Genomic DNA, 576,716 nt, shown 5'->3' on the forward strand with positions numbered 1-576,716 from the left:
ATGAGGACTCGAAATTAAAATAGTCAGTGGTAGTAATGGGTTACTGAAGCCTCAAAAGCGACTGAAAAACCCCTGAGACCTCACAAGTATAGCACTCAGAGATTTAAATGAAGCTTGGGAAAGTGTGAAGGGGCCCTAATTATTAAAATGTTATGATAAAATTTATCACAGGGTCCCCAAGACCTCAAAAGAGGGGGAGATGGGTCCTACAGTCTCAAAATGAAGAAAACTGAGCAGTATATCTGAGGTACCGGGCCCAAGATAACTCTCTAAGACAACATTAAAACATTGGCGGCGCGTTTAAGGGAAGAGAGGAGGCGGCCACTTCCCCAAAGTTTTTCTTTCACTTTTTTTTTTTTTTTTTTCACGTTTTCGCGAACATTTATTGATGATGTTAGTGCTAGGTGCTGGAAGAAAGTACGCTATGTCTTTTGATCCTTTTTGATTGTTTGAGCGGGAAAATAAAACTTCTTATAGACGTCATTGTGTGTTCCTAAAATTGTGCAAGGTAACCTTTTATTCTGGCACCGAACGGGAGGACGGTCCCAGCTTATGAGTAAGAACCACACTTCGGGTAAAATGTCTTAATCGAAAATTCATAAATCTATGGATTTTTTACTTTTTTAGCAAAAAAATGCACAATTGTAGCAACGATTAAGGACAATCAGAGTCCTCTAACTGGACCGCGTTAAACAGAAAGGAACCAAGCCACATCAGCTATTGCCAAATTTAATCGGGCAATTTAATTTTTTACATGAAAACGGTTGTACGGATTTTTGTGCAAATTTCTATGAATTTTCTCCATAATACAAAGCAAATTCCTTAAAATGTTCAAAGAAATCCGCACAAACGTTCTCTCGTAAAAAATAATTTCCCCTGCTAAATTTGGCAATGGCTGATGTGGCTTGGTTCTTTTCTGTTTAACGCGGTCTAAATATTTCTCACACTGTTTTTTACGGAGAGTGTGGACTGCACCTGCTACATTTAAACAACTGAGAATCGTTGAGCAAAAAAAGTCAGTACCAATAAATAATTGAAATGGGAGAAATAAAAACGAAATTCTATAAGGAATTAAAGTACATTATATTATTTTAATAAATTCAGATAAAAAATTAAAAGGAAATCATAATACATTAAAATAATTAAAACAATGAAGTAATAAATTAAAATAAAATTAAAAGTTAAAATTGAAAAAAAATTACACTAATGGATGATGAAAGCAATCAGTTTTCAAGAAAAAAAAAACTTCCACCATGTCCTAAGATGGAAAACTAATCAGTTTTATAATGGAAACCAAAAGAACCCCGTAGAAAAACACGTAGAAGAATAAACGTACAACGTCGAAAATGTTGTTTCCTTTCGCCGTCTATATGTCTACACGAGTATGTAAAAAAATGTAAAATTGACGCTCAATCAGGCAAGGCTGGACTGCGGGCTGGGGTGAAGTGTTAGGGGTGAGGGGAGGGGGGGGGGGGGTCTCGAGACTAGCCGGCAAGCAAGCTAGCGGAGTCCAGACGCGGCTGACCAACCAGAGTTACCAACACTGCGCGTTGTACGTCTTCCCGCGCGGGCCGCCTCGTATTAGTATGATGTAATGTGTTATTTATTCAATGAGAAGTTGGCACCACTTCATCTGTTGACTCGAATCTCTAATTCGTTTAGAATGTAGTAACCAGTCAGTCCACGGGGGCTCGTGAAGGTTAGCTTATGTCCCAGGTGTCGGCCGCGCGTGCAATCTTTGTTATTGTTTTCCTTTCGTTACGTTGTTTTAGTTTTTTAGTTTTTTAGTAATTATTTCGGGGAGTTCTCTTATCGTGTTCGCGTAAGTTCGGAGACAATTTTCGAAGATCGTCCGATTCGCGACAGTGCCAAATTTTATCCGCGAAAATTGTGGTCTGTGCTTATTATGTTTGTGATTCGCCATACTTCGAGTGATACTTGTTGTAATTTTCGCAATTATTGTTTTTGAGTCAATTTTATTTCGTTTTATTTCATTTTCAAGTCATAGTGTTAATTAAAATAGTGCCTGAAATGAGTGAGTGTGATGATCCCGCAGCGCTCGAGCTTGACTTGGGTTTGAAGTCACTTTTGGATCAACAGTTAGGATTATTCCCATTAATAGGTGAGTAAATATTCAGTGATTAACTAAAACCTAGTAGGCAATCTTTGCTGCCATTGATATTGACCAGAGATCCAACTGACCAAGCAAATATGAGGTACGACGGAACTTTAAAAATTCACCACGTACCTACCTATGGTGCGTTTGTTGTCGGTCTCATTCGTTTAGCCTGCAATCTAACTAATCGGAGGGTGTTTTCATCGCTTATTTTTAGTCGATGACGACTCATGATCTGTTTCATCGGGCCGCGGTAAGTGTCTCGGGTACTATATTTTTAATCAGTGATTCTGAATTTACCCGTTCGAAGATGGAGCTCTCGTTTCAATTCACCTCTCATAATATGCAAAATGCAGGCAGTGTGTCAGATTTGAGGGGCTTGGAGGACGAGGTGCAAAGTGCAGTGTTGGCTGTTTCGTGAAATACGTGTTTGAATTTTCGAAATTACATGGATCCTTATGGTGAAAAGAAAGTTCAAATTGTCCTTTTGACGCTTAGTAATTGGAATTTGGGAGCGAATTTTTCCCAGCATATGCATTAAGTAAGACTAGTTTTAAATTAAAACAATGAACGAAACTAAAAAACAGCGAACCGATTAAATCAACTAAGGCTAAAATCAAACTAAAAAACTCAAATTCGCTTACGTCTAATTGCCAGACTAGTTTCGGCTAGTAAGACTAGTTTTACTTAAAATAATTAATACGTCAACTCTTTCGAAAACTGCACTTATGCGCCTTGTCCTCCAAGCCCCTTATTTGTGCTTTCCAATTTACAAGAGAGGGTGCCGCCCGGCGTACGGTCGTGCATATAGATGCATGTACTTACCGGCTAAAATCGTCTCAAGATAGGTAGTAATTGGACAAGCAACTTTATTGCTTTTGGTAGAACAACAGAATTTTCGTTTCAGTATTTATGTTCTCTTTAAAATTTACGATTGGAAAATTTGGATAATTTTTGCTTTTTTATACGGACATATATGAAAGTTATTACGCAGTAAGTAAGTACCCACGAAGTTCTCATCGAAGTGCGAAGTAGTTTCATTATTTCTGCTGTTTTTAGACTCTTTAAGATATTCGTTCCTCCAGGTGGCATTTATGTGCGAGTCTAGTTGAGGAGTTAGGAGCCAAGTCTTATTATAATTTTATTTTAAATAATCATAAAAAAAAAAACTTTAAACTAAATTCGATCTATTTTAACCATTTTCCATGGGAAATGGTTTTTTAAAATGTATTCGCCGGCACGGTGTAAATTTTTCTTGTCAAGCCTGACGTCATTTTGGATATCAAGGGAAGTTTATTTTGGGTCTGCCATGGTAGACCATTTAGAATAATGTAGGAACAAACTTGGAACGAGCTATATTTTATCTACATACTTATTTCTACAAAAAAAAAATAAATAAATAAATAAATAAATAGAAAAATGTAGATATTTTTAACATCACGTGTTAAGGAGGCGGGTGCCCAAGGGTCCATTCAATTCTCATCGGTATGAAAAAGGTCATGGAGGTATTCCGCGGATCTTTGCACGCCAGAATGAGGGGTTTTGTTTTGTTATACCACCTGTTGAATGCATAACGTTACCTATGCGAAACTGCGAATTGCCATATTTTTCATAAAAACTAACAAAATAATAAGGTTGTCGGTTATTTTTCGATGACTATTCTCTGGCGTAGTCGTTTTTCCATAAATTGAAGCTTCACTTAAATCAACGAAGTTCCCATCCTCATGAGCCTCGCCCTTTTCATTTGGGTAGCAAAACCTTGGCTTTAGCTACCGAAAACTCATGCGTTCATTGTCCTGGTGTTTTTGTCTGTGATCAAAACCTCAGAGACGCGTCAAATTATCCAAGTTCGAAGTGACGACACGCAAAGCGAGTCGCGAAAAACCTGTGTTCGAAACTGGTTGTAGTCCTACATTCTAACGCACTATGTGACGAACTTCAACAAGAATCTTAAAAGCGTTGGGAGTTCATTATTGACGCACGAATTTCTTAATTTATGGATCAAAGTAGACATCGGGCCGGTGCAAAACGCACCTCACAAATGAGATCTGACCGAGTGCAAAAGAAGCTTTTCATATCTGGGGGGAAAAATCAACTTTCCTTTGCAATATAGCACAAGAAATATGAATACTGAAATAATGATTATTAGGTATTCCATCGTCTTACACGTGTCAGACAGATTGGTTCTGTTTACTAGACTGTCTAGTTATATTTGCACCCTAGAAATTCCAGTCTAAGAGACTCGCAGACGTCTGTTTTTTCTCTCTTTTTTTCAACATGTCGGTTTTACAAGGAGATTCAAAATCCGTTGATGAGTCCAAAGCGCATCACCGTCCAATGAGAGGCACTTAGCCGGACTTAAAAGCGGCTGAGACTACGAGCGTCCTACGTATATTTTTAGGTACCGGAGAAAGGACTGAAAAAATTTTGCCCCTGGAAATCACATTACATACAAGGTTTTTTAAAAGTCCCCCGCCACTCCTATAAATCCGTATTCTTACTTCCTTTTAGGATGGTCTTAAAATTGTTGGGGCTGCCCAAAAGTCGTTTCTTTTGACCTAGGAACACTCAAGAAATTTAAAGTTTCCAGCACAAAAGCACAAAAGTTACAGGGTTGATGTCTGGTACTATGAAGTACTCCGGGACTTTTGGATCACCCTGTATAATGCCAAATAAAATAACGACCAATCATTTTTATTTATCCACGTATAAGGCAGAAAATTTGCCGATGAAAACCAATTAAATTCGGGCGAATAATTCCTTGGGCGGAATCGGAAATGCACTCGGTGTCTGTAGGTATTCGATGAGATTTTTAGCGCACGCATTTCTATTTTGCCATCTTTTAAACTCTTTTTTTTCGGATACGTGCAGCAAGACATGGTTTTAAAATTTTCAAGGTGACACCCAGTGCCCTAAAAACTTTTTGGTTAAAAATTAAAACTGCACAACTAGGTACTTGTGGATAAAAAGTTTCTTGGATCCAGAGTCCAGACTCCCAAATGAGACGAGAAAAAATAGGTACTCTTCATTCGATCGGAATTTTGCTTGGATCAAAAGGAAATTCGTTTAAATTAAAAGGCTTGGCTCTCGATTCAAGCAAAAATCTGATTGAATCAAGAGTATTTTTTTTTTGTAAAATTTTTTAAGAGTCTGGATTGTGGAACCTGACAAACTTTTTCGGTGAAGAAAAAATTTAAGGAAAAGGAAGATATTAGTGAAACTAGAAGAAATGGAGGCATTTTTCGGTAAAAGGGCCTATGATATTTTCTACGCTGCTAAGATTGTGCAACGGTAGTTCTTCGCCTGTGACTAACTTATCCGACAGTAAGTTTTACTATGAATTTTTCCCCGAATCTGCTCCGATTTTTTCCTCACTATAGTAAGGAAGTAAGACGACAGTTAAAGATTTCATCTGCAGAAAACGCTATTAAAAATTTCACAATCTTAGCAGCATTGCAAGCGCTATACGCTCTTTTACCAAAAAATGCCATAAATATTGGATGACCCATTTTCTGAATTGTTTTACTGGTCTACTACAAAACAAACAGGTACTAGGTAGTAGCGGTCGAATTTTTTTTAAACCCCGATGCAATCTGTCGGAAATATATCACCGTGCAGAGTCCCAGAGTTTTGCCGATTCGCAAGAAGGTGGACACAGTCAGAACGTTCAATCGTATCCTAGATCAGCGGCCCAGAAGAGGGTGCATAATGTCTTCTTTCCCTTTCTCTCGCGGTCTTTTCGGCTGGTGGGCAATTCTTATTCATCCCGCGCTTCCCCAAACTAACCCCAGGTCAACCCACTTATCTTCGACGGTCGAGAGTCCAACTTAATTCACTATCAGCCCACCGGGGTCCTATTGTCAGGCTGTCTGTCGACTATTAATAGTATACGCAAGGTGTAGGACGCGGGTTTCCCTATTTTCGCAGGTCTGATTTCACCTGAGGCCGGATTGCCTCTAATCCGCAGCTCAATGGGCCCGGCCCCGGTTTTACCTTTCTATCGTAAAATTTGATTGCATTTTGCAAAAATGAACCACTAGCATTGCAATGATCCTAAGATTGTGCAACTTCATCCTTTGCAATAAAATTGCGGAAATTGTGAAAAACTATGAAATTTAGATGGTAATTTTTGTCTTAAATTTACAGTTTTCAGCGAGTAAAATAGAAACTATTAAGGGATGATCGGGTTTTTACTCCAAGACAAAAGAAGTTGCACAATCTTAGCAACATTGCAATGCTAGTGGTTCCTTTTTGCAAAATGCAATCCAATTTAACCTCCTGACGAAGCAGAACTTTGATTGCGTTTTTAGGGGATCTCAGGGGCTCACTGGGAACAAATAATAACCACAAATAACGAAATTAATAAAAGTAAATAAATTGGAAGCCTAAATATTGAGCATGCAGTATGAGCTTTCAGACGTTGCCAAATTTCTTTCAACAACTCACGGATTTTCAGGAAAATTTGTGAATGTTTTTCTTTCAATTTTTCAGAGAAGTTTGTTCGTAATTTGATTTGAACTGTCTGCAAACTTCAAGAGAAAATATTTAAAACTTTCCTCAACGATGTAGATTTTCTAAGAGGGAATTTGGCAACATTCGAATGCTCATACGGAGTTTTTCCTTACGACGGCAGTACATTGGCGGGTCTTGCTATTCGTTTTTTCGATTTTTCTCATTTATATCAATGGAAAAGGATTTATTATCAGTAACCTTTGCAACTCGAGCAACTTTAATATGAACATTTTAAAATTTACACCGAAATTTTAGTGTTCAAGGAATAAGTAATTTAAATGACATCACAGAAACATTTTACCTAGGTACCCACAACGTAAGAATTTTAGGCAAATGAATTTTTGAAATTCTGATATAGTCGTAAAATCATTTCCTGTTTCGATAAAGAATTGAGTTCTTACATTAACGGGTCGAGCGGTTTTTTTCTTCTTGGCTATATACCTTGCTACGAAAGCGAACTGTTTGTGATTTCGATAGAAATCCATGTTACGTATTACGTGAACAAAATTTTCAATCCACTTAAAAAATCCACTTCCACGAATCAATCAAAATCTTCTGGCCGCGAGGTGAAGGTTATTTTTATGCGGATGCGTATCGTTTAATCCGATATTTGTTTCGACAACAACACGGTAATTACGATTACTGAGAATCCGTGGAGGAAAAAATAATGATACACCTTGTGCCTCCATATTCTGTGAGTTTTCGCGCTACAACCAATAGTAAAGCCAGAGCAACCATTTAATAAATTGTGAAATAGAGCCGGTGCTTTAGTAGCAACAACTTCAATACTCTAAAATGGGTACCAAAAGACTGGTTGATTTCGCTACACCTGATTTAACAAGTCTTACCTCTGCAACTTGAAATCAGGGAAAAAATCCTAAATTCTCTGAACATTTTGCGAATGTGTCCGCAAGTATACAGGGTGTTCCAAAAGTCCAGACCCCCCCTCTCTAACTTTTGAACTTCCTATCTCAAAGGGGACCATCTTTTGGGGGGCTGGACTTTTGAAACACCGTGTATAGTAAATGTTATGATAGGTCTAATCAAACTCACGCAGCATTTCGGCTGCATGTACCTTTCTTTTGTGGAAGGATGGTAAACCACGATAGGAATCAAACTTAGGTATTTATGAGAGCGCATTTTATCCGGTGCCTGTTTTTCATACATATCCTCTGTAAATGAGAATGATTAATATTCATATCGTCATTTTAGCAATAGCCACCAAGCTATATTTACGCTCGCCCCGAGAGCCATGTTGATTAAATGTATTTTTTAAACTCTCAATAGGATTTTCTAATATTAATCTGGTACTGTAATCGACCGACCGCAAAGAGAAGTTGCGGTGAAACTTGAAATAAAACGTTTAGTTTCAATAGAATTGTTATTCCTCGGTACCCTCTGTACCAAGCGGCCTTTTAAAATAGTCAACTCATATATTATTTCAATCGATTTAGCAGAGATTCAGTCTCTTTTAAAATGATGTCTCTTGTGCGACGCCCTTGTGTGCATATGAATGGGCTGTGTAGTGTGCTGTCAACACGGAAGATGTATACCTACCTGAGCTGAGGTTTCTAGTGCACGTGATTTGAGAGGTCTTTATTTGTTGACCATGACTACTCTGCCCTCTGCCCATTGATTTGCACGTCGAATTTATGAGGCACTATAGTACGTAGTCATGAAAACTAAAAACATCCGTACCTTTTAATGTTTGCTGAACCTCCAAATCTTAAAGTTTTAAGTCTTAAACATACCAATTTTTTCCTATGCAGCGTCCAAAAGACGGCCACTACAACAAAGAACGTTTCGTCACGGTAAAACATGTTTTGACAATCTTGCAAAATTTATTGAAATATTGGAGACATAGTTATTTTTTTCGGCTTTTGTACAGTATGGTAGGAAAATTGTCATGAAAGAAGAGGAAAAGTTAAAATGTTATTTAGTGTGTGCAAATAGCCTTTACTCGGGCTCATATAATAAATCTGATCCTAAGCCTGATTCAATGTAATGATCGTAGAATAAATGGCCACCTCTTGTCCATGAATTTATTGTTTCATTCGTCGTTTGGCATCATACTTAAAAAAGTAGGGTGTATTTTAGGTATTTTCATGAAACAAATCCGAAAATTACATATTATAAATTGTCATTTTTCTGTACTTAAGTGACAGCAGTTAGCAAAAAGCACACATATTTATTTTTTTTGTCAAAAAACGTCTATTTTTTAATGTTTTGGATCAGAAGGAAAAAAATGAAAGGAATACAATTTATTCCTGTATCGATCAATAATGTGTCCTGTTATTAAAAAAGATGCGGAAAAATGTGTTTGGTTTGCAAAGACATTTTAGTCGCTCTTTTAAATTCATCTGTCATTAATTTCTTCATTTATTCATAAAGTAATAATGAAAAAAAAATACACACACTTGCACCCTCGCTCACCCTCAGCAAACAACATAAGTCTCTTTCACGAAGGTACCACGGTGCGTTTTAAACAATTTTAATGCGGTCAACATACCACCCGCGATTTTTTTACGGAAATGTCAACTAGAAGGCCTACTGATTGAGGAACAACAAACCGCGAAATCTGTGATGGGGCCGTTTTTGAGAAAATGCGATTTTTCGCTTTTTTGGCGGGAATTTCGGGTCAAGGCGCTGAAAAAGTCAAGTTAGGCTGTTTTTGTAGTTCGTAAATGCATATCCTATACAATATGAATCAATCAAGTGCCAGTAGATAGCTATTCGTGCATATTGCCCAAAATTCATATCCTTAAATCCACGACTTTTGGGTTTTTGGGGGTTAGTCAAGGAGAAATCCGAAAAAAAGAGGGTTAACCCGGAACAAATTGCTTAACAAACTTTTCCTACGTAAACTTCTTCAGTAGGTCCTATTGAACAACATACCAAAAGTTTACCACGGTTCGCTCCCGGAACACCCCCCCAAATTGCCTAAATTTCAAAATGGCGGCCATAATAAGGCCTCTGGGAGTTCGATTTTTTTTAAAAATACGCATACAGTGTCATGTGAGGTGTCAATTCCTATGTAATTTTGGTCGTAGATTTCAAATATGAAGTAAAAAAAGTCCCTTGATCAAAAGGGGGTACCCCAAATCCAAGATGGCAGCCAATTTTGAAAGTCAAGAGGGTGGATTTTTAAAAAGTTCGCGTGATAAGGCAAGTGAGGTATCATTTCTTATGTAATTTTGGTCGTAGATTTCATTTATGAAGTCATAAAAGCCCTCAAGTCAAAGGGATTGCTCCAAATGCAAAGATGGCGGCCAGCTTTGAAAGGCAGGAGGGTGAATTTTTGAAATGTTTACGTGACATCCCTAGTAAAATAGAATCAACCTGACGTTTCATAAACTACCCTGAGTCAGACTAATTCAGGCTGATATCAATCTGACTCAGGGTAGTTTATGAAACATACCCTGACGTCAGGTTGATTCTATTTTACTAGGGATGTCACGTAAACATTTCAAAAATTCACCCTCCTGCCTTTCAAAGCTGGCCGCCATCTTTGCATTTGGAGCAATCCCTTTGACTTGAGGGCTTTTATGACTTCATAAATGAAATCTACGACCAAAATTACATAAGAAATGATACCTCACTTGCCTTATCACGCGAACTTTTTAAAAATCCACCCTCTTGACTTTCAAAATTGGCTGCCATCTTGGATTTGGGGTACCCCCTTTTGATCAAGGGACTTTTTTTACTTCATATTTGAAATCTACGACCAAAATTACATAGGAATTGACACCTCACATGACACTGTATGCGTATTTTTAAAAAAAATCGAACTCCCAGAGGCCTTATTATGGCCGCCATTTTGAAATTTAGGCAATTTGGGGGGGTGTTCCGGGAGCGAACCGTGGTAAACTTTTGGTATGTTGTTCAATAGGACCTACTGAAGAAGTTTACGTAGGAAAAGTTTGTTAAGCAATTTGTTCCGGGTTAACCCTCTTTTTTTCGGATTTCTCCTTGACTAACCCCCAAAAACCCAAAAGTCGTGGATTTAAGGATATGAATTTTGGGCAATATGCACGAATAGCTATCTACTGGCACTTGATTGATTCATATTGTATAGGATATGCATTTACGAACTACAAAAACAGCCTAACTTGACTTTTTCAGCGCCTTGACCCGAAATTCCCGCCAAAAAAGCGAAAAATCGCATTTTCTCAAAAACGGCCCCATCACAGATTTCGCGGTTTGTTGTTCCTCAATCAGTAGGCCTTCTAGTTGACATTTCCGTAAAAAAATCGCGGGTGGTATGTTGACCGCATTAAAATTGTTTAAAACGCACCGTGGTACTTAATAATGATTAATTTGCCTCAATTGGTTCTTTTCCTCAGCCGAACCCATGTGTCACATCATGCCCGCATGAATAATTTCTTGTATTCTCATCTCAAAGCGCGTTTAACCTCTACATCTATAACTTGAAAAGCTCAAATGGAAGCTTATTAGAACCAAACAACTCTCATTGATTGTCTCGTGGGAGAAAATTAAAGAACGAAATCGGTAAACGTAAGTTTGATGATAGATTCCCTCGGTGTAAGGTAGGTCGGGTACATTACATATGCTATCGGACTAGACACAAATCCGCTCTTATTAAAGTCTAGTTCGTCGTGGATCAGCCGAGACAAGACTTCTGCTCGCTGAGTTGGTAGATAGTCGCTCAGCTTGGACTTCATCTTTCAACAAACTTTCATCCCGCAGTCGCAGTTTATGATACCGTGGCGATTGAAGATTTTATCTCATCGCAACGCAATCACCACGATCAGCCGCACTTATCAGCTTCGTATCATCCACTTCGCGATCAGTCCAGTCCTGATTGACAAGGAATCATCGATCGGAGGAGTTCGATAGGCGCTTTAGTGATAATTAATTGTTGCGATAGGTTACAAGAATCATGCGTGGAAGTTTTAGTCCGCCAGCACCGCGCGGGATAATGATACCGGCTGATATTTTACAGATCTTTTTCGAACCTCATAAAATTCATTTTTTATGACTTCAGATCACGTATTTTATTTGGCACTCGAGAGACAGTGGCTTCGATGGAGTGCTTTGAGCCCCCTTCCCCCTTCATGCTACTCTCCCAAAATTCTCTTCGAAGGAAAGCCATTGGTTTCAATTTTAAGAAAATCTGAGACTTTTGACTCTTAAAATTCATTGACTTTCCCCCCCCCCCCCAAAACCTAGGTATACCTACGTTTGAGATTGAAACACAATGAACTGTGGTGTGCAAGTTCAAAACGGATAAAACAAAAGAAAAGAAAAAAAAAGCATTAAGCCGCACACTGGTAAAATTTGAGGCAGGTAGGGTTAGTTCTGACCTCAATCAGTCTGTAATTTTTTCGTGTCCAAAATTTAATCTCAAAACCGAGAAATCATATTTTGATGCGAAAATAGAAATTAAACTTTATTCCCAACATTGAATCTTGCGGTGAATTTCAGTTATTGTATTTTGCCGGGCGAAATATAACATTAGACCTCTTTTTCTATTTGATTTGACTTGGTTCCTTTCTTTCGAACTTGGTCCAATTCGAAAAAATACACAGCTGGTCTAAAAGATAGATAAACAAATGTTTCATCGAAAACAAAAAAACAGCAATATTAATTCCAAATTATTACCAAATCCGGAAGACAAGGGATTCTTATCGGTTCGTGTATCAATAAATTCGTCATGTTCTTGCCGTATCAAATCATTTGATCAAGCAACAAAGTATCAGACTGTAGCTGGAAATAATTAAGTAAGATTCATGGCTTACTCTTATCACGTCGGAGGCCTGACCAGGGACAAAATATTTTAGAGCTGCATGGCTGTACTCTTTGGCTATATCAGTGATGCTAATGGCCAAGGCAAAAATATTACTTTTTGGATTCCAACTTTTTACCATTAGCAGCAAGTTATCTGCACCTAGTGATGAGATTGATATGCATACCGATCATCCGGTAGCCGTGAAAGTTTGTCAAAATTGGCCTTTTTTTTTTTTTTTTTTTTTTTTTTTTTTTTTTTTTTTTGGAAACTGCACAAACCGTCGGTCGGTTTCTCGTGGGGTTCGGAAATGATTTCTCCATTCGTTTTCTATTGTATACAACCATTCTGATCAGAAAAGGAAGGGAAGGGGAAAAAACGCACTTCGCCTTATGTTAAATGACGATTACAGTCTGTTCAATACATACGGCACGATATTTCTTTCTTAAATAAGCGAGGTTTGGATCAGCGTTTGAAACTTTTATGAGAAGGAGGTAACTCTAGGACAGTGTTATATGTAGAGATACGTCACCTTGGTACAACCACTTCCTCGTTATTTGCTCGTCTATTCGCTCCCAAACGGCCGGCGCGCAGCCAGGAGCAGCAATGACAAGTGATTTTCCGCGAGTGTGGCAACATCCGGCAAGGCCAGGTAAAAATAATTGATACAGATTTAGATTGGAGTAATGAATGAAATTAGTCAAAAAGAAAAAAAAATAAAGATAAAGAAAGCGGGTCGTAAATGGCCGAATACTGGGGGAGGGGGGGGGGGGGGTCCCTGCTCGTAAAGCGCGCGGACACACGACCGGGCGAGAAAATGCGTCGGACGCGACGTCTTCACTCTTAAACCATTGAATGATCGATCATTGATATTTCCCCAGTTGAGGCCGTGGTAAAGAATCGATTATTTAGGTGTTCGTTCCGAACACACTGTATATCGATCCTTTTCCGTAGGTTTAAATGGCAGATCAATCGATCTCTCGCGGAGCGCACCACGTCCTCACTCTTGGACGCCCCTCAATTTCCACCGGGCCGAAAAATTCTGTTGCCAAACAAATTTTACTATTCTCCCGCCACTCGTCGATGGTCGACGTAGACGCGTGCCAAGTATCCCTATCCCCGGCCGGTGCGGTGTGCGGCGATCGGAGTTTCGTTCGTCCCTGAAAAACCATCTCGTCGACACATGTAATAAGGCTTTGGAAACACGCAGGTGGTCAGAAACGACACACGCAGAGGCTCCCAAGCAGGGTCACAGTTGCTTCTGGGGATTTAACGTGTAATTCGTCCGAAAACATATCGACAACTTAGTACGACAAAAGCACGTGCATGACACTGTCGTTTCTTTGCCTAAAAATTTAAGGGTTAAGTTCAATCGAAGCGAGAGAGGAATCGCTGTTACACGTATCGCTATTTCGCCTTCAATTTTGGATGTAGGCCAGACAACATCCCTCGTGCAGTAATAGTTGCCTATCCGAGTACTTGTATTTTGTGTTGCTTTCGCTTTGATGCAAATTGAAGCGCTGGGTGCATGAAGGACATTTGGACTGCATTTTGCAATTCGGACCTATAAATTCTGGCTCATCTGAAAAAACACTTATGTGCATAGGGAAACTAATGGCACATACGTTGTTTTTAAACCGGGCTAGAATTTATAGTTCCAAATTGCAAAATGTAGTCCATTTCTTGGTTGCGGTGTCTCGGGATCTCCGTTAACGTTATCTACTCTAACTAAAGCAAATGCATGAAATTTGTTAAAACTTTTACTGAATTTCTTTATGATTTTACGATTCTGATAACTAGAAGTTTCAGAACATTCGCCCAGTAAAAATATAAATTAGCAGTAGAGATTCGAAGATACGGACGGGTAGAGAGATTCTACGAGTGTAGAGATTCTACACCCAACGCCTTAATTATGCCGAGCTCCAACCTGATGAAATTGATGCTACCTTTGTATTTCTATTCAAGCTTCTTTGATTGATAAGAGATGAGTAGCATCAAAACAATACAAAACTCTCTTTGGGACAATAGCTCACCTGGCGGATGATAAGCACTGACACGCATCTTAATTATGGCGTTCCGAAGTCTTCGCTCCTATTTTAAATTTTTCTTGGGAAACAAGCCAACTTTTATGCTTGAGATTTTCGTAGAATGTCACGCACACAGAAAAAAAAGAAAAAACACCACGGGACGTTTTAAAAAAATTTTGTTGGTGAGTTTTACAATGAAGAAATGAAGTACTGCAAGAGCACTACAACGTTATAAATTGATGTAGCTGAATTCTTATTTGATTCTTATTGATTTGCAGTAAAGGTCTAAAATACGTTTGTAATGGATTCAATGAACCTCAAATCACTATGCCCGTGGTGAATGGCCAACATTTCAGTTTAGTATCCTCATTAATGACTGAATTAAATGCTTTCGTCCGTTTTTTGTCATCACAGTGACGTCTTTGCAAACTTTTCTCCCTACAGGGTGAAGGGAACCGATTCTTTCTGACGCCTTCAACTCTCACTCATTATTAATTTTTTTCAATTATTTGCTTCTAAAGAAACTGACGATTTCCTCCATTGAAGTCCTAATTTCCATTTCGATAATTGAACATCCTCTTGGAGACCATAAAATACGATCAAGGCTCTTGTCAAGGCATTGAAACATAGACTACTATCTTAATGCAGCCTTAACACGTAAAACCTCGTGAGATGAAGATCGTTAAATTCCACCTATAATCGTCCTAAATAAGTGGAACAGTGAAGTCCCGAACCAATTATTGTCTTTCTAACGATATTATAAAGGCATCAACCTGTAGTATGGCCAGTGCGGAGAAGATAAAGATATTGCATAAGCGATCAATCATCTTCTAATTGCCTCGTAACTCTTTTCATTCGCACCGTGATTTCTTTTGGCCCAAGTGAATGACCGCTAGAGGTGAGTTTTCTTCAGTGTTGGTATCGAATTTTTCCGGGAAAAATTCGAAGGAAGGATGGATATCACTATTCAACCCAGCTCATAAGTCATATAATTTGTTTATAAAATTTACCCCTGAACCAAGCACTTTAAAAAATCTCAGAGTGGAATACACTCCAGATTGCTCTCAAACGACCAGAGTGATGATTGCGGTGCGGAATTACTCATTTTGGGGAGTTAAGCCCGCTCTTAAAGAGCAGAATTCCCGCACTTTACTCATATCACCTCAGATTCTAAGGGGTGAGATAAACTCTGTAGTGAAATGCTCTTAATATCACTAAATGCTTAAATATCACTTAGATATTTCTAAGAGTACGGTACATTCAAAATAAAGGTATCATTGCTTGAATTTAGGTTTTTTTTTTTACTTAATTTTGTGAACGTTGCGGTTGTCTGTTGCTCCTTCAGCTTCATCGGTCGAGTTACTCACAAGCAGACAAGAATGCTGCATATTTTAATGCATTCGCAGGTATTTTTTTATTTCATTTTATTTAAATTTGGCCTCCTCAGTTTTTCCCTTTTTTCTTAATTCCTGCATTTTTATCAACCGTCCGACCTAACCCGAGATTTCTAGATTTTATCGGCCAGTTGCAGTTTGGGCATTCCGAAGTACAAGATTTCCGAAAGAATGGAAGTAAAAAGAAACGTGTTCGTGTTCGGTCCTCTAAGGACAGAAATCAGGTTTATGTGGCCGAAATCGTTGGCTCGGCCGCTCGGCGTGGCATACGGCTCTTGTTGCTTCTCTGACGTAAGGGAGTACCTCGATTTCCGCATGAGCCCCAGAAATTACGAATTCATATGTAAAGCAGGGCTCACGATGAAAGTGAGGTACGCCCTTACGTCAGAAGGGCGACGATTTATCCTCTGACTTGAGGATTCCGGTGTTATGATGCCTCGTGAAAACTAACAAAGGGTCAAGCTCGGCTAATCTGCGGATCAGTTTTGGATTTTGTGTCATGGTGTAACTCAGAGGAGCCCAATACTATCGTGCTAAGGAAAAACGCCGTATGAACATTCGAGAGTTTCCAAATTTCCTAGGATAAGATGTTAATTTTTGAAGAAACTTATGAATATTTTTTCTTGACATTTTCAGACACTTTAGATCAAATTACAAACGAAATTATCTGAGAAATTGGCAGAAAAATATTCAAAGAATTTATTGGAAATCAATGATTTGCCAGAGAGAATTTGGCAATGCCCGAAGGCTCATACGGCGTTTTTCCTCAGCACGGCAGAATAGTAGGGAACCCTCTAAATAATTCTCCAGAATAAGAATAGGTAGGTTAGGACTTTCACATCCTATTTTTCGTTGTATGGTTTCGTAACTCAAAAATTTTATCAAGCAGCGTTTCTAGGCGCCGAAAATTAAACGAATATGTTTGCATTGAAGGAACTCAGAAAATGGTGGCCAGTTATTGTGGTAGCAATTTTGTACATTTTTTTATAACGTCACAGGCTAGAACGCCACAGGGGTCGCTTGGAGTGATTTTAGCACCATGAAAGCGTTTCACACTGCAAGCAAAGAGTAGATTCCGCTCCGTAATGGTGTAAGTCATTCCGTAAGGAGTAAAGATTCCACTTCGCATTCATATTACTCGGGATTTTTGGGCGCTTTATAGAATCCGACACAAAATTTCAGTCTAACATTTTTATATATGTAACCAAACTGAACTGTAGGAATATTACCAGGCCGAGGAAAAACGCCGCATGACCGTTTGAATGTTACTGAATTTCCTAGCAGAAAATGTGTATTTTTGATGAAATTCATGGACAATTTTCATTGAAATTTTCAGAAATTTTAGATCGAATTACGAACGAAATTCTCTGATAAATGGAAAGAAAAATATTAACAATTTTCCCCGAAAATTCGTGATTTATCCAAGGAAATTTGGCAACGTCTGAGAGCTCATACAGCGTTCTTCCTTAGCACGGTACAATAATTTGCTCACATGATTTAAGTAGTGCAGTTTACAGTGGACAACATTCTACAGCACGTACACACTGGAAAAAAAAACACATTGGATCCAGAGTCCAGACTCTCAAAAATATCGACAAGAAAAATTACTCTTGATTCAATCGGATTTTTGCTTAAGTCAAGAACCAAGCCTCTTAATTTGAGCGGATTTCCTTTTGATTTACCTAAGCTTAAATCTGATTGAATCAAGAGTCATTTTTCTTGTCGATGTTTTCAAGAGTCTGGACTCTAGATTCAATGTGTTTTTTTTCCAGTGCACGTACAACCCAACATTTATTTCTCAGTGTGTGCTCCGGCAAACTCTGTCCCAGATCAAAATGTCACCGGAGGGATTGCAACATCGGGGTGCTCCTTTCTACGGCGAGGCACCGATCTCCTCGGCGGACCCCGCTTAAGTGGGGTTTCGTGGAGCGAGAAAGAACCCCGGATTAATCAATTTTAATTAGAGAAGGTGAGGGACAGCGGCTCGGCGCGGAGCTGTCAAGGCATCGCCATCGCATCGCCCCCAATCGCCGCTCGTCGGCAACGTGCTCGAGGGTTGTAGTCCTCGATGATCTCGGGTGTGGGAGTGAAGATCGGGGACCAGACCAGGACTTACCTCAACTGGAGTCAACACGCGACCGCGGGATCCCGGCCACCCTGTGCCGCCTGCGGTGTCTTAAATCATTTCTCGCTCCTCTCATTGCCCACTTCCTGCCGCTGATGCGTCAAGTGTCGACTCTGATTGCCAGCAGTCATGCCTCACTCGGGATTTTTCCATTGTGAGTGCGATCCGCCTTTGAACATTTTGGGCGCTTCTGGGTACCAGATGCGCCCTTTCCAACCGTTCGACTCCCCCGATGTAACATGTACTATACTACATGCCCTTTTGCCTTATGGGTAATGACGCCATTCTGGTACACCCGGGAAAATTTGATTTTTTTCTGCATCTGGTATTCGTAAAAGTTTTCGTGAAATGTTTTGCTTTTAAGCATAACAATCTCGCACGGACGTATTACCTGGTTAAAGTATTTTAGGGCCTCCTTATGCTTTAAATACTTATATCCGAGGCAGTACTTTCAGATTGATTTGAAAATATTACGAACAGTCACGTGATCTCTTCATTTTAGTGACGTATTACTGTGCTACTTTGTGATTGGTTCATTTTCTTGGCGCAGCATCGACACGTCAGCTGTTTGCGGCATTGAGCGGAAGGTTTAAGGTTATGTCATGGACCAAGAGAATGAATAAGGACCCCCAATTCCAGTTAGCGGTTCACGCCGTGAATATGGGTCCAGCCAGCGCCGATGTCACCGCCGGCCGGCCGGTCCCTCTCTTCCCCGCGACCCGCGCTTCCCCTCCCCACTGCTGAACTCCTCTTCACGCGGCCCCGCTCCCCCGCGACCTGCGCGCCCTACCTCGCGGCGTCGCGACGCCGCTGTCCGCTAGATCGCGTTGACGCACCAGCTTTAGAGGTTCCGCCGCTCTTTCCCGTCGTCTGATTTACAGTGCATCCTTTATGTTTCCTCGCACCACAAGTGTGCCGAACTTACACTCATCACAAAGTGCTTGTGGAAAGTATCAGATCGTCGCGGTCAATCTTAGGTATTGATGGAATTCGCCAAGGTAGCTTTACACAGGTATGGACAGAACTAAACAACTGGTCTCTGATTGGCTCTCCAGCGGCCCCTTAGCGTCAGCCATGTTGGATGTTTTGATCATTTTGATTTATTATGTTCGGTTTATCGTTTGTCAAAATTTTGTGGGATTTTTTGCACAATTTTGGTTATGCGATATTAATTTTAGAGTTTAAACGCACAAACGTTTGAATGTTAATTTGATTGTAATTTAATTAAAAAACGGGCCCCTTTACCTACGTCACGAGGTCATGTGACACGTACTGAGGCTCATGAGAAATTTTCAACTTTTCCATACCTGTGTAAATCTACCTTGGGTTTTGCGGTTAAAGAATCCCACTTTAAATTCCATCTTCGTCAGTCTTCGGGTACATTAGTTGGTTGTAATATGCTTTGTCAAAGAAGCGCCCTCCAACGCTTGGGCGTTGGAACTGCTTGTTTTTTCTCCATTACTTCTTCGTCTTGGTCTTCGCAGATGGACAATTCGTCGTCTCCTACAAGAAAAAACGTAACTCCATTCCAATGTTTCCAAATTCCTCCTCGCAAATTGAGTAATAATTAAGAGAATCTTGGGCATCTTCAATTTGAAAAATTTACAGATTTTTCCTCAAATGCCATGCTAAAATCAGAAAATTTTGGAACAAAATTTCACAGATACATTTTTGTAAAATGAGTTAACTGTTGTAGTCAATTTGGCAACCTTGGAATGGAGTTACGTTCCTTTGTCCGGGAGACGACGAATTCCGTATGGTACATACGTCGTTTCTAAGCTGAGCCATATATTGTATAGTTCCTATAATTGCAAAATACAGTACACGGAGAGAAAAACTTCGTGTATGGGACCCGAAGTTGAGGTCATATGGATCTCTGAAGTTTTCGGATCACGCATCTAAAAACTTGTGGTCCACCTGCCGAAGTTTGGGTCAGACATCTGAAGTACTTAGGTATGTACCGGATACTTCAGATGTGTGACTCGAACCCTTCGGTATGTACCTAAGTACTTCAGATATCTAACCCGAACTTCGGTAGCTGGACCTCAAGTGTTCGTATGCGAGATCCGAAAACTTCAGAGATCCACATGACCTCAACTTCGAGTCCCATGCACGAAGTTTTTTTCTCCGTGTACAATGAATGTATCACTGTAATAGTTATTTCACCGATTTGTGCAAGTACAAAATGGACCGCGTTAAGCAGAGAAGAAGTAAGCTACATCAGCTAGTGCTAAATTTAAATGGGCAATTTAATTTTTTACATGAAAGAAAACTATTGTGCGGATTTTTGTGCAATGAATTTTCTGCATAGTGCGGAGCAAATTCCTTAACGTTTTCAAAGGAATCCGCACAAACTTTCTCTTGTAAAACATTAAATTACTAAGCTTTTGGAAATTTTGATTTCCGCAGCCTGGGCCGAGGATTTCCGCCCCAGCTGCCGAGCTTTTTCGGAGAATGGGCATGACCGAAATTGTTTCACCTTGTAGAGATCGCCTCAATACGACCAGAATTTTCAAATGTGAATTCTTATCGGACTGAGGAAATTCCAATGCGGGGGACAGAGCATCCTCATCGATTGAAATAGAATTTCAAACGCTATTTTTATTACAGTATATAATCTGAATTCCTGAATCGAGAATTCGAGATCTCGGAGTAGCATCGCGCTCGGCCGGGGTAGCCATAGGGCCTAACCTCTTTGATATAGTTTATTTGTTTTTAACTGCGCGCACTTAGAGAGTGCTGAAAGTAGTTTCTACCCTCCAACTATAACGAGTTTTTAACTCCAATTTTTAAATAGATAATGTTCGAATATCGAACATTGCGAACTTCCGGGTGTGGCCTAAAACTCACGATCTCGAGTTATTCTTAGCGGGAGGGATATCTTTTATCCTTGCACAACAACGATCAGTTGTCATCGCGTTGAGCGTTTAGTCAAGTTAGTTTGTCAAACTGAGTCTGATATTCCTTATTCCTCATTACATTTTTCTCCTGAGAATATCCTCAGCTTTTATTCCTAGAACTTTGTACTTTTGCATCCATACTGTTTTTGATTTCATGTATCAATTTCCATTCTTTTCCTAACCTGCAACACTTTTTTCTCCAACCTGCTCTGATACCTCGATCCAACTTAGCCTCTCGTGTGCTGCACTGGAAAAAAAAAACACATTGGATCTAGAGTCCAGACTTTTGAAAACATTGACAAGAAAAAATACTCTTGATTCAATCGGATTTTTGCTTGAATCAAAACGAAATCCGCTTAAATTAAGAGACCTGGTTCTTGGTTTAAGCTAGATTCTGATTGAATCAAGAATACTTTTTCTTGTCGATGTTTTTAAGAGTCTGGACTCTAGATCCAATGTGTCGCGCACATAGATATTGCAAGCGTCTTGATTTGATCCTTTGATGTCAATGACCTTTAATCTCCAAATATACAAACTTTACTTGGCTTTAGATCGCACCCGAAATCCATAAAATCAACAGAAAAAAACTCTATCCATATGGTACCGATTATACGGGGAGCAGGGTCTCATGTTTCCTGTCTCTAATCAGATAGCGTGTTACAACTTGCTCTCGAATGCTTAGATACAGCTTGAAAAATCAGTCCTCTTGTCACTGTTATTAATAAGCCGAGTTACTCGGGAAAAGCTACCGCGTTAAGTCGAAAGCTCGAGGCACGAGACAAGGCCGGTCGTCGCCGAAGTCGAAGATGAAGCGGGCCCCACAGGAATCGGCTCCTCGCTTGGGTTTCTCTCCTCATGACTAGTGCATTCGTAATCTGCCTTCGATCGGATTTTTCGAATCCGTCCATTTGTTTAATGAAAAGTAAGCGAAGGGTCGGAAGGAGGAAAAAAAGCCGAGACAAAGTCGCGGGAGATGGAGTAAAGTGTTGCGGCGTTGCCTGTTTTGAGGTAACATGGATTTAGGTGCAGAAAAATGAGGAGTATTTGAAGATTTCATATTGTATGCAGCCCAACGTTAAAAAAGTTTTTGTGGGGTTTATAAAGTGTGCGACTGTCATTCAAAGTGGAGTTAGTCCTCTTCAAACACAATTTTTGAAACAAAGTCCTTTAAGTACTTATAGAAATTCCTTAGAATTGAATCACTTCCCGCGCCTTGGAATTTTGGTAATCTGTTTATTAAAACACCATAATTAATGCGGGATAAAAGTGTGTGTCGAAACATTTATTTCGATGGGTGAAGTCGAACAGTGCGTATCCATTGTGATGTCGCAAATTGCCGCTCATTTTTCATCTATTTATTTTTAAAAAAATTATTCAGCATGTATTCTCTTGAAGTTTTTCTTTGGATATTTTTCATTTGTTTGGAAATATTCTCAGAAAATTTTACTGATGCAATTTGCTTGATTTTGTTCTAAAACAAAGATAAAAAAAGGAAACTCAATCGGGAAATTCTGTGACACGTTGCAATAAAGATACACTTTTTTCGACTTTAGCCAATACTAATGAAATAGAATTCAAATTTTTAAGAATAACCGTCTAACGTAAAAACTACGTTTTTATACGTGCGAAGCGGGTATGGCTGTCGCCAATTTTTAAGCATCCAGTCTTGAAATCGAAGAAGTTTAAGATGCATCACAAAGGTAACATAACAGCTTGCGTTTGAAAAAAAAAGTTCTGGCTATGGGAGCCGTAAAAAAGGGCTGTACAGACAAACCGCCCTTTCCGGGCAGAAAGTTCCGGGTGCAGTACTCGTTGCTCTGTCTTCTGAACCTAGTGCAGTCGAAACTATACGGCCCCAGCACCCGGAACTTTCGGCCTCTAAACCCGGGACGGATGGTATGTCTACATAGTCCAAAGCACGGCTTCCACGGCCGGAGTTTTTTTCAGTCCATTACATTCCGATCACAAATACGCTTCAAGGGAATTAAAAAAATTGAAATAAATATTACAATGAAAGTAAAAAACAGAATCGAGATCCTTTTGAAATCCGGCAACGCCGGGTGCCGAAGCCGAATCTGGTCCACCGCTGATTTATTAGCGGTCGGCAACTGGCTGTTTACATAGTCGAGTCGGAAACTAATCAGTGGTCGACCAGTATTGGGGGGGGGGGGGGGGGTTGCTGGGGCAGAGGACCTCGCCTTGGGGATTCGGATGCGCCCAGCATCCCGCCGGAGTGCTCCAACTCAAGAGAGGGCGACGTGTCGACAAGGAGTGTCCTCACAAGAGAAGACTTCATGTGTCTCTTCTTTGTCATCCTCTAAACGCCCCCCCCCCCCCTCTAGTCTTCCCGGTTTGTCCGGGGAAGAGGCAAGGGGCATTTCGATGGTCGCTCGTAAGGCTCCGGTCACATGAAGCCAACTGTAAAAACACACATTCGAAAGTGTTTTTACAGGGTTAGATTTCCTCGGGATTGAAAAAATGGTAAGTTTTTTTTTTCGGGTGCACCGAAAAAAAAGGGTCATGACCCGATGCATTTCAGTATACGCTTTTCTGTCTTGAGAATGGAATCCAACACGGTTGCACGAACCATCATCCTCGGTTGACATCAACTCTAACGAGATTCAGGTTCTTCTAGGACTCGGGCTCCAACGCTTTTTCAGACGAACCTTAACTGTTTTCTTTCGCCCCCAGTATAAATGAAAACTACTTACATAAGAATAATTGGTTTTCTGCCGGTAAAATGTGAGGGATCCTCCCAATTTTTTCTCAAAATGTGAGCATCTGTAGCGATGAAAAACTAAAGTGCTACACCTACAAAATACCTTCTATCCAGTTTGAGCCGTCACAATCCCTCGAGGGAATATATTTTCTCTCGGACTTCAGGGTAGTAGACTCCAAAAGAAAGTAACCTCCGAAATTCTGACCGCCAATTTTTCTTACGCGACTTCAAAGTTTAAATTATTTTCGATTCTAATGTAGGTTAAAACTTTCTTTACAATAATTGACTTAATATTTCTAAACGAGTGCAGAAATTTTACCATATCAACGCGGCTAGAAGATGTAGATGACACTGTCCTTCCGAAGCACGGGTTACACTGCTAGTTCAAATATGAAAAAGAACTCAAACGCCTAAAATAGGTTCTAGGTGGAATTCTGTGGTTTCCGGATAAGGACTCTTGTCTCTGTGTGAAAAAGTATTCCTTTTTTTTCAAATTTTGACCTCAAATTCTGGCTCAGTTTAGAAACAACGTATGTGCCATTAGTTTTTCTATGGGCATAAGTGTTTTTACATATAAGCTAGAAGTTATAGTTCCGAATTTCAAAATGTAGTCCAATTGCATTCGATCCTGGGAAAATGCGAAAATACTCCATAGGGACACCCTGTACGTTCGTCGTGCGTTAAAAAAGAAGAAGAAAGGAACTCGGTTGTTTCGCACTTGACTCATTCATTTTTTCCGCGATTATTATCATAAACGGTGGACGTTGACGAAGACAAACGGTATCGAAATGCAACGAGCCATTCTGGAGGAGGAAGTGCGAATCGCGACCGGATTTGGCTGGATTCCAGAAACGCGGAATCCATAGCATGACTTGTGTTGGTGAGTTCCTATATACTTCATCCGTGGGAGATCGCGGCTACAGCCCTGGGGTGAAGTCGAAACTGCAGGCGGTCATATGCATTTCCTCTGCCCGGGATGCAGGACCATTGCAGGACGAGTACCGTCCTTTGGTGTGATAAAACCATATGAATCCTCTTCAACCTATAGCACCACGCGACCATTTTGAGAAATATCGATGGCCAAAATGCGAAACCACGTATCTCAGTTTGCAAGTTGCAAACTTCCTGACGTAGGTACGGTACTTACTATGTTTTTTCTTCGAAAAATTATTTTCTTATCACTTCTTGAAAACTATATACCTTTTTCTTCCCCCACCATCAGAATAATCTTTTAAAGTTTCAAGCTATGTTGTTGCCTCGTCTTTCTTCAAAATAATATAAAAAATGCGGAAATTTCGAAACACTGCAATGGAGATTGTTACGGGGATTGGTTTTGCGCATAATTTCATGCTTATTCGGTTTAAAAGTGTGGAAGGGGAATGTGTAAATTTCGAAGACTACATTTTACACTAGGACGTATTTCTATCAACCGGAACTATGTGCATTATGACGTGAGCCCTGTTATGCATATGTTCTCGTGGGTCTCAAAACTCATGTCTTAATGCACATAGTTCCGTTTGGTAGAAATATGTCCAATAGGGAACCATCCACAAATCAATCCGCATATTTTTGACCGTTTTTAAAAAACGAAATGAGCGCCATTAGTTTAGATTCAAGTTAATGTTGTTCGATGTGTTTGCCTTTAAATTTTTGAAGGATGATCTATAATTTGAGCATCACGCAAGTTTTTTCACTTAAAAAAGCAGTTTTTGTCGCGTGAACTGATGAGTGTCCGGTTATAAGAACCGAATAGTGTTGCCGATCTAAAACACCATAGGTACCTTCGGTTTATACGACCGAACTTTTTTTCTCGGTGTACATCGCCGGAAAGCAGTCCCTCGGAGAATCCGTCGGAATGTTAGGCTGCACCGTGGCCAAAGGTACCGGTGCCCTCCAGTTTTTTTCAGTTTTCTTGGCAACCCTGCGTCGGAGGTTAAGCCGATGCAGCCGGTCGAGCGGGCCTTCGTTGCCGGTCACCCCGGCTCATTAGGCAAAGAAGTCAGGTTGTCAGGGCATCGGGAGTGTTAATTGTAAATATTAATAAGGTCCGACGCGAGGGTAATCGGTTTTGTTTAGCCAACGAGTGTCAGAAAATACTCCGAAGGGATTCACTGCATGGCCGAGTGCTTTGTAATTCTCGGCCCGTTCTCACGCGCCCAACTGGAGCTTTGGAAACGGAGTCACGAGATGCATCGACTGCACTTGCAAATTAAACCGTCGCCGAGCCGAGCTTGCATCATGCGAGAGGACGGGAAACTCTGGAACCGCAGCGTTCGCCGCAGTTCGTCGCGTGTCCCAAGGTTCACAAGTTTTGGGCGCCTACGCAGAATAGAACGAAGACGCAACAAATGGACGCATTTCTGCGGAACGGAACTATGTGCATTAAGACATGAGCCCTGAGACCCGTAAGAATGTATGCATAATAGGGATCACGTCATAATGTACATAGTTCTATTTGGACGTATTTCTGTCAAACGGAACTATGTGCATTAAGACATGAGCCTTAAGACCCATAAGAATATATGCTTAACAGGGCTCACGTCACAATGCACATAGTTCCGTTTGGCAGAAATATGTCCATTTGGCAGAAATACATCCAAATGGTGTGGTGCTAAAGCTTTCAAATCCAACTGCTTTACCATAAAAATGACGCCTTTACTGCCAGAAGGACCGGGTCAGAGCATCTATATAGGGATGGAGAGTAAGGACATCTTGGTAATTACGAGATCACGGAGCTTTTAAAGCGTAAAAGGGTTTGCCAACCTACACCGAAAAAAGAACTCTGGCCGTGGAAGCTGTGCTTACGGGCTATGTAGACATACCGCCCGTATTCCGGGCCCAGAGGCTGAAAGTTTCGGGTGTCGCAGTCGGAGATACGGCTCCACCATCCGGAAGTTTCGGCCTCTGAGCCTAGAACGGACGGTATATCTATACAGCCCGCAATTTTTTCCAGTGTACAAACTTTAATTACTCAGAATGATTTATTATTACAATTGTTACGACCTTTTGTCTGTGAAGCACGTATTTGACTTGGCTTTTGCATTAGTTTACTCATTTTTGCGAGAGGACATTCACTTATGCACATTCTTGGTTATCCTGGTTTGATATTACACTCTAAAGATTGGCAGCGACATTTTTCTAGTGTTTTTTTCGAGTTAGAAGGTTGGCCATTTCAGGCCCTAAGAGCTCCATACTATTTTGACATGTCCGTACTCTCCCCATATAGGTGCTCCAGACCGACTTCAACTGAAACGCACCAAGGTCCGACTTGAGTGAATATGCATGTCAAAAATAGATGATTTACGAATTTTCATCGCCAGGCGTAAAGTGTGCCAACTGAAACTTCGAAATTGAAAACCAGGCTTAATCCTACAGAATAAAAAGACATCAAAATGAAATTTGGATGCTCAACTTTCATCGGAAGCGATTTCTATCAGGTGCTACATTGGAAAAAAACACATTGGATCTAGAGTCCAGACTCTTGAAAACATCGACAAGAAAAAATACTCTTGATTCAATCGGATTTTTGCTTGAATCAAAATGAAATCCGCTTAAATTAAGAGGCTTGGTTCTTGATTTAAGCTAGATTCTGATTGAATCAAGAGTACTTTTTCTTGTCGGTGTTTTTAAGAGTTTGGACTCTAGATCCAATGTGTTTTTTTCCAGTGTATAATCGAGAGCTAAAAATTGAAAACTGATCCTCACCTGAATATTTTTATATCGTAATCAAGCTATATTCTATCTACCGACTCTGATTCTCTCTTGGGCTGACCCTCCTCATGCCGGATACTATGTCATCATCCGTGTAGTTGTTCAAATTCTACGACTCCTCCGCGCCCAACAAGTCGAAACTCGTGATTTAATGGGACGATGTCAAGTGCATGATGAATGATACCCACATGAACTATGGTATCATAGATCCTCGTGCAATCAAGGGGTCTTTCCGGAATGTCGATACCATTATGCCGCCCATCGCAGTCCAGTAGAAATCGCATTAGGAGGGTTTGTTCCTGGTAGCGTACGTGAGTTCACCCAAGCAACGATCTATTCCGCAAAAAGTTTGGCAATGATGTCTAATCGGCTCTATACTTTTTTCAATTAGACTATTTGACGCACCGAAAAAAAATTCTCGGCGTTTTTACCACGGTCCGTTGGTACCTTTACCATCTCACTTTTTTTACCAATTATTTGTAATTTTACCAAGACGGGCGAGTAAGCTTACCTAAAAACCGGTATTTTTACTGTTTTTTTTCAGGTAAGAATACTACTTATATTGGTAATAAATTCCCGGTAACTTTCCCATTAAATCTCGGTAATTCTACCACAGTCGATAAAATATATTGGCGTCTTTACCAAGGTCCAGTAAAATTACCGAGAAAGTTAAAACATTTACCGAGATTTCTCGGTAAAATTACCAATTCCATAAATGGTAATTTTACAAAAAAAAAAGTGGGATCAAAAAGAACCGTGAATTCTTGGTAATTTTACCCTTTTCTTAGTAAATACACCGAGATTTTTTTTTCAGTGCGGGAAACAGTTATTATATCTCGTCACAGATATGATGATTCGACTCTTTAGGACCATAAAGAAAGGGATATTATTAGTTTAGATTCTGGCTATTTCGGCCGTTTTTCATGTAGTGTTCTCTTCTTACGTTACCCCTTCTTACCTCTTCAAATGTGAAGTGCCATGAATTAAGTACTCTTCTTGCCCTAGCGAGGTAAACCTCAAGTATCCATCATTTATATTAATACGGTATGTCCATACTCGCCTTTTTTACCTCCGGTAAAAGGGTATTTACATTCATTATCACATACTTCAATTTATGATTTAAATCCTTCCCCCCTTAAAAGATTCAATTATTGAGACGGTCATTTTATCAGGGTAGCAAAGAGCTTTTACGTACTTCTCACATGAAAACATGCACAATTAAAACAGTGCAAATCGAGACCTAGTTCGTTCAATGACTCATCAGTAACATTTTATCGGCGAGAGAAGTAAATCCATTGATTAATCCATAGTTCTGGCAATGCTCTCCTTCAAACGCGAACCTATTAAATCATCCATAATATCTGGTCGGTCATGTAGAGGCGAACTGTTAAACTTACGTTTCATCACGGAATACTTACGCAGTTCGAGATTTCACACGATTAAGGCCTTGACATTCTTAATTAGCACCCAGAGCATTTTCGCCTAGCACGAAAATACCTGGCAAATACTCTCCCTTTCTCTGTGTCCGTGGCCTTCGAGTTGATCTCTCACTCCGCGGTTTTTTCACACACGCACTCCTTCTTCACTTCTTTTCTTCTTTTTTCTCATATTTTTCATGTTTAATATTTTCATACTGGAACATGATGATTAAGTTATAGCTCTATCAGTTTTGGTCTTTATGTTAAAAGGGGTGACTTCATCCCTATCCATTCTGCTTTTTCGGCACCAGCAGTTGGTATTCCACTCTAGATTAATCTGATTATTCAATGGAAACATTCCATGAAAAAGCAAACATAAAGACTGTCCTAAATGCACTTCTCATTTTCGTTTTTTAAGTGAACTAAAGTGACTTTCAAGATGCGGTTATTCTAAGAATTTTTGGCGCTTAACCGTCAAAAAATTCCAATAGGTATGGAGTGAGAGAAACGATGATTAACTGTCGTTTCATCAGTGTCACTTCAAAGTTGCATGCAAAGCGATAATCATGAAACTGCGCTCGAAAAACGCCAGCCACATAGGAGTCATAAGCTGCAACTTTGTTCTGCATAAAATTAAATATTAATGACAGAATCTTATATCGAAGCAATCTGGAGAGGTCGTGTGCGACGATGTCCGCGGGCGGCCATTAGAGCTAACAACACGTGTGAACTGTAAAAACAATAATTCCCTCGCCATTTGTGACACGAGACATATATTCTACACTGAATTCATCGGTTAAAACTCGTTTTTGTTTTCTTCCAAAAATATTGTCTTCACTTTAAATACATTTTTTAAGCTCCAAAAAAACATATTTCTGTTCAAATAAGTGTTTTAGAGTGAATAAAATCAAATGAAGGTTTCTTTTTTCTCTCTTTTTACATATAAGTCGCTTTACAGCACTCCCTCGCGCACCACGACTCCTAACATCCACTGCTCTCTTCCAAACCGCAAATCTTGGGGCATTGAGCACCTTAACAATTCCGCTTCAATCCCCTCCCTCCAACCTTTCATTGGGCGCCCTCTGCGTCTTCTCCCAGGAGGAACCCAACCAAGGACCTTCTTCGGCAACCTGTTTTCTTTTCTTTTTTATTATACAAAATTAAATTTTTTACCATTGGCAAAGTCCCTCAAAGTTAGATTGCTTTTGAACTGAACGGTTCAATCATGAGAACGCGGTGTAAATAATGCGTCTTGCCTCTTGGCTGTTAATTGACCCAAAAACCAGGAAATTTTTGCGGAGGCATGACGTCAGCTGAAATCGAAAAATGGTATTTTTGATTGTGGCGTTCAGGATTTTTCTCAAAAATGAAGCTGATTAACAGTTTTTCTTGGATTGTTCTCCGAATTCTCGTAACTCACTGAAAAAAATTGAACCATAATAGAAGTTTATGCAACACTGTAATCATTAAGATATGCACTTTTTGACTTAAGCCATGGCATCAATGTGGCAACTGACTTGACGTGACGCGACGCGACGCAGGGGCGGGCCCTGACGCGGCGCGTCACGCACGTCGAGGTGCAGGCCGCGCTCTCTCGCGGAGAATGCAGTGACGACGCGACGCGCCGATGACGACGTTGAGGTAGGTCCTGGTCTTGCACGCGAGTTGCATCACTACGCAAATAAAACGCGAGACCCGCCGAATGCCCCGAACACGAGGACGCGACGCGTAGTCGGCGACCGTGTTACGGCTACCGGCTACCGGTCGGTTGTAATGATTGTCCTATTCTTCGGCGAGCAATGCCGGAGAATCGTACGCATTGGAATCAAAAGGAACTATATCCAGTCTAGAGTCCCTTTATACCCAGAGTTAAGACAACTCACTTTTGGTTGGGCTGAAAGTGGCCTAAAAAAAAATCCAATTCTGATTGGTTCTCGCTCATGGAGGCCGAAACGAGTGCACCAAGATGGCGGTACCTCGAATGTGAACAAGAATAATGAAAATATTACCTAATTGTGGTTTATCAAGAGTAAATTGTTATTTCCGTAGGTCCAAAATGAAAATAGATTAAGAAATTATTCACAAACCAATCTCATTTTCTTTTTAATTGATCACTTTGTTGATGTTGTTGTTTTTGTGTGACAGACATCGCAGGATTCCTGATCCTTATCCCTCAATATCGTTCGTTTGGGTGCACTCGTTTCGGCTTCCATGGCCAGCCAAGGACGGCTGCCAGTCACCTGATAATCGAGTTGTCGTAACTCTGGGTATAAAGGGACTCTAATCCAGTCTAACATGAACCTTACGATCCCCAAGGATACATGCATGAAAAGGATCGTGTCCCGATGGATATAGTTCCTTCTGATTTAAAGGCGTTCAATCAGCCAACTCTCGTAACTACAACGTCTTCTGAGTGCGGAAGTACGGAGCAACACTCGAGGAAGCTAGCTTGGAATTGCTGGAATCCCCGGGAGATTCTTCCGTCAAATTATTGACTTTTTCAGTGGAAATCAAACAAAGCACTGGAAAAAAAACACATTGGATCCAGAGTCCAGACTCTTGAAAACATTGACAAGGAAAAGGACTCTTGATTCAATCAGATTTAAGCTAAAATCAAAAGGAAATTAGCTCAAATTAAGTGGCATGGTTCTTGATTTAAGCTTAAATCTAATTGAATCAAGAGTATTTTTTCTTATCGATGTTTTTAAGAGTCTGGACTCTAGATCCAATGTGTTTTTTTTCCAATGTAAGATGGCAGATGACTGAGCAATCGTGAATAATCCGTGTGCCAGTATACGAAAATAACAGAGAGTACGTTGAAAAGTGTGAAATCCACTCCTCAATGCTTAACTTTTGGCGTCAGTTTACGCGTTTTTAAATTTCCCCGCGAGAATTTTCTTTCGTCTTTGTCGGCAAACAGGTTTCCCGAATTACGCGAGTGTCTGAATGGGCGCTAGTGAAAGAAAGACCTACTTTTAGCGCACTTTACTCCAAGCGTGGGCTTTGAATTAGTAGCTACTCTAATGTAGCTCGAAAGCGCGATTGCGGGTAAAGTGGGTAAAGTGGTGCGTTGGTGCTAACGCAAATCGCTAACAAGAAAATACTGAGCAGGCTGATACACTCTTTATGGCAGTGACAAGGATCTTGCCGGATGGGTGACTGCTGAAACCGGTGATTCTAATTTTTACTCCGGGGAAGAAATTTCTGACCTCTTGCTCCATTTGCACCAAGTTTTTTCATTCATTATCTCTCATATTTTAGGCCTCACATACTAAACCTATTTTCATATCAATAAGAGAATTCTTTAATGACCGCTGGTTAATTAAATTTAATTTGATTGACTTTTTCCAACCGGTTAATTGCTTCTTAAGACGACTTGTACATTGTCATCTTTTGACGTCATTCAGGGACGCACTGCTATAGTTAAAATCAGCAGTGTCTCGAGTTGTAGCGCTGCTCAACCAGAAGTTTCCGTTGTATTTCCTCACGATTTCTTATTGAATATCCGCACGGCAGCTAATCATGACCAGACGTTTTCTCAGCCGCAGTTAGTGTTTCCCACTTGATGTGGCAATCCTCCCATCCCTGTTGCCAATCTGTGTGCATAATTCGCTTATTTTTAATAATTCTTGCAAAAAATTGAAGGCGAGACCAGGTTCTGGAGGATTTGTTGGTTCCTACGTGTAAACCTAAATTTTAGAGGAGTATTAATGAGTATTTTGGGACCTGCAAAAATGTCCGAAATTCGAAACCTATGAAATTTCCATCAGTCAAAAGTATCCAATTCAAAAACTGAAGTTTTAAGAAAAACCTGTCGCAAATGCTGAGCTACCATGCTCTAAGCACGAAAACGCTCTGTTTGATCTGGTGATAGTTTGGAGGCTTGGTTGTATGAACCAAGAATACGGTTCGTAGAGCCAGGAGTATGGTTTCTTGAGAGTTGAACCAAATAAAATGACCGATATGGAACACTGTACTTACAGTCCATATGACAGATTTTTTTCTCAGTGTGGAGTCCCTATGACCATTAACAGTCATTTACAGAGGTTTAGTTACGAGAAAGCTCGGTTGCATAAACCAAGGATTCGGTTCCTAGAGCCAGAAGTATTGTTACTTGAACCGAATAAATTGACTGGAATAGATCACTGTATTTATAGTCCATACGACAAATTTTTTTTCACAGTGTGAGGTCCTTATGGCCATTGAAAGTTACTTACACTTACAGAGGTTCACTTACGAGGAAGCTCGGTTGCATAAACCAAGGATACAGTTCCCAGAGCCAGAAGTATTGTTATTTGAACCGAATAAAATGGCCGATTTAGAACACTGTGTTTATAGTCCATATGACAGATTTTTTTTTCTCCGTATACAGCCACATACGCGTATGGAGATTGGCCGGGAAAATTGGCAACTGGCTGATGCACCGACTGCATTCTGCACATAATAGGTCCGTGGGGCAAGCCACAAGGACGCGCTGCGAGTGCGGATACCGGCTTCGGCTCCAACTAGATGGACGTCCGCGGGCGGGCATAAATATGTCAATTCGTTTCGGCTCGTCCAGAAAGAATAATTATTATTTTTATTCAACTGGGTGTTGCATTTTCATCGGGCGTAATTAGATGAACTGGTAGTCGGTCGCCCGACGACCGGTCGCCGGTCGCTCCCGCTGACTAATTAGGGCCCGCGTATGAGCCGAGTAATTGGCACCAGGCCGCTTGTTCGTGGGTCTTTTTAACGCCTTGTTCCTCCGTTTAATCGGGCATTTAGTTCATATTAAAATAATCTCATTCCCCATCGAAAGTTTATGTTCTCTTGCTCAATGCGACGCAAATAGCTTAATCCGATACCCGCTGGCCACGCGTACTCTCGCTCGCGAAGCGGACGAATCCAGGACAGGTCGAGCGCATACCCGAAAATGAGTTGAAACCTGTGCGACAGTTTATTGGACTGTAACAAGATGCCAGTTTGCAATTGATTTTTGATAGGAAGGCTCATCTAGAGTATTTTGGTGCTGCTGATATGAAAAGGAGGATTAAGTTGAGCGATAGGAGAGCAGAATCATTGGCGAATCCAGCAATTTGGCAACACCGGATTTTCTTCATTTAAACCTATGCTCGAGAATCGATACATTTTTATAGGTTTGAATGGAGAAAAGACGATGTTGCGAATTTGCTGAATTCGCCGATGAGCAGAATATGTGTTGCAGGTAATTTGAAAGCTACTAGCGAATAAAAATGAAAAAGAGTAACTTACAGAAATAAAAGATTACAGCACTGGTTATTTCACCCTCCATGCGAATAGACACGATTTCCTCCGTAAAAATATAGTGGTGACAGGCACACCTAGGAGAGCGTATGGTAGATACCCATTACCCAGTCCCCATTTTTTGATTCCGCAAGCAACTAAACTAACTCCGTGACAAAGCGTTGAGTATCACAAAAAATGAAGGCGTTCCAATGCCGAGATTAAGCGTTTGAGGGCAATAATAGAATTAGACCCTAAATGAGGCCTAACCTGACCAAATCATGATACATTACGTCGAATGCAGACCCTCAATGAGCAAACAACCGGAGCATCGAGGAAATTCAGCTAGTGTGAGCTCAAAAACGGCCCTCGTCGATACTCCTCCTTTTAGCTCTATTACCCCTGATTGCATTTTTCTGTATTCTCGCGCTATTTATCATTTTACAATTGTAAAACCTCGTTGCAAATGGGGTCTAATACGAAGGAGTAAAATAATTATCGATAATTAAACCGCCACAATTTCCTGAACAAACCCGCGCGAGTGAGGCGACGATGCGAACCCACACCTCGGGGCGAGGCATGAATGATCGATTATCGATACTTCCTCATTTAAATCAAAGTAAAGAATCGATTATTAAGATATTCTTTGAGAACACCCTGTCTATCGATCCTTTTCCGTAGGTTCAAACGGCAGATCAATCGATAAATCGCAAAGCACACCACGCTGTTGGCGAACCCTCGGCGGCTATCCCAAGCGCGTCTGCACTACCGTGCTAAGGAGAAACGTCGTATGAACACTCGAGAGTTGCCAAATTTCCTCCAACAAATTGTCTATTTTTGAGGAGAATTATGAATACTATCTTTTGAAATTTTGAAGTAATTTAGGTTTGATTGCGAATAAAATTCCCCGAAAAATGTCAGGAAAAATATTCACAGATTTCCATCAAAATTCGTTTTTAATCGAAGGAAATTTGGCAACGTCCGACGGTTCATACGGCGTTTTTCTTTAGCACGGCAGTATGTCTGACGGGGGCCGCTCGTCTTTCCTCCTTCCTTAATCTTGTCGGCTCGCTCTCAAGTCTGAACCTCAACGTCACCGGTTTCAGGGTTTACTTTCTCTCGTGTCCGCGACTCGGCCGATGTTTCAGAACCGATCGCCCCGTCACACGGACGAGCGACGCGGCCGGACTTTTAGCGGTAACAAGCCAGGGCCTTTGCCAAGTCCCCCCTTAGCTCTCTAGCCCCCCTAGCTCTCTAACCCCCCGAGTACCTCCTTCGACCCTTTGCTCCCCGCTTGGCAAGCGTCGCTTGTCAGGTGTTTTTATAGAATAATATTCATGAGGAGAGCGCGAGTGGTCGGACGCGTCTGATTGGATACTCATTACTTTTGGATAATTACACGGGGACTGCGTGTGAATTTGATGCGGTTGGCAAGGGTTAAAGGCTTAATAAACTTCCAGTTACTCCGACTTAAGGGCGTATCGAAATTTCAACGTGAGCGCTATTTTACATAAGAATCCATGATTACTGGGGTTCACGCCGAAATTGAGATACATCTTTATGCTAGAGGGGCGACGTCTTGCGTGTCGTGATGGGATGCATAGCTGCACGCGGAAATGCTTAGGCTCTCGACGTAAGGACGTATTTACATATAATTCCACATGAACCAAAGAAACTAGAGAGTTGTATGGAGAACAGGGCTCATGTAGAAATTGAGAAACGCCCCTACGTCAAAGGAACGATGTATGATGAAAACCTGAGCTTTAAAGTGTTGTGGATCCATTCCGTCATGTTTTACGTTGCAATCGCTGTTGGACTAATGGAATTTCACGTTCATTCGACACTTAATAGGCGAAGTAAGGTGCATCTCGATCGCTGTTACTGAAATTACTGGTCCCTGACCAGATAACGCAGAAAAAAAGTTGAAACCAACTTCGAAACTTGGTGAGCACCGTTAAGTGTTGTTAAGATTGTGAGCAATAAAAAGTTTTTTTAATCCAATGGGAATCTAGTGGCGTAAGAAAGTAAATTTTTTTTAAAGAACATAAAACTAAAATTTAGAGAACATTTCTTCACAAAGATTCAATGAAGTTGAGGGAAAATTTGGGAAATTTTACAGTGGAGAACATAATGCACAATCCTAGCAAGACCTGATGGCGCTGACTAGGTTTTCCGCATTCACAATCGAAATTTACCATTACTACATGTAGAGTGAATTGTATTGAGTTCAAGACTTCAGCCTCCAATGACGTTTGTATCAATAGTCAGTTTTTAAATTATTATCACAATTCATTGCTTTTTTTCTATGTATTTCTAACATTACACCCCTACAATGATCAAACTTATTAAGCTTTATTACTTTCTTTTTCAGGTAAGGACATTGTACTCTACCGATTCAATATCTACGGTTTAAAGCAACTTATGTAAGTTCATTTAAGTTAAAGCCTAATTTTCTCTGCTCGAACCTTTTGCGACTGTTACTTTCAGCATAAGCAAACTTTAAACATTAATGTCTCCATGAGTCAAGCACTTCGCGTTCTTCGGCACGCCTACCTTCTTTTCCGTTCTGCGTTACAGTAGAGTGATTTTCCCTGAGCTGACAAGGAGAACTTCCCAAGTTGCCACCTCCGATCGGGCTGAAAAAAGCGTACGAAATCTTTGAACGAAACCATTAGACCCGTGTTTTTTTTTCTGTTTTTTTGGGGGCTTTTTCCAATGCGCCCTGGAAAAACCCAAAAAATTTCGAAATGTCTCTGTCCGTCGGACACCCAGTGACGCCGCGCCGGGAGGGTTGGGCAAGGCGAAAGAGCGTTCGAGTTTAGCAGCTCCCTTCCCACCCGTAACTGAGCGGGCCTAGGTTCGAATCCCGACCTGGGTGATTTCTTCTTACGATCGAATTTGAATTTCTCACACATTTTCCGCAACGGCACTTCACATCGAATCATATTTAATGCATTGGAACTTAACATCAACTAATTAATAACCATTACCAAAAACAAATTAATCAATGATCAATAACTTCTTCAATTAGAACTATTGATGCTTGTTTGCTTGTTGTTGTTGTTGTTGTTTTTTTTTTTTTTTTTTTTTTTTTTTTTTTTTTTGGATGATGGTTGTAAAGTAATTTATGTTAAGTTCCAATGTATTAAATGCGATTCTATGTGAAGTTCTGTTGCGGATAATGTGTAAGAAAATGAATTTCGATCGTATAAAAGAATAGTCGGGATTCGAACCCGGGCCCGCTCGATCATGAGGCGAGCGCTCTACCGTAGAGCCATGGACCTTGTTGAGAAATTTCGGAATCCTACCTCCCAATTTAAACCTTTGCTGTAGTCTGTGCAAACTAATTAGACCGAGTGATAATTCGGGCATTTTCGAGCGAAGCGAGAAGTGCATAGATCCCGGCGCGGAGTCGCCAGGTCCGCGTCGCGCGTCGAGCTCACCGAGGTATTGTTACCATTGTGTCCACACCGGGCCTTTACCTGGCGGCCGGACCCTTGTCATCGTGGTCTACTGATAGACTAAAACTTGCCAACCAAATTTTTTATCATTCGTGAATTTATCCTTTATTTTGACGGATTCGGATTCAGCTTGCAATCCTGATGAAATACATATATAATTGCAGGTAAGTGTGATTGTAAGCTATTGTATCACTGAACTCGCGAATTCCTTCAACAAGTTTTGTAATACAATAACTTATCATCACACTATCTGCAATTATATATATTTTTCATCAGGATTGCAAGCTGAATCCGAACCCGTCGAAATAAAGGATAAATTCACGAATGATAATAAATTTGGTTGGCAATTTTTGTATACCAGTAGACCATGATGACAAGGGTCCGGCCACCAGGTAAAGGCCCGGTGTGGACACAATGGTAACAATACCTCGGTGAGCTCGACGCGGACCTGGCGCTGGCGGCTCCGCGCCGGGATACATGCACTTCTCGCTTCGCCCGAAAATGCCCGAATTATCACTTGGTCTAATTAGTTTGCACAGGCCATAGCAAAGGCTTAAATTGGGAGGTAGAATTCCTAATTTTCCAACAAGGTCCATGGCTCTGCGGTAGAGCGCTCGCCTCACGATCGAGCGGGCCCGGGTTCGAATCCCGACAATTCTTTTTACGATCGAAATTTATTTTCTCAAACATTATCCGCAACAGCACTTCACATAGAATCACATTTAATACATACTTAACATCGCGTGATACTGAAGCTATTAAGATAATTAAAAATTTTAAAACAATAATTAATTAAATTAATTATTTAGTTTAACCTAACATCAATTACTTTACAACCGTCTTAAAAAAAAAACAAAAAACAAAACAAGCAAACAAGCATTGATATATGTTCTAATTGAAGAAGTTATTGATCATTGATTGATTTGTGTTTGGTGATGGTTGTTAATTAGTTGATGTTAAGTTCCAATGTATTAAATGTGATTCGATATGAAGTGCTGTTGCGGAAAATGTGTGAAAAAATCAAATTCGCTCGTAAGAAGTAATCTCCCTGGTCGGGTTTCGAACCCAGACCCGCTCAGTCACGGCCCGTAACTTACGGGTGGGAAGGGAGCTGCTAAACTCGAACGCTCCTTCGCCTTGCGTAACCCTCCCGGTGCGGTGTCACTGGGTGTCTGACGAGCGCTCAAAACAAGACTTTTCGGAATTTTTGGGGGGTGTTTCCAGGGCGAATTAGAAAAAGCAAAAAACACGGGTATAATGGTTTCATTCAAAGAGTTCGTACATATTTTTTAGCCCGATCGGAGGCGGCAGCTTGGGAAGTTCCCCTTGTGAGTCCGTCTCATAAAAATATCCCGCCTGCACTAAGATCTTGCTCCCCAAAGGTGCTCCCCACTCCTTCCTCTACAGTACCTGTATAAGCAGAGTACAGACTTTTCAAAATATGGAGCTCGTAGGGCTCAAAAGGGGCATCCAACCATCTAACTCGAAAAAACACAAGAAAAATGCCGCTGCCAGTCTCCAGAGTCCAATATCGCCAAGAGCTTACTGTTGGCGACAGGTGGAAGCTTTTACTTTCGGGGACTTAACATTTTCTTATGGACAATTATATGGGAGCAACAGTCATCACTCTCTTTTCGGCTGTTGACCTACCTACATGGTAGATGATGAGCCTCTGGTGACGCCATGAGCCAAGCAAGTTTCCCCAACTTCGGCTTGTTTGCAAAACGAAACTGTCAACACGTTGATAAACATCAACCATGTAGGTAAGTCAACAGTTTAATGTTGAGGTCCCGAAAGTAAAAGCTTCCAAAATAGCCGACATAGGCGCTGTCTCCACTCGTTAAAATGGAAGCTCAAAGTGAATCGATTTCAGCGAGGCTCAAAGTCGGGACTTGATGCGATTGATGAGTGTTGCATCCCAAAATAGAGCGACGTGACTCTTTTTTGATCAACCATCGCGAACAGATCTTATTCATCGGTTCACTTTGAGCTTCCATTTTGACGTCATTTTGACGAGTGGACACAGAGCTGTTCGGGTGAAGGGTCCCTTGTCTCTGGCTCTCCACCTATAGGTACCCTACGTCAGCCTGAAGCTTCCGTAGAGCACGGGAAATAGGTAAAAGTACCGAGCAACTCCAACCCGTTGACGGGCGTCGGATACTGCCCGGGGCTCTATTTTCTAAGTGCTGCTTGTAATATGCTGGGCAAGCTCGCGTGCCCGCGACGCGACGCCGCGGCGCGCCGCGCCGTCGGCCGTGCGCGGCCGGCAAGAAAACGATTGAGAAACAGCCCGGCCGACGACGCGACGTCGCGCGTCGCCGTGTATCGGACGCAGCCGCACTCAAGGATGCCGGCGCTCTCAGTATGCGAATTCATGAAAAAGAAATATCATTATTACAGCTACCTTTTTAATAGGTCTACTCAATTATTCGCTCCAGCTCTAGTCCATCCTTGATTTTGATTTGTAGCCGCTCGCAGTTGCCGCTCATGTTGATCAACGACGGTTTTATCAGTCGTGAAGCGTGAATGATCGATTATCGATATTTTTCCATTTGAAAGTATGGTGAAGAATCGATTAAGAGGTATTGGTTGCGAACATTCTGTGTATCGATCCTTTTCCTTAGGTCCAAAAGGCCAGATCAATCCATGTATCGCAAAGCACGCCTCGCCACTGAATCCATGATCTATGATGTGTGCTCATTAAACACGCTCAAAGAAAAATTCGATAAAATTTCTGCCATCACAGGGTGTCTACCATTTGTGCAAAGCGGAAAACCTGAAAATATCAGGAAATTCGATGTTAATCGGAAACATCTGAAAAATATCAGGGAAATCGGCCATTAATCAGAAAATTCTGTGTGCAACATGCACTTTTAATAACATTTGATTCATTTCATTAAATATGTTGATTTTTTCAAATCAAATTTGCGTCAATTTATTCGCGCGAACAATCAGGTTTGTTTCAAATAGCAGGAAAAATCAGAAAAATCCAGAATGAAGTTTTAGTAGACATCTTGAAACTACCGGGTGTTTTACTGGCAGAATTTCCAGAGATCTGAAAAACCTGGATTTTTAGGGAAAGACACAGGATTCACGGTGACCCTGCGGGTGGATTATTGATATGGATAGAGAGAGGGATGGAGCGACCCTGTTGGTAGGAGCGGGTGGTTGCAATGGATGAAGAAGGTAGGTAACTGATGGCAACCCAAAAGGAACAGTATGTTAGTCTTTCATTTGCTTCAGTTCACATCAAGCAACCGCTTAAACAATAGGATCGCACCATTTTCTGTTTATCTGCTTTATCTATTGTTTTGCTAATAGATTTCAATTATCATCAGGAAAAATCAGAGAAAATCAGGGAACTTATGTGAAAAGTTAGGGAATTTTGCGCGTGTCACGTCACGCCGGCAAGGCAACTTCGGTCAGCGTCATTGTCAGTGGGTGCCAACAACTTCTGAGTGTCTCTCCGGACTTTTATCAAAATTTAAAGCATATAGTTTAACGTCTTTTGTAATGATAGACATTTCGGAATACAGCCAACTTGCGTTACGATTCAAAAAATTGCAGTATCACAATTTGTACCTAGTGACGAGACGTTTAACTGAAAACAGTAAGTTTATAGACTCACCTTGAGGGCAGCTTTTTTTTTGGGTCGCATGACGATGTATTTTTTCACAAATTTTTATTTCTATTTTATTTTATTTACTTTTCTGTTGTGATATAAGCCTGGAGGTCTAGTTCTCGGTGCAGAATCTACGAGTCAGGGCGATCTGGATTTCCGTAAAAAAAATTGAAGTCTGTCTAGAGAGTCGTAAATTAGAGGCATTAAACGGTTTATTTTTTGTAGTGACTCTATGATGATTGCTCGATGCTCGACTGCGGACGAGGTTTCACGTCAATCTGCTCACGTTCACGCGCTCGAGTCTCATTACCAGCGTTTCCTCGGTTGCCAAATCGTGCCCAGAAAATATTCTTATTTCCGCATCAGATCACACCAAAAGCTAATATGTGCTCCAAGAGCCCAACACTGATATATGCGTCTATCCGCGGATATAAAATTAGAGAAAAAATAAAATTTCAGAGGGAAAATAGTAAAGATATACAAAAAATGGAAAATAAATAATAAAATTTTAATTAACTATTAGAGCTATGTTTAGAGATATCTTCTAATTTGAACCATCAGGATGCTTTCCGTCAAAAACACGTCTTATGAGCTGTAAACTTCAAACCGTTTAAATTCGATTTTGCTTGACATGTTGCATCACGTTTGGAGGAAGCGCTCGCCAAAAGCTCTTTTTGTATAGCATAATAATTGTACCAATAACTTTTTATTTTCGGAAGCAACGTATTTTTCTTCCTGCGGAAAACCGCATTCATTCATCCAGGATTACAATCAGACGTTTCGTCGCAAGAGAGCACAATTTTGAGATTTCTTATCTCTGCAGAAAAAAAATGCTGGAATGGCTTGTCGAAATGGAAGCGACGACAAAGGTCCCTCACGCCACCTAACTATTTAAATTTTCAATCTCAGTTTCTTGTCGAGATAAAGTATTCTAAACTTCCATGTACCGTACCCTATATTTAAGTAGCCGCATCAACCGCATTTTTGACACACAAAACCTTTCGCCAAATAATTTTCTGTGCATAGAAACTGAGCTTTATTTCTCTGCAGTGTGGTGGTTTCCCAAACACTATGGACCCGAAGAAAAGTTGCAAATTAAATCACTACTCAGGGCCTCTCCATCAACATCTTGAATTGACTCCCAGTATGACACCCCGCGATGCCAGATTCCTACCCTGGTATGCTATCTTAAGAAACAATTTACCGCTGCTAACGAACTACCAGATTCAATTGTGCTGTAAAATGAATACAATCTCGTGGTTTTGAGGTGTTGTTGTTTTCATGTTTGTTTCAAGTCTGGGTAAATGACGGTCCACATGCTACTTGCTTTAATTCGTTTTTCATGTCCGCCATCAGTTCAAGGTCTTTTTTTGTGGGAGCTTGAGATTTTTAATTCGGTGCAGTGGAAGCCAGTAGGTGGCCCAGCGAAAATCGTGAGACGTATGCTACCGTGCTACGGAAAAACGCCTATGAGCCTCCAAGCACTGCCAAATTTCCTTTAGTAAATCACGAATTTTCAGGAAAATCTGTAAATGTTTTTCTTCCAATTTTTTTAGATAATTTTGTTCGCAATTTCACCTAGAGTTCCTGAAAATTTCAAGGGAAAATATCCATAACTTTCCTCAAAAATAAACATTTTATCGAAGGAAATGTGGCAACTCTCGAATGTTCATACGACGTTCTTCCTTAGCACGGCAGTATGCACGTGGTGCGTATTTTACCGGCGCAATACCCAATTAAGCCGGGAAGACTCATCGTTGTCAAATTTGAAACCAAAAACGCAACTCGCAAGATATTTTAGCCGCACTATCATGATGGATTGTCAGTTTTTGCTAATTTTTACTTTGTGTAAAGGACGTTGAAAGAAATTTAATTGTTGAAAGAAATTTAATTGATGAAAAAACCATCGTTAAATAGAAAGTATTGCTCATGCCCACAAAATTTGCGTATTTGCACAAAGGGTCAAAAATAATATATTTTCGAAGCTAATGGTTATCCTTCGATTTGAAATTATCTTGCATTTTGGTTTCAGCCCTCCGTCATTTACTTTAAAATCAATCAGCTTGATTTTTGCATGCATATTAATTCCGCCCGAAATTTAAATCGAGGTTTTAATGTTTCAAGAAGGTTCTCTCAATAACGTTTTTCATTAATTTATAATCAGAGTGAGCAAATAGTTTTTTATCAGAGGCCACATGATTTAGTAGAGGCTTGCTTCTGCTTTTTCTCGGTGATTGCTTTGAGAGAATAAGAAATTCGTCGTTTTCTAGACCAAATAATACGTCACTACAGTTTAACAAAATGTATAGTTTCCATTTGCATATTTACCAGAACCTGCCGAGTGTTTTTTGCTGAAAATCTCACTGAATTTTTCTTTCGATTACTCGCAGAAAGTAGCAAATTTTAAGCAGAAATCAAAGAGATAGAATCAAAGAAATCGAGGAATCTCCTATAAAAATTTGGATTGGTTAAGACAATTTTGCAACATTGGAATGAGGTGACGTTCTTTCGTCTGGGAAACGACGAGTTAAAAGTTGATTTTTATGCATTTCTTAGTTTTCGAGTCCATACCCTCGAGCAGTGGTCAAGATTCTTAGAATTTCATTTTTTTTTCGGCAGTCTCTTTTAGCTCTGATTGAAAGTTGCGTTCGAACCTAAACCTGTATTGCCATCGATTGCTGCTAGTCTCGATCCGTACGTCTAGCAGCAACTAAATATCAACTGATAACAGTAAGTAGGTCGGTAACATCCAGTCGTCAAATTTGAATCGGAACCAAAATTCTTTTGTTCCTTCGTGCCTTCTCCTTTTGCCCTGTGCGGAACAATTCTGGCCATAAGTAGGCCAAAATTTACATTTTGACGATTATATCGATCAGACTAGCAAAACGCAATTGGAGTCGCCCAACTGTCTTATTTCTACGCTCAATATTAACGGAGCTATCGCCCTTCAAAAACACGGTATAAGACGTCATCCAATTGTGCAGTACCCATGGTTTTCCCACCTTGGATTCATCAATCAGCGATACACTTTACACTGATTGTTCGACTTAGGATGAAACCATGACGGAGGAAACCATGGCATCTACCACCGCGGTGGATGGCGCCATCCGCCGTGTTTTTGACATACTCTCATTTTATACTGGACGTGCAAACTTGAAGTTTGTAAAGATTTTACAACCCTTCACTGATTTATGATCGAAAATCATAAAAGCGGATTTTTTAATCAATGCAATTGACCCCTTAAAAGTTCATGAAATTAAGGTCTTTTTTGGTGCAGTAAGGATTAGGAACACTAGACATGATATTTGCAAAACCTGATGGCGCTGACCAGGTTTTGAATGTCCACTCCTCATCTGGAAGTTAATGCTCTTCTAGAAATTGCATACGACGGTAGATATTGGAAATACCAAGGCCAAATCTCGATACAATCCCTGACGGTAATGAAAATTTTACCGTCACCGCATCATTGCGCGCGGCATTCCGACTCCTCTAATCGCTTGAAAAATCCCAGCAGCCATGTTGAATCTCCTCGCAAACCGCGTAGACGATACAGCCCGCTCCTCCGGCAAATTTTCACCGACAGGCCAGGCATAAGGAAGCCTGATTTTTACAATGGATGGGCCCGTGCCAATAGCTAGCCGATAGCGCAGCTTCCAATCTTCCATGGCATGCTTTTGGCTCCAAGTTTAAGTGCCCGCTACACTGCATCACTCTATAAATTAAACACCTGTTTGCCCGGTTGTCAGCCGGGCGACTTGTGGACTGTTTTATATCCGTCAAGCCTCGGGGCCGGCTCATTCCTTTGACGTGACAAGTTAAGAGGTTATCGTTGCACAGCACTATAGATTATGCTCCATGCAGGCGCATGCAGCTGCACCATGCATCGTGGCAATGAGGTGTGCAAGGTGTTCGGTGATAATTATTTTAGTTCGCTTGGCAGGGTTGCAAGCAGCCTTTAAAACCTAAAACAATGAGGGTTGCCTGGGAGACAAAGGGACTGTTTCAGTGTCATAACCATTCCGCTTCACTTAAAGTAATTAAATTCAAATGAAATTTCGAAAAGCTGGAGAGCTAAACAGGCCGTCAACAGTGTCAACACATTCGGATCTTATGGAAAAAGGAGTTTTTAGAGAATAGAGGGCCACTTCGGAGCACGTCTTCGTCCTAGGGACCTAACGGGTGATACGCAGTCCAACCCCTGTCGCGGTCAGCAGGAACATGCAAGCAACACCTACCATTTTTTTGTGTCCCTAAAAATTCGATGAAGACGAAGATGCTGAGCCAATAAGGAATGAATCCCTCAGAATCTTCATCCTCACTATAATAACACCCTACCTAGAAATAGTGGGAACAAAATAAAAAAAAAAACCCAAAAAATTGAAACGGGGGGGGGGGGGTGTTGAATAAATCAATAATTTTTCTTTTTCCGTAAAAATCCAAGTTCTATCAGACGGAATGCACAATGAGGAAGCTGCATTCTAAATTTCCGAGAAGTCAAAAGTATCGTATTTTGATTGACGCTGTCGAGGTCAGTTTTTAATGACGATTGGCAACTGTGAAACCCTCATTGACTAGTCTCACCTGTCATCAACTGTAATGACTCTTACCGTCAGCTTTGCACTTTAATGGTGTAACTGTGCTTCTGTCCCTCCCTTTACCTATTTCTCTCCAGCATCTTTCTCACTTCAGTCATTATACGGAGATAAGATCGCATTTTTTTCAGTCACTTGTTTTCTCTCATATTCTTCCGCCGGAAGGCTCAAGATTATCTTTTAAAGCCATGGGTTCTATTAAAAAAAGACAAGAAAATCAGTGGCGAACCGTGTTTTGCGATATATGATAATGTATCGATTGATCTGCCATTTAAAGCTATGGAAAAAGATCGATAAACAGGGTCTTCGCAACGAATTCTGTAACAATCGATTCTTTACTATAACTTCAAATAGGGGAATATCGATTATCGATTGTTCAAGCATCGCCACTGAGGATAATAAAATCAAACCAAGACGCTGCAAAGTCCTAGACATCCTAGCCTATCGCAAAATTATTAAAGTGAATAATAATTGATAAAACTATGAGGTGGTCGGAGCCAAGATCCGACCCTTCGCAACATGTCAGTAAATCCAAGTAAATCCTGATGTAATTCTATGTCTCAGTATGTCAATCTTTCGGTTGAGTCAGTGGCACATGGCATCAATTATGAATCATGCGTAATCGAAATCATAAATGAAGCTCTCTTGGAACTTTTGCTCGACTTGCAACTATACAAATCTTAAATTAGGCGCAAAATATTCATTTAAATTTCGATTTTAATAAATTGTATTTTACTATGCAACTGTACTGGTTTTAAGTTTTTACAATCATGAAGTCTACGTCTGTCTTAATTGACTAAAAATAGCGATATTTAATTAACACATTCTAAATGTAAATTTCTTTAGTCAGTTAATCCTTCCAGCAGATTTACTATCTGAGACTACACTTAAAATCACAAAAATCCTTAATGTCTCAAATGAGAATAATCGCACATCGTCTGCAATATCAAAAACCTTGCAAATTAATTTTTATTTTAAAAGAGAAATCATAAAATTTGTTCAATGTACAGGTAAATTCCTACGTGTTGCTCTCGCGGTTCGAAGGAACAGTCCAGTTGTGTGGCGTACTTTGCGATACATCGATTGGTCTGCTATTTAAACCTATGGCAAATTATCGATTTACAGGGTGTTCGCAACGAACACCTTAATAAATCGATTCTTCACCATAGTTTCAAATGGGGAAATATCGATATTCGACCATTCACGCCTCGCCACTGGAATGGTCGTTTTATCCGTACAAATTTGAATGACTTAAGATCGCGCCTTTTGTTACAGGATCAATTACAAGATGCAATATAGGAAAATAATCTTTAAAAATTAAACAAAAACAACCGATTTTTCCATTTTTGAAAATATCGCAAACTTGGGACTACGATTATCGGACGAATGAACAACGCTGTTTGCGAAAAATAAACATCATTAATGACCAGATAGAGCACAGGGCTCGTAAAGCGATCTAGGCGCACGGCCAGCTCGGTTACCAAATTGATGAAGAATCCTTATTTTACCAAGTTAAACAATGTGAGAGAGGAAAACGTTTGTTGACATTGTGGCATCGCAGAGGGCCCGCTCGGACTGGAGTTATGATCCCGTATGAAATTGTCTATGATCATGGACGCATGTTTTGAAAGTAATTAAAACCGGGTAACACTGCCGGTTATCACGGTGTGTCGCCGCGCTCGCGCACTTGACTTAGGAGATTCAGCTCGTAAGTTGAAAGTCTGCATGGAACGAGAAACATTTTGAAGTCGGTAGTCCGAGTTCATTAAACTTCGGTTTATCTTGTTCGCCAATTGCTTTCGAGTTATTATACAGGATAATGTTCTCGGGGATAAACAACCAGGCTGCAAGAGTGTGCTCTACACTGGAAAAAACACATTGTATCTAGAGCCCAGACTCTTGAAAACATTGACAAGAAAAAATACTCTTGATTCAATCGGATTTTTGCTTGAATCAAAACGAAATCCGCTTATATTAAGAGGCCTGGTTCTTGATTTAAGCTAGATTCTGATTGAATCAAGAGTACTTTTTCTTGTCGATGTTTTTAAGAGTCTGGACTCTAGATCCAATGCGTTTTTTTCCAGTGTACTGTCATAATATAGAAATATTCTTATTTAAAGTTTTCCTCCCAAAAGTGCCCCCAATCAAGGCGCAAACATTTTGATCGAATGAAAGGGAACCATTATTTTTGATTTACGGTATTGAAATTCTAAAATTTTAAAGCACATTTGTGTTTTAAGTGAAATTTTGAAGTGAATGGACCGTCGTACTAAATCATAACCAATGTCCATTAAAATCAGCCGCACAACGACTGTAGTAACTTTTTATCTCGTAGAGTTAACATTACTGCTTCAATAGTTTGACTTTATTTTAAATGTTACTACTTCGGAAGGTTTAAATGAGGATCGTGGTAATGCACATATTCGAATTAAGGTATAACCCGAACAACAGTTGTGTTCGTAACTTAATTTATTGGGGTACTACCACAGTTTTAAGCTCCCTAATTAAGTTGGGACTTAATCCCTACCTCTTTCTTTTCATGTTTTAAATGGGTGGCCTGTATTCTTATTGGCTATTATAGTGCAGGTTGAGCAGTTTTCTCAGGAATTTTATTTAAATTTACCTTGTTTATAAAATAGATCGCTTAACTTGTTAATTAACAGCCAGTAAGAAGGCACTTCCGGAGATTGAGTGCGGAGTGGCGCTAGCGCTTGCGCCGAGTGTAAAATAGTATTTCCGCATCACATGAAGGCTTAAAACGTCGCTCCTTTAACGTAAGTGCGTTTATTGACTTTTACATGAGCCCCAGAAATCATGGTTTTATACGTAAAAAGGGGCTCACGTGGAAATTGAGATACGCCCTTACGTCAGAGGGACGACGATAAGGGAGTCTCCATTTTTTTCTCCGGCTGTACTCCCGTTCTTGTCCTCGGCTGAGTTTGTCTGGCAGAATGAATGACCTACATTCCGCAAGAAAAAAAAAGCACTTTTTTCTTCTTTTTTTTCTAAAGGGGTGTCTACTAAAGTTGAGTCTGGCGAGAGAAAAAAGTCACCCACTCCGCTGACGCGAGCCGTGAGCCGTGCATTCGCGGTTAGCAAACAAGCCGCTGCAATTATCCAGATGAAGAAGTTGGGAGTCCGAAGGTGAGAAAATCGTTTTGACATCTGCCGGTGGGTTCAGCGAGCAGCGCGACGCGATGGTCCAGAGGAGGCTGCCGAGACTTGGCAACCGACGAGATCAGCCATCATTCAAGATTAGCCCGAGTCTGAGCTCTGACTCAGCGCAGCGCCATGCCACGCGGAGATGTCGCGCGGTGCGCCCGACCGTTTTTTTACCGTAAAAATGCGGTCTCCTCCAAGTTTACAGACTTTTTTTGTGCGTTACCGCTCCCGGCCCGCCCGTTCGACAGAGGCCGCAAGCTCCAGCAGCCTGATTCCGAGCGACTGGAGGTTATCCGTCGAGAAATCAGTGGAGGTGGCACTGGCCGTTTTGCGCCATATCTGATGTAGATGTGGCATCGGGGATTTGTGGCGTCATCGGGCATGGAAAATTTTCAAATCAAACAATCGATCGTGGGCCAAAGCAACCGAAAATTGAGACAATAAGGATTGGAGCGTGGCACAAGAGTCTTTTTATAGGGAGAGCAGCGTGGCGTGGAGTTCATCCCTGATTGGCTCCTGATTTTAGGCTCCTTGTATATCACAAACAGAGTCAAAAAGACCCTCCACTGGCCTCTTGGCGACAGGTGAAAGCTTTTACTTTCGGGGATTCAACAGTTCTTTATGGACAATTATAAGGGAGCAATAGTCATCACCCTAATTGCGGCTGTTGACGTACCTACATGGTGGATGATGAGCTTCGGGTGACGTCATGGGCCAAACAAGTTTCCAAAACTTCGGCCATTTTCGGCTTGTTTGCAGAACGAAACTGCCAACACGTTGTTGAACATCAACCATGTAGTAAGTCAACAGTAGACTGCTGAAGTCCCGAAAGTAAAAGCTTCCACCATGGCCAGGATACTAGTGGAGGGTCTCTTGTCTCTGATCACAAACGGGTAGAAAGTCGCACTTTCACCGGTTACAAATATTAAAAACTACGAATATACACTATATAAATATTTCGAATAGAGAACTAAGGGTATACGTTGAGGAACAAACGGAAGTGAGCTGACCAAACATTCCGAAACAACGTTTCAAACAAAGTTTTCCGTTAAACTCTGTCTAATTGTAGTGCAAAATTGAGGAGGCAACTATTCGCACACTGCCGCTACCATTTTTGCCTATCCTTAGATTTGAAGGCGCGACCCCGATTGAGCGTGTATCCTCCCGCATAGCGCTTTTTTTGTCCCTTATCAGTGGAAACACGAGAGGCTTTTGACTCCAGTGGCGAGGCGTGAATCATCTACTATCGATACTTTTCCACCGGCTCGATTATCGAATCGTCAACGAATGATAATGGTCGATACATCGACACCTCCTGGCCAAAGTATCACAAGCGCCATCCGACGTTTAAAAATTTCCGTCGCCATTTTATTTTTTCACAGGTAAATTCTTCAACGAAGCTGTCCGAAAATGTCACCGAATTTTCTTTGTGCTGCCGATAAAATTCAGTGAAATTTTCAAACAGATTCAACCAACAATTGGACGTATTTCTATCGAACGTTAACTATGTGCATTAAGACATGAGCCCTGATACCCATGAGAATACATGCATAACAGGGCTCACTTCATTATGCACATAGTTCTGTTTGACAGGAATACGTCCAATTTCTCTGTAAGAAAATAAAATGCCGTCGAAAATTTTAAACGTCGCATGGCGCTTGTGGTTCTTTAGCCGGCAGGTGACGACATCCCTATCGTAGCAGTGTTAATTATCAATCGAAGTCATTCGATAACGATTTAACAAGGCGAAGAATCGATTCTTAAGGTTTTCGTTGCGATCAGTCTGATAATCGACCCTTCTCCATTGGTTCTATTGGCAGATTAATCGATTCATCGCTGAGCACGACGCGCCACTGTTCGATTCCGAGATCCGAGACTGATCCACCGTGGGGTCGACTCATTTCCTCATTCCGGATAGATTCGATCCGATTCGATCGAGAAGTAGAATGGGATTCGCCGCGCGGCGCACAGTGGATCGAGTCAATCAGAAAGGTCGCACACTAAATTATCGACTAAAACTGCAAATTTAGAAATTAATTTCGTAAGATTTTAAATAATGAAGGGTGCTGTTTGAAGTAAATTTTACGAGATAACTAATGTGACCACTTTTGAGACCTCCAGGTTTCGTAATAATGGAGTTAGGAGCTTTTAAAGTTTCCAAATTTTGTCCGACCTCTCCAATTAATTTGTTCCTTTGTGCGGCGCTGGCGCCTCTTCTCGATAAGTGGCAAGCTTTCAGACTCGTAGCGGTGAGCGGCGTTGGCGTAGGCGCGAGGGGGAGGGGGGCCCATAATTGTTAAATATCGCGAAAAACTTCTAAAAATAAACCGGCTTGCGAAACCGGTTCGAGTTGGGCCCAGTGCGTACCAGGTGCAGAGTGCACTCCTCCGCCATCCCGGTTTCTCACTTGGCGCGAGGTAAACCCGCGGCTGCCAAGTGTTCGATCCCCGCAAGCTCACCTCATCGAACGTCAAATCGAGGCGTTGTACCGAGCTAAATTAAACGTCAAAATACATAGTATCAAACTTGTCTGAGTTCGATGTACCGAACATGTCCAAATTCGTGCTAAACATGTCCTTTTTACCAGAGGCGGATCCAGCAATTCGGCAACATCGGATTTTCTCCATTTAAACTTATGCTAAATAATCGATTCTTGTCGGATCACCCGGCCCTTCCAAGAATCGATACGTTTCCACAGGTTTAAATGGAGGAAAGACAATGTTGCCACTTTGCTGGGTCCGTCAATGCTTTTTACGAAGAGCTCTCTCTCGGAAGTGTTCTAATTGACTCAATAGGAAAATAGATACGTAAGATCTTACTATCGATCGATTACGAATCAACAGATTTTTCTTCCTATGAGACTCCAGCATCTCGTGCAAGTTTTGCAACAGATTTCATACACATACATCTGTTAATGGAGGATCGTCCATGATGAGCCATGCCCTTGGTGAAAAGGGTTGTAAACGTGCCAATGCAGCTACAATTGCGAAACTTGCATTTTTTGTAGCTGAACTTTATTGGCGTGTAAATAATTTTTTCCAAACATTTTTTAAGAGCAATAATTTTCTTTAATTTATACCTTTGCACAAAATAATACTTCGCTTAATACGCTAGCCTCTGAGAAAAGGGGAGATGTGGGTCTCACTAACGTATATAAATATATGTAGACGCTTGACTGGAGGGTCTAAAAGTGACAACTTGGTTCTACTGGACATGTAGATTTTGGTTTTTTGGCGCGTGAGAATTCCGAATTGACCGACATAAAACACTTTACTTCTAACGTGAGAGTTGAAATTAAAATTTGCGATGTATCTGTACCCTGTCCCTGTGAGTTTCAGATAAAAATACACGTAGTGACGTCAGTTTTCTAAACTTGTCTATTGCTCCATTGAAATTACTGGATCGGGGTTCTGCGACTGGAGAACTGCTTGAGTAGCGACGAGAGTAAATGGGGATTAACAAGAGAACGCCACATCGTAAAATGCTGAATGGAAAAGGCAGTTTTGAAAAGTGACTTCACAGAACTGACATAACCGCAGCTGTGGATGAATCAATCCCATCGGTGACGCAAAATAAACAGCGAAATGTCAACCAGCGGACCAGCTGATCCGTATCTCATCTTTTGTGGTTCACATTATGGGGTACCTGGTATCGATTCGTCATCCAAAACCCTTTTTCTTGGGGTTGTTATTGATTTGGGCGCACAGGAAAAGATATCGTAGAATACGTGCTATTAATTCGTGAAGTGTCCGTGTTCTTGTTTCCTTTTTTCCCAAACTAAAAAATGTCCCACGCTTGAAGATAGTGTCAATGATGGAGATCGTAGAACCGGATCTTGTCTAAGACTGATTGTGAGACTTAAGGAGATTTTATCATTTTAATTTTTTTTTTTAATGAAAATCTTTAAATCGTTGGTATATTTTTCTTTCACTCCCCAAATTAATGTAGTTCTCATAAAACTTTCTTCGGAAAGTATTCTGATAATCTGATCTCAACTGCTTTGCATAGCTTCATGACAAAATTGTTTCTTTGATTTTCTTCTCTCACGGAAGATTCAAACTTATATAGCAGCGTGCGGCTAGGAAAATTACACATTTTTAAATTCCAGAGGTCACTGTTGTCTACCTTTATTCGTAAAACGTGATGAAATCAATGAAAATTTTATGCAGGTAAATGCAGTAAAAAAGTTAACGACTCAGGTGGGATGATCCCTTATGTAGCTCCACGCTTTACAGAGCTCCCTTTAAATTCAGTTACGCCCGCCCAACGTCATTGGAGCGGCGTCATGTCCATCATGCTTGCGAAAGAACCACCAGACAAATTGTAATATAGGAAATCGGCATCCTTAATTACTTTTTTTTAATGAACCATCGCAGGGAATGACGTTAACATACAGGGTGATCCAAAAGTTCCACAACTACAGTAACAGGCATCAGCATCACTCCTATAACTTTTGAACAAATCGAGATAAAGAACATTTTGTGAGGGAAGGAGACGAGTTTTGGAATCCCCCAAAATAAAGGGAACGCTCTGAAAAGGGGCAAGAACTTTGGTGGGTTTATAGGAATGGTGCGGGAACTCTGTGTCACCCTGTATAAAACTCTCTGATCGCATACGCGTTGTTTGCGTGTGTGTTTAAGTTTTTTTAGTATTCTTCTTTCTTTCGTTTCGGACTTAAGTATTTCATTGCGATGACACCAACGAGCTTCACGAGGAGATAGATCAAGCGACATACATATTCTTTTTTACAGCATATTGCCTCTCTAAAGAAGCTCCTCGTTGCGGCATGAAGATAACCGCAGCGTACATGTTTAAACCAGGCGGACGACTCACCGCCATTTAATGGCAGGGGTCGTGGCTCCCAGTCAAGTTACTGGTTGTCATCGGTGACTTGCAGTCGCCGAAGATTGCCGCTGTCGCAACACCACTCTAATGATATAATTATCATCCACTTGCATCTCCTCATAAACGCATCTACATTGCTCACGAATCACACCGATCATCGCGATCGACTCACTGTGGGACTGCCTCTAAGACTCACGGATTTTCACAAATTTTAGATGTATCCGTTTGGTTCCATTTCCGCCAATGGATGGATGTGGTAGAGAAAAACCTCATGATAGCTGCTTTTATTTTTGACAAATTGCTAGGGGTCTCCTATTGGTCGCCTCCCAGCGATACTAATCCTAGATCATAATCCGAGAATTTGAAGAAAGAGGTTCCTCCACCTAAGAAGCCTTCAATTAAAGACCTAACCCTCTTGAGAGAGACGGGATTTATGGACTGCTTAACGCTCCTCTTTAAAGTAGGGGTGGAAGAAGAGAGGATTTTACACGGGAGGTGGGAAGTAAGGGTAAAAAAATCGGAAAAAGTATCAGACGTCATTTTTATGGACGGTCTCTAACAGAAATTGCAAGAAATCCAAGAAAAATTAACTTAATTTCATTGTATTTTTGTTCATTGACCGAAAAATGGGTTGGAACCACCCCTGAATGTCCTAGACATTTTCTTGGTTCTCAGCCTTGATTTTCAATTTTATTGTGTTCGTTTTTGCTGAAGTATTCGGGCTATTTTTGTGTATTTTTCTTTTTCTATAATAGTAATAACGCTCTTTGTCCCGGTTAACAACCGGTCTGCTAACTGTGTCCGTTGGCTACTTCTGACTGTAATGCGTTTAAGCTGCTCAAGGCTTCTGCCGTCGATACATCGTAAATAAAATTGAAGCATAGAAATACCCAGCCGCCAGTTTTACGGAAAAAATCTTCCCTTTGCACTTAGAGCTTAAATTTTTTCTCCTTCTTCTAGTCTTAGAAATAAGAAGAGAAATATACGGTACAGTTATGGGAGAAAAAATTTCAGTATAGTCCTTACATTCTTTGACTGTAAATTGAGCACAAGAAGGCACAATCTAAATTGCATTGTGCACCAATCTCTGATTGGTCGGCTATCATGGAGCCCCAAAGTTGGCCCAATGTAAACAAACCCCAGCTCCTCTGCTCCTACTTTGGTCCAATGTAAATGAACATGATGGCGGAAAAGTTCTACAAAGTTCTAGACGTGATTTTGGGTGCGATAGAAATTGTTTTCGATTCAACTTCTGAATCGTTTGGATCGAACTTCGATGGATATTTTTGCCGAAAATTAAGCTTCGAGCGTGATTATGGTTCATTTCTCAGCCGATAATACGTGTTCCTCTAGGTCGGGTTACATCGGGCCAACTTTGGAGCTCCTTGATAGCCTGAGACTGATGAACCAATCAGAGAGGGGCACAGAGATGCTAACACTCTCCGTATAAAGGTACTGAAGTTTCTACAAAGAATAGCTCGATTCTTTGTGGGATAACTGGAATTTTCCAGGTGACAACAAACTTTTAGCTGTCTCAAAGTGTATATTTACTCAGAGGAATCATTTGTTGGTCATCCCTGAAATTTTGTCTGTGTTAATACGTGTTTTCGAGAAGATTGTGGCATCAAAGGCTGCTCTTCTGCACCGGGAACGAGCGTCGCAACCTGGCGATAAGCGCAGCGTGTTTTCATCACCTTTTATTTCACTCGCGCGCTCGCACGTTCTCACCAGACCAGACAGTCGTCCTCGTCGTGCGCAAGTGCCCAGCGAAATGTTCAGGATCAAGCTAATGACTCAGGAGAATCCTGAGGGAATGCAACGCGAATCCCAAGCATAGTTTCATCGAGTTACGCGGCGAGATTCTGGTAAGAGTCAAAAGCCACCTAAACCTACGATTCTCGACCTTTAGGCTGCGGAGAGCGTTGAGGACCACGGAGGGCATTAACAGGAGTAAAAGTAGAATCAGTCGAAGAAAGTTGGGGGAAAATGGACAACACGTGAGCAGGGAAATGGCAATTTGGAAAGAAAGATTCGCCATACCCTATTAACTTATTTATTTTTACTGTCGAATACACCTGTGGCGAGTGGATTGCCCTAAACTAATCATTGTTGATCAGATTGCCCGTACATCATTGCACGTCAAATTCTTAGGATCCCTTCGAGTACCCTTAAAGGGAGGATGAAGGGAGGGGGGGTTGAAAGGTTGGCCAAAATACCTCACGATGGACTAGGCAAAAGGGGACTTTCACACGTCAGAAAAGTGGCATCATAACATTTAGCCATAAATGTAATATTGGTGAATATGATCCTTCGCGTTATTATGAAGCCATTCGTACCTCGCCTTTGAACTCGATATTTCTTATCTTTTTTATAGAACGGCAAATCCTCTCGCAAGAATTCAATTCGTACCTAGTCTGGAAGCAGAGTCTCTCTTTTGATGGTGCGTGCCATTCTTGTGAAACCTCAAATTTTAACCTAGATTTTATCGACTACTAATCCATGTAAACTTCTTGTATGTTTCAGGTATGTGGTTTTATCAGTGCTTGCTGAAAGCTCTCTCTCTCTTTTGTGAGTAAAATTTTTTGCAAAATCCTAGCTAGCACCTACCTACTGCAACATACCTTAGAAGCCTTAGAAGAATTCAGGAACTTGAGAACTTGAGGATTTCTCAGGAACCGAATTTCCTTAGTCCATAAGGCTCACTTCTTTTCTCATCCTTCGGAAAACCTTTAGCGCGGAAGAGCTTAATAATAGACAAGCCACTTGGATTAATATCGTCGCCCTTCTAACATAAAGACGTAACTGAAATTCTACTTGAGCTCTGGAGGGAAAAGATTTTCCGGACAGTAGGGCCCATCCCTAAAAGTAGTTACGACCTTGCGTCCGAGGAACGGCGATATTAGTCCACGGAACAACGCAAGGCGGCGTGTGGGCAATAAATTATGGAAGTCTATCATAAATTCTCAGCTCCAAGAATTTCCCGCCCCCAAATTAACGACAATTATGCGGTGTTCAACGCCATTATGTAATTGAACCTCCTCCAGCTGCATGTCTTTACAAAGTAAGTCTTTCGTCTTAAGTATGTTTTTTTCTTAATTTCATTTTTAAGGATTCTTGTTTGGTTCTAACTACGCACCCAAAAGAGTGGTTTTTGACAGATTGAACGAACAGTAGTCGACAGTGCTAATTTTTATACACTATCCCTTCTTTCGATAGTTGTTTTTTTTTAACTTCCTTTATTTATTTATTTTTTTTTAAATTCCTTTATTTATTTTTTTTAACTTCCTTTATTTATCTATTTACTTATTTATTTATCGTTTTATCCATTTATTTATTTATTTATTTTTTATCAAGTTTCAAAGTAATCTTCGCAATTCTTCGGTGCTGTATTGTGCCGATGAAGACGTAAAAGTTTATCAGTAATGACATCTGTCTCGAGATAACATGTTGAAAATTGATAATAATAGCCCCTCTATAAAAGAGATGCGAACGTTTCCAGAAAAATTAGAAGTCCACAAAATCGTGTGCAATGTGTTCATTACGGGTTCATTTATGAGTGCTAATATTCGCGTGAATTTTACGGATTTAAAACTTCTCAAAGCAATAATATTAATTTCAGGAAACCACTGACAGTTTTATTCTGCAGCATTCTATCGCTTTACCCGAAAACATTTACATTAAATTCAACACTCCAGACTGTGAATTTCAGCTGGTATCAAAAGCTACTCGTATGCCCTTCATATATCGCATGCTTTTTATGATCGTGTGCATTTCGTTATTATGTACTAAATAATTTCATACACATTGTGGCAGATAAGCTGCCTAAAAATTTAACATTTCTGAGGTGCTATTTTTAGTATATACTTTAAGGTAGCTTGTAGATGAAAAATAGAGTTGATCGTGTAGAAGCTTGGCCTGTTTGTTTCGCAAAGAAAAAACATCTGAAAAAAGAAAAATGCAAAATACACATTTTCTCGGAAGAATTCGATTAATTCTCCTACCGCGCTCGAATTTTTTGCATATTTCCCCCATCTGATGCAACTTCTCATCAGACTTGACGTGACGTAAATTTTTAAAAGACTTCAACAATTCAAAACACGCTCTTTTCAACCGGTTACTACAAATGGACGTATTTCTGTCAAATGGAACTATGTGCATTATGACGTGAGCCCTGTAATGAACATATTCTGATGGATCTCAGGACTCATATCTTAATGCACATTGTTCCGTTTGACAGAAATTCGTCCAAATTGTATTCACTTTCTGCCGCTCCTGAAATATATTGCACAGTTATTGGTGTGCGATCAGGGATTCTAACGCTGAAACTAAATGCGTATCTATAAATAGATATGAACCCAGACGGTAATAATATCCCAGTCCAGGTAAGATTGGCACCTTGCTCTTTACCGCCTTCTGTTGGTGGATGAAATTATCGGGTTCGTTCCGTCTTACCGAGGATTTCGGTTTAAAATCAGTCGAGGCGGTCCAGTTCCAGGAACTCTCTCGGATGCCCGCGCGGACAATCGCCCGATTATGGATTATGTTAATTATAAAAAAGCATGTTTGTGAATCTAGAAAAATTTCGTTACGTAACAGGTGATTCCATGACCCTCGGGACCTCGAAATTATTTTTATTTTGTTCCTTTTTTGCAGATTGCATAACGCGTGAAACTCTTCCACACAAATATACTCCAACGCTAGTTTTGCAATGTTCGGACGAGTCGAGTCGCTTCTTTATTAGGCTAATTCGCTTTCTGATAGACATCGGGTTAAGAATACATTTGACGCAAGAGGTATTTGAGGTTCATTAAAAGATTATTAGTAGGACAATCAGCGGTCAGCAGAGGTCTTTAGAGATAAGAAAAGTAATTGTATTAACAGTGCTCTCGAGAGGGAAAAGTAATCGCTTTTGACCGTCGTCGAGAAGTTTTACGAAGAAACAAAAAATTGAATATAATATGATTATAGGTCCAATATAGACATTTTACTCTCATTTGATAATCCAAACTTTCGTCATTTTCATGCCCTGAGATTGCACTCATCGGTAACATATAATTGTCTCCAATTGTGAATTTTTCACAGAATATATTTTCTAACTAGTTTCAGTTGAGTTCATGAATATCTCACTTTTTTCATAGACTGCAGTTATGCGCCTTTCCCTCCAAGCCATCCAATTTAACCCTCTATGGCAAAACGTTACGAATTCGTAACAACGTATTTTCGGGGTTTTTATAAATTGAATCTCACCCCTGCGCAATGATTTTGCAAAATGTCATTTGTTTTTTCTTTGTTTAAAAAATTGATTCCCTCAACTTTAAAATTTTGAAAACAAAATCGGTACTCTATTTTTCTTACGCAAGCTACAGAATAGATTATTGTCCCCTATGATCTGAGATCCAAAATTAATTATAGCTGCAGAGGGTAATTATTATTGATATTAGGCTGAATCTCGTTGAATCCATACGGAGAAAAAAAATTCGTCCGTGGGACCCAAAGTTTAGGTCATATGGATCTCTGAAGTTTTCGGATTGAGCATCCGAACACCTAAGGTCCAGCTGCTGAGGTTTGGATCACACATCTGAAACTTCAGTTCTTACGTCTGAAGTACTTCGGTTTTCACATTCGAAGAACTTCGGTTCTCACATCTGAAGTACTTCAGATGTAAGAACTGGAGTTTCAGATGTGTGATCCGAACCTCGACAGCTAGACCTTAAGTGTTCAGATGCTCGATCTGAAAACTTCAAAGATCCATATGACCTAAACTTCGGGTCCCACGCACGAGGTTTTTTTCTGTGTACATTTCCTGTGTGACAAATACCGATGAAATTGGCAACCTGCTGACAGAACAGGCCGATTCGGGCAAAGCGATCGGATCTAGAGATACCACCCCCGCGCGGGCACAGTGCACACAAGCACAAACCCGCCGCGCCGTGAGGGTAGGCCACCCGCAACCCACGAACTTTGTAAGTCTTCGCCCGGTATCAAATTATTAATCCGCCTCGCTCGGAGCTTTTTCCGCATTCCCTCTCGTCCGAGTTCGTCGCTTTCTTTCCTCCACTATTCCTAACGACCCGGGCTTCTGCGAACTCAATCTTGACCTTTCGGACACTCGGTGACTCGGCAGAGCGGGCGGGGTGTTTTATTTGTCTCCTCCTGCCGCGGCGAAAACATAAAAAATCTTAAAAATATCATAAACGTATCCGGGAGAGCAGTTCGTCATGATATACTCGCTCATGGGTGGAAATTTTTGGACTCGTTATTGCTCGGTTTTAAGACCGGTCTAGATGAGGTTTTCAGGGAAGTATTGAGATACATGTTACGAAATTTCGACTTAATTTGGACCGCGTTAAGCAGAAAGGAACCAAGCCATATCAGCTATTGCCAAATATACAAGTAATCGGTTAATGTAATTTTTTTTTTTACATGAAAACGGTTATGCGAATTTTTGTGCACATTTCAATCAACTTTCTGCATAGTACGAAGTGAATTCCTTGAAATTTTCAAAGGAATCCACACACACCTCTTATAATTATCTTATAATAAATTAAATCGCTCAAATAAATTTGGCAAAAGCTGGTGTGGCTTGGTTCCTTTTTGCAAGGCGCGGTCCATTTGTTGAAGATTTTGTGCACTTTGTGCATTAAAATGAGCTACAAAATCTCTGGTGCATGGAGCGAAGGCATAAAAGGCGTTTTGGAGAAAAATTGAGGTTGTTGATTTTCAATGAAACTTGCTGTTAAGTAGACTTTTAAAGAGATTTTATCTTAGAATCTCAATTTTCAGTTTTTTGCTTCAACGCAAATTTTTTCTTAATTCTATCAGCAATGGTGGCCCAATCTACATTTTAAAATTTTAACTAATGTTTCTCAGAATTCCGCCGGAAGCTTCAATCACTCAACTCACTGTTGTAAGCCCTTTAAGCCTTTTATAGTATGCTGCACATTTATCTATAAAAATAAATGTGGTCCAATTTCCTTTTTTCGCCGAATCGTATCATGCCATTCTTCAAAAGTAGAAAGTTGTGGGCACTGAATTTTATTTTTTATTCTTTACGCACCGTAAAGTAGACTTGCACCCTTCCCAACCTCTCTTAATGCGAGAGAGTTACTCTACTTTGTTGCAAAACTGCCCAAAAAAATGTCAATTTTTCCTCGAATATGACTGTGCCATTACTGTTCAAAATTATGTTGACTTTCACGTGTAATCGGAGGAATTATAAATACAATTTTCAGTAAGAACCGCTCTGTATTTTCCCGTTCAAAGTGCACTTTGCGAGTGGAAGTTTCGTAAAGTTGGCTTGTAGTTACATTTCTGTACGTATATGAAACTACGAAATGAGTGCAACTCTTCGGTCCGTTCCTGTGACACTTTGCAACTCCCGTTTGCACAAAGCTGCTCCCTCGACACTATCTACACACCTATAGAATATTAAATTTTAGTGTGAGCCCTGTCGTCCATAAGACTGTATGCTCTCCAGGTCTCAAGTGAAAATTGAGTTACGCCCTTGCGTGAACGGAGCGACGATGAACGGCTCGCAACTCGGGTTAATGTCAACTCCGAGGTACCCATGCAAGCTCAGCGAGCAAGCTGGAACTCAGGAGCTGAGTCTGCGCCGAGAAACACGGATAGCTACAAGATGAAGCACGGGCTGGAAGGAGTGTTGCGAGTCAAAAAAAGTAGAAAACACTGAAGTTAGCTAGTCAGATCCCTTTGTCTCGACGGGAGGGAGGAGGGAGGGGGCGGTGGGAGTGGTGCTCCACGGCTGTCGTCGACGGATGTCCTGTGTGAGTGGGCCCTGGTTCGTTCCTTGTCTCTTGTCGCACGTTGGGTGAAAATTTCAAATTTTATGACTAAAATGTTGTTATATTTGATGATTTAGCACAGAGAAACAAGTTCTTGAGAAATCAGGAAAAATCTGCACAGGGAAAAAGAGTATCTTGGATCTAGACTCTAGAACTCCAGACCCTTGAATTTGACAAGAAAAAATACTCTTGACTCAATCGGACGATAAATTCAAGGAATGGAAAAAATCTTGATATGCCTTTCCGCAGTGTATGTCGCTTTACATCAGTTTCTTGAAGGGTGATACCCTTATTGCCGTGCTAAGGAAAAACGCCGTAAGAGCATTCAGGCGTTGCCAAATTTCCTTTGGTAAATCATGAGTTTTCGGAAAAATTTGCAGATATTTTTCCTCCAATTTTTCAGTTAATTTTGTTCGTAATTTCACCTAAAGTTCCTGAAAATTTCAAAGAATAATATTCAAGGCTATTCTCAAAAATAAACTTTTTATCGAAGGAAATTCGTCAACTCTCGAATGATCATACGACGTTTTTCCTTAGCACGGCAGTATACCTCGGTTAAGATATCGGACGTCGAAACCTGTGAAGAATCTTTTAATTATGCCCAAGCATCAACACACATCTCGTGACGTGATGCGGCACGCCCAGCTGACCCAAGACATTGACCCATTAGCCGAAAATAAAACAAGTTGCTTTTGAAATAGTCATTAGTGGGTGGTTTGAATCAACTTATTCTATTTTCAGGCCACGAGGATAATTTAGACGCACTTTAAAATGAGGAACCAATATTTGTGCCTCATTTTAGAAACAACGTATGCGGCAACAGTTTTCCCGCGCAGATTGTCGCTTTTATGGATGAGCTAGAAATAATAGTTCCTCATTGTCAAATTGTCGTTTTCCAGACGAAGGAACGTAACTAATTTAAACGTTGCAAAATTTTCACTCGCAACAAGTATTTTCACTAAAGAAGTAATTAGCATTTTGAAATGATAATTTCACCAATTATTCTATTAACTACATGCAAAAACGAGAAAAATTTTCAACGGAACTTTTACAGTTGTTTATTCCCTGTAAAATATGTAATCGTTTGAGCCACTTGCGCCATCTTCGAATTGAATTAAGTTCTTACAATTCGAAATCTATGCGTATTGCGCAGTCGTGATTTCGGCAGCTTACAAGTTAATTTTTAAATCTCCCAGCATGTATGTCGTCGTGCTTTGTTGTTGCATTTAGAATTGAAATTTTCGTGATAAGATCTTGTTCTTTGATATACATCATCGCGGACCAAGTTTAAGTTGTCCATTGTTTTCGTTCTGCTGGCCGCTCGCTCATTTCGGCCGTGGGTGCGCCGAGCTTGGCAGACGTCGATCACCGTAGATTCGCTGCCCGCGAAAGCCCGTCGAGCTTGCGCCAAGGAAGAACATCGTAAGAACTTTCAAATGTTGCCAAATTTCCTCGGACAATATATTTATTTTCAAGAAAAATTTTGATTAATCTTCCTTGAAATTTACGGAGATGCTAGATTTAATTACGAACACAATTCTCAGAAAATTTCAAAAAGGAAAATGCACGTATTTTTTAGATCAATTATCTTCCAGCGGGAGAAATTTGGCAACGTTTTGTTGTTCTTACGCCATTTTTCCGTAGTATGGCAGCATGGGTGTCGACGAACCTCGCACGCGAACGATTCCCGCAGAGGTGCTCTTATCCGTGAAAACTCTCGTGCTCGCGATCGGATGATGCCATGATATAGGCAGAAATGATCTGTTTTTCCAGACAAAAATCATCAAAAAAGGGGCATATTCAATCGGAATCAGCCTTACTGCATCAGATTTTGCCTACTTTCCTCTCATGGTCTATTTTTTAAACAGAAAACTAGGCCGCATTGAAACTTGAAATTGTGTATTCCTCATGGTCTGCGGCGAATTTACAAAAAGTTTCAAGGCGTCAGTTAGGTCAGTTCTCTGTTGAAAATATGAAGTATGAGAGAAAATTAGGCAACGTCCGATGCAGTTGGGTTGTTTCCGTCCAACTGATCGGGCATATTAATGCCCAAAGGAACTATGTTGCACCCAAAACCTATGCCGATAGTTCCTTTAAGCAGTGAGTGCGGGGAAAAAACAACATATCGGGGTTGGTTGACTTGAGAGAACCAGATTTAAAAAACTCGCTGTTGACTTGATCGATAAATCAATTTTGACATGATGATGATTTCACCGATGAGTTGAAATGATGATATAATGTATGACCTAAATAAGGTAAACAAAAGTACAGTTTTATCTCAACTCCTCTAATTTTATTTGCACAAAGCGACATTACAAGGTTTTCCAAATCAGTAATGATGATTGTTATTTAATCGATCCTCATGACTTTAAGTTGGCAATGTCGTTAAAGAAAGAACAGTTTGCCAAAAATAAGAGCAAAATGATGATATCCGTATCCAATCCATCTCCTATGATAAGAAGATTTCGTGGCTTAATTTTTAAAAAATTAGAGATTTTTTTTTTCTTTTTAAATCTAACCAAAGCACGTGTAAATAAAATTATTCAGAATTAAACATAGCGCGGTCATGTATTTAAATTGGAATTCAGAATAGCGGAAAAATATTGAAAATCGATAATGGAAGAAAAAAAGTGTCGTGAAACTTCAAAGTGGACCTCCGTAGTAGATAGGAAACACAAGTATACCTTTTTTTAAATTCTAAGTTGCAAGGAATAAATGTACTGGACGTCAAGTTTTCTCTGCGAGATGAAAAAGGACGATGTTGTGTCTACATTCCTTGCCATACCAAGGAAAAACAGCGCATAAGCATCCAAATGTGGCATAATTTCCTTGAATAAAAGATAAATTGTTCAAAAAAATTATTGATATTTTCCATTGAAATTTTCAAATAAATTAGTTTAAATTGCAAGTAAAATTCTATGAAAAATTGAAAGGAAAATACCCACAAGTTTTCCAGAAAATTGGAATTTTATGAGAGGGAATTCGGCAACATCCGAGAGGTGATACGGCGTTTGTCTTGTCATCGAAAAGTGTTTGATGGATGAGGTGGATGGTCGATCACACGGTAGATATTAATTAGTAGAGCCTCTCCAAGAAGGAAAATGTGAGTCTACCGTTTTGTCAACAAACAACGATGAGTTGAAATCAACTCACGTACCCATGATCGTTTCACTCAGCGTCTGGCTTTATGAGACCGGCCCAACCGCCCAGGTTTCTCAGACTTTATTGCCAGAGCTCTTGCAAGTTTTGCCGCCGACAATGGAAATGTTAGAGACGTGGAGAACTCCTGTCAGGATTCCCTGTTCCCTGAAAAACTTGGGAATCGCAGAAAAGGAAAGGTGACGCAAATTTAAAAAAAACTGTAACATTTACTCACTGTAAACCAACTTTAGTATTTTTCGTAAAAACACGGTCGAATGGGAACTAATACATGTCGGAATGTGATGATATCACTAACGGTTTGAAAAATTTCACACTCCTCGATCGGCCAATTTCCAAATTCCTAATCGCATTCCCTCTCTCATGTTCAATCTTTGTCATTCTTTTGCCCTCTTGCCTCGTTCTATTCTATTTTTGAAATAGCACTTTTTTACTAATTTCATTGTTTTTCAAAGGCTCAAAGCAGAGACGCCAATCAAAACTTTTTCGTCCGACAATTCGTCCTCCATAACAAGAGTCTTGTTCTCCTACTTCTACCGATGGTATCGTTCCCTTGCCAGATGCTTTTCATTCCTTCGTAAGTTCTAATGCCGAAGATAATGTTTGACCCAAAATATGTTTCCTCTCTTTAAATTCCTGTTTCTAGAAAATATTCACGTAGGTTGAGCTGAAAACTACTTCTAACTCATTTTTCCTGAAAAAATATCACTCTTTTTCTTTCTGCTACCTTGGATCCAATTAGTCGCAACCGAAGATTTTAAAACCAACTTTGGCGCGGCTTAACACTTTACGACCACTTTGGACGGATCCAACCCGGAAAACTGCAAATCCTCACCGCCGCTGTAAAAAGGAAAGATGATGCACCAGGAGCGAAACCCTACAAGAGAAGCTTTTCGGATCCCGGGAACTCGTGGCAACGGAGTCAATAACTCAATACCTGTTCTTTGTTCTCCTTTTCCGTCGGCGGTGGCGGCGCGGCATACGTCGTCCAGGCTACTTTGATGTCTGTTTAATTGGTCGTCGACGTGACAACTTTCAATTGGACGTATTCCTGCCGAACGGACTACGTGCATTATGACGTGAGCCCTGTTATGCATATATTCTTATGGGTCGAAGGACTCATGTCTTAATGCACATAGTCCGTTTGGCAGAAATGCGTCCGATTGCCACATGACCCCCCGAAGTCCGTTTTTACCGCGGCGCGGCGGTGCCCTGCGTTATGGAAATGACGAGTATTCCGCCCAGTTTGACACGCGGCGGCCGCTTCTAATATTACGGCTAATTAGACGACTCTACAGCGATTCAATCGGTGTTTTTCCTCCTCCTTTGACTCGTATTTATTAGGTGTCATTCGATCGGTTTTCAAGTGTTTGGAATAGGCCCGTGATCGCTGTTCAATCTGGTGACCAGTGGCGTGACGTGCTTTGCGATAGATCGATTGTTATGCCATTTAAACCTATGGAAAAGGATCGCTAAACAGGGTGTCCGCAGCGAACACCTTATTAATCGATTCTTTACCATAGGTTTCAACGGCAGAGCAATCGATACATCGCAATTCACGCCACGCCACTGCTGGTGACGTACCTCTTGCTTTAAACATAGTACTTCGAGGTATAAAATCGTAAAAAGTTTTACAGAGACGCAGCAAGTAGCATGATGAATTTAGCCTCCCACCTCAAATTTCGGCGTATCCCAAATCACTTGCCGTGCATCCAGGGGCTACATACATGGTCCTCCATGCCAATTTTGAATGTAATTGAGCTAATAGATTCTAAGATACGGCTGCTGCACACAAACATAAGGCAGCCGGACAGACGGACATACATTTTTAAAGTACATAATTTTTTCTTACCCTCCAGGCACAAAACGTCTTAAACGGTGAAACTTGAATTTATTTTTCGGTGACAATGCTCCCCCTACCCGCAAGGGTAGTAAAAATGAGTCAGAGAAGTTTTGAATGCAACCAGCCGTAAATTCTCTTGCTCAAATATTCAAAATTGAGAAATAATATTTTGATCGTGAATATGTTCATTAAATTTTGTTCGCAACATTGAGTTTGCCGGAGGTATACAAGTTCAAACCTCTTTCCCCGGTTCAAACTTGCCAGCAGTCTCTTTTCGTAAAAATCACCCAAAATCCAATGAGGATCATCGTTCATTCCTCCGAAGACATTTGTCAGAATGTCATTAAAAATACTTCAAAATTTACTCAGCTGTACATTCGACAGTTTCCTAAAATGTTGAGGATTTTTAGGGGGGTGTCCGGCAAGCAGTACGTAATAATGAGGGGGATTCGGAGTTGCATTACGAATCGTCAAAAGGGTGAGAGGAGGAGTCAAAAATGCCCATAAAGTGCGCTACGTAATTTATCAACGCACCCTAACCGTAAGTTTCTCGCTTTTTCAATAGTCAGTTAAATCGCGAAGTCCAAGACATCGCGAGATTTCCATAAATCGGGGAATGTAGATTATCGATCTGAAGTGTCAAATGTGATCGTTAAGCAAAGCGACAGTTAAGGACATTGGATCATTTGTTATCCCTCGATTTGGTGAGTGAGCGATGGAGGCAATTTCCGGGATCGAAGAATGAGCCATCTTTTGCAGGATCTATGCGGTTTATTTTTATTCTGCCTCATTTTTCACCGCTTTATACCAGCACCCATTGCCAACGCCAATTTCTCCGAAGCGAGGATAAATTTACCTGCGCCGTAATGCCAATGAGGCGACCGCACTTGCGAGATGCTGTAAGCGCCAGCGTGCAGAATTTCACATGAATCCCCAATTTTTAAAACCCTACGAGATTTTAAACGCGGTGAAGTTTTTTCATGTTCCTATTTTTGTTTGATTTTAATGTTAAAAAATCACAATGTATTCAATGAAAATGTCAGAGAGACTCAACGAGAATCAAAATGAAACCACTAATTGCAACATTGTTGTCACGTAACTCACAGATTCTGGCACCAAGTGTTCAAATAAAATCTTACAGCGGCTGATCAGCAGTTGAAAATAATTAATTGCTGAAATCCCTGATCCCAGGACCAAATTTTTAAAGAAAATTGTAATGCGTTTATAAATAATGGGAGTTAAGTAATTAATTTTGGCAACTCGTAGATCCAGGGACCAAACTTCCGAAACAAACTCAGAGTAGTAAGAGATGATACAAATTGTAATATCATGTTTAACTCGCAGATCTTGGCCCCAAATTTTCAAACAAATTTTTCCAGCGGCTTATCACGTAGAAATGAATTGTCTGCGAAATTATTGTCAGGCGTTCAAACGTGGCGAAAATTGCAACGAGGCTCTTCCGAAACATTATCAATAAAAACAACATTTGAGGCCTTATATGTAACAATGGCGGATGTGAAAAATTACCTTTTAGAAACATGCTTAAAAAACTGTTTTGTTCACAAAAAAATTTCATATGTTTGGCTCTGGCATAATGTACAGATCTCGAAGATCACATCTCAAGTATTTTCTCAAAATTTTTTCGATGCCAAAACAGTTTTTTGAACGTGTTTCGAAAAGGTAATTTTTCACATCCGCTATTGTTACAGATAAGTCCTCATTTGTTCTTTTCTCATATCCTCTTGGATACTCCTCTTGGCAACGCAGCAATTGATGCCAGGTCACAGCGGGTGGCTTACAAACAGCCGTGCTGTAAAACCCAAACATCAAAGCTCCGGTTATTGGCTTAAGAGTACGCTTAAGGAAGTCTGCAAATATACATTCCGTCTGTGGTAGTGGCATAATTTAAGACTCTCCACCGCGCGGGTTTCTTTCTATCTCTTATTCATCGTTCGTCGGAACGAGCTATCCGATTAAAGCTCCATGAATTATGATGTGAAGCGTTCCGCTTAATCGAAGTCATAATAGTGATGCTCACGCTTAATTTTCAATTTAAGCCGAGCTGACACTTGAATTTGCATCAAATTCATCAAAGTTTGATGCGGTGTTTTGTCAAACTTGCTTCGTCAACATCTTTTGATTTGAGAGGGCGGTATTTTTTATGGATTACTCATCGAATGAGCTGACTTCATTACTTGTACCAAACTTTGCAGTTCTAATCTGCGTGAGGAAAAAAACTAGATGTGACCAGACTGCTCGACCACGAATGACCCGCAGGAAGTCTAAAGGCAAGTTATAGATTCGTCAAAGTTTTAGCCATACGTACGTAACTTTCACGGAGAACAAAGAATTGTTGCTTCTATACAATACGCATGGTAGATTCCGGGAAGTCAAATCCCATTATGTTCGCAATTAAACATCTTACTTTTTGAAGTTAGGTAACTAATATTTTGGTCTTAGTAACATTTTTTGGTTTCGATAATAACGCTGCAGTGTTACTGAAACCGAAATTATTGTTATCATAGAATTAACAATGTTATTATGACTAGGAAAGTAGGTTGAGCCTGGAATCCGCAATGCTCATGTTGTAAGATCAATGGCTAGGTATGTTTTCTCATAAACAGGACCGGATTTAGGGAGTGGCAACATGGGCCGCGGCCCATGGCGGCAAATTTTGCAATTTTTTTAATGTAGCCATTAAAAAAATTCGGATTCAGAAAAAAAAATTACAAACGAGAGAAGATGACAAAATCGCTCATTTCCGGAGAGTATATCTCTAATTCTTTCATCTTTCTGTGATACAATAGACAACACTTTTAATTAGTCGAGCTAAGACTAAGAGAGAGACCGAACACGGAATTCAGCCCGGAACGACGCGGCGCAGAGAGCAAGGATGACGAGAACTTGAGATGAAAAGGAGAAACCCGCGGTGCGGCGGCGGTCGGCATGTAACACATATTAGTGCCTACAAGACTGCATGAATACTGCACGCATTGCGTCAAAGACACTGGTCGCTGCGGTTAGCAGCGGGCGGCGCGGCGTGAGACGACGCATAGCGCCTACAAGACTGCGTGAATACTTCACGCATTACTTCAAACACAGTGCGGTCAGCGCGGCGGCGGAAGTTAAAATTATTAATATGTTTGTTCTTTCATAATTTGTTCGTTCATTTCATATATATGGAAGGCCTTGTCCACACAGAGAAAGGTTTACGGAACTTAACGTTTGCGCCAAGTTCCGTGAACTTTTACTAGTAGTGTTGACAGAGCTTTCGCAGAAAATGTGTCTAACTCGAGTAAACGCAGGTATGCATAACGAGTATGCACCCCTCCTCCTCCGGCACGTTCACTTGATGGTTCTTATTGATGTCTTAAAACGAATGAGAAGGGGGCGGCAAAATACAGGTGGCCCATGGGCGGCAAGTAGGTAAATCCGGCCCTGACCGGATATATAGTAGACTTATATCTATCACTGCCTAGGGACCTGGAAATGATTATTAGAATCCCTGAAGATCAAAACCGAGCAGTTAGGTTGCCACTGTCGTTCATTTTTATTCGCTTACATCGCTAGCAAAAATTAAAATTATACTCTTTGAAATGAGAAGCTGAGAAAATAATTACATTCTTACTGAATTCAAGTGTGGGAAAAATGATTTTATTCGGTTGGGCACCAAGGCTTATCAGCCGCAGCTATTGCTCCGTCGAAGTCCTAAAAAATAATGAGATACATAATTAAATACTAGGTCTGTATCTATATTTTTCCAGTTAGAGCTCTAACTGACTCAGCGGAATGTTGTCCTGTATATTTTTGCTTACTGACGGGAAATCAAACTAGTATTAATTTTTTCGAAGGAAATTAGACCACGGAAGTTAGTGATGCCCTTTAGCCGGGATGATAAGTGAAACTGAAATAATAATCAACGCAGTATCGGCTTGTATTAGCATGCTTGATAAAGTCATACACGTAGGCTCTTGGTAAAAACTAACGCTTACACTACACTGGAAAAAAAACATATTGGATCTAGAGTCCAGACTCTTAAAAACATCGACAAGAAAAAGTACTCTTAATTCAATCAGAATCTAGCTTAAATCAAGAACCAAGCCTCTTAATCTAAGCGGATTTCATTTTGATTCAAGCAAAAATCCGATTGAATCAAGAGTATTGGCGCGTATACGTAGTATACCGCCTTTGCGATCGTTTCGAACCCTGCTCGATACAATAACCGAGTCCCTTAGTTCCTTACCGAAAAGTGACTACCGCGAACTTCTGAGATTTTCCAAAGCGTGTAAAAAGTTTATTTATCCATCAATAATTATGATTTAAAGTTGTTTCTCATTCTGGGGGTCTCTAGTTTATGTGCAGTGAATACCAAGAGTCTACGTTACTTGGTTTTTTTAAAAAAAGCCTAAGAATGCGACGCGCTGATTTAAAATATGCATATATAAGAAGAATCAAGCGAATTGATTCGAGGATGGCTGAGCAGGTCGGCACTCTCGGAATGAGAATTTAACTCCTCCGTTTTGTTCAAAACGTTGCTTTGACAGATCTGTAACCTCGGTTATAATTTTCAAAAGTTGGTACCCGTGCTCTGATAGTGCAATCTGTGTAAGTGCAATCTGTGATGAGCCTCGAGACTCATTAGACCATTAGCTAAACGTGGCTCATACAGGAATCCACTTACCCTTCTCTTCCCCACGCTCCTGCTCACTGCGTCGGCGTCTCGACGAACAATAGCTATTGACGGTCGCCAAGCGACGATCCTCAGCCCCTCGCCCAATAGATCGTATTCGATACATCAAACGGGTGAGATTGTATCGATATCGATTGGTTCAAAACATAAACATAGCCTCAAAAGTAAATTCAGAAATCTGAGAGAACGGATCTTTTGAAACAGATTTTTTATTCTTTTGAGTACCAAATGCCAATGCAAAGTGAAATTGTCAGGAAATTTCTCATTTTCAGCTTATCCAATTAAAATCCTTGCAGTTTGGTTTGAGGTTATGTTCTATTGTTTTGAACCAAACGATACATCGAACCGTTATCGAATACGGTCTATTACTTACGCTTCATTAACCATTTCACCGTCACGCTAGGATTCGTCCAATTTTCAAAGAAAATTGTTTCGCGAGTTTTTAGCAATTTTTTCCTTCCTCTCCGTTAAAACACGAATTAAAAGAGGTCTCATTCATGAAAATCGGCCAAATAGAAGAGAAGTTACAGTATTCGAAATCCGAAGAAATCAACAAAACTTCTCCAAACAAAAAATAAAATGAAGGGGGAAAAAAGGAATGTATAAATTACAATTTAATATGATTGACCTCAGAATGTGACAAGCAATTCAATTATAAAAAGGAGAAAAAATTGAGTGAAATTACAAAAAATTAGCCTCTTGCACGGGGCTTCCTTGTATGAGTTTTGACCTGAAGACAAGTAAATCCCGTTATATTATTAAAACGAAATTGACTCCATAGTTTAATGCCTTAGTTTCTTGAATACAATTATTTTAAGCACTCGAAAATTTATACCAGCAATTTTACCCATGGGGTGATTTCCTAAGAGCTGATAATATCACGAATTTCTCATAGAGCCCTTCAAAAATGGCTTGCTTTTTGGGCAGCCGATTCGGCCATCAAACCGGAGTTTAAATGGAAGCTGATTACAACACAAAGCTCTGAGAAACATTTTGAGATGAGTATAGGAACGGTTTGTAAATTACGAGGAGATGCGAGCATTCTGTTCAGCATATCGATACATAAGTATTTTCACACGTAGAATTTAATTTTCACGTCAGGGAGTCGACATATTTTGATTTTTTCGATTTTATACGGAAAATTTATGGTTTTTCGGGATTGAAATTACTAACAATTGTTTCATGAAAAATGAATGCACCCAAAATGACTATAGCATTTTGACTTTCACATACGTGCACTCACTAAATTGATTGGTAAATTCAAAGAGTGGGTACATCGACCTGGTATATCAAGTTTCTGCGATTTTTTACGGCAAATCGGTAGATTTTCGGGATGTGGATTGCTTACATTCAATTCATGAATGAATAAGTCATGGACATGGTTGAGCTTCTTTGCATGAAAAGGCGATTAAAATAACAAAATCAAGACATATTTAATACAATTGCATTTATATCGAGTCAATTTCTTTTCAATAATATAACGGGATTTATAATACCGGTGATTTGGGTATTTTAGTTCCAAAATACCTTTAAATCGACTTTATCTTCTAGGAGTTCGACAGAATTTTTCCTTTCTTCGCTTAAATTTTTCCGTAGCACTTTTCTTCAAGAATCTGATAAGATTTTGCTTGAGGCAGATCAAAAAACTTAAATTTGTTCGAATAGCTTTCTAGATTCACAATACACGGTCTCGTCAAGGTGCGTCGTTGACCTTGCAGTGTTGGATCGTGAATTCTCTTGTTGTGCTGCTTGCCTTTTTTGAAATCTCTGTAAATGAAAACTAAAGGGTTTGATATGTGCGAGTTAATGACGCGCCTTATCAACACATTGTGTTGGAGTTCACTGCTTGTTTTTTCTTGTCAATGTTTTCGAGAGTCTGGACTCTAGATCCAATGTGTTGTTTTTTTTCCAGTGCAGGGTTGGTTATTTGGTATGTACATTTTTTTGAAGGTGCCTTAATAAAACAAAGTCATTTCTAAGTGTAAATGTGTACGTGCATATCGACGTTTAATAACCCTTAGATGAGTCCGTTGTTTTCAAATCTACCACTGTCGGTAAGCAATCTCTTGAGGGCGCCAAACACTACACTGCCGTGCTAAGGAAAAACGTCGTATGAACCTGCAGGCGTTGCCAAATTTCCTCTGATAAATCACGAATTTTCTGTAAAATTTGTTAATGTTTTTCCTCCAATATTTCAGATAATTTTGTTCGCAATTTCACGGAAAGTTCTTAAAAATTTCAAGGAAAAATATTCTTAACTTTCTTCAAAAATAACTCTTTTCTGAGAGGAAATTTGGCAACTCTCGAATGTTCATACGTCGTTCTTCCTTAAGACTGTAGTGCACGGCATTGTGGCGCACTATCGTGGTCAGGTTGCACCCAGTATCCATCAAGCCGTCTCTAAAAAGGTATATACGTCAAATCTTCGTGGTTAATTTTAGATCGAAAACGACACGTGCAGTGTATAATTTGAAAATCTACTCCTTAATATAGGCTATTTGTTTTTTTGTTTTTCTGTGAATTTTCTTAATTTTCTGTCAGACGGCACACTTGTCAATCATGCCTCAAAACACTACTAAATGACATGATATTTATCTTTGAGATCATCGACCTGAACAAATTGACGGTAAATGCGAAACAATCATCATCTTACTGTCTTACGTAAAACACGATTGATGCTCATTGAGCTTGTAATTACTGTAATCTGAGTAAGCTAATTGTAAATATGGATCGTATGTTTTCTAATACTCTCCGACTCCGAAAGTTTTGGAAACTTCAACACTCCGTCTTCAGTTCTGATCAGTGAAATCGGAACTTGAACTTCATGTCCCCGGAAACATAGCATTTTTTCACCCGTGAATTTTTAATAGACTCAACACGAAAAGCAAGCCAACTAGTTCGAGATTGAGTTTTAAAATTTGGCTCACATACCACCTTTAAAATGCACAAACTGTCCACACACAAAACTTGGCTTCCTCTCTGAGATGAGGAGATGGGTGATGGGTATGTGCGGAAAGGTCCAATTCTTTACAATGTACGGTCCATCACGTGATCTCTTCGATGTTTTTCTTCTCGCACCTCACCCACCAGTAGTGCCGCCACATTTGGCATAAAAACAAACCTTATGATGCTCTATATGTACGTATGATATTTTGGAAAATTTTCGGAAATCGGCAACATTGCCCATACTCTGGCCTCGTGCCCCGATTAAGGCCTCAGAGGCCAAAACGAATGTTACGTCTCTACCTGTAAAAAAAAAAATCGCTCGAAGGAGGTCGTTTTTTTCGAGGGTCAGGTCGCAAACATATTTTCCTCGAAATACATAGTATCGAGAGTGAAATTGATAAAAATTCTCAGACGCATTACATAAAAGCTTTCTTTGTCGATTGCATAATTTTGTTTGACTCTAGCTGCGACTTTACCTCTATCAGACTTAATGCTATTATATCACTAACGCCAGAGCCCTTTTGATCTTTTCCTGAGAGCGACAAAAAATTGTGCCAGACACGTTTGTGCCGTGCAGCTTTCCTAAGTGGTTCTTGATTTTCTTCTGTGAATAATGACCCTCGCTGTCTTCGGAGGGGAGCTCTCCCATATCGATAGTCGTGTGCGCTAACTCCGGGCGTTTTGAAATATAGAACGCCTCGCGCGTTGAAACTAATGAAAAATTGTGTTTAAAATTTGCTGAAGGTCAGGAGGCTACACCCAATGTTTTGATGTTTTATCATTCTGCTAGATTTTAGAGGTTGCGTCGAGCGTTATGTAAAGCCAATTTTGCTGTTTTAACGCTTTTCTAGAACCGTGAGGAAGTTTGATTGATTTGTAAAAACGTCCACAACACCGGAAAAGAAGGAACGAAAAAAAAAATATTAAGACGTAGACCACGTTTTACAATGAGGAACTTCTATTTCTGGCACGAATTAGAAACAACGTATTGCCATTAGTTTCAAGATGTAGATAGGTGCTTTTGTGAATGATCCTGAAATAGTATGTAGTTCCCAAATGCAAAATTTAATCCAAGCGTCGCCCTCTTAGGGGCCGTCCTTAAATTACGTAACGCTTGGGGGGGAAGGTCGAGGAGAGCGTTACGCCATTTTGTTTTTACGTGTTGAAGCATAGAGACCTCCGTCTCAAAAGCGTTCCAAGTGTTGAGGGGGCCCAAAAATGCCGAAAAAGTGCGTTACCTAATTTAGAGACAACCCCTCATTGAAGGACCTGTTCTAAAACTATTGACTCTGTTTACATGTTAAAGGGTTTTAGCTTCTCTACATGCTTCAAGACTTAATCTCCAATCTTGATCCATTTCTTTCCCCGTTAAACTTGAGTAAACCCACCTGTTGCATCGCTAAAAATTAGATAATTTTGGTCAAGTAAATAGATTATGTCTCGAGCCTTTTTTACGACAGCTTTTACGCAAAACTTCCTAGGTAAACTTCACGTATATTTCGTCATTTCCTTGACGATTGGGTTACATCACGGGTGTCTCCCAAAAGGTTAGAGACAACCATTCATTCCTCACCTTTTATCATCACAGTTCAAGCCATGTAACGCTTATTTTTATACGATGTTTTCATTTCATAGATAATTGCGCACTTTATCATTCCCTCTGAAGTCTAATACGTAATTAATCAGTCACTTAAAAGGTGGGTTATCATCCGGAAGAATTATAACCATCCATCGCTAATGTTAGGCATTAACTCAGCAGTTTGCTTCTTCAATCTTAGGAGTGACTTTTATGAAGTCCATATTCACAGCATTGACGATTTTGCAAGTCGGTAACACTGTTATCCCTGTATTTAAATCCACGGAAAATATCGATTTTTAAAGAATCGATTGTTATACATAAATTTAAATGAATGAAAACGGTGTTGCCAACTTTCAAGAATCGCCACTAATATTCACTAAAATAAAAACCCACTTACAAAACTTTAAAAACAGAGCAAATCGGTGCAGATATGTCATCATTTGTGATGTGCAACACAGCAGTGGAATGCGATTTTTTGCACGGTCTAGCACGGTTGATGAGCCGCAAGAATCCATCTTCTTAATTTGCGAAATCGATCCGTCGTCCGGTCGATCGGTAGCGCGAATCCTACCGGATCTGGCTCCTAATAAGATAAATGAAATTGCTCTCAATTGTAGTATTTGTCAAGTTCAGGTCGCGAAGAGCAGGAAACTTCTCGAAATCGGAGCAAAACTGCGAGGATGGGGTTGCCAATTGAGACGATAAATTTGCACTTTTTTGTTGCATGATGATGATTGTGGTTTTCATGCTATCGAGCGTACAATTCGTTAATTTGATCTCGATTTTCGCCATATTTTCCAAATGCACGCCTTTGCAAGTATGTAATAAAAAATGTCATTTAACTCAAAATGAAAAAAATTAATATTAAGAATAGCTTTTGACCTCAGTAGCTAGTATTGAGACAAGGTGTAACGTAATTTTGTTAGATCTAAAACTTCTAATCAAAATTTTGCTTCCTGAATAATTAAGGCATCGAAGACGAAGAAAATCTCTTATTTTTTTCAATGGACTTTATTGACCTTAGTTAATTTTGATTTTTTTTTGGCGACGAGAACTTGAGCTTTCAGTAATTCTAATGTGAAATGAACGCTGATTTCTCCCTTGGAAATTAATAATAGAACTTATAACGTGTTTTGTGTGGAATTTTCATGAAAGAGCATACCTCGTTAGTTTGTCTAATGATCGAAATGGTCCATTTGCGTAACCACTGTCTACCTACTCTATACGTATTTATTCTGTTTCCTCTAAATTTTCAATCGGAATTGCTACTTTATCTTGTGCTGTTGCACGGCCTAAAACAGTTTCTTTTTCCTGAAACAGGGGAAGGAGCTCAAATATTCTTAGTCTTAAGATTAACATTTGAGTGAATTTTATAAATTTGGCAAGCGCGTCCGAAAGCCCGCGAGATTGCCGAACACACCACGACCACCATCGCGTGGGCTCCCTAAAAAAAAAACCCCTTTTTTCTGTCTGATCTCTAATTTTATCCCGATCAGTTATTGATTGATCGGTTCAAAGAACTCGGCTGATGGGTCCGTCGCGCCGCGTCCTCCGCGGGCCGATTTTGCCTCGAAAACAAGCGATTTCGATGTCTCTCTAAGTTTATGCGGAATTCCTTTCGCGTTAATAACGGAGCGAGGCATTGCGGCGTTGGATCCATCCGAGGACTTTATTTGCATCAATAAAAATTTTTAATGGCCCTCTGAAATACTGACGGTCCGCGTGTAGTCTGCTCTCCTACCTGTCGACGTTGATTTCCACACGCCTAGGAATTTTTCTAGGTTTTTATTATGTCTTGTCTTCATGGAACTGTGTTCGAGGACTACTCGGTGTTTCTGTCCTTTACCGAGGACGTATTCTTGATTTTGTGGTGTGTTTTATGAACGCACGCGCGATGTTTTCCTTTTTGATCCGGGATAACTTCGCGAGGCGCCGGCCGTGACTGACTACAATGAAGCATTTTCATGTTTTCTCCCGCCGGACAAGATACGGCGGTCACATTATCAACGTGCAAATTGCCGCGCATAGATTGAGTTTAAATGTAAACGCTAAAATAAAGATAGACGTCATAGAATTAACGTGCGTATCTTTTTATTGCCGACAAGATGCGATGGCTGAGGTGTCGGATTTTCGCACTCTGAAAGGAGAAAATGAAAAGTATGGGTTTAAAATGGAATAATTCTACAGATTCAAACCGTTTGAAAATACATAAAATACCATTAAAGATCTTATTTGATAAGGGGAAATGAAAAACTGGCACACGGAAAAATAAGTAAGACAATTTTAAATATTGTACCTGATTTTGGCGCCAGCCAGTGGTATGCTCGTTTAATTGCATTTCTAGCTGGTGTAACAAAACTTTTAGCTGTCGTCGAACAAAGTAAATATACAAATGAAATCATCATACTTTTTCCGTGCAAACTCATCAAATGTTGCTTTTGCATTTTCCTCTCATTTGATGTGAAGAAAGGCTTGAGAATGTCGGTTCTTGTGCAGAATGGAAGTATTAAATATGGACATTTGCCTTTAAAAAAAGTCTAAAAAATGAAGACTTATAGGTTCCTCTACGGCAGAGTATACCATGCAGAATCGTATCCATACCTAATGATGTATACCAGGGTTTGAATTTTCACTTTTTATGTATGCATGTGTTAAACTCATGGGAGGTGTCCGTTGAAAAGTGTGTCGGAAAGTTCTCGTAGGTTTCAGTTCCAAGGCTGCCTCTCTTTGGCCAGGTGCATTGACGGCTCCGCGTCGCACGAGGAAATTTTTTTTTCGTCAAATTTTCTGACGGCGCGGCGAATGACGTCAGTGCTGCTGAGCGCGGATTAGAAGGCGGAACTTCGCGGATGAGACAATAAACAGGTTAACGCGGAGTTCAAGTGTACGGTCGCCGAAGCTGGGCCAACGGGGACTCTGCCAACATTTCTGGCAGTCTTGTCATCGTCATTTGTGGCGTCAGAATCGCGCCCTCATCTGCCGGTTGGTTGAACATTGTTATATTTTTTCGCCAAGCGTGATAGACATGATTGTTTGGGCTACACATTCAACATATTGTAATCTGGGAACAACGTCCAGACAGAGGTTGCCGGACGGTTTCTTGTATCTATACGCTTTCATTACTTATTTCTATTGAGATTAAATTCCAATAGCAATATTTCTATGAGATACATTAATTTTACAGAAAATTGTACCTAAAAATAATGCACATAACTATTGAAGGAAAGTCATAAAATAACGTCAGAATGGACAACATCAAAATCTCTGCAACATGATTGGGCAGAGTCTATTGAACAGTCACAAATTATTCCATTAAAGTGGGCACTTCCCATGACCTTTTCGCGGTCCAACCCCCAAAAGCTTTTCCCGCCTTGGGCGGTATGCTTTACAAGTTACCCTTATGACTTTATTTCATAAGGTATGATTTCTGACGTATCTGCATTATCTGACTCATCTATTTTGAAAGAAGATTTTAAGATCACGTGTTTCAAGAGATTGATCAACATTGGAGAAAAACGTAAAATGATGTATTTGAGAACGAAAGGATGATTACAAAATATTTTTGGCATGGGAGTCAACAGCAACAAGAGACCCGCAGCGTGTAACATTCTTTGAGCAGAGACGGTAGCAAGTGCCCATACATTCACCCTGTCTATACTTACCTCCATCAATAAAAGGTTTAAAAATGATTTTTTTAATGAGATTAATTAATATCGAGGAAGACTTTATACGGAATAATCCCTCTTAAAATCAACGAATAGGCCAATAACTTTTTTCCCTCGAAAATCATTATTGACTTCTTGCTGAAGCAAGCTGGCGATGATGATTGAATTCACTTTCATGCTTTGATAGATACGCATTCACTTAATTGCAGCTTCAGGGAAAAAGGTAATAATGGAAAGATGTATCAATATTTTTCGAAACAAACAAGCTAACTGATCGTTTTTTTTCAATACTCACTGCAGTAATGAGACTTAATTTTTTGTTGTCTTCTTTTTGCTCTTGGAGAGCATCGTTATTTTGAATATTTCCCCTGCACGCTGTTTTAATTAACAAGGAGGTGAGAGGGCTTCGTCGAATGTTTCTTCTGTCTTGCCACTTATCATTTCCCAGGAAATATTTTCTCTCACGCATCAGTAAATCAATAAGTCTCAGGCGTAGGGTGCTTTGCGATTCATCGATTGATCTGCCATTTAAACCTAGGGAAAATGATCGATAAACAGGGTGTTCGCAACGAACACTTTAATAATCGATTCTTTACCATAACTTCGAATGGGGAAATATCGATAATTCACGCCTCGCCACTGACTCATTGGCGGCATGAGAAAAGGCGGAATTCGTGCCTATCGGTGTCTCCTCTCGCAGATTCAAAAATAATTGATTTGATTCATTGAGCACGCGCTTTTTTCTCGAGTTATTAAACGAAATTTTTCGCTCTTTTTGCTCCGGGCATGAGTGAAAAACACTCCAACAGCATGCCGCAGACAACGAAAACCAAGCTTATTCAGTGTCGATGGAAAAGGCACGACTGTGTTGATGACTTTACATACATATCAAGCCGCTACCTCAGCGCACTAGAGCGCTCTGCGACTCCAAATCGCCATCGGAATCGATCCTCCCACAAATCATCGGGTAGATTACACCGTCTGATCTCCCCCTTCACTCCCTCTCGCTAACCTTTTACTGGACGTCCACGCCGCCTTCTTCCGGGAGGAACCCAATCAAATACCTTTCTGGGCAACCTACTATCTGCCATTCTCCGCACATGTCCATACCAAACCAGCTGCCTGGTTTTGATATCGTGCACAATATCTTCCTCAACTCCCATTATTCCACGCACTCGTTCATAACTCGTTCGTTGATGACTTTAAAGGGTTAAAAATGTAGCAGCCTTTCGAGAATTCGCAGTCTCCAGGGTGTCTACAAGTCCGGAAATGCCGGAAAGACCAGAAAAAGTACTGATTTTTTTAAGGGCGGTCCGGACGTGGTGGAAAATCGCGGAAATTTCGCAAGAAGGTCCGGAATTTATGATCACTTTTGACGTAATTTAAGCGAGGAATTCAAATTTTTGAAATTTTTTGAATTTCGTTAATCGGAGGCACTGAAAGTACTGAATTTTTCTATTGAAGAGGTACTGAACTTCTTAGGAATACTGTGAAAGTACTGTAAAACCACTGATTTGTAGCCAGCCTGTTTTAGTAGACACCCTGAACAGTTTCATTGGAATTATTCTGTTTAAAAAAATGAAGAAATTAAATTATTACATTAGGGGGGAAGTTTCCCATCCAATCGTGATCGATGAGAACATCCTTTAAACCAACAGCTCTTGCATGTTACTTAATCCGATGGGCTAGACACTCTCCTTGCCTTTTGGTGTATTTTTCCGCTTGATGGAGGCTAAAACTGCCATTGCCAATTTTGGTATATTTTTGTACATTCAACCTTAGAAACCAACGTGAAATTTACGATATTCTGTTCAAAAATCGGCATCGATGACTAAAACATTGCCTCACATTAGGCAAAAGGGTTTGAGTGTTATCATTTTCTTAAAGTGCGTGACCGGTTTACAATGTAGACCCGCGAATCAATAATGGTTTAATGTGGTCATCGGGGAAAATGTCCATTATTATTCATCCCAGACAGTCAAACACGTAAACAAACAGCGAGCAAAAGGAGATGAGAGTAAAGCAGGGACACAGCGAGCTGGAGGAAATTTCTAGCGGAAAATGGGAATGGAAAAAGTGTGTTAAAATGTAAACAAATGAGGTGGGAAGGAGAATCGGTGGAAACGTGCGGAAATCTCCGTCGGCGAGTCCAGTCGCATCTGTTTAATTATCTGAAAAAAAGGCGAAAAATGCTATTAAAGTAAGTTGTAGGAGACGAACAGGTGAATAAATTAAGAGCCCGCATGGAGGCTGGATCTTTGCGACTTATCCACCTCCTCTTCCTTGAGACGGGTTTATCTTTCCCCATCACCACGCTTTTCGGATTTTGGTGTTTACCTGCCTGAGAGCTGTGCCACCATAAACATGCAAAATTTGATTTTAAGTCTATTTCTGCCTTGTCTCAGACATTTTTTCCACGTCTTCTTTCCACAGTTCAAATTCCTCTAATAGTTACGAGACTTTTCACAGAACCGAAAAATTATGAGGTTACGCAATCTATTTCCATTTCAAGCCAAAAGATACCTACGAAATGGCGAGGCGTCAATGATCGATCATCGATTTTTCCTCATTTGAAGCTACGGCAAAGAATCGATTATTAAAGTGTTAGTTGCGAACGCCCTGTTTACCGATTCTTTTCCATAGGCTTAAATGTCAGATCAAGATCAATCGATATACCGCAAAGCACGCCACGCTACTGCTACGAAGGGTAGAGGCACCACTCGATTTATCATTAACCATCATTATAGCGTGATAGTAAACCATAACTAACTAAACTACACATACTACGTGCACATTACTACTACACAAAGGGCATAGTCCGTTCCGGTGAAGAGCATAAAATTTTCAGGACGAATTTATATGCAATGTTTTAACCCCGGACACCTGAACCATGTGCTATTCTGCTCTTTCGGCAACCCAAAAACGAAAGTCTTGCCTCGAGCTCGTTAAAGTTCCTCGTTAATTTAGAATCGCAGACTCTAAAATTCGTAAAAAGCTGTATATTTTGAGTTCTGCTGTAGGAATCAGGCAGGCACCAATTTCTGTGAGGGTCATTATTCCTGTCGAAATTCGCAACGTTAGCTATGGATAAGCTACGAAATCTGGCACGCATGTGAACGTGCCCGATGTCGCCGTGAATGGAAAAGTTGTCCAGGAATTCGCGCGACACAGCGTTGTAATATGGACGTGACAACTGAAAATACCACAGTGCCTGTAAAAATGTAGTATTATGCAGGGACTGATTCCAGCGTCCTCTGCGCTTTTTTTAATCCGAATCGAGGGTGAATAACAGATGAAATGCAAAGAGTCATGCCAAAGTCAGGTTATCCTGTTTTTCTCCCTCTTGTACAAGCGCCAGTTCTAAGACTCAATCTGCTGCTCGGTCTGTGCAGATTGAGGCAACGTGGCATTGCCGCAAGAAATTCCTCAATTAAAAAATGGAATCGATCTGCGATCGGGAAACAATTGCGCTTGAATTCCCAACCAAGCCGCAGCTTTGCCGTTTCATGTTAAGTTAGTTCAGTCCGTAGGAACACTGGATACTTTAAAGAGCGCAGAATAACATTAGCTCCCAGGGAAACTTAAATGGCTCTTCTTGAAGACGGGCTCGTGGAATTGAAAAAAAGTTCTAAAATTTTCATGAGGAAACCAGAGACAAGAGGCCCTTTAGTGGTATCTTAACAATGGTGGAAGCTTTTACTTTCGGGACTCCAACATTCATCTGTTGACTTACCTACTAGATGGATGGTTAACAACGTTTTGAGAATTTTGTATTGCAAAAATGCAAATTTTGGGACATTTATTTGCCGCAAGACGTTACTCGAAACTTATTATTCACCTCGTATATGAGTAGGTCAACAGCAGAAAATAGGGTGATAACTGGTGTTCCCTTATAACTGTCCATATGGAAATGTAGAATCCCTGAAAGTCCAACCTGTCCACCTTTCGCCAAGAGGCCAGTGGAGGGTCTCTTGTCTGTGGAGGAAATCGTCAAATTCATTCAAGGGACATAGCCATCTGTCACTAAAATGGCACAATCCATGCCTCAAACCAACTCAAATCTTAAACCATTACAAAAATACCTATCTATAAGGATCGTAATAAAAGAAGTAGCGGAGTGATATTCTCCCTATTGGCAACACCGTTTTTCCTCCATATAAATCCATCACATACCATCGATTCCCATCGGCGCAGCCTTCTTCGATAAATTTCGATTGTTTTACATACATTTAAATTCAAATGAACTTGCGGGGATCGACATCGAGCGCGGTGTTGCAGGAAGACTACACCTCGCGGCGCGGGGCGTTGGATTTCCGCGCGCTGTCGTCCCAGCGATGGGCACTTCTTGAGTAGCCGTAACCGTATCCGCACCACCGCGGTCGAGTCATTAATTTACCGATTGACATCCGATGAGAGACGCCGTGCCCGGCTGCTCGCCTTTGATTTAGTGTTTTGACTGGCGGAAACGCCGACTATGAAACATCCTAGATTGCAGCGGCTGCTAACTGGTTCCGAGCCGCGCGGGGTGTTGAAAATCCTCGACCCCGTTCCGAAGAGGGCTTGGAGGATTCTTGCGGGGAAGGTGTGTCTTTCCTGGACAGGGACAAGACGAACGGAGCAGAGAGCATTGCCTGGATCGGACTGTCTGACGTGTATCGGCATCAGGATTTGATTTCATTGATCAAGATTGAAAAAAGACTTATCTGAGTTTTGTCACTACAGCTACATGTAGACGCAAATGAGTGAGTGAAGGAATCAAGTAGGACCGGAGTACTGCCGTACTAAGGAAGAACGTCGTATGAACATTTTAAGAATGGACCACTAGACAAGGTAGGAATTTCAGCATTCTGATACATGTTTCAGAACTAAAATTTCACGTAGAACACGATGCGCACGACAAAAATTACCGCAATTAACTCCTAACGAAGATATTGAATGATTCTTGATGCGTCAATTGAAACCACCCGCTCATGAAAACTCAATGCTCTACGTGGTTCACATCGCGTGCTAAACGTTATCATGAACGTCTCTGGGATAAAAAAAATCTGGCAACCTCAATCTTGACGCATTGGCTCAGCTATAGGAAATTGCTAATAGTTTGAACAACACATGGTGGGAAATGAACATTGCTCGATTGAGAAGCTTGCCGAAACCGTTGTAGTGCGCGATTTGACTCACGTAGAGCTTTGAGTTTCTTATGAGCGGGCAGTTCAAATTCCTCGTAACCAATGTGAAATGAAAACGTTAATATCTTCGTTAGGAGTTGGTTTCGGTAATTTTCGTTATGTGAATCGTGTTCTACGTAAAATTTTGGTTAAGAAACATGTATCAGATTGCTTGATTTCGTGCCTTGTCTAGTGGTCCATTGCCTACTTGCCTTCGATAAAATGATCATTTTAGAGGCAAGTTATAAATATTTTTCCTTGAAATTTTCATGAACTTTCGGTGAAATTGCGAACAAAATTGGACGTATTTCTGTCAGACGGAACTAAGCGCCAATTTGAGTTCCTTTTGAGGAAATTAGAATGCCGGATAGCGCGTTCTGTCAAACGGAACTAAGCGCCATGGAAAAGCATTGCGAGTATAGGACGGAATGATCCCGACGCCCGGTTCCGCCACCAATCCAAGCCCCCCTCTACCTTCCTCACCCTATGATGGCGCTTAGGTCCGTTTGACAGAAATACGTCCAATTATCTGAAAAATTGGAAGAAAATTATTCATATGTTTACCAGGAAATTCGTGTTTTATCAAAGGATATTTGGCAACGCCTGAAGGTTCCTACGGCGTTTTACCGTAGCACGGTGGAGTAGAACACTGAATTGTCGAGACGGAGCACAGGATGTAAGAGGAAAATAGGCTTTTTGCCGTTTTTCTCGTCTTATTTGTATTTATCTGACTCCATAAATTATGTACCCCATCAACCCAGCTTCATGGCTTCGATTACCAAACCTAAATCGTTATTGAAAAATGTATGCGCGGACTGAGGAAGCAAACACCCTAGACGGAAGTATTGATTTTTGAAACAAGAAAAGTTTTCTTAAGGACGGATAATTTTGTCATGTGTTCAACTTGATATAGTATATGAAGAGTTTTGTTCGTAATTCAAGTCCTCAAAACTGTGTAACAGGAGATATTCGAACAGAAGCCATAATTGAACAAAGTTGCCCACTTCTTAATTTCGTATCCAAAATTGATGCTCAGTGCGGAAAATAGCTGGAACATTCACTGGTGAATCAAAATTAGCAGGGCCGGATTTAGGGGGTGGCCGCATGGGCCGCGGCCCACGGCGGCAAATTTTACAATTTTTTTTAAATGAAGGTATAAAAAAAATTGGACCCAGAAAAAAAAATACAAACGAGAAAAGGAGACAAAATCACTCATTTCCTGAGAGTACAGTAATTTCTAATTTTGTCGTCTTTCGGTGATACAAGAGACAGCACCTTTAATTAGTCGAGTTAAGTGAGAAATCAAACACGCAATTAGGCCTGAACGGCGCGGCGCAGAGAGCAGTGATGACAAAGGGTTTGAGCTGAAAAGGAGAAGCCCTCGGCGCGGCGGTCGGCATGTAACACATATTAGCGCCTACAGAACTGCATGAATACTTCACGCATTGCGAAAAACGCAGTGCGGTCAGCAGCGGTCGGCGTGAAACGCATAGCGCCTACAAGACTGCATGAATACTTCCCGCTTTGCGTCGAACACAGCAGAGCGGTCAGCATCGGCTGACGTGAAACGCATAGCGCGTACAAGACTGTAGGTATACTTCACGCATTGAGCCTAACACAGTGCGGTCAGCGCGACACGGCGCGGCGGCGGCGGAAGTTAAGAGTCTTAAACCTCATTTATGCTCGTTCTTTCAAAATTGTTTCGTTTATTTCTTATAAATGGAGGGCCTTGTCCACACAGAGATAGGTTTACGGAACTTACTTTCGCGCAAAGTTTCGTGAACTTTTGGTAGTATCGTTGACAGGGCTTTCACAAAAATTGTGTCCAACAGGAGTAAACACGTCTTATGCACCCCTCCCCCTGTTCGTTTTTATTGATGTTTCAAGACGAATGAGAAGGGAGCGGCGAAATACAGTCGGCGCATGGGCGGCAAGTAGGTAAATCCGTCTCTGAAAATTAGTATTACAATTTATAAATGTTTAATAATTTGAGCTCTTATAATTTACACCGTCGTTACCGAAAGATGACAAATGACCATGGCAAAATTCCTTGCAAGAAGAAAGAACGATCATATGGGCTGATAGTGAGTTATGTACTTGCTGGCAGTAACTTTCCATATAAAAGTCTGATAATTTTGTCCACTTAATAAATTTCGAATCATTATTTCGTGAATATGATTGCTAGCATTTGTAAAAATTAGTCAAAACGGTTTGATCAGATTCCTAAAATGACGAGAATATCTCAATGGCCAATGTGCAAAACCACGTACATCCGTTCATGACTTTTCAGACTTCCTGTCGTGCTTTATGTTATATTTGATAATTCTAATTCTAAACTAATTGTAATTTCTGGAAAATTTTCTTGATGCTCCTTCTCTTCCTAGAATATTCTGAATAAATTTCAAGCCATAAAGCTGGCTTGTTTCTCCTCGAAAAAATAAATTCGGAGCGGAAATTTTTAAACTCCGCAATAAAGATACGTGGTTTGGCACTTTGGCCATCGATACGTTTCTCGACCTGAAACAGGTCTTACTCATTGTCAGATAAATTTTCCAGAGGTTCCGATGGTGGAGCACTCCTCCCAACCTAGACGCACTCATTGTTCGTTTGATTTTTACACTGCGTGTTTGCATATCTAATGTAATTAGTGGCTTGTAACGCTCGGCACCTTTCCTTGTTCGCGCTCAGGAAATTTTTTCTTCATTTCGTGCGATTTCGCTACACGCCGTAATCAGTCACCACTCTTCACGCGTGCCAAAACTTTAATCGCACCCTAGAATCATAATGTATATCGGTGGTGAAACTGCAAAAACGCGTATCTCGGTTTATGGCGTTGGAGATTTCTTGTAATACTCTCTTCTCTACACGGAAAACTAATAAAAGTTACTTCTTGAAAACTTCGGTGTTTTTTCCGCTCTATATGTGAAAAATATTCCGTCAAAATTTCAAGCGATGATGCTGCTTTGGTCTCCTTCAGAAATAAAATAGGAGCGGAAATTTTGAAACACCGCCACTGAGATACGCATTTTGGAGTTTCACCGTTGGTATGTGGTTTTTTGTCAGTTTGTTTGTATTATCTTCATGACTTCCAGTAACATGCTGTCTAAAGTTCGTCCAAAAAAAGTGGGCCGTTGCAAAGGAAAAACGTTGAATTATGTGACTGCTACGTGAAAGTTTGAAAAAAAACGCGGATTTCACGGACTTCATATCACGTGGGTTTTTCGAGGGGAAAATCTGCTTTTCACATAAAATGCACCTAGGATTTTCACTCCAAAGTATTCAACATTATGTAAAAAATTTGGCTAGCGTGAAACTTTTGGAGATAAGCGAAAGTTTCACCTTGCACGTGCAACCTTCGATCGGTGTCCCCATCGCGTCGCGTCGCGTCGTGAACAAGGAGCACCAGACCTCGTTGGGTCCTCTCTTCCGCACGCATCTCATTGCGATAAGGTCGCACGCTTGCAATATGCAATAACTCAGAGATTCACGGGTGAATGGGAATATCGGTAGGTGTTGGTGAGGGAGGTACAGGTCTCTGGTGTGAGAAGTGGGAGGGGGGGGGGGGGGTTCGCGACTTGCGGACTTTGGACCGGTAGGTGAGTATACGGGCACACAAGCCACGACCGGAGCTAAGCGATAAAAGTCCGAGTGCAGCAGCGGTGATTCAATTATTTCAATGACCGAGACCATTATTACCGGCTTATCGCCCTTGTTGCCATTTTTCAAATTTCTCTTTTCTTAATAATATATCTAGTTTTTCCCCGCCGTTTTTCACTCTTTGCCATGAAATTTTGGAAAACAGCTCAAGTTGATAATATTTCTGTTGTGACCTTATAACTCGCTAAAAATTGACTTCTTCCCGTTGATTTTGTCGGATTCCACGCTTTTTTTTCAAAAAAATATTTGTTAATTTATTGTTCGGAATTTTACACTCTTTGCCATGCAATCCAGAAACAATTTTGCAGCTTAATATTCTTTTTTCATGACTCAAAGCTCACATACGCACTGATTACCTCTCGTGAAAATTGGATTCACGTATTTCCTCAGGAAAATATTTTGAATATTCGAATGTCAAGTTCGCCACAAAAGCCACAAAATACGTCGAAACTTGCACGATCTTATATAATAATAACTCGCGCTTATTATTCTGGCCTTTTCGCGAATAGTGATTAAATTAATGTAGACAGTCTCAATCGACAAGTCATTATGAGACTTCTAATCCGACGATGTGAAGTCAATCTCGTTTTGGTAGGCATTGCGTTTCTTAAATAAATATCAAGTAGTATGGCAGCGAGGTAGCGATAGGACGAACTGCTCTCTCAGGCAGCGTTGTAAAATACGTTTTCTCATCAAAAAAAGGAGAATTAATTTGTGACGTGAAAAGTCTCTTGAAGTATTGAAAAATTGGTTTTTTGGCATGCCGACTTTACTGTAATAAAAAATGAGAAATTAGACCGCCACCATAGGCATTTGAAAAAAGAATTCTACTTTGACTGTTCCATCGCGACCTATATATATTTAGACCGACAATCAGAATACAAAGTAAGGACAAAAAAAGCTTCTCAAAAGTTTCTTCAAGCGTAAATGCTTCGCCGTTTTCAATAAAAGGTACTCCGTCTCTATTTTGGCTGCCCGGGGTGGAGCTACCTTAGCGTAACGCGGCAACGTTTCGACTACAGGAGCTATGGCTTTTCTTGTTGAGTGGTCAAGACCACAGGGATTTCATTGTTATTCGTGACATGTCTGGCTGCTTCCAAGTGGAGCTTATTGTCGCAGCGAGATTTAAGCACTGTTAATTCTAACGCGCGGCCAGCTCAGGCTCCAGTCAACCCCCTTTCACCTTGCTGTTACCGCAACGCGGAATCCGCCTGACTCGCGAAAATAAGAAAGAAAAGTCGGTCCGCATCAAGAAGAACGAGTATACACAAAAATAATACAATTATAAAAATGCCAATACGTGAGAAGCATGTAGATACCTGAATGCCGAAAAGGCCATCTCTCATCTGCGTGGAGATTCCGTAGCAGATAACCTGCATTTTTAAAGATAGCCTCCGTCCGTCTAACCTGTACCCTGTACCTGGATTCTTGAAATATTATTGAACGATTGTCATCGATAATAGCATTGCTTGAATGGGAGTTTATCGAATAAAGGCGTTCGATAGAAATTCTCACATTAAACCTGGAAGGAAAGCATATTGTACAATTCAGAACTAAATAATAAGTTCTCTCCCCTTGTTTCTGAATGATTTTGACTTTTCTGTATTTTCAAGTATGGCCATCGGCCTATGCAAATTGCTGAAAATAGCTAATTGCCTATTTATTTTAATTGCTTGTATCTCTGTTGCAGGTAAGGAACACTTGAGATGCTCACTTAAAGTATAGTTTTACTGTATACAAATTGGGACATTTAATCAAGAACTTCATCAATTATGTGAGTATCATTTGTGAGTATATTTGTAGTCATCTCACAGGTTCTTTGTTTGTCTTCATCGGGATTTTGTCGATTTGGAACTCAAATTCTGAAAACCAGGAGTGCCACCTCAAAACTTGAACGACCAACCTCTGGTTACCTCATTTCCTTATTACAAAATGACTCGTCCGAATTCAATAAAACCAACATTTTCCGCGCACAAATATGACGCTCTCCCAATACTTTTGTCCAGTTACGTACGGTCACCACCTTTTAAGGTCGTCCAATGAAAGATACCGCGGAGTGTCTATCTAGTGTTTCTCGAAATAACGTTCCCCGGAAACGACGTGTTTTGTTTTTTTTTTAACACCCCTTCGAAAAAGTTACACGCATGAAGACCTCTCCGACCAAACAGCACATAGGTACCGGTACCCATGTCATAACGTCGCTATTGTGCACAATCGTCAAATTATTCGTTCAGTTGACGATTGATCGGACGTTGCTGATTGATCAGATAATTTCTGAATAATTTTTTCCCCAACTCTGTTGTGCACATCTTCCTTCTTTTTACAAGTATCCGAGATCATCCACTTTATACATTTCTCTGCTAAAATATTTAGAATAATAGAAGTAAAATTGAAGGCGAACAGGGCAGAGCTTACAGCTCACTGGAAAAAAAAACACACTGGATCTAGAGTCCAGACTCTTAAAAACATCGACAAGAAAAAATACTCTTGATTCAATTAGATTTAAGCTTAAATCAAGAACCAAGTCTCATAATTTGAGCGAATTTCCTTTTGATTTAAGCTGAAATCTGCTTGAATCAAGAGTCCTTGTTCTTGTTAATGTTTTCAAGAGTTTGGACTCTAGATCCAATGTGTTTTTTTTTCCAGTGCTTTCTACCAACTAAACAATTGAATATATGCAGAATCTATGCAACTTTGACATAGGTACATGCTGTTTGATCGAAAAGGTCCTCATGTACGACTGTAATCCTAGAGGTTGGGGGCAAAGGTTGGCAAGAGCGGTGCAAGTGAATCGATGCACCGCTGCATCGAGCTTGTAATGCCCGGTCGGAGTCTGCTGGGTGCATCTGCCCAGGTGAAGCGCGGCCGCCAACAAAGATACGAAAGTGCCCACGTCCCGCGGCGAGGCTGATGAGATGCGCTCCGGCTCAGCTTCCCCGATCGAGCAACCTGTTCTTTCGTCTTCTTATCTTTGAGTTTACGGGGCTCCAACGTTGTCGTGGTCACCACAGATTTCGGCCTCTACAGCGCGGGTATCGTTGGCCGATGGTCGGTCAGCGGTCTGACACAGGGGCCAGTTCAACGAAAGTGAAATAAAAGAGGGGTATAAAAAAGCGCAAGCTCGAGAAACTGTAAGGCTCTGGTTTCGACCGGGTTTGTGAGTTTTAGGGCTCATACCTTTTTGGTGTTTTCGTCATAATTCACGGTTGTGTGCTCGGCTTGGCATGCTGAGAGGTTCTTCGGGGGTGGTCGGGGTCCATAGCCGTCTCGCGGCGAGGGAGGCGGAAGAAATGGAAATTAATCCCAAATAAAAAGCAACCTTTCATCAAACTAGTAGCGTTTTCTGTGTTATGAAGAATCTCATCTTCCTCAAAGAAAGAGAATACTGTTTGGGTATGAAAACTCCGCATTATCGTAAGTCACTCTTTGAGGGAATCTTAGGACGAAGTTCAAGATTTCCGTTGAAAAGGGTACATCTTCTTCGAAATGAGTTATGAACTTTCGGTTTCAACTCGTTCTTCCTGCAATTTTGTATTAAATTTTGCTTTTGCCTGCTAACTTTATGACTCAGCGCTTACCAGGGGATTCAAAAAGGCATTCTTTGGTAAAAGTGTCAATGCCATCATACGCTCTTTTTTTGGGAGAATGCGAAATCGGAATCCTGAAGGTGTGCGGGTTTTATACTTAAGTAATGTAAGTAGTTAAGTAATGTAACGTAAGTAGTGTACGGGTTTTATACTGGTAATTACCAGATTGAAGAGACAGCCCTCCACAAAGAGCACTCCAAATCAACCAGTTAAATACTATTGTACAGGTTTAAGAGGAAATGTAGGTAAAAAAGTATTTCAGTTGTTTCTCATTTAGCTGAGTCCTTAAAACAAAAAAACACTAAATTAAACTTTGTAAAAGTCACAGAATTGTTCTCCGGTAAAAAAGCTTATACCGGAGACTATTTTAAAAAAGAGCATATCGACGGTGAAAGTCGGCAATCACATAACTCGTTTGCGGTGTCTGAAAATCTCCGCCTCTACGTCATTTTTTTAAAGGAGAACAAATTGATATTATTTCTTGAAGTTTTTGCAGAATTTTCTTCGTATTGAGAAGAAAAATCATGACAGTTTTAAAGAATTGCCGTTGAGTAGTTTTCCATTTAAAAAATAAAGTATGACAGGAAGTCTGCGACGTCGCAAACCGAGTTATGTGATTGCCGACTTTCACCGTCAATATAACTTCGTACTAAGCAGTAAAAGCAAAAAGGCGTTGGGGGCAGAAAGGACATTTTTGTGGTTGCGGTTCAGAATCTCCATAGCAAATTTATATTTTACAGAGGAAACTATTCAGTGAATTTTTTGAAATTTTTAGTTTCAGCATTGTAAAACCTTAAAGAAAATTCAGTAGAAGTTTTAACGAATTTCATGCATTTGCTTTAATGTATAGTCGATGGAACGTCAACGGAGACCCTGAGACACCGCAACCAAGCAATGCACTTTTTTTGCACCCAGCGCTTAATTTGCAGCTTCTTAAACTTTTAAACGCATTTTTTCTTGAGATCCAAAATATCCTCATCCGCCCTTTCACCGGACATTGCCTTATTTTCATGTTTAAAGTGTTCGCATGCTCGCACTGCTCGGCAACACTGAAGGAAGAACGCGCTCTCGGCGAGCCCATCGTTCCGATCTCCATCAATGTACGGTTTTTCAGGCAACGGAAAACTACCGCTTACTCGTAAAAGGAGCCTCGCTCGTCCCATCAAAATGCATAAGTACAGGCGCTTAGATTTAACCCATTCGCTTATCTTTAGGCGTCTCCGGAATGTCCGAATACCGTTTCGTAATCGGAACCAGGAAAACGCGGAAAACCCTCCGGCAGCGAGCGTCCAGCCACTCACTCGAAGCAGAATCCCCCCCTCCCCCACGACCCCCCCCCCTCCTCGCGGTTGGGCCTTTGTGATTGGGCCTTTACGGCCATTTTCCTTTTCAGTGCCAAGAGCTCCAAGGACCCGAGCATTGCAAGCTGTCGAGTTTTTTGAATAGTAATTTTCATTCCAGCCGTCCCGATGATGTGCCGTGCCCTATGCCGAGAGATTATGCTCTACTCGCTACCGGTTTATTTATTCAGAATTTATTCGCGCGTGTACATGTTTTTATTGGAAGCCGCTGGTTGCTCTCCAAGGAATTTGAATTGTCGCGTGTTTTCTGAAGGGTCGGCCGAGCGTCACGTAGACAGCACTCCTGATGATGAGAGTTTTTTTCTGCCTGTTGTGTAACTTCGGAATTTGAAGTAGACGTGTTCGAGGGATGAAAAATTGAGCCGAAAAGTCAAGGGTAACACGCGCTCCTGAAAAATTCCGGAGGGTCGCGAGATGTTTTCTTTGACGTCAGCAGGAGCCTGTTAAAAAAGAAGAAAAGATAATGATGAGATGACATGAAATAATTAGCAAGAACAACAAAAAATAGTCTAATGATAGTTTGACCGACCATTCACTGGAAAAAAAGTCTCTTGGATCCCGAGTCCAGACTCTCAAAACATTTGACAAGAGAAAATACTCTTGGTTCAATTTCTTTTTTGCTATAATCGAGAGCCTCTTAATTTAAGCGGATTTCCTTTTGATTCAAGGAAAAATCCGATTGAACCATGAGTATTCTTTTTCGTCAAATTTTTCGAGAGTCCGGACTCTGGACTCAAAACATTTTTTTTTCTAGCGATATCAGTGAATCATCTTTGGTGAGAATAGCAATTACAATCGATTCAGGCGGATCATTATCATAACGAAATTACCATTCCCGTTAAAGTTTCAGTCACTTTTTCCTCACGATTATGAATTTTGTCTGTCATTATAAATGTTTCTATTCACGCCAGAATTAACTCAGTTCAGGTGTAAAAAATGCTCTGTATGATGATCCTCCATCCTTGAAATTCAATGTTGAGGGAAAATGGACATACCGACCGTGGTTCAAGAGAGCTCCGATGATGAAATCGTTAATCACCCGATCAGTCAATAAGATTCGCCCTAGCTCTAGGCCCTCCGTCGTCATAACCACGGCTCTAACTGGATGCATTTAAATCAAAAGGAACTATATCCAATGTGACATGAGCCCTGTCATGTATTTATTTTATAGATGCTAGGGTTCATTTCAAAATGAATATAGTTCCTCCTGATTTAAATACGTCTGACTATCTGACCGTGCAATCTTAAGTTCTTCACGGCTATATTAGCAAAATACACTGCTCAGTAATGTCTTGAGCTGTTCAGAACTCTTCTGATTATTCCAGGGAAGGTTAGGCTTATCATGAATAGATCTGTTGCGCACTCCAGTTGAATCAAAAGTTTGTGTTTTTACTTGTAGAAAGTTTGAAAATACTGGATAAAGTCATTGAAAACCTGAAAATGTCAGGGATTTTTCCCAATCCTGAAGTCTCAGAGTAAAAGTCAGGAAATCTTGCTACAAAACCTTGAAATTCTTTTTTCCACCCGAATTATTTAAGTACTTTCGACCGCGTCTACACGTTCGATATTTAATGCTAAAAATATTTCTTGGAACGCATTATTCGTGACAGAATTATTCGCAAAAACACCCTTGGAAAGTTGTGAAAAAGCCAGGGAATGATATATTCAAAAACCCCTAGCTAAAAGTCATGGAAATGTCAGGAAATTTTAAAATCCAACACCCAAATTGTGTCACACGCCCTGAAATAGAAATCCCTTGAATTATAGACCCTAATAGGTTTAAAACACAAGCCACCTTTGTAGAATGCCTCTAGACTTCGTGTGATTTTTCAAGTTTCACTTTCAATCATGGAATGCAGCAATCTCATCCTTATATTGTCAGATATGTGTATTTTAATCCGACCGATCTCTTGTCTCTCCATTAATAACCCATTCTGCGTGTGATGCAGTGACTCAAATTTCTGAGGTTCCCTCATCGAAAAGGTTTCGAGTGTCGAATCCCCCCCCCTCCCCCTCTTTTTAAATTATTCGAGGGAAGAGCAAGCTCTTAGTCCAATTAGTGAGATCGTATCACGCTCCCCGACTGTCCGTGATCGGGAAGGTCTGGTTTTCATTCAAAATGCTCAATTTATTTTCGGGATTTCTCGTTCGTGGAGTGGCCCGGAATTTTCTCAAGCGTGTCAAAATTAGGCCGAGATTCGATGAGCTGAGTCAAATCAGCAGGTCGATTGTTGAATTATTTTCGATGACCTCGGTCGATAGCGTCAGCTATAATGGAATTATATCGAACAGTGGCGTGGCATGTTTTGCGATATATCAATTGCTCTATCATTTAAACCTATGAAAAAGGATGGATAAACAGGGTGTTCAGTTGTTCACCTTAATAATCGATTCTTTACCACAGCTTCAGATGGGGGTTATTGATAATCGACCATTAACGCCTCACCACTGATATCGATCAAGATCAATCAAGAACTATTCAACAATCATCTCGCAGGTGCTACTTCAGAGGGATATAATGGTCAGCTATAAATTGTAGAAGAAGACCTGACATCGTTTTTCGAATCTTTTGCCTTTGATAAATTACGAATTTTCAAGTAATTAGTGTACATCTCCCTCTACTTAAAAGGGCCTATATCGAAAAATCACGTTTGAGAAAAATGCAATTGAAGTTTCAATAATTCTTTTTTGGTCACTGACGGTGATATACATCGATGCTTCGACTCCCATTGTGTATATAAGTCACCGTCAATGGCCAGAGGGTATTAATGGAAACTTTAAATGTTTTTTTTTCACAAATGAAATTTTTCGATGTGAGCTCTTTTCCCGGAAAGTTCTTCAACTTTTCGGATAATTTTGTGCCCGCTTTAATTTGAAGACTTCTGAAAATTTTCAGGAAATATATTATTGCCTTTTGTCAAAAATACACATTTTAACGGAGGAAGTTTGGCAATTTTCGAATATTCATACATCGTTTGTACATAGTATGACTGTGTTCTGCCGTGACAAGGAAAAACGTCGTATGAGTCTTCAGATATTGCCATATTTCCTTCGATGTAAGTAATTTTACCCGAAAAATTGTAAATATTTTTTTTTCTAACTTAGACAATTTTGTTTGCCATTTCAAGGAAAAATATACTCAAATTTCTTCAATAATACATGTTTAATCCGGTGAAATTCGGCAACTCTCGAATGTTCATACGGCGTTCTTCCTTAGCACGGCAGTATTGTTCCCACCGGGAAAGCGCGTCAGCGCGTTCTTGTTACCAGATTTTTTTGTGTACACAGCAGCAACCTGTAGAATATGCAGAGCTCTTGTCGTAAGGTATAATAAGACAACACGCGCATTTTCATTTTCACTTTATAATGAGGTCCGTTTGTTTCAGGTGAGTGCCCCGATCCTAATTCAGAGTCGTATTTTTCGCACGGGAATTCTGGATCAATTTCTCGACAGGATGCGTCCCAACGCAGAAGGAAGGAAATCGTACGTACCCGTGTAACTTCAGTATTGCGTGACTCGCTCAGAACCTTGGTTTCTTTCTGTGCTTTTCCCGTGAAAAAGACAAGAACGGAACTCCAAGATAACGTTCACTCTGAGAATCAAAGCTTCAAGCTTCGCAAATAAAGTTTTCACCTACCTATCACCTGTAAAATCTGGTTTGAGAGCTTTTTTTTTTTTTCAAAGGTATCATTTCTGATTCCTCGGGAGAAACAACGTTCTGTTGCGCGGTTTATGGTGGTCAAATTTTATGTACTTCATTTTGAATAGGTATTCATTTATTTTTTGTTTTTTATATACCTTTTTCTCAAATAATTACTTACCGATCTCCTCAAATGCCAAGTTTAACAAAAAAGAGGTCCTTTAATAAAAAATTGTAGGCACCATCATCCGTCGTAAAAATTAAAGCGCTGGGTGCAGATTAAGTATTTCTTGGTTACAGTGGGTCCAAATTTCCAGTAACGTTTCATCCATAGTAGTTAAAGCAAATATATGTGTAATTTTTCGTAACTTTAGCTGAATATTTCTTATGATTTTACGGTGCAAAAAATATAATATTTCAGAAAATGTACCCAATGGTGTCCTCTCGAAAATAAAAATTAGCACTGCAGATTCTGAAACCTCGCAACCAAAAAATGCCCTTTCTGCACTCAACGCCTCAATCGTGGAATTTACCTAGAAAGACTTTACATTCACGAAGCAGTTCGATTCTGTAAATTTCAAATATTTAAATCGTCACACTTCTGGATTGCCCTTATCTCCGTTCCCTTGCCGTTAATGTAACAAAACCGTTTAACCGTTACCCAATTGATAAAAAAATCAGAAGCGTACAATATTCAACTATCACTTCTCAGGGATTCTTTGACGCGCGCAGGTTTTCAAGGAAATCTCTTTTGTTTAATTTTTACTTTCATAGTCCCAGTTTAATCCCATTCGGTTTCCAAGACCACCAGTCCTCGCCAGAAACCAGAAACTTCTCACTCTGCGACCATTGCTGATACCTCGGATGGCACGGCCGCAGATATATTCCATTCCTGCCGCGAGCGATATTCCGATGGATCGAACATGAATCGCAGTATCGAACTTTAAGTTCGATACTTCATCCTTGACTGGCAGGGATTAATCAGGGGGAAAAAAAGGATGAAGACTATCGATTTTCTGCGGATCACCTAATGGACTCACCGCCGCTTCCGAGAAAGACGGGCTGAGCGCGTCAGTTATGCAAATCAGCCCCTCAACGATGCGTCGCCAGATCTCGATGCATTATTGCATTGCGTCAGTTATCACATCGTGTCGAAATTGAAGGTATACATTTTGTTGAGACAATCGAACCTCAGACTGTAGTATACCTATAGGGTCTCTTGCGTAGGAGTTTAGTTTTTAACCAGAGCGGAACATATTCACCTTTATCATGAAAAATGAATGTAATGACGTTTTTAGGGCCCAAAAGGGCAGTAACACTGTTAAAAAAAAGAAAAAAAACATTGGATTTAGAGTCCGGACTCTTAAAAACATCGACAAGAAAAAATACTCTTGATTCAATCAGATTTAAGCTTCATTCAAGAACCAAGCCTCTTAATTTGAGCGGATTTCCTTTTGATTTAAGCTTAAATCTGATTGAATCAAGAGTCCCTTTTCTTGTCAATTTTTCCAAGAGTCTGGACTCTAGATTCAATGGGTTTTTTTTTCCAGTGTACTACGACCCTTTGTTTTGAAAGCAGGTATTTGACTCAGTTTCTGCATATGTTTACTAATTTTTGCGAAAACCGCTAATTTATGAACATTCTTGGCCATCTTGGTTTGATATTGGAATCTGAGGAGTCAGTAGCATTTTTTGGGTTAGAGGATTGGCTGCTCTTTCGGGCCCTAAGAGCTCCATATTTCGACTTGTCCGTTCCATCCCTTTGAAAAATATGAAAAGTATTCCCTTTTTGGAAGAAATAAGTTTCCACCTTACAGAAAGAGACCCAAACTGATGCAATGACGAGGTGTGAATGATCGATTATCGATATTCCCTCATTTGAAGCCGTGGAAAAAAGTCGGTTATCGAGGTGTTGGTCGCGAACACCCTGTATATCGATCCTTTTCCATAGACTTGAATGACAAATCAATCGATATATCGCAAAGCACGCCACGTCTTTGAACCGAAGGTACCTAAATACTTATCCTCCGGTCACTAGCAAGCAGATTTGACGAGAGGTGATGGAACCGGCTCTAAACCCACGAAAAACCAACAATTTTCCAGTCAATCTTGCAAGAGTAAAACCTGATACTGAAGAGCAGATCTTCCCGGGTGAAATTATTCCTGCATTCTTGGCAAGACTGGAATGATCTCCCGGGTACGTTGAGCAGGATAGGACGTCTCGGCGCGCCAAGTATCCATTCAGGAGCTTTTAGTGTGTTGAAAGGCGCATAGTCTAAGTGACACTCGGTACCCTGCGGTTTCCAGAGGTCACGTGATCCGCCACCAGCCAATCGCAGCGTCCGCGAGCAGCATTACTTTGCGGTTTGGTCATTCATATGTTTTCATTGAACGGGCTGTTGCAACGGTGCACTTTGTGACGTAGTCGGTCTTATCCGTTTTCATTCAAACGATATCCATTCCGCTTGCTTTCAGATGATCAGTGAAAAATTCTCATAGATGAGACCACCTTACTTAGTTGAGGAGTTAAAAGGAGTTGAAATCATTGAATTTGTTTCAGATCGGACGTAGGAATGCATTTATATTTATTTTATTCTTCTTTTTTTTCAAGATCAAAATTGTATTCTGAAGAATTATCAATATCTTTTGACCATAACTACCGTTTTTTATGAATTTTTTAAAATTATATCGTGTAATTTATAAGTTTACTAGAAAGTGACAGTTGAAATGCTCGTAGAAGTTATGCACCTTAAACTTTAATTGAAATGTTAACTAGTAAAGAGAAGAAGCGGTTTGTTCATACATTTTTATGATGGTTGCTTCATAATAAAATACCGGATGCAACATGCACCCGGCTTACACAGGCGGAATAAAAGTTTTAATACCTAGAGATACTCGCCGCATCATAACATCCTTTATAAGAAGCTTTAATGTCGATGGGCCTTGTGCATGTGCATATCCATCAAAAGTCAACGATGTTAATAGACTTATGGGTTTGACGAATAGAAATCACACATTTACGGATCTCCGCCAAAACATGTATCAGACAGTGCATGTAGAGCTATGGTTTCGAGAAACAATTTCAGATTTTTTTACAATTAGATAAACCTCAGAACCCTTGTCCGGATAAAAATCCTCAAAACTAAAATTTTCAACGGCAAATCTTACCTAATGATGTAGGTGCACTAATGACGATAAAGATGGTACCATGTGGAGATCATGTGGTTGCTACCATGATAACATTTTGACGCAAACATGGTATCAACTTGGTCTCAACGTTGTCCCACGTTGCTTACCTATGGGAAAAACCAAATCGGCACCATAAACATAACCATGACCATGTTTGACCACGTTGAAACCATGTTTCACTTACCAATATGGTCATTCTAAGTAGGAGTGTATCCTAAAAATCGTTTAATTCATGATTCAATTCATCCTTCAGGCAGACATCCTTTGTACAACATTGGACCTTTCAACTGGACCGAATTTTGCAATTTGGAACTAAAATTTTTGGCTCCTACATAAAAACACCTGTCTACAGAGGGAAACTAATGGCGCATATAATTTGAAATTATAGTTCCTAATCGCAAAATATGGTCCAACTATATCACCTCATTTTACCATTAATTTTTATATCGTCACCGTTTCGACTGATGGACCGTTTTTTTGGCCAGGAAGTAGATTTTAGACTTGCTCAGTGCGTCACCATCGTATTCTACCCAGAAATTTTCGCTGAAACCAATTATGGGAGGCTTTCAGGCTGAAATCGCCGTTCTTCCGCGTGGTGCCGCGGTGGACGGACGTCACAGCTAGTCGGCCGAGGCGTGCCTTTCAGAGGGAAAAATTGAGCTATCGTCCTTTGCGTTTCTGTTCCTCGTCAGTAAGATGAGTGGATTTATCTGTATTTATGTCGTGCCGCAACTCAGCACCTCCAAGGTCGCCTTGTTTTAATTACCGCGCCATCCGAGTGCCCAGAGCGCGCCACGATCTGGCTCCCCCTTCCACCATTTTCCATTACTGCGCGTGCTAAGGAAAAACGCCGTATGAGCCTTCAGGCGTTGCCACATTTCCTCTGGCGAATCTTTAATTTTCAGGAAATTTTTTGAACATTTTTCTGCCAATTCCTCAGATAATTTTGTTAGTAATTTGATCTAAAGTGTCTGAAAATTTCGAAGGAAATTTTTTTTTTATAATTTCCCTCAAAAATAAACATTTTATCCAAGGAAATTTGGCATTTCTCGAATTTTCATACGGAGTTCTTCCTTAGCACTGCAGATTAGTGTGGCGGCGATTCTCGCAAGTCACAAAAAGATTGGGGTTTCTCTATCTGAATGCATGTAAAACGATCGATTTCTATCGCGATTGGTTATGTCTTACCTCGAATCGATTGCTTTTAATGGATTTAAATAGAGGGAACATAGTGTAACAACATTTTTTTTAAAAATTTATTTATTTATTTTTTAAAGTTAGGTTGCTGTCATATTTCATTATTGTGCACCAGCTGAAGGTGTAAAGCTGCATTACGACCCGACAGTTATGAGCTTTAAACATGGTACAGTAAAAGCTCACTTGTTTTTTCAAAAGTACATTTCTTATGCAGAAACATGCGTAAGACACTAATATGTGCAGTATGGTATAAAAACCTTAATTTCAATTTTCCTCAGATTCTAAAGTCCTATTTTCTGTGAACAATCACACAATTACGTTAAAAGTAGAACATTTCTTTCGACGTGTGTAGTGTCCAAGTTCTTTAAGATCTGCAGATAATCGGAACTCAATGAGAACAGGGTTACCTATAGGGATCAGCATGTTCCCTGTAATTTATGCAGAGCTACTTCCCTTGTTATAATTATTTTTGTTTTTCCTCTTTTGCTTCCTCTCTTTCCGCTCTATATTTGTTGGCCACAAGCAACGATGATGAAGCGTTAGGTACCTCCGAGTTAATGATAATAATAGCGACGGGCCCAGCAGCGCGATGTTGCAAGATAATTGGTTTTTTTTCTCTCCTTTTTTCACTTAATGAGTTTATTATATGCACGCAGTTAATTTATCACTCTTGCTTTTACAAACCTCGTTGCCCTATGGAGGTGTGGTAACACGTATTAGAGGACGGATAAGTGTTCCTCCCCACTTCCCAATCCATTATGTCTACAAATTTTATTGCAGTATAAAGAATGTCTTAATTCGTGTTTAATGCGCTCCAGGTCTTTTTTGTGAATTATTTTAAGCACTTATACGAGACACTCTATCGATATAAAATCGATGTCCATCCTACGTTCCGTGAAAAGGCTGGCATTCAATCTAGGTGCGTAAATTATTTATTGTGAATACCTCTCTCTCTCTCCTCCACTGCGTGCCTACCAACAACTTTCAGATAGTTTATATGCCCAGGTGTATAATTAAGAGTGTTCGTAATTAGATCAAGGTTACTCTCTTTTTTATGACTTTTTTCACTAGACTAGACCCACTCCTGGCACTGATTTTCGGTCGCGCCTTTCATGCAAATAGATAACTTTAATGTATCATTCCGCTGTCTAGTAATAATAAATCAAAATTTTGTGTATTTTTATCTCCGGACATTCCAAAGCTATAATTCGTTGATTCCCGCACGAAGGAACGTAACGCCATTCCAAGGTTGCAAAATTGACTCAAACAATTCAATTTTTTACGAGAATGTACCTTTGCAATTTTTGGCCAAAATTTGTCTGGTTTTTGCATGAGCTCATGAGGAAAATCAGTGAAATTTTCAGTTAAAACTATCCAAGTTTCTACAGGTAAAAATGCAATTTCCGAGGATAAATTTTGGCAACATTTGAATACAGTTACGTCCTTTCGTCCGAAAGACGACAAATTACTCAGCTCCACACTATTTCATCCGAGTGCTGCAATTTTTGTTCTTTTCACTCAGTGGTGATTTTGCAATTTGGCAAAATTGTTTTCCTCCATTCAAATCCACTAAAAACGCCGATTTCTAAGGCAAGCTGCCTTACCTAAAATCGATTGTCTTTACCACATTTAATTTGAGGAAAAACAGTGTTGCCAAATTTCAACAGTCGCCACTGCTTCCTTTTTTGCACCTAGGACCAAGACATTGCATTCTCACACGTAGAGCTTAAAAGATTTGTTTTTGGAAAAGGGTGTTAATTCTATGGGATCCCAATCACTGGAAAAAAAACTCATTGGATCTAGAGTCCAGACTCTTGAAAACATTGACAAGAAAAAACACTCTTGATTCAATCAGATTTAATCTTAAATCAAAAGGAAAACCACACAACTTAAGAGGCTTGGTTCTTGATTTAAGCTAGATTCTGATTGAATTAAGAGTACTTTTTCTTGTCGATGTTTTTAAGAGTCTGGACTCTAGATCCAATGTGTTTTTTTCTCCAGTGATTGCGTTTAAGTCTTTATGCAAGTAAGCCGCTCAATTCATCTCAGAATCGAAATTGCGATTAAGTCGGGTTTTCTGGTAAATACTAAATAACTGTTCCACAGTGGCGCCTACCGTGTCTTCGTTAATTACACCGTAACTTTCCCTAACGGGTGAGCTTATAAATTCTTAAGTATCTTTTAATTTGTCTCAACGCGCGGCTCCTTGCTCACAAGGCCAGTTTTGACATTTTTTTAAAGTTTTTTTGTCACTCTGCAAGAGTCTTGTCTGACTTATCCTCGCCGACAGAGAGCCGAGAGCCGACCCACCACGACGCCGCGCCTTTTTTTCGTAGACCATTTCTGCGCGAAAGCGTGTTATTAGAAAGCATTTTTACCATTAACTCAAGAGTGAATGTTAGGTAAATTATGGGACTGGTAAAGCAATGCAGAAAATAAAATGTTATAAGCAACAGAAAAGCCCACTGGAAAAAAACACCTCTTGAAAACATTGAAAAGAAAATGAACTCTTGATTCAATCAGATTTAAGCTTAAATCAAAAGGAAATCCGCTCAAATTAAGAGTCCTGGTTCTTGATTTAAGCTTAAATCTGATTGAATCAAAAGTATTTTTTTCTTGTCGATGTTTTTAAGAGTCTGGACTCTAGATCCAATATGTTTTTTTTCCAGTGCAAAATGTGTAGAAGAACAATAGGCAACGCAAGGGCTTAGAAATGAGAAGTGTGTCAATAAACATTTTTCGGAAGATGCTGAGGGCGTACTCCTTACTGAAAATCTTCCGGCCAAATTTTAGTTTTACGTCAAATGACTAGAAATGTCAACCTTTACGTTTAACTTTATTCACTTACCCTGCAATACCTTCGTTTGTTTCATCTTTATACCGGTGTAGTATTCGACGGAAATCAAGCCACCTTAATAATGGTGATTCACCACCTTATTGAGACTTCAAAGCGAAAATTTGAAAGGTAATAAATTAGATTCTGGCATAAAACTGCAATAAATAAATCTTAGCGGCGGTGGTGCGAGATTCAGAAAGAATCAGTGCTCCTTGTAAGATAAAAAAGTTGACTCGATTTATTGTCCCCAAGAAACTATCAGTTTCGTAAAAATTTAACAAGAAGTGATTGTCATTTCACCAAAGGTTATCATCGGTTACATTTTTGAATGAATCATGCCTTCACAAGGTAATTGTACACGCAGGTTCCAAAGATCCCTATCGTCTTAAGCTGCCGTGTACGTACGTTTAAAAAATGTTCAATTATTATATTTCTCGAGGCGTGAGACAATGACCAATTTTGTACCTGTTCCCTTGAAGAAAAAAACATAATTCCTTAGAAATCTCTATGCATATTTTATTTACTTTTTTTCTTCCGCCGAGAATGCTTCGCACACCTGAGAGCGGTTTCTTATCTGATACGGAGCAACGACAAACAGCCCTGAGAGCCGGCATGGTGTTCTTGGACTGTCTCCAATACAGGGTCTAAATATGTTTGCGGGCATTTTTCACGGCGAGTATCAACATAAGTTGAAATGAAAAACTGTCGACAACTACAACCATACTCTACGTATTTTATAGGGGGGCGTCCAATTACGGTAGGAATTTTTCTACTTCACCCATTTATCGCTACGTCGTTTTTTTCTATTCAGATGGGTCATAGCAAATCGAAGGGCTACAGAACAATACCCACTCATCTGCAAGATGAGCCTGTTGCAAACTTCAGCTAGAGCTAAAAGAGGCCTTCTAGAAAATGGCTAAAAAATCACGATGAGCGCATCCGAAAAGTCTGAAACTGACTCCTAACTTCACAACCTGCGCAAGAGATATGCGTTTGTTTTGATGCTACACAATATTCACCATGACTGGTGCCAACCCGTCAAAACACAGGTGACAAAGCGGGATTTTTTCAACCGGCGTTTTATAAGCCATATCGTAAGCCATATCGACTAGTGTGTAACATCTCAGTGCGCAAGGGTTGGATTGGAACGACTCCTCCTGCGAAATGTTCACCTTTGCCGGAGTATCGTTTGTTAAGCAGGTAGCTCCAAAAAACGCGTATTTTTTCGGGAGATTGTGGAGTTAGGAGTGTATATCAGACTTTCCCAATAAGTGCATCGTGATTTTTGAGCCATTTGCTGCAAGGAAAAACTCCTCTCTTTGCTCTAGCTGAAGTTTGCGACAGGTTCATTTTGATCGGCAACACTCAACAGTTGCATCGATGTCCCATTTTGATCATGGATACCCAACAACAATTTGCTAATGCTGTATTTTCCAAGTATATTTTTCGTGACAATATCATGTTCCTTGCAAAATTTTACCTCGGAACGAACTCTCTAATCGAAAGGCCCTGCCACAGATAGGTGAGGACTGCATTAAGTTCATAACCCTTGATCCCTCGATGGTGGATTCCAACACGTAGATGGTGGAATTCACCCTGTAGATGGTGGAATCCACCCTGTAGATGGTGGAATCCACCCTGTAGATGGTGGCATCCACCCTGTTGATGATGGACTCCACCCCGTAGATGGTGGATTCCACCCCGTGGATAGTGGATTCCACCCTGTAGATGGTGGAAAAAGGGGTAAGGATAGAATGTCGCGAGTGGAGAGTGGCTGAATCCCCTTTCGAAAGAATACGAGAGCTACTCAAGGTGGCTCGCACGATTCGAAGGCGCGATAAGATCTCCGCGAACAGGGCATTGCGTGGTCGTGTGGACTGTGGACATAGACTGCTCAGCGCTCACCGTTCGCGGTGAGCGGAGCATCCGCGATATTTTTAAGTGGAAAACCGCGTATCATCGCATGGTTTACCCTATGAAACCGCGGTTCTTGCCGAGCATGACTGTATGTGCACGGTCCCTCGCAGTGGCGTGGCGTGCTTAGCGGTATATTGATTGTTCTGCCGTTTAAACATATGGAAAAAGATCGAGAAACAGGGTGTTCGCAGCGAACACCTTAAAAATCGATTCTTTACCATAGGTTTAAATGGCAGATCAATCGATACATCGCAAATCACGCCACGCTACTGGTCCCTCGGGCCGGGGCCGCTTCTCGCTTTTAAATCTCGCCGCGCGCCGCCTCTGGCGCGGACGCAGATCCGGTAATCATGTCTGCAGCCTTTTCGGTCTGTCGTCGGGTCCGAGATGTTGCGATGCTGTAATTTTTCACAAATTCGAGTAGAAAATAATGCTCCGGTGCGTCGGGTATGTTCAATGGTTTTTTCGTCTGTTTTATAGCCGTGGACTGGGGAGAGAAAGTCTCGAGGGCTATTAAATTGGACGTAATGTTGCAGAGATGAACCAGCTACTCTTGCGCATTCATGAGCTCTGAGGATAATGTACTCTTGCACAGTGCAAGACCTCCTTTGGCTTTACTAAGACCAAGGGACGTAACTTTATTACAGGGTTGCAAAATTGACTCAAACTATTCAATTTTTCACAAGAATTGTCATTCCCCGAATTGCGGAACGTAACTCTATTCCAAGGTTGCAAAGTTGACTCAAACAATTCCATGTTTCCCTAGAATGTACCTGTTCAATTGTTGTCAAACATTTTTCTGATTTTTGCATGAGATCGAATTCCCCTCTTCTACCCCACCCGAAGTGACCTACCCTAAAACGAAGGAATTAAAAAGTAAGCTTGCATTTTCATAAAATCTATCATACTTACACGGAGAAAAAAACCTCGTGCGTGGGACCCGAAGTTTATGTCATATGGATCTCTGAAGTTTTCAGATTGAGCATCTGAACACTTTAGGTCTATAGCTGTCGAGGTTCGGATCACACATCTGAAACTTCAGTTCTTACATCTGAAGTACTTCAGATGTGAGAACCGAAGTTTTTCGGATGTGAAAACCGAAGTACTTCAGATCTAAGAACTGAAGTTTCAGATGTGTGATCCAAAGATGTGTGATCAGATGTGTGATGACAGATGTTCAATCCGAAAACTTCAGAGATCCATAGGACCTAAACTTCGGGTCCCACGCACGAAGTTTTTTTCTCCGTGTACTCTGGGTTCGTCAAAAACCTATGAGGATCTCAAAGCACCTGTACAATACAGTTTTGAGCTAATCTAAAATTGGACATGGTCTCTGTTCTTTTTGTGGAGCGGGGCATTCGCAACGTAAATGCATTTTAAAAACGAGGCTCATCGATATTTTTTAAAATTTATTTTCAACCATTCTCCTAAGTTAACTCACTTGCACAACACACGGATTTATCTCCATTAGAAGTGCAAAAATGCCCTCCTAAACAAGATCACCACCCACACTCGTGAAAACTGCCCGAGTCACCATTTTACCGGCTTTTTGCCATCTTAAGTAAATCCGAGTCCCCCCATGTTAGCCGCATTTCCGTTCGTGTGAACAGTCCTTTTTGTGCGAACGCGTCGAATCGTGATGGGCGAATTTCCCGCAAGCGGAAAAGATGAGTTGCACAAGCGAACTGTTTCGCCACGGCTTATCAGCCGGGAATGCATTTTATTTTTAGCCGGCAATTAAAGCGCCGAGAATAAATTCTCGCTCAGGTGAACCGACCTACGACAACATCCCATTACTTTCTGACCCGCCTCTCTGTCAGTACAGAGACTGATTGTTCGTACTCAAGCGCTCTGTTAATACACTTGTTCGCCGTAAGCAGCCGCCGCGCCACGCTGCTTCTGCGCACGGACCGATGTTGCCAAATATCAGCGAAAGTCATTGCTTATTAAACGGCATTAATTTCTTGCAATTAAAACATTTCTTGCAATGAGATCATCCTCGTCTTGCAACGCTGTTAAGATAAACGAATTTCAAGAAATTTTTAAGCTATTTTTGAACCTTTTTTTTTTGTCGCCTGGAAAAATTTTTAGTGTGCTTTGACCAGCGAAAAATATATTTTGAAGCTACTGTGGCAGGTGAATCTTGTATGTAGAAAAGAAAGCGATGAACTGAAGAATCATAAGAGAGTAAGACCTCGATGTGTACATTTTTTTTCACACACTCAATCAATACAAACTTGGATCCAAGTTTTAAATATTGCAAGCTAAATCGCAAGCTAGCTCTCGTTAGCAGAATAAACCCTTTTCATCTAAGGCTATATATACTGCCATTGTGCAGATAGTAGTTTTCCTAATAACATAATGAACGGTGTGCGTTTTTTGTAGATAAGTTTTGTCCACAACGATCATTTTCAAGAAGGGTCGATTTGAAAAAGACTCCTTTCATTGTTATGTCAGTTCCGTTAGCAAAATTATTTTACTGGAATGCAATTTTTATTTACAATGCTTTGCAAAACAGATTTAGCTGCAATGTTTTTTATCTGCCCGAGTCAAAATCCAAGCTTTTGATCTCTTAATCTCCGTGAAATACTAAATTCAACTTTCTGGCATAAGCTCATTAAACTGATGCCAACGCCCAATTGTAGAAATGATTAGGTTCCGCAGAAGCCATTTAGCATTTAGTTTTCCGCAATAGGGAAGTGTTAATCTCATCGCGATCTAGCAACGGTGCTGTTAACAGAGCCATTGAGTGGTTTTTATCACGCCTTTAACGAACATGGCTCCATTACGGTATCATCGGTGTTGTTCCTTCACTTTTCATAAGAGGCGTGCTGAATAAATAACCTGAATTTCTCGCTCGGCGTAAGGATATTCAGGTAGTTAATGAAGGTTGTGAAAGATTGTATCCACTCCTCGTGCCCTTTTTGTGCCTTATGAATCGAGCGAGTTGTGGTCTATCGCTGGGGTCGGCTAAAATGGGAGCTTTTGAGAGGCGCGTCGCATAAGAATGGAACGATGTATTACTATGTAGCGTCGGAGCTTAGGAAAGACGGCGCTCCTCTGACGTAAAGGACATATCTCTTTTCTGACATGAGCCCTGGAAAGTATAAAGGTATATGGAGAGCAGGGCTCACGTGAAAATCGAGTTACGCCTTTACGTCAGAGGAGCGACGAAGAGAGGACAGAGAATGCGCGTTCTCCGCAAAAGAGTTCGACCCCACGACTACGCTCCCGTCTTAAGTAAAAACGCCGGATTAGCATTCAAATGTTGCCAAATTTCCGCTCAGAAAATATTAAATTTTGCAAAAAGTTATGAATATTAATCCTCGCGATTTGTAGAATTTTTAGATCAAATTACGAAAGAAATCCTCTAAAAAATTGGAGAAGAAATGTTCACAAATTTTCGTGAAAATTCGTGATTTGTCGAGGGGAATTTGGCAACGCCTGAAGGCTCATACGGCGTTCTTGCTTGGCACGGTAGTGCGAGTTGCCGTGCTCGAAAAAGACGTGTAGTTATCATCCTTTCTTAGCTTGGGTCTCAAACCTGTTGCAGCGTCGAGCATTTTGAAAAAGGTGAGCTACGAGGAAAACAGCGATTATTTTGATGTAATTGCAGTGTATGTATTTCAAATCGGACTTTATTTAGACAGACTCACCCGAAATCGGCCTTACCGCATTTCTTGTTGCCTGTTTGTCCCTTTATTTTATTTTTTACAAGAATGTTGAACCATATGCCGCATTGAAAGATTATTTTAATTTTTTTTTGGAACACACAAGTTAAAACATACAAAACAGAATGTATCTAAGTTTTCCCTTGGAAAAACGATCACGAGAGGAAATCGGGCCGCGCCTAGTGTAGTCGGGCTGAAATAATTTTCCCTATCAATAGCGTAACTTACCAATTTACCATTCAGTCAAGTAGAGAAGACCGTCAACTCTCCTTTGCAGAATGCTTGAAATATTTTTCGCCGATTAGAATGACATTTTCAGCTTTTCTGTAGATCGAGTGCGAAAAAAATCAAATTTCTCCAACAAGTGCAGCCTCTTATCAAGTGTTCAAACAGATGAAAGCACACATTATATATTCTAAAGTTTGAATGGCAATGGAATTTATTTGTTTTATTGACGAAAGCACCTCAACGTCTTGCAGTGTCTATAATGAATTCATGTTTTATTTTTTAGCTTTTAGTTTTAAGACTGTGAAAAATAATTCAAATTTTTCTAAAAAAAATCCCATGACAGTTTTTGTATTTCATAGCTTTGAAAAAAAAAAACCGAATTAATTTTAGTGTCTCGTTGTAAAAATACGGAATGATGAAGCCGCTTTTACTATGAATCTGTTCACGTGCGTATGGTATCACCTGCAACGTATGCATGCAACTAAAACTGCTCCACGGTTGTGCGTGTTGCCTACGAAGGAAATTAGGGCGTTTTTACATACCTCATGCTCGACTGGAACACTTGCGTCTCACCGTTCGAGATTCCGAGGGTTAATTTGATCGACATAAATCAATCGAAAAAAAGGAACGCGAACCGAGTGAAATGACTCGATCGACAAAGTTAGATCAATTCATACGTTTGTCGATCGAATCGCGAATTGACCACGTTCTTATTTTTCGATCGATTCACGCAGATGGAATCAGCGAAGTTTGTTCGATATATATATCGATGCTCGTGTACTGCCGGTGTAGATTCACCTTCATTCTTTTTGACTCACGATCGACTGAGAGAGATGAAGGAAGTGGGTGCTGGTGCTTGTTTGGTATAAGTCGGATGGGCTGGTATCGATTCATGGTATCATCTGTGGGGCTTCTCTACGCGTTGCGTTACCACCACCCTTCGCTGTGGCGCACGCGGCCAAGGCTCGTGGTATCACCGGCCATTCATTCACCCCGCATTATTCCGCTCTCATAAACTCACTACCACAGTTATGGAGCTCTGTCTCTGTCCGTTTCTCTGTCTGTCTCTCTCCCCCTCTCCCCTCCACCTCCTTCGTAAATGATAAGGGTACCATTTTTGATTTTGATTCATAGCATTTTCTGTTCATCTTTCAAGAACTGCATGCAGTTAACAGAATTGTAGGCTCAGTTCTATATATAAATGGAGAATTTGCAAAAATCTACTTAAACCACTTTAAAAGCTCGGTTGGTGAAGTGGAATTTGTTCAGCCGAAATTATCTCCGTAAAAGACAAAGAACGGAAATGAAGTCCTCAGCCGCTGTACGCCGTGCTAAGGATGAACGCCGTGTGAAATTCGAGAGTTGCCAAGTTATCCTTGATAAAACGTGTATTGTTGACAACATTCATGCACATTTTCGCTTGAAATTTTCAGATATTTTAAATTAAATTGCGTTAAAAATTTTCTGAAATTGTTGTAAAATAATTTCACAATTTTCCCAGTAATTTCGGTTTGTATCGGAGGAAAGTTGGCAATGTCCGAAGGCTCATACGGTGTCCTTCCTTAGCACGGCAGTAAAGGTACCCGATGTACTAACGACATTGTGAAATTATTATGGGTTGCGTTCACTATTTGAGAGAGTTTCCCCGCTTTTTGACTCAAAATTTTGTCACAGCAATCAATGTTATGATTCCGCGGTCTAAGAAAACAGCGAAAATAGCGCAACTGAAAGAAGGGGTTCCCTCCCTGCTCCTCTTCAGAAAATTTCTGGCAACGCCCCCAGTTAGGAGTCATTCTATTCCGAGAATCTTACGAGTAAACAAAATACCAGTCAGTTTTTTCGTGTCTAATGATTGCGAACTTTTACGGTGAATAATCTCCGTGATCGATTTCTAAATGTCAAAACCAGTGGACCGTGCAATCACTGTCGATCGGGTCTTTATTTATTCAATTTTTTTGTCATCTCATTAATCCATGGATTTTCATAATTGATCATTTTTTCGCCCGAAACTTTGGTTCTTTGATCTCAGTGCCAAAATTAACGACTTAAAATTCTATTTTTGTCCTAACATTAAGGAGCAGAAGGCACTCAGTCTCTACAGGCTTCCAAATACTTATAACTACCCCCTAATCTACCATTGATCTATCTTCCGTTTAAAGTATCATGTGGGTGAAATTCTAGAATACAATTTCTTGAACATACAGTATCGACACTACGACGACTTCTCGGGCTAACCCCCTGAAGCGCTTCGCGCCATGGGCGTCTCTCATGATTTTAGAGTAAGGTTTGTGTGAAACTCTAAAGTTTCAAAAATCTTTTTCTTTTATCTACGAGACAGATTATTCGAAAGTTCATAGGCAAAAGTCTTTTCGATTTCTCTAACAAAATAAAATGCTAGGTAAAATTAAAACTTTGTACTAGGATTGCATTTTTGTGACTTTTTCTCCTATCTGAAAGCCTTCTTTTAAAATTAGTGTTGGACCCTCTGAACCCGTCTTTGCTAAAGGATCTACTTATAGTTAGTCTATTACGTACATCTTTTATCCATTGTAACCACCCGCTTCCACCAATTAGATCCTTCCATATTATTTTCGTCTTCTTCGTCTATGGCTATGTCTATATCCATTTCAACGATCAGCCCGCAGTAGTACGAAGCGAAGTCTAAAACATGTCTAAATTGTCAATAATATATTCAACCTTTGGGATGAGAAAAAGGGACGGCGGGCAACACATAAGAATTCGAGGATTCATCCATCTCGTGTGGTTCAATGTCCTCCCTGTTATAGATGCGAAAACATCCACGATACTGCCATGCTAAGACAAAACGCCGTATAAACATTCGAGAGTTTCCAAATGCTCCTTGATAAAACATGTATTTTTGATGCAATTCAAGCATATTTTCGCTTGAAATTTTCTGACATTTTAGATTACATTGCGTACAAAATTGTCTGAATTTTTTGGGAAAAAATATTTACAATTTTCCCTGTAAATTCTGTTTTTATCGAAGGAAATTCGGCAACGTCTGAAGGCTCATACGGCGTTCTTCCTTAGCACGGCAGAATACTGTTCATGCAAAATAAACAAAAGAGAGATTCTTGGATCCTCTGAAGAATGAGCTGAATAAAGAAAATTTATGACAATCAAATACGAGAATACTATAATGGAGCAAAAAATACTACTACTACCACCTCTGTTACAACCTCACCCGAACGTAATTGACGGCCCACGAGTAGTCCTGAATTTTAAATCAACAGGGTCACCGATACGCGAGATCTAATTAACATTTAAGGATAAAGGCGAACCTAACAAGCAGAACACGACGGAAAAAACGCGATTAGGCTGATTTTGAGACTGCTCCATCAACCGGAGATGACAGCTGAGGCGTAAACGATCGACTATCGATATTTCTCCATTTGAAGCTATGGTAAAGAATCGATTATTAAGGTGTTCCCTGTTTATCGATCCTTTCCCATAGGATTAAAAGGCAGATCTATTGATATATCGCAAAGCACGCCACACCACTGACAGGTAGTTATTGGAAAAAAAATCCGAAACCGCACGGAACCCAGACAGCGCCAAACTGGGGAATCGCGACGAAAATCCATTTTGAAATCACTGCTCCTCTTGTGACTAAATGCGCCCTTGTCTTTTACCATTCTCTCTCTCTCTGTCTCTGTCTCCCTCTATTTTTTTACCCTATTTTTGACTTTATTAATCTTGTCCGCGCCAAAAAATGTCAAGTTTCGACATTTTTTGATCCGTCGCACCGTGGATCGAATCAATAAGAGGGGTCGGACAAAATTTGGAGACTTTAACAGTTTATAACTCCGTTTATACAAAACTTTGAGATTTTAAAAGTGGTTTTAAACATCAAAATTTGCAATTTTAGTAAGAAATTCCTTGTCCAGCCTCTCTGATTGACTCGATCCTCTGTGCGTGCCCTTGCGTTGTGATTTGCGACTTTTAGTGTATTTTTCGAAGGAAAAATACACTATTTATATATGAGCCGTGTTTGAAGTTGAACGTACACCACGTCGCAACGGAATCAGATTTCCGAAATTTCTGCTTTTGGAAAAAATCAGTTTCATGTATTTTAACATGCATACATTTTTAGCCGAAAGTGAAAAGACTGCAATCAATGTTTCTATTAAAATTGAGATAACTGAATTATGAAAATATTAATGGGGGTCGTATGTTTTTTAAATAATACGTAAAACATTGTATTCTAAGATAATATTGTCAGAATAAGCCGCGGCTCCAAGGAAAATTAATTTCCCTGCTGTGAAGAATCTGGCATCTTTCCTCAATATTTGAAAATGACAAAAAGGCAATGGTATTTTGGCTCTTAGCGACATAGGTGATATGGAAGACTATAATTCAACTTAATTATCGGGAAAAGAACTTGCGTGGCTATCGCAAGTTTGAAATACTCAAGAACTACTAGATGAATAACTTTTATATATTATAAAGACATTGACTAGGAAACCAACCATATTGAGGCAAAGAATTTTTTGAAACCTTGAAAATGCGATACGCTAGACAATAAAATAACCAAACAAAATTAATGTAGCTGGCAGATCCAGAATTGCCTCTAGCAATAACTGCCAAATTGTGAGGGAAATAATGCTATGCAACTGAGAGTTGACTCCACGCAGTTATTTTGATAGCGATTGACAACGAGGTACGCCGTTTGAGTATATAATATGCATTGCCACCCATGTTGTCAAACCTCAAAATTTACTTATTTTGTGTGAACACTGAACAATAAGTTCATGAAACGTTTTAAATTTTTCAGTTAAATTGGCAACCTTGACCGTTACTGCTGCTATCGTTATTTATTTTATATTAATTATTATTATCACGCGTTGTCGAGAACGCTTATACGCGCATTTTCTAACTGAGCGATGTTGATCGAGAACAGGTTCTACCAATCTATATCTTTCCTGATTATTTACGACATTCTCTGCGACATCAAGCTATGGATAGTTCTCGCTGTAGTTGAATGTTTCAGAGCAACATTTCTCTCATTTTCCCCATCTGAGGCCACTGACGATTCCGTTTTTCGTTATTGCGTGGGGCAATTGACTAAGTCAAAGAGGGATTTATTGCTATTAACATTAAAAGAGGAAGCAAATATTGACTTCCCCTTTTTTCATTTAAAAATTTTAGATAATTTTAGATATTTAATTAATTATTAATTTTAGATTTTTTAGATATTTTTTTTTGTCTTTATTGATTCGTAAAGTAATCTTTTTGGTAGGTGAGAATCTTCGCTAATTTCTAGTTTTTTAAAAGGATTTTAAAAAATTGAAAAAACAGTTCAAAATTTTCAAATTTTAAAACAGCAAACTACCTTGCGACATCAAATGTTTAAAGCCTCGATAAATCGCATGAAATCTTTCGATCCTTAATTTTTTTATCAAAAATTCTGAAGATTGCGTTCATAGTAGTCTTGCATACGAATGAATGTAAGAGGCGATTGCAGAAGTTCGTTTTTTGCTTGTTTTTCTCCCTGAAAATCCGTGAATTAGTCTTAATGTCAAAAACTTAAAATCCATCATTTCGTCCGCAATTGCGCTAAAAAATCCGATAACTGGAGATAAAGACAAAAATACTGAAACGCCTGCGCTTAGGACAACCAACAAGGGCTCAGAAATAGCTGGTTACAAAAAAGACCCCTTAATTGCGGTCTTTCGATTATTTAATTCATGAGTTTATTTATGTATTCCTCGAAAAAATCTAAGATTAATTTAACAGATATGATGGGTTTCTTTCTCCAACAATGCTGTATTTCAAATCCCGCAAGTCCTTTATCAATCCCATTTTTTATGATATCCTTCCTCGCGTCGTGGTTTAAGGTTTGAGGATTTACCGAAAACTTGATGACGACCGATAGCCCAGCAGCGGACACTGGGGTCGAGGGTCTAAACCTACCCTGATACAGGCGTTGGATTAAATGATCTCAGCACGCATTAAATCCTCCATCTTTCCTTCTGACTGATCGTAATATGCACGTCAGTGCTGCCGCGAGCTAAGGAAGAACGCCATATAAGCATTTGAGAGTTGCCAAATTTCCCTTGATAAAACATGTATTTATTGTAACAACATTCATGCATATTTTTCCTTGAAATTTTCAAATATTTTAGAATAAATTGCGTGCAAAATTGTCTGACAATTTTGGAAAATAATTTCCCAATTTTCCCAGTAAATTCGGGTTTTATCGGAGGAAACTTGGCAACGCCTGGAGGCTCCGTAGCACGTCAGTGGTTGCCTTTGGTGGAACCGTAAAAATAACCCTGAGTCTTGATCAGATGGATTAGCCACTGTTCGGATCAGTGACGTGGCGTGCTTTGCGACGGATCGATCGATCCGTCATTTAAATCTGTGGAAAAAGATCGATTATCAGGGAGCTCGTAACTAATACCTACCTTTAATAATCGATTCTTTACCATAGTTTCAAACGGCATGATAACGATAGTAGATAATCACACCTCGCCACTGGTTTGAGTGAATCTTTTAAATCTTGGCAGCAATGATGTTTCGTTTCCTTATTTGAGCCTATTTTTGTAACTAGAGGAACGGGCTCACTAAGAACAAAGCAGTGCTTGGAGATGAATAAATGAAGCCAGAGGGGTGGTGGAATTTTCAGTTTATCTTGGCTGAAGAATGATTTCGCGAAACTACGCTTCAGCAATTCCCCATCTTGAAAGTGTTACGTTTTTCACGGAAATTTTAGTAAATTCTTGGCAAATTACTTAAGCTTAAATTTTGAAAACTTAATTTTTGGAGTATTAGGAGCAGCAGGCCTATCCTAAAGTCCGGCGTATTTTTTTCACACCCTCGTCCAGAAACCTTGTAATTCAGAGTAATTCTTATTTTTCTAGACCAGACCCGTCATCCCTCGTCGATTTTAATGGGCACGAACTACAATATTTTTAGTTCTTTGTTTAAAAGACAAGGAATCAGGGAAAATTAAGCAACGTCCAATTTAGTCATACTGATTCCAACTAAATCCGTCCAATTCTTGTAGTATTTCTACTGACGTCTCATTGACTCGAATTTTTTTGCGATTTTCCATTTCCGCAGTAAAGCTTCAGTCAGTCATCACGAATAATTATTGAGAATCTACTGAAATACATTTTTTTTTAAGCTGATGGATGTGTATACTCTTGACGGACATTTTAAATGACTTCAATGTCCTGTGAAGCTAATAAACATTGATTTTTTGAGACCCACCCGACATCCTTTGCTTCGAGCAGGAGTCAGAACAATGGGAAACGTCGAGCTAAGTAAAAATGTAGTATTAGTGTTCAAATATTGTCAAGTTTAATCTCGGAAAATTTTAATTTTTGAAAAAAGCTATGAATACTTGTTCCTGAATATTTTGAGACACTTTCGAACAAATTACAAACAAAACACTCTGAATAATTGAAAGAAAAATATCTTTAAATGATCCCAGAAATTCGTAAATTGTCAAGGGATATTTGGCAACGCCCAGAAGCGCATACTACGTTTTTCCCTAGCACGGGAGAGCCAGTCACCAACTCGGCGCGAGGAATGTCATTAATAACAAGGACGATAAAATTCTCTTGGTCGTCAATGACAGTCTGGAATGTCAAAAAACGAAAGAGCAAAACAGAAAACACTCGGCCACACTAGAAGAGAAACACAAAAAATTAAATAATATCACAAATCATAAAAGCTCAGAATTGGACGGGGGCTGATACAATAAGAAAAAAATTGAACAAAAAGTAGAACGTCGAAAAAACAAAGACGTTGAAGGCATGCTGAATTGCCTTATAGCTGATGCCTTGATGTTAGTGAGCAAGTTATTTTTTGCTTGACTGGGGAGGTTTTGGTTCAAAATCGTAAATGCACCAAAAAAAGAATGCACAATTATCTGGGCCAAATTAATGTCTGTTAAAAATCCATATTACAATATTATCAAATATTACATTATACACATCAAACAAATAATAATTTTTTTTGCTGGTTAGTTTTCCTCCGGGTTACAGCCAAATCATTGGGGGTGCATTGAGCAAATCTTCGGGTTGAAAATTTGCAACCTCGTTGAGAATCAGACAGGGTGGCAAAATTTCATGAAAAATAAAATCCTGAAATTTATCGTGAAATATTTCATGAAATTGTAGAAATTTATGAAAGATATTGAAAAATATCGGCTCCTTTTCATGTTTCGTAAAATGTAAAAATTGTGACTTTCCTCTATTTTTATGTGTTTGAGTGCGGATTGCATACTCAAGCCCCTGAAAAATGTGAAATATTTCACAGCCTCGTGAAATTTCATGAGATATTCCACTGAAATGTCCAATCTTTCATTTCTTTCTTACGTTTCATGCTACCCTGGAATCGGGTGCGAGTGGCCAGGATCGGACCTGGATCGCATTGATGTTCTTCCAATACTCTCGAGTCACTCGCAAGTTACAACCTCTGCGACCAATCCAAAGGAACGAAAGCACTTTAGTTCAGCAGGTCACATTCTTCATCCCCCGAGGTCTCAGAGTTACCTATAGTTTCGATCAACTTTCGGCCAACCAAGTCATTTTGGTTTTAGTGACTGAACAAAGTAATTCAAAGTAACTCGAAGGAAAATCATGAATAGAAATGTTTAACTACATAGGTTTGACGTAAACCCAGCGTCTGGACCGCAAGAGTCGCGCTAATTCTGCCGTTGTCATTTCGGTCCTGAATTTAGCATTTTTCTTGACCACAGACCGCTATATAGATGCAATTTGACAACTATAGAATTGATAATGTGTGCGATTTCTATTCCTCGCGTTGGCTGCGCTTTGCATCCAGCCGTCTGATCTCGTAAATACGATGATAATGTCTGTGGGCGCCCCTTGTCTAATGCCGATTGCCGGTCTTACGCCCCCGGCCGATGTATTCGAAAAGTCTCTCGCCGGAAGTGCACTGCTCTTTTAAAATAAAAATTCAATTCGCACTGGAAATCGGCAAAATGCTCTAACATATATTCTGAAAGTAGGTAATGAACGAACAAAAAATGAAAACATATGAATAAGGTTGATACTTTAAAAACACTTAAAAGATAGGGCGTTTTGAGCAGTCGCAGGGTCGGTTTAGCTCCAAATACAAGTACAGAACTTACGAAGTTCTGTACTTGTATTTGTTAAAACATTGGTTGCAGTCATTGCGACATCACCCCTCAAGTTGGTTCAAGTCACTGAAAAAATAAGTTGCTTGCCTCAAGCGTAATGATTCTTGAATTTGCCAGCAAAAGTTTTTTTATCTTGATCCAAGCGAAACTTTCCTAGAAAAAAGAAAAAAAATGCTTGTGTTAAGCAAAATAGTAGCTTAAATTAGGCAGCAACATTATTGATTAAAGAAAACATATTTCTTGGCGGCAAATTTAAGATTTTTTTTCCAGTGTACAATAGTTTTTTGTAAATAAATTATTCTGTAACAGATATTTTTGTTTCAGCTTGTTAATTTTCAAGACATTTTTTTCGGTCCGAGCAGTCTAAGGTGAATTTTTCAATCTTGCGACCTTTTAAGACTTCTTAGATAAAAAATTAGTTGGACACTTAATTTACATTGCACACCCTCCAATATTTTTTCATTTTATTTCATCAGTTGAGTATGTTTTTAAAAGCGGAAATTTGTCATATCTAAATTTCAAACCATACCTTTCCGACTTCAAAGTACTGATTAGCGTGTTCATGAAGACAATGCGTAGGAAGCAGGCTGAAAACTAGGCAACAGCGCCTAGTTTCCTGAACGTGATCAGCACCTGATTCAGAGTTCTTTCAATAACTGCTGCTTAATTACTTGCTCTCGCACTTGCAATGTTGTACCAAGCCTACTCTCTGCTTGCATCGCCTACAGGATGCAGGAAATGCACTTTTAATTAGCTTTTAAGAAATCTCGAAAAGCAGCCGTAAATCTCAAGTCTTATTGTATGTGGTCTCCACCGTATGTGGCTATTTTTAAGGGGCTCATGCTCAATTTCTTTCGTGCAGTAGGAATTTTCTCCTCCTCTATTGTCCTGCCGAAAATGGTAGGTAAGAAACACAAAAAGCTCCAAGTATCTGCAGCAATCTGTCTAATGCAATGCAATGGTAAAAAAAATCTATCCATGGCCTAATCTCAATGTCTTTCATGCAATGGGAATTTGCTGTTCTCCTATTGACCTGCCAAAAAGAGAAGGCGACAAAACCCAAATAACTCCAAGTATCTGCAATCTATTAAATTGAATGCAATGCAAACGCAATCCATTCTTAGCAATCCCAATCGCTCCACGACACATAACCGCTATCGGATCGTCCCATATCTAACCGTAACGCTTTGGGAATCGAGTACTTTAACCATAACATATCTGTACCATACCAACCCTCCACCAACCATTGGTCACCCTCCGCGCCCTCTCCAAGGAGGAATGCAATCTAGGACCTTCTTTGGCAACCCTCCTTCCGCCATTCCTTGCACGGGACCGGAAGACATAAGTTGTTTCGTCATTATATCATGCACGATGATGAGTTTGTCATCTTTATTCTCTCGAACCTTCTCGTCTTTATCTTTTCTGACGCGATCCCTTAGGGAAACACCAGCGGATCTGCGCCAGAAGTCCATCTCTGACGTCATGGCGATTCTCTCCCTCCACGGATACTCTAATGCTCCCAAGAACCCGTGGAGAAGAGTATTAAGACATTCAACGCACAAGAGGGCGGATCGGGGGAGGTACGTTTTGAGATTTCAAACGTCGATAAAGAAACCTAGTGGTCCCATCTCCCGTCGCCCCCCCCCCTCCCCCGCCCATGGCGCCGGGGCTAGAACGTGTGCCTGGTACAGCGCGGAGGGGGATATTCGTGGGGTCAGACGGACGCGTAAATCAAACGTAATTAATATTTGCGATTTCACGGGTCTCGAGCGGCCCCACGACAAATCAATTAGAGGGGCTGCGCCTGCGCCGTGCCGCGCGTCGCGGCGCCGCGTGGTCGCACCTACGTGTTGATAAGTCGTGTTGCTCGGTGGTGAATAATTTGTTGTGTCATGCTAAAGAGCCTGGAAAGCGACTACCGCTCGCGTCCCCGCGATAGGTGCTGGTTCTACCAGTTTGCGGTCGTAAAAGTCTTCGATTGTGAGAATGTGAATGTGAATGTGTTGGGTGAACATGCAGAATGTCTCCCCTGCACAGGTGTAGCGGTTTGTCGCATCGCGCAATTTGCTCGGGAGTGAAAAATATGCAATAGGAAAACCATCTACGGAGGCGTGTTGGTCATTTATTAAGAAAGAACGCACAAGCATAAGCTCGGAGCAAATGGACGTATTAATGATAAAATACTATGTCCATACTGCCGTGCTAAGGAAGAACGCCGTATGAACATTCGAGAGTTGATAAATTTCCCTTGATAAAACATGTGTTTTAGACGATATTCGTGCACATTTTTCTTTGCAATTTTCAGATTTTTTAGATTAAATTGCGTACAAAATTGTTTGAACAGTTTGGACTAAAATATTCAAAATTTCCCCAGTAATATAAGTTTTTATCGGAGGAAACTGCCTTGTTGACTGAAAGTTATAAATATTTGTCTTCCAATTTTTCAGACAACATTGTTCGCAGTTTCATCTAAAATATCTGAAAATTTCAAGGACAAATATGAATAACTTCCCTCCAAAATAACCATTATATCGAAGGAAATTCGGCAACTCTTGAATGTTCATACGGCGTTTTTCCTGAGCACGGCAGCAGGGTTTGCTTCGACATAGACCTCGCCTCCATGGGACATTTTCCTAGGATTTGTCCCGTTGTTCTTTGTGCTTCACATCTTTATTGTTGCGATAAATAGTAACGTTTGTGAAGCATTGTATAATTTGCGATTTTATTTTCCTTTACAGAAAATTGTAGTAGGTCAGGTTCATTTACATCTAGAGCGTTTATTGTTGCAACCCTAACCGCAAAACAGAAAAATAGGCACCGCAGTAAAAAAAAAACAGTCTGGGAATTTCTGTAGAGCATTTCTACAAACCAGACTGAATTTTTCAAGCTATTCTGGCCTGGGTAGCTTTACGAAAAAGGACTACACGATTGCATCTGAAGCCTTTAAACGAGACAGGTTACGTCTCGTAAAACTGTCACTCAAGAGGATTAATCTTTTAATAAGAACGTGACGATTTATTTATTTCTTTCCCCTATCGTATTTTTTTTCAGCAGCTCGACCGCACGCAGTTTCCTATCCAAGAACGTCTCCCTAATTTTTGGCTTGAGTTTTCACAAAAGTTTAATCTCTTCCTCTCATCCCTATTTTTTCTTAGACATCGCCTTCGCCATTGGTCGAAATCAAAACTACAAAACATGACTAACATCGGAAGAAGAAGAAAATCAAACATCGAAAGCTGTAAGAGTCAAAGAATAGTTACCGTCGTTTTTGGAAAAATCGCGCTATTTGTATTCTCAGTATGCCGTAGAGTTCTGCACACGCTACAAATAGTCGGCCATACCCGGTGCTAGACATAGTGCTACAAAAAATACATCGCGAAAAACTGGGTTTTCTTGAGGGTATCTCGGAATAACCCAGGTCGGTTCCAATGTAAGTGCTGTTTCAATTTTTTTTATTTTTTACAAAAAGTGAGGCTTTGCAGATGCATTTTCATTCAAACAATCACATAGGTACCTATCGTCAAGGCTGTATTAATCAGCTGTGTTGTATTCTCTATTTTAACGATATCAGTATTTCATCTCGGACGAAAGATAATGCAGAACTCCACTATTCAAATTTTACGATTCTTCCTCTTGCAAACATCATTGAGGTGCATGTCTAGCTAGCCACACTAGTGCACGCAATATCGTTCATGTCATCGTGCCAATTTGCGGTTGAGTTTTCTTTTCAACTCTTTTTTTCATTTGAAGTTTATGTATGCACTCACTTCCAGACGTATTTTGTAACAAGGTGACGATATGCCATCATGTTTCCGTCTTTTATCGACCATTTTTGGAATACGAATGATCACCAATCAGGAACTGACCGGACTTGTATCGATTTTTGAGTATGTGGTTTCCTGAGCCAGCGCATAATAAAATGATCACTCGCATGTTCGCGTGCCTGAGGTCAGCAGTTTAAAGCTAAAAAAACCGGCGCGGAGCGAAGCGGAGCGCCGGTTTTTTGGCGGGGCTTCGCCCCCCCAAGCCCCCCCAGGACGCGCGCTTCGCGCGCGCTTTTTAGTTTGAGTGTCCATTCCAGTTGTTCTGTCTTCTTAAGCGACCCGCGCGTCCACCGCGGGAAGAGTGTATTTTCCGAAGGGGGGGGGGGGATCAATCTGTAAGGGAATGAATTAATTTCTTGAGCACAAGATAGTAGTTGCGTACGTTGCCAGCGAACGCGCTGCGAAAGGTTGTGACGGTTAAATGGTGAGATTTTGTTCAAGAACAGATCATTTAACCTGACCCACTGTGCGACGAACAATTTGTCCAGAATCTTCCTTCCCCTGACCCACTGTGCGACGAAAAGTTTGTCCAAAAACTTCTCTCCCCTGACCCACTGTGCGACGATCAGCTTGTCCAAAAACTTTCTCCCCCGACCCACTGTGCGGCCCTGCTCCGGCCGGCTCCCCTCATGCCGCGCACCCCTCGCCTAAAACTTTCAAAGCTCGCCATTTTTAAACGGCTCGGCCGATTTAGCTCAAATTCAATACCAAACCAGTGCTAGGGGAGAACTACCACCCGTAAAAATTTCAGCTCAAAATATTCATTTTCGCTCGAGTTATCGAGTGGACAAGATTTGACCTCCCCCCACTTTCGAGCCCCACCCCTCAAAATCTATTGCCTCAAATTTCAATTTTTTTTCGCAGAATAGTAGTCCTAATAAGTCTCTACAAAATGCAAAAAAATTGGTCAAAATATCTTTCAACGTAAGAAAGATATAACCACTCAAAAATCGAAAAATCTTCAAAAGGCGGAAATACATACATACATACATACATACATACATACATACATACATACATACATACATACATATATATACTCTCCTCATCTACGGTGTTAATGGCTTCAATGTTAAAGCACCAAATAAATGTATTTACCAACCAACCATACATATATATACACATGAATTTGAATAGCATATATTTTCGTGATCTACGACCCGTGATCGGTGCTCTTCACAATGTCTCAGGTCTGGGTCCGACATCATGGGAGAATGCAATAGTGTATTTCCTTCGGAAAATACACTAAAAAAAAAAACATACAACTCGATGATATGCTATTTTGCTGAAAGAAATGATTTTTTGCGGTGGTAAAGAGTATAATGAATGGATGAGCTGCACGTGTTGGTAGAGAAGTGCTTTATACGATTGTAAAAGTCGAAAAACAAGTAACGTGATTTCAACGTTTCAAAATCTCTGTCATCCAATTTTACGATAAGACTAATGAAAGCTATTAGTTTGAAATTTCAACCGAATAATTTGAGTGAAAGAAATTGCCACCCGATTTTGTATCATTTGTGAATTTTTCCTTTATTTCGACGGATTCGGATTCAGCATGCAATCCTGTTGATTGCAGGTGAGTGTGATGGTAAGTTATTGTATCACAAAACTCGCGAATTCCTTCAGCAAGTTTTGTAATCGTGATACAATAACTTACCATCATACTTACCTTCAATTATATTTATTTTTCATCAGGATTGCAAGCTGAATCCGAATCCGTCGAAATAAAGGAAAAATTCACAAATGATAAAAAATTTGGTGGGCAATTTTTCGTGTACCGGTAGACCACGATGACAAGGGTCCGGCCGCCAGGTAAACGCTCGGTGTGGACACAATGGCGACAATACCTCGGTGAGTTCGACGCGGACCTGGCGACTAGCGACTCCGCGCCCGGATCCATGCACTTCACGCTTCGCCCGAAAATGCCCGAATTATCACTCGGTCTAATGAGTTTACACAGACTCTCGCAAAGGTCTAAATTGGGAGGTAGAATGCCTGCCTTTCCATACGGTCCATGGCTCTACGGTAGAGCGCTCGCCTCATGATCGAGCGGGCCCGGGTTCGAATCCCGACTATTCTTTTTACGATCAAAATTCATTTTCTTACACCTTATCCGCAATAGCACTTCACATAGAATCAGATTTAATACATTGGAACTTAACATCAATTACTTCACAACCATCATCCAAAAAAAAAAAAAAAAAAAAATAGATAAATAAAAAAAAAAAACAAGCATCGATACTTCTAATTGAAAAAGTTATTGATCATTGATTAATTTGTGTTTGGTGATGGTTATTAATTAGTTGATGTTAATTTCCAATGTATTAAAGATGATTCGATGTGAAGTGCTGTTGCGGAAAATGTGTGAGAAAATCAAATTCGGTCGTAAGAAGAAATCTCCCTGGCCGGGATTCGAACCCAGACCCGCTCAGTCACGGGTGGGAACTTGGGAAGGGAGCTGCTAAACTGCATATCGACGGTGAAACTACCAAACCACGTATCTCGGTTTGCGACGTCGCAAACTTCCTGTCATACTTTATTTTTTAAATGAAAAACTACTTAACGTCCAGTCTTGAAAATTTCTGTGATTTTTCCTCTTCGTGCGGAGAATATTCGGTGAAAATTTCAAGGAATGATATTGATTTGGTCTACTTCAAAAAAATAAAATGTGAGCGTAGATTTTTAAACACCGCAAACGAGATACGTGGTTTGGTAGTTTCACCGACGATATGTAGACTCGAGCGCTCCTTCGTCTCGCCCAACCCTCCCAGCACGCGCACGGCGCCACTGGGTGACCGACGCGCGCTCAAAACAAGACTGTTCGGAATTGTTTTTGGACGTTTCCAGGGCGCATTGGAATAAGCATAAAAGCACGGGTCTAATGGATTCATCTAAAGAGTTCGTAAAAATGTTTTCAGCCCGATCGGAGGCGGCAACTTGGGAAGTTCTACTTGTAAGACCACGGATTTCTGTACACGCTTACCCGATTATGCCGCAATTACTACCATGTTTTATAGAGGAAGCTTGTAGTGTCTTCATTTTTTCATAATACATTACGCCTGGTCGCGGAGTTACTTCAGTTGCCTATCCGACCGACCACGGATAGCTTTATGGGCTTTTCAGATCGTGCCGCAGTTACAAATGCTTTTACGGAGGAAATTGTCCAGCGTCTGCTCCACTTAAAGGCAAAGTAATTAGTACACCCTCTCTTCAAAAAAGTCGGAAATGATAAGTTTGACTTCGGCAAATGTAGAAAGCGCGTGAATTCCCATGCACACACAGAACTAACCCTGATTCCCACAACACACATTCTAGAAACGTGTATTTTAGCTGTTGCATAGACTATCTACGTACAGCAAATCCCATTTGTTTGCGATCCGTGGCCATACTGAAAGGAATCTACTTACGAAAGAAGTACTTACATTAAATGACTGCGACCGGCAAGAGTGCCGCACGCAGCTATCTCTCACCGACCAATCCCTACGGATCAACTCTCGATATCAGGTGTAATTTCAGCAAAGAACACCCGAAGATGGCTGATAAGGCCCGGACCACGGAGAAGGTAGCTTCACTCCACCGCTGCCAAGCTCAAGCAGAGCTTTCTGCTTTTACCGCAGATTCCCTGAGTAATTTTATCTCGACGGCAACACTCGCCGGTTGGTGGGGCCCGTAGGTCACCGACAATGGGACGTATTTCTGCCAAACAGAACTATGTGTACTAAGACATGAGACCTGAGATCCATAAGAATATATGCATTACAGGGCTCACGTCATAATGCACTTTGTTCCGTTTGGCAGAAATACGCCCAATGGATCTTGATGGTTGTAGGTACACGCATCGACATGGGCGAACAACCTGTAGATAAAACAAACGGACGGACAAGACACAGGCGGGCTCTGCAAAGTCTGCAAGGAGCCTGTCATCGGTCAGCGGGTCCCTTCCGCGGTTTATGGCATTCTTTGGGAATTGCCGGAGTTTGATGTTCATTGGAGTTGGCAAGGGCTCAAACTCCCTGAGAAGTTCCCGTCCCTGACGGTGGTTTATCACCCGCTGACGACCGTCTCGTCCGGTGGGCCCACCCGCGGTTGTCGGCTCAGCGTAAGGAAACCGCGAGTTGAGCCCCAAAGTTAAGTCTCCATGGAGACTTAACGCAGCCGGATTGTTGAAACTTAAACTGACTATGTCGACACGATAAGACAAGACGTAGCCCTATCTGCGCCGTGTAATATATCGATTTTCGATTCTTGTCGTGCCGACATAAATATCAACAGTCAGGCTGCAGGCAACAGTTTGACAGTTGCATCCTTGATCAGCGGACCGATTATTGAAATTGGTAGACAAAGTTATAGACAAAAGGGATATGGAGAGATCCTAATGGTGGAAGAGGGTGGTTGCAACGGACGAAGGAGGTAGGAGATAGACTAACTAACGGCAACCCACGAGAAACCCTATACAGTTAGTCCATCATTTCCTCCTTTGGTTTATAGGAACCACCCACTACAACCAATAGGATTGTTTCATATTCCCTATGTCTTTTTAGTCTATAGCTTTTTCTATCAATTTCAAGAATCAGCCCGCAGGTGGTATGCAATTTTTGAAAACGTAAGACGCGAGTAGGATGCGGTCTGGGATACTCCGAGGGTCGATAGAAATCCGATTTTAAGTTTTTCTTAGTTTTAAGTGTTTTTAAAGAGTTTATCAGAAATAGTTTTATTTTTTGATAAAACTCGCATCTCTCGCGTGATTGGAAAACTTAACTAAGTTAAACTAACTTAACCATTGAAAACCCACGAACTTAAAACTCCTCTTCCCCATATTTTTTGGGTATTTTTCGCTTTATTTGTATCGACACGATAAAATCCTGCCGCTTGTAACAAGAAGTTCTGCTTGACTCCAAGAGAATTTCCCGTAGATTGGAAGACGACTCGCAGAAGTTAGGACTGGGTGAGATTGACGTAGTTTAACCATATTCATTGTAAACCAAACATTTTTCATCTCGAACGACTCTGCAAAAAGCCAAAGGAGAAAATTTTGGATTTAAATGAAGCGAAAATGCAATAATCAAGAATAAAAGGGAAAGAACGAACCGCAAGTTGACTTGCACGATAATCATGACAAGATCACACCTTGTTCCCCTCGTAGTTTTCTCGCTCAGGTTTTTCCCGTTTAATTTATGAAAAACAAAATCTCCAAACTGGCAACTCGCGGTTGGTTTGACTTCGACGACAAGGGAATGCTCACCATTTGTCGGAGCTAGTTAATGCACTTTACGTCGCCATTCCAACTGTCTTAATTTTTCCTACGCTCCGAGGAACGATACATTGTCATTGGAACAGTCTAGAAAACTACGAGATGATTTCATCCGCAAGCCTTTCCCAACAGGTACTCATCGATAAAATTGCGTTAATCGATAAGTTCACCATCGACTAAACTTCGATTATTTACGAACCATCAAATGTGCGTCAGAGCTGTCAATCGACCGTTGCGATTTTCGAATAATCGCTGTGTTTGATTTATCGTACTTCTCCATCGAAGAGATCCACGTTTTTCAAGCCCAGAGGCGAGGACCCACTCTGTATGTTGCTGTCGAAAACCCACGGCTTTTTGTAAGTCTGGTTTTAAATCATATCATCGTGGGCTCTGCTAACTTGGGGTTCATCGTGGGCTCCATACTGAAGACTTGAAGAGGTGAGCGCCAGAGGTTTTGAGTCTTCCTACGGCTTTTCATATTTTGATTCATCCTGAGCAAATGTTATCCGTCATACATCGATAGTGAAAGTCGGAGAGCATCAACTCAATCGTGGTGTTTCAAAATCTCCGACGTTGTTTTATTTTATTTTTAAGGATTAAAGAAGAGCAGACATTGATTTTTAACATATTACCGATCAATTGAGAATAGAAACAGAATTCAGTTGCTTTTCTTCCATAAATCTCTTCTACAGCCCGCTAATGAAATTAAATTTTACCAAGCGAAAATATTGCTGCAAAGAAAAATAATTAAGATTTGAAAAAATAATAAAATAAAACAATATTGTAAGTATCCTAAAAGATTCCACGGAAAAAAGTGTTAGGAGTTATCCCCTAGGATTGAGGCAGTGTCACAACTCAAATTGAGGTAGAATTGCAACATTTGGATTGGTAACCTTATTTATTGAGATATCACCACCATTAATTGGAAGTGTCCCAGTTGGGACTTGACCCGTACCTCTGGTTTTACGTGTCGTAGAAGGACACGGTCCCAACTATGACTTAACTTCATCTTTAAATTTTAGTTCTTCAGTATAATCAGTTTTTGACCATGTATGTAGCACGAAAATTTTGCAAGGAGCAACGTCACAACAGGAATAAAAAAATTAATAAGGCTATGTAAATTTCATAAGGTGTCAAGTTTGACGCAACGTCCCTCATTTTCAGGCGACAAAACCTGGTTTTTAGGCATATTGGCGGTGAGACATCGTTGAGAATGGCTAGCTCAATCGCAAACAAATAACGAGCCGCAGACAAAAATACAAAAACTAACCATGTTTGATTGAAGTTGTCTTCCTTTTCTTCCAAGTTTACATACAGATAACTGAGGGCGTTTGCATGCGCTGGGAATGAACGGAGACAGTTCAATTGTCTTCGGTGAGAAAAAGAGAGTTAATGAGATCGGGACTGGCGTCTTAACGTCATGCCACGCCGTCAGTTATGACTGTCTTGCCTGCGACGTCCACAGAATGTGGCATGATAGTCGATAGCCCCTCCGCGCCATTATAGCTTTGATACGATGATACGATGAATATTTAGCAGACACATAAACCGAGGTATCTAATACTTATCTCTGAAAATGCAGTTCCGCCCTCAATCTTCTAGGCGGAATCGATCCAATATAAACAGAGGCTTACAAAGTTAAGTTGCCCTTATCGAAACCCTCGCATTTGAAGTGAAATTATTTATTAAAAATTATATTATTAAACTATATTTTGTATTTTCTTCCCTATCAATTAATTGAAAATTTTATTAGCAGACTCTCCTCATGTCTCCAAATTCAATCGGTGCGACTGATAAATCGAGAAGTGAAATTAATCATATTTTGATCGACAAGTGAAATTAACCATATTTCGATCAACATGTGGGAAATTAACCATATTTGGCTTTTTCGCCCCACTAATTGCAAATTTACCAGGGCCGGATTAAGGGGGTGGCCGTATGGCCCATGGCGGTAAATTTAGGGGGCGGCAAATTTTGCAATTTTTTTTAAATGTAGGTATAAGAAAATCGGATTCAGAAATAAAATTATTAATGAGAAAAGGGGACGAAATCTCTCTTTCCTGAGAGAATAGTAATTTCTAATTTTGTCGTTTTACGGTGATACAAGAAGTAGCATCTTTAAGTAGTAGAGTGAAGAGAGGAACTAAACACGCAATTCGGCCTGGAGCTCAACGCAGAGAGGAATGATGACGAGAACTTGAGATGAAAAAGACAAGCTCTCCGCGCGGCGATCGGCATGTAACACATATTAGCACCTTCAAGACTGCATGAATACTTCCCGCATTGCGTCACAGACAGCGCGGTCGCCGGTCAGCTGCGGGCAGCGTGAAACGCATAGCGCCTACATGACTGCAGGAATACTTCACGCATTGCGCCAAACACAGTGCGTGCAGAGTGCAGCAGCGGTCGGCGTGAAACGCATAGCGCCTACATGACTGCAGGAATGCTTCACGCATTGCGCCAATCACAGTGCGATCAGCGCGGGGCAGCGGCGGAAGTTAAAATTATAAAACCACATTTATGTTTGTTCTTTCATAATTTTTTGTTTCACTTCTCATAAATGGAGGACCTTGTCCACATGGAGATAGGTTTACGGAACTTAACTTTCACGCTAAGTTCCGTGAAATTTTGCTAATAGTGTTGACAGGGCTTTCGCAAACAATGTATCCAACACGAGTATGTAAACGCGTCTTACACACCCCTCCTCCTCCTGCACGTTCACTTGATGGTTTTTATTGATGTTTCAAAACGAATGAGAAGAGGGCGGCAAAATACAAGCGACCCATGGGCGGCAAGCAGGTAAATCTGGCCCTGAATTTTATCAGTACTCTCCTCATGCCTCCGAATTCAATCGATGCGAGTGATAAATCGACAAGTGAAATTAGCCATATTTTGATCTACAAGTGGGAAATTAACCCATATTTTGTATTTTTCTCCCTACCAATTGCAATTTTTTTCAATAGACTCCCTCGTGTCTGAAAACTCAATCGATACATACACACATGAGTCGCTTTTATAGCGCTCTTTTGCGTTGTGCGACGCCTAATCGCCACAAAACTCGGTCTTCCCACAGGTCATCAGGGAGTTGACACTCCCTCATTTCACTTAATACCCCCTGTCGCCACCCTCTCACTGGGCGTCCCCTTCGTCTCCTCCCAGGAGGAACCCAATCAAGCATCTTATTTGGCAGCCTCTCTTCCATCATCCTCTTGACATGACCGTACCAGACAGAGACAAGCTGTTTGGTCATGACGTCGAACACGATGTCTTTTTCGACTTCCATGGTATGACGTATTCTCTCATTACGGACCCGATCTCTCCTATAAATTCCTGCCTGCCTTCGGCAGGAAAAACTCAATCGATTTGAGTGATAAATCGACGAGGAAAATTCAACTAGGGAAGAAAATCCGGGCGGAATCCTGATGGGATTGAGGCGGCGCGGACGGCGGAATCCGGAGCTAATCCGAGGCGGCTGCGCGCTGCGTCGAGAAGACCTCCATGCTCCGGGTTCATTTTAGCGGCATGGCATTCCGTAACTAATACGTACACGGGTAACCGATACAGATGTCATTAACAGATTATGGAACCTGAGACCTCCACCGCCACGCGTCGCGCCGCAGGCCGATGCACCGCAGCTCTGCGGCCGCGCCGCCCCGCAGCTCTGCGGCCGCGCCGCCCCGCGCGCAGTTAAAATTTTCGAGCTCGGAGGAATCCAGCGGGAAGTAATGAAGAAAGAAGAAAGAAAGAAAGGAGAAGAAGGAAGAAAAAGATTGAGAATAAATTCAGAAGGGAAGGACTCTTCCAACCTTCAATGGTCTTTATGCACATAAACTTGGAAAGCACTGCTTGCACTAAGACATGGGGACATGAATTACACTGAAATAAAAGCTCCGGGTTATTCAGACATACCGTCCGTTCCGGACTCAGAGACCGAAACTTCCGGGTGCTGGAGCCGCAACTTTGATTGCTCCGGGTGCTATGCCCGGAACGCGGACAGTGTGTCTATATAGCCCGTAAGCACGGCTTCCAAGGTTGGAGTTTTTTTTTTTTCAGAGTGCTTTCTTTTGCGATGCTTGTTAATTAATTAATCGTACAGACATGGATGGATAAATATTTCATTTCCTTTGGGAAAGACATTTAAAAATAGAACTAGTATCAGAATAATGAAGTTGGTGTTCTACTTAATTGGTATGAAACGCAGAAAACGGAAAGACACACGTCCTAAGACAACTATTCCAGAACGGGGGATTCTGGCCCTACCTCGAGGATTGAAGGCGAAACAACGACGTCTGTTGCCTTCATACTCTACCCTCTTCGTGTCGATTCTGCTTTTTTTAGTGGACCAACTCCATTGTCCATAAGTTTGGCGTACGTAATGCAAGAAGAGATTAAGTCAACGTATACTTAGAATGAGTCTCTACTTTCATTGATTTTTAAGTTTTATCATAATTATCCTCGGAACACTCAGTGTGTGAAAATTAGATGCGTTTGTCTTCAGAACTTATCGCGTTGCAAATTTTGAAATTGTTACATACATCAAATGAAGATGAATCTACGGAAAAATTACTTTCATAAATCAGCACGAGCAAGTAAAATTATATTTTTTTTTCCTGCAGACTTGTTTGTTACTAACCATCTCGTTCTAAAATGTTGTCCAACGAATAAAATGTCCTCCTAAACCGCAACGTGGCAACCTAATACAAAAATGCATTTTCAAAATTGGACGTATTTCTATCAAACGGAGCTATGTGCATTAAGACATGAGCCCTGAGACCCATAAGAATACATGCGTAACAGGGCTCACGTCATAATGCACATAGTTCCGTTTGATAGAAATACGTCCAATTGGACCGCGTTAAACAGAAAGGAACCAAGCCACATCAGCTGTTGCCAAATTTAATTGGGCAATTTAATTTTTTACATGAAAACGGCTCTGCAGATTTTCGTGGAAATTGAAGTGAAAATTCTACATAGTTTGAAGCAAATGCCTTAAAAATTTCAAAGAAATTCGCACAAACGTCCTCTCGTAAACAATTGTATTGCTCAGTTTAATTTGGCAATAGCTGATGTGGCTTGGTTCCTTTCTGTTAAACTCGGTCCAATTGTAGTTCAGTATTCATTCACAGGCGCCTATTGACTTAAGTCATGGTTACAAATTTGATGTTCGGATAATCCTCAAAAAAGGTTTCCATTGATTGCCAACTGACTTATTTCTGGTTTTTTGGATGCCGACAAGTTAAAATCCAAACGATGCAACGCCTCAGGGGTCTGGTTACCGACGATTTTCAAGATTTTAGGTTTCCAGGTCATGCAACGCTGGAACGGGAAGGGATCGGGGGGCGCTAGCCACGCTCGTCCTGTCAAGGAAAACCGCATGTTCAACTCCTGAGCTGGAAATCCATTCTGGTCGATGTTTTTACACCCCCTGTCCTGTCCCTGCGCCGCCGGTGTAATTATACAGGATTGGTTTACGAAAATAATACGCTATCCTCATTTTATTCCGCATGCGCTCCCGTTTCTCCGGCCGCCCGTGGTTCTTGACCTCGGCCCCCAGGTCATGGCCCTTGCTTCTGCCCTTAATTCAGTTCGAATCGGTGACTTTTTCTCCATTCTAAGGGAAAAAGACGATCTCCAAGAAATTTTGGAAGAGGATGCACTGGAAAAAAAACACATTGGATCTAGAGTCCTAACTCTTAAAAACATCGACAAGAAAAAGTACTCTTGATTAAATCAGAATCTAGTTTATATCAAGAACCAAGCCTCTTAATTTAAGTGGATTTCGTTTTGATTCAGGCAAAAATGCGATTGAATCAAGAGTATTTTTTCTTGTTAATGTTTTCAAGAACCTGGACTCTAGATCCAATGTGTTTTTTTTTTTTTTTGCAGTGTGGTCATTTTTATAGTACTTAAATTATTTGTTATGATAAGGGAACACGTTGTCTCCTTCCAGATAAGTCGTATGGTTTGAATGTATTTTATTAACTCTATGGTTTCCACGGAACTGACTTTTTTCTTTTTGAAAACAACCCATATAAAGGCTTACTTTTTACATTCGAGCTCGGTATGGGGTTTAAAATTGTAGTTGAGAGGGGATTTGGTTATTTGAAACTGTGAAATAATGTTTTCGATCAATTCTGAAATCCGAGATGGATGAAGCCAGAATTATTTGTCAAAAAAAATGTTGTAAAATTGTATAAAATGAGCCAGGATTAGATGTTCCTTATTAGGACGTTTTTGAAATCATAACTTGAAAACAAATTTTTTGACATAAATATAATAGCCTCCTTCCGTATTTTTCTGAAGTTATATTTAATTTCTATTCCATTACTCTTTTGTTTCAGGTGAGGAGTCAGTTATTTGTGCATTTTTCCGGTTATCTGCTGTAGTGAGTATGTATTCCCAACTTTTTTCTGTATCTTTATCATTTATTTATGTTGAGGTAAGTATGTGCTTTTCCTCATTAACCCGGGACTATTAAGGCAGTTTTATTCTCAAGTTGCTCAAGATTTAAATAAAGTTAAAGCATAATTAAAGCATCAGTCTTCTCAGCCCTTCTCTTTTATTAGATTCCGCTGAAGAAAATGTCTTTTATAAATGTTCGTATCATACTTAGCGCCAATTGATCAATATAAGGTGTTCATTTCTGTCTCCGAAGGCAAACAAATTACACCATAAATCTGCAACTTTGTAACAAAATCCTTCTTTTCTAAAATAAAGTAAATAACAAAAAAAGACCATCGAGAACCTTCTTTTGAAATGGCACTACCTACCACCCTTTTTTTGCTGGTTTCTAATCTTTCAGTTGACAGTTTTATTGTATTGTTCTAATTTTAGGAATCTTTGGTTTTTTCCATTGATAATCAACCTCGCATTTTTTGTTTGTTTGGGTTGCAATTTTTAATTTTTTCGCTTCTCTCAGGGTCGTCCCCAAGACGCGACGGTCAAAACGTCACGTACACACCCCCGAGTTTCATTCCGATCAAAGGCACGGAAATTTCGTCAGATTCTCCGAGTCATTTTCTAACTTTACATCACGGCAGCAACTTGCTGTTAATAAAGTCTTTACTATGCAAATCGTCCGGTCTGCCGCGTATTTCGGTTGTTCCCACTGACTTATGTGGCAATTTATCGACTTGGAACATTTAAATTACGCTTAATTCAATTAGCACCAACTTCCTTCTTTTTCTTCTCCGGTTACAGACGACAGTTCCCGTGACATATGCTCAGATTTCGAAGACTAATCGTCCTGATTAAAAGAACTGCACCTGATCTCGGGCGATTTTTTGTACTGGATTCAGATCGTTATCTTACAATGTATAGTCGAAACTTTTGCCGCTTCTTTTTTAGCCTTGTAAACTTTTTTTCGAGCGTTCGACTAAACGAGAACTCTATAATTATTGTTTTGGCAGGCTCGATTTTCAACGCCGTATTTAAATGTTCATTTGGAGCCATGATGTGGAAATGAAGGTAATTCGAAAGACGGAGTCTCGCCGTTTATATAGATTTCCAGTGTAATTTAGATGCTAAATGCCGTCGAAAGCAGGAGGTGTCATGAATTCTGACTGTGTGAGAGCGCAATTTTTTTCTCGGGTTGAAGCACAAAAATTCAGTGTTTCATTCATAAGAGTGAGCTGAAACGCTCGGGACGCCAGCCGTTAGGGAAATAGTTAGATTTTAATCTAGCTTGGAATTTAGGTTCGTTTTTTATCGCGCTGTCTTGTTCATCCATTGATTTTTTCAATAAAATATTTTGATCAGTCAGCTTTTAGGATATATTTCTTTTTTTTTATCTTTTGCATAACTCCTGATTTCTTAGATTATGATGCAATGATCGGGTGCTGTTTCGAATCTCACCTTTTTTCGATGGAAAAGCGAACGCAAGAAAATTCCGGCGAATTATGTTGAGCTTTAAAACTGAGCCTATCCAGTCCACATTAGTCATATAAATCACGTTATCTAAATCGTTACCCCAGATCCAAAATGTGCTTAACTGCATTTTAGTCTTGTCGAGGTATCAGGAGAAAACCGCGCGTCGGTCCCATTGATTCCAATATAAATCGCAAATTTTGAATTCCGTATCTGCGTATAACCTGCGTAAGATGGGGCTGCCAAATTTTCCACACTCGCGGACCCTTTAATGGAAATTCCGAAAACGCCACTAACTCGATTTTTCTGAAAATGTGAGTCAGGTACCTCTTGGCTCTGGGGGTACTGAAATGACTCATACATATAGAAGAACACAGCTAGCTCTCTCTCTCCTTAAAATTTTAGCAAATCGATCGTGAACGTAAAATAAAATGAAAATTAAAATAATTACATATCACGGTTTCCAGCATCACAAATTTTTGACCCTCATTACTTTCTTCAGAACTTACCAATCATCATTTTTGCATGCAACTATACGTGTGATTCTTCACAACCCTTCCGCAACTAATTTCTTGCAGAAGTATCCGTAGCATCTGCAGTATCTGTAGGATCTGAAGTATCTGTATTATGTATAGTGATTTCTTGATACTCCATCCAGAAAAGAAAATAAGATTTGTAGTTTCGGAGCAATGCGCTGTGTCTGTTTTGGTAATTTGATCGCGTACCGAGACCTACAGACGGACAAACCATGTAACACCGAGCAGAAAGATAGTTTTTCACTTAATTTCTCATTTTTGTGAGTGATTTATAGCGAGACTATTCGCGAGCATCATTCGCTTGACTTCTCTGTATCCATTTTTGTATGCATTGTCAAATATATGTAAGCAGTCTTAAACCATTCCACTCACGTTTTTTCGTCAAAATATCCAATTTTAAATACATACTTTTATCGTTTAATTGCGTCGTAATTTCACCATAAGCGGTTTCACCACTGATACGCACTTACTTCATAAAAGCAGGTGTACGCCTTTGCGGCATCCCACCTCGGTCTCCTTAGCCGTGCAATACGCAGGACAAGAATACACCTCCAACGTTTGATTGGATCGATCATCCACCAAGGACGAATACATTTATCTGAGGCGAAACAAAACACCGCATACCATACAGAGAGAGAGAGGAGGGTGAGGGGAGAGAGAGAGACAGAGCTAACGAGCCAGTTGATAAGGAATCGAGGGATGGACAAATAAATCAAAAGGCATGTTTGTTTTTCACGGCCCTTGCAAAATCGTGGCGCGCGTCATTAATCAGTTGCCGTAGATCGATAGATTTGTCGGTTAAACCTATGGAAAAGTATCGATGATCGAGTAAATTCAATAATCGATTTTTCACCTTAGGATCAAATGGGAAGGATCGATGGGTTGGCGCATGTTTCCCGAGGGCCCGGGCGCGGTGCCAAGGAATTCCGCGCGACCTCGCGGAGCCGCGGCGTATGCAAAGCAGGCGGCAATTAGGATTCAAGGTGCTCGCGAAAATTGGCCAATGGGTGGCGCGTGTGAAAGTGAGCGGTCGGCGCCGGCCAATGGGAACCGCCGCCGCCGCCGCGGGAGGAGACAGACCAAGGATGCGGCAGAGGTGTGTTCGCGCCGATAAGCCGTCGCGACGCTCGGGTTCCGCTCCGACGCCGCGCCGCGGCCGGCCGTCGATGCCTTTCCAACCGTGATGAAATGTCCTTACTCACTGTTGAAAACAGCGTATGTCTTCATGAGTGAGTTGCTAGGGATGGCGATTTTTAATCAATTTTTTGAAAAAAGTAGATATATATCGCCGAAAACTCGAATTAATCGAATCGATTCTTTGAGGTCGAGTAAAAATCGTGATCGATTTTTCGAGCTGAAATCTAATTATTGAAAAATAATCGAAATTTCCGACGTTGATGTGTCACATGACGCCTAGGTTCGGTGAGTCCCGAGTTTAATTTCAAGTTCAGTTTGTAGTAGGTACTTATGTTTTTTGGCGCCGAACTTTGCATTTGTATTTGTTTTAAAATCGATTTTGAAAAAAATCGGTTTTTTTCTAATATCGCTATTTTTCATCCGATTTCAAAATCGAATCGATTATTTACGGAAAATCAAATCGATTTATTTGAAAAATCGCCGTCCCTATGATGAACCGAGGAGGGTCTTTAAGCTCTCGTTAACTTATCGAATCACGAGCGACTGAAAACCGGATGAAAAATGAGAAACTTGAAGTCAGTGGACCTAAAAAGAGGAGTGTTAATAAGGGTTGATTTCGGTCCCGCTTTAAAAAATCAACTGAACCCTGTTTTTAAGTATCCATTTGCATAGACTACCATATCCTTACGGATTTTTCGCGCTCCGGATTTTTTTAATGCACGATCGTTATTATTGTATCACTAAGTGTTTTTAACATATGGGTGAAAACTTGCGCAAATCTGTGATAAAAATGTCTCAAAATTTTGGCCTCGAAAACGGTACTCAACAAGGCATTGAAAAGGACCACCTAGCAATATTTTTGGTATTTTGTGCCTGTTTCCTTCGAGATACTCAAAAAATCATCTTAATGATTATCAACAGATGATTCAATAATTGTAATTTTTTTCTTTTTAAACATTTTAAGTAACTGTCTGTTGTAGCTACAGATATCACTATATCAAAAAATATTTTTCGCTTTATTCCACCAGCTTTGAGATACTTAAAACTATGAGGTATATACAGGTTACGCCAAATGTGTATACAGGTTCGGGTGATTTTCCGAAGCAGGCAATAATCAGCCTTCCAATGTCCTCTCTGCTAATTACTGAAAATGATTACGATTACGGTGAGGTATAGGTCCCTGAATGCAACCTTATTCACGTCTCAGTGGGACCCAGAACCCATTCAAAATTATAGATGGGCTTACAGAAAAAAGAAATCACTTGTATTGAAAATATGCAACAAGTACAAACGAGGAAACTAGACGTAACAAGACATTAGTTTTTACTACAAATCGTCGTTCTCCCCACGAAATAACGTAACTAAATTTCAATATTGCCAAACTCCTCGCAAATTGAATCTTTACGAAAAGATTCTTGGGTATATCTGACTGAAAATTTCTCTGGTTTTTCGTCTAATCTCATGCAAAAATCAAGACAATTTTGGAAAATACTTGCACAAGTACATCCTTGTCAAAAAATCAATTGTTTGAGTCAATTTGACAACCTCGGATTGGAGTTACGTCCCGACTATTTGGACGTAACTCCATGAATTTTGGACAGAAATTGCACAAGTACGTCCTTTTAAAAAATTCAATTGTTTGAGTCAATTCTGCAACTTTGAAATGGAGTTACCCTCCTGCGTTAAGGAAACGAAGAAATATGCACGTATTAAAATTCTACCTCACGCTTTTTTGGAATTTTCCGCCTTAGAATGGAGCTCCGAAGGCCTTAGAAGCAGAGCGAGGAAAAAAAATTCACGAGCAAGCCTCACTCCGACCATTCTACTGCGCATGTATGAGTGCATTTTGATCGAAAATGCTCCTCCTTCGAAGGCCGCTCCACGCCGCACTTGTCATAATTCGACAAAATGGGAGGGGGCAATCGTGTGGAGAGCCCGCCCAGTTAAACGGTCCTCTGTCCCGATATTTCTGTATCCAGTGAAAGCACGGGTAAAATCTATTTTCCATCGAATCACAGGACAGCATCGACGATCGATATGAGATTTCTTCTTTATAATAAAATTACAAGTTCAGGATATTTCGTGGAATGCATGCCTCCAGGAAATTCATGATAATTTCCACCATATTTCTGCCTAATTTTGGCTCCAGTCACAAGTTTGGTTTCAAAAACCAGAGGCGTTATCGATTCAACCATATTTCTAGCTGATTCAACCATACCTTTAGCTGGTACACCTACACTTCTGGCTGACCTCAAAATTAGCCAAGAATATATCCGAAATTGTCTATATTCTGTCTCTGTGCAGTTATCTTCGTAACAAACGTGCGAAAGAAACAAAATAGAATTCGGAGCCTTTACTTAACGCTTAATTTGTAAGTTTAAACACTTAGAAAATACAAATAATTCTTCCAATCAATCCAATTAATAACAAAAGCTTACTGAGATCGGTAATACAAATACATGTTTCACTCTCTCACACTCTTGACAGTTTCAAAATCGCAAATCTTTTTTCTGAGTAAAACCGCACTGGATACAAACATCGAATTTATAAAAAACCACAACCGTGTATATTTAGTTTTCAGATTAATTCATTGATTTTTTTCATGTTCTCAACGAATTAAAACTGCGTCGCAGCAAGGTGTTCTCAAAACACAAACATTGCGTCAAAAAGAATGAGTATTATTTAATCCAAAATTGACCCTGTAGGCGGCGCACTTCGAAGGTTTCAGCTTTTGAAATTGATGTGTATAAAAACCCACAAGATGGCGTTGTATGAATTTTAACTGCGACAAAGAAGTATTCTCTTATTCGAGTAACGGCAACGATTAATAACTATTTAGCCTTGTCGGTTGGGCTGTCTGCTCTGCCTTGCTAAGGAAGAAAGCCGTATGAGCCTTCAGATGTTGCCAAATTTTCTTCAATGAAACCATATTTACTGGCAAATTGAGATTATATTTCTTCAAATTTTTCTTACAATTTTTTTCGCAGTTTAATCTATAATACTTGAAAATTTCAAGATAAAGTATGCATATTTATCTTGCAAAATACTTGTTTTATCCGTGGAAATGTGGCACCTCTCGAATGTTCATACGGCGTTCGTCCTTAGCACGGCAGTGCTAGGGTGTTGCTTGCGCCGAAACAAGTTTTCCTGTAGTGGTCGCATCCCTTTTGCAATGGAGGTAAGCTATTTAAGTATTCTCCTGTATAACCTTGTTCTATGTTGCCACGTCGTGTTAAATAATTTTATGAACCTCATTTTACCACTGGCCCAAAAGTCATATGAATACTCAAACAATCGCCCAGAAGTACTCGCCCAATAGCACTACTGATTTTCGCCCGAAACGGCTCTTTTTCACATGTTTCCGCCCAAAACGCCCCCGCCCGTATGTAGCTCGTTTGACAAAATTCTGCTCTGTGAATGTCGTCAGTGCGTCTGCATTGGACGATTATCGCTGCGCTGTTGACAATAAGTTCAAGCGAGGAAACTTTTGTACCAAATATATAGGACCTAACGGCGCGCGGCGGAAGAAATGAGACGTTCCGAGGTATCCGACTGCCCAAAAAATCACTGTCTTTTGAACAAAACTACTCTTAAATGAAACTTTAAAAACATGACAAGAGACCCGATTTTGGCAGGTAGACTTCCGGGTGAAGGTTATCTAAGTCCAATGAGCATTAACACTCATCATCATTTCTTTGCATCATATCTACCAATTTATAATAAACGCTACCATACTTTTTTTTACCCTCATCCAAATCTTCGAGGGTCCATAATCAGTCCATTAACTATAATTCTTTCCGAAAATAGTAGAAAGATGATTTAATCAATTTGATAGGAGTCAAATGAACTCATTGAACTAGAACTCGTTGAACTCAAATGAACTAGCTCTCATTCTCGTGTAATTTGAGGGAACATAATTTTTCAGCATCGCGTGACACGAGATTAAACAGGACAACTCGTTTATCTCTCCAGAGATAGGTACACAAAAATCCCATTACATCTGACAAATTCAGACGATAATAAGCTCCGATGGCCGAAGACCTGTCGATTTCCGCTTTGGAGATCCGCGTATCCTTGGCCAGACACTCCGTCTACCATGCGCACGCGCAGTCTCGCCGTCTGGACTTTCTTCGTGATCGGAAGCTTGCATTGGCTCGTGATTTCTCCCCTCTTCCACCTCCCTCTGATAATAGAGATTCAAGCGATAAACACCTCCTCATCAGGCGAAGGAAGTAACCATTGTCGATAGTAACAACGAAACCGATCCGTAGTTTTCTTCTTGTGCATTAATTGCATCGAACAATCGATTAACGAATAAAAAGATGAACTAAAACATCCTCCTTAGAAGAGTTCCAAAAAGTTTTCCTTTTAAAATGAGAAATAGAATGTGCATTGTAAAAGTATCGAAAGAGAACAAAATGAGAATTTGCAGCTCTATAGTAAAAAGTGCTTTAATGCATGAATGCAGCAGCTGAAAAATTGGACGTAACATAACTTATAGAGCATAATGAGATGGATTTCTGGGGGATTTGAGCAGGAATCTTTAGAAGAGGTCAGACCCGTAATGTGAGAGTGCGACGGATCATGGAAGTTGAAAATGGCATGCCATAGTATGCGACATTAAGACCAAGCAGCTACTCTGGTATAGTGATGTGAGCAGGATAACGAAAAACTGCTGCAAAAAAGGATGCTTGATTGGGTTCTTCCTGGAAGGAGACAAAGGAGACTCCAGTAAAACTGCCTTGCTAAGGAAAAACATAGTATTAGCCTTCAGACGTTGCCAAGTTTCCTACGATAAAACCAGAATTTACTCGGAAAATTGCGAATATTATTTTCATAAATTTTTAGACAATTTTGTACGCAATTTAATCTGAAATATCTGAAAATTTCGAAGAAAAATATGCATGGCTGTTGTCAAAAATACATGTTTCATCAAAGGCAATTTGACAACTCTCGAATGTTCGTACGGAGATCTTCCTTAGCACGTCAGTGAAAGGATGGCGACACGGGTTGATCAAGAAATGAAGGAATGTCAGCCCCTGGAGGGGGTCCATAATATAATAAAAATTACCCTTGTTGTTTCATGGAAAGCAGTTTTAATCTTGAAAATAAGTCTCATTTGATGATAATAGTAGTAGGTGCAAAAATATCATTCAGCTTCTAAGCTAAACTTCAAAAAATAAACAAATCCATCATTCCACCTAATAAAAAATGCCGCCTTTCTAATCCATATCTTCTTATGGCGAGAGAATATTTTGTAAAGAGTTTTTCATTTTAAATATTCAAAAACTTAAATGTTTACGACGTATATAGTATAACCTTGTGCAATAAATTATCACTGCCTGCGGGAAATCCACAAAATCTACCGCAACTTTTGTCTTTTACTGTAGTGAACAGGCATGCAATAAAGCGGAGGGTTAAGAATAAACGTAGAAGTTTTCCTTATTATTTAAAGAAAGCGAACAAACAAACCAATTACTGTTTTTTAAGGCACGACCAACTTCCAAAATAGCAAGACCTTAAGGAATATCCTCAAGATTTTTTCATTTAATCATTGTGGGTTCAAATTAAAGAAACACTAGGGGCTTATGGGGCTGCTTCGCAGCCCCTTATTTTTCCTAAAATTAAAAAATAAAATTTAGAGATGAGTAATAAAATAATAACAACACTATTAAACAGAATTTTAAGTCTTATTATTTTCTCTGAACTGTTTATTTTTAAAATGTTTAAAAACAAAACGGAATAGACAAAGTCCAAATAGTACCTAACAGAGGAGGAAAGATTTAAATGCAGCATCCGGAATGCAGCTGCATTCCGGATGCGTTAAGGGGTGGGAAGGAGGGAGGGACGGACTGAGAAACTGAAAAAAGTACGTTACGTAACGGTAAATATTAAATAAACTTACCTATATGTGGATCCTTGAACTTTAAAGCAATAAGGTCCATCACCCGGAATATCAATTCGATTTGCAGAGAAAGAGGCAAAAGCAACAGCACTATTATAATTTCTGATATGCTTTATGAAATTTGGAGAATATAAAAATAATGATTTCAAATCGGTATTTGTCCGAATACTCGGTAAAGATATTAAGCCATTTTGGCAGCAGTTATTAAAATGACCATTGGACATTTCACCCTGAAAATGGCGAGCATCACAATGATGACAAATTATATTCATTGAACCGACTGATAATTTGGTAACAAAATTTTCATCAAAGTTCTGATCATCAATTTTATACTTCCGAAATGAAGAAATGAAACTTTGATTTTCTATACTAATAACAGAGTGAAGTTCTTGCTTCACTAAACGAACATGCGAAGAATTCTGGAAAACGCGACCACGTTTTGGAGGACGACCGCCTCGGTCATTGAAAATTTTACTCATAACAACTGTTAAATTTAAAATTAAAATTAGTAAAAATTATTATTATTTTAACAAAATCATAACTGAAAAGTTCAATTTTTAAATTAAAAAAAATAAATCAGTTAATAGTAAATAAAAGAAAAATGTAAGTTGATGGCAGTTGAGTGTTGGAAGTAACCTCACTTAATGATGATTGTTGAATGAAAACAGCTGATAAAAAGACAGCAAACAGTAAAGTAAGATGCGTAGCAACAAAACTTTTCCGAAAAACAAAAAACAAAAAACCCCCACTTCCCCTCATCCAATTTATGAGTTTTTAGGGATTTAAAAATCGGGGACGAACCCCAGAAAATAATTTATAGTTTTCCCGAAGCATTGAGAACAACACCTTTCAAATGAACCAACGCCCCTCGCAATTAGTACAGTGGTTGATTCACAATTTCATTCTATTTTTCAAATTACATATTAAGATAGTGGTCTATTCTTAGCGCTAGTGAATACCCCCTACAATCGCAGAGTCTGTAATAGTCAATTTTAGAAGGATGATACATTGTTTCCAAGCAACATTAAAACTCCTAAATACTGCTGATTTAAAACTCCTTGATTTTGCTGATTAAAACTTCTTGATTTTACTAATTAAAACTCATTGATATAGTTGATTTAAAAAGCTTTCATAAGCCTCGGGCATAAATGAGTGCTGAAAATAGGTTTATAACGACTCACGTTATTTCTGTGCATACTTGGAAGTGTTTAAAACTGCTTTAAAAAATCCTCAAACTGTTCGTGAGAAGTTCTTTACAATCCTTAATTCTACCAATTGAAACGCCTCAAGGAGTCCTTGAAAGTCTTTGATTTGATTAAGTCGTTGAAATTGGTTTTACAATTCCCTAAGTTCGTGTGCAGCCTTTGAAACTCCTTGATTCTGCTAATAAAGCTCGCTGATTCTAAATTTATAACTTCTTGATTCTGCATGCTAATTAAAGCTCCTTGATTCTGAATTTATACCTCCTTGATTTCCCTAATTAAAACTCCTCGATTTGGTCGATCGAAAAACCTGGCATGAACCATCGGCGCAAATGAGCGTTGAAAATTGATTACTCGCAAAGTAGCCTCCGGTCTGCGGGAAGCCATTAGTCTCGTTCTGTGGGATTTCGTCTGCGGGCCGGGTCGAGCCGGGGTCCGTCCGAGGGAGCCCCGCTCGAATGCAAACTGCACAAGTGCTTGTGCATCTATTACGCAGTCGTCGCGATGCAGTGTACTAATTTAATAAATGCAGACGACGTCGCTGTAGCTTCCTTCGGCCCCACTCGAGCTCTCAAGGATGCGTCGGCCAGAATGAGACCAGCAGTTTAGTCCTGGCGTAATATACATATTATTATCACGTCCGCGCCCCCCCCCCCCCCCCCCCCCTCGCCCCTGCCCATCCCCCGCCGTGGCCAGTTTTCCGTGCCAAAGGAATGTCACGCCTCACTCTTATCCGCGGACTCCGCAAAGGCGGGCTTTGGCTTCGATCCCCTCGCCGGGGACATTAATGCCTTTTTAACCGGATTGTTCGCGCCGCGCTGCGTCGCACGCAGGGCTAAAATTTCAGTTAAATCGGTTGGTAATTAACAAAATTTTGATAATAATGAAATATTTTGGGGTGCGAGAAGTCCCAAACCTTAAACGTTCCTTGCTATCTGGCGTTTCTGCCTCATGGCATACTTTTCTGTTTGCTTCACTTTTTAACCGGTTGGTAATTAACAAAATTTTGAAAATAATGAAATATTTTGGGGTGCGAGAAGTCCCAAACTTCGAACTTCCCTTGCTATCTGGCGTTTCTGCCGCATGGCATACTTTTCTGTTTGCCTCACTTTTGACACTTGAGGACTCTTTTTTTCTCAAGATTCTCTTTCGAGGTTATGATTTTGGCTAACGTCCCAAGATTTGCTTTGCTGTTAGCGAAATCGGACGATCTGGCAGTTTTGCTCTCTTGGAAGCTTTTTTTGCATCAGACGTAAGTCAAGAGTTAAGCTGGACTGTGTTTCGTGTAATGAATATTTTTGAAGGAACAAAGTCCTAGGTGCAATTAGAACACTGCGCAAGTTATTGGTGATCTCAGGACGAAGGACACCATGGTAAGAATTGACGTGGTGGATGACGTCTAAACGTATACCATTTTTAGGAGGATGCGCTTTCCATTCATGCGACACAAAAACTTAACGTTTCGTCTAAACCCTCCAAATGGTTTGAATGTATCTCAATAAAATTTTTCGGCTGCATTATTACTGGAAATATGGTTGAGGGGTGTTTTTACTTTTATTTTAAAAGGAAAATGTTATTTGATAATATTAGCTCAAATTAAATACTTCCGCGTGCTTAAAGAAAAATATATTATAATAAATACATGATTGGGTAAAAGAACTTTTTTCCATACAAGTAAATATTTTATGAATTTTTCGTCGCTGGCTTAATTAATTTTCTCTGAACAAAAGAACCTTCATGTGAATTTAACAAAATTAATAATGTGCATAGGGTTTGTGTGCATGATAGTTCTCTTCTATTTTACTCATTTTCATGCACAGTGCTGTTTCGCATAACTATGTCCATGTTACATGCATGCACAATCGCCCAATTTACCATATGGCTTATCTTAAGATGCTTCTTACGGTGATTACGTGTCTTGATTTGTGAAAAGTCTTGAATCTCAGGTGAATATGTGTATATTTTCACCTTTGTGCGACTGCTTGCTCTCGTGGAAATGCCTTTTGAGCATACAGCTTGCGGATCAATGCGTGGGTCTTGGAAGCTGAATTAAAGCCACGCATTTCGCTGCAAAAGGCTTGCTGCGCAGGGTTCGTGGGTTTTTGTTCTTTAAACACGGGACAAATCAACGCGATGGACGTAGTAGCTTGCTTATCCTTAGCCCCTGGATATTTATTAGGTAGCTCGATTTCCAGGCCCTTAATTTGAAATGAACACGCTGCTTTTAGCGAGTTCCTTCACATCAATAATTGATAAGGAGGAATAATCTGCACTGAATGATAAAACTACAAAGTGAGAAGCTGCTGTTGTTACTACCATTGAGTTCAGATATTTTCTTCTGTTTTTTGGCCATTTACCTAATTTTGTCTAAAAGAGTCTACCGAATGAGATAATATAAATACCTATTTTGATTAGAGTCCTAAACAGAACTTGAAGTTGAGAGTTATTCTACGAAAGGCCTAATTTTCACTCCCTCCCCCCACTGAATCAGGCCCAACCGGAAAGTTGGATATCCGCTTTTTTTCAACGTCTTAGCGGTCATATCTTAATTTCCTTTTGAGCTAGAAACCTTAAATTTGTTTTAAAATGACAATTATTTTATCCCTACGGAAATGTCGAGGAAATTTTTGATATTGGGTAAGAGTTTCAAGCAGAAAGGTCAAAGAGAAAGGGGAAAAAAAGTTTTAAAAAAAATCAAGTTTTAGTCTTCAAAACTCCTTTGTCACATATTATGATGGCTATCATTTTTGTAATTTTAGAACAAAACTTTAGTCTACATTTGGTGAAATAACTTAAGTCGAAGTAAAATTGTGAGGGAGCGTCAATCGTGAAACTGTGTAAAATTGTTCTCACGCTTCAACAGACCCATTATGTCCGTGAATGAAACGCCTTCCAACAAGACCTCCACAACGTGGTGACCAGTGCTGCAGCTTGTGGTATCCTTTCATTTTGAAGGCAATTTTTCTGACAGATCTCTAGGAGAACGGTGGCATGAAGTTGTGTGTTCATTGCAACTCTTGTATTCCAAGTGACGCTTTGCTTCTTAAAAATATGTCAAGAATGAAATCAGCATTTCTGTAAAATGTGATTAAAACGTATAAGATAGGGTTTTCAAATCACCCTCACTTAAAATATTTCGGGTAAACTGCTTCTCTTTTTTCTCTCTCTCTCTTAGGAGGTTTTCTCTGCAAGAACTTGAATGAATATCTTTCAAGTTCGTGCATTTTGCAAACATTCACTTCATTTTGCACATCATTTTTGCAGCCTGAAAGAGGTGTGAGGCCAATATAGATGTAAATGCAATTTTTGTAAATTTTTTATGATTCTCTTGTACTTATTCTGAAAAAATTAAGAAATTTTACCCTGGAGTAAAATTATGTTTATCAGTTCATAGCCACCCAATCTAATAATGAGTAACAAAACTCTGATTTGCACGTATATTGATTTCCGTTTTATAGTCCACTCACATACTTATCCACATAAATGTAGCATTCATCCGGTTTACGAGTTCATCTTGTGGCTGCGTTTTTAAAACTCGCGGTTCTTGACGTCTTATTATACTTTTTTGAATAAACTTGAATTTATTCTGAAAGTCTCAAATCCTTAATTATCCTTTTTTTGAAATTTGTTCAAATCTACTTAAGTTTCCTTAAATTTTACATCATCTGATTATTCGTCGCCACGACCCGTTCAGAAAGTCGACAATTTTTTCAGTCTTTTTATTTTGTTGTTAGACTTCTTTTTTTATATACTTATGTTTTTACGTATTTGGTATCAGAAAATTCAGATGTGGGCAAAGGAGTATATGAAAAAATTATTGAGAATAAGTTCAAATCTATTTTACTTTAAAATTATTGTGACAAAAATATTACGTATATATTTCAAAACTTTTCAAACAAACTTTTCGGCGGTGTTTTTTTACACTGTTGCGTTACGCTTTTTTGAAAAATAATTACTTGAAAACTGCACAAAAATTTAACTATTGTCATTCCTAAGCCCAAGAAAAGTAGTTTCATTCCTAAAATGCAAGATTAGCTTAAGCTGTTCAATTGTCATCAGAACTTCACTGTGCAATTTCTACCCAAAATTTCGCTGATTTTTCCATGGAATCGGAAGAAAGAAAGCTAGTAGAAGTTTCAGTTAGAACATTTTAACAGCCTTCTAGTAAAACGCAATTTGCAAATGAGAATATTGGAACGTTGAAATGTAGTTACGTAGCTACGTTCATTCGACCAGGAAACGACGGATATTTTACACGTTTGACGTATAATATGTGCAGTATACAATTTGTTTTTTTTTATACCTGATGATGACGGTCTAACCGTGAGAATAGGAGGTATAATGTTTCAAGTATGTTTAAATTAAGGCATGTAAATCTACATCGGGACCAGAAGAAAAAGAAAAAACTGAATAAAATTCCGATCAAGGAACATACCTAATCTTAAAAAAAAAAACCCTGATAGAAAATACTTTTCTCAATTTTTTTGTCAAAATAATTTGAAATTTAGCATGACGGTAATATCACAATAGATCGCATTCGATACATCAAACGGGTGAGATTGTATCGATATCGATTGGTTCAAAACATAAACATAGCCTCAAAAGTAAATTCAGAAATCTGAGAGAACGGGTCTTTTGTAACAGATTTTTTATTCCTTTGAGTACCAAATGGCAATGCAAAGTGAAATTGTCAGGAAATTTCTCATTTTCAGCTTTTCCAACTTGAATCCTTACAGTTTGGTTTGAGGTTATGTTCTATTGTTTTGAGCCAAACGATACATCGAATCGTTATCGAATACGGTCTATATTGATTTGAAATCGTTTTCTAAGATTTTCAACAAATTTTCGAACTGTCACTGATGCTGCTGTGCCCTCTCTGAATGACGCCAGTTCATTTTTGCGGAGCGTGTCCCCCGTGATGCGCACGGCCCGTAATGGGCTCTCGTGTATGCGATGAATGCATTTTCCTACTCTCCGCCTCTCTCACTTGACCCCTGGCTAGCGGATCCCTGTGATGAGAATATTATGCATGAATTTCTCGGGCCGAGTCTTGTGCCGCTCCGGTGCGATCGTTGTCTTCGCCGGGGTTGAGGGCGTTGGGTCATGAACTCACTCCGGAGATCCAGGTTCGAATCCAGCCTGTTGACGGATCAAATTCCTCCCGCTTGGAGCCTTGCAGGGAAATCCCGCTTTTTCCTGCACATTCGGCAACCCTGCCCGCGGAACACGTTGGGACGTTGGGCCCATCACGCATGTGAGGCCCATTGACGAGACCTGCTCGGCTGAGAAAGAATCACTTAACTTTCCTGGATTTCCATTCTTCTGTGCTAAGGAAGAACGTCATATGAGCCTCCAGACGTTGCAAAATTTACGGATAAAACTAGACGGAATCCCTGGGAAATATGGAAATATTTTTCTGCCAATGGAGAATTTGCATACATACTTTTTATCGCTTAGTCTGAAAGTGCTTGAAGCACTGATTTCACAGTATTTTTTATAATTTTTTCTGATTTGGGAAATAGTACACAAATAGATTTAAAAGTGAGAAAATGCACCGCCTAGTGACGTCATCTGGCGGCATTTTTCATTTAAACACATGTATTTTAGCAGGTTAGATAATTTTGTCATATCTTCTCCAATAATTGTTCAATTCATGAACCAAGGGTATCCTCGTGTTCAGTTCACTCAGTAGTTTCCACTTGAACGCAAAATACATCAAATTTCAGACACCTGCAAATTCTCCATTCGTCAGATATTTTGATTCGCAATCATATCCAACATATCTGAAAATTTCAAAGGAAAATATTCATAACTATCCTCAAAAATGGGCCTGTTGCAAACTTTTGCTAGAGCAAAACTAAGAGTTGTTTCTTATAGATAATGCCTCAAAAATCACGATGAGCGCATCGGCAAACTCTGAAATGCACTCATAACTTCACAATCTGCGTAAGAAATTTGCGGTTTTTTGAGCTTCCCGCTTCAAAAACGATACTACGGCACAGGTGAACATTTTGTAAGAGGAGTCGTTCCATCGTCGGCAATAATCATCATAGCCGACGCCAATCCGCCAAAACACGTTTGATGGGACGAGATAACACCTGAACTGGATTAGACCAGATAACAATCGGTGTGTTAACGTTCATATTTTTCACGCCCGAATGGATTGACCTTGAACTCTCCTTGAATTACGCGCGGAACTGCGTGCAAGCGTCGGCCATGATGAATATCGCCGACGATGGAGCGACTCCTCTAACAAAATGTTCACCTACGCCGTGGTATCGTTTTTGAAGCGGGAAGCTTAAAAAAACGCAAATTTCTTACGCAGATTGTGAAGTTATGAGTGCATTTCAGACTTTGCCGATGCGCTCATCGTGATTTTTGAGGCATTATCTACAAGAAACAACTCTTATTTTTGCTCTAGCAAAAGTTTGCAACAGGCCCATTCACAATTAATCGGGGGAAATTTGGCAACATTCGAATGTTCATATGATGTTCTTCCTCAGCACGGCAGTATCGGAGATACGTTGTTCTCGCCGAGCACAGCTGTTTGAGTCGAGATTTAAACCGGGGATTTAGCTTATGGCTAAAGGGTCGATGATAGCACAGGATTAAACTGGAGTCGCTAGATTTACGAAGAAACTAGTGCATTCCACGCGGAAGTCAATGGAGCTCACCGTAGTTTCTATGTAGAATGTAGCAACAACGGTCCCAATCGAATGTTTCCTTTCACTTTCTTACAACGAGTTTCATAGGCAGAGGGGCGTTGGTTAATGTTCCTGTATGGGCTCGTTGTACTCCGACAATGTAAATCAAACTGACGTCTGAGGAACGTTCTTCCGACTAGGAAAAAAAACCGACGACTTGCTTCAAGGCATCACTGACTGAAAGGAGACTTAATTTTCCATGAAATTTATAAATTTGATCTTCTTTCCATAGTTTGGTTAATTTCTCGGTGAATTTTAGAGCATCATATTTCCTTAAAGTTAATTTTTTCCTACCTATCATGATATTTGAAATGGCTCTCCCGAAGTGCAAGTTTTTCATGCTCATAAAAAACATAAGTTAATATGCAAGTTAAATTAGTTAAAATAAATTATTGGTCATTTCCGCTTCATAAAATAATGCGGAATTTTTGATGAAGTTAGCTTCTCAGAAAAAAATTGAGTGGCATAATCCAAGTATACAAAAGAATTTAATTATTTCAAACCGAAAACCCATCCTAATGCGAGTTACATGATTCAACATTATTAGTGAAATTGATACTGTCTAATCTCTTCATCTCGCAGGAAATTTTTGAGCATACCACACTCTTTTCTCAATCACGGAATATTCTGAATTATAAATCATTCTATCAATATTTCCTTTTATAACATATTTTTCCCTACCCTATAAATTTTACGTTATTCCCTCCAAATGTCTTCTCTTTTTTTGTAACAATTTTCCTACTTCGCAACAAAGTCTGTACTTTAATTGCAGAGGTAAGAACGGCGAAAGTTCCAATGGCATCTCTGTAAAATAAACTTCTTCTACTACTACTACGACTACAATTTTTTTTATTTTAAGCATTTTATCCCAGAAAACCACTCAATGCCCCATTAACGGACAAGGAGCATTGGCAATAGAACTGGCTCATATTAGCAATGTTTAAACACATAGGATCGTGGACGCTGTAACAATTGTATTACTTCGTAACAAAGTCTGTACTCTAATTGCAAAGGTAAGAACGGCGAAAATTCCAATGGCATCTCTATAAAATAAACAAATTCTACTACTACTACGACTACAATATTTTGAAATAAGCATTTTAACCCAGAAAACCACTTGATGTCCCATGAACGGACAAGGAGCATTGGCAATAAAATTGGCTCATATTAGCAATTTTTAAACACTTATGAACGTAGACGCTCATGCATTCATACACTGTACTTAGTACTTTTATAGTTCATTGCAGGGATACTCGTTTCTTCTACTTTTTTCTCATCTTTGAAATGACGGGAAGCGCCATGGGGTTTGCATAAGAGGCAGCGGGTCATCTACTTCCTCATTACACCGGAGTGCAAGTCGGTAATGAAACTTGATTCCAAGTCTCGCAGTCAACTTTCGCCTCTCGATCATCATCATCTTTGCATTACTCCATGAGCTCTAGCAAATAGTCCACTGCACTTGTCCCAGACGCCCGTAAGGCTGTGCCACACCTCATACATGACACAATGACGAGTATCGCTATACTTGATTTCGAATGATAATTTAAACTTCACGAAACACTACTATTGGGACCATTTACGGGGAAGTTTTTTTCTGATTGACCACGAGACATTGTGCGGATTTGAGCATTACGGTGTGCGTTTTCTCATCAAAATTTACAATCGTAGAACACACTTTGTACAAACGAGAATTACTGAAAGTACCTCCTAACCAAGCTGTTAACGTTTTCCGATGCATCAATTCAAACTTTCCGCTCTTAGAAGAAGAAGAAGAAAAAAAAACCAACATACAAACTAACAAGTTAATATCCACTTGAGTTAAATTGCGCTCTTAACGTTACCGGAATGTTCGGCGAAGGTTGAAAATATTCCAACCTTAATATCGGATTTTCGGCACAGCTATTGCACGTTATGCTCACGATTCTTTTGCTTTTTGTCTCTCCCCCTCTCTCCTCTCTTTTCTGCATTTTCTCCCATTTTCCTCCCAGTTCTCAATCCTTCTTTCAATTTTTTCTCATTCCTTTCTTTTGCTTCCCTCCTCTTTTATTTTAATTTTACTCCTATTCTCTGTTGTAGAACGCTTGGTATATTTGCGAACACCCTTATGTTAATTTTTCCAGAGGTGTAAATGACCTCCGATGTTAGGGCGCCTAGTAAAAATAAACTCATTCTACCCCAACCTTTTTTTCTTCATTTTAAAACAACAACTTAATTTGGGGAAAGGCCGCAAAAGGGAACAAATCAAAAGAGAAACCCGGAGTGTTTCGGGTTTCTCTTTTGATTTGTTCCCTTTTGCAGCCTTTTCCAAAATTAAGTTGTTATTTTAATATGTGCTTTTGGCTGATTAAGTATTTCTTCATTTTTTTAAGTTTTACTTTTCTTCGCCCTATTCCTCCCTCCCCCTCTTTTCACCCCATATTTATTTTTTCCCCCTTTTCCTCACCCTATTTTTTTAATTTCACGTCTTCTTTTTTTACTTTTTACTATCCCTCTTCTTTTCTTCGTCTCTTTCTTCCGACCTTACATTTTCCCGTAGTTCCTTTTTTATATTTCTCTCCACGTTTTTTTTTATTTTGTATTTTTTTTCTCCTCTGCGCGGTATCACAGCTTCGTTCCAGATGCGGAGCGGTGACTCGATCTGGCGGTCAATTAGAGGACTGGGGTCTCGCGGACGCATCCACTTGGCGGTGCGCCGCTTCCGTTTGCGGAGAAAGTCAGGCACTAGGGCAGGCGGGGCGGGGTGGGGGGGCACCCGAGTCATAACCTAGGACGGTCATCCGAACGAGCTTGATCGCCGCCATGGCAGGGCGATCGGGCGATCCGTCCGTACCTGGTCCGTCCGCGGCAGGATCGAATCACGGGCATGCACATTATGCACTACATTCCGCTGATTTATGCCCTCTCCGTTTATCTCTTTTCCATTCAAATTTTAAGTCGCGCTGTCACCAAGCGGCGGGAAATCCTCTCTCGAGACCACGCTCGAAAAGCGCGTTTTCGCGCCAAATTTGGACGGTGCCTCCAACGACCGCGGCCGAATGAACTGAATTCGGCGTCACGTTAGCCCGAAGCCTCGTGCATCAGCTTAGGACAGAGAAAGGTTATGTTGAATTTTTCTCTATCCAAAGGAGTGTGTATACAAAACGGAGTCATTTACTTCCTTCATTCATCGCCCCTGCGTACGGAGGGGGGAGCGTGATGGGGAAGGGGGAAGGGAAGGAGAGAGGGTTCGCGAGAAGCTCTAATTCGACAATGATACTGCTAAGACGCATATTCCGGTTTGAGACGGTGCAGTCTCCTTGTCAGTATTGATTTTTAAATGGAAAAATACCCATCGTCTTCCTGGTCTTCCGAGAAGCAAAAACAATTGTACCGTTAGTTTACTAATATTTATGTTATTTTTCTTGTTTCAGGTAAGATCGCCCATCACTGTCAAGTTCCATGTCACGTGTTGATCGGAAGATTTACTTTAGGGGTTTATCGGTATCTCTCTATCGTATCTTGATTCTTTTGGTGAGTATAAAACGATGGTAATGTTTATATGTTAAACCAATTTTCGCAATTCAATGATATCAAATAAAAAAAAGTATTCGTCTTAAGTCTGCTTTAAATAAATCTCCCTTACATTATTTTTCATTCTTCTTTGAATAAATAAAGTGATAAAATGCGCACATAAAGTTGCAAATTGATAATGGCTTGGGACTTAAAATGTTTGGAAAGATGTGGATTCGCATCAGAGACCGGGAAGTAAGGAAATCCAATAGATTTATTTTTATCCTTTATTCTTCACACAGTTCTCATAAAAAAGTAATGTATTCAACAGGCTTCTGAACCAGCAATAAATGTACGACCCTCATGCGTCTTCGTAAATTAAAATATTCGAAAAAATGTGTATAGCCAAAGTCAAAGTAAAATTTCAATTAAAACGCGATTAAATACAAAAAGCATTGCATGTGTCATTTGTCTGCATGGAATGCTTCAGAAATAAACCTTTTGAAAAAATAAATGCATTAATTTGTACACCCGTGCCTCAAGATTCACTGGATCTGACTTTGTTTCACTTTTGAAAAAAATTTTAGTGTTAAAGCTGTATTTTCATCCGAAAATTAAGTTCAATGTTAAAAAAAAAATTAGGAACATTCTTATATGTGGACTAGTTTACAGTCGAGTGAACATAATTTTCTTTTGCGCTAACATTGTACCTATTGTTTTACCACAAAATTGCTTGTATCCTGGAATCAATGGTAAGTTGGGTTCGGTTAGGTCACGCAACTAAACGAACTCTGCGGCAATGCGTGAAGTATCACGCAATTTGAAGGCGCGCGAGATCGGGTTCGTGTCAATCGTTTCTCATGGGACAGTACTGTTTTGTAGATGATTAACTTGGGATTTCTGTAAATAATTTGGATAAATCTCAATACTGTTTAGCCGACAGGTTCAGACAATATTTCAAAACCTGAAACTTTAAAAAAATTGACCATATTATTTTATTTCATGATAATGAAATATTCTATAATTGGAGGAGGTGTAGAACAGATGCTCTATCCTCCTTTCCTCTTCCACTCATTGTTTTCCCCTCTGTCTTTTTTTCCAATATATGCACCTTAGATTGCATATCGACGTGAAAACTCCCAAACCACGCATCTCGGTTTGCGACGTTGCAGACTTCCTGCCGTATATCATTGTTTAAATGGAAAACTGCTTTCTGTCTACTCTTAGAAACTTCCGTAATTTTTCTTCTCTGTCTGCAGTGAAAATTCTATGAATTATTCATGGATTAATGTTGATTTGTCCTCTTTAAGAAAAGGAAAATGGAGGTTAAGATTTTAAAACACTGCAAATGAGATACGTGGTTTTGCAGTTTCACCGTCGGTACAAGAGGTGTCACGTACGTATACAAAGTACTCATATTCAAACTAGCCGTCTTGATTTTCCCTATAAATTTTTTATTCTGTTACATCTACGTGGTTTCAAAAAAGTGCATGCGCTTAATGCATTGCATCACAAACGTGGTTTATCCAGTTTTCTGAAACCATTGATTTTGTAACTCAAGGGATCGATTTTGTTTGAAATCTCAGCAAAATGATGATTATCCTAATTTCCAAAATGGTTAGTATTATTATTACTTTAAATTATTTACATCTTGAAGTATTTGAGTTTCATGATGATTTCTATATTGCTTAGTGCTTCAACATTGGTTCACTCCCCTACTTTCACGACCCGTCCCCGAAAATTCAACGTTCCTTATCCTGTTTTCAATCATCGGCGTCAATGTACCCGAGAAGCCGGGCCCCAAATGCTGGAGAGGACATAAAAATGACTTTCTCTGGCCGGCAGTCGGGAGCGCGGACCCGGAGCAAACACGAGTCAAGATTCCACGTTTTTTAAATGCTCGAGGTCACCCACAACTTGGCGGGAGACGTTCCGCTGAAATAAACCTTACCTTCGTGTAACCGCTCCGCTTTGGGCAGCGCGCTCCTCACACGGAAGATTTAAGCAGGGAAATGTACCGGGAACCCGGCTCGGGCGAGGGAAGGTTCCTGCACTTCCGCTGTTGCCGAGTGAGCCCCGAAAAAGACCCATCCGATCAAGGAAATAAACAACGGGAATGCTGTTCTTGTAGAAAAATGAACAATATGGTCTCGTTTTAACGCAGGAAAACCCATCAGCCAGAGTTTATTTGTTTTTTGTTTTTTTTTTTTTTTTAAAAAAAATTTAAAATCGATGTCATTATATTTTGGGTCCAACCCAAAAATGCAGGTTTAAAAACGCAATTAGAAAAACATTTCAAGTTCAGAGAACTTTTCAGACGTTGCTCGAAATGTGTAACATTTTCCACGATTTTGCAGGAATGCACATCATTTTGGATTCTCCACCCTCGCTGAAAATGTCCAACTTTAATGACCATTCTTGTACCTAATTAATTGAGAGAGGTTAACGAGACTTATATAAATTTGTAATACTTACTCTCTATCTCCTAAAAAGAAAGAAAAAGAAAAGAGAAAAAAATGAGAGAAAATTAAGTTTAGTTGAAATATTATTAAGTTTATGTTATTTTAATATTTTTTCATGACAGTGTCTCCAAAAATTTTGAGATTTCATTTCATTTTGGCCTCTAAAAACTTAGAAAAATGAGGGCAACAAACTCCGTCGAGCCGCAAACGGACTCTTCATCGACTTAAGTAAAGAAAATAATGAATGTTTTCTTATCTTGTCTCGGCTTTATTTGAGAAATCGATAGTTTATCGCTGCCGTCTCGCATCTATGTTGCGCGCTTCGATTATTCCGAGATTCGGAGAGGCCGGGAAATTTGAATTTTTGCTCGGTCCTCGCCCCGCGGCCGCTCTTGGCGAAAATTGTGTCCGCTCGTGTTGTTTTCCCAGAGCAATGAGACCGAGGAAATGGCTCGACGCTCAGTGAGCCCATCCGTGAGATTTTCCGGCCCGTAGCATCTTGTCACGTGCCAAGATAGCCAGTTCGAGGTAGTAAAATCCAACTGTACTTGACAAGAAAGTCCCTCTAAAGCTTGGCCGGAACGATGCCTCTGATCAAAATCCATTCTACGCTGTGGGATATACTCAGCTATCTAGAGTGTAAATAATACGGGCTGAGGCTACTTCCGCCTAATAGTTAATCTATAGGTTCAATACAGTGGCAAGGCGGGAATGATCGATTATTGGTATTTACTCATTTGAAGCCATGATCTTATTATTAAGGCTCCCTGTTTATCGATCTCTTTCTATTGATTTAAATGGCAGATCAATCGATTTATCGCGAAGCACGCTACGCCACTGCTAGGTTCAATATCTGGCCAATATAAACTGAAACTTTCCTTCCGTACGGTTAACTTTCAAAGTAGCGAATAAAAATCAGACCCGTTCGAGAAAATTTCGGCAATCATAATGAAAAAATTTATTCCTCATTGTATAATTACCCTCGATTGACGGCATCTCTTGGAAGAGTATGCATGCACTCCATTGTTCTTTAATATTAATACCTTATTGTTAGTTTTAGCAGTTCTGAGCGTGAAGCACTGAGTGCTGAGCACTGCAAACGTATGTACCTACCAATCATTAATGTAGGTCCAAGATTTATAAAACCATACCATTGTAGGAGAAAGGTCGGGTAGAAACCTAATTTGGGCGTAAGATAAAATTACCGTTCAGTTTTTGCCGTATTATTGCCGAAATAAAGAATCAAAAATTCTAACTCCTCCATATCGGCGAACTTTTTCGAACTTTATCGAAACTTCGCATAGAATGCAACTGTTTTTGTCCAAGAAGAATCCTACGTTTATTTTCTGAATTTTGCAATTTTTTTTTTGCTAAGAATGATTCCTAAGGCTCCTGCGCAGGAGCTATACACCGTTGTTTTTCGTTACAAAGGTAAAATCAGACGAGATGTTTCACTCGATGCTATATACCGCACACCAATTGCACCACGCCTGCAACCCTGGGCAAATCACCTTATATTATAGACGTACTTGAATCAAAACAAACTATAACCATTCTGACTTAAGCCTTTGAATCCATAAGGATACATGCAAGACAGTGCTCATGTCCGGACGGATATAGTTCCTTTTGATTTAAAATACATGTGTTCAAATGGGAAATTCCGCTTGACGACATCACATGGCAGCAAATTTTCTCACTTTCAAAGCTGTTTTCCCACAATTTCCAATACCTAAAAAAATCATGAAAATGAAAAATACTGCGAACGCAGCTCGGTAGGAACTCTCAGATGAGGCAATAAAAGTTCTTCGTGCAAATTCTCCATCGACTTCGAGTACAAAATCGCGACACATTTTCCCGCGCACGAGCAAGCGAATCCATGACCAGCGCAACTGAACCATCTTTATTCGCTACCCTCCTCATGTCCGGAACTCCCGCTTGATGACATCACATGGCAGCAAATTTTCTCACTTTCAAATCTGTTTTCTCACAATTTCCAATACCTAAAAAAAATTATGAAAAGTACTGCAAACGCAGCTGAGTAGGAAATCTCAGATGCTGCAATAAAAATTCTTGGTGCAAATTCTCCATCGACTGCGAGTACAAAATGGCGGCACATTTTCCCGCCTACGAGCAAGCGAATCCATGACCAGCGTAACTGAACTCGCTACCCTCCATGTCCGGAGGCGGTGGATCCCGGGGCCAGTGAGCGACGGAGCGTGAGGCTCTTCGGAGGGACCCTCCCGTGACGTCACGGGCAGAGGCCTCGGCGTCGGAGTAGCGGACTGGTGGCGCGGCGGCGGGCGGGCGGGGGCCGGCGGCGCGTGTTTCGGGCGTTTCACGTTGCCCGGCACGTGGCGCCGCGCCTCACGTGGGACAACGGATCCATCGGGCCCACTTGCTCGCACTCTCCCTGCATCTTCCCGCTTCCCGGGCCTCAAAGTCTCGCCAGTCCTCGCCGCGGCAGTTCCGGAAAAGCGTCTCGCGCCACCACCAAGTGCACCCCCGAGAGGATTACCCGACGGTTTCTGGCTTTTCCGCCCGCCCATCTCGTAATCTCCTTCCTCTCACCTTCCGCCCTCGCGCTTTCTCAACCCTCTCCTCCTATGCACTTTTGGATACCTCCAGTGAAACTTCTCGTGAGCGGACACCCCCGGGAAACGGCAATTTGTCTGGATACATAAAAGTTTGACCGAAAATTGAGTGTCGAACAAAAAAAAAACAAACAGCGTCTGTGGACACTAATGTGGAGCACATTGTGACGGATTTGTGTTGCGTGTGTTGAACCGGTGTGTTTGTTTGGACCTTTGACCTGCGGGGTGTCGCCAGCAACACGCTGACCAGCTTTGATTCGACTCTCCCGATGGAGCGATGGATGCCGAATATATCGGTCAACACACGTACCGAATTCTAACAAAACTTTATTGAAAGACGAACACACGTGTCATATATCATTCCTTTACAGTGAGCAGTCGAACATGTTGTTTGTTTACACGCTTACGACCATGTGACCAACTGGTTCTTTTAAGTTTAGTAAACGTCTCAGCCTATTCGGTTTCTGATTCAATTGGTATTTTCAGGTCTTATCACTTGTGCAATTCTACATCGGTGAGGCCTTATTGAAATTTTTCTGCTCAGTTTTATTGGAGGTTTGTGGTGTAAAGTATTTCCGATTTCTTCTCTCTCAGCTAGTCGTTCTGTTTGTTCAACATAGTTATTGGACACTTTGAACGTCCAGGCTGGCATCCTGGTCTTATGTGTAGATAGGAATTAAGTGTGTCCGTTCACGGAAGTTTCACTGACATCCCTCGTAAGACTTCTATTTGGAGCAGTTTCATTAGCATCTATAGAGTGATCGCATTCATGCAAAAGAGGTCTATCTGCGTTAGGGTTTTTACGGAGGAACCTATCTGATTCTATGATGGGTTTGAATTAATAATTTTTGATAGGAAGATGGATTACCTGAAGCTAAACAGACGCAACACGCTTGTCGTTAATGAACGACTAACACTAAGGCAAGGATCAGTCTTGGTCTTCCTGCAATGCTCACGTCGGTACGCTTATTTCGTGAAGTTCTGTCAACGTCTAAGGTGCAATATGTAAAAGAAACCCATCGTAAACTATCGAGAATGAGTCTTTCTTTAAAACTCCGTACCTATGTACATAGACCTCTTTTTGTGGATGCGTTTATTGCGTAAACAATTAGGAAATGGTGTCACGAGGACTTAAGTAGCAAAGAGTTAAAGATCCAGCAACCAATTGCGTTCCAGGCTTTTGTCTGTCATATGGAAGATGACTTAAAGTCACAATAAGATAGTCTTACCTTCTAGTGTGAAACTCTATAGATCGATGTTGTTCAGACACGCCTCCAATATAATGACGCTACACCTGTTAGATCATCCTTAACGGCGTGTTTCAACACAGAGATGTAAATATTTCAAAGAATGTTACATGTTTTGACATCTTTGAAGCTGTAAAGACAAAATCTACAACTGGATGATCGACCTATCTACTTGATTGTTGTATTGTGGCATATGGTTGTGCTCAACCAACATTTTGTTTGAAAATTGGAAATCCTACTGTATGTATGGAAGAATTCAGATTACATTAAGTCAAAGCCCCTTCATTATATTGCATACGCAACTTTCACAACTATTGAGAAGGAATTGATACACTTTAATGCTTGCACAGATGCAACGCATTAAGATCTGAGGCATCAGAATTGATGGAAGTTTCTACACAGATGTGTCATTAGTAATTTTGACTTTCTCTGCGGAAAATATTTTTTCTTTCAATTCTCTCGCATGGAACTGGGAGATGGTTCAGTCGGTTACTTTCGTAGAAAATCTTTTTCCATGATTTCAGCAGCCCAGGAGGAGAGTTGATTACTCATTTTCGAAGCTGCACTTCAGTTCAGTTACTATAACATTAGTTTTTCGTTGAAAAGTTTCGGCCTCATCAAGGAAACGGATTTTTTAGCATAAAGAAAAAGTATGCGAAGATTCTTCATACACCCTGAGGTATTTTATTCGTTCCCCCTTTTGTCGTTACTTTGCGCATTCCGTTCATTTTCATCAGCTTTCTTTTGTATTTTGTTTTATTTTTACGCTTTTTTGCATTGAGTCTCAACGAATTCATGGTTCATTTGACTACATGCAAAGATTTTTCAATCAGTTCCAATGTAATCCCCTAAATGAAAGATCCCTTATTTATTGTTTGATAATATTATATTGAGTAACAATTTCTGCTTGTTTGGGACCTTATCTATCATTTGCATTGAATGAATCTGGATAAGTAATAAACGATTTTTTACCCGCTTCTTCTTGGTATATCTCTAGCCGGAGAAGTATCTATCATTGTATTAACACCTGAAAATTTTAATTGTAAATAAGCTAAGAATTGTTAGCAGACCGGCGAAAGTAGATAATGCATTGATAGACAACCGATTGTCAGCATAGAGAAAAAGTATAAGAAGAAGCATAAAGAAAAAGTGCGAGATTAATTGGAAAGTCATCACACTCAAGAGTCGCATGGGCGATTCTTGCAAGTGGCAACAATGCTTTCCGTCTATCTAAATCTATTATAAATTGTTGATTCCGTGTGATTCGATGCTTATCAATTGTTCAAAAACGATCAAATGAACGAAACTTAATGTTGTCAACTTCAAAAAATCGTCAGTAACCATTATGAACAACCGATCGATAATTTGAACAAACAAAAGCGCAACAAAAAAGTAAATCGATAAACGACTCATCACTCAACTATATCTCACCTTAAAGTTATCGCCTTCTATTGGCGAAAACGAAACTTCAACAATTGACGAGCATGCTAGAGACAATGATTCCACACAAAAAAGGGAGAAAAAGAAAGAAAGAAAAAAATCAAATTTACCGCGTCATGGTTGAAACTCGCACAATGAAACAATCGCATACTGTGAAAAAGTATGATTGACTGTATTATATTTGCAGTGAGGTTTCCTCATGCGTAAGAAAGCAAATTTACTACCAGCTAAATCATACAATCAACAGACCGTTATCAAAATGGCCAGAAAGTAAACTCCAACTGACCTACAAATATTATATGATTTAACGGATCAAAAAGGGCCCAAAGACACTTTTTTAGTGTTCGATTAAATATTCACCACAAACGGTGGTTTTTTTTTTTTTTTTTTTTTTTGGCATTCCAACATATAAATCGAATTTTAGCAAACGTTGAATTTTGGAATCATTAATTTGGTATAATGGGTCACTAAACCATGTGTTTTTTACTTAATATTTCGAAAGAAGTAGAAGAGTAGATTGCGAGGTGATTTATCCCGTTTCTTATGGAGTCAGAATCCTGGACAGGCCCGCCTTAAAAAAGTCTGAAGACTTGAAGGAATTTCCAAAGATGTTTGTTAAAATAAAACGTATTTCAACGTGGAATTTTTGCTTGTTTACTCCAGATAACATGCATGAATATCAGACAGTTAATTTGGAAGATATGGCTTTGGCTTTTCTATTGTTTTCTAGTAGAAAAACATTTGGTGCACGCGGAGAGGCCCGTGCTGGCTTCTGATTGGTGCTGAATGACATCATTCGGTTCGGCGCGAAACCGCGGCGTTTTAAATTTGCGGAAAAGTTGCGCTTTTTTAACTGCGTGTTCCTCGGTTTCTGAATTATTTTTTCACGTTTTTAATGTTTGCATCGTGTTCTACACGTTATTTGCATTTGGATACAGGTATTCGCAAGTCAAACTCCGTTCATGGTTTAGTGACCCATTCATACAACTGCGATTGCACCGAAAGTGTCAGTTCCAACCATAAAACGTTAAATTCCACTTTTTTTCTACTTCTTTTACTTTATCTCCTTTTTCCTCTTGTCCTTCCTTCTTTTTTCCCGGTGCATTCTTCTTGACGACTCGACCAGTCCGACGAGATAGAACCCCCATCTCCAACCGTCGAATTCTCTTTTCAGGACTCTTTTCCCATATCCCTCGCTCATCGGCCCACGTTCCTCGCCGAACTTCCCGACGAACTCGCGGGACGCAGAAAGGAACGCTCAGCCCGCCCGTTGTGATAAGTGTGCGCGTCGGCGTGGAATCGGGCGAAATCCCATCGAAATGAAGAAAGACGCTTCCCACAAATACATCATCGACCGATACTCCACCGAGCTCCTCATCACCAACGATCATCTCATCGAAGAAACACTCTGGGCTTTCGACTGCGGGCATTTCATGAATGGATAGACGCTCCGACCTGAAAAGTGGCTCGAAAGAAATAGATTTAACATAAAGATATATCTATATATTCGAAAAGAATTAATTGTGTTTAGTCTAGTTTTTAGTTTAAGTGCGTGTTTCTGTAGTCATTTAGTGAGATAGCAGCAAAAATAGGGAAAACCGAGGGTAGTTTGGACCGGTCCAAGGGCTCAGCCATGGGCACGGACATCGCCGGCAACTCGTTTCGCGTCGCGTCTCTGTCCCACCAGCAGCAGACGATGATCTCCTCGTATCCATGGCAACAGCATCACCAGTGGAACTTCACCAGATACGAGCCCCACTCCAATCAGACGGCCATCCAACCACCGCCAAAACGATATCTCTCCATCGGTGAGTTTCTTTTTATAGTCTGATGCCGCCTGTCTATTAAGACACAAAAACTGGTCTTTCGGGGTAAATTTGGTAAAGGGAGCGTCATTCGGTTCAATATTGGTGAAAGGGGGCGGAACCTCCACGAGGAAGCAATATTTGCTTGAAAAAGGGGGTACATCCCTAAAAAATCGCGGAAAACGCCTCCAAAAATTGACACCCACCCCCTCCCCATCAACCGTAACATTCCGAGAACTACGGCTCTACCAACCCGGCCCCAATGACGCTCCTGCTTTAAAAACATTGAAAATTATTATTTGAAAATTGTACATTGAAACTTATATTTTAAGAGATTTCAAGAGGAGGACATTTGAGCTGTAGGTAATTTCTGATAGAATTTTCCGTACTGTCACAAATCAGGAGCACTAGCATAGAGGAAGGCAGCACGTGGTGGTCAATCAAGATTTTGGCCATATTGACGAAAATCGTGACTGGCATTGGCCAAATATATTCATGGCGTCCCCAAAACTCCAGTTTGTTGTGGAATGGACTCCCAACGTGAGTTGAGCGCTCTTATACGCATTTTTTTCAAATTCCGTTCTGATAATTGGAGCTCATCTCAGAGACTCACCCTTCATAAGTGTATTTTGTATTCTTCGCAGAATATGGTCTTCGCAACTTCACCGCATCAAGCATGCGCATCATTTGATAATATTTCCTCTCTCATTTTTATCATCCAACGTTTTGTCCGAGTGTTTTGAGTGCTAGGCATTCTTTCGTAGTGGTATCAGTTCAGTAATTTCACTTGTTGACTGTTGCGCACTCTATAGGGCAGAACGTTTCCTCTCTGCAGAGTTGGTGGCGCGGTTTTTCATCCGCCAACCCCGGCTAGGATTTTTCCCGACTCTAACCTCTGCAGCTACTGAATCGTTACGTTTCATCATTGCGCCTAATTTTATGCCAGCTCCTGCAAGGTAATGGAGATGTTGCATGTGTGAGGAATTTGCGATTTGACTGTTGATTCTTATGTAAAAGTTGGCGAGAAACACGATGGTGTCATTGGTTTTCTCTGAAATCAACTCCCAAGCTCCAAAAAAGCTCTCAAGTTGAGGCCAAAATGGAGGGGATATCCCACGCTATCCTGAGAGTCCACCTCTACACCAAAACAAACTCTCCATGCAAAGATATGCAAATACATTGACAGGGCTGCCACCTTATTTGGGGACTCTAAACCTGAAATCACGGCAACCCTGTCAATGTATTCGCTGCCAATCTCAGCATGGAGAGTTTTTCTTGATGTAGAGGTGGACTCTCAGGATAGCGTGGGATATCCCCTCCGTTTTGGCCTCAACTTGAGAGCTTTTTTCGAGCTTGGGAGTTGATTTCAGAGAAAACCGGTGGCACCATCGTGTTTCTCGCGAACTTTTACAAAAGAATCATGAGTCAAATCGCAAATTCCTCACACATGCAACATTTCCATTGACTGATGATTTAAATCGTTGACCCCTGTAGGGAAACGCCACGCACTAAAATCACTCAGGTCCCTCGGATTTACTTCAATTGCCTCTTCTTGTCAATCCATTATTGGAAAAATCAGCCGTTAACCAGCGTGTTCTACCATGTCACAGTGCACAGGCTTAGATATGAAGAGAGAGGAGAATTGTTCAAATGAGGCAAGTGTCGCCTCTGCAGCATCAACCCACTGCCAACTGTTTGATCCGAACGCTCCTTCTACTTCGATGTCATCGAATAGCCGAAACAGACGCCGAAACAGACGTCATAAATTTCGACGAGGTATTACAACTATTATTATAGTCTTCGTCTAAATGGAGGTTGGACTCAGTTCGCCTTCATTTAGCCGATTATGCAACAGAATTCCTCTCACGTTAAAATAGTTGCCTCCATCGATTTTATCAAATCCACCCGCCCCGCATCATCGGACGGAGGAAATGAGGTAAAAAGCAGGTCTGCTGAAGACTTCGTTCAATTACTACGCTGGTAATGGGTGTGTTGCGAGGTGCTTGGGTTCTAGAAGTCTTCAAGGACAGATCATTAAATTCATAAGCTTCAATTTCTTGAATTTTTAAATTATTTGAACAAGACTGTACAAATTTTCCTGGCCGTTCGTTGTTTTTCAATTTTATATCGTTGCAAGCAGAAAAATTTCGTAAAATGGTAACTTCTAAATATTTTTCGGAACCTTTAATGTATACAACAAAAAGATTAGTACGGAAGAGGAACAAAAACAACCTTATAACATTATCTTTTTGTAAAATTATAAGAGTGTTGTTTTTACACTTTACACTGAACATTAAACACAATCTTGACTAACCGTAGTGATTGGGATGGGGATTTTATGAGTAACCCTTGAAGCAGAACCAAATTTATTTCAGTTATAGAATGATTATCTGACTCCAAAGTATACTTAGCCATTTATATATCAAAGTCCACTCTGCCAGTCGGAAGAAGGACAAATTCATGAAACTGCTAGAAGAGAAGCGTTTCCTCCAAACTGATTCTTGCATAACCAAGAGGGTGAGTCCACCTAATCGTGTGGGATTTTCAGTAATTTTGAAGTACTCCACTTTGACACGGACAAATCGGGCCAATTGTCTAGTTTAGAGTGGATATTGACCCATCAATGAGGGATTTCCTATAGTTGTGGAACTGTGGACTGAGTGTTGCAATCGGAAGGAAAACTTCGAGTATGTGTAGATGAAGTTATGTCACCGAGCTATACGATGCGTCGATGCATCACAGCTCGTTGATACATTTACCTCTGACATGTAGAGAGAAAACATTTCTGATCGGTGCTGAGTACTAAAATTTGTCGAACTATGAAAGTCAAATGTTTGGAAACGTAAAAACTGTGTGTTGAAAGAGCCCTACTTATTTTTGCCAATTATTTGCGATGATCAAGTTTCGAAATACTAATTTTCTGGGATATCTGCGAATAATTTTCCTCTGATTTCTCAGAGAATTTTTTTCGCAATCATATATAAATTATCTAAAAATTTCTAGAGAGAACATTCATATCTCCTCTTAAAAGCACACTTTTTATCGATAAAAACTCTACGGATTTTCCGGAGAACGTATGACAATTTCCTTTCCAATTTTTCAAGTATTTTTATTCGCGATTTCATCCGAAATATCTGACAATTTTGAGGGAAAACATCCATGATTATCCCCAAAAGTACACATTTTGGAAAAAATTTCCAGGAAAGAAAATTTAGGGAAAAATTTGGCAATCCTCAAATGTTTATACACGGAAAAACAACTTAGCGCTGAGCCCGAACACTGCCGTGCCTAGGAAAAACGCCGTATAAACCTTCAAGCGTTGCCAAATTTCTGTCAGCAAATCACGAATTTTCGGGAAAATGTGTAAATATTTTTCTTCCAATTTTTCAGATAATTTTGTTTGCAATTTTACCTGAAGTTCCTGAAAATTTCAAGGAAAAACATTCTTAACTTTTCTTAAAAATAAACATTTCACCGAGGGAAATTTGGCAACTCTCGAATGTTCGTACGGCGGTCTTCCTTAGTACGGCAGAATACTAAAGGTAAAATAGGGTCAAAGGGCTAAACACCACTGCCTGTAATTGGCACCGTCCTAACTAAATTGAAAGGGCTCAGCGCTAAGTTGTTTTTTCCGTGTGCAGTGTTTTTTCTTAGCCCGATAATACAGGGTTATCCAAAAGTCACGCACCACTGGCCATGAGGGTGGTGGCCATTTGAAATCTTTCAGTTGCCCCCCGCCCCCCTCCCCCGAGGGGATCAAAAACTGGAAAGTACCCAAAAAAGTTTCCCTCTCGATATGAGGAAAAATGTCTTAAACCGCACATAGATATCATAATTGGACCGCGTTTAACAGAAAGGAACCAAGCCACATCAGCTGTTGCCAAATTCAACTGGGCAAGACAATTTTTTACGAGAGAACGTTTGTGCGGATTTATAAAACATATTTATATACATATAAAAAATTAATTCCTCTAATTAAATTTGGCAATAGCTGATGTGGCAGTAGCTGATGATGAAAATGGTTGTGCGGATTTTCGTGCAAATTTTGGTGAATTTTCTCCATAGTAGGACGCAAATTCCTTAAAAATTTCAAAGGAATCCGCACAAACGTTCTCTCGTAAAAAATTAACTTGCCCAGTTGAATTTGGCAATAGCTGATGTGGCTTGGTTCCTTTCTGTTTAACGCGATCCAATTAGAACTAAAGTTATAGCCAGCGGTGCGTGACTTTTGAATAACCCTGTATAAACCACCGAAACACGGTTCTACGACCGGTGCTCTGACTCATCGGGGGAAATTCGGAAAAGCGTGGAAAGCGTGAATTTTCGGAGGAGCGGCAATCCTGTCGCGGGATGGATCTGGAGCCGAGAGGCAGCGGGCAACGTGACTCCCCTTTTACGTTGCGCGACACGTGATTCCTGGCGCCCTGCCCCTACGTCCAGCCCTGCAACGCCTCTGACACCGCTTTCCCGCTTTTCCATGACGCCAAACCCCCCGCCCCGACCCCGGGCGCCCCTCCCACTTCCCCGAGCTTTTCCCGCTGAACCCTCTCGCCTTTTTCGGAACGCCATTGTTCCAGCTCAAAGGGGTGGGCTCAGGATCGCCGCCGCGCTGCTTCGGGCAGTCGAGGAAAGTTCCGGGAAAATACCGCTGACCGGACAGCGGGAAGCCGAAGCGTTTCAAGCGCACGGGAAAAGCTGCCAGCTGTACTGCCGTGCTAAGGAAGAACGCTGTAAGAACATTCGAGAGTTGACAAATTTCCTTCGATAAAATGTTTATTTTTGAGGAAAATTATGTGAGATTCTCCTCGAAATTTTCAGGAACTTTAGGTTCAATTGCGAACAAAAATATCTGGAAAAATGGAGGAAATTTATTCGTAAGTTTACTGGGAAATTCGTGTGTCATCAAAGGAAATTTGGCAACGCTTGAATTGTCATACAAGGTTTTTTTCTTAGTACGGCAGTGTAGGGCTTGGCACTGCTGCCTTTAGCTGGCGCTGTTTTACCGAAAGTGTTGGGGCTCAGCGCTAAGTTGTTTTCTCCGTGCACCATCAGGCGATGCAAAGATTCACTCGACTTATAGTTATTCTTTACTGTGAGATGACGCGAATCGATGGTAGATCACTACCAAAACATGGATCTCAATTTCGGCGTTTGGAAATTACCGCTTATTTTTACATGTCCGCCCCCCTCCCCCTAAGAATGCGGTTCGACTTTTTCGCAATTTTCAAAACAAATCGTTCAAAAAAAGATGATCAGGCCCTCCTTAAGGATGTAAAAAGTGACAGGATTTTTGAGACACTGCCAACTGAGATACATGATTTGGCACTTTTCCTATCGAAATGCCCTCGTTGTATTCGATGTTTAAACTGGGAATTTTTACTAAAAAAACTTGTTAGTCGTAGAATGAAGATCTTGCTTTTAAAGCTATGAGACTCCGCTCAAATAAGATAGAATAAAATTTGTATTATTACCTACCGTAAACATCCGACCTCTGAGTAATTGGGGAAAAACCTGTAGCCTGATATGCATGAAAACTTTTCTGAACGTACAATTTTGTACCTTATTTTTCGGTAATCTTGCACCAAGCTAAACCAAATACGAGTATTTGTGTTTAGTGCCTAAGTTACTCAAACGCATCGTAACTTACTTTTACTATTTCATTGAATGAATCGAACTGTGTATGGATTAAACATCTAGGCTGAAAGTTTACTTTAGCTGCTCAACGTCTCCTTGCAAAAGCTTGATAGAGGAGAGGTCATAAGCCCTGCTTTGTATATTTTGAGTCGTAGCCAGTATTTAAATTTTCATTTTTCACATACATATGAGCAAACGCATAAATGCATCTGCTCCGAGTATGATTTCGTTATAACGCGTGAATTATGTTGACCTCAAACAACGTGGAAATCAATTCCATCGCCATGTTGTCAAAAATTACGTAGTAGCAGGTTTCACGAATGAGAATTATTTTTATATGCGAGCATTTTCTGCGTCACGAATAGCTTTTGGGAGGACATTGAGAATGCACTTTAGTAAGTCAGGTTCTATTGTATGGATACGGCCAGTAATCGTAAACTTTTCATTCAGTTATTCTGCATGCGCTTCATGCTTCTTTAAGTCGCCTTCAAAACAGCTTTTAGGCAATACTTCTTCTTTGTGATGAGCGTGAAGTCTCTTCCCCGCGCGCAGGCGAAACTATTTTGTCCGAAGAATAACTTGTCAGCTTCCGTGCTCTCGCTCGTTAATGTATGATCATCAGTGGCGTGGCGTGAATTGCGAGGTATCGATTGTTATGCCATTTAAACCCATGGTAAAAAATCGATTATTGAGGTGTTCGCTGCGAACACCCTGCTTATCGATCCTTTTCCATAGATTTAAGTGGCATAACAATCGATACCTCGCAATTCACGCCACGCTACTGATGATCAATGATCATGTGATGTTCTTCATCGCAAGCACTATCCTTTTACCTTTGCTTTTAGCTTCAATAAATATCTAGCCTTCAATGTGTGATTGCTTCGAAGCATATCTCAAAAATATCGGATGCATATTTACGTACAATTTTTTTTTTCATTAGGAATTTCAAAGTTAATGTAATAGTCTTCGTAGTCGGTTCACAGGGTATTGTGAATATTGCTTCTTTCTCTTCATGTCAGAAGAGAGGCTTTCGGCCTTTACCCAGCTATTACGAAAAATGTCCATCAAACCTCGCACATTATCCTCAATATCATTCTACAGCATTTAACAGTCTATGTTGACAGATGAGAGCGAGCTCTTGCGTTTATCTTCGTTGAGTTACTATTCTGACTCGTATCTAAAACATTCGGGGGGGGGGAGGGGAACCATTGTGTTTTTGCGGTTTTAAATTGTATAAATGAGGTCGGAGGAGTCCAGTTAGATGTTTAAAGAAATGAGCAAAAGGAAGCTGACACAGGACATTTTTACTTTCTCGCTCCCCTAGGGTAGAGAGGAAGTATTGTCATCCTCCAAGAAAAAAAAGAAAAAAAAGTTGAAATTTCATCATTTCTAGACGTTTTAAGGTCCCAGGAGTAAAAATAACCATACTTGAAAAAATGTGTGTCCGTCCGTGTGGCGTCCCTCAAATCTGTCCACAGCGATATCTCAGAATCTATCTGTTCGATTTCACTCAAAATTGGCACAGGACACCATATCTATGGTCTCCTTATGCACGTCAAACAATTTTGGGGTACGCTAAATTTGGGGGGGGGGGGGGGGCTACGCTCAATCGTCCATTTTTTTCTCTTGTCCAGAACGTTTGCCATGTGGAAAACGAAGTAAAGCACTAACAGTTCCTGATCTAAGCACCTTCTGTAGCTATTCACATTTGTTGATCATTTTCACTCATGGACCTATGTCAAGAATTTTCTCTGCCGCGTGCGGTAGCCCAAATGTCGGTCTTTTGCCACGCCGTATTCTTACACCGCAAAGAAAAATTGAAGTTAATTTTACATTCTAGACGTAAACAAAGTGTGCGAGAACTTTTAAAATGCTGAATTACCCGCCACAGCAGTAATTTTAGCAATTTCAAGATGTAAAAATAACTGCCATAGCGGGTAATTTAGCATTTTGCGAGTTCTTGCACACTTTTTTTACATCCAGAATGTTAAATCAACTTCACTTCTTTTTCGGTGCACTATTTAGGTCAAATCATGGGACGGATTGCATACTTAAGGAGCACGCGTAGCTTCCTCTATTTATATCTTTTTTCCGTAGTTTCCGGCTGTAGGAGGAAAACGAGTGTGTGGCGGTTTTTGAAACAATGCATCTTCACAGTGTCGTCGTTCCGATAAGTCTACTTCCTCAAACCGCGATACAATGCAAAATAATGCGAGAAAATATGTAGTTACGCTCGAATTTTTCCATCGGTCCATTATATTCTCTTGAGCAATACAAGTCCTTTGTCTCTCATTTTAAATATATTCAAGGATAATAATTTATTTATTTTTCGGTTTTGAGAAACATAACGTGTACATTCCCACAACAAAAGATGCTGTTCGGGTCACATTTTGCGACGAGGAACTACTATTTCTCGCTTATTAATGAAAGCACCTATTTAAATAAGGATACTAAGGGCACGCACGTTGTTTTTAGTTGAGAAAAAAATACTGGTCCCTCGTAGCAGTTCAATCTAATCCATTATGGGATGAAAATAGGGCCACCAGGCTCAGTGGTTTCGATATCAAGAAACATGTTTGAAATTCAACAACCTAAATTAGCATCGGTGACACTTGGAACTGAATGGATGACGTTCATTTTTACGTTTCTATCTTCATGATGTTCCTTCTTTGGGAAACTAACCGATTTTACATATTCAAAAATTTACCGTGAAATTTTTAGACTTCTGGCAATTATTTAAAAATCATCAGAATATTGTATAAATCTCATATCAGGAGCACAAAGAAAAACCAAAATTTCGAATTGTCACAGGACTGACATCTGATTCTCCTATGACTTCATCAACACGCGGAGAAATTTTTTTCCAGAAAAATTGCAAAGTGGATGAGAAAAAGGTTCTCGTTCTTTCTCTTTCCATTTTGTATTCTCTATTCTTCGCTTGCATTTATTTCCACGTTGTAAAATGCCAAAATATCACGATAGTGAATTCCAAGGTATGTTTTTAAATCGCGATGTATTTATGTACTTATTTTTCTATGGACCTATTTACATATAGTCAAAGGAAGTATGTGCAAATAGATTATAGGAAAAGAACTACAAATCTCGCAGATCATATGAGCACTTAGCTAAAAAAAAAAAAAAAAAAAATTTTTTTCTAAACTAAAAACCAAAATCTCACATATATCATTCTTTTTATTTGGATTCACTTCATTATATGACAATCCGTTCTTTAGACCCTAGCGCCGAGCAAAATTCTTTCAGTGCAAAACACACACTCTACGTTATCTTGGCTTGGAGTTTCCGAATATTTTAAGCAAGCTTTGAGTCATTATACAGCAACTTCAAGTTCCTCCGTATTTTCCTCCATCAGAGAGTTGTTCTCGTTCGAAAATATTTTTCACGCGACGCGTAGTCACCAACGGTTTCCAGATCCGGAGCCCCCGTGAGCATTTACTTCGTCGCTCAAATGGGACGAAAAGGAGAGAAGATTCCACCGACATGTTTGTGTGGGAAATAGACGAGTTCCTATAGTGTCAGGACGAAACTGCCATGAATTATGGACGGATTATAAGAAGCCGCATAACTGTTCAAAGGAGCGCCATTGCTAGTTTGTCAGGATAAATGACATTTTCCAGACATGTATTTAATACAGACAGGAGTCTTTTTTTACTTCACATAAGTTGCAACCCCCAAACAAACAGCCTAGTCGAATTTTACGCAAAATCCTGCCGCTTAACTTCGACCAATGGGAATATTTATATTTGAGAATACGTTTCGGCAACACTACCCAATCGGAAAACTTACCTTGACATGATATTGTATTTTCTATTCTTGTAAGATTTTATTTATTTTACCATGCTGGAAAAGAGAACAAATCAAGATCTTACAATGAAAGTATTTTCCTTGTGACATTGAAGGAAAATATTAGTAAATGCTTGTGTTCGTAAGCTTTTGAAAAAATGCTTTTCACAATATAAATTCATTTAATTCTGTTTGTTTGTGAGATTGGTTTCATTTTCATTTTTGAACAAGCGCAATTAAGGCAACCGCGCAAAAAAATGTCAGGAAAATATTCTTTCATAAAGTGTAAAGCAACTTTTACTTGTGAAACGCATAACAAGATAATTAAAATATTATCTCAGTAGAATTACGTGGAAATTATTTTGCATACTTTCCAAATGGTGTTGAAGTGAATACTTTTCCCCTATCGAAACATTCGGCGATCATCAACAAATATCGATTTGACACCACTGTAAAGTCGCAACGTATGAGTCCCCTTAGAGTTAATCATCGATCCCTCTGAACACCCACCTCCTTGCGAGCTCCGTAAAGTTCGATCACAAATAATCCTAAACATTTCTATACCACTCTACTCACAAAAGAGCACAGTGTCAATAATAAATAGTCTCTAGAGTAGATTGACCGATCCCATAGCGTCTCATGATCCAGCCTTTTGTTCATTCTCACTTTTTAAACGTTTAAATTTAAATTTCTTTTATCATGTTGGCATGCTATATATCGGAAAATGAAACAACATACGATAAGACTCTATGGTTCTCCTACCATACTGTGCTCTTTATTAGCGGGGCATCCACTGAAAAGAAAGTTTCTTGGGTCCAGAGCCCAGCCTCTTGGACTTTGACATGAAGAAATACTAAATCGGATTCATTCAATCGGATTTTTACTTGAACCAAACGGAAATTCTCCTAAATTAGGAGGATTAGCTCTCGATTCAAGCAAAATCCAGTCGGATCAAGAGTATTTTTCCTAGTAAAATTTTTCAAGGCTCTGGACTCTGGATCCAAGATACTTTGTTTCCAGTGTCATTTGTTTTCAAAACACAATACCACCCTTCAGTCGTTGGTTTTGTTCGAAACTGAGCAGCAAGGAATTCCTTGAAAATGGTTACCTCGTCTCCTTCCTGATTTTGCATCAAAATACGGACGCCCGTCCATCTGGGCGCCAATTTTCTCATTACTCAACCGGGAAAACAACTGTCGACTCGTGATGATGCATACAACCACCCAAGCCAGGAAGGCCTAGCCGAGCTAAAAGGCGCCAAAAACCCGGTCACTCGTAACCCGAACGTTTGCCAAGCGGCAGCCGGAGTAAGCCGAGGTGCGATATCACTTTCTTCCCATTCATTTTCCTTCCTCGTCCAAAAGTTATGAGTGAAAAATCAGTCGAAAGTTCCGGTCAGATCCGCAGCCTCGTTACGCAACTCGCGTCCATCGCGATGGATCGATATTCGAGATTTAACGCGGAGGATGCGGCGGTCGCATCGGAGGAATTCGATGCGGCTTACAATCTAACGGCCGGTTCGATCGATCGATCTTCGAGATTTTACCCGGGGTAGACGGGGAGCTATCGAGGATTTATATCGACTAGGAAGCGTTACGCAACTGGCGGCAGCGTGGCGTATGGAAACTGATATGCAGTCAGCCGCTCGGATGCTGTACTACTTTCTGTAATTACCCTTTGGTGTAACTTCATTCCGCGCTAATCGCTTTTCTGGAATTATTCCGGTTGCATATTTACTTTTGCACCGGGCAGTGGAGCTGTAGGTGGCCTAGCGTTCCGGTGTCCGGGATTAGAGACAAAACAGTTTACAAACTTTGATGCGCTATTCGTCAAATCCGGGGACTTTTTGCAACAGCAAGAGGATTCGCGATTTATCCAACCAATGCTTCAATAGATCGATAAACTGCACGAGAGGTTTGTTGTCAAAACTTTTGCCAGTAGGCAGGTTGTCTATGCTGTCAGTAAAACCCGGAAAACATCACGAAATTCCAGTTTCATCGGGCAAAATTAGGAAAATCGGTCATGGATCAAAAAATTCGAAGGCGCTTCAAGCATTTTCCCTCTAATTCAGTCCAGCGCATGATCAAAGGAAACATTTAATTCAATTAATCAAATATGATGGTTCGTAAAATCGAACAAATACCACTTTATTCGTGCAAAAAATCAGGAAGTTTCATTTAATACATCAGGTAAAATCAGAAAAATCCAAAACAAAATTTTAGTAGACACCGTGGAGGGCAATACATCGAAAATCAGTTTATATATGATTTCGATGAGGTAATACGTCTTGCCATATATCTTGCCAACATAGAAAACACAGATTCAAGAAAATGTGTTGGTAAGTTTCACTTGAAGTAAGGTAACAATGAGCATAGGCGGTTCTAGACTCTCATGTTTGGGGGTGCCCAGAGGTGAAAAATGTCGGAGACTGGTCCCGAAGGGGAAGGTCGCTCAGGGGAGGACTAACTTTCGGCCCTCAAGTTTTATCCCTTTCTCCCATCCTTTCTCTTTCTCTCTCCTTCCTTTCTACTTAAATACCTATAAATTCAACGTAGAAAATTTTTAGCAAAACTTTCCATCAAAACTACATTCTTACCATAAAAAAACAGTAGAATCTTTGTAAAACACGGCTATCAATATTAATTCTGTTTGAAAAATTTTCAATTTATTGCTGGGATTTTTACTCAGTGTAAGCGAATACAGAATCTTTAAAAGCAGTATAATTTGGTCCTTTTTATATTAAATTCTATACTGGTTAAAACAGCAATAAATAGAGGTGAAGGAAGAAGAAGGCCTCTTTCACGGTTCCGGTAACCGCACTTAATTTTTGCTTGGGGGTGCCCGGCACCCACTAGCACCCCCGTAGAACCGCCTATGACAATGAGCGTAGACTTGCAAACCTGCATCTCAATCGAGGTAAGTGTTCTCCGACTTACGACATCGACATAGCATATATCAAAACAGGACAAAGCTTTTCGGGTCACCAAAGAAAAATAAACGTTTCGAGCAATTCTGTTTGTTCCTTACATATAGGTGTTATCGTAATTCGCCCCCGTGTACTAGGTTCTTTTCCCATAATGGCCGTACTTAAGTTGGGACCCTGCTTGAACTGAGAGGAATTCCCTGCGCAGTCGAGACTAGATAGATCCCGTCGGTTTGTTTACATCGGTCCCACCAATAAATGCACACACGTTTTCTGTGGAATCTGAAATATTTAGGGAGACTGCCAAGGCAACTACAGCTCAGCGGAACAAGAGCCCAGCGAAGATTTGAATGTTAAATGCGCTCCGAGGTACATAAAAAAACCGAAAAAATGAAAGTGTGAATCGCTTGAAATCCAGTTTAACATCCAAAGCTCCGTGAGTGAAATTATTCAATTTTTCTCAAGCGCACAATTCGGAAGAAGCTGGCGATTGCCACATGGTAAAGTAAAGAAGATTTAGTCTCTCTTTTTCTCTTTTTCTTCGAACTTGAGGGTGCGTCTTGAAGAATAATTGCTTGGTATAGTTTAATATGCATATCGAAAAACGGTATTCGCACGGCTTCACACCAACCTCCTTTAGTCTTTTCCTTAAAAACCTGTATCTTCGTATTTAGCAGCACAATCTTAACAGCATTAGAAGTCTTATACGCCCTTTTACCGAGCAATGCCTCTATGTCTTTTTAACCATTCCACATACTTTTAAGTATCACAGAATTTTACTAAAATATCTCAGGAAAATCAGGGAAATGTTAGAGACTTTCATTTTCCAAATCCTGAAGCTACCCGGAAATTTCCATTTTCCACTTTGTTTTTTTAACCATTCCGCATAGCTTTAAGTCGCATTGGCGGATCTAGCAATTTGGCAACGCCGGATTTCCTCCATTTAAACCTATGGAAATGTATCGATTCTCGGAGAGGCCAGGTGCTCCGTCAAGAATCGATTATTTAGCATGATTTTAAACGGAGGAAATCCAGTGTTGCCCAATTGCTGGATCCGCCTCTGTTTAAGTGACAGGGAATTTTACTAAAATGAGTCGGAGAAATCAGGGAAATGTTAGAGAATTTCATTTTCCAAATTCTGAAGCTAGCCGGAGGTGTCCAGATTTTTCCGGTAAGTTTGGATGCAGCCCCTAGCAAGTATAACTGTTAAAGTCGGTGAACGGCGTGGAAAACAAAGTAGGAAAATCTCCAGACCAGGCTGCGCAGAACGGGAAACGAAGGTCACGCCGAGATAGCAGGAGAATGGTGGCAGCGAGCGACGAATCCTGCAACGCTAAAAACCGCGCATTTACGTTGAGTTCCCATCGGATATACGTGGTTTTGCACTGCATAGCAGACTGCGACGACAACATGCGACGACGACGCTGTGATAAGCACCGAGTCAAGGCTCGTCGATACTCACGCGGAAAACCCCTGCGGCATGAATGACGCGTCCAACTTGGCAACTCTGTTTTCCTCCATTTAAATCCATTATAAATAATCGATTTTTGGTGACGCAGCCTTAATCAGCTAGAATCGACTTTTATCGATCATTTTACGTAAACGTAGTCCTTAGGCCGCACAGTGGATCGAGTTCATAGGATAGGTTGGACAAAATTTGGAAACTTTAAACGCTTTTAACTCCGTTTATACAAAATTTTAAGGTTCCAAAAGTGGTACCATTGGTTTCCTCGTGAAATTTTCTTCGTAAAGCACCCCTTGAAATGTAAAATGTGACAAAATGAACACCAAAATTTGCAGTTTCAGTCAAAAATTTCATGTCCGACTTCTCTAATTGACTAGATCCACTGTGGGCCGTTGATTCCATACGTACTCGTCCTCCTCCCACCTCCCGCAGTGGCGTGGCGTGCTTTGCGATGTATCGATTGATCTGCCATTTAAACCAATGGAAAAGAATCGGTGAACAGGGTGTTCGTAGCGAACACCTTAATAATCGATTTTTTACCATAGCTACAAATGGGGAAATATCGATAATCGATCATTTACGCCACGCCACTGCCCACCCGCCCTCCTAAAAGGAGCTTTTTTAAACTACGTGACGCACTTTTTCGGCATTTTTGACCCCTACTCCCCACTGTAACGCTTCGTAAAGCTCAACAGACCCCCCCCCTTGAGATTCCACCCCCCGCCCCTCGTAAAATGCGCGGGTTTATACACTTTTCGCTCCTACAGCGTTACTTAATTTAAGAACGCTTCCAAAAGGAACGATGTGTAACTTTAACGAATCCCACATTGCGAAAAAACATGATTCAACTGGGCATACGTACTATTTTGCCGCCATACATAATTTTGCCTCACCCAGAAAAAACGTCTTCATGTAACTAAACTTTTTCTGATGTAAGCGTTTTCAATGAAAATTATGCAGAAATGCATTTGGAATCAAGATGAAAAGTATTAAAGCGAATTTTTGGCAAATTGTCTCTCCATAATACAAATTAGCAAACATGGTTGAAAAGTAAGTCATTTCAAGCGAAAAGCTCGACTGAAAGAAGGAAAATCTATTTAAATGAAGTCAAAGATAGTCCTGGTTGGTAATCTGTTGATAAAACCGCCGGAACGGTTAATCTGATAGAATATTTCCCATTACCGGTGATGTGTGGCAGAGAAAGCGTAGCGCGCCTTCAATTTTTTGCGTATGCAACGAGGACATCCCTCGAGCAGGTATAGTTGTATCCAATCTCCGCTACCAACGTCGCGCGTCGCCGTGCTTTCGTGTCCATTAATGAAAATACTATGTTCCTCTGCTTCCTCTCCATGTTTTGTTGGATAAAACACAGTAATAAATTATATCCATCATTTTTTATTTATTTTTTTCATATAAAATTAAAGTTCATAAAATAACAAGTGGCGATGCATGAACCACTGTTAAGACATTCACCTTACGTTGAGCGGCTACTTCTCGTCATGGGACGTTTAATTCAGTGGCGTGGCGTGAATTGCGATGTATCGATTTTTCTGCCATTTAAACCTATAGTGCAGAATCGATTATTAAGGTGTTCGCTGCGAACACCCTGTTTATCGATCCTTTTCCATAGGTTTAAATTGCAGAACAATCGATATATCGCAAAGCACGCCATGCCACTGGTTTAATTTTAATCCTCTATCGCTTGTTCCGTCTCAAATGAAATTTTCCGTTGAATTTCAACATTTTTAATGATCGAAACTCGGAAAAATTGCTCTGCAAAACCAGGTGATCAATAACAACATTATTATAAAATTAAAAGAAAATCGGGAAATCGAAAAATAAATTTCCTGTTATTTTACTGACGCTAAAATTTAATACCAGACGCATCACGCCGCTTTAGCCTGTTCTATAATCAGAATGGGAAACGTTCTGCGGTAGACCCTGGGCCGTTCCGTTCCCTGTAGTGCCAGAAAACTTTCCAAAACCCGATCCGGAAAACGATCAGGAATATTCCAATCATGAATTTCTATGGTGAACCTTCAACGGAAATGATATATTTTCAAAAAGTGACGGATTTTATATGTCGCGTCGACGCGTTTCCTCAGCCTGCCCCAAAAAGAACCGGGACAACTCTGCAGCAGTCCAATCTCTCAAAATCAGAGAATTTTCCCCAAAAACCGTTAGGAAATAAAATGAAAATCTCTCTTTAAATTTCTGCGCCCGATCTGTGACGGGAACCTATTTCAGTAATTTTTTCTCCTTTTACTCTCCTTCTTTCCTGTTTTAATATCTCCTCTTTTGTGTCTGGCTGCCGCAGTGGCTGATCATTGTCGAGGCGTACGAAGTTTGGGGGGTGGAGTGATTAAGGCGTTTTTTTTTTTTTTTATTAATTAAAAAATTGTACAACTAGCCCCTGACGGGGCTATTAATTACATTATTTTTAAGTTTTATACTGATAACTAAAATTTAACTAAAGCTAAATTTTTTTGTATTAGCAAGAAACCATTCATACCGAACATACCAAATGTCTGTTTCTTTGACCCTACGCTATTTCCTTACATTCAAACACCACGCATACTGTAATATGGAGTACTAGTATGGGTAAAATAAAATACAAAAATGATTATGCAAATAAACAAAATTACAAAAATTAAACAAAAAGAGAGAGAGAGGACTTAATATAGGTTAATTCCGTTACCTATATGTATGTTTTAATGGTCCTACGTTACTCTAAGTGGTATACTTAGGAGTAAAGCAGGGTAATTGTTCACAGCACCACTGCGCTGTCTTTTAAGCTTGTTGCCACGGAGAGACGCCGCGATTAACCAGGCAACCCGGTGATTAAGGCGTCGCGGATAAATTGCGAAGATGAAGCATGTAAAATCGCGAACTCGCGGTGACCCTTAGAGTTGCCAAGTTATATCGAAATAAATAACGAAAAAATACAACAGTTACTATAGACGCTCATTTATAGTTAAAGCCCGGTGGTCTTTGTCAGGGTGGCATGAAACGTAAGAAAGAAATGAAAGCTCGGACATTTCAGTGAAATATTTCAAGAAATTTCACAAGACTGTGAAATATTTCATATTTTTCAGGGGCTAGAGTATGCAACCCGCTCTCACAAACACACCAATAGAAGAAAGTCATAATTTTTACATTTGGCGAAACACGAAAAGGAACCGGTATTTCAATATCTTTCATAAAGTTCTGAAATTTCATGAAGCATTTCACGTAAAATTTAAATATTTTATTTTCCACGAAATATTGCCACCTTGGTCTTCGTTCGTCTTCCATCGCCGACAAAACTACCGACATGTCGCACTTTCCCCATTCTGGTACTCTGTGTCATAGTTAAAAAAAAATGTGGCGTAACTTTGTCGTATTCGAATTTATGAAACTTAGGAAGCAACTCAAGCAGGCAACTCCGGTGGGTGCGAGCTGCTTAATTGTTGGCTCACCTTGGTGGGATTGGAGTAGGACTCGCCGTGGATTAGGATCCGGACAGATGAGAGGGGGAGGAGGGGGGGGGGGCTGCGCGGGAAATATTCGGAAGATTTGAAAATCAATGAGATCCGCTAGCCGGGCGACGACATGCTCCACTGCTCCGCCACCTCAGCCGGAAAACGGTCTCCTTGTCCTGTGGCAAGGACGTCCTCATCCTCACCGTCTCGGAAACGCACAGAATCCTCCCGCGCCGAGGAAAAACGCCGTATGAACATTTTAATGTTGCTAAATTCCCCGTGGTAAAACATATATTTTGGAAGAAAGTTACGCATATTCTTCCTCGAACTTTTCGAAACTTTTCGATTGAATTGCGAACAAAATTGTCTGGAAAATTGAAAGAAAAATATTTACAACTTTCCCAATCAATTCGTATTTTATTAAAGGAAATTTGGCAATGCCTGAAGGTTCATACGGCGTTTTATCTTGGCACGGCAGAATGGAAGACGAGCTCTTCACCGCCTCCGGTGACGCATGTGACCATCCCATGACGGAGAGGCAAAAGAAATTCTTAAACTTCGGGTAAAGCCAGCACGCGCACCTGCTTTCCCCTTAAGAAAGTAAAAAAAAATACTTTTATTGAAAGATGTTATAAAAGTATGAAAAATTGTGTGTAATTATTATTATCATCCTCTTCATTGAATGAGTCAATTTCATTTCGAGACTGGAAACCAATTTATATATACTTCAGTTCTGAATTTCTGTTTCGATGACGTTGAATCGCAACGTTTCCCGTGACCGATCAGTTATTTTGCACACTTTTAACGGGGAAGTTTTTGGTCCAAAATCTCCCTCTAAGAAATATAAATTTTATCTAGTTCCAGTTATTAATTATTATCGAAATACGAGTGCTCACTTAATACAAAGATCCAGGAAGGGGTACTATAACGCAACGCGACGCGCGATAGTAGCGACGAACGCCTGCATGCGCAACTATTCGTGCTCCTAAGCTGTCTGTGTTGCGTGCAGAAAATTGAAGGCGCTCTGCCTTTTCTTGCCTCCTCAGCGATGCGCGCGGCACATTATCGCGAGTTCCAAGTTTTTGCAAAATGGAAGGAGCGGAGAGCAAAAATGACGAAAGGCGTTGCTCGGGAGATTTCGACGCTGATGTATTGACCATTTGATTCTCCGTGAAGTTTTGTTCGTTTTTCGACTTTTTTAAAGGATCGGTGTTTCTCGAAATGTAAGTTCTTTTTTATTTTTCTTCATCCCTCTACTAATCCTCATATAACTTCTTATTGGTCCCTTTTTATCGCTGGATCATTTACATTTTCACTGAACATGTTTTCCAAAACTATTCCAAACGTTCATTTTCTACAACGTTAACTAAAATCGCAGCCATTGGAGCTATTCTCCTCTTTTTTTCTTATTCCCCAGCCTTTTCTTTTTATTGGTTCCTTTTTATCGCTGGATCATTTACATTTTCACCGAACATGTTTTCCAAAACTGTTCCAAACATTCCAAAACATTTTCTACAACGTTAACTAAAATCGCAGCCATCGGAACTATTCTCCTCTTGTTTTCTTATTCCCCAGCCTTTTCTCTTTCTTTATTTCGGTAAAAGAGGGTCCCAAATTCTACCAAAGCCGAGTACGCCTGTGCGTTCCTCGTCGAGGAAAAATTCAATTTCGGCGAGAAAACCGCAAAAACGAGTCCAGGAAGAAAAACCAACGTTGGGAGTCGCGAAGGCGGAAATCTGGGGAAAGGGGAAGAGGGAAGAGAGGCAGCGGAACGGAGTGAGAGAGGCGACGGTGGAAGAAAGCAGAGGAAGAGAAGGGAAGAGAAAAAGAGCGGGTACCAATTTGAGGATTGTCTGAGAGATATTTTGTAGCTCTTCCGCGTTGGACGGGTAATTTCTCAGGCTGATTCTCGCGGAGTGGCCGAAGAGGGGGCAGCAGCGGGGCGAGGGGGGCGTCCCCCGCCATCCGCGGGCCGCGGGTACAGGTGTCGCGGGCGGGGAGGGGAGGCCGGCAGCGGCAGAGAGTGAGAGTGAGACTCGGGTGTACTCAGTCAGTGTGTCAGTGAGATCGTCGATTGTCAGGCGAATCCTAAGAGCCGGTGTTTATCAGTTGAATTTTTGTGTTCCGAAAATTGGTTTGATACCCGGATTCGATTCTCGACAGCGTGGGCCCGCTCCGTCTCCGTGTACTATTTTGGTCGAATTGCTGCGGAGTCCCCGGTAGTTTCGATTGTGATATGTTATGGAATTTAAGCCGCCCATGGTAACTCGCTTCAGCTACACTAAGTTCTACACCAAGTACAATTTGGATAAAATTTTATAGCACAGGCTGTTTCGGTTCGGGCCGCTCTAACCGGAAAGTTCATTAGTTCGACTGATCAGCACGGTTCCCCGCCAAGGACTGTACGTCTAGTGTTCGTCGCAGCAACCTGCGATTTTTTGTTTTGTATTTTTTTCTTTTCTCCGAAAAAAAAATATCCCGATCTCAAGTTTTACGAAGTCCGTTCCTCGAGGCCAAAAAGTGTCGCGTCTAACTCTCGAAAACTTTTAGAGTGTTTCGCCGGCAAGTTCGAATTTTCTTGTTTTTTTTTGGAAGTGGAACTTTGAAGTTGTAGGTGTTCAATTTGAAACTTAGGTTATAAAAAAATGTATGAAGCTAAGTGCCTAGTTATGGACTACCCACACCACGTGACTCAACAGCACCACCAGGCCCCACAGCACCACATCCACCAACTACACCAGTTAACCACCCCCGACACGACCCAGTCGAGATGGACTCAATACCAGCAGCTGTGGCGCCAGCATCACATGTTCAATAACTTTAATAATAATAATGGTATGTTACCAAACATCATTTTTATATGCTTAGAGGTAGCTGGAACAGCCAAAAGACTGATTAGATCCGTGCCGGCTCAAAGATTCAGTCGAGGGTTAAGGGAGGGGATAGGGATGGAAAAGGGCCCCTTCAAAAAATCTGCGAAAATGAAGAAGCTCCGCCTTATTCCATGCAAAGAGTATTAATCAAGATAAATTGGATCAAAATAATATGCCTTAACAACCTCAATGTTTGTATAAAATCGGTAAATTCTTTAAAAATGACCGTGTGAAACAACCCCTAAACCCTTCCTTCGATTTTTACCGTGGGTCAAAGTTCGGTGTTTCACCGGCGGGATCGCATCTCTAATCTACAAGAACATTTGCTAACCTGCATCCGGATCTCTTTTAAAGCATCCTCAGTTGCTTAACGTAGGCGTCGGGTGTTTGGAAATCGATTTCTAAATACTCGCCTGTACACATCGTCTGATTTTAGCCACACTTCTCTTCTAGAGAGTTCTTCATAAACAAGATATTGACGTAAATATTCGCGAAAGAATTTCCGAAATCTGTTTATTTTACAACAGCATCAAGCAGTTTTTTTCATAAATTCTCATATTTTTTATACAACATTTGCTTGGGATGTGTATTATAATACGTTTCGTTTGATCGATAAGTTGAGTCTCCAAATCATACAAGTATTTTACGAGGCTAGCGAAAAGTGTACCTGATTTCAGGGTGCATATATTCTATGGGGTTTCCTTGTAACTCTTTCCGCAGGGATGTTCAAAGTTAATAAAAAAGTTTGTACAGCGTAAAGGAGATTTTCTTACACGGACGAAAGAAAAATCTGATCGCCATCCTTTATATACTACATTTTATCTCTCAAAAAATGCACCTCCCGTATGGAACACTTTTTCGTAAAATTTCTGGAAAACAGACGATTTGTCGTGGACTTACGTTTGAAGAGGCTCAAGGTTTGTCACGTGGTTCATTCCTCTGAAACACGTGCATGCCATTCTAGCGTTTTCTCTATCCATTCCGTAGTTGTTTCATCTTTATTGGCCTTACGAGCAAAATTTAGGCTTTGACGGAACATAATGTCACTTTTTCACCCCTAAATTCGGATATTGTGTCGGAAAAATATTCCTCAAAATTTGACAAAAAGAGGTAAATTACCATCGAAGAGGGCATGCGTTTTTATCAAAAGTTGTATGTTTGTTGAATGCAAAAATTAGGCAAAACATTACATCATGAAGAAGGCAGCAAGGTTTTTTTACATCCTTTTATTTTTCTTGATTTTTCAAAAAAAAAAAAAAAAAAAAAAAAACTTTGCAAATTCTTCTTGTGAATTTTCGACTTTTTTGTTCGTCGTGTTTTTGTCTGTTGTACTGAAGCGGGGGATTCGAAAGCCGAATACCTTATACAGAACTGCTTTTGTTTAATGATGAAACTTTGACAACGCTGATTAGCTGGTTCCTCTCGTCGTCGTCTCTAAAACCGGTTTTTAAGTTTCGGCTGAAAAAATCGAGCTTTGGGCGCTCTGCAGCCTTTACTGGTTTTTTCCCCACCATTTTTTCTCCCCTTCTGCGTCGAATTCGAGGGACCAATTTTGACACTGTCGGTTACTCAGGATAATGGTAGCTCAAGAAAATGAATGATTCTTCATGAAGATTTTTACACATGAGGAAAATATGGAAAGTTTCTATTTCAAAATTTTGGTCGATTAAGCCGTCGCAAGTCATTAAAATGTAAAATTACGAGATTCAAATTCAAGATAATTTTGGCGCAATCAGAGTCGGACTGGCGTAAATAAAGTTAGGCAGCTACTAGGATTTTGGGGCCCCTGACGTAAAAACTGGGCCCCTATGGGGGGTCTGGGGGGTCGCCCCCCAGGGATTGAGGGGGGTTCGGGGGTCCTCCCCCGGAAAATTTTGAAAATATAACCCCTGAAAATAAAAGTTTTAGGCTCTTTTCGCATTGAAATTTGATAAATAGCGCCTCCGAAAATGTCACCTATTTTTTAGATATTTTTTGAAAAATTCGGCGATTCCTCTTGTTGATAAAGAAGCACATAATCTCCTCAAACTTTTACGCAGGGGCCTCTGCTGGTATCTTTTCAGAGGCCCCGCCCCTGAAGTTACCTTCTCCCGGCTGCAGGGCCAGTAGGGGCGTCTCAAAAAAGAAGTCATTTTAAAGTGAGTAACCTTCAAAGACCGGAAAAAAGAGCTTTCGAGACCCGGAAGGGCCCCTGAAAGTGAAACTTTTTTTTTCGAGCCCAGGGTCAGGGGCCCCTGCTGACATCTTTTCAAGGGCCCCAGAAGTGACCTTCTTCGGGCTATAGGGGTCTCAGAGAAAGAGTCATGCTGTTTAAAGTAAAGAACCCTTAGAGACCGGGAAAATATAGCTTCGAGGGCCGCTCCAGGGCCCTTGAAGCTCATATTTTTCGATCGCTGAGGAGCCCTTGCTGGCATCTTTTCAGGGGGCCCTGAGGTTACCTTTTTCCGGCCGTAGGGGCCTCAGAGAAGGTGTTATGAGTTAAACCCTCAAGGACTGGAAACAACGAGGGTTTTTCAAGGATTCATTTCTTTTATTGAAGAATAAATTCAAGGATTTTTCACTTTTAGATGGATTCATTTCATTCATTGAAGAATTAATTCAGGAATTGTCGGCTCAGGGGCCCCGACGGGGCCCCTGAGCCGACAATTCATAGGCAGCGATCGCTGCCTAGCTGCCTTAGCCAGTCCGGCCCTGGGCGCAATTCCATCCTCCAAGATGCTGACTTAGCATTTATAAAAAAAGTTTGCCTTGTTTGTTCCTTGTATGTTCAGCAGGTCTCCTCGTTGCCAAATATGTTTTAAAACATTTTTCAGTTGTTACATTCAGAACTTGGTCAATTTTTTTTAAAGATGAAAGATAGTTTTGCAATTTTATGAGTGGGTTTTTATTACTATCAATTTCTTGCGGGCGTTTTCATAATTTGCCACCCCTTATAACATTGAATGTTCTCTTTTGACATGATTTCTGGTTGTGGTAAGCAAACAGGATGCGCACGAGTTTCACTAGTGTGTGAAGGAAGAACGCTGTAAGCCAATTTTCTATTATGTCACATCTCTGGTGAAATACTCATTACAGAACATTTAGCCAAAAATTCTAGAGGATAATATCAGGTCGCGACTATACTTTGACTCCAAAAAAATTAAAAAGAGATCATCGCGAGATATTCCCTTCAAGCCTAGAAATGTTGACAGGAACTGCTTCTTTTTAGGAACATAAAAATAAACCAAGAAACCAGTATATTGTGATCATGATCTTTCACTTCAACCCTTGAAACCAGAGGCAACTGGTAATAAATGATACCCAAGAACAGGACCGAAGCAAGAAAATAATATTTATACCAAAAACTAATAATTACCATCATAACTATGAATACAAGTATACTTTTGTCATATTGAAATTCTTGTTTTCCATTTGTTCTTAAAGATTACATTTTTTCATTTTGTGTTTTTCGCCCATGTTATTAGCTTTTCTATCTCACAGCTCTCTCAGGTTGCACGTAGCTGTGTACCTAGGAACCTGACATTTTAAATCTCAATTTAGATTTCTTAAAAGATTTGTGTATACTGTACGTTGTGTATATAATTCAAGCGAGCATCCTTAAGACAGCATTCAATTTCATTTTTAGTTCCAAAAACTATGAAATCATTTAGAACACGTGGACAGTTCACGGTTTTACATATGACTCAGCGATCAATTTCAATGCTCTTTCTTGTCACGAAGCAAGTCAGGCCTTGAGAAGTTTTATCACAATAATTTTTTTTTTTTTTTAATTTTCCCCTCAATCTGATAAGCGTAAATAACCGACACTACTCCAAAGTTGACCTTTTATCATGATTGCATCGCAATTAAAAATGTAGCTCTGCCAAATACTTCCTATTTATGGTTGGTCGAAAGGCTTCTTGAAATAAAAAGAGAAATAGTGTCTTTAAATCCGTATGTATTCTTGTATAAATGAAGAACTAATGGAAAGGGGCTGTTCGCAACTGAGGGGTGTGTAAAATAATAGGGGTTAAGGCATGATATGTCCATACGACGTACCAAGTGTCAGTGTATCGAGTACCTTGATTGTGAAAACTACGCCACGTATAACCACGATTGTCACTCATTGTCAATTGAAATTGCGCGTGTATATTCTCACCAATAACCGGTGCAATTTTGCTGAATTTCGGAGTCAGCAATAATAGATGAAAAATATAAATCGAAGACGCTCATCGTAGCGAAGAAACTCTCATCCCACCCAGGATACTCATTATCTTGACGATAACCAAGCTAAAATTCTTCTCCTTATCTTATTAAGGTCAAGAGCTGATAACGTCTCTAACTTAATTCAGACGTCTCGAATAATATTGAGTCAATTCTGTTTCTCTACTCTGTGTTTTAATGAACGTACCCCAAAATGTTCAATCTTCACTATTCTACATCTTCTAAAAACTCTTTCTTTTAAAATAAAAATCAAAGTTTTGAAAAAATAAATGCAATGACCCCTTGATCACCAAAACCTCATAAGTATTTGCTCTCTTTTGTTCAATAATTCATACATTATTTTTTATATTATGTAACCAATTCTGAGAAATGATTAGAGAGCGGTCAGGTGGACTGGCCATGGGCCGACTAATGTCAGAGAGCGAACATTAACAGCATGATCATTGAAAATATAGATAAAAAGTTAAAAGTTCTAGGTTGCCCGGGGAGGTGTTTTTTTATGACTAAGACTTTAGATTGAGAAGTTCTACTATTTGGCGGAAATCGTCTCAAAAGTTTTGATGTAGGGCAATGAGTAATGATTGTTACTCTCCAGAATTTCAACTGAATTTTTTTCAGTTGAACCTATAAGGCTACAATGAAATAAAAATCTTAAAAATATCCCGAATTTTCGCCTCAAAAAGTCTTAACAGAGTCCATATTTTGCTTGGTCCACAGTGACACTCGAACAGTGAAAAAGTCGTCATTTTTCGTCTATGAACTCAAAAGTGATAAAAAATAGTTAGTTTCGTGAGGCAGGGGTGACACCTCTCACAAGTTAAATCTCGCAGAATGGCGTCAACTTAGGGTGAAACCTAATAAAACAATCGCACTCTGAAATGAAATACAACTGAATTGATAACTTCCCAGGTGTGCGTGATTTTTACGGTAAAAATATCGTTATCATTACACCGGCTCAACTGAAAGCCACATGAAATCATTGTATTTTAATTTATAACGAAGCGAGTCAAAGACAAATCTATTTGTCACCATGAGTAGAGTATCTCGTTTTCGAGGCTAGAAATGAGCACCAGAACTAATAATATATGTAAAAAATTCTGAACTTGACTTATGATCTGTTTACCAAACCTATCGTAAGCGAGATAAAGGAAATCTATCACTGACGCTACTTGAAATCAGTTTCGGACGAGGGGGTAGGGTTCAAATCAAACAGGCAAAATGAGTCTTTTCGAGAGCTTGTAACAAGTTTGAGTTTCTGTCGCCTCTTAAGACCTCTTTTTAACTTTACACTCTCGTCCTAGATTATCTGCCCCGTCCATTATTTACCTAGCTTTGCAGACGATTGTTGGAGTGTTTTTCTTTTCTTGCGTACTTTGCTTTTCCTTTTGTCTTAATTTAGAATTGTGAGTCTGAAATGTCTCTTATTGCGAGGCAAAGGCAGGCTCTTATTCGACTCTATGGGTAAAATACTTGAAATCCAGATCCGATCGAATTTTGAAGAACTTCTCTTATGTATGGTACTTTTAAACCTCGCCTGGAGAACAGCTCCATGGCACAGTTGGGTTTTTTTGGTGTGATAACTTTTTTTTTTTTTAAATCTCTCTAATATATCAGTAAAATTAATAATAAAGACTCTCCTAACATCAATTTCCACATCCAAGTATAATTAAAAAGTATCTCTTTTTTTGAAAAGCATGGTGAATGCGATCAGCCATTGCGTTTAGACGTAAGATTACTTTTCCACCTCAAGAAATTCACTTTATACCAATTGCTAATCGTGTATTAAGTTGACGTGCTAGGGCAGAGAGAACCATAGTATGCACCAACGTAGTAAATATTAACATCCAAACTATGTTTTTCAATGCGTGAAAATTCCTGTCATTTTTACTCAATATGGACTTTTATCGAATTTTTATTCTGTGACATGTAAAGACGTAAATTGCAGCACTTAACCTACCCCTCTCGCTTAGAATTATATATTATTTAATTGATAAACAGGGGTTAGTACGTCGTTTTCTCGTTGACTCAGGCAACATAGGCAGCTAGTACAAACGTCGATTCAAACGCCAAGCGGACGGTATCGGAGAGGAATTTCTGAGGGAGGTGCACGGAGCTTATAAAGTGAAAGTTGTTCCCTATTCATACAGAGGAAATAGGAGTTAAATTAATCGTATGATCAGTGCTGCATATAATGCTCACCAAATTTTACGATATTTGAATGATGAAATGACGTAACTTAATAACATTTTGGGTGTTGATGGTTGATCAACTGTTTTCCGAAGTATATCTTTTTATTACAACTGGATTTATAAGTAGTGCTGAAAGTGTTTTTTCTATATTTTTGGCATATTTGTCGGTACTAGTAACATTCTAATTCACGATTAGAGATAGTTGTTTGGCACACTCTATACGGTTTCGTTCGCAGTGATTTCATAAACCTAAATTATTGTGGATCTTCATCACTACTTGGAGAAGTAACCCTTCCTGAAAAAATGTGTGGACTAGCTGTGTCCTCCATATGTCAAATGGCCCTTAATTATCGTTTACCTAGATTTAAACGAAACTGAATATTGTGCTCCCATGTTAAATTATCGGTACAGCAATAAATGAATCAACTCGCATGTTCTCTTTTTTCATTCAATGACATTGATATGGACCAATCAGTGGCGTGGCGTGCATAATCGATTATCGATATTCCTCATTTGAAGCTATGGTATAGAATCGATTATTGAGGTGTTCGCTGCGAACACCCTGTCTATAGATCCTTTTCCATAGGTTTAAATGGTGAATCAGTCGATTTATCGCAAAGCACGCCACGCCTCTGGGACCTATTCAGCGCAAAATATGAAATGTTCACATCAACATTGCATTCAAGTTTAGTGTCACGTGTTTTCTTAGTGACGTAACCTAACGCCTGAAGAATCAAGTGTGGTAAAGAGATGAGCTGGCGAGTAGAAAGCCATGCCGTCTCGGGTTCGATGGATTGCCTCAGACTAACCTAAATAATATCTGCAGTTAATTTGATCAAATTCAGCTTACTGTAACGCAAAATCCCAACAAGACGGTTACATGAACATAAAATCGGAAGCATGTTCCTCCGGTCATTATTTAAAAGAGGAAAAGAAACTAGTCTCCCTTCTCAACTTCGATTATTTATTTTGTTTGGGATCAGCTTAACCTTGTGACAATATTCTCTTTGCTGTTTATTGCTTTGAACTTTCAGGTTTGATTTTTACACAGAGGGTCTTGTCAGGGACAACTGTAAAACAATTATATGGTTAAGGAGATTTGGAGGAGAAGAGAGAGGAAAAGGGGGTATTGGAGGACAGTGACGAGGCGCAAATGATCGAATTTCGATATTTCCCCATTTGAAACTATGGTAGAGAATCGATTATTAAGGTGTTCGTTACGAACATCCTGTTTATCGATCTTTTTCCGTAGATTCAAATGACCGATCAATCGGTGTAGCGCGAAGCACGCCACACCACTGCAGAAGAAAACATACTAATTTTCATCGGAGGTTATGTGTACAGCACTCCCTTTGCAAAGCTCTCCTTGACATATGCCTTCGACTATACTAATCGTGAAACTATATGCTTTGAAGACCGATCCTCTGTAAAAAAAATCCCTTTTCTTAAGTCGCAGGGAATTAAGTTAATCAAGTAATGTTAACACTGCGAGATAGGATACTTTGGTAGTGAAGAGTATATAAGAGCAAGTAACAATCTCAAGATTTGAAGTGATTTGAGTTGGAGTGCAGTCCGTCAAATTGCAAGATTGCCCTCTATGACGGTCATCATACGAGCAGTACACTATCTGCGCATGAAAACTAAGACAAGAAAAAAAAACTTGCGGGTGCTTATGAGCCGTTTTAAGAGAATCAAGTCTGATGAAATCGGGTGGTGACTTTAATAAGATGTATCATGTCGAAAAAGAGGTGCTAAAGTGTGCTCTGCACAATCCTCTAGAATTGAACGGCTTATTATAAGAAGGACATAAAAGCCATGAGGTGTCTACTGCACCTACTCCTTTCTTTGTCGAGCTGCTTAGTTACGGTTTTTTCCTTGTAATTGAACATCATCGTTTCAAAAAGAGGCCGATCTGGACAAGTGACCGTCAGGCGAAATTTATTGGTCATTCTAAGGGACCAAAAAAAGTGTGCCAGATTATTTTTGAGTCCTCGCTTGTATTTACGTGTTGGGTAATGAAGCAAAATTGTCCGTAAGAGGTCAGGTTGAAAAATGTTTCAATTCTCGCTTTTCACGAGGAACTCTGCCTGTGAATCAAACATTTCATTTTCAGAATTCAAAAGTAGGTATTTTGAACAATACTTACTGATCTGAAAATGCTCAATTATTACACAAACACGTGTAAAAAAAAGGCGTCATACTTTTCGTTGTTTAAAGTTACTCTTATGCGAGTCTGGTAATGAAGATAGATTCACACTGGTTTAAATCACAATTAGTCATGAACCCTAATGTTTCTCATTTTAAAGCCAATGAAAGGCTCAAGAATTATGTTTTCAATTGCACTAGTAATAATAAATTTGTTTAAATTTCTGTTTACAGGTAAGTTGGCATCTTATACTGTTCTCCGAGCCCTAATAATTAGATGTTTGTAAGTATCCGTACTTCTTTTTCATACCATAACCATTATTTGAGTTGAATATTTTATTTTACATTATAAGCGTAAGCTAATGGTTTTTAATAAAATGTACGGCTCAAATTAGTTCCGGCAAGATTATTTCTCATATACATCACGTTCACTCATTGGCGGATCCAGCAAGCTGCCAACACTGTTTTCCCTCATTTAAACCTATGGAAATGTCTCGATTCTCAGAGGGGCCTAGTGATCGATTGTTCAACACAGTTTTAAATGGAGGAGAGCCGGTGTTGCCAAATTGCTCGAACCACCCCTGCGTATATTCACGGACCTACTCACATAAACATGTTCAATTATTCTTTGAGTGTTGTCTTGGAACCAAAATGAGGAATTTACGTCCAGGCACGGATGTGCCCCATTCCTTCGTAACATTTGATTTTGATCATTGGTTTTCTCTCTCCTGCGGTCGAACTTTTCTGGAATGACCCAAGAACGGTAAGAGCAAAGTCTTGAGCCATCATTGTACGCTGTCGCGGCTATATCAAGTGGCACTGATGAAGCCTAGCTTCTGTTAAATCGCTTTTCAAGGAATCAGATAGTGCATATTCGGGCGTCACATTTGTCCACCTACAAATATTTGCTTTTGAGTGCGGCGGTTGCAGTTCTGTCCTGGCTCCGATTTTGGTTCACAGTCTCGTTATATAACAAGCCGATACGAAAAGTGAATTGTGCTTCGCGTTGCACAAGCAGACCTTGGATTCAAACAAGTTTCGGCGCCGAGTGACCGAGTCAGAAGAATTCGTGGAATAGTCCTGCGATGTCCTTGTATTTTAGGGTGGATTTGCTGTTAATCATCTATAACAGAAAATACCAGTGGGGGTGCCATCATCTCTGAAGATAAAATATTCAAGGGGTATTTGTGAGGTCGAACCTCGCTTTTCGTCCCAAATCGTCAATTTTTCATAATTGTATTCTTTGCGGAAATATCAATACCTGCTCTGCCGTGAAACGCAAAAACGCCGTAAACGCCATTTTAATTTTTTTGGAAACAACGTTTCATAGCAGAAAAATTAGTGTACCTTGGGACAATTTTTTTACAGAATTGTTTTGAAAATACTGTCAAGAACTTAACCTGAAAATTTGAGGTGTATGGGTAAAATAGGTTTTATTTTATACAGTATTAAGTTCCAAAAAACGGGGGAAAATCTTGATGGATTTACGCCGTTCTTGCTTAGCACGGCAGTGCTGTGAGAAGTTGGTACACACAACCACTGTGCGTAAAGTTATCCCATATCGGATATGTAACAGATATATCCACTATAATCATTTCTAAAAGCTCTGACTCTTCGATTTTGATTTGCCGTGTTGGACCGATCCCCACGATTGTTTTCTCGGAGTTATTTTTGACATTATGTGGCCAACGAACGTGCTTTTATCGCCTTGCCAATAAGTGATACGATAATGAAAATGACCACATAGAACATAGGTATATTGATTATGTGGATCAACCACAATAGATAAGGGACTTGGAATTATTTTGCCGTTTTCCAAATAATTTGGACTTGAAAATTGCTGGAATTTTTTGGCACTGGGTATTTTACATGCTTTCAAAGAATAATTCTATCGAACATCAATTTATCACGTTCATGGATATATTGTGTTTGGCCTGTTTGACAAGTTGAATGTGTTTAACGTGTTTAATGTCCTTGTTAATTTTGGTACGTTTGAACTGTTTGTTGTACTTGAATCGGCATCTACATACTATATGTTCATTCTGCCATGCTAAGTAAAAACGCCTCATGAGCATTCGAAGGTGGCAAAACCTCTCAGAAAATATTTATTTTTGAAGAATAAATGATGAATTTTCTTTTCAAATTTTCAAACTTTAAAGATCAAATTAGCTACGAACGAATTCTTCTAAAATATCAGAATAGAAATATTCACAAATTCTCCTAAAATTTCGTGATTTGTCGAAGGAAATTTGGCAACGCCTGATGGCTCATACGGCGTTTTCCTTGGCTTGACAATATCTACTGTGTTTACCGTGTGTTTTATGTTTGATGGATTCGTTGGATTAAGTGTTGGATTTTTATTTTGTTAGCGTTTTGGGTGTATTTGATGTGCTCGTTGTTTTGGGAATGCTTGACGACCCCCCCCCCCCCCCCCCATTGAGTGCAACACTTTTTTTTGACACATTCATTTTAATTTACCGATTGAGGCATTTTCCGGTAAAAGGGTGTATGAGACTTCCAAAGCTAACTGCTGTGAATGTAGATGTTGCATGTGTGAGGAATTTGCGATTTGACTTCTGGTTCTTACGTAAAAGTTTGCAAGAAACAGGATGGTGCTACTGGTTTTCTCTGAAATCAACTCCCAAGCTCAAAAAAAGCTCTCAAGTTGAGGCCAAAATAGAGGGAATATCCCACAATATCCTGAGAGTCCACCTCTACGTCAAAACAAACTCTTCATGCAAAGATAGGGAGCAAATACAATGACAGGGCTGCCACTTTATTTGGGGACTCCAAAACTGAAAACACGGCATCACTGCTAATGTGCTTGCTCCCTATCTTTGCTTTGAAAGTTTGCTTTGATGTAGAGGTGGACTCTCAGGATAGCGTGGGATATCCCCTCTATTTTGGCCTGAACTTCAGAGCTTTTTTTGAGCTTGAGAGTTGATATCAGAGAAAACCAGTGGTATACCATCGTGTTTCTCGCGAATTTTTGCATAAGAATCAACCGTCAAATCGCAAATTCCTCACACATGCAGCATCTTCATTTATCCCTAAATCTGCTCCGAGTTTTTCCTCACTGTTGTAAGGAAGTAAGTCGAAGTCTTAGCAGCATTGCAAGCCTCATACGACCTTTCACCGAAAAAGTCCGCACTTATCAAGATTCTACCACAAATAAGCGATCTCATGACAACTGTCACAGACCCTTTTGCCGGGGTTGGGTTGCCTCGGCTGAAAGTGAGGCTGGATTCCGAGGCAGGTTGAAGCGCGTCGCTGGCTGGACGCAGGCGATTACATGGGCGCGTTGTAATCACGGACGGTGTTACCTCAAGGAGCACTGAGGGCGTCGCGACGCCACGCGAGCCGGAGCTCAAGCTGCTTTCGGCGGGCGCGGCGCAGAGCGGCGTCGCGTCGGGCAGGAGAAAGTTATTTTGTTCTGTCGAAGGCTACGAGCCCACGGACCCAGCTCAGTCACTCGAAAGAGCGAAAAACCAACAGAATATGGGTAGCCGAGGATAGCTGTGGCTCGAGCTTCGTTGTCATGCTTCTCACCGTGAGAGCGACCCCTCCTTCCTTCAACCAAGTTCTACTCTCGTATGTGGACCTGGTGGACTCCCCGTAAAGGACTCACGTTCATGCATTCCTAGCGACAAATATAGACCCTCAGGTACAGGGTTGCTGGGTACTAGGGTACAGGGAAAAAAACAAGGTATAAATCTAAGACCAAGACCTTGGACGCACGTCGCAACTTCGATCACAACTTTTAAGTTTCATTAGCGTAGTGTTGTGTTAGGTTGGGTTCGATTAGCGACTTAGATTAGTTTGAGTTTGCTTTTGTTAGGGTTGATTTGTCAACAATACGCGTTTAAATAATACGAATATGGGTGGAACTTTTTAGGAATTAGGGGCCAGAAGGGTACCTTATCACGAAGGGTTATGGCACAAAAAACATTCAACTTAAGGTGGTCTGCCTGCGTATGGTGGACTCCCCTCTAGCTCTAAAGGAGCATTCAGAGAATTTTCATTGTTCTTCAACGGGAGGAGGGGGGGTGGCTTTCCTTCCCCTCTCCCTCTTTTGGATATTTTTGACGAATTGAGTCGTCTCAGAAGCAATTTTAAGCTGTTCTCACCGAAAATTTGATACAATTCCAATATCGTATATGGGAGATGTGTCATGCACTTATTCCGCAAAATCGCTCACGTCTCACATTTCTTAGGCGGGACCATGAAAATTTGTGGGGAGGGTGGGCAGGCTCCCCCGACTCCCCTTTTTCCACCCTTGAATATGAATGAGATTCAGGGTCGGCACATGGGGAACAAGTGATGCCTCCATACAGGGAGCAATACGATAGGGGGTGCTAAGCCCTCTCGCCAACAACCCTTTTGGATGTATCAACAGGGTGTCTAGCATCAGGATTTTCTAGATTTTCCCGATTCTATAAGGATTCGAATTCGATTAGGATTTAATCCCCTTCTCATCAGGCTTTGAGGAAAAATCGGTCGTAAAATCAGGATTCGAGAAAGTCGGCCGCCCGATCGGATTTTTTTATGCTTTCGTAAACGCTCATGCAGAAATATTAATTTTTCTCCGCAAACAATCAGAATTTGATCAGGATTTGGAAAAACTATGAAATCACGATTTCGCAGTCAAAAATCAGGAAAAATCAGGATTTCCCAAAATGGAAAAAAACTAGACACCCTGAAGTGTTCAAAAACCTTTCCCTCATGGCCCTTTTTCACCGTGTAAGTCGTTTTGGGGCGTATTCTAAAACATTCCTATTTATGAAGAGGAGAACTCAGAGCGAACTCAAGCGCAGGTAGGGCGCAGTGGCGTGGCGTGAATGATCGATTATCGATATCTCGCCATTTGAAACTATGGTAAAGAATCGATTACTAAGGTGTTCGCTGCGAACACCCTAATAATCGATCTTTTTTCATAGGTTTGAGTGGCGTATCAATCAATATATCGCAAAGCACGCCATGAATATCTCGGGATGGGCTCATCTCTCCGTGAACTCTGCCACGGACACGTCACGTCCTCACTCGTTATCAAAAAACCGCTCTCGCTTTGATTACTATTGGAACTATTTTTGCCACCGCTCTATTCGATGCATTGCTCGCTCAATGATAAATCGGTCATCAACAGCTTCGATCGCCTCACCGGCCGAGCGGAAAGCGGTGGAGCCAACCCTGTGCGGCAAAGTTAGAACTTTGGGATCCGTCACGAACATCGGTTGTCCACGAGCCACTGTCGCAGTGAGTAATGCTGTAAGGAGCAAAAATCTAGAAAATCTTCTGATTATCAGATAAATATTACGGTGTTCATACATATTTCCCTTGATCTCATCCCAGGTTTACTGCCAAATTGAAGGAAACATCTTACGTTTTGGAGGATTTTGGCCAAGAATGTTCGTTAACGATAGTCCTTCCACAAAAATGAACAAATGTATGCAAAAAATAAGTTAAATACGTGCTTTACGAACGACGGGTCGTAAAAACCATTCGGGGTGATTTGAGTCCATATAGATTGGCTGCCCTTTCGGGCTCAAAAGCTCCATGACCTAACCACCAAAATTACCGACACGTCTATTCTCTCCCATAAAGACGCTATTAGTGCCACTTCACAGAAACTCGATTTATATCGATTTATTCTCATCGGTAGCATTGAATGTGGGTATGTCACTATTATTATTGGGTTCAAATTCGGTATCGCGGAAAATCCCTATGATGACGTCACCACTAATAGCGTTTATAGTGACTCCAGCCCAGGCTTGCCGACTATCAAGAATCGCCACTGATTTTGACCTTATCTGGCCGTAGAAAGGCCTCCAAGGTTTGGCAACGGTGCTGAATAACAAGACGCTTCCTACAACGCACCAGGCTTGCACAAAAGCCGACTAAATTGATAAGCACTCACGCACACATTCGCAAGGGCATGAAATGGAGTCTCAGCGCGCGATGCGATGGTCGGGTCGGTTGCCGGCAACCTTACTTTCTATTTACCCCCGTGCACGGTACAACTCCGCCGTGCTGAGGAAGAACACCGTATGAGCCATGAGGCGTTGTCAAATTGCCTCCGATTAAAACCAAATTCACTGGGGAAAATACGAATATTATTTTCCAAAATTTTTAGACAATTTCGCACTGAAAAAAAAATCTCTGTGTATTTACTTAGAAAAGGGTAAAATTACCAAGAATTCAGGGTTCCATTTGATCCCAGTTTTTTCTTGGTAAAATTACCATTTATGGCATTGGTAATTTTACCGAGAAATCTCGGTAGCATTATTGAACTTTCTTGGTAATTTTACTGGACCTTGGTAAAAACGCCAATATTTTTTATCGACTGTGGTAGAATTAGCGAGATAAAATGGCAAAGTTACCGGGAATTGATTACCAATAAAAAGTGGTATTCTTACCTGGAAAAAACGGTAAAAATACCGCTTTTTAGGTAAGCTTACCAGTCTGTCTTGGTAAACTTACCGATAATTGGTAAAAAAGTGAGATGGTAAAGGTACCAACGGACCTTGGTAAAAACGCCGAGAATTTTTTTTCAGTGCGTGCGCAATCTAATCTAAAATATCCGAAAATTTCAAGGAAAAACAGGCATGGATGTTGTCGAGAATACATGATTTATCAAGGTAAATTTGGCAACTCTCGGATGCTCATACGGCGTTCTTCCTTAGGACGGTACAACTGAACCCACGGACCCGTCCGGGAGTGTCCCCCGCCGCACAATGGATTGAGTCAATTAGAGAGGTCGGACATGAAATTTTTGACTAAAACTGCAAATTTTGATGTTTATTTCATCGCATTTTAAGTTTCAAGGTGTGCTCTCAGAAGCAAATTTTACGAGGAGACCAATGAAGCCACTGTTAGAGCCTCAAAGTTTTGTAAGAACGGAGTTATAAGCTTTTAAAGTTTCCAAATTTTGTCCGGCCTCTCCTATTGATTCGATCCACTGTGCGGCGTCCGAAACGGAGACGGAGAAAGACGCGCTCCGTCCACGTGGACCCGCCAACCCACGTGCCGCCCGACGACACGAGACGGGCGTCGCGACGCACTTGCGTTATGCAGATTGGGCGATTCAAAACGCGTCGGATCCAACCGAACAGGAACCGAGTTCTTTTTGAATCAAGAGGGCTGCCCGGCCGCGTCAAGGAAAGCGTCGTGCAAGCCTTCAGACGTTGTCAAATGAACCGCGTTAAGGTTAGAGTCCCTTTATACTGAGAGTCAAGACAACACCCCTCATGGAGTCACAAACGGGAATAAAGATTACAGAAATTGAACGTTTTTTGTAATCTTTGATCGGCTCATTCTTAAATTCCTTTCTCCGTTCCTTCTTTCATTCCGTTTGTTCCTTGTCGAACCCGAAATTCCTCGGTCCATTCCAGACTATAATCTTTGCAATTGGTGAAAATGTAATCTTTATTCCCGTTTGTGACACTGTGAAGGCCTAAAATCCGGTTAACCAATCAGAAATGGATTCGCATTGTCTTGACTCTCAGTATAAAGGGACTCTAGTTAAGGTTAATCTTCAGCTGTAGTTCCGAAAAAATCCACCACGTCGCGCTGCTAAAATCCGACTCCGAAATCAGTGATTATTTAAATATCACAATAGGTATCTTAAATTCTAAGACTCATAAGTTCTAGCAGCATACGTCTGGAATCCTTAGAAACAAACGCGAGCTTTGAAAGTCTAATAATAAAAGCTGTAAATTGATCCCAGTTTCTAACGGGATATCTGTAAGTGCGAGAGAGACAGCTCACGGTGGGAGAGAGATATCTGCCAACTGCTGAGAGCGATCAAGCGCGATTGGTTGCATCAAGGTCATCATGCTTAACCCTACTTTTTTCTGGGATCAAATTGCAGAGCTTCAGAAATGACTTTTCGCGTTGTTTTTAGGGTCAATAGGAAGAAGAATGTTATGGCTAGAACTTATAACTCTTCGATTTAAACAGAAATTCCTTCAACTTTTATAAAAGCTCAAGGACTCACGTGGAGCTGTACGGACTCTAAAACACAGCGGTGGCGCCCCCTGCGCGGAGAAATTTCTTACTTCACGCAGCTGTAGATAAACCTTAAGCAGAGAGGATCCAAGCCACATCAGCTGTAGATCGTTTTCGATAGTGGTTTGATGTATCGTTTGGTTCGAAACAATAGAACATAACCTCAAACAAAGGTTTCAGGATTTCAGTCGGAAAAGCTGAAAATGAGAAAATTCCTAACTATATCACCTTGCGATCCCATTTAGTACTCATAAGAATAAAACATCTATCAGAAAAACCCCGTTTCCTCAGATTACTCGATTGACTTTTGAGGCTGTGTTTACATGTTGAACCAATCGATATCGACACAATCTCACCTATTTGATGTATCGAAAGCGATCTATTACCAAAATCGATCGAGAAATTTGACTTTTTTAATGAAAACGGTTGTGCGGATATTTGTGCAAATTTCAGTGAATTTTTTGTATGGCGCAAAGCAAATTCCTTTAAATTTTCAAAGCAATACGCACCAGCATTGTCTTGTAAAAAATTAAATCGCTCAGATAAATTTGGCAATAGCTGATGTGCTATGGTTCTTCTCTGCTTAACACGGTCCAAACCTTTGATAAAATATGAATTTTTTTTACGTACGTGCTTTGGGTATAGATCTACAAATACACCATAAAAAAAAAAAAATTAGTGTCAACACAGCCGAAGACATGAAAAACGTATGTGGGCCTCATTTTTCAACTTTTCTCCCGAATCTGAGCAACACCTCATCGGCAGTATAGAGGAAAGCATCGCGAGTCCACGCCTCGCGCCAAAACGCCTTCAATTATGCAGACGCAACGTGGACATCCATCAAGTACGAATAGTTGTATCTCTGCGCCGTCATGAACGCACGTCCTTTCCCTTGCACCATTTCGCTGTTGTGTTGATTTCGCTCGTCTTACTTGTAGTGGCGCTTCAAGGTCTGCGTGAGTAACACATCCGAAGATATGAAAGATGTATTCGGGCCTCGTTTTTTGACTTTTCTCCCGAATTTGAGTGAGACCCCATTGACAGCATAGAGCGAAGCATTGCGAGCGCGCTTCGCGCCCTCAATTTTACAGATGCATTGCGGGCATTCTTCAAGCACGAATAGTTGTATCTCTGCGCCGTCATCGACGCGCGCTGAAGTGTCTCCTATTTTTGACATTAGAGAAAAGTTAAGGTTGAGTCTAGCTCAATATTTTAAAAAAGTGGGATAATTTGTACATTAATCATAGATTTGGGTATTTTCCATTAGATGTTACATTTTACCATTAGACACATTTTTGAAATTAAGCCTTAAGGACAAGACGCCGAGTTATATATAGCCAATAGTCGGTATTTTTGAACGACTACTTGCACCCCTTAACCATTTTCTCTAAGCTCAGGTATATATTTTACTATTATTAAAATTATTAAACAAGAACATCGAAGCACTCCAACCATCAAGTGGCGAAAAAGTTAATATTTTTAGGTGGGCGTCAAAATAATCTAAGCAAGGGAGTTCTGATTATTCCTCATTTTTTTCTTCAATCCTCGTAGTTTTTTTTTCTTCGGCCTTCAAGCTGCCGTTCCTCGAATCGGCCCGAAGACGGGTAGGATCGAGGTATCCGGCGGAAAAGGAGTCCAATGGATTTCCTCGTTATTGTAACGATAGGTATGCGCCGTTGAAGCTGTACTTAGCTCGAAGGTCGCAACGCGGCGTCATCAGACTGTTCTACACCACTAATTAAATGATCGCAAAATTACAACCATCGCAGAAAACACCCGACTTTGACACGGAGTTTCTTGGTGCTTTCAAAAAAGTATCGTTGAATCCATATACATGGGCCGAAGAGATTATAATCGCAGCACAACTTTTTTCTTGATTTTTCCCCAACTATGCTAGAAATGTATCAATTGAAGTAAGATCACGCGATATCCCATTTTGTATGCATGCTTGTTATCGTTCCTCGGCTGTCTTTTTTTTTTTTTTGTATTACTTTCGAGGAATGTTTATGAAAATTTTGAATGATCTTTCCTCTGATTTTACTCCTGCTGAAAATAATATGTAAAATCAGTGAAGATCAACCCAGTTCTCTCCATCAAAGACTTCATTCTATTTTCCAACTATTTTGAAATCATCGACTTTGGCGCAGCACATACAAGTTTCAATTTGAATAAACGATGATTTGTCAAAATTCATCCTAAATGTTTCGGTTCTCTCCTTGGCGTGACGCCTCTGTCTAACAGTTTTTTGTTTTTCTCTTGTTTAACCGATCCTCCACCTAACGGGTCACAATTTCGTCGCCGTGTGAGCTGTGTTGCTCTCAGAGGTTTTCCAACCGTCCACGTGCAGCGGGAGATATTTTTCTCGGTAATGTCACGTTCAAGGAGAACCAGCTTCGCCGTAAATAAATCGAAAGGTCTCTCACAGCATTCCCATTTCGAGTGGAAAGTTTGAAAAAATATTTGGGAAAAAACGAAAAATGTAAAGAAATGAAACCAAAATGAAAAAAAAAAACATAAAAATAATGTTAAAAAAGTTTCTGTAACTTTAGTTCCTGCGTGCCGTTCTTTGCTGTGTATGAATGAGTCTTTCTGTGCCAAGAGTCTGGACTATTTGTGACGGAGGGGTTGTGAGGACTGAAGACTTTCGAAAAAGTATTGCATCAAAAATGCATCGAATCATTTACACCAAAAATGTGTCCCACCAATCGATTATCATCCATTGTAGCCCTTTGACAGTAATTGAATGCCTAAATATAATTTAATTTAGATAAAGGTTATGATGGTAAGTAGACGGTTACTCATGAGTGCGCAACTCTTGTCTTTGCTATTTCTCCATCGGAAAAAAGTCACACTCGCAAGACATCTTGCAAAAATTTGAACTTATCTGCATCTTTCACCGATATGAGTTTTGAACTTTACCCTTTTTAAACTCTCAAAATGCGGTTATAAGCAGTTTCAGAAAGTCATACAAATTAGAACCCGCGGAATAAGAATATGGGTTAATTAATCGTAGAAATATTTTGAAAAGTCTCCCACCGTTTCGCCCTTTTGTCTGGCTATACTTGATAGATTATGCACTAATTTTTCAAGCTGATTCTCTACGCGAAGTTTCAACAAATTACGACGCAATATAAGGGACTTTGCTCTCTTTCAGGATTGCTGATAGTCTACGAAAAGCGTTGCTAATAAAGTATTCACTCGAGTTTCAACTTCTCATCATTCTGTATACAGCCGCATTTACGATCTGTAAGAGATCTGAGGAATAATAAAGGGGAAAGCCGTCTTTTGAATTGAAAATCGTGTAACTGTCATGACGCAAGAACTAAATTCTGGTCAGGAATTCCAGAACTTATCAAAGGAGTCCTATCATGTCTCTTTTTTAAATATTAAAGTAAATATAATTATAAGAAGGGAAGGAGAAAAGATCTTGGAGTACCTTTGCGAGGATTCAGGCTCAAACATGTGAAGACCAAGTGAAATTTAAAAGTTGTAAACTGTAATGCACTTTAAAGCTTTTGACCCAAAAAATTGTCTATGTTATCGAAAATTCAACAATAAGAGTTTTTGAAATAAACGCACTAAGGCTAGATTAGGCCAGGACTTCTCCGTAAAAGAAGAAAATCATTTTTTTGAAAATTCGACACCTCTGTCAAGATTCAAAATAGCGAAAATACTTAAACCGGCATGGCAGACGGTCTTCGCAAAGACTCTAAAATCTCATTTTGGAGGTTTTTTCCGGGGCCATAAAGAGCTTCGAGGCAGCGCGGTCCTCAAGTTACGCAACCACCACGTCCAAGAACGTTCCAAAATTGCGCGTCTACCCGGGCGACCCCGCCTCGTCGCCAGATTTCCAGAAAATCTCTTCATTTCGCGGAAGTCAACGCGAAATCAGGCAGAATATTCGCACCAAACGGCAACGCTGTCGCCACCGTTGCCAGCGTGTCTAAAACCACCCCGATTTTCCCATGAGGCAACGGGAAAAGGAGAAATAACATAGGGAGTCATGCAGCTGGGTTGCGAGGTGGAATCCGCAAGGCAATGAACTTTTTAAGTGTCGATGTACCAAGTGCTTGCTGTACCCGTAAGCAACCCCTCCCCCTCCCTCGGTTCAAATTCCGAAATTTCCGAGCCGAGGGGGCTAATTAGGCGCTCGGAGCAAAGGGTTTTTGAAACGCGGCATTGTTACGATTTATTGCAGTATCGAGTGTTGACCTCTCCCAAATTTTCGGTTTTAAATGGTTGCTGTGCCGCTTCACCGGAGCTTCAGATGTCAACTGGTGAATGGTCATGGTGGGCAGACATTTTGGTTAGATGGTTAAAGTCGGTGGTAAACAAGTAACGGTTCCACGCATAAAATAGGAGTCCGGAGAGGGAATCCCCATCGATATTTTTTTATATCATGGTTCCATGAAATTTGCGAGATTGTACCGATTAAACTCTTTGGAAAGCTCGTCGGTAAATATACTTCCTCTTTTTACCAGATAGATTTAGAGGAGGTATGCTTGAGTCTTTTGGTAGATGTTTAGCAACAGTTGGTGCAGTTACAGAAGCAATTGGACTATATATCGAAATTGTGAATTTTTGTTGTTAGTTCATCGCCCAACTATGTTCGTGATAATTTATCTTACTCCATCTGGATACTTGCAAGAACGGTACACTCAAAAGAATATACACCTAGGATGCAACTGTATTCTAAAACCAAAAATCAATTTTTGCATAAAAATAAAGCATGCCGCTTTTCCTGTGTAACCTCGTTATAAGTGAAAGTCAGAAGTTAGTTCGCAGATCATAATCGTCGGAATAATTGTACCTATCCTCAAAGATTCTCTTGGATTGGAGGTCTATCGTTTTGAAGTAACCTGTAAAAACCTGAACTTAGGGCATTATCTCGTGCTTAGTGTACCAGTCTTATATCCAACTTAACTTTACCCAGTTTATCAGGTTACTTGCGAGCAGTTTAAAACATTACGTCGGAAAACTTACACGATAGAGGTTATTTAGTGGCAGTTTTTCGAAGTAGAAAGAAAAGTTCTCTGATTTTTTTTCATATTTTTTTTTTACCAAAACTTTCATTTGTGCAAATCAGGCTTTGAAAATCCAATCTTTAGATTCCATTTTACAGTAAAGTTTTTTTGGCGAATACAAAAAGTCTTGAAAGTGTAATCTGAAAAATTAAAAATGCCATTTTGAGTATTAAAGCCTTTTTTCCTCGGTTTGATAACTAAATTTCAATCTGTACTGCCGTTGCAGTCCATGCAAAAAACTAGTAAAAAGTTGACTATCAGCTGGAATTTCGTCTTCAGTACATGACATTCACAATGCTGTTTTGCGCCAAAGTTCCCAGTTTTTAAAGTAGATTTTTCTTCAGTACTGGTGTGTTCAATGCAAAAAAACTTTGACAGCACATGTACTTGTATCTCCTGATCGCCTTCGACTCTGGTTAAAGCACGGCTAGTCTGCCGTGCTAAGGAAAAACGCCGTATGAACCTTAAGGCGCTGCCAAATTTCCTTTAGTAAATCATGCATTCTCAGGAAAATTTGTAAATATTTTCTTTCCAATTTTTCATATTATTTTGTTCGGAATAACACCTAAAGTTTCTGAAAATTCCTAGGAAAAATATTCTTAGCTTTCCTCAAAAATAAACATTTCATCGAAGGAAATTTGGCAACTCTCGAATGTTCATACGGCGTTTTTCCTTAGCACAGCAATATTGATCTCCTACCGGTTAGTGGTTAAATCAGCTTTGAAGGTTTCGGTATTTCGAGAGCTATTTGGATATAAATATGGAACTTTAATATATCCATCCTTTTTTGGCACATTTTCCTTGTAAATTCTTCGTAATTTTGATGGATTATTAGTTTGGCAACCCTGTTTTTGCTAAAAATGTATGTAGTGAGACGACCGCGACGACTGGTAGACGGTGACGGTTTTTTTACTGATTATATAACCAAGATTTTGGTGAGCCATGCGAGAACGAACTTAGCAACGCCGCCGTTAAAAATAACTATTTCTGTTTTATTAGCATTCAAGCATTCAGAGAAGTTGCTAAATCGACATTCGTCTGCACCTCTTTGAGTGGCCATCGCCAGGTGAAATCCGCTCATTTCGGGTTTCGAGCCACCCAAGCCAACCTCTGCCAGCGTTGCCATTTTTATCGATGTAAAACTCCACCCTCCTGTGCGGTTGCATGTGGAAATAAGTCCAGTTTTAAGTCGAGTTGGCTACGACACTCGATGTCATTACCGATTTCGGTCTTGGCTCCGAAGTTCAGCTTTGCATTTCGCCCTTCTCATGTGCAGCCTCTGCAAGGCATTTATTTTCAAGTAGAGGTCGCTTCGCTCCATTAAAATTTCATTTCCAAAGGAACGAAAGAATTAATACGTTTGAAAAATCGAAAAAAGGAAAAAAACCGAAGAGAGGGTAAGTGATTGGGGAGAAACTGCGAGTTTTCATCTAACATTACCCTCCATGTAAGGGGAAAAAATCAAGGATAAACTTCAGTGCCTAAGAAAATTCAAACCCTCTAGACACTATGGTTCAAAATAACAGAGACATCACCAACTTTGGTACCTAATACGGTGAAACTAGGTACAAAGAGAGGAATTTCAACACAACAGTTTGACCAATACGGAAGGTATAACACAAAATAACCCTAGCTTTCGGTTGTCAATTTCAAGAGAAAATGCCAACTAGTTTTCTTGAGGAACTTTAATAAAAAACGAGTGGTGAATACCAAAGTGGCAATCGGAGGAATGCATTTTCCCAGTCTCTCAATCGTTTTCTGAACTAAATTCACCGTAAACTGTACAAAAATCCAAACAAAATTTGTGTTGGTTTGTGCTTCACTTCCTATATTAACGAAAAAAAACACAAGAACACAAATACTTTGATCAGTGTACCGGAAACACAGTACAATTAAAAAAAACGAGTGGTGAATACCAACTCCGCAATCGGAGCAATACATTTTCTCAGTCTCTCAATCGTTTTCCGCTCTAAATTTACCGCAACCTGTACGAAAATCAAAACAAAATTTGTGTTGATTTGTGTTTTACTTCCTATATTAACAAAAAAAATCATAACACACGTAAAATTGAAAAAACGGCCATGTCACCGGGGATTCCCGATAATCGGTAACGATCAGAAAAATAATTTTACCGGATTTTTTTCACTGAGTGTTTCCGTTCCGTATGATGACGATTGTAAATCAGTGCAAGTGACTTTTTATTTCCGCGGTAATTGAATGGCGTCGGGTCTTTTCCGATCCCGTCCGTTTATTCCGCTCACGTCACGTCAGACGGCTCCGGGTTGCCACTTCGCCGTCGACGAGCACGACGTCCGAAGCCTCCGGAGACCCCACACCAGTGCGGCGTGGCGTGAATTGCGATATATCGATTGTTATGCCATTTAAACCTATGGTAAAGAATCGATTATTATGGTGTTCGCTGCGCACACCCTGTTGATCGATCCTTTTCCATAGGTTTAAATGGCAGATCATTCGATATATCGCAAAGCACGCCACGGCACTGCCCCACACATCCTCATTCGATCACGATCCAGGTGTGAGAACGTTACTCCGGTCGCTTCGGAACAGCGCTCGAGTCACATTGATTCAATCTTCGCAACACGTAGTCGTACATCCGTGTTGTCGGTCGTTTTGATGAACGACGACGAGACCCCGAAATGAAAAATGACGTAGGTGCCCATACTTTAAAATGGACCATCCGTCGTTTTTACGAATGAGGCTCAAATGCTAATCGTTAAAGTTCACTCACTGGGAAAAAAAGTAGCTTCGATCTTGAGTCCAGACTCTTAAAAACATTGACAAAAAAAAGTACTCTTGATTTAATCGGACTTTTTGTTTGATTCAAAAGGAAATCCGCCTAAATCAAGAGGCTCGGCTCTTTGATTCAAGAAAAAGTCGGATTGAATCAAGAGTAGTTTTCTTGTCAATGTTTTTAAGATTCTGGACTCTAGATCCAAGCGACTTTTTTTCCAGTGCTGGAAAAAAGTCGCTTGGATCTAGAGTCGAGCGGAATGATTATTGAAGTCGACAGACAAAGCTATAGACAAAAAAGACAAAAGAGATATGGAGGGATCCTATTGGTGGAAGTGGGTGGTTGCAATAGACGAGGGAGGTGAGTAATGAACCAACTAACGGCAACTGGCAAGAGATCTTATAGTTACTCCATCATTTTTTACCCTTTACACTGAAAAAAATAATAGAGCCGTAGAGACAAGATAAACTTGTTAAACCTGCCTTGTCTTAGGAACAAGACTTTTAGTCTGCCAAACAACTCAGTTTGTTTGGGAAACAACACCCGTTTGTTAATGCAACAAGACCAGTCTTGTTTTATATGCTAGGTTTCTGAGCTACCGGACTCGATAGTCTTGTCACTGTGACAAGATTCTCTACTCACCGCGAGTAATGGTCAAATTCAAAGAGAGCGTATTATTTTATTTATTTTGAAAGAGTATTTTAAGAACTACGCTTAATAATTGTTCCCCGAAAATTTTTCTGGATGTTTAATGACAAGGTAAAAACAATAAGTTTATAATTCTTTTTTAAAAATAAATCGCTCATGCGTAAGGTTTTAAAATCAAATGTATCTAATTATATAATTATTTTTTTAACGTTTAAATTATTTATATTTTATTAATTATTATCATGATACAAAATAAAAATAAAAATTAGAATCATAAACACGGAACAAAGGAAACATCGTTGCTTGAAGAAACACTTTTTTCGGCCTAAATTGTCCATTTTTATCTGATGTAGAATGTAAATTCCTTTTCGTAAACGGTAAATAGTAAAAAAGAAAAAAAACCAAACAATCTGATGCTCTACGCATTCCACAGACTTGAGACAACAACATAATGAAAAAGTAATTCTGTGGGCTGTACTTATACTTAAAATTCGGCTCCCCAAATAACTAGCCCGGATAGCTCGGTCTGTAGAACACTCGGTCCGTTATCAGATGGTCCCACGTTCAAATCCCGATCAGGGCGGTAAAATTTGAAAGGTCGGATGGGACGATTCTGGTGTAAGAGGAGTGAAGGAGGTAGAGAACAAATGTATTTTCATATAAATTGTGCAATTCATATAAATTTGTGACATTTTTTTTTGCAATTTTAATTTCTTCCGAATACTGTGACAAGACGAGTCTTGTTCCCAGAACTAGACAATTTTGTTACCGTGACTAGACTTTTGACTTATGCGACAAGGAAGTCTTGTTCCCTGAACAAGACTGTATGGGTCCCATGAACAAGAATGCCTTGTGGATCAAATATAACAAGACGGTCTTGTCTGGGGGACTAGAATCCTTGTTCCTCGGACAAGGCACTTTTTTCAGTGTAGTCCATAAGAAACACCCGTTTCAACCGATAGGATTGCTCAATACTTTCTGTGTCTTCTTTGTCTGTTGCCTCGATTATCAATTTCAATAATCAGCCCGAATACTCTTAAAAAAATCGACTAGAGAAAATACTCTGGATTCAATTGAACTTTTGTTTGCATCCAAAGGAAATCCGCTCAAATTAAGAGGCTTAGCTCTTGATTCAAGCAAAAAAACGAACGAATCAAGAATATATTTTCTTGCCAAATTTTGTATATTTCTTAATACTTTGTAATAGGCAAAATCTTTGACAAACGTTAAACATTTTATTTTTTTTCTGAATCTAGACTCTGGATCCAAGATACTTTTTTTTCCGCAGTATTAGGGTAGTAAATCCGCATTAGAGCATCGGAAAAAAGGATTCAAGAGCCAAGCCCCTCAATGTAAGCGGAGTTCCTTAATGATTTCAGCAAAAACCCGATTGAATCTAGAACATTTTCTCTTGTCAAATTTTTTAAGAGTCTTGACTCTAAATCCAAGAGAATGTTTTTCTAGCGTTTACTCATGGACATATTTCTAACTCGGATTCTGTAGCCCTGAAAAAAGCCCTTACCATCCCAGTTTCAGACTCACAACAAATGTCTTATTTATGGTTCGAAAATAACCTACAGGTGAGATTTTACGTCCACTGTAGAATTTATAGAGGCGATCCCTAAAAGTGCCCTCAGCATCAGTATGTTCACTGCTCCTCCGAGCAATTTGTCCATGACGCATTGATGCACTGTCCATCCGCAGATTCGCAATTCTTCCATGCAAAGTGCCGCGTTGTCAGCGCAGCGGTGCATTCTTTGCAGATAAATTACCTCCTCTGTCGGTTCCTTGATTCCCGGTTGTCATTAGCCCGGCTCAAGTGTCCTCATCCGCCGAGAAAATTAATGGTTCGTGTATCAGTGTCACCCGCGTGACACGCGTCACGCGTAGAAACTTATAGTTACTGGGCGCAAGCCCTGTGTCTAAGACTCGTATCTTTCCACGAACAACAGCTCTCAATAAATTGGCTCAGGATTGAAAAGAAGGATTCCGCGACTTTTATTTATGTGACTGCTTACGGGAAAAGCCTCTTTAGTCCACGATAATAGAGCTCAAGACGGGGTAAGAATTAGACTACATTTCGCAATTAGGAGCAAAATTTCTGGCTTAACTGTTAAAACACTGATGTGCCTAATAGGAAAACTAATAGTAATAAAATTGTTTTTAAACTGAGCCTGATACTGTGGTTCCTAATTGCAAAATATAGTCGAATTAGACATCTCAATGGCATTAAATCCTCATAAAAATGCTATACGCAGACGATGAAGGATCGAGGACCTCCAAAATTCAGTCAATTTTACGCCCTGTAAGATAATTATTAATCTTATATATATCGTTTATTTGCATTTTTATTTTGTATAGTTCAGAAGCTAAAGTTATTCATACCATTTATTAAACTGATAATAAAATGTAAAGAAGTTAATACTGTTATAATACTGTATAATCGTCAGATGACGAAACTGCTCGCACCTTATTCTTTAGGACACTAAAGAAAGTTTCCATTAAAATCTCAAAATCCAATTTTCCAACTGGATTTGACCAAAACGCTCTACTTAAAACTGTTCATCCGTAAACTTACTTCCATCAACCGAATAATACCGTCCGTGGGAGAAAAGTCTCCCGCGGTCGGTTTTATTCGGTTGATGACTCACTGCATATTGGTCAAGTTTAATTTACACCTGAAACTGAGTAATAAAATACCTGTCATGTTCAGTGCCGACATCCATTCAGTTGAAGTTAAACCTTCTGTTTGCAAAAATCCGAGAGGAAAGAGTTGTACTCTACTCGAATGACAAAGATCAAATTTTACGATTCGCAAGAGGAAGAATAAATAAGTAATGCATTTTTTCCTTTCTTTGTTTCAGGTAAGAAAAAAAAAACAAAAAAACAATCGCAATCCGTTTCCTCAATGATTCGTCATTAATGCATTTGAATATGGTTATATTTGTGAGTATGTCGTTTCTCGTATTTTTTTTGGAGGAAGTCTCACATGCACCAATCCGATGTCCTTCGAATGTTTCAAACAAACGATTAATCCATTTTTTACTTTTTTTTCTTTCAGCACGTTTTTGGGTTTCATCTTTTTTAATTTGGTTTATTTTACTCGGTATAAGGAACTTTCCTCATTTTTCTGGTGATCCCCGTGTTCTTTTTTCTTTCTTTTTTTTCTCAGATCCTTTCATCTTTTTCCCCGTACTCCATATGAAAAAGGAAATGTACGAGACAAAAATTTACAGTCATGAAATTAAATAATGTTAATTTGCTCTAAATAATATTAATCCTCCTTCAATAGAATATCTTGAATAAAAAACTGTGAGGATATCATTGAAATTGAAAATCTTCGAACAAAGATATCCGTTTCTTATTCTTCCAATGGTGAAGGAAGGTCAAAGCTTAAAGTGTTTTCGAGGTTGGCAAATTGGTAGTAAAAATCATTTAGTGCCTGCATTTCAGGGTTGCCAAATAGAATTAACCACGTAAATGCAATACATCTGGGCGCCTCGATGCTTTATTCCGGCGTGTGTATATCTCTCATTCACAAGTGTTTCATTGGGAGTTTTGAGGGCTGGTTAGAATTTGAAAGCAATATAAATTTCTCTTTTTGCAGATTTTTTTTTTTCTTTTTCTTTTTTCATGGGCTCATTTTTACTTGTTTCATCGTCTCAAGAAAATAATCACTCCGGAAAAGAGTGTTACTTCTTATTCTGTCAAACTATTGATTCGAGGGTAGGGATGCATATGGAGGTGACAACTTCAAAAGAGTAAATGTGCTCTACATTTCCGTCCTGACTTCTAGAGTTTTTCTAGAGCTCGAGAGGCATCGGCCTTTTTTTTGGCTAAAAATCAAAATCTGCCGAGATATGTGACACAATCGATTCAATATATCGCATGCGAGTTCGACAACCCCAGAAACCGTTCCGATTTACTCTATGTCTCGCCGAAGCTGCAGCATGAGATTGCATCTGGGTTGAATTGTTTTCTGCCGGTAAACCTGCCCCTGTTAGAATCAGAAAAAAGTGTTACCAAGACAAGACTTTTGATTGGAAACACATGAGTCAGCGCCCACAATGGCAACGAAGGGCGTTGTTGTTGTTGTTGATACGCGACGAGTTAATAAAATTCAATTCAACATTCAGGCATCGACCAGTCGCTTTGGTTCTGGAACCGACTGTGATTCGGACGGTGAGTCGACTGACTTCCTGATTTCAGACAAATGCCACGCAAGTTTCGCCGCTGCTAGCCTCGAACTTGCACTCAAAAACAACACAGTTCGATTTCAACGTCGCCCAACTTACAATAATTAAACGCGCGACGAATTACTAAAAGTCACTTCGCAGGCAAATGAATCTGAACGTCTTGCAGCGAAAACTGCCCGACTCTGAAAAAATGAAAGTTCTTTCTGATTGACGACCAATGGCTTTCAGGATTTATGTAGGTTTATTTTTTGCCCCCAAACAATGTTTGCTTTTCATTTTATATTGAAAATGTAGGCGCGAATTTAGTTTGTTTGGAAAAACTTCCTACTCGATTCGAGGTTTAAAAGCGCTCCGATTGTGCCATGAAAGGACCCAAAAGAGGCTGATCAACGATAATCGGGCTCTTTTCTGGTCATTGAATAACATGCGCTAAGATAATTTTCCATTCACTGAAAATGTTCGGCAGAATTCAGTTTTTTGCGTTTTCTGGATTATTTTCAGTGTCATTTTTTGAAACAAGATATACATTTGTAAAGGTTGAGCATTACCTTAAAGGCACCGCGCCCTAAGAGAAAATTATATCCCAACTTATTTGTAAAAGAACTTGCAGAAATACCTATACCTAATAATCGGCCCTATAATCAACTACTAGGAAAATTCATTTGTTACACCTGAGGTACGTATAACGCGAGAATAATAACTATAATCAAAACTCATTGTTGGGGGGGATTTCGAAGTTTTTTTTTTTTTCTTATGAATTTGACATCGATAGACAGGAAGAGTCTATCTACATAAAGTTATGATATAAGCACTCGCACGATAATAAGATGATGCTAAAAGTGGTTTTTCCAAATCATCATCCCAGACACATTCCATCTACTTAGTGACGGCAAAGACAGAATCTTAATCCAATATATATAAATAGCTCAAACGGAAGGTCATAATCCGGTTCAACAAGAAAATCGGCAACACTGTTCAATGTTTCATCATTCGATCATCTGAATTTTCATATCCTTTTGGAAGTCGTCTACCTTTGGTTATCGTTCAAGTTTTCAAAAATGCGAGCGCGTATAATGAAATCGCTGCCTTGAGAATTATTGGAATTAATAATCATGAATTATGGGAAACTCTGGTTGGTTTTCTTTCTTCTCTTTTTCGTGTTATGTCTTCACCTTTAGAAATCTAATCAATGGCGAAAACGAAACCGTGAGTTATACGATTTTCTGCCGAAAGGAACTATGTGAAAATTAATCATAAAATCACTCCTTGCATGGGATTTACGCTTGTCATAGGTCATTTTCATTTGCTACATTTTCACTTAGTTTCTTTTGGCATAAATACGTTCTTTCGTCTGGTTTCATCTTTAAAAATTTTACATAATTGTCTTGCCTACTCATTTCCTGTATAAGAACCTGAGGACCGAAAATTGTGTTGGAACGACATCAATTGGAAGTGAAGAATGAGTCCAGTCAATACGGGGTGAAGTAGAGACAATTTCTGTGGAAACTTTCTGATACACAATTCCTACATATTTTTGGTCGCTGAATCCGAATGTTATATTTGCGAAAAGATCTGAAGCGAGCCAAAGCCACCATCTTGAAAAATTGGCGGAAATTTGCGTTTTTTGGTAAAAAAAACCGAAATAACATGTTTACTATGGAATATAAGGCAAAAGTAGAGGATATGGATTTCCCCCACTTATTCTTGTTTTATTTAAGCATCATTGTGAGTTATCTCACCCGCCAAAGCAAGTTACTTAGATGATGCCAAGAAGACAATTCTCTTGAACCAGAAGGAAAAGATGCTCATATCAGCCCTAGCTGTCAGCAGAACCCTGCTTGATTCAAGCGAATATGTTCTTGATTCAATGGGAAGAACTCTTCACGTGGCCAATTCAAATGACTTCTTTTTCCAGTGTAAGTTGAAATAAAGCTCTTTGCACCGAACGGGTCCGGTCTAGCTAGCATCGTCGTGAACGTTTAGATTTCGGGGCTCCGAGATGAGACCGCTGATAAAGCATTCAATTACCGAAATGTTATTTCTTCTTCTTATTCCTGCGCAGCAAGCGTACAGGCACTTTTAATTGAACGTAAATTACAGTTTTATACTATATCGGAAGCCTGGAAACATTTGATTGACGAGAACGAACCACGACTCGAGCTGGTGGAACACATTGTTGCCGGATCGACAAAGTTCTTCATACACTGAAAAAAAATCTCGGTGTATTTACTGAGAAAATGGTAAAATTACCAAGAACTCAGGGTTCTATTTGATCCCAGTTTTTTCTTGGTAAAATTACCATTTATGGAATTGGTAATTTTACCGCGAAATCTCAGTAAAATTATTGAACTTTCTCGGTAATTTTACTGGACCTTGGTAAAAACGCCGATATTTTTATCGACTGTGGTAGAACTACCGAGTTAAAATGGCAAAGTTACCGGGAATTGATTACCAATAAAAGTGGTATTCTTACCTAAAAGAAAACTTTAAAAATACCGGTTTTTAGGTAAGCTTACCAGTCCGTCTTGGTAAAATTACCAATAATTGGTAAAAAAAAGTGAGATGGTAAAGGTACCAACGGACCTTGGTAAAAACGCCGAGAATTTTTTTTCAGTGATATTATTTTGACGGGTCTAAGCAGAATGGAAGTAGTTTATGGCATTAAAGGGGATTTGCTCGAGGTAAGAACAGGCATAAATTCAAATAGAGTCTTATAGGGAATTCTGCCGGACGTTGGTCATTGGCTGACCGGCTGACCCTCCATTTTCCCTAAAACGCTCGGCGCTTCTTACGTAATGCTATTAGAATAGCGGTGAAAACCCCCCAGTTGGATTGGCGTAGGTTAGTGGCGGATTATGTACGAAGTCAAATCTAAAATGCACAGGTCTGCAATCCTTTTTTCTTTAAATAGGTGCACCGTGTATCAAGGTTAACTGAATTCATTTTGTATTTAAATTTTTATCCTTCCATTGAAAAAAAAAATGACGGTAAAGTTGACTGCTTGAATGATAAGAAGTCCATTTCATTTTCAATGAAACACAACAAAATTATTAGTTCTACTCCATCAGCTATTCTTTTGAGATAACCAACTCCTAAATATTTGGTTCGGCGGGTGAAGTACCTTTGGTTGGGCCAATAGATGAATGCTATCCACGGGAAATCAATCCGGATCCATATAGCACCCGCATAATAGCGGTGTACCAATTTGTTTTTAAGTATTTGCCAGCAATTCTACTGTTCTGAAGATGCTAAAAAACCACTTTAGCTTTTTGATGACTATCGAATAGAAGAATTTTCATACTACTGCAGTTTGTGACAAGGCATTCTTCGCGGTTTTTTCTGAATGTTTAAAATTCAACTGTTTTCAAAATTTAGCTCTTCATTTTTAACCGTTGTGCGTGATTTTGTTAGATTTTCGTTTAATTTTGGTTGTGGAATGAAATCCTTTTTTCCGTTCACGACTTCTTCTCTCAGTATTCGACGAATTGTACGATTTCACTCACCATCTAGCAACGTCTGAGAAGAGACCTTATCAACGGCATTTGAGCCTTTAAACTCGACATGGCCTCGGGCTAGCTGACCGCCTTATCTCCTCAAAAATGGTGTCCGTGCGTCAATAGTCTCCCGACCATCATTTCTAATTCTCCAGCCCACTTTGATCTAATTTCATCAGCTTCATGTCACTATGAAGCTCTCATTTTTTCATCTTTGGAATCTCCCAAGACAATCTTATACTTCTAAAATGTTCCAGAGAGAAAAACAATGGAAAGTAAGCGAGTATGTTTAAAATATACGCCAATTAAATATTAAGCATCAGATGTACCCCTTGATGTATAATTTCATGCACGACTTGCATTAATTTTCGCACTTGTACAAAATTTACAAAGTGTACAAAATTGGTAAAGCCCCGTTTTTTAAACTTAAAAAAAGTAGGCCCATCTAGGGCCTATTTTCTATCTACAGAAACGAAAATCATGAAAACTGACCCAGTAATTTTCAGACTTCATTGTGACAAAAAATAAAAATTCATTTTTTTTTTTTTAATTGAAAAAATTAACAAGTATTTACAACGTCGTAACATACAAACTCTTAAGTCGTGTTTCCAAAATATAATAGAATAAATGAATCTTTTTTTTTTTTTTTTTTTTTTTTTTTTTTTTTTTTTTTTTTTTGTCGAGGACTATTACCTGTCTTTAGCGAACTGTGACAAAAAATGACAATTTAGGGAGTCAGAAGCTTGTAGTAACGTTGATAACTCAAAAACGCACGATCAGGGTTGATCTCTAACAAAAAAAGCATCGCATCTCCCGATCTACGCATCAAAATATATCACGTAATCAAAATCATGAAAACCGAACGAATCATGGAAACGAAAACAAAGCGGGGAAAAAACGGAGCAGAAAAAAAATTGATGCTCGCCGAACTGGTTATGAAACCGACCATCAGCCCTGCGGTCAAAAGTTACTCCGGTTAGGTTAGGTTAGGTTAAGGCTGCGTCGGATTAGGATAGGTTAGGAGTAGCGGTTACGCAGATCCGTTTCAAGAACTGCTTCCACGCATCGACAACGACTCCCAACAAATTTTGGCGGACCTCCTGCCTCCTGCAAGGGTCTTTGAACTGCAGTAAACGAATCCGGTCCATGAACTTGAGCGTTTTATGTAACCCACCCTAAAAGTAATTTGACTCGGGCCGCTGGCGAAGCGTGAACCATCCACTCTCGATAATTCCCATTTAAAGCTATGGGAAAGAATCGATTATTAAAGCATACCCTGATAATCGATCCTTTAACGGAGGTCTGAATGGCAGATTAATCGATTTATCGCAAAGTATGACGCGTTACCGACTCGGACCGGTCCACGCTTAATGTCGAATTGTTTTCTCTTGGTTTTGCTCCGGCTCTTACTCCTTCTCTCCTTTATTTTCACCTATAAATTCGTTGCTTTGCTGACCTAAAGGCGTAACCACACTTTTAGATGAGCCGTATCGTCAATCGGACACCACGCTATTCAGGGCTCAAGAAAAAGTTGCGTGCGGCCATACGTCATCCTAGCGAAGAATTCGCCGAGCTTCAAGGTTGAAGCGAGAGGTCTTTCAACGGCCGTAAACCGGCAGCTTTTCGCGACGGTGTTGCCAGACTGTGCGGAGGAATCCTCGATTTAATTCAAAGCTGCGTAGTGGGAAATAGGGAGTTTTCGCGCCCCACCTCACAACGATTTTTGAACTTGGTGATGTATCCTTCGCCGATTTTGGCTTTTACATCGGATAGCTCGTGGGTCGATTAGTTTTGTGTTTCTTTTCACACGGCACTGAGTTTTTTGTTTTTCTTCTTTTTGGTTTCCTCAAGACGTAAAAAAGCCGTCATTCGAGAGTCGGAATAAATCTTCTCTATCGCTTTTTTCTCCTTGATTTATTCGTACTTCAGTGGCTCCTGCGCAAATTCGTTTTGGAAATGAATCTTTTTAGGCCCTCATTTTTTCAGGGGAATTTTTATCCTGGAAAAAACGAAACTTAAAAAAACCTTGTCTTATCTTTTGGAAAATTCTTAAGGTTAAGGAAGCGAAGTACTGGCTCAAGCCTGCAGTATGATCTCTGAACTCAAAAATGTAAGTGTACGATTATTGCGCCGTCAATTAGAACAGATCTTTCTAAACAGGGAATTTCAAAGGAAAAACAATGCCTAATTCATTGAAAAGCTGTGTTTTATGAATTCATATCCAATTTTCGGAACTACCTTCGTAGATCCATTCCTAGTCCTATTTGATGCGAAAAAACATGTAGCGGACCATTATTTTCTATTGACGTTAAGTTTAATTATAGAATTTAACCTGAAAATATTTACCAATCGAACGAGGGACAGTTTCCTGTATCCTTTTTTTGGTCAACACTCCTCCATTGTCTGACCTTTGTTCCTCAGATAGGCACGAGTAAACTTCATGTATCGCAGCGGATATTTACTCGCTAGATGGTCAGGTAATTTACGCCTTATGTAATAGTGCCGAAATTGGCACTTTCGACTCTCTCCCAAATGGATCACTTATCTTCGATTCCAAGAGAATTATTCCCACACGGACCGAAGTGTCTTGGCTCCAATGAATGGTGTCCTGGAAAAATCTCCTTTTCTGCTGAGGTTGATTTTTTTTCCACCTTGCGGCTTGTTTACAACCTATCACAATATTTTTTTACCCTACCCTCATATTATTTCAATTCGCACCGTGTTTTGCATACTCTGATGACCCGTATTTCGATAAGATAGGTAGTGGAAAATTCTTGGTGAACTCATTTAATGAAGCGCCGTTCGACTGTAGACAAGTAATTGTGCAAGTGCAAACCTTGTTTTGTGAGATTTAAAAAACGATAAAAGGGTCGGTGTGCTGCGCCTGTTTTCTCACGTATAAAAACGGAATTTTCTCATTTGCGATGAGATTAAGAACTAGGTAAATTATGATTTGAAAATAAGTTGCTCAAGAAAAAAATTCCATCGATACGTTTGTCGCTCCTGTGATCTATATTGGTTCTGAAACTGTTCGTGATGTACCATTTAAACGGAATCAATAGTTTGAAGCAAAAAGTGATGGCACAGTTTGAATAATATCCCTCTAGGCTCAAGAATAATTACTTACTGAAGACATTACTGACGCGTATTAATTTTTTATAATTAAAAACACCTAAAAATGATTAATTTGCTCGGTTTACACCAAGTAATATTCAATGCATAAAGGCTTTTAACAACTTTTTCACGTTTTGCAAAATTGTAACATTACCCTTGATCAAATTTACTCTGCTTCCCATCTCACTTGGCCCGCTGTAGTTATCATCCCTTTCGCATGTATTTTGAATTCTCAGCTGTAAGTAACTTATTCTTAGATTTTTTCTGTGATAATTTAAAAAAAAAGAAAGCTATACTCAATTCTTAGTGTAAAGGAGAAACGTCTATGAATCATTACTTCCGTAATTAGTTGTTAAATGGCCAGAGACATAGTTACATATTACTCAATTAGGAATGAGCAAAATGGATAATTTGGATAGCTAGTTGAAAGGTAGTCGTACAAATAATTGTGTTCTGTTTCGATATTATCATAAAAATATTAAACACGGTTTTGCTATCCACAAAATGCGTGTGATTGACCATACTCTGACAGAAAATGTACATAAGTACTCATCTGCTTAAATCGATATTAATCCCCCAGTTATGTAACACACCCAGGTCAAAAAAGCAATTTAGATAGTTCTTTGAAGAAATCCGTTCAATTAAGTAAGTACCACGAACAAGATACGTGTCGTTATTCTTCTTTATCCGCGAAATATTCCAGTAACTCTTCAAAATATCAAGATACCTCAGTAAGTGACAATCAGCTCAGAAAAATGTTGACTTCCCAAAAGCAGTTTTTGACTCGTTTATTTACATTGCTGAGATAGCTGGTGCGGATATCTCCAAAGCTTTAGATAGCTTACCAAAGCGGGAATAAAACGCGAAGCCGAATGGAAAGGTCTGATACTAGATTTCACCAACCGCCAACAAAATATGGTAACGCGATGAAATATTTTCCTTTATTATTTATGATCTCTCAAAACATACCAAACGTAGCCAGGGACGTTTGTGGCCATCGACGATAAAACTACCAAACCACGTATCTCGGTTTACGACGTCGCGGACTTCCTGGTGTACTTTATTTTCTAAATGGATAACCATTCAATGTCCATTCTTGAAAACTTCCGTAATTTTTCCTCTTTGTGTGGAGAAAACTCTGTGCAAATTTCAAGAAAATATATTGATTTGGTCTACTTAAAAAAATAAAATGTGAGCGGAGGTTTTTACACACCGCCAACGAGATACGTAGTCCGGTAGTTTCACCATTGATGTACAATTTTCGGTTTGATGGCTTTTGAAAAAAGACAAAATATTTCCACGAATTGACAATCGAATTTAAGTCCAATGCGGAAACAAAATTTAGGGTCAGAGATTCGATAGGTGTTCGGCGGCCACATTACACGTTATCTAAAGAAATCTCGCCTTACATTAAAATTCCCCTGTAGATATCATGATTTTTTTTTTTTTTTTTTTTTTTTTTTTTTTTTTTTTTTTATGATACACCGAGAAAACAGTCGCTGACGGAGTTGTCACTAGACGCCAAAATTCGACGACTCTGTCGCAATTGCCAGCCATAGACGACCGGATCGCCGCAATTCTTGCCGGATGCACTGCGCGCCAAAAGTTGACCACAATGTTGGCAATTGAGTGATTCTCCTGACAATTTGATCGTTGACCGTTAAAAATCGAATCGCCAAAATTTGACTACTCTGTCGAGATCGACAGCCATTTTTTCAGTGAAATGAAAACTGGTGAACCCAAGGACCCTTCACAGTACGAGCTGAGACATCTCATGTTCTGACGCACCAAAAAAAAACTCCGGTCGTGCAAGCCGTGTCTACGGGCTCCCCTATCGTCCGCGCTCCAGACTCAGAGGCCGAAAGTTCCGGATGTAGCACCTGGAGCAGCCGAAGCTACGGCTCCAGCACCCGGAACTTTAAGCCCGATCTATATAGCTTGTGATTTTTTCTTAGCGCGTTACAAACGCTTGGAAAGATAATATAGTTTGTGACATTTTTCGTAATCATTGATCAACTCATCCTCGAAAACCTTTCCACCAGGACTTATTCCGCCTGCTCTCTGCCACCGTCAGTAACCTCAGTTCCAGGGTCTATTTCAGTTTATAGTCTTAACAATCGATGTAAGATTTTTGACCGTTTGTGACACTATTGAAGCCCTAGAAAATGGGAGCCAATCAGGAATAGATTTTACAAGTCTTAACTCTCACCATAACGGTCCAAGGATCACTATAAGGCGTCCAGGTGAAAATATCAATTAGCAGCACAACGGACCGGCTGATTTTTGAAACTGGTAGACAGAGTTATAGACAAAGAAGACATAGGGAGTATGGAGCGATCCTATCGGTTGAAATGGGTGGTTCCTGTAGACTGAGGGAGAAAATGTTGGACTAACGATCGGTTCTCCCGTGGGCTGTCGTTCGTTAGTCTATTACCTACCTTATTAGCGGCTCTGGTGCTTGCACTAGAGCTGCTATTCCGGACGGTCCCAGCTGGGGAGTATCAATGCAGCATGTTACATTGTAGAGACCGCGCGTTGTTTGATGGGAATCGGCGCCATTTTCGGCTATGTTCCTTGTCATGACTTTATTTTATTGCATACTGTTTTATTGTTAGTCAATGCTATGTTGTGTATTGTATTTTTGGAATCATGGTGATACAGTCAACAATTCAAAACTTGTTTGTGCTTTTATCTCGTGATGGAAAAAATGTACTTTACGTTCAAAATTTGAAAATTTGAATTTTAAAGTTTTCGCGGTTAAGGAAGCTTTAACCACTGGGTTGGAGCTTCCTAGTCATTTACTCGATATCAGCTGATAGCAAACAAAGGTTACCAGGGAAACCGTAAACGTCTAACAACTGTTGGAACAGATTGGAGAAGATTGCTTCGGCGATGCACTTCAAAAATTGAAAACGAAAATTTGAAATTGAAAGGTTTGGAAATTGCAGTGATTTTGCCGAAAATGCTGAAGTAAGTAAATTTGGGCATTTTTTTTCCTTCTTCAAACTCTGTGGAGAAGCACTTCTCCTCCAGTACATCTATTTTTTTACTTATCTCTCGCAAGGTACATTTACAGAAGGTGTGTTCCAGTATTAACAGTTCAGATTCGTTGTTTTTTTATTATAACGCTTATTTCGGAAAGCAATTATTACATTGTTCAATTCTACTGACTTTCAACACTCGATTATACTCCCGGCAAATTCTGCAGCAGCGTTTCAAATGTTGACTCTAATGCTTCCAACAGCCATCCGATGTCTAAGGGTTTATTCCTAGATTTAGGGATTTTCTGGAATTTCCAGGGATTTAGGGATTTTTCAGGAAATCTAGGGATTTTTTTTTGATGAGGTAAAGTTACCAAAAATCAACTTTTTAACCTCAATTCTAGCTTCGACAATCGAAAACATTTTTTCATCTATATTTTGTAGGCCTTTTTGGCAACACTATTTTCCCCGCAAATAAGCCGGAAATTAAAACGATTGCGTCCTTCGATGTACTTGACATTCAACTGCATTCAACCTGTTAATAATAAGAAATCAACTAATATTCTTTCATTTTATTGGTCTGGATTAGCACTGCTTTCAGAGAGCGCCAAAATTCAAACGAGCCAATCAGATTTAAATATTGCAAATCGCTACATCGAATGACATCATGATTCTTCATAAAAAAAGGTGCTTTTTGCAAAATCTAGGGATTTTTTAAGTATATTTGAGCAAATCTGGGGATTTAGGGATACATACATAAAGTCGCGATTATAGCGCCGCCTCGCGCTCTGCGACGCCCAATCGCCATTGCCCCCTATCCTCCCAGAGATCATCAGGCAATTGGCACCTTCTGATCTCCTCCTCCACCCCTTGTCGCCAACCTTTCACAGGACGTCCACGCCGTCGCCTTCCGGGAGGAACCCAATCGAAGACCTGCTTGGGCAACCGATCATCTGCCATCCTTCGCACATGTCCATACCAGACCAACTGCTTGGACCTGATATCGTGCACGATGTCCTTTTCCACACCCATTATCTCGCGTACCCTTTCATTGCGGATACGCTCTCTTCTCGATATCCCAGCAGACCTTCGCCAAAAGTCCATCTCGGTTGCCCTAAGCATGTCTTCAGTTCTTTTCTTAAGTTGCCAGACCTCACTCCCGTAAGTTACGATACTCTTCACGATGACGTTGTAAATTTTCCTTTTGGTCTCCTTGGAGATACTCTGGTCCCAGAGAACCCCATTTAGCATCGCGATAGCTTTCCTGCCTTGCACATTCCGATCTTTAATGGCCCGATCCAAATTTCCGTCCTTAGTTAACCAAACTCCGAGATATTTATACTCTTCACAGTCCAGGATCTTCCGGCCATCCTCCAGTTCAATGCTTTGCTGATCACCACCGATAACCAACTTCTCCGTCTTAACCACATTTACTTCCATTCCCCACTTTCGGTATACTTCCACTAGCTTCCGCGTCATGTAATTCGCATCTTCTTCGTCCTGAGCTATTACCACCTGATCATCAGCAAAGCACAGAGTATAAAGGGTGCCATCTTCACGTAGCGGGACGCCCATTCCCGAACAGCATCTTTTCCATTCCTTTAAAACTTCTTCCAGGTACACTTTAAATAAGGTTGGCGACAAACAACACCCTTGTTTCAGTCCTTTAGTAATTAAAAACCCCAACGATAACTCCCCATGCGATTTAACCCTAGAGAAAGCCCCACCATAAAATTCCTTAATAGCACTAATTAGTCCCCCACTAAAACCCCTTTTGTTCAAGGCTTCCCAAAGTTTCATCAATGGCACACTATCGTAAGCTTTCTGGAGATCCACAAACACTAGATGTAATTCCTGGCCAACTCCCTTCTTTTTCTCTATGACGTGGATGATGGTAAATAAGTGATCAATCGTTGACCGACCGGCTCTGAAACCTGCTTGCTCTTCCGCTTCATGTTCTTTCCACTCCTCTTCAATTTTTGCTTTCAAGATTTTTCCATACACTTTGCTCAGGGTACCTGCAACCGACAGTCCTCTATAGTTATCACACTCATCTTTTCTACCCTTCTTCTTGTATATAGGTGACACCCAAGACTCTTTCCATTCTGTCGGTACCTTTCCACCGTCCAAGCAATCTTGCATCAGGTATCTCAACCGTTGAAACAGCTTGCAGGTTCCACACTTGATCAACTCAGCAGGGATATTTCCCGGACCTGGAGCTTTATCGTTCTTCAGCTCTCGTACGGCCTTTACCACGTCCTCCATATGGATCTCCAAGTTATGATTATCGTTAGTATACTCCAAGCTTACGCCTCCATCTTGAAATTCAGGTCGCCTTTCTGTCAGTAAATTTTTAAAATACCCCTCCAGTTTATCAATGGATATCGGAGATATTAGGAGATATTTAGGGATTTTTAGCGAAATCTAGGCATTTTTTTTCTTCCCCGCTAGGGATTTAATATCGGAAGACTGGCTTCCAGTATCGTAGCGTTGATCGTCGCTGATGTCGAAATGGAACCTAATGCCGGACTTACTGTAACACCTCCATTCCTCAATTCCGGCGAGGAATACGTCTCTACCCTTAACTCAATATAAATATACAAATTGATAAGTGAGTGCTTTAGTCTCCTGAAAACAGAATTGCGAAACTTAAAATTGGAGAAAAATGATGAGTAAATGAAAAAATGGAACCAATTGATGGGATATGTCGCATGCCATTCTGACACAAAATATGGCGTCTATCGAATCACCTTAACTAAATAAAATAACCAAATTTTCAACTCTCAAACTATCAACTATCAAAATTCAAACTATCAAAATTTCCAACAATGACAAAAATGATTTTAATATACCTATAATGTAATGAAATATACACGCTCTAATCATTTAATTTGTATTACCTTTATGTTATGTACCTACATGTTATACTATTTTTATAATAAATTTTGCCAACATGCTTTTCAATTCAGTCTACAACATTTCATTCCGACGTGGCAATAATGATTTATAATGCCCCTAAACATTAAAATGAATTACAATAGTAATGCCGCATTATAATGTCGTATTATACATCGCAACGATTCATGTCCTACTGATTATTGATTATTGTAAGATGAATTCTGTTTTCTCTGATTGTATGTTTCATACGTGCGAAGCAAGTACGGGTCACTAGAAACGTGGTTCGTACGGGTGGCTGATGAAATTGATCTTCGAATACCTTTTGATGAGCTAGGGAAATGGAACCATCTGCATCTCATGGACAATAAATAGTTGCCGTAATTAAGGTCATCCCGTGATTAAGGTGCCGTGATTTAAGTCATAAATTCTTCATCTAATTCTTGATTCATCTCCAAAATGTCTGCTAAAGCTTTCATGCGCTTCTCCTTGTATGCATGAATGAGCAAATTGGGTATCGAACAAGCGGACACTTTTTGAAAATTTAGATGATTCTGGACAATATCGTACAGAAGTCCACGAGCTGCAGATAGAACCATTACCTCTAGCTCATCAAAAGTTATTCGAAGATCATTCAACAACCTCTTTGACAAGTTGCAAAAACTTTTCGTTAACAATAGTGTCACACAGTACTAGGAATATTTACTATTTAACGAACCTTATATTTCCCTGACTCAGTCCTAAATTATAGAAGTATGCGTTACTTTTCCAGCAATCCAAAAAAACAATTATACAAAAAACCAATACCTACACTTTCAGATATAAAAATGCAAATTTTTTGCAGCCTCGCTAAACGACTTATCAACCAGAGATTTTTTAGGAAGCGGACCTCCAAAGAGCTTTCAAAATTAAAAGTATACAACAAGTGATAATGCCATGTATTCGCCATATCAAAGCCCAATACACATTTATACACCGGCTACGTAAATCTGCTAAGTTACAAAACATGAATCGACAGTTGTCGGATTGTACATCAATGACAAAATGTGTCTAGGCCCTCATTCTTGACTACAACTACTGCCCCCAGAGCCGCTCTCCGACGCCAATGCGTTGGAGCTTCCTGCTTGTTTGTCCATTGCAACCACTCGTTCCCACCTGTAGGATCCCTCTACATCCCTTTTGGTTTCTTTATCTATAGCTTTTTCTGACAATTTCAACAATCAGCCATGGCAATTATCTTCCAATGGACAATTTCAGAAACCTTTGACATGGGGTTTCTAGGATATTTCGTCCTGGGTTCAGTCGTGGGAAAAGACGGCGATGCGACGGTGGCGCCACCCGGCGGCCGAGCGCGGCAACGGCGCAACTAGGAAGTAAAGGAGTAACATGGTTGAGTTAGCGTGCGCCAGTGCGGCCGCGTCCAAGTACTCCGAGCTGAAGCCGAGCACCCCGGAAGAGTCTGCTCAGCGCCGCACGCCGCAGCCGCCCCGCCGCATCGGAGAAAGTGCCCGACTGGCCTCCCACCCGCTTGCCACGTCGCCAAGAGAAATAAAAAAAGTACCTCGTCGAATCATTGTGAAGCCAGGACGTGGATGGCGGGTCTTGCGCCTTCGGATGCGGTCGAATCCTGGGTAGCTCCGCGCTCCAATCCGTTCATCTGCGGGCTCATTGTTGAAATTGATAGATACAGCGATAGACAAAGAAGATGTAATGAGTGCGGAGCAATCCTATTGGTTGGAATGGGTGGTTCTTATAGACTAAGGGGGTATGTGATGGACTAACTATCGGGTCTCTAGTGGGTTGCCGTTAGTTAGTCTATTACCTACCTCCTTTGTCCATTGCAACCACCCGCTTCCGTCAATAAGGATCTCTCCATATCCCTTTTATCTTCTTTGTCTATAGCTTTGTCTATCAATTTCAATAATCACCCTACAGCTCCGGGCTGATTATTGATATTGATAGAGATCCTGATAGACAAACATGACCAAAAGGATATGGAGAAATCCTATTGGTGGAAGTGGGTGGTTGCAATGGACTGATGAGGTAGGTAATAGACAACTAACGATAACCCGCGAGAGACCTATTCTCAATCCATTAGTTTTTCCCTTGGTCTATGGCAACTACCCGTTCCAACCAATAGGATCGCTCCATGTTCCCTATGTCTTCTTTGCCTATCGCTTTGTCTATCAATTTCTGCAATCAGCCCACTGGCGCCATAGCGTGATTCCTCACCTCAAAAAAGTCAAGAAATACGAGTACAAGTAATCCCATATGGGCATTGGAAGACAAAGCTATAGACAAAGATGGCAAAAAGTATATGGAGAAATCCTTATTGGTGGAAGCTGGTGGTTGCGATGGACTGAGGAGGTAGGTATTGGACAACTAATGGGAACCCGCGGGAGGCGCTGTACTCAATCCATTAATTTTCCCTTAGTCTATAAAAACTACCCGTTCCAACCAATAGCATCGCTTCGTGTTCCCTAAGTCTTATTTGTCTATCAATTTCAACAATCAGCCCGCAGATGGAAAATTGTATCAATAATATGAATTTGAACTGGTTTGGGTGTGTCTGACACCCAAGTGTTGACCTGGCAGGGTTACCAGAGGTCTGGAAGAAACTGGAGAAATCAAAAAGTCAGAGAATTTCTACGCATCTATTGATCGTTCGAACATGTCATACATATTAGTATTCTCGTAGTTTTTAAGGTTCAATCAGCAAAAAAATCACTCGGATTTTGACAGATTCATATTTCCTACCGGATTGCTGGTCGTTAGAACAGAAAAGCATTCCGAAGTTGGCAAACCTGCGTCGAATCCTGGAACCGGTGCTTTTCGGCGTAGACTCACCAACGCCGCTGCGGTTAACGCTGCGCGGGACGCGGCAGTGGGTAACGCCGTAACGCGCGCCGCGACACCGTTCTAGCCTCCGGTGTACCCGTTCCGCGGCATCCGCGGTTGCCAAACTTCACGAAGAATACCCGTAAATCGCTCTTCTCGGTGAAGAGAATGAGACCATCCTGACAACGGTGGTGGTTATATCACCAATGACTGTTCCTGCTTCGTCTGCCGGAGTCGGCGTGGCGCGCTGCGCCCGAATCCGCCGGCCGCGCGAGGCGGGTTTTCCTGCTTTTCCGGGCGTTTTTCCAGGCGACTCGTCGCTGAGGAGAAAACTCCCGGAGCGCGGAAATTAGAGCGGGGCATTCGGGCTGGGCGCACACGGGAAAATGCCTCGAATCGGAGAACTCTGGAATGTAGAATATTAGGTACGGGACGATTAAAGACTTCAAAATAATCAGGAGTTTAAAAATAAGAACCGGCGAGGATTTTTCGGAACCGGCTGCGAGCCCCGATTCTAACGCAGGGAGTATACTATTTTTCCGGTTCGTAGGCTAGTTTTGGGGTTTGAACCGGTCCATTTCCGGCTTTAGGGCCTGAACAATCTTGAAGGGTTATTCTGAAGAAAGGAAGAACACATTTGTGCAATGGCTTATGACTCCTAGCTCACGCCAGACAAGCAGGCATCAGAAATCAAAAGGAGGAGGAAAAAGATGAACAAAAAAGGTTGTCTTCTTCTTTTCCCTCTCGTTATCCTTCTTCCTTCTCTTGTTCTCCTTCTGTCTCCTCTGGCAGCGCTGTTTTCCTCGTTATCTTCTTCATTCTCTGGTACTCGTTTTTGTCCCTCTTCTTCCTTTCCTTTTTCTCTCCATTACTTTCTTCTTGTTTTCCTCTTGTTTCTTTCCTCTTCCTCTTCCTCTTCCTCCCCTTCTTCTTCTCTTCCTCATAGTCCCCTCCTCATATTTCTAATGCCACCCTATTTGGCGAATGTTAGGAGTCCTAAGATACTTCACATGTGTTTCTTTGAAACTGTCCTCGTAGATGTGAACTAAAGACTGTTGAAATGCAGAGCAGTACTAATTTTGAGGGTTTGTACCTGCGTAAAATACGCTCTGTGCCTGTTTTTTGGACTCTCGTTGCAGAGAGCTGCACATTTTGTGTAGTGGTCGTTGTGGTCAGTTCGTTTGTTTTACTTTTTTTGGCCACTCGATAAAGTACGCATATGCATGGTGTAATGATAGCTGAGTCATCGTTCCAATGATTGAGTCCAACTAAAATGTTGAAAATTAATTTTCGTACGTTCTCAATCAGTCTTATCTCAATCAAATCAGCATTGAACTCGCAAGAACTCGCCAAAATGTGGCCGTTGCAAGAATCACGTACGCTCTTTATTTCTAAGGTCAGTGTACTCTTATGTGTCTCGCTCGGTCTTAAATTGTAACCTTTTCCTCAGATAGGCGAACGGAGGATATTAACGAGGCTCGGATATGAATGAGATCGCTCCACTCACTCTTAGCGGTTTTAATTTTTTCTGTTTCACCTCAGAATTTGTTTACGAGTTGCTACCTTTTATCTGTCACTGATAGCAGTTTTTTTATCGCCCTCACAAGGAGCCCCGATGCATAGTTCCAAAATCTCGCCGAAAATGCTTGAATTACCATCAATTTCGGTGTAAAACTCCTCCACTTGAACCGAAATTAGTCAGGCAACAGCTTCCTATCGCACTGCTCGATGTTCTCGGGTCTTATTTTAGCGGAGCTGTCATTATCACTTTATCCTCTCACCTCTGTCGATGCGCATGTCAGAATCTTTCATCGAAGGAAATTGCGTAATCAAAATTTATTGATCGAGGACTGCAGCCTCAGATCCGAGCGAAAAATTAAGGATAATTATCATTTTATTACCTAACGGGGGTAAATATCTGTCCTTGGGTTCTGCACCACGAGTTTGAATCGAAATTTCTAGGGCGTGCAGCACGTGACGCGGCCGAACTTTCGTGGCAACATCTCAGCGCAGCATTCATCTGTTTGTATTCGAAGAGACCCTTAACTTAATTTTTCCCGAAGATACTTTCACAAATAGGATCGCTCCATTTGCTCTTCGTCATTTTCGACTGTAGATTTGTTTATAAATTTCAATAATTAGTCCCCCTGCGGGCCGATCATTGAAATTGATCGACAAAGCTATAGACAAAGAAAACAAGACGGATATGGAGGGATCCTATTGGTGGAAGCTGGTGGTTACACCGGACAAAGGAGGTATCTAGACTAACTAACGGCAACCCATGAGAGACCCTATAGTTAGTCCATCATTTTCTCCCATAGTCTATGAGAGCCGACCTTTTTAACTAATAATATCCATTCATACTCCCTGTGTCTCTTTTGTCTACCGCTTCGTTTATCAATTTGAATAATCAGCCCCTTGGTGCTTTTCTAAAAGGTTCAACATTTCTGTGATGAGCCGAAACTTTTCTGGAAAATCCTCGCAGTTGCGGGCGAGTTTTCCAGAGCGGAGACGCTTGGATGCCGGAAAATCTGGGTCCTCAGCGTGACAATGAGCGAAGGCTGAGGTTGCGAGACGGGGCCTTGGGGAAGACCTTACGGTGAACGAAGATGCACAGTTCGGTCGGGCCGCGGTCGGAGACGAATCGGTGATCGGTGAATCGCTACCTCATCGGTTACCTTGCGCCGCTGTGGATCCCCGTCTCATCAACGCTGGTTATCTAACGGACTCGTTTCTGGAGTACGAACGACCCTGCCCGTGGGCTATTGTCACGAACGCGGTTCTTTTCCTGAGCCTCGGCGCTATTTCCGTCCTATCGCAGCCATGGCAGGCAGATTTTCCGCGCGCCGGAAAAGCGATTCGCAGTATCGAAGAACACAGATTCAAAGAATGTTGGTGGTTACTATAGGTGGATCAAGATACTTCAGTAATGAAGAGCACGGATTAAAAGAATGTCAGAGGCTACTACTGGCGGATCGAGACACTTCGAACGAGGGGGGAGGGGGGGGGGGTTACACGCTCCCTACGCTCCCCCTTGGACCCCCTACCACCCGTTCGAAATGTCTGGATCCGCCTATGAGGGAATCTTGTTGCCCTGCTAAAGTTAAGAGTAGGGCTCAAGTCGTGAAACTTTGACTTCACTGAAGCCAAAGTTGGTCGCTAACATAATATGGTAAAGCAAAGCAGGCTGTAGATTAAACGGTACCCTATAAAATTGCACGCTTTCCGGTTTCATTGAAGTGTTTCCGCGCTGCGTGAAAATGGCTATAGTCTTCTCGCCGACTTGTGCAATGTGTAGATAAATCGTCCCTCTCATGTCGTCATTATGTAACGAAGATCATTCATACGAAATATTCAGACCGGCTGCAAACTTCACGATTTTTTCTCAGCATCTCTTCTCACCATCCATGTTCATTTGCAGTTTCCTGAAATGGATGGCTGCATCTTATTTTCGCCTCATCGTATGGTTATCCCATAGCAATCGCTCACAATCCAGGAAACTTATCGCGCCGTGCTTTTAAAATACTCTAATACCAACAGACCAATACCTTGATTCTTGCATGAAATTTAGGTGACCCCATTTCTCTGAGAAGAGTAAATTGATTCGTTTACTTTTCTCTATATGATGCTAACTGGCGAGTGCCTAACTATTTGACTGAATATCACCATTAAATTGCTGCTTGAAAACAGAGGAATTTTGTTGCTTTTTGAGTCCACGCCAAATAAATGTACGCAATTTTAGAAAAAGACAGAAGTTCAGCTGTCTTTATAGTTTAGCGCCCGAAGTAGGTACGATAATAAAGATGGCGGAGCTTCTGTCACACTCTAGAAGTGGGTAAACTTATTTTGCGTAGAACCTACTCTGCTGTACTAGTGACTAGTGGATAACACCGTTACAGCATTTAGACCTATCCAATTTCTCACGATAAAATATTTTATTTGAAGTTATAAATAATATAAATTTTACATCATGAAATTTATTCGAAAATATTAAAGCAAAATATTTTCAATTTTCCCGAAAGTTCTCTTATTTCATTAAAGAAAATCTGGCAACGTCAGAAGGTTCATGCAGCGTTTTCCCCAGCGTATAGCATTCCATACTTGCCACCGCACCGACTGCCTGATCATCATATCGTCTCGTTCGAATTTTAAAACCATGCGTTGTAATTGAGATGATTACCTAATCCTCGGAGCTGCTTAACGGAGTTAAGATGGGTCTTTCGTCAAAAATATGTTTTGTGATTGCTCCAAGCACACTCATTCGTCGAAACGACCAATTTGAAGTTAAATACACTTGAGAATACACGACACACGTCAATTATGTCAAGGAGTTTGATTCTATAGGGTGTCACACTGTCACATTACTTGGAGGTCTACACATTGGACGCATTATTGTAACGTTGAAATGTACGAGGTATCTGACTTACCGACTTGCTGCTCATTTTTGGATCATTTATACCAATTAGAACAAACTTCAGGGTGAATGAAATTTCATAAGTTATTAGTTAAAGTCTCAGTTTGGCAGATGAACACTTCCTGTTTATGGGGAAAGAGAATAGCAATGGACTCTTTTTCTTTCTTCCTCCTCCTCTTCTTCTTCCTCCTCTTCTTCTTCTTGTTTTTCTATTTTTGTTTTTCTTCTACTTCTTGTTTTCTTCTCATTCTTCCCTTCTTCTTCTTGTTTTTCATCTTCCTCTTCCTCTTCATTTTCCTCTTCTTCCTCTTGTTTTTTTTCTTCTTCTTTGGATGCAGAATACGATAACTTTTCTCTCAATCCTCAGTCTATCAGCGTGGTTACATTGTTTTTTACAATTCTAAATAGCTTTTGAAATGAACAGATGACTCATTTCGACCGAAATTTCAACTTTTAACAGAGCTAACACCTCGACGGACTTGAAGCGCCGTCAATACAGACAGTACTCTGTAAATATCTTCAACTTGAGCTCAAAAGTTTCCTGTTCCATTGACCATGGACAAATTAATAGTTTTGATACATTGCGATGACAAGCTCTCCAGAAATTTCACTAGTTCCTGCTTGAATCTTTCGTCGTTGTTTGACAAGCCAGGCCCTCGTCGCTTATCCATTTAGTTTGTTATCTTCCGAGAGTTTTGAAGAGGCGCTAAAGAACTATCATACGTATACTCCTCGTGCTGATGATTCCACAATTTTCAGCTATACTTATTACAGTGGCTCACAAACTGCAGTTTCCACTGGGGCTCAAAAACTGCCCGATCTCGTAAACGTAATATTGGGCTTTGCGGCAATTTCCAAAAGTGGTAACATTAATTTTTGTATTTTGTTTTTCTCTCCATTCTTTGTTGCTCAATGCTTCAAAAAGTGGGGTGAATAGCATATTTTATCGTGAAATCGAGTGTTTTGTAATAATATCGGACATTTTTACCAAAGGCAATCGGAAAATTGGCTGTGGGGCAAAAACGGTCAGTGTTTTAGTACTCTCCTGCATCCCTGTACTATTCATATGGGAAGAACTTATAATTAAGTCAATGTCGCCTCTTAATTTTGGGAAAAGTGCTTCGTGGATTATTGAAGAGGGAAACCCTGAATTTTTTTCCCTAAAAATCCGAATAATGTAATTTCATTTCTTCTTCTTTTTTTAGCACTAACTTGTGAAGTATGTACGTATTACAATAAATTGAAAATGAATTCTTCCCAACACCAGTCGAATTTGATGCAAGTTACCCCTTTTGTGCGCAAGTCATCGACCCCCTTCTGCTTCACTTCCTGATCCACATACTTTTTTGTGAAAGAAAAGAGGACTTTAACAGCTTGAGACTTAGGATGCTAAGAGTTCTCCGGAAGTGAAAATTCTTTGAATTTATCGACTCTGTTAGCTTTGAATATAATTCACTGTGGGTATGGAACTGTAACTCCAGGTCAATGCATGACAAGAAAAAACTCAGCCCAGAAGTCGCTTCAACATTTTCCTCGCGTTTTTTTTGACCTTGGGTTTTGTAAAAAAAATTGTGCTCTGCCTATTGTTTACGCACTTTCCTCCTCTGAAAATTCATCTTTATTCATTTTTCCCCGTTCTTAAGTTTTCCGCGAACAATTGCCGACAACCTAAAAACAATGACGTTTTGGAATATGTATCAGTTGATTACCAAGTTTCAAGTTCACCAAAACTGTTGCTCAAGGTTGCCGGATGTGAAATACTACCGCGTATTTTCCTCACAGTTGAGTTAAAACCTGCCAATTTCCTGAAATATCCAACAATCGTACGGCCGCGCTTTGCCCCGTTGTCTCGGGAGCTTCTTCAGAAAATGCGGAGGTGATAACAATTTCCACTTTTGGCGAGAAAAATAATGAAATATGCGTTGTGTACACGGTTCCTCGCCGTGGAAAGTAATCTTCGACCATTTTCTTGGTTGTGAGAGGACGGTTTTCCTCGATATTTTTTAAAAGTATGTTCAAGTTTTCTTCTATGTAGAAAAAATGTGTTTCCTCGTATTATGTAATTTCACTCGGCATTCGAAAAAATTAAAAGTAGCGAAGCAGCTGAACTTTCAACTTAAAAATTTCTCTCTAGAGTTTCTCAAGCTTTGACACACCTTGCCTTGTCAAACCCCGACTTTTTATCGAGCCACCGGGGGTTGGCAAAAAACCCTCGTTAAACCTACTTTTTACAGACTATCAGGGTTTGACCGTGATATTTTATACATTCCCAACACATGTTGTTTTTCAAAAGGTAATGTAGGATTTTACATGTAAGAAACCGACATTTTCTAGCTCATCCCATTAACAAAATACGTTTTATTACTTAGGGGCTTAAAATCCTCCAACCCTCCAAATTTTCTCGCGCCTGCCCAGCATGCACCGGCCTTCTACAAATTTTCCCACTTGTTTCAAAAGTGATGATATTTTCCCTCTTTGCTTCCTCGGGATCTAAAGTTTGACCTTTTAAAATTTTCATCCCTTCCTATTTTCAGCGCCCTCTCACATTTCCACACTCCCGGCGTTCGTATGATCGGACATTTTTTGCGCCCCTGTCATTGCTTACTTTCCCTCCGTAAGTTTCAGAAGTGTTCAAATCAGGTGGCGATTCTTGCAAGTTGGCAATATTATTTTTTCTCCATTTAAAAGCATATTGAACAATTGATTCTAGATCTCACCTTAAATCGATATATTCAATGGATTTAAATGAAATACTAAAAGCGATATCCACTGCTGGAATCGCCACTGTCAAAACCCCTGCGGGCTGATTGTTGAAATTGATAAACGAATCTATAGATAAAGAAGACATAGAGAGTATAGAGGGCTCATATTGGTTGAAATGGGTGGATCCTATAGACTAAGGGGGTAAATGATCGCTAACTACAGGGTCTCTCGTGGGTTGCCATCAGTTGTTCTACTACCTACCTCCTTTGTCCATTGCAACCGCCCACTTCCACCAATAGGATCCCTTCATATCCCTTTTGTCATCTTTGTCTATAGCTTTGTCTATCAATGTCAATAATCAGCTCGCTGTGATATTTAGAGATGAGCTAGGGATACTGGTTTCTGATTGAAGAGTGTGGTTCCTTTAACAAGAGAATTTGATGTTGCCACCTTATGATCCTCATTCATGAAAGTACGATCCCATGACACGCGCTTTCAACTTTCCGAAGATGAGGTCACTTTCCACGGCTCGGCTGACACGTGCTTCTTCCCCGTTGCTCTCTGTCCGTTGTTCGTCGGCAGAGCCTCCTCTAGCTCCGAGAAAAAAACCCATTAATCGGACAGCACCATGAGCTCTGCATCTACCATCTACCCACCAAGTCGGAGCGTGTAGCCGCAAGGCTGCGCCGGGCTTTCTTTCCTCCTCAAGGTCGTCTCTCACTCGCCTGGCTCGGATTCGATCGATTTATAGATCCGCCTAATCTCCGAGGGTCCACTCACACTGACCACCGCCCGCGACCGCTCGTCGGCGCTCAGTGGAACGAATCTTTGGAAGAAGTCGGCCATGAAATATCTGTCAAAAATTGTAAAATTTTACGTTTATCTCGTCACAATTTCAATTTCAAGGGGTGCTTTTTAAAGCAAATTTTACGAGAAAACCATTGAAAATACTTTAAAACATCAAAATTTTATATTAATGAAGATGTACGCATTTAAAGTTTTTAAATCATGCCCAACTTTTCTCATCGATTCGATCCACTGTGCGGCATCGTGCCGCGAGTCAGATCACGTGGAAAACGCATGGTTTTATGATGATACTCGACGGGGTTTTTATCATTTTATCGTCAGTATGGCAACCCCGCCACGCATTCTCGGCTGATAACAATACCATCGATGTCAGATGGGGCATGGTGGATGAAGAAGTAAGGGCTGGTTCTAACACATCTGGTCCTAAACCTCTTTTTGAAACAATACTTGTATTTTTGGGAGGTCTCAGGGCTCGTATGATTAATAGTATGGTCCGAATATGGCCTGGACTTCTTGTAACTTTGGGAATACCATGTATCGACTTCTAAGTAGCTCGGTTTCCATAATCGCCCTGATGAAGAAGCACCCTTAATCATACGCGATCGCTTTGTACCCTCCCATTGGGGTCACTCCAAGTCCCCCAAGAATGCGTCGAATCCATCGATTCTTGCAGCCGACGATGCATTGCAAATAAATGAAATTTGCATTGCCCTCTTAAAAAAAGTGAATATTACGGATATATCTCGCGGACGCCTTGACTTGCTTCTTCTATCATCTTCTTCTTCTATCTTCTTCTTCTTCCTCCTCTTTTTTTTTTAAATTCTCTTATCATATCCTCAAATTACACATGTCACTATCACCAATCACCCAAAACAAAAAATGTGAAGAAAAGATGGGATCATAGTATTTGTAACAAAACGTTCACACTGGGTAAACACCTGGATGTATAATTTTTTCTCTCTCACCCCTTTCCTCCAACCCCCTCCCCCCTCCTTCTAAACAAAGGTTGGGTACCAAATTGTTATCAGATGTTATGAGTCGATCCAAACTGTTACCAGATGGCTAAATTGAGTCACTTCGTCCGTTGATGTCACTTTTTAGTCACAATTGCACATCCACATTGATACAATGAGAAAAAAAAGTCCCCCCTCCCCCCTCCACCCCCCATCCAAAAAATTAGCCATTTCAACAACTTTGATATCTTTCTCGCTGCGACGAACGAAATAAAAGATACTAGTTTTGAGAGTAAGGAAGGACTACTAGCGCGTGATTATCTTCTGGGATTGATTCGTATACTGACTTCTCATTCACCAGTCATCAGGCGAGCTTCAGCAGAGTTCTTTTAGCCGAAAAACTCCTTTGAACAGTTACTATACGAAATCGCCTCAACCGCAGTGACCATTTGGCAGTGAGGCGGTAAACAAAGCTGCTCTCAAGTTTAGATCGGTTTCCTCAAGGCTGAAATCCGTTGGACTGTCCAAGTCAAAAAGAAAAAAAAATAATAATGAAGGCCTTCAGGATTCCGTTTGGGCATGAACACTTTCTCCCGTCCTCCTCTCCGGCGGAGGGGGGCCCCGCCGCCCGACAAAAAAAGGAAGCGAGATGAATTAAAAAATGGAATGAAATAAAATGAAGCGAAGGGTTCAGGGTAAAGAGAAAGTTCGGATTCCATCAGATAAACGCGTCGCGATCCCAGGCTTGCCGCCGCGCGCAGCGCCGAAATCCCCGCCGCGGCAGTGATGCCGTTGAATAATTCAAAAAGTCCCCGTGGGCCGGTCACCTTGCAACAGAGCTTCCAGTTAAGTTTGACTCTGTTTCCTTCCGCCTTGGGATTTTTTTTCTTTTTTCCATTTCGATCGGCCTTGTCGTCGCTCGTTAAGTTCGTGGATTCCATTTTGGGATTTCTCCCCACCTGGTTTTTCTTCCTCCCGCAACGAGTGATTCATTTGCATCGACGCCAATGGCCGGCTTCTGCATATTTATGGTGTTTAATTACATGCAGTAAAGTTTTATTGTATTAATATACTTACTCGCTGAATTACTCGGTGGATCTAGGAAGTTCTTTGGTATACATATGTATCGCCCTTTCTCGGCGGCTGATCAAAGACGGAAACAGTTTGATGTCGCATGGTGACTGTTTAGTGTTCCTCTCTCTATTTAACGTGCGCCTTTAATTGCGAGACAATTTGTTTTGTTTTGTTTAACGCTGTAAGGTATATGTCTTTTTATCACCTCTTAAGTTCTTAACGGTAACGGAAGCACACGCTCAAGGTCACGGCAAATTTTCGGAGTGAACAATGTAATCGATCTACTAGCGATTTGTAATTGGTGCGCTAATTTTAGTACTTAGAGAGGAGGGGGCCACATTTTGTTTTTCTTATTTTTTCCCCTTCTTCTCTCCTTAATGTTTTCTCCGTCAAACAGCTGGAAAGACTGTGCGGTGACAAATTTTTTATTGCAGACTCACAATTATTCTGTTACCTGTCGGTGGTAAAAAGAAAGAAAAAATATCAATTACCCATTTTTATGACTGTTTCTATATTGTTAATTTTATTTGTTCACAGGTGAGTACAGAGATTTAAGGCAGTCAGTCATTTCCCTACAGAAATCTCGGTGCTGTAAGTACTGTCCTTACGATTAGCATTACACGAAGAAAATACATCGTTTTCTGTGGAGGTTCTTTTGTTTGCGGTGGCTCCATCTGATAGAAAAGTGTATCATTAAGAGTCTTTTAGGCACTAATAAAAAAGCGACCTATAAATTCTTAGAATTAATAAATAACAAGTCGTGTGTGTCTATGCATACATTGGTTATTGTGTTGATTTTTATTTTGGCCAGTATAAGTACATTTCAGAGCATCCAAGCATAGTATAGTTGGTAGGGTTCAGTAGTGGGTGCATCCAACTATAATTCTCTAGAAACTTCATTGACAGTGTGACGATAATATACCAACAGCATATTGATGATTTATAGGTGGGTCGCAGCCAATGAGCCAAATGATCAAGTTGCTCTAATTCAGTAATCCTTCAATATAGAACTTTTGAAAACACCACCAGTTTGATCTAGTTTCGTTTTTTCTCGAAAGGTTACAGGCGAACGAGAGAGAGAAAAAAAATATTAATGACCTAAAGAGGGAGAACGCACCGTAGTGTGGACGTTATATAAGGATTTTTTTCACTATTCGACCGATTTGTTACCGTGACTGTATGAGGGAAAAAGTACAAAAAGCATACAGATCAAATCGATCAATGTTTAGTCCCCCTTCCCTCCTTCGACTTGCAATGAATTATTGATTTTTGAGGAGGAACGTGCGCACTTAATATTTTCCGAATTTCAGACGCAGCTAATTTTGAATCTAAAAGTTAAAACGGAGCTGACCGCGCTCAAAATTATGTTCGTGCTCCGCTGTTCTTCCACTTAGTAAAAAATGAAAGTGATCGAACAGTTGTGTCGAACACGTGACTGTTTTAAGCTCTAAGTTTGGAACGGCCGTAGGTAACGGTCTTGTGGTATGTCCTCACCAATTCCATGGTGACATTGAAGAAAATAGGTGTCACTCGGTCCGCAATATTGGATATTTCATTGGAAGTCTCAATTTTTCCACGAGAAAAAAAAAGAGTGATAGACTTAACCATATTCGTGGACAATTTCATGTCTGCATTTCAGTGTTGTCCAATTCCCCTCAAAAATTACATTTTTACCAGCAGAATCTTGGGGATTTCTAACTGAAAATTTCACCGATATTTTCCCCGAACCCCATGCAAAAATCAGACACATTTTGGACCATAATCGGTCAGGTGAATTTATGTAAAAAATCAAATTGTTTGAGTCAAACCTCGGCATTGAGTTACGTTCCTTCGTCCGGGAAACGACGAGTTGGTTCCCTCTCAGATTCCCTATTAGGGTGTCTAAAAAGTCTGGAATTTCCGGAAAGTCCGGGAATAGTACTGATTTGTTAAGAGCGGTCCGGAAGTACTGGAAAAGTGCGGAAATTCCGCAGAAGGTCCGGAATTTTTTTCATTTTTTGTCATTCTCGTCGCAACTGCGGGGCGAGAAATTTAAATTTGTGGAATTTTTCAATTTTCGTCAATTGTAGGTAGGTACTGAAAAAGTACTGAATTTTCCTGTGGAGGAGGTACTGAATTTCTTGGGAATGTACTGTAAAAGTACTGATTTTTGGCCAGCTTGTTTTAGTATACCTATTGGCTTATTAGTGAATTCAGTTCAGAGGCAGGAACTAACTACAGCGTTTTACTCATTGAGTTCTCCCAAGCAACAAACGAGCACACCAATCGATCGCCAAAAACCTCCGTACTCGGAGAAAAAAACTTCGTGCGTGGGACCCGAAGTTTAGGTCACATGGATCTCTGAAGTTTTCGGATTTAGCATCTGGACACTTAAGGTCCAGCTGCTGAGGTTTGGATCACACATCTGAAGTACCTACTTCGGTTTTCACATCCGAAAAACTTTGGTTCTCACATCTGAAGTACTTCAGATATAAGAACTGAAGTTTTAAATGGGTGATCCAAACCTCAACAGCTAGACCTAAAGTGCTCAGATGCTCAATCCGAAAACTTCAGTGATCCATATGACCTAAATTTCGGGTCCCGGGCACGCGGTTTTTTTCTCCGTGTACCTCTCCGCTAAACTTGATCCAATATTTCTCACTTCCGTGTGCAATGACGCCTCTTTACGGACAAGCCACGGCCCCCGAGAATCGCCCCAGCCCGACGTAAGGTCACCGCCGTAAAACGCGAAAAAAGTCGCCGACGTCTGGCTTGGCACGGGTCCCGCGCGAGGCATCAACAAAGACGCGAAGAGCCGTTAAAACTGCGTAAAATTAAGCGACGTGACGTCACCCGACGGATGGAAATGACGGCTAGACGTCCGACGCGTCGGAGGGTCTCAGCGCCGGAGTGACCTGGATCTGCATTCGGAAGAAGCGAGTGTGTTAGTGGTCCAGAACGTGAACGGATGAAAGTGAGAGTGTTCTGACGTTGCCGCGCCGAGGGGATTCCACCGCGTCTTCCGTGTGGTCGGATGGGTAATTCGCGGATTTTTCGGAGATCTGGCAAGCGTGCTGACGCGCGTGCAGTCGCTCACGGGCGGACGGTGTCCGACTGCAGAGTGCATTGGTGCGTTTCTTCCGCGTCGGCTTCTAGGTGAGAAAGTGCTTCGGGTTTGATTGAAATGGAATAAACCACCAACAACCGTGCCGGTTTGTCTCTGCTGTTACACAGCCCGCAATCGGATATTGAGAGGAGATGCAGGGATAAAATATCTTCGGGATCTCTCACTTTTAACGTCTTCTGGTGTCGTAGAAGACTCGGGGATCATCGTTAATCGATACGATAACTGATGTAAAGACGTTGGTTACCCCGCTCATCGAACAAAATGTCGGTTTGGCAAACTGTTTTTTGCTCTGAAGCCAGTAGTTTACAGGTCGGCTAGAATATCAACACGAAATTGAAGGCGCCTTCATGTTGGCGGTGATACAATTTGAGTGGCAACGAAGTTGAGACATTTTTATCATACCTTTCGCCAGAATTGACAGGTTACATGTTAAATTATAATTCTTCCTCATCACTGGAGAGCTTGAAAAGTGTTATTTACTAACAGCTAGTCGGTGTCAAGATGAGAAAAGAGTTAAGAGTTTTTAGAGTTGAACAATTGTATTGGCGTTCCAAAGCTTGTATGCCTTTTTCTCAATTGATGTATTTTTTATATTTTTTTCCTTCATTTCTTTGTAATTTTCAACTGATTTTTGACCTCAAATCAGCTCGGTCATTGATTATTGTCAAGTGTCAAGTGGCAGTAGAGGTATCGCCGGAAGACCGACTCGACTTACCGCGAAAGAATATTCTCACCTTTCCCTTTCATATCTCCTCTCTATTTTCTCACCTCCTTTTCCTTTTACCATCTCTTTCCGCCTCTGTCACGTCAACGTTATGTCGCGTATAAGGATTATTTCGAGTCCCCAACATTTCTTATGTATTTTTGAAATTCCTTACACTCTTTAGCTTCGAATTTGTAACTGCTCATTTCCACCGAAAACAAAATGATTGGTCCATCATTTTAACTTAAAGCGTCGTTTCTTCTCGAAAAAATTTAGATTTTTTAAATTAATGCAGATTTTTAAGTAAGTTCGCTCGAGTTTAAGACACGTTGTTCTGCTATTTCTTTTAACTTAAACTCAACGATAACAAAACAATGTTTCTTGAACTCAAAGAAATGACTTTAAGTTAAATCCGCACCGATTTCACTCAAAAACACCAAATTTTGTCGACAAGAAACGACGCTGTTAGTCAAAATTATAAATCAAGAAAATTTCTTGTCAGTGTGTATGAGAGGTGTAAACGGCTTAAAATGCTATGACAATAAGTGAATTCAACCTTTACTACATTCTATATTTCTTTCTTTCTATCTTTCTTTCTTTCTATCTTTCATCCCTCCTATTACCAACCCGGAAACATTACACGAGTGGTCACATCTCTAGGTACGAATATTGCATGGTGGTAATTTCTGAAAGATTTACCGACTCCTACGAGTAGCCGAAAACCGAGTGTCATATCGCCGGTTTAGGCGTGTAAATAGTGGTAAGAGCATAAAATACCGGAGATTACGGAGAAAGCGTCGCGTGTTAAAGTGTTGTGGATGCCGAAAAGTAAATCGCCCATACCGTGCGATTGTGCTTTGTCGCTGTTCACTCTTGAGTCGGATGATTTAAATGTTACCAGTCTGTTCGAACCTTTTCCGTCAACCGCAGAAATGTAATTCTTTGTTGTCGCGCAAATTACCTCGTGCGAGTTTTCTAACAAATATTTTAACGAGCCATGGAGGATCCGCTCACGTGGTTTTTTCTCGGTTTTTTTGCCCCCTTATCTCTCCTCGTGAGTGTTTTATGAAACACCCTCTCCCTCTCCCGTCTCCCGCATCGCTGTGCTCTCTTCGGGTTTCACTTAAATCTTCATCAAAAGAATCTCATGTCTAGATCTTCATCCACCGAGGGTATTAAAAGTTGAAGCTCCGCTTTTTCCTTAAACCAAGAGCAATTATTTAAACTGACGAAATAGCTGAAAAGGGACGACTTTTTTTTTTGGCACCACTCTGTTTTGCAAAAAGCAACCCTAAGCTACTTTTAACTCATAATACAGCAAAAATCGAATCACAAGTTCAAAATCCGTCTCATTAGCTTGACGCACCTGAAAAAATTCCGCGACAGAAATTTTGAGAGCAGTCATTTTTTCTTCGCGAGTCATTTTCGATCGATAAGCTCAAATTATCTTGATTTCAGTCAAAGGCAAAAGTGGCAAAAATCGGACGGAGCCTTTCAAAACGGATCCAAGCCGTATCTAGGTTGAACCAAGGAAAAGAAGTTCAAAGTTTGAAGTTTGAAATTGTATTCCTCCACAAGAATCAATGTTGGAAGTACAGTTCAACGCCCAATTTTGCATGAAAAATATTTTTCCTAAATTTATTTTAAATTTTCTTTATTTATTTTTTTTTAAATTTTTGACAGCAAAAAATTTACTGCCTCGTAAGTTGTTTGATGTGCGACTTGGAGCATTTTTGTGTAATTTAACCTTTTAACGCTTATTTTTAAACGGAGATGCTTATTAATACAGCTCCATTTAAAATTTGGTCGCTCTCGCAAAATCAACGCTCCAAAATCAGTTCTTTCACTTTCTTTACAGTGTTCTCTGTAACTGTACAATAGTATCTTTGGTAAGTAACTCCTCTCTAGCACACGTGAGACTGTCATTTCCTGATGGATTTGTTGCTTGCTAAAGAAATTTAAACACAATAATGACAGTCTATCCGTCAAAAACTGCGCCCACCGCATTCTAGGTTGTCATCTTGTTGCATTGTTGCAATGTCTAAGATTATCATTTTAAGCTATTTAAGTGTACTCAACGCAATTTTTTAAAAATTCTTCATCTCCTCATAATTTGTTCATTGAGTGAGCAAAAATTTAAAAATGTGTTCCGTCGATTCTTATGGTATCAGAATCAGCAATTTCCCTTCCACCCTTTTTACTCCCAGAATCTATGATCAGATTTAATACAAAATCTAAGAAAAATCGTCAGAGGTCGCGTTGAAATTCAGTTCAGCAACGCGTAGGATCCCAGTTAGGGGGACGGGTTCTTAAAAATATACGGGGAAATCTTTGAAAATGTAGTAAATTCTACACAAATTTTGATGCACGTAAAATTGTCGCCCTGCCTGCGCTTAAAATTAAGTCGTTGTCTTCAAAATTGTTTGTCTAATTATTTACGATGACCATAAGTTTCAGTTAATTCATTAGTTGAAAATGCAAATTTTGAGCGACATTTGGCATTGCCGTAGAAGATCAACGAGGCACTCACAATCACTTCCATATCCATTGAATATTTAGGCGGGCTCTCACAGCTTTTTTCACAAGGTCATTTGTCAGCAGAGAAAGTTGATCACCGATCGGCCAGTTGTCGCTTGCTAAGCCAGCGTTTGTTGATATTCGGAGAATATTGTCCAAATATCGATACTGTTAATCATACGATTGGCGCTCTCTTCTCGTTCAATTCGTGCTGCTATCAACTCTCCTTTTTTTGTTGACTTTTGATCTGTGTAATGCTCTGTCTAAAAATGGCCTAGCACGCTGAAAGGGAATGATTTGAGAAATCATTCCTTTTATAGCTCTACGCATACGTTGGAGACTTCGTGGAGCACTCAAAATTTGAAAAACCCTCCTGAATTTCAAAAACCTATCTCCCATGAAATGGATTTTGTATGAGAAATGACTATAAATGAATCTAATTTTCAACCCGAAAAACGTCAGAAAATATATCCTCACGAGCAAAAATGATTATTTGAACGCTTGAGGTACAGCCAAAATTATTATATTAAAACAGTGATTCCATCCAAAGAAAACCTTGATTAGTTTTTTTTCCAACGAGCTGTATAGCAGATTGGTGCAGTCTTTTTTTTATTTGGGAATGATAAATTGAATGGGAGAGGTTACAGAATACGGGTATGTTATTCATTTTGGCCGTTAAATAGTCAACGAGTATTTTAATTTTTTGGTCAAATTGAGTTATTTTCACTCTTTAAGTGCTTAGGAGTGTTTATATCATATCCCTCTGTCATGTAAAATCATAAGAGGAGCGCGTAATGCATAACGGCTGAGGTGCGAAGCGCTCCGGGGGATGGGGGGGGGGTGAACACTTAAGGGGTCAAGGAGCGTACCCTACCATAGTGTAAAATAAAAGTGATAACCAACGTTTGGTAGAACTTCAACAATTGCAGATTACACTGGGAGAAGTTAAACCGACAAGTTGTTTCAATCTGATATCACAATTCGGGTATCGGTACCTCGAGGATTTTATTTTAATTTTTATTTATTTATTTACTTATTTTAATTCCTCGAAATTCTCACTTTTAAGACTTGCAAGACTCTTATCTATCAAGCCCCCCCTGAAATTGAGACAAAAATCCATCAACTGGATGTTTGCGCGAGCTAAAGAGTTTCGTTTACCTTCCTACTCCAGCGTTAAAGTCTCCGAAGGAATACCCATCATTTTCGGTATCTTCATGCCTGTTGTTTTCGATTGTCCAGTAAGGCTTTGGGTTCCCTAAAGCTGCTCGTGACTCTTGGTCTCTCTTTATCATATTTTCTTCCATCTCGTCATTTTCCACCAATCAGCAGGGGAGAAAAACGTCCCAATTCCGCACATCCGTAAGCGGACAGTTTTCAAGGATCTCGAGTTCCCCCGGCGGGAAATTTCGGGGGTCCGCTCGAAAACGCGTGATGATTTCTACCTCGATGGACGGGTAACGATTCGAAGAGCCGAAAACGACAAGGGCCGACTCAGACGAACGCGACACCGACCTAGCGTGCTTTGCGATATATCGATTGATCTGCCGTTTAAACCCATGGAAAAGGGTCGATAAACAAGGTATACCTAAAAATCGATTCTTTACCACAGCATTAAATGAGGAAATATCGACAATCGATCACTCACGCCTCGCCACCGACCTACGGACGTGAGCCGGGTCCGGGCGCTCGCTCCGGCGGAAAAGTGGTCTAGTCGAGTCGCTAACGAACAGATTAATTACCGCCTACCGCTCCGCTCCGTTGCCGAACGCACCGCTAGAAAATGTGGAAAGTTACCGCCCGAGCTAAAGATGTCGTTTTATATGCACGGTGAAGAAAAAAAATCGGTTAAGAGGATAATGCACGGAGAAAAAATTTCGAGACCTGAAGTCACACTGGAAAAAAAAAAAAAAAATTATTGTATCTAGAGTCCAGACTCTTAAAAACATCGACAAGAAAAAGTACCCTCGATTCAATGAGATTTAAGCTTGAATCAAGAACCAAGCCTCTTAATTTGAGCGGATTTCCTTTTGATTTAAGCTTAAATCTGATTGAATCAAGAGTCCTTTTTCTTGTTAATGTTTTCAAGAGTTTGGACTCTAGATCCAATGTGTTTTTTTTTCCACTACAGGTCCAATGGATCTCTGAAGCTTTTGGATCGTACTTCCGAAAACTTGAAGTCCAGCTGCTGAAGTTTGGATCGCACATCTGAAAGGCTTCGGTTCTTCGGTTGAAACTCCGATGCAGTCAACCGAAGAACCACAGTACTTCAAATGTGTGACTCGAACTTCGGCAGGTGGACCTGAAGTTTTCGGATGCACGATCCGAGAACTTTAGAGATCCATACGTGTTCTAAACTGCGAGTTCCACGAACGAAGTTCCTTTTTTGGTGCGCTTCGGTTGATACATGGATTATCAAAATTTTTAGTTGTTACCACAACAACGTGACTTACGGTCTAAAGAGCTGAGGCTTTCGACCCGGATGACTGAAGTCAAAGGGCTCAGATGACTGAAGTTTTCGGTTTTTATAGGACATCAATATTTTCACTCAAAATTACTAGAGTTTAAAAGATCTGGATAAGAGAGATTTTCGGTCCATATGAATAAAATTTGGTGTCCAGGCAGTTGAAATTGGTTGAAATGGTTTTCTGTCCAAGTCGAGGGGCTAAAATTGATACTTTAAAAACGTTGATATTTTTAAAATTTTAGCAGGAATTGAAGTTTCCTATAATGATAATTTTCGTTTCTAAAACATCAATGGGTTTAAATCCGAGCCGTTCTCATCTCATTCAGTCTGGTCCTATGGATCCTGTCCGTGTCGGCGTCGTTTTTAGGTGGTCGGGCAACAGACCGCAAGAGTCGGTATCATGAAGCCGTAGCTAGTGAATAAATTAATTACACCTGTAATTTGGCAGTTTCCCCCTGCCCCCGCCAGCCACCCGCTCGGTTTTTTGAGAGCGAAAGTGAGCGCCGCCGCGCTGCAACCCCGAGCAGAATCCCCGAAAATTCCCCAAGCACGCGAGCATGTAACCTGTCGGAGGCGGCAACGCTGTCGCGACGTGAAAGCAGAGCTCTTTTTGTTCGTCCCCCAAATCACGTTCACTTTCATCGGTCCCTCGTCATTTTCGGCAGTGGCCCGGGTCCTCCGCCCCCTCCGTGGCCCCCCTAGCCCCCCCCCCCCCCCCGGTCAGACCAGAAGTGCGCTGCGGTGTCAGAGTGAACGTCAGGAACGACTGGTTGTGGATTTGGATTCGAGTCTCTAATGATCACCTGTGGAGCTAATCTAAAGTATATATGGACGTCTTTAAACAGGAGTATTTTTCTGCAAAAAAATTATTTTTCAAAAAAAATTGAATTTACAGTTTCAACCAGCGTATTCCATTCTGGGAAAGAGCGTCTTGAATCTCTATCAAATCTCAACCGGTTATCGAATTTTCGTAAAAATTGGCAACGGAAACTTCGGCGCGGCAACACTGACATTCACTTTCATTTGTAGCTTTAGTCGTTTTCGTCTGTGACCTAGGCCTGGGCGGCAGGACCCCCACCTTTCCCCCTTGCCACCTTAGGATCACCCCCCCCCCCCATCCCAGTTGCCCTCCCACATTCATCTTGGCAGCGCGTGTAAATTTAAGCGTGGACCAGGCAGCTGTGGTTACAATTTTCTCTGCAATCCCTCAGTAATGCAGCAATTATAATATTAAACTTATTTATTTTGAAAATACATTGAATTTTTTTTTAAATATCTCTATTGAGTCAAAGTTAAAGAGTGTTTATAAATAAAGGCGCAGAGCAATTTTCCGTCATAAAAATGTAATCCAATAATTAATTTTCTTGGGGAACCCATTAATGTGTAAACGAGAACTACTAGACGCTCTTTAGCTTCAAATTTTCAGAGATCAATCTCAGAGGAATTTCAGATGAATATTTCAATCTTTTCCGAAGGTGATCACAGCCTACCTGGAAAAAAGTTTCAAGTTTAGTAGATTTTCAGATTTTAACCTACGAGAGGCCGAATAAGAAGCGTCTTAAAATTATATTATTACTCTTACTAGACTATTGAATCATTTGAACAGAATTAGGACCGCATTTTCTTCAGCGTTGTAAATCTTAAAAGCTCAACATCCCTTTTTGTTTTCCCTTTTTTCTGTCCATTTAACGTACTTAGTAATGTACAAAATAACTGATAAAATTCATAACGTTTCGGACATAAATGATGCAAAATTTATGTTGAAACAGAAGAGGATCCTGACAGTGGCGTCATTTTCAAACCAGGTGTATATCTTTTTCCACTTCTGCTATTCTAATAATTTCTACCGCAGGCTCAGTGCTTATTTCATTTTTTGCTCCCAAATGCGACACTCGCCCGTATTTGCATCAAACGAGGCAACACTTTTTCCAACACAAAAGTCAGTTTTATATTTTTATTAATTTAATATCAAAGTTCCTCCATTTTGTTATAAATCAATATATAGATGCGCCACTTTTTTCACGCGAAACACTTAATTCACTCCCGCATATTGACACCCATGTAGGTTTTTATTTTTTATTTTCAAAAAGGAAAAAACAGCTGTAATTTTGACCTGATGGTTTTCTCTACAAAACAGTTATGGGAAAATGGTAATCTTTAAGTGACTTATGTTCAGCCTTGCCGTACAGCGGCCGCGAAGGCCACCGCTCCGCCATGCTTGCACGCTTTATTTTGAATTTAGCTCTAATTAAGTCGGCCGATCATCGTAACGGTGCCCAATTTGACTGCTCATCTTGCCACTCCCTCCCCCTCTTTGTCAACCGCAGGCACAAGATTCGCTCCAGACAAATCCGGCCTGGAAAAAACGTTGCCGTATCTTTAAGTAATACCTATAGTGTTCATTATGAAAAGGACTATTTGCCAATGAATTTTATTTTTAAAGAAATGCTGTGAAACACGCACATCTCATGTCCATAGTCCCTCCTCATGAGTCTTGTGTTTCCTTTGATTTCATGCGTTTGTACTTACCTCTTTTCAGCATAAATACGTCCATGATACAGGTAACCGTGTGGTAAAATTGAGGTGATAATTCTTCATTGGACTGTATTTTGCGATAAGAGACTACTATCTTTAGCTCATTTTGGAAACAACGTACGTGCTTTTATGGATGAGCCAGAAAAAGTAATTCCTGATTGCAAAATGAAGTTCAATTGTTTTGCCAAACCTGCAACGAATAGGTTGCGCTCATCACAATACTGTGTTTGGATAGACAAACCTTAAAAGTAAGCAAGAAGTCCAGAGTCACATCCTAACTTCAAGTCTGCACGTAGCTTAACAGACTTACGTTACCCAGTAAAAAATTCGTTAAATGACGCCATTCACCGCCGTAGGAGAAAAAAGTGCTTCCGTTACTTGACACCTTTAACAGAGCTGTATATTTTTTACTCTGTCTATGAATTTCAACCATCAAAATCCAGCTAAATAGATTGACTCTAAAAGAATTCCATTTTGCAATGAGCTACCACTATTTCTGGCGCATTTTAGGAACAACGCGTGTGTCATTATGAGTCCGAAAGGCCGAGCACAGTGAATAAGTATGAGAAAGTGGTTCTTTATCGCAACATGAAGTCCCATCAACTAAAATATGAAATTGAGGAAAATTGGCAACACAGGGAGGTTCCGCCAAAAATCAATGGGCCTCGCCCGAGAAGGAAGTGACTTAGCGTCACGCGAAAATTGACGACGCTGACGTCGCTTTTGGCACAGAAATCGTCTCTTTTCTTCTCTCAGGGCTCTGAAAACTCGAATCTCTCAGGGCTTAAGATTCTCTTGCTTTTTTTTCTTGATGGGACGGATTATCAAGATATTACCTCCGTTGTGACGTGGGCCCCAGGGAGCGTAAGACTGCATGCATGGTACGACCCATGTTACAATGGAGGTAGTTCCTCTTCATTGAAGTTCGCCCGCTGGATCCAACTCGCCCGGTGTCCTGTCCCCGCGCCAACGGGACCGAGCGGTGCTCAGCCCCCCCCCTTCTTCACGGGTGCCCCCCGACCTTGTGACCCCGCGACGGGTGGGGCGCTCGGAACCGGTGCCCTCTTCTCTTCCGGGCCCCGCCGCGCCGCGACGAGTAGGCAAATCAGGTTCTGCCTCTTGGAACGTTGCAATATTTCAACCACAGCTCCCGTATTTTACCCCTTTTTAATTTTTTTTCATTTCGAGCGTTGGGACCAACCTGAGGTGTGTTATCATATCTTTCGATCGCTCAGCCGAAAATTGCTGGTTTTAACAAATTTCTCTCCAAAAATAACTGGAAATTACATTTTGATAGACAGTTGATTCTTAATTTTTCGAATAGTTTTGTCTATCTATTTCCGATTTTCGCTCAGGCCACCGCACTGTCGAAAGTATTTCGAGGTATTTTTGAAGTTGTGTGAATAATTAATGCGCCACAACGTAGTATGACTTTCAGGTATAAAAATTCGCTGTTTCTTGTGGACTGTATTTTGCAATAAGGTAAACTACTATTTCTGGCTAGTTCATGAGGGCACCTATCTCCGTAGGACAGCTACAAGCACGTAAGTTGTTTCTAGAATAAGCTTGATATAGTAGTACCTAATTGCAAAATGTAATCAATTTAATCAATCGACTATCGGATTGAAGCTTTAGAATCAACCTCAATGAACAGTTTAAAAAAAAGGACAAGTATATTTTTTACGTCCTGAGCGGAGGCTCCAATAAGGATCTTACATACGGGCAGACCGGCTCAAAACAGGATCAACATCCCCTGGTCTCTCCACGTGGCTGCAACAAAACTTAACAGGCTCATAAAACGCTAGGAAATGTTCAACTCTTAATCCGTAAAGACGAAGCAACCGTGTCAACAGTGACGTCAGGATCGACTCATAGCCGAAAATAAATAAAAAACAGACAGTCTGGCAACCAGTCACGGTACCAGCATGCCACTGTGCTAAGGATAAACGCCGTACGAGCCTTCGAGGGTTGCCAAATTGTGCTCGGACGAAGTATTTTTTCCAAAGAAAATGACGATTTTTCTTTTATATTCCCAGACATGATATATTGAATTGGGAATAAAATCTGGAGGAAATTCTAAAGAAAAATTCACAGATCATCGAGGAAATCCGATTTGTATACCCAGAAATTTGGCATCATCTGGGTGTTCATACGACTGTCTTCCTTAGCACAGCAGCGCGGGTTGCCGGTTGCTCGTCGCTAGTCCTTAACTCCGCGGCCGGACGGACGTCCCAGTGAAAGTAACCGAGTAGCTTTCCCTCCGTTCCGACCTCCCCCCCCACGCGCGGCCCTCCACCGTTTATCCCCCTGTATAACTGATTACCTAACCTCCGAATATTTCCGAAATCAGTTTTATTCGTTTTTTATGGTTTTCCACCGGAGCTCGACTTTAAGCGGTCAGCGGCGGCGCTCCGGCACGGCATGGCACTTAGCTGACCCTCCGTTTCGAGTTTGGAGATCGTTCCGCCGACCACCATGCGCTTAAAGAAAAGCGCACGGATCCCATGCTTACTTCGTCATGCTCAGAAATGACGTAGTATGAAGATTCGAATGTTGCTAATTTTCTCGCGATCGACAACATATTTATTTTCGGAAATTTTTGAAATTTTTCTCCTGAAACTTTCAGGTACACAAGATTGAATTCAGATACAATCCGCCTTTCGAAAAAGGTTAAAGGCAATTTCAAACATCAAGCTGTATGACCGACGGCTCAAATCTACGATCGCACAAAATTCAAGGATAAAATCAAATTTTGGTCTTGAAATTGTTGAATTTTTTTTGTGCAGTAGGTAACTTCGACTGAAAGTGAGAATTGGGGCCCTGGAATCGACTATGAGCATTTCAATGACGACACGAGATACCCTAAGGATGATCCCACAAAATTCACAGAGAAAATAAAATGTCGATCTTGAAAGCCTGAAGAAACTTCTTGCCGAAAAACTTCGACTGAAACTGAGAATTGGGGCCCTGAAAGCAACCACGAGCATTGCAGTTAAAACACAAGGCACTCAAGTCTGAAATATTCTTTTTGAAAAATATCGCGTGACATGATAAAATTTTGAAATTCCCCACTCGGTAGAAGCCATCATCGCCTTCCCTCACCTAGGAGTAAGGAAGAATGCCTCTCGGCATTCCACATACGCGAGATGCTGTGGGTTCCAGGTTGTGCCGTTTCGTTTCTTCGGTTCCCACCGTCGTCAGAGGTGCGTTCACATCGCGCCGACGCGGCCTGGCGTGCTCCGTACGCATGCCAGTGTCACTTCCTAGTAGCGTTTCCGCTATCTTCATCTATGTTCCTCCCGGCCGCTTATCTGCGCCAATCCGAAATGGGAAACACGTCTCGTTGCGCATTTAACCAGCGTTGTGGTTATTTGAGGAGTCGTGGGATTTTATGACGTGGAAAGGCGTTTTTTTAAACCTATTTGACAACGCTGGTTACCATGTGGTAACCTAGCGTGCTATTATGAATTTTGATAGTCGCTTCGCGAGGGAGGAAGAAAGTAGTGAATATATCTTGCCAATTTATGACGCATTAATACAACCCACTAATGCGTTTTAAATTGTGTATGGAGGTGGAAGGGAAGGCGTCTGATTTTAGCGCAAATATTTTGGCGAACGACATTCACATTCCTATGTTATCTTCACGGCAATTTGAATGGCTCTTGCCTATACCTCGTGTCGGTATGATTTTACCACAAACTAAAGAGAATCCATGTAGCACTGCTGTGGTCACTGATCTGAAAAAGCTTGCCGTTTTTGGTAGCCGTGAAAGACAGACATGCAGAACGTCAAAAAGAGGCACATACTTTTCTATCTCAGCGTTAAAGTCTCTCCACTGTCAGCAAAGACGAAAGCAGTGCGCTCATTTAAAATATTGACTTTCAACCATGCATGAGTAGATCCATCTGACGAAACGACTATTTTTCAAGCTGGGAGGTAAAAATATAGACCCAAATGCTAGAAATTAATACACTAATTCTGAATTGCCCACGAACATTGCCCAAGGACATTCGATTGCTATATTTTATTTTCCTCCTACTTACTGCTTTGACGAAGTAACCGAGGATGAGGGTAAAATTCTAAGATTAATGATTTAGGATTGACATGAGTTGGAGTGAGCACGTAGTATTGAGAGTTCACTTCTCAGGTTTTCTCCTCGCGGTGCATCACACTTGTCCTTCGACGGTATACAATTATGGTTTTCAATTAATATATTGGTGCAGTACCTTTAGGGGCATTGGAATACAGCAGATAGTGGTTACTATGTGCTACTACATGGATATACTCTGCACTTAGTGGATCCGTACCTCTGTATCTATAGCTGTACCCTCTCCTAAAGGAGAAGATTCTGCTGATTTAAGAAAAAACGTCTTATGGACTTTCGGCAGTTTCCACATTTCTTTTGGTAGAATACAAATTCCCCCGGAAACTCGCGAATATCTTACTTCGAATTCTCTGAGTTTTCTGTGCGCAAATTCAACCGTCATATTCATATGTAAATCCATTTCTGATTGGTTACCGTATTTTAGGCCTCCACTGTGTCACCAACGGGAATAAAGATTACATTTTCACCGATTGCAAAGATTATAATCTGGAATGGACCGAGGAATCACGGGTTCGGCATGGAATAAACGGAATGAGAGAAGGAACGGAGAAAGGAATTTGAGAATGGGCTGATCAAAGATTGCGAAAAACGTTCAATTTGTGTAATCTTTATTCCCGTTTGTGACTCCATCAGGGGGTGTTGTCTTGACTCTCAGTATAAAGGGACTCTATTCATAACTTGTCTGAATTATAAATATTTTATCTAGAGGAAATTTGGCAACATTGGAATGTTGATCCGGCGTTTTTCCTGAGCACGGTAGTGTTGGAGATGCGCTTCCCTCGGTCCGGTCCGGCAACGGCGCAAAGTTATGGGAGTTATGTCACGAGCTGACGTCAGCCTGGCAGAGCACGTCCGGAGAACTTTCACTGGAAAGATGAAAGTAGGCTGAGAGCCGAGTCGCAGACCAGCCGGAGCGTATCGTTAGCATTACGTTATTCTGTGTAACTGGGCCGTAGCACACTGCGCGCCGCTGCGTCGTCGCCGCGCCGCACCATTCATCGGTAGCGCCGCCTTCATTAGCGCCGATTTGGCGGGAGTCTTCGCTTTTAATTATCGGGCACCGCTGCCCCCTGCCTCGCGGGAGTTCCTCATTGCCCCCCGAACGTATCCGATCAGCTTCGCCTCACGAGCGTACGGTCTTCGTCATCGTGCTCGCATCCAGGTTTTGTGACGTAACGGGGTGGATCTTCTTGGGATATATATTTTCATGGTCAGGAAACAATTGAGCTTCTGGCTGAAAATATAGGGGAAGCGTGAGTGACACGGAAATGATATGGAGGGAAGGCTACGTCTATCACTGGAGGAAAGTCTCTTGGATCAAGAGCCAAGACTCTTAAAAAATTCGACATGAAAAAATACTATTGATTTAATTAGATGTTTGCTTGAATCGAGAGCCAAGTCTCTTAATTTTAGCGAATTTCCTTTTGATTTAAGCAAAAATCTGATTGAATCAAGAATTTTTTTTTATCTTTTTCTATCAAATTTTCTAAGAGTCAGGACTGTGGATTCAAGAGACTTTTTTCCAGTGATTGCTACTCTACTTTCAATTTTTGAGGTAGGCTGGAATCATCCTACGTGTAAGATACACGGCAGTCCAGTATTTTTGTTTTCCGATTTCTAAGAAAATTCGCGGTAAATTATGTTAAACTCTTTTATTCAAGACTTAGTGGTTGATGGTTGAAGCAGTAAATAGAAAAAATATAAAATATAACAATCAAACATGCTTGGGTAATTTCCATGTGCAATTGAGAATATTATCGTATTACCTTCCAGCATTTAGGTCTATATTCCTACTTTCCAGAAAATAAAAATAGTAGTTCTATGAGATAGATGTACTCATGCATGTTTAAAAGTCAAATTTTAAGCAAACGCACTGCTTTCTTTTTTTGCTGAGAGCGGGAGACTTTAACGCTGGGTTAGAAAAGTACGCGTGCCTCATTTTGGTGCCCTGCTTTGTCTTTCACGGCTCCCGAACTCCAAGTTTTTTTACAGCAGAGAATCAGGATATTTCTTTGATAGAGTGTGTTGCGTAACATTTCTTTTAAAAAAATCCCTAGAACAAACGTAAAAGCGGTTTCGCCCATAGTCCCTCGCTCTGAAACAGGAAAAGTTTTCCGAAATTCAGCCATCCAGTCACCACAACCAACCTCAACGAAGTGTTGAAAAAATGAGAAGGAAAAACAACAAACGAATCACCAGATCCAGAGTGGTGGAAGGCGTCTCCAACATATCATTGAAGCGAGATCATTCCTTTTTTCTGAAACTAAAGTGACGTTTTGTCATTGTTTGTCCAAATTTCGCCGGAGGGTGTAGGCGGGACGGCCACCAAGCTCCTACTTCCAAGTAATATAACGAAGGTTTTTTCCCCGATTGTAAGTCACTCGTCAGATTTGTTTGTTTACCCCAGAAATCGCTCCTTTTTAGTTTTTTGTCAAGCAGTGGAAAAGTAATTTTAATCGTGTCGGTCTAACTACCGGGATATGTCACGTGACTAAATAATCGCTGAGCCTAGGCTAATGTGGGCTAATGTCTTTAAAACTTTTTTTTATTGCCGTTAATAGAGCAAATGTTTGGTATCGACTTCTTGTCTATGCTAGGCCGATGAGAGGAAGATTCATTATTGCATCTGGAAACATTTTCCAGTTTTTTATAAGACACTTGACCTACAGTTGTGCGGCTTGAAAAAACTCGATTTTTTTATCGAGATTTTCAAAAATATCACTCGGAGATTGGAAGTCTTAGTAAATCAAAAAAATTTTACATGTGATTTGCGGTAAAAGGAAGAATAAATTGTCTGCATCGGTAAAATTGTCGATGGTATAATTATTGGGAATCAGTTGATGTTGAAAACTACCAAGAAATGAAGAAAAAAGGATCTTTCCGGATTTATCTGAGAGGACTCCTATTTACTCTGTAAATAGAACGCAAAAACTCCGAAAACAGGATGTGTTTTTCAAAACAACCACCTATTCAGGTCTTTTCTTGCAAAAACCTAATACGCGTCGTAAAATTTGTTTATAAACTTCACGCATATTAAACAGGATGTCAACATTGGTCATGACTCACTTCACAAACTTTTAGGGACATTGAATGACCTTGCCGACATTCATCCGATACTTCATTAATTAAATGGACCACGTTGAGCAGAAAGGAACCAAGCCACATCAGCTGTTGCCAAATTTAACCGGGCAATTCAATTTTCTACATGAAAACGGTTGTGCGGATTTTCTGTGCAAATTCCAGTGAGTTTCTTCGCATAATGAGAAACAAATGCCGTACAATTTTCAAAGGAATCCACACAAACTTTCTCTTGTAAAAAATTAAATTGCTAGTCATTTGGCCGTAGGTGATGTGGCTTGGTCCCTTTGAGCTAAACGCGGTCCAAGTGTACCTTTCATACACTGGAAAAAAAAAACACATTGGATCTAGAGTCCAGACTCTTGAGAACATTGACAAGAAAAAGGACTCTTGATTCAATCAGATTTAAGCTTAAATCAAAAGGAAATCCGCTCAAATTGAGAGGCCTGGTTCTTGATTTAAGCTTAAATCTGATTCAATCAAGAGTGTTTTTTCTCGTCGATGTTTTAAGAGTCCGGACTCTAGATCCAATGTGTTTTTTTTTTTTCCAGTGTACCTTTTTCCTGTAAAATTTTACCTTTCAGACATGTTTACTTTTTAACATCGATCGATGCATGTCTCTGGTGGAACATCCCGCTAATGAACGGTATGAGCCCCAGATGAAGACAGTGACCGCGCAAGCATCAGAGTTAATGCCTCTCAGCTCTGCGCAACGGTCAGATCGCCGAGCCAAATTGCGCCAGCCAACCGAATTTTTCCCGGCGAATGCACCGGATTTTCCGGCGAGCTGACACCGCGGTACCCGCGCAAGCTCCGGACCCGATACCGGAAGACGACCGCCGGATCAGAATGAAGCTGTCGGGTATGCCGGATCTGGCGTCGAAATCCGCCTTTTCGCATCGGATCCGCAGGTGAATGGCACCGCTGGAAGCTTAGCCGAATGCGGAAGAGGGAAGACTAACCCAAAGCGCGTCTAGCCGACTCACCGCGCGCTCGGCTCCGTTCCGTTCCACCGTTAGCCGCGATAGAACTTTGAAGTTAACCCGAGACAATGGACAGGTTCCCGGGTTCCGTCTTCGGATTTGCAGACATCCAACGCCGACGATGCTACATTATACGGGTCCGTTGGATTGTTCTTTCACTGAAGTCATATGTGTGGAAAGATCATGATAAGGGGTCTCATCTTCAAAAAGCCGCAGTTGTGTTGAATGCACCAATGTATGAAGCAAGGAGACATGAACGGACGCGATTTTTAGAACGAAAATAGGATTAAATTGTGCAATAAGGAACCAGTGTCTCTGGCTCTCCAAAAATCACATATCTGCTTAGGAAAACCCGTACGCATGTATGTCGTTTCTAAGTCGGCAGAAATAGTGGTTCCTTATTGCAAAATGTAATCCAATTCAAAATTGATGAAGAAATTAGGAAAGGAAAGAACGTGATGATGCACGTAAATTACAGAAATAATCGAGGCATTTTTCGATAAAAGGACGTACTAGACTTCCAATGCTCCTATGATGTTGTAACGCTGTTCTCTAGTTTTAGGTAACTCATCCGACAGTTCTGCCATTAATTTTTCCCTGAATCTGCTTCGAGCTTTTCCCCACTATTGTAAGGAGTTAGTCGACTGTGAATGAATTTCATTTGCCGCAAATGCTATGAAATATTGCAGAATTTTAGCAGCATTGCAAGCCTCATCCGCCCTTTAACCGTAAAAGTCCTCAATTTTTTTGCTTACATGAGTTACATGATGAACAATCATTTTCTACTTCCACCCTGAGCAAGGGCTTAGGTACAAAACCAATGCATTTTCTCTTGCTTGACGTTATCTGTGATCACTTCTAAAAACTCTCAAGATTGAAAAATTGTGAGCCACATCTGACTTGTCGTGACGTGTCTGGAGACTTCAACGACGTAATAAAAAAAGTAATTTCCACGGATCGAGTTTTCGTGAGAGCTTTTGAAGGTCACGATTTTGAATGCAAATAATTTTGAATATTTGCAGTCACATGCTAAAGCCTTCCAAATTGATCGTGAGGTGTCGCTTCTCTCACAACGATCCTTTAAAGTGTCAAAAGAGTAAGCATTTTACAAAGTGAATTAACTCTCAACATAATTTCAATTTTGCCATTCCTGAAATGAACGAAGTTAAATCGAAAGTGGACCGAGAAAAACAAATTTGAAATTGTTACTACTCAATAAGAAGAAAAAGTTTAACGACTATTTTCAAATTAAAAATATTCCCTCTCGACTTTGAATTTTTCACTGAAGAAAATTTACGACTTTGGTTGAATCAACGATCAACTTATTTGTTTCCAAAATACAACTTAAACTTGGCGTGCTCTTGTTTTTGGTCCAGTTAGTTCTCACAGTAACTTTTCTAAGTTGCGATTTTGACTCGATGTTTGTCTCAAAACCCTAAGATTTTATCTCTCCCACCAGCTTCCTCACCCTTATTATTTTTTCAGACCGAGAAATTGCAGAGATGAGCCGTTGGGAGAGAGGTAGGCGCTTCCTATTTCCGCGAGGAATAAATCTGTTAATTAATGATTACGTCACTGCTGAGAACTAATTAATGCTCCGACCCGGAGCTCCAGCTCAAAGCACCGAGCTCCCCATCTTTGAGGCGCTCTTACCGTGTTGATTGTAGTGAATCGATCTCCTCGACTTATTCGCTCGTTATTAAGTGTTGTAGGAATCTAAGTTCGATTGTATGATGCTCTTCGATATTTTAAAATGTATACTATTGAACTTTTGATATTTTTTTCGGTTGTGACCCAGCATTAAAAATTTGAGTATGATGAGACGATATTTTAGGTACCATCTCGATGGCAAAACTGAGCATACCTCAAAGCACGACATATTTCGATGTTTTTTAATTCATTTTTACTATAGATTACAGATGAAACAGCTGTATTTTTTGTCGGTGCAAATTAATTTTCACACTTTTCCTCGCCCATTTAACAAAATGACCTCCAAAAACATTCTTTTACACTTTTCCAATAGTCTTCAGATGATCACGGTTGTTACCATCACCATCTCTCTCAATCCCTGTTAAATAAAGCCGGGGAAAAGTTTAGTATCAAAATAGGAGAAGATACTCGGAATCGTACTCATGCACCAAGGATATAGTCAGTGAAGTCAGAGCGCCTTCATTTTTAAATGTATGTGACACAGATGTCCGCAAAACACGAATAGTCGCATTTAGGCGCCGTGCTGCCATTAACTCGGTGTGGACACCTCTACTTCAATATCGGAGATTGGGATAATAGTCATAAAGAAGCAAATAATTGCATTCCTTGCGAAAAAGTTCAACAATCGTCTGCCAAATACCCTGATTCTTTGTTCTAAAAAAAAAGCTCGGATCTAGAGCGGCGAGGGACTAGGTAGGGCACTGAATAGAGGCACGCTTACTTTTCTATCCCAGCGTTCAAGTCTCTCCGCTCTCAGCAAAAAGGTCAACTTAAAATATTGACTTTCAACCATGCATGGGTAGATCCATCCCACAAAACTACGATTTTTCAATTTGGAAAATAGAAGTATAAAACTGTAAACGCTGAAAGTTCATGAATTCCCTAATTGCACGTGCTTACCGTGCGGTATGTTTGGGAGATCTATTTTGTTTTCTCTCTATCGGCTGCTTTCACGAAGAAGTCGAGGATGAGGGTGAACTTCTGATATGAGATTTATAGATAAGAATTAACAGCAGATGGAATGAGGGTGTAATGATGAGCGTTTACATTAAGGTACATTTTGACCATTCCAGAGTCTACTTCGACCATTTCAGTCCATTTCGACCATTTCAGTCAATTTCCACCTTTTCAGTCCATTTTGACCATTTCAGTCCATTTCGACGTGTTCAGTCGATTTTGACCATTTCAGTCCATTTTGTGGCCATGAGTCTAATTTGACCATTTATCTATTTTGACCATTTCAGTCCATTTTGACCGTTTCACTCTATTCCGCCCATTTTCGTTCATTTTGACCGTTTCGGGCCCATCCTGCCGTTACGCTGCGGTAACCGAGGCCACCCGAAATGAATCCGAGCGAGCGGTGTCGAACGTCGAACAGTCGGGCGCGCGGCGAGGCGCTTTATTTGAATTGAGAGACCGTTTCCTGTTCGATCACTAAATCACACGTCGCGCGTCGTTCGTGCGTTCGCGTGCGTGAGTGTGAGTGCACAGCTGATCCAAACTGGACGCGAACGGCGTTTCATAACCTTGACTCCGGCTATCAAGGTCCCGGGGCTCTCTGTCGCTCCCGTGTGTCCGACGATTCGCCATCCTCGTCGTCACGTAGCCGTTTTTCAATAACGTTGCCGATTCGCGCAGATATTCGCGGTGAAAATCTGATTTTAAACGAGGATTTTGCACGAGTCGGCAACATCCCCTTCGAGACTGCCGATGGAAAATTGCGGTCTTTTTTGCCGGCGTCCAGGGCTGTCAAGACGCCTCCGGGATCGACGGCTACCGCCGTTTGTGCCCGGGTTTTCCGGTGGATTCTGCACCGCTGCCGACGTCGATGACGAATGGAGTCGTAAACCGATGGAAAGTTCGGCGTATTTTCGCGGCGTGGCGTGGCGGCGGACTTTTTGGTCTGCCTGCGGGCGCTCGGCAGGGCTCTTGCGCGCGGCTGGTTTTGGGAGCTCGGCACACGCTTCTACGTGAAACACGTTTTTTTTGCCGGGCGAAACGAGAGACGCTATCTCGGGATTACCTTTCGAAAATTAAGCGTCTGATTTCTGAGCCGGTTCTGGTAGAAGTGCTGGTAGCATTTGACATGAGGATACACTCGAAAGAACCGTTTTATCACCGCTTGCTACCTCAAACTCCTGATCAAATTTAGCTTGACAGAGGGGAATATTGAAAAACACACGGAGAAAAAACTTCGTGCGTGGGACCCGAAGTTCAGGTCATATGGATCTCTGAAGCTTTTGGATTGAGCATCTGAGCACTTTAGGTCCAGCTGCTAAAGTTTAGATGACATATCTGAAACTTCAGTTCTTACATCTGAAGTACTTCGATTTTCACATCCAAAAAACTTCGGTTCTTACATCCGAAAAACTTCGGTTCTCACATCTGAAGTACTTCAGATGTAAGAACTGGAGTCTCTGTGTGATCCGAACCTCGACAGCTAGACCTAAAGTGTTCAGATGCTCAATGCGAAAACTTCAGAGATCCATATGACCTAAACTTCGGGCCCCACGCACGAGGTTTTTTTCTCCGTGCATATAACGAGTACTTCGACCACCTGTCAAATTCCTCAGCCAGAAGTTAAATTTAAATCTTGGTCTCTGCGGGCTGATGATTGATATCGACAGGCGAAGCTATAGACAGAGAAGACATAGGCAAATGAAGCGATCCTACTAGTGGAAGTGGGTGCAATAGACAAAGAAGGTACGTAATACACCAAGTAACGGCAATCGACAAGAGATCCTACAGTTATAGTCCATCATTTTTCACCTTAGTCTATACAAACCGCCCGTTTCAGCCAATAGGATCCCTCCGTATTCCTTATGTCCTCTTTGTCTATCGTTTTGTCTATCAATTTCAATAATAAGCCCGGTGATTGGTTGAGTCCACGGTCCTGTGCAAAAGTTTCCCCATCAATTTCTGATTACTCTGTTACCCCAAAGGGTGATGTATCCGGTAACGTTGGTCCCAGAATCATCACGGATCTCTTCATGTTCATCATGTATGTAGCTCTTCTTAATTTTTGCTCATTCAATGGACGAAATACGATACTATGACTTGTCTCTGACTATGACACGCACAGATAACCCAATTTAAGTGCAGAGAATTAATAATTGAAACTTATCACCCTCTATTATGACGTAAAATCTCTCACCTCAAACCTGAGACCTGAGACCCCGGGAAAACCTTGTCGGAGGCCGCAGTCATTCATGGATGGCCGAAGACCTTAATCCTTGCCAATGATAACGCGATGATCCGGTAGTCTAACGACGCGGGGTTTCCTGTCCTACTGTCGCACCAATTAGCAAACCACTGCTCCTCCCCCTTCCCCCCGAAGAAAGCAAGCTGAAAGAAGCCAGGAGTCATCTCCAATCCGCATTCCTGCTAATTGCGAATCAGTCAAAGCCATGGTCGGTGGTGGACTGACGTAACTATGGTCGCAGTTTACAAGGTCCAAGGATCCCATGAAGGTCCATGGCGGAGGGAGGGAGTGCAGGGGCAGGTCTTCTGGGTCCGTCATCTTCACTCCGTTTTGGTCGATGTCAATTTAAAGTCGAGCTTTAACACCAATTTAGTCCTTAGCTTTGAACAATCGAGAGGAGGGTTGAACTGCAATGTTTCCACGAATCTGTTTGCTAAATTTTTCAGCTGCATGGTTAGATTCTCCGGGTAATCTTATTTTTTATGATGAAACAATCACTCACCCGTAGTAAAGCCACAGTATGACTCCATTTTGATCCTTCCTAAATTTTTTCAGTTTTGGCAAAAAATGAATCTCGGACTTTAGCACCCTATAGATTTTGAATAGTTCAGATGGTACACTATACCATCACATCAAGAAGTTTCAGGGAGAGGAGGCAATACACCTGACCTCACACTGAACCTCAGGTACTGTCTTGACACTTACCAATTCCCAAATGGGAATTACTCGCCAAATATTTTTCAAATCCCAGATTGTCTAATAGGCATAGCTTACTTCAACCGCTAACGTTCCGTATTTTTCTATTTTTTGCAGGAAAAACATGTGGGAAAGAAAACTCCGACAAGAAAGAAGACACAGATCTTTGGTCCAACGTCGAGGCTCAAGCAGCATTCCTCGGACCTAACTTATGGGATAAAACATTACCTTATGATGCCGACCTTAAGGTAACTTGAATTTTCTCCTCTGTTCCTCATCATTACTAAAAATCAAAGTGTAGGGAATTGGCCAATGTTTCTTGCCAAAATTTTCAGATAATTTAATTCGCAATTTAATCTAAAATATCTGGAAAATTTCTCTCCCATACAGGTTCTCTAGCACTATCAAGTCTCTCGTGAAATTTTACATTAGAATAAGTATTTAAAACGCAAATCCCTAACACTTGCGAGATATTCATTTTCAGTTTGTACTTTAACGTAATTCTGATGAATTTCTCACACACTGAAAAAAAGTTACGGGCTATATAGACATGTCGTTCGCTCTGGGCTCAGAAGCCCAAAGTTCCGTACCGTCGACTGCTCCAGGTGCCAAGCCCGGAACGCAGTCTGTATGTCTATACATACAGGGTGTACCAAAAGTCCGTCCCACCCCTGCTAACTTTTGAACGAAATGAGCTAGAGTAATGAAACTTTGGGAATGTTCCTATCTCAAAAGGGACCATCTTTTGGGGGGTCAAAAAGTTGGGGGCCCCCCGCGCCATCCCCCCCCCTGAGGGGGGACCAAAATTTTGACCCCCCAAAAGATGGTCCCTTTTGAGATAGGAACATTCCCAAAGTTTCATTACTCTAGCTCATTTCGTTCAAAAGTTAGCAGGGGTGGGACGGACTTTTGGTACACATTGTACAGCTCGTGAGTACAGCTCCCACGGTCGGAATTTTTTTTCGCACATAGTTTTTTTCAATTTTGGATGAAATTTGGAGGGAATCGGGATGAAATTCGACTAAATTGGTGTTTGTGTGGTTTGTGTGTTTAGCAGTATGTGGACTTGGACGAGTTCCTGTCGGATAGCGGGATCCCGGTGGACAGCGGCGGCGGCGGCGGAATGGTGCCCAAGCCGGAGACCGGACGCCTGTCTCCGTGCAGCTCCTCCCAGCAGCCTGTCCTCGGCGTCACCAAACGGGAGCCCTCCCCTGTACCTTCCGAACCTATGAGCCCTCTAGCCATTAACCCTCCTTCACCTGCAGATTCAAGTAAGCACCCACCTTCAAAAATTTCAGGTCATTTCGTCCACTAAAAGTTGGTTTACAGTAACGACGCACAATGGATCGACTCAATAGGAGTGGTCGGACAAAATGTGAAAACTTTAAACGCTTATAACTCCGATTATACAAAACTTTGAGGTTCTTAAAGTAGCTCCATTGGTTTCCTCGTAAAATTTTCTTCTAGAAGCACCCCTTAAAGTTTCAAATGTGACGAAATAAACATCAAAATTCGCGGTTTTAGTGAAAAATTTCATGTCCGACTTCTCTAATTGATTCGATCCACTGTGCGACCTCTAATAAATTAGATCTAATGACCAAAAAGTCCAATATATTAAGTCCACAGACAATTTGTCTAATAATCAAATACGTCTACTTTACAGAAGGGTCTGCAGGCTTTTGGTCCCAAATAAAAAGATCTTTCGCAAGGTTTCATAAGTAACGTAACGCACTCATTCGGCCCTTAAGATTCTTTCCTTTTTTTGAAGTTGAGTAACGCAACCATGGACCCCCCCCCCCCCCAGTAATTTCATAACGCTTAACGGAACCTCTCGAAAGATCTTAATAGAAATTGTGGGATACTTTTGAATCGATGGCTAAAGTGCGACACCACGACCACCACGTATCTTCATCGCGGTGTATAAAAATCTCCGCTCCCACAGTTGATTATTTTTTTTTAAAAGGAGCAAGTCAACTTCATAGCTTGAAATTAATGCAGAATATTCTACCGACAAAGAAAAAAATGAAAGAGGTTTTCGATAAATTACGTTGACTAATTCTCCAAGGAAAAAGTGAAGTATGATTGGAAGTCTGCAACGTCGCAAACGGAAATACGAGGTCTCGCTTTTTGGCCATCGATACATAGCTGGATAAAATTTGATGTGCTTTTATTGATAGTGTAAAAAATAACGTCGAAGAAATGAGGATGATACATCTTGGATTTCGTATGCTTTAAAAAAAACAAGCGGAATCAAGGATATGAAAATTCGTATAATCTGACTGATTTTGACATAGCCTAAAACATGAGGCATTTGTTTTTGTTTTGTTCCAATAACCTAAAGAAAGAAAGAAAGAAAGAGAGCGCAAGAGACAGGGAAACACGATAAATATTATTTTTACCCTGTGCACCAGCACATGTACAGATAGTTTGTCTGAAAAATTGAGGGTGCTTTTATGATGTATTCGTAATATCAATTTGGTTAACTGAATGTTTTTGTGTTTCACAGCTTTATCTTTTGCATCATCGAGTAGAGACTTTGATCCGAGAACACGGGCCTTTTCTGACGAAGAGTTGAAGCCACAGCCAATGGTAAAAAAATCAAGGAAGCAGGTGAGAGGCAACACCTGGTACCCTTTATTCATACTCAGCTTGAAGTAGAGAGGCTCGGCGCTTAAGTCACTGTGCGATGGTTGCCCGCACCAGATTTGAACTAGTTAGCTACTTGTAGCTCAGAAGCTACAAGAAAATTAAAAATAAATATTTATTACAGCCAATTGCACGGCTCAGCATGCCCATTGCTCAAATAGAACAAATCTGCTCAGTTAAATTAACCAAACTTTTGTTCCCGTGTAAGGTAGACCAATGTTACAGCTCAGGTAACCAAAATCTTCGATTTTGGTAAAGAAAATTTGGCTGGAAGAACGGAGTTTGGTTTGTTTAACTGACACTTTTCTGATGGTGATTCCAGTGTAGTTACATAATGAAACATTGATGTAAACGGTAGCTCCAGTAATATGCATTTAATTTAGAACCTTGCCCTGATGACTGGGAGCACATATGGACCTACGATAATTGAAATAACGAAACCAGAAAAATGTTGATAATGATGAGAGAAAAAATTCAAGAACAGGGGGAAAAAAGAATAAAGAGCAAAATTAATTTTTCAAATGCTATATACCTCTGATGCACCGCTTAATCTCGCTAAAATTTTGGAAAAAATTACCTTGATAAAATTTGTATTATGGAAGGGGGAGTACCTGAATAGTACAAGAAGCAAAAGAATCTGCATTTTTTAATTTACATAAATTTAACTTTTTACCGTCTTTTGAGAGCGCTTAATAAGGATATCATAGTTTTACTTCGAGTAACGAGGAGAAAAAATAATAAACCAACAACTTAAAAAAATGAGAGGAAATAAATAAATGAAACAAATGATCAAAAGAAAACTTTAGGACTGGGAAAATTTTCTTTTTCAATAAAACTTGATTATCCTTCCAAAGCAGCTTCTTCATATCTCTTGGTTTTTTGTCCTCTTGCAGTTTGTACCCGATGGTCTCAAGGACGAGAAATATTGGGCCAGGCGCCGAAAGAACAACATGGCGGCTAAACGATCTAGAGATGCCCGTCGTCTTAAAGAAAACCAAATCGCTCTTAGAGCTGGTTTCCTCGAAAAAGAGGTATGTATAATATACATAGACAACCTATGTATGCATTGCTGTGAATAATGAATGGATGTATATATGATAAACAGAATGATGCGAGAATGAATAAAATATGGTTCCTTTATAATTTTATTCATTTACAAATAGCTTCATTTAGTATAAATGTGTCAAAATAGGTATTTTAAGGCCCCTAAATTCACTATATCAGGGTTTTATTCCTACGTGGTAAATCATATCGACATCCAAAGCGTAAAACCACGTAACTCTGTTTGCGACATTGCAGACTTCTTCCTCTTCCTCTTCTTCTTCTTCTTCTCTACAAACGACTAAGGCATAGCCCTGATTGTCAGGTCATCTAGTTCATAGAGCACACTAAATCATAAATATTATACTATCCAAAAATCGCTAAAAATGAGGACTCGTAAAAAATAAAAACAATAATAAAATAGTCGATTATCCGCAGATTCCCTACATTACTTTATTTTATTTTATTTTATTTTATTTTTTTGGGGGGGGGGGGAACTAGCCATTGTAAACTCTTGAAAACTACCTTAATTTTTCCTCTTTGTTAGTAGAATATTCTGTATTTTTAAGCTACAAAGTTGGCTTATCTCTCTTCGAAAAAAAGAAAAAAATAGTAGGTAGCGGATTTTCTTGAACACCGCAATGGAGATGCATGACTTTGCTTTTTGGCCATCGATGAATTCGTAAGGTAGAGCCATAGAAACTGAACTAATAATTCAGGAATAATCGGGCATTCATAAGCACGTGAGGACTGAGGAATCGCCAAGTGTAAAACATTCTCTTATAATTCTTTAGCCGTTAACTAAAGGTATGTGTCAAAACATCACCATCTTCCCCACACCTCAGCTTAAAGCTAACTTGCCTAAAGTCCACGCCAAATAAATCTATGCTCTTTTAGACTGCGGCAGAGGATCCGCCATCTTGCCATTTGCATTTACTTTACATGCAAAAGTGATGTCAGGCGATCCTCTGTCGTAGTCTAAAAGAGCATAGATTTATTTGGCGTGGACTCTATGATTTAGCGTTGTCAGAAAAGTCATTTTTGACAGCTCTCAAAAAATCTAATTCCTCGGAAAATACCTGATATAGAAATTGATCATACCTGTGTCGTAAAGGCTGTCGAGATTGATATCTCAGCCTCGAGTCTCAATGAGGCAAAAAATTGTGCTTGTTTTTATTTCTATTAATAATAATTTTAGTTTTGTATACTTACTCTTTTTTTCACATTTTCACCACATTTTTCTCATCAGTTTTCCACAAAATTTTTCGACTTTTGGCCCCGCAAAATGTCCCCTCCTTCCACATTTTCGGGGCTTTTCCACATTTTCACGCGCCCGCCCGGGCGCGTGATCGGGCATTTTCTGCACCCCTGAAATTTTCCCCAAAACCGTCTTTACTGTGATTTGTGTTATTTTTTAACTACCTTGGTCACCCATTCATAAGAAATTGTTGACCATCAACCCCCCCCCCCCCCCCATTGGAAATTTCTAGCTACATCATCGTATGCATCTGTTTACACATAGCCACAACTAGATTCATAGTTTACAACAGAATGATCGCTATGAGCCCGTATGTAAGTTAATTGTTGAATTGGCGGCTTAAAGCATCGAGTAAGAAGGACTTGCCTACGTTTTCAAGTTTCTATTATTTGCAATACCAATAAAGGGAATAGGCCTTGTAGGTTATTATTCCTCAATTCTCTATTTCCTTGATCCATACGTTTCTACATCAGCATGGGTCAATTTTAACCTGGTACAACTTAAAATTGATAAATATTGAATAACTACGATATAAATCTAGAATCGATAGTGAGAAAGAAACTGTTGTTTACCAAGTTTTCTCGTGTATTGTCATTATCACGAGTAAAAAATAATATCAGTAATTCCGACAATTATCTTAATTACCAGATAGAAAAGCATCTATATTCGTCTTGATAGTTGTGTCAGTGACAAGAGAAAGTTACTGCCTCACCACCATGAATATCAGAGTGGATAATGTACAAATACTAAATAAAACTACAGTGTTGCGTTTGATGACTAAGTTATGTTGTTGATAACTATATTCTCCCAAAAACATGATGATTTTTCATTATTGTAATGAGTGTCCGTTACAAATAAAATACGAAAATAAAATGGCATAATGTCGGGAGCCACCCTGATCCCTCATAGGCTCATACGCCATTGAAGAGTTTAAATTACTAATTGAATTTTTTATCTTTTCAGAACATGGGACTTAGGCAGGAGATGGAGCGGCTAAAGAATGAGAACATGGCGCTTCGTGATAGATTATCTAAATTTACTGAGATCTAGCAACCAGAAACAGTCAGTCAAGCCAACATACCATGGTCCACTGACTATTATTCAGGATTGTAAGACCCTCCCATTGCTGCCAATTTTCAATCATCCTCTGTTGCTGTCTTATTTATTTTCATCTATCTATTTATTTATTGTCTTATTCTTGTATTTATTATTTCGCGTTTGAGAGATCTGGCTCCTTAACACAGGACATGATTTTTCAGCGCAAAGTAACATGATTCTGTAACCGCTAGAGTTTTCAGTTTTGCACCCCTCATTTTCTTCCTACTTAATTGTTCAAGGAAATAAAATTCAACATTACAATCTCCTCCGATTCTGTAAATCGATTTGTTGATACTAATAAATTGAAATGACCATCATGTATGTATCCTATTATTCAGCTTGTACTTTCATATCGTCACAAGCCAGAATTTGACAAAATGTCCCCTTCGCTGCAAAATCAATGAATTTGCAGTTCACCTTATGACCAGTAAGGACGCAAAAATATTTTGTTTCATTTGCATATTTTTTTTTCCCCCATCTTCCTGACTATGTATTGTGCATCCATAACCCAACCCTCAAATAGAAAATATGGAATGTATCGAAGAAAATATAAGAGTAAGCATGCCTGCTGATGCAACTGGCTGGTCGTTTTCTTTCACAAAATCTTGTTAAACAATATTTGACTCATTTAACTTTTCTCAACTACCTTAGTTCTGAATTCTTTAAAGATGAATTGAAATTTTTTTATTTCTTTTTTTTGTTGACTCTTTTTTTAAACGTTTACAGATTTTGTCAGTAGTCTTTATTGCTTTAAAAAATTCAATCTGAATTGAACAAAAAATCACACATAACTATTTTCTTGACCAATTGGAATCACTTCTTGGGAAAGATTTAACTCTGAAAGAAATCTAACCCTCATTAGAAAAATGTAAAACTCCCCATTGACAATATTTCAGTCTCTAGTGCTCGTTCATCAGGATCGTGAAACCGTCTCTAATAACAGCACAATACTATGTTCATCACTTTTCGTGGATCCTATAAAACTCCTTCAAGTTTTAGTATAGGCAACTTATTGTGTTTGCCGCCAAGCAAAATTGCAGGCAAACCAATTGAAGGAGTTTCGTCGTGTTTATATCTAGAGAAGTGTGTAACAGATAGTTCGTAAAAACAAACAAACAGAGGAGGAATCTCGTAATATGTTTCAATTTTAGAGCAGATGCAATCCTTAAAATTATGAATTTGACCCAGTTATGTTTGTTTTCGGCTCAAAAAATGTTATGCTTTTTACATTTCCCCAGCTTAAATTTTACTGATGCACTTGATCTCTTTGATTTGTTTTTCTTTAGTTCAAATAACTCTCCCCGTTTGTCATCTACCTGAACTCACTTGTCGAGTTGAAAAGTCAGCAATGGACTCTTACTTATTTCTTGTCGTGATATTAACTTAATTATTGATATTCTTCTGTGTTTCTCTGTTTTCTCCCCTCCCCCTCTTTTTTAAATTATTGTACAAATGATGTATTTAAATGAAATGATACTTGTAATCCTATACCTAAGTGTAATGTTTTTTATATGCTTTCTTTTTTGATATGGCGATTTTTAGCGAGCCGAGTCTGCGTCGGGGTCGCCAATTTTTCGAGTTCTTTTCTGTTTTCGACATGGTATCCCTGCTACGAATTTTCTTCAACAAAATATGTCGGAGCGGTAGTGCCAGTTGAGAAAAAATGAAACAAGCTCTTATAAGTGGCGACCCTGTTTTGCATCTCCTGATAGGTCCTATTTTGTTATCTCCCAGGAATGGCGTTGAAAAAAAATTTACTTTCATCCGTAGAGGCCAATGGCGAGGCGTGACTGATCGAGTATCGATGTATCCCCATTTGAAGCTGTGGTAAAGAATCGACTACTGAGGTGTTCGTAACGAACACCCTGCTTATCGATCCTTTTCCATAGGTTTAAGTGACGGATCATTTGATACATCGGAAAGCACGCCAAGCCACTGGCAGAGGCTGCAGTCGAGTCAACTCTTTTTCTCTATCGCTCTCAATACATTTCTCTCTCGCTCTCAACACATGTGACCCAAACAGGATTTCTAAGAGTCAGACCTTCGATAGATCAAAGTACAAATTCAATTATTCTCAAAAATAAGGAAATGTAGTCGTTGGAAAGTAGCATTTGCAGGAATTGATTTCTCGCAAAATTAATCATAGGTTGTAAAATTAGGAATGATATTTTATTTTACAAGCAGCTATAATGAAGCGATTCGTTATTTCAATTTATGTTAATCAAATTGTCAAGAAATTATTTTTTATGAAGATCCTTTAGTGTATGATTTTGTAACTCTTTCCTTCCCTCATGAAGTCTGTTCGACTACATTTTAAGGAACGGCAAAGCTTCATGGCGTGGTCGGCCTTTGACTTTCAGAAACCCTCATTGATTATATAGAATACTTATTTTAATGAATTTTTGAATTCAGTTTTACATAAAATGTAAATTGCATCTAAATTTCTAAGTTTTGACCTAGTCCGCCAAAGTAATGGGAAGAGTTATTAAATTGTTGACTAATTATTTGTTAAATTTTCATTCCATTTATTTTTCTGTTAATTACGAGGTATTTCTTTGTCCTTTACAATTAAAATTCTAGTGCTAATCTAAGATTTAGTTTTTTTTTTAAACAATTTTATTTGTTCTTTTATTATTTGGCTTTCGGTGAGGTAGATGCTATTTTACTCCAGTCATGGATACTTCCATGAACGAAATTTTTTATCTTCTCATATTGATTAAAATATCCAACCCGCTGTCGGTTGAGAGTTATCGTTGGAAAATACAACCCTCTCTGAAGTTTGTTCATAAAAATGGCCATGGCGGAAAAAATTCAATCTACTTCATTTGTTATTTTCTCTTTAATTTTTATTTTCTCAAGAGTAATCAATGAATCGATGGTAAAACTAGATCAATACATACGTCGATTGTGGCGTGTTTCAGAAGTTTTGCTCAAATTGTATGTTTTAAGGGGAATGAAATATTTTGCCAGGAATGAAACGTTAGAACAATTTCGTTAAATGACAAAGAAAAATCAAACAAAATTTTTGCAGTGGCGATCATCTGCCAGCTTTCAAAAAAGTAAATTTTGACGAAAAATCTGTCATATTCTTATCCAAGATAGGCAACGAGTCATTGTCGAAATATTATTCGTTGAAAGTCAATTCCAATGAATTCTCGTTTGATAAGTTATTTTTATGAACCTTAATTTACTAGAATTGCACAGATTATTCTCGGTACCCACTCAAATGTGTCACTAAGATGCTGTAAAAATGTTGCTGGCTGGAGATAGGGAGGGATCTTTGGAGCCTCTCTCCAAAGTTACTAGAAGAATAAGCGTCAGCAAGTCTGTGTAAACATGCACTGTTTTGTAAACAAAATATGGAGACTCAGCGGCGTGTACATCTTGCACTGAGGAAAAAAAAAAAAAAAAAAAAAAAAAGATACTGGCTGTATAGACGCACCATTTGTTGCAGGCTCAGAGGCAGCAAGTTCCGGGTGCTAGAGCCGTGATTTCAAATATTCCAGGTTTAGTGGCCGAAACAATGCATGTTACATCTGAAAATTTCGGCCTCTGAGTCCGGAAAGTACGATATGTCTATAAACCCCGTAAGTACGGCTTTCAGTGTCGTAGTTTTTTTTTTTTTTTTTTTTTTTTTTTTTCCTTTTTTCAGTGTAGCCCAATTTTATTAATTCATCATGAAGGAATTTATATCCCTCTTCATAAGATCCTCCCCATTTTTTCAGGAAATTCAGTTGAAATAATTATGAGGCATGTACTAAAGGCGAAGCTAATGTCGAAATGTTCTGTAAGACAAATTTCAATTTTTTCCCCAGAAATCCTCGATGAGAGCAAAGGATATGACATCTTTTTTCCAGGAAGAAAATATCCAACAACTGTATGACCAAAAGTATCGAAAATCATTTTCACAAGTAACAATGGTTTATACAATCAAGTCTCTTGAAAATTGGAAAATTCTTAATAAATAATAAAAGCACTGTTGCAATAATTCGGCTAAAAAAAATCTTGCCAAATCTCTTGATGATTACTACTTTTTTTAAACCAAATAAATATTTGGGGACCGATGATTTGTAGTCACTCAGTCACAGGTTCTTCTTTTCGGGTATCTAAGGAGATTTGTATCATGCACAACAGCGTCATAATGGTTGAGGAAATAATTATTACTCCTGCAAGTAAGAAGTCACTTTTTTTGCATCTCTCATTAGAAATATACGTTTATTTTTTTAAATGTTCATCTTTTTCCTTTCGAAGGTATCTTGTAATTGTCAGTTGTAGAAAAAAGTCGACTCTCTAATGAATAAGTGGAACTATCTGGATCTTTAGGTGTGTTAAGGTAGTTTTAGTGTATAGATATGATACTTCTTCCTGTAGCATACTTGTCAATTATTTATCATCGAAAGGTGGACCCACCAGAATTAGAAAATCTCAAAATTTAGGATTCTTCATTGATGTGAGAGTGAGATTGACCAGTTTTGAAGTTACCCTTTTCCCTTTCTTTTTATGGGCCTGATATTTGTCCATGTTTAGTTGACCTAAGCTAATTGTTCATCTATTTACCGTAACATGGCATGGGATTGCTTGTACATATTTGCTAGGAAAATTGCTTTCGCACGGATGAAAAAAAGAAAAAAACATGATTATTATTAGTCAGTCAAGTAAATAAACTAACTGATTAACTATTTCATCGAATTTTCTTTTGATTTATTTAATAATTTCATACCTACTTGTGGAATTTGTATGCTTAGGTGCACTTGAAACTGGATTTCTTGCTCAGTTTCATGGAAGATTTGTACATTCATTTTGCAACGATACCTTTAAATATGATCCCTCAAAGTTTGCTCCAAGTTCATTCAATCCAAACCAATTATTTAGGTATATGAAGAAAATTTCTTATCAAGAGGAGATTTCAAATGATTGCAGATATTTACCGCAATTGGGCGTATTTCTATCAAACGGAAGTATGTGAATCAAGACATGAGCCCTGAGACCCATGAGAATACATGCATAACAGGGCTCACGTCATAATGCACATGGCTCCGTTTGACAGAAATACGTCCAATTAAACAACGTTAAGGAAAGAAGAAGAACCATGAGCTAGTTAGAGCGAAGCTTATTTAGTGACCAAGTCACACATTTTTCCTTTCAGTTGTTCCTAAATCAACCTATACAAATATCTATTCATACTTTCGGTATCTAAAATGTGAGACGGATAACACCATGTAGCTACTTCCATTCCTTCATGTAAAGCTGTTGTATGCTTTTTTTGTTCTGTTTTCTGACCTGGAAGACAACGGTTTTTACTTTTTCTTCATAAAATTATTAATTTTCAAATTTGTTAATTGCCCCTGAGAGCAAACCATCTGGAAAAAGAGTTGCAACCTTCAATTTTTTTTGGATTGAATGAATGAATAAGTGAATCTTGATTGACTTTGATCAACTCATGATTTATCCACCTATGGATATTTAATATAACTGAGGTGTATTCATGGTTGATTACTAATGTCAAGGTTTACTTTAAAAGCCATAAAAAATTAGATTTCCTTATCAAGGTTTTTCTTCGATGAAAGTGAAATTTTGTTATTTTCAGACCCACTGATGTAACGAAAAGGGAGGGAACCAATCATTTTACACAAGTTAATACGGAAGAAAACATTTTACCTTTAAAGAGATTTGTAGAAAAGTTAATTATCATTCTATGCTAGTTGAACGTTACAAATTTTATGTTGATATATAACTTCCCATGTTCTCTTGCAAAAAATCACCTAGGGTCTTGCGAAAAAATTAAAATTGTAAAAAAAAAACCATTGAAAAAAGGAAAAGAATCCATTAAAAAGGTTTTGTTTAAGTTTATTTTATTTTAAACTTGTTTTATAACAGTTTTTATTGAAAATTATAATTTTTAGTTTTTCTTTTTTTTATATGTCCGTTTTTTCATTTATTCCCCATCTGATCATTCTAAGGATTCAAAAAGATCCTTAATTAAGTGCCTCTGGTAAAAAATATAAATTAGTAAAAAATAAAAAAAGGCCAAAGCACATTATTTGGTGCATAGGCACAGGACGACTTGGAAGGAAAGGTGTCAAAAAGTGTGATGAATCGCCGATGAGTCTCTCTTCCCAAGGAAAGAAGGGATAGTCTTCTTTGAAGATCCTTTGTAACTTCCAACAAAGAGTTTAGTATTTAAGCTAGGTAAGCTGAAAATGAGATCCTAATAATATCACAGCCTTTCATTGCCATTTGGTAGTCATGAGAATCAAAAATCTATCACAAAAAACCCGTTCCCTCAGATTACTCAATTGACTTTTCAGACTATCTATCTATACTATAAGCTCCGAGACCTCCTAATTTTGCGTAACTGGTGACGCTTAGTTCCAGCCTTCTACCGGGCCGATTTTCATGATTTTTGCGGCAATCGACGGGCAATTGTCTCTAGATTAGCCAACTCTTTTCAGATTTTCAAAATATGAACCAGGTTTTTTTATATTTCGTGGTAAAGTTGCGAATTCTCCCATTTAAACAATGTAAATTTATATTTTTTGTCATAGTTCGTTTGAGCGTTCTACCGGGCCGATTTCCATGATTTTTGCATAGATCGTCAGGTAATTGGCCCTAGATGAGCCCGCTTTAATTAGATTTTGGAAATAGGACCCAGGTTTTTTTAAAATCACGTTATAAAAGTGAGTAAATTTACAGAATGCTCCGGGACTGCTACCGCTATGCGCGGGAGGATGCGCAGTGGTCGAAGAGGTTGCGCAGTGGATGTGTAGCCTGCGCATCAACTCTACACTTATCTACACAAGATTCGCTCCTGCAATCTAACGTCGAGCGGTGGCCGAGTCGTCTATAAGACGTCGAAGGCGTCCATTCTTAACTCGGTGTGGGTTCGATCCCCAAACTAAGTATTATAAATTATTACCCCTTATCATCGTTCATTGTTTTACTGCAATATTTCATCAAGCAGTCATTCCAAAACGCGTCCTTTTAATTTTAAAGAAATTTTAGGTGAAGTTTAAAATTAAAGTATATCTCATATCGTAATTTTTTAGGGGGAAAATAAAACTAAAACTGATAGGAGGGTAAAAATAGGGCCGCGAAGCGGCCCATTGATGGCGCGGAGCGCCTTCGGGGGGTTGGGCCGCGTAGCGGCCAGGGGGCGTAGCCCCCTAGTGTTTACATGTCGAACCAATTGATATCGATACAGTCTCACCTGTTCGATGTATCGAATACGATCCATTGCACATCAGAAAGTCCTGTATTGTGTTCGACCTTTCAGATACCAACAGTGCACATTACTTACTTCGAAAAATAAGTACATGTCTCTAAGTACGGTGTTAAAAACTGTGTTTATGTTCTATTTTCTTAAACACTCCTAGCCAACAAATTTTCTTGAAATGCTTGGTGAATTTTCTTCACTCTCTTTACAAGATTCACTGGAAACGCCCAGGAGATATTTTTTTTAGTAAAAAAATAAAATAAAATATATAAGTAGATTTTTAAACATTGTTATTGAGAAACGAATTTTCCGACTCTGGTCTCCTCGGCTTGCAGCATCATACGTAGCTTTTATGTATATCAAAACTCCAATCCAGCGAGAACCTATCATTTTTTTAATTCTACTTTAACTTTAACATCCAGGGTATTGATTTTCCTTTAAAAACATAGGTATTTTGGGGGCAAATTTGAATATTTTTCTTTCCATTTTTCAGTTAAGTAAGTTTGTTGTAATTTGACTGAAATCATCTGAAACTTTCAAAGAGAACCATTCATAACTTTCCTTGAAAATACGTACTTTTTGGAGAGACATTTGGCAACACTCGATTACTCGTACGGCGTTTTTCCTAAGCATGGCTGTGCGTTTCTGTCAGTTTGTCAATGTAACTCAGGACACGTAGAAAAATTCAGAATACAGCCAATCGGTGAATAAAACTCAATTGACCACTAGACAAGGTATACGAATTTCAGCATTCTGATACATGATCCTAACAAAAATTTCACGTAAAACACGATGCGCACAACGGAAATTACCGAAATCAACTCCTTGTGAAGATATTTAATGATTCTTGATGCGTGAATTCAAACCACCCGCACACGAAAACTCAACGCTCTACGTGATTCACATCGCGCTAAACGTTTACCACGACAGTCTCTGCGATATAAAAATCTGGCAACCTCAATCTTGACGCTTTGGCTCAGCTATAGCGAATTGCTTATATGTAGTTTGAACAACACATGATGGGAAATGAACATTGCTCGATAGAGAAGATTGCCGAAACCGTTGTAGTGCGCGATTTGACTCACGTAGAGCTCAGAGTTTCTTGTGAGCGGGCAGTTCAAAGTCCTCGTAACCAATGTGAAGTAAAAACGTTAATATCTTCGTTAGGAGTTAGTTTCAATAATTTTTGTTGCTCGAGTCGTGTTCTACGTGAAATTCTGGTTAAGAGGCATGTATCGGAATCCTTTAACTCGTACCTTGTCTAGTGGTCCATTAACTTCAGAGTAAGGATGGGTTGGGTTGCATCGCCAAATTTGAAGGCGACATTGCGGCTATTTTGCGTTCCCTGCAAACAACAGGCCTTACTGTGCCACTTCAGCCGTTGTTGTATGTGTATCATCGTCATCCTTATTCCGCGATGAAGGAGGCTTCGCACTTCAGGTTTGAAAACTATGCTTCCGTGCTCAGGGAAAACGCCGTATGAACATCCAGCCGTTGTCTAATTACCTTCCATAAAACACAGATTTTCAGGAAAAATTTTGAATTTTTTCCTCTTAATTTTTCAGTGAGGTTGTCTCGCAATGGACCACTAGACAAGGTACGAATTTCGGCATTCTAATACATGTTTCTTAACCAAAATTTCACGTAGAACACGATGCGCACAACAAAAATTACCGAAATCAACTCCTTACAAAAATATTTAATGATTCCTGATGCGTGAATTCAAACCACCGCTCATTAAAACTCAATGCTCTACGTGAGTCACATCGCGCGCTAAACATTATCATGAAAGTCTCTGCGATATAAAAATCTGGCAACCTCAATTTTGACGCTTTGGCTCAGCTATAGCAAGTTGTTTGTAGTTTGAACAACACATGGTGGGAAATGAACATTGCTCGATTGAGGAGCTTGCTGAAACCGTGGTAGTGCCCGATTTGACTCACGTAGAGCTTTGAGTTTCTTGTGAGCGGGCAGTTCAAATTTCTCGTGACCTATGTGAAATAAAAAACGTTAATATCTTCGTTAGGAATTGGTTTCAGTAATTTTCGTTGTGCGAATCGTGTTCGACGTGAAATTCTGGTTAAGAAACATGTATCAGAATGCTTTACTTCGTACCTTGTCTAGTGGTCCATTGATCTATATCGTCCAAAACCTTCAATTAAAAATATTAATAAGTTTCCTTAAAAATACGCACTTTTTTGAGCGACATTTGGTAAAATTCTAATGTTTGTGCGGCGTTTCTCCTCAGCATGGCTGTGCGTCAGTGTATCTAAAGTAAAAAGAGAGAAGGCTCATGAAGTGATCTCTCATTCCATCGACTGAGGCCTCAGGTAGTACGGATTGCAATTTTGCGATTCCACTGAGTGTTATGTATGTTGCCTAGCTCCTATTTGAAGGGCCCTACACTGTTAAAAAAATTTAGCTCAGCGCACGACTTATGTAGGGAAGTCGCTCGGTAGTCACTCATCGCTCAGGGCCAATTCTTTCTGAGTTAAAAATCTTCGACATAAGTATGGAAAAGTTGAGCTAAAGTAACTCAGGCATGAGTACGGGCTGCGTCGCTGGCGACTGCCCTCCCCTGCCCCCTAGCATCCGCCCCATACCCCGATCCGTTTCCCCTCCCTCTCGTACCTCCGTCATCTGCCTTCCCCTTCAACCTGGAACTGTAATGTATGTTCTTTTTCTTTTTGAAAAGATGTGAAAATGTACTGCAAGTCAAATCATATTTCAGGAATTTTCGGGCCAATATCCAACAAATTCCAAGCCAAAGTGTTTTTTGAAATGCAATCACGACGGAAAATCAAAATTTGTCATAGCTAAACAGCTATCTCCAGTAATTTCAAAAACGCTTTTAGACAAAGAAATGTTTTATAGAAATAAAGTATTTTGTGAACATAAATTCAGTGTAAGCTTAAAAAATAAATATACACGATAACAGAACTCTAACTTCACTGGACACCGCGCCATACTCAGGTAGTATGAGCAGGGAGTCAAGACGCCTTCAATTTTTTGAACGCAATACGGACATCCGTCGAGGTTGTATAATTGTATCAAGGCGCCGTAGCAAACGCGTCCCATTGTTTATCGTTACAGACGAATATAAGTTGAGAGAGGAAAGTCACAATGCCTTCAATTTTATACATACATATTTTTGGGCAAAATGAGAGACGACGTTTATGCATTTGCGACGTTGCAAACTTCCTTAGAAATTTTATTTTTCTTTCGAGAAACTGGTCAACATTAAACTGAAATTTTCCATGATTTTTCGTATTTGATAGCGGAAGATTTGATTCAAAATTTAAAGTCGTAAATTTGGATCGTTTCTCATGGAAGAGATTAATTAAGACCGGAAATTTTGAAACACCCACTGGAGATACGTGGTTTCGCACTTCAGTCTGACCGATACGGACATCCAACAAGCTTAAATAGTTGCATCAAGTTCCCGCCGTCACCGCCGACCAACGCGTTTGTCGATCGAATCAACTACAGGTATTATGCGTAGGAAGTCAAAATGCCTTCAATTTTTTGAACGCAATACGGACATCCGTCGAGGTTGTATAGTTGTATCAAGGCACCGTAGCAGACGCGTCCCATTTTTTATCGTCACAGACAAATGTAAGTTGAGAGAGACCAGTCATAATGCCTTCAATTTTATGCATACATATTTTCGGGCAAAATGAGAGACGACGTTTATCCATTTGCGACGTTGCAAACTTCCTTAGAAATTTTATTTTTCCTTCGAGAAACTCGTCAACATAAAACTTAAATTCTCCATGATTTTTCGTATTTGATAGCGGAAGATTTGATTCAAAATTTAAAGTCGTATATTTGGATTGTTTCTCATGGAAGAGATGAAATGAGAACGGACAATTTGAAACACCGCAATGGAGATACGTGGTTTCGCACTTTTGTCGGTGTGATACGGACATCCATCAAGTTCAAAAAGTTGCATCAAGTCCCCGTCACAGCCGACGAACGCGTCCGTCGATCGAATCAACTACAGGGAGTATGAGTACGTGAGCAGGGAGTCAAAACGCCTTCAATTTTTTGAACGCAATACGGACATCCGTCGAGGTTGTATTAAGGCGCCGTAGCAGACGCGTCCCATTCTTTATCGTTACAGACGAATATAAGTTGAGAGAGGCCAGTCATAATGTCTTCAATTTTATACGTACATATTTTCGGGCTAAATAAGAGACGACGTTTCTCCATTTGCGACGTTGCTGACCTTCTTAGAAATTTTATTTTTCTTTCGAGAAACTCGTCAACATAAAACTTAAATTCTCCATGATTTTTCGTATTCAATAGCAGAGGATTTGGTTCAAAATTTAAAGTCGTAACTTTGGATTGTTTCGCATCGAAGAGATGAAATAATAACGGAAATTTTCAAAATTTCTGGAGATAGGCTATTCTACTATGACGAATTTTTATTTTCCGCGTTGTCTGCAACTCAGTGAACACTTTGGTACGGGATTCATGGGACCTGGTCCTGGAAACCCTTTAAACTTAATTTAATTTGTTGTACACCCTCACAAGTCGCTACTAATCACTGTTCACGCAAAAACCACTGGCTGGAGACTGACGCCGTCGTTGTCGTGAATTCGAGAATAAGACTGTAACGGTCGGTGCGCGTTGATGATGCGCAGACAATTATGGCTATATTCCTTCTTAAGTCCCTCAAACCTGAGCTGAAAGTCCTTCTCCGGAGTAATGTCTGTCTTTCCTGGAGTGATCCCATGACGCCCATGAGCTTTCCATGCCAAAGCGAGCTATCCCACTCATCGCAAGAAATGTTCACTACTTGATGCTTTGAGCAGGATAGCTCCGAAATAATTAACTCCGGCCACTCAGGCCAGAATATTTTTTAACAGTGTATTTATTGAAATTTATTGCAGTAAAATTCAAATAAGTTGCATTCTTCATTGCATTGCAAATTGCCTATCTTTCCGACACATGAGGCTCATTTTGTTGATTGTTTAAAATCGGCATAAATCGACGAAATGATGTAAAATATTGCAATTTAATTGTAAAAAAATTACGATTTTATTGAAATAATATTACAATTTCATTTCAATATTTTCGTTGCCCTGTGCTACTTGGGGTCTTTATAGTTTTAACTTCCTTGCAGTCGCATTGATTCTGCGGAATACGATTTCCACTGATGCGGTGAAGCAATGCAAAAGAAAATGAATATCCACGTCACAACTTGGGGGAATCACTTTCCATCTGCTCCACGCTGAGTCAAAGTTACAAACCCTGTGTTAACAAACCATTAGCGTCTTTTCTTAATCAAATTAAAAAATTGGAGTTTTCTTCAATCACTATAGAAAAAAATTTTAAGCACGTCCTGACATGTCATCACTTAATGGGCTATGTTGGCTGTAGGAGTCAATTCATTTCAAAATTTGAGTACCTACAGTTTGTTTGACTTAATTCTTCTTAGCTGAGTGTTAGAATTACTAAACTCACTTTGCACCACTTATTTTTGCCACCAAACTGATTTGTAGGTCGCTGAAAGCAGTGGCGTGGCGTGAATTGCGATATATCGATTGATCTGCCATTTAAACCTATGGGAAAAGGATCGATAAATAGGGTGTTCGCAGCGAACACCTTAATAATCGATTCTTTACCATAGGTTTAAATTGCATAACAATCGATAAATCGCAATTCACGCCACGCCACTGGCTGAAAGTATAAGCTTTCAATCGGATTCTTGCTTCAAACTTGTACCGCGAAGCTGCTGAAAACTTGCCCAAACTTTCTGAAATTGAGATAAAATGTGTTTGCAGCAAGCCGAAAGTAGAAACTTACTGCAAGAATCTTTCACAAAACCACCATCAAATTTGTATCCAAGTCTTGCTGCAACCTTGCCTTGAAGCTGTGCACAAAAAAAGCGCATTCCCTCTCACCCACACCACTATAAAAAATAAAAAAAAGCTCAAAACTCAGATTACCCACTCCGGAAAGTTGCACATCAAGATTGCCAATGTCACTCGTCCAGGTAGTTGTACTGCGCACAGGTAAGAAGACCTAAGCTAGTAATCAAGCTACCAGGACGGGTGACTTCGGGAATCTGGACGTCTAACTTTCCGGAGGAGGTCATCTGAATTTTGACAACCGAGGTGGTGGGCGAGAGGCGAGAGGTAATGAGCTTTTTTTGCGGGTACTGCTAGCTTGGGTTGTAATTTTGTCGTAATCTTGAACCGCAATCTGGCCGCATACTTGCCCCAACCTTACACGGAAAAAAAAAAACTTAGCGCTGGCACTGAGTCCTAACACTTTAGGTAAAATAGCGCCTACTTAGGGCAGTAGGGCTAACGATAAGCCCTAACGCTGGACCCTAAAGCTGCATGTCTTTGCGCTACTGCTTGTAGTTGGCGCAGTTTTACCTAAGGTGTTAGGGTATATAGGTTTTTTCTTAGAAATTCCATCGTGATTGCTTTTGCGTGGCGTCCAGTTCTACAGCAAACGAGGTTTTGCAGCTCTCTCTCCCTCCGCAAAATTTGCTTAAGACCCCCCCCCCCCCCCCATTCCGATCAAATTCCAAAACAAACCCCTCATCCTCCACCCTCTCCCCTTGAGCTTCGAATCACAGAAATTATTAAGAGAATCGCCCTTGAAGATAGCTCTTATATCTAGGCATGAAATGTGCAAGGCTTTATCTGTTTTGTCATCACTGATTCACTTAAATATTTTCGCAAATAAATAAAAACAAAAAAGCAGTGACCAGAGCTCATTTCAAGGAGAAACCTGCACTTCACTATTCAGCCTGACCAAGGATTGATAAATTAAATCCTGAGATTTGGGCCCTCGAGAAATCATTAAATTAAAAACAGTGAAATAATACAAAAAAAAAAAAAAAAAGAAGAAGAAGAAGCAGAGAGTACCCTAGTCACAAAAGCCACAGAGTTTCAAGTCATAACTCTGAGGTATCGAAAAAAAAAAAGCGGTAGCCCCCCCCCCCCCCCCTTTCCAAGTTATTGAGCCTCGTTTAGAGCTGCCTTATATTTTGCAGCATTTTGATGAGGTTTATTTACAAGGAGTAAAACTAAATAAAAGTTCTTGTCATCATTAAGATTTGTTCCTTTTGCAAATTTTAAACCACCTAGTGCGACACACACACAAAAAAAAAATCTTTTAGCATAAATAAGGAACTCATTATTAAATCTGCAACATGGCAACATGGTTTAGGATGCATTGCAGTGTTGCTCTTGTCTGCATTTTGCCTGCCGTACAACTGCAGCCCTCTGCAGGAAGAACGATGTACCACAACAATGCGGCCGATGCTGCCACCAAACGCTTTCAAACTGCACGAACACTGCTTTCAATAAAAAACATTTAAAAACGGGCAAAATGTATTGTTAATCAGGAAATGTCATTCTATTTTCTTATTACGATGGTAAAGTTGGAAATACGAAGTAAAAAGAATTAACTATCCACCTATAAGCCATAGTATAACTGTCGAAACAATGGTGTCAGAGTGTATTTTTGGTTTATGAGAGCCACGCCTGCAGGCAGGAGTGAGCTCTGTCACAAGAAAGCAAATGGCCGTCAGTTGATTTCTCGACCGTGTTGCTTCCGGAAGGCCGGCCTGATTCTCGTGGAAATTGTGTGAAAATTTAATATTCGCTCATTTTTATACGAAGTTCGGCTTATTACGATTTGCCGATCGTTCCGGAAGTGTTATCATCTTATTGTGTCGCGAATTAAAAGTAGGTTGCGCTACTTATGAGTACGTGAATTCGCCGTGTGTTACCAGTATTGTGACAAAGGCTTCCCACGGAGTACTTCTGCTTGTTCAACACCGAATCACTCTCTGTTTTCCGACTTTTACTCTTAAATTTTGACTCTCGGAACGTAAACTGATCCTTTTTGTGTTCCCGCTAGTGATTCCAGCTCGCTGATACTGCCCATCAGCCCACCTCATTCCTGGCAACAACCTGTTCGTCGCACCATTATGTAGCTACCTACATGTAGTGCAGCATATTTCTACAGAATCGCGTGCTCAGATAGTGTTTTGAATCGCGTTTCACTGAAGCCGACTACGGTCGCACTTTTCTAGTTCGGATTCCCTTGTGTGATTAAATCAACTCTTCAGTTGTCTCTTCGCCTCTACTTAACGATTGTGTTAAGTAAATCTGTTTAAATTAGTGTACCTTTCGGCGAAAATGTAACGTGGTTTTAAAGGTAGTCATCTATTACTACCTTGTTGTGTTTTCGGATATTCTCTATATTCCTGACAATTTTGTGGAGTGACCGGTGAATCTTTTCACAGGATTATCACGTTTAATGGGGCTGTCTTCAGTTGGATAACATGACAGAAGTTAGATTGCAATTTCTGAATTTTGCCTGATTTCATTTTGTGACTCCAGCATCGCAGTCATGAAGATGCTATTTTCCACTGCCTTTATGTTATTCTCATGGCTCTTACTAGCTACCACGGGTCATGCTCAGTTTCGAAGCGAAAGTTCAATTTTAGGAAGGCGCTTGTATGATGATCCAGCGAGTGGCGTTTTCAATAAAACATTGGTTTCCAAGCACAAAGAGACAGCATCAGTCTCGCCTCCAAGAATCGCGAGGACAACAATAGCTGTACCGAGCACTCCTAAATCACCCTCGTTACCATCACCTACAAGTCAAAGCTCGTATGTTCCTCCCAACAGATTTCCGTTTACTCCGCCTCTTCCAGCAGATTATCACAGCCCTTTTGCTAACAAAGATACTCTTCGTGACAGCAACTCTGACAATTCTAATGTCCCAAATCGTAGACCCAATCCACCTCCTCCGGTGCGAGTACCGTCAGAAATGGAGATGATTCCCATTCGACCTATGTTGCCTGCCCAAGACACCAAGAAAACATCTCTAAATAAGCCAATAATGAAGAAGTTTCAAGATTTGAACTACTCAGAGGCGTCTAGCACCAGCACCAGTCTCAGTCCAAGAGGAACAAATGAGACTTACGAATATGTTCCAGTTGATAACATTCTGCCTTACTTTAGTGTATCACGCATATTGTCTGGAGGCAATGGTCGAAAACCAATGATCTCGGATATGCTGAATCCTTCTCAACCCAAAATTGAGCCTGAAACTAAGGTCTCTTGGGCCATCAAACAGGAAGCTCCAAAGGTAACTAGCCTACCTGCCTCTAGTCCAAAACCTATTGAGACTTTTGAGAACAAAGCAGAAGCTAAGTTTGAAATACCTTTGAAAAATCATCCTGTTATTTCAAGTCCAACCACATCATCAGCGCTTAGCTCTTATGCTTCTCAGCACAATAACGTTGAAGAAGAATTAGATCTGCCAAAAGAAGATGAAAAGAAGTCTGAAATGGTCAGAACAGTAGTCATGCCTGAGTCGCCTGTTGCTCCAAGACCAGAACATCAAGAGCCAGAAATATCCTCCCTTCCGGATCTACCAGAGCCGAGGACAAGGTATGTCCTGGGGGTTGCATGGTACGTTCATGTCTACCTGATCGCGATTTTGTTTTCTATTCTTATCCTGTGTTCGGTATTCAATATTATTCGTTTTAGTGCGTATAAACATCTACTGTCATTCGGATACTTTATTACTTTACATGGCTTCTTATTACTCATTGGATGTCTGAGAAGCTTTTACTTGTTCTATGATGCATACAACATCAACCATACAATACCAGAACCGCTCTCGAGGTTAATGCTAAATACAGTGTTCCCATTGCTCACTTCAACATTTGCAGTTCTGTTTTTATTCTTGTTGCAAGCAACCGATTTGCATCCCACCAGTTCGCGGATACAGAGGCCATCCGTATTGGCAATATTCATTCTAATTCATATCTGTCTCAGTGTTTGCATTGATCTATATTCAGACGCGTCGCCTTATTCTGAAGTGTTGCCATTAATTTTCCAGTGTATTTTCATAATGTTGTGCATAATGCTCGGAGTGACATACATTTATCTGTACAAATCACTTACGCATTCATCGTTACGAAAGCAAGGCACTATTTTCGGTTCGGCATTTGCGGATCCTCATCGTCCAACGCTAGCACATGCCATCAGAGTGACCCTAGCTACGGCTCTTTTAAGCCTGCTAATGGCAGTTGTTCAGCTCTATGGCATGTTCGGAGTGTATGAAGTGCTTGGCAAAGATCAACCTCACCCGTGGCTTTGGTGGGGCTTCCAGTTCTCTGTTCGTGTGATAGAAGTTTCTATGTGCTTCTTACTTGCCTGGGCTGGAATTCAACCTCTACGTTGTGAAGAGGAGAAGGAGACCCAAAGTCATAACTCCTCCACAGGATTTGCGCTGTTTTCTTGTGGTGCCACCACTCCACGAGGGAGTGATACAGGTGTTGTTGATGATATCTACCCAGCCATTTGTAGTACAAACCAAGCTATACATAATTATTCTCTGCGGACTGGTAAGCAAGTTTATGATGATACTTTTCCCTTAAATAATTTACCTTTAGCTGGTAATATGTTTAGTCACACAACAGAGCGGCGTTCCTTAAAAAAGCACCCTGATCATGACTTGAGTAAGTCAATCTGCGGAACTTTAGTTTCGTATCCGGAGCGGCAAATCCAGCCCTCTCCATCAATGCTAGTCGCGGAGAACGGATTCGTCCGATTCCGATCTCTAGCTGATGGCGAACAGCCACCAGAAGATTTATACACTCCTAGCAGCTTAATTTGTCATAGGGATGATTATGGCACGTGAGAATACGCTAAACTCAATTAATTACTTCTCTGTATCATAACTATCCCTAATTGAAAGGCACCATCAGGTGTCAAGTGATATACCTTTTTGTTTCATCAGTGCATTTAGTTTTAAGTAGGTAGATTTTTTCCAATTTGATTATTCCTTTTTTTTCACTCTGAGTATTCAGATACATGTTCCTTTTTCTCAGTCAACCCAAGCATCTATCGCATGCTTGGATAATGTTAAAACCTACATTTTCGTAGGTTACCCTCCCTCCGTTTTGGGTTTTTCTTCTAGCTGCTGTTCTATTCTGTTCTAAGAATATGCCTCAAAGCATTAGAAGTAACCTACGCCCTAGAATCTCCTGTGTAATGAAGTAAAATCATTAGTGCTGCAGATGAAAGTTGACTTTAAATGGATTGCCATTTTTCGCCGATTATAGGTATTGCTCCCCTCTTTGTTTATTTTTTGCGCAGTCTAGAACTTTCCTCAAAACCCATCGTTAAAAATGTATTACAGATGGCTAGATTACAACAAAATTAACAATTGAACGGTTTTTCATATGATGCAGCAGAGATGTATTGTTTAGTGCCTCACTGCTTTCCACGATCATTTATCAGATACTTCATTGGTTTATTGGTTTAAACTTACTTAAAATGAATGACCTCCAATTAATGTAATTGACCTGATCTGGCATATTTTCCTCTCTCAAGTAGGTACTTGCTTAGGAAATACCTAAAGTTTTGTTGATTGTTGTAGAAACCTTTTCTTGAATTTCTTTGAAGTTCATTCGTCCTCATCAAACTTCAGTTTTATGATAGCAGTGAATCTGTTGCAGCCTGAGCAGTAGTTTCCCTGAGTCTCAGGTCAAGTACCCAAGCTGTTTGAAATTCTTTTCTTTCTTGTCTATTTTATGGATGTTGACTCCTGCAGAAAAAAAGCAATTTATTGTTCACCATGAATACGTAAGAGCACTACAACTTGAGGTATTTAGGTCTAAATAAATTATGTGCTTCATGAATTACTCCCAGGGTATTTGTGTGCTCTCCCCCATGACAAGTACACAGAAGTAGAATGATCATAAACAGCTGTCGACTAGTTGAGAACACACACTTTTTATTGTCCTCTTTGATCACTGCTCTATTTGATTTTATTAAAGGCAAAAGAATGCAATTGCTCCCTTGTCATCTAGTTGAGTGGAAATGATTTAGTCACAGAGGTGTTTTCCCTGTTTAAATGTCCAGTGCTTCTCTCCTCGTGTTCTGTACTAGTATCAAAACCCATTTACGCAGCTAGGTACATACTTAATAACCCGATTTATACCCACTCAAGAATACCTTGTAAGTGGCGGTAAGCCTAATATAGATTTTTAAGTATGAATTTTCAATTGCCAATTTTTTTTTTTAATTTAGTTAGTATGTACCTATTGACAGTGTTTTAGCATATAAATGGTCCCCCTGATCACTTTCATTTGCAGCTTTTTTCATTTCATTATTCGTAAGTACTTAATTGAATGCCGTCCTCTTCCTGATACAATTCTCACTTTAGAAGTATGGTAATACAGTGCGTAGGTACCTACTATGATATTTTTTTAGGTATTTTTCACAATTTAATTCTAATACTTCTTACTTTCTTTGTTCTTATCCTAAATTGGTGCTAATTAATTGATAGTTGCGTATTCTCATTGCTGCCTGATCTTCATAGATTTTCGATTTCTTGTTAACGTACAGTGTGATATTAATATTGTTGTCGAAATACGACGTATTTCGATCGAGGTGCATTTATTATTCGCAAGTTATATTTTTGAGGAGAGTTGACTTACCTTACTGAGACCCCGAGACATGCTTTTGCTCGAAGTTCGATTTAAATTTTAATTCCAGTCGTTTGTAGTCACTCACCCGAAACCCCAAATTCGCCTATTAGCCACTATTTTTTTGTCATATTTGCTCTGTATTCCGCGGGTGACTCCTCGAAATTTTAGAGTAGAGCTAGACTTAACAGATGGCATTGATGTGTAACACTAAGCAACTGTTTACCATCTAATTTCTTTCTCGCAAAAAATTACTTAATTTTCTGTAATATTCACATGTACCCAGGATACGCGTTCTGCTCAAATTTGAAATACCTATTGTTGAAAAAAAAAAAGTTGACGAGAATATTGCAACTCTTTAAGTAAAGTCAAATTCATCCACAGGAATTTTACTAGGTAACTCCATTGACCTCCCGGGGTCTCAGCTAAGGTGTCCGTAACAATTAACTGTCCTAAAGGCCAAGTACCCCTCAGCACTTGTAAACCGTAAAACATGTTTGTAGTTTGGAAGTGGAGGATCTTTGCAGGTTATTTGACGAAAACCGTGAGTATTTACGTACGATTAACTTGAGTTGATCAAAGGCTTACCTTTCGTCAGAGGTATTCACTTGAGCCAAGCAGAGATTAAAGTTTTCCAGTTACTCCCCCACAAATTTTATAGAAACATGCATATCTTTTGCAATCAGTCGCTCCCTCAGGATACACGATCTCTTTTTCATGAGGCGTGTACATTTCATAATTTCTAAGTAACTGTCTAGAACTGCTCGAGTCGTTAATTTTTGTTCAACACTTAATCCTCTTTGATCCTCCGACTTCCAAATAAGATTGTCCTGTCCCTCTTCAGTTAGCTGTTACCGATAATGTGCCTGTCTTTTCTCCTTTGTAATTGTGTAAGACTCTAGTGAGTTTTCATTCGACTGCAAATATGTTCATAACGTATGAATTCGACCTGTACATACCTATGTAAAGTAAAACCTAGATAAAATTTCACGCGCCAAAATGACGATGCATCGTTTGTTCCTACACGATGCCTACGATACCGTTTATTAACGTCTTAAGTTTTTAACAAACGTTGTTTCCTTATCTGTGATGTTTACCATCCTCTCCGTTGTAATGGAGGAGTGCATTCTTGGATTGACCAGTAGATGAAGTGCAGACTTTTCTCGAGAAAATTCCCTTGATACGGCGACGAACGCGACAGATTTTTTTCTCAAAAGTAACAACTTGTCGCTGGACTGTAAGTTTCTCGTGGTTAAAAAAAAAAAGTAATTGAAAATTCACAAAACCCCCAATTCCATACTTGAATCATGCGCATCTCGAACGTCTCACACCTACTACTTTCCTGGAAAACAAATATCGTATACTTTCTCCCCTCCGTGGATTTTGAAATTTTGGCGAGGGGTTTCAGCCTTGATTTAAGTCTCACATCATTTACTGCTCAGTTCCAAAATTTCACGGCCCACGGGCCAATTAATCATGTGATATTCAACGGCATTTGGATGCACGTTTCGGTGAACGTATCGAAGCTGGACACACTAACGTTCAAAACCATAGCATATAGTACGTAAAGTAAAATAATATATGTAGGTAGGTTAGGGCGTTTTAATGTCTTTGATATGAAGACAAAGCTCTCAAAGATTTGCAAAGTTAACATTAATCTCAATCGTTCTCTCTAATAACGATTTTTTTGGAATTGCAATATCTGATGTGATACTCAATTGCCTGGAAACAGGCGCGTAAAAATTATCATTTCGTCCTTTTCACTGAAATGTTGATTTTTCAACTCATTTTATAGGGTCAACCCTACAAGACAAACAGTCCTAATTTATCTAAACAAGGTCACTTGTAGCAGTGCTTGTATTTAGAGGGGTAGAACATCAGTGTTAAATTTAAAATAGGTATTGGATGATTTAACAGAAGAGCAAATGCATTTAATAAAAAGCCATTTAAATTTAAATTTGGCTACGTTGAAATGTATACCGGCGCTCCTCGATCTCCATCGCCTGGCTCTGAGATTCCAAAGCTATAAGTAAGGAGCAGCGGCGTGGCGTGAATGATCGACTATCGATGTTCCCCCATTTGAAGCTATGGTAAAGAATCGATTATTAAGGTGTTCGTTGCGAATACCCTGTCTATCGATACTTTTCCGTAGGTTTAAATGGCTGAATAGTCGATGTATCGCAAAGCACGCCACGCCACTGGTCAGGAGGAATTTTGCCGTGTGTGTCCAGATTCGATCGTTCTAACTGAACGAGGCAATTTTACCAGGAAATACGCGTCGCACCGTTGTAGTGATATGATATCCTCTCGTTGAAATTATTGTTTTTTCTTCGAAGGGGTTTTGTTGAAATGTACATTGCTGAAAGAGACCGCGGCACTGTATTATTTTTCTCAACGTATTTTCGTCCAGGAAAAACAGTACTGTCGCGCTAAGGCAAGGCGCCGCATAAAAAGTCGAGGGTTGCCAAATTTCTTCAGATGAAACGTCTATTTTTGAGGGAAGCTTTGAATCTTTTCCCTTGAATTTTAGGAACTTTAGGTAAAATTGAGAAAAAAAATTTCAGACAAATCGGAAGAAAAATGTTCATAAGCGACCTGGAAATTTGCGATTTATCAGATGAAATTTGGCAACACCAGAAGGTTCATATGGCGTTCTTCCTCAGCTTGGCAGAGAAGGTACTCGCTGTCTTGCCGAGTATTCAATATTCCCGCGTTGAATTCTTTCGAACCTGTTTTGTAACTGTAGAATGTTGTGCCAGGGCGAGGTATTCGGATAACGCGAAATTCTCGCAAGATTCCTCTCTTTGCATTTTCAAGTTCCTCTCGAGGAACCATTAAAATTAGCGAACGGACTAAAGATCTCTTCGGGAGAAAGTCTATTTCTTGTAAAACTGCGTCTTTAGCCTTTGTTTTGGGGTCAGAAAGGGGGGAGGCATGCTTCAATACTAGGGAAAGGCCAATTGTTTCGTAGATTTTATTAATATTGCAAGTTTTTTTTTTAAATCTGCGAGCACCACTGGGATCCCCTCGCGAACTCCTTTTATCTCATTTGGCTCTCGATACAGTTTTTTTTCTCTGTGAACCCCAGCTACAGAGAAGCCTTTTGCTTCGATTTCAAGCTTAATATCCTCTTCTGAATACCCGACTTGTATTCCTTTTATCACTATTTTAAAAGGTCTTCCTGTTTTTAATTGAAAAGAATGGAAATGGATGTTGCTTTCTTTTAGAGCTTTTTGAATTTTTGTTTGAACGTCTGGAAAACGACCAAAACTGAAACATTTCGAGTTTGAGTTACATCGTTAGAACCCTGTCCGCCGTGCTCTTGCTGACTACAGCAATATACCGATATTGGTCGCACGTCACATCGCCAGTCTGTCTTATGTTTATCCTTTCGAAGTACTGCTCATACCTGCAGACGAAGTATAATTTCTTAGATACGAGAACGATTTGAGCAATAATTTCAAATTTCACTCAAACGTCTGGTAAGAACGCTCGATTGGTCGTAAATTCACTCCTCTTGCCGTCGCAAAGGTGCGAGCCGGGGAAGGTAGAAGTCGGAAGAAAGTTGGGAAAAAAGGGATTCAAGAGGTAGAACTTCCGCGGTTTTCGTCGGGTCCTGCTTTCCTCTCCGCCGACCACCCCTTTTCCGCCCTAAAAGTGTCAGCCGGAATGGCTTTCTCAGCCCTCCAAATAAGAGTTTTAATTGCAGCGCGGGCCAGAAATCAACTGAACTGAATCAAGGTTGCCATTCGCTCACCTCTGTCTTCTTGCTCTTGTTTAAATGTTACAGAATCTCATTCAGGTGAAGGAAAAATCTGGGCCCACTAACATAATCAAAAACTGCACCCCCCCCCCCCCCCCCCCCCCCATTATCTCGTCCACACTTCCAATGTTGTCAGGATATTCATGAAGGCTTCCGTTCTCAAACTTTTCTCCCGCTTGTGCAGCTTTTTTGCCGGTTTCAAGGTTTTATGTAACCAGAAAACCTTAAATAAGGTTTTCTGGTAGCCCTTTCGCGTACCGTTTGTTTTGTGAAAGCTGTTTACCGTGCCGTGTAAACTATTTTTTTTATTTAACTTCGTATTTCTCACAATTGAAATAACTGATCAGCACTTTTGAAACAACAGAAAATCAGTCTTTTACTTTAAGGAAGGAAACCTAAAAGAAAAGCAAAACGCTAACTGATAACACCTGCAGGTAACATAAATCTAATAAATAAACACGTAAAACGGACTACACAAGATGCTAAAATAACTAAAAAAAACGTCATAAGATGTTAAACCTCACCTGCACATAAAATAAATATATATACAATTATTTATTTTAGTCAACATGAATCTACCCGTGTGATCACTTCTTCGGAGGTGTTACGAACTTGAACTTGAACTTGAAGTTTAAACTTAAAACGAGAGAAACTTGAAAGTAGACAAGTAAAAATGAAACAACGGGTGTTTCAAAAATGTAGACAAGTAAAAATGAAATAATGGGTGATTCAAAAATTTTGAAAAGTAAAAATGAAAGCGTAAAATGACATTTTCTGGGGTAAAAGGACGAACGTGCTGCAATCGTGACCTTTTTGTAGGCGTAAGTTATAAAACGAAAAAAGGAAATTTCAGCATACATAGAATATTATGATTACTGAAAAATACCAATTATTGGACCCGAATTATGTCACTAGTCCTTGGGAACGAGTACGAGGCCTGGTGGTCATTATTATAGCCGGGTGGTTGGTATGCAATTGGATGTGTTCTGTCTCATCCCCAGACTCGTCGAAATGGGCTCTGCTCCGGTCCCTGGTTAAATTTATGTTGGTTATACATATTTTTGACAGGTTTATTGGGGCTTTATTATTAGATCTTGGCCAACATTTAAGTAGGGTAGATTTGACAATATTTTCACAATGAGTCAAAATATGATCATTTAGAGAGGTTAGGTTGCCCAATTTCACACCTAATTTTCACAAAAAAATCTTGACGGAAATTCGTAGGCGTGTTTAGGTGAAAGGGGAATCAAGCGGATAATGCAGAATTTTTACAGAAATCTGGTCAAAAGTAAGAGACAACTTTTGCAAGTAACGGCAAGACTTTACTACTATTACTTATTCTACTACTTATCACTACCACTACGCTATTTTCGTATTGTTTATAAAACTATTAGCTACTAAACTGTTCAGTAAATGAACAAATTGCGAAAATTCTACACATCTTAATGAACTGGTTAGTAAGTTGATATTTTTCCCCAACAGTGAGGTCGATGGGGCGAACGATGCGAAGGGGAGTGAACAAGTCAATGCTGTTTAATGCTTTATGTACTTTGGGGGGGGGGGATTATCTATCTATTATATTCTTTTAGGAAAAAACAAATTCGTTTCAATTCCTCGCCCTCTTCGACGGTGGAGAGGCCCTTTGGCCCCCGTTGCACATTTCTTTTTATAATTTGTTGCCCTTTCTATCGAAACACGTGCCTTCAACGTCACGGCCTCGTGAAAACCCGGCACGTTTAGAACGCAGTATCATCGGAACATAAACTCGGACGATCGTTCCGGCCGCCGTATCGGAAAACAGGTCGAAAGCCCCTCTCAAGGGGAGATTTGTCTTATTTTCGTGGTCGTTCCGGAGAGGTGAACGCATGAAATCGTCCAGCCTTTAACCACCCCGATAAATCCCCCCATTCGCAGTTTTAACAATGGACAGAATCGACGGGCTTTTAATGAACTTTTGTTTGCTCACCGCCAATGTTCCCGTTGCCACGTTTCCGGGAAAACGTTGTTCGCTGGACGTTTTTCCAGGGTCGGGGCGCGCGTTCCGGCAAGGGTGCGACGGGGGACGGTCGTTAGAAGCGTTAACGCTGCGAGCATTCTGTGCGTGGAAAATGTCGAGTCGCCAATTTCACGGCCGAATCGCGCCCGAAGTCGTTAAACCCGGATTCGGGTGCCGAAAGGGTTGCGCCCTGCGGGGCGACCCTCCCGCGCTAAGGGATAACGCCGTATGCACATTCGAGCGTTGCCGAATTTCTTCCGGTGAAATGCCTATTTTTGAGGAGCACTGGAAAAATAAACACGTTGGATCTAGAGTCCAGACTCTTAAAAACATCGTCAAGAAAACGTACTCTCGGTTCAATCAGAATCGAGCTTAAATCAAGAACCAAGCCTCTTAATTTAAGCGGATTTCGTTTTGATTCAAGCAAAAATCCGATTGAATCAAGATTCCTTTTTCTTGTCAATGTCTTCAAAAGTCTGGACTCTGGATCCAACGTGTTTTTTTCCCAGTGAGTCTGTTGAGAGATGAGGGTAGATTTACGTGAAACACTCTTCGTGAACTTGAGAGGAATATTATTCCGATTGCATTTTCTAGTGCCGCGGTATACAGTCTATATTCGGGAGTTTCCTGATACCATTATCTTACTGTTATCTATTGAAATGAAAGCTTAAGACTACGTCAGCAACTTGGTATAAAGGACAAAGAAAACTATCACTCGTGCCCATGTGACGAGCAAGCCATTGCCGCAAAATCTTGCATCTTAACGAAGTCATGAATATTTTTACGCGAAATTTTGAGATCCTTTAGATTACATCAATACCAAAATACTCTAATTAAACATGGGGACCGGGGGGGGGGGGTCTTACAATTTTCGGGGTAAATTCATATTTTATCGAAGGGAATTGGGCAACGTTGGAAGGCGCGCACGGCGTTTCTCTATTCTATAGGACGGCGGCTGGGTAGGTAGGCAACCCCGCTACTCACCGCGGGGGTTGATGATGCGGCTTCAAGAGGGCTTACGTAACAGCGTAACGATGGCGGCTTCGCTCCGCTCTCGGCCCGTAAACGCTGTGTCCGCAGCGTGGCGGCCCACCTCCACCTACCCTTACGAACCCGTTCGATTTCACGTCCCAAGTCTCTCCTGTGGAGTGATCTCCTTTCATTTCTCTCGCGCATCGTAGGCTGTACCACACTGCCGCAAGGGCCTTCAGACGTTGCCAAATTTACTTTGATAAACTGCGGGTTTTCTGGGGAACTTTTGAATATTTTCCTCCCAATTTTTCAGATATTTTTATCAGCAATTCTACCTAAAATATTTGAAAATTGTAAGGACAAATTTTCGTAATTACCTACAAAAATAAACACTCAACCGCGTGAGAATTGGCAACATTCGAATGCGTTTATGGCGTTTTTACTCAGCGCTGCGGTGCTGCCGTGTCTCTTTTAAGGTGCCCAAAATGCAAAATGTGTGCCAAATGTGTCGGAAAAATCATGTAAAGCGCCCCATTAGATCTCTGGTACAAACTGTGGGGGAAAACCATATATGTTTAACCCGACGCAGAAGGATCTAGCGAACGCATAATATTCCTCCTCCTTCGTATACTAGCTTCAGCTGCCGTATTCTTTTTAAGAACACGGTTACCTCTCTCCTTAAATAGCACCACACACTTAATATATTTTTCTACTACACTGCACAAAAAACACATTGGATCTAGAGTCCAGACTCTTAAAAACATCGACAAGAAAAAGTACTCTTGATTCAATCAGAATCTAGCTTAAATCAAGAACCAAGCCTCTTAATTTAAGGGGATCTCGTTTTGATTCAAGTAAATATCCGATCGAATCAAGAGTATTTTTTCTTGTCGATGTTTTCAAGAGTCTGGACTCTAGATGCAATGTGTTTCTTTCCCCAGTGTATCCAAAATATTAATATTGTTGCTTTGAAAGTACAGTGTCAAAAACCGTTCACCTGCCCAACATGTGTCGAGTAGCCGAATAAAACAAATCACAAAATGGAGAAAAATAAATCGTACAATTAATTAATGACGTGGGATTTATCTTCAACAGTTTTCCCCTCTCATAATCTCAAGATATCAAACGTTCCCCAGGGTTGCAATTAATTATTGTCTGCTCGGCGGTTATAAAACTCTCTTTCGGGTTGCCCCTCTTCTCCGGCGGATTCAGCGGGAAGACTGGTTGGTTTATTTCGTCGCTCCTGTGACGTAAGAGCGTATCCTCGTTTTCACTTGAGGTTTGGAACGTATGGAGTTAAATGGGCAAGAGGGCTCACCTCAAAAATCGGTTACGCCCTTACGTCTGAGGAGCGACGATTTACGAGACCCGAGTGTACTCTATGTGGGAGGTTGTTGGTGCATTTGTTTTTCCTCCGCCCTGTTGCCACAATGTATACAAAAAGTGTTCTTTAAATTATTGCTTGCCTGTAATTTCATTGTATCTTCCTTATTACCTAAGCAGGTTCTCAGTTTTGGCGCAATGCATTCTTGGCACCATCGATTTGTTACACGTTCAAACTTTTAGATGGATTATTTAAGAGAAATCGAAGTTTCAGTCACCAGATTCTTTATTGAAGAATGTTCACGCTGAAAATTATCTACCATAATCTGAAAGTAAAGCCGAAAACGTTGCCTATTTGCAATTGATTTCAGTGTACTTAAATATACCTATCGATGGTTAGTTGAAAACACCACCCTGATTACGGAAGATGATATGATGATTTCTTGATAAGATGAACATATATCTGCAGAATACATTGCTCTCAAATGTTGAATATAATAGAGGATTCCGAACTAAATTCTTGATATAAGGGGATGCCAATGATGACCTAAGAGTGGAAAGTAATCGTTGGATGTTATAAGATTATCGAGGTAACTTAAGGTTTGGAAAAGGTGGAGTGCTGAAGGTCTGAATGTTGAAACATGTTTACGACGAACTAAAGTAGGAAAGGCACGTTGGTAAACAAGAGCTATGTTATTGACTGGGTCAAGAATTGGACTGGTTTCCTTTTTGACTTCTAAATTAGTGTCAGAGACCGGAATCGTCTGATCAACTAAGACAGTGTGAGACTAAAACGTCGGTTCCTCCAAAATAAGCCTCTTAAGCAATCGTTAACATTTGAAATATATCGATATATCCACCTAAAACGTAAATTGATTATATCACTCGGCCGAATTATTCATATTCTGTCTCGGAAAAATAATTTACCTTCAAGCATATTTGAAGACTCTTAATTCAAAACGTGGCAAGCGCAATTGGGTGTTGCTAAAATCGTACAATTTTTTCTCTAATTCAACAGGAATCCACTAATCTCAGAAAATAATACTTTCTAGTGAAGGTACGAACCACATAGATACCGTTACCGAATGAAGAGACCATGAGAGGCAGATATAAAGCAGGTTCCAGGATAGGTTCTTACAGTGATAAAAACCATTTACGATCTTAGCAACACCCTATGGCGCCTACCAGCTTTTGATTTTACTCTCCTCATTGACAGAGACTACTTGAACCGCGATGCGCAGAAAAGAATCAAGCCACTTTTTGCCAAATTTAACCGAGCAATTTCATTTCGCACAAGAGAACGTTTGTGCGGATTCCATTGAAAATTTTCAGAAATTTCCCTCGTTCCACGCAAAAAACTCACTGAAATTCGCATAAAAATCCGCACCACCGTTTTCATGTTGAAAATTGCCGAATCAAATTCGCCCTTTGGCTCCTTCCTGCTTAACGCGGTCCACTCGACAACCGTTCTGAAAGTGGGTGATCGGAAAACAGGAGCGAATGAAACAGCGGCGTAGAGCGGAGGGCCAAGCGCCCAGGGAGAGGGGCAAAAATGTTAGTCTATTAAATTTCGATTAAGCCCTGCTTTACCTCGACACGGTCGCCGGCCCGGGTCAGACCTTCGCCTGCAGCTCTGCAGTAGTTAGTCGCCATCGCGGTTACCGGACTCATCTCCCTCCAGGCTATTTAACTTTTTCGCCGATTTTACCGGTCTCCGGATCACCAGCCCCCCGCCCGTCTAACTCCGCCATTATTAACTGCGAGGGGAGTTTTTGGACTTTTCGTGCTTACGGAGAGCTTGCGGAGAGCCTCGGTGCACTGAGCCTGGAAAATTCGGAAATCAAAGACTCGGATAACGGCGACTCAATGCGATGCGGCGTGCTTAGTATTGCTCCTGTTTGCTTCCACGTTAAAATTGGTAAAAAATGTAAAAACTTGAAACCTCAGACTTGCATAAATCGTGAAATAGGTGATCAAAATTCGTACGCGTTTACGAGGTGCCTGACCTCCGAAACGCGTCCGAACTTTAATTCTTTTACGATTTATGCAAGCGAGTGGTTTCGAGTTTTTAAATTGCTTACCAATTTTAACGTTACCTGTTTCGTGGCTTAAACTCCTATTTTAAATTTTCATTGCTTCTTCAATTTTGTGCTGGACGGCCCTACACGTAGCGGCTTCCCTTTTGCGTCTTTACCTTTAGAGATGGGTTGAAGTTTTCCCTTGTAGTTTAGGCGAATACTCTGATCTCATCCTTGGTTAAGGTTTTTGAAAAACTCCATCCCATTGTAACGGTTCTCGATGAATTTACAACGATGAGTTGATGAAAGTATTTTCGTTGTAATTTATCAGCCGGAGTATTTTTTCTTGTCGACTTTTTCAAAGAGTGGACTTAGAAATTATTTAGAATCCCCCCCCCCCCCCCCAGTGTGATTTACTCTGATTGGTACATGTATAAATGACGGTATATACACCGAAAAAAAGTTGCAGGCGATGTAAACATACCGTCCGTTCCGGATTCAGAAACCGGGACTTCCGGGTTCTGGAGCCGTATCCGTTGCTTCGACGGCTCCGGTTGTTACACTCAGAACTTTCGTCCTTAGAGCCCGGAACGCGGACATTATGTCTTTTTAGCCCGTAAGCACGGCTTCTACGGCTGAGGCTTTTTTTCTCAGCGTAGAAAGATTTTTTTGTTTTTTCGAGTAAGCACCGTGACCGGGAATTCATTCTTGTGCGGAGGTGCGTTGCGAAGGGCGGTGCCTCGGGGTCAAGCGGAGAGCCCTTCCGCGTCGCCAGGGACGGCGAGCGGGCAGCGGCACCGAGCCGGGAGTCGGGCAGAGGGCGGAATCCGTCTGCGGTTAAGCTCATGATAATATTCATGAGCGTCGAGATTATATTGTTGCGTTGAAAGAGTCAACGTTGGGATGTAAATATTTACTCTCTCCGATGAGCGACGCAGGGACGGCCGCTCGACGACGACGCCGCCGCCGCCGCTGGGGGCCTCCGGCCTCCAAGAGGTCGCGGCCCCGGCGTCCGACTTGGCGCCGCCGCCGCACCGACACTCCGACGGCCACCCCCGTTGCCGACTTTCACGCTCTCCGGGATTTTTTTTCCGTGACAACTGACCGATTCGACAACGTCGCCGCGCACCTTTCCCGGAGCACTCGGTAGGCCCGGGAGTCTTTACTCACCGGAGAGATGAGAGACGGGCTTTGCTCCGCTCCTCCTTTGCCGATCCGGCCGGAAAATTGTGGTATTTCTCCGGGACGATGCTGCCTTCAATTTCAGGATCCTCATCCCGTATCACTCTCCGTCCCAGCTTCGAAGCCAGACCTCCTCGCAGACTTGCGGGTCTCGGTTCTTTGATAGCATCTCACATCTCATACATTATTGATTTCTGTGTTCTTTTTAAGAGAATAATGTACTTAAACAGCATAATATGCCTCAGTCTAGCTGAAGCATGGTTTGAAAATAAAGAGGTAAGGATCATGTCTTTGTCTCTAAAAGTGGAGGTCCATAAGGTGCATGGCTCGAAAATGGTCAGCACCATCACTTGGTCCCCGCAGTCGAATATCCTACGAGGGGGGCGGTATTTGGATGGTTTGTATGAGAATGATGTAAGTCATCTTCACCACTCATACTAACGCATATTCACTTTCAATGTAACAGGGGTGCGACATGCGGCATAGGCCGCGTCTTCCTACGGGACACGCCGCGTTATATCATTTCGACAAATTGCGTCATCTCATTGTTTTCGGAGTCAAAGGTCCAAATTGTGCATGGTTCGAAAATGAAGAATTTTGCATCACCTCATTGTCTCCTTAGTCAAAGGTTTACATTGTGCTAGCTCAAAAATGAAGAGGTTACGTCAACTCATTGTCTCCTTAGTCAAAGGTCCACATGGTGCATGGCTCAAAAATGAAGAGGTTAGCATCACCCCATTGTCTCCTTAGTCAAAGGTCCACATGGTGCATGGTTCAAAAATGAAGAGGTTCACAACACCTCATTGTCTCCTTAGTCGGACGTCCACATTGTGCTGGGTTCGAAAATGAAGAGGTTAGCATCACCTCATTGTCTCCTTAGTCGAAGGTCCATATGCTGCATGGCTCAAATATGAAGAGGTTCGCAACACCTCATTGTCTCCTTAGTCAAAGGTCCACATGGTGCATGGCTGAAATATGAAGAGGTTAGCATCACCTCATTGTCTCCTCAGTCAAAAGTCCACATGGTGCATGGCTGAAATATGAAGAGGTTAGCATCACCTCATTCTCTCCTTAGTCAAACGTCCACATGGTGCATGGCTCAAAAATGAAGAGGTTAACATCACCTCATTGTCTCCTTAGTCGGACGTCCACATCGTGCTGGGTTCGAAAACGAAGAGGTTAGCATCACCTCATTGTCTCCTTAGTCGAAGGTCCATATGGTGCATGGTTCAAATATGAAGAGGTTCGCAACACCTCATTGTCTCCTTAGTCAAAAGTCCACATGGTGCATGGCTGAAATATGAAGAGGTTAGCATCACCTCATTCTCTCCTTAGTCAAACGTCCACATGGTGCATGGCTCAAAAATGAAGAGGTTAACATCACCTCATTGTCTCCTTAGTCGGACGTCCACATGTGCTGGGTTCGAAAATGAAGAGGTTAGCATCACCTCATTGTCTCCTTAGTCGAAGGTCCATATGGTGCATGGCTCAAATATGAAGAGGTTCGCAACACCTCATTGTCTCCTTAGTCAAATGTCCACATGGTGCATGGCTCAAATATGAAGAGGTTAGCATCACCTCATTCTCTCCTTAGTCAAACGTCCACATGGTGCATGGCTCAAAAATGAAGAGGTTAGCATCACCTCATTGTCTCCTTAGTCGAAGGTCCATATGGTGCATGGCTCAAAAATGAAGAGGTTAACATCACCTCATTGTCTCCTTAGTCGGACGTCCACATTGTGCTGGGTCGAAAATGAAGAGGTTACCATCACCTCATTGTCTCCTTAGTCGAAGGTCCATATGGTGCATGGCTCAAATATGAAGAGGTTCGCAACACCTCATTGTCTCCTTAGTCGAAGGTCCACATGGTGCATGGCTCAAATATGAAGAGGTTAGCATCACCTCATTGTCTCCTCAGTCAAAAGTCCACATGGTGCATGGCTCAAATATGAAGAGGTTAGCATCACCTCATTGTCTCCTCAGTCGGACGTCCACATGGTGCACGGCTCAAAAATGAAGAGGTTCGCATCATCTCTTCGTTTCTAAAACTAGAGCAGTCTCTCCGTCCCCTCGTACCCCTCATCAGTGCCGCCCAAACGCTGCATCCACCTTCGTATCCTGGCCTCACCGCCGACTTTCTGGTACATGGGAACTGATTTTATTCCCCCCGTACTTCCTCGGGATCCTTGGCGGAGATCACAGCCGAAGCGAATGTCGAAATTCAGTGCGTGCTCCCGCAAGCACGTAAAGGGATGCCGGGGGAAGCTTTCCCCCCTCTCTCCCTGCACACCGTACGTTGCAGGATGCACACGGTTTATATTTCCGGTCACCGTAGCGGATCGAATTTTTTTTTTTTAGAGTACGCGCGCGGCCCCGGTCGTGACCGGCCCCTCGGTCGGTGGGGGGAGCGGGGCCCGCGTGAAGAGCGGCAATAATAATACCCGCGATGCGCGATGGATGTTGGTCCGCGTGCGTGCATCTCTCCATCTCGGCTTATAAATTACGTCCCGGCGCTCGGTGCTTTCTCTCGTACGCGAAATAAAAGCGTATTAAGTATTCATATCACTCTTGAGGACTCGGCGTGGGCCCCGGTTTGTTTTCGGGGGCCCACCGGGAATATCAAGTGCCGTACTCGTCTCCGCCCGGAGACGTCGTCGTAAATTAGTCCATGCGAAACCGACCCGAAAACGGAGCCAACTAGTGGGAGCCGAGGTTTTCAACCTCTTGATGGACGTAGGCTCGCTCCTGGGCCGACGCGCGGTCCCTGGTCTCTGCGAAAATTTCAATGAAATTAATTTTCATGGTCCTACTTCATCGCTTAACCGCACGGCCCCATCTCATTCCACACACCTCTAACGCAAAGATATTGCATATTATTCGAGGAAGTGAACAAAAACTTGTAGATGATAACTTGTATTATCGAAAAGATTTTCACGAGCAAAGCTTCATTTTTAAAAACTGATTTGGAATTAACATGAACATATTGTTCTCCCCTTTATTTCCTCTCAGAATGGGCAAAGGCCAAGGCATTAAGCAAGCCCACATATTTGTGCGATTTTCCCTCCGGTCCTAAATATTTTAGATCGAAAGCTTCATCGTTGATCTTTTCTATTGCCTCATCTGAAAGATTTAATGTGTATACTTTAGGTAAAAATACTTTCCTAACGACATTTTTTATCACTATGGATGCTATAGTAGCATCTCCAAATTTGGAATCTGTCCTCTCTAGTTTTAATAGAGGGTATGTCTTGTTCTTTATGAGTTCTGTTGGTGAGATATCGCCAAGTCTTCATCTTCACTTTCGTCAGTCTCAGAAAGATCTGATTCGATGAATTTTGGTTTTACAACCTTTTAAATATTTTTCAAATTAGTTTTTTTTTTTTTTGTTAACTAGTTTATGGATTGGGTTGAATTCTTCCATTTTTTCTGTAACAAATAAGTAATATAAATTATTAAAAATCAATTTTTTTTGGTAATACGTATGAAATTATCTGATTCTCTCGCTCGCTTTATTCTTAAAATTTTGGTCAATTTAGAGTGTCCATATGGTAATGTGTGTATATCATCTTTTAATGTAAATCGTTTATCATCAAATAATGACAAAGCTTTTTTATTTGTCTGGAAGGAAAATATTTTATGTTTCTCACTAAGCCCATCATATAATAAGCCCGTTCCTGCAAGGATAGTTCATCATAAATGATGTCATTGAGAGAGTCAGAGCCTTTTCTCGGTTTTCATGAAATATTATCACATCACTTTCTGAGAACCACTACCATACACCTGACCACCAATATTTGTTGTAGCTGGTACAGCTAACACATTGTTTGACCTATCAGGCGAATAAACAACGATTCGTTGGATACTTTCACCCATTTTCTTATTGTGCAATTCCTTACTTCTCTTACCTCGCGCTGATTTTAACATCTACAAATTGGCAGCACTGTCTTTTCTCTATTTAAATGTACCTTTGTTTAACAATCGATTTTAAGAGAGGCAGCCTATCTCACCGAAAATCGATACATTTCATGGATTTAAATGGTCTACCTACAGTGATGCCAACTTGCTGGAATCGCCGCTAGTCGTCGAGTGGTCAGATCGCGACCTGGGTCCTTTTCCGACCCAAAGACTAATCGAGGCCCCGCGGCCGTATCCCACACTCATAGGAGCGGAATTCCAGAGACTCATACGCAGAACCAGTTACTTTGATTCCCTCACGCGGGAATTGCTCACGAGGTAATTTGAGGGAAAACGATGATGATGTAATGATAATGACGATACTAATTATGCGAGGCGCGATGCATTTCGCGAGCAAGGTTGCCGAACCAACGGATCCTTGCAAATTGCTTCTAGTTGTTCTGTAACGTTCGGTAATCCTGGCGTGGTCCATTCAGGGTGTTCGAAAAGGCAAAGCTGTTCGCAAGCTACGCCTCTATACGTATCCATAGTTACCTTGTCCAATTGTATTCTTTAATAAAATTAAGTAACTAACTAACGCCCTCTTGTACCTTACGGTTGTTCCTTTATACAGCTAACAATAACATTCAATTTCAGCCCAATAATTCAACTAAAAAACACTTTTTTTACCAATTTCAAGTAGCCTATCGGCTAATCCCACGCTTTTTACCCCAGCCCCAGGTGACCATTGCCTGAGACCATCAAACTCAGATCACCTGGCCGGGAATCGAACCCGGGACCTCTTGGTTATATAGGGCCAGCGCTACAATCACTACACCACAGGAGGCCGGCTGTTGTCATCAACCTCAAGACACCACTCTTTTTTGCAGTAAGCAGAACTGGGACAATGGACCACATGATCGGTTATGTACTGTACATTTCTGGTCCAGTAGAGGTGGTCCTTATTACAGACATCAACTAATGATAGTAATTCAACCTGCAAAACCTCAGAAATTTCACTACCCGAAGATATGGAAAAACAGTGGGTATCATAACTGTGGTCCAGCTTAAAAGGAACCATAGTCCACGGGTTGCAGACTAATTCGGTATTGCAGCTTTGTCCAATAAGACCTATTTCGTGGTTAACGTCACACTTGAGAGCATATCCACCAGCCAACATGAGCATTGTCATGGGTGTTAGTATTATAGAACCTCTCTTCTTAGGCACTGGTGCTGTTTTTGGTCGAAACGGGGTTGTTGGTTTGCTAGAATTGGGCATTTCGTCCATCTCCATTTGTTCAGTAGTTTGAGAAATGTCATCAGAGAGGAAAGGCTGTCTAGTCTCATCTCCTGAACTGTCTTTGTCATCATTCACATTCGAGTGCTTGCATCTACTCTTCCTGAACATGTTCCTGAGATAGATAATTGGTCGGCAGATCTTATGGTATGTGTATACCATCCCAATTGCTGTGAAGATTAGACCGTATGTGAAGAAGATCAACACAATAACCTGCAAGGAACTATAGCAAGATGGGTTAACCAGCCTTGCATAGCACCACGTACAATTGAAGGTATCACAATAAGCAACTTTATCAACTCTGGAGTTAGAAGAAGGGTCCCAAGCAAATATCCTTATCTTTTCATCCCAGAGTTTAGAGAACAATGTTCGATGGATAGACAATGGTGATGATTCCAGTTTGTGTGACTTGCATCTGCTCTTGCCACAGGTTTTCACCATGATTGGATATTTCGAAGATTGGATGATTATTTGCTCCTTTAGACAAGCAACTTGAAGATTATCAGGCCCAAGTTTCTTGGGACTCTCTTCTACTACTGGAACAGCTGTATCTATCATCTGAATTGATCTAACTGGTTCGTAGCATCCATTTATCCACACTACTGGCTGGGATCTGATGGTTGTAGAAGCTCGATATCTATGGTTGGGGATTGCTCGGCCTTTGTGGCAGTGCATTAAAATTGATATAGCATCACAATATTCCCTGTTTCCTGTGATTGGCCCGATAGTTCCAAATTGAACATAAGTCTGGTTGGATAACGGCATGAAAGTGACAGGCAAGGATTCATGGATAACGTGTGTGCCATTAGCCAGTCCATAGTCAATCTTTTCAGTTTTTGTGGACGCCATAGAAGGAGCCATAGGCTTTTCCGTCAATGGTGGCACTGTTGTACAATTGCCTCTCTTCTGTAACAAATTGCGTGGCATGATGTCATCTTTCTTCTCAAAACAAGAATCAAAAGAATAAGAACAATCCCCATCTGGTGAAAGGTATTTGTTCTCATCACATTCAACCTCTTCCGCACAGTACTGAAATATTCCGAAGATATCTTTTCCCTTTGTCATCTTCACCCCAGATTGGGAGCAAATATGTGATCTTGGGATTCCAACCTTAATTTTGTCAAGAAGACTGCAATTGGAAGCAACTGGCTCAAAAATGAACCCATCAAATATAGTTTGTTGGGTGGAGAGTCCAAAGGTATACACCATGACTAAGGCTATCACTATGGTTCTCATGATGACTGCACGAGCTACAATGTAAACAAATAACCGAGGCTAAAAAATAATAAACTCAAAGCCTGGAGCTACTCGGGGTGGTTTCAACCCCCTCTTCGACCAGGAAACGAAAATATACATAAAATATTACAAAAATCAAAATCCCTAGACCCCCATTCATGGTAACAAAAAGTGAGATAATCACAAATGTGGGTCTAGGAATTTTGATTTTTGTAATTTTTCACATATTTTCATACCAGAAACCAAAATCCCCGGGGCTGAAACCACCCCGAAACGTCCCACGTCTTGTGTTCGCATTGTTTTTTACCCTTAGTCACCCGTTTTCTGTCACCATGGGATCGAGTGGTGCTCAAAATGATGGACTCGTGATGAGAGACGCTAGGCGTACAACTGATCATAAATAATTCATTAACACCCTGGTATATAATGAATGAATTTCCCTCAACCTACAAGGCACTGACTTAAAAGGAGCTATCCGTCATTCACGGATCGTATTCCGTCAGCCGCGGAACAGCGTGCGCGCGGAGAAAGGAATGTATGCATTTACATGATATGAAGTAGCGCAAGGACGCGGCTCACGGGTGCCGCGGGGAGGGAGGGGGATGTCGGAGGGATGTTCGGGGGATTGTGAAAACGTGTTCGAAATGTGGCGAATTAAATCATTTCGGTAAGGAATGCCGGCGGCAGCACAACCGGAGAAAAGTGAGAGCCCCGGTTATACAAACAAAGCTAAGAGAGAAAATAAGAAAAATGAGCCCGGGTCCCTGCTAAATGGGGGAGATCCAGACCCGAGTCAAGAGGGTGCGGAGGGTGAGAATCCCATCCCCCGTGTGGGGAGGGAGGAGGGGGGGGGGGGGGGGGGTTCGTTTGACGGCCGCCACTCCCGGTGTCGGCTTAAGCTTTTTGAATCATTTCATAAAAATCTCCGATATTAGTTTCTCGGCGTTCCTGAAATCACTCGGCGCGGTGCTCCTTGTTCCCATAGAAACTGGACCCGGGCGGATTTCGCCACGTCAGCACCCCCACGGCTCCCGGGCCGGTGTCCTGAGTGCCCGGCCCTGAATGCGCCGATTCTTCCTCCTGACAAAGAGGATAAACATTGAACACACGTCCCTGTTCTGCGGTGTCCAGCAGATGGGAGGATTAGCAACCCGCTTTCAGCCCAATTGAAATTTCTTATGATTAGCTTTCATCGCACAAGCATATTCTTCAAGCAGTTAAATCGGTTTCGCGTTTGCCGTTGTGTTAGCGATTCTCATGCGCTGAAATGAGCTAGTAAAATGCGAGTTCCCAATGAATTATTTAATTTGACATTTTCAATATTTCGTGTAGTAATAAATATTGCGTATGTTATTAGTTTCTTGGAAACTTCGTGTTCGCTCATAAGCCGGCTTTGAATTTGAGAAACTCTACATGCGTGGACCGCTCCTGGTGAATTCTGGAAAAAGAAATAGGATGGGCCGGGGTGGCTACCGCCACCTAGAATATTTAATATCATATAATTTTGAAGGAATTTTCTCGCGATCTCTCACTGGTGAAGAAGTATTAAGAAACAATTCACAAGACCCCTATGCCGCTGAAATTAGCGGCGAATCTACCTGGTGAATCGTGAACCGACTCCCTTTTTGACAAGATTTCAATCATTCGCAGGACGTCGCGACGAAATACTTGAAATCACATGAAACTAACATCGCCTCCTCCAGTGGAAACCTGGGGCGGACTGAATTTGTACCGCCGAGAACTCCCCTTCTTCGACCCTAAGGGGCACATTAATGAAAACTTTCAACCCCCTCCCCCCTCCCCCCCTCGTACAACTGATCTATCACGTATCTCGTTCTAAGTTTTTAAAGGTTGGACAGCGTTTAGCAGAAAGAAGTCAAGCCACATCAGCTATTGCCAAGTTTTACTGGGCAATTTAATTTTTTACGGGATAGCGTTTGTGCGGATTCCTTTGAACATATTCAGGAATTTTTCTGCACACTTCGTAAAAAAATCACTTAAATTTTTACAGAAATCCACGCAACCGTCTTCGGGTAAAAATTTTAATTGCCAGATTACATTTCGCAGTAGCTGCTGTGGCTTGGTTCCTTTCTGCTTATCACGGTCCAATTCTGCAGTGCCAAGGAAGAACTCCGCATAAACATTCGAGAGTTGCCAAATTTCTTTCGATGAAAGGTTCATTTTTGAGGAAAGCTAGGAATATTTTCCCTTGAAATTTTTAGAACTTCAGGTGAAATTGCGAGCAAGATTACCTGAAAAATTGGGAAGGAAACATTCATAGGTATACCAGAAAATTTGGGTTTTAGCGAAGGAAATTTGGCAATGCCAGGAGGTCCATACAGCATTTTTCCTAGGGAAATTTATAATTATTTTTCTTCATATTTTTCAGAGGATTTTATTCGCAATTACTTCTAAATTATTTGAAAATTTCAGGCAAAAATATGCATAACTTTCCTTCATAATACATTTCTTTCAATAGAAATTGGGCTACATTCGAATTTTCACACGGCGTTTTTCCTTAGTACGGCAGAATGGCAGAGTGTTCTGCAATGTTTTTGCAGTTTCAATTTTTTTGTTGGCACGTAAGGGCTCCTTGTCCAGCGATGTGCTCCGCGTTACGTACCCTCATGGTTTGTTCACTTAACTGTGTTGCTTCCACGGGAGGGATCCGTTGACGGGAGCGTAGCCCTCGACCGGGAACAACGGGGCCGCTTTGGGCCGCTCCCGAAGAAATCGTGCCTTTTTTGTGTCCGTCCTCATTCTATTGTTGTTGCCCTGATCGCCGCGTTCTCGCTAGATTTATTTGCTTCGACACACGACGCGACGCCTCGCCGTTCTTCACGACTCGGGAAATTTACTTTCACTGAAAGCGCGCCACCGCCCGCGCCTGCGCCCTAGCTAGGTCACCAAGTCTCCCGTGCTAAGCCAGACCGCCGTGCAACGCAAAAACGCCGGAAACGCCATTTGAAATTTTTTGGACTCATCGTATCATAGCAGAAAAACCTGTGTACCTTGGGACGATGTTTTTTTAGAATTTTTTCGCAAATACTATCAAGAACTTAACCTGAAAATTTGAGGTGCATAGCATAGCATAGCAGATTGAGTTATGTACTCGTATATCGTCATTCTTGGTGAAATGTAGACAAATATTAGAAACAAATACGAGGTAGCCAACTTGTGCGAATCGGCACCGGCCACGCTTTTGGTAGCTTTGTCGGTGTCGACGCCCACGGCGCTGGGACGCGATGCCGGCCGTTCTCAATTTATAAGAGCTCGCTCTCGAAAATTGTTATCCACGCCAGGAAGCGAGAGGAGTCTTGTAAAATCCCTTATCACATTGTCCCTCCCCCCCCCCCCCCCCGACTCGCCCGCCATTTTCATAACCTCCAATTAGGTCGAGCGCGGAGACTCACGGAGCCCCCTCCCCCTCGGCTGGAGGAACGTGCACCACCCCGCATGATCCGGCGAGGAAAGCTGCAACTGGGTTAACTCCACACGGCGTTTCCGCCCGCCGGAAGTCCCGCGCAAAGTGCCTCAAAAACGAATTTCGCGCCCCCCTGCACTTTTCCGTGCAGGACCTGTGTCATATCACGAGTGTTTGTCCCCGTTAGCTTACGAAGCCTAGCGGTTGCGGGAGGGAGGGATTCGCGCAAGCAGGACAATTAGATTGACTCGCTGAATTTTCGCTCGCTGTTATGCGTGATCCAGGGCTGACGTGCTTAGTAAAAACGACGTATGAACCTGTAGACGTTGCCAAATTCCCTTTGATAACATAAGATTTTTCAGGGAAATTAATGAATATTTTTCTTCCTATTTTTCAGAGGATTTTATTCGCAATTAATTCTAAATTATTTGAAAATTTCAGGCAAAAATATTCATAACTTTCCTTTGAAATAATTTTTTTTCAGTTGAAATTTGGTAACATTCGAATGTTCAGATGGAGGTTTTCCTTAGCGCGGCAGAGCGGGTCTTTCTTTTGCCGCACCGAATGAAGTATTTCTTGAGGCGTGTGCAGCACAGTGGTATGTAGGTGATTTTGGATGGATTAGAATTGTGAAATTGGAAAACGGCCTCGGGCGGAGCCGAGGGTCAGGTGGAAATGGAAAAAAAAGTGGCTGTAAAAGTTGCAAGAACCAATGAAGGATCTGAGCTCCTCTATGCTACCGGGATATGGTTTTCGGGCTGAAGTATAAGGAGTCATGTACGTAAAAAAAAACTACATGATTTTATCGTATGCAAAATACATTGGTCTACAGATAGGGTCAAACGAAGGTTTTTTGTCCTACTTTTTTTACCACTGTTAATTTTACATTCGGATATTTTCTCGATAGAATAAATATAGATTTGTCGCTTTAAAGCGGATTTCTAAATAAATGGGACCTAGAATTGATCACATGTGAATTACCAGAGTCAGTATGGGCAGTATTTATCCAAACGGCGCCTCCTTGGTAGACATTCTATATTGCCTTCCATTCAGAATAACCACTTTAAATATGGGCTTATTAGCCATTATTGTTGAATTATACCGGAAATTTACAGTTTTACTTTACAAAAAATGTACTCATTAACACGGAAGAGACCGTTCACACTGTCGGGACTTAGGAATTCGTCAGGAACCTGGATCTGCCAGCTTTTCCCAAAAAGATTGGTTTTTTCGCTTTTTGGTTGATCGCAGTTAGCTCCTCAGGAGCCAAGAATGTAAAACGTTGAGGTAGGCACAGGTCCCGCTCCGTCACCGTCAACGGTAATAACAGCAATCATTTTGTTACCGAAATCGGCAGTTTTCACCGATTTTAATTCTTTCAAGTCATACGTTTCTCCAACCGTTAAGCCGTCCATTAGGTCTTCACCTCATACCTCATCCCTCGCTTCGTACTTAAATACGATGAAGTAGGGGAACCAATCAGAGTTCGATAGATCCTCAAAAGCGTGAGACCCGAACACTCTAGATGAAGAAGCTGCGCGCGCATCCTGACCTCGTCATTTAGAACGAGCATTTTGATAGTGTGACACAGGCTAATGGTATTTTCACCATCAGAATGAAACGTCATGCCATAGTCTCTCGACGGAATGAATGTAGATAGGTCGATGTAGTGCAGATTTCTTTTTGAATGAGATCCAGCATCGATCACACGCGAATTATTTTTCACCATCAAAACGAAGCGTCATGATGCGAGCCTTTAAGTCGTTCTCCCAACTGGATAATAGTTCGCAAGAATGTGGAATGTCCTCGAAACGGGGAACAAGAGGATTTAAAGCGATCCCTCGGAGAGCAGAAGGGAACCCAGGGAACGCTCTCCCAGGTTCAATTAGCCGACATTTTTAATTCATATAATTAGTATTTTGAATTGCGCGGGCCGACTGAGTGGCTAATTGCAAGCCTGCGAACCCGGGGCCCGGCTCGGGCCGGCTCTTTCCCACCCCGATGTTTGGTGTCGCTTTGTCTGATTGCTCTGTGTATCAAACTCGGTGCATGAGCAAACTCTTTAACTCCCCGACGCGGCGCGGCGCGGCTACCGCGAGTTGTGCCGGCATTCCCCGCCGCCCCGCGCCCTCTCGCGGCCGGCGCGCGGAAACTCCGTCCGGCAACCCCGCGCCGCCGTTTTGCATTCCAAGTCTCTACGTGCTCTACTGTAAATAAGATGTGTGCACATGATAAACCCGCCGCTTTTTCATCTGCAGTTTGTTTTCTCTCCACCGGGAGGTGCCTTTTTTTATTTCCCTCTCTCTCTCGCTCGCTCTAGCCCTCGACGGCGGCGCTGGGAGAGCGCTTGGGACGGCTCGATCCGCAGAAAGATAGGTTATACGCGGGCAGAAGCAAGGACGTCCGGATGTTTTCAGGATGGACTGGAGCTTTCCCACCGCTCCAGCCGCATTGCAAGATTTGCTCAGTGAGCTCGGAGGACACCTGATCCGATGAGTTTTTCTTTGGCGCTCTGTTTGATCACCATGCCTACCTGGTGCTGATAGAGGTAGTGAGCGTTAAGAATTTCATTTTTTGCTGACAGCACAGACACCAAGACAGGGTACCCAATCTGAGAAGGAGTCCCTGTAGGCACAGGCACAATGAAGTTGCTTCTTATCTTGCCATAGGCTAATGACAGCCTAGGGAAGCACTGGGATACCCAAGCAAGGTAGACCGAGGTAGTGCTTGTCACTCTAGGCACCAGGTTATAGTCTTTTGCCAGGCTGAACATAGTGGAGAAGCCCTCAGTAGTCATCTTAGCTGAGTCAGCTGTGATTTTTGCCACAATGGTTGTTCGGTTTCACCTACAAAATAATAATCATTAGAAATCCAATCACAGTGACGATCAAAATTAATAATCATTAGAAATCCAATCACAGTGATGATCCCGGGAGCATTTTTTTTTTTTTTAATTATTCATTACACAGATGGGATATTAGAGGGGTTTGCTCTTACCTGGCTTTCTTCGAATTTTGGGAGGAGCAATCAAGCCTGGGTGCTGCGCTGGCGCCCCTGAGGAAGTGGAGGCAGACCCGGAAGGAGCACTGACAGATGGAGAAGCAGGAGGGGGCACTATTGGCACTGCCATGGTTGTCGCAGCATCTGCTATGGATTGGAGCCGGTTCATTGAGGTATCAAAAATAGACCGAATGCTTTGCGAAGAATCGCGAATAGAGCCTTCAGCTATCGCTGTGAACTTATTAATAGCAGCTACGACTAAGTACTGCCCCTCTGAGATTTGATTCTGGAGCACGGTGATCTTTTTGTGAGGTCTTCGAACCCCGTGGACAAGTTGCTACCAGCATTGGACGGTCCATCAATAGGAGGAGGGATCTCAAATTGTCGTTTAGATGCCTCCATCCATGACTCCTGAGTCCAACTGCTTGGTCTCCAGCGTGCGATCTCAAGGTTCTGGTTGGCTTTTCGAATCTTTATCCACGCATCGTCATGTGAAATCCCCTCCGGCAAGGCCAGTATGAAGTGTCGAATGGAAAGGCGTGGGTCCGGATCCACTAAATGCCCCCAGCAATCGGCCATCCACCTTGCACGGGTTACCTCCCAGTCCAAGGGAGGTGGGTCAGGGGATTGTAGAGTGGGTGCAGATACTGAATACCACAACGTGCTTTGCAGGAAGAATTCTTGAGCACTGGTCCCCACTGTCGGAGTTGGGGTGGGCACATGGGGAGGAGTGGTAGTGCCTAGCTTGGAAGGGCTCCCTTCTGGTGTCAAGGGCAAGGGCTGGTCCAATCCAGCAATCATAGGAGACAGTTGAGCGGACAGCACAGGGATTGGTTGTGGCTGCGCCACCGGCGAAGAAGCAGGTCTTTTGGTAGTGGTTTTCTTTTCCTCTATCTTTAGAGCCTTGTGCTTCATCGTAACTTTCCGTTTTATCTTTGGCGACGGGAGAGGACTAGTTGAAATGTTTAGCGTTTCATCATTGTCCTCAGAATCAGTGTCTGTCTCGAACGTCGCATCGATTGTTCGTTTTTCTGCTTCATAATGGTATCCTTCGAGAGTCTCCATCATTGTCTCGAAAGTCTTGTTCAACATTTCATCTTCACTGGGTTTGGGAGCCGCCATACTCACTGATACAATATACAATGGTAGTGCTCCTTTCCAGGAAGAAGGAGTTTGACCATTCTCCCTCCATTGGCTCTGGCAAAGAAGGTCAGAATGTTACTTTGCTTATGATTGAAAAAGTTATGTATACGTGCAAAGAGATTGCGCGACGTCTGACGTAATTCGTAGTTTTCCGCAATAGTTTTTTATTACAAAAAGTTACTTAAGTGTTGAAAAAAGGCACTAATTACATTGGAAGAATATCACATGATCACTACTATGGCCCAAAAGAGAAATATTAGGAAAACGCATGTATTATTACACGGAAGTTAATTGCTCCAAAAGGTTATTCCTGACTCCTGGAACTTGTCCTTTACTTCATCTCCTGGCATGTCCTTACAAAAGCCAGCTGTCTCCGCCTTTTGCAACTTCGTCGTTCGGAACAATATGACCTTCTGAACATCTTGGAACACTTTTATTTTGTTTGATAGTAGAGAAATGGTTTTTTCCAGGCTTTTTATGATGGTAGTCACGTCGTCCATTCTTATGCTATCACCAATTGCTTCTGAGGTACTGATGAATTCAAGAAAGCTCTCGCTGAATGATTTCACACGAAACCCCGAAAAAGCTGAGTACGAGCCGTATGTCTCCGTCCCTGTGTTTAACCAGCGACATTGCGCCGCTTCAATACTTTTTGCGAAATATATCAGTTTTATTCCGTCGACGCGCCGCCATACCGAATATGGCGTGAAACATTGCTTGTCGGAATATTTCCTTCTGAGCATTCTGGAACTCATCTATTTTCTTAGATAGTAGAGAAGTGGTTTTTTCCAGGCGTTTAATGATGGTAGTCACATCGTTCATTCTTATGCTATCACCCTTTGCTTCTGAGGTACTGATGAATTCAAGAAAGCTCTCGCTGAATGATTTCACACGAAACCCCGAAAAAGCTGAGTACGAGCCGTATGTCTCCGTCCCTGTATTTAACCAGCGACATTGCGCCGCTTCAATACTTTTTGCGAAATATATCAGTTTTATTCCGTCGACGCGCCGCCATACCGAATATGGCGTGAGACATTGCTTGTCGGAATATTTCCTTCTAAGCATTCTGGAACTCATCTATTTTCTTAGATAGTAGAGAAGTGATTTTTTCCAGGCGTTTAATGGTGGTAGTCGCGTCGTCCAATCTTATGCTATCACCCTTTGCTTCTGAGGTACTGATGAATTCAAGAAAGCTCTCGCCGAATGATTTCACACGAAACCCCGAAAAAGCTGAGTACGAGCCGTATGTCTCCGTCCCTGTGTTTAACCAGCGACATTGCGCCGCTTCAATACTTTTTGCGAAATATATCAGTTTTATTCCGTCGACGCGCCGCCATACCGAATATGGCGTGAAACATTGCTTGTCGGAATATTTCCTTCTGAGCATTCTGGAACTCATCTATTTTCTTAGATAGTAGAGAAGTGGTTTTTTCCAGGCGTTTAATGATGGTAGTCACATCGTTCATTCTTATGCTATCACCCTTTGCTTCTGAGGTACTGATGAATTCAAGAAAGCTCTCGCTGAATGATTTCACACGAAACCCCGAAAAAGCTGAGTACGAGCCGTATGTCTCCGTCCCTGTATTTAACCAGCGACATTGCGCCGCTTCAATACTTTTTGCGAAATATATCAGTTTTATTCCGTCGACGCGCCGCCATACCGAATATGGCGTGAAACATTGCTTGTCGGAATATTTCCTTCTGAGCATTCTGGAACTCATCTATTTTCTTAGATAGTAGAGAAGTGGTTTTTTCCAGGCGTTTAATGATGGTAGTCACATCGTTCATTCTTATGCTATCACCCTTTGCTTCTGAGGTACTGATGAATTCAAGAAAGCTCTCGCTGAATGATTTCACACGAAACCCCGAAAAAGCTGAGTACGAGCCGTATGTCTCCGTCCCTGTATTTAACCAGCGACATTGCGCCGCTTCAATACTTTTTGCGAAATATATCAGTTTTATTCCGTCGACGCGCCGCCATACCGAATATGGCGTGAGACATTGCTTGTCGGAATATTTCCTTCTAAGCATTCTGGAACTCATCTATTTTCTTAGATAGTAGAGAAGTGATTTTTTCCAGGCGTTTAATGGTGGTAGTCGCGTCGTCCAATCTTATGCTATCACCCCTGGCTTCTGAGGTACTGATGAAGTCAAGAATGCTCTCGCTGAATGATCTAAAAATCCAGTTTTCATCGAAAGTAGGAATGTTAAAAACTTTAACCGGAAAAAATTTGTGAATGTATGTTAATTAAAGCAAAATGAAGACACCAAATCAAACAACAAACAACACATCAAAACAACAATAGAAAGTTACTACACATTTTTTGTAATAAGATATTTGATTCAGTGAATAGAAAATATAAAAACTAACGGTGAATAATGTAAGAGAACCCAATAACCCAGTTAATAATCCATATAGAATATAATTTTTCACATATCCATCACATTTTTGAAAAGTTGTTTACTATTTACATACCAATCGGTTTTTTGAAAAGTTTAGTATGAATTAAAATCTGGGAAAAATTTTGATGTTAAAATATCCTGACCTGTTATTGACTGAATTAGTAGGTACACTTCTAATTCCTAACATGTAACAATTTATAAAATTAAGGGAATATTTTTTAAAAATACTCAATTTAACCATCAATAAATAAAACAAAAAATCAAATAAACCTATTTTGATCTCTAACGGAGTCAAAAAAATTTGAAACTTTCGAAAACAATCCTCATTGCAACGATGATCTTCAAGATTATGGAGCAGACGATAAAGAGAAGCAGGTTGATTAAACATGGAACGAGTGTGATGTTCACTATGTAGGATAAATTGAAACACTTTTTCTGCATGAAATCTAAGTAGAATTAACTTTACGGTGGGTGAAAAATTACCCGTTAAAAGTAAATAATTAATATTTTCAAAATATAAAATTGAAATTGCAATTGAACAGAGAGATCTCGGATTTCGAACCATCACTTTGTTTCTGAAATGATATTATAGACGAAGAAAACTAATCAGAATCTGTCCCATCGGATTCAATCAGTTTTGGAGCTATCTCATTTTTAATGAAATCTAAGTAGAAATAACTTTACGCTGGGTGAAAAATTACCCGTTAAAAGTAAATAATTAATATTTTCAAAATCTAAAATTGAAATTGAACAGAGCAGAGAGGTCTCGGATTTCGAACCATAACTTTGTTTCTGAATTGATATTATAGACGAAGAAACCTAATCAGAATCTGTCTTATCGGATTCAATCAGTTTTGGAGCTATCTCGTTTTTGAAAAGTTGTTTACTATTTACTGTTAAGGTATGAGGGATTAACAAAATAACACATCGCTGGATAATAGCGGATATTCATGAAAGAAAGCTTAAACTATAACATCGTGCGGACGCACTCCGACTACAAGAAATTAGAACGGGACGAGAGGGAGCTTCTCAGGCTCAGGTGACCACATCCGTCATGAGTAATGTAACACATATGAGTGATGAATTGATACATAGATGCAAAATCTTGCATTATATTCAATTAAACCTCAACATCTACATACCAATAGGTTTTTTGAAAAGTTAAGTATGAATTGGACTGAGTTAAGCAGAAAGGAACCAACCCACATTTTGGAAAAAATTGAGTTATGAGTGGTTTCGAACTCAACCACTGCTCTACTATCTATCGCCAAAAATTCAAAGTTTTAGTTGGAGCAAATTTTGCAGACATTGAACTTGAAGTTTATCTTTTACATTGAGTCTTTTGCAGGAGCTAAACTTTAAGCCTCTTTTTCTCGGTTCGATCCCGATGTGGCTTGGTTCCTTTCTGTTTAACTCCGTCCAATTAAAATCTGGGAAAAATCTTGATGTTAGAATGATCTGACCTGTTATCGACTGAACTTGTATCGAAAATACCCTTATTTTCACGATCCACCGACTCCTCGGTCAGTTATTCCTTGCGAGTTGGTCGTTCCGTTCGCTCCTCGCTCGTCGCCGACCGAGGATCCCAGTCACACGGACTCATCGTGTCCGACGACTTCTCACCGGAGCGGAGTGGACCAACGGAGTGGCGAACGTACACGGAGCCTGGACGTGCGTTGTCGTAGGCTCCGTCGCACAGTGTAAACTGGAGCCGAACGAGTCGCCGCTCGGTGGATCGAGTCAATGGGGGAAGTCGGAATAAATTCGGAAACTTTAAAAGCTTGTAACTCCCAGAGTCCCTTCATACTGAGAGTCGAGACAATGTGAATCCATTTCTGATTGGTTCCCGTATTTTAGGCCTTCACAGTGTCACAAACGGGAACAGAGATCACATTTTCACCGATTGCAAAGATTACAATCTGGAATGGACCAGGGAATCACGGGTTCGGCAAGGAACGAACTGAATGAGAGAAGGAACGGAGAAAGGAATTTGAGAATGGGCCGATCAAAGCTTACAAAAACGTTCAATTTGTGTAATCTTTATTCCCGTTTGTGACTCCATGAGGGGGTGTTGTCTCGACTCTCAGTATTAAGGGACTCCAGTAACTCCGCTCATACAAAACTTTGAGGTTTTGAAAGTGGTTCCATTGGTTTCCTCGACAATTCCTTTCTTTTGAAAGCACCTCTAGGAATTTAAAATGCGACAAAATAAACATCAAAATTGGCAGCTTTAGTTGAAAATTTCATGTCCGACCTCCCTGATCGACTCGATCCACTGTGCGCCGTCCCCGTCGGTCGGACTACTTGTTACAGGAGGGGGGAGCGTCCCCCGCGGTGGCCCGTCGCGGGGGGGGGGGCAGCAGGGCGGGGGGCACCGAGTCCCAGGTCCGATTGCTCGGGAACCGCTATTCCGGCGCTGCAGAGCCAGTGGTTCCGAGCTTGGAGCCAACTTCACCGACCGTTGCCACATCGGTTTCTCCTCACCTATGTCCGCTAGAGTACCTTTATAGACAGAGAATGGTCATTTCTGTGCCGGTTTTTCATTGGTCACCAGAAAATAGGCTGACACGCTGTTCTTACGGCCGTAAATAGAAAAAAAACACGATGGCTGTTATCAGCAAGCAAGTTTGAGGTTATGCTCATCTGACATCCTCCTGTGATAAGGGCGATTTGACAGTGTTTTCATGTGTTATTCGTAGATATGCTAGCTCAAGTTGTTACTTACTTCCGTATAATGGACATTTTTGTCAAATTTTAGTTTCTCATCAATGTTAAGGTGAGTCGCTATCTTGTTTGTTTATTTGCAGCGGTAAGAGCTCCATGAAGCCTAAAAACTCGTTGACCAATCAAAAAGCGGCGCAGTTTTCCTGTAGTAAAAAGATACGAATGGCCATACTCGGGCTATGAAGGTACTCTAATGTGCACGCGCCTTTATTTCATTAATCTCATACAGAGCAAGACTTGCGGATCCTCCGATCCCAACTTGTTATACGAAACAGCAGCGTGAACTGAACTCGGCATTGATTTAATAAACTAAAACTGAACATGAAATAAGCAAAAAAGAGAAAGAGGATAGTGGCAAAAAGTGCTAAAAAACCTAACTATACTAACATGAAAGGGGCTAAACCGGGTTAGTGGCAAGCCTTGACTTGATGCTTGGGATGTTCCCTTACCGACATAGGTAGAGGAGAACAGAGCCCTTAGTGGAGGGGAACTTAACTAGACCTTTCTGAAGTCAGGTGTGTCAAGGAACCTTCAATTGCTCTGTTTTTCGCGGAAGAGACATTATCTTCAGAGACCTGCTCGGACGTTCCAGCATATAGGTCGTTTGAAAAGTTTTCGATGCGTTTACCTCGTTTTCATGAAATCGGCACGACAAGAAACAACTAGACGGTGTGTTAATGGAACTGCATCCATTGGTGAACAATGCCTGCCGGTCACTCTCCAATAACGAATCTCCATAATCCACGGGTGTTCCCTCGAGCCAAGGGGCCGACGGCTTCCACCCTCGTAGACTTCCCAGGACTATCGCCCCCCCCCCCCACTCCTTCCGTATTTAGCGCAAATTTTTCCGAGGTTAATTTCAGCGTCGCATCCTGCGGACAGCGCTACGTTGCGGCTACGCCAACGGAAAGGACTCCCTTCCTCCCACCGCACCGCACCGCCGCTATTTCTTACCTCTCATCCTGTGCAGCGTGGCTCAGGATAGGACGGGCGAAGGGGGTGGGGGCAATGCGGTGCGCGTCTGGTTGTTGCGGTGTTGCTCGGGTCGTCCCCGGTGCAAGGAACATGAACAAGTGTCGAATTCAGATCCGATGGTCGAGATATACCCGCGAAAGCAAGTTCGCCGGCGGGTTTGCGCGATCGCCACGCAAGATCACACCGTTCCGAACCGTGTTCGGGTTTTTATATTTCAATCTGACAACGCCGCTCACCGGCAAAACCGCAGCACCGCAGCCGGGGTCCAGTAACAACGCAGATGGCGCGGACGATCCCCCCCGCTGCCCCGAGGGGGGGGGGGGGTTGTTGTTGCCAAAACGGTCTTGAGAACAATCGGAGGTCCTACGGAAGTTCGAGGTCTTCCGCGAGCAAGGAGCGAGGACTGTAACCAATTGCTTGTAAGGAAACCTGGGGATTATTACTGTAGAATCAACAGTAAAGTTTAAGTCGCGACTTTGATTCTGAAAGGGTCTAGTCGGGCGAGATGCGCTTTTAGTAGAACTGAAAAAAAAAGCAAGTCTTAGAGAGGTGGAGGATATCAATTGAACAAGCGTACCCTCCATGAGACATCTAGCAAAGATGTTGGAATTTTTTGATCTGGTTGAGGGGGAGTGGAGTGGCAATTTTGCAAGTTGGCAACAATGTTTTTCCCGCATTAAAATCCTTTGAAAATATCGAATTTAGGTCGAACCAAGAATCGATTGTTTTAGATTAATTTTAATGGAGGTAAAACTGCGTCGCAAACTTTCAAGGATCGCCACCGGGACCGGGGTAGTGGCTTGTGATTTTATGTAACCATGATTTGAGTACAAGTGCGTAGGCTGACGAACTTATCATCCAAAGTCTAATCGCTCGTTTTACACCCTATGATGCTACCCTTATGTTGTTGCTGTTGATACGAAAGGGGTGCGAGCTGAGGTATCATCGGATACCTGAGGGCCGACATCCGGGCAACATCCTGTCGCGTCACCCGCAGGCGATCTGGTTCCAGCCATCACTTTCTCGTTTCATCATAGAATCAAATTACCCGCACCATTATCTGCTGCTATGAATAGGCGTTTAGGTCATGTCGCTCTATTCTTCGTCCGGACAATGTCTTGCAAAATGTCTCCCGGTAACTGCACGAAAGAGATAATCGACAAGGAAATCTAACAGGGACATTAGCTCATCGACCATCCGAAAAGTCATTTAAGAAAAAATGAAACCGTGGCGTAAAGTTGGATTTCCATTACTTACTTCTTTTTTCCTTAATTACATTCACCTCAATCATCCAATTACAGTGTTTGGCTCCTCGCCAACGGCCCAGTGTCAATCTGTAGGGCGGAAGGGTGACCCAAGTTGGGCCTTATCAGTACACCCTCCCTCTCACTTCACATCTTTACGCGAGACGACCCGCAGCCCTGTTCCCTTTGTCGGCACTCGGCGATAAATTCCGGAAGTGAGGGTTTGTCGAAGGCGGTGTCGGGGTGTCGACCCCTGGATTTATGCGCGCCCCTCTGCGCCCCCCGAGAGGGGCTCGAAAGGGACCCCGCGTCACTGGCGGCTTATCTGGAGGAACCGGCCCTCCCCGAGGATTACCGCAAGTATGTAGGCCGCCCTCCGTCATTAGAGACCCCGCGTGTCGCGCCGACCCTGGGGACCGCGCCGACCTCCCGAAGAATCCCCGGGACCCGCGGAGCGCGAGAGACAAAACGGGAGATTTATCGCGACATCATAACTCCTGAAATATTTAATAAAAAGGAAGAAGTGGTAAAAGCTTGATTTACGTCGCGACTTGCAATATGAACCTGGTTGCATCCAGTTATTTTATGAATTTTTTTTTTTTTGGTTCTGTTCTTAAAAACAAATTATAATTTGTAAAAAAAACACTTCTCGATGATATTTTCATCGGCGAAAAGCTCGATTCGAACTTACAAGATAAAAACTTCTTGATTAATTTTTACATCCTTCTATCACTGACACATCAAATTCTTTGGACTAATTATGTACCAAATCGAAGAAATAAAATAGAATAAAAAAGAAACAAAAGGAAGAATTTGCACAGTAATCAATCCTCTCTCCTCCTCTGAGGAGCAGCTCTTGATGGCCTCCGCAGGGTTTGGATCTTTTGATCAACATAAAAAAACACTTTCTCTTTCCGAGCATCCATCGCATCTTTTGAGGGTTTTGGATCCTCTTCGTTCATCCGTTCCTCAAACTTTTGTTTCAAAATGTTCATCTTTTGCTCGTCGAGTTTTGGCCTAGCAACCGAGTTGGGTTGATTTAGAGCTTTGGTGCCTGTTACACTGGATTCGGCCAAATTTTTCGCGAATTGGCTGTGTATTGGCAAGTGTATTGCCCAATCGTATCGTCGCTTTGCTGACACAAGAGCGTAACTACATTTAGTAATGAGCCAGGGAAATCATTGAGTGGTATGGACGTCAGGGGTCATGGCGAAATGTAGTTACGTCCTTATGCCACGAAGGCGACAATATCTTCGAAATACTTGTCCTCCTTTATTTCTTTTTCTCGGAGGTTCATCAGCGAGATCATCACCCTGAAAGGTCTGAATGAGATAATTCGTAGTTTCCCTCGTAGAAAGTAACTACATTGCAGTGTTGCCAAATTTCCCCCCAGAAATTGTATTTTTACCACGACAATCCTAGGCATTTCTAATTGAGTATCCGACTAATATTCCCTCTGATCTCATGCAAAAAGTAGGAATGATTTTGACAGCAATTGCACGGTTACATTCTCGTAAAGAATTTAATTTTCAGAGTCGATTTGGCAACCTTGGAATGTAGTTACGTTTCTTCGGGGAACAACGAATTGCCTAGCTAGTTTCAAACTTTTGAAAGTTCTGCTGACCGTCGTTGATGATAAAAACATCGAGCTCATCAGAAAATTAGTAACGAAAATGTCATACCTATTCTAGAAATTCGGACTCCGCCGGTGGACCTAGTTCCCAGTGGCGTGGCGTGAATAATCGATTATCGATATCTCGCCATTTGAAGCTATGGTAAAGAATCGATTACTAAGGTGTTCGCTGCGAACACCCTGATAATCGATCTTTTTTCATAGGTTTAAATGGCATAACGATCGATATATCGCATTTCACGCCACGCCACTGCAGTAGTTCCAGCGTGGCAATTCGAAATAACGCCCGCGAGACCTCGTTTTACGACCGTGAGGAGTCACCGCGATCCGCCTCGGTGACCAACGACGTGGCACCAAGAAACAGACGAGAAGCATCAGTCATCAATCACACCGGAAGAGGAGAATCGGAGTTCCTCCCCGCCTCCCTCCCACCACGCTCGGCGAGGGAAGAGGGGAGGATTTTTTGCGAAGATTGATTAGCCCATTATAAAATCGTGTTGTTTAAGTGCACACACACTCACACACGCTCGGGGAGTGGGTGTGTGCCGGGGAACCAGTTCCCGAGCCCCCGCCCCATCGCGATCCGTCCGCTCCGACAGTGGCGTGGCGTGCTTTGCGATATATCGATTGATTCGCCGTTTAAAACTATGGAAAATGATCGATAAATAGGGTGTTCGCAAAGAACACCTTAATAATCGATTGTTTACCGTAGCTTCAAATGGGAAAATATCGATAATCGATCATTCACGTCTCGCCATTGGCTCCGTAGCGTTGATGTAGCACCAACTGCTCAAGTTAAGGTTGTGAGCTGTTGGGGACGTTATAGGTTCTGTTGCCATCAACATCGTCGCAGATTACTCTAAAAATCGCGTGTGTGAGAATATTTTCCTTCAGTTTTCCTAATTTGCTAGACCACTCCGTCGTGCTGAGGAAGAATTCCGTATGAGTCTCCCGACATTGCCTAATTTCCTTTGATGAAGTACGAATTATCAGGGTAACCCGAGAATATTTTTCCATCAATTTTTCACAGAATTTTACTCGCATTCAGTTTCAAATTATGTAAAATTACCAAGAGAAAATATTTGCAAGTCTCCTTAAAAATTAACATTTTATCGGAGGAAATTTGACAACTCTCGAATATTCATACGGCGTTTTTCCTTAGCACGGCAGCACGAGGGTGACATGAAACGCATAAGGGATACGAAACATTGGAAATTTCCGTTTAATGTTACTGAAAATTTCATGGCCCCGTGCAACTCGAGAAATTTCATACTTTGTGCAGAGACGGTTTCAGTAGGTTGGCAACCTGCATGTTGAATAATCGATTCTATAATTGTTTTTCTCTTTTTAAAAACCCATTTTGAACAATCGATTCTTTTTCCTCCATTCAAACCCATGTTGCGTGATCGATTCTTGTCGGAGCATCGGACCCCTCTGAGAATCGATACATTGGTGTTGAATGAAGAAAAAACGACCATTTTGCCACTTTGCTGGATCCACCAACGACGTTTCGATACCTGGCAACCCTGATTTCAGCCCCCCTTTGGCTCCCTCATCAGGGTTGCGCAGCTTTTATTTCGGGGGACTCGGGAAATGCGGAAGTGATACAGCGCTTCGTCGGTGTTTTCGTTTTCCCGCACCGGGGAAGCGAACCGGAATGCAGCGCGACCGTGCGCAGCGCACATGTGTTTCCGAATCCGAGCCGCGCGAAAACCACTTATCTCTCCACGAAAGCACCGGGAGATGCGCTGTTCTTACCCATGGCGCCGGAGCGGTGCGGAGGGGGCCTAGCGGCTCATCGTTAATCAATTGTTTATTGGTTCTTGTCGACGGGTGACGAACCCCCGCCCTCTCCAACCGCGCTGCCTCGCCGAATCGAAATCCCGCGTGAATTCCTCGATTTAGTTCATGCCTGAGACTCTCCAGTATCCTAAGAAACGCGCAAGTACCCTTGAACTAAATCCTCGGAAGTATAATTTTTGTTTCGAAATTTTTCACGATACTTAAATATTTTAAAATGAACTACGTCATCATGATCTCTCCTCTTGACGTAGGTCTACAATAGCCACCTATGAGCTCAAGATTTTATTATTAAAAGCGTAAGTTGTGTAGTGTCGTGCTAAGGAAAAACGCCGTATGAGCCTTCAGGCTTTGCCTGTTTTCCTCTGAAAGAGCACGAATTTTGAAGGAAGATTGTAGAGTTTTTCTCCCAATTTTTCATAGAATTTCTTTGCAATTTAGTCTACAACATCTGAAAATTTCAAAGAAAAATATTCAGAAATTTCCTCAGAAATAAAGTTTTTACTGGGGAAAATTAGGCAACATACGGTTGTTGATACGGCGTTTTTCCTCAACACAGCAGTATAATCCTATATTTTAGAGATCGGAAACTTAGCCGGGACTTTCTAAAACATGAGGGAAATCAAGATTATTTCATTTAAAAGAGGAGATTTGAATGTAGTTGAACGGGATTTCTTTATTTATTTCACAGCATTGGAAACAGACAAGACGCCAGGGACGGGTCGAAAATCTGACTGAAAAGTCAAGATGAGGGGTTGGCCCACGCAGACGCAGCTGTGAGGGAGGGACAGAGCCAAAAAGTCGTAAAATAATCTGAAGGGCACAAGTGCATGAGGGCTGGTCCCTGTGCCAGGCTGTCAGATTGATCATTGGATATTTTCATATTTACAACAAAACATTTTCTCTGACTTACTCAGTTCATATTCACGCGTAACTTAATTATTTACATTAAAAATCAAATGACGCCTGACTTGCAAATCAGTGCAGAGTTTTTCTGCATCAATAGATGAAGCATTCTAATTAATTTTCGGTGCATTTAACAATGAAGTTCAGAAATGGCTGCAAACTCATTTTTGGAAGTTGTAATCTAGGTAGGAGAACACATTTTGTACAAATCTGAGGGATCGGCCAAAGGTTTGAAGCTCGCGACTGCCCTCGAAGTAAATTTTTGTAATTAGGATGTTTCCATGTTTAATATTGTAAAATTTACAACTTGACCATACAGCAGTATTTTAGCTTATATTCCATTGTTGTGTGCAAACAACCCGACTTGCTAGAATTTGAACCCTAACAAATCCGGACCTTCGTCATTTATCGGTGTGCGTATGCAAATGAAAATATATCAATGTTGACAATGTAAAATGCGACGAAGGCCTACATGTGTACTAAACCCACCTATATTCAGGGTCTTAATAAAAAATATTCACCATGTCCAGCCCGTATGTCATCTATCATGCCTAGCTTTTCCAGCGCTTTTCGAAGAATTAAATCCCATACCAAGGGGCAGAAAAAGCGGCGTGTAAAAAAGTAAAAACGTACGGCAAAGAAAAAAAAGAAGAAAAGGGCGGCATCTCGAAGCGCGAGGCGAATTAGTCGCGACACGGGTTTACCATCGGGATGAGTTATGAGCATTGAACTGGGTTTAATTTGGACGCATTTCTGTCAAACGGAACTATGTGCATTATGACGTGAGCCCTAGTATGCATGTATTCTTATGGGTCTCAAAGCTCATGTCTTAATGCACATAGGTCCGTTTGGTAGAAATACGTCCATTTGACGCTGCAACAAGGTCGCGGTCGGGTTTCGGAGCGGAAATGCCCGGGCGCTGGATCCGGATGGGCCGGGGGCCGAGAACGCGGGGCCCCGGGCCGGCCGTAAAGGCGTTTAGTCGCCGACTCGGAGGATTGGTTCGTCAAGTTGTAAATTCACTTTAATTCAGATGCTTTATCTCCCGTCTTGACCTCTTTCCGAGGGGTCCGCGTCGGCCTCTCATTACTCACGGTTTTAGGAGCATCGAATCGATACCATCTCGCGCCGACCACCAACGCCAAGTCGCGCCAAATTTCGCCGCACCCTCTGTCGCTGCGTCAACGAAACGCGAAAAATTCCAGCGTGACAAGTTTCGTAAAATTCTCGGAGGACCTGGGAAGTTCGGGCAAAGTTACGAAACATCGTGAATATTGCCATTTGCGAAACCTCGAGTTATTTTCTTTGCATGGAAACGTTTAATTATTTTCGATTATAAAAGAATTGGTGCCAAAATTGGGAACTTTTTTTTCCAGCGCATGTTAGGAGATATTGAAGAGCCGCGGAAAATTCGGGGAGTTACGAATTCATTAATCCTGTTAAGGAATGGAAAAATCAGGGAATTTTGAACGTTAAGAAACTTTTCACCCTGAATTAGGAAAAAAATAACCGGAAGGATTCGTTACGAATAATTGGCAGCTTTTAATTCTGCACATCGCCTCATTCTTACATCAAAGTGGTGTAAGACTATCATTGAGTTTTCTCATAAAATTGATATCCATGCTGTTGTACTTACCTTGATTTATACATATCACGAATACCTAAATTGGATCGAATTCATCAGGAAGGAATCAACCCACAATAAAAAAAACGCAGAAAAAGAGGTTTGAAGTTTTATTCATGCGTAAGGCTCAATGTAGAAAATAAACTTTAGCAATAATTTCTGTTTTTCGACTTTCAGTTTTTGGCAGGAGAAAATACGCGGCTATTGGAACTCAAAAACATCTTAACTCCATTTTTTCGAAAATATGAGTTGGTTCCTTTCCGATTAACTCAGTCCAGTCTCGTCACATTTCAACAATTTTTAATTTGGCTCACGCATTTTGATCCTTACCTGATTGGTTGTTACGGAGTTGAACGCAAAAACGAATGCCGAAAGGAAGATAGGCACAGTTGTGGCGTACATTTCGATGTTGCGGAAAATCTACTTCTTTGAAACTTAATCGTCGGTGATATAAACCTGACGATCGCTGCATGAATATGACTTCCTCAAGTTTCCCATGTAAAAATGCAGTATCAACATTTATATGATGTATCTTGTTTCCATTCCGATTAACTCGGTCCAGTCTCGTCACTTTTTAACAATTTTTAAATTTGGTTCACGCATTTTGATCCTTACCTGATTGGTTGCTACGGAGTTTACCGCGAAGACGAATGCCGAAAGGAAGACAGGAAAAGTCGTGGCTTGCATTTTGATGTTGCGGAAAATCCACTTCTTTGAAACTTAATCGCCGGTGATATAAACCTGACGATCGCTGCATGAATATGACTTCCTCAAGTTTCCCATGTAAAAATGCAGCATTAACATTAATATGATGTATCTTGTTTCCGTTCCGATTAACTCGGTCCAGTCTCGTCACTTTTCAACAATTTTTAAATTTGGCTCACGCATTTTGATCCTTACCTGATTGGTTGCTACGGAGTTTACCGCGAAGACGAATGCCGAAAGGAAGACAGGAAAAGTCGTGGCTTGCATTTTGATGTTGCGGAAAATCCACTTCTTTGAAACTTAATCGCCGGTGATATAAACCTGACGATCGCTGCATGAATATGACTTCCTCAAGTTTCCCATGTAAAAATGCAGTATCAGCATTTATATGATGTATCTTGTTTCCATTCCGATTAACTCGGTCCAGTCTCGTCACTTTTTAACAATTTTTAAATTTGGTTCACGCATTTTGATCCTTACCTGATTGGTTGCTACGGAGTTTACCGCGAAGACGAATGCCGAAAGGAAGACAGGAAAAGTCGTGGCTTGCATTTTGATGTTGCGGAAAATCCACTTCTTTGAAACTTAATCGCCGGTGATATAAACCTGACGATCGCTGCATGAATATGACTTCCTCAAGTTTCCCATGTAAAAATGCAGTATCAGCATTTATATGATGTATCTTGTTTCCATTCCGATTAACTCGGTCCAGTCTCGTCACTTTTTAACAATTTTTAAATTTGGTTCACGCATTTTGATCCTTACCTGATTGGTTGTTACGGAGTTGAACGCAAAAACGAATGCCGAAAGGAAGACAGGAAAAGTCGTGGCTTGCATTTTGATGTTGCGGAAAATCCACTTCTTTGAAACTTAATCGCCTGTGATGTAAACCTGACGATCGCTGCATGAATATGACTTCCTTAAGTTTCCCATGTAAAAATGCAGCATTAACATTAATATGATGTATCTTGTTTCCGTTCCGATTAACTCGGTCCAGTCTCGTCACTTTTCAACAATTTTTAAATTTGGCTCACGCATTTTGATCCTTACCTGATTGGTTGTTACGGAGTTGAACGCAAAAACGAATGCCGAAAGGAAGATAGGCACAGTTGTGGCGTACATTTCGATGTTTCGGAAAATCTACTTCTTTGAAACTTAATCGCCGGTGATATAAACCTGACGATCGCTGCATGAATATGACTTCCTCAAGTTTCCCATGTAAAAATGCAGTATCAGCATTTATATGATGTATCTTGTTTCCATTCCGATTAACTCGGTCCAGTCTCGTCACTTTTTAACAATTTTTAAATTTGGTTCACGCATTTTGATCCTTACCTGATTGGTTGCTACGGAGTTTACCGCGAAGACGAATGCCGAAAGGAAGACAGGAAAAGTCGTGGCTTGCATTTTGATGTTGCGGAAAATCCACTTCTTTGAAACTTAATCGCCGGTGATGTAAACCTGACGATCGCTGCATGAATATGACTTCCTCAAGTTTCCCATGTAAAAATGCAGTATCAACATTTATATGATGTATCTTGTTTTTACTCATTCCAACACTCTTTCATCGAGGGTTTCGTCAATTACGAAACTCTTCGAGGGCAGCGCGGCAACGCGGCATCGGAGCCTCCCAAAAAGCGAAGCTCCGAAATCACGCTCTCCGCCTCGCCGTGATTCAAATGCGAAGCCCTCGTATCGTGAGGGCACTCTGCTCTCCGAATGAGCCCCGCTGCCCGTCGAACCCCGTTCTTTCCGAGGCCCACGCGGAAGAAGTGATACGCCCTAAAGTTAGAGGAACGGCGGAGCACGGAGCTTGATCAACGATCGAATGTGGCAGCTCGGAACACCAACCTAATCGCCGTCGTCACGGCGCAAAGGAAAGGAGAAAAGAAAAGTCTGGATTTGCCTCAGTCGCGAGACTTGGCGTGAGGTGGTCTCCGGAGCCATGAATTACCGTATTTTGTGAGCGGGATCGAAGCGCGGTCACCCCACCAGACGCTTTCCACCGTGATAAATTTATCATTTCCGTGCAATAACTCGCGTCGGAATTTTCGCAAGTCAGAGGGTATATTAATTTTTAAATCGAGCCGGCGGAGGAAAGGACAGTCCTTATCCCTTGCCTGAAGAGGTGTCGTCTTTAGCGCTGTTGCCATTATGCAGCTTTTTCGTACATTCTTTATCCCTTTGCCTGGATAGGTGTTCTCCTTAGCGATTTTGCTATCATGCAGCTTCTTTTTGTCGTCTCCTTGACAAAAGAAAGTACCTCGGCTCATAGGTTGGAACATTTTTTAAGCATTTCATTTTGTACTAGGATATGATCGTGCATTAAGCGTCCTAAATTTTATTGAGTTTTGCTTCTGATCAGAATGAAAAACAATGAAATGTAGCTCAGAAATGCTCAACAGTTTCCTTGTGAAAGAAGAAATTGCGAGTGGAAATTTTAAAATTTTGAAATGAAGTTGCATTCTTTTGTCCGGAAACCGACGTTTTAGGATGTTTTTAAAAGGTGAAAACCTGTCGTAAGGAATTCGACTTCTGATCAGGTAAATTGACCTTCTTCTTCATCACAACAATTTTTTTTAATTTAAAAAGTTCAATTGAAGTAGTTAAGTCAAAAAGCCTTTTCGAAATCCAATTTTGCCCAGCAAGCGCAATGTGCAGATTTGTATAGTAGAAGTTAAACCGTCCTACTCTAAACTGCTCTTCTGTCATATTTTACTCAAAAAGAGGAATTCAAGGTAAAACCTCATTCCCTCTGGCAAGGATCTATTTGAATGAGGCACGATAGTTTGTGTCATTGTTTTGGTCAGAGCATCGGCTTTTTCTGTGAAGGTTTTTGTCCCTCACTTCGGGGACATCAGTGGAGGGGTTGTGAAATGTGCAAAAAAATCATGTTTTACTCCGAAAAATATACCAAGTAATATTCCGATTCTTACATGAGCTAAGATTTACTTTACAAACCAAAGGTCCTCCTCTAACCATTGCGTCCACAGTATAACCCGTGAAAAAAATCGACATACAATCAAGTCGCAACCCGACAGCAGCAGCTTTCGCACGAAGCGCGCGAGCATTTTCCTCGTAAATCTATACTGAGTAACAACATTATCTGAGTACATTCAACAGATTTCATCTTGTATTGTTATGTTTGACTCTGGCTTTGTCTCATCCTCGAACCATCAATAACAGAACGTTTAGTACCTTGCACCAATCCCCCCTCCAACCATCGGGGGTGCTCAATCGCAACATCTTCACGGTTTCTATTTCCGCGTAGATCCAGGGGTGGTAGGCGAGAGCGCCCTAATCGGGGTAACGCGACGTTTAGTTCCGCCCCCGCTGTGTGCGAGCTCCCCTTCCGATTTCGCAAATGGAAACCAGCGTTTCCAGGGCCAGCGGTCGAGAGGCTTTTACACGGATACCTACGGCGAATTGGCGAACTGTAGACCCCGATTTCTCTCGGTTGGAACGGTGTCCACCCTCATTGTGCGGGTGTAAGAATACCACCAGCGGAGACGTTTCCTGAAACAAGGGAGTGTGGCTCCGTAATCAACCAGGAAGGATCCGCCTCGGCCCGCGATTAATTGTCACGTGATGACGACACTCCGGGTCGGGACAATCGCGCCCCGGTGCCCGGTTCCGACGGAGGACGTAGGTGTCCGCTCCGGTTAATAATGCGATCGCGAGCTCAAGCGGCGCTGATTCTCACGCGAGACAATGGCGCTGCTTTCTAGCGAGCGCCCGTCGTCGGAAAGCGGTCGAATATTGGGCGAAATCGCTTTTCTCGTTTTCTAGGCCGGTCGCCGTGGATCGTATTCAGTATACTAAACAGGCCTACTGTACCTGACATTGTATCAATATCGATCGGTTCAACATGAAAGTATGGCCTCAAACTCGTCAAAAGAGTCCAGTATGATTCTTTGCTTGAGAACATGTTTTCAAACGTTAAACAGGTTAAATTTTTACCTCAAACTCGTCCAAAGAGCCCAGTAAGATTCTTTGCTTGAGAACAGGTTTTTACCTATTGAATCAGGAGAAAAATTTTCCTCCAACTCGTCGTAAGAGTCCAGTAAGATTCTTTGCTCGAGATCAGGTTTTTAAATGTTAAATCGGGATAAATTTCTTCCTGAAACTCGACAAAAGAGTCCAATAAGATTCTTTGCTTGAGAACAGGTTTTAAAATATTGAATCAGGAGACAAATTTTCCTCCAACTCGTCGAAAGAGTCCGGTAAGATTCTTTGCTTGAGAACATGTTTTCAAACGTTAAATCTGAATAAATGTTTTTTAAGCCAATCAATCGAGTTATCTGCAGGCACAGTTTTCGTGAACGCGAGACAGGCTGCTCTCATCAGTTGACAGCGTAAATGACATGCCATATTACATGTTCAAAAAATAGTTTTTGAAGTCTTGGACTGAGCTCTTCACTCCTATTGACTTGTTGATCTCCGTAAGGGTCATACGCCCAGTCTTGTTTATCTTAGTCGTATCGGTCAGTAGGTCGAATTCCGGCCGAAATAATCTAGTCTTGTAGTCTCGATGGAGACTGTCTGTGATCACTCCGATACGGACAAGGCAATTATGTACAAAACGCTGAATTACGGAATTCAATGACTTGAACTCGTCGAGTTCGATCACCCACGTGTGAATTTTTACCAAGAAATTTCACACTTCAGTTGGTATTTTAGACTCAAATTTTATCGTCAATATGCATGATTTTGCTTGAAAAACTTCATATTCCAAATGCATAACATAAGAATTTTAGATGATAACTGTTTGCCTTTTTTTGTAATTGATATACAGAGAGGATCCATTTATTTTCAAGGGAGCCTTCTTAGTTTTTTGTGTGTATAATGTAAATATTAACTCTATCAATATTTTGATAATCTGCTCCCAGAAAGAAAAGAGAGAACGAAACACAACAAAACAATCAAAAAGTCATGCAACCAAAGATATTTTTTTTATCTCTACGTACCCAAAGAAGTACTAATTCACGTACCTAATTTCGGTACTGTTAGATTGCCAGACTGTAAACTAAGCTTTTCCCCGAGAAAGTCTTTCACGCTGCACCGTGGTGAAGCACGGTCAGCGAACATTTTATTCCCTCGATGCAAGTGTTTGCGTCCGTGTATATTGAATTTATTTTTCGAGTGCAATAATAGATTTTAACGAAGGCTTGATCCGACCCGACTGGTATCGGCAGACGCGTTTGTGTCGCGGAAAGCGAGAATTATGATTGTATTAAAGGCTCGGAGAGGTCTCGTTTGTCCCCGCATAAATTATGTTCAGTTGCCACTTGTTCGGTCGGCTCAGATCGGGGGACCATTCCGGGTGTCTAGACCCATAAATATCCCCATCACCGAGGAGACGATTCGGATTCGCTAACCGTCACCTCTCGGCCGTTAAATCATGCGCCGTCATACGCAAACCGTGATGAGTCTCTTTAAAAATTATGCCGGGGACTTGATCTCAATGAGCGAAACTCGCATCCGAACCTATCTGGAAATCATGAGGCTCTTTAAAAATTATACCGGGGACTTGATCTCAATGAGCGAAACTCCGCATCCGAACCTATCTGGAAATCATGAGTCTCTTTAAAAATGATACCGGGGACTTGATCTCAAGGAGCGAAATTCCGCGTCCGAACCTATCTGAAAATCAGGGTTGCCACAGTCACGAAAACCACGGAATGCGTTATTCAGGAATGGCCATCATCACATCTGGCCTATATTTTTGACTGACTAGGTCATTCTAAATAATTTGGGGTTTCCTAAAATTTAATTGCGACTGTTGAGGATTTTTCCCCGTTTACTGTGATAAATGCGGCACACTTTCTTAATCGCTGTGATAAGCCCGGCACACTCGCAGTAAAACCGAAGTTTGAGATTTCTCAAAAGTCATTCAGGAGACTCGTTCTTAATGAGCGAACCGCCGTAAGCAAACCGATCAGAAAATCAGGGTCGGCTCATTGTCAGGCAATTGAAACCTGAATAATCAGAGAAGTTCCACAATATCACCTCGACTGTTTAGGAATTTCCCACCTTTTCCTGTGGCAACCCTAACCCATTCGTTCCAACGAGCGAAACTCAAAATCCCGAAAAAACTACCCGAGGTAGTCGTTACCTGTCAAATTCCGTCGTTCGGGCCTGCCGAAAGCCTCGCCGAAAATCGAACCAGGGTATCATCTGCTAATACTCACCATACCTACGCTCGTCACGGATGAGGGACTCGAAATCCGGAATAATTCGGACTCGAAATCCGCAAAAATTCGGATTCGAAATCTGGAATAATTCGGACTCGAAATCCGAAACAATTCGGACTCGAAATTCGGAACAATTCGGATTCAATATCCGGAAAATTTCGGATTCGAAATCCGGAAAAATTCGGATTTTCGAGACTCAACTCCGTCGTCGGCCGAATTTTTGTTTTGTTCTCGTGGTAACTCTTGTCAAAGCGTTACGGTTGCTTCCACTGGTGATTTTTTCGTTGACTGGCTTGCAGCCCCCGGTAAAAGACGATGCGCGCGGTAATCACCGCGCCCGGACGATCCGTCTTCGCTTTCGAGCGTTTCGAGCCTCGTAATCCGAGCGCCCGCGGCGGCCCTCTTTATTTTTATTTTTCGGGGTCAGCGTTTGTTTAATTGCGAGGCGAGCTTGCGCTCCATCTATGTCCAAAACCACTCGCGGACGCTGAATCGGAAAGAAAACCCGGCGCGGAGGCAATTTCTCAGAACCGCGCCCGAAAACCGCAAATTCGCCCCTGAAAACGGTTACGCGGCTCATTTACGTAAATTATCGTCGGTGTACCCGTGCGTCGCGCGGCACTCGTGGAATGATAAAAGAGTCCGAGTAATCTGCCGTTTCGAGCTCATTCAGCGCGACCCGATTTCGCGATTCGGCCCCTTCATTCCGCTCGAAAATTTAATCGAGCGATTCCCCGCTAAAAGGCGGTATCGTCAGACCTCGAGTCAGTCGAAGAGGCTCGTTTTCTAGTTCGCGGTGTCTAGGACCTAAAAATTCCGGAATTTCTCCGGGAACGAAAAGTCGCCGAGAAAATCGGTGCTGGAAACCGAAAACTTCTTCTCTTTTCACTCCGAGGTAAAATTTTCTTGAAAATTAAACCGTGTCGACTAGGTTTCGAAAAATCAGACGATAGATGGAAAAGTCGACCCCCTGCCCCGAACTCTCTTTGAAAATCACGCCTTTTCCAAGAAAATTTCGATTAAAATGAGAGAAAGTCCAGGGTTTATATCAGGGAATTTTCCGTAGAGCTAGGAAAAATCGATGATTGATAAAAATCAAGAATTCCAGGCACCGTGTTTTAGTTTCAACGGAAAGCAGAACTTGTTTTGTAATCGCCTGTTGATCTTTTGTACATAGTTTTTGTAATTATATAGCAAAATTTATATTATTATCGTGTAATTCATTTGAAATGTTAATTTTCTTAAAGGAAATTGTGATAAAACTTTTTTTTTACGTTAAGTTGCAAGTTTTGACCAGTGCTATTTGACCAGGTCTCAGTCCTTCATGTTCTTGTGATTTATCGGAACGTATAATAGCACGGCGTAAATCAAGTTCACAACTTGGTCTTACAGTGCAATGAGGAACTCATGAAACATGGTTAATATTGAAGTTACTAGAAAAAAAAAAACGTTGTAAGGATGCTTCAGGCTGTAGCAATATTTGTTCAGGAATAAATTATGGCTTGGTAGCCAAATGCTAGGTAAAAAGCAAAGTTAGCCAAAAAACTAAGAATTTTAATAGTGGACAATACTATTGTTACCAGTCAAGTTTGGTTGTATCAGTCGATTTAAGAATAAGTAGATGCTCTGACCAAAATCCATTCACCGATCCTTACCAGCCGAAATAATTTATTTCGATCATTTGCCGAAGGATTTTTATTTCGATAATCTCATATCTACGCTCATTGTCAGAATATTAAATCAACTCCTTGGAAAAAAAGAAACGCCCCTTCACTGAGAATTTTGCACTACGTATCAAAATAGCAATTCAGTAATTCCATTGAAAAGCGCCGCTCCCGCCACGCATTTTCACATCAATCCCACCACATTTTGTAAGAAATTCATGTTAGATCTCAAGTAATTTTTAGGTCGCTGAAAGTGAAGTCTTTCCTAGCCTACGTGTTTGGCTCCCATGTGGCCTTGCCGCCCTTTTCCCGTAGCGCGCAAGTGTTGCACATTCCGACGCGCCCTATTCCGACACTCAAAATTGAGAAGGTTGTCGCATTCGGACATTGACATAGGTGACATAGGTGGACATTTCGCATTGACGAGGTGCGTGCCTCAGTTTGGTGCGCCTTCAATTTCGGATGATACTTCGAGCACCTCTTTGGAGTTAGTTTAGTTGCGTGACCCAACCGAATTGAATATGGATTGAACACAGCGCAGCGCTATTTCTGTCTCATTCGGATGTGCGCTTGTCGAGGTGCGCGCCTCACCATGGCGCGCCTTCAAATTTGGATGATACCTCGAGCACCTCTCCGGAGTTGGTTTAGTTGCGTGACCTAACCGAACCCAATATGGATTGAACATAGCGCTATTTCTGTCGCATTCGGATGTGCGCTCGTCGAGGTCCTCGGTCGAGGTTCACGGTCCTAAATATTTTAGATTCTAAACATTATCATTTATTTTTTCCAACGCTTTTTCTGAGAGTTTATTATTGTAAATTTTAGGTAAATATAATTTTCTAGTTACATTTTTAACTAGAATTGAAGCCAAGATAGCTTCTCCGTACTGTGCGTCAACCCTCTCTATTTTCAAGATAGGGTATGACGAATTTTTTTTCAGCTCCTTTCTGAATATTTGACCTGATATTTCTTTTTAAATGGGATTAAATTCTTCCATGACTCTGTAACAAAAAAAATAAAAAAATAAAAAAAATGTAATACATAGATTAGACAATTATTTTTTTATTTTTGTCTCTTTGTTTCTTTATCCCAAAGTCGGTAGCCGATGGGAGCATATCCAACAAACATACATTTTCGGGCTCTGTCATTCAGTTTCTTCAGATGCGTCAGATCTTTCGCGTACGCATCACATCCGAAAATTTGCAGGTTTTTCAGTTTAGGCACTTTCTTAGTCCACATTTCATGTGGGGTTTTGTCACTGTCATATATAGGACTCCTGTTTGTGACGTAGGCGGCCACGTACATCGCTTCGCCCCTTATTTCACGGTCAACGTTTGAGTCAATCAGAATTGTGCATCTTTTTCTCCCGATCGTCTTGAACTTAAAAGTTGGTTAACTCCAGAATGACCATATGGTAATGTGTGCGTATTATTTTTCAGTATGAAGCGTTTGTCGTTAAGAAATGATAATGCTTTTTTATTGGTTTGGAAGGAAAATATTTTATGTTTCTTACTGAGGTGCCTCAGCATGCTGCGCCTTCAATTTCGGATGATACTTCGAGCACCTCTCCGGACTTAGTTTAGTTGCATGACCCAACCGAACCCAATATGAATTGAACACAGCGCTATTTCTGTCTCATTCGGATGTGCGCTTGTCGAGGTGCGCGCCTTACCATGGCGCGCCTTCAAATTTGGATACTTCGAGCACCTCTCCGGAGTTGGTTTAGTTGCGTGACCTAACCACACCCAATATGGATTGAGCATAGCGCTATTTTTGTCGCATTCGGATGTGCGCTCGTCGAGGTCCTCGGTCGAGGTTCACGGTCCTAAATATTTTAGATTGTAAACATTATCATTTATTTTTTCCAACGCTTCGTCTGGGAGTTTATCATTGTAAATTTTAGGTAAATATAATTTTCTAGTCACATTTTTAACTAGAATTGAAGCCAAGATAGCTTCTCCGTACTGTGCGTCAACCCTCTCTATTTTCAAGATAGGGTATGACGAATTTTTTTTCAGCTCCTTTCTGAATATTTGACCTGATATTTCTTTTTAAATGGGATTAAATTCTTCCATGACTCTGTAAAATATGTTTCAGTATAAAGCGTTTGTCGTCAAAAAATGATAATGCTTTTTTATTGGTTTGGAAGGAAAATATTTTATGTTTCTTACTGAGGTGCCTCAGCATGCTGCGCCTTCAATTTCGGATGATACTTCGAGCACCTCTCCGGAGTTAGTTTAGTTGCGTGACCCAACCGAATCCAATATGGATTGAACATAGCGCTATTTCTGTCTCATTCTGAAGTGCGTGGCTCAGCTTGGTGCGCCTTCAATTTCGGATGATACTTCGAGCACCTCTCCGGAGTTAGTTTAGTTGCATGACCTAACCGAACCCAATATTGTTACCCTCTGTAAATGCCGAGGCTGTCTCCACCTCGAAGCGTGGCCAGTATGCTTCAGCGCCGAACATCTCCGCGATGTAACTTCTTCTATCCTTGTTAACAAATTGCCATCCAGAAATCACGTACAATCGATGTATCACCATTTGAAGCTACGGCAAAGAGCCGATTATCAAGGTGTTGTTCGCGAATACCCCGATAATCGATCCTTCTCCATAGTTTCAAACGGCAGACCGATCGATTTCTCGCGAATCGCGACGCTGCACTTTTTATCGGGCAGATTTATCGCCGCGAACTTCCGGGCCCCGCGTCCGGGCGAGCTACGCCTTTTTCGGGGGCATTGTTACGGCGGCAATTTTTCAGGCGCCGACAGGGCTGAAAAGCACTAATTCGCGAATCATCCCACCGTCTCCGTCGACGCCCCGGATCAGACGGACGTATTTATGCTAAAAGGAACTATGTGCGTGAGGTTTGCGTTAGACATAGTTCCTTTCGGCATAATGCGTTCAGATGGCGCGGGGGAAAGAAAGAAAAGAGCGCCGCGTTATCAATTCCGATCCGTGATTTTTCATCATTAAACCGCGAGTCGGCCGCGGCGACCGGAATTCATCATTTTCTTTCGCCCGAACTTATCGTGCGAGTCAGTCGAAAGGGGAACGAGCGACTCGCCAGTGAGGCAGCGCCCATAATAACAGTGTTGTGTGTTTGAGTAATGGCTTTAATTCCCCCCCCCCCCCCCCCTAGATTCCTCGCCCTTCGTGTGTCTCTTTCTCTCTTTCCCCACCCCCCGTCTCTGATTCACGTTTCTCACACGCAAGCTGCGTGGATCCCGCGAAGTAGCTCATATCGCCGTTTTTCGGACGAAACAACGCAACTACTTTTAAATGTTGCAAAAATGACTCTAACTACTAGATTTATCACAAGAATATACTTGCGCCATTTTTGTCCAAAATTTTTCCGACTTTTGCATGAGATATGAAGGAAAATTAGTGAAACTTCCAGTTGGAAGCTCACTAAATTCTCTTCGTGAAAGTGCAATTTTCGAGGGGAATGGGGCAACATTTAAATGGAGTTATCTTCCTCCGTAAGGGAACAACGATGTGTAGGCGGGATTTGATGGATGATAAATTTTACTGATTTTAGCTGATTTTGACGCATTTGTAATCTTTCTAGTGAACATGACCTAAAAATCGCTTACTTCATCGGAATTAGGTTCATTTGCTTACATGTATTTCTTACGTGTTAAATTATGCGCGACTGCTATCTTGAAAGGTGCAAGTTCATTTAGATGATTACAGTTATGGAAATATATCACTAGTGAAGTGGCTAGGAAAAACTAAACTTAGAGATTACGTACTCCTTTTTAGGTTTTTTTCTGTTCTGTAATTATTATTTTTCCTTGATCATCGTGTTCTCCCTCGTCATTATCTATTTCCTCCGCACAATCATGTCTGCCTGCGTTCGGTTGATTCTTCGGGCCCGTTGATTGTAACACAAGCAGCTCTAGTTTTTTTTCGACGATGAAGGGTTGATAAACTAGCAGGTGCCGCTGCAGACACGGGAATTTTCGAGTAAACGGCCGGGCGGATTATTCCCCGATCGGGCGTAAATCGATTGTTTGCTTATTCCCGGGAAGATGACACGGAAGGAGGCCGGAGCGAAACAAAAGCCACCTTGCCGCAGGGAAGGACGCGGCTCGGGAGGCTAATTGAGACGGAGAATAGCTTTTCACACTTATTGGCACGGCCAATAAATTAGGCCCGGCCCGACGTCCCACCGCGGTGGATCTCCGGACCCCTTTTTTCGGGAAAATAACGCCTCTCAGTGGTCCGAGGTCGATCTCGACGCGCCCGGAGTCCTCTGAAAAAGTAACTATCATAATTGATAAAATTAATTTTCAGTTTACATTGTCATTATTATGATTATTTTGGGAGCACTCTTTTTTCGTCTCCTACATTTCCAAGTTTTATACTCGTTTTTTAAGGCGATGATGACATTTCTTTTTCTTATAACACCGCAGTCCCGTTAATACTGATATTAAAAAGAAGAATAGAACTGCTATTAATACGAATATTACCATAAAATATATACCGCAACTCCTATTGCATCTGAAACATTAAATATAGTTGGTAAGAAAGCAATCAAACAAAAAAATTTGCCTTCATTTTTCATTATCCATTTGGATAAAGTACTATTGTGTTCTTTGTTTTTGTTGGTGATTGTGATGTAACCAAACCAATAAGCAGCAATGGCCGCCAGAATTATCGCAAATCGAGAATCCTTGCGTTTAACTCGGTAATACGGTTATAAAATAATTTGCTCATAAATAACTAACAACAATGTCCCATATTGGGTCAGCCGATCAGCCACTTCCTGAAACAGACAACAATTCGAAAACAATTTTAAGCTTTTGCTGGAGAAACTTCCTCAATATAAAACTGAAAAACAAGACGCACTAGTTTTTACAAGTTGCTGCCCCTCGTGCGACAGGGGGTAGCGTGAACCAGGAGGCTTTTTTTGACGAAGTCAGATTATTTTGTTGTGTATGCTTATCCTGGGATTGAGATGAACTGAAAAGAGGAATCTCGGATGTTAAATCAGGATCAAGCCTCTCAAATTCTGAGTTGCTCCTAGGCAACACTGATAGTGACCTCCTCGGAAAAAAATGACGTACCCCGTTGTGCTTTTTCTAGTTTGTACATCTCCTGCGTAATCTGAGTCACAGTACGCAACTAATTCTGGAGAACAGGCATTACCCTCATAACTAATACCAAATCCTGTTTCCGTTTTTTTAAGATAGCGAAAAATCTTCTTAACTCTCGCAACATCCAAAACAGTAGGGTTCTCCATATTCCTGCTCACAAAACTGACAGCAAAACTGATATCGGGACGAGTTCTATTTGCCAAATACAATAGGCTTCCCAGTGCTTCGCGATATGGGTAAGTTGCGTCAGTGTTGGCTAAATCGTCATACCTAATCAACAAATCGATCCACAAATCAACAGATATGAATTTCGCCGAATTCCAGGTGGGAAATATCTTAAAATTGTTGAGCGTACGTATGTACATCGGGTGCATAAATACCTGTCCTTGAACTTGGGTTAGAAGGTCCAAATTCGAGAATATCTCGAATTTGGACTTGTGATGCGGGCCCTGGGAAAGGGTCGGCAACGCTAAAAAGAATGAAATGAGAAACACAGAGTGCTAGTGCAAACGGAACTCCGAACAACCTCGGCGCGGACACACAGGGGATGAAACCGTGAAGATGTCGAAATCTGAGGTGAGATAAGATCCCATCGATCAGTTGCATCGGGCAGGAAAATTTTCATAAATGTATGTTTCATGTGCGGGTGATTCGGGATCTTCTACACCAATGAACAGCTATTCCCAAACCATGCAAAACTCAGTGTAATTTGAAGCAACTTGCAAATCGTAAGTTGAATAAGGTGCATCGCTGGTCCGAGATTCAGCGTGAACAGGGACTTTTAAACACCCCGCGAAATAATTACTTAAGTAACGCACCAACGCAAAGAGATCTTAAATTTCGCGAACTTTTCTTGTAGAAGAACCAAGCACGTTTGTTCGACCGTCGAACAAATGTCATGGGACCGTCTTTGCAATCTGGTTTATTCGATTCCGACCTTGAAATTTTGAAAATGCGCGGATTTCTTGGGTTTTTCGAGAGGTTTTTGGCCTTAACCTCTCGATTTTGGTTTCACTGTAGGCCGCACACCCTCCTCGCGGGAGCAGGGCCAGGGTGGCGGGCCCTCGACCCCCGAACCTTCCACTCACCCCGTCTCCCAACCTCCTCTGCAGCCGGGAAGCAGGAAAACGAAGTGTAGCTAATCGCGACCCGAAGAAAGGCTCCCATCCATATTTTAAATTCGAGCTGGCAGGAGAATTCAAGGGGAAGCAAGGGCTGTCTTGGCCCGCGGGACGGGAGGGGGAGGGGTCTCCAAAAGAAACGTAATTTTACCTTTTGTTGGAATAGCCTGGCTTATCAGGGAACTTCCTTCGCGGACAGACAATGGAGGCCGTGTTTGTCCGTTCGGAATCATGTTCCTCGGCAGTATTTGTTTTGTTTACTTTGTGTTTCGCCTTGTTTCTTTTTTATTCTTTTTTTTCGGGGCCTGTCGTCCCCTGCTTTTTTGCCACCGCCGATGCCCGAGTTCCTTACCTGCTTTCGGCGCGTTTGTTATTCAAGTAGCGAACGTCCCGGGCTCATATTCTGTTTATAGCTTAATTCATCGCTCCGTCGCGGCGAAAGAGCGTATCTGCGTTTCGAGTTGAGCCCCGAAAGGTGTGCGTCTGTGTGCTTTGCGGAGCTCACAAGAGACGGGAGTTTCGTCCCTTTTGCCGCGGGGAAGTGGTGAGTCGTGGGGTAATGACCGGGCGCCCACCGAAGCTGAAATTCTATACTGCGTCCTTCGCCGGACTGGTAACTCGGGTTTCTCCGAATTTTGTGACTCGAAAAATTAAAAGGAGTGAGGTCTCTCTTCGAATTTCCCGTCACCGGCGCGGTGGTGAGGAACACTCACCTCGAAACTTTGAGCGTGAGAAGGCAGCTTATTTGGGCGACTGTAGAGCTTCATATGAATGATGACAACCTCGAGTGGTGCATGTGCTAAGGTCCAGTTACACGATCAAATTGAGCCATCAAATTGGGCCTCTCATTGGTCGCATCCCCACTTCAGTTCTTTTTCCACCAATCAGAGCTTCAGTTTGATGGCTCAATTTGATCGTGTAACTGAACCTCTAGTTTATAAATCGAAGTCGGATCCACTGAAAATGTGGTGAAATTGTTAATGTAGCGTTACAAATCTCGGAGTGGTATTCGGAGTCACTGGAAAAAAAAAAATTGTCTCGTGGATCCAGAGAGCAAACTCTTGAAAAATTTGACAAGGAAAAATACTCTTGATTCAATCGTATTTTTGCATGAATCGAGAGCCGAGCCGCTTAATTTAAGTGGACTTCTTGATTCAAACAAAAATCCCAGTGTATCAAGAGTATTTTTTCTTGTCAAATTTTTTAAGAGTCAAGACTCGGATCCAAGCGCGTCTTTTTCCCAGTGCACATTAATACCGGTCTATGTAGCGCCCAAAAAATCCGAGTTACATGAATGCAGAGCGGAATTTACTCTTTTTGTGGAGTATTCTCATGGAGTGACCTTCACCTCGCATTCGTATAACTCGGGTTCTTTAAACGCTATGTTGACTCCGGTGTGAAATACACTCCAGATTCCACGGTGATATTTTCAACAGTCTAATGAAAAAAGAACCTATATACGTTGCTAAAACAGCAGAATTTCCATCGTGGACTGGCATTCTCGCCAAATCGTGTATCAAGTAAACGAAAGGGTCGTTTTTTTTTTTACTTTTTTTACTCCTTCCTCTCGACAGGCGCTTCTAAGAAAGAAGAAGAAAAACCTACCTCGAGTTTAAAAATTCGGTATCTCATATCTTGAAGGTAATCGAAATCCTAACAAGGTGAGCCGACGTTTTTGACGCTATTGTCGGCCTTCCGTCTTTTACCTCACTTCGCGGACCGTTATTAGATGTCCGGCAGGGTTGGCAATTCTCGTAGGAACATCATCCATCACGAGTGAATTCAGACGAAAAATTCGCGGATTCTAGCACCAACCGGCACGCGCCGGGAGATGACCCGTCGAGCGCGTATGCTGATCAGCCCGAAGTTATGCTGATCGTCTCTAAATTATAACTTATTTTCCCGAAAATTGCGAATCGGAAATGATAAGGGGGAGTGCATAATTTACACGCTAATTACGAATTACTCCGAATGTAAATATGTGGACCTTAGCCCCCGTGAGTCCGCGTTCTCAGCATGATATGAAGATATTGCAGGGAGGATAGTGCTATACGGGGTGTACCAACGAAGCGGCCACTCAGTTGGTACACCCTGTATTTCCCGAACGCGCGGTTCCGTCGCTACAGAGAGGACCGAAACGCTGCCGTGCTAAGGAAAAACGCCGTATGAACATTTGGATTACATTTCGCAATAAGGAACCACTATCGCTGGCTTTTCTACAAAAGCACCTTTCTTCATATGGAAATCAGTGTCATATATGTTGTTTCTAAGATGAGCCGGAAATAGTGGTTCCTCATTGCAAAATGTAATCCATTTAAAAATTGCCTCATTTCCTCCGATAAATTGTTAATTTTTGAGGAGAGTTATGGATATTTTCTCTTGAAACTTTCGAAGTTAGATCTAGTCATGGACGAAATTTTCTGAAAAATTGGAGGAAAAATATTCTATAATTCCTCTGAAAATTTGGGTTTCATCAAAGTGTTTTAAAAAAGTTATGGATTATACAGACAGACCGACCGTTCCAGGTTTAGAGGCCGAAAGTTCCGGGTGCTGGAGCCGCAGCTTCGATCGCTCCGGGTGCCACGCTCGGAACTTTCGGCCCCTGAGCCCGGAACACCGACGGTATGTCTATATAGCCCGTAAGTACGGCTTCCATGGCCGGATTTTTTTTTTCTTCTTCTTCTTCTCCTTCCCAGTGCAGAACAATTAAATTTCGCTCTCTGTTGTACATTCACAAAATTTCGGTCGAAATTTTTTCTCAAAATAATTTACGAAACGTCTCGGAGTAGCCTCTAAGCGAACAACACCGATACGATAGAAAAACCCGTTCGATTCCTGGCAGCTGCGGTCGGCCGCGCCGAGGCTCGGATTCCGTCCTTCTCCAACCCGCACTACACGCCGAGGCGGAGAAAGCAAACATAACCTCTCCGGTACCGTCAATAATGATTACGACAATACTCACTCGTCAGCCACGGCTTAATATTAATGTCTGCGGCAGGCTGCCGACGCTACCCGTCGAGTCCCCCCGCCTCCGCCTTAAACCCTCATTTCGGAGGAAGTTTGGCAACGCGGGTCTCGGCCGAGCACGTGGAAACGAGGCTCGGCCCACCCGAGGCCCCGAGGAAGAGAGATGGATGCAGCGATAGAGATATAGGTGCATCCGACGTTGCCGCCAAGCCTCCCGGATCCCGTGATTTTCGATTAATCGCTTCGTCTCCCCTTTGAAACTGTAGTAAAATATCGATCATCAGGGTATACCTGAACGATCGATTCTTTACTACAGCTTGAGACGGGAATCTATCGATCGTTCACGAGCCGCCCTGCCCGAGCGGACGAGATTTTACGAGAGGATCGGCGGAATATAAGCGCATCGAGTGGGAGGGAGTCCCCACCGGGGAGAGGGGGGCGGGGGCAGCTGTAAGTAGCAACAGTTCCGAATACTAAATTACCGTCCCTGTCTATTTAATTACAGAGGCCCGCGGCCCTTTTAGCGGCAGGTCGAGTTACTCCGCTGCGGCGGGCCAAAATCGATAGGACTCGACCCGGCTGACTCCGGAATCGGATTTTCGGGCCACGCTGCCTCCGATCGAACCACCAGGAATCGGGTTCGATAAAAATTAACGGACCAGCAGGGCGATTATTGAAATTGATACACAAAGCCATAGACAAAAATGACGAAAGGGATATGGAGGGAACCTGTTGGTGGAAGCTGGTGGTTGCAATGGACAAAGGCAGTGCGGGTAATAGACTAACTAACGGCAACGCGCGAGCAACCCGACAGTTAGTCCATCATTTTCTCCCTCAGTCCATAAGAACCATTCAATTCAACCAATAGGATCGCTCTATACGCCCTTTGTCTTCTTTGTCTATACCTTTGTCAATCAATTTCAATAATCAGCCTGCAGGGCCGTTTGTTGGGCTTTACAGGCAAAGAAGACGTAAGGAGCACAGAGCAATCCTATTGGTTGAAATGGGTGGTTCTTATAGACTAAGGGGGTAAATGATGGACTAACTATACGGACTTAAAAAATCCGTAGGAGTCCCTTCTTTGAGTAGCAAAAAATACAAATTATAACACTATTTATAGTGACACTATAAGTATTAGTGAATAATATAAGACTTCAAGAATAAAATATTTACATGTACCTATGGAAAACATAACTAAATAGGATTAAAACTTGAAATTTAGCAAAAAGTGCCATAAAGATTCAGAAAATTTGTTCGAAATCTCCCAAGATCAGATCAACTAATTAAATTGTACCATATACCCCAATAACAATGAATCTAAAGGAATTTTAGCCACTGTACGACCTACCTTTTCAACAAATCCCCATGAAACTTCACTAATTCGTTCGAATTCCAAACAGCAGACATCCTTAATTGTACCCTTTACTTTTGGTACTTTGGATTTTTCGGGGTACCCTCTTGTTTCTTGTTGCTTGATCAGTTACTCGGATGGAGCTGTTCACGAGCAGCGACTCTAGCCGATTTCTGAAACAACCTTTTCAACAAATCCCCATGAAATTTCACCAATTCGTCCGAATTCCAGGGTTTGGGGGTGTCAGAGAGAGGTCGTTGAAATCTCCGAGGGGAAATCAGATTTCGGAAGGGCTTGATTTTGCAACGCTGACAGGCGCTCAATGAGTGTTTACCATTGTGTTTCAGGGCGAAATAACTTAATTAATAAAAATTAAGTGCCATAAAGATTCAGAAAATTTGTTCGAATTCCACGTTTTGAGGGTGTAAGATAGAGGGCGTCGAAATCTCCTAAGATCAACTAATTAAATTGTACCACATACCCCGATAACAATTAATTCAAAGGAATTTTAGCCACTGTAAGACCTACCTTTTCAACAAATCCCCACGAAATTTCACTAATTCGTTCGAATTCCAGGGTTCGGGGGGTGTCGGAGAGAGGTCGTCGAAATCTCCGAGGGGTAATCAGATTTCGAAAGGGCTTGATTTCGCAACGCTGACAGGCGCTCAATGAGTGTTTACCATTGTGTCTTAGGGCGAAATAACTTAATTTCGTCGAAACGCGGGTCTGACGCGCCTCGGCCGCGCGAGGAAAGAACCGCGAACCTGGAAACGGGCTCGCGTTGGAGTTACGCGGTTCTCGACTCGCGCGGCCGAGTTATCCGAAGTCTCGTCTGCACCCGGCATGGCATCCGGCATTCTACAGTTACAAAACATTAAAATTTCATGTCAATTTCTCCGCTCCGACGAGGAGCGGCGCATCATCCTCTCGGCGCTCACCTCCGAAGGCATTGTTTGAGGAACGCAGTTAAAGCACTCCAAGTAGGTGTTCCCTGGATGTTGCCCCTCTAATTTGTCCTACTCTATCGGGTTTTCTCGGAGCTCCCTAGTTTTCGTTTTCGTTTCGTCGGAGAAATTTTCCTCTTGTTTTCGAGCGTGTGTGATATCCGCGGAGCGCTCTTCTGATTAATCCGAAAGGATTCGGCTCGTTGGAAGCTCTGCCGTGCTAAGGAAGAACGCCGTATGAACATTCGAGAGTTGCCAAATTTCCTTCGATAAAACATTGTATTTTTGACGAAATGTATGCACATTTCTCTTTGAAATTTTCAGATATTTTAGAGTAAATTGCACTGAAAAAAAATTCTCGGCTTTTTTACCAAGGTCCGTTGGTACCTTTACCATCTCACTTTATTACCAATTATTGGTAATTTTACCAAGACAGACTGGTGAGCTTACCTAAAAACCGGTATTTTTACTGTTTTTTTTTTCAGGTAAGATTACCTCTTTTATTAGTAATCAATTACCGGTAACTTTGCCATTTTATCTCGGTAATTCTACCACAGTCGATACAAAATATTGGCCTTTCTACCAAGGTCCGGTAAAATTACCGAGAAAGTTCAATAATTTTACCGAGATATCTCGGTAAAATTACCAATTCCATAAATGGTAATTTTACCAAGAAAAAACTGGGATCAAATAGAACCCTGAATTCTTGGTAATTTTACCCTTTTCTTAGTAAATAGACCGAGATTTTTTTTTCAGTGTGCGTACGAAACTGTCTGAAAATGTTGGAAATAAATATTCAACATTTTCCCAGTAAATTCGGTTTTTATCGAATGAAACTTGACAGCGCCTGAAGGCTCATACGGCGTTCTTCTCTAGCACGGCAGAGTTCGCTCAGTCCAACCCGTCGAGGAAAATTACTCCGGAATCAATTAAAACGCCTTCGCCCCCCTCTGGAATTCATTCTCTTCTACTTTTTCTGAAATGTGTAGGTTTACTAGCGAACCTGCGGATCAAAGGCGAAGGCTTGTAATTTTTTTTAACTTTTGTTTTAAAAATTTGTTTTGCTGCGAAAAAAAATAGTTTCCTTACGTTATTTTTTTTTCTGGAGCACACTCCAATTTGTTCGTCATCATTGACAAAAAAATTTCGGATTTATTTTTCGTATCCTGTCGAAATTCGGTCTCTTTCAGCAATAAATTCTTTTTCACTTTGTAGCTAGCCTCAAAGGCACCGCTCACACAAAAATTTCGAAGAAATGAGCGGTATACAATGGAATCTGTTCAAGCCTTGTCGAAGAAAAATAATATTGTATTATTCTGTACAGCGTCATTATTGTAAATTTTTGTACATCTTGTATCTATTCTCGTTGTAGTGAAATTATTGTACATAATGTGTATGTAATTTATCCCAAAAGTCATATATCTTGTTTACTGTTCATGAAAGAATCTTTTTTTCACGACACTTGTTTTTTCTTATTGAACTATATTAATTTCTTTATTTTTTTATATGTCTGTATTGAATTGCTTCCCAATTGATCTTTCCTTTCTTTCGTCAGTTTTCATTTCTTTGATTGTATCCTGTCGAAGCCCAATAACTTTGGTCCTGCCTACATTTTACCGACAGTATTAATCGAAAAGTATTAAAATATTATTTCTATCGATTGTACCCCATAATATACACTCGGAAAATTACATGTACATATCGCTCTCTTGTAACGATCGTTCATCCATTTAAAATCATGTAAAGGACTGAATTGTTCTCACTTAAATTGAAAAATGCCAAAATGAACTGATATACGTTAATATACCTTATCTTTAGATACTTTTTTAACCTGTAACTTAATCATCTTTCCTGTCGTCAGCTCTCTGTCTGATTTTGTGATCAAATTTGAAATGATGTATCTGTTGAGTTTGTTTTTCAATGATTCCGTAATCTCTGTCGGTTCCAAGTATGTCCATTGAAATTGTAAAAATGCAAGAAAAGAACGAAAAATTGATTGAAAGTAAATAAAATGAACCAAAAATGTTTATTTTTTAATCGGCTTGTTTTCATTTATCAGCTTCAATCTCCTCCCTTCCTATCGATTTAAAAGGTAGGACAGGTTCAACGATCAAGGAAATTAATGAATTTTTACGTGCATTGCACTATAAGCTCTCCAAGTTCCGCTCCAACGAAGCTTTCCTGAATTTTAATCTAGCTGAGAGGCTACTCGAGGATGGTGATTGGCAGAAAACTCGGGGGAAAAATTAGAAGCGGCATTGTCGATCCTCTTACTCTCAGCACATTTGGAGTTGCCATCGTGCCAGATTTCTCTCTTTTGGTGATTCGACGGACGCCAATTTTTGTGTCAGAGTGAAGTACGATATATCGCATCGTTTCGTTCCTTAATTTCAGCTACTAGTCAATTTTTTTTCGAATTTTGAGATCGCCATTCTGTTGTCATGAGATTGAAGAATTTATGTACCGCGTAAATTTGACAAAGAAATTCAACGTAATACAGGCAGGGTTTTTTTAGGGGGAAAATATCGCTTTCGATACTGATATCGGAACTGCTCTCGAATGCGATATTTTTCCTCCGGAAAACCCCTGCCGTTAATACGTTGAATTTCTTTGTCAAATTTGGTCCATTAATTCTTTAGTCTCGCATGACAACAGAAGTGTGCGCTCTCGAAATTCGAAAAAAATGACAAGTTGATGAAATTATGGAACGAATCGATGCGATATATCGCACGTCGCTCTGACACAAAAAATGGCAACCGTCGAATCACCTTAATTGATGAAGTATAAATAGCTTTACTTTAGTTCTTCAGAGATTTTTGTGAGTGTCTCTTGTTTCATCAGCATACTAAAATTTCCACCACTCGTATGTGGGAATAACTTAAAATATTTAAGCAAACTGGCAGGATCGCAATACCGGAGATTAACTTTTTCAGGGACAAATTAATGTTTTACCTCAACGATTTTTCATTCCCTTAAATAAAAAAGTAGACGTTGCCAGCTTGATCATGCAGTTGCATACGAAATTAGCCTTTCTTTCCCCAGGCATTTCAGATTATCATTCTGTGTGCTGATTCTTTAATCTCATGCTTCCCGCAAGGCATTGGAATATTTTCACCCATCTTTTAATTTTCACTGCCTCGTAGTGAAAAAGAAAAGGAAATCTACTAAACATTGCGTTCAGTTCATTTTTTAATACCAACGAAATATCCACAAAGAGAAAATCATATTCAATGACCTTGTTTGCAATTCTTCCTGATAAACAAAAGTAGAAACGGAAGTATGACTGAAGTAGTGTTCCAGGAAAGATGGGTTGGATCAAATTTTAACGCATACGTACACTTTTATTTTCAATAAAACCAGTCTGAGTAATCAATCCTTTAAGTTTGAAATTGCCTACGAATCTTAAAATAACTTCGAAGCAAAGACGTTTTTCTTCTCCTGACGTTTTTCATGACAAAACTTAGTCCTAGTTAAAGATTCCTGAGAATTTGTATGTGTTTCGTTGAATTCGATTCAATTCTATCAAGTTCCTAGTTGGACTACATTTTGCAATTTGGGACTATAAATTCTAGCCCGGTTTGAAAACAACGTATGCGCCATTAGTTTCCTTATGCACATAAGTGTTTTTCCAGAATAGCCTGAATTTATAGTTCCAAATTGCAGAATGCAGTCCAGTTGTACTGTGTTTATGACCCGTCACTAAACTGCTGGAAACTTTGAAGGCGAAACTTCATTGCGATGTTTCAGAATGTTGTAATTTTTCTCTCCTTTTTGCAGTAAAAGTACACTTAAATTTTACAGACGATAGGAAAATAATGAAAGAGAGAAACAAAAGAAAGAAACGTGCGATAGCTCATTTGTTTACAAAAATTGATCTTCCATAAAAATTCTGGATCTTCGGAATGCAGCCGTGCGATCCGGTGAATTCATTCGTTTTTCAAAGCTGATTTTATTATCAAAATTCAAATCAATAAACATTTTCTGAGGCAAAAGAGGATGCATCTGCAACATTTTTGATACCCTGATATTCAATGACGATTTTTCTCGGTTACCAGAAACAAAAACAACAACAAAAAATCTATACAAAATTAAATTCCAAGGAAAATTAGTAAAAATACAGATTTTAAATTCTGTTTTTCTTTGCTGATGGGCAGTTTTCTAAAATCCATTAAGATCATTTTATTCAGGATTCAAGCTGCTTTTATAATCAGAAATATTCATATTCACAATACACAGACCTATCTGTAAGTCGGAAATTGCCAGAAACCTGTAATGCTGACTATTACTGATATTAAACTCATGCTGACACATACATGAGTGAGTAGATTTTTTATGAAAAAAAAAAAGAAATTAAAAGAGTCTTTCTCTCTCTCATTAACGAGCTTCCTTTCTTTTTGTCGATTTCATTGCGGACAAGTCGTCGTTTCTCTAACGAAAGAACGTAACTACATTTCAATGTTGCCAGATTTTTCCTCGAAAATTGCATTTTTACTCGGAGAATCTTGGGCTTTTCTAACTGAAAATTTAGCTGATTTTTCCTCTGATCTCATGCGGAAATCAGGAAGATTTTAGACAAAAATTATGCACAGATAAATTTTTGAAAAAAATAAATTGTTCTATTCAATTGGCAGCCTTGAAATGGAGTTACCTTCTATCGTCCGGGAAACGACCAAGTGGTCATTTGTACATGATAATAAGATCATCGAGTTCAAGCGCAGTCCGACATCTCTTTGTAGGAGTTTTTCTGTGATTAAAATTGAAGAAACAGGGAGAAAAACAATGAAGGGTCTTATTGTTGAGTCCTAGATACGCAAAAAACCAGTCACAGTGTAAGGAAAACTCAATTAGTTGGATTCTCTGAACATCGTTAAGAATTAAAGAATGAATGAAAAGAAAGGATCCCTTCCTTGATTTGCTTGTTACTTGCCTGTTCCATAAGAGAGGTTTTAAATCAAAGTGTACTGTTTAATGTGGCATTTATTCTGCTCCCAAGAAATCGAAAAAGAAACTTTTGCCGATTTTTTTCCTTATTTTAATTGAGGAGCTTGGATGACAAAGCGTATAAGAACCCTTCATGAAAAAATCGAGGTATTAATAATTTCAAGTAAAACTAGTCTTAATGCGTATCTGTGAAAAATTCGCTCCCAAATTCCAATTTTTAAGCATCAAAAAGTCAGTTTGAATTTTCTTTCCGCCGTAAGGATCCATGTAATTTTGAGACTCCAACACGTATTTCTCGAAATAGTAAAAACTGTACTTATGCGCCTTTTTCTCCAAGCACTTCAATTCAACTTGAGCCAAATAATGTATGACCTAAGTCATATTAATTCATTACTTAAACTCATTGTCAGTCAGGAATGATCCACCCGACAAACTCATTTTCCTCAGGCAAAATAAGTAAATCAAGCAAAGCCCTAAAATAAAATTTTATCCCATAGAATCTTATGTAAAAAAAATCAACCGAAAAACTAATAACTCCCAACGAGCACACAGATTTTTTTGCTCTCAATGAAGGTGGTCTTTCTCCACTAAAAACATCCATTTTATCATTTAAGCTCAGCCGCAGAAGCACTCCAACAATGATTTAAGTAGAATTAGTATCCTCATTCAGTGACTTGTGATTTTGGATGCAGAAAGGAAAGCAGCGTAAACAATAGAGAAATTATAATGAAGGTAAGTAGTTTTCAAAATTTTCTCGATTCCAGCGTTCGCAACCTTCAATGTAGGAACCTGATCAGTGCCGATTCTTAAAAGTTGGCAACACTCTTTTTCCTCCATTTAAATGTATTCAAAACAATCGACTCTTGGCGAGGCAGCTTGCCTCAGCTAAAGTCGATATTTTCAATGGATTTAAATGAGGAAAAACAGCGTTGCCAACTTTCAAGAATCGTCACTGCACCTGATGAAATGATGCAGATGCATACCAGACATTAAAGGGGAGTTTTTGTTGCGTCTTTTAAATCTTGACTTGGGCATAACCGAGTCCGATTGCAGCCCATTTTTATGAATGGCCAGAGGGCATGAGTGGGAGGGTTTGAGTTTAGACCCTTAATCTACCAAACTGCGCCTTTTTGTACCGCAGTCGCGTCGCGGCAGTCCAGTAACGTGTTGCCACATTTTCCTGAAATGAATATAATATACCTTACTGAGCATCGCATCTTAGGGCCGTTCCTGTCAAATCGGGTCTCAACTGCTAGTTGACGAACTACCAGTTAAAGGTAACTTCCAGTTCGACCTGAAGGAGAGTCTTGTCACTGATTTTCAACCTCTAGTTACTGAACAAAGACTACTTGCCAAATAGTGCATTAACATGATTTGTTCCCTCATATCCTTCATCAGGTTGTTTCTAATGTCTGGGAACCCTTGCCGAAAATTCAATTAGCAGTTGAACGAGAGGACAGAACAACCCCTGCAAAGAGGAGGGTGCGGGTGGCGGGGTCCGCAAACCGAGCCCAGGTAGTTAAATCAGGCTCTTTGTGAACCAGTGAAACGCGAAGAACCGGAACGAATGTTTTGTCTGAAGTCCTAGTTGAACCCTAACAGGCAGAAAAAGCACCAGTTGAAAATCAGCCCGTTAACAGCCTCTCAACCAGTAGTTGTAAATTGACAAGACACACCAACCTCTAGTTGAACCTTAACAGACAGTCAACTACTAGTTGAATGATTTGACAGGAACGGCCCTAAATGTATCATTCGCCTGTTTCTCGTCGTCAAGTCCCTGGTGGAGGAGGAAGCATTTTTCAGTGTCGTCTTAGCATCAAACGCTTTTTGTCCTTGACAACGTAAAAATAAAGGAGGAGGCGACTTGGTAATTGATGCGGGCAATATCGCACGGTAACTCACTCCAAGTGGCGCAGTAAGTTTGGGGGCAGATCTCCAATCGCCTCTTATCTCTCTAAGTTCTCCTGCCTATTCGGGCCCCAAATTGAAAATTGATGAAAATCGAAAGTTGATGAGGCAAGGTGGGAAAATTAAGCGTTTTTGTCTCCCCCCTGACTCGAGATACGCTGAGAATTTTACCACCTTTTCTCCTCTTCTTATCCTCTCGAAACTTTAGCTTTTTTAAACGAAGAATAGACTCAGCTCTCCCAACGCCTCACCTTTCCGAAAGACAGTACTGATAAAGCAGCCCTTCTCCTTAGGCCTGAGATATATGTCATGCTCCGCAGCCCCTGACAAGATATACAATATAGTAAAAATTTAAACAGCGGATAACAAGGCTATTTTTCACATAAATACCACCAATACGTTTCGGCTGATGACTCAGCCTTCCTCAGTTGGATAAAAACAGAAAACAATTTAAAAACTCTAAAACCTTAGCACTTGGCTGTGTCATTCAAAGCAAGGAGAGTTTGTTATCTAGTATTGTATCTGTTGTTATATGTTGTCATGGTCTATGGTCCCTAAGCCTCCAGAAGATTTACTCTTTGTAATACTACTCAGAGGAAAAATATTTGGTACATTCATCGTAATTTTTATGGAAGTGCTTATTCTTCGATACTCCACTGTCACAAAAATGTAATTCGCTGGTATACTACTACATCCACGGAAAAGCAACTGAACACTGAGCCCTAGCACTTAAGGTAAATTAGCGCCATATACGGGCAGTTTAGTGGTGAGCCCTGAGCTCTACAGCTTTAGGATCAGTGTTCGAAACTCACAGGTGCCAACGCGCCAAATGCGCCTATAAAAAATCAGCCATTGCGCCTAAAAATTGAAGGCTCTGCGACAACGTGGCCCTTAAAAATTGCCTCCTAAAAATCTGGATTTTCATAGGAAGTCACACGAAGAAAGAAAAACAAATCTATTTGAATTGGAAAAACTCAGAATTTTCAACACTACAAGTGAAAGCTTTCTCTATTTCTCCACGATTTCATTCTTAGTGCTTTTGTCTTCCCCGAAGTTACAGCTACTTACTAGTTCTGTTACGAAAACATCTTGCGTCTAACTTTTCACTAAATGTGCCGTAATACATAGGCAAAAAGTCAATTTGGCCCCAAAAAGTCTTCAACGGCGCCTAAAAATCGGGCTTGATGCGTCACATGGCTCCTAAAACTCAAAGGTGAGTTTCGAACATCGTCCAGGATCCAGCCCATAGGCTGTAATTGGCGCTATTTCACCTAAGGTGTTAGGGCTTAGCGTTAAGTTGTTTTTTCCGTGAAGAACCAAAGCTACTTTAGTTGATCTTGATACCGGAGGCACCGTGAGCTACCTTTGAGCCATGGGAATTTTGATGAGTACTTTAACCTAGCCGCTACGGCACGACGGTTTACAGCAACTCTTTTCCTCTCTTTCGTAAGAACACTCCTCCGATCGAAATCCAGAAGCCTTGTGACAGCGCCGGCACGTTGGACTTGAAGACGCTGCACCGCGGCGCGGACTTCATCCTCCGAAAATTGGATTAACCACGGCACACCGGCCCCTTTGACGCAGGTAAGTGGAGCATGCTTGGATATTTTACAGGGCGCCGGCATCGGCACCAGTGCTGGAGGGTGGCCCCGTGCAACGTTGACGAATCGCACCGAAAATCGCGTTTATTGCATTATTCGCATCGAACGGGAGAGAACTAGCGTGGAACGGCAACAGCAGTGCCGAGTGACTCCAGGCGGGGGCGGAGGAAGGAATTAATTCGGTGATGCTCATTGAAAACCAGCATGGTCGAAAAAATAACAGAGGCAGGAATTTTCGACCCTTCTTCCAGCCTAGGCGCTTGCGATGACGCTTGCCAAGTCTACAAGACGTTGCATTTTGACTTAGCTGTGCTCAGGGATAAAATATCCCCAGTTAAAGTGAATCAGCCTGACGTCAGGCTATGTCTCATAAACTACCCTGAGTCAGACTGATTCAGGCTGATGTCAGACTGATGTCAGCCTGATTCAGTCAGACTCATTTTTACTCATTTATTGTTGAGAGTGTCAACTGCACTGCCGTGTTAAGAAAAAAAACGTCGTCACCCTGATGCTGCCGAAATCCCCCTTATGAAACAATTTTTGAGGAAATGTATGAATACTTTTTCTTGAAATTTTCAGATACCTATTGTAGATTAAATTTCGAATTAGATTTTCTGAGAAATTGGAAGGAAAACCTTCACAAGTTTCCTTGAAAATTCGTATCTTTTCAGACGAAATTTGGCAGCGTCTGAAGGCTCATGCGACGTTCTTCCTTACCACGGCAGTGCACGGCGGAAGCACGGATTTTAAAGGGTTGGCATTGCAGTTACGGATACGCATGGAATTTTCACGAAAAGGCACAGGAATTCGAGATTTTAGCGATGATTCTCTGACTGAGGAGCTATGGGTTTATGCAATTTATATGTCTATTTATTATGGGTCTGTCAAGCGGCGTATTTTGCGTATCCCAGTCCTCTTCTCTAGAATTGCCACTTCCCAAACCCGAATTTCTTTTTGTCTCGCGCCTCGTCAGAGTCCAAGTTTCACATACGTCAGGTGAGAGAAAAGTGAGGAAATGACAATGAAGAAGTGAGGATAAATGGAAACAATTTTTTGGAAGGATGGAAGAAGTGAAGATTAAATGGTAATAGAAAGCTAGGATTTTGATGGTAATGCACCGGTAGACGTCCTGCATAGAGAAAAATGTACCGGCGTTTCAACAGAAAATCCAATAAAAATTTCGCGGACCAGAATTCTCGTTGAATCATACCTACGTCGTTTCACATGGTAAATCTGTTATTTCAGAAATACCCCCCGTGACTTTAAAAAGATATCCGGTTGATTCAATGACAAATGTTTTGGAAAAAGCTCGTTTTTTCCTTTTTTCTTGTCTCTCTTTTCATTAATAGGCGGTTGAAAAATGCGTAAATATTTGCCTGCGGCTAATTTACAAGGGCAATTTCCCTTCCCACTAAAGAAATATGAATCCATTTTTGGTTGGAATTGTGCTTTACTTTTTTAAAAGTTCAGTGTTTTGAAGAAAAAGAAGAAAAAAACGCCCTTTTCATGTCAGGCCTGTAAGTAATGGCCTTTGCGGTCTGAAAATGGGGAAGATCTGCAAGCCCGGAAGGGCATGCAACAAACTCTCATCTCGTTTTTTCCTTCGTACAACAGCGAAAAGATATCTGATAAGCGCTCCATTTTTCGTTCCTTACGCATACTTGTGTGACTTCATAATTCAATACTAACCATGCTTAGGTGAGTGTTCAAGAGCGAAAGGATTATCACTCGGGAAAAGAGATAGATTGAACTGAACCGAAGAGAAAGAAATCGGTGGTATAAACTGTGTACATTTGAGAGAATGATTATTTTCTGATGGACTAAATGTTAGAATCAGATATTCGTATCTCTGGCTTATTTTAGAAACAAAATATGTGTCACTCGTTTTCGTATACAAATAGGTGCTTTCATAAAAGAGGCAGAAATAGTTGGTTCCTACTTGCAAAATGAACGTAATCCAATTACATAGGGTACGGTGTTATTTATTAATCATGGAATAGAGATGAGTGGACAGAGCAGCATCAAAACAGTCAAGTTAAAGTCAGTCTTAATTCATTGTGAGACAATATTTTAATGCGAAAAAGAAAAAAAAATGAACAGATGAAAAGAAAAAAAACACTGAAAAATGTGGCTGTATGTAACAAGGTGTTATACCACTAGTTTATAAAATAGTTCGGACTACTTTGTAAAATAATACGGGTTTTCTTGAAAACTTTATCGATCTTTTGGCGTGACTCCAGCTTAATATCCCAATGCGTCTGCGGGAGCTGATAACATTCTCCCTTTTACAATCAATCTTGGATCGATGCTGCTTAGAGCTCAAATTTTTGAACTTGGCCTTTCTTTCTCTTCAAAATAGTGTAAACTCAGGACAATTTTAACACCTTATTGAATAGATAAATTCCTTTACCGAGGTCGCTTTCTGGCCTACCTCGAAAATTGAGGGCGAAATTTCAATTTGCGTATCCTCTTCTCTAGTCTCTACGTTACCTTGGTATCATCAGCTCTGCTTCAAAAACAAAAAGTAATTATTTCAAATTATTACTCTGGTCTCAAAAGGCTCTGTAAATGTATAAAATCACTTAAATAAAGGATTTAGGAACTCAGGAGCTCAAGTGAAAACGGGAGATCTGTACACCCAGAAGTTCCTCTCTCCTCTCGATGAAGCACTCAAAAGTGGTAGTTTTTTAGCGTCGTGAGTGTCACTTAAATTAATTGCATCTTTGTAAAATGCAACTTTCTAAGACTTCTCATTATGTTTTGCATAAAAAGGGTCCCTATTGTTCAACGATTTATGGACCCTGCTAATTTTAAAAGTGTTTGATACATACCTATGTATTGAACTCAATTTTGAGCCTCCAATTTTACGAAAAACAACGGCATTTTCTACGTAACCAAACTTGTAAATCTGACGCAATAATGAAAGGTTTATGGAAAAAATGAGGGGAGAATTTGTTTCCGTCTCCTTGCGGAAAAAATAAGTATCCTGCGGACATTAAAGCTGTGTGATTCATGGATTCCTCTACAAAAAGATTACCTGAAACCTTTAAGAATATATGGGTCGGTTCGTTTCTATTGGATGGAATCGACGCATTTGACAACCATGTTGTTCACTGTTCAGTGACCTTGAGGGGAAAGGGTAACCCGATACGTTATCAGCTGATCTACTGGGGTGAAACAAGAAGAAAGGCCAGGAAGACACCGCACTGGAGCAGGACGACGATGGTTGTCAGAGAGGCTCAAGAAATCGTGAGCAACCCGGATTCGAGGGGGCGAAGTGGATCATCCCTGGCAACGGCGGGCAGCCGAATTGCGTCCATAGAAGTATTGATATGACAGCGGTTTTGACGGGTGCTCCTTTATCTCCTCATCTCATAATTACGATCGAGTGTGGTCCTCGGAGCATCCATCGGGGCTCGAAGAAGATGGTGCTGAGTCGCTCGTTTGTGTGTTTACAAATTAATTTGTGCCCGGCTGTTTTCCACCCTCGTCTCCCCGCCGCGCCTCTTTCTCGCCCCTAAATAATTGGGCGCTCATGACACGACAAATGCGACCCATTCAGCGATTAGCGAGATGAGCTATTAGAACTCTTCCACGTGAAAGAGTTAGGGCCGAGATCCAACGCCGGGCTCACAATAAAGAGAACAAAAAAAATAATATCGATGGGGAAACTACCGAACCACGTACCTCTTGCGACGTAGCAGGCTGATTGTTGAAATTGATAGACAAAGCCATAGACAAAGGAGCCAAATAGGATATGGAGGGATCCCATCGGTGGAAAAAAGTGCGGTTGCAGTGGACAAAGAAGGCTGGTAATAGACTTACTAGCGGCAACCCACAAGTCGATTTATAGTCAGTCCATCATTTGCCCACTCAGTCCGTAAGAACCACCCATTTCAACCAATAGGATCGCTCCATATTCCCTTTGTCTTCTTTGTCTACTGCTTTTTCTATCGATTTCAACAATCAGCCTGCTGTCATACTTCATTTTTTAAATAAAAAACTATTGCGTCACTCCTTAAAAATTGTCGAGATTTTTCTCCCTATTGGCGCGAGGAAAATTCTGTGGGAAGTTCATGGAATGACGTTGATTTGGAATACCCGACGTACAACTATATTGACATGCTCGGCAATTTTTGAAGACATTTTTTAAATTCTATAAGTTATCCATCAATCGACCGACTATTGAATCGTTTTCTAAAGTTCTAAAGGACCACCTCAAGTTTCAGATCGAGTCTGTAATATATACTTCAAGTTACGAGTACCTGCATCTCTCACTTTTTTCCCTCGGAAAAGTGAGTTCCTAATCCTTCTTGATAAGTTTATATCCTATTCTCTTTCTTCTTTTTATTTTGCTCTACTGATTCTCCTTCGAGAAAATTACGGATACAGCCCATCTTATTTACCCTCGTCTGCAATCAAAAGTTGACAGGAGCCCATCGATCCAAGCGTCTTAACATCTCGAGGAATGAGGGGGATGATATCACCCCTTTCCAGGTCGGAATCGAGTGTTTCGCGACTTGCAAGGAAGACTGCCGTGCTAAGGAAGAACACCGTATGAACACTCGAGAGTTGCCAGATTTCTCCGGATAAAACAAGTATTTTCGAGAAAAGTTATTCATACTTCCACTCGAAAATTTTCAGATACTCCAGATAAAAATTCGTAAAAAATTGTCTGAAAAATTGGACGAAAAATATTCCCAATTTTCCAAGAAAATTCTGGTTTTATTGAAGTGAATCTGGTAACATCTAAAGGCTCATACGGCGTTTTGCCCTAGCACGCAGAATGGAGGCACGCGCTTTTCCCGCGACGCTCACTAGGTAATTGGGTTTGATGCGCTTCAATAAGTGCGAAATGAGGAGGAAGGCCCGGGTGAATTCTTCCATTTCGCGAGGCGGCCGCCGATGAGGTAAGTGGGGCCTCATTTACATCTTAATCCACTCATTTGCATGTTTAAGTCGCACACGCTACACGAGAACATCATGTGAAAGTGACAATTGATTAATCGACAAATTAGCGGGAACACAGACTTCGCGCCCCTCTGGATTCCCTCAATGGGACCTGCTCGCAGGGTCCCCAGATCGCGTGCTCAAATCCCTCAATTACGCGGGAATCCCCCCGCAATTGGCAGCCTCGGACGGGACGTATACTCAGGTTTGCCATACTGAGGGTGTGATACAGGGTGTCCCAGGATTAAGTACGAATATTGAAGGAATCGATTCTTTGGGCCAATAAAAGACGGTTATGTAGTATGACTTTTTTCCGAAAAACGCTTTCCCTGGGGGCCACGACCCCCCAAAGTTGGAGAAAAAAATCGTCTCTCTAACACTGTGACAATGTTTATTAATCAGTATTCATGAAATTTGGTGAGTGAGGGGTCATTTTTAGCGCTTTTTTCATTTTCAATCTCCAAAAAAGGGAAACGCCTTTTGAGGGGGGTTCAGGGGGTATCGAACCTAAAAGTGGCCAAAATCAATGTTTTCGGTGACAAAAAATGATTTTTGACGGCACCACTAGATTCAGCGTTGAAAAATAATGAGATAATCCTTGCGTTTTTTTGCCTTGACTCATCGTTTTCGAGATAATAGGGACTGAATGGAGCGGGGGTGGGCGCGAACGGAGTGAGGGGTGGCCCCCAGGAAAAGCGTTTTTGGAAAAAAAAGTTATTCCACAAGCCCGTCTTATTTGACCCAAAGAATCAACTCCTTCAATGTTCGTACTTAAGGTGATTCCTCCCATGAAGTTAACAAACATAGATTTATCGAACGAATTTTGCTAAATTACGAGCTTTGCTTTTCTTTCTTTGAAAAAAACAGAGGAGTAACAGTGTAGAAGCATACTTCAGCAGTCTATTAGCAAAAAACCTCTTCCGAAAACCGTAAATTAAAGCCAAATGAAACTGAATGCAAAATATAGCACTCGACCAATACTAATCGAATGCGATATTTTCCGTTTAGTCTCATGTGTCTTTAATTCACGGGTTTTGGAAAAGATTTTTCGCCAATAGACTGCTGAAGTATGCTTCTACACTGTTACTCCTCTGTTTTTTCAAAGAAAGAAAAGCAAAGCTCGTAATGTAGCAAAATTCGTTCGATGTATGGATGTTTGTTTACTTCCTGGGAGGAATCACCTTAATTCTCGGACACCCTGTATCCTGATTCCTGCCGTCGTCGTTGCAATGGAGGATGAGGAGGAATCAGCAAGTTGGTAACGCTGCCTTGCTCCGGGCCCGATTCAAATTCGATGCGCTTTGGACGATTTCTATGTATTGATTGCAACCTACTATAGCCGGCACTCCAAAGATGACGGGTTGACGTAACCTAGCAACATTTTCACCGTTTGCGTTCGCGGCGATTATGTAATGTTTGGTCAGATGAGGGCATACGCAATTATGAGACCATCTGTAATATCAGTACTCATATACCGTGAGTGAATGCGCCTCTTCGAGGTGCCAAACTGCATGCCTATATCTCCCGCTCCTTTGGGTCATGCTGGGTCAATGCATAAAAATCAGTCTGACCTATACTTCTCAAGTCGGAGCTCCTTGCTTTGTGTTTGGAAGGTTCGAATTTTTATTTTTGGCTCGTCCACTTAAAAACTTTTTTACGGGTGAATAAGGCAATAAATGACCATCGTGCACGACATAATGACAAAACAACTCATTTGGTATGGTCATGTCCAGAGAATGGCAGGAGACGGGTTGCCCAAGAAGGTCCTTGACTGGGTTCCTCCTGGGAGAAGACGCAGAGGGCGCCCAATGAAAGGTTGGAAGGAAGGGATTGAAGCGGAAATATTAAGGTGCTCAATCCCTCAAGATTTGTGGTTTGAAAGAGAGCAGTGGAGGTTAGGAGTCGTAGAGCGCGAGGGAGTGCTGTAAAGCGACTTATATGTATGTATAAGGCAAAAAAGCTGGAATTTTAAAATGCGCCTCGGAAATGATTCGACTTGGAAGCTCTATAATCCATAAAAGCTTCTCATTTGTGTTCATATCACTTTCTTTGAGGCAGTTTTTAGGGGATTTCAAGTCAAGAAGTCTCAAGGATTGTATTGGCCTCTGGATCGCGCAATTTATTATAAATATTTTTGGTTACATATAACTGGCTAATAATTTGACTATTGAAGACCTACACAGTTGCATTTTCGTGAATTATTGAACTACCGACTTTTCTTTACTTTTAAAGCGTTACATGCTAATGCAAAACAAATTGTTAGCATTGTTTTATCGTGCCCTTCTGTTTACGACGCTTCTGTCCGAAAATGTTATCAAGAGTATCTTTAGGTACAGATTAATGTCCATTCACAGTAAAGAAAATTTAATTCGAAGTCTCATGCAACAGGCAGTAATTTTACCTTTTCACTGCGATTTTTCTGATCCTTATCTTAATAGATGACTTGGGTTGTTAAATCATCAAAATTCCAGCCGATCGATCATAATGAATTTTCCTTTTAAGTTGATGAATGCCCATACATCAAGGGGGGCACTGAAAACTAAAGGCAAGCCAACAGTGAGGTAAAGTGACTGCTCCACGCCACGCCATGTGAGTCACTCCTTTCTTCCTCCAGAAATCGTGAAGTTTGAGATTAAAGGCACCATTCGGCCACGTAAGAGCTCGTGTTGCCTACACTAACAACTGAAGGCAAACCGGCGGTGAGGTAAAATAACCCCTCCACGCCACGCTTGGTGCATTCCTGCTTGCTTCCTCGAGCTATCGTGACATCTGATAGTAGTACCACTATTCGACCACGTGGAAGCTCGTGTTGCCTACACTAAAAACTGAAGGCAAATCAACAGGAAGATAAAGTCACCGCTTCACAATGAGGTTCAAGGTTTTATCATGCTAAAAAAAAAAAAAAAAAAAAAAAAAAAAAAAAAAAAAAAAAAAAAAAAAAAAAAAAAAAATCACAAAAACTATCGACTTTTCAGTCGGCTGGACGCCATGGTAATTCTCGTATTTTTTTTTGCAAAAAACACGTCCGGACTCAGTCGTCTTGAGAATTTCATAACCCTCGTACTGCCGTGCTAAGGAAGAACGCCATGTGAGCCGTCAGGCGTTGCCAAGTTTCATTCGATAAAAACCGAATTTACTGGGAAAATTTTGAATATTTATTTCCAACATTTTAAGACAATTTTGTACGCAATTTACTCTAAAATATGTGAAAATTTCAAAGAAAAATGTTCATAAATTTCGTCAAAAATACATGTTTTATCGAAGGAAATTTGGCAACTCTCGAACATTTATACGGCGTTCTTCCTTAGCACGGCAGCATAGAAGTTCTCGCCATCCAGGCCTTTTTTCACCACTCCGGCCTTAGCACTGACCTCAGGCGTTGACCTAGGAACTGAGGTCAGTATGTTTTAGCTCTGTTCCAAAAGCACGTGTTCTTGACCTAACATTTGGATTTTCTACCAAGGTGGCCGTTGTCCGAATTTCGAGTTTGAGACTGGTCCCCCAAGTGTTCAATTCTGTGCTTAGTCAGACTGAGAGCGAATAATTGTATCATTTCGGCCATAAAATATGGATGAAAGATGAAGTTAAGTTTACGGAGCGGCTAAAGGAGGGCGGTGTGATGTTCCCCCATGCCGAGAGAGGAGGGAAGCGTTTGCTTTTTGTGTGGAGTAATCGCTTCTGTTCTACGGCTTCCTTCCTCTGTCTCGAGTCCGCAGTCGCTCCGGCCCGACCCCGCATCAGCTTAGCAGCTTCAGAACAGTGGCGTGGCGTGAATTGCGATATATCGATTGTTATGCCATTTAAACCTATGAAAAAAGATCGATTATCAGGGTGTTCGCAGCGAACACCTTAATAATCGATTCTTTATCACAGGTTTAAATGGCATAACAATCGATTTATCGCAATTCACGCCACGCCACTGCTCCAGAAGTCTCCCGGTGGGTGAATCTTTCCTCCCGCACACTCAGCAAAATTTTGGAATTTATGTGCTTTGCTAATATTTTTCCTCTTCTTTTCAAACAAACGGAAGAGAAAACGAAAATACACTAAAAAGGCAACTGTTGGCTCTCCGCATGGGCGGGTGCCGAACCGATATCATTGAAGTATAAGGACTCCTGGTGCCGGTCCGGTTTCCCTACCCATGAAACTTCATTTGAAGAGAAAAGAAAAATAACAACTTAATATTTTAACATTTTAAATTTGAAGTACGTTTTGTCACACGAGGTGACGTCATCCATGGCTCCTCACGAACTCCTGACGCAGGGTTTCAGATTTTCCTACCTGTAAAACATTCATATGATAGAAAGCATAATTTACAATTCAGTTTAATTTTTTAAATTTGAACCGTATTTTCGCCATTTTTAAGGACTCCTTCCTCGATGTTTACACCAATGAATCCATTTTGCATTATAATTACCTCAAATTTTGTTCAAAGAATCATTTGTTTCCTGATCGAATATAAAGCACAACTTCCAAAACTTAAGATTTGTGTTCTTTTAATATTTTCAAAGAACCTCAGTTTGATACCCTCAATAGATTTGAAAAGTTCAGAGGAAAGTCACGAAACTTTTCTCAAAAACAAATATTTTATTAAAGGGATTTGACAACGTCGGAATCGTCATATATCGATGGTGGAACTGCAGAAATGCGTATCTCGCTTAGCGGCGTTGCAGGCTTCTCATCATACTTTATTTTCCCGGTGGAAAACCACCAAACATTATTGTACCTATAATGAATATTCTGTGAAAATTTCAAGCCACAATGTTGATCGGGTCTCCTTTGAAAAAGTAAAATATAAGCGGGGATTTCAAAACATCGCAACCGAGATACGCTTCTCTGCAGTTTCTCTGTGGATACGGGTTTTTTCCTTGGTGCGGTACCAACGCGCTCGCCCTAGCCCCGCGTTACCTTTCTATTCCTCCACCTCTGAGGATATGAGGAGGAAGAGGGCGCAGGTTAAGCGACGGCACTTTGCAATCCCGCCAGACGTCCCGGTTGGATCCCGGGTTTAATCTCCACTCGGAGCCGTGCCTCTTTGAGTCGGCTCGGGCAGCGCGCGAGCCTTGCCAGGAAAGGGAATTTAAAAACTCCGCGGAGATATGATCAAATACGATTTTAATTGAGTTTACTTTGTCTCGTACTTCTGGCTCCGGCGTCATGCGCCGGCCTCATAAAAAATTGAGAAGTACGTACTTTTGCTGGATGTTTTGCTCTAATTGCAAATTAAATCGTCCGGAATAAACTACCCCTTTATCTCTCTCATGCAACCATCCGCACACAATATTCGCCACCGCACCCCTCGGCCCGCGCGAACCCCGCGACCCCGGTTTAAAAGCTCTTTGAAACTTGGTTCAATATTTTATGAGGAATCGAGCCTACCGGGTGACCGAGAAGCTCGCAGAATTCCAAAATCAAGAGTAGGTTTCAAGGAGACTTGGAGAGAGCTGTAGTCCCGTTTGACCTCGTTTCCTCCTGGCACCTACTTTTTTTCCAAGGGATTCAAATGAGATCTGCTAAATTTTTAAAGTAGGGAATGAGAGTTGTTTCATAGGTGGATCCAAGGGAGTCGTACGTCCCTCTCCCCGCCCTCCCCGTTCGCCGAGAGGAAGAAGGAAGAAAACGGGGAATATGAAAGAAAGAAGGAAATGATAAGAGAGGAAGGAGGGATGCTTACATCTTCGCTCCTCTGCCGTAAGGGTGTATCCCAATTTTAACGTGATCCCCGGGAAGCACATATTTCTATAGATACTAGGGCTCATGCCAAACAGTGGCGTGGCGTGATTTTCGATTCAAGATTGGTCTGGCACCATGGAAAATGATCAACATACTGAGTGTTTGCAACGAGCACCTTAATAATCGATTCTTTATTATAGATTCAAATAAGGAAATATCGATAATTGACCATTCACGCCTTGCCACTGATGCCAAAATAGAATGCCCTTACGTCAGAGGAATGATAATATTTGGTAATTCTTCAGGACGGAATTAACGAAAATTGCAATTCGATCGCTTAGGAACAATATCGCCTATCTGCAAACTGACGATTTTGCAGGAAGAAGAGAAAAATGAGCCATTTTTGTAACTTTCAGGTCAGATTTGCAATTTTTTCATACATTACAGCTTCATTATAGCGCTTCCCTACAGAATTGGAAAATTATCAGCTTGCGTATTTTATACAATAGAATTCGGCAAAGTCACTAGCTCATTTTTGCCTTTATCATTTAGGCGGTATTTTTCGTTAGCTCTCGACTTTAGATGCTTGGATTTTTTGACACTTTTCTGGGAAAACTCCTCGATCCCACTTTTCTGTTCAAAATTTCAGCATAAGCTTTTGCACTTGATTGGCATTTTGCATGGAGCGATAGAGATGTGATAGTTTTGCGAATAGGTAACAAGGGCAGCCGCTCCTAATGCGCCACGCTTAGTCCGGTCCTGTAACGTAACATTGAATGGATCCTGTTCAGGAGGTTTTTAAAAAATTAAATTTAAAATACGGTTACCACACAGAGACAAAAACCCAGGCCCTGGATGCCCCGTACTTAAGGGTAGATATACCGGCCGCGTTCCGGGCTCAGGGGCCGAAAGTTCCGGGCGTAACACCCAGAGCAATCGAAGCTACGGCTCCAGCACCCGCAAGTTTCGGCCTCTGAGCCCGAAACGGACGGTATTGCTCTATAGCCTGTGACTTTGTTTCAGTGCTTATATTCCAACTTTACCCTTAATTACCGAACTTTAGTGCAATACCTCGAAGTAAAGGTGAACTTCAAACTATAGGTTTCAAAACCACCCTAAGACGAACTTTAAGGGTGCGTTTCATAAAATGAGGCTTATATTGTCACACAGAGTTTTCCTAACTTGTTTTTATCGGTAATGCACTTCGGTTTCGAGAAAGGGGACGGCGGCGGCCCCGCAAGCCTCGACCACGTTAGTTCCCCGAAGTTGCACTTGCGATCGGCAAAGCGGAAGCGATTGTGCATGGTGAAGCGATCCAGGATGCAGGATGAAATCCGCTTGAAGCTCAACAAAATCCCTCGGAAGATACGCTTTTTTGCTTGGGACGGCAGCGATGCGGTGCAGGTGGTGGGTGATCCTAATGTGCATCCCCAGAATGAGAACAATTTCCATATACAAATTGAAGCGCGGCCTCTGTCGCCCGCTTGAGTCTCTCCGGCGTTGCCAGCTCTCGCACGTGTGCAGCCCTCGACCCGTCTTGTGTGGATTCTCTCGGAATTTCGGAGTGTTGGCAACGCTTCCAGGTCCCAAAAGAGTTGCTCGTTACGCTACCCATGTTTGCTCACGGCTCCAGTTGAGCGCTGCCATTGTACGCTACGACCTCATGAATTTTGCCAAATTCGGGGGAATTTTTTCTTTCAGCCTTTATCGATTCATTTCATTTGTGACGTCACGGATGGTCGAGGCCTCCTTCTGAGTAGGGATCGATTGTTTTTTCCTCGCTGGAATCTCTGAAAAAGAAAGTCAAAGGGAAGGACCTTAATAATACTGCTCAAGACTTATATACGTATTCGTGAAACGCAATTTTTTTCTCTCTGTGCGGAGAACGCTTTGGGTCAGGAACAAACACGGTTAAATTCAATAGGCATTATTTGCATGTAATTGAAAATTTAATCCTGAATATTTGAGCCAGTTTCAAAGGTTGCGCTGTGGACGATTTATTATCTCTGTGCACTTACAAATAAAGATCTGATCCAATAAAGATTAATGTTTTTAGATAGGCTTCAACACTTTGGGAAAATGTCAACATTTTGCGCCCTTCAAAAGTGAGAAGTCGTTGTTGTAAAAAAATGTTCTACTATGTTTACATATTCTTTGGAAAAGTTGAATTCTACGCACATATCCCGGATTAAATTTCAAACTAAATTGTTTTTCTCCAGCATAGTAACTTTTAATTCTAATTGCAACCTAGACAGATAATTTTACTCAATGAAAAACAACTTAATCAGCCAAAATACACATAATATAAGAACAACTTAATTTGGGGAAAAGGCTGCAAAAAACAATTCTTCCGGCAATCCCAATAGCTTCCGGGTTTTATTTATCCTTTGTTGTTTTTTTACAGCCTTTTCCCCAAATTAATTTGTTCTTGAATTATTATTTTACTGATCTCAAAGGTTTGAGTTTGAGTCATTTACAAGAGAACGTGCGTGAAGATTGTAATAAAAGTAGACAAAACAGAGTAAATTTCTACACTGCACGCCGAGTTCTATCGTCGCATTTTTTTAGTATTCAATTAAACGTTAATATCCCATGCAGTTTGAAACAAATAGAGGAATAAAAACTAAGCAACTTCAGCTTTCACAAAAGCTGCTGAAATCCGTTCCATTCAAATGATTCTAGAAGGTACCGGGTAGCTGAAACCCTCCTTTGATGTACCGGCCCGACTCCAACGTCATTTTTAATTTCGAACGCTCGCGATTCGCAAAGCGCTAAAATATGAAAATCGTAAGTCATCTCAGCGTTTAGTATTCAGAATTAAGTTTTATTTCTCCGAGCGCTTTTCTCCGGCCCGGCTCATTTCAAAGAGGCGAAAAACGCGAGAGGCTGACAGAGAGAGGTCTTATTATTCGAAGTGACTGATACGAGTAATATTATCCAATCGGGGGGAGGAATAGGATGATTTATTTCAAAACACCTCCCGCACTTTTCAGCTGCTAACAGCGAGCGATCCGGGCGGCGGAGGCGAAACAAAAAATTGGCTTAAAGCTTAAATTAAATACGGAAACTTGAGGAAACAAAGGCCGGCGATGCGACGGTGCGGTGCGGTGCAGCGCGGGAAAGTTTTCAGTCATTCGTCAGATTTCCAATGCTAATGCGGAAACTTTAAAGCTGTCATGAATTCATTTGCCTGTCCTTTCATCTCTCGGAACCGGGCGGGGGAAGAGGAGAAACGGAGGAGTTGTTTCTCGATCGATCGGAGACGATGCTCTCAGGACGTGATTCATACACTTGACGGTGGCGATTAAACAAATCGAGTCGGCTTATTTGTTTACGTCAAAATAAAAAGTTTCGAGGTAGAGGAGAGCATAACCGAAAAAACAACAAAACAAACGAAGAATGTGGCAGAATTGATGGCGGGCTCTTGGATCATTTATCTGCGCTCAACACCGAGGCGCTGCGGCCACCGCTAAGTCCAAGTCGCTCTTCAAATATTTGCTTGAGCCGTGTGGATGGACTACTTTCGTGCCGCTGGTGGCCCATATTGAGATGGAGGTAGAGCTCTCTTCTTCGACGCTGGGCATGTAATGAGCGCGAGCCGTCGGTATTTATTTTTTAATTTTTTTGGTGCTATGCTTTTAAGATGTTCGGCGTGATCAGGCATAGCAGGAACGCGGGCGGCTGACCGCTGCTAATCCTCGGATGTGTAGAATTCTTGCACGCTAAGGAAAAACGGCGTAAGAGCACTTCAGGTCGGCAAAATTTACCTGCATGGGGCATTTTTTCTCGAGGGCACTTCCGGTAGTTTTTCTCTGAAATCTTCGAATACTGGCTCCGTTTCTTAATTTAAAATATTTTTGAAATATACCGAAAAAAATGTCCAGAAATTCCGTCTTCAATCAATGATTTTTAATGATCAGTTTTGCAACGCTCGAATGTTCTTACGACGTTCATCCTCAGCGTGTCGGAATTGCATTAGGTTTGAGGCGAGTGACTTGCCGCAAGTTGCATCGACAATCAATGCCTTTTGCACCGTTTGAAACAACCATAAAATAATTAAAATCTGTCTCTTCAGGGAAACAGCCCAGACCACGTATGAAGGTCGACAATGACACCGTCTTTTTGAGGCTTAAAAGTCCCGCGATTTTAATCAATTCAAGGTAAATTCCCAAGGCTAGTATTTTTGAATAACTCGTAAGTATCATTTTTGCAGTATAGCTAAAAGTATTCAAACTTGTTTTTTTTTTTTTTCGTGCCTTAAGTTTGCGAATAGTCGACCGTTCTAAATGTAACGAGGGTTTCATCGTTCTATCTCGGGACTGACCAAATGTATAAGATGGCGTGACTCATTCTGTGCGAAACAATTGTGGACAAGTTTTTGATTAATGGGATCAAATTAAATATTTCTATGTGCTTGGGTCAGTTTTCGCTTCATTAGCCAACCATTTCACGCCGTTTGCTAATTTTTATACATTAATATGGGATCCTCAATATAGGAGTGGGTGAGGAATGCAATCAAGCTGGAGTCATTTCTTTCGCACAACCAATCTAGGTTCCATTCAGAGGTAATACTTACTGAGTAAAGTACCAAAAATACTCAGAGTCAAATTTTCAACGTTTACTTTGGAGTACGATGCTGAATACTCATGCGTTCCAACCACTTCTCCATCATATCTCCATGTCCTTTTACAATTGATTAGAGACCCCATTTTTGTGTTCTCTCATTAAAATGAAACATCAGTATTTGTCTTCAAGGGACAATAGACAGGTGCTCTTATTTCTCAGGTGGTCATCTGGGTTAAACCTTTTGTTTGCGAGTCTTCGTCCAAAATTTCAAGAGAAACCAAATATTCCTGATCAATAAATCAAATCTTGTTTAACTTCTTTGTCAGTGTGATCTATCAGGTAGGTATCAGTCGATCGGTTGATTCGGTTTCAACCAGTCGAGTCTACTTTCTTTATTCGGCATTTGGAAACGGCTGCTGCACCTTTGACAAATTCATAGAAAATAGTTTGACGTGATTGTGTTGCTGGGGAGGGGGGGGGGAGGGCTGCGGGCATTAAGTAGAAGGGTCATCATCTTGCTCGGCTCTTTTTCTTCGCGGCTACTTCCATAAACAAATCTCCCTTTGATCGTCACTCAATATCAAAGTTAGTAAAAAAGTAAAATTAGTATCAAAGTGGTTTTCCTCACTTTCCTTCAATTTCTAAACTCTGAAAAAATACTTAAAAGATGCTGGAAACTCAATTAAGTAACCTCTTTCATACGTATGGAGCAATACAATTTTCTCCTGCTGAGTCTCCATGACGGCAACCCTCGGGTCTAAGAGACCCAATTCTGCTGAGTTGGATTACACATTATAAAAACAAGTATAAGTGCGAAATATGCTTTCAAAACCTGAAAAAGAGAAATTAATGTGACAATGGGGCTACGCTCCCTGACCGTCACGCGGACCAACCCCTCGATGCTCTTCGCGCCTCAAAGGAGGCATTATGCATTACGCGTTACCTTAATGATTTTTTATTGTTGAGGCAATGCTACTATGATCATGAGTATGTTCAATTTTTTATCTAAAACGCTGTGATAATCGAGATGTTCGTTAGCTCTGATGATTGGTGAAACGCCGCACATTGGATCGAGTCAATAGGAGAGGTCGGACAAAATTTGGAAACTTTAAACGCTTTTAACTCCGTTTATACAAAACTTTGAGGTTCTAAAAGTGTTACTACCGGTTTCCTCGTAAAATTGTCTACTTTCTAGTAGCACCCCTTCAACGTTAAAGTGTGACGAGATAAACATCGAAATTCGCAGTTTTTGTCGAAAATTTCATGTCCGATCTCTTTAATTGACTCGATCCACACTGAGAAAAAACTATGGCTTATAAACCTATTAGAGGTAAATATGGAACACCACTAATAGTAGTACCTCTACATATAATAATAGCACATATACCTTAGTTATGGTACGGGGTACCTTAATTAGGTACAGAGACCTTAGTATGGTTCACAGACCGAGAATCATTAGTTTATTTACGACTATTATAGGTGTTCCATATTTACCTCTAATAGGTTTATAAACCATAGTTTTTTCTCAGTGACTGCGCGCCGGCAGGGAAAAACTATATTTTAAATAAAAAATTGACTATCCCAGCGTTTTGGGTAAAAACTGCACTTACTTCATGAGAGAGAGAAGCTTGTAAGCTTAGTCGAAGGAACGAGACGCCCGAGTACAGAGTGACACAGGTTGCTGATTGGCCCTTGACATTAGAGAGAATGTCAAACGACATGCGCCTACTAGAGGGGGAGAGCAGGCTGCAAAAAGGGAGCAATCCCTCCCTCGGCCCGATTTTCATGAAGTGGCTCTCAGCCGATACAGATCGCTATCATGAATGGGCCGTCACTTGACCTTGCTTCAGTTCGCTCCCCTCTCAAACTAGACTTCTCGGTGACAACAATAATTCTTTCGTCTCCCCACGCGCGGCGCAGCGGCGACGAAGGCAATGTAATCTTGCTTTAAATCAATTGAGCGTGGCAAACTCCGTATCTGCACCCGAAATAACTCGCGTTTAATTTCGCGCGACACTTTTTCCCGCTTTCCGGTCTTAAAAATGCTCTCGTTTAGCGGTGACAGAGGCTTAGTCGGTGCGGCGCGGGAGCAACAGGGGCTGAGGGTGACGCGGCGATAGGGGCGCAGAGAGGGGAGCGGAAAATATATCATTTTTCATCCGTAATAACACGATTTCGGACGGCTAATTTCTCTCGCCCTAGCATGTGTCCCATCATCCCATGGCTCATAGTTCAGGAAAAGTAGCGGACTCCCCAAGTAGCATTTTTCAACGGAAAAATCGCGATTTTATCGCCGATAAAGTCGCGATTATCCTCGATTTTATCGGCGATAAAATCGCTAGGATCATCAACATTTGAGCGATTATCCTCGATCTTTTCGCGATTTTATTGCGATTTTATCGGCCCGAAAAAATTGCGATTTTATCGCGATAAGATCGAGGATGATCGCTCAGATGTTGATGATCCTAGCGATTGATAAAATCGCCAAAAAAAAAGGGGTTAAAGTTGTCAGCCGATTGCCGTTAGGTTCAGCCGTCAGGTCCTTTGACGAAGACGAGCGTAAAATCCCCGGAGCCTCCGCGGGGATTCGAACCCCAATCGCTACGGCGGAAGGCCAGCACATTGTCACTATGCTATGACCGCTATATGACTTGCGTGTGCGAATTGAAGCCTCTTATACATGGATCGGCGCTTCGCAACCTCACAACTTATGTCTTTGCGTTGACTGACACCGATTTTTCATTGGTTTTTTTTTTTTTTCTTTTTTTAATTTTCCCTCCTCTGTATTTTATTTCATACCTTGAAATACGGTTGGTAAAATAAGGTTCTATTGGTAATCTCATCATTCTGTCTCTGTAAAATTACCAATAATAGTGAGATGGCAAAGTTACCGATGGACCTTGGGAAAAACGCCAATAGTTTTTATCGACTGTGGTAGAATTACCGGGATAAAATGGTAAAGTTACCGGGGATTGATTACCAATAAAAGTGGCATTCTTACCTGAAAAAATCAGTAAAAATACCGGTTTTCAGGTAAGCTTACCAGTCTGTCTTTGTAACATTATACTAATAATTGATAAAAAAAAATGAGATGGTTAAGTTACCAACGGATCTCGGTAAAAACGGCGGCGGCGGAATAGAAACATCTTTCATATGCGTCATTCATGCGTTAATGAAAAATTGCAATTTATTGCAATTTTATCTCTATAAAATCGCGTTCGATAATATCGCGATTTTGTTGCAATTTATCGCGATTTTTCTCCCGATAATATTGCAATAAATCGCGACGTCGATAAAATCGCGATACATTCTCCAATTAAATCGCAATTTATCGCGATCACTGCTACTTGGGTCATGAGCAGAGTTGGGAAAAAATCATCCGGAAATTATTTGGTCAGTCAGGAACGTCCGATCAACCGTCAATTGAACGATTAATTTGACGATTGATTTATCTTATCAGGTAGAGAATTTTGAGTACAGACCGTTTAGTCGGAGTGGGCGCATCCATTCAGTGATTGCCGAATTACTCACACCCAACTCTTCTCGTGAGCGCAGTGGCGATTCCTGAAAGATGGCAACACTGTTTTCCCGCGATTTAAATGTATGTAAAACAATCGATTCTTGGTGAGGTCGATTGCTCACTTGAAATCGATATTTTTAATGGATTGAAATGGAGGAAAAACAGTGTTGCCAACTTCAAAAATCGTCACCACTCAAGAGGAGTGACTCTATGGGTTTACAATGAACAATGTTTCATGTCGAATTTTTGGTAATTTAAAGTTCGAAAAAATGCACCTGTGCCAGTATGATTAGTGCATTGCGTATGAGAGTCTTCAACTAATCCACCCTGCGTGGCATGCGGAGCGATGGCCTTAGCCTTACCTTAGTGTCAGTTAGCCTTCAGTTTTCAATGTAGGCAACCCGAGCTCCTGCATGGTCGAATAGTAGTATCATTCTCAAATGTCGCTATTGCTCAAAGAGGGAAGGAAGGAAATCTGGTGTGCGGACTTCGGAACGGTGAGCGGTGACTTTACCTCACCGTCAGTTCGCCTTCAGTTGTAAGCGTAGGCAACCCGAGCTCCTACGTGGACGAATAGTGGTATCACTCTCAGATGTAACGATTCCTCGAGGGAAGAAGCAGGAATAATTCACCGGGCGTGAGGCGCGACGTGCGGTGATTTACCTCAACTTTAATTTGCCCTCAGTATTTCAGTGTTGGCCTGAATTTCCCCTGAAGCTCCTGAAAACTTCAATGAAATATATTTTTAACTTTTGGCAGAAAGAAACATTTTGTCGCAGAAAATTTGTCAACTCTTGTCAACTCTCGAGAAGATTGGACTCAGACTCAGGTGGACTCTCAGGATAGCGTGGGATATCCCCTCCATTTTGGCCTCAATTTGAGAGCTTTTTTTGAGCTTGGGAGTGGATTTCAGAGAAAACCAGTGGCACCATCGTGTTTCTCGCAAACATTTTCAGAAGAATTAATTGTCAAATCGCAAATCCCTCATATATGCAACATCTCCATTCCTCCTCTGGGGTTGAGTATCCGCACGGCAACTCTGCATAACGAGGAAGAAACCGTGGTTCCTGGAGGGCCATCGCATCGCGCGTCATTCGAAATTCATGAAACTGGAAACGATGAAGCCTCCGCTGGAAAACGCCGACTCCTTCCGAGATGCCAGGGACAGGGATCCAGGGCTCCCAGTCCCGTGCTTCTCTCTTGACTCTGAATTTCGTAGATTGAGCAGTTTTGCATGGAGTGTGAGGCGCCAAGTGGAGCCGTGCATCCATTCCAGGATCCCCGGATTTCGAGTAAATACAAATCGGGCGGAGACTCGAGTGCGCTTTTCCACCGGAATAACTTACACACAAAAATAGAGGGAATCACGGGAACTTCCCAGAAGGAGGGAAAGAGCTGTAAATTTGCACAAAGAAACTTTGCCTTACAGGCGCACGGTGGATCGAGTCGATGGGAGAGGTCGGACGAAATTTGGAAACTTTAAACGCTCATAACTCCTTTTATACAAAACTTTGAGGTTCAAAAAGTGGTTCTATTGGTTTCCTCGTGAAATTTTCTTCCTAAAACATCCCTTGAAATGTAAAATGTGACGAAATAAACACCAAAATTTGGAGTTTTAGTCAAAACTTTCATGCCCGACCTCTCTAAGTGACCCGATCCACTGTGAGGCGGCTGTCTGTTCTTTATAATGTGATTCGTTCCGGGAAGATCACCCGTAAGCTCTGCAAGATAATTTTGTCACATGTTACAGTTTGGTAAATAAGAGGTTAGGTAGTTCTGAGTTGTTCGCCACTCAAAATGTCAAGAACTTTGATGACGCACGCACAGTTACAAGTTTGTGGCCTGAGAATGGATACTCTGCGGAAGATAAATTGTTGGCTCCGCAGGGCTTTTTTCATTTACTCAGCTCAAGAGGAGCTTTTTTAAATTGTCAGCTGTATTATTTTGAGCTGGATCTTTAATCGCAACTTTACTGTTTACGCATGAAATTCTTGGCTTTTTGACGTCCAGAGTTAAAAAACGATGGTATGAAAACTAAATTCACTTTTTCTGCTTCCTTGTTCTTTCCTACTTTGCCTTTTCTGTGTTTCACAAGTTTTATTTATTTATTTTTTTAGGGGAGGGGGATAGTTCAGTAATTGCTGTAGTTTCTCAAGCTAGTAATCTTCGTGCTGAAACTTGGAGCTTTCAGAAAGTAGAAGAAGATTATCCTCGTGATTTGACAATTCTACCCAGAAAATGTACCTCTTTTCGCCGTTTTCTATACCTCATTCCTCATAGGGATGTTGGGTAAAAAGGGAGTTAAATCACAGACAGCTTTGAATGTAGCTCTACGACTTACACCCGATGAGAAATATTTGATATTTTTTGCTTCACAAATACAAAAGGTAATAGACATATTGCTAAGATATAGGATGCATTGAATTGTGTAGGGGGTGTATCTTACTCTATATTCTTCAGAATTGAAAGTGATCTTCATTTAAGAAACTGATATGCTTTTTCTCAACGGAAAAACATGCATCTCCATTTCAAGATTGCAAGATTGACTGAATAAATTAATTCCTCCATGATGAAATAATTGTGCAATATGCCTGTCCCCAAATTTACTTATTTTTACCTCTGGGCCGAAGAAAAATCATAAAATTTTCAGTTAGTATTACTCAACAACTTCTAAGAGAAAATAAAAGTTGCGAGTGGAAATTGCGCAATGTTGGAATCTAGTTAGGTTTTTTTTGTGTGAGAAAGGACGATTTGTCTCAGCGCTAACTCGACAGTAGAAGATAGAGGAACTCCAGTTCCATTTTGAGTATCAATTTTGTAATTTTACCCGCTAGTTCCACCGGCGCGGCTCAGGAAAGCGCTGCACTTTGTCTGATGATCGCCCGTGGAAAGGAAAAAGTTCCTGGCGTGTTTTTTTTCGGGTGTTAGGTAAGTAATTACTGCGGTTTCACAAGCCAGTGATCCTGGCGCTGAAGCCGGGAGCTTTCGGGGAGTCCGAGGGTTTTTTATCGTCATTTTTCGCGGAAGGAACCGAGAAAACGTTTGTCGACCGACTAATGCACCGGAAACTTTCCCCCGCCCCCGTGTTCGCCGGCGAAGATTATTTTATTCCACATCCGTCGGGTCGGGCTCCGGGCGAGTACCTTGCGCTTCCCTCTCTCGCAGGGGATTCCGCTGAAAAGTGATCCTTGCAGAAAGTGATCCAAAAAACATACGCTCCCGTAATTACTGGTCTCATCTGAGACCTGTCTGTGCCCAGCCTCGCCTTTAATGCCAGGCTCCCTGCTTTCCGTTCCCCCTGCGCCATATGGTGCACGGAAAACTCCATTTTCCGCAGTCATCTCTTTTCATGACGATGCTGGGTCCTTTTACTGCCGTGCTAAGGAAGAACGCCGTATGAGCCTTCAGACGTTGCCTTACCTTCGACAAATTGCGAATTTTCCAGAAACTTGAGAATATTTTTCTCTCGATTTTTCAGCGATTGTTATTCGCAGTTTAATCCCTAAGATATCCAAATCAAGCAAAACATTTAAAATCATCCACAGAAATAACATTTTTTAAGGGAATTTCCTGTGACTCACGAATTTTCAGGAACATTCTTGAGTAATTTTCTGTTGATTTTGCAAAGGAGTTCGTTCGTAATTTGATGTGAAGTGTAGGAAAATTTCAATAAAAAATATTCATAACTTCTTCGAAAATAATTATTTTGTAAGAGGGAATTTGGCAACTCTTGAATACTCACAGGGCGTTTTTCCCTAGCTCGACAGCGTAGGGGTGTAACCCCTTACGTTACATAAATTACGGAACGCTCCAAGGGCGGAGGGGCTAGGGGCCATGAGCCTAGGGCCGAATTTTGTCGGCTCTTTCACTTGGAGGTGCAATATTCATCGATGAGTCCGTATCTACCACTGGCCAATCAGAAGAAGCCGGACTTTAGTGAAGTCAAGACTTGTCCTAACAATAAGTATATTTAAGTACGGTGGAAGGACCGACAAAATTTGGCCTCTACGTTAGCTTCGTTACGAGAGGGGAGGGGGGGTGTCAGTGCCCAGTACGAGTACGGCTTTAGCAAAAAAGGAAAGTGTGATCAATTTTCATCGAAACATTTTGAAAAAAAATATGTTGCGCAGTAATTTAATTCAAAGATTGTCCTGTGGGCTTTTAGTGTTTTTAAGGTTCGATGAAGTTATCCCCGACTCCAACTAAATCAAGTTCACCGAACTAGTGCGACCGAAGTTCGGGGCGAGTTATGAGAGAACAAACCTTCTGATAAAAGCACGAACATTTTTTTCAAAACGCAGGCGAATTTGAATCGGATCCAAATAAATGTTGCGCTTTTCCTTGCTCGGGGATCCTGGCACGGTCTGATAACAGCGCGGCTCGGGGAGACTCATTTGGACGTGTGCCGAATTCGGGCCGATCACTCAGATAATCTGGATTGTCATCTAAACAGAAAAGTTACGCGCTCGCAAGGAGGAAATCGTTGCCTGTCAGTTAGCCGAGCTTACAGACGGATAAATTATTCCTCCGCTTGGGCCGGGGTTAGATGTGTCACCGCTTTTTCCGCGGGTTTCCCGCGCCGATTTCGGAAGCCGTGCGACAATAAAATCGATCCAACTTCTACCTTGCGAACGAAAAACGCTGCATGAACAGGAGAACTTTGCCAAATTTCCACGAGTATAATATTTATTTTTGACACGAGATACCTACAAATATTTTGGACCGCGTTTAGCAGAAAGGAACCAAGCCATATTAGCTATTGCCAAATTTAATTGAGTACTTTAAATGGTTACATGAGAACGTCTATGCGGATTCCTTTGAAAATGCTCAGGAATTTGCTTCGCAATATGCAGAAAATTCACTGAAATTTCCACACACACACAAAAAAAAAAAAAAAAAAAAAAAAAAAAAAATCCGCACAATCGTTTTCATATGAAAGATTAAATTGACCAGTTAAACTAGGCAATAACAGATGTGCCTTGGTTCCTTTCTGTTTAACGCAATCCACTTTTTTTAATGAAAGAGTGCTTCAGACCATGGAAGTCGAAAATGATATCGTATTCGACATCGTGGTATGGTCGTGTCAACAGAATGACGGAAGATAGGCCGCCAAAGAAGATGCTTGATTGGGTTCCTCTTGGGAGGAGACGAAGAGGACGCTCGGTGAAAGGGTGGCGACAGGGAGTTTTAGAGGAAATGACAGAGTGCCAACTCCCTGAAGGGCTTCGGGAGGATAGGAAACGTTGACGGCTGGGTGTCGCAGAGCGCCAGAGAGCGCTATAAAAGCGGCTTTTATGTATGTGCAAATATTTTTCTTTGAGATCCTCAGATACTTCAAATTACAGCGCAAATAAAATTTCCAGGAAACTTGAAAAAAGCAGTTTGTACTTTTTTTCTTGTTGGGTGTTTGCGTGCGATATGTCGCACGCCAATTAAACCCCATACAGCACCTGCAGTGGCGATTCTTAAAAGTCGGCAACACTGTTTTTCCTACATTTGAGTCCATTGAAAATATCGATTACACGTGAGGCGATTTGTCGTATAAAGTCGATTGTTTTACATACATTCACATGTAGAGTACCTACATATATTGAGAGAGTATGGCCACTGGTGTTACCACCTCTGATTGGCTCAGCCATCTTAGGCTGAATGGAGCCCTAAGGACCCAAAAATGGCGGACGCCATAAATTAATTAATGTAATGCAAAATGACTCAAAATGTAGTTTTCTTTGCTTATCATAACGAGAAATTTACCCGAATGCACTATTGCGACTTCTTTACATATTTTTATGGCTAATCGTGTGCAATTTTTGAGAAAAATTATCTTAGATGTAGTAAGGTTGGCAGCAAGTGCGGTTGGTGAAAATCGTCAAAAGTTGGCAATGATCCCCCTCCCATCCACAAAAACCAAAACAACGCACCGCCATTTTTGGTTCCTATAAGCCTTTCCATGGGGCCCAGTGGCCATACTCTCTCAATATAGGTACTCTATTCAAATGGAGGAATAACAGTGTTGCCAACGTTCAAGAATCGCCACTGCACCCGAGACGAGAGCTCCTTTGCGCGGTCCTCCGTCAAATCGCAGAATACTTTATTGTTCTTCAAATAACTTGATGAGGTATGCCCTTTTTGAAACGCTCGTTTCCAGCATGGATCATTTAACTCAAGTGGTGAAATGGTCTTTGCAGAAAACGCGGAAGTTTGTCGATTCGTACCATACATTATCTTACCAGGGCGTCCAGAACCGTGGTTTCGACTTTCTCGACATTATATCATCGCCGAGCACTCGGTGCGTTTCCATGCCAAAACCTTAACGACTCGAATCAACAAATGAATAACAGCGCATTTACTGCCCAGTTACTGCGGCAGCAGATTTGAGTAAAATTGCCGTTATGCCTGAGATTTAGGTTACGATTTTTGGCAAGGACACCCCGTCAAATCCGCCGGAATGATGGAGTACCGAGATGTATTTGATAAAATCTTTCGGTCGAGCGAGTTAACCGCAGAATAAAAGTCTCCCAGCTAGCGGCGAGTCGGGGACAGTGCCTCCGTGCTAGGTAAGAACGTCGTATGAGCCGTCGGGCGTTGGTAAATTTCCTCTGACAAATCACGAACTTTCAGGAAAATTTTTGAATATTTCTCCTCCAACTTTTCACAGGATTTCGATCGTGATTTGATCTAAAAGATCTGAAAATTTCATGGAAAAATATTCATAACCTCCTTCAAGAATATATATTTTCAAAAAAGAGATTTGGCAACATCTGAATGATTATACGGTGTTTTTACCTAGCACGTTAGCGTAGCGTGGCGTGTTTTGCGATAAATCGATTATTCTGACATTACACCTATGGGAAAGAGTCGAATATCATGGCGTATCGCAATAATCGATTCTTTATGATAGCTTCAAATGGGATTGAATCGATGGTCGATACTTCACGGTTCACCACGGTCGGGGAATTATTATTCAGCAAGGGCCTTAAAAGTCTCTCTCCTCCACTTTACTCCGGGATCGAATTAGTGACAAAAAACCGTGTTCGAGTCAAAGTTGACACATGAAAGAATAATGGTACACCGGTGCTTCAGGCGTGGAAATCCGAGGCGGCTCGCAGGAGCACGCTTCTTGCATCTGCCGCGCGGCGCAAGATCCCTTGAACCAAAGGAAAAACGCCGTATGGACATCAGAAATGTGCCAAATTTCTCCCAACCTAGATTATCTTTGCGAAAAGTTAAAATCGTCGTTCCCCGGACGAAGGGACGTAACTCCATTCCAAGGTTGCAGTATTGACTCAAACTATTCAATACTTAAAAAGAATATCGACGGTGTAAGTCGGCAATCACATAACTCGGTTTGCGACGTCGCAGACTTCTTGTCATACTTTATTTTTTAAATGGAAAACTACTCAACGGCAATTCTTATAACTGTCATGATTTTTCTTCTCAATTCGAAGAAAATTCTGCAAAAACTTCAAGAAATAATGTCAATTTGTTCTCTCTTAAAAAAATGACGTATAGGCGGAGATTTTCAGACACCGCAAACGAGTTATGTGATTGCCAACTTTTACCGTCGATATATGCCTGTTGAATTTTTGTCTAAAATTTTTCTGGTTTTTGCTTGAAATCAGAAAAAAATTTAGCGAAATTTTCAGTTGAAAATGCCTGAAATTGTCTTGGTAAAAATCCAATTTGCGCAAGGAAATTTGGCAAGATTAAAATATAGTTACGTTCTTTCGTGAGGGGAAGGGCGTGATTATGTTTCCAGAGCAAATAGATGAAACTGCGTAAAAAACACTTGTAAAAATTCAAAGGCGCATATTCGCATGTTTGAGAAAGTACTTACAGTATGTAACGTACCCTGGTGCGAGGCCGAGGTACGTTAGTATTCGACAATTTTCGAAATTTTACAGCACTTGTAATGTGTAGCTCGAGTCAATTTCGTCAGAGGAATGTTATTGCATTAAATCATTTTTTTTTTTTGTACGTAGCCTAATTTGTTCACAATTTTTTACTTGTTACTTTTTACTAAGCAAATTACCCTACATGTTATCCAAAACTCATCTGGACTTGTTTGTGCTTTTCCGGGAAATATTGGGAGGGAGAGCCCTCCCCCCCCCCCCCGAGCGTTACGTAATTCATTACGAGGGGCAGAGGCTACGTTACGTCGCGTTACATGGGGAGGAGGACAGGGCTACAATTTTTAATGAACAATAAAATTTTGGAATCCCATGTGACGAAATTTCAAAATAAAATAAAAGATATCGAAAAATTGAAATTTTATGGAAAATTAAATGAAAGGCAAATGACTTTTGCTTTTACGTGTTTTAAGTGCGTGTTGCACAGTCAGCTCCTGAAAATAAGCTTCATTTTCCCATATTTTTTTCAACTTTGTTAAATTTCATGAAATATTTCACAACAATTTCCGATCTTTCATATTTTTCATTTCACTTGTACAACCCTGGAGGAGGAGGTCAATAATGGAAAAATGCGTTACGGAATACAAGTTTGCTCCTTTACCCTGGAAATTCCCATCATTTTTGAGGAAATTTGGCACCGGCCGGATGTCCATATGGCGTTTCTCCTTAGCGCGGTAGCTTACTCGACCGAAGTTGGGTTTTCAATACGTCGCGTCGTGCTCCGGGAATCGAAACCCGAGTCGCTCCATCGCGGCGTTCGGCGGAAAAATTAAAAAGTAATAGAATATTGATACGATTCCAGCCGGAAAGATGAGCCGGAAAACTCATTTTAACGGAATATTTTCGCCCAAGTAATTCTCTTTGTGGCGCTAATGTCGGTACATTAAGGCTCCAGCTTCCCCAAACAATTTCCCGAGTATGCTTCGAGCGGCGTTGCCACATACTTCCTCACACTAAACTGTCCAAAGGGCATAACTGCATTTTGGAATGAGGTCTTTGGTGTGTTTATCTTCGTGACTTTCAACGCTCTCGTGACAATGTTTTAGCGCTTTCCCTCTTATAAAATGACAAATTTGGATAGGAGCTTCAGAGGTCCTATGGAGTTCAAACTCAGGCTTGCTTTAATTTTGTTTTCTCTAACTTAATTTACTTGCACCGCACGTAAAAAGGGGGAAGAAAATGTTCGCCGAGTCCAAATATATTTGTCGACTGGCTTAGTTGTCATTAATGGTTCGTAGGAGTATAAATAGTTGCACTGGTAGTGGTAGTTAACATTAAGGTACTTTAAATAGGTACGAATCTTTATATTTTATGTTCCAACTCACAGCATTTTTAAAAAATCAAATATAAAAGGTGATTTAACATATTGAGCCATTTACATCTCGTTGCAATTAAAGATCCCTAGTAGCGATCCCAGTAGTCGGAAGAACTTCGAAACAACTTATCAATTTTAGAGACATCTCTTGAAAAAACTGTTATAATTTTCGTTCCGGGAAACTCTTTTCAGATATTTTTTAAGCGAAATTTACGAGAGGTGCCCACGTAAAAAAGCTGTAAAATACTTTTGAAATATCGACTGTAGTTTTTTACGTGTAACATTTTTGAAAAAAAAAAATTTAAGACCCCTTCAAAGAAGTACATAATTTTCAGGACTGTCTTGCGTATATTTCACAAGTAATTACATTTTAATTCAAAAGATAGCCTAAAATGAATATTTCAACAATTTTTTTTAAAAAAAATTCTGAAAATTGCCATTTAAAAGTTATTGCTACTAGGGAAGATTACAAATTTGAGGAAAACAGAACGCTAGGAGTTTCAAGAATGTAAGTGTACATTCGAAAACAAAAATATTAGATCCGTCTGAGGAGAGAGGGAGTAGGTACATTCAATTCAAAAGATGAATTAAAATAAGGTTAGTGGATCGGTATGGATTCTAGGACTCTTGAGATCCCTTATAAAATAGAGCGTAGTATTTTAAGAAGGGGTTGTTTTTTATAATTGAAATTTGTTAACACTGGAAAAAAAACACATTGGATCTAGAGTCCAGACTCTTAAAAACATCGACAAGAAAAAGTATTCTTGATTCAATCAGAATCTAGCTTAAATCAAGAACCAAGCCCCTTAATTTAAGCGGCTTTCGTTTTGATTCAAGCAAAAATCCGATTGAATCAAGAGTATTTTTTCTTGTCAATGTTTTTAAGAGTCTGGACTCTAGATCCTATGTGTTTTTTTTTCCAGTGAATGATTGAAAAAAATAGGAGAGATCGGTTTGCCGATTCGTTCGTTGTTTGGCAACGGAGGCTTTTCCTTGTTCTTTTTTCTATCCCGCTCTCGCCTCCCGAAGAGACTTATGATTTACTAGGCGCACTTAAAGCAAAGGTCTTCGACCGCAGCTCGGCTTGCTTTGCTCTCGGATTGCACGGGCTTATGGTATTTATTCATGGCAGAAAAGCCCTGAATAACAAATGTTAATATCGCCCGGGCACAACCCCGATCGATAAGAAATCAGTCAGAATAATGAGCCCGGGATCCAGGCTACACTTTGAGCCCGGCTAAAATATCATTTTTTTCATCTCGCCGTTTTCCCGGCCTCATGCAACGCATCAAACCGTCGTCGTCCCGCTCAAGTAAAATCGTATCTCCACCTCGAGATGAACCCTATCGCTCGTATAACTCCGGCCTTTTCACGGCTCGGGTGTAAAAGGAGTTACGTCGTTTCTGACGAAGGAGCGAGGAAACAACCCCTCGGCGAGCTTCCGTCTCCGGCTCGGGCGCGATTTTTCCCTTTATTTTTGCGCCCGATTTTCTTTCATTTTTCCCCTTTTTTTGCGCCGCTTGCCTCTCGCGTTATAAAAATATTCATAGCATGCTAGGAGCTGCGTGCATTTCCCTTCGCGGCACTATCACGACCCTTTTTTTGCACGCTTAATAAAATCCGCGCTCTTGTCAAGCGCCGGCTCGCATTCCTGCCGCACCCCCCCCCCACCCGCCTCCCTCTTCGCGGCCCATATGTCAAAATTTCCGGCTGAAATTTATTAACATTCTGGTCGAGGCCCAAATCACGAGCTGGCCTATTTTAATGTGCATATGAGTCGTGCAACTTTAATCTTCTTCCTCTCTCCTCTATATCATGCGTCGGTACCGTAACACACAGCCCCCACCCCCCTCCTCCCATCCTTGCGCACGGCACCCTAGTAAGTAGAGGAGGTATCGATCTTCAAAAATTTAAAGAAAAGATTTAAAGACAAAAAATCATATTTGGACCGCGTTAAGCAGAGAGGAACTAAGCCACATCCTTTATTTGCCAGATTTAATCAGGCAATTTAATTTTTTTACATGAAAATAGTTGTGCGGATTTTTGTGCTAATTTCAGCGAATTTCCTGCATAGTCTGACGAGAGTACCTTAACATTTTCAAAAAAATCTGCACACACGTTCTTATGTAAAAAAGGAAATTATTTGGTTGAATTTGGCAATAGGTGATGTGCCGTGGTTCCTTTCTGACGAATCTGGTCCATTTATACGTGGGGGGAAAACGAACTTTAAAAAAATGTGCGTCCAACTATTTGCATGCATAAACATTGATAACTCAGAAAATTTCTTCAAAATCTAAAGTTAGTAAAAATTAGCATCTTGACCGACGGTTCTCTCCGCTCACTTTTTTCAATTGAAGAGTCCACCCCTTGGCAGGTGTCCATGCACTCGTCTGAGGAAAGAACGAACGTAAAGACATCGAAACACTCCGTTCAAAGATCGTTTTATTTTTGATGTGTTTCAAAATACGCCGGAATAGCTTTTATTTAAAAGGATATGCGGAGAAAAATCATTGTTCAATACCCTAATTAACACGAAGATTCCTTAGTTTTAAATGCGATTTAATTCCAAAAAAAAATCTCATACCCTCGGTTCTGTAAGAGTATAGGCGCACACAGTCAACTAAAAGGGATAATAATTTAAGACACACCCAACCTAACTTCCAGATACCTATCGGGGCAACAAAAAAGGTAAAAAAGTCGGAAGAAGCAAATAAACCCGAGGGCAATAAATAAATAGGAACTACCCAAAAACAATAATTAGTTACCTTTCTGGAATCTGTTTGGTGCTCTTTACACGGCCATCCATGTTTCCTCCCCGCCAGCTTTCCGACCCCTCTCTCCCAAGTGTCTCCGTGCCTCGCACTACTTCGCTCAGGCCCAAGATCTCGTATCGAGAACTGCGTTGCCATGGTGCTTAAATTATCATTTTTTCGGACTAGCAGGCTGATTATTGAAATTGATAGACAAAGCAATAGACAACGATGACATACGTAGTGTGGAACGATCCAATTGGTTGAAGTGGGTGGTTCCTATAGACTAGGGGAGAAAATGATGAACTATAACTATGTAGGGTATCTCGTGGGTTGCCGTTAGTTAGTCTATCGGTATCTATAACCTCCTTTGTCCACTACAACCGCCCGCTTCCACCAAAAAGATCCCTCCCATACCTTTCTTGTCTTCTATGTCTATTGTTTTGTCTATAAATTGCAATAATCGGACCCGCAGTAAGTCACTGAAATTTTAACAGATAGCCGAACTTAATTGAATTATATTGAAGATGAAAACCGAATGATCTTGGATCGGTGAACTACGGAAAGCTGTACGTTTCTGAATTATACAGGGTGATCCAAAAATCCCGCACCACCAGGACCAGCGGCTCGATTATTGAATCGGACGTATTTATGCTAAAAGGAATTATGTTACATGCAAACCCTATGCGCATAATGCGTCCTTTTAGCATAATACGTCCAATCGATATCGAATGACCTTGATCGATAGAAAGCATCGCTGAGATAGGGATTTAGTAGATAATCGAGCTGCAGGCATCACCATTGTAATTTTTGAACAAATTGAGGAAGTGACTTGCAATTTTTTTAATGCCTAGGTCAAAGGAAGCAACTTCTGGGATCCTCCAAAATTTTAAATGTACCTCTCTGAAACGGGGCAGGACCCTTAAGGTTTATAAGGGTTGTGCGCGGGATTTTTAGATCTCCCTGTGTGATAAAAAAAAGCACAGTTAAGAAAATAATGTCAATATTGGAGATGAGTGAGAGCAAGTTACTTTTTTTTAAATAATATTCGACGCAGACCAGTTCTGATTGCCAGACGTAACTCCTTCATGGCGCGATCACTTGAATGTCATAAATCATCTGTTAAAAGCGTAGAAGGAGTGACATAATCGCTCGATGTAACTGCGATGTAGTTGTTAATTAGTATTCCAGGCAAATATTGATAAAAAACTTGATGTCAAAGTTCAGCTTCGCATTTGATTCATGTCTACATTCACAAACAGATATAATACATTTCTCCACTGTTATGCTCATAAAAATATAACTGAAGAGACCGTCAGCACAGCCTCGAATTTAATCCAATATATATTGTATGTAGTTTGGTCCTTCAGCTCAGTTTTGGAGAATCATCTTTATTATGCTTCAATGCTGTTGAGCAAGAGTCAAACAGCGGGTTGATTATTGAAATTGATAGACAAAGCGATGGACAAAGAAGACATAGGGAGCATGGAGCGATCCTATTTGTTAAGATGGGTGATTCTTATAGACTAAGGGAGAAAATGCTGGACTAACTAAAGGGTCTTTTGTGGGTTACCGTTAGTTAGTCTATTACCTTCCTTCTTTGTCGATTGCAATCATCCAATTCCATCAATAGGATCCTTCTATATTCCTTTTGTATTCTTTGTCTATAGCTTTGTCTATCAATTTCAATAATTGGTCCGCAGGCTTGGATTGAAGTAATCCCGCATCGCTAAAATAAACGCATGTCAACAGTATGGCATTTTAGTATGGCAATCTGATAAAAGAATTTATTTATATTCCAACTGATTAGGTGCCAGCAGTTGCGGTTAGACCTAAGGTTAACTAACTTTATATTTAGAGATATTATATTGATTCCCTAACAAGTTAGGGGGGGTAGTGGCTTTGTTTTTATCAATTCTGATCTTACTGATTTTTATATTCTGTAAAAGAAAATTTAACAGACTAACATATTATCCAATTATGGAAGTTATTTTTTGGCTCTTTGTCGTCTTCTTTGTCTTTGACTTCCCGGTCGAGTTATCAGTCATGGCGCACAAATGTAGTTCCCGGATTCATACTCATGGATTCACGATTTATAAAGTATGGCTCAGCAAGCCATACCTCGGCAAATACATGTATTTTGTTAGGAAGTATAGGCCTTCTGATCATTGCTTGAGGGTCCCAGAGACATACCATTTTTTCGGGTGCATTGGTTTGTCGCTAAGTATTCATCTCTTAGCATGATTACAGTTAAAGTAGGTTCATCACTTTTGTTAGAAAGTATAGGCCTTTGAATCATTTCTATGGGTCCCAGAGGCATGCCGTTTTTCGGATGCACCGTTTTGTCGCTAGGTATATTCATCTCCTATCATGATCGCAGTTAAATCAGGTCCTTTTCTCTACCACGAGTCGATTTAAATTTGCTTCTGATTGGTTTCAAACCCTCAGCGCCGAATTTGTCTGAAAGACGTCATTACAAGCTCTATTAAGCTCATTTCAGTCTCATTTCAACCGAAAGAACAGCGCAGATGCGTCAGCCTCAGCACGCAACAGCCAACATCTTCATCGACAGCGCCAAACCTAGGCACCGGTGTGATCGTGAGCCCCCCCCTCCCCCTCCCCCGCACCCACCCACCCTCACCTCGGAACGGAGGAGAACAGGGGGCGTTTCAACCCGTCTCACCCTCAACCGGTTCACATGGGAGCATTCCGTTTCGACCCTCGTATTTCGGTGTTCTACAATTCATTATGTATAATTAGGGGCTTTCCGTTCATTCCCTTTTATCCGTTCAATGAGAAGGCATTTTAGCTCACCTTAATTCCTAAACATATATATTTACTTTATAAAAGCTGCCTCTTTGTGTCTCCTAGCATCGTCTGCAGTCGCCGTCTCTCTCTTTACCTGCCTCGGTCCGTTCATTAATGGAGGACGAAAAGAGACCGTCCTCCATCCTTTTTCAACTCGAGGTCTGAAGGCGATTGGAGAGAGATGCGAGATGGAATGATAGGCCTGACTCTACAGGTGAAATTTCATAACTTCGGTAGGACTGTCCTGGAATTGGAAGAATGCACCTGGACCGCCATCATCGGGCATATTCGGTGGTTTAACGTATCATTATTTCAGGAGTCTGCAATTTCAGTCTCATTACACGTCTCAATCTTTCTTCTCCTCTGATCAATGGCCGTCCGATGAAGTTGGTCCACGTCCAGGGGGAGCTGTGATCTCGACGGAATACGATCTTACTCAAATATGAGGACACCTATTAGAGCACGAATATAAAATAAATCTTATCGACTGCGAAAGTTTTCATCGCCCTGGCAAAACTTTTTTGCTGAGCGTTTACCTCACGTAAAATCAATACGCAGGGTGACGGAACAAGTTTAGGGCGAATTGATCGTCTGAAATCAGGAGCGTGCAATTGCATCTCGAAACATCCATTGAAAGAGATTTTTTCAATACATTCCCTGGAATATTCTTGGTAAAACAATGATTTAAAATAAATCAGAAAAGTTAAAAGGGGAAAAACGTACAAAAGCAAGGAAAAAGATCAGAACACTAAACAACATAAACAGCTATAATATATCTATCAGCTTGAAGCTGATTGGCTCTTTCTCAATAATATTGGTGCCTACAACTTCATAGATGAGAGTTTTCCTGAAGACGTAAAGGAAGACAGATTCTATTTGTGATTACTATTATTCGTCATTTAATAGCGTGGATGCGTGCATGCAATTGAAAGTCAGTGTGTGCGTTTCATTATGCATAAAAGTTAATTTAATATTGACGTTCAGCTTCGGTCCACAGGAAATGTGAGCAAGTCAAACCTAGAAACTCTCAAAATCTAATCACCGAACGCTCTTTTCTTTGAAACGCTCAAATTATTATTAAACAAGAGACGGTAACTCTTAGGGAAAAAACTAAGACAGATGTTTCTTTTTGTTTTAATTTAAAACTTAAATTAAAGCAAAACTTGATTTGTCGTCACTTCTTCCGAGTCTTTGTGCTGGCGGCAGTATACCTATTTTTGGTTTCACGACGAAAAATTGTTAATTCGTTTTATTAAATACTTCTGCGCGATGGAATAGAAATCTTAAACTTCTTTTAAGTACAAATAATAGTGGAAACGGGCGAGGTAAAACATCTCCGTTGAGGGCGGCGCAATAAAATGATCGTCGTCGTCGCCCGGCTACTGAGCTCTTTACCTCTCGGGTGGGTAACTTTTTCAATCCTAGTTCAAAGTTAAATCTCAGTTTTAACTGACGTTAATAGGTCTTTGGGTCTCCGTATTCCCAAAGAAATACCTCGTGGTCTACATTTTTACAGTTGAGCCATAATTCATGTTTACTTACCTCTTTCATTGAAATGAGTACTTATCATGCATTCCCTGAGCAGTCGAATCAACGCGGGGGTATGAGAAATCAGGATGGCATGAGAATAATTCTTTTTATTAATTCAACCGTAAATATATCTCATGAATCTCCTCCCTTGTAGCTTGTAGTTGCTCGTAATTAAATTATGGCTCGGCTTGCTGTAAAGACGAGAGACCGCATAGCCAGGCATACTTCTGTAAAAATTCGGAGTAAACCTGCCATTAAAGACAGTGCAAAAGATGCACACAATGCACCTGTAAGTGGAAGAATGGGGAGGGTTTTAGTGTGATGTCTCGATGTTAAATTTTATCGCAATCAGAATTAATTAATCTATTAAAAAAACTCAACGCGAAACAACGTAACTGTATTTCTATGTTGCCAAAAATTCCCTCACAAATTGCTTTTTTGTCAGGAGAATTCTATTCCTCTTCATTTTTAACTGATGATTTCACTAATTCTGCCGTGCTAAGGAAGAACGCCGTACGAACATTCGAAAGTTGCCAAATTTCCCTGGATAAGCATGTATTTTTGACGACATTCGTGCTCATTTTTCTTTGAAATTTTCAGATATTTAGATTAAATTGAGTACAAAATCGTCTGAAAATTGTGGAAAGAAACATTTACAATTTCCTCAGTATTATAAGTTTCTATCGAAGGAAACTTGGCAACGTCTGAAGGTTCATACGGCGTTCTTCCTTAGCACGGCAGAATTATCCTTCACACACCTCATATTAAAATCAGATACATTTTGGATAAAAATTGCGCAGGTGCTTTATTGTAAAATATTGTATTGTTTATGTCAACTTTGCAACCCTGGAATGAAGTTACGTTCCCTCGTTTGAGAAAACTACGAATTGTTATGCTTACATGTTACATTTGCTACTCAAGCAAGGTCATGTCCTTATTTGCTGTAATAATTAAGGAATTTGCTTGACTAAATATAATGAAGAGATATTTTTTCTTGAGGACTAGCGAAAATTCAAAAATTTTTATTGCAGATTGCAATTAGCCCACTTTTCATCGATTAGGCCAAAACTCTCAATAGAGTAAATATAGTCGCATGCATACTCATAGACTACGTTAAATTCACAAACGATGGGATCAAGAAAATCGTCTGGAAATTTTGAAGAAAAACATTTAAAAAATGTGCAGTTAATTCGGTTTTTATTGAGGGGAATCTGGCAACGTCTGAAGGCTCATACAGCGTTTTTCCTTAGCACGGCAGTACAGGACAGAGGGTTTAACGCTGACTGATTATTCCGGGACTGAGGATCGACTTCGGGCTCGCAGAATCAGAATCGTGGGAGAAGAATTTTTGCTTATTTAAATGGATACACATGACACTCTTGGTCTTAGTCATCATCTTTACATGGTTGCCACGATCGCCCGACACTCTTAAATATGAACCTTTAACACGCCCATTATAAATCAAAAACAGAACACACACATTCCGACTCATTCTCGTATTTTTGTAACGCAAACTTACCCCTTCCCCCGCCCATGAATTATACAAGGTGATCCAGGGTTAAACGGTCAGACTGCAGGAGCCGAAACATCCCCATGCCCCCTCCTTAAATTGAGATTTCGAGTTTTTTCAGATCATCTATGAATTCAAGGCATAAAAGTACAGGAGAGTACAAACTTTGCTGAGATTTGGTTCACAGCTGATGCCAAAATTCAGGAAAAATTATTTACTTTCCGATTTTTTTTTGGGGGGGGGGGGGCGCAGCTCCGACTGGGAGGCACTCTTGGAAAAAAACTTCATACAACAAAAAAGTCTTATTTTAACTCATAAAACACGCTCCTGAAGTCTGGTCGTTTAACCTTGGACCACCCTGTATGATGCTAAACAGAGCATTAATTTTCATGATTTCTCGATGTACGAATTGTGATGCAGTATGAAAATTATAGCTTGAAACCGTCCTAATTCCAGAAAAAGCTACCCTAGAAAAGACTTTGGCTCACCGTGAAGATAGTCCGTGCTTTTTTTTACTTTTGTCCTCAAGGGAAGACAGATCCATAATAAATTAAAAGTGTAACACAGGCGTTATACTCGTCATGATCTCAAGTTGATGCAATACGAGCCGGCAGGAACTAGGTTAACTGACACGGAAAAAGGCAATGATAACACACCCTTTAACGCTATCTGATAATAGGATATCCTTTATCTGAAGTCTTTTCCTTCACCCCTCTTCTCTCTCCCTCTTCAGATCCCTTCCTCGTTTAATTTGGAATCCCTGCTCCTTCTTTAATTAGAGACTTTTTAGCATAAAACTCTTTAAAATTTGTGGTAAAATCTCAAAAAATGAATAAATCTTGGCAGAAATCCTAATCTTCCATCTTCTGGAGGAGCAATACTCTTGAATAATTTTCATACTCGGCTGGTGGAGGATTTTTTAAAGCTATAATCGCCCTTCCCCAACTTCCAGCAAGAAAAAGATTGTCATCAGACACGTTGAAAGAGGAAATTCAAATTAGAGACCCTGTAATTAAATTAACAAGACGTTTTCATCGTCCGAAGTTCAGTTTATAATCGCTTGGATTAATAATGAAATGCGATTATGCGAGGTCCGCGGAACATCTCCAGGATGAGCTTCCTAACGTTTCGAAAGTTTAAAAATGAAATGCGGCATTTCAGCCTTTTTTAGACGATCCATTTAATCTGTGGTTTATATCATTCATGAATTCCTCCTCATTTTCCAAACCACCGTTGATCCGACTTTTCAGGCGCTTTCTGTATGAAGACACACTTTCCAATCTTGTCGTATACAAGGTCCCTTTTGCTATCCCTTCCTTTTGTGTCTCTTTCCTCCATTTTTTCTGTTTAAGCCCGTCTACATTGAACCAATTTCTATACGAATCAAGGCCCCCCTTTCACTCGGACAGTATTATATTTTGAAAATTTCTTTTGCCAAAAGCGCATGCACTGAAAATTTAAGTTTTTGCGCAAATCCGGTTAGAAATTCCAAATCACAAACGCTGTTTCTAAAAATACCCTAAAATATGAATTCCTCATTGAAAAATGTAGTATATTTATCGTGACGTCATATGGACTACATTTTGCGATTAGGAACTAAAAATTCTGGCCCGGTTTAGAAACGACCAATTGCGAGGCATGAATGATCAATTATCGATACCTCCCCATATGAAGCTATGATGAAGAATCGACTATTCAGGTGTTTGTTGCGAACACACTTGTTTATCGATCCTTCACCTCAGGTTTAAATGGTAGATCAATCGATGTATCGCAAAGCACGCCACGTCCCTGGAAACAACATATGAACCATTAGTTTCCTTATGCACACAAGTGTTTTCACAGATGAGCCAGATATTGTAGTTCTAAATTTTAAAAATGGTGTCCATATCTACAGCTATGTTTGGCTCTTAGTGTTTCACAGTATAGGCTTCACTCATAGAGGGAAAAAAAAGAAGTGTTTGCATCGCGGGCATTTTGTATTTTTTTTTATTACATAGGTCGGTACAAACGAGTTTTATCATCGATTTTGGAAATAGTGTGGTTTATGGAAAAAAAGTCATTCTATATAAAGGGTTTGAAATTATATCATGAGTTGATTTAAGCAAAAAAATTGGACGTTATGGTCCATTTTTCACACTTCGAATTCCGGATTTTGCTGGCCAGGTTGTACCGACCTGTGTCACGTGGTAAACATTCCTCAAGATGCAAACACCTCCTTCTTTTTCAATGCGTTTGACTGTCTTGACACTTAATTCGACCAGAATCTACAAGCGTAGTTTCCTCAGTAAGAAAGCAGGATGAATGAAAGGGGAAAGAAGAGAAATAGAAGGGAAAATTGGCATTTTCCGTCATGAATGTCACGAGACAGTCCTTTTTCAGAGATGAACGATGGCGTTTTCTGCACATTCCGCGGTACTGCTCACGGTTATCGTCGCCCCTCTGACGAAAGAGCGTATCCAAATCTCCACGTGAGCCCTATATCACTTACAAATCCATGCTTCTTGAGGCTCATGCGGAAATCAAGATAAGCCCTTACGTCAGAGGAGCGACGCTATGTGTGAGCGCCTGCGTCCTTCAGGTCCATTCCGAAGCCGAAAACGAAGTAGGAGAGAGAAAAAGTACCTACGAGTTATAAACAAAGTTTTGTAAATTATTCACGATCGGGGCCAGCCCCAAGATGCGGGCGATACCGCCCCCCAATGCGAAATGGAGTGGGTATTACGTATAATTGATTTCTTACACGAGGTAAACTGCTCGGACTAGAGAAGTTGATGGCCCCCCTCCTCTCGCGTGGTTCCAGTGTTGCCTTTCGATGGAAAATCCCACTTTTCTTTTTTACCTAGACAGTTTTTTCGCACACCGGCAGAGTGTTTACTGCCGTAATGTATGGAAATTGCAGATCTGTGTACGATCTCGGTGAGTTACACTGTTTCTGCTCAGCGGACTGATTGTTGAAATTGATAGGTAAAGAAGACATAGGGAGTGTGGAGCGATCCTATTGGTTGAGATGGGTGGTTCCCATAGACTAAGGGGGAAAATTATGGATTTACTGTAGGGTCTCTAGTGGGTTGCCATCAGTTAGTCTAATACCTACCTCTTTTGTCCATTGCAACCACCTGTCTCCACTAATAGGATCCCTCCATAACTCTTTTGTCTTCTTTGTCTATCGCTTTGCCTACTAATTTCATGGCCTCGTTTGACTAACCATACTAAGAAGATAATGTCACAAAAGTTTGGTTAATATGGGAAAGTTGAACACAAAGTAACCCGACCTTTGATTTACTATGAGGTTTTCCGGTCTCTCCATTGCTTTCCATGCTAATTTCAATGCAGACTTTATCAAAATCAGCACAAAAAGGTTTTTTTTTATGTTGCACTCCCTATATCATCAGACAATTAGACAAGAGTAGAAATAAATTTTTCCGTGCAGATGGAGACAGTGGCGTGGCGTGAAGGATCGATTATCGATGTATCGCCATTTGAAGCTATGGTAATGAATCGATTACTAAGGTGTTCGCTGCGAACACCCTGATAATCGATCTTTTTCCATAGGTTTAAATGGCAAATCAATCGATATATCGCAAAGCACGCCACGCCAACTGATGGAGATGACGAGTCAAGTTCTGAGAATCGGGAAGTAATGGGAGGTCGTGGGGGCCAGTTTTAATCTCTTTTCCTCACTTACAAATTTGTTTGCAAAAGATGCGCTGATCAAACTTGAGGGAAGATCAATAAAATCGCCGTGGTGAATTAGAGTATAATGATATTTTCCTGTACCTCAACCCATACGAACAGGAAGTCTAATCTGTTTGATCATTTAGTGCCCATTTTGCATGGACATTGGAAATTTTATGGTGTCATAAAGTCAAGGTATGACACTCAAATGGTCGCCGGATTCTTCACTGAGTTGCTTCCTGTAATTTTTCGATACCTCCTGTTTAGTGTTCAATCGCGCCAAGAGCTCAGGTGGGCGGGACTGACTTCTGATTGGTTTTTATTATGTAGGCCACCGCACTGCACTGGTTGAGGTCTCCAAAAATCTTTACATACTTTTTCATTCATTACACAATTACTCAAATCCATTCCAAAGAGAGAATGAAACGAGGGAACGAGGCAATAATAGGAATGCACACGCACAGAACAAAGCAAGTTGATTATCAAGAAAAACCGTCGAAAGATTTTTTCTCGTCGTGTGAAACTTTAACTTTCCAGACTCAATTACTTAATCCCACACTTTACTTTTTATTGGCTGTATAAAATACTGAATAAAGTGATATTTGCACACACCAGTGATTGCTGAAACTACTGAAAGAACTCAGCACGTCGAAGCTCAGCTTCAGAGAAGATATACAGAGTGCAGCTTCTCGCCCATACGAATTTAGTGAGTTCCTTTAAAACCAAAAGTTTCCTAATTTTTAGAATATTGGAGAGTTGCTTGGGGTATACGAAGCTAGAATTTCTTCTACCTTTTATCTTCCTTCCTTTTACTCTACTCTTCCCCCCCACTTTCTTCCCCTCCGTTTCCTCTTCTTCAATTCCGAACTTGATGCATGAATGTTGGTGTTATCTAGTGATAAATGGCTGTTCAATCAATACACTTTTTAATAACTTCTCAGCAAATTTCTTATACTGTAAAAAAGTACGATACCCTGAATTGTTTCATTTTAGCGATTAAAATAGACGAGCAAGCTTTTTTGTGACAAACTTGGTAGTTTATGTTTTCCCTCCTTCAAAATTGAGAGAAAATGAATGAAATCGTCACTCCTCTGACGAAAGGGCGTATCTTTATTTCCTCGTGAACCCTGCTGTCTTTATGACTTCATGTTTTCCAGGGCTCGCATGAAAATTGAGATACGCCCTTGCGTCAGAGGCGCGACGAAATATGGAAATAAGAAGGAACGGAGGACACAAAATTCCATATTTTAGGAAAGAGAGAGGAAAAGTATTCAAATATTTTCATTTAAGAGGAATTTTTCACTGTTTATCGATGCGTGTCAATTCTAAAGTTAAGAAAAATTGATAATTTTTTTTTTCGTCGATGTGAAAAATCTCATTCAGTATCGTATGGACAAGCAAAAAAAAAAACGGATAGAAGGTTTCACTTCAATTGTGGTACATAAAACATGTATTTTTGCGCTGGTGAAGTCTTAGGGACTCATTGTCAGAGGGTGAGGCCTTATCACCAGTTTTTCTTTGATTTCATCGTTTGTCCTGTCTCTTTTTTGCACCATCACTTTCTTCATATATCTTCCTTCTTTATCGTTTGACTGGGTTTTAGCTTCACCAACAGGACAGAGCCCCCAGCAATCGATCAGAGTGCTAAAATACGAGCGCTCAATTGCTGGCTCCTTCACTTCCATGGTTATGCAATTTGAGCTACAGGAGAGTCGATATAATTGTATTCCTCATTTTATTACAATGTAGTAGTTGTAAAAGGGATTTTTCAGTTAGTCGTGACGGGAGCAATTTCTGGATCAATCAATGATGATTTTATGGGACGCTTACATTAATTTCATCCGTGCGACAAAAAAACAAGCCTCTTTTATGGCCTCGTCTCCTTGTATTCACTAAACACCCTTTCAATTAAGCTGCAGTTGATTTTCATGTTTTATTTATTTGATGTGTAAAATCTGTGTATGCAGGGGAAACAGATTACCTCTCACACTTACCTTGATCGTGGATATTATTTCGCCCGTAGGCCACTTTTTCGGTTCCAGCTCTGGTCTATTACTATTTTGGAAATTGGAGCTCGATTTAAAGCGATCCCTTGCGATCTTTTGCAATCCCTTACGCAGACCTAAATCTAACGGACCTAATTATGTTGTTTCATTTGACTTGAGATTCATTAAAATCGTCCTTTTCATAGTACTCTGTCAAGGATCTCTTCTCCATAAATCTACGTTAATCACGATGTAAATCTTATGGGTCCTCGTGAGGAGAGGAACTGTTTTTTTTTTTTTTTTTTTTTTTTTTTTTTTTTTTTTTTTTTTTTTTTTTTTTTTTTGCAGGTTTAATGGCTTATACCTCTTTCTCAGAGGTCTACAGCCAACTATAGACAGAGATTTAGTGTCCTTAGACATCAGGGCGATAGGGACATCCATGCTCCGGCTTTCAAATTTTCAGGGATTAAGGCCGAGTAGAATCTGTTTCTGCAGATCCACTCGTCAGTTCCGTGAAAATTTGTCGCCACCACCGGGATTCGAACCCGGGACCTATTGGTCTAGAGTCAAACGCGCTGACCGCTAGGCCAACCTGGCCGGCGAGAGGAACTGATCAGGGAACAACAATACAGGTCCTTGCCTCTTGCTCGCTGAGGTATTCCCGTGGTGGTCCCTTGCATAGAATCTAATTTTGTTTAAGGTAACTTAACGTAAAATTACCTAACCTAACCTAGTCATAGTTCCGTTAACCTAACCTAACCTGACCCAAGTACCCATCTGATCAAATATTTCCCTCGGAAATTCTGAATACCTAACCTTCCACGCTAAAGTCCACCAGTCTAAAAAAGCTAATATAGCAAGTGACCGCCGAGCAAAAAGATTCGTGCAAAAGGTCGAATAGTACCTTCTCAATATACCTGTAGAAGCGATTCGTTAAAATTGTCTCCTTCATGATGCTACGCGCTATAGATCACATTTAACATTCCTAAATCACTTTTTACACAATGTGGGACCGCGAAAGAAAAGGAGCTGTAAAATCAACGACTATGAATATACTTATTTTTTTTTTTAAAAAAAAAACCCAAAAAGTCGTCTTTCAGACGAAGGAACGTAACTTCATTCCAAGGTCGTCAAATTGACTCAAACGATAATTTTTATTTTACAAAAATATTCCTGCGCAATTTTCATCAACAAATTTTCTGATTTTTCCATGAAATCTGAGGAAAAATTGGTGAAATTTTCAGGTAGAAATGCCCAAGATTGTTATGTTTAATATGCAATTTGTGAGGGGGAATTTGGCGACACTGAGACGGAGTTACGATCTTTCGTGACGGAGACGAAGGCCTTGTCTCTTCGGAACGTTTCATGGGATTTGTCCCGGGGAAAAATCTCACTTGCGTAGTTGGGAAAAATATTGAGTCAGTCAATACTAATACCAGCGAAGAGTCATTGTGGAGTCCCAGGAACGTCTCAAACAGAGAGGAAGCAATTTTGTTGTTTTGTTTACTGGGAAAAAAAGCCCAGAAATTTCATTCCTGCGATTTGAGCTTGGGTAAAATCCCGCGAAACATCCCGTTGAGACAAGGAGGAATAAGTTAGTGCCCGCTAGAGTCCCTTTATACCGAGAGTCAAGACAACACCCCCTCATGGAGTCACAAACGGGAATAAAGATTACAGAAATTGAACGTTTTTTGTAATCTTTGATCGGTCCATTCTCAAATTCCTTTCTCCGTCCCTTCTCTCATTCATTCCGTTTGTTCCTTGCCGAACCCGTAATTCTTTGGTCCATTCCAGACTATAATCTTTGCAATTGGTGAAAATGTAATCTTTATTCCCGTTTGTGACACTGTGAAGGCCTAAAATAGGGGACCCAATCAGAAATGGATTCACATTGTCCTGACTCTCAGTATAAAGGGACTCTAGAAGTGACCGCCGAGCGAAATGGTTGGACGAACCGTCTGAAAGCCTCTCGAGGAGAATCTGGGTGAAACTTGGCGGCGCTGATTCTCCTCCTCTTGGCCTCTGGCTCGGCTGGTAGGGTTGATGGTTGGCGTTCGCGTCGCGCTGTGTCAGTTTGTTTGTCCTTTGTCGGTGTTCATCGGTCTCTCGGTCTGCTCGTCGGAGTCCTGCGCCTGCGCGCTGCGGTCCCGTCCCGGTGGTGCGGGTGTTCCGCCAGGCTTGCGCCTGCGCAGAGCCCTGCGCGCTGCGCCTGCGCCGTCCGATCCGGCGTCTAGGCTGCCCAGAGACCAGAGAGCACGTACTCCTTGAACCGAATCCAATTTTAAATAAAAGTCCTGTTTGCGGACCACTCTCCGACCCCCGCGCCGCCTGTTGCCGGATCGCTCGAGAAATCGCGGACATTCCATTCGGCGCAGGGCTCACACCACAGGCAAAATATCCTCGAGATTCCGACTCAATATTATTTTAGTATCCCTGACATTGGGGTACATTTTCCAAACGAACGAAGGAACGTAACTCCATTCCAAGGTTCAAATAATTCGATTTCATATGAGAATATCACTCCCAAATTCAGGTGTTTGGCGCAGAAAGGGCATTTCGATGGTGTAAGTCAGCAATCACATAACTCGGTTTGCGACGTCGCAGACTTCCTGTCATACTTAATTTTTAAACGGAAAACCGCTCAACGACGATTCTTTGAAATTTCCGTGATTTTTCTTCTCTGTGCGAAGAAAATTCTGCATAAACCTCTAGGAATGATGTCAATTTGTTCTCCTTTAAAAAAATAACATAGAGGCGGAGATTTTCAGACGCCGCAAACGAGTTAGGTGATTGCCGACTTGCACCGTCAATTTGTTGATTGTATTGTTTCAGAATCTCCAGTGCTAATTTTTATTTCAGAGAGGAAACTAAGGGGTGAATTATCCGAAATTTTACGTTTTCAGCTCTGCAGAATCATAAAGAATATTCGGTAAAAGGCACAGCAAGTTTTATGAATTTGCTTTACTTAATGGATGAAACGTTAGCGGATATTTTGAGACACTGTAACTAAGAAATGCCCTATCTACACCCAGCGCTTTGATATCTGTGCAACATTTTGATGATTTTTGCTGAAAATCCTGAGAAATATCCGACTTTCCTGTTACAAATACCTAACACCTCCCTAGTAAAAGTAAAAGTAGTAAAGGGAAATTTTAACGGAGTAGAGTAAAAACGTAATTACGTTCTTTCGACTGAGAAGCGAAGATTTATTGTGAGACTGTAATATTAGTATTGAACTTGTGAGACCCTTAAGTGTCAAAAATTTCATCGGATCGTGGTAGGAAGGGATGTTGGCAACCCGCGACGGTTATCAAATGAAGAATAGAAATTCAAAATTTGGCTCAAGATTCATCTTAACAAGTGCAGCTGCGACAAAAATTGCGGGGAAAAAAGAACTGCCTCAGTCTACAATGTTATAAATTGTCTAGTTTTCCATTTGAAAGAAAAAATTATCCTTCATATTAAAAAAAAACTAATTAACTGGTTAACCACTTGATTTGTTCCATAAAGGTTTCATTTCTTCCCTCATCAATTTCAAAAGAATGCCTTTTGAAACATTCTTTGAATAATGGTCAATCCATTTGCCTCTGGAAACGTGAAATTTGACTTGTGCCGACGAAGGATTTCCTTTTTGTTAAAAGGTTTTTCACTGAATATTCAATTGAAATATTAAAACATTTGTTCCCCTTAAAACGAATGGGACGGGAATCTTACGGGAGAAGCTGAAATTCAGAAACTGAGAAGAGCCCTTCCTGCATCCGGCACTTCAATTACATTGGCTCCTGTGGGAAATTTCAACATTTAACCTCTTTCCCTCCTCTACCGCTCCGCGTAGACAAAAATGAGCTTCTGTGAATTTTATCGTCGGAGCCCCTGACATTCCATTTCAGTCGAATACAGACTTAAGTCATAGTTATGACGTGAGAAACTTCATTTCGAAATATAGCTCAGTTATTGTTGCCTTAGCCATATTACAAACATGCAAATGTGCCATTTTCCATCTCCGCTTTCATTTGAAAAACCATATTTTTCAAAAATGGTTCATTCCATGCCAAATGGCCTTTTTTGAGGGATGTCACCACTTTAGTAATGCGTAACTCTGGAACGGTTCATTCGCACGATTTAAAGCGACCGATCACGATTTAAATCGAACGAATCAAGACGACAAAATTAGAAATTACTATACTCTCAGGAAATGTTTTGTCTTTGTCACTTTTTTTGTAATGGAGCAAATAAACGATAGGTAACAGGAAGTAACATTATGAAACTGCCACAGCAGTATAGCTATGAATAAATCGGGAGAACATGGCCGAGATGCTGCGAGCAACTATTACTGCTTCCAAGCCGCTCACATTGCCTATCGAGATATTGTAGGCGCACTGATCGGAACGAGTGAGCAATACCGCGAGTGAAGTACTATGCCGATACTGCTAAAGACAAACCGAGTGATCGTATCCGAAAGGCGACGCGAGCAACTATTACTGCTCCCAAGCCAGTCACATTGCCTATCGAGATATTGAAGGCGAACTGATCGGAAGGAGGAGGAACACTGCGAGTGAAGTATTAAGCCGATGTAGCTGTGAACAAACCGAGTGATCGTGGCGAGCGACGAGCAACTAATACTGCCCCCAAACCGCTCAAATTACCTATCGAGACGTCATGCTTAATCACAGAATCGCATTTTGATGGTTTAAGCTCATACATCAGAAAACTTACATTCATGACTTCGGTCTTAACCTTTCTTCGACGATGTTGTGCTGTGACTAGCACAACTGACTCATTGTTTGAACTTTAAATGGTTAAAGCGTTTTCATTAAGACAAGTACATTATATCAGTTATTCTAAAGTAGTCAGTCAATCAAACTGGTTTTTTTTTTTTTTTTTTTTAAAATTTGCAAAAGGGTCAGATTTTTTAGCCTCTTTATTACAACCAACCTTGAGAAGTTTAAATTGTATGTGAATTAGATACTGAATTGAGTATTGATGATGGAGTGAACAAAATCTTTTACCGATGCTACAATCGTGAAGAACAGAGACAAGATGGCTTGGTGTGGGAGCTAGGCTAGGACGAGACACGCCGAAACCTCAGCCAGAATTTTGTCCAAATTGCTCTATCATTATGATGATTACAAGTCATTATCGATACTTTAGACTTTTTATTTCGTGTCAAAGAGGGAAGGAGTCTGAATTAGTCTGGGGAGGCTCTTGACAGCCAACACGCAACAGTAGTTGATATTGATACCTTGGAATAGTTAGTGGCAATATCGCGAGGGTTACCAGATTTCTTCTCCACAGCGATAATTTGTATTCTAATGGTCAATGGTAGGTAAGTATTATCGTGCGTTAAGCTAGGCCCCACTCAAAAGTAGCAGGAACGGACTGATCAAATTGGCATGTGCTTTGCACAGTGCGAAAAAACTAAAATTCGACATGCGAAGCATTCCTCTGGAAACGGCACATTTTTAGCATTGATGTACGAGTAGAGATGCCTCTCAAGTAGAACACTCCTCCTTTGCCAGGATAATTTCGCTCCAATGCTTGAAAAATAGGAAAACATCAATTTTGAACTAAAATCCTCAGGATGAGGATGAACTGTCACTTTAAATGAACGATATCGCCGTAAGCTGCATATACTTAGGCTGCATTTTTCAATAAGGATTTACAATGCCTATAGCACACTTATATGGAGAATATTTGAGGATAGGGGTTGGCTGGATGGCAGCTAGGGGTCGCAGAGCGCCAGAGAGTGCTGTGAAAGGAGCTTTTATGGGGGCACGTATGTAATTAATATTTCTGGTTCATCCATAAAAACAACTTTCTCGTTAGGAGGACTGATATGGCATAAATGTTTTTTTTCTACAATGAGTCAGAGATAGTACATGTTTATCGTAAAATGAAGTCCTTTTCTGTCCTGTGACGGGAAAACGCCGTGTGAGCCTTCAGAGGTTGCCAAATTTCCTGTGACACATCTCGAATTTCCGGGAAACTTTGTAAATATTTCTCACCCAATTATTCAAAGAAATTTTTCCGCAATTTGATTGATAATTTCAAGAAAAAATATTCATAACTCTTCTGGAAAATAAACATTTTCCGAGATGAAATCTAGCAACATTCAGATGATCATACGGCGTTTTTCCTTAGCACGGCAGTATTGGCGGATCCAGCAAATTGGCAACATTGTTTTTCTCTATTTAAACCTAAAGAAATGTATCGATTCTTGGTGGGGCCAGATGTCCTGACAAGAATCGATTATTTAACATAGGTTTAAACGGAAGGAATCCGGTGTTGCCAAATTGCTGGATCTGCCTCTGCACGGCAGTATTCTGGTCCCGTGAGACTCACGCCAGGGTCTCCCTCCTTAGCATAGCAAAGTAACGTTTCCGCTTACACACAGTTCCGAATACTTCCCTCACCCACACACGCACAACCCGAAGAATCATTTATAACAGTGATGGCAAAGGAGAAGGGGTATTTTGGATGGGCCATCATCGTGGAGCGCATTGTGAAAACACTTTGTCGTAGGCGTCAGTCGCTTGATTCATCCTTAATGTTTACAAATCGCTGCTCCGTTTTTGTCAACTGTCGAACGTCCGATTGTCGAGGATGGGCGATTACCTTGTCCGGCGCGTTATTGTTGTCGCTTACTTGTTTCGCCGGACGCCTCTCCACACAATGCGACGGCGCAAACAAACGGGCCCTTGTTTTCTTCGGTCTTACTCACTTTCAGGAGTTTTCGGAAATATGACGGTCCCGCTAGCCGGCCCTGGAGATTCGGTGACAAGTCTATTATCTCAGGTCCGCAACGTAACGGAGACTCAAGGTTATCTTGTCCCTTTCTTTGGGCCTTCCGCGGTGCACGGTGGGCTAAAATTTGGCCTTCGTGGATGAAACCCAGAGGAGTAAAATTTGGACCACATTTTGTAATTCAGAACCACAATTTCAGGCTCACTTTAGAAACAACGTATGTATCATAGCTTCCCTATGTACTTAATTGTTTTTACGGATGAGCCAGAAATTGTAGTTCCTAATTTCATAATGAAGTCCACTTTTAGACTCCTGGATGCGCTTTAGCTTGAACTCCCCTTGTCACTCGCCAGCATCTTGGCATGATCACTGGACCAGTGGTGAGGCGTGAATGATCGATTATCAGAATTTTCTCATTTAAAGCTATTGTAAAGAATCGATTATTAAGGTTTTCATAGCGAACAACCCGTCTATCGATCCTTTTCCATAGGTTCTAATGGCAGATCAATCGATACATCGTAAAGCACGCCCGCCATGCACTGGGCGAGGAAGAAAGGAAGCAAGCAAAGTTGTAAAATCAGTTTATTTTAAAGCGGTAAAAAGTATTTCACTTACGCCTTTGCGACGTAATTTTCTTAGAGGGTATCACTAAAGAGTCGATCTTGATTGTGTAAAAATTGCAAAATGATTAACAGTCCGAAAGGCTGCTTGTGAGAGGCACTAATACAAAATTAAGGATTAAAAAAATCTGAACCAGTAAACGGAAAAATAATAATAATTGACGAAAAAATGGAGACATTTTTTATTGCGATCATTTGGAAAAGTACCGCGACAGCATTGGTCATTTACATACACCTGATGGTTCAATTTTGTTAGGTGCCCTAACTTCTGCGGCTTTCTACATCTTGAAAAGGATCCTCGGCCGCAAAATTCCAACTCTGAACTACTGTGCGTGGAGACATTCGGCAACCATAGGGGTGTAAATTGGTAAACAAGCTATTGTTACCTACCGCTACTCAATAACGGTTTGGTAATTAGGTGCTTGAATTGATGTATCAGGAATTAGTATTGACCGCTCCGTAATTATCCACCTACCCTTTACAAGTGCGTTATTGGGGCTGAAAGGGAGCGGTGGGGGCGTCTAATCGTGCACTTGACTACGTGACCAGACATAGCGGCTATTTTGCCCGTATTTAAATCGTGCTTAAGGGATGAAGGAGATGACTCCAAGCTAGGATGCAGTAATATTCTCATTGTCAATTATTTTCCATGTTGCAATCGAGCTGAATTGGATAGCGTACCTCGGGGGTGAATCATCCGCATAGAGTTAGTTCTGAAGATATTAGGGGTTGAAAAGGGAAATCCACCAATTTTGCACTATGGCCAGAGAAGTCAAAGTGTTGGGTTTATCCAACCAATTTGCTGCTGTCAGCAATTTTAATTCAAATAAAATAATCTAATCAGCGCTTGTAGGTACGTTCGATGCTGTATCGTATTTTTCATATTTTTAGAATGTGAATACTACGCCATTAGAAGAATGAGCATTTATTTGGTTTTCGTTTGCCTGCTCCATTTCTTGCCTAAATTCCGATATGAGCATTTATTTGTGTCTACCAGTCTCAAATTACAGATTTAATTCTTTAAAACTAGCCCGAAAATTTTGAATATGATTGCTCTTATCATGTTCACTTCCAGTTTCATGATTTTACTTGCTGAATAATAAGTACAATTTTTAAAACGAAAAACCAAATTTCGCGTGTCAATATTAGCAAAATCAATAGGAAAAATCAAATAAGCATAAAGAAAGGGAAAGAGGCTTTTGAAAACTTCGTAATAAGTCACTTTGAACACAGCGACACCCCACAACTCCCTTAGATCTTAAATGAGTCATCACGTTTATCTCCTGGGAATAGTATTCTATCCATGCCCTATGTATTATGTCTTGAAAAGGGATCGAGCTACCACCTTCAAAGTGATTTGATGAAAAATTGACGAACTCTCTCTCTCTTTTAGCCCTCAATTTGTGGCATGGCGTGATTTGCGGTATATCGATTGATCTGCTATTTAAACCTATGAAAAAGGATCGATAAACAGGGTGTTCGCAACTAATACCTTAAAACATAATCGATTCTTTACCATAGCTCCAAATTGGAAAATATCGATAATCGATCATTCACCCCTCGCTTTGCCCTCAATATATGTCTCGCTGGAGCTCTCGAATAAACGCTCCCACTTTCATCAGCGAAAAAATTGTGCTGTAGCACCTGTTCCCGAGATAGATCTCCAGGCCCTTAATAATTAAGGCCCTCTTAAACAACAATGCCCAATGATCGAGCTCATAATTAAAATGTATACAAAAATATTCGGGTATCAATACCTAAGAGGCTCGATCTGAGAGGCGAGGGCTACCCTTAAAAGCAATCGATCGATCTCGAAAAATCGAGCCGCAAACGGGGAATTATTATTTGATTAATGCTTGAAACAATGTTTCCTCTCCGACTGTTGACACAGGAGAGAATAGGAGCCGGTCGAAATTACACGTGAGAGGAATTAGTGCAAGGAACTAATAAGAAAGGTGCCTAGTAACGCGAGGAGAATAAAAGCAGCGATTTATAAAAGAAAGGAGTAAAGTGACTCAGCGGTAAATGATGGGCCGGCCGCGTATTCGAAATGTTGGAATCTGGGTGGATTGCATTTCTCATGTCAGCGCTCGCGGGCATCTCCTCCCTAAGCTCCCTGCCAGTGGCGTGGCGTGAAATGCGATGTATCGATCGTTATGCCATTTAAAATTATGGTAAAGAATCGATTATTAAGGTGTTCGCTGCGAACACCCTGTTTATTGATCCTTTTCCATAGGTTTAAATGACGTAGCAATCGATATATCGCAAAACACTGCTCCCTGCCCGCGCCCGCGTCCACTCGCCGGCTCTGTTAGAAAATCCGGACTCCTCCGCGCGATCAAAGCACAGCCCAAGTCCCAAGTCTTACGTGAGATTTAGCCGAGGAAGAGGAGGGAAATTCATTGAAACTGAGCGAACCTCGGAAATTTTCAGACGGTCTCGCACTTCCAGGAGAAAGGAGGAGCAGGAGGAACAGAAATAATCTCGGGAAAAACTCCTGGTGCGTTGCCTCTTTGAGCAACTTAAATTCTTGGTTGGAATAGAGCGCATATATCGATGCTGAAACACCCAAACCACGTATCTTGATTTGGGGCGTCGCACAGTGGACCGCACTGGAAAAACAAAAGAAAGAAAAACAAAAAAAATACATTGGATCTAGGGTCCAGACTCTTGAAAACATTGACAATAAAAAGGACTCTTGATTCAGTCAGATCTAAGCTTAAATCAAAAGGAAATCCGCTCAAATTAAGAGGCTTGGTTCTTGATTTAAGCTACAATCTGATTGAATCAAGAGTATCCTTTCTTGTCGATGTTTTTAAGAGTCTGGACTATGATCTAAAGATCTAGGATCTAATGTGTGTTTTTTTTTTTTTTTTTTTTTTTTTTTTTTTTCCCAGTGCGAGTCAATGGGAGAGGCCGGGCATAATTTGGAAACTTTAAACGCTTAAAACTCCGTTCATGCAAAACTTTGAGGTTCTAAAAGTGGGCCCATCGATTTCCTCGTGAAATTTTCTGCCAGAAGCACCTCTTTAAATTTGAAATGTAACGAAATAAACATAAAAATTTGCAGTTCTAGTCAAAAATTTCATGTCCGACCTCTCTTATTGACTCGATCCACTGTGCGTGGAGTGAACTGATACAAGAGGTCGGACATGAAATTATTGGCTAAAATTTCAAATTTCCATGTTTATTTTGTCAACAATTCAATTTTGAAGGGCGTAACTGATAGGAAATTTTACGAGAGAACCAATAGCACCATTCTTAAACTTTGTCTCATATTTTTAAAAATATAAGCTTTCAAAGTTTCCAAATCTTGTCCGATTTCTCTTATTGATTCGGTCCAGAGTGCATCGCAGACTTCCTGTCGTACTTTATTATTCAAATGAAGAAAAACTCAACGCCAATTCTTAAAACCTCCTTGCTTTTTCGTCTCTGGCTGCGAAAACAATTCTGCGAAAATTCCACGGAATAATGTTTACTTGTTCTCCTTCAAAAAAATTAGAAGGAAGCGAAAATTTCGAAACATAGCGAACGAGATACGTGGTTTGAGAGTTTCACCATCAATATGCTATTTCCTGGTGAATTGAAAGAAGAAACAACCAAAGAAAAGGTATGAAAGAACGTTCAGAAAATGGGACCGAGAATTACCCCCTTTGAAAACTTTGGTAGAGCAAATCCTAGATGTAAATCCATCGTCATAAATACTCATGAAATTGCCTGAAATTGATCAAAATTGACTCCACAAAACGTTTTTATTCAACGCAGTGGGAGGGGAGTTTACAGTGCTCCCATGCCATGTCCGTCAAAAGTTCCGACATTCGGAACTTTTTTGTTCCGATTTTTCCCACTCAATGACGGTCAAAAGTGACGGGATTCCTTTCAGACTTTTTCAAAAGTTCCGAAAAAGTTACGGAATATGCAAAATATCCTGAAAATTTTGGGAATTTCAAAAGTTCCGAGGAAAATTCAGGAAAATCTCACGCGTTCCGGAATTCGGTGCTAGTTCCGGGAAATGGGAGCACCGGGGGGGGGGGGGGAGGGATAGAAATTCTCCCCAATCCCCCTGCTCCCCAAAATCGACAGCCCTGATGCCTGGGAGAACTCCGTTAAGGTCCATGACCGAGAGTTTTTCCAATCGCCCATTCCGGAACGACTTAAATCCCCTGCCACGAGGAAAAACGAATCGATCGCTTTCTTGATCGGCGAGAGCTCCAGTTGTCTAGGGGTGAGGGGGGGAGTAGGGGGGTTGAGACATGAGCTTAGTTCACGAGGAGCGACGAACAGGGGACATTTTGGGCGGTTGCGACATGACGCCGAGTGCAGAGCCGAGCTGGAGCGCCGGGCCGCGCCGGTATTGAACACTGATTTTTTTAAACAGCGGAGCGTGGCGCGAACGAGCCAAGTCCATTATTCAGAGTTAATTAATGGCTGCACTCCTGCCCGTCCTTTTTTTATCGGGAATATTTCAAAATGCGCGCCCGTCGAAGTGGCTTATCTTGTCAGGCCCGTGGCTTAGCGCCCGGGTCACCAGACTCCGAAAATAGTCGGGGAAAATGTCGCGGCGCTGCTCGCCGGAGCGAAGTGTCTCCGACGAAGAAGTCGTCAACGGCTGACATAAGGACGTAACTACACGTCGCTATGAGCCCTGTAGTCCGTAAAACGCAATGGTTCCCTTGGCTCATCTCTGAGTGTAGGTACGCCTTTATGTCAGCCAAGCGACAAAGTCTACCCCGGCCCCGGCGGCGGGGCTTAAGCCCAGAATTTCAGTAGACGCTCCCTGAAACCTCCATGAGATCTTTGGTTAGCGTGGATTGTTTTCTTTTAGCTCCACGTATCGCCACCATTACGATATGAATTAAAGATTTTATCCTGCTGAAAATGACGAGCAAGAACACTGCTGTGCTAAGGGAGGACACCGTATGAGCCTCTAGACCTTATCAAAGAGGTGTGTGAAAAAACGGCCAAAAATGCCTCAAGGCATTTTCGAATTTTGATCACTTGGGGTGATACAGTAGCTTCCGAGACACCCAAAACCGGTCGCCGTTTTGCTTAGAAGCGCCGGGTTGCGACGTTGCCATTTTTTAAAGTGGAAACCTTTAAAAATTCATATCTCCGCCGCATCTCAACCGATTTCAATGAACTTTTTTTTAAAATGTTCCTCTTAGATAGAGCTTTCTAGTGATGTATAGTTTCTTGGGGTTTACTTGGCTTTAAGTGGCACTTACGCGGTTTTAGCAGTTTTTGATAGACACAAAAATTTAGTTTTCATTTTACCACGATCGTGGAATCGACGGAGTCTGAACAAAAACCAGTCTAAATGAAAGTTCAGATTCTCACCTTTCTAACGAGCACAAGATCATCCCGGGGAAACGTTTAGTTCCCGAGATATGACCGCTCAAAGTTGGTCACATGCGCTTTTGCGCAATGTGAATGCGTGTTATCACTGAGTCATTCGCGAACTAGGGGTCCCTTACGTTCAATTTACGTTGAAATAATTACACAGAGCAGCAAGGTGTACAACACGAGCCGTATTTTCACCTTCGGCTGCCGATGTGCGACGTTGCCATATTTTGAAGTGAAAACTCTTAAAGATGCATAACTCCGCTGCATTTCAACCGATTTCAATGAACTTTTTTTTTAAAATGTTCCTCTTAAATAGAGCTATCTAATGGCATTTAGGTTTCTGGATTTTATTTACCTTAGGGAGGCACTTAGGTCGTTTATATGGTTCTTTGCAAAGATTTTTCATACAAAAAATAGTGTTGCTATTTATATTTTTTTTTCTCTGTGGATTGTGGGAGGGTTTAATATGGCAAAATTTAAAAGAAAGAACTTTTAAAAAAAGGGATTCTTTTAATCACTATTCTTACGTGTACAAATATTCAAAGCGACGCTCTCATTGTACAGGAGAAGGTGGTGTTGCTAATTTACCAAGATTTTTAAATTATACTTTAAGCGATGGTAATGTTCCGATCTAGTTTGAATGTTAAAAAAAATCGGGGGAAATACAGACCCCCTCCTGAAAAAAAAGAAAAAAAAATAGCAACACTATTTTTTGTATGAAAAATCTTTGCAAAGAACCATATAAACAACCTAAGTGCCTCCCTAAGGTAAATAAAATCCAGAAACCTAAATGCCATTAGATAGCTCTATTTAAGAGGAACATTTTAAAAAAAAGTTCATTGAAATCGGTTGAAATGCAGCGGAGTTATGCATCTTTAAGAGTTTTCACTTCAAAATATGGCAACGTCGCACATCGGCAGCCGAAGGTGAAAATACGGCTCGTGTTGTACACCTTGCTGCTCTGTGTAATTATTTCAACGTAAATTGAACGTAAGGGACCCCTAGTTCGCGAATGACTCAGTGATAACACGCATTCACATTGCGCAAAAGCGCATGTGACCAACTTTGAGCGGTCATATCTCGGGAACTAAACGTTTCCCCGGGATGATCTTGTGCTCGTTAGAAAGGTGAGAATCTGAACTTTCATTTAGACTGGTTTTTGTTCAGACTCCGTCGATTCCACGATCGTGGTAAAATGAAAACTAAATTTTTGTGTCTATCAAAAACTGCTAAAACCGCGTAAGTGCCACTTAAAGCCAAGTAAACCCCAAGAAACTATACATCACTAGAAAGCTCTATCTAAGAGGAACATTTTAAAAAAAAGTTCATTGAAATCGGTTGAGATGCGGCGGAGATATGAATTTTTAAAGGTTTCCACTTTAAAAAATGGCAACGTCGCAACCCGGCGCTTCTAAGCAAAACGGCGACCGGTTTTGGGTGTCTCGGAAGCTACTGTATCACCCCAAGTGATCAAAATTCGAAAATGCCTTGAGGCATTTTTGGCCGTTTTTTCACACACCTCTTTCCTTCGAAAAAGTATGGATTTCAAGGAAAATCTGCGAATATTTTCATACGATTTTCTAGAAAATATCCCTCGCGACCCGATGTGGGGTAGTGCCACAATTAATTGGAAATGTTCAAGTTGGAACTTTACACCCATATCAATTTTTTTCGTGAACTGAAATTGACTAAAGTCCAAGAAGCGAATACCTTCATAACGAGGAAAGTATATACGTAAGAAATTAAAAATGGCAGAATTCTAGCGCAGAACGAAAAAGTCAACTATCTGAGGATCGTCGAGAAAACAAAAGTGTTCTGAATAAATTAAGTGCCTCGCGGGCCCCGACCCACAGTGGATAGAGACAGTTAGAGAAGTCGGACATGACATTTTCGACTAAAACTACGAAATTTGACGTTTATTTCGTCACAAATTCAATTTTAAGGAATGTTTCTGGGAGAAAATTTCACGAGAAAACCGATGAAATCACCTTTAGAACCTCAAAGATTTGTATAAGCGGAGTTATAAGTGTTTGAAAGTTTCCAAATTTTGTCCAACGTCTTCTATTGACTCGATCCAGTGTGCGGCCCCCAAAAGCCCGGGTCCTATGCTGCCGTGTTAAGGGAGAACGCCGTATGAACTTTCGAAAGTTGCCAAATTTTCTTCAATAAAATGTTTATTTTAAGGGAAAGTTATGAATATTTTTTCTTGACATTTTCAGGAACTGTTGGTGAAATAGCAGCCAACATTATCTAAAAAATTGGGAGGAAAATATTTCTAAGTCAATCAGAAAATTCGTGTTTTAGAAATGGAGATTTGGCAACGCCTGAAGGTTCATACGGCGTTTTTCCTCAGCACGGCAGTATGGCTGTGGCCCCAGCAATCCACCCTCCTCCTGTGTAGAGGCTCTGCCGGCTACATATCAGTGGCTTGGCGTGCTTTGCGATATATCGAGTGCGTTGCCATTTAAACCTATGAAAAAGGATCGATAAACAGGGTGTTCACAGCAAACACCTTAATAATCGATTCTTTACCATAGCTTCAAATAGCGAGATATCGACAATCGATCATTCACGCCACGCCACTGCTACATATCGACGGTGAAATTACCAAACCACGTATCTCGTTTGCGGTGTTTAAAAATCTACGCTCACATTTTATTTTTTTGAAATAGACCAAATCAATATCATTCCTTGAAATTTTCACAGAATTTTCTTCGCACAAAGAGAAAAAATCACAGAAATTCTCAAGACTGGACATTACGTAGTTTTTCATTTAAAAAATAAAGTATGACAGGAAGTCTGCGACGTCGCAAACCGAGATACGTGGTTTGGTAGTTTCACCATCGATATGTAAATTTTAAACTTCAAGTCTTGCAGTGCCTCAATCAAAGTGCCTTGTGACACGCATCCGACTGAAGACCTAATGAGCCGAAGCCGATGCATGAAAAACGATATATTCTCTTCCCTAGTTTGCGGAAGGCTCCCCGTCCTTCGTTAAAGAGGCGTGCTTTGCCGCGTGAAAAAAAGAGTCGGAGTGTGTAATTATAAGAGACTTCCGGTCATCAAAGAAATTTTCAGGGAAGGGAGAAAACCCGATAGCGCCGAGCAGAGCCCAAAGCGCAAACAACATGAAAATGGGTATTTGCACGAGCAGCGCGGGCGGCACACAGTGGTTGAGTCAATCAGAGGGATCGGACATGCAATTCTTGATTAAAACTGCAAATTTTGATGTTTATAATGTCACATTTTGGATCACAAGGGGTGCTTTACAAAGGTAAGTTGACGAGGGAACCAATGGAACCAGTTTTAGAACCTCAAAGTTTTGTATAAACGGAGTTTTAAGCTTTAGAACTTTCAAAATTTTGTCCGACCTGTCCTATTGACTCGATCCATTGTGCGGCATCACGGCTGCCCTCGCGCGAGGAAAAAAAATCACTTTCGGTATTTAACGTTAACATGGTTCTTCTAACAGACGCTATATCCCATCAAGACCCGAGCCTGTCGACAAAAAAAGTGTTGCTCTCAGTTTGAAAATTGATTCCTCCTGCCCCTACTTCGCACAGCCCTGAAGTGTCATAGAGAAAAAAAAGGAGGTGTTTGCATTTCGGGCATCTTGGAATATTTTGATGACTTGATGACGTAGGTGGGTACAGTGTGAAGGGGACGTCCCTGTACCCAGCTGTACCCACCTACGTCATCAAGTCATTAAAATATTACAAGATGCCCGAAATGCAAACACCTCCTTTTTTTTCTCTATGCTGAAGTGTGAATGCCCCCTCAAAATGCGTTGTGTATTTTCTTTTTCTTTCGTTCTTAAAAATTCACTAGCTAGCTGCACTTCAGCGTCAAAGAAAAACGACGTATGAACCACTGGACGTTGCAATTTTTTTTTTTGTATAAAATGCGAATCTGCATGGATATTTCTCCTTCAGTTTCACTAAGATCTTTATTTGCGATTCAATTTAAAAAGTCTGAAAATTTCGAGGACAAATGCAGGTAATTTTCTTTAAAAATGAATATTTAATCTGGAGAAATTTGACAACAGTTGAGTGCCCTTTCCTTAGCACGGCTGTGTAGAGGGTGTTATACAGTATGCAGCACAGTATCAACAGGCACTGAAAGTCACGTCAATTGTTGGCTAAAAAATTGTTAGTGAGTGAAAGGAACAATTTTACAGGAAAATCAAATAGACCACATCATAATATTGGCTTTTTTGGTGTTTCCGCATTTTGTCCGACTCCTGTCATTGACTGGCTCTATTGAGCGCTGTAGGTGAGGCGGTTAGTGTCTGCAAAACGCCTTCACCTTCGTGGGTATGCAACACGGACATCCATTAAGCTCGAATAGTTGCATCCTGGTGTTATGATGAAATGCGTTTATTATCCGTCGTATGTGAGCATGTGACAGTAACTGAATCTGTAATTGTTTCTCCTTTACCTTGATTTCATTCCAGCGTTGTCTATTGTGCTGTTGAAATAAACCATTACTGATTGTTATTGCGACAATGTCAATTTTCTGATAAGTGCGTTATTTAAATGTATTACAACGTTGCCGGCCCTTGAAATTGCAAATAAATTAGTTATCCAAACATGATATGTAAATATTTCTTTTCTATTTTAATGACTTATCCTTTGTTTGGATTTTTTGTTTTTCCTCCCTCTGGGAAAACTAATTTTGACCTTTAAGTGATTTTTAAAGGACAATCCTGATGAATCGCACAGAGTTTGGAATAAAAGGGATGGCCATTCGTCTTTTGACAAAATGAAATGCAATATGAAATCTGTAATATGTGAGGCCTACATACAGATGAGTAAATGAGTACATCCCTAAGATACATCCCTAAGTTCAATTGCGAAACTATAACACAGTAAAGTCCAGGGACAGATTTAGGGGATGGCCACATGGGCCCATGGCGGCAAATGTTGTAATTTTTTCAAATGTAGCTAGGTATCAGGAAAAAAATCTGATTCAGAAAAAAATTACAAACGAGAAAAGGCGAAAAAATCTCTCATTTTCTGAGAGTTAAAGTATCGTAATTTCTAATTTGTTCGTCTTTCGGTGATACAAGAGACAGCGCCTTTCATTAATCTAGTTGAGAGAGGGACCAAACACGCAATTTGGCCTGGAGCGGCGCGGCGCAGAGAGCAATGATGACGAGAACTTGAGATGGAAAGGAGAAGCCCTATCGGCGCCCCAGTCAGCATGAAACACATATTAGCGCCTACAAGACTCCATGAATACTTCACGAATTGCGTCAAACGTGGTGCGGTCAGCAGCGGTTGGCGTGAAAAGCATAGCGCCTACAAGACTGCATGAATACTTCCCGCATTGCGTCAAAAACAGTGCGGTCACTCGGTCAGCAGCGGTCAGCGTGAAACGCATGCGCCTACAAGACTGTAGGGACACTTCACGCAATGCGCCAAACACAGTGCGGTGGCGGAAATTAAAATCATTAAACCACATTTATGTTTATTTTTTCATAAAATTTTCGTTCTTTTCTTATGAATGAAAGGCCTCATCCACACAGAGATAGATTTACGGAACTTAATTTTCGCGCAAAGTTCCGTAAACTTTTGCTAGTATTGACAGGGCTTTCACAAAAAATGTGCCCAAAACGAGTAAACGCGTCTTATGCACCCCTCCTCCTCCGGCACGTTCACTTGATGGTTTGTATCGATGTTTCAAAACGAATGATAAGGGGGCGGCAAAATACAGGCGGCCCATGGGCGGCAAGTAGGTAAATCCGGCCGTGGTAAAGTCTGGTGATATGGGTTAAAATTAAAGTGTGCTCTGCTCCTTTCCCTCCTGAAATGCGGGCTGCGTCTGGTTTATAATTAAGTTCTGTGAAAAAACTAAGTTTAAGTTATATTAAGAACCTCGCAGAAGCGGATGTAAAACCATAGTTATGATGTCGGCTACACCGAACTTTGACATAATCTTGCTGAACGTAAAAATCCAATCACTTTGCGGGTGAAAATCTAAAGCCTACTCTGATAGAAATATCGGAAAAATTTAGTAAAACCTATAAAAATACTATTTTCTCATACGATCTATTGTAGAGAAGAGTTTAGTAAATTTTATGACTATTAATTTTGGCGGTACGAAGTCTATTTTTTGGTAATTACTATGCCCAGTTAAAAATCACCAGAGTAATTTTCTAGCCGACTGTGCTCCGTCAAAGGCTTCGCGCATTGGGGTAAAAAAGTACCGAGCTCTAATTATTTTTCCCCTCGGAAGCAGTTTCGACGGAGGATAATTAATTAAGGCTTATACTGCGTCCATCTTCGACATGAACTTGCTACGAGATGATTTATCGTCAATTTATTCCCCCCAGAATTTTTCTTCCCTCAGTGACCGAGAATGAAGGGCTAAACTGCCACAAAATGACAAGTAATGTTTCACTCTATGTGTACCCGCCCGCAAGTTTTTTGTCATCTGGGGCATTTAAAAAGGTCAAAAATCCCTCTCAGCCAAGTGACGTACCAGTAAAGGCTTCATCTCCTTACATCCCCCGCGATCGCATCCATAGGCGTATCCTGCAATTTGGCAACACTGGATTTCCTCCATTTAAACCTATGCTAAAAAATCGATTATGGTTGGGGCAACTGGCCCTCTGAAAATCGATACAATTCCATAGGTTCAAATGGAGCAAAGACAATGTTGCCAGTTTGCTGGATCCGCCATGATCGTATCATGAATTGCCTGAAAATATCCCTTAAAAGCCTTAGAGGTCGTTTAATTATTGTATTTTTTTGCGTCATTTAATCGCAGCTGATTTCATTCTTCTTCTTTAGTTTCTCTAATCTATGATTTAAAACCTTGCACTAAGATCCTTTCCTCCTTTTTTGCGACCTTGCATCCTCAGGACAAAGATAATGTTTCTCTCTCGCGCCCTCTCTCTTTTATGAGCGTGTTATTTTCCCCTCATTTAAATAATTACGATAAAGCAGGGGGTGTTTTTTCATCATTGTAAAAGTAAACCACGACACGGAACATTGCAATTCCTGCGGCGAGCTCGCCTTGAACCGGGGACTGCGGAGGAATGGGGTGATGAAAAATCAGGGCTCGGAGATAAAATTGCAGCGAAACCGTTTGAAACCTGGAATGCCGGACCCTTCGTCGAAAACATTTCCTTTGCCCACGGGACCACTTAACTTCGGAGCCGCGCGTAATAGCCGCCCTCTAATGCGATGGGAATGAAAGGATAAAAAAGTGATAAAGGCTCGAATTATCATAAATTCTCACGCGTGTGCCGGGGTCTTGGGGGGCCTCGGAAAAATTTGTAAACAAACAGCGCGCGGGAGAGGACGAGACATTTAAAGTTTCGAATCAGCTGCCACAAACAGGAGAATTTATTCCGGGACGAAAAATAAGGGTAGGCTCGCGGAAAGAATACCACAAGCAGGGCAAACTCTCGAGTGGGATTTTAACTCCCCTCGCCCCACCGTCCTACCTCCTCGCCTATCTCAGCCGCCGCAGTCGCTTCAAGCCAGACTCGGCGAAAAACTTTCGAAAATTAGAATACACGAGTTGCCTATTATCTTGGCGAAATTTCACGAACAATCACTTTGGAACCCGCAGCGCACTTGACAAAGTTTATCAAATTTAAATTGAGCTGTGCATTTAAAGCGATTATCCAAAGGGCGAAAGCGAGCATGAAGAAGGAAGGGACGAAGAGCAAAGGAGGAAAGGAAAAACTAATTTAAAAAGATTAGAGTAAATTACTTTCCTCGATATACAAATACGAGGTAGAATCTGCGAGGCTAATTCTTTCTCTCTATTTTTTATTAAATGAAATGCAACTGAGCAGCACGTAGTGGCACTGATGAACAATGAAAATTCTGATGAGAAACTGTAATTTCACAAGAGGAAATTCAAAAGAATTAATTTAATAATTTAGGGGGGAAAACAATTAAAAACGGGCTTTAAGACTAATGTAGCCGCGAAGAGAAGAGGATTTTGAGTCAACTGTGTAGTGTATGTTCACAGGGTGTCTACCACGAGCTTAACACCTGCTGAGTGCTGACATCGTTTTTCTTTTCATCTCTCTTTATTCTCTCTCTTCATTCCGTTGAAATCTTAAAAACCAAGTTTCTACAACTGTCTTGTCCGAATTAAATCCAGGCTTCTTTCTTCTTTCAAAACTTAAATCTCATTCAGTTGTTTACGCGAAGCACACAAATTATACAAATCAAATCATTACTTACAAAAATTTTCTTTTTGTCTTTATTCAAACCAGAAAAGTAACAAAGAAACCGCCATCATAGTCATTAGAGGCATCTGGAGATAGAACTTTTCTCTAGAACCAAATCGATACAAGCTCTACTCTGGTAAAAATTGGCAGTAGAATCTGTGTTCCAAAATACCATAGACCTACGGCCGGCTATAAGATTTCCAATAGCTTCTATAGCCGGCTACACAATTTCTTATAGCCTTTTATAGCCGATGGCGACTAAGCAACTCACAGCCAGGCGATAAAGTGTATGCTAAACTCACTAATTACGGATGCTAGGATTTAGTGAGTTTTTGGACCACTGCTCTCTTTTTGGACCGTAGTATCTTGATTTATTTTGCGAGGAAAGCTCCGTACTTTTGATGGATGCCTGCCATTCCTAATACATTAGAGCGCCTTCAGTTTCGTATGATACTGTGCAATACCTCTGGTGTGAAATAGTTGCTTCAAGCGCCGACGTAGCACGCTGCGGTGCGGCAGGCGGGCAGCCAGCGCGAAACGCGCATTGGCGCCTACAAACCTAACAGGGATACTTCACGCGTTGCGCAATGCGTGAAGTATCCCTGTTAGGTTTGTAGGCGCCAGTGCGTCGCCGCTCCGCTTCGTGTTAGGCTCTAATATTCAATCTGGCGGAGTCAGCGTTATTCAACTCATGATTTTGAAATGTTTGCACATTCTGTATGGATTATTCTCGTTTTAATTGATGAAAAAAAGTATGTATTAAAGGAAAATGTAACGTGTGTTTGGTAAATATTATGATGGTTCCGTATCAAACTTCATGATTTCCAAAGCACACGAATTTCTACTTTATAGCCTTTTATAATCGATGACGAAAAAGCAACAGCCAGGCTATAAAGTGTAAAGCCCGGCGATAGGAACTATATCCCGGTTGCATACTTTTTTATCGCTTCGTATAGCCCGGCCTTATGATTTTCTCCGCATTCTACAGCCAGCTATATGATTTTCTTTAGCCTTCTTTAGCCGGCTACAAGAATTCCTATGGTATTTTGAAACGCAGTTCTTATCGCCAATTTTTACCAGGGTACTTGGATTGCATTTTGCAAAAAGGAACCAAGAGCATTCCGATGTTGCTAGGATTAGGCAAGTTACATTCCTTGCAATAAAATTACTGAAACCTTGCAAAAAAATTTTACAAAGGTAATTTTTGTGGTCAATTTATAGTATAGAGGGAGTAAAGATGAAACATGTCTAAATGATCTGTTGATATTAGCAAGGTAAAAAAGTTGCACAATCTTAGCGACATTGGAATGCTTGTGTTTCCTTTTTACAAAATGCAATCCACTTGTCTTCATGATAAATCCTTGCAGTATGGCATCAAAAGTTGAAGTCGATCGGTTTCTCGGAAAATGTGTTTTTCGGCGGGAGAAAAAATGACGAAGAGCTAAATTGGAACTGAATAGAACTCATCAAATGACGCAAATGAATGTCTTCACTGCGCCTTCATTATACAGGAGACTCGACAAAATATCCCGTGTGCAGCAATAAGAGGCATCTATTCAATGAATTGAGTTCTTGCGAAATAAAATCTGCGGCCACATTTATTTTCTTTTTCAAAACTGAGCGTCTCATTTCATCAAAATTCAAAGAGCCTTGCTTCAATCTACGCCAGATTTCAATCCTCGCACCGGATTCGTGCCACAAAGCTCTTATGATTTTGTGAGTATGAACGACGTGGAAGTACAGTTTCCCCATTTATGGGGGGCAAACAGCTCATTACAGAGAGATTGAATCAAACTTGAGATCAGATTGAGTCTCATTTCAGTTCGAAAATGACCATAGTCAAAAAATACGTTTCATACCTAGCAAAAAAAAAAAAAATGTTTTAAGATCAAACGTAACCTTAATTCTTTTTCGCCGAAAATGTTTGGTTTTATTTGAGGGCACTGGCGATCTTCGTTCCGTTCGAAACTGCGATCCATCCTTATAGTTTTCAATCGTTTACATTCCCAAATCCAACAATTGCATTAAATTTAGTATCATACTGATAAAACATAAGGTTCGTGGTTACACTTACTATAGCCGATGCTTAATTTCTGGCAGAGCTAATCATGGATCTGGTCATGTTAGCAAGCTCCTTGATAGGCACTATCAGAAATATAGTACTGGCTACTACGCCTGGAGATCATCCAGGAATCCAGTAGCCACTAATATTCTTTTTCTTTTCGCGCCCTGCCTGTCGTTAGTCTCTCTGTGAAAGCTCGAAAAGGTGGACCAAAAATTTTCTCAAATCATTGAAAACTGTCGGTTCTAGATAATCAGTTTCATTTCTTCATCTCAAATTTCAGTCGATTAGAACTAAACGATCGCCGGATGCGCCAAAAATGTTTTCTATTGATTCTAATCAGAGGCGGATCCAGCAATTCGGCAACACCGGATTTCCTTTATTTAAACCTATGCTAAATAATCGATTCTTGTCGGAGCACCTGGCCTCTCCGAGAATCGATACATTTCCATATGTTTAAATGGAGAAAATCCAATGTTGCCAAATTGCCGGATCCGCCAATGATTCTAATCCGTGTTTTTCTTCTTGCGTTTTTGCAATAGTTTCTACCTCAAAATAGAGTCGCTCCAGAAGTATACGATTCACCAAAAATAGTTTCAAATCATTGAAAACCATCGGCTCAATTCAGATTTTTCTTCTCTCGTTTTTCGCAGCTTTTCCCTTCTCGAGAGTTGAGTTGTCTTCGAACTGAACAATTCAATTAAGCGACTGAATACACTGACGGGGAGGAATGCAGCCCACAGAGCCTAATTTTCCTCCGGAGAACATACCGCGCTCTCACGGTAGAAGCTCTTCATTTGTCATTCTTTCGTCGTCACGGCTGAGCTGTCGTGATCCAGCGAGGCGTTTGGTGGATGGTGGATGGTATGGTACAGCACCGACCGGTAGGCGAAAATGCGCGTCCGCAACTCAAGCAAAGGGCTTTGAATCCCAATGGACAGCACAAAGACTCGAGTAGGTGGAAGGAGGTGCCTTCATGCTCATGATGTTTCCATTCGGATACGACACCCATGCGCACATGGGTGCTTGCATCATTACGATCCTACTCCAGGTACGTAGTCTCATCCTATTGAGCAATATAAACATACATCTCTAATTGGTAGCGTGGCCCGCGTCCCTCGCAGATTATGTGGTGAGAAAGCTTTGCGAGGATGATGCCTTGAAACATTTATTTTGAGCATGGTGGAATTCAATTTTTGCCGTGCCGCACTGTTATTCGAGTCAATTAGAGAAGTTAAGTCGAACTTGAAATTTCTGGCTAAAACTGGAAATTTTGATGTTTATTGCGTTACAAGTTAAATTTCAAGGGGTGGTTCTGAAAGAAAATTTCACGAGGAAACCAAAGGAACCACTTTTGAGATCTCAAAGTTTTGTATGGACGAAGCTTTAAGCGTTTAAAGTTTCCAAATTTTGTCCGACCTCTCCTAATGACTCGATCCACTGTGTGCCGTGACAAGTTTTATTAATTAACGTTTAAATAAAGTTTTGAAAGATTTGTCTTTCCTTCCAAATTTTATTGCTGCTGAATGCAGTTTTGGCAGGTTAGCAGTGGCGTGGCGTGAGTGGTGGATTTCTCCATTTGAAGCTGTGGTAAAGAATCCATTATCAGGTGCTCGTTGCGAACAACCTGTTTATCGATCCTTTTCCACAAGTCTAAATGGCGGATCAATCTATACATCGCAAAGAACGCCACGCCATTGTAGGAAAGCAGCAATTTGCAAGCGGCTCATGTGTGGTTTCGACAAATCGAAATAGTGCGCATCGGCAAGATGAGGGTTTGATCGGTAATGGTCTCTTAAAGAACGATCTCAGCGTAAAACGCCTTCAGTTTCCCGTGATACTCAACGCCTCGTCAAACAGTTCGTTTAGTTGCCTACCCACCCCAGACCCAACTGAGGACACCGATTTGACTACACGCTCACGCGAGTGTGCATCATTGTTGCCAGATGGTGCTATAAATTCAGCACTTTTCTCCATTTACCTTATTGTAAAATTTCCACGTTTTTTACACAATCTTTCAACCTAGGTGTGCATGTAGTTTCCTTGTTTTTACGGTGGAAAACCTTTCTAAGTCAACTGGAGGTCGATGGTTTGCGGTCAAATGATCAGTATTCTCCTCTTGTTCCTTTAATTCTGAATTTTATACTTTTTTGGTGGTTTTTTTTTATTTATTATCACCGGTGGCTTGAAAATTGCCGATGATTGCTAATTGCTTGTGACCCAGTCCACTCAATGCGATCGGGAAATTTTATAGGGCACAATTATCTAAAACAAAACTAAAAAACTAGCGTCACGATTAACAATAATCTGTAATTCGTCGCACTCCTGACATAAAGATGTATCTACACTACGCGATGATCCCTGCCGTCCATATACCTTAACGCTTTCCCGGGCTCATTTCAAAGTGTAGTTACGCCCATATGTTATTCGAGGGACGGATTGTCCCCTCCCTCCAAAATTAACGATTTTCTCGAAATATCCCGGGGTAAGTATTTATTTTGACCGTATCAAAATGTAAAATATATGACTTATGCAAATTATTGACTTATTCTTTCACTTTTTCATTTTATTTTCTACAGAGGAAAAAATGCAAGCGAAAATTCTGAAACAGCGTAGCCGAGTCACAAGTTTCCCCGAGTCTCCTTTTAGACGTATCGATTTTCAAAGACCGCTCACCGGTTCGTTGAAATGCCTCTCTCGGGCCCAGGGACCAACTTCGAGGTTGGTCATTCCTCTCCTTGAGTGCATAGGATTCCCGGTAGATTAGTCAACCCGCGAAGCGTAAACCCCTTCCCTCAATCTGGCGCACCATTGCCGGTTCGCGAAAAAATCCACAAGTTTAAAAATCAACGCTGGATCGGAAAAATCCACCGCAAAAGCGGCAACACCGCCGTGCCGGCTTTCCCTCTCAATGAAATACCATCAGCATCATTATACAGGTATGATCGGTGTCGCCACCGAGCGGCGGGATGAGGGGGAGGGGTGAGCCCACATAAAATTTATATACATGTTTATTTCAATAAATATGAAGTTCGGCTGAGTTATTTATTGGACTCATTTGGGGTATTAATTCCGAGCTAACTGGGAGAATTCTGTGACCCGCGTATCGGGTCCTGTGTTCGGAAGAAGGGGGGGGGGGGAGGGGGCGTGTGTGTGTGGGAGATGTGTGCGATCCGATGTTGCTGTTCTGTGAAGAATTCCCCGGTTATTTCAGTACTGACTCGTTTAGAATGAGCTGATAGTGTAATAGATTTAGCATTACTGCTGGCACTGGTTCCTGGAATCAGGCCTGGTTGTGCTGATTCCTCTTCATCTTTTGGCCGCGTATAGTCCCACAACGCCTCCAACAATAAGCGTAAGTTTCGTTGTCGGCTCATTACTCATGAATTGGAATCATTGCGGAAAACCAATGCAATATGTCTACCTTCCCTGCGCGCAAAAAGGACTCGATATTCCTCCAGCCGGTACTGAAACTTCAGGTACTTTCGACTTAATGAGCGCAAATAACAGGGCTTTCTGGAAATTAAATACTTTATTTGAGAACGCACATAAATAAACAAAAAGACCGGTAAATCATTTAAAACTGGTGAATTTTTATGTAAATGGTTATGGCGGTTTTTCAGCGAGCTCTTTCAGCTACCGCGGTGTGGTTTATATGCATGGCTACTACCTTCGCCTCTGGAGAGGTGTTCAAGATTGATGGGCACTCTCTCACTTGCTAAAAAGGATTGTGAAAAACCGCATAATAAATTGGACGTTGTTGCTTGACTCATCTCAGAATTCTCGTCCCATATCCGAACAAAGTTTTGATAAACGGTGTCAAATGATGAACCTCTCACCTCCGAGGAGATATCAGTATAACTGTCTCCAGACAGATTCCCTCACGCAAGTCAGCCATGGATCACAATCTCCCAAGGCCCCAGAGTCGTTAAACCACACAACTCGCACGAGTCAGGAACACTTTACTTTCAAGACAGCTTGATAGTTTGATTTCATGCTAGAGAGATTTATTCCGTAGGGGAAAGCCTCCTGTTTTGTTCAGAAACATTTTCATTTCCCTGATGATTTTTCTAAAAAGTCGACTAAAGTAAGACTAAGTCTCTAAAGTGCGCTTCCCAACCACAGCAACGAGATATTATCGGGATAAAACAACAAGGAGTTCTTTGCTGTCGGTCTAGCAAAATGCAAACAACTTTATTCAATCATCAATTAGTTATTCAGATCATGCATTTAAGACTTTAGAAGTATTTGATCTTTTTAAATAGGACTTTGATTGTAGTGAAACGAGAGGAAAAATTAGTGAAAGGTTTAACAACGTCATCTCATACTTATGAGTCAAATATTATTATGCTCTATCGTAATACCGAAGATGACGCGTCATCTCGGAGAAAAATGAGGTATAGCTGTTTTTCGCTACATCGTAGAAAAAATATCTTTCGAACACAAATATCTGCTTATTTGACATTTTGTCGTAAGATACCTACAAATGAGGCAAATTTTTGCGGGTAGTGTAGGTCGATTTTTTTCAAGTAGATCGGTAGGGTTGCAAACCAAAGAAGAAAAACGCTCTGCTGAAGTCAAGGACTGAAGTCAGGTGCTCGATGACTTTGGACCAGCATTTGCATACATCTGGTACTGGAACTTTTCAAATGGATTATGTGCCTGAGAGTTAGTGAAGAAACTATTCGCATCATCGTATTCAATATATAGCAGGTATGGTAAAGTGCGAAAAGAGTGGATTTAAGTCTAATTTTCTTTTATCGGACGAGTAAATTACTGATGGGTCATATTTAATTGCAGTTGTTTCCTTCACTGCAGAAAAAACCAACAGCACAAAGGGGGAAAAAGGGAGATAAAATTACTGGACTGGATAAGCATATAGTTGTCTTCTCGCACGAATAAAGTTAGCCGCCGTCATGTGGCCGGCCATCCACATCTGAATGATCGCCGAGCCATCACTCCCTGGTCATTTTCACGAAGTAAAGGTGAATTCTTTTTTCCTCTCTCTCTCAAGGCGCACGAAATGTTAGGATAAGAATCGCAACTAGACACTGATAAATCTGTAAGCCAGTAAGTGTTGTGACTTAGTGAGTGTGAGTTGAGTGTCACTTTATGCGCCCTCTGAGACCCCTCCCGATGGAGAGGAAATTTATTCAAAGAATGCGTCACTAATCGTAACCCATTTCCGTGGCTGGAAAAAAAGACAAGACGGGTTCTTGGATCGAACCTCCTGAACCAAATTAGGGTGTCTAGATTTTGCCCAGTCTCCATAAGTTATTAGTAAGTACCTGTTGCCGGGTCATATCGGTTCTTTTTCTCTCTCTCTTACTCTTCCGTTCTTTGATTAAATAAACGAATGCATGTACTTTTTCACCGTGCGACAGCGAGGTCATAAATATCAACCCACACTGATTCTGAAGTTTTTGACACAGCCACAGGCTGCAACAAATTGAACACCAGTGGCGCTAAACAATGCGAATTCCAAATGCTTCAGACTTTGGACCTCATTGAGTCATTGCTGGCAAAATAAATGACGGTCTGGAGCGGCTGTAGCTGTCGCTTTTTTCTCTATTTTTTGTCGACAAAAAAATGGATGTACCGTCGAAAAACAGTAGTGGGTCATTAATTTTATTCTGGCGAAGAGGTAATGAATAAAATAGGTCTATTAAGAGAAATAATGATATTCGAGATTAATAGATTGCCTTCAATCAGCAGGGTAGGCAAAAAACCACGGTATAAGATTAGGGAGATTAATCAAACAGTGCTGCATCAGGTACTACTCCATAAAAAGTGAAAAAAAAGGTGAAAATTGAAAAGCTAGAGACGACTAAACGCCGGTTTATAGGCAGGATAGAAATCTAAGCCGGTCAATTCTCCTATTTCATTTTGAAAAGAAGAAAATCGGATGGTCAGAAAAAGCGCCTTCAAAAATGAAGGTAGACATGAATCTATCGAAGCTTTCGTTACCTGTTCATGTGCAATATCGCAATAGATTTAGCTTCCCACCCTTCTGGTACACCCCCGTGCTAAGGAAAAACGCCGTATGAACCTTCCGACGTTGCCAAATTTCCTTTGGTAAATCACGAATTTTTTGGAAAATTTGTAAATATTTTTCCTCCAATTTTTCAGATAATTTTGTTCGCAATTTTACCTAAAGTTCCTGAAAATTTCAAGGAAAAATATTCAAAACTTTCTTAAAATATAACTCTTTTCCAAGAGGAAATTTGGCAACTCTCGAATGTTCATACGGCGTTTATCCTTAGCACGGCAGTATAGGGAGCACTTTAAGCTGCTCCTGACGCTTCTTTCAAATATAGCACACGGGTATTTTTCTACTCTTTAACTTTTTCCCTCACCGTAAACTCCGCTTTTTTTCTTTTTATATAGAAAAAAGGAAACTCTCACCTTCGGGAGTTGTTTAAAAGACCCAATTTTTCCGCGTGAAAAGAACTGACTCTCCCAGGTTTCGCACACTCGCACTACCCGATAATTGAGGAGCTCAGGGACTGAAACTGAACACGGGAAAAGCATCGGAAAGGTTGCCACAGCGTGCATAATACAAGCATTTTTTCACACATCGCGTCGAATATTTAACGCCTTTCACGTGAAATTCGACAACGAACATCAAGCGACAGCGTTGAAAAGAGCGAGTGTGAAGCGAGGGAAGGGATGTTAGCTACGTCAGTCTTCGCTTTTTCGCTAGTCCTACGTCTGACTGAAGTTTATGAAGTCATAGCTTACTCCAGTGAATGAGAGCAGAATTTCATTTCAACCGTTTCAAGTTGACTCGCCTGAATCACCCTTGTGTCGTGCTCCGCGATGAATCGATATCGATATGCCATTTAAACCTATGGAGAAGGGTCGATTATCAGAGTGTTCACAACGGACACCTCAATGATCGATTCTTTACCACAGCTTCAAACGGGATGATATCGATAGTCGGTGCTCACGCCACTGTCTCAGATTTGAGATCCGCCGAGAGGACGAAGTCGATGGCGGCGAAGAGGGGAGGGGGAAGGGGGTGATAAAGCCGAAGGGATAAAGAGAGTAAACTTCCGTAATAATACTTAAGTAAACATCGTGAAAGCATTTTCGTCCGAATGATTGAGGAGCGCATAATGGTAAAGGTACCTAGCTGGAGGTTATCAGCGTGTATTTAAATGCAGGTTCGCTTAACATGGTCGCGGAGAGGTGACAAAATGCATGTAAATTTATACCATCAATTTTGCCGCTCGCCGCACCGCCGCGCTGCCGCCGTACAGTGGGTCCAGCCGATCAGAGAGGTCGGACGTAAAATTGTTCACTAAAAAACTGAAAATTTTGATGTTTATTCCGTCACATTTTAAATTTTTAGGGGTGTCTATGGAAGAAAATTTCACGAGGAAACCATTTTTAGAAACTCAAAGTTTTGTATGAACGGAGTTATGAGCTTTCAAAGTTTCCAAATTGTGTCCGACTTCTCACGCTCGCTCGATCCGTTGTGCGCCGTGCCGAGGGCACACACCCGAACCGAAGCGCTTATAAACTGAAAACGTTCGAGCAATTACGTGCCCCACAATTATTTTATCATTAGTCGGATTAAGCATCGTCTTTTCGCGGCCTTTCTCTTCGGGAGAGTGAATCCGATGGCCCTTGAATAAGACCTTAAGAGGTGGGATAAATGAAGCTTCATCTTGTGGCCACATGACCGTAAATGTGTTTCCGTCATTATTAGAAAGTGGAAGAAGAGCGTCTCCACTATCCATTCGCAATTTTGGGAACTCATTATCTCATCAAAGCTGTTATTTTGAGCCACCGATTTGTTTTTGCTCATCAAAATATTCATCGTGGATATTTAAAGACCACGGACTCATTTTTCTAAAAACGTCAGTTAGAGTGTTCAACTCTGACCCACCCACGATATTTGAAAATACAATTTCTTTTAAGATTGATTCCATATTCATAATTGTCAAAAGGACACTTGCGGATGACAAACAGCAACCTGTTTTTTTTTTTTTTTTTTTTTTTTTTTTTTTTTTTTTTTTTTTTTTTAACTTTTCACTGAAGAAGTTTCTACCGAAGAAAGTTCCTCAAATCACATGACCGATGACGTATTTTTAGATTTTCTAACAGCCGGAAACAGACGGACAATCGCCTTGAAAACATGAATTCTTACTCACACGAAATTTCCCATTCCTTTCCCTTCATATGCCAGCATATTTTTTAAAAATACCAAATTATCAGTTTTGCTTATAATTCGGACTTGTAAGTATAGGAAAATTTTAAAAAAGGTATAATAAAACTAATAGGCGGATTCAGACACCCCAAAAATTTTTCGAAATTTTAAAGCATCTAATATGCAGTTTGAGTCAACTTTTTCATGATTAAGTACCAAATGTAAGCGATCTTGCTTCTTCTCCTCTCCGTGTCTTCCTTTTTTGCTTTCTTTCCTTTTTCCTACTCCTTTTTTCGGGCGAACAGGGGGAGGGGGGACGCACACCCCCTACGCCTCCCCCCCTTCCCCCGGATCCGCCTTGATAAACTGTTATTACTCATAAACCGAATAGGGGGAATTTGCAACTCTCAGACTGAGAGGGGAGTTTTTGTACGCCGTTGACTCTTCAATTTACTATTTTCAACCTGAACGGTTCCGTTGCGGTGGGAGCCGAAAGCCAAAAACTTCTACATCCATTGTACCACGATAATTTCCCCCTGGCGAAGAACAGAGACGCACATATCTCATGCATCTCTGAGCACATACGATTTTCGTCGGTCGGGAAAGCTAATCCCTGAAAAAGCGGTCAGATCATGATATTACGGACGTGGTTAAAATGATGTACATACAACTTAATGTATAAGCTGTACGGGAGAGCGGGGCTGGGGGAGGGTCGATATACGAGTTTAACCGCAGGCCTTATCCCCGCGATCCTGCAGTTTTCTGTTTGTGTTGGTGAGTAATATTTGCTCCCTGGCGTTAGGCCAACAAAGCGACAGGCCGACAGGCTCCAAACAAAATATTTTCCCCCGACTAATACCGTTTAAGTGACTGCGAATCGGAACTCAATAGAGCTGCCAAATTTGCTTCGCGCCGAGATATTCATTAAATGTCCTGTTGGTTTTGTCAAATGTTTCCAGTAGGTTGAACTGATTAATTGCGAGACTATTAAATCGTGTAAAAACTGCGCTACCGACGCTCACTAATTTGTCGAATGGAAAAATCATACACTGGAAAAAGTTACGGGCAATGTAGACATACCGTCCGTTCCGGGCTCAGAGGCCGACACTTCCGGGTGCTGGAGCCGGCCGTAGCTTCGATTGCTCCTGGAGCTACGTCCGGAACTTTCGGCCTCTGAGCCCGGAACGCGGACGCGGACGGTATGTCTATATAGCCCGTAAGTACGGCTTCCACGGTCGGAGTTTTTTTTTTTTTTTTTCAATGTACAAATTCAGGATTTTGATGTATTATTTTGGATCTGATCAAGAAAAGAGAGTCTCGTTTTGTTTTGAAGGGCCAGCCGTAAATTACATAACGCACTTTTTCGGGATTTTTGACTCCTCTCACCCTCCCCATTGTAACGCTTTTCCTCTCCTCCTCCTCTCCTCCAACCTCCTCCTCTCCTTCTTCCTCCTCCTCTCCTTCTTCCTCCCCTCCTTTTCATATTTTCCTTCTTCTTTTCTTCCCTCGTCTACTTCATTCATGAGAGTTATGAGAGACGTGAACGTCGAGTATGCAAAATCAGCATTTTCTCTCAAACTTACCACCAAAATCGGAATTGAACGAATGCAACTGAGCGTTTTGTGGATTCTGAATGCTTGAATAGAGGAGGATCATATCTTTGTCTCATTTACCATCATTTGAAATGGCTTAATTTTATTCCAACATCTCAAATTTTCATCAGAAGACTTATCTATTCATGTGTCAATGGACGAACGATTCACACCAGAAATCTCTGAACATTTTTCTCCAATTTTAGGGTCATCGAGGCTGCACAAAAACTATAAAAAGAAAATTTGTAACCGCTCCTGCGTGAATGAATAAGTTGCCAAATTAATGGTTGCAACATTGTAATGCAATTAACGTCTTCTCCACCAGTTCTCACCCCATTTATTCTTAAGACACAGTCATGAAGCCACAATTCTTTGACGTGCATGGCCCATCACTGAGAAGTGAATTTCGCTCATTTATTTTCTCACATTATACTTTCCTTTGATTTTCACCCCGAAAATGACCACGTCATTTGCCGCGAGTATTGTTCGAAATTCAAGCCAGGTACAATAGTATCAAAGAATCGACACCGTTTTGCGGTTGACTGATTCGAGACAGCCCAGTCCCACTCTTATGAATTCCTACACCAACGGCCGAAGATTGATATGATAAAGTGTAACAAATTAGTCGTTTTATCATGGATTTGACCATCCATTTCTTCCGAATTTGCATATTTCATGCGAGCTCATAAATATCATCCTTCGCATAATTAATATTCGGCCGGTCAAAGCGGGGATAAATCAACGGGCACGATGATAAAATCAAAAATATTTCGCCGGCGCGGCGGGCAAGTCACCGAGTTGACAAAAATTACTTACCGAAACTCAGTATTCGTAACAAGGAATGTATGTTGCTTTTGTATCACCGTCGCAAAAGCAGTTTATCACGATCATTTAATTCGGTGTGCATACGTCAATCGGTAAAATGCTAAAATGTCAAGTGTCAAAATGTATTAATTTCGTGTGGACAATAGTTTGGAACTTAAGACTCAAATCATCTCTCCGGACCCTCTCGGAATTATGGAGATCATTGCGAGGAACGCCTGAAATGCGAGGTTAGTGCGTTTTCCTCCTCTGTGGCTTCAACGGTCAAAACTCGCCCAACAAGAAATATGGTAAAATGGTATGGTAAGACGGTAAGGCATCCTGGCAAGCGTTTTTATACAGGGTTATCCAAAAGTCACTGACCACCCCTGTAACTTTTTTCCAAATTGAGATAGAAGTTTGAAACTTTGGGAATGTTCCTCGGTCTAAAGCAGCAACTTTTTGGTCCCCCCAAAATTTTGGGGGGCGGGGGCAAACTTTTTTTTTTCAAATGGCAACCCCCCCTTTGTGATACCTCATTCGAAAGATAATAAAAAAAGAAAATTTTTGGCGCAAACCGCAGGTCAAAATGTTCATTTTTGACAAAATGGCGGCCGGTCAAAGTTCAAAATGGCGGAAATTTGGCATCTCCGTTGTTTATTGACGGATTGGTGTGAAACTCGGAATCCTGGGGTTTTTCGAGATGAGAAAAATGATTCTGGCATTGGTTTTCCAGAAAAGTCAGTCCTTTTCAAAATGGCGGCGGTCAAAATGGCGGCCTCGAGCGGGAAGTGGATATTTAGGCTGCATATCGTTGGATTTGCATGAAACTTGGTATCTGGAGGTATTTCGGCACGAGAAGAACGAATCTTTCATTGGATATCTGAAATGTTGACAAATTCCAAAATGGCGGCGGAAAAATGGCGGGAAATCAGTTTTACGGCTGTTTACCGATGGATTTGCATGAAATTCGATATCATGGCGGTTTTTGGCTGGATAAAAAGGAATCTTTCATTAGTTTCTTGAAATATCAAATAATTTCATGCTAATCCATCGGTAAACAGCCGTAAAACTGATTTCCCGCCATTTTTCCGCCGCCATTTTGGAATTTGTCAACATTTCAGATATCCAATGAAAGATTCGTTCTTCTTGTGCCAAAATACCTCCAGATACCAAGTTTCATGCAAATCCAACGATATGCAGCCTAAATATCCACTTCCCGCTCGAGGCCGCCATTTTGACCGCCGCCATTTTGAAAAGGACTGACTTTTCTGGAAAACCAATGCCAGAATCGTTTTTCTCATCTCGAAAAACCCCAGGATTCCGAGTTTCACACCAATCCGTCAATAAACAACGGAGATGCCAAATTTCCGCAATTTTGAACTTTGACCGGCCGCCATTTTGTCAAAAATGAACATTTTGACCTGCGGTTTGCGCCAAAAATTTTCTTTTTTTATTATCTTTCGCATGAGGTATCACAAAGGGGGAGTTGCCATTTGAAAAAAAAAAGTTTGCCCCCGCCCCCCAAAATTTTGGGGGGACCAAAAAGTTGCTGCTTTAGACCGAGGAACATTCCCAAAGTTTCAAACTTCTATCTCAATTTGGAAAAAAGTTACAGGGGTGGTCAGTGACTTTTGGATAACCCTGTATAGTCTTAATTAACATTAATTTAAAACATTATTTCGCTAAAATTAAATTAATTTTAGCGAAATAATGTTTTGAACATTGCGACCCGAGATTTAGGTATATTTCCACGAGAAATAGAAAATATTTTCCCAGGACCTAAAATAAACGGGAATAGCCAGTTTTAAAACGGCTCTATATTGGTCGTTTCCCTCACGAAAGAATCTAAGTACATTTCGATGTTGCAAACTTTTGCCTCGCAAAGTAGTTTGACGAGGAAAATCTTTGCAATTTCTAACAGAACATTTCACTAATTTTTCCTTTGATCTTACGCAAAAATCAGAGAAAATTTGAACAAAAATTGCACAGGTACATTTTTGTAAAGTATTTAATTATTTAGGTCAATTTTGCAACCGTGGAATGGAGTTATGCTCCTTCGTTCGGGAAACAAAAAATTTGATGCTCTAAAAAAAGGAAAATTTATCTTTGTTTTCCGATTGAAATAGTAATAAGAACGGCTTCTGTAGTTTAGAAATGTTTCAAATTGAAAAGAATAATGTTAGCCACAGAGAAAGTTTCCGTTTTTTATACCTTAAAAAAGAATTCCTGTATAAAGTGGAATTCTTAAATAGTTTTACCCATACCTTAAAATGAGATTCTTCTTTTTATGCATTTATTGATTCACTCACATCAGAGAATTATATTTTTTTAAAAAATAATAGTGCATTGTATATACACGTTCAAAAATCTACAGACGTAGTGGTGCTTCGCGGTATTTTTTTTATCATGGAATGAAAGACCACAATCATATTCTTTCCCCTTATCAAGTTCTCAGAGGAGTTACCTTTCATTATTCTTGTCTCAAAGGTCGTGGGAGCGACTCATTAGTAATATAACATAATGATAAGCCATTCGTTGATGTCAAAGGGCCGAGAGCACCTAATAAAATCAAGCATCCTTATTGATTACCGGTCTGAATCATCATTAAGGGAGCCACCTCCCATAACAACCGAGGAGGACTTTTGAGACAGTTATTTTGCACATACTTCCGAGAAAATATCCGGCTAAAATTCTGAAAAATGTAGCGAAATTAATTATTTGATAAGCTCTGATGGATATATATGTAATATTCGGCCCCTGCCAGGCCCCCAAAGTTCTTGCGGACGGATGTTGGGGCTTAAATCATCAAACGCCCTTTACGGCGCGCCCGTGAGCTGGCTCATCCCATAATTTTAATTGTAAACACAACGACGGACGCGACGCCGCACAGTGGACCGAGTCAATAGGAGAGACCGGACAAAATTTGGAAACTTTAAACGCTTATAACTCCGTTTATACGAAATTTTGAAGTTCTAAAAGTGGTTCCAGTGGTTTCCTCGTGAAATTTTCCTCGAAAAGCACCCCTTAAAATTTATAATGTGACGAAATAAACATCAACATTTTCAATTTTAGTTAAAAGTTTCTTGTCCGATCTCTCTAATGGAGAATTTGCATGCAAATTTCTTATTACGTCATCTGAACGTGCTTAAAGAGCTGATTTCACAGTATTTTTTATATTTTTTTTCTAATATGGGAAATAGTATAAAAATAGATATAAAAGTGAGAAAATGCACTGTCTAGTGACGTCCTCTGGCAGCATTTCCCATTTAAACACTTGTATTTTAGAGGATTGGATTATTTTGTCATATCTTCTCCAATAATTGTTCAATTCATGAATCAAGGGTACCCTCGTGTTCAGTTCACTCAGTAGTTTCCACTTGAACACGAAATTCATCAAATTTCAGACACCCGCAAATTCTCTATTGATTCGGTCCACTGTGCGACGCCACGGTCGTATCAAAACGTGATTAATGCACAGTTAGTTTGGGTACTTATGGGTGCTGCGAAAAGCGGCCCGCGGACGCCGTGATGGTCCGCAACGTGCCATCCTCGCTCGGGCCACACATAAAGTTGCTGTAATGGCAGGTATCGGCGACCATCTCGGCTTGTAAAACAAAACGCGGGCTGCTAATTGAAAACAAATTCAATCATAACTTATCTGTCAAATATGTTTGGTTAAAAGGAATTACCAGATGGTAGGAAACGCTGAAACGGAGAAAGAAGAAGGAAAAAACCGTAGGAAAGATCAACGAGATGCATGATTAATCGTGCGATTCGCGGCCCGGCCGGGGCTGGCACGCCTATATGTTGCCGAATCGAATCTTGTCGAGTGCCGTTATTTCGTCCGCAGGAAGCTTTAATAGTCCGCACCGTGTGGAGTAAGCGTGGGTGGACTTTTACGATCTGAAATATTGATCCGATAATTTTCCCGCTGAATTGAATGGTTCGGGAGGAAAATCGACCATCATGAAATCCGGGATCGATGCCAACCACCAATTCGTCACCCTCCGGCCAAAGTATCACAAAGCGCCATGGAAAGTTTCAAAATTTCCGCCGCCATTTTATTCTTTTACAGAGAAATTGTTCAACGAAGCTGTTTGAAAATTTCACTGAATTTTATCGTCAGCAGAGAGAACATTCAGCGAAATTTTCAAACAGCTTCGTTGAACAATTTCTCTGTAAAAAAATAAAATGGCGGCGGAAAGTTTGAAACGTCCCATGGCACTTTGTGATAATATCGCCGAAAGGTGACGAATTAAGTTCCGAGCAAATTTTTGGAGTCCGCGGTGGGTATTTGATACCTAAGACAATGCTTTCTACCGTACAATTTTGTCCCCTAAAATTTATTTAGTAGCGTTTGGTGCTGAAACCAGTAGATGGGGAGTAAAATGGAAGTTCCGAAGTAAAAAGTAGCCAATTTTGAGAATTTTTTTGGTTTTTTGGGGATTCTGGAAGGTCATTTTTGCCGGCTCTCAATACTTAATCTAATTCAGATTCTACGCATTTTCCTGCGTTTAATTAATCTACAGAAACCTTGTATTGTAATTTTGTCCGGGTTACTTTCAAATATTTTATACCTTCCCAGGATTACTAAGAACACCCGCAAGAGAATCAGTACCATCAATACTTGCAGTTCACGTTTATTACCGTGGATTTCAGTTGAAAATTGGAACTTCAAAATTTGGTGGGTGTCATCAGCTTTTGATAAGATCGTGAACGGTGTTTCTCTCTGAGGAAAAACCTAGACGCTTTCGCTCAATGAACGCATTGTTGGGAGCCTCATCTTCAACATTAGAGTTATTATTCTAAGGCCGCTAGATTCCCATCAAATAAAATATTCACTTGCACTGTCCTCGCAACGTCTGATGCCGCTTACAAAGTTTTGAAGTTCCATTCTTTGATTGGCATCTTCGACCTCTTCAAATCATCTCATCATAGTTTCAGAATCTATCTAAACTAAAATAAACGGCTGAAACACTTTAGAGAGTATATCTGATAATAACTTTTTAAAAGCTCTTAAAGTAATGAAATCGAAATATATAAAATGAATGGAAATGGATGTCCAGTTGGATTAATATGAACGTTCAATTAGTCTTTACTTGAATGCATGACTTTGTAATGATATTTTGGGAGAATTCTGATTGTTTTAACATGACAAACAAAGAGTTTCCACAGAGAGCTAACTATCGGTGGATTATTAGAAGGACTCTAAAATGAAGAAACACAACACGCAGTTTCTCATGGGTCAACAGGGCCAACACCAAATTCCAGAGTTGCCCCTTCTTTTTCTGCTTTTTTTGGAATTACACCAGGGAAGTAAGATCTAGGGTTGGTTTTACTGACCACTCGACTCATTCTGCGGTTAAAGAGTATTTCTTGCAGCCTTGTCCAAATGACAACAGAATCGACCGCTGCTGACCAAGTGACCGCACTGTTTTTGAAGCAATGCGTGAAGTATTCATGCAGTCTTGTAGGCACTATGAGTTTCACGCCAACCGCTGCTGACCGCACTACGTTTGACGCAATGCGTGAAGTATTCATGGAGTCTTGTAGGAGCTAATATGTATTTCATGCTGACCGATGCGCCGATAGGGCTTCTCCTTTCCATCTCGAGTTCTCCTCATCATTACTCTCTGCGCCGCGCCGTTCCAGGCCATTAATATCTCGATTTTCCTAACAAAAATTGCATTTATGCGCCTTGTCCTGCTCCAAGCCCAGGGTGGGAACATTTCATGAAAAATGAAATCTTAAAATTTCACGTGAAATATTTCATGAAATTTCAGAAATTTACGAAAAATAATGAAAAATGCCGGTTCCTTCTCATGTTTCGTAAAATGTAAAAATTGTGACTTTCTTCTATTTTTATGTGTTCGAGTGTCGGTTGCATACTATAGTCGCTGAGACTATGAAATATTTCGCAGCCTCGTGAAAGTCATGAAATATTTCGAAATTTCCAATCTTTCATTTCTTTCTTGCGTTTCATGTCACCCTGTCCAAGCCCCTCAATTTTCATCACTTCCTCGAAAAAGTTGCAGCGAAAATCAGGTAATTTCATTTTTTTTTGCTTTGTTACGCTGTTACGCTGAAAGCTCCTCATCCGTACCCCTCTGAACGAACCGTAACTTAAGCACTAGCCCCCCTCCCCCCTTGGAGCTACAACTGAATGTGCATAATACTTGAACAGTACTTAAATTTTACACGCGATTACAAACCTAAGTATCAAATCCCGGTCATTCATAAATCAAGCACGCCAGCGGGTAGAGAGGCTGGAAGCTGATAGTTTGCGATGGGGGAGAGAGCCTCGGTTTCCCCGGATCAACCTACGGGAAATGCCCCCGTACATGCTTCACGTACGGCCGGAATGCATCGGAAACTTGACCGTAAACCGCGTTTCGTCCCGGGGGAGACCGGGAGGGGGGAGGGCGAGGGGGCACGAATTCCCACTGCGGGGGGCTCCGTTCCGCAAGCTGAGCTCTGCGGTGCGCACTGCAACCCCCGCGACGTTGCCAGATCGAGGTAATTACCCGCGTTTATCGGGGCATCGGCCGAGTTTAGCGTTGGATGTGGCAACGTTTCAGGTGTTGATTTATTATACAGCCTGGTGCACAGCACGTGATGCCGGACCGTGCATGTAGGTTGTATGTTATGATGGGTAAAAGCCCTTCATTTTTTGCACCGTTTGGTGTAAAGACTCGCAGGGACTCGACTGTTGAAATAAGGAGACGGCTCTGAAAGCGCACGGATGTAATCACGGCCCTGCTGATTCGCTACGAAAACCACGTTATTTTTTCCCGGCAAAAAACAATGATAAACCTTTTTTTTCTAATTGGTTTGATGTATGACTTATGATCGTCTACAACTATCGCACATCCTTGGAGTATTTTAGTAAAGTTGTGGGGCGGTTGTTCCTAGTCGCACCGTCGATTTGTCGGGAAGTTGATTAAGATGGAGGTTTTGCTGTGGACTTAAAAATAATAATTAACTTGTATTGGAACAATTTTGCACAATTTTTAACAACTTTAATTTGTCTGCTCGATGTTTTGCTCTCTTTATCTCTCACCTTCAAATAATGTTGCGAACATCCTGTTAATCGATATTTTTCCGTAGGTTTAATAATTGATCGATCACTCGATATATCGCAAAGCGTGTTATCTGTGCAGAATATTTGAGCATCAAAGGTCTCAGACTTTCACGAATGTCTGAAATCACCTTATGGGTTCAAGTTCAGAGAGAGGTTGGAGGAAATTCATTACACAGACGGTGATAGGTCTTGTTCGGTTTCCCTAACTTTTCCCCATGTCTTATTTCTCTTTGCAATTTTCCAGGTAATTTTTTAAATGATAGAAAATATTTGTAGTCGGTCATCAAATTCTTCAATCGTTAATATCCATAGTTCAATTAAAAGCTGCTGACCAGTCTTGAGGGCTGGTTAGGAAAATTTTTAAAGAAAATCTATGTTCAGAGGAAAAAGTTTTAAAAAGGGGAAAATAGAAGGCAGAAGAAGTAATGGTTTCTATCTTGTTTTAACCACCGCGAACTGCCTTGAAACATAGCGTATTCAACTTAGCGTATATCAATTCTTGGAATGTTCTGTTCAGACTGAGAGATCGAGGCAACGAAACAGTCAGTCATTTCACATTCATCATGTAGGGTCATGTACGAGGAAAATTTTTTACTCGATAAAATTCTTTATTGCCTTTTTTTTCCTACTAGAAAACCCACCACCCAGTAATTCTTGTTTAAGGCCCGGGTTACATGCGCAGCACATTCATTTGGGTCAAGTTGCCTTCCTTTGCTGAAGTATGGGGGTTGGACCGCAAAGCGGCCACGGGGCATGTCCCCTAATCTTCAGAATAACTTCATACACCATCGGAGACTCAGAGTGAAAAAGAGGAAGCAAAATGATGATCAGGTGTTTTTTATGCGTTTCTTTTTTTCTTTTTCAGGTAGAGCATATATTCTAAACAGTGAAAAATTCCAAACTTTGAAGTTGAGTTACGACGTTTCCAGTGGCGTGGCGTGAATTGCGATTTATTGATTGTTATGTCATTTAAACCTACGGCAAAGAATCGATTATTAAGGTGTTCGCTGCTAACACCCTGTTTATCGATCCTTTTCCATAGGTTTAAATGGCATAACAATCGATACATCGCAAAGCACGCCACGCCACTGGACGTTTTTTACGCAGACAGCAGGAAAGGTATCTCCTGAATTTTCCGGAAAATACACAACATTAAGCAGAGACCCGCCAATTAGAAGAATGTAACTACATCTTCGTTACACTTCCTTACAGATACGTTGCAAAGCCACACAGTGGATCGAGTCAGTGGGAGAGGTCGAACAAAATTTGGAAACTTTACAAGCCTACAACTCCGTTTCTTCAAGACAATGGGGTTTTAAAAATGGTTTCACCGGTTGCCTCGAGAAATTTCCCTTCAGAGGCATTCCTTAACAGTCAAAATGTCATGAAATAAATATCAAAATTTGCAGTTAAAATTTTCATGTCCGACCTTTCTGATTGACTCGCTCCACTGTACGCCATTGCACGCAATACGTACCCCTACACTGAAGTCAATCAGAGTTATTTTTAGCTTTATTCAAATTATTGAGCAAAATAATCTGTATCCTCGGGGCTATTTTTAAAAAGTGCTATGCTCATGTCGCCTCACCGTCTTTTTTCCTGGTACGGATTAACACATACGTGTTGACATGGCAACCGTTTTTCGGGGTCCGTTGATCGTTGAGCGTGCCCAGAGTCCTACGCATAATTGATTAGTTTCTGGTCGATGCCCGTCAAACGCCAAGTCATCGCCTCCCCCCCCCCCCTTTCACCCCCTCCCCCGCCCCACCCACGGGAGGCTCCTTGATTCCCGGCAACCGGCAACCGGCGACTAATCTCAATCGGCCAAAACTTAACTGTTAAACTGTATCGGTATGAAGATATCGGACGCAGTACGCGGATGCAACTAGCGGAAAACGCCTTGATGAGAACTCCACTGTCCACTGTTGCCGTTTGTTGCGTAAATATGCTCATTATCCTGCGAGACGCAACGGATTTTCACGCGATAATTGGCAAGGATGGAGGACTCCGGCGGGAGGGGAAGCGCTACGTAAGGGGCGTTTTGCCCGTACCTGGCTAATCTTTCAGGAGTTGATGACCTCAATGATTCGGCTTGATTCAGAGGGTTTTTTATTCTTCTTTTTTCTCCAGGCCTCAGAGAGAGATTTTAAGCGGAGAAGTCCATTTGCTCCGTTTGAGGGATTGCGGTCGTTTTAAGTATCATCGGAGACAATGGACGGAATTAATTGTGACGTCATGGAGGGAAACTTACAGGTCTATAGAAAAGATATTCTGGAGGTTCTGACTAGATGAGTCTCTGACAGCTTGCTTCAGAAAGATTTTCCCAATCAATTCGATCTATGACCCCCCCCCCCCAAAGTAGGGATTGGGCCCCTAAAACTTTCTGGTGATAGTTCGAGAAACCAGCGTTGGAATTGTATCGAAACCCAGAATCATGATTAGTGAAAGTGTAACCGAAAGCAAATAATCTTTGAACTGTCTTGATGGTTTTCTAACAGGTTTTCAATGGTTTTCCACGCAGAAAAACATTTAAAGTAATGTTTTCTGGGTAAGCTGTGGGAAAATTTGCTTATTAAAATGAGGTTATATTTTTACAGTACAAACCTATGTCGTAAGCAACTAAGTTTATGCTGGCAAGTTTGTTTGTTTAGGGTATTGAAAGTACGGTCAATTGATGTGAGATCGCTTCTACGACCGTATGAACATGACCATACTGATTCAAGCAACCACAGCTCTCAAGTTGTAGACATTGCTTACATGGTTCATTGAAGACAACATTTTCTGACCGCAGGAAGGCGTGAATACATTAATAATTAGCGTAAGATCACTTTTGAAATCAGGAAAACGCATTCATGTAGGCAACCACCAGGGCTGCACTAGGAAAGCGCGCAAAGATGGGGAAATTTAGAAAAAGGCAGTGGAAGGAAAGCGCTCAAAAATCATAATAATCATAGCAAGGAAATCGCGCAAGGTATTAGGTGTTGAAGTGCGTTAGTGTGAGTCCTCCGACAATTTCAGGCAGAGGCATATTTAAAACTTTAAAAATCACATTAAAGCGAACGTCAAAAGCAGACGATAAAATTCACAAGGTCATGGCTGCATACGTGATCTGCAACCCCTCTAATCTCCTCGCACATTTAGAGGATATCAAAATTTCATGCTTGTCCACTTCAGCTAAATCTTCCTCTTTGGTAAGTTTTACACACACACACACATCATTACCGCGCAATCCTATTCATTTTCTGCGCGTTTTCCTTACTTACTTTTTAGAGCTTGCGCGCTTCTCTGGTTTACCGACCACTAGTGCTCTAAAATCGCCGACGCTAGTGAAGTTATTGAAGGCAAACTCACCTGAATGCAGGCCGCAGCTGTTAATACAGCAATTTAATATTCAAAGACTCCACTTATTATTTTCTGAACGTGTTCAACCTGATGTAAGCAACTATTGCTGCTCTCAAGTTGCTAATATTGCCTGATGGAATTTTTGAAGGCGAACGGACGGACTGAGAGGCGCTGTAAATGCTGCGATGAATATTTGGCAGCTGCTGTAACTGGATGGACGTGACCAAAATGAAGTGAATGACTATCACTATTGCCGAGCCACTCAAGCTCGCATCGTGTTAGTAGGCTCCAAGAAATCCACATGAATTTTTAACTCTGCACCCATGAATTGTAGATTAGTGAAGTTCTTTGTGATGACCTGACTTTTATACACAATTCTCGCGCCACGGCTCGCAATGGATCGAGTCATTATGAGAGGTCGGACAAAATGTGAAAACTTTAAACGCTTATAACTCCGTTTATACAAATATTTGAGGCTCTCAAAGTGTTTCCATTTGTTTCCTCGTGAAATTTTCAATTTCTAGTCCCCCTTGAAATTCAAAATGTGACTCGATCAACTGTTCGGCTGTGACAGCGGGAACAATAATTTGCGTTTCGGCCAAAGGGATCGGCAAGAGCATATCTACGTTTCAATTACCTTGCCCCAAAACAGCATTTGAGGGGCTTGGAGGACATGGTGCATAGGTGCAGTTTTTGCTACTTCGAGAAATACGTGTTTGAAGTTTCGAAATTACATGGATCCTTACAGGGCCGGATTCACCTACTTGCCTCCCATGTGCCGTCTACATTTTGCCGACCCCTTCTCATTCGTTTTGAAACTCGATAAAAACCATCAAATGAACTTGCCAACGGGGGAGGGATGCATAAGACGCATTTACTCGTGTTGAACACATTTGTTGGGAAAGCCCTGTCAACACTACTAGTAAAAGTTCACGGAACTTTGCGCGAAAGTTAAGTTCCGTAAACCTATCTCTGTGTGGCCTTCCATTCATAAGAAATGAACGAAAAAATTATAGAAGGAACAAACATAAATGTGGTTCAATGATTTTAACTTCCGCCGCGCCGCCGCGCCGCGCAGACCGCACCGTGTTGGACGCAATGCGTGAAGTATTCACGCAGTCTTGTAGGCGCTATGCGTTTCACGCTGACCGCATTGTGTTTGGCGCAATGCGTGAAGTATTCATGCATTCTTGTAGGCACTATCCGTTTCACGCTGACCGCAATGACCTGTGTTTGACTGTGTTTGATGCAATGCGTGAAGTATTCGTGCAGGCGCGAAAGTTCGCGAAAGTTCGCGAAAGTTAAGTTCCGTAAACCTATCTCTGTGTGGCCTTCCATTCATAAGAAATGAACGAAAAAATTATAGAAGGAACAAACATAAATGTGGTTCAATGATTTTAACTTCCGCCGCGCCGCCGCGCCGCGCAGACCGCACCGTGTTGGACGCAATGCGTGAAGTATTCACGCAGTCTTGTAGGCGCTATGCGTTTCACGCTGACCGCATTGTGTTTGGCGCAATGCGTGAAGTATTCATGCATTCTTGTAGGCACTATCCGTTTCACGCTGACCGCAATGACCTGTGTTTGACTGTGTTTGATGCAATGCGTGAAGTATTCGTGCAGTCTTGTGCAGTGTTTTTTTTTAGAGAGAAAACATCGCATTCGATACTGATATCGAAACTGCATTCGAATGCGACATTTTCTCTCTAAAAAAACCACGCCTTTATTACGTTGAATTTCTTTGTTAAAATTGGTAAGTGAGTGCTTTAGTCTCCTGACAACAGAATTGCAATCTCAAAATTGGAGAAAAATGACGAGTAGCTAAAAAATGGAACCAATTGATGCGATATATCGCATGCCGTTCTGACACAAAATATGGCGTCCATCGAATCACCTTAAAGTTTTGCTTAGTCCAGATGTTAAATTCGACAAAAGGCGATGAAACCCATCCTAAGTGCTCCGTCCTCTCTCGGCGAGAGTAGTAAGGCGTGCACCTTGAATCGGGATCGTGTGCATACGGTCGCGGGTAACATATGCGCATCCGTTTTCACGGGTTCACGTCATCGACGGGTCCTTGTCGCGACCTCGTCCTCCGCCTCCTCCTCACCCCTGGCTCCCGGCGACGACGTTGAGTGAGTACGCGAGTGCGGGCCAACCGAACGCTGAATGAAAGGAGTCGAGGCAGACGCGGAGCGAGATGAACCCAAGCGTTGTATCAATTTGAGCGGAATCTGATTAATCTATCCCTATTGTTGTGTGACGCAACCATATGGAGTGTGCAGATCCGAGAGAGAAATCCTCGACCCTGCCCGGCGAAACCGCAGCACTCATTGGGGTCCGTTATTGGAGTTGGGTGTTTCTTCGCGAAGGAGGTGGAGGTGGATCCAGATCCAGCTGAGAGACTGGGGCAGACGGCTCCAGCGCAGCCACATCGGGGGGATTTCGTCGGGGGTCCGAGGGACTTTCCGCCGTGAGCGATGGCTCTCCAAGAGGGCAACCCTGGCCCAGGGACGGACTGTACGAGATGTAAATGCGCTCTGCACCGATGCCGTGTGGTGTGGACCACTTAGACGGGGTAAGAATCGAAACACCACCGGGCATGTTTCCTCATTAAAATTTCATGCAGGACGCGTGTGCCCTGTCGCAAAGGACAGGTGCCTCCAGAGGCCTTTTCTGGTCCTGATATTGGCCGAAACTTTGGAATCCTCGACGATTCTCGAAGTAGCAGATTATACTTGGATCGAGTTAATCAGAGAGGAACCAACCCACATTAAGTAAGTTGAAACTGAGAAAAAAAGGATTGAAGTTTTATCCTTGCAAAAGGCTGCACCGGGTCTGCAGCGTCGCGAACAGAGACACAGCGCACTTCTTTCCAGTCTCGATACACCAAAAAATAGGCTACGTAATTACAGTATCTACGTATCTATTTTATCTATTACGTATCTACAGTAATTAAATTGGAATTTTATTTCAATTTTTTTTATTACATTTAAATAACTCATCGTGGCAATTTTTAGGTAAAAAATAGTGAAAGTTCAACTTTGGAAACAAAACAAAAACTTAGAAACATGTGTTGGGCATTTTTAATAAAGTCAAAAACTTCTAGGGCATCTGCCTCTTCTGACCCTTCCAAAATCTACTCGTAAGTGAGGGATTGACGTTTTAAAATTTTAATCAGCAAATTTAAATTTCGCGAGGAAAATACCAAAAACGACATAAGTCTAATGGATCACTGAAGACGAGTTTATAGTTTCATAAAAAGTGGAGATGGGTTTCACAAAAGTGTCCTTCATTTCACCTACAAGCAATATGTATTTGCGAAGAAATCAGCGCAACTAAACAAATTATTTCTTTATAAGGCACAACTGCAATTTGTTCAGTGCCTTGTCCAGCCCAGGTAGACTCCGTTGTTTTGGCAAACGGAACATTTGAATACTCAAACCAAGAAATGAAGACGAAACCATCGGACAGCATTTGCGTAAATGTCTGTGGGAAAAAGTCATCTATTCCAGACATACACGAAAGTCAGCCTCAACAACTTTTGATACAATTTAAACATTAGTAAGGAGGTACCTACTATTCTAATCAGTCAGTAGTAACCCCTAAAAAAGTTTGGACCTCTAAAATTTTATGCTGCTCTCTTTATTTTCTTAGTATGAGACAGTTTTATCATGTCGATATTTCATCGGGAATAAACTGCGTCACTATCGCGGAAAATTCAATTAGCGGACGTTGAAACTCTGTACCTCCGACCTCCAAAGTATAGAGTGGCAGAGAGGTATAACATCTCGTTCTTCGTATTGGACGATTGGACATGTCTCTTCTTCCTCTTTATATACGTAGACTCAATTCAAGACTCGCTCGATTGCTCGATTCTACTAAATTTTAGTAATGAGTCTCACTGAAACCAATTTTTTTTTAGATAATTTTTTGAATTAAAGCGTCGTATCTTGTCGACAAAATGTGTTTTTTTAGTTAAAGAAACGTTGTTTTACTATCGCTAGGTTTAAGTTGAAAAAACGATCGAAAAACTCAAATTTCTTTAACTCGAAACAACTAACTTTAAGTTAAATCCGGATGAATTTAACTTTTTTTTTTAAAAAAAAAAACAAATTTTGTCGCCAGGAAACGACGCTTTAATTCAAAACAATATCTCAGGAAATTTTATTTTCAGTGTACAGATTCGACCCTCATGAATATTGTGCTGAATCTTTGATTGTATAGTATGAATTTTGTTTTGAGCGATGACCTGCTTTTACGAAATTTCTCCACGTACTAAATCCGCATATTTGGCGCAGGGATCGAAGTCTCCAGGGGACTTTCCCGGAAACGTTCTCGGAGGTTCTCGGAGCACAAGTAACTGCTCCGTAACGAGCGCGCATATTCTTGTTTGTGTTTCCCTATTAACATTTCCCGGGAAAGAAGATTCCATCCGGAAAATCTCAAGAACGGGAAAGCTCCCTCTTTAACCTCAAATTCGGCATCGGTGGCGGCGCGGCGTATTAAGTCGGAGTCATAACTATGCATTGCGGAGTCAGTATGGTCGTTGAGCCCGCAGTTGCGATCCTCCGTAAAATTCGCCATTTTCACCCCGATAAAATAGACCGCCTCCCCCGCAAATTGGCAATACGATGAGTTCAACGTTGCCAAAGCGCAGATTTTCCCATTAGCCGTTGTGCAAAGAAGGCGGATTTCCAGACGAAAGTCGGCAATGGCTGCCCGATCAACAGGAGATTTGTTAAGAGCTGGCGTCTGTGTGTGTTCGTGTGAGGGTGCTCGTGTCTGTGTGCATGCATGACACAACTCGAACCCGACTTTCGAGACAACATGTTGTGGGAGGCAATGCTGCTCCGCCGTGCCCGTGCGAAAACCGCCTAACTCCGGGGGGTTCCCTATCTAGATGGGCGGTTTTTACCCGGCGCGGGGGTTCGGTTCCTCGGCGGAAGGGTGGGAGGGGCGGGCGGGAAGCTTGGGGCGTGCACCTCTGCCTATGTATATTTTGTGCTGTGCAGTTTTCAATATGAATGAAGCTCCGATCTGACTCTGATCCGTCGCTGCTAAGCAGGGTCTCATCTACTTTTCACAACGCCATCCGCGTCCTTCTCCGTTAGCGTCAGGATCGCCCCGCTACGAGGCGAGGAATTTTACGGATACGAAGTGGGGCAACAGTAATTTCGATGCGAAAAAATGAAACGGTGAGCCAGTTACGAGTCTTGCAGATTTGTTTTGATGGCTGGGTCTTATTGATCAGCGCACGATAAAACTCATCCAGCTTGGTTGAACGAACGGAAAAAAATTCCTCGAGCTCTTTGCGCTACCGCGCTGAGGGAAAACGACGTAAGAGCCTTCAGACGTTGTCAAATGTCCTTTGACAAATCACGAATTTTTGGGAAAACTAGTACAAAATTTTCTTCTGATTTCTCAGAGAGATTTCGTACGTAATTTGATCTAATATGTCTCAACATTTTAAGGAAAAATATGTATAACTTTTTTTAAAAATAAATATTATCTGAGAGAAAATTTGGCAACATCCAAATGCTCATACGGCGTTTTTTCTCAGCACGGCAGTGCGGATGATCCTGAGCAGGCGAAGAGAGGAGATTTAGAACCTAGTATGCGCCATCAGATATTACTAAAAGGAAGACTGTCCAGTGTCCAGTATCCACGAAGTTTTTCGCCGTAGTGGAACCTATATGACTTCTCTTTATTGACTTTTCATTGGCAAATTTTCTGAAAATGTCCGTCTTACTCTCACAGCAAGAACTATTATTCGCGCGCCATTGGCTTTCTGTTAAATAGAGGAACAGTTCAAAGCAACACCTGGTAGCGTTTATTACCAGATTTCGAATTTCCGTTCTTTAACGTTGAAAAAAAAAAAAAATTCCTTCAAACGTTGAATACAACTCCGTGCGCCTTCATTTCGATGCTTATGTAACTGGAGCTACCTGGAAGTTCATATTGTTGTACCATGCGTTGTGCTCGTAAGTTTCGGTTTGCATGTTTGATTCAAATCCCATCTAAATGAAGGCTGACTGCTGGAAGCACGGAAGAATTTTCGGCTAATCAATTTTCGTAGAGTTGAGTGAAAAATCGGCTCTTGAAATTTCGATCGAAAACTAATTCTCTCTCTCTCTTTTTCCTCTCCCCCCCCCCTCTCTTGACTACAGGGATAAGTTGCATTTTTTGCCAAGACAGGAAATGTAGAGTATTAAAGCAGTGACTAGTCGTGCTTTGCGATATTTCGATTGTCATGCTATTTAAACCTATGGAAAAGGATCGATAGACAGGGTCTTCGCAGCGAACACCTTAATAATCGATTCTTTATCATAGGTTTAAATGGTATTACAAGCGATGTATCGAAAAGCACGCCACGCCTTTCCATGAAAGATCTTCATGAGACTCAGAGGCCATATCTGTCCCACAAAGATGCTCCAGTTTATAACGTCTATATTTTTTTCAGGCAAATTTCAATGAAGTCTGATCCCTATAACATAAAACCATTATTTTCGATTATTCGGGGATGAGAGGGTGGAGGGTGTCATGTAATCCCAACGAAGTCTGGCAACACTGCAGGGTGCTCGGCTCTAAATCATGACTCATATGTGCCACACTACAAATTCTACGAGTCCGCTAATACGATCCGTCCTCGGTGAGTTTTTAATTAGATGTAAATTACGAAATCGAGACTTTTCCTCCGACTATTGTCGTGCCACTTGGTCGAGTGGTTGTGGTCGCTCTGGCGTTTCGAAATTTGAGAAAAGAACAAGAAAGGAGTGGGAGGCGCTGGCCCCTTACTCTTCTGCCCTTTCACCTTTATTCTTCGCCCCCTGTGCCGTGTCTTATGCGTAAGTCTATGGAGCATGCTACGCCGCCGTGGCGATAACCTTTGAAATCGTGCGGGCATAGATTTTTATTTAATCTGAAATGTATACCACTTGTTTCGCGGTATAAGATTTAAGAAGAATTCAATTATTGGAATCTTAATTGCAATTACATACATTCATAATGTGCGGGAGATATGTACATTTTTGAATAATGTTAAGAGCTCCGAATATTTTAGTTGTTGATCCTCAGTAAAATATTTCACGTTGCAGGTCTCAATAATTGCTCTCTTCAAGGTGATTCGATGGACACCATTTTTTGTGTCAGAGCGACATACTGACGCATATCGCATCGACACGTTCCATAATTTCAGCTATTTGTCATTTTTTTTCGAATTTTGAGATCGCACTTCTGTTGTAATGAGACTGTAGAACTCATGTACCAAATTTGAAAAATAAATTCAACGTAATAAAGGCAGGATTTTATCTAACGCATTGAAAGCCCTGATATTAATAGAGATATAGACTCGTGGCAGGGCTCATGTCACAATAGACATAGTTCCTTTTGATTTAATTACGTCCAAATAAATCCTCGCAATAGCTGTCGTAAGGCTGTATGATTAACTCTCATATATCCGAAAAACGTATTGTGATTTAAAAAATTAAAATCTTAAATTTTCTGCTGAAAAGGAAAATATTTATACCCCAAGACGGAGAGATGCTTGGATATGTCGAGAAGAACCTGCTTGATTCAAAGGATAATATGCTTCCGAGGACATTTTCTCAGTGGCAAAAAGACTATTTCTGCTTGAATCAAGTAACTTTTATCTATAGCGTTTAAAAAAATGTCTAACTTTGCTTAATGCCTATGCGTCACGTCTCTTGCAAATATTTCACGATACCGTATTATCGATCATAGGATTAAATAGCAAATGACTGATATCATCAAAACCTCCATTATTTTGTTTACAGGAACGAATAAGGGGCTCAAATACTCGGAATTTTAGAATCGTTTTGATTTAATGGGGCTTCGATGTTAATCCGAACATACCCAATTCCTAAATGGAGCTAATGTGTTTAAAAGTCTAGAGACAGGAAAAACCTTTCAATCACGAGGCAGGAGACAGTTTTCCGAGAGCCGCGGGAGGAATGTCCGTCGGAGGCCTCGTAAAAGAGAGGATATTATTTATATTTACCTTTAAAAATAAAATATTATGATTACAGCCACTTCGGAGTCGGCCCGAGAGCATCGAGATAATGAGAGTGAAAAAAATCCCTCGCTTGTTTTTTGAGTAAACATTCGACCGCGGCTATGGAAATGCGCGATTACTGCTCTGTTGATTTTCCGTAGGTGTGTTCGCTCTCCGCGAAGAGGCTAAATTTTTGTCGCATGGTAATGAGATTTCCCTGCGTGTTCGGGATCGGGTTCACGTCGCTGATCACCTTATTTTTCTTCTTATTTTCCCGCAGATTGAGTTTAGATTATTCCTCGCGCGGTTGTTGCATTTACTCGGGAGTCCTCGGTTGTCCAGCGCGAGCTCGTATGCAAATCGGAGATTTTTTCAGCAATTCCACTAAACCGTCCCTCGGGTGCTCAATTGAACATATTTATATCGAAAAGAACTATGTCGCACGCAATTCATATGCACATAGGTCCTTTTAGCATAAATACGTCCATTTAGTGTCCGAGGCACTCATTCACTTGTTTTCAAGGGAGCCCAACCTCGGCGAGATTCCTCATCCATATACGTTTGGCCCCGGCGCAGCGGCTGCACTCATTTGTATTCTAATTTCTCGCTCTAGTCAATTTTGGCGGAGTATCAAATATTTTTGACGCACCCCGCCGCGCCGCCGCGCCGTCGTCTGGCTTTCCGATCGGTATTTCGATACGATTTCCGATGAGTTCCGAGATCGAGTCAGAGGCTCGGCTTACAGAATATGTTCAATGAACCGGTCAACGCTCTTGACAGACCGCCGGCCACAAGTGCCAAAAATTAAAACTCAATTTACGTAAGAGAAACGTGCGCTGAGAAACCTTCGTACCATATCTAGTGGTCCATTGTGACTCTAGAACCCGAGATAGGATAGGATTCAATCCTCTGACTTCTCGTTATGGGCGCGCATTGGTTTCCACTCGCAAAATTTTTTGTGCAGAAAATTTGAAAGGGAATTATTGAGCTCAAACCTTCCCTAATGACCCATTTCTTTGCCTTCGATCTCAGTTTTTAAGGGAAAACTTGCGGAGAGTTTATTGAGCCAGCATAAGTGTCTCATCATTATTCCCGAGAAAAGCTCGGGAACTCTCCTTCAAGGGCGCAGCCTCTTCTCGCCTTGTGAAAAGTCATTTTTCCGGGCGCGACGCGACGCAGCGAAGAAATCTTTTTCCGAGTTGAGAGGATTAAATAATTCCGTTATGGAAACCCAGCGGAGCGATAAAGTCACCCCTCGCCTAATCAGACTGAAATGCACGCATAAGCGCGCATGATACTCATTTACGAAGGAGATCGCAGGAACCTGTACGCGGGCCCCATACATATTTCAGCAGGGAACGCAGACGCGGCTACTGTAATTACTGCGGGGTAGAATGCTGCGGCCGGAGAAATAATTATGGTGTCTGAGCCGGGAGTTTCTCTAATTATAGAGAAGGTGGGGAAACTGGGACATAACCGAGGGGACAAGGGTGGGAAAACTCGGAAAAACCAAATTTCATCCACCTGAGATTGATTTCGAATCGATCGCTGCAAAAAAACTTCACCAATGGATGTATAGGGGACATGGCTCAGTCTATCTATAATTGCGCAACTTTTGTGTATCTATATGAGAATTTAAAACATTCAATGATTAATCAATACACCAAAAGGATATTATTTTCAAAAAAAAAAAGAAAAAGTAATTGATAGGAATGATCTAATTTCTAATCAGTTTAGATACTTACATGATAGCATTCTCCTCAAGATGAAAATGAATTTGAGTATCTTTTTTTCTGTTTCCTTTTGAATTGAAACTGAGCAGTGTCAAAAACAACTGAATATTTTAATTCCTATCAGGTAATTTAATTTAGCACCCTCTACGATTAGCACGAAGGAAAATATATTCCCTGTGGAAAAGAGATTTAAAAAGAGCCAAAACGTGAGTATACTAAAATTTGCATAACTCATTTCCGTTGAAAATTTATTGAATTCGTAGGAGTAGTCGTAGACTAGTTTCTAGAGTTAAGATATGGTATTCAGCAATTGAAGCTATACAATTTTGGAAAAAATTTTGGGGAAGCCCCCCCCCCCCCCCCCTCGGACCCAGGGTGGCAAAAATGCATGAAAAATAAAATCCTGAAGTTTTACATGAAATTTCAGAGATTTATGAAAGATATTGACAAATACCGGCTCCTTTTCGTGTTTTGCAAAATGTAAAAATTGTGAAGTTCTACTATTTTTGCGTATCTGAGTGCCGGTTGCATACTCTAGCGTCTAGCCCCTGGAAATATGAAATATTTCACAGCCTCGTGAAATTTCATAGAATATTTCACTGAAATTTCCAATCTTTCAATCCTTTCTTACGCTTCATGCCACCCTGCCCGGACCCCTCCACTTGAGATGTCCGTATCCACCCATGTCTCTCCGTACCGAGATTGAAGGGATAGGTGGCTGATAAATCTCGGAGCGAGGGTGGTTGTAATATTCTTGCGAGATTCACCCTCGCTCATTCTTAATCGTAAATAAACTTTACCTGAAGCATGTGTGCAATCCGGAGTAGACGCTGGCGTAAAATTGCTCGTCCGCTAGATGCGCCGCGCCGCGAAGAAATTCAATTTTCCCGGGATGATCCCCCGATGACATACTGCCGTAATCGCTCGATTTCCTACGTCCGCACATCTCCCGCCATCATTTCAATTTTTGAACGGGTGGCTTGTCCGATATTACATCCATGAGCGACTCCGCTCTGCTTAGGGCCCCCGTGCATGCGTTCGGGAATGTTATGCTGTATGCGAGCGCAAACCCATGCCATGGGCTGAGGTGCGCCGCGCCGCACAGCACAGCGGAATCAAAGGTTTTTCTTTCTTTTTTAAATTGGATGCTCCGCGGAACGGGAATAACAATCTATAGGCGTTTATCTCCGGGCTCCTCTGCCACATCTCAGAAAGTTTTTGCAATTTGAATTTGTTGCTCTCCAAAATGGACCGGGTTTAATAAAAAGGAACCAAGCCACGTCAGCTATTGACAAAATTCACCGGGAAATTTAATTTTTAACAAGAGAACGTTTGTGCGGATTTTTTGAAAATTCACTAAAATTTGGATAAAATCTGCACAACCGCTCGCGTAAAAAATGCAATTACTCAATTAAATTTGACAATAGCTGATGTGGCGTAGTTCTTATACCATTTTCCTTGCGGAAAAATTCTGCTGCTTCCTATTGCTAAAGTTTGTAACGAACTCATCGCAAGGGCTAAAATGTGAAATATTTTTAGGAGTGGCGATAAGTAGGATCAACAGAGGATCCATATATCCTACCGAAATGAATTTTTCGTCGTCGAGGATTCTGCCCTTTGAGTCGATGCGGTAGTGGACGCAATTTTTCCTAAAAAATACAATCCTGAAATTTAATGTGGAGCAACTAACTCATTGTAAGGGCTGAAATTTGAAATACGTTTAGGGGTGACGATACGTAGGATAAAAATAAGAGGATCTATATATTTTCTACCGAAATGTATTTTCTTTACAGAAGATACTGGCCTTGGAGCCGATGCGCAAGATCAAGATGGCGACCAGGGTTGCAATTTTCTCGAGATATACAGTCCTGAAATTTAATGTGAAGCAACACACTCATTAAGGGCTAAAATTTGAAATATTTTTAGGGATGACGATATACGTAGCATCAAAATTACAACTTTTCCACCAAGATGACTTTATCTGCATTGAAGATACTGCCCTTGGAGCCAATACGGACCAAATGGAAATTTCACGCGACAAATTTCATGAATTTTCGGTATAAAATGATGTGAAAAATATTTTTCAAATAGTTTTTATTTGCTCGGTGTTTTTCTTGCGTCGTGCGTGTCGCGTAAATATGTTTCATATTTCTCTTAACATTCACGGTTTTGTAAAATTTTCCAAAATACTTCCCTAAAATTTCCAATCGCTCATATTTTTCATCGCACTTGCGCAACCCTGTCGGCAACGCGTATCGGAGGAGTGGAGAAAAATGAGGAAAGTCGATGTTGCAGACAAGTTCATCGAGCGCCGATTCGTAGGGGCTGCAGAGCCGAGGAGACTCGTCTGCGAAAATAAATACACGTTGAAAAAGCGTTTCCGCCTCCATGCTTTTAGGCCGGCGAGGGCGAGTGGCGAGTCAGGGGGTTGGAGAGAGAGCCAAGGAGCGGCTCCCAGTCCCGGGAACGTGGATTTTTTAATATGTGTACGCCAGGTGTATTATTTCTGGTAATTCGTGGCAGTGCTACGTAATTACCGCGGTCACTGCATCTCCGATTGAGACCTAGTGAGAATTTTGATTTAATAGTGCTCGGCTTAGATCAATATCGCGGCTTGTGATCCCGGCACCGGACTGCTCCCCCGATCGTCTCGATGAAATGTTGCCTGATTTTTAAGCTCACTCATCCGTCTACGCACCGTTGCTCATTCATTTGCATCATTTCACACTGAAAAAAAATATCGGTGTATTTACTAAGAAAAGGGTAAAATTACCAAGAATTCAGGGTTCTATTTGATCCCAGTTTTTTCTTGGTAAAATTACCATTTATGGAATTGGTAATTTTACCGAGAAATCTCGGTAAAATTATTGACCTTTCTTGGTGATTTTACTGGACCTTGGTAAAAATGCCGATATTTTTTATCGACTGTGGTAAAATTACCGGGATAAAATAGCAAAGTTACCGGGAATTGATTACCAACAAAAGTGGTATTCTTACCTGAAAAAAACAGTAAAAATACCGGTTTTTAGGTAAGCTTACCAGTCTATCTTGGTAAAATTACCAATAATTGGTAAAAAAAGTGAGATGGTAAAGGTACCAACGGACCTTGGTAAAAACGCCGAGATTTTTTTTTCAGTGCAGATGGAGAATTTGCAGGTGTCTGAAATTTTGTAAATTTTACGTCTGAAATGAAACTGCCAGGAAAACTGAGCACGATAATATCCTTGGTTTCAAAATTGAAAAATCATCGGAGGAAAAATGACGAAATAACCATATCTACCGAAGCACATGTGTTTAAATGGAAAATTCCGCCAGATAATGTCATGAGGCGGCACATTTTCTCACTTTCAAATCCATTTTCCTCCAATTTCCCATTTCAGTAAAAACTTGTGAAAAATACTGCGACTCAGCTCATTAAGCACTCTCAGATTTAGCGATAATTCAGCTCATTTTAAGTTGAGGACCCTCAAAAAAGCATTTATTCATCATTTATCACCGCAAATTTGGATTTGGCACCAAAATTTATTCGTAGCTACGAACTTGGGTAACAATTAACTAAAAAATGTGCCCCAAAAACAAAAAAGAAATAGGATAATTTATTTTTAATTTTTGGGGCCCGTAATTTCGCGGGGTTTAAATTAAGGACTGGTGGTCTTAGGGGAAAAAATCTTGTTCACCTACCAAATTAGCCCTTGGAACAGGGCCGGATTAAGGAGGTGACCACATGGGCCGCGGCCCATGGCGGCAAATCTAAGGGGCGGCAAAAGTTTGCAATTTTTTAAAGTGCAGGTATAAACCAAATCAGATTTATAAAAACAAAATTACAAACGAGAAAAGGCAACAAAATCTCTCATTTCCTGAGAGTATAGAAATTTCTAATTTTTCGTCTCTTAGTGATACAAGAGACAGCACCCTCAACTAGTCAAGTTACGAGAGAATCCAAACACGCAATTTGGCCTAGAACGGCGCGACTTAGAGAGAAATGATAACGAGGACTTGAGATGAAAATGAGAAGCCCTCGGCACGGCGATCGGCATGTAACACATATTAGCGCCTACAAGATTGCACGAATACTTCACGCATTGCATCAAACACAGTGAGGTCATTGCGGTCAGCGTGAAACGGATAGCGCCTACAAGAATGCATAAATACTTCACGCATTGCGTCATACACAAAGCGTTCAGCAGCGGTCGGCGTGAATATAGCGCCTACAAGACTGTAGGAATACTTCACGCGTTGCGCCAAACACAGTGTGGTCTACGCGGCGCGGCGGCGGAAGTTAAAATCATCGAACCACATTTATGTTTCTTCTGTCATAATTTTTTCGTTCATTTCTTATGAATGGAAGGTCTTGTCCCCACAGAGATAGGTTTACGGAGCTTAACTTGCGCGCAAAGTTTCGTGAACTTTCAACTTTTGCTAGTAGTGTTCACAGGGCTTTCCCAAAAAATGTGTTCAACACGAGTAAATGCGTCTTATGCACCCCTTCCCCGCTGCCACGTTCATTTGATGGTTTTTATCGAGTTTAAAAACGAATGAGAAGGGGGCGGCAAAATATATAGGCGGCCCACGGGCGGCAAGTAGGTAAATCCGGCCCTGCCCTGGAATCCTGCTGGTAAAACATGGGATATCCCTGCAAACCACGCTTACTGTGAATGAATAACAAAAAAACCGCTAGCGTCGTAATACAGTGGAGAAGGGGCTGTAAGGGGAGTACGGTTTGGTCCATTAGTTTCGAACCGTTGCTTTTCGCCGCCTCAGTGGCAACTATGAACTTAAGAGCGGAAACTTACAGAATATTTTACCACCTGTTGTGGCAACGCTCATGTGAGTGTGAGTAGCTAGCCGAGGATCTGTTTCGGGGAAATCTTACTTCATATTACTGTCGTGCCGATGTCTGAATTATACATATTCATGTTTGTGAGCACACTTTCATGTATGATTATCCAAAGCGCATAAACTGGGAGTGAGAGCAGCAAGAGAGAATGCTGTGCACGTCCGAATCTGTGTAAACCTCCTTTTATCCTTAATAAAATTACATCAACATTGTTAATACATTGAGTCACCGCATGAAAATTAAAGTGAGGCATTTTTCGGTAAATGGGTGTATGAGACTTCTGATGCCGGTAAGATTGTGCAACGTAGTTATCCAGCTATGCAAGTAACTTTTCTGACAGTTCTGCTAGAAATTTTTCTTTGAATCTGCTCTGAATTTTCCTCACTATTGTAATGAGGTAAGTCGACTGTGAATAAATTTCATCTGCCGCAAACGCTATAATAAATCGCACAATCTTGGCAGTATTGAAAGCCTCATAGGCGCTTCACCGAAAAAGGCCTCTATAAAAAACTGATCAGGGACTTAAATACAAATTTATTAAAATACATTTTAAATGTATTTAGGGAGACCCATTAACGTGACTAAGGAAAGCAAGGTCCTGCCCAGACGTTCCTAAAATCCGCGAATGACTCCGTTTAGACATTCCATCGTTTTCCGAACGAAGGAACGTAACTCCATTCCAAGGTTGCAAAATTTACTCAAAATGTTTAATTTTTCACAAGTATATACCGGTGCCATTTTGGTGCAAAATTTTCCTGATTTAAACATGAGATCAGGAGAAAAATCAGTACAATTTTCAGTTAGAAATTCCCAAGATTCTTCAAGTAAACATTCAATTTGCGAGGGGAAATCTGGCAATATTGAAATGTAGCTTCGTTTTTTCGCGGGGGCTCGACGATTCATGCAAGTGAAAAGAAACTATATCCTTAGGATTTATCATACAAAAGATCATTTGGACTGTATTTTGCAATTTGGACCTATAAATTCCGGCCCAGTTTAAAAACACCGTAAGTGCCATTAGTTTCCCTATGAACATAAAAGATTTTTCAAATGAGCCAGAATTTATAGGTCCCAATTGCAAAATGCAGTCCATTTTTTCCTGCTAGGTCCTCTTATTTTAATTAACTTTTGCAATCAAACACTGGAAAAAAACACATTGGATCTAGAGTCCAGACTCTTGAAAACATCCACAAAAAAATAAATACTCTTGATTCAATCAGATTTAAGCTTAAATCAAAAGGAAATCCGCTCAAATTAAGAGGTTTGGTTCTTGATTTAAGCTAGATTCTGATTGAATCAAGAGTATTTTTCTTGTCGATGTTTTTAAGAGTCTGGACTCTAGATCCAATGTGTTTTTTTTTCCAGCGAATAGCTTTTTGGTTTATTAAAATGTTTATGCTATTTCTATTTAAGGGAACCTTTCTTTTTTGCTTCTTCCCCAGATTGTGTTTCAACCTGAGCTGCAGAGTATCCCATATCTCTGCTCTTACTCGTACTGACCTCAAGATATACCCATCTCTGCATAGTTTCCGTTTTTCAGAGGCGGATCTAGCAATTTGGCAACACTGGGTTTTCTCCATTTAAACATATGTTAAGTAATCGATTCTTGTCGAAGTACTTGGCTCCTCCAAGAATCGATACATTTCCATAGGTTTAAATGGAGGAAAATCGGTGTTGTCAAATTGCTGGCTCCGCCAATGCCTGTTTTACACGTTTGGCGCCATGTTACATGTGAACTGTAAGTGGTACATTGCGTCATACCAAGAATCACTCGAGCAAAAGCTTGGATCATTCCTCTCTATGAGTCATGAGTCATCCTTGCGGAACTCCAGTTCCTCTTGGCATAAAAGTCAAGTCAGGGCAACGAAAGGTTCATCAATTCCAGAGACAACTCCATTAAGCTCGCGGAGCGGAGCACCCATCACCGCAAGAACTTTCGCGACTACAAGAATCTCCAGCCCGACGACAAACGGAATGAACTTGTACCCGGGGCACTTAGAATTACGCAAACATTCTTTAATGCACGCGCATAAATATGTGATGCAAGGGCCCCAACTTCATTAGCTTTGAGCTGTGTCAACTCGCGGAGTAGGTTAACTAATCACTCTCAACTTTTAATGTGGGACCGAACTTTCCTGCTGACATTTTTTGCATAAATCCACCGCCTGGCGGGACGGGCGACGGTGCTGCTACCTATTGTAAGCGCCCGTCTTCGCCTTTTTTATCTGGTCTGGACTCCGACTAGGTGGGGATAAAAAACAAGAAAAAGTTCGCGACATCTGCAATTAGATGTGCATTTACTTCCTTGCTAATTCGTGCATAAACAAGTTGAGCCTTGGGGCGGACTCCGGACTGCGCGCTGCGCTCCCAGATTACCATTCCATTATTTATCTTTTGCATCGTCCTCGCAAAGGACAAACTTCTCCCGTTCTTTATTTACTCTCCGTTTCTATCGTTTTACGGATCTAACGTGCAGAAATTTTTCCCTCTTTCTCTCGCGATGAGAGAACGCACTCCTGGAAGTACCTTATACCATACCGGACCTCCGCAAAAAATACCTATATGCGGTAAAACTTGTTATTGCACGGAAAAAAGTATATTAATGGCTACTAGATTCCCGCTTGCATGAGATCCCCAGGAAATGTAGTGGGTAGACCAGTAGACCAGTAGTAGATGTCTGACATTTTGTATCGCGCGGCTGGTGAAAATAATCAGGCGAATGGTTGACCTTGGAGGAAATCTACTACTAGTCACTAAAATTACTATAATCATATAATCAGGCATCTGGATTTTACATTCTTTTTCATCCTTGAATCGCTGTAGAAATTTTCTCTCCCCATTCTCAGCATAAGCGGTTTTTAAAATAATACGAATTTACGAAAATACGGATTCTCAGCATAAGCAGTTTTTAAAATAATACGAATTTGCGGAACTGGGAACATGGAACTGGGTTTTGCGTTGACTTCGTTAGCAAACTTTCTTTCATAACAAAATTTTTATCGCTTTGAAAGGTACATCCAAATCCTATGTTTTTAGATTTGTTCAATTTTTTACTGTTTTTATTCAACTGAGGAAAGCTGCGTTTTCGGCCGAAACGTTTTGGTGGTATTTTTGTGAAAATTAACCTTGTTACCCGCTGTTTAATTTGTTATTATCGTTAGAACTAGGAACTTTCGTGGGGGGAGGGGGGTAGAAAGGCACCTCTTCATAGGGGGGGGGGGGGGTCATAAAAAGACACTCCATTAAGGAGGATCTATGGGGGACCCTCCCAGCTCCAAAGGAGAGTTTGGGGGATTTCCTTAGCATTAGAGGGGGTCAAATCCCTTATATTTCTTCGGAGGGGCCGAGTATATTTCTCGGTGCCAGGTTTTTGCCCCCTATTTTCGCTCATGGTGTAGAAGTCTTCGTTTACTTCAATTTTTTATCAATTCAGGGGTCCATTCAGGCCTTCCAAGATATTAAAAAAGAAGAAAACCGTTTGAAGATCTCCGCAACCGACGTAAAACTGTCTAAAAAAGAATGCATCTCATTCGAGAAGCGTCTTTCCGCCTCCACGGCCAGAATATCCCTGAAACCAGACATGGACGATAACACGCATCCCTCCCGCTTAAAGCCTTGTTTATTTATGCATTTTCGGCCTTGCTTTTCTTCTCTTTCAGCAGGATCTTCAGACGTCTTCAAACAAGTCATATGGTTAGGTTCACCACCTCCTCCTCCCCTCGCATCCCTTGGGAATGATGAACGAGGGTGTGCGCAGGTTTCTCCCCCTATTAATCAGTCGTTTTCAAGGAATTCCGCTCCAGCCCCCCCCCCCCCCCTTCCCGCTGTACCGCAGGGCGCTGACTTCCCAGAAGATCTTGCTTGATTATGAGATGAGATCTCAAGTGCGATGATTACAGGCAAGTTGTGCCGTAAGTATTTTAACAGCTCGTGCACACTCGAAAACAGATCTTGAACAGCGTTGCCATTTCGATAAAATGAAGCGCATTTCTCTCACGACTGATTTTATCGAGTTTTTATAGTGAGGCGCAACACAGCACATCGTGACTGTAGCCGCCCATCAGTGCGTTGTAAAGTTCCGACGGACAAAATTTAGGTTTAAATGAACTTTTAATTCTGATCGTGGAAGAATATTTAATCTTAAGTGTATGCGGTATTTGATATTTATTTTAGGAGTCATTTAGAAATTGGAACTGTAAGAGGCAAGATATTACCACGTGGTTCGGATTCCTGATGATATAAAACAATTTCGTAATTGTGCAAGTAGTTTTCCTGTTAGGTTACTAGTACCTCGTTCCGTTATCATCTTCACGAAGGAGTCTATACGTTTGTGAAAATATCGATTTTGAAAAAAACCTCCTCTTTGAACAAAGAAACTATAATGTTTCCGTATCAAGATATATTCATACGATCCCCTAGAATATACCTTATGTATGACCTATATTAGACAGCCCGATCTTAGGAACAACAGCTTTGGTCAAATACGCCTTTATCTGGTGTTCTTGTATGGACATATTGGACATACTAAGTAGGAAAGAGGCTTATTTCAGTGAAAAATTGTTCATGTTCCGGACCTTTTTTACTCTTTTAAGGGACGAATCAATGACAAATGTATACAGGGATAAAATCTCGAAGATCTGATACGAGTAAAGTATTTTTATTGGGAGTAAAAAGGGGGTTGGTTACGTTGAAAAGCTCCGTCTCTGAAATATTTTTTTCAAATCTTTACTTTAGCCCTTAATTAACTTGATAGGTGGGTATGTAGCCAGAGTGTTAAAAATTGTATAATAATTAACGTACAAAAAAACCATTTTATTTAATTAAAATTTGTATGCAAGTCAATTCTTGCAAATTTTTTAGCACTTTGGCTACATACCCTTCTATCAATCTTAAAAATTGTATTCTAAGTGATAGAGTCATTCTGATCAGTGCAAAAGAAGGGGGGAGGAACATTAAGTCAAGCTGACAACTCCGTATTCCAAATCCTCCAGCACGAAACCAATAGGTTACAAACAAGGCAAAGCCCGGGTCTAAAAGTAAACCTCTTTTGAAGCCGACCCCGGAGTCCTATTTTAACTTGTGTATTTCGGAACGAGAGTAGAAAAACAGAATTTCCAGACGGAGCAACAAACATTCGACTTTTATTTCCCGTTCCCGGTCATGAGACCAAACATCTTTATCTGGCGGGTAATCGACAGGAGGGGGCGGGTAATCAGGGGAGGGGGTCTGAAATCCATTGCACCGCGCGCCGGGTGTCGTAAATTTGATGGCGGGGAGTCGGGCTCGCCGGCCGACCGAAAGCGTGTTTTACGGGAGTAAAATTAATTTTTAATTACTTCGACTGTATCCAGTGTGCACTGCATGCAAGTACTTACATGCCTTAATGGGCCGCCAGCATACCCGCCAGGTCGACCGCTCGCCCGCCTACCCCATAATAAAACAATTAGCAGTAAATGCGAGGTTCCGCATAAATCGGCAACGCGGACTTCAGCGGTGCCAAATTTCCGATAAAATCGAGTTTACTGTGCAAGAAAAACGACGATTTGAACCTGGTTCGGCAACTCTGGCGAAGAGCTCAACAATTATTCATAAAAGGTGTTGTATTTCAAGTCGGAGATCTGATTAAGGGTACTTAAGGCTCAGCAACCGTTCACCTACGTTGGGTTCTCAGGGAAGCCGTTATTTTTTTCATAAAAACGCCCGTTTTTTCGGCTCCTGGTCAAATTTGAGGTGGCCTCCCGGTAACGCCGATAAAATTGTTTTATGGGGAAAGGCGCTAATCGTAAATTGTTCGGTAGCCGGCCCGATCCCCGGGCGATTTGAAGTAGGTGCTCGGTGACCTTTGGATGGCTTACGGCCGACAGCTCTCGCAGCTTTTTACACATCTCAGGACGAGGGCCATTAAGAGGTTTTATAATCGCGTATTAGGTACAATTTCTATCAGGTGTTATGAGCGCTCGTGTTATTCTCCTTATTTGTGGCGGCCGTTATGTCGCATTATGTTGATGACAATAAGTCTGTGCCGCAGTAAATAAGGGACCGTAAACTATTTTCTGTCATTTCAGCCGGCATAAATTCGGAGATTTTCAGTTCAAATCGAACCGATCCTATTTCCGGGACGAATAACGCACGCGCTCCCAAGTGTAGAAAAAGGAGAGAAAAAACAAGGCCTCGGTCTTTGCTCAGGATGGAGAAAAATAATTTTATATTAACCCATTCCTGGCGATTATGTGCGATTTATCATGTGTAACCAGCCAACGGTTTAAACTGCCGGACTCCTGGTATTGGCCACCAGATTTCTTGTGACGGGGGTGTGGTGATCAATAGAGAGAGAAATTCGAGTAATCCTATTTATTTCTTCTATTTTGGTGTGAATTATTGTAAGTTTCACAATTGCGCTCTCGTCCCGAACATCCAGAGGCGGATCCAGCAATTTGGCAACACCGAACTTCTTCTATTTAAGCCTATGCCAAATAATCGATTCTTGTCAGAGCACCTGACCCCTCCAAGAATCGATACATTTCCATAGGTTTAAATGGAGGCAATCCGGTGTTACCAAATTGCTAGATCCGCTAATGGGTGTTTTTCTTCGTGTGTTAACCAACACAGAGCGCCTTCAGTGACTTATAATGAAGTTGGAATGCACATCAAAAAGTCGAAGTGTTGGTTGTAGTAGGATACCCCCTAATGGGTTTTTGGCCGAATTCGAAATAGGTCATCGAAGCTCCTCGAAAAATAATCGCATTTTTGCGGTTTTTTGGGGGTAAAATAGTAAAATGGGTCCAACGGTGCTAAATTAGACTCCCTACTCTCCACAACCCTTGCCTAAAATGATCTGAATTTTTAGTATGTTGTTTTTTGTATGCACCGTACCAAGCTTTTGTGTTCTACTTCCTTGTCGTTTTGGGGGATGATTACCATTCTCATATACCTCCAAAGCGTGTCTCTGTCAATTCAACCCTCCTCCGCCCCCGTATCTAAACATCATGAAATGCGTCAATTTTCAAGCAACCTGCTCTCACTCTTTAATCCAACATGATAGGAGTAACGCATAACGCACAACGCCTGAAGCGCGAAGCGCTTCGTGAGGTCGGACCGCGAAGCGGTCAGGGGCGTACCCCCTAGTTATTAACGAGCGCTGGGCGGAACTCGGCGCGACAACAACCCCACAACAGCCAGCGTCGGAGATTCCTTTAAATACGAGTCCGGACGAAACTTGGACGCTCCCCAAATTCGAGCGTGTGAACGCATCCCTCCCTCGGTTCGACCACGCCCGAGTCCGCGTCACGTACGCGCGGTTTGGCGTTGTTTCATCCTAACTCGGTGAATCAGGAATCTTTCTCGAGAACACTCCGTTCCCCTGACGTCGGGGCGTAACTCAATTTTAGAAAGAAGCCCTATCACCCGTAAGACTTAATGCTCTCCAGGGCTCACGTGGAAATTAAGTTACGCCTTTACGTGGCGAGGAGGGAACGTGAATTCTAGTCGGAAGCGACCGAAGTTGCGCGACCGTCAGCTTGCGCTACCGCATGAAATTGACGAGAGTCGGGGAAAAAGATCGTATCTGGATTTTCGTGCGAGTATCGAGGCCCATATGAGCTCTAGCGTGATGGAGCTCATGTTAAGGTGCGGAACATCCGCGACACCCCGCGCAAATGATGGATCGTTTGTTTTCGGCCGAAAACGGCACGTCGCACGATCCGTCATTCATGATCCCGTGCACGTTTAACGATGACTCACGGCGGGATTCGAAGTGACGGAGCTTTCGAGAATCAAGTTTGACGTCCACGACGCAGGTAAGAAATAAATTTCACCGTGCAGATCCGAGGAATGGGATACGTTGTACGATCGTAACATGGAATACGATAGAGTACGGTGTACTCTATGGATCGTAAGAATATCCGGGCCCAACAAGAAATTTGCTGCTTGAGCGTTCTGAGGATTTTCCCAGTGGCGTCATCAGGGGGAAGGGGGGCAGAGAGTGATTGCCCGCCCCCTGCGTTTTGGGACGCCGAGATAAAAAACGAGAAAAATTAATGGAATATCTGAAAACTTGATTTTTTAATACATTTATTTTTATTCAATCATATGCTATGAAAAATGTCGACGAGAGAAGCTCCCGGTGCCACGTAAACGGGAGGGAGGCGATTTCTTCACCTAGTTATCATGTTAGAGGTCATGGCAGGTCACTTGCTCCCTCCCCCTCTCCCTAGGTTTTGGCAAAATGACACTACTGGAATTTCCGTCCTAGAAGACTGCGTGGACTTCGAGAAACGGTCCTAATTTGAGGGCTTAGAAGAAGAAGGAGGAGAGGAAGAAGGAGAAGAAGAAGAAGAGGAAGAAGAGGAAGAGGAAGAGGAGGAGGAGGAGGAGGAAGAAGAAGAAGAAGAAGAAGAGGAGGAAGAAGAAGAAGAAGAATTAGAAGTAAAAGAATAAGAAGAAGAAGAAGCAAAAGAAGTAGAAGTAGAAGAATAAGAATAAGAGTAAGAAGAAGCAGAAGAAGAAGAAGAAGAAGAAGAAGAAGAAGAAGAATAAGCAAAAGAAGTAGAAGTAGAAGAATAAGAATAAGAGTAAGAAGAAGCAGAAGAAGAAGAAGAAGAAGAAGAAGAAGAAGAAGAAGAAGAAGAATAAGCAAAAGAAGCAAAAGAAGTAGGAGAAAAAGAAGAAGAGGATGAAGCAGCAAAAAAAGATGAAGCAGAAGAAGAAGAAGAGTAGAAGAAGATGAAACAATTGTAATGAGAGACTCCACTTTGATCGGATGTAAAGTCGGCAAAGTAGAGCTTTGCAAATTTTTACCCAAACATTGAAAGAAAGTTAAATGCAAAGGTTTCCAGTTCTCATGCCTTTAGGTACTTTCGAGATTGATGCGCTCGGCGAGGAACAAGCGGAAAGAAGAAGCAGAGCGCTGGAGAATGAAAAGGCGAACACGGGGTGAATCGCTTTTGTTTGATCGAGCTGTTAAAACATTGAAATCGTCCGGGTCTCACGGGAAGTCTAATTTGTAAGGAGTCTAAAATTTGTCGGAAACTTCTCGGCAAGTTTCATCCGAATCATAAACAAATGGGGAGCCGAGGCGAATGATTGACCGCCCCTAATAAATCTTCGCTAAGTTTGTAGAATAATTAATTATCCGAGCACCTCTCGATTTGTTTCCTCGGGATTTACGACTAATTGACCGGAAGGGAGGAAAGTGCGCTGAAACCCTTAAGTATCTTAGTCACATGAATGGCTGATATCAAAAAAGGTGATCGATTCTTTGATAAAGACGAAACAACAGGGTAACGGTGAGAGATCGCGATAATGGGACTTGAAAAATCAGATAGGTATCGTGTAAGAAGTTTGAAAAATTATCTTAACTGTATCGTAATTTTGGAAGAAAATTGAGGAGATTCCTGGGAAAAGGGCGCATGGCGAAAACCCCGTTTCGAGAAAAACTCGTAATCTTCATTTTTTTGTTCTGGATGCTAATGGTAACTCATAAGAGGTTTTTTTTTGGGGGGGGGGTTTGGTTTTTGGGTTTTTGGTTTTTATGGTTTTTTGGTTTTGTTTTCTCGGATCTCAGCCACCAACATGTAGGTTTCAAGTTTTTTCTTCGCTTTTTTCTTGAATTTTAATTTATTTTCCGACTAAAAATGACGCAGTTTTGAGTCCAAAAGTCTCGGTTTTTTTAGTGTTGTATTTTAGCCTTGTTCCCCGTCCCCTCCCCCGTTTTTTCTCCTAGTTCCATTGTCTCGGGCTTCGGAAAAATTTGTATTGATGTAACTCGTACTGAAATTCGATTAAAAGTCAAACATCTCACGAAAAATATTCGGCCATCGGTGAACTTTAATTTGCATCTGGTGTTGAGGGAGGAATTTTTAGAAATCGTCGGCTGCACGCCCTGTCTCCAGAAATACGCCGGTAGTTATGCTCTGTACAAGTTCTAATGGCGTGATGTGATACACACTAAAAGAGATATCTCTACGCTTAGAAATGAAGCGAACCGTTAGAGGGGAGTTTTGGATGAAAAATTTGGCCCCTGATCGTTTGGAGACACCTCTAATACTCGTAATCATCGAAATATTGATATCCCGGCTCAAAAAACTGGAAACGATCTAGAAGTTTGTGCAAATGCGCATGTGAAGTCGGGGATCCATATACGTTTATTTTCAAAAATAGTGAAAAGCCCTGCGTTGTTTCCCAGATAGCTTTTCCATTGCTGAAATTGCAATTCGTAAAACATAGAGTGATCGTAGAATTTAGTGTTTGGATTAAGTAAAAATTGGCAAAGGACAAAGTCTTATACTGAAATAAATCCAAAATAGAGGAAGCAATCAAAGTCATAAGGACAGTTTGGTATGATATCCCTATGGTAGCCGTAAAGCTCTGTAACGATACAGGAGCACGGGATGCTGAGAAAAAATCATGTTTTAAATATTCCAGCAAAGCGAGAAGCGAAGTCACAAAACTTTGAAACTTCTCGTGAACTTTTGTAACTTTTAGCGAGGTCTCGTTGCAAGAGCAAACATAGAGCTGGTAGCATCTCCTGCGTTGCCATGTTTACTATAAACTTCACCATTTTCGTATCCTTTTATCGTATAGGAATTCGCAGATCAGCTGCATATCCGCAACACTGCTGTCATTCGTGCCGCACTCGTTGACTTTCGCCTAGTTTTATGAATCTTTCCACCACTTTAAAGTGTCTGTCGTTGTAACTTATGCCAGGCTCCGATCGTAAAATGACACTCCTGCTGCCGAAAAGACAATGATAATTTTCATTCTATTTGAACTATTGTGAGGATTTGTCACATTGTCGCACACGTTAATATGTGCAGTGACTTGTTCCTGGGAGGTACCGGGGGGAGGGGGGGGGGGAGAGATACGAGAAAGAAATAGTTACGTCACAGGGGGAAGCACAGCAGAATTAACTCTGCAGAGGAAATCATGCTGTAGGCTCTTGGACCCCCCCCCCCCCCCCACTTGTCGGCTTTTAGTTGTTACACCTTGTATGTAACAACAGCGGTCGCTGACATCCGCCATTTTTAGGAGAAACGCTTTTTTCGAATTCTGGAGTCCTCAAGAATGCATGTTCAAAGATTTAGACGTCCAGTGCAATTTTTCGGCGAGATATGAACTGAAAACCATGTTATTTGTAAAAACAGTAGATATGAGCAGGGCCGGATTTACCAACATGCCGCCCATGGGCCGCCTGTATTTTGCCGCCCCCTTATCATTCGTTTTGAAACATCGATAAAAACCAATAAGTGAGCGTGCCAAATGGAGAAGGGTGCATTAGACGCGTTTATTCTTGTTGGACACATTATTTGCGAAAACCCTGTCAACACTACTAGCAAAAATTCACAGAACTTTGCGCAAAAGTTAAGTTTCGTAAACCTATCTCTGTGTGGACAAGGCCTTCCTTTCCTAAGAAATGAACGAAAAAATTATGAAAGAACAAACATAAATGTGGATTAATGATTTTAACTTCCGCCGCGGCGCCACGCAGACCGCACCGAGTTTGGCGCAGTGCGTGAAGTATTCAGCCAGTCTTGTAGGCGCTATGAGTTTCACGCAGACCGCTGCTGAACGCACTGTGTTTGACGCAATGCGTGAAGTATTCATGCAGTCTTGTAGGCGCTATGAGTTTCACGCTGACCGCATTGTGTTTCACGCAATGCGTGAAGTATTCATGCAGTCTTGTAGGCGCTAATATGGGTTACATGCCGACCGCCGCGGCGAGGGTTTCTCCTGCTCATCTCAAGTTCTCGTCATCATTGCTCTCTGCGCCGCGCCGTTCCAGGCCAAATTGCGCGTTTGATTTCTCTCTTAACTCGACTAATTAAAGACGCTGTCTCTTGTATCACCGAAAGATGACAAAATTAGAAATTACTATACTCTCAGGAAATGAGAGATTTTGTCACCTTTTCTCGTTTGTAATTTTTTTCTGAACCCGATTTTTTTTATACCTACATTTGAAAAAATTGCAAAATTTGCTGCCCCCTAAATTTGCCGCCATGGGCCGCGGCCCATGTGGCCATCCCCTAGATCCGGCCCTGGATATGAGAATCCACTGTTCTCCCCGGCCGCCGCGACAGGACACCGTGAAGATTCGAACGCACTTGCGATCACTGCCCGCGCACCGGACGCATCGGGATCGTCTAGCCAGAATTGATGAGTTTTTAACTGATTTTACAATTTGTTCCTTATTTTTGTTGTAGAAGTTACAAACGGTTTATTTTTTTGTTCAATTTTATTAAATGACTCAGTTAGGATTAAACGATTTCTGAGTCCAACTTTCTCTTAGATAGTGCCATCTGTAGAATGGTCAATGGTCAATGGTCAGTGGGTCAATAACGATTCACTCACTCGTTTACTGGTTACAGGACGGGTGATACCGGGTCTTGGTAACGATTTATATCTGTAATGTTTTGACTGGTCATTTCGCTTTTAGGGTACAAACGACCGCAGCTAATGTTTTGACTGTTCATTTCGATTTTAAGGTATGAACGAGCGGAGCTCAGATGGAGGCCTGGACAAAAATCGTGGTCGGTTTCCGAGAGCGCAGAGATAAAGTACCTGCTAATAAAGTACAGGCTGATGCAGGACGCGACTGCCATGCCTGGATCAGGGCCTCACCTGCCGTAATCGAAAGCTTGGATGAAATTAATGCAACCCGAGCAAATTACTGCATCCATCATTCCCAACCGGAGAGCAGATAGCTTATCGTAAATTGTGGAGGATGCCTTGATTACCTACATACAGCACCCTGCTCCCTGCGCGGAAGAGTGTGTACCGTTCAGCACCGCGCAGTCGCAGGTGAAAAAATAAACATTAATTATAGAGGCGCTCCTAGCGGCTGAAACTGGAACTGTATCATTAAACGGAGTATTTAGAGGAGTTGCCGTTAAAATATTAGACAAGTGACTCGAGACTCTTCACCTCTGGAGAGATATGAAAAATAATATAAATGGCGCCGAGGACCATGACCCGTAGCGAAGGCAGCACTGAGGGATCTAAAGTTACACCGATCATCAGGTGCTCGTGCTCCAAGCATCAGGTGAGGGAGATGCGATGACAAGGGCTGATCATGATATAGTATTCGCGGAGAAAATGCTCCTCTCGCATTTTTCAAGGATCTAACTCCCTCCGTCTCAACCTAGGCTAGGAAGACGAAAGTTTATACTTTGAAAGTGAATCTGAAGACACCAATTTATCCTGGATGTTTCGAGTGATTCTGCTTTCCTTTCTCAGACAGTTTCCAAAGACCCCATAGCGAAGATGTGCCCGTAAAATTACTCAAGCAACTTGAAGTCTTGCACATGGAAGTAAACTTTTAATCGGGGCAAAATTGATTTTGACGATCAAATTTTTTGTTTCCCCTTCGTCCTTCGGAAGCCCTCCCCCCCTCCCCCCCAAGGATTTAAAAAAAATGTAGATGCTATCTCATAACAAATATTCATTTCTTGTGCATGTTTCATAGATACTGTCAGGTAAAATTAAAGAGGATATTCTTTAAAAAAAAAAAAAAAAAAAAAAAAAAAAAAAAAAAAACTCTCTTCAATCGCATACGTACACATCTGATACAAAAAATGATTGATTATTTTTATGGTAACTGGCTGGAGAACACAAAATTTAAAGGTTACTTTATCTTACCGTGTACCAATCCTTACTACTGTGCTTAGGTCATTTATGCCTGATTTAGATAGGATTCTTTTATTCAAATGCGTTTTATTAAGACTCTGTTAAATTGTGAGTCTTTAAAATACCCACGACGCACAATGGATCGAGTCATTTAGAGAGGCCGGACATGCAATTTTTGACTAAAATTGCGAATTTTGATATTTATTTCGTCATATTTTAAATTCAAAGAGCGCTTTCAGATGAAAATTTCACGAGAAAACCATTGGAACCACTTTTGGAACCTCAAATTCTTGTATGAACAGAGTTAGAAGCGTTTCAAGTTTCCAAAATTTTATCCGACTTCTCCTATTGATTCGATCCACAGTGCGACGCGATCTTGAAAACAATGAATAATTATTGTTACATCACATCTCATAGAGAAATCGTTCGAAAAGCGAGTGAAAATGAGGTGAGAAAATGCAGTAACAGACGGAATATTTCTTGTGCAAGGAGAAAGATGGACGGAAAAAAGGGTGAGAGAAGGAGGAAGCGAAACGGGGGCGCACAGGAGAACGATAAGGATACTTGAATTAATGGCACCTTTAAAGTGTGCGGACGTTTGATCGATCTGTTTTATTAGCTGTCAAACGACCTATCTGTTATACACCCGAAATTTAATTTCTTCCTACCCGCAGCATGCAATTTACGTCGATTTATCAAACTCTTTCTCCGGAACATCCACACCTCTCGATACTGAATGATCGTAAAAGCCGATGAGGATATTTATGAAAATTTGTTCGAATCCCTCATTCCTGCGTCCGCACCACGCCATCGTTGCAAAGTTGCCGAGGATCGCGCTGATTTTTCCGTTACACCCAATTGAGTGAAAAGCGATTTATACAAATAATGGCAGCTCTGACCATGCTACTGTCATCTTGCGGTAATATTCTAATTTTTTCAAGCCGTACCGTAAGATTTTGGCAGTTGGCAAGAGTAATAGCCGGATCGGCACAAGTGGACCCGTTATTATGTGTAGCATTTTTCAAAGTAATTTAGCAGATTTTTTTTCTTCTTTTTTTTTTAAAAAAAAAGTAAGTAAAATACCGCATCTAAAATATTTCATATTCTCAGGAGCTTTTACATAAGAATCACCAGTCAAATCGTATATTTCTCACACATGCAACATCTCTATTATTGGAGATAATATGACAAAATAGCCTAATCTGCTAAAATACAAGTGTTTAAGAGGAAAATGCCGCCAGATGACATCACAAGGCGGCAAATTTTCTCACTTTTAAATCTATTTTTTGCCAATTTCCCACGTCAGAAAAAAATTATGAGAAATAATGCGAACTCAGCTCATTATGCACTCTCAGATGAAGCAATAAAATTTTTATGTGCAAATTCTCCGTAGTTACGATCAGAAAAAAGGTAGAAGAAAATCCACCGAGAGCTTTCATGGAGCTCTGTAAGGTCCACGATTCTCTAATTTTTTAAGGACCCACGGTTTTTGCAAGATGGTTGCTGTTTCAGGTGAGAGTTGAAAAAGTAAAAAGTCATCAAAATAGTGCAACACTCGCGTTAATTCACAGCGGGGAAATATGAAAGACGGAGTGAAAATGAAAGAAAAAGCGATGGGCAGCAGGGAGTAAACGGAATGAGACCATAAGCGCAGACAGGAGGACCGGGAAAAGTTAGGCGAGTGAGTGAGGAGATAAAAGCTCCTGTTTCCAAAGACATCGAAACCATCAGGAAGCTGATAGCTTCCCCGTTGTTTGATGTAACAAATCAAGAACAGAATGCAGTAACTTTTTTAATAAAAAGTTTCTTCATCGCCGGTCGCGGGCAGACATAAGAGGGCCTCAACATATTCCCGTCTCACTCTCGGTATCATGAGACTCGCAGGATGAAAAAGGATCACCAATCGCTATCACGAGAGCACGGGATCTCACTCTGTCTTTTATTGACCTGGGCAACAGATATGGACAAAAAGCTACGTATCTGCAACTATAGTCATGTTTCATCGTTGCCACTGTTTCGAGAATCATAGTTTTTAAAAGTTAAATTATCTTCGGTTTTGAATATTTTGGCAACAACCCTGATAAGCACGAAAGGGTTGCATTTATAATCCTTGGGAAGAATTAGACTTATTTTTAAAAAATGTATGTACAAATTAATTAAACGGAAAAGGAACTAAGAAGGACATGAACACTGGGTACATAGCTCCTGTTGCAGAAAAATCACTTGACGTGCATAATAGGATCATAGATGTGGTCTGATCCTCCATGCAAATTTTGGATGAAATTGAACAGGTAGATTTTCAGATAATGACCATACACAGAAAATGGGTACGCCCGACGGACGGACACACCTTCTTTCAAACATGTTTTTTTTCACTCTAGGCACCTTAAAACGCATAGAAATGAGGAAATTTCAACTTTTTTTTTCTATTTTTTTTGGACGATGACAACAATTCCTCTAACCGCCAGGAGAGCGAGAAAGTAAAAAATGTATTTGTACATAGTTCCATCCAGCATAAATGTGTCTAGTTCACCAGTATTGGACTTGATGACTTATCATTTAGAGATGCATTATACTTTACTGTTTTCATACCTTACGTATCTCGGTTGGTGACATCATGAATTCATGCCTTTTGTTTGCTTACGAATTTCTGATCCTTCTTCATCAGTTAAGTATTTATTTTTTCACCGGAGAGCAGTTCGTACTAAAATGGTGCGCGTTGTTTTCCTTTGTTGAAGTACTAGATGTAAACGGCAGATTTGAAACGCTGCCATGGAAATTGTGCATATTGACTTTCATAATCAAAATGCTGCTGCACAAAGTAACTAGCCTTTTCTTTAAAAGTAAATAACGGAGGCTCTGGGAGGAGAAGGAAGGATGCTCGGAAAAAATAAGTTCGAGGTCACTGAGCTCATTTCAAAGTGCAGAAAAGGAGTGAGTTTCACATGAATTTCCAGCCTTTTTCAAGCAAAGTACTTTTCGCTCAGAATTTAGACTCCTTTTAATTAATTTTTCAATTAATTTTGTTTTCCTTGTTATCTAGTCTTGCTCTCAGTTTTTTTCCTTCTTCTTATTCTCATTTTGCTCCTTTATATCGTAACAGGATCAACTGTAAATGCTCAGTTTGATGGTGAATTTGGGACTAGTTCCTACTTTATGAACTGTTTTTTAGGGAGCAAACTGAAAACTCATTAGCATTCGCAAACAAGGCATTCATTATTTCCTTCAAGGAGTCCGTTTCAAACTTCTCAACAGTTGCTAGCTGCCAAATTCCAGGAGAGGAAAGCAGAAGAGCGCAGTTTGCACACGGAATACACGCCGGTTGCATATTTATTTTGTTTATACTGTTTTCTTTTTTCTCTCTCTCAAAACTGCAGTGTAACTTCGGGACTCACACGGTGCTTGAGTCGGAGATTCTCTCACGAACAGAATTTCCTCAGTCTGAACGGCGCGACAGTATGAACGGCGGGAAAAGAGAGAGGTGATGAGCTCTGAAGGAGAAAATATGACGCGCAGATTTTACTTGTCAAATAAAGTCTTCCTGCTCGACGAAGCAACAAGCGTATACAAGAAACCTGTTAACCTCTCCCTCGCATTCAAGGGATTTTTGGGATAATACTGCTGGAGAATTTTTGAGGGCTCTCCTTCAAAATTTCCGACACGGAATAACGGAGTAGAAATAAGCGCAATGGTTCAACCCTAGCATGATAGACAACAGTTTTCAGACTCAATTTTCTCTAACTTGAAAGCACCAGGATCATAACTTTTTGCAAATGGTTTTGAAAAACGCAGGCACATTACCCTAGGACTCTTGTATAACATATCGTCGTCCCTCTGACGCAAGGGCGTATCTCAATGTTCACCTGAGTCCTGTTCTCCATATGACTTCGTGCTTCCGGGGCTCATGTGAAAAGAGAGATACAGCCTTAAGCAAGAGAGACGATTGTTTATGTCAAACAGGGATTCATGTCACTCGAAAAAGGAACCTCGGTGACGGATTTTATTTAGATTTAAATTGAACACCGATATTTTCCGGTTAAGGCAACCGAAGTATTCGATCTTAGAAATCGAATTTCTGTCAGCTGGACCGAGGTTTGGTTTCATGATCGAAAATGTCGGTTACCTAAACTTTGGTGTTCAATAAGAACCAAGTTTTTTCGCCATAAATTAGATAAAATCACTTTTTCAGAGAGAAAGAAAAAAAGAAGAAAAAGAAAAAATCAATGGATAAGAATAATATTAGTAATGGAATCATCTATTAATTTTTTACAATTTACGTGCTTCATGTTGAGTTTAACGAGATGGAGAAATGGCGCTGGGTTCACACCATTTCGCGGGGAAAACAAAGCCAATAAGTTCCAAAAGTTGAAAATTGCAATTTTCGGAACTTTTTGGCTGCGTCTCCCCCGCGAAAAGGAGTGGACCCAGCAACATTTCTCCACCTCACTACATGCAGTTCGGGCCACTTCTTCTTCTTCTTCTTCTTCTACACTTCTTCTTTTTCATCATCATCATCTTCTTCTTCTTCTTTCCTCCATTTTTAATTTTTTTTCTTTCTAATCTCTCTCATTTGTAAAATATAATGAGAAAACTTGTTCATGACACCTTGATCATCAATGTATCCAGCTGTTCGTGAAGTCTTTACACGAAGAAAACCGGCAAAAACAGCTGAAACTGAGGGAAACCTAAGCTCCCGAAGCTCTTCGGGGCCTTTTGATGGTGGTCAGCGGATCCGTGGTCGATGCCTATCTCGTAAAATAAGTGAATTTGATCTGGAACAACGGCGAGAAGTTCGTGTTACCCTTTCAGAATCCGGGTTAATGGCTCGGCAAACGGGAAGCAGGAACGCAACTAATAACGAGGTAGGTAAGTGACGTGCTCCGACACCCGCCGCTCAGCGCTGCAATTTCCGGCAAGCGCGAAAAATTTGATCGAAAATTTCAGATTTCTGATTGAAAATTAAATTGAAGGAGATTAGGCTAATCGCTGGTAATGAGCATGCGCGATCTCAGGAGCTGCGTAGCGGGTTGCCCTGTTGCCGGGCGTTGCAGGTCTTCTCGAACTGCAAGAATTAGGGGGGAAAACTTCGGTTAAAACAAGTATCGTGACCTTTTTGTTAGCGACGGCAAGTTTGGTCATCGATATTAGAGGATTTATCGAGTTGTCGAATATTTATCCCTATGAACACTTATGATAATTTGATTTGAAATTTGTCAAAAAATGTGTTGTGCGTTTTAATTTTTGACGATCATGGGTTCTAATGAAGACACATTTTATCGATATAATAAATCGAAGTGGCTATTCGTCGGCACGGTACCGACGGATAAATGGCTATTCGTCGGTACCGTACCGCTGAATAAATAGCTATTCGTCGGTACCGTACCGATGAATAAATTGCTATTCGTCGGTACCGTACTTTGATTTTAGTACGTAAATTATATTAAAGATATGATTTCTTAATAATATTTTGGTGGAAGTTAAGAGCTAAAAATTGGGTGAAAGATGGAAAAAAAACCCAACACGAGTTGTAAAGAAATATTCTCCAAATTTAATTTATGTATTTAATACTCTCACATAATACTGAAATGTACTACTCTGTCAAATAAATAATCATAATACTTACTGAAAAGTACTTCACTGTCAAATGAATCATCATAATACTGAAATGTACTACTCTGTCAAAAGAATCATCAAGAACGCTTCTTTTTTCGGGTGGTGGGGCCTTTAGTTTCATTTGCAGGTGTTTTCTTTCGTTTTCGTTTTCGTTTTTCGGGGGGATTTTCCACAGATTGTCGGTCGGCAACGGTGCGATTAAAGGAACAAAGTTGTCTTGCTGGCAGTTTAGGTCGCCCTCGTGAAATGACTTTACTCTTAAATTTTAGCTTCGTGAAGCTCTCTGCACTGACATTTTCGTCAGATGGAGCAGCAACAGAAACCGAAGATTCGCTAGTGGTGGAATAGCTCTCTGCACTATGATCATTGTTAGTTGGGGCAGCAACAGAAACCGAAGATTCGCTGGTGGTAGAATAGCTCTCTGCACTATGATCGTTGTTAGTTGGGGGCAGCGATAGATACTGAAGATTCGCAAGCCGTGGAGCAGCTACCATGAACTGACAATAGTTGTACATTTGTAGCACTTAGTATCTCCGGGTAATTACCAACAGAGCACCATAGATGGCGTTTGCTTGTCCATTCGGACCAAGGCTTGACAACACATTTTTATTAATTAATGTCGCCGATGCGGTACCGACGAATAGCCGTTTATTCATCGGTACGGTACCGACGAATAGCCATTTATTCATCGGTACGGTACCGACGAATAGCCATTTATTCATCGGTACGGTACCGACGAATAGCCATTTATCCGTTGGTACCGTACCGACGAATAGCCTCATCCATAATAAATTTGTATCTGTTTGATCACTTTCATCGCCTGCGATGCGGTTATTTCCAAACAACCAGGGTTTATGTAGTTTGCAGGGCTACACGAGTTGCTTTAAACAATTTTTTTTTTCTGTGTAAGTAATAAACGTGTGCGTGTGATCGCATGCATGGAACGGACCATGGCTCGTTTTAAACCGTTCAAAATTTCAGGAATTCTAATGTAAAATATGTAAATTTTAAGCTTAAAAGAATTAAAACCAGTTAAATTAGTGACTCGGATATGTACACGCGTAATGTAATCAGAAACAGAAGTTCATGAGCGCGTTGACAATTTTAAGTTTTAGTTCTCATTGATTTTGTGTAAGTAAAACCATTTTTTCGAGAGATTTTTGTCGTACAAATTAATGCAGTCATACGACATGAAATTGCCTTGATGAATAAAAATATAGGCAAAATTCTGATTTGAAATGTTGAGGGACTGTTCTAGATCCTAAATTTACAAGTAGAGCCCGGACGCAAAAAATTAACTTAAAAAAATCAACTGGTATTGATTAGCACGTTGTTTCTTACGTTATAAACTTTTTAATACCTGTAGCAAACCGGCAACAGCGAGTAAGCTGTGCACACATCTGTTGATCGGTTGAAAACTGGAGCGGCTCTTAAGAACGTTTCAGAACCATGCAAAATTAGTTCGAACGCCTTCAGTTACTCGATAGTCAGAAGCGGTGAGAAGTTCGCCCAAGCTCGAAAATAGTGATTTCACTAACTCCTATGAGCTGCAGTGTATCTGGTCGACAAGCTGTAAAATTGCTCATGGATAGCGATGTGTTGCTGAGTAAGGCGAAAATCCATATTCAAATCCACAGGAACCGTTTTCTTCGATTTAATTTCGTATTCTAAGATGAAATGACCCTATAGACCCAACTTATGGGCGAACTTTCTAAATTAGCTAACTTAGTCTATGCGGAGACGGGGGTAGGGGGCAAATCATGTACGGTTTGATTCTATAGTAAATATTTCCCGCCCTCTTTTTGCCAAAAGTAATGATAGTAGAATCTTCACACCGAAAAAAATGTTCGTTCATGTGAACCGAAAGTTGGGTTTTCAAAATCGGCCGTAATATTCGGTTTATGTAAACTTTTTCAGGTAATCGTTCATCTGAAGTTCGCCTCCATTTTCACCGTAAAAGCTACAATTACTGAATTCTTGATGAAGAAAGACCCATTTCTGCGCATACGGTTTGAAATTTTTGAAGTTTCGTATCTCACGTCTGACGGGCACAGAATAGTTTCACTCACAAGCGATCCCTTCTAAACTTACACGCAAATTTTAATAGCTCGATTTTCCCAAAAATGTTAGTTGCGGCCATAGATCTCCGTGTACAACCACCCGTTTCAACCAATAGAAACGCTCCATGTCTCGTTCTCCATGTCATCGATCGTCCCCTACGTTTCCTTTGTCTACACTGGGAAAAAAAACACATTGGGTCTAGAGTCCAGACTCTTGAAAATATTGACAAGAAAAAATACTCTTGATTCACATTCAATCGGATTTTTGCTTGAATCAAAACGAAATCCGCTTAAATTAAGAGGCTTGGTTCTTGATTTAAGCTAGATTCTGATTGAATCAAGAGTACTTTTTCTTGTCGATGTTTTTAAGAGTCTGGACTCTAGATCCAATGTGTGGTTTTTTTTTTTTTTTTTTTTTTTTTTTTTCTTCCAGTGTAAGCCCCCAGTTTACTAAGGACGAGGTGATTAAGTCTGATATAGCATCCATTGCGTCCAGGCACTTTCCCCAGAAAAATAAATCAGTCTCGTTTGCATACATAACACTTCTCATGCTATTTGTGAATTCAAGTCCATGAATTCTCACAACCCTTGCCGGAGTCAATTTCCAGCTAAAACTCAGTACACGCAAAGCCTGGAAAAGCTGTGTCCAATCTAAACTTGAGATTAACGTTGAAACAAAGCACGAAGCGTGGCAGGCGGCCCCGAAAATAGGGAAAAAACCAAATTAATAATTCAGAGGGTACGGCGCGGCGGAACGGCGCGGCCGGCGTGAGCGTGGCGGTGATAAAGCAAATACTGAAATTAAAAAGGGGTGTCAGATCGGGACCTAAATGATAGTGATTTTGAAAATTGACTGGGGGCATGAGATGCATGAGGATCCGTCTACGTGACGAGGACCCCGGAGAGATCAACTTTAGAATATCATTTACCACACTGTTGTCGACTGTGGGCGGAAATTCCTCTTTTTCTGGCAAGTTTTTAGATATACACTGGAAAAAAAGTCTCTTGGATCCAGAATCTACACTGGAAAAAAAAGACATCGGATCTAGAGTCCAGACTTTTGAAAATATCGACAAGAAAAAATATTCTTGATTCAATTGGGTTTTTGCTTAAATCAAGAACCAAGCCTCTTAATTTGAGCGGATTTCCTTTCGATCTAAGCAAAAATCTGATTGAATCAAGAGTATTTTTTTTTGTCAAGAGTCTGGACTCTAGATCCAATGTGTTTTTTTTCCAGTGTAGACTCCTTCAACATTTGACGAGAGAAAATTCTCTTCATTTTATCGGATTTTTGCTTGAACCAAGAAGAAAACCGCCTAAATTAAGAGGTTCGGCTGTTGATTATAGCAAAAATCCGATTGGATCAAGAGTATTTTTTCTTGTCAAATTTTTAAAAGTCTGAACTCTAAATCCAAGATACTCTTTTTTCAGTGTAAAATAAAAAAAAATACGCAGAAAAAAAGCAGGAACAGAGAGAAAAATGGAGGGGAGCGAGATAGAGAAGAACGGGGACAAAAGAGAAAAAGGAAGATAAGGAAACAACCAATGGCAACCCAAGAACTTATGGGTTGCACGAAAATACTCATGTTCCGTACAGGGCCGGATTTAGGGGGTGGCCACATGGGCCGCGGCCAATGGCGGCAAATTTAGGGGGCGGCAAATTTTGCATTTTTTTTTCAACATCGGTATTAAAAAAAATCGAATTCAGAAAAAAAATTACAAACGAGAAGAGGTGACAAAATCTCTTTTTCCTGAGAGTGCAGTCATTTCTTTTTGTCGTCTTTCGGTGATACAAGAGACAGCGCGGCGCGGCGCGGCGCAGAGAGCAATGATGACGAGGACTTGAGATAAAAAGAATCCCTCGGCGCGGCGCGGCGGTCGGCATGAAACACATACCTAGTAGCGCCTACAAAACTGCGTGAATACTTCACGCATTGCGTCGAACACAGTGCGGTCGGCGTGAAACACATAGCGCTTACAAGACTGCATGAATACCTCACGCATTGCGCCAAACACAGTGCAGTTAGCGCGACGCGGAAGTGAAAGTTGAAATTATTAACCCCCATTATTGTTTGTTCTTTCACAATGTTTTCGTTCATTTCTTATAAATGCAAGGCATTGTCCACACAGAGATAGGTTTACGGAACTTAATTTTTGCGCAAAGTTCCGTGAACTTTAGCTAGTAGTGTTGATAGGGCTTTCGCAAAATAAGTGTCCAACACGATTAAACGCGTCTTATTATGCACCCCTTTCCCTCCTAATTGACCTCTTCTAAATCTCAAAGCCCTAAAATATGAAGGCGATGAATTAATTTATCACATTATTAATTAATTTGCAATTTAAATGTGGTTGGTACATAGAGTTTCTACTGTTTTTTTTTTCGTATTTTTATATCTGGCGCTTGAGCCCTTTTGTAACTGACCGATTCAATTCATGAGAAAAGTGAAAATTAAAGAGATCCTCGGGTACTCACGGCACCGATGTGCAAGTGTTGATGGAGTCCGTCTCGGTCATTCGCGAGCGGATACATTGCCATCCCTGTGTTTCGTATGGCACGGAGAGAAGGAGGGGGTAGTTCCACCCAAGTTGGAGGGCAGCGGGGGTGAAGAGAGGGCCTGACGTGAATCCCGTAATCCTCCAAAAATGAGCGACAGGATGTGCCGGATTAAAGTGTCAACTCCATGATACCTTTTTAAGCTCGCTTCGTCCAGCCGTTTGCCTTTGCAGCAGTCACTAACGTTGCCGATTCGGTCCGCTGCATGACGCCTTTCTACTTACCTGTTCAAAGAACCTAAGTGCGTCGGTTCAAAGAGGACTCGCTAATTTTCGACTAAGCCTTTAAATGCACACCAGCGACATGGGCTCATGTAATCGTCCTTCTGACGTAAGAACATATCTTAGTCTCCACGTGAGCCCTGTTTTACATACAAATTCATGTTTTCTGAGGCTCATGCGAAAATCGAGTAACGCCTGTACGGCCGTGCTGAGGAAAAACGCCGTATGAATTTTTAGGCGTTGCGAAATTTCCCTCGGAAAACAACGAATTTTCAGGAAAATTTGTGAACATTTCTCCTCCGATTTTTCGGAGGATTTTGTTCGAAATTTGATCTAAAAAGTCTGAAAATTTCAAGGAAAAATATTCATAACTTTCTCAAAAATAAACATTTTATCGAAGGAAATTTGGCAACCCTCGAGTGTTCATAGGACGTTTTTCCTTAGCACGGCAACGTACGTCAGAGGAGAGACAATGTGTCAGAGTCATAATAGCCAATAGGATTCCTGAGAGCCTGGCCAAAATCGCAGGATTCTCCTATCAGAAGACTCCTTTTCCAATTGGGCAAATTCTCGCATTTTTCAAAACGTTTTAAACTTTCCCTCCTTACTCAAGAAGTGACCAACTACATACCACCGCCTGGCAATGGACTTGCTCCTATTTTGACAAGTCGGCTGCTAAGAATCAAGAATGACGGACAGGAATAACATAGGATACAAATAATTTTTAAATGTTACAAAAGTAGAATTTGAATATTTTCTCATGCCTTTAAGAGGCAGACTGTAATCAAAAAGTGTCCCCGGGGTACGTTCTACCCCGATTCAACAAGCTTTCTCAACATGTCCTCAACGATTTTCAGGTCTCACCGTATCTGTTCAAGGAGGTTAAAGTTTTGTCGCAGCCTCTTTTAACAGAATTTATGTGTATGAAACTAGGGGAGATATCTGCATATTACAATTTTTCATCACTATAATCTCTGTTAATTTTAAGGTCCATACGATGTTTTTCCCTGGTGCGACCATACGGATTTACGAGACTGTTTTTCATGATTTTTTCTTGTCTTGAGAAGCTGTAAATGGACCCGCTGGTCTCAAAATTTTGAAGTATGCCATGACCATTCTTTTTCGCGAGGCGGTCTTTGAGGGTGCGAAGTGTCCCTCAAGGGCTGGGTCAAGTATTAATATGGAAAGACAAGGAGCCTTAAGTCGGGTGGAGACGATTCAAAGAGCGCCGTTTGTCGTCTCCAGACGAAAGAACGTAACTGCAATGGACTCGATAGTTCAACTTTTCACGGAGGCAAGGTTGTGCAATTTCTGTCCAAATGACAAGTTTTGCGTGTGATCAGAAGAAAAACATGTAAAATTTTCAGTTGAAAATATCCAACAGTTTCCTTTTAAAATATATGTTCTTAGTATAAACTTTGCAACGTTGAATTGTAGTTACGTTCTTTTGTCTGGGGAACAACAATTTGAAGAGTCAAAAAGATTTTGCCGATTATTTAACACTCACCCACCCTTTGTAACGCGATCGTAACGCTGGTCTAGACAACCCCAAAATAATTATTTAACATTTGTCTCGACATCCACCCCCTCTTTACAAAAAAAAAAAAAAAAAAAAAAAAAAAAAAACTCGGCAAAAAGTTTCTCACTTTAAAAGGGGAAGAGCGTAGCCTCTGTTAATTAGAAGGCTCTATGTTCCAAGAAACAAGGAAAACTGAGACAAGACATTAGCATATAAAACTTTTAAATAATGAGAAAAATAGAAAGAAAAATTTGGGATCCACTATATATGCTGGTACGGTACGTACAGCACGTTGACATTGACACCCCCATTCCTCACCCCTAGACACGCTCGGTCACAAAATTATGAAGACCCACCCTCCGGAGCGATACGTAATTTACGGACCGCCCCTGAGATTATGCATGATTCTTCAATGTAAAAGAACCTAAGTGTCTTCACTTCATGGACTATTTAAAGCAAAATTTCCTCTAAATTTTAGTCACACTTTCATTTTAAGAATTTTTATTATCAGATCGATAGATTTTCATTAAAAGAGAGAAACAGTTGCACAATCCATGCGATACCTGATGCCACGTCTTGAACTTTCACTCTTCAATTCGTCACCTGGCTGAAAAAAGGGCGTAACTACACTTTGAGGTGAACCATAGTGAAAGCAATAAGTTACATGAACGACAGAATTCACTCCACTGATGCCATATTGTGCTGACAAATCAGCAGTTTTCTCCATTTGAGCCCATGTGTAATATCCACATTTAATAATGGCATAACCAGGCAACCTTGATTCATCGCAAACAGTACGTACGTCCTTTTGTAAGGAAGGCGACCAATCAACGAATTAAAGCACTCAAAACAGATCACGGAGATTGGGCAACAGCGGATGACCGAATTAGATATACGGGACTTGAGCCTCTGCTGGCCGCCCCCGAAAGTTATCGCGAAAATTTTACACCGACGAAATTGTTTTATCACACGTTTATTAGTATTTAATGTTTCGCGCTCACGTTTCCGAAATGAATTATTCTGCCCCCGTAATTGTTCGGGAACTTTTAATCTTTCTATTTATCCCGGCTTGAAATTGCTTGCAAATACCAAACGCTGGCCTTTGTACTTGAACCAACTCTCGCGGCCCCTTCCCTACTTCATCCTTGAGCTCAAAAGCCGCATCATTCCAGCGTAGGTGAGGCTTTAATTATTTGAAGGGAGCGTTTTTCTATTTTTCTTCCAAAGCAAAATCAGTTTACCAGGGAGCTGTAGCATTTCAGGACGTGTTAACACGCAAAAGCAGTTTTTTTTTTCTCGCACGTCCTTTGGAAGTGTCTATCATTTGTACCATGAACCAATCTTTAATACTTTTAGTGATTCATTGCCGATGCATGTAGGGTCGGACTTCAGAAATTTCTGGCAAATCAGCACAATTTTACGCTATTTTAAGGTTCGAAGTTTATAAGGTAATCGCAAAAATGGTCATCGAAAAATGAAACATTCAATCTAGAAAGTACATGGTGGAATTTTGAAGGAGAGACAAGGTGTTCAGTAAGAAAGGTAAAAATAAAGAGATAGGAATACATGTATATTAAATTCACCAGATATCTAAAGCAGGCTGCAGGAGGTCCCATTCGACAATCATTTAGTTGGTAATGACAATATTTTGGGACGTCACCGAATATTTGAAGCCTAATTTTGCAAGATAAACATAACTAAATTTTATTAAAATTCACTGACTGATTGTGAACGGCTTATTTTGGCTCCCCTCTTGAGTCCAGAGTTTTTGGCGGACAAGGTGCAGTCATATTTTAATGATATTTTCACTAACCCTTAGATGCTGAAGCCCGGTCAAATTGACAGGAGACTTGTTTAAAAAACTGTAGCCACGCGAGTTGTGAGGGACCGCGGTACATACGAGCCATAGATGCAGGTCTGTAAATATTTATGCATTAAAAAAAGAATCAAACCTCAAATTGAAAAAAGAAGAAAAATTGAGGAACAACTGAGTCGAGACGTGATCGGGCATTTTAAATTTTTCTCTCGAATCTGAACGACACCTCACTGGCAGCATAGAAAGGAGCATTGCGAGTTCACGCATAGCGCCATCGCGCCTTCAATTTTGCAGATGCAACTCGGACATCCATCATGTACGAATAGTTGTATCTCTGCGCCGTCATCAGTGCGCCCCATTTTACCTTGCTCTATTTCCATAATGTGTTTGTTTCAGTTTGTCTTATTTGTATTTTTAGCGGTGCTTTAAAGACTGTATGAGCAAAACAGCCGTAAATAGGATAGCCGTAATAATCGTGCCTCGTGCTTCAACTTTTCTCACGACACCTCATTGGCAGCATAAAGCGGAGCTTCATATTGCGGATTCACAGCTCGCGCCATCGCGCCTTCAATTTTGCAGATGCAACACAACATCCATCAATCACGAATAGTTGTATCTCTGCGCCCGTCTTTCCATTTGCTCCATTCGCATATTGTGTTAGTTTCGTTGTCTGATTTTTAGTGGTGCTTCAAGGGCTACGTGAGCAACACAGCCGAAAATAGAATGTGTCCTAATATAATCTATTATCATTTTGAAAAGAAAAAAATGTTAGAGGTCTCTCAAGCGACCAAAAGGGCGCACGTCTTTAAAATTGACTGCACTACCTCCTCTGGGAGGGTGACACATCGCGGATTAGGAAGGGGGGGGGGTGATGAAGCGTCTCTACGTTACCAAAAAGGTGATATAAGTTTCGAAGGAAAGAATTTTTACCGATCTTAGAAATTTTATGTTTAGGTATTTTGACACTTGACAAAAGTTCGAGAGCCAGTTCGATTTCCTCACTCAATGACGCCCATCATCCCCTTTTCGAAAACTATAATCGGGAAAAATTTTCAATATGCTTCAAAGCTAATTTTACGACGAAGAGTGACCAATTTTTCGGACCTCTCGAAATTCTTGAAAGTTTTTTTTTTACATTTTTTAGAGAATTTTGCTTGTAAATTGATCTAAACTGCTTGAAAGTTTCAAAAAAAAATTATTCACGCCTCTTCTCAAGAACTAATATTTTCCGAGAAGAAATGTGGCACCACTCGAATGATCATACGGCGTTTTTCCCCAGCTCGGCAGAACTGATATCATGACAACTTGAAGACAGAAGAAGTTGAGAAATGGTTTTCCGAGCTCCTTGAATCCTGCCGACACGAGAGCTCTCCGGCGTGAGCTACCAGTGGCGTGGCGTGCTTTGCGATATATCGATTTTTAAACCATTTAAACCTATGGAAAAGGATCGAGAAACAGGATGTTCGCAGCGAACACCTTAATGATCGATTCTTTACCATAGGTTTAAATGGCAGAACAGTCGATGTATCGCAAAACCCGCCACGCCACTATGAGCTACCCTTCAAACAAAAGGAGTAATAAGCTAAGTAGCCGGTTGCGCTGTAAACGAGACATTTTTCGGGAAGCACTCGGAAAATGCAGGCTCGCCCCGCCCGTTTGTGCACTAGAGTGAGCAGTAAAGGAAAATTATTCCCGGACGAGACGGCGAAACGAGACACGAGCTGGAAAAAGGGAAAGGAAGTGTTTTGATAGCCGTGTTTTAAAGCCGTAATTAACAATTAAGGCAGAGCGAAGTTGCATTCACAGTCATTAAGAGGAAAGATGTAGCGAGGAGGAAAAAAAAAGGATGAGTTATGGGCAGTATTCCTGGCTGGAGTAAAAGCACAAAAGAATACGTAACAAAAAAGGGACGCCTTGCGATTGAGTTGCGGGGAGCGCAGGGTCCGGCGCGGAGCGGTGGAGTGGGAGGGGAAGGGGGGCACGGAGGAGGTTGGAACAGAGACGGGTATTCCTACCTTTGTCCCGCCACCCTTGTATTCATCATTCCTCTGAAATAAATATGACAAGCCGGAATAATCTCAAATGCTGTCTTGGGTAGTATTGGTGAAAGGAGGTTCGGTGAACCCCTCCGCCCCCCCCCCCTCCCCGAGCGTGCATCGAACATATGATTACAAAGGCTTTTAATAATGTGAGCTGTAACGTGTATTTTTTTTATGGGCGTAGGGCAACCTGCTCTCTACCCATTCAGGATTCGGGATTTGAACCCTATATTTTATTTATCATGAATTAACCACGGTATTTTGGAATGGTCGGCCGGGGCAAGATTGATCGGAAGGTCTCGCTGTCCTGCGATTGCAGAACAGACGACGGCGCTGTTCTTCGCGGCACCCTTGACTTTTTTGTCACCGGGGGATACCTAAAATATTTATACACGCGGACACAATGTTGACTGAAAAGAGTGTTAATATGCGTACCGCACCGGGGTGGTACGGGTACGCACTAATTTTCGGGTCCTGTTCCCGGTGGAGCATCGATTGTGTGTCATAGAGACTCGAAGACTCACCCACCAGATGTTACGACGTTTTGTGACATGCCATACCAATTAGTCCTCAACATTCAAAGCACGTGTATCCGTTGTGTTAGTTTGATGCTTACAAATTCTCAAACTCATCATTTTACTTCCGCGGAAGAGAGGGTGACATTCATTTTCTTCCTCTTTTTTTTTTTTTTTTAAACACGAGGAGAGTCACTTTCTTGACAAGAGCCACATGTTTATGATTGTGTACATTCAATGGTCAGTACATTCTTTTAAAAACTAGTCGTTTCTAGTCAGTTATCTATCTTAAACAACGCGATTTCTCTGGAATATGTGAATGCTCAAATTATACTCTTTAATATGTAAACCACATAAGTAACGCATAACCTGAAGCGCGAAGCACTTTATGGGGTCGGACCGAGGTAGCGTTACCTCCCTAGTTGAATGAAACTCCAGAAATTACACGAGTGTAAAATTTCGTTTTGCGATCACTCATCAGCATTCTGAACCTGCAACAAAGATAGGGAGGAGGATATTTGCAATCCAACATTTAGCGAGAAGGACGCTTTGAGTTGGAAAAGTATACACCTTACTTATGACCTGACTCATGACCATACCTAACACTAGATTACAAATATTTTACCCTAAAATTTGCAGTCACATTGAGGTGTTCTCAGCAGAGGAACTCTTTGTAAGTCCGTGATGCTTACATGTCGATTATTAAGGACGAGATTTCATCAAACGATAGTAATTATTTTTTGCCTGACCGATGAAATTAGGGCGGAAAAAACTCTGAGGTGTAGGTTCATGATATGCATTTCTGATTTGAAGCAAAGTGTATAGTACAGCTAGCCTTCATTTAAAAAGTGAGGCAAAATCCAATCCTTTACGTCGAAATCCTAGCAGGGCCAGATTAAGGGGGTGGCCACATAGGCCGCGGCCCATGGCGGCAAGTTTAGGGGGCGTTCAATTTCTTTTAATGTAGCTATAAAGAAAAATCGGATTCAGAAAAATGAAATTACGAACGAGAAAAGGTGACAAAATCTCTCATTTCTTGAGAGTATATCTCTAATTTAGTCGTCCCTCTGTGATACAATAGACAGCACCTTTAAATAGTCGAGTTAAGAATAAGAGAGAAACCGAACACAAATTTGGCCTGGAACGGCGCGGCACAGAGAGCAATGATGACGAGAACGTGAGATGAAAAGGAGAAACCCTCGGCGCGGCGGTCGGCATGTAACACATATTAGCGCCTACAAGACTGCATGAATACTTCACGCATTGCGCCAAAGACAGTGCGGTTGCTGCGGTCAGCAGCGGGCAGCGTGAAACGCATAGCGCCTACAGGACTGCATGAATACTTCACGCATTGCGCCAAACACAGTGCGGTCAGCGCGGCGCGACGGCGGGAGTTAAAATTATTAAACCACATTTATGTTTGTTCTTTCATAATTTTTTGGTTCATTTCTTATGAATGGAGGGCCTTGTCCATACAGAGATAGGTTTACGGAACTTAACTTTCGCGCCAAGTTCCGTGAACTTTTGCTAGTAGTGTTGACAGGGCTTCGGAAAAAATGTGACCGACACGAGTAAACGCGTTTTATACGCCTCTCCCTCTCCGGCACGTTCTTTTGAGGGTTTTAATTGATGTTTTAAAACGAATGAGAAGGGGGAGGCAAAATACAGGCGGCTCATGGGCGGCAAATAAGTAAATCAGGCCCTGAATCCTAGCGTTTGACCTTAATACGTGGCTAATCAGCTAATTAATTGTTCGTCTCACCAGACTTTCATGAACCTGTGATGCCCTAAAAACCTGGTAACTGAGACAAAAACGTCATATTCTCAACGAAATTTAGACGAGGAGCGTTGTCGTATCAATTCCATACAGCGAGGTGTCGGATCGGAGCGACGACGCCACCGTTGTTCAGCAGCCGGGGCTCGGATCAAATAAGGGTGAAGCGGTAAAAGGATTCGCTACCGGAAAACGTTGCCAATTTTCATGTTATATGTCCTATTTATATGTTTTTAGAAAGGGAAGAGTACGTAGCTATTGAGAATGCAACGACTGGTCCCAACTGGCAATAAGTCAATGGTTCAAAGGTGCGTTCACACAAACGCTTAATACTAAGCCGAGCCGAGTACTGCAGTTCAAATCAGGGAAAACAAATTCGTTCTAGATTTGTAAATTTTTAAAATCCGGCCAAAGTATTTCAAGCGTCAATATTCTATAAAATAGTATCAGAAATAATTATAGCAAACCGCGATGGATTTAATGCCAGTTCTCATGCACCGACAAGACTCCCTCTTTCCTCCTTTTATCTCCTCTCCCTCTCCTTCACCTTCCTCTTTTCATACGTCTCTTTTATTATCGTGCCAACGACAAATTCGCCGTCGGGGACAGTCTGACTATTATAGGGTGGAAGATACCACTATTCGCACACGTGGGAGCTTGTATTGCCTAAACCGAAAATTGAAGGCGAACTGACATGAAGCAAACTGATATCGTCACCTTTCGGCGAAATCATCACAAGCGTCAACTGAGCGCAAATCTCCGTGAGACTAATGTAAAATGGAAAGCCTAAAACACGGCTGCTATGAAAGCAATAGATGCTTGAAAAAGTGGAGAAAAAGTTATGTCTCGTTAAAATTATCCACCGGAATAATGCCGAACAGTACATTTTTTCAATTGAGTACCTTTATAGGGAGAGTATGGACAACCCGATTTATGTAGCTCTTAGGGCCCAAAAGGGCGACAACGTGAAAAACGAAAATCACTAGTAAAGTTCCGCTGCCAACCTATGCATTTGAAAGATTAATCAATAGGGCCGACAGCGCATTGTAAACATTTGTTTTTAAGGATTAAGACTTTGAATCAGAGACCATGCAAAATCAAAGTTGTGTACATGCTTTTATAAGTTTTGATTAGTGTACCTACTCTCGGAGTTTGAATTTGTTCCATTGGATAATTCGAGTTTACAGGTTGGCTGCCTTTTTGGGCCCTAAGAGCTACAACACCTGATCAAATCTAACCTCCAATTTTTTTTTTTTTTTTTTTTTTTTTTTTTTTTTTTTTTTGAGAGTTTAGTGGCTTCTATTCCTTTAGGAATCTACAGCCATCTATAGGCACTATTTATTGTCCGAAGACATGAGGGAGTTTGGTAGACATCCATGCTCGGGCTTACAAATTTTCACGGATTAAGGCCGAGCGAATTCTGCTTACAGATCCACTCGTCAGTTCCATGAAAATTTGTCGCCACCACCGGGATTCGAACCCGGGACCTATTGACCTAGAGTCAGACGCGCTATAACCTCCAAATTTTTGAGTTGTCCATACTCGCCTTATAAAGGTATTCTATTTTCCAAAAAGTTCATTTTTACACATTCCGCCCTCGTCGTCAGCACGGCGCCGGTGTGAACCCGCCTCTAAGACGGATAATCTTGCTAGCGCGACGCGCGACGCGCGACCCGCGACGCACGGATCCGCGCCCCGCGACCTACGAGGGGAGGCTGGGGTCTCAGTGTTTCACCCCTGTTGCACCCTCTCCCCCTATCCTCACCGAAGGCTCAAATATCATTGTGCTCTTTCATTCCAACATGTTGTTCTTTCATCTCCTTGGCATTTTGTCACCCCCAGATCGGTGTTGTCACTTTTTGCAGTCAAAGAATAAGTAGCCTCATCTCGTCCCTTGATAACAGAGAATATAGGGGAAAGATACTGAAGCTCCTGGGAGAGTGAAAAAGGTACGTAACATTTTTTTATCTCGAGAGAAACATGCGTTAAATTTAAAATTTACATGGAGGCTTATGACTCGTTAAAAGAGTAAACTGGTGCTGCCAGGCGGAAAAGTGAAGTTCCGAGGTACACCTTTTTGCCAAGTTTATTCGGAAACAAGTTAATTTTAATTTTCCAGGGCCTATTGTTTTTTCAAGAATGCCATTTATCTAAAGCGTTAAATTAACGTTTTAAAGTTCCATGTTTGTAGTATTAAGTTGCAAAATTTTACCCAAGAAAAAGAAAGAAAATTTTGAGTAATCATTAAAAATAACAAAAATGCAAGATTGCAATAATATTACAAAATTAGCATCGCCAAATTTTGATCGAAAATTCATTCGAGAATTTGTTCGGAAAAAGTAATGATGATAAAACTAATTAAATTAATTTTCAGAAGCAGTCTCTTAAGTTGGCCACATTCTAAAACTTTCAGCGACATAAAACTATCTTTACAGCTTCTCTACGATCAAAAACGTATTCCAATATCTAAGACACTGTTCTTATAGTTTAAATATCGTAGCTCTAAATTTGGGCTGTGTTCCCTTTTTTGTTAAAGTTCTAAACAAGTGAGCACAATTAAATTCAAAACAGGCTGCATGTGACAGTGTGACACTCAAGTTTCTCTCCTTCCACTCACATCACGTAATGATAAAAAGAACATTTCTATCAAGTACTTGTAATGAGGCGGTACAAAACGAACTGATTTTGGCATTGCTCATAGATCAATGTGCTCAGTTAAATTAAGTATCGTGTAGTTGCATCTATCGACAGTGAAGCTTTAGTTAAAAGTGGCTGCGCTCAAGCGAAGCGATGACAGCTAAGACATGTGCGCTTCCATGGATGTCAGATTGGCATTCGAATAAGTTCGAAAGTCCCTGGGTTTAAAAGGAGCTTTTTCTTCAGTTGAGGGACAGTATACCAGTTAATCAGTGGCGTGGCGTGCTTTGCGATATATCGCTGTTCTGCCATTTAAACCTATAGTTAAGAATCGATTACCAAAGTGTTCGCTGCGAACAATCTGATTATCAATCCTTTTCCATAGGTTTAAATGACATACCAATCGATATATCGCAAAGCACGCCACGCCACTGCAGTTAATTTTGAGTCCCTCGGAGAGCCGTCGTTCCTCTTTCCTCAGGAAAATATACTATCTAAAGTCCAATCGAAATACGCTCAAAGAGCCGTTGAGAATCACGCTAATTGAAGGACCTAGAGGACAAGACGCATAAGTGTAGTTTTTGCTATTTCGAGAAATATATTTGTGTGAAGTGTCGAAATTGCATGAATCCTTATGGCGGAAAGAAAGTTCAAACTGACTTTTCGATGCTTAAAAATGGGAATTTGGGAGCGAACTTTTCCAGGGTATGCATTGAGACTATTTTCCCTTGAAATCATTAACATGTCAATTTTTTCAGAAACTTCCTCCCCACCCCTTAATTCTCATCCACGAACACTTAAATTTTTGAGATTTGTCAGTGGCTCAAAGGTTCAAATTAACGATTCAGTGTGCAGATATAATAAGGTACTAATTTTGCATTAAGGAGCAACTACCTCTAACACATTTTAGACAAAATATATTGTCTCTTCTCTTCTTTGACGTAATGGCGTATTTGTTTCTTGAGTTGATCCCTATTGCCCATATAGTTTCATGCTCTCCAGAGCTCACGCGAAAATTGAGATACGCCCTTACGCCAGGAAAGCGACTGTTGTGCCATTAATTGTCCCTTGCAGATACGCGCTTTTACGGATGAGATGGATATGGTAGTTCCTAATTACATTACATAATGTAGCACATTAAAATACAGAAATACTTGATGAGCTCGAATATTTTAAGCCTGCCTCCATTAAATCAAATTCTATCAATAAATGGTCAAAAACACCATTTTCGGATGTGGTCCCTCAGCTGATATATATTATCGGTGCAATCTGAGAGCATCTTGAATAACGGAATTAAAATGACTTTTTTATAAAACGAGAACAGAAGAAAAGAACCACAAAAAAAGTAACGCCAATTCTGTGAATATCATTTCAGGGTCAAATATATCAAAACATAAAAATAAATCACGAGAGCTATTTTCTCGTCTTAAATTTATTTTTGCCCTGACACGCTTCCTAATGCATTTCTTACAAAAGTAAGTATAGTAAAGATAATATGATATGTAACACATATTCGATTGAAATTTCAAGTTTTGAAAACTGAAAATAGTTTTTTTCATTAATTTCATTATTAATCGTATTAAGTATTATTTACTTATCATCTGTTATATTAATATTTATATTTTATCATAAAATATATTACAACAAAAACAGAAAATAAAAAAAAAATGTAAAAAAAAAAACAGAAAATGGCTCACTCTCATCGCCGAAACGCAATGAATATTTTGAATTATTTAAATTATTGTGCATGAGGTTTCACGTGCGTTTTCTTGCTCTAAAAAATGAATATTTACTAATCGCAGTCGTAAAGTTGGCAACAACGGAGACGCGTCTTGGTAAATCGCGACCCTCTTCAATCCCTCGCGAACAAGGTAATTAATTATGCACGCACTCTCATTAGAAGAAAGGGAAAAAGAGAAAGGGGAAAACCCACAAATTCGCCTTTTGAAAAGAATTAATAGAGTTTACTCCCCTGGTTGCCACCGCCGTGTCTATTGTTGACGAGGCCTCGTTTACACGGGTGTGAATGTCATGGGCATCGCAAAACTTTTTTTTCCGGCTAGATTATTTACTTTTGCGTTTTTTTTTATATCGTTGCCTCCAAAGTTCTCTCCCCTCCGCGGCTATCTGATTTATTATTTTTTATTTTTTGCCCACCAAACAGATGTTTTCCTTTTGTTGGGCTAATGAAGCACAAACAATCGCAGTGGTTGAAAAGGAAGCCCCGGTCTCGGTTCGTGAAAAGGCTTTCACACCATTGTCCGCGATGAAGACGTCGGCCAATCAGCTACCGAGCTTAGACGATTGAAAAAATGAGTCTGCTGAATCCGTCCTTACAATTAGCTCGTTTAAGTGCTTTAATTTGACTGTGCGCTCTATGTCAACATTATCTCCTCTTGATTCTCATTTTTTACCCTTTTTTTTCTGGCTCCGCACAACGTGGTGCACGCATAACACCGTTAGGGGAGGTGACTTAAAGTCAGTGGTGATTCTCTCAAGTTGGCAACACTGTTTTTTTTGCACTTAAATGTGTGTTTAACAATCGATTCTGGGCGAGACAGCCTGGTTCACATAGAATCGATATATTCAATGGATTTACTCGTAAATGGAGTGTTAACAGTGTTGCCGACAGCCCAACGCCTACGCCGGTCTGAGAGGTGAACGTTTTTACATTTTAACTTTATTTTGATTCTTCGATTGAAAATGTCCAAGAGTTTGGGCGAAACGTCTCAGTTTTTCATTGTCAATTTTAGCCTTTTTCACCATCATGTTCGCGTTCTTGTGTTGGTTATAAATCAGGCTACTATAAATTCTCTTATTCTTAAGCACATATGCATACATAATAATTATATACTTCATAATTCACGAGAATTTAGACCAAAAAAAGTTGATGACGTAGCCATAACGTGCGTTAAAAATCAGCATAAAGTTAAAAATCTCAATACAGAGGGAAAAAGCTCACATGGGCACAATTTTCCTCCGAAGAGATATGCTTTTCGGTACAACACTGGTCTCGACCATTCAGGAAGACAGCTGCAGACGTGTTTCGGGTTGGCTACGTCACCATTTTTTTCCGTCTAGACTTGTGTCTAAACTTGTGCGGCTACTGCAATCAGTTTGCAATTTATAAGAATGTAGAAGTCTTATTCCTAATCGGACTACAGTTTTCAATAAGGAACCACTATTTCTGGCCCATTTCGAAACAACATACATGCCATTGGTTTCCCTATACAGATATGTGAATTTATGGGATAGCCTGAGATAGTCGTTCCTTATTGCAAAATGTAATTAAACTGACTGCTTAAAAAAAAAAAAATTCAACTGACTGCAGGAAAACGGGACAGTCTTTAACAAATTGGATTGCATTTTGCAAAAAGAGACCAAGAGCATTACCATGTTGCTAAGATTGTGCAACTCCGCCCTTAAAAATAAAACCACTGTAATCATGCAAATACATGGAATTTACATGGTAATTTGTGTCTTAAATTTACAGTTTTTCGCGTGTTAAATAGAAAATTGTTATGGATGATCAGGTTTTTCTCCCAGGACGAAAGGGTTTGCACAATTTCAGCAACAATGCAATGCTTTTGGTTCCTTTTTGCAAAATGCAATCCAATTAACCCAGCGTGGTTGTGTTCAAAAATTTACAAGAATGCAGAGATTTTTTTATTCCTAACTGACTGCAGAATAACGAGACAGTCTTCAACAAATTAACCCAGCGTGGTTGTATTGAAAAATTTACAAGAATGCAGAGAATTTTTTATTCCTAACTGCAGGAAAACGGGGCAACGGAGCCTTCTGTAGCCAAACCTTTTCCCTCCCTTCTCCGCTGAATCACGGGCAAGCCCGGAACTCATCGGTTGAATTGCGACTCACGATTGCTTTTTGTTGGGCACTTGTGAACCGGTTAAGAACTGATAAAAGCTCGAATTAGAAAAACCAGGGACATAGAAAAGTGCTCTAGTGTAACGAAATGAGCATTGAACGAGTGCCCCGCCATCCCGGCGAGAGCAAGAGGAGACCGGATTCCGGCGAAAGTCTTTCGAAGCACCAACACAAGCGTCTATGAAGCTCTATGGGCTTAATTGCAGCCCTTGATCTCATTATGTTCAGCCCTCAAAACTAGGCAATCTGGGGACTTAAGCCGCCGAGCAGTCGAGTGGCGCGCATTGCGCTATTGCCTCCTCTAAACGCCTTTTTCTTTTTAAGTGTATTGTATTTCGGTGGAAAATAACATAAGACTAACAAGAAAAAGATCCGTTTGCAATAGGTATGTTGCAAACAAATAGTCAAATCGGCCATTTTATCAAATGCCAAGGCAGACAGTCAAATTTTCAGAGTTTACGAGGTGTCTTACGTAGTCACTAAGACCTCTCGAATTTCGAATTTTTTAAGGGTAAAAATTCATAAAAGTACAGACTATCATTTGGACTGCATTTTGCAATTTGGAACTATAAATTCCACCTCATCTGAAAAAACACTTATGTGCATGTGGTAAACCAATGGCACATACGTTGTTTTTAAACTGGGCCGGAATTTATAACTCCTAATTACAAAATGCAGTCCATTTCATCTCCCGTTTCAAAATGCTCCTTGTATTTTTTCAACCGTCCAAATTGTGAAAACTATTTATTTTGTATATTTTGATATTAATGTGTGTTTGTGCATCACTCCAATTTGATTTTTACTATCATGTGCCGCATCTTAAATAACCATTACTTTTTCATAAAATAAGGCATTGCGTAAGGTTTTAACTCTGCAGAGTGGTAAACTGGCCGAGAAATGCTCCTCCCCCACAATTAGCTTTTTACAGCCCTTAATTAGCTGCTAAATAGTTGGGCGCACTTGCAAGTCAGACATGTAGAGGACTCCGCCGACAACCGCGCTCTTGGACAAGAGGTATCTAAGAGACATCCCCTGGGTAATTTTTAAAAGTTGAGAACAATTTTGCAGTAAATTATGGAGCGATTCCTTATTCATTAAATTTCTCTTACATGCAAGGCAAGGTAGATTTACACAGGTATGGAAAAGTTGAAAATTTCCCATGAGCCTCAGTACGTGTCACATGACCTCGTGACTTAGGTTAAGGGGCCCGTTTTTTAATTAAATTACAATCAAATTAACATTCAAACGTTTGTGCGTTTAAACGCTAAAATTAATATCGTATAACCAAAATTGTGCAAAAAATCCCACAAAATTTTGACAAACGATAAACCGAACATAATAAATCAAAATAATCAAAACATCCAAAATGGCTGACGTTAAGGGGCCGCTGGAGAGCCAATCAGAGGCCAGTTGTTTAGTTCTGTCCATACCTGTGTAAATCTACCTTGCATGCAAGGTGAAATAATTTGAGTAGAGAAGCAGCTACCCCAAAATAGTCCCCATTAAGATCTTAAAATAAAGAGAAAAGGACATTGAACGAGAGGGGTCACCTCAAAAGCAGACTTTTCCGAATGGTTCGAGTATTTCCAGAAGTGTCTTAATAAAGAGAGAGACATGCTGAACCCACGGCACCAAAGTTTTTTTCTTGAGAGCTCTCTGGAGAGGTCTCGATATTTTCTGGGCCGATCTACTTTTCTTGTGAATGTACCAAGTTATTACAGACCCTCACACTTTTTATTTGAAATCGCTTTTATTTTCAGCGTCGATCCGCTGGTATTAAAATTTATTATTACTTACTCAAATTTAGCGCACGGTAAAAATACTTTATTTTCGAGTTTTATTCGGAAATGCGATTTTCACTAACGATAAGTTGCAAAAAGAAAATTGGAGCTCATAATAATCATGGCATTTTTAATAAAAATATATATCAATCTTATATAATGTAACTATTTTAATCCCTCTCAGATGGAATTTGATAATATAAATATTTTCATAAATTGTTTATTGTTTCAGTGTGAATATTTTGAACTATGAATTTAATTTTAATGTATGACCTTTTAATATAATACAATTAGAGGGCTAAGTGTGAGTGCACAATCCTCTGTAGAGACGTTCTTTATTTTTCCCTCTGTGCTTATTGTTTATTTTTTTTTTTTTTTTTTTTTTATTAATTCGTTAATTCTTTGTGCTCCTCCTTTAAATATTCTACCCTGTGTGGCAATACTGTGGAGACCCGCGATGTTTTTTTGTGTCAAGAGGCATGTACGGTGGCAAGCACACTTCGTATGTCTGGTGTTTCCGGCAGGTCACGAGGTGACGTGAGTGACATAGCGGCAGCCCCCCTCACAGCCGTGTCACATATTTGCCGAAACCACAGGACTGCGTATTTCTTACGTTACGCTTGGAAGAATTTCGCACGAGAATCCGAAAGCACGTCTGCCGACACTTGAATAGAAGGGAGACCCCCCCCCCCCATCACTATGCGACCCAACCCCCGGAAAATGCCTCGCGCTCTTTGAGGAGCTACTTTATACCCCGTATCGAGTGATTGTCTATCCTTGGATCGCATAACAATTCGTCTGCGGGACAAGATCAAATGACTTTTCACTTTTACGTTCTAAATTTTCTGGTCGGTATTACAATAATCCCTTTAAGAGGAATTGTTATTCACAGTTTGAACGTTTTTCGAGTGGTGTATAATACAATGGAGAATTTGCACACATAATGTTTTGCTTTATCTAAGAGTCCCTACTGATCTGAGTTCGCAGTATTTTGCATAATTTTTTTCGGTCATGGGAAATTGGAGGAAAACAGGTTTAAAAGTGAGAAAATGTGCCGCCTTGTGACGTCATCTAGCGGCATTTTCCATTTAAACACATATATTTTAGAAGATTAGGTTATTTTGTGATATTTTCTCTGATAATTGTCCAATTTAGAAACCAAGGATATGCTCGTGCTCAGTTTTCCTAGTATTACCATTTTAAAGATGAAATATACAAAATTTAAGACACCTGCAAATTCTCCATCACGAGGCATATCATATTCTTCTTTTTCTTCTTCTACTTCTCCTTCCTCTCATTATTCTTCAACCATCTTATTCAGCTTTTCATAATAAATTGGTCCTTAATATAATTTCTACCACAATACTGAAACATGAAAAATGTTAACTTTTTAAAAGAACTGAAATTCACAGTTTGGACGTCTTTCAAATGCACAGAAAAAAAGTATCACAACCTCAACTACATACTCCTAGCTGATTTTGACGCCAGCCTCAAGCATCATTGTGCCAACCAGAAGTATGAAGTCATCAGCCAAAGGGGTGGTTGATCATGGCTGACTGTGAGGACACCAGCCACACTGAACGGTTGATCCAACCACAGTTTCCGTATACTCCACTACCACACTCAACCGTAACTCTGGCTGTTGCAGCAACTCTTATAGCTGGTGCCAAAATCAGACAGTAGTATTGTTGGGATTGCGCGATAATTTTGCCGGGGTGGCACTTAAATGGGCATTTCCAATTCATTGTGGTGGTGCCGCAACCTAACTTGTGGTAATACGCATTTGGGTCGTAGAAACCTTATTTATTAGGGTATTAGCACAATTAACTGGGGTTATATATCACAATTAGTCGGAACTTCCCGTATTATCCAGCGACCTCTACCTCTTTTTGCCGTTTTATATGAGTGATTCGGGAATATTACCGTGAATAGGCAAAAAGTGTCCCTGTTCTACTCGAAACTCAGATAGTTCAATGAGACAAAATTTTCCGAGCTTATTCGAACCCGCACCCTTATACTTCAGAAGTCAGTGGTTTTCAATACTGTCTCAGAATCATGCTATAACCGCATCAAAAATTACACAGAACAAACACATCATGCTGATTAAAGAAGGGTAGGGGTGGGAAATGGAAAGAAATTGGCGGAGAAAATCACCAGAGTGGAGAGACGGAGAAGTGAGCAGCGCGTCAGGCGGGGATGCGAATGGCGCGAGTTAATCCCGTGCCAACGCATCTCAAGAATGCTGATGAAATGGCAGAATTAAAATGCCAACGATCTTGATTTCACGCTACGGGTGCACCGAGCTCGGGTACGCGTTTCAGCCGAGCACCGTCTGAAACGCTCGTAAGCATATTCGCTCCGTCCCGCTCGAATCCAGTTTTTCATGCTCAAATATTACATTCAAAACTCAGTCCTAGTGAAAATATTCCAAAAGAAAACACTTTTTCAAGACCTACCCTTAACCATGGCATAGCGTGACGAATTAGTAACAACGTATTTTTGGGATTCGCTCCGTCCCGCTCGAATCCAGTTTTTCATGCTCAAATATTACACTTAAAACTCAGTCCTGGAGAAAATATTCCAAAAGAAAATTCTTTTTCAAGACCCACCCTCTAACCTCTATGGCATAGCGTGATAAATTTTTGGGATTTTTAAAAATTGAATCCTTCCTCTGTGGCATGATTTATGCAAATTTTCATTAGTTTTTGCTTTTATTGAATTACAGATTCCCTAAAATCTAAAATTTTGAAAAAAAATTCAATTTTTCAAAAAAATCCAGTTTTTCATGCTCAAATATTACATTCAAAACTCAGTCCTGGAGAAAATATTCCAAAAGAAAATACTTTTTCAAGACCTACCCTTAACCATGGCATAGCGTGACGAATTCGTAACAACGAATTTTTGGGATTTTTAAATATTGAATATTTCCTCTGTGGCATGATTTTTGCAAATTTTCTTTAGATTTTTCTGTTTTTGAATTACAGATTCCCTAAAATCTAAAATTTTGAAAAATAAATTTGGTGCTGTATGTTTTTTATGTAAGCTACAAAATATATTAGTGTCCCCCGGAATCTGAGATACAAAATTAATTCATTCCATAGAGGGTTGACTAGAGTCAGGCAAATCCAGGTACCTCAAACGGGGGGAGGCATAAGGGGGTCTGGAGGCTTCCCCCAGAAATTTTTTGAATTTTTGAAGAATCTAATATGTAGCAGGGCCGGATTAAGGGGTGGCCATATGGGCCGCGGCCCGGCGGCAAATCCAGGGGGCGGCAAAAATTTGCAATTTTTTAAAGTGTAGGTATAAAAAAATCGGATTTATAAAAACAAAATTAAAAACGAGAAAAGGCGACAAAATGTCTCATTTCCTGAGAGTATAGTACTTTCTAATTTTGTCGTCTCTTAGTGATCCAAGAGACAGCACCTTCAATAAGTCGAGTTAAGAAAGAGACCAAACTCTCAATTTGGCCTGGAACGGCGCGAATTAGAGAGAAATGATAACAAGGACTTGAGATGAAAAGGAGAAGCCCTCGGCGCGACGATCGGCATGTAACACATATTAGCGCCTAGAAGACTGCACGAATACTTCACGTATTGCATCAAACACAGTGCGGTCATTGCGGTCAGCGTGAAACGGATAGCGCCTACAAGCATGCATGAATACTTCACGCATTGCGGCAAACACAGTGAGGTCACCCCGAAACGCATAGCGCCTACAAAACTGCGTGAATACTGCACGCATTGCGTCCAACACGGTGCTGTTTGCGCGGCGCGGCAGCGGAGGTTAAAATCATTGAACCACATTTATGTTTGTTCTTTCATAATTTTTTCGTTCATTTCTTACGAATGGAAGGCCTTGTCCACACAGAGATAGGTTTACGGAACTTAACTTTCGCTCAAAGTTTCGTGAACTTTCAACTTTTGCTAGTAGTGTTGATAGGGCTTTCCCAAAAAATGAGTTCAACACGAGTAAATGCGTCTTATGCACCCCTCCCCCGGTGGTACGTTCATTTGATGGTTTTTATCGAGTTTCAAAACGAATGAGAAGGGAGCGGCAAAATATAGGCGGCCCATGGGCGGCAAGTAGGTGAATCCGGCCCTGATATGCAGTCTGGGTGAATTTCGTCATGAATAATTACCTAAATGTAAGCGTCTCTCCGGCGTCAACTGCACTCTAGATTTCCCTCCAGGATTTCTAACAGTGCCCAGGAAAATCTATCTAAATTATCTAATCGTCTATCCAAATCTGGTTTGAAAAATCAATGCCAGCTTTTAATATCTCATCCAAAATTCATCACTAAACGCTGATGACGGCTTTACTCTCCCATTTAAATTTTCAATCTTTGTCACAGTTTTAAAGATCTATCGATTCAATTTTCATGATTTTTGCAGCTATCGAGAGGAGACATCCCTCAGATGAGCCCGGACTCGCTAAGTAGGCCTCAGAGGGCGCGAAGCGCCTTCTATATGTTGGGCTGCGTAGTGGTCAGGGAGGCTTCCTAGTTTCTTACAGATTGCCTAATAATGTTGGCTCATCCTGATTCCTAAGGTTTAATTTCAAGTAAATTTGTGTGGATCTAACCAGGAGGCACAAAGAGGAATTTTTTATGGGGGGGAGGGGGGGCAGTCTCCTGCCGGCCAAAGTTTGCATTGGATATTCTGTTGGATATGCCGGTCGTGTACAAAATTGTAATAGTTTTTGAGTGGTAGGGACGGCAGAATGGCATCGGACGGACGAGAAAACCTTTGCAGAGTGCATGGGTTTTTTGTTACTTCAGGTACAGCTAATTTTGCATATTCCAATGTTTGAAGGAGTTCTGTCGTAAACGAGGAAATTTACGTTGCCAAGTTGCTTTTACCGACATTTCAGCCTCCGAAGCTCCACTGAAAAGCTCGAGCTCTTTTGTCAATTAATTATGAATGATCTGACAACTTCGCCCACCCCGATGACGTCTTTACTGTTTTCATTAACCCTTTGCATTATATTGGCTGGCAGAAAATCCTAACTCCCCGTGGAAAATAGCTGAGTGCACCGCAACGGCAATGTTGATGCTATACCTGCGCTCAGTTTCATGCAGGCTTGACAGGTCGCATTGTAAAAGCTCACTGGAGGATCCGCCCTGGGCAAGATGGAAAATTTGATCAAAAAACTCTCATTTTCAAATCATAAATTCTTGACCATGTCGATTTATTGTTTCATTTATTAAAAAATCAAATTGGTCATGTTTTATGACTTAACGGCCAGGCCTATCATATCCATGACTCAAATCTATACCCGTTTATTTTTATACCTCAAAAACTTTCCTAAAAACTTACTTCTTTTCAGTTTGATGACTTCCTGCCACTTGGTATGTGCCAATTGCAAAAAATATAAGACATTTTAAATAAAATCTGCATAACAACGTGTGAATTCTATTGCTCATCAGTTTTTACAGAAAAATATTTACAACAAGAGCGGAAAAATGAATGAAAATTGGCCGTATTCCGGTCATAAGTTTAGAACTCCCACGCGCTCTTTTTACGTCTAACTTTCGTCTAAAATCACGCGCTACCTAATCTTACTTACTTACTTACTAAGTTTACTTACGCTACTTACTTACTTACTAATGATGCTACAGCCCGGGGTGGGCTTTGGCCTCCAAGACGACGCGTTTAGGTCGCTTTATCCGTAGGTTGTTTGCAGTGGAGTGGCGTGAATTGCGATCTATCGATTGTTACACCATTTAAAGCATGGAAAAGGATCGATTAACAGGGTGCGCAGCGAACACCTTATTCATCGATTCTTTACCATAGGTTTAAATTACGTAAAAATCGATATATCGCAATTCATGCTTGTCCAGGTACCGAGACTTCGTCTTGGCTTTCGTAGCTTGGGTGCTTTTACGTGTTAGGGTCGCTAGCCTTACACACATTCCCTCTTCCTTTTCTTGGGCTTGGGACCAGCTAGAGGAAAACAACTAGGCGAAGTTAGAAAATATGACAAGTAGCTGAAATTATGGAACGAATCGATGCGATATATCGCACATCCCTCTGACACAAAAAAATGGCGTCCGTCGAATCACCTTAACATCCGTTGCACATACGGTCATTTTGCACGTACTCGCGAAAAGCATTTAGCCAGCCCAGTTTTGAGGATAGGCACTGGGCAGAGTGGAGGCAACCACCCAGGGCGTCGTGAGCGCCCCAGGATAATACCCTCACAACCGACGCTGCAGCCCGAGCGTAATTAGAAGGAACTAAAATTTTCGAGATGTTGCAAGGCTGGTTGCATCCCGAGCCCTCGAGCAGAAGAGGAGCACGTAACAGAACCGGCAGATGTGGGTCGAGGATCATAAAACGGCAGAAATTACGTGCAACTTGTATTCTGCCTGCATTGATCTGGGCACTTATCTGTATTATCACGAGAAAAATTCACTGGTCTGGCGCTCGCCTGTGCTTCAGTTTTTATTAAATTTCCCATTGTTTGCCATGAAGTTTGCCGGCCGCTCGCGGCTTCCTGTTACTTCGCTCCGTGCTCGGTCGCAGCGTGCGTTATCAGGGATCGCTGAAGTTTTTAGTTTTGAGACAGCTGTACTGCAGTGCTGAGTAAGAACGACATATGAACATTCGAGAGTTGCCAAATTTCCCTTGATAAAACATGTATACTTGACAAAATTTATGCATATTTTTCCTTGAAATAGTCGGATATTTTGGACTAAATTGCGTACAAAATCATCAGAAAATTTTGGGGGAAAATATTCACAATTTTCCCAGTAAATTCGGTTTTCATCGGAGGATACTTGGCAACGTCTAAAGGCTCATACGGCGTTCTTCCTTGACGCGGCAGTGTAGAGCGGAGATATTTCACCGGCGGAAGTAGATGGCAAGTGAAATTTAATTAACCAAAGTAGGGTGGGTTATCACCGGTCGCGCAGAAATTGAGAATATCAAAAAAACTCATTTAAAAGGGGCATTTCGACGGTGAAATTGAAAAAATGCCTATCTCGGCTGTGGTGTTTCGAAATCTCCGCTCCTATTTTTTTGAAAAAAAAGGAGACTGAACCAACATCATGGCTTGAAGTTTTCACAGAATATTCTTTAGGAAGAGAAGGAAAGTCACTGAAATTTTCGAAAAACAATATAGTTTTCCATGTGGAAAATAAAGTATGACGGAAGTCTGCAACGCCGTATACCGACATACGCATTTCCGCAGTTTCACTATCGATATTTTGGTTGGTATGTATTTTTTCTACTCCTTTAATTACCTCTTTTTTTACAGTTTAAAAAAACAAAAAACAAAAAATTACATCTTTTTACTCATAAAGCTGCTTGTCTCTGGCTCTGAAAACTTATGAAAAGCTCCGAGTAAAACTGTGTGACCGTTCACAGAAAAAGGAGTCTCCATACGGGACATCTTACATTTGGGATACCTGGTGATTTGTCACGCTATAGGAGTATTTCACAACCATTTTGACATAACTGGATAAAAAAAAAATGATGAAATTTCAACTTTTTTTTTCTTGGAGGATGACAATACTTCCTCTCTACCCTAGGGGAGCGAGAAAGTAAAAATACGAGGTAAAGTCACACTGCTTGTCGAACGTCCTGGTTGGCTTTGGTGAATTTTCCTGTTTTCTTCCTCGATCAATCGTGGCACCTGTGAGTGATACCACTATTCGGCCACGTGGGAGCTGGGGTTGCATACACTGGAAACTGAATAGGCAAACTGCTGATCACTCCGCAAACCGCGCTCGGTGAATTATTCTTGCTCCCTTCCTAGAGAGCTGGTGACATCTGAGCATGATATCAGTATCCAGCCACTTGGGTGCTCAGTTTGCCTACACTGAAAACTGTAGACAAATTGACGGTGTATAAAATTTGCCGCTCCACACAGCTCCCTCGGTGAATTATTCCTCCTTTCTTCCTCGAGAAATCGTAGTACCTGAGAGTGATGATTCGACCACATGGAAGCTAGGGTTGTCTACACTTAAAATTGAAGACAAACTGACAATGAGCTATAGTAAGATCCAATACGTTTTTCAGGGTTTTACCTGATGCCACAAAAGATTTTCTGATGATTCTCGGTTTTTTAGGGTTTCTAGATGCTATAATTTTTCTCGTGTTTTTTGACAGATCTTTGGTCTACTGGTTGAAGATTTTAAAAAATTAGTCAAGGGGTTCTCGGACTAATATTTTCTTTGGGCCCCCAGTCCTCCCCCAACCCGGTGTGGGGCCCCTAGAAGTGCACGCCATCTGGGCCTTATTCCACCAGTCCGCGTAGCCGGACTAACAGCATATGAAATAACAATTTTACTTTCGGATTTGAAAAATGAGTATTCAGTAATATCCGTGGACAATAATATACCCGTAAATAATTAATGCCAGAAAATGTTCAATTTCGATTTTTACTGCAATGAGAAAGGGAAATACTGCCGTTGTTAAGGAAGAACGCATTATGAACATTTAAACGTAGCCAAATTTCCTCCGACTAAGTTTTAATTTATAGTGAAAGTTATAAATATTTCCCCTTGAAATTTTCAGGTAATTTAGGTCACAATACAAATAACATTCTTCGAAAAAACTAGAGGAAAATATTCCCAAATTTCCTCGTATTTAAACAGCATCATCAAAAAAAAAAAAAAAAAAAAAAAAAAAAAAAAAAAAATGGAAACGACATGAAGGCTCATGCGTCATTATTCCGTAACACGGCAGAATAGATAAAAACAAACACAAAATTTTAGGCCGGAACTTTTTGTTTCCAACTATTTAAAAAAAAGGGTACCAGAGGAATACCCCCACAACAATTCGCGCAATAAAATCCGCCCTGGAAAAAACGTTCGACCATTTCCGATGAACACTGGATTTTATTTCTTTTTTTTTCGCCGATATCACCGGAAAGTGACGGGCGATATTTTATCAGCTGCTGAAAACAATAATTCACTTTTGCCGCGGCGATGAACGGTTTGCAAACACGACTTCCCGCGCCCGAGTGGAAGTGCATTTGAATGAAAAAGCACGAAATATCTGCCGATTTGCTCGGGTCTTTTCCTGGCAGCGTGAGAACGGAGGCTGCTCCGTTTTTAATAAGTGGGCTTTTTGCGTCAAAGGCCGCCGCACGCGCCTGTTTCCGGTTGGATCAAACTACCGCCCCCGGTACATAACACACATGCATATTATATATACATATGTAAAATAACGTCTATATACCGCAAGAGGGGAGAGACGCTACATTTATTGTCGGATTTTTTTTTCTAGCGTTGCTGTCTCCCTGTCACTTTATCATCACATACGGGGTGATATGGAAGACACCAAGAGTGACCCGCCTTGGTGTGTTGCTATTTTTGACCATTGGAAAAAAGTCGCTTGGATCTAGAGTCCAGACCTTTAAAAACATTGACAAGAAAAGATACTCTTGATTCAATGGAATTTTTACTAGAATCAAAAGGAAATCCGCTTAAATCAAGAGGGCTCGGCTCTTCGATGCGAGGAAAAATCAAGAGTATTGTCTCTTGTCAATGTTCTTAAGAGTCTGGACTCTAGATCCAAGCGACTTCTTTTTCCAGTGATCCATTGAAATTTAGCGGCAATTTCTGCTGATGGGCCGGAAATCCCGGGTCGGGATGTTATTTCAAATTTAAAGTTAGTCATGTCTTTTTTAGGAGTGTAAATAACTGGTATAACAATCATTAGTAACTAGAATAATTGCAAGATGACGGGGGAGGGTGGGGGGGGGGATTGCCGGAGCGACCCGTTAAGAGTAACTCGCCTCAGTGTGTTACTATTTTTCGATAATCGATTTTTCCCAATTTGAAGCTATGGTAAAGAGTCCATTATTCAAGTGTTCGTTGCCAACACCCCGTTTATTGATTCTTCTCTATAGGTTTAAATGGCAGATTAATCGATACATCGCAAGCATGCCACGCCAATGGTCGGGATATTAATAGACCTTCGCTATTCAAGGGTATTTCCGATTATTTAGAATTTTCAGTACGTCATGTCTATTTTAGGAGTGTTAGTAATCACTATTTACTAGAATAATTGCAAGTTGCATTTTATATTGAGGTTCCAAGATTATCATAAGCGACCAAATCTTTGGAAAGGAATTTTAGCTTCTGTGAGAAAAATTTCCTTAAACCTTTTCCCAAAGCGCGGGGAAAGAAAATGTAGAACTTTTGGCGCACGTTTGACTCTAAAAACTCAACAATTAAAGGGGATATGAGTCCTGGGGTACAAGACAAAGATTCCTAGGTTGTAAAAGAAAGTGGTGTTTTTAAAAAGTCAAGGAGAATTTTCTCTCGGTCCTTTTTCACAGACCCAGTCATATTTTGTCAGCAAAAAATCATGTAATTGCAATCTTCAGCCGTAAAAATTTTGGGATATTTTTGGAAATGATAAAAAACGTTGATTCATCACCCTACTTGTTGAGAAAGGTCAAGCAACTTTCGAGATGCTGAATCAAAACCTCCATAACAGTTAAATCAGCGTTCTCAGGATGTAACATTAGCTGCTGCGGATGTTCACCTACAGAGAGTACAACATTTTTAAACACCCTGTGCATATACACTCGAGGGGCGGGGACCCAACGACGAAAATGATTCGTCACCATTCATGCAGTATCATTAGTATAAATAACGTCTAATATTGCCTGGAGGGTGTTGCAGGGTGATTATCTCAAAGAGCTAATTGGCAACGGTCGCACACGCGACCCTCGTTTTTTATTTATTTTTTTTTATTTTTATTTTTTTTTTATTTCATACTCTGCATAAAGAAACATATAAAATAAAGAATTTAATTTTACATTGAATGGCACTACCAAGTGAGAGTTCTCTCATGGTTTTTATACCTGTTCAGATGTAATTTTTTTTTTTATTAAAGCAGAAACATACGTATACAGTGTAAACCTAGAACTCGTGGTTGCTTTTATAGTAAAAAGTCTATTTTTTAAAAAGTTTATCAAACAATAGAGGAACAAAGAAGGAAAAAGATGAATTAAGACTGCAAACAAGAATCAGCATAGAATTGAGTCGAACTAGAGGGATTTGAGCTATTCCTTTATCAGAAAAAATGTGGAAAATAAGTCCTAAATCCTTTTTTCTCTAGTTATTTTTTTAATATTTATTTTACTCAGATTTTGGACAGAGAAAACCGCGTGATATAGTTTGAGCTCAAAAACATTTTGTAATATTTTTCCGGAACGGAGACTACCTCTTTCTTAGTTATCTTGACATAATTATTCATACTTTTATTTGTTTTTTACCCTTAAATGCACGAAAAAATACAGCAGAGTGTGTTTATTTATTGAAAAAAAATCATTTTAACCTTACATGTACAAGCTATTTCTTACATTTCAACTCATTTCATGAGATATTTTAAGCAGTCGTAACGAGTAAATTATATGTCATGCCTCTCAATCCCATTTTCATTATGATACTTTTCGCTCCTTTCAAATCTCAACAAAACTTATCTCAGACTGTTCGTTCTTGCTTGTAAGAATAGGAATGTGATAGTCTTAGTAGCTTGTAAGAATAAGTCTTTTTGGCGCCATCGGTTTAATTCGATTTTGTGCCGTCAATTAAGAGACTGAGTTTTCTCAATTAAACAACTCCTCGTTTCCCTTGCGAAAGGACATAACTATATTTCAATGTTGCCAAATTTCCCCTCGCTGATTGTATTTTTACCAGGAGAATCTTGAGTATTTCTTTTTGAAAAGTTGTGTAATTTTTCTTCGGTCTCATGCGAAAATCAGTAACATTTTGAACCAAAATCGGTCAGGAATACATTTTTGTTAAAAAAAAAAATGAATTCTTTGAGTCGATGTTGCAACGCCGGAATGGAGTTACGTTCCTTCGTGCGGAAAACAACGAGTTTTGATGTATCGAGCAACCAGGCGGACAAGGTAGGGTCATGTAAATTTCCGAAGAGAGAAAAAATCTAAAATGAATCATGGGAATATGCACAAATTGAGCGCAGAGGCTTATATGCAAAACTAATTTTCCGAATTATTCAACATATTCAGAAGCGCAAGGGCTAAAGGGATATTAACTAGAGCGAGACATAGGCAGACATTCAAACGCGTATGACAGCTGGATACGTTTGTTCGCTTCTGGAAATTCCAATTACAAACTAATTACAGATTAATGGGAATGTTCCTGCTTTCGCCCAGGCCATCGCTGCGTGGAGGAAAGAGCTCTCTCAGGCTTGAAATATGTCGCAGCAGATTCAATAAATTCTCCCGCTCCCGGTAACACGATGTCCTAAAATAATTTTTATACCTTTTGATGGTCTCGCGTCCGATTAAATCGATGTTATCACGACCGTGATAATTCGAAATATGCAAGTATTGAACAATAATTGAAATGTATTTCGATGAAAATTTTTTTTCATCGCAATTCAAGAGTGTTCAAAAAAACATGCACAAATGTTTAAAATCAATTAATTAGCTCTTCAGTATTTCGGAGGGATTTAAAATTAGGGGCTTGGAGGACCAGGCACACAAGTGCAGGTTTTGAAAAAATTGAGATATTAATAATTTCAAGTAAAGCTAGTCTTTATGCATATACTGCGAAAAATTCTCTACCGTTTTCCTATTACTAAGCATCGAATAACTACGAAATGAATAATCAATATTCAGGCATTTGCGATTGTGAGCCTAAAATAAAATAAATTTCTACCGCAGGTCTTCCCTCTATAAAAAATGTCTGGCTATACACCACTGATGTCTTGACTGTGAACTAAGACTTCGGTACAGTTTCATTACCTCTCAATGGAGAAAAAATTATAATTTTTTAAAACTTACCTCCCCCAAAACTTATCTCTTCCATCTTTCTTTTTCCGCTTTCTCGCGTGTTTTGCTGTGGGGTGTATTTTAGACCCCGATGGATTGGGGTATGAGCAAACTGATTTTTGACACCACCAAATCTAAGACACCCTTACCCTAAAAAAAATTTCCTCAAAAATTTTCCAATGCAGTATTCAATCAACTCGACAAGCAATTACAATTTGGGCTGACTGCATGAGTGCAGCAGAATTGAATTTTAATCGTTTAATTGAACAGATTAGCAAAAAAGAATAAGATCCGTCCGAGCGTCCGCACGCCCTCGCAAGTCCAAAAGTACGAGAGACTACGCCCTTTGATCCAGAAATAGATTCGTTGTGAATTCTGCTAATCTGAATGATTCGATGGATTTCATTTCAGCGATCCTGCGGCACGTGTAGCTGGCCCATTATCCGCAAGCCCGTGAAATGCGCCGATTCGAACTTGGAAGGCGCAGGCGGCACAGAAAAGGGGGCGAAATATGGTATTTCTCCGACGCACAGTGGATCGAGCCAATCAAAGAGGGCGGACATGGAACTTCCGACTAGAACTGCAAATTTTAATGTTTAATTCGTCACATTTTAAATGGAGATGTTGCGTGTGCGAGGGATTCGCGATTTGACCATTGTTTCTTAGGTAAAAGTTTGCGAGAAACACGATGGTGCCACTGGTTTTCTCTGAAATCATCTCCCAAGCTCAAAAAAAGCTCTCAAGTTGAGGCTAAAATGGAGGGGATATCCCACCCTACCCTGAGAGTCCACCTCTACATCAAAACAAACTCTCCATGCAAAGATAGGGAGCAAATACATTAGCAGGGTTGCCACTTTATTTGGGGACTCCAAAACTGAAAACACGGCATCACTGCTAATGTATTTGCTCCCTATTTTTGCATGGAGAGTTTGTTTTGATGTAGAGGTGGACTCTCAGGGTAGGGTGGGATATCCCCTCCATGTTAGCCTCACTTTGAGAGCTTTTTTTTGAGCTTGGGAGATGATTTCAGAGAAAACCAGTGGCACCATCGTGTTTCTCGCGAACTTTTACCTAAGAATCACTGGTCAAATCGCAAATCCCTCACACATGCAACATCTCCATTTTAAGTGGTGGCTATGGAAGGAAATTTTACGAGGAAACCATTGGAACCACTTTTAAAACCTCAAATTTCTGAATGAACGGAGTTATGAGCTTTTAAAGTTTCCAAATCCTCTTCGACCCCTTCCATCCACTCGATCCACTGTGCGACGTTCGAGTGGAGAGAGATCGGGACCGGGACTCGGGCGGGGAAAAGAGAGGAACTTCATCACTTCATTCGACGCTGTTTCTGGCAAGTGGTGCATGAACACAAGATTACCGCCGTTGCATCGTGATTGCCGAAACGATATTATGACTACACGGAGGAAGAGGAGGAGGCAAGGGCGGAGGATTGGGGACTATATCGATGGAAATGCAAATTATAGCTCGGAGGAGTGTGTACACCGAAACCGGTGGACTGAAGGCTGCATGACTGAAGCTGAACCATAACAGGAAGGCGAAGGGCTGGCGGCGTTGGGGTTGGCAGTTCCAAGTGTGCCTCCATCCTGGCTTTCAACAGACGATAGAGGTTGCCAATTACAGTCGCCGAGAAGGAAATGATTATTTTGAGTGATAAAAACGTCAGCCGAAGATGCATAATTTTTTTTACAATTTTATTTTTCAGTGGGCCACTGCTCCCATTCTATGTCCGACAAAAGTTCCGGGATTCGGAACTTTTTTGCTCCAATTTCTCCCATCCCATTACCGTCAAAAGTTTTGGGTTTCTTTTCAGATTTTTTCAAATGCATGTTTCGAGGAAGTTCCGGAAAATATGAAAGATCCGGAACATTTTGGGAATTTCAAAAATTCAAGGAAAAATTCAGGAAAATCTCAATAGCTCCGAAATTCGGAACTATTTCCGGGAAATGGGAGCACTGTAGAGAGCCAATGCATTTCAGGACTCAGTTCCATCATCAGAGCATGACCTAAAGATACATTGCTAAGTTACATATTAGACAATATAATAGGCGTACATAACAAGAGACAAACTGGGGGTACGGCCAAACAGGATATTGATAAAAATTGCAGCATAATTGAAACAAGATACAAATGGAAACGTACAGATTTCTGGGAAATGATAATGATAATAGCATGAAAATAAAATTGTAAAAAAACAGTATGCATCTTTGGCTCACGTTTTTATCACTCATAATTATATAGATGCAACATGCGGCTCAACAACTTTTCAAAAGAATATTTGTCCCCGATGATTTCTCCACTCTTCGTGGGGAAAAACGTGACGCAGTTATCCCAGCGGAAAAATATGGTAGATTTTATCATACTCTGACACATTGATCTGAGTATGGTGATAAAACCCGACGCCTTATGGTAGCATTTACCATACTATTGTAGGTGAGTTCCAGAGGGTGTAGGTGGGCAGTGCTTCTAGGGGATAGGTGGTGTTACCAGAGCTCTGGTCCATAATACTGTAGTTCTGGTTATTTTCACGAAACAGTGCCACTGTGTAAGAAATTAAGTAGAATTATAATAGATGTTACCATCCTTTTTTTCAGTGTATAGGGGAAAGGGTACTGAGGGTGCGCGATAGATATAATTTTTGCGATCTGTACACCCCGGAATGGTCGACAGCTGGAGTCAAGATTCCCGGTTCCAGCTGCCAAAATTCGGTGATATTGTCGAAAATTCAGAGTAATGTTTCAGATACAATTTTAAAAAAATGTGCTGAATTTTAAAAAAAAATTTAGCCATGAGCGAAGTGTTTGCTGGCGGCTGTAGATGGAGCCGTAGTTACCTACTCCGAAACGCGTCTCTAATTTTTAAGTGCAAATGAATGCGGAAATTTTTAAAATTGTATTCCATTCAACTTTTGCAAAGGATTTTTCAAAAATAAAGCTTTAAGCTCTCGACAGCTCATTCGGATTTCAGCAGCCGGGACCGAAAATCTCAGATACACATGCCGAGCTCTCCAGGGTGAGGATATCATTGAATAATTGTTTAACGTGGAGAAATATTAACCCAACTGTATTAGTATACTACCCTTCTCAACAATTTGCCTCACATCGTCCGTCACCAAAAAGGTCCAACGATTGAGGAGCGAGTCCCAAAAAACATTTCAAATTTCAGAGTTTCATTTGAGAGTAATGAGGATAGGTGTTTTGGGTATATTTCGGAGTAGTCATTATTGGAATATGAATTACATATTTTATTGAAAGAAAACAGAGAACGTGGTCCGACGAGGAGATGTGTTGGCGAACTAGCTAACAAGGGGAAGGGGCTGCTATACGCAGGTGCTTATCAACATTGAAATAGGACTCGCAGTATGAGTCGCCATAAAGCGACGTTGTCAAGATTATGATTAATTCCAGGGTTCAACACTCCCCCTTAATCTTGACATTTCTCTAATAAAAACGCTTATTATAGTATGGGGGATACATCAAAACCTATGTGTCCTTCTTACGGAAGAACTCTACTCCTCATCGTTACAAAAAGAAACTTAATATTATTACAAGTAAATAAATTTTTAATAGTGTTATGTAAACATAGAAAAGAAAACATAGAATTATGTTAAGATTTCAGAGAGTATTTGAAAAAGACACTGAAAAAAAAGAAATAATGAAAAGCATAGTAAATAGAATTATTTCAGAAATTATTTCACAACCCTATCTCTGAGAGATATGAATTTTAGTTTCGGGAGGGGTTTGGTGAGCATATCGGCAAGTTGTTCGCTCGATGGACAGTATTGAATTTTGAAAAAACCCTCCGAAAATTTTTCATGCACGTAATGGTAACGCACATCTATGTGCTTGGATCGTCTATTGAATTGACCCTTTTTTACAACTCTTATAGTCCCTTGGTTATCTTCTTTCAAGATACATCGAACTTGTTTGTCCGTTAATTCTTCTATGAAGGATTTTAAAAACAATAGATTTTTCAAAGTATCCGCCAACGCAATATACTCACTCTCTGTGGTTGACGTGGCAACTATTGGTTGCCTTCGGGATGCCCAGCTGACTGGGTTGTCGTTCAAAAGTACCATATATCCCGAGGTGCTTCGCCGGGTGATTAAATCATCAGCGTAGCTGGCGTCGCAGAATGCTGATAAAGTTAACTCAGATTCGGTTGACCGTTCAAACATGACACCATCCCCAGTGGTGCCCCTTAAGTATCTCAGTATTCGTTTTATGATATCAATATCATTTTTCTCAGGCTTCTCCATGTGACGACTTGCGTAGCTGACAGCAAAAGAAATGTCAGGACGCGTCTTGTTACTGAGATAAAGCAAACTTCCAACGGCTTGCCTGTATGGGAAATCGTCGGCGGAGTTTCCGGTTCTCTCTATCATCTGACCGGGCTCCATCGGCGTTGAAACAGGTTTACAGTCACTCATGTTAAAGGAATTTATGATTGAGTTCGCATACGCTTCCTGTGACAATTTTAATGTATCGCCCTTGGCCTCGATTTTTATGTTTAAGTAACACGTAGGGTTCTCCTCCAATGTAAGCTTAAATTCTCTCTGCATGGCTTTTACTAAATGATTTTTCTCATCAACATTTTTATACACAACCAGACCATCGTCAACATGAATGGCGAGCCAAAGTGTACCCTTAGTATTTCTGAAAACACACCTATCAGATTTAAGCTGTTTTAATCCACATTTCGCAAGAAAGTCAGTCAATCTTTTAAACCATTGTAAAGGCGACTGTTTGAGCCCATAAAGTGCTTTCAGAAGTTTGAAAATTTTATTCTTACACTTAGTATAACCTTCGGGTATTTTCATGAAAACATTCTCCTCTAAATTTCCATACAAGAAAGCACATTTTACATCAAATTTCAGTATTTTATAATTGTATTGGAGAGCTAAAGCAAACATAATTTTTATTGAACTTTCGTTCGTTACGGGACTAAAAATTTCTTCATAGTCGAAGTCGTCTTCTTTTTGCTCATTTCCCCGAACGCATAAACGAGCTTTGTATTGACCATTATCTTTAATTCTAAATACCCATCTATTAGACAGTACTTTTGCCCCTTTTGCTTCTTTTTCGTCCACTAATTTGTAGACTTCGTTTTCTGCCAACGAATTTATTTCGTCTTCGATAGCAGTTTTCCATTTGCGACCATCTGGTCCAGTTACTGCGTCGGAAAATGTCAAAAGGATACAACTACTCGGTACTGGATCTCCATAGAATTGAGTTTGTTTTGTAACTCGTCCAGCACGTGTTGCGACTTCGTTTTGTTCCTTTTGAAGATTTTCTTCCTCTGTCTCATTTTGAATGTTTTGAAGAGGCTCTCCCTCCGTCTCGTTTGCATTATTTTGATGAATCTCTTCCTCTGTCTCATCTTGATGCATTTCCACCTCATTCTCACTGAGATTCTCGTCTGATTTTTCTGATTCACTCTCCTCTCTTTTAAACAGATCCTCAAATGGATCACACACATTTTCTGCATCCAAAAGTTTATTGTTACTTGGTTTTATAAATGCAACGTCTCTTGATACTATTATTTTTTCGTCTTTTGCGTCCCAAAGTCTATATGCATTACTTGCGTAACCAACTAGAGTATACTTTTGACACCTTTCGTCGAGCTTTTTCAAATGTTTTAAATTTTTGGCGTAAGCCATAGAACCAAATATTTGCAGATACTTAAGATTTGGAGTTTTATCATACCATTTTTCATATGGTGTACAATTTAACCAAGACTTAGGGCTACGGTTTAGAAGGTGTGTTGCAGTGTAAACTGCCTCACCCCATAATTTCTTATCAACATTCCCTTCAAAAATGAGTGCTCTAGCACGTTCCAGGAGCACTCTGTTTGTTCTCTCTGCTGTCGAGTTCAATTGGGGAGTTGCCGGGGGGCTATAGTCCAAAATTATTCCCTTTTCTCGGCACCAGTCTTTTAAATCTGCACTCATATATTCTCCACCACGGTCACATCTTATTTTACTTACTTTTAGATTAAATTTTATCTCAGCTTGTGTTACGTAGTCTCTTAAGTTCTCAAAAAGTTCACTCTTATATGTCAGCAGAGAGACCATCAGAAATCCTGAAAATCCATCAGTAAAAGTTGCAATATAACGCTTATTGTCCCATGTATCAGGCTCAATAGGGCCACACAAGTCTGTATGTATTATTTCTAATTTCCGTTTTGCTCTTTCTCTTTCCTTTCCGAATCGGGTTCGAGTTAGTTTTGCTCGCAAACAAACATCACAATTATCTTCTTTGTCACACATGCTCAGAATGTCCTTTTCAGTTAAATTAATGCCTTCGGCCATTTTTACCAGTTTTAACATGTTGTTTTTACCCAAATGCCCCATTTTTGCGTGCCAATCTAATGCAGGGCTAGTGAGGAGAGCGTTACCTTTCATATCCTCGTCTTTAATTTCACTTGGTTCACAAACCTCTGCATTTGCAATAAAGAGACCTGATTCATCCTGAGTACCTTTAAATACAAACTTACCATCTTTTTTAATTGTTACTTCATTTTTATCAAAGAATACCTGACCATCCTGCTGGGTTATTACACTTATGGAAATTAGATTTCTAGACGCTTCAGGGATATAATACACATCACGTAAAATAAATCGATCAAAATGAATCACTCCTATTCCTCTGGCGATCAAAAATTCGCCCTCTTTGGCAACACCAATTTTGTGATTACACTTAACGAATTCAGTGAAATATTCTCTAGAACGACAGATATGTGACGTAGCACCGGAGTCAATGACCCATGTTTTGACGTCACCATCGGACAAATTGTTTGCCATAAGCACAGGTTTACCATTCTTATTTCTCTTATTTTTCTCATCACTTTCATTCTTATCTCTAAAAAAACATTGTGCCTCTAGATGATTAGTCTTCTTACAAATTCCACAAGGAGGATAAGACCCTTTATTTTTGTTATCAGTTTTATCACGCGCACTGCCATTTTTATTTCTACAAAATTTGGCAACATGATTCGGTTTGTTACATAGATTACAGACAATTTTATCCCTACATTCTTTCAAACGGTGCCCTATTCGATTACAATTGTAACATTTCTGCACTTGTGCTCTGAAAGCTAAGCCTTCAGGTTCAGCCTTTTGGCTTTTGTGACGATTTTCCTCAGCCATAAGTCGTGATTTTAAAGTTACCAAAGTTTTACTCTCAGTAGCTGTGGCTTCCCAAGCTGCAGAAAAATAGCTGTAATGACTAGGTAGGGTTGTTATAATTTTAGTTATTAACATTTGCTCAGACACGTTTCCCTTAATAGCATTCAGTCTTGTGTAGAGATTTTCCAGAGTACTCACATGGCTCATGATGGAAGTACCTTTCTGATATTTAGCGTTGAAAAATTCCTCCAGAAGTTGGCATCTTTGTTCGGTGTCATCTCGTTCGTAGAGTTTCAAAAGTACATCCCACATTGCTTTTGCGCTGTCACAGTTCATGAGATGAATCATCACACTTCTCTCCACCGTTTGGACGATCACTTTTTGTGCAAGAGCGTCTCCTTTCTGCCATTCCTTGAGTTGTTTTTGATCCTTCTTTCCATCTTCTCCATCCGCTGTAGGTTTCACACTTTGTCCCGTCAGTATCTCGTACGCATTTCCGGCTTTCAGAACAATTGTAACTTGGAATTTCCAAAACTGAAAATTGCTGGTATCTTTCAGTTTTTCAATGTCTCTTAAGTTCATCGCGTTTGATGTTATCCATTTTTAAGTTTTACTTTAGTCTTTCAGATTTCACAAAGTTCAGAATGATTTTAATTTTTCTTATCTTTCAAAAGTTCAAAGAGTTCCGTATTTTAAAAAATTCAAAGTTATTTTAATTTTCCTGAACTTCTGGTTTCACAAAGTTCAGAATTAACGACCGTCACTTCAGTTCTTCACAAATTTTTTAATTTTTTAATTTTAATTTTAATTTTATTTTTCACAAATGGGGTTTTAATTTTTAATTTTTATTTCATCCCTTCACAAGATGGTTTTAAATTTTTTTAATTTTAGACACAAAGAACGGGGTTTTAGTTTATATTATTCAGTGCACAACATGATGAAAGTAGTTTTCAGTTTCTGTCCTTTTCCGAGCATCGAGTCACATTATTCCACAGGAACCACAAAACACATTAATCCATAGGACGACAATACCGCGTCGCGTTCCGCGTAATCCTGGGCCCATAACCTAATGAGGATAGGTGTTTTGGGTATATTTCGGAGTAGTCATTATTGGAATATGAATTACATATTTTATTGAAAGAAAACAGAGAACGTGGTCCGACGAGGAGATGTGTTGGCGAACTAGCTAACAAGGGGAAGGGGCTGCTATACGCAGGTGCTTATCAACATTGAAATAGGACTCGCAGTATGAGTCGCCATAAAGCGACGTTGTCAAGATTATGATTAATTCCAGGGTTCAACAGAGAGATGGGAGTAAACTATGCAACATCGGATTTTATTAGTGCTAAAATATGGTTGATGTAAAAAACTCGTCACCTCCAATCGCCCTCCCTTTCATTGTGTCACTCATGAGCTAGATCATAGCTCCTGGTTGAACTTTTTTCCTAATTTTTGCGGATGAAAGTTAAGTTTCATTATCAGAACCATGCAATTACGAAGCAGTCATGTACAATTACCGCCCAGCTCCCTGAAATTAAGTCCATTGATTGAAATATAATTTGAAGTTATTAAAACAGTATTAAACCTCGAACCCAGTGGTTTCCAAAGACTGGAAATCCACGAATCTTGCTCTGAAATTTTTCATATCACGTTCCTGCGGGTAATACTTTTGGATCTTCTTAAAGTTGATATCAATGGTTATGGCAGCATGTCCTCATTGCCGCCACTTTTAACTTCATTATGGTGGCATGAACACATTCTTGATTTCCTGGTGGGCGAGATCCCTGTAATATTTAGGCTCCAGGCAGTGTTCGAAACTCACAGGCGCCAACGCGCCAAATGCGCCTAAAAAATGAAGGCGCCAACGTGGCCCCTGAAAATTGCCCCCTAAAAATTTGGATTCTCACAGGAAGTTACACATAGAAGAAAAGCAAATCTATCTGAATTGAAAAAACTCAGAATTTTCAACACTACAAGTGAAAGCTTGCTTTTTCTATATTCTTCACGATTTCATTCTCAGTGCTTTTGTCTTCCTACAGCTACTTACTAGTTCTGTTACGAAAACATCTTGCGTCTAACTTTTCACGAAATTCGTCTTAATATGTAGGCAAAAAGTCAATTTGTCACTTAAAAAATCTTCAATGGCGCCTAAAAATCGGGCTTGGTGCGCCACATGGCTCCTAAAACTCAAAGGTGAGTTTCGAACACTGGCTCCAGGGCTTTGAAACGCGTAGCTTTTTCATGGACAGACAAGAATCAAGCTCCGGAAATGAGGAAAAATTCGCTAGATCCGGAAAAAATATACGAACTAGTTCGGCACCACCGGCTGTAGTGACGCGACTGGTGAATGCATACTCCCTCAGTTCGTTCTTGTCTCGGGCGGGCATTAAAAGACTGCATTTCAGCTGCTTTCTCTCCAATTACTTTATGATGTTGCCATTCAGATTCCGCGCCCAGCTAAATTGACAGCCCTCGATACTGTTATTATTCTATGATAGCGAGTCGAGTTGCCGGCTGTTTGAGGCAGGCTCCGGCTATGTGCTGCCGTGCTAAGGAAGAACGCCGTATGAACATTCGAGAGTTGCCAAATTTCACTTGATAAAACATGTATTTTTGACGACATTTATGCATATTCGTCCTTGAAATTTTCAGATATTTTAGATTGAATTGCGTGCAGAATTGTCTGAAAATTTAAGAAAAAAATATGCACGATTTTCTCACTAAATTCGGGTTTTATCGAAGGAAACTCGGCAACGTTTGAAGGCTCATACGGCGTTCTTCCTTAGCACGGCAGTATGATCTTGAGTATCGCGCATCGCCTCCTTCTGCCGCGCTGAGGAGAAACGCCGTACGAGCTTTCGAGAGTTGCCAAATTTCCTCTCAGAAAATAGTTATTTTTTAAAAAAAGTTATAAATATTTCTCCTTGAAATTCTCAGGAACTTTAGGTAAAATTGAGAATAAAACTATCGGAAAAATTGGAGGAAAAATCTTTAAAAAATTCTCGGGAATTGGTGATTTACTGAAGGACATTTGGCAACGCCTGAAGGCTCATACGGCGTTTTTCCTTAGCACAGCAGTCTTGCTTTCAACACGAGCGAAAGACGGATGCGAGTCCACGGGAGGAGACCCTCGAGGATGGTGTAGCCAAAGATTCGGAAATTCTGCAATAGAAATCCAAGTAATGTACTCGTATTTGAATGAGGCAAAAGTTTAGTTCGAGGATCAACGCTATTTTCCGCCAAATAATGATTGATGAGTAACTAAGTAACTTGTTACGTTGTTAAAAAAATGTGTGCTCGTGGTTCCTCTAAGTTACTTTGAGTTACTCTTTTTTTCAGTCAGATCATCAAGCAGATACATGTACATGAACCAAGCGCATGTTAATTCATGTCTTATAAAGTATTCTGATAACCAACTTAAGCGCAGACACCATGTTTCCAAGACACTTGGCTTCTTTCCGCTAAAACTTGCCCTAATATTGAAGCAATCCCGCTTCAAAGAAATGTAAACTGGAATGATAAGACAAAAGTCTGCACTGGGGTCTGGACATTTCCTCATGGGGAGCAACATTCATAGATGTCAGATGATGACTGATGGTGCGCAAGTGCAGTTAGCCATGAGAGTTTTCCTGAGTGCGACTTAAATGCTGAAAAAATTGTTCCACACGTCACTCATCATTCATGATTAGGAGCAAACAGTGATGATCCCCGACAGTACTGCCGTGTTGAGGAAAAACGTCGTATGAACCTTCAGGCGTTGCCAAAGTTCCTTTGATCAAACAAAAATCTCCTGATAAAGTGATGCATATTTTTCTTCCAATTTTGCAGATAATTTTGTTCGCAATTTCACGTAAAGTTCCTGAAAATTTCAAGGGAAAATATTCATAACTTTCCTAAAAAATAAACATTTTATCGAAGGAAATTTTGCAACTCCCGAATGTTCATACGGCGTTCTTCCTTAGCACGGCAGAGTAGCATTTGAACGCATTTCTGTCAAACGGAACTATGTGCATTATGACGTGAGTCCTGTTATGCACGTATTCTTATGGGTCTCAGGGCACATATCTTAATGCACATAGTTTCGTTTGATAGAAATACGTCCATTTATAACGTAGGAGGCTGTATATATACTCATGCGGGCCGTTTCAATGTTTTGTCTCCGTTCCCCACATTGACAAAACGTTCTTCAGAATGATCTAAATGAAGCTTGTTGTGGGTCATTCATAATAAAGTTTCACTGATCTGAGGATTTAAGGCTCACCAATCGCTCTAATGGCCTCAAATTCCAAAATAAAAACCACTGAAATTTCGCAAGAGCAAGGCTTCAAAAAAACTATAGGGACGAAGTCGCCTTGCGGTGTGCTCCAGATTCTAACAATAAGTCGAGCAAATGGGAGTTTTCGCATACAATGGTGGCTCTGCTCGTATATGCCTGGCCTTATTTTCACCGAGGATATATAATGCCAATTATTCATGATTTGACATGAGGCTGCAAATACACACATATCCATGGCTACAGTGCGAAATCACTTACCTCCGTTTGCGACGTTGCAGACTTCCTATCGTGCTATATTTCCTCTTTGAGAAACTAGCTATGGTATAATTTCTTGAGAACTTCCTTGATTTTCCCTCTTTATCAGAAGAATATTCTGTGTAAATTTCAAGCTATAAAGTTGGCTTGTTAATAAAATAAAGGATGAGGCTATTCGTCGGTACGGTACCGACGGATAAATGGCTATTCGTCGGTACCGTACCGATGAATAAATGGCTATTCGTCGGTACCGTACCGATGAATAAATGGCTATTCGTCGGTACCGCATCGGCGACATTAATTAATAAAAATGTGTTGTCAAGCCTTGGTCCGAATGGACAAGCAAACGCCATCTATGGTGCTCTGTTGTAATTACACGGAGATACTAAGTGCTACAAATGTACAACTATTGTCAGTTCATGGTAGCTGCTCCACGGCTTGCGAATCTTCAGTATCTGTCGCTGCCCCAACTAACAACGATCATAGTGCAGAGAGCTATTCCACCACCAGCGAATCTTCGGTTTCTGTTGCTGCCCCAACTAACAACGATCATAGTGCAGAGAGCTATTCCACCACTAGCGAATCTTCGGTTTCTGTTGCTGGTTGCATCTCCATCTGACGAAAATGTCAGTGCAGAGAGCTTCACGAAGCTAAAATTTAAGAGTAAAGTCATTTCACGAGGGCGACCTAAACTGCCAGCAAGACAATTTTGTTCCTTTAATCGCACCGTTGCCGACCGACAATCTGTGGAAAATCCCCCCGAAAAACGGAAACGAAAGAAAACACCTGCAAATGAAACTAAAGGCCCCACCACCCGAAAAAAGAAGCGTTCTTGATGATTCTTTTGACAGAGTAGTACATTTCAGTATTATGATGATTCATTTGACAGTGAAGTACTTTTCAGTATTATGATTATTTATTTGACAGAGTAGTACATTTCAGTATTAATTGAGAGTATTAAATACATAAATTAAATTTGGAGAATATTTCTTTACAACTCGTGTTGGGTTTTTTTTCCATCTTTCACCCAATTTTTAGCTCTTAACTTCCACCAAAATATTATTAAGAAATCATATCTTTAATATAATTTACGTACTAAAATCAAAGTACGGTACCGACGAATAGCTATTTATTCATCGGTACGGTACCGACGAATAGCTATTTATTCATCGGTACGGTACCGACGAATAGCCATTTATCCGTCGGTACCGTACCGACGAATAGCCACTTCGTAAAATAAAATACACTGAAAAAAAAGTTTGGTCACACGAACCAAAGTTCGGCGTTCCAGGTCATCCCAACCAATTCGGTTTGCCAAACCAAATTTTCGGTTCGTCAAACTGAACTTTCGATTTGTGTAACCGAACTTTAATGGTAAATTGAACTGACAAACAAAGTTCATTCATATGAACCGAATGTTTGGTTACACGAACCGAAAGTTCAGTTTTATATACCGAATAGTTGGGATGCGATGTGGAACACCGGACGTTCGGTTTATATGACCGAACTTTTTTTTCAGTGTAGGAGAGGAAATTTTAAACACCGCAAGGGAGATACGTGGTTTTGCACTTTGCTCTGGACATTAATATGTCGCTTCCATAGGAATAATAATTTTACGAACGCCGATAAGACATTATCCTCCCTTGAGTGCTGAATCTTTTTTTTTTTCTCCCTTCTGAGATGCGCTAAGCTAGAATTCACGCGAACAAAACCAATCGTCGTGTCTATTTTGGGTGCACTGTGGAATCGGAGTATACCTCCGTTTCACTTTTACCTTTGGCCCTGCCGTCGCGGCGGGGCAGTCGCATGCCTCCGTGATTTAATTAGATAATTAGACGAGAAAGTGATTCGGACGCTTCGGAGTGAATTCTGGACGTAACTCGTGGCGGCGTGGCGCCATCGTGTTTCTCACGAAATCTCACGGAAGTGACTCCGTTCAATTAGGAATCTGAAGACACTGCGGGATCTCCGTTTGAATATGACGCAATAGCGGCTTAATGTTCGGCTAATATGACGGTAAAGTCTCAATTAGGCACTGTAATAGGAATGCAGGTGGCGCAAAAATATGAATGAGACCCGAGAGTGAGAAAGTAAGAAATCTAAGAGACAAGGTCTGGAAAAACATCATGGTGGCTATACTCTGTGAAGCATGGAAGGTGAATCAATTATTGGGATAGAATTCAGTAGAAAGGAACTCACGGCCGGATTTACCTTCTTGCCGCCCATGGGCCGCCTGTATTTTGCCGCCCCCTTCTCATTCGGTTTGAAACATCAATAAAAACCATCAAATGAACGTGCCAGCGGGGGAGGGGTGCATAAGACGCGTTTACTCGTGTTGAACACATTTTTTAGGAAAGCCCTGTCATCACTACTAGTAAAAGTTCACGGAACTTTGCGCGAAAGTTAAGTTCCGTAAACCTATCCCTGTGTGGACAAGGCCTTCCATTCATAAGAAATGAACGAAAGCATTATGAAAGAACAAACATAAATGTGGTTCAATGATTTTAACTTCCGCCGTTGCGCCGCGCAGACCGCACCGTGTTGGACGCAATGCGTGAAGCATTCAAGCAGTCTTGTAGGCGCTATGCGTTTCACGCTGACCGCATTGTGTTTGGCGCAATGCGTGAAGTATGCATGCATTCTTGTAGGCGCTATCCGTTTCGGGCTGACCGCAATGACCTGTGTTTGACTGTGTTTGATGCAATGCGTGAAGTATTCGTGCAGTCCTGTGGGCGCCAATATGTGTCACATGCTGATCGCCGCGCCGAGGGCTGGAGTTCACAGTTCGGAAAAATTGTCCGAACCTAAACCTAACGTACCTAATCTAACCTACCAAAACTAACCTACCTAACCTAATATTAAATTTATGGACGGCTCGCAAAGGAGAGAGAAAAAGCACCCCCTCGATCCCTGGCGACGTTGAGGGCCGCTGATGAGAGTCGGGGAAACTCGTAGGCGGCAACAGGGGACATGTGAAGTAATTGGTTATTGATTCACCGTGAAAAGCAGCGATTACGGCGGAGGAACCCCCGATCCGGTCTGCCGCCGCGCCGCATTGTCTTCCGTCGAGATGTTGGCTCTTGCACATTTTGATTTGCACCGTTGCGCTGCACGGCGGGGACGAGGACGGCATCGGCGACGGCTACGGCGGGCGAGTCGCGAGTGGTGCCCTGCTGCGCGCCCAACGCGGGCGGGTCGCGGGGGTTCCTTCATTAGTGCCGCGACAAGGAGCGAACATCCACTTCGGGGGGGCTCGGCCCGCCGCCAATCTCCGGCCCGATTTCATCAACGCAGCCATCAGCGACAACTTCCGCGGCCCGGCATCACTCAACTATCCGCCCGTCCTGAGGAACGGAAGGGGGAGGCGGCTTAGAGGGTTAAAGCCCCCCCCCCCCCCCCCCCCGAAAGCAGAAAAATGAGGAAGAGAATGAAGAACAGAAGAGATAGAAAATAAGAAGAGGCGAGAAAAGAGGCAGTTTGAACTTTCAAAATGCGCTCAAATAGAGTAAAAATTCCTTAAATTTTCCAAATGTATTGAATGCAACAATTTGAAGGTATTTTAGGCTAAAAGTTGAAAGAGGAACCTAATTTTTCCGCAGAATTCGATGGGAAGTCTGTCAAATCGTCCAAATAGATTTAAAATTTCAAAAGTTTTCCCGCCCGGACCCCCTTCTGAACTGGGAGGTATTCCATACCCCTCAAACTCCCCCCCCTTAGTCGGAAAGGGGGGGACCTCACTCACCCGACCAAGCCCCCTCGAAAAAAAATCCTGGATACATGCCTGAACGTGCCTGAACGTGCCTGCGTATGAGCCATTAGAAGTTGGCAAATTTTCTCTGATAAAGTACGAATTTGCAGGGAAATCTGAGAATAAATTTCTTTGCATTTTTCAGAGAATTGTGTTCGTAATTCGATCTGAAGTGTCTGAAAATTTCAATAAAAAATATTCCTAACTTTCCTCAAAAATAAACATTTTATTAAAGAAAACTCTCGAATGTTCATACGGCGTTTTTCCTCAGCACGGCAGTATCGACGTCTTAGGTTTGTCGTAGTCTTCCCTTTCAGCCGCGGATCCAGGAAACTTTCGAGGATTTAGATGCTGGGGGGAAAGGGGGTCGTTCCCGTAAACTTCTAAAAACCGGACACCTCCAGAACTCGTTTTGAGGCTGGGTAGACTGCATTTTGTCATTGAGGCTATGGATGTAGAAAGGGCATTTCTTGGTTCCAGTGCCTAAAACTCTTAACTTCCACTTAGCAAGAAAACAATTGGGAAAATTCTCTGAAACTCTTTGTTTTCAGCCTTGTAAAATCATGAAGAAAATCCAGTAAAAGTTTCAACGCATTCCTTAAAATTTCCTTTAATTATAATTGATGAATCGTTGGCGGAGATTCTGAGACAGCGCAACCAAGGAATGCCCTTTCTGCACCCAGTGTTTCAATTAGGAACTGCATATTTCTAGCTCATACACAAAAGCTCGTATCTGCATCGGGGAGCTATGGTAAGTACGTTGTTTCTAAATTTAGTTAGAAATAGTAGTTCCTTTTTACAGACTGTAGTCCATTTGAGAGCTTATTTGAATCTGAATAATGGTCCCCTCCAGCCGCGGATCTAGGAAACTTTCGAGGATTCAGAAACTGGGAGGGGGGTGCCCCCGGGAACTTTTAAAAATCAGATACCTTCAGAACCCGTTTTGAGGCTATTTGGATTATTTTTATGGGTATGTGATATGGTACAATTATTAATTCAACGTTGAGTTATTTGCCACTTGGGTCCCTTTCACGTGTAAATCACAAATATACAACGCCTACTTGGCGTTATATATTTGACGTCTTCAATGAATTTTTCCATCCTCATTTTCTGATTTTTTTCGAAAATCAACCTGCAACTTGTAAAATGCGTGACTTTTTTTTCATACTCTCCTAATCTCAAAACATGCCTTATTTATCTATCCCAATTAACTTATTTTTGAAATCTAACAAATCAAGGAATAATTTTACAAAATAAAGAACGTCATGAAGAATGTTTGATTGAGATAACATCTAGCCCGCACATCCGCATGCCGATGTGAACAATTCATTCCTGAGTATGTTCGAAATAATGTAGCTGGCTCCTCGCCGCAATGACTGAAAATTTCGTGGAATCACGCAAACTTTCTCTACCGGGCAGTCACGGGCCTAGCGAATCCCATAAGAGGATTTTTTCTGGTAGCTTGGTACCTGTCTATATGCGGAATTTATTTTAATATTTTAATGGTTGTGGGTGGGGGTGGGGGCAGGGGGAGGGGGAACGCGAACATTTCCTCTCCTGTTCTCCACGCAGAGCGGAAATACTTATGCATTTAATATTCACCGCCAAATGAAATAGATAAATGTGGAACATAAAAAACAGAAAAGAGAGATCAGATCGAGCAGAAACAGACGGAGGTCTTCTCCAAAAAGGATCATGTCCATTTCAACGTGACCCTTTAATTACCTGCGAGTAGATGTGAGCGGGGGCTCACCTGAATTCGGGCACGCTCCCTTAGAAAAATGACCCGTTCAAAGGAAGATAAGGCGGAGGGGGGCTAGAATGGTAGCATGGTGAGGAAGGACGGAGAGATAAATGGAATAATGAGTACTTGCATGTAGTATTACCTTCAAGGTTTTGGGAGTGATGATTAATGTTGCGCGGGGCGTACATAGCCGGGACCGGGGACCCACGGCCAGACGGATCCGCCCCGATTTCGGGCTCCGAAAGATCATCTTATTATAATAATTCGTCTTTTCATTCCGTGTTCGACTCCCAAATTGATGCCACCGATTCCAAACGTAACGACGCATAATAGACACAACTGTATCTAAGACCTAAGTCTAAACCCACACTCTGCCGTGGTAAGGAAGAGCGCCGTATGAACCTTCGAGAGTTGTCAAATTTCCCTTGATAAAATATGTATTTTTGAGAACATTCATGCATATTTTTCCTTGAAATTTTCAGATATTTTATATTCAATTGCGTACACAATGCTCTAAAAATTTTGGAAAATAATATTCGCAATTTTCACAGGAAATTCGGTTTTTATCGGAGGCAACCTGGCAACGTCTGAAGGCTCATACGGCGTTCTTCCTTAGCACGGCAGAACTGACCCCCACATCCCGTATCATTCGAGGCCTCCGGGAAGGAGGGGCGGGAATCCCGTCTGAGGGAGGAGGGTCCAGATGTCGGTGGTGGGAGGGGGAGGGGGAGGGGGTCAAGTTTGGACCGTTTAATAATGTAGGTGGCGCAAATGCGCGCATAATCGCCCTTTTTTCTCGCTGACCGTTCGCCCCATCGCTCTCTGCGTCTGCGTTCGCTCGGTTCGGTCGTAAGGGTAAAGGGCGTTGCCGATGCTGCGTGGGATCGCACGGCTTCACGCTGTGCGTCGGGAGGAAATTTCGGAAAATTGGCAACGCTGTCGGCGGATTTTGAGTTGCCGGGCGGCGGCGCGCAAAAACAAAAGTGAGCTCCGCGGAATGCATAATCAATTTGAAGAGTCCCGGTTGCATAAATGAAATTTATCTCCGGCGCGGATCGTATCATTCTGCGCCGTGTTGCCGCTCGAGGGGTTGTAAAAAAACCCCGTTTTCGAACGGTAGAATATTCCGAGGGCAGAGGCGGATCCAGCAATTTGGCAACACCGGATTTCCTCCATTTAAACCTGTGTTAAATAATCGATTTTTGTCGGGGCACCTGACCCCTCTAATAATCGATACATTTCCATCGGTTTAAATGGAGGAAAACAACGTTGCCAATTTGCTGGATCCGCCAATGTCTGAGGGCTTCAAAACAATCGATGAAATTCAACAAAATGGACGAAACTATCGAGGAGATAGTTAATTTTGCAATCGTCATAATGTAGAAGATAGTATAGGAGGAGGAATTGAGGCACAGAAAAAATCGAAATTTTAGTTATTTCGTCTGAACTAGTCTCCAGGATTACCATGGGGAAGAATAATGAGCTCTGGAGCTCACTTTTGCTTCTCAATGTTAGAAGTTTATCAGTGTCATAAGGTGGCCGGTGCCTTAAAGTGCAAACCCCAAAAGTATGAGAAATGCATAGCCCGACAGCGCGAAGAGTGAGTTTTGAAACTCATCCTATATTATACTTCAACTCCTGGATGCAACTATTCGAGCTTCACGGATGTCCGTGTTGCATACGCACGGAATTGCAGGCGTTTTGGCTCTCCTGGCGCCTGGCGCTTACCGTTCCACACCCGGCGACGGGCTGAACTGCGAGGATCCATAATGACAGAGTATCTTCAATTCTTCATACGCGTTCATACTACGAAGACATGAATCGTTATTCTACACATCGAACTCAGCACATCGCTAAGTCAAAAATGAAGCTCGAAAGGTACTCACGTCCGATACGCAAGTGAGCAACTATAACTTATATTCGTGCGTGGAGGATGTCTCTGTAGTACAAATGAAGAATTGAAGGCGCTCTGCCGTTTTGGGTGTACTTATAATCCGCTGCAACACCGCAGGTGAAGTGGTGTTTGGTGAGTGCCAGCAGATTGAAAACGCCTTAACTTCTGTGCGTATGCAACACGGACATCCGTGGAGCTCGATTAGTTGCATTCAGGCGTTGTAATAAAATTCGCTTGGTGTTTGATTCTTCGCTTGTTTCGTTCGCACTTCAACTTAATCACTCGGTTGCTTATTGCGCCGATGCAGTAAACCATGACTGAATTTTATCGAAAAATTGTCAGTTTTTTTTAAAAATGCTTTCCTTTTTTAAATGTATTACACTATCCCTTCTAAAATTTGGACTGCGGTCCTACACTTCCTGACCTAAGACTGCTTCAATAAAAACTTTTCGAGTTCGTATCCCTAAATATTTGATTTTGCAGAAGAGTTAGAAAGAAATCCAGTCAGAAATATACACCAATCAACGGTCAGTTCAGAACCCGGTGAGGCAAAACCCAAAATAAGCAGGAAAAATTTCTCAATGTTAGATCTTCATTCGCGCTTTTGGAATTTCACCCATAAAGTTCTACGGATGGTTTTTTATTAGTGACAGTTTTTTTCTAAACGTATGTAAATCTTCCGTTTTTAATACCCTTAATTCATTAATTTCATAAATTCACGCTAGCGGAAGTTCCAAAAAATGCCTGATTCCAACAACATCCCCTTTATTTTTTGTCTCACCACGCCACTGTTTAAGGAATGTATTTCCCTGAGTGCTCGAATTATTTTGACTTGTAAACCCTTTTTGAAAAATGCTTGGAAACAGAAATGGACAACCAAAATGAAAATGAGAAGCCTTCTTGAAATATGTTCTCCGTGCTTTATTGTTTCCTCTCTCGCGGGCAGAAACATTCGAGGGAAAAAAAATCGCCCAAATATCTTACGGGAAACAGTGCGCCGATTGCGTCATCATGAAAACCGCCACCCAGCAGTCGGGACCCTTTTATCAACGTGGATACAAAATTTTCGCCTGATCAGTACATAAAATTCGCTTCTCAGAAACCACGTCTTCAATTATTTATCCTCGCAATTGTCCTCCCCCCCCCTCACCCCCCGAGACGACTGTGGTCGTGGAATCAATATGCATCTTACAGCCGACGAGAGACTCTTGGCTCGTCATAGCCGCAACCTACCTCGCACTACTGCATTAGTTGATCCATCAATATGGAAATTGGCAGTGGCGTGGTTTGCCTCGCGATACATCGATTGATCTGTTATTTAGACCAATGGAGAAGGATCGATTAACAGGGTGTTTGCAACGAACAACCTAATAATCGATTCTTTACCACAGCCTAAAATGGGGAAATATCGATTATCGATCATTCATGCCTCGCCGCTGGAAATTGGTGGACACACCGAGGAGAGGAACATTGTCGCGGCGATCCTTCGATTGCTACGATTCAATTCTGTAACCTCTTCACATTGTTGTCATTTTGGCGGAGGATTGTCCAACTTTTCCAGGGGTTGCACTGAAAAGTGGGCGACTTTCAACTGGAAAATGGCAACCCTGCCTAGCTTGCCCGTCTGCGCCCTTGCTCCGAAGTCCGAAGTGCCATCGCCCAAGCTTATGCGAACATCGGCCATCATTCCCATCACGCATTTGTCAAATCTCGTGCCAATGGGACCAAAAGGAGGATGGGCATACACTTCAAAATGAATACATTTCAGCTTCGTGGAAAGAAAAAAGAATAATTGAGGGGCTTGGCGAGGCTAAGGCGCATAAATGCGGTTTTTGTTATTTTGAGAAATATGTGTTTGAATTTTTAAAATTACATGGACCTTATGGCGGAAATGAAGTTCAAACTGACTTTTTGATGCTTTAAAATTGAAATTTGTAAGTACCCTAGGGCAGGAAAGGACTTATAATTCACGTTTATTTAAAAAAAAAAAAAAAAAAAAATTGATAGTGTTTTGAGGAACTCGCCATGACGGTGCCATGTTTGGAAAAAAATGTAGATCTTCTACCTAGCGTCCTAGCGTAGGTTATGAGATATGCGAAATAAAATGTGATTTATTCGGAATGAAAAAGGTCACAGCAAGGCTTTTTCCTAATACCTCAAACCGGCTGGAATGCTGACTTATGCCACGACAAAGTCTCGAACAGGGAGAATTTTCCTCACGACAATTTTCAAGCTTCATCGTTATGTTAAGTGGAAACTTCCGCGTTAGCATTAAGGCGACTATGTAGTTGATATTGCAAACGGACATCATACAGGCATGTAAAATTTAAAGCGAGCACTACTTTTATGCGGAATAAATAGTTGGCACCACAGAAAGCCGGGGCTTTTTAAACATTGATCGAGCATTGCGGCCCGTAAAAAGTTTCAGATGATGTTACGTAGATGAAAATTGAGTTTTTGTGGTCAAATGTTTTGCAGGTTCGATTTTTAGACTTAGTAGCACTATCTCCACTCGTTAAAATGACGTCAAAATGGAAGCTAAAAGTGAATTGATTTCAACGATAAGTGGCTCTAAGTCGGGACTCGATGCGATTGATGAGTGTTGCAACTCAAAATAGAGTGACCCGACTCTTTTTTGATCAACAATCGCGAACAAATCGTATTTATCGGTTCAATCTGAGCTTCCATTTTGACGCCATTTTGACGAGTGGACACAGGGCTATTTGGTGAAAAGTTACCACTTTTCCAAGTTTACCTCTTTAAGTTTACCCGGGGCTTTTCATCGATGCATTTTAGAAGTGAAATAATTGAATCAAGGGTAAATGGAACATTTTTTATAATGCTTGCGGGAGGGCTCTCTCAAGTTTACCCTCCGTAACTCACATCATCCCCGAGTCGCCAACTTGGTGCATCATCCCTCCCTCCTCCCTCATCCGTCTGGTGGCCCACCTCCCACCTTTCCGGACTATTTGCCTACCTGTAGAAATGACTTCGCGAGCTGAACTGCCCGAGGTCTGAAGTAGGTGTTTATTTTTCTTACCTTTGAATCGAACAAAATAAATCACACGGCTCTCTCCTGTATAACAAATTGAGTCGGCACTGATCTGTTTTATTTCTTTTTGCTCTTTCGCCGTCTTTCTATCCGATATCTTTTCTGTATACGAAGTCAGTTGCCGCTGTCGAAGGAGGCTCCGTATTGCCGGAATGTGCGAGTTTCTGAGATTTCTCGGCCAAAAAATCCCCGAATTTTCCTCCGATCTGACAACCGCGAGAGAGCCGTAAAATTCTGAAGAACGAGGACGGATCAACTCACCAAGACAATTTTCGTGGAACCGTTTCCAGACACGGCCAAGTGGCGAGATAAAAAAAACCTGTCACTTTGTGTCATATTTACTTTACGAACATTTTATTCAAATTTACGCGTTTTCTCCCTCTGGTGACTTGCTGAAAGAGATGAAAAACTCCGAATGAAATAATTTGATGCGAGGTTAACGCACTGAAATTGACGAGGCATGCCTTCATTTTCTAGCCGTTTGCATTTTAATTCTACGCCGAGTTTAGCTCTAAGTTATCGCTCTCCTCTGCTTTCCGTGTCGTTCGTTTAAATTGTTTTGACTCAGCCTCCGTGGAGAGTAATTTTCTGACTAAGAACCGTGCGATGTTTTAAAAATCCACCTATATGTCTCAGACGTCCGGTTTTGACAGCGGTGATGTGAAAATTAAAAACAGAAGTGGTGCGACTCTAGTGCGATGTCGCAGAATATCAATTGATTTTCATCCATTTGAAGCTGTGGTAAAGAATCGATCATAAGGTAGGTGTCCGTTGCGAACACTTTGCTCATCGATTCTTTTCTATAGGTTTCAACGACAGATAAATCGATAGATCGCAAAGCGCACCGCACGCCACTGGCGCCATTGCACGATTCTTCGTGAGAGGCAGTGTCGCAGCATGCTTTGCGATTTATCGATTGATCTGTCATTTAAACCTATGGAAAAGGATCGATAAACAGGGTGTTCGCAACGAACACCTTAATGACAGATTCTTTCTTTTAGTGAGGAAAAATCGATAATCGATCTTTCACGCCTCGCCACTGGTGAGAGACACATGGCCAACATGGCGCTAACAGCGCGGTTTATCAATGCAATACACTAAAAAAAACACATTGGATCTAGAGTCCAGACTCTTAAAAACATCGACAAGAAAAAGTACTTTTGATTCAATCAGAATCTAGCTTAAATCAAGAACCAAGCCTCTTAATTTAAGCAGATTTCGTTTTGATTCAAGCAAAAATCCGATCAAATCAAGAGTATTTTTTCTTTTCAATGTTTTCAAGAATCTGGACTCTAGATCCAGATTTTTTTTTCCAGTGTACTATTTTTTACTATAGTGCACTGAAATGAAGATACGCATTTAAGAAAGGCTATACACACTTTGGCGAAAACTCATCCTAAGTTTTTCGTTCAAAACATGCCTCTTTCATAGAAAATCATAAATGAATACAAGTGAAAAAATGAAGTATCAACGCCGATCGTGCAACGTCTAAATGGGTCGACCTACCACTTCCAGTGAGGAAACTTAGTGCAAATACAGGTGATTTAAATAAGTGAAGGACTGAAAATTGAAACGTTAAATGAATTAAAGTTTTCCGGGAACGCATGTGTGTTGAAAAGCCGCGCGTCAGTTTTCTTTACTCTTTAGCTGAATTGCAAAATTTATGAAAAAGGAAAAGAATTTATTTATGGTGGCCACAGCCCCACAGCCTCACGAGGACAACTCGACGGTGAAACTCTGCTGCGTTGAGTGTAAGTGCCGCATAAGCATTCGAATGTTGCTGAATTTCTTCTCAAGAAATATTTATTCTTGAAGGAAGTTATGGATATTTTTCGTTTAAATTTTCAGACATTTTAGATCAAATTACAAACAAAATCCTCTGAAAAATCGAAAGGAAAATTTTCCTCAAATATTCCTGAAAATTCATGATTTGTCGATGGCAATTCGGCAACGCCTCATGACTCTTACGGCGCACAGTTGGTCGAGTCAATATGAGAGGTCGGACAAAATTTGGAAACTTTATACGCTTATAACTTTATTTACATAAAAACTTTGAGGTTCTAAACGTAGTTACATTGGTTTCCTGGTGAAATTTTCTTTGAAAGTACCGATTAAAGTTTATAATGTGCCGAAATAAACATCAAAATTAGAGTCCCTTTATACCCAGAGTTAAGACAACTCACTTTTGGTTGGGCTGAAAGTGGCCTAAAAAAATCCAATTCTGATTAGTTCTCGCTCATGGAGGCCGAAACGAGTGCTCCAAGATGGCGGTACCTCGAGTGTCAACAAGAATAATGAAAATATTACCTAATGGGCCTGTTGCAAACTTTTGCTAGAGCAAAACTAAGAGTTGTTTCTTATAGATAATGCCTCAAAAATCACGATGAGCGCATCGGCAAACTCTGAAATGCACTCATAACTTCACAATCTGCGTAAGAAATTTGCGGTTTTTTGAGCTTCCCGCTTCAAAAACGATACTACGGCACAGGTGAACATTTTGTAAGAGGAGTCGTTCCATCGTCGGCAATAATCATCATAGCCGACGCCAATCCGCCAAAACACGTTTGATGGGACGAGATAACACCTGAACTGGATAGACCAGATAACAATCGGTGTGTTAACGTTCATATTTTCCACGCCCGAATGGATTGACCTTGAACTCTCCTTGAATTACGCGCGGAACTGCGTGCAAGCGTCGGCCATGATGAATATCGCCGACGATGGAGCGACTCCTCTAACAAAATGTTCACCTACGCCGTAGTATCGTTTTTGAAGCGGGAAGCTTAAAAAACCGCAAATTTCTTACGCAGATTGTGAAGTTATGAGTGCATTTCAGACTTTGCCGATGCGCTCATCGTGATTTTTGAGGCATTATCTACAAGAAACAACTCTTATTTTTGCTCTAGCAAAAGTTTGCAACAGGCCCATTGTGGTTTATCAAGAGTAAATTGTTATTTCCATCGGTCCAAAATGAAAATAGATTAAGAAATTATTCACAAACCAATCTCATTTTCTTTTTAATTGATCAATTTGTTGATGTTGTTGTTTTTGTGTGACAGACATCGCAGGATTCCTGATCCTTGTGTCCCTCAATATCGTTCGTTTGGGTGCACTCGTTTCGGCCTCCATGGCCAGCCAAGGCCGGCTGCCAGTCAGCTGATAATCGAGTTGTCTTAACTCTGGGTATAAAGGGACTCTAATCAAAATGTGCCATTTCAGTCAAACATTTCATGTCCGACCTCTCTAATTGACTCGATCCATTGTGCGGCGATTCATCCCTAGCACGACAGAACTGCAGCAACCTGTATCTCGTTTGCGGTGTTACAAAGTCTTCGCTCCCATTTATTGTATGAAAGGAGGAAAAAACAGCGATATTACTTAAAATTGTCACACAAAATCCCTCACTTTGAAATGGAAAAGCAGGGCAGTTCTAAAGAAATAGGGTCGAGTATTTTTCCATTTAAAAGATAAATTATGAGAGGAAGTTTACAGCGTCGCAAACTACACTGAGAAAAAACTATGGCTTATAAACCTATTAGAGGTAAATATGGAACACCACTAATAGTAGTACCTCTACATATAATAATAGCACATATACCTTAGTTATGGTCTCTGTACCTTAATTTGGTACAGAGACCTTAGTATGGTTCACAGACCGAGAATCATTAGTTTATTTACGACTATTATAGGTGTTCCATATTTACCTCTAATAGGTTTATAAACCATAGTTTTTTCTCAGTGTAAGATAGCTGTTCTTGCAGTCTCGCCGTCAAACTGAGGCTAGGAGAGATGCTAGTTATGATGTGCTACGACAAATACAAAATTGAGGGTGAACGTAGAAATTTACGATTGTGACGTTACAAATTTCTTATAACGGTTCATGCAGGCACAAGGAAACCAACCGTCTTGCATCATGAGGAACTGAACTAAGTTTAACAGGAAGGAACCCAATTTTTTTGGCTAACAGTTAGGTACAAATTTTTTGGAATAAAAGGAGAAAATTGGCGGAAATCCGGTTTTTTCAGTTGAAAATAAACAAGCAGAGCTGTTGCACTTGATCAAATTTAAAAATCCGACACGCAGTATCTATCAGAAATATAGAAGAAATTCTACAATAGGTAGACCATCTCTTCCCTCAAGAAAAACTCGATCCTTTTTCGTTGAACTCAATTCAACTATGCAACCAGCTGGTGGTATGCTCTCTGAAAATTTTGTGCATGCTTGAATTTTAGTATGAGCTCTCCTGGGAATTATACCGCAAGAACAACAAATTTAGACAGCGCAACCAAGACACGTGTTTTCCTAGTTTTACAATCGTTGGTTTGTCTCATGTCGCAGAGTGCAAGTCGACTCACATTCTTCATCAACGCCACTAATGCGAGGCGTCGCGTCTCGTGTCGCTCCTCGGTAATACGACGGCAAGGAATTTGTGCGCAAATATCCTTCTCAGTTAACACAGACCAAATTCCACCTTTCTTTCAACAGTTTTCCGCATACCGAAAAAGGTGGTCATTTCGCCTTCATTTAGTAGAATATGCAAAACGCACTCCCACGAATCGAAAAAGTGTTATTCAGACGCTAAGATGCAGCACTCAAAAGGTTATCTTGACGGCAGATACAGGCTGATCGCATTTCCTTCGGATGATTTGAATTGACGAATAAGAATCATTATCAAAGTAAACAGAGAAAATTGCATCGCAAAATGGTTTCATCAGAGTACGAAGATGTCGCAAAGGAGCAAAGGATGTGGAGGTGGAGGCACAATAGAGACAGTGCCTCGCGTGGCAGAGAACCCGAGTAGTTATCGTTATAGTCATAGTTAGACCCTATAGTCCATCATTTTTTCCCTTACTTAAGAGGAACCACCCATTTCAACCAATAGAATCGCTCCATACTCTCTATGTCTTTTTTGTCTATTGCTTTGTCAATGAATTTCAACAATCAGCCCGCTGTAATTTTAGGTTTTTCCCATCAAAGCGCCTGTGCCAAACACACCAGTTGGGATGAAAAATCAAGCTCTGGGCCCGGTACACGGTGGTAGTTTCTGACAGTGGCGTGGCGTGAATTGCGATGTATCGATCGTTATGCCATTTAAACCTATGGAAAAGGATCGATAAACAGGGTGTTCGCAGCGAACACCTTAATAATCGATTCTTTACCATAGGTTTAAATGGCATAACAATCGATATATCCCAATTCACGCCACGCCACTGGTTTCTGACGTTTGCGGCAACCTCAAATTCCTCTCATTATTGGTTTATTTTTTCATTTTTCGCTCTGTGACGGGGCTCTGACCTTAGTGCATCGACACAAACAGCCACTGACATTATTATTTGTTTATAGTTTGCTCCTTTGTTAGGTTTGCATGTAAGAATAAGCGGATGCCTTCATAGAACTTTGCTCTATGTCAAAGGGAAAAGAAAATTAAAGTATCTGAATCCAAGGAAAGCATGGATTTTGACAACGAGAAAGCATTGTGTATGCATGAGACAGATAAAGCACGTTTATATTCGTTGTATCTACGTGGAAAATGTAGTAGAAGCACATCTGAAAATTGTACCATGTCTCGTCTGTTGATCCCTCTAGATGCTGTTATCATACAAAAAGGCTCTCAGCAAAGCTGCCAAACTAAGGAAAAACGTCGTATGAACATTCGAGAGTTGCCAAATTTTCTCCAAGAAAATGTCCATTTTTCAGGGGAAAATATAAGTATTTTTTTTATATTTTCAGGAACTTCAGGAGAAATTGCAGGTAAAATTATCCAAAAAATTTGAAGAAAAATACTAGTAAGTTCACCGGGAAATTTGGGTTTTTTCTACAAATATTTGGCAACGTCTGAAGGCTTATACGGCGTTTTTACTTAGCGCGGCAGAATGAGTAAAAGTAAAGGATCTAGGTATAACAGGAACTGTTGGGGAGGAGAATGCTTACATCAGCTCATTCCGGGCGGAGATGAAATCTTGGAAGATGCAGGTAGGCAATGTCTGTTTCCGCACAATTGGATATTACTCCTTTTCGCAAATCGTTTTCGCCTTATTATTTCTTCCTAACCTTCCGACCGTTTTTCTTTATGGCTCAATTCACTCCGTGCCCGCGCCTACGCTGCGTCGCCGCCCTCCGTAGCCCATTTTTCCACTCTATTTACGGAAGCCTCGCTGATGGCTTCTCCTGCAACAATCCCTATCGAGATAACGATGGCGCCGTGGCATATAGACTACACCATTAACAAAGAGGAACGGAGCTCGCGTGCACCCGTATAATAAAAGCTTGTATCAACTTCCTTTTGTTTGTGCACACGGGGTTAAAGAAGGGGAGATGCCGATTTATCACTTTGAAAATTTCACAAGTATACCTCTAAGTCATCCGTATCTTAAGTCCTCTCTCGTGTTCTCGTACAAATAAAACTGTTTCCAAATAAATAAAATGATTTTTTTTTTCTTCCTGCTCCCGAGACGATTCAATGTTTTAAAATTTTCCCAGGGGGGCCTCCCGAGACCCTTTCTGGAGTTAGAGAAACGCCCAATACTCCCCTTTACAGCTGAAGGGGTTCCATAGATCTCCCTTGTTGGAGTGTTCACGGAAAAACGGTGTTAGGGGCTGTCCCCTTAAAATTGTGGTTTCACCCCAATTTGTTGGGGTGAAACCACATGTGGACATTGTATATGGACATTTCCAATAATTAATTGTGGTAGTACCGCTACTCAAGTCGGGGTACTTCCGCAACATTTGGGTTAGTAGCCTAATTAGTTGGGGTACTAGTACTGCCACGAATAATTGGAAATGTCCATATCATCCAACGACCCCGTGCCCTGTTTTCAAATAAAAAAATATTTTTTTTCTTCTATTTAAGGAGAAGGGATGCAGAGCCTGAGGTTTTTTCTTACGAAAAAATTGGCGGCAGCTGATCGTGATTTTTTAAAAAGAAACGGTATGGTTTTTATGCGTATCCTTCTTTACCTCTTATTTATTTTGACATTGAGCTTTGCTTGGGAAGAAGAACCACCTTAATTGGGGTGAGGTAGCATTGCTTTCTGGAGGGAAGAATAGGGGATTGGGTAATGAAAAAATCCGATTTTTAAAATCGAAGTGGCTATTCGTCGGTACGGTACCGACGGATAAATGGCTATTCGTCGGTACCGTACCGATGAATAAATAGCTATTCGTCGGTACCGTACCGATGAATAAATAGCTATTCGTCGGTACCGTACTTTGATTTTAGTACGTAAATTATATTAAAGATATGATTTCTTAATAATATTTTGGTGGAAGTTAAGAGCTAAAAATTGGGTGAAAGATGGAAAAAAAACCCAACACGAGTTGTAAAGAAATATTCTCCAAATTTAATTTATGTATTTAATACTCTCAATTAATACTGAAATGTACTACTCTGTCAAATAAATAATCATAATACTGAAAAGTACTTCACTGTCAAATGAATCATCATAATACTGAAATGTACTACTCTGTCAAAAGAATCATCAAGAACGCTTCTTTTTTCGGGTGGTGGGGCCTTTAGTTTCATTTGCAGGTGTTTTCTTTCGTTTCCGTTTTTCGGGGGGATTTTCCACAGATTGTCGGTCGGCAACGGTGCGATTAAAGGAACAAAATTGTCTTGCTGGCAGTTTAGGTCGCCCTCGTGAAATGACTTTACTCTTAAATTTTAGCTTCGTGAAGCTCTCTGCACTGACATTTTCGTCAGATGGAGATGCAACCAGCAACAGAAACCGAAGATTCGCTAGTGGTGGAATAGCTCTCTGCACTATGATCGTTGTTAGTTGGGGCAGCAACAGAAACCGAAGATTCGCTGGTGGTGGAATAGCTCTCTGCACTATGATCGTTGTTAGTTGGGGCAGCGACAGATACTGAAGATTCGCAAGCCGTGGAGCAGCTACCATGAACTGACAATAGTTGTACATTTGTAGCACTTAGTATCTCCGTGTAATTACAACAGAGCACCATAGATGGCGTTTGCTTGTCCATTCGGACCAAGGCTTGACAACACATTTTTATTAATTAATGTCGCCGATGCGGTACCGACGAATAGCCATTTATTCATCGGTACGGTACCGACGAATAGCCATTTATTCATCGGTACGGTACCGACGAATAGCCATTTATCCGTCGGTACCGTACCGACGAATAGCCTCATCCTTTTAAAATATACTTAACCGCGGCAATGGTGGGGAAGTCTTCTGATCAAATATTAATTTTTTTAGTCATCAGTCATTTACGATATTAAAATAAGGCAATTATTGGGAAACCATTCGTTTCTCCAGCTAAATTAAACAATCTCTCTTTCTTTCTTCTTTTTTCTTTTTTATACGTATGGTTGCTTTTGTGAATTGTCATACTTCCGCGCAAATCACTGGCCACCTTTTCAATTTTATTTCTTATCCTCAAAAGGAATCACAATTTTTTTTTTTATTTTTTTATTTTTTCCCGGTCTGAAATAAGAAACCAAAACAGTGAGTCGCCAGCGTCAACCAAATGACACCATTTCATGCATGGGTAAAATAAAAATACATATGATGAAAGTTACATACAAATCTGAATATTATACGAATATTCTATTATTTAAGGGCACGAGTCCTTCCTCCCATCCTATTCCTAACCTTCGTCTCAACTGTCAGGTAACATCACTGCAGTGTCTGACTTCAAAATCTCCGAGGCGGAGATAGTTATTAGCGGCTGAGAGATAAGTCTGTTTATTTACATGAACTGAGGACAACATTTAAACCCTGCCCCGATGTATAAAAAAAGTACACGTTAAAAAAAAGGGGTGAAATTCGAAAGGAGCGGAAGATGGCAAGAAGCCTCTTTTGTCAACCGCCCAGCAAGGAGGAAGTGATAATGACACGGCGTTGAAAGGTGGGAAGAGACGGGGCCGGGGTCCGGGGGAGAAAAAACGCGCCAGGGGAAAGGAGATAAGTAAACAAGGGGATGAAGAGATCGATATCAAGGATTAAACAGCCATTGACAACGATTGTCCATTTTAGGCTCCATCTTTGGTAGATTAAAAGAGGAAGGCCGGAACAAATCCTCGAGTTACAAATACATCCCAGCGATTACTGTTGACACAGAAAATAAAACGCGCCCAGCCCGGTAGGTGTTTCAGATTGATTTTTAATCAAACGTCGACGGAAGATCGCGCTTGGAAGCGGGAGACCGGATTAGTGGGGCTCCGCACCGACCTGCATGGGAACAGGGACCCGCCTGGGAGCGACACTAAAGTGACATTAATAGGGTATCAGCATCTAAGATCCCGATTCAGACGCAGTTAAATGACGTCACACGGGGCAACTCCGAAGTTGCCGGATGATTTTTTTTTTTTTTTTTTTTTGCAGGTTTAATGGCGTACACCTCTTATCAGAGGTCTACAGCCAACTATAGAGAGAGATTTAATGTCCGTAGACAACAGGGCGATAGGGACATCCATGCTCCGGCTTTCAAATTTTCAGGGATTAAGGCCGAGTAGAAACTGTTTCTGCAGATCCTCACGTCAGTTCCGTGAAAATTTGTCGCCACCGCCGGGATTCGAACCCGGGACCTATTGGTCTAGAGTCAGACGCGCTGATTGCTAGGCCAACCTGGCCGGCTGCCGGATAATTGCAAAAAGAGCAAAGTTGTAGACTTCCGTGCTGAGGAAAAACGCCGTATGAACCTTCAGGCGTTGCCAAGTTTTCTTCCATGAAGACCGAATTTACTGAGATAGTTGTGAATATTTTTTTCCAAAATTTTTAGGCAATTTTGCACGCAATTTAATCTAAAATATCTGAAAATCTCAAAGAAAAATTTGCATGATTTTCGTCAAAAATACATGTTTTATCAAGGGGCAACTCTCGGATGTCCGCACGGCTTTCTTCCTTAGCACGGCAGTAGACCTAATCTGCTGTCCGAAGGAAGAATGCCGTATGAGCCTTCAGACGTTGCCGTATTTCCTTCAACAAAAACCAAATTTTCTAAGAAAATTGTAAATAATTTTATAATCATTTATAATCAGGCATATTTTTATGTCATTTGAAAAGAATCGCAAAAACAGATTTTGTTTTCAAGGAAAACTTACCCCTATTTCACTCGGGTTTTACTGGTAGAAGAGGACAGTCCTCCGTTTAAAAAACAGAATCGGTGCGGATCAACCTTTGCTGTCTTGATTGATAGAAATTCTAGCTAATTTCGTTCATTATTGAAAAACTCTGTACAAGAAAACAAGTTTTTTGATACTTTACGAGATTGAGGGATGATAGTAGAATGACAATGAACGTATTGAAGAAGTGACAAGTTTCAGCAAGATGTCCAAAAAATGTGGACTCCTAAGAGCACAATGGATTTCTGGATTATTTTGAAAATAAACTTAAAAAATACTGAATAAACAGTCAGCGCTGACTAAAAATTCAACAGAACGAAAGACAATTCTTCATAATTCCTTGCAAGATACGATAGGAATGTTGGAAATTTACGGATTCAACACATGAGTGAGTTGTTATGTTTTATGATGTGTTCGTCAGTTCAAACATCCCGCTTGCAGAATAATAATAACTAATATCGACTCGAGTCAAATCCGGTATCTTTACAATCAAACAGTAATCTCGCGGAATGATTTTTTTCCTCTCACGTTTACGACTGCTGTGTATCAAACCGAAATGGGAAATCTCCCGAGACCTGTTCCTAGCGATTTGCCAAACGGTCGTAATGTCTTTGAACAAAGTTAATTTCGGTACATAAAGTTACATTTGCGGAAAAATTTGCGTTTCGAAAAATCAAAAGTTTCGCTGGAAGTGTGCCTAGTTATAAATCACGGCATGATGACATGAAGCCACAGACAGCTCTCGAATATTTCCTTTGATGGGTTGTTAAAAAGTTACGAGCAAAGCGCGTGCCAGAGCTGAACTCTGCTCATTGGGTTGTTTAATTCTTTTGAGAGTCCCCGATTCACCTGCAGGAAGAAGGCAAAAAAGGCAACTAGACGCACCGCACCGGTTGTGCATACGTTAATCAAAATTTCGACATTGTCACAAAAAAAAAATTGAAAAGTTAGAAAATTAAACTGGATTTTGTCGAGCAGTGGCAAAACCATTTAAAATTTCTTTAATCCACCAGGAAAATGACGAATGGAAAAAATTGAAGACCGCAGAATAAAAAAAAGGGGAAAAAATTAACGACAAATCGGGAATAGAGGTATATGGCCAAGGGCCTCCTGACATATTAAATCAATAAAGAGAGATGATGAGAATTCCATGTTTACTTTTTATCAAGAGTGGCAGGGTGGAAAATTAAAATTATATCACGCATAAATGTGAAAACCTGGGGCATAGGTCAAAACTTTAAATACCGTAGATTCAAATGAAGATAAATACTTGCTAACAGCCGCAAAAAATAAATTAAATGGAGCAATTAATGAAGCAAGGCGCAAAGAGGAAAGCTTGTCATAAGGTCAATCCAGTCTCAACGGTCTCGTATCGATTAGGGTACAATAAATTGAACAAAAAGAAACGCAAAAGAATAAAGTCTCTCCTCTCATTTAATTCTGAATCGTAAAATTCAACCTGTTGCTGAGATCAGAAGATTCGAACAAGTAAAATCGAAAAGAGGGAGTATATAAGATTGTAACATCGTTACACGGCGACCGCTGCTGCGCGCACTGTGTTTGACGCAATGCGTGAAGTATTCATGCAGTCTTGCAGGCGCTAATATGTGTTACATGCCGACCGCCGCGCCGCGCTGCGCCGAGGGTTTTTCCTTTTCATCCCAAGTTCTCGTCATCATTGCTCTCTGTGCCGCGCCGTTCCAGGCCAAATTCTGTGTTCGGTTTCTCTCTTAGTCTTAACTCGACTAATTAAAGGTGCTGTCTATTGTATCACAGAAAGACGACAATTTAAGAGATATACTCTCAGGAAATGAGAGACCTTTTCTCGTTTGTAATTTTTTTCTGAATCCGATTTTTCTTTAAAGCTACATTTAAAAAAATGGCAAAATTTGCCGCCTTGAGCCGCGGCCCATGTGGCCACCCCCTAAATCCGGCCCTGTTGTAAAACTGACCTTCCGGTTCGTAGAAACGATCTTTCTGAACAAATTAGCGTGCTCTCGGATCATGCAACCGAACGGTTGAAAGAGTTCGGATGCATCAATCGCAAGTTCTGTTACGCTAAGCTACGGTTACGCTGATTTTGTCCTCATAAAGTCCTTTTTTTGGCAACTGTGTGACGTAGGCGGGGGAAAACTATAGGAAGTTATACGGTTCTGGGTCAATGAGTTAATAAGGCGAGACGGTGACTCCGTAACTTATCAGTGGATCGACTTTGCAGAAGGTTCGAACAATAGGAGCACAACTTACCCTCTTCTCTTGAACTTTGAAAGAGGTTATTGTTTTTATGCTCAAGGGGCTTCGCACGATAAACTATGAGGGAAAATGGGGTAACGTAGTCGTGGCTCATCGCCGCACCGTTTTCTTAGTTTCGGCTCGGCTTCAATTGCGAAAATACTTCGAGGAAAAGCTCCCCGAGTTTAGTGAATGGATGGCTGCCTGTCGCCCAAGGCTGGCAAAGAAGCCTCATCATTTAGATAACTCAAGAGGAAAACATGAGTGCTGTACTTTGAAGCATTAAGACATGGAAACTAAAAAAAGAGAGGATTATCGCGTTGTTTCAAAATTTCTGCTTACTTCAATTTTCTTGAAGAAAAATGAAAACCAAGTAGCACTTTTCTTTGAAATTATAGAATGCTCCTTTCACGCAAGGGAACTAACCAAAATCATGTGGGAATACGGCCGATTAATGGTGGTTGTTTTTTCTTGGTCGCCATTGATCACATGAAATCGATTCCAACCATTTCTTTCTTATTTTCACGGCGATGTTTTGATCTTTAAAATTCGGCCTTTTTAGGAAGTTTTAGTAAAATTTTTTCCCTCATCCAGATGGCTTCTATGCTCTGCATAGATGCCCAGGAAGTATGTTGACCTTTTTGAAATTCGGGAATCATACATTATTTTCATACGGAATTCACTTCAGACATAATCATAATAGTCGTACATCATTATGATTACTTTCAATTTATGACTCAACGCCATTTGTGTAAGTGCCTTCAAAACAAGAGAGAATGGACTACATTTTGTAGTTAGGAACTTTTAGCTTTGCATTGTTGTCAGAATGTGCAACTGCTACATGCTGCAAATTAACTAGTGGCACATATGCAATTTTCAGAGTAAACTTATTAGTTAATTAATATTTTATTGGTGCAGAAATAGAAACTATTCGAGTTTCTGTATGTTTTTCTTGCGAGCTAATGAAAGTTGCACGATCAAAGATGCGATACTATATATACTTGCTCCTTGTCGTAAAGCATAGTGTGTATGTTTGAATGATGGTGTAACTTGCTACCAAGATGGCAACGGACACGATGCAACATGCGTTCTTCGAGAAGATAACTATTGCCACACGCAAAATAGATTGCAGTATAATCTCCAACATGAAGGCGCGGTGTGGGCACTCACTCACGCATAATCTCATGAGCCTCGATTTATTTTTATTAAAAAACGAACCACCAAACAAAATATCACAGCTCATTTTGAATACTAGAGGCCTTGTTGAGCAAAGCGGGTAAATTTTACGCTAGATGCTGGTTGTGTAGCATAAGCCGATTGAAAGACAACACAATGTATAACAAAGTGACTGCCTCTCAAAGCGAAGGAGTCGAACACTGCCATACCAAGGAAGAACGCCGTATGAACATTCGAGAGTTGCCAAATTTCCCTTGTTAAAATATGTATTTTTTACGATATTCACGCATATTTTTTATTGAATTTTTCAGACGTTTTAACTTAAATTGTGTGAAAACTTGTTTGAAAATTTTGGCAAAAAATATTCACAATTTTCCTATTAAATTCGGTTTTTGGCGAAGGAAACTTTGCAACGTCGGAGAACTCATACGGCGTTCTTCCTTAGCGCGGTAGAACAGGACTGCTGTCCTTATAAGAAACGATGTATCAACATCCGAAAGCCGCCAAATCTCTTTTGGTAAAAAAATTAACAATCGAAAAAATTTATGAGGAGTCCTCTTTGAAATTTACAGATTCACTAGATTAAATCAGAAATCGACGGTGTAAGTCGGCAATCACTTAACTCGGTTTGTGACGTTGCAGACTTCCTATCATTCTTTATTTTTTAAGCGGAAAACTACTCAACGGCAATTCATTAAAACTGTCGCGATTTTTCTTGTCTGTGCGAAGAAAATTCTGCAAAAACCTCAAGGAATGATGTCAGTTCGTTCTCCTTTAAAAGAATAACATAAAGGCGGAGATTTTCAAACATCGCAAACGAGTTATGTGATTGCGTCCAGTGGCGTGGCGTGCTTTGCCACGCCACTATCGATTGTTATGCCTTTTAAACCTATGGAAAAGGACCGATAAACAGGGTGCTCGCAGCGAACACCTTAATAATCGATTCTTTACCATAAGTGTAAATGGCATAACCATCGATACATCGCAATTCACGCCACGCCACTGATTGCGTTGAAATAAAATTATTTAAAATTTTCAAATGGAAACATCGCTAGTTTTTCAGTTTATTCGTACTTTTTTGGGAGAAATTTGGCAATGTCCGAGGGCTCCTACGGCGTTTTTCCTTAGCTCTGGAGAGGAGGGGGAAGGGGCGCATGCGCACATCTTGGACGTGGCTGGAGTATTGCATCAATACGATGATCTCGGCGCATGCTCCGCACCCACCACAATGCACATTGTCTGTGCGCCTGCGCCGACGCCTATGACCGATGAAAACTGCACTGAGAACGTCAGCAAGGCGTCGCGATCACGACGCGTCAAAAACCGCGCCGCATGCAGTCCATCGCCGCCGGTTTGGGAGATAATTCCAGAGTACCTTTATATGGAGAGTATGAACAACTCGAAAATTTTAAGGTTTGGTCTGATTAGAGTCCCTTCATACTGAGAGTCAAGACAACGCCCCCTCATGGAGTCACAAACGGGAATAAAGATTGCAGAAATTGAACGTTTTTTGTAATCTTTGATCGGCCCATTCTCAAATTCCTTTCTCCGTCCCCTCTCTCATTCAACTCTCATTCCGTTTGTTCCTTGCCGAACCCGTAACTCCCTAGTCTATTCCAGATTATAATCTTTGCAATTGGTGCAAATGTAATCTTTATTCTCGTTTGTGACACTGTGAAGGCCTAAAATACGGGAACCAATCAGAAATGGGTTCTTATTGTCTTGACTCTCAGTATAAAGGGACTCTAGGTCTGATCAGGTTATGTAGCTCTTAGGTCTCAAAAAGGCAGCCAACCCGTGAATTCGGATTATCCAGTGGTACTATCTAAGCTCCAAGAGTAGGTACACTGATCAAAAATTATTAAAGCACGTATAACACTTTGATTTCGCACAAATTTTCTCAGTTTCAAAGTCACCTCCTTAAAAACGCTTGTTTACAATGCGCTGATGGCCGTATTGATTGATCCTTCAAATGCATAGGTTCATGGCCGGATTGGATTTACCTACTTGCCGCCCATGGGTCGCCTGTATTTTGCCGCGCTCTTCATTTTGAGACATTAATAAAACCCATCAAGTGAACGTGCCGGAGGAAGAAGGGTGCATAAGACGCGTTCACTCGTGTCGGACACATTTTTTGAGTAAGCCCTGTCAACACTACTAGCAAAAGTTCACTGATCTTCGCGCGAAAGTTCAGTTCCGTAAACCTATCTCTGTGTGGACAAGGCTTTTCATTTGTAAGAAATGAACTAAAAAATTAAGAAAGAACGAACATAAATGTGGTTTAATAATTTTAACTTCCGCCGCCGTGAAGCGCCGACCACACTGTGTTTGGCGCAATGCGTGAAGTATTCATGTAGTCTTGTAGGCACTGTGCGTTTCACGCCGCGCCGACCGCTGCTGTTGACCGTACTGTGTTTGACGCAATGCGTGAAGTATTCATGCAGTCTCGCAGGCGCTAATATGTGTTACATGCCGACCGCCGCGCCGAGGGCTTCTACTTTTCATCTCATGTTCTCGTCATCATTTCTCTCTGCACCGCGCCATTCTAGGCCAAATTGCGTATTTGGTTTCTCTCGTAACTCGACTTATTGAGGGTGCTGTCACTTGTATCAATAAGAGACGACAAAATTAGAAATTACTGTACTCTCAGGAAATGAGAGATTTTCCGCCTTTTCTCGTTTGTAATTTTGTTTTTATAAATCCGATTTTTTTTAATACCTACACTTTAAAAAATTGCAAATTTTTGCCGCCAAATTACGTGTTTGGTTTCTCTCTTAACTCAACTAATTAAAGGTGCGCAGTCTTTTGTATCACCGAAATACAACAAAATTTGAAATTAATGAACTCTCAGGAAATGAGAGATTTTGTCACCTTTTCTTGTTTGTAATTTTATTCTGAATCCGATTTTTCTGTACCTGCATTTAAAAAAAATGCAAAATTTGCTGCCCCCTAATATTGCCGCCCTGGGCCGCGGCCCATGTGGCCACCCCTTTAATCCGGCCCTGCATAGGTTGGTAGCGGCACTTTTCTAGTGATTTTCGTTTTTCACGGTGCAGCCCTTTTGGGCCCTAAGAGCTACATAAAATGAGTTGTCTTTACTCTTCCTATAAAGGTACTCCAGTTAATTCCAACTGCCCTATATGAAAAGAAAAGAGTGTAAACAAATGTGGTTTAACAATACTAATAGCTAAGTGCGAAAAATGCGTACAGTGTACCCTCAATAATTGAGGGGCTTGGGCTTTGGCTTTACCATAGCATCAAATGGGGGAATATCGATATGTCGCAAAGCACGCCTCGCCGCACTATTTAGGAGTGGCACCGTCCATATGCTTCAACTAAATCTAGATATCAATAACCAAATTAATTTTAAGTATTTGTGGAATAAAGTATCTTTTGTAAAAAATAAATCATTAAATATCAATATAACCCAGGTCCTATAACAAAATGAATCGTTGGTATACCTCTGATGTATGAAAGCAAAGTTTTGGCAACGTCGCGCTCGGGTAAAAAATGCACGAGACCTCCGCAGGGTTCTCTCCACACAATCCCATCATATTAAATCAATTTTTTAGATTAAAATTGACACCGCTGGATCCACTCTCGCCTGCGCCCGCCCCCGCGCAAAAAAGTCACCTCTGATCCGCCGTGTTCTCAACGCCGACGCCACCCCTAGTCGTCATGGTTTCCGTTTTGATACTCATCTCTTCATCCGTAGCTGGAATCAATGGATATGACTGCCTTGGTGAGGGGGGGGGGGGTTCTTAGGGATATTTTGACTGCATTTTGCAATAAGGAACGACTGTTTCTGGCTCATCCACAAAAGCATCTGTTGTCATAGAGGAACGAAATGCACATATGGATTGCATTTCGCAAAAAGGAACTAACAGCATTCCGATGTAGCTAAAATTCTGCCGTGCTAAGTAAAAACGCCGTATGAACCTTCAGGCGTTGCCAAATTTCCTCTGATGAAATACGAATTTATTGGAAATATTGTAAATATTTTTCTTCTCATTTTTCAGAATATTTTGTTCGCAATTCAATGTGAAATATCTAAGAATTTCAAGGAAAAACATGCGTAAATTTCGTCAAAAATTCATGTTTTATTTGGGGAGATTTGGAAACTCTCAAATGTTTATACGGCGTTCTTCCTTAGCACAGCAGAATTGTGCTCCTTACATTCTATGCAATAAAATTACTGAAATCGTGCGAAAAAGTAAATTTACAGCGATAATTTTCATCCTGAATCTATAATTTATTGAGAGTATAGATGAAACTTGTTTAAGTCGTCGCTCCTCTGAAGTAATCCTCTTAGGGCGTATCTCGATTTCCGTATGAGCCTCAGTGAGCATGGCCCTACATGTAAAACAGGGCTCACGTAAGAAATGAGATACGCCCTTGCGTCAGAGGGGCAACGAAGTTATCAATTTATATTTGCAAGGTAAAAACAGTTGCACAATCTGAGCGACATTGGTTCTTTTGTGCAGAATGCAATCCATATGCTACTAGGAAGATGAGTCAGAAATATTCGTTTGCAATTGCAATGTCCGTTTCATCCAAAATAATCGTGTAACCGTTCTAAGGAAGGGAGACACCTCATTGCACGGAGGGGAAAATTTTCCCAGGGAGCTATTTTTGTCAAATCGTAGGTTGAAAAATCGAAATCCGAGGTCAGCCACGGGGATCGTTCTTTTTCATCGTAAAAAGAAAATTGCGAATTCCACTCATTGCCATACCAAAGGAGAACGTACAGTAGAAGTTTCTGCCGAGATGATGGAAATCCAAACATGATAAATTGTCACTAAATGAAGAGCGGTAATTCAATACCTAGTAAGCGCCATCAGGTGTTGCTAAGATTATGCATGGCCACAGGCGGAAACTGGGAGGGCTGGCCCTCTTAGAAATTTACTCGGCCCCTCCAAAGATGTTTGACGGATTTTGCTAAGCAGACGAGTGACATATATTTTCTTTTTTTTAAAAAAAAAACTTTGGTTTATTTTGTTGTTTCTTCATTGAGCCCTATGAAACTTTGAACTTATTTTTCTCCGCTCCAAGTTCATGTCCTTTAGGTTACTTCCCCTCTGAATCCGATCTAATTAAACATTTTAATGATTGCACGAATAATTTTGACAGATCACAGAGCAAGCTACGATAGGCATACGCGCACGCCCTACGGACAATAACTCGCATAATGTGCCACCGGGGAAGCCTGCCTAAACTAGCTCTCCGCATATTTTCACTGCTTAATTATTATTTACTCCAACCGCAGAAAGTTCCGAACGGCAAGCTATGAAAACCGGTCGCAAAGTTATGATTGCAGCTCGCCGAAAGGTGGGGAGGGCCGGGGAGGGGGCGGGGGAGGAGGGGGGCTCAAAAAATGTCCAGCGAGGAGGATAGGTCTCCGACCGCATGTAGTGGTGCATGTGATAAAAGCCGAAAAACCTTTATTAAATATGAATTTATATCCGTTCGCTCGAGTATTTCATAAGTTTACATGCACGGCTTTTGCATGTATGCGTAGTTCATTGTTTCGTGGAGAGCGGATTTATGTCGGTCGCACTGCTGTGGATACAAATCTAGCGCACATCTATCGATGAAAACCTAGCCCCATCACTGCGGCTTCGCTGCAGCTCACTGCTGGGAGGAGGGGACCTCCGCTGTGCTAAGAAGAAACGCCGTATGGACATTGCAATGTTGCCAAATTCTACCCGATAAAAAATTTATTTTAAGGAGAGGTAATGGATTTGTTTCTTGGCAATTGGCAAATAATTTAGAGCAAACTGGGGGGATTTAAGCCCCCTGGCCGCTACGCGCCTCACCCCCTGGACAGCGTTTTGCACCCGCTTCGCGGTACCCCATGGGTTAATTTAAATTAGAATGAGCTCATCTAGGCACTATCTCCTATCAAAAGGAGCATAAATCATGAAAATCGCCACTGTAAGTCATAGGAACGAATCGTGACAAAAAATGAAAATTATTTTACACTGTTTAAATTGGATAATACACAGCTTCAGCGCGTCATATCGTCGCCTCTCTGACGTAAGGGCGTATCTCAATTGTTACGTGATCTCTGTTTCACATATCAATCTTTGCTTTCTGGGGCTCATCTAACGTCAGAGGGGTGACGGTGACAATATAAGAAGACTGGGTCATTTTTCCGAAATCTAAATAGAGTTGGCTCATTTAGGGATCATCACCTGTCGACAGCCGTAATAATCACGGAAGTCGGCCTAATGGCAATTCGGGAGGTCAGAGAGCTTATAGTAATGATTGTAACTGAAATTCTCTGAACAATTGGGAGGAAAATGTTCAGAGGTTTTTCGAAAATTCGTATCTTATCAAAGAAAATTTGGCAACGTCTAATGGCTTATACGGCGTTTCTCCATAGCACGGCGGACATGCCCTGCTCCCCTGCTCACCCGCAAATCTCAGACCCCCGGTCAGTTGTAAATTATTAGTTTTGTAAGTTCTCCGCCAACTTTTGTTCCTCACCGTGTGATAAATATTAACTTATTCTCTGACACTTCGGCGACCGTGAGAGCAAGAGGGAAGGGTGAAACGGGAGAGATACAGCCGGGGTGTTCCAGGAAATCGGGTCCTCCTAAAGTTCCAGAGCGACATTCTCCTCTAAACTCAGATATTAGCTCTTTATTAAACCCCTTTAAAACCGGCGTTGCGCTAGCCGCTCCCACAGAAATTCCTCGAAAAATCGCTAATGTTTTAAGCTCCTTCCCTCCACCCACCCAACCTTCCTTTCAAGTTTTCCCGACTGAAAGTAGTAAGTAATGAAAATAAAACAAACTTCAAACGGATCAGAATCAATCACTTCTCAGAATTTAATGAGTGTTCTCGATAACTTTTCATCGCTTAAGTACTGCCCTAAATACTGTAACAAAATCCTCTACTCCCAGCAACTTCTTGCTGCAAATTTTTCTCTGGTTTAAAGTGGACCGTGATTGATACGTTCTACGAACTCAATCAATAATTGTTTTTAATGAAGAATTTATAAAACGTTTAGTTAGTTAGTTAGTTAGTTAGTTAATTAAGACGATCATACAACTAAGCTATTTACGTCGGAGACCAGGAATTTACTTTAAATTTTCGGATTTACTTGTTTAAAGAGCTTCAAAATTTCGATAGTTACATCGGGGATTTCCCTACAAAGTGAGGAGCGATATCTGCGTGAATATTTTATTTTCCTACTTAACTCATTGTCATGGTTATATCTGGACAGTTCCGATTCGAATTATTTTTGTCACCTCTTCAAATTATCCGTAATAACAGAGTTGCTTTTTCACAATTAAAGCAATTATGAAAAGCTTGATTTCAGCTCATGATTTCGATAATTTTACAGCGTGACAAAACTACTTTATTTGATTGCAAGTTAGTATCCTTACATCGATTGCTAAAATTGAAAAATGCGTATTTATGATTGCGATGTTGCCAGGCTTTGCCGATGTTTTACTTTTTTAAGTCACAATAGACCAACAATTTCCTGAAATTTTTTATGAATTACTCTACCAAAAAGTTGAATCCCACTTAACCAACATGTTAAGGATAAGTGAACTAAATCTAGTAAAAGCCCCAAGCTCTCTCAAAAAAAAAAAAAAAAAAAAAAAAAAAAAAAAAAAAAAAAAAAAAAAAAAAAAAAAAAAAAAATCCCATTACTCACTTAGTAGGATTCAACGATAATTTAAAGAAGTTTATTGGATAGTTTAATATTAGAATATTAAAACCTAATTGAAGACTCTAAAACGTTTCAGTGGAGGTATTTTAGCCATTGATATATTATTTTTCATTATTATTTTTCTTTTCTTATTTTTGAAATTTTAAAATGAGAACCAATCTGCCGCAATTTTCCGTGGAGCGAAACGGCACTGAAATATTGAAAAAAATTCTATTGGAAGGATGCTGATCAGTTATTCACAGGAAAATTACCTCACTAGCCTCAGATTCACAAACATCTGCACGTTTTTGAAGAAGCCACGCAAGTAAACCGATTTTTCACGGAAATTTCAAAGCTATCGTTTCCGCGGTATTCATACTCTATCGTATTTCAAATTTCGCCGAGCAGATATTGCTCGGAATCACAACGTATGTTCGACCTAGTCATCCACTGCAGATAAAAGCAAATAAAGAATCGAGGAAAATACAGACACAGGATGGGAGCGTGGGGTGGTCGCATTGGTTGTTAATCTTAGGGCTGAAAACGAACACTGCTCATGCCTTTTAAATCGTATCAAACATTTATTAAACTGCTATTTTTTGGCTTCTCCGCCGTGATCTTTTTGCAGTTTACCCTAGTAACAAGACGTTAGCGCTGCGCTATACTCCATTCAACTTGTGACAGTAGTGTTGTCACGTGGCGGCGGAAAAACCGATTTCCCCGAAAAGCGAACAATGAAGCAAGTTACGGAATAAAGTTCTGGCGCCCGATCCGACAATGTAACTGCAGAACGCCTGCAATATCGTCGGAAAAATTCAATAAAGGAGTGTAATGAGAAATTATTACTTCACCCTGTTTTCGTCGCGCACGTCGTAGTTGGGAAACTATTTTCCGGTAGTCGCAAAATGAAAGATACCGGAAAATCCTCGACATATTGATGAAAGCAAAGTTTTAACGAGGTTCGGGGTCTCTGTCCTGAACAGAGGGGGCGGATCGGAGAATCTGGCGACGGAAGCCTAATAACGAAAGCTTCATTCTCAGTTGGATAGGATTCAAACCCACATTTTCTTGGAAGTTGACTGAATATGGTCGTATCTGAGGCAGAGGATCTGGGTGGAAGGACCGAACGGAGGGAAATTTTCTAGGGCAGCTGTTTTCGTCAAGTTAGGTGGAAAAAATGGAATCACTGGGTAATTAATGAAAAACACTTGATAGAATCACAAAAAATGATTGTGAGTATAGTTTCTTTCACTTTTTCGCCGATACATGGCATAATTAAATCTTAACCCAACAATCTAGAGTTTCAAACACAACAAATTGAAATTTTCAGTAGAAAAGTATTATTATTATTTTTTTTTATCAGAACTAATTTTTTTAGTCTCGACCTTCAAATCAAAATAATTCTGTTTTGGTTTAATTTGTTGGGCATTTTTAGTGCTAAAACATCTCTATCGTTAGTGGTATCAATACCTCGATTATGAGTTTGTACAGTATGAGCTGGATGTAACGTGCTCTCTCGTGATGGTTATTTTTTACAAATTCTGAAAATCCGACCCTGACTTGACTCCAGTTAGATCCTGCATTTATTTCAGAAGTCAGCTTTATAGAATTTCTATCTTAAAGTGACTAATTTTGTGACATGGATAATTATCTTTAAGTATATCCTGGAGCATCTCGCGTCTTATCAGTTAAATACTGCTGAAACTTCAGAAAAACTCCAAAACCTTTGAAATTGATGAAAAGAACATGAAATGTTTCAATTTTAGAAGATAAGGATGACTGTCTCTGCCCTGCTCTCACTGAGAAACTCCCGAGAAAAAATATCCAACCTCGCCAGAGACCTCCAAAAGGGAAGCAGATGAACTAAAAAGACTCAACCAATCTAGAATGAGATGGAATCTTGGAGCTTAATGTTGCCCCTTCAAACCTCCAGAACGCCACACTTGCAACATGACGCTGAACTAAATCGACCTAATAAAGTGCGGGCCTCAATGATGACATGAGGGCTCCTAAAAATCATGTGCGTCGTTACACTCCTCATTTTAACACTTTGCAAAATCATTCGGGTCATTCATGCGAAAGTATTCATATTAACACGCTTTAAAACTTAAACAACATATTCATGACCGTACAAATACATAAAAATATTTTTATGCACTCATGGAGATTTTTTTTAAAAATTTCACGAGCACTCCACAATATTAAATGCTTACAATTATAATGTGATATATTTCATACAAGGGAAGCGGTTTAAATATTCTAGTAGTATTTAATATTAGCATATAACAAAATAATGCAGTTTAAGTTCATGGTTACTTAATGTTGACTAAGACACAACCTGAATCTTCACGAGTGGGATGAAAATTAAATCCGTTTCTGACTTTTGGTTTTCTACAGTTCATAAAATCTTATAATCGTTTTATTTTCTAATCCTTCCTTTCCTTCTTTTTTATTCATTTAGGTGGTTCATTTGTAACGCTAGCCTAAGTTTTTAAAGGATGGAAATACCCTCATCAGGATAGATTGATACATCCTCGTGTTAACCCGGTTCAACTCAACTTCGCATTTTTGTCCTTCGCGCTGCTTTCCAAAATTAAATCACAAAAAACACTCGCACTGCACATACTTTCGTTTCTCAGAGCATTTGCAATACAGTATCGGAAAACAAATTTATTTCAGATTAAAATGTTATTTAACTTCACTGCCGCTTTTTATGTGAGCATCTTCACCCAAAGCTCATCCAGATATTTCAACATTATTTGCGTCTTGTTCAATTAAGAACTAGATAGATTGTGCAAGAGGACATTCTAGACTGGCATGTTCATCGATTATCAATCATGTAGACTTCTTTATGCTAAAAGGAACTACATATGTGCACAGGGATTGCGTGAGACATAGTTCTTTTTAGCATAAATACGTCTAATGATCATCGGTATTAAAAATTTAGACCTATATTTCGGGTTCCCGGCCACGGTTTAAGATGCTTAGGTGACACGCTTCAAAGAAGGAGGTAGCTTGAATCTCTTTGATTCTTTATGTTACCGTGAACTTCAGTGATTCTGAGAACGAACCTGAGCAGAAACAGACAGGGATCTAATACGGTTCGCGGATGGCGAAGGGTAGCATTTTCATAATTTCCCCCCCCCCCCCCCACCCATTTTCTTGCACAAGCAAGCGCTTGGCATAATCCTATTTTTTTTTCTGCTCGGATTCTTCTTCATGCACGTGACATACTTCAACTCTCGTTTAGTAAAGCTTTTCTACAAATCGCAAAATGTGAAAGGTGAATACGCAAGGAACCAGTGTTGTCGAAATCCACGGAAACTACTAACGCACATATTAAGACGCTGCACGTGAAACGGCAACACTGTAAAGAACAAAATCATCGACAATTTCTTAGGACTTTCAAGTCGCATTTTCAATTGTGATAAAAAAAAAAAAAAAAAAAAAAAAAAAAAAAAAAAAACTCATTTGAAGAGCATCATTGACTTGGTTAAAGTGGTTCGAAGTGGTTGGTTAAAGTGGGATTTGATTCGCGCTATATTATATAATGACATTTTATTTACTTCGAAAAAAGTCTTATACTCTGTAAGCAACAGAATAATTTAGCGTTTCTACCAACGCTAATTCTCATAACGCCCGAGAACGACCTTCCTCAAAGTTGTACGAGACATGAAATAAGAATTGAAGACACACGCAATTGACTCATTACTGTTCACAATTTGAAATAATGCGTGCAGTGCAATGCATACGAGGAATTTGAATTACAATCAAGCTCAAAGGATATTGCGATATCGCGAGGTCCTATCGCATAATCCGTTGAAAATAATCGGAAAAGGGGGAAATCTCGAGAGATCTGGCAACTTGCAAAGAAAGATGATGCTGCACCGGCGAAAAAAAAGGTACATGATTTGTAATAGATATTACGCAGTTTTTTGAGACCTATAAAACGGGAAGGTGTGAAGAGAGGCAAGGAGGAGGGAGGCATACACTGCCCGGTGTGTGGAAACGTTCATGCTACGCTGTACAAATGATACCCACGGGAATTCGCCATTTTCATCCGATCGATCTGACCGGTGCGATGGTTTGCAGTGATATCCTCCACCGGAGAATGGAAGAACATTTATTTTTCATGAATCACCCTTGCATGAAAGGAAACGCAGCTACATTGAAAACTTATGATTCTTTACATTGACCCTTGCATTGCATGACTATTTTGGAGTTTTTTACCGCACCTTCCATTTGCCATTTTTGTTCAAATACTTCCAATAATCCCCCCCCTCCCCCCCAAACTAACCAGGGCCGGATTCACCTACTTGCCGCTCATGGGCCGCCTGTATTTTGCCGCCCCCTTCTCATTCGTTTTGAAACATCAATAAAAACCATCAAGTCGACGTGCCGGATGGGGAGTGGTGCATAAGACGCGTTTAATCGTGTCGGACACATTTTTTTGCGAAAGTCCTATGTCAACACTACCAGCAAAATTTCACGGAACTTTTCGCGAAAGTTAAGTTCCGTAAACCTATCTCTGTGTGGACAAGGCCCTCCATTTATAAGAAATGAACGAAAAAATTATGAAAGAACAAACATAAATGTGGTTTAATAATTTTAACTTCCGCCGCCGCGCCGCGCTGACCGCACTGTTTTTTGCGCAATGTGTGAAGTATTTCTACAGTCTTGTAGGCGCTATGCGTTTCACGTCGACCGCTGCTGACCGCACTGTTTTTGACGCAATGCGTGTAGTATTCCTACAGTCTTGTAGGCGCTTTGCGTTTTACGTCGAGCGGCGCTGAACGCACTGTGTTTGACGCAATGCGAAATTACTGTACTCTCAGGAAATGAGAGATTTTGTCGCCTTTTCTCGTTTGTATTTTTTTCTGAATCCGATTTGCTTTATACCTTCACTTAAAAAATCGCAAAATTTGCCGCCCCCTAAATTTGCCGCCATGGGCCTTGGCCCATGTGGCCACCCAATCCGGCCCTGAAACTAACCTCTCCTACCTGAAGAGGAGCCCTACCCTTGACGGGTGTAATGGGCTATTATCATCACTACGTCCAATGACCTTAACAATCACCTGAAACGATAAAAAACTATGTAATACACTGGATGGTAATTAGAGTTGTTTACATATTGTCATATTAGAGTGTCTTTTGTGTATAACAAATGAAAAATTAGAAAAATAACGAACTCTTTAAAGTCAGCGGAAAATTGAAAAGTGTGATACGTTTTGCAGCAAGAATATCCTCTCGAGAAGCCAGTTCGACATTTTGTCTGTGGTCAGATGCGCATATATATTAAAGATGAAGTTTGAAGCTAGGACGTAAATGTGATTTTAGGATTTTTGCACAGCTGACAATGCCAGACTTCTAAAAATCGAAATGTAAAGTCTTACAACAATGCAAAATTCATAAAAGCGAAAGAAACCAAAAATATAATTTTTCAAAAATTTCAATTTTTATTACTTAAAAATAACAATTCTAAGTCTAGTAGTACATGTAACAAGGGAAATGAATACGTGACAAAAAACCTATAAAATAGGTATCAAGGACATAACTTTTGAATCAAACACTGAAAAAACGAGATTAGGGCTGGGCCCTAGAATTGCTTCACCTCCACCGCCACAGGGGCAGGCCCTGCGCGGGTAAGGCCCAACCCTACCTGGACAGGGTCTAGCTCTTACCAGGTAGGGCTGAACCCTGGAGCAGGTAGATTTGGGCTCTACGCGCGCCGGGCCTGCTCCTATGGCGGTGGAGGTGAAGCAATTTTACCTACCCGGTTAGGACCCTGGGACCTTCGGCGCAGGTACCAGCCCTAAACTCGTTTTTTCCGTGAAGTAATACCCCAGACCCGTAGTTGACGTTTCGTCAATCATGCAGCAAAACTGGAAAAAAAAATGGAAAATATTTAAGAGAAATTGAGGAAACTGGAAGAAATTAGTGGATGACATATTTCCTATGCTGTTTAGCCGGTCTTTTACCATTCAACTCGGATGCCTTGATAACGCCAGTTTGGCTCTTACTATGCAAAATTCATGAAAGTGGGTTGAACTCCTCTCAGGATAACATGAGGGCTTCTTTTCTCACTCTCAAAATTCTTATCACACCCATAATGAATTAAAACCGACGGTGTATTCGTTTCCTTGATTTACCAGTCGCGATCAAGAGATTGAAAGGTATCATGACCAGCGAAAGAAAGGAAAAAGCTTTGAGATAATAAAATGATACTCCTCAGGAAGGGCGTTCACAACGAGCGCTTTTCATCAAAGAAAATGGAGTGAAACCCTCAATCGACTGGATTCAAGCACGCTGAAGGTGTCTGTTCCTGCATAACAATCGATATATCGCAATTCACGCCACGCCGCTGACGGGCAAAAGCGGATAAATTTAACGAATGATGCTGAGGGCTAAAGTATGAATCCAATTATTGAATGCAGCTGGGTTATAGCAGGAGCGATAACCATTGCCAATTGGTGTGCAGTTTTGTAGTACCTACAGCATTGGGAGATCGTGAGGCCCCAAAAAATATCCGAGCGATCTCGTTAGATCCCATACTTTTACATTGTCCTGATTCGTCTCTTTGAACAATATCCGCCGCTTTCTCGCATGTATATTTGAAACGTGAGAAACAAACGGGCTCCTTTCGACGAAGCTTCTCTCTGCTCTCTACATTATTTTCTCTTTTTTCCCCTTTGGCTTCGCTTTCTGCTTTGTGAGCCTTTGCTTTTCACCCGACCGCACAGCCAACGATTGGATAACAGTGACGTAGCGGGAATCATCGGCTATCGATACATCGATATTTTCCCATTGGGAGTTATGGTAAAGAATCGACTTTTTTAAAGTGTTCTTATCAATCGATCTATTTCCATAGGTTTAAATGGCAGATCAATTTATCGATTCATCACAAAACATGTCACGCTAAGATTGGATGAAAGAGCGATTGAGTTAGTGAAGAAAACTGCCGATCGATCTCCGTTGTTACAGCACAGTCAAAGAACACGCAACTATTTTACCTAGTGGGATGGTTTGTGCCTACCCGCCATATTGAAGGCGACTCGCTTTGCGCTACCTCCATTAAAATGTGTTCCTGATGATACTTTCAAAACGTATAGGTTCTTGAATCTTAAGAGCATTCTCAATGTTGGTGCAGTCGAGGAACACGCAAATGTTTCGACTCGCAGGATTTTGCGTTTTTTCACGATGGCCGAAAAAGCACCAACTTTGCACGCAATTGACAGTAAACATAATTGCAGCGGTCACAAGTGAGAGGGATTATAGGTGGCTACATGGATCTCTGATTTCCACGAATTTTTTAACCAGAGATGTTCGCGAAGGGAAGGATATGTTGTCCTTCGAGATTCTCAGTTACTTCGAGGAATCTTTAAGGAACATCGAGATCACACTTGTGTTTGAATAGCTGCAAAAAACTGCAATTTGAGGTGAATGCATTTTTCGAAAATGTCTGGGGTGTGATTCTCGAGATCCGTTCTTGAGAATGCCGCGTCCACCCTAAACTGCTGATTGTGTTCTCAAAACTAGAGTCCCTTTATAACCCAGAGTTAAGACAACTCGATTATCAGCTGACTGGCAGCCGGCCTTGGCTGGCCATGGAGGCCGAAACGAGTGCACTCAAACGAACGATATTGAGGGATAAGGATAAGGAATCCTCCGATGTCTGTCATCCAAAAACAACAACATCAACAAAAACTGATCAAAACCTTAAAATTAGATTGATTAGTGGATAATTTCTTAATATATTTTCATTTTGGTGCGATTAAAATAACAATTCACTCTTGATAAACCACAATTTAGTTATATTTTCATTACTTTTGTTCACATTCGAGGTACCGCCATCTTGGTGCACTCGTTTCGGCCTCCATGAGCGAGAACCAATCAGAATTGGATTTTTTTTTAGGCCACTTTCAGCCTAACCAAAAGTGAGTTGTCTTAACTCTGGGTTATAAAGGGACTCTACTCAAAACGCACTCGATAAAATATTTAGAATACGTGAATTTTCATCAACAAAATTTTAGGTTTAAGAGCTATTTCATACATTTTAATCATTTGGAATTAATTGTCCCATCTTTTGAGAGGACTATTGGAGAGGGGGGGGGGGGGGTTATCCCGAATGGCCGACTCCTCAACCACACTCTGGACTCAACAGTGGTTGGTTCTCGATATTTCGATGAGCATATTTTTATAGCGGACACTCGACATCACAGACTATATAGAGCACCTACGTCCTACGACGGGAGAGTACGCACACATCGAAATATGGGGCTCCTAGAACCCAAAAGGGCAGCCAACCTTCAAACGCGAATAACACCACATAAATCCCGCTGGTAACCTCCAGATTCCAATATCAAACCAAGATGGCCAAGAATGCACATGATTGAGCGTTCTTCCACAAAAACGAGTAAATTTAAGCAAACACTAGGTCGCATACTTGCTTTACAAACGACGAGTCGCTATACAACGACGTATTTCTGTTAAACGGAACCAGGAACCGACGGGGAAGAAGGGGTGTGCTCGTTAGTTCTTGGGCCGTAAGAATGAATTGGAATTATAAGGCGCTAGTGACGTCATCGGCAGTATATTCTGCGGTGCTGAGGAAGAACGCGGTATGAACATTTGAGAATTGCTAAATTTTCTTCAGAAAAATGTTTATTTTTGTGGAAAGTTAGGAATATTTTTCCATAACATTATCAGAAACTTTAGGTGAAATTGCGAACTAATTATCCGAAAAATTTGAAGGAAAATAGTTAGAAGTTTACCAGGAAATTCGTGTTTTATCAAAGAAAATTTGGCAACGCCTGAAGGTTCTCACGGCGTTTTTCCTTAGCACAGCAGTATTAAGCTTCACACTAAAATGTCGCGGGTATAGTATTAAGCTCTCGAAAACAGCGCTCAAACGATTCATTTAGTGCGACAGGCAACAGGAACTTACTTTTCTTTGAGTAAATCACTTACATTCGTGCGAATACAGTAAAAGTTCGTGTATTTTCCGAAGGAAATACACTATTGCATTCTCCCATGATGTCGGACCCAGACCTGAGACATTGTGAAGAGCACCGATCACGGGTCGTAGATCACGAAAATATATGCTATTCAAATTCATGTGTATATATATATGTATGTATATATATATGTATGTATGTATGTATGTATGTATGTATGTATGTATTTCCGCCTTTTGAAGATTTTTCGATTTTTGAGTGGTTATATCTTTCTTACGTTGAAAGATATTTTGACCAATTTTTTTGCATTTTGTAGAGACTCATTAGGACTACTATTCTGCGAAAAAAAATTGAATTTTGAGGCAATAGATTTTGAGGGGTGGGGCTTGAAAGTGGGGGGAGGTGAAATCTTGTCCACTCGATAACTCGAGCGAAAATGAATATTTTGAGCTGAAATTTTTATAGGTGGTAGTTCTCCCCTAGGACTCGTTTGGTATTGAATTTGAGCTAAATCGGCCGAGCCGTTTAAAAATGGCGAGCTTTGAAAGTTTTAGGCGAGGGGTGCGCGGCATGAGGGGAGCCGGCCGGAGCAGGGCCGCACAGTGGGTCGGGGGAGAAAGTTTTTGGACAAGCTGATCGTCGCACAGTGGGTCAGGGGAGAGAAGTTTTTGGACAAACTTTTCGTCGCACAGTGGGTCAGGGGAAGGAAGATTCTGGACAAATTGTTCGTCGCACAGTGGGTCAGGTTAAATGATCTGTTCTTGAACAAAATCTCACCATTTAACCGTCACAACCTTTCGCAGCGCGTTCGCTGGCAACGTACGCAACTACTATTTTGTGCTATTGCTTTCTGGTGACTGCCGGTGGGTATGTTGCTGCCGGACTGCCTCCACGTAGGCAATTTCTCGTACATCGTCCGTCCGCAACTCTCGCCTCTGGTCAATCAGCGCAGTAGTGGGATTCCCGCTCGCCGCGCATTCTCGCGACAAGGTACGCAACTTCTTGCTCACAACGTGCTCACCTGCTCACAACTCAACTTCTGTTTCAATTCTTAATTCATTCCCTTACAGATTGATCCCCCCCCCCTTCGGAAAATACACTCTTCCCGCGGTGGACGCGCGGGCCGCTTAAGAAGACAGAACAACTGGAATGGACACTCAAACTAAAAAGCGCGCGCGAAGCGCGCGTCCCGGGGGGGCTTGGGGGGGCGAAGCCCCCCCCAAAAAACCGGCGCGGAGCGAAGCGGAGCGCCGGTTTTTTAACTTTTTACGTAGGTAGCAACGAATCTCCTTTCTACATTTCTCCCGTCTATATTGCGCATTTTAGTGTATTTTCCGAAGGAAATACACTATTGCATTCTCCCATGATGTCGGACCCAGACCTGAGACATTGTGAAGAGCACCGATCACGGGTCGTAGATCACGAAAATATATGCTATTCAAATTCATGTGTATATATATATGTATGTATGTATGTATGTATTTCCGCCTTTTGAAGATTTTTCGATTTTTGAGTGGTTATATCTTTCTTACGTTGAAAGATATTTTGACCAATTTTTTTGCATTTTGTAGAGACTCATTAGGACTACTATTCTGCGAAAAAAAATTGAAATTTGAGGCAATAGATTTTGAGGGGTGGGGCTCGAAAGTGGGGGGAGGTCAAATCTTGTCCACTCGATAACTCGAGCGAAAATGAATATTTTGAGCTGAAATTGTTACGGGTGGTAGTTCTCCGCTAGGACTGGTTTGGTATTGAATTTGAGCTAAATCGGCCGAGCCGTTTAAAAATGGCGAGCTTTGAAAGTTTTAGGCGAGGGGTGCGCGGCATGAGGGGAGCCGGCCGGAGCAGGGCCGCACAGTGGGTCGGGGGAGAAAGGTTTTGGACAAGCTGATCGTCGCACAGTGGGTCAGGTTAAATGATCTGTTCTTGAACAAAATCTCACCATTTAACCGTCACAACCTTTCGCAGCGCGTTCGCTGGCAACGTACGCAACTACTATCTTGTGCTCAAGAAATTAATTCATTCCCTTACAGATTGACCCCCCCCCCCCCCCCCCTTCGGAAAATACACTCTTCCCGCGGTGGACGCGCGGGTCGCTTAAGAAGACAGAACAACTGGAATGGACACTCAAATTAAAAAGCGCGCGCGAAGCGCGCGTCCTGGGGGGTTTGGGGGGGCGAAGCCCCCCCCCAAAAAACCGGCGCGGAGCGAAGCGGAGCGCCGGTTTTTATTTTGTGTTTTTCGTTGTAAAGATCCGGATTTTTCGAAAAAAAAAAAAATTTCGACATAAGCGGCTTTCCACCCGGCTCAAAAATTCGCGAATTCGTCTAAAGCGTAGTTTTTCTAACGCTGTTCCATATCGACGGTGAAACTACCAGACCACGTATCTCGTTTGCGGTGTTTAAAAATCTCCGCTCTCATTTTATTTTTTTTTAAGAAGAACGATTCAATATTATTACTTGAAATTTTCACAGAATTTTCATCGCACTGAGAGGAAAAATTACAGAAGTTTTCAAGAATCAACATTGAGAAGTTTCCTTTTTAAAAAATAAAGTATGACAGGAAGTTTGCGACGCCGCAAACCGAGATACGTGGTTTGGTAGTTTCACCGTCGATATGCAACGTCGTGGGACCGAAGAACATTTCGACTTAAGCGGATTTTTGTCTTAATCGTAGTTCGACTGAACCATAGGCGGTTCTACAGGGGTGCCAGTGGGTGCCGGGCACCCCCAAGCAAAAATTAAGTACAGTTACCGGAACCGTGAAAGAGGCTTTTGGGCAAGTAAAAACGTCGAGAAAAAATCGTATTACGATGCACAAAAAATTGGCAATATTTTTATTTCATGAATTTGCTAAAAATTTTCTACATTGAATTTATAGGTATTTAAGTAGAAAGGAAGGAGAGAAAAAGAGAAAGGAGGGCAGGAAAGGGATAAAACTTGAGGGCCGAAACTTAGGCCTCCCCTGAGCGACCGTCCCCTTCGAGGCCGGTCTCCGACATTTTCCACCTCTGGGCACCCCCAAGTATGAAGGTCTAGAACCACCTATGGACTTCACGAAATTTTACTGTAGTTTCATCACAGACGAAGCTGCAAGCAAGGAGGTGACGAAGGCGGAGGGCTTCGTAGAAGAAGAGACGAGGAGAGTTTTAAATGTAAACGGAGAGCGGGGCAAGTTTGTTGTTTCGTGTCTGTCGTCGGATGACGAGGCACTTGACTCCTTGCCCGAGTTTTGACAAGCCATACACGTAATTTTTATCATTAGCGCGGCTGAGAGTAAACAGGAAGAGGTTGCTGGGAGGTCCAGGTTCGTCGTCGCCCACACCTCCACCGGAGTCCCTGGCTCGAGTCCTGCTCGATCTCAAGTTCCGTCTTGAGGAAGGGCGAAGCAGGGTGGAGACACGGCGACGGAGGAGATGGGAAACACGGATAAAAAGCAAACAACCGTCAGTCATCTCCGACTCAATTTTGTCAAATATGTCATCTTACAATATTTCTGATATGGCGTGGCGTGAATAATCGATTATCGATATCTCGCCATTTGAAGCTATGGTAAAGTATCGATTACTAAGGTGTTCGCTGCGAACACCCTGATAATCGATCTTTTTTCATGGGTTTAAATGGCACAACAATCGATATATCGCAATTCACGCCACGCCACTGTTCTGATCGGTCGGAGGGCGTCCGATGTAGGAGTACCGAAGATAGAATGAGAGCCCGCGTCGAATACTGCCGTGCTGAGGAAAAACGCCGTATGAACATTCGAGAGTTGCCAAATTTCTCCAAATAAAACGTGTATTTTTGAGGAGTGTTGTACTTACTTTTCCTTGAAATTTTCAGATATTTTAGATTGAATTGCGGGCAAAATTGTCTGAAAAATTTTAAGAACAATGTTAACAATTTTCCCGGTAAATGCGTTATTTATCGAAGGAGATATGGCAACGTATGAAGGCTCATACGGCGTTCTTCCTTAGCAAGGCAGAAAAGGGGACCGCCTGATCCTGGCCTGAGCTTCCGTGTTCGAGACCATGATTGTGTTTTCATTATTTTTTCTCTTTCGAATTCGGTTAATTTTTCGGCAAAAATAAGTTCACGACTGACATCTCAGGGATCTGGCGTTTCAATTGATGTTAATACATGCCCTTTTCTCCAAAAAACACCGAGGATCATTTTTGTAATTTCAATTTTCTTCTATTTGAGTCGATGCATTTGAGAAATAAGGAAGAAGAAAAGGGAATGGGGAAAAAGCCAATGAAAAAGGAAAGAGGAAGTGATAGAAGAGGAGAAAGGAGGAACAGGAACGAAAATGAGGGAGAGAAAGATGATGATTTTGCACGAAATTTTCAATAAATCCTCTTGGAAGGGCACCGAGCACCTCCCACCCCTTATTCCAAATAAAAAGAACATTGAAATTTTGTGCCGTAATAAAGAACGGTCGTTCTCCCAAAATTTAAAGTTTAGTAGGAATCTGCGACATCACCATTGACCAGCCTAATTGCGCATGTGCGGCAAACACAGCAGGACTCCTCTATTTTTCCAAACCGATGTACGAAGCTGCAAAGGAGTGGTGCGTGTGCTCAGTGCGTAAAGTGATTGCTTAATTTATCCTCACAATATACCTGCCTTAAGCCGATTTTAAAAGGCTCGATGAAAATGCCTCGTCTTCAAATCTCCTTGAGTGTTTCCTTCTAGAGAGAAATCAATACCTGTGCTTATGAACTCTTAAGGGGATTTGGAGTCGATGAAGTTTGAAGGAGCGTCTTCAGATTTTGTCTTTTGACTGGCGGTGGTTCCCCGGAATATCCTCACAGGATGACCCGAATCCAAACTTCCTCTCGTCAATTAAACTCCCTCAAGGGGATAAAAAGCCTAGATTCAATAGTTTCGACTTCATTGTATCTTCGCTTGCATAATCTTCCGGATAAAGGAGTACTCAATACCACGCACAGGTTTACAGAGTAGCAGAATATTCATAGCTTTCTTCGAAAACAGATAGTTCCTGAGAGGAAAAAATTGCGATATATGGCGATTAAATCGCTACACATCGTAATTTTCGGTTCGATAAAATAGCGATCAATTTTCGTTGATAAAATCGAGATTAAATAGCCATTTATCGCGATTTCTATTTCGAAAATATCGCGATAAATTGCTGGGCGATGGAATCGCGATTTTATCCCGATAAGACCGAGGAAAATCGCTCAAATGTTGATGAGCCTGGCGATTTTATCGCCGATAAAATTGAAATATTTCCCGATTTTTCCGTTGAAAAATGCTACTTGGGCAGTGGAGCTGCGCAGATTATGTAGGGAAGAAAGGCAGAGTCGTTTTTCCCTCGTAGCCCCGGAAATAAACAGTCAGCGAATTTCAAAGGAAAGGGGCCGAGAGAAAGGTTGAAAAGAGTCACAGCACTAGCACAAGCACACGTAAGTTCAGATTTATTTGGATCTCCAACGGATGTATATTAAGTTTTATTCTTTAATTCGGAGAGATGTGCTCTAGGTGCAGTGTTGCTCGGAGCGACTACGGCATTTTATTGGATGTCAGAGAAGCGCAAGCAAAGAAAAAGAAAAATAGACGAAAAATAAGCACGTTCACCCACTCGGGAGAAAGGAAAAATGAACCAACCAAAAGACAAGGTTTGCCACGTATAGTCGTGTAAGTCAGAATTTCTGTAACCCCCACGCGCATGCTGTTTCTATTATAAGTATCTGGAGTATACATATTATGAAGGGCTTGGAAGACAAGAAGCATAAATGCAGTTTTTGCTATATATTAGAAATACGTGCTTGAAGTTTCGAAATTACATGGATCCTTAAGGCGGTATGACGAGGACTTGAGATGAAAAGGAGAAAGCCCTCAGCGCGGCGGTCTGCATGTAACACATATTAGCGCCTACGAGACTGCATGAATACTTCACGCATTGCGTCAAACACAGTACGGTCAACAGCGGTCGGCGCGGCGTGATTCGCACAGTGCCTACAAGACTACATGAATACTTCACGCATTGCGCTGAACACAGTGTGGTCTGCGCGGCACGGCGGCGGAAGTTAAAATTATCAAACCACATTCATGTTTGTTCTTTCTTAATTTTTTCGTTCATTTCTTATGAATGGAAGGCCTTGTCCACACAGAGATAGGTTTACGGAACTTATAACTTTCGCGCAAAGTTCCGTGAACTTTTTCTAGTAGTGTTGACAGGGCTTACGCAGAAAATGTGTCCAACACGAGTGAACGCGTCTTATGCACCCTTCTTCCTCCGGCACATTCACTTGATGGTTTTTATTGATGTTTCAAAATGAATGAGGAGAGGGCGGCAAAATACAGGTGGCCCATGGGCGGCAAGTAGGTAAATCCGGCCATGCACATATGCGTATAGAGCAAAGGAAAAGTAGTGGAAATCGGATAATACGACATGACTTGAACAACACATCGGTCATAACTGATAGGTCTTTATATTGAACAATACCGGTTCACAACACTTAGGGACTTTATTGATTAACATGACTTTTTAGAAAAACGAATAGAAACTTATTAATAACAAAGTGATCTCCGGTCAATCTCGAGGTTGAAAATGCATTGATTCAATGTGTAATTTATACATCGGTTATAGTTATAACGATAATCGGCTACAACAAGGCTGGTCTCTAGAGGGTCGTTTATTCATCCGATTTTTTACTGTAACATCTACCTATACTCAATTGAGTCTTTACTATAAAGACTTACTGTAGTACAAAGGCTTCACTGAGCAAGTGTAACTTCCTTTCCTCCATACGCATGTATTCTCATAAGTATATTCTTTTGAAGTCATGACTGCTTATTTTCTTCCTGATTGTGACATGTTTAAACGATAATATCCTTTGGGTGTGAAATCGGAAAGGCTGTTGACCGCAACAGTCTATATTGTGCAGCTTTTTACAAAAACTTATCACTACATTTTTAACTAGTGGAATGTTTTTTATTGTTTATCCAACGAATATATCACAGGATCTACCACTTTTTCATATAGCTAGTTTCTCCTGAATTTCATTGAGTTACGGCTCTTTTCCGTAGGCTTTTTATTCAGATACCTTGAATTTAAAAAAACAAGTTTAAAAGAAAACTTCAATTTTTTGTCAACATGGCAACGGCGCACCGCGTGAGAGGAACACTTCCTAGATGCTCGTGTCTCGGCCAGGAGATGTATTGGATGGAAGTAAATGCATAATTTTCTTTTCCCTGACTGTCGAGTATTTTTCCTTCCTTCAAGCTCCAGCTCTGGTTTCACAGTTTGACGAAATATTCATTCATGGTGCAGCATGAAACCCAACACTTTGAGCTTATTAACAGTCCCTGACAACTTGGATTTGGGTCCCTCTATTGCAACGTTGCAAAGTAGTTATTACATTTGCTTTTAAAGGGACCTTCGAAATACACATTGGTTTTTTTATGGCCCGAAAGGAACACAAAAGATATCATTTAGAGAATTGGACCACATTTTGCAGTAAGGAACTACAATTTCCGGTTCATCCATAAAAACAGTATCTACGCAAGAAAATGAATGGCCTATAGTTGTTTTTGAAATGAGCTTGAATTTGTAGATCCGTGCTGCAAAATGCGGTCCAATTCATGTAATAGATCGGTGAGCATTTTTGACTGTGTGAATTGAATTATTTTGGAGGAAACGAAATTTCAATCTCTGGATCAATCATTAATAAATATCTCTCACAAAAAAAGAAAAGAAAAGAAAAATCAACCTTAAAAGCTTACAAAGGGAGGAGACGAAGGGGACGCCCAGTGAAAGGGTGGCGACTGGGGGTTTTAGAAGAAATGAAGGTTTGACAACTCCCTGAAGGGCTTTGGGAGGTTAGGGGACTTTGGCGGCTAGGGGTCGCAGAGCGTCAGGGAGCGCTATAAAAGCGGCTTCATACGCACAAAAGCTTAAAAATAAGTTCATTAATACTATTTTAGAATCGACCGATTTTCAGAGTGGTGTTATGTCTCGACTCAATGTTTGACAGAAAACAACTCTTTCGAAATTATTGCAAAAGAATATGATTTGTAGTAAGAACTTTCCTTGTTCATGATTGGTTTTTCTAACATTGGCTAAAATTAAATAATATATCCTAAGTAACCAGAGCACATTGCGCGAAAGCTACCGATACATCTCTCATCCTCCTGAGAAATTAGAGATGCTCTAAATCGTAGTAACAGCACCGATTTTGTACCTCACAGACAGGGCGAGGTGAGGGGCAGCTTCCCCTTCAAAATGGTGGCGGAAGAGCACCATTTGTGAAAACACCGGATCTTTTAAGAGTCGGAACGCTAACCGCACAAAAGTCTATCCCGGGTAATCTTTGAAGCTCCGCCACGTAGACAAACTTCGCACAAAAAGTGGATTTTAATGAAAATTTCAAGGAATTTGCCTTTGAATTTTTAATGAAAAGGGTGCATTTTATTTATCAACGAGAGATAATTTGAAAAAACGACTTTGCACAAGAAAAAGACCACTTCGGGGGGGTGCTTTCCAAGCTGATTTAGAGGAATATCCCTTTCTTTTTTTTAAAACGTGAGACAAAAAGTTGCTACAAATATATTTTCAGGGAAAAGTGCACCAATATTGAGCGGTCGGAGTGATATTTTTTTAAGACAGATGATTTAAATCAATTTCTTGTACATGAAATAAATTGAATCACTGCGAAATTTTTTTTGTAAAAATGCAGACCATTCCGTCGTTTTTATTTGGGTTTCCCAATACGTTTGAGTCGATTTGTGAAAAAATATGTTTTACTTAAATATGTAGAGGGTTTCGGGTGATCAATAGATTAAATCGAGGGCAGTTGAAATGAACTAAATTGATTTGTGAGTTTTTGACAGGAAATTATTCTCTTTCATCTCTGGAAACAAGGCAAAAGCTGTTTCAGCTCGTGTCTGTCACCAGAGAGGGCACCAAACGCTTTTTTCATGTGAGGAGTCTGCTTTTGGAAACAGTATTTTCTTTACCTTTGATTCTGCTTTTTCTCAAAGCGAGAGGTTTTCAGCGTTTAAGCTTCAAAGCGTCATACCCTCCTCAAATTTTGAACGCATGGGGTCAAATTACGTCAAAATGAGCCTCGCTTCCTCCTTCATATACCAGTAACGATAGGTCAATTTCAAACTTTTAGGGTATGAATATGAGGCTAATTTTCTCAGATTGACCACATTGAAACAAAAGGAACGTTGTTCTAGCATTTGCTTCATTTCTTAATTACTTGATGGCAACATTAATCGCAAGATTTAATGCATGATTAAATGAAACATGCTCATACAAAGCGATTGAGCAGATGCCCAGTACAGTGCTTGTGAAATTGAGATAATGGAGAAAATAAACAGAGGGACGTATTACCTGAGAGGAATAATATCTATAAATAAATAGAATGAAAACAAAGTATAAAAAAATTATGAAGATAAAAACAAATTCACGTAAAAAGTGGAAGTTCATCACGCTTGGTTACCCAGAATGTGGATGCACTCATTTTATCTCATGACCCATTGTGCGCAACAAATAGAAAAGTAACAGGGATTTTATGTTTCAATTACAGGACCGCAAATTAAATTAAAATTTTAAACATCGACCGCGCGCCTCAGCGGCAGATAAATTTGGCAACACCGGATTCCCTCCGTTTAAACCTATGTTAAATAAACGATTCTTGTCAGTCCACTAGAGGCCCCACCGAGCATCGTCGCTCAAACGATGACCTACCCTTAGGGACCGTTTCAAGAATTACTTAACGCACTTTTCCCGATTTTTTGCCCCCTCCCCCTTGAAACGCACCTGTAACGCAGCCCCCACCCCCTTTTCAATTACGTAACGCTGGCCTGATCCCCCCCCCCCAGAAATTTTTGAAAAAATCAAGAAAACACTGGAGCCGGCTGGGTTTCGCGCCAAAAATATGTATTCGAGGAGGGTGGACTTCTCAATTTTTGTAGGTTTTTTCCAAAGTCCCCCTCCCACCGCTTTGGATTTGTTACGTTACGCTGGGCTTGACCCCCTCCCCCCTCTTGTAACGCACCGTAACGCTGCCTCAAAATCCCCTCCCCCCCTAAGTACGTTACGTAATACTCGGACGGCCCCTTATACAATCCTCGTAGTATAATTTCGGCATCATTTCAAAATTGATTGATTTGAACCAGTTGACTTCGAGAATTTAGGTTCGAGAGTTAATTTGAGCACCAATATTTGGACGTGTTTCGGCCAAACGGAACTAAGCGCAAATTTAAGTTCCTTTAGAGGAATTTAGAATCCCGAATAGCAAGTTCTGTCAAACGGAACTAAGCGCAAATTTGAGTTCCTTTAGAGGAATTTAGAATCCCGAATAGCGCGTTCTGTCAAACGGAACTAAGCGCCATGAAAAAGCATTGCGAGTATAGGAACGAATGAGCCCGTCGGTTCCGCCGCCACCAAGCCCCCCTCTACCTTTCTCCCCCGATGGCGCTTAGTTCCATTTGACAGAAATACGTCCATTGTTCAGTCCGTCAGCGAGAGCATTTTCTTTTCAACATGGAGAGGAATTGGAATATTTTTGCACGAGCCGACAAAAGTGAGATGGTTGCATCCCGTAAGAGCAAGTGCCCTTATTATCCTACTCCCCGCGTGAATTTTTAAAATTTGCTCTTCCCGCTTATAACACTACGCTTGCTCCTTCCTCCGGCCTTTTCCGAAGGGGGTCGAGATAATTCATGAGAGTTTTAATTAAAACAAAGCTCTCTCGTGTTACACACAATTCCTACTTTGTTTCAAGTTTTCATCCTTCATTTGCTCAAATACTCGTGACAAAAACTTAATTAAGCATACAAAGTCGGCCTTCGTTTGAAACTTCACCGTTACTTTATCCTCACGCTACAAAGGGAGGGTTTCGATTGACGTCACACTATCAATTTTATTCGATCCCTGTAGCATTTTACTGAAATGTGACTGGCCTTTGTTCGGCGGGAGTGACTGCTGGTCTGTAAGAGGGGAGTTCATGTTCACGAAAGGCTCACTCGCTCACGGTGAGGGCGACTCTAATTCTCTTATTAGACTTCAGACTCGCACGATAGTGACATTTTTGCTCGGATACGCTTGACTGACTGACTTACTGCAATTTATGATGCGAGGTACGTTTTGCTATCCAAGATATCAATTTAGAATTTTATTTCTTTCCCGGTATCAAAATTAAATCTTTTAAATTAGAAGGACCCAACTTAGAGAAAATGAAGGGCCAAAACGTGTACCTAACAATAACAATAAGAAGAGGATCTAAACCTATTTGCAGTTCTCAAGTTTCTCAGAAAGTTTTCGGTGTATGTTTTTAATTATTGCCCGCAGCTTACGATTGAAGTAGAGACCACAAAGTGGCATCACGTGGGGACCCCACAAGCTCTAGTTTGATGGTGTGATACGGGCTTATCATAGGGAGACCAAAAGGCAGTGGTCCCTTAAGTTTTCTTTTGTGTCCATTAAATGATTTATGAATTAGATGAGGATGTTCATAAATTACGTCATCCAAGTAGGGGGGAGGGAGGGTCTTGCGGTGGATGATGGTGCAGGTAACGGAGAGGGAAGGAGGTGTCAAGCCAAGAATGACGTAAGCTTTCCTGAAGACAAAAAAGCTGAAAACCTTGCTTGAGTTTTACCGATTTTCTGCGTTTTTCCCAAAGGGGGAGGGAGAATATAATATATATTTAATACTCAATAAAACAAATCAATCATGTTCTTAACGCTGCAGACTATATCTACTGATTTTTATCGATTTTCTGCGTTTTCTCCCCAAAAGTGGGGGAAGGGTACGCTGAGTTTGCCACAATTTGTAGGGAGGTCTAGCAGTGAACGACGGTTGGGTACGGCGAGGGAGGGAGGGGTTGAACAATTGAAAATAACGTGTGGCGTAATTTATGGACGGTCCCAAAGTGATTGACAACTCCAGAGATTGGACGTTTTAGAACCGATCGGAATTCATCAATTTTAACCTTAAGGGAAGTCCAAAAATAATAATTTAAAAAAAAAAATCCGATTGCAACCTTTTAAATTGGATTCCAGTGTAATAAAACGAACCTGGGACGTTCCGGAATTGGATCGATTTCAAACATGAAGATTCAATTTTAAATCGGCTCGTTTAAATAACTGGTCACTTCCCGCACGAGCAACATAAAAGCTCCGAGAGACTGAAAAAGCAGAATTAGAGCAAAAATCACATGGATATTAGTCGCAGAAATCCACGAAGCATATCCGGCGAGAGAGGCTTATGTGCGCTAAGCTCCATGTGCTCGAATGCAATAGTGGTCTAAATAAATAATTATTTTTTCCTACCATGTATACGCGTGTAAAAGGGTTCCCTAAAAAATATTACCTTCTCACAGATCCTTTGCCATCAAAGCCCTCCGCACAGAACCCAGGAGGAGGAGAGCGGTGCTGGCTGAGAAAAGAGCGGCCGAAATGCAGCGCGCAAAGCCCTGCGGATGAGGCTCATGTATCATTCCGTCCTTTCAATTGCAGCCCTAATTTAATGTAGGCCTGAAAGTTGCGTGAAACGAGGCATGAGGAAAGGGGCGCAACCGCCGGAGTCGGGGCGGGGGAGGGGGAGGGCCGATTATGGGGGCGCAAAGTGTTGAGGGGAGGCGGATCGGATATTAGAATTCCTGATAAAGCGAAATGAGAAATGACGGATAGGATTTATTATTGATTAATAGACGAGTCCGAGCATCGCTCGTCGAGTCGGTGCTCCTCTTCCGGCCGCCGCAATAGACCGATTTGGTAACTGCATGCGGCATTCCATGTCCGATCATTCGACGGTTCTCCCCGAAATCATATTTAGGGACCACGTTATTCGATATAATATCGAACTTTTGGTTCAAACTAAAACAAACTAACATAATCTAACGCAAAAATTTAGTCATTGACTGATCGTAAATCAATTAATGTTTACAATCAATCCTAGATAAAGTAGAAAGGAGGGACGAGGGTTGGTCGACGGATCAAGAAGACAGGAACGAAACCAGTCACGCCGATGATGCTCCACGAGCGGGGGCGAAACTCGTCCGCAATAATAATTAATTGACGAGCACGAGTACTTTTTTTAAAATTCTTGATCATTTCTTGTGCGGCCTCCAAAAGCGGAAAAGATTTTCGTTTTAACTTTATAGTCGGTAGGGGGCCGTTCAAGTATTACGTAAGGCATTTTCACCAACTTTTTGACTCCCCCCTCCCCCGTGTAAGACACCCGTAAGAAATTTCTGACTCCCTCTTTTGAATTACGTAAGACTGGCCGGGCCGGAACCCCCCCCCCCCATTTTTAGAAAAAAACGGAGAAAGCCTGGTAAAATAGCTGTAATAAATCTAAGGCTTTTGCATTTGGTGAAATCGGCATAAAAAAGAGGCAAATAATTGAAATTTATTTGTCAGGGTATTTACCCGTTATAAAAAACCAACATTTTGGGTCTTTTAGGGGAGTTTTCCTACAGCGGAAAGCTTACGTAAAACTCGTCTTGACAACCCCCCCCCCCTCCGCCCTTGTAAGGCTCCGTAACAGAAGCTCGAACCCCCTCCCCCCTTTTAAGGCTCCGTAAGAGAAGCTCGGAACCCCCCCCCCCCCCCCAAGTGACTTATGTAATACTTGGACAGCCCCTGGGCTCTTACGGCGTCCTTCTTTAGAACGTCAGTATGGTCTGAGGCATGCTGAGAAAAGCTTCTTGCTCATAAACCGAACACAGAGAAAACGAGCTTACCCGAAACCGCGGGATCGAATTTTGGGATTGTTGGTCAGAGCTTTCAGCGTGCGGTGAGGGGAGGTTTCCTAGGCATATCGATTCCCTTTTACGGGCCCGACGTGACGATGGGGCGCGCTCCGCAATGCTCGAACAGTCCCGGGATGAGTTATGACTATCGACAATTCTGCCGTGCTGAGGAAAAACGCCGTATGAACATGCGGGAGTTGCCAAAGTTCCTTCGATGAAATGTTCATTTTTGAGAAAAGCTAGGAATATTTTTCCTTGACATTTTCAGGAACTTTAGGTGAAATTGCGAGCAAAATTATCTGAAAAATTGGAAGAAAAATATTTACGGATTTCCCCGAGAATTTGTGAATTGCTGAAAGAAATTTGGCAACGCCTGATGGCTCATACGGCGTTCTTTCTCATCACGGCAGCATTCTCCGGGGAATCTCACCCTCTCACCTCCTCGCGCCCTCCTAACA

The 576,716-nt window shown here is 40.8% G+C and overlaps 3 protein-coding genes and 1 long non-coding RNA gene across 11 annotated transcripts; 3 read left to right on the top strand and 1 right to left on the bottom strand.

Annotated features, from left to right (window-relative positions):
* The first annotated feature begins 1,531 nt into the window (after positions 1 to 1,531).
* On the top strand, positions 1,532 to 275,973 carry Pdp1 (PAR bZIP family member Pdp1). 8 transcript variants are annotated; one of them, XM_072300360.1, is made up of 7 exons: positions 159,675 to 159,760; positions 163,692 to 164,325; positions 264,130 to 264,260; positions 265,067 to 265,283; positions 266,519 to 266,622; positions 267,552 to 267,689; positions 269,921 to 275,973. In XM_072300360.1, the coding sequence occupies exons 2-7, from the start codon at positions 164,151 to 164,153 to the stop codon at positions 270,005 to 270,007; spliced, it is 852 nt and encodes a 283-aa protein (XP_072156461.1). In that variant the 5' UTR covers positions 159,675 to 159,760; positions 163,692 to 164,150; the 3' UTR covers positions 270,008 to 275,973. The 8 variants fall into 8 exon arrangements, with proteins under 8 accessions (XP_018914313.1, XP_072156461.1, XP_018914311.1 ...); XM_019058766.2 differs by having other exon boundaries at positions 159,676 to 159,788; XM_019058765.2 differs by lacking the exon at positions 159,675 to 159,760 and adding an exon at positions 161,173 to 161,756.
* LOC140224583 (uncharacterized) lies at positions 56,171 to 58,699 on the top strand. The gene is made up of 2 exons (XR_011899859.1): positions 56,171 to 57,322; positions 58,248 to 58,699. It is a non-coding gene; the product is annotated as an uncharacterized lncRNA (long non-coding RNA).
* Positions 275,974 to 284,788: 8,815 nt separating the features above from the next.
* Positions 284,789 to 290,749, top strand: LOC109042255 (uncharacterized). Its single transcript, XM_019058907.2, has one exon. The coding sequence runs from the start codon at positions 285,651 to 285,653 to the stop codon at positions 287,955 to 287,957; it is 2,307 nt and encodes a 768-aa protein (XP_018914452.1). The 5' UTR covers positions 284,789 to 285,650; the 3' UTR covers positions 287,958 to 290,749.
* Positions 290,750 to 512,743: 221,994 nt separating this feature from the next.
* LOC140224633 (uncharacterized) lies at positions 512,744 to 514,756 on the bottom strand. The gene is made up of 2 exons (XM_072300639.1): positions 514,330 to 514,756; positions 512,744 to 512,868 (listed from the first exon to the last, which is right to left on the bottom strand). Exons 1-2 carry the CDS (start codon positions 514,754 to 514,756, stop codon positions 512,744 to 512,746), a joined length of 552 nt encoding a protein of 183 aa, XP_072156740.1.
* Between the last annotated feature and the right edge of the window lie 61,960 nt (positions 514,757 to 576,716).

Source organism: Bemisia tabaci, chromosome 5 (genome assembly GCF_918797505.1).
Source record: "Bemisia tabaci chromosome 5, PGI_BMITA_v3".
NCBI classification, from domain to species: domain Eukaryota; kingdom Metazoa; phylum Arthropoda; class Insecta; order Hemiptera; family Aleyrodidae; genus Bemisia; species Bemisia tabaci.

Bases quoted from the DNA above. Each gene is read 5' to 3' on its own strand.
- LOC109042255 (XM_019058907.2), top strand. From the start codon at position 285,651: ATGAAGATGCTATTTTCCACTGCCTTTATGTTATTCTCATGGCTCTTA.
- LOC140224633 (XM_072300639.1), bottom strand. From the start codon at position 514,756: ATGAGTGACTGTAAACCTGTTTCAACGCCGATGGAGCCCGGTCAGATG. The intron at 512,869-514,329 runs GTGAGTATATTG...TTTCTTACACAG, and splicing joins TGCCACGTCAACCACAGAGA to TGGCACTGTTTCGTGAAAAT.
- Pdp1 (XM_019058763.2), top strand. From the start codon at position 184,252: ATGTATGAAGCTAAGTGCCTAGTTATGGACTACCCACACCACGTGACT. The intron at 184,442-264,129 runs GTATGTTACCAA...TATTTTTTGCAG, and splicing joins TAACTTTAATAATAATAATG to GAAAAACATGTGGGAAAGAA. The intron at 265,284-266,518 runs GTAAGCACCCAC...TGTGTTTCACAG, and splicing joins TCCTTCACCTGCAGATTCAA to CTTTATCTTTTGCATCATCG.